This window comes from Narcine bancroftii, chromosome 10 (genome assembly GCF_036971445.1).
Source record: "Narcine bancroftii isolate sNarBan1 chromosome 10, sNarBan1.hap1, whole genome shotgun sequence".
Taxonomy (NCBI): Eukaryota; Metazoa; Chordata; class Chondrichthyes; order Torpediniformes; family Narcinidae; genus Narcine; species Narcine bancroftii.
Window position 1 is genome coordinate 93,378,062 of NC_091478.1, and position 467,134 is coordinate 93,845,195.

Genomic DNA, 467,134 nt, shown 5'->3' on the forward strand with positions numbered 1-467,134 from the left:
TATGCTGCTTGGTCCTGATTGCTTTGTTAATGACAATCTTTTGGATTGCAACTCAGTACTGGAGAGTGGTCCTGCTCACTTCGCACTTTAGTGTGATCCATTACGCAGCCTACTTATTTTAAAGGGTGAAATTTTGGGGCGCTACAAATTAATTTATGATTCCTGCTTAATGTGCAGTCCATTTCTGGATACATATTTCCCCTGTTAATTGTTGAAACATTGCACAAAAGAGATTTGCATTGACAATGAAAGATAAAACCTGCAGATCCTGGAAATCTAAAACAAAAGATTAAAATGCTGGAAATATGCAGTGGATGTATTGAGTTCTGATGAAAGATTTCAGCCTGAACCAATCTTATACTCGCTTAGCATCTAAAGAAAACAACTGCTTTATTTAACTGTGAAAATATATAAAACACCATGCTATTATTAATTATTTGATACCATGGTTCCTAAAACTTGATTGGAATAATCAGGTTAAATTAATGTTTGCTGAATTCTTTGCTGTGATTGGTAAATCCATCAATACATTTATCCACAAGCTGTTTACACTTTATCAAAAGGCCATGTAGCGGCACGGAATTGTATAAATATATCATTTGACACATTACAATCATTTTGGGTCAACACTTGAAAAGGCCACGAATGGTTAAAAATTGACCATTCATCATTTTGACTACTTAAATTGTTCATTGAAATATAATGGCTTTGTTCATTGACCCAAGGTATCTCTGCAGCCACAGGAACCCTTGGTTGTTTAGTCAGCAATAGGGAAAATGATGGATTCTCTTATTATAAAAGTGCTAGGGACCAGAGTCTTAAAATAAGGGGTTGGCTGTTCAGGACTGAGATGAAAATAATTATCTTAACCCAGAGAGAAATGAATCTAAAGAATTCTCTATCCAAGAGAGCTGTGAAGGCCCACTACAAGAAACTGATAATGAAGTAAGAGGTCAGCCATGATCCTATTGTGTGGAAAGATTGCCTACTCTGTTTCTATTTTGCATCTTCCCATTTTCTTAAAAGAGCCCTAAATAATCATACACCAACAAAATGATATCCCTGCCTGACCACAATAAAAGAAAAGTAATGAAGGGTTACAATGGCCAGCACACCATCTCTGTCACACACACACACAAAATGCTTAATATCTTCATCAGAGAGTTGCTCACCTCAAAAAAGTTTTTTAAAAATTTTAATACTGGTGAAATCAGGCCAAATACAATTTAGAAATGCAGAGATGTTGATGTCTACTATACAGGGTGAGTAGACTTTCCACTTCTATTAACTGATGACATACCTGGCACCATTTTAAAAAGGCCCTATCTCTGGGTGTTAATGTGCTTAGAGTTAAACTGGAAAGCATACAGATGTTGTGATTGTACAAAAGTGCTGGAGAACTTCAATGGGTCTACCTGCTCTTTGCTTATACCTTGACAAAGAGCTCAGGCCCGAAACGTTGGTTTATCCCTTTGCTTCCTATGGGTGCTGCATTACCTGCTGAGTTTCTCCAGCATTTTTTTGTATTGCACATGTTAATGGTTCAGGTAGTTTCAGCCTGTTTCAGATAGTTGGCACTGATTAGAATAAGCACCAGATTCCATATAAGAACTGGTCAAAAGCAATACCTCTAGCAATCAAAGAGGATCCCAGCCATTTCAAGCCTTGATTTATTTGGTGAGTAATGAGCAAGACACTCCTGGGCACACTAGAACTTAGGCCCCACGCTCTTCATTTGTACCCTGTCATACCTGTGGCATGCCTTCCTGCCTGTAGCTCCTGCCTAATTATCCGGACCAAAGCTGGAAAGCTGGTTATTGGGTCAATTTGGCACCCTTTAGCTGGTCTTGTAAAATATTAAACAATGCACTTTCCACAAGGCAGCAGTCGACCTGGTGATTGCAACAGCCAGTCACCAAAATCCAAGGCAGTTCTTAATTAAAAACCCACTGGTCTCTATACAGTATTACCTTAATATAAAGTATTATTTTTTTCAATCTAATATTTTTCTTTTGAAACTTGAATTTTCACAAATGCCATTCAAAAAAATTAAGAAAATTCTAATCTTCTTTGGCTTGGCTTCGTGGACGAAGATTTATGGAGGGGTAATGTCCACGTCAGCTGCAGGCTCGTTTGTGGCTGACAAGTCCGATGTGGGACAGGCAGACACGGTTGCAGCGGTTGCAAGGGAAAATTGGTGGGTTGGGGTTGGGTGTTGGGTTTTTCCTCCTTTGTCTTTTGTCAGTGAGATGGGCTCTGCGGTCTTCTTCAAAGGAGGTTGCTGCCTGGCGAACTGTGAGGCACCAAGATGCACGGTTTGAGGCGATATCAGCCCACTGGCGGTGGTCAATGTGGCAGGGACCAAGAGATTTCTTTAGGCAGTCCTTGTACCTCTTCTTTGGTGCACCTCTGTCACGGCGGCCAGTGGAGAGCTCGCCATATAACACGATCTTGGGAAGGCGATGATCCTCCATTCTGGAGACGTGACCTACCCAGCGCAGTTGGATCTTCAGCAGCGTGGATTTGATGCTGTCGGCCTCTGCCATCTCGAGTACTTCGATGTTAGAGATGAAGTCGCTCCAATGAATGTTGAGGATGGAGCGGAGACAACGCTGGTGGAAGCGTTCTAGGAGCCGTAGGTGATGCCGGTAGAGGACTCATGATTCGGAGCCGAACAGGAGTGTGGGTATGACAACAGCTCTGTATACGCTAATCTTTGTGAGGTTTTTCAGTTGGTTGTTTTTCCAGACTCTTTTGTGTAGTCTTCCAAAGGCGCTATTTGCCTTGGCGAGTCTGTTCTCTATCTCGTTGTCGATCCTTGCATCCGATGAAATGGTGCAGCCGAGATAGGTAAACTGGTTGACCATTTTGAGTTTTGTGTGCCCGATGGAGATGTGGGGGGGGGGGGGGCTGGTAGTCATGGTGGGGAGCTGGCTGACGGAGGACCTCTGTTTTCTTCAGGCTGACTTCCAGGCCAAACATTTTGGCAGTTTCCGCAAAACAGGACGTCAAGCGCTGAAGAGCTGGCTCTGAATGGGCAACTAAAGCGGCATCGTCTGCAAAGAGTAGTTCACGGACAAGTTGCTCATGTCTTGGTGTGAGCTTGCATGCGCCTCAGATTGAAGAGTACCATTGTGCTATTAAGCGTTAAAGGAGAAATTTGACTTCCAAGGTGCATGTGCCTCCTGCAAGCCATAGAAACATAGAAATGTATGTAGAAGGTCATTCGTGTCCACGGAGAACAATCCCATCTTTTCCAGTCTGACTTTATAGTTCCAATGACTCATCCTGCAACCTTGAAACCATTCTAAGAAATCTTTTCTGTCATCTCTCTAATAATCTTCACTTCTTTCCTAATGTTGAGACTTATTCTTTTAGATTTTGCAGTATACCTTGAGAGATTATGTCCAACCAATTCGATGGGAACTAATCAACTACATTCGAAAAGATGACCCTTAATTGGTTTGTCATCAAGATTGTGAAGGCCATGGAATAAAAGGGGTTAAGTGGGAAAGGGAATACCCAGGGAGGGATTGTTCCCATTGGAGAAGGGGACCAAGAGCTACAGGACAATACGATGCAGGGAGTGGTTAGTAGGGTGGCAGAGGAGCAGTTTCAGTTCTGGGAGTTGGATAAGTAGCTGAAGGGAAGGCATTTGCAGGGCTACAGAGAGGGTATAGGGAATGAGACTAGCTGGAGTGCTCTTATGTGGAGCTGACTTGAACCCGACATACTGAATAGGGTCCATTCAACCTGTGATTACGTGATTTGTTAATCATTGACTTTATACATTAACTTGTTTTTCCCCCACTATTAAAATGTTCAGACATCTGCTATTTCAGATATTCAGCACTGTTTTGCCGGTGACTGCCACCATCGGTAAAAGTGACAGCAACGTTGGGACTTTCATGCCTCTGTAGCTATGCTCAGAAATCCCACAGGCTGCATTGTTTTCAGGCTTCTCCAAGTTTGAACTGACAGGAATTTCAGGAGTTTACAAAGCAGCAATTCCATAAATTATCCTAAAATACTCGCCCTAGTTACATAAGGTTTAGCTAACTTAATTTAACTTAATTATTTGCCCCAATATTCTGATTTTAAGAATGTGCATTGCAACCTCTTTACAAAGAAATGGCAATTTAGAATAAATTTAAATTTAGACATTCAGTGGGGTAACAGGCCATTTTGGTCCATGAGTGCATGCGCCCAATTTACACCCCATTAACCTACAGCCCCCCCTGGTGCATTTCGAATGGTGGAAGGAAACCGGAGCCACCAGGGAAAAGCCATGCAAGACACGGGGAGAACATATAAAGCCCTTACAGACAGCACGGGATTCCAACCCCAGTCCCGATTGCTGGCACTTTAAAGGCGTTGCGCCAACCACTGCACCAACCGTGCCATCCCTTTAATGTTATTTCAAATTAAATGTTATTTTTTAAGGTTCTTTATCTCCTTCTAACAGAGTGCAATTTCGACAGTTACGAGGGAGCAGCCTTAACGTCCTTGTTCAAAGTAACTGTTATAAAGGTAAAGGTATTTTCCTAATTTCTGTTTTTGGGTCATGCCTGAACCTACAGGATATTCAGATCTGCTAGATTGAGGTAGCATTGCGTGTAAATTTAAAGCTTTACTTGTATTAAATGAATTAAAAACATCTCTGTTTCCTTTCTGTGATAATTTAAAGTTTAAATATTTCCCATATTTAGCTATTCAAATGGTTTTATTATATTGCAGTTATTGAACAGGAGGGGTCTTTTTAAACTAACCTCCTACAGCCAGAGGCTTTAGAAAGGACAAGTTCTATTACTGGAACTTAATGAGAATTTGTTATCAAATGCATTGTGAGCTGCTGCCATGTTCCCATTGATTGAAAACTCTGGGCCTTAGGTATATTTTCTTTTACATTGAGAAATGCCTGAAATATTTTTCTTTTTTAGTCACTCTCTATTTAAGTCTCTTCTATTTTGCTTTCAGTAACAAATTTGACACTGAGTTCATTACTCGAGCCGATAATCAAGATAATATCTGGAGGCTGATACAATAGGGACAATTAAGAGACTCTTAGATAGGCACATGGATGTAGGAAAAATAGGGGTTTGTGGACTGTGAGAGAGGGAAGGATCAGATTGATCAATGAGTGGGTTTATATAGGTTTGTATAACATTGTGGGCCAAAGGACCTGTCCTATGCATAGTTCACATTCATCTTGGAGACTCTCTGTAAAGGCTCTTTGGATCTCTACCTTACAGTAACTTTCAGGACAAAATGATAGACCTCGGTTGTACAGCCAGTGAAGTCCTTTTGAATGAAGACCCCTGAAACATTCATACACTGTCATCAGTCAGTCAGGATTGTTTGATTATAAAACGTATGTAAATTGTAACATTAGGAAGCGACACTCTATTAAAGCATGCAGACATTTCACTAATTGCCTTTTTAATATCCTGCATGTATTGCACAATATGGAGTTCTAGTTACATCTTTGACTTTATCTCTTGCCTGCCACATTCACCATAGCCAGTGGGCTGATATCGCCTCAAACTGTGCATCTTGGCGCCTCACAGTTCGGCGGGCAGCAACCTCCTTTGAAGAAGACCGCAGAGCCCACCTCAATGTCAAAAGACAAAGGAGGAAAAACCCAAACCCAAACCCCAACAAACCAATTTTCCCTTGCAACCGCTGCAACCGTGTCTGCCTGTCCCGCATTGGACTTGTCAGCCACAAACGAGCCTGCAGCTGATGTGGACTTTACCCCTCCATAAATCTTCATCCGCGAAGCCAAGCCAAAGAAAGAAAAAATAAAAAAGCAAAAAGAAAATGGAGCATTTTCACTATCTAGGGACAATGTAACATGTTTACAATCAACAAAATAATTTCTGAAATAAATTCACTATTTTGTTGCATGAGAGACTATCAAAGTCCTGCTAATAACAAAGAAGTAATGACCAAATTACCCAACGTGTTTAATTAGTTGAGGAACAACCCCAAGCCAAACATTGAAGATAAAATTAAAGGGGAGGCACAATTAGTGCAACTCTGTTATAGCGCCAGCGACTCGGGTTCGGATCCTGCACTGTCTGTAAGGAGTTTGGAAGTTCTCCCTGTGTCTGCATGGGTTTCCTCTGGCTGCCTCAGATTGCTCCACCCTTCAAAGATGTACAGGTTATTGTAGTTGGGCAGCACGGGCTCAATAGCCAGAAGAGCCTGTTACTGTGCTGTATGTCTAAATTTAAAAGGAAAAACTTTCAAATCCACTGCTCCAACAAGTGTATTTAAAGCTATAGAATGGGGAGAGAAGAAACAGAGGGAATGTAAGAGGCTGCAGTCATAGTGTTCAAGGCAAAAAGTACAGATTCAGTGTATTTCTTTTATTTCTCTTCTGTCTCTTATTGCATGGTTTTAAAAATGAGAGAGAGAAGAGAAATAAAAGAAATACATTGAAACTGGGAGGTCCAGTCACATCTATTACAACCTTCTCTGTCCCAAAGGGAACAACCTCACCCTCTTCATTCTATTTTTCCAGTTTGCCTGCTGCAGATACTGTACTCGAGACCTTGAAAGAATCAAGGAAGGCTGGTCTAACAGTTTTTTAGTAGGCAAAGCATTTTTATGCCAGGTTTGAAGTGGTAAGCTTCAAACATCCTTTTCCTCAGATGATCAAAGGCTGTTCTGGTATTCGGAAGATGATAATGAATTTCAATGACTCTGTTCTCTGAGTGACCCAAGTTTGTCTCTGTCTTCATGAACTTCCATTGTCAGAATCAGCATTGATCAGTTTTTGATCAGACTGGCGTCAAACAAAGCTGAATCATCTCCACTGCAATGCTACACCTCAACTCCAACATGGTTCCTGAAAGCAATGGTGAGGGTGGGCTTTGTACTGCTCATGCAAAGTCAAGATCCTCTATCAACTGATCAATGCTGATTCTGACAATGGAAGTTCATGAAGACAGAGACAAAATTGGGTCACTCAGAGAACAGAGTCATTGAAATTAATAGGTGTAACGGCAGATGACAGGGAGCTCATAAGTTATATATCCACCTAATGGGGTGTCTAGAACTAAGAGTCAAATTCTCAAAATAAGTGGCTGGCTATTCCAGGCATAGATATAAAGATGTCTGCCCAGTGGGTAGCAAATCTTTAGAATTCTTTGATTAAGAAATTGTATTGAATGACAGAGTGAGCACAAGGAACCTACTCCTGCTTCTGTTCTGAATCACTAAGTCCAAGAATTACAAAACAAGGTTGGCATAGCAGTTAGCGCAATGCCTTTACAGCACCAACGATCAGATCCCATGCAGTCTGTACGGAATTTGTACGTTCTCCCCATGTCTGCGTGGGTTTTCCCCGAGAACTCTGATTTCCTCCCATCATTCAAAATGTACCAACGGTGTAGATTAATTGGGTGTAAAGTGGGTGGCATGGACCCGTGGACCAAAATGGCCTGTTACCGTGCTGTATGTCTAAATTAAACTTAAATTTTTTGTAAATTAAGGGTAGCACCGTTGGTGTAGCGGTTAGCGTGATGCAGTAACAGCGTCGGCAATCGGGACCGGGATTTTAATAAAGAGTTTATACGTTCTCCCTGTGTCTGCATGGGTTTCCTCCTGGTGCTCTGGTTTCCATCCACTGTTCAAAACAAACTGGAGCTGTAGGTTAATTGGTGTATTTAGGGGTCACGGACTCGTGGACCAAAAGGGCCTATTACTGTGCTTTCTGTCGATTATTTTATTTAGATTTAAATCACATTTGTTCTTTTGAATCTAATGTTCAGCTTCTACCTTAATTTCATGTGTAAAATCCAATCTTTACTTCCTTGCTACTTTCTGTGGGAATTCTTCAGTTTAATTCTTCACGTGGACCAGTGTAATCCTCCAGCCTTTTGGCAATGTCACTATTGGTTTACACAACAGTTTCCTGGAAAGATTGATGATCAGGAAAAGATCAGTATCCAGCTCCTTTGCTCAGCTACTGATGGCAGTATCTAGTTCTCTATACGACTTAACATGCCTTGTCCCATTTTCATTCAAACCATCAATCTCTTTCAAGTATTTTGTTTTAAGTGTAATGCTATTATCTCTTCTGAAATGTCACTTCTATGAAAGGAAAAGAAGAGGCAAAAATCTCTGATTATTTTAGACACCAAAAAGCCACCAAGGTGATCAAGATGCAGTCATTTAGACCATGTTTCATGCAAGACCTCTCCAGGAGTATTAAAAGGAATCGTCACATCCTAAAGATCGATACTCAGACATCAATACCATTTTCTGTTTCTGTCCCAGCATCTACAGTTATTTTGATTTTTTTTTTTAACCATGCCACTGCAGAGAATTTCAAGTGCTAATTAAAGGCATGCTTGGCTTTCAATATTGCTGTTTGATGTCTGAAGGCAACTTTATAAAATACATTTCTGGGTCAGTTTGTTAAGATCACTGATAGATACAGCATGGAAGAAACTGTTCAGCTCATCCAATCCTTGATACGTCATTCTCAGTGGGATCACTCCCTGCTCTCTCCAAGAACCCTGCAAACTCAGTCTTTAAGATATAACATTTCTGTTTGAAAACTACAATTGAATCTGCCTCTACTGCTGTCTCAGGCAATATCTGCCATATCCCAGTCTCTCACTTTGTAACAATAACTTTCCTCATGTTACCTGTTTCCTTTGCCAATAACTTTCCTATATGTGAACTTGGTTTTGGCCTGTCATCTATTGAGGTAGTGAATAGAGAGAAAACAATCTATAAACAACCTCCTCCATTCCAAATAGAAGAACACTATCCTTTCCATTCTATTCACATATCTACAGTTACTGATCATAGAAATTGTTTTGGGAAATCTTATCTGAATTCTCTCCAAAGCCTTTACATTGCTCCTGAAGGGTGGTGCCCAGAACCAGCCAAAAGATCCATTCATGGCTGAATCAATATTTTATGAAGGCACTTTGTTCTTCCACTCCTTGCTGCCATTTGTAAAAGCACAATCACTCTGGAAGCTCGCTCAGTATTACACTAAAGAGGATCGAGTGCTATCTCTTGACACCTTATGGTGGTCATCTTTAGAGGAAGAGTTATGTAGCCTTGGGCATCTTCCTGGGGATGCTCTTTGGTCAAGTGACCAATGCAAGATGAATCTAAAGAGAGTGGAATTTCCTATTCCCCGATATAGAGAGAATGAGAAAGAGAGAGGAAAAGAGAGGCCAAAGGAGAGAAATAGACAGAAAGGGGAAAAACAAGTTCTCTGCTCTTCTGGACTTTCTCCAGGGTGCCAGGGAAGCAACAGTGTGCCCTTTCCCTGACAGCTACCCTTGTGCATTAACCAGTGGAGGTGGGTGTGTGGAGCCTACATCGCACCAGTGAATGAGCCTCAGAAGGACTCCTTCCACTGTAATGTGCTTTGGAACACCCTGGGACAATCAAATATATTATTTAAATGCCAGTCTTTCTATCCTTCTGTTTAATGATCCATGCAAATTCCTTTTTGTTGGTTCCTATGTGGTGAACTTGTTAAACTGCTATCTATTGAAGGACTATGTCCAACCAATTCAAATTGAGATATTAGCCCCAGAATTGCATGTTATACCCAAATATTGCTTCATTAGTACAGCACCCATTCTTTTCAGTTGTTCCTCAGCCAATTGTGCATTGAAGAACATGTCCTCATCACTGTGTTATTATGCATGTATAATAAAGAACAGCATTTCCCAGTAGGCAATGCATGTGGTTTGCACAGGAACAAAAGTAGAATACGACAGAAGTCCAGTGCATTATTTGGTCCAAGCAGCTTGAAAAATAAAGTTATTTCAACGTTAAAACCTCAAGGTTGTTCTTCTTCAAGGAACAAACATGGTGTCAGAAGTGTGTAAGTAAGAAAAGACAATAGTTCCCAACATGGATATGTTAAGTCCTCCCATACCGATACAGTTTACTTACAATCTAACTGATAATTGGAAATGCTTCAAACAGCGATTCAACATTTATTTAAAGGCTGGTGGAGTGAGAGACACTGATGAAAAGTGGAAAGCATCTATATTTCCACACTTGATGGGTGAAGATGCCTTGGACATCTATAGCAGTTTTCAAGTTGATGAGACAGCTTTCACATTGGACACTCTGATGACAAAATTTGAGGAGTATTTTGTTCCAAGTAAAAATGTCACCTTTAAGTAATTCTTCTCCTGTAACCAATACTTAACCAAGCTTCACACACTGAGTAAGTCCTGCAAATTTTGAGATTTGAAAAGCTCACTCATTAGAGAGAGAATAGTTTGTGGAATACCAGATAATGAACGTAGAGAGAGAGTGTTACATGAAAAAGATTTGACACTGGAAAAAGCTGAGAATACGTGTAGGGCAGCAGAGAGCACACGAGCACAAGCTAAGGACCTGCACAGGATAGACACAACAGTGCATGCAGTTAAAACAGGGAAGCAGAGCACCAGGAGTTTCCCAAAGCTACACCAAAGCAGAGGTAGGCTCAAACAGCAAATGCATCAGGTATGGAGGTAGACTTTCTGCCTATAGAAAGTCCTGCAATAAATCTGGGAAGAAGAATAATTTTGTAAAATGCTACTAAGAGAATGGTGCACACAATGGATGAAGAAATGGAGGAATTCTTCATTGATTCACTGCGGACTGCTGCGGCTGATAAAATGGAACAGATTGTTCCGGTGACTGTGAATGAGACAGTAATTCCATTTAAGATCAACACCAGAGCCCAACTGAATCTATTACCTATGGATGAATCCAAGATCCTCACTGTAAAGAGCAAGATTTATCCAGTGAAATTAAAAGTGTCAGACTAAAGTGGAAGAGGAAGTAAAACAGAAACAGGATACTGATAAGACTGCAAAAAGCCTGCTAGTCCTGAAGCCTGGAGTTGAAGTGTGAATCTGAGATCACAGTTCTGGTGCATGGTCCATGCAAGGATATGTGAAAGAGGAAATAGATCCACATTCCTACCAGATCCAGACAGAGGGAGAGACACCTCTGAGAAGCAATCGCGTGGACCTGCGACCATAAACTCCAACCCATGGTTATGACCCATCACTTGTCAGTACACAAAAGGGGTCAGCACATGTAGAAAAGGAATATGTTTTTCAGAGTTCACAGAACACAAAAATACTAACACTGAAAATGCAGGCAATACACCAGTGGAAATACATACCAGTCCTAAATGACTTGAAACCACCTCAGGACTGGTTGAAAACTACTGAGTGGAAAGAGACTGGCACAGAATGTCGATACCTTTGTTATGTAGACAAAGTATTGTGTTTATTTGTTTTTTAAGAAAGGGAACAGATGTGTTTTTATGCATATATAATAAAGCACTACATTACCCAGTAGGCAATGCTCGTGGTTTGCGCGGGAACCAAAGTAGACTACAACAGAATTTCTAATTCTAAGACTTGATCTGCTTTTTAATATATGATTTTATTTTCATGGTGGGTGTAGTGTGCGTCGAAAGAACCAAAGACTTGTTGATCCAAACCAAGGCTTTTATTAACTAGAAGACTGGAGCCTATCACAAGTAGGTCGACCAGTCCAGAATGACCTGGTCTGGCTGGGAGCAATCCTTGAAGACCTGCCAGTAGGTGTGGCTACACTCTCAGCCAATCACAGTCATCCTACACTACCATCTGTACATATACACATTGGTGATGGAATCTGTACTATCACAGGGTGTTAATGGCATGTATTTATAAAAAATTTACTGAACTTAAATTCAGTCCCAATGGCTGGAATCAAAAGATATTGGGAAAGAGACTTGAACATACCATTTTTAGAAGAAGATTGGTACTCCACTCTCAGCTTAATTAATGATTCCTCATTTTGTAAAAGGCATTGCTTATTACAATTTAAGGTGGTGCATAAAACTCATATGGTCTAAACTTAAATTATTCTGTTTTTATGCAGATGTTGATCCTTTTTGTAAGAAAAGTAACATTATTGAAGCCTCTCTGATTCATATGTTCTGGGGATGCCCCAAATTTAGAGAGATTTTGAAAGATAATTTTCAAACTCTATCAACAATTTTCAAGACTAACTTGGAACCCTGTCCATTAATTGTTTGTTTTTTCTCATGACTCAGATGAACCTTTATCAGCATTTTATTAGCCAGATGAGCTATTTGATTGAAATGGAAAGAAGATTCATCCCCTACTCATATGCAGTGGTTATATGATGTATGTCCTATTTAAGTTTAGAGGAAAATCAGATACAATATTAAAGGTAGAAAATTTCATTTTATGAAATTATGGTGCTCATTCTTGGACTTATTTTGTAAGTAGAAGAATCAATAATTATTATACATTCCGGGAATTCTTTCTTTGTTCTCTGGGAGGTCACCAGTGATTCCACAGCAGTATTGATTTTTTTTCTCTCATTATAAAAAAAGCTAACCTTGATTAGAGGGAGGGGATGGATTAGTTTAGTTCTTTAGTTTTAAGGGTTTATTTTCTCTTTTTTAAAAATTTTTTAATTTTAATAAAACAGTCCAATAAATAAGTCTGACATGGTTGCATGCATTATGTTTTATCATTAGATTGAGTTATTATAAGTAACTTTATTTTATTATTTACCTATTTTTCTTCCTTTTGTATGTAATTTGTTTGCATACAATTGATTTGTAATGTAATCATCATTTATTATGTATGCTCTAATGTTCAATGCAATAAAAATATTTTAAAAGGAAAGGATGTCTTGTAAGTTCAGTTCCTACCTTCTACGTCAGGAACGCATATGTGCGTGCAATGTGACAACATGTCACGATAGTCAGTGGCTTTCTGGCAGTGAATTATAAACAATTTATGAGACAGAGGGAAGTCATTTGTCAAATTGACTGTGCCACTTGAAAACAAGCTATCCAGCCTAATCTCATCATCCACTACTAAATTCAAAAGCTCTGCATATGATAGAACAAATCCAAGTGTAGTTTCTAAGTGATTTAAGTTTCTGCCTCAATTACAATTCCAGGCCCCTCTGGCTGAATAAAATGTTTCCAGATCTCCCTTCTCCTAATTATTTTAATGCCTCCTGGTTTTTAATGCTCTCACAAACAAAATAACTCCATTTATTCCATCTAAGCCCCTCATAATTTTATACATCTCAATCAATCTCTTCCAAAGAAGCACAATGACTGAACTAAAAACAGGAAAAAAATCTAATTTTCCTTATATCCCAAGCTTCAGGTCATTAAAAAAAAACTTTTGTTATACCTTCATACTCTTCTTATACACCAGAAGATCTAGGACATATGATCCAAGGTCCCTCTGTTCCTCTACACCACTCAATATCCTCTAGTTTTTAAGTATATTCTGTTCCTTTGTTGCACCCCCATAAGTGAATGAACTCACAGTTTTCTGGATTAAATTCTATTTGTTGATTCTGTACTAATTTATGGATTCTCTACCAATTTACAGAAGATCTGCAGTTGTAATTTTCCTAACTGTCAACCACACAGCCTGAAAATTTCTTTATTATGCTCCCTGCATTTAGGTTAAGAACATCAAGATACATTGCAAAAAGCCAAGGTCCACTCACTGAGGCTTGTTATACTGCACAGACTTCCATTCTCAGATCATCCATCAAATTTTGCATTAATCCACTTTTGCTTCCCATCACTGAATCTTTTTGAATCTAATTTGTTACTTTCCCTTAGATCTCATGGGCTTTTACCTTTTTAACCAGTTGCTATTTATCGAAAAATTTGCTAAAATTCATCCTATCTTCAATAAGCATTCTGCCCTCAACAACTTTCTTGGTAACTTCATCATGAATTTCAATCATGTTAGTGTCATGGCACTCCCTTAAGAAATGCACAATGACTTCCCTGATTAATTTATGCTTTTCTAATGAAAATTTAATGTTCATCCTCAGAATTTCAATCATTTGGTCACCAGTGAAGTTAACTTTAATTTATCCTTTCCTCTCTTTTTAAACAATAATGATAGTCCTCCCACCTCTTGGCAGTATATTGACAGCAAGAGTTTTGAACAATTGTAGCTTCCACAATAACTTCTCTTGCTTTTTTTGCCAATGTATCCATTTTCAAAGATGATAGCCTCTTCCCACCCCCGTCCCCCATGTTCCAATAATTTGCTTAAACCACAATCCTCTTCCTTTACAAAGTCAACTTCAAAATATTCATTAAGAACCTTTCTTGCATCTGCTTCCACACTCAGTTACTTTTTGGTTCCTAAGAGCCCAGTATGCTTTCCTATGTACTTATAAAATATCTTTAGATCTTCTTTGATTTGAAATGCAAAACAGCAATGGTGTCTTTCCTCACCGAAGTCCTTAACTCATCACTGTGAACACATCACACAATGTGGGCACTGCACGCTACACTGAAATATGCTTCACTCTAGCAGAATCCACAGATTTCTCTTCCCAGCTCCAAAGGTTCTGAATCAGCTGACAATAACTTCAGACATCCATTTCTACCTGGTTATCTCGGCAAGCAGGCTATTGATGATGTGCTCCTTTTACCACATGCTTAAGAACAAGGAAAATAAATTAAGATCATCAATAATTGAAATTAAATCACTACTCAGCAAAGTCTAAAGTCTGTAGACAAAACATTGCACTCAGCAGACACTCCATACTACGAGAAAGTATTGTCAATTTATTTAGATTTCAAATGTCTGCACTTCCTGATTTTTATTCATTCCACTCAGTCTTTCTACTCATCTGGCTGAGAGTAGGAGGGAGAAGAGAATAATCTGTTTGGGATGTTAGTTCATAAACTGATCCTCCTAATTTGCCTGATTTCCGCTGATTGACAGTTCTGAGATGTCTATTGGTTGGTCTCTGTGGATCCGAAGAAGGTGCTTATATCCTTTTTTTCCACAGATCTAGTGCACTTTCTAGATATGTTTAAATTAAGATGAATTGATCTAATATTCAATTATGATTTAAAGTTGACTAAAAAATTTTTTCCTTGGTTCAATCAAAACATGAAAATGTCTTGCAGATCTATGACAATTATCTTAATCATCATCAAGAAACTGGTTCCATTGTTATGATATTTCCCATGGAACCCTTCACTGTAACTATTGAGTAACAAGTTACCAAAACAAGGAGTGCATGTTTCAATAGTTATGCCATGAATATGTGAAAAGTTATATCCACATTGAGAAGAATGATTGCTTTAATAGTCTGGAAATTGATTTGAAATGTTGAAACAAAATTGTAAGTAAACATAGATAATTTTGGCCTGAGATAAAAGAAGGAAAAATAGAATCAAATTACCCCAGAATAAATAAAGAGGAATTGTTGGATAGGGGGTGTTGGATCTTTTTAAAAATATCAAGATTGTTAAGTCCCCAGGGCCAGATGCAATATACCCCACATTGCTGTGGGAAGTGTGAGAAGAAATAGCTATGATCTTTGAATCCTCTTTGGCCACAGGTGAGGTGCCAGAGGATTGGAGAATGGCAAATGTAGTCCCCTTGTTTAAAAAAGGTAATAGGGATAATCCTGGGAATTATAGAGTCTTAAGTCAGTGGTGTGCAAACTATTGGAAAGGATAGGATCGATGAGCATTTGGAGAAATATAGTCTACTCAAGGATAGTCAGCATGGCTTTATGAAGGGAAGGTCGTGCCTCACAAGCCTAATTGAGTGTTTTGAGGAGGTAACAAAATGAACTGATGAGGGTAGGGTAATAGAGATGTGGTCTACGTGGATTTTAGTAAGGCATTTGACAAGGCCCCCCATGAGAGACTCGTTCAGAAAATCATGAGGCATGGGACCTTGGCTGTATAGTTAAAAAATTGGCTTGCATGTAGAAGAGAGAGTAGTAGTGAAAGGAAAGTATTCTGGATGGAGGTTAGTGATTAGTGGAGTGTCGCAGGGATCTGTTCTGGGATCTCTCCCTGCTCTTTGTGATTTTTATAAATGATCTGGATGAAGAGGCGGAAGGATGGGTCAGGAAGCTTGTGGATGACACAAAGGTTGTCAAAGTTGACAAGAGTATATGGCAGGAAGCAAAGTTGGGCAGAAAGGTGGAAGATGGATAAGTGTGAGGTGATACATTTTGGAAAGACAAACCAGAAGGCTGAATACAGGGTTAATAGTCAGTTATTTAAGATTGTGGATGAACAGAGGGACCTTGGGTTTCAAATCCATATATCCATCAAGGTCACTGCACAGGTCAATAGGATAGTTAAGAACGCTTTAGGGATGCTGAGCTTCATTAATAGGGGAATTGAGTTCAAGAGAAGAGAGGTCACATTGCATCTCTATAAATCTCTGTTCACTTCATTGTAGGAAGGATGTGAAAGCTATGGAGAGAAAGCAGAGGAGATTTACCCGGATTGGAAAACAAATCTTATGATGCAAGGTGAGCAGAACTGGGACTTTTCTCTTTGGAGCATAGAAGGATGAGAGGAGTTGATAGAGGTGGACAGCCAGCACCTATTTCCCAGGGCAGGAAGAGCTACTCCAAAGGACACAAGTACAAAGTTAAGGGTGGGAAGTTTAGGGGTGACATCAGGGATAAGGTTTTTTTTACAGAGAGTTGTGGGTGCCTGGAATTCCTTGTCAGGGATGATGGTGGAGGCTGAAACATTGGGGGCATTTAAGAGACTCTTAGACAGGCACATGGATGAAAGAAAAATAGAGAGTTATGGGGTAGGGTGGGTTTAGTATTCTTTAAGGAAAATATTGTTCAGCACAACATTGTGGGTCAAAGGGCCTGTACTGTGCTGTAGTGTTCTATGAATAAGAAACAACAGATTACAGTCGGGAGAATTCCACGAAGTAATTGTAGAGGGCCAAGTTCTAGAGGTGATAATTTGGAGATTCTGTTCCTTAGAATATTTCTTCGAGTCCAGCATATGAAAACTAAAAACAATTTTTGACCCGCTTCATCACCAAGGCCATTACTTATTAATGTAACATACAAATATAAATGAATTTTTCTTGTTCCTTTTTGGTTCATTTTACTTTCACACTACGTCTTGATTTTTATATGTCTTCTATTCTCATAGTCTTCAATGACATGCCTAAAAGTTTATTCCTTTGTTGTTACTGCATCTTCTTTCTGCAAGAAAATTGGGAACCACCTTACCTTTAAATAAAACTGTAAAATCCTTGCCATGGTCTCGTAAGAGTTACTATGGCAATGTCTGTGAGCTTTCCTGCAAGGCTTTTTTTTCAAAGCATTCATACACATCCACAAATGTTACACAGCTTAATGTTATTTTCTTTCTTGCGATTTGAAGAGTTGTGAGAACGAAAGAGTGGAATGCTGTCAATGTTCCACCCTTTGTCGCTTCTCTGGGCCATTACCATTTCTTTGGGATAGAAATTCAAATGATTATCACATGGTTTTAAATCTTACACTCTTGATTGTAGCACAAAATTAATTTCAAAACACAACCAGGAAAAAAAAACACTTATTGGACACAATGCAAATTTTAAATTTCCTGAAACTCAGAGCACAAAAATGAAATTAACACTCCTATGCTCTGCATCTGTTCTATTTACAGGGGTCATGAGCAACGGCAGTGTTTCAACAGCAATATCACTCTTCATTCCGTCAACAGGGACTACCATTTATCAAATGGCTCTTTATGGGGGCTATACTAGCATGAGAGGGTGTGTTGTAAAACCAGCTGGTAGCATCTGAACTCTTTACCTCACAAAGTCCCGAGTCATCCGAGAGGCTGCTGCACTGTATTTGAAACATTCAGAGACTGAAGCAGGTTCAGTCCAAGCCCCTAAAATGATTCCTGATTGCAGTGATGAAACCACCATCTCATTGGACAAGGTTGGCTCTCACTTTTAACTATCACTACCGCATCACACTTACTCTGGGTGATATTTTAAAACTGGATGGCAGCATCATGTGAAAGCTTCATCGCCACTATAAGGGATACCCTCACCCTGCTCTATCCATTGAGCAACAACAGCTGTTGACTACTTTCTTATTGTATTTATTCATTGCTCAGGATCTAGCCGCATATTTGGCCAACCTCTGATTACCTTTCGGGAGATGGTGGCTTCCTCAAACCATTGCAATCCTTCCAGTAGGATCTGCAAGTTGTACTCCAAGTCACTCATCATCTGCACTTGGAAGCATATCTATGAGCTCCATAATGGCAACGTCAAAGCTCCATCAGTCTGAACAGGACAAGAAGACTCGGAAATGGCTCATCCTTTTTGGAAAAGAGTCAGGATCAACAAATGCAAATGCAGATCTTCCCATCCACAAATGCCATTAAGTAAAAAGAGTACCTGTTTTTGCATTAATCATGAAATCCAAAACCAAGCATATTTTCGTACATTCAGTCAACAGCAGGAAAGTACCATCAATAATTAATCACCCTTGCACATTTCCTTTGTGGCTGTCTTTCAACTGCCTTTGACTTGCCTAATATTTCTCAGCAGTACTCCCCCCATTAGCTGTAGCTCATTTGATGGATTACTGCTCACTTGGAGTGGAAGATGTGGCATAGGTGAAGAAGTGGAATTAAACAAGGCTTTCAAAAGGGAATGAAGTAGGCGCAAGAGAAAATCATTTCCTTCTTTCTTCCCAGTTACGAAGAAGGAAAGTGGGCTGATGAGATTGCTCGACTGGAGGTGGGGGGTGTGGCAACATTAACAGATGGGTTGAATAGTCTCTTTCTTTGTCATATGATTTTATAATTCCAAGTAAAGTAGAACCTCAAAACATGAGTAGAGTGAGGGACATCGCTTAACAATCATGTGTCCTACTATATGTCCCACTTACAGACAGTTTTATTTCTTCATTGATAGACCTGTAAAAGGGAAACCTTTCAATTAAAAATATCTTTTCAGATCCAAATGCCCAAATTGTTCAATTTAGTTTTGAACTGTAATCCCTGTTGCAGTGCAAGGAACGTGACTAATTTGTGGAAAGTCACCAATTAAATAAATAATTAGATCATCTGTTTAGATTTTGATTGAGATATAAATATTGGTCATGGTTGTGGGAAGAAGTCTCAAATTCTGTTTGTGGTAGACCAGATAAAAGAGCATTTGAATATCTTAAGTTTTGGAATACCTTTGAAGTCTAATAAAGCGATGCTTGAAGTCTGCTTCAAGTTAAATTTTCATCAGTCACATTTATTTTTTATTATGCTGCTTGGTCCTGATTGCTTTGTTAATGACAATCTTTTGGATTGCAACTCAGTACTGGAGAGTGGTCCTGCTCACTTCGCACTTTAGTGTGATCCATTACGCAGCCTACTTATTTTAAAGGGTGAAATTTTGGGGCGCTACAAATTAATTTATGATTCCTGCTTAATGTGCAGTCCATTTCTGGATACATATTTCCCCTGTTAATTGTTGAAACATTGCACAAAAGAGATTTGCATTGACAATGAAAGATAAAACCTGCAGATCCTGGAAATCTAAAACAAAAGATTAAAATGCTGGAAATATGCAGTGGATGTATTGAGTTCTGATGAAAGATTTCAGCCTGAACCAATCTTATACTCGCTTAGCATCTAAAGAAAACAACTGCTTTATTTAACTGTGAAAATATATAAAACACCATGCTATTATTAATTATTTGATACCATGGTTCCTAAAACTTGATTGGAATAATCAGGTTAAATTAATGTTTGCTGAATTCTTTGCTGTGATTGGTAAATCCATCAATACATTTATCCACAAGCTGTTTACACTTTATCAAAAGGCCATGTAGCGGCACGGAATTGTATAAATATATCATTTGACACATTACAATCATTTTGGGTCAACACTTGAAAAGGCCACGAATGGTTAAAAATTGACCATTCATCATTTTGACTACTTAAATTGTTCATTGAAATATAATGGCTTTGTTCATTGACCCAAGGTATCTCTGCAGCCACAGGAACCCTTGGTTGTTTAGTCAGCAATAGGGAAAATGATGGATTCTCTTATTATAAAAGTGCTAGGGACCAGAGTCTTAAAATAAGGGGTTGGCTGTTCAGGACTGAGATGAAAATAATTATCTTAACCCAGAGAGAAATGAATCTAAAGAATTCTCTATCCAAGAGAGCTGTGAAGGCCCACTACAAGAAACTGATAATGAAGTAAGAGGTCAGCCATGATCCTATTGTGTGGAAAGATTGCCTACTCTGTTTCTATTTTGCATCTTCCCATTTTCTTAAAAGAGCCCTAAATAATCATACACCAACAAAATGATATCCCTGCCTGACCACAATAAAAGAAAAGTAATGAAGGGTTACAATGGCCAGCACACCATCTCTGTCACACACACACACAAAATGCTTAATATCTTCATCAGAGAGTTGCTCACCTCAAAAAAGTTTTTTAAAAATTTTAATACTGGTGAAATCAGGCCAAATACAATTTAGAAATGCAGAGATGTTGATGTCTACTATACAGGGTGAGTAGACTTTCCACTTCTATTAACTGATGACATACCTGGCACCATTTTAAAAAGGCCCTATCTCTGGGTGTTAATGTGCTTAGAGTTAAACTGGAAAGCATACAGATGTTGTGATTGTACAAAAGTGCTGGAGAACTTCAATGGGTCTACCTGCTCTTTGCTTATACCTTGACAAAGAGCTCAGGCCCGAAACGTTGGTTTATCCCTTTGCTTCCTATGGGTGCTGCATTACCTGCTGAGTTTCTCCAGCATTTTTTTGTATTGCACATGTTAATGGTTCAGGTAGTTTCAGCCTGTTTCAGATAGTTGGCACTGATTAGAATAAGCACCAGATTCCATATAAGAACTGGTCAAAAGCAATACCTCTAGCAATCAAAGAGGATCCCAGCCATTTCAAGCCTTGATTTATTTGGTGAGTAATGAGCAAGACACTCCTGGGCACACTAGAACTTAGGCCCCACGCTCTTCATTTGTACCCTGTCATACCTGTGGCATGCCTTCCTGCCTGTAGCTCCTGCCTAATTATCCGGACCAAAGCTGGAAAGCTGGTTATTGGGTCAATTTGGCACCCTTTAGCTGGTCTTGTAAAATATTAAACAATGCACTTTCCACAAGGCAGCAGTCGACCTGGTGATTGCAACAGCCAGTCACCAAAATCCAAGGCAGTTCTTAATTAAAAACCCACTGGTCTCTATACAGTATTACCTTAATATAAAGTATTATTTTTTTCAATCTAATATTTTTCTTTTGAAACTTGAATTTTCACAAATGCCATTCAAAAAAATTAAGAAAATTCTAATCTTCTTTGGCTTGGCTTCGTGGACGAAGATTTATGGAGGGGTAATGTCCACGTCAGCTGCAGGCTCGTTTGTGGCTGACAAGTCCGATGTGGGACAGGCAGACACGGTTGCAGCGGTTGCAAGGGAAAATTGGTGGGTTGGGGTTGGGTGTTGGGTTTTTCCTCCTTTGTCTTTTGTCAGTGAGATGGGCTCTGCGGTCTTCTTCAAAGGAGGTTGCTGCCTGGCGAACTGTGAGGCACCAAGATGCACGGTTTGAGGCGATATCAGCCCACTGGCGGTGGTCAATGTGGCAGGGACCAAGAGATTTCTTTAGGCAGTCCTTGTACCTCTTCTTTGGTGCACCTCTGTCACGGCGGCCAGTGGAGAGCTCGCCATATAACACGATCTTGGGAAGGCGATGATCCTCCATTCTGGAGACGTGACCTACCCAGCGCAGTTGGATCTTCAGCAGCGTGGATTTGATGCTGTCGGCCTCTGCCATCTCGAGTACTTCGATGTTAGAGATGAAGTCGCTCCAATGAATGTTGAGGATGGAGCGGAGACAACGCTGGTGGAAGCGTTCTAGGAGCCGTAGGTGATGCCGGTAGAGGACTCATGATTCGGAGCCGAACAGGAGTGTGGGTATGACAACAGCTCTGTATACGCTAATCTTTGTGAGGTTTTTCAGTTGGTTGTTTTTCCAGACTCTTTTGTGTAGTCTTCCAAAGGCGCTATTTGCCTTGGCGAGTCTGTTCTCTATCTCGTTGTCGATCCTTGCATCCGATGAAATGGTGCAGCCGAGATAGGTAAACTGGTTGACCATTTTGAGTTTTGTGTGCCCGATGGAGATGTGGGGGGGGGGGGGGCTGGTAGTCATGGTGGGGAGCTGGCTGACGGAGGACCTCTGTTTTCTTCAGGCTGACTTCCAGGCCAAACATTTTGGCAGTTTCCGCAAAACAGGACGTCAAGCGCTGAAGAGCTGGCTCTGAATGGGCAACTAAAGCGGCATCGTCTGCAAAGAGTAGTTCACGGACAAGTTGCTCATGTCTTGGTGTGAGCTTGCAGGCGCCTCAGATTGAAGAGACTGCCATCCGTGCGGTACCGGATGTAAGCAGCGTCTTCATTGTTGAGGTCTTTCATGGCTTGTTTCAGCATCATGCTAAAGAAGATTGAAAAGAGGGTTGGGTGCGAGAACGCAGCCTTGCTTCACGCCATTGTTAATGGAGAAGGGTTCAGAGAGCTCATTGCTGTATCTGACCCGACCTTGTTGGTTTTCGTGCAGTTGGATAATCATGTTGAGGAACTTTGGGGGGCATCCGAGGCACTCTAGTATTTGCCAAAGCCCTTTCCTGCTTACGGTGTCGAAGGCTTTGGTGAGGTCAACAAAGGTGATGTAGAGTCCTTTGTTTTGTTCTCTTCACTTTTCTTGGAGCTGTCTGAGGGCAAACACCATGACAGTAGTCTAATAATGTATCACAAAACCCAACCATAGACAAGATAATTCTAAAATCTTATGGTTGATCAACATTGAATTCAAAGGCTTTCAGCAATTTTAGTCCTTGACAAACATGGTTAAGGCCTAACCAAATAGAAATCCCATAAAGATTCATGGGTAACCATAGAAACTATTTTTTTTCAGGGCTGGCTAGTATCTGCTTTGGTTTTATGATGTAAAACAGGTGTTTTTTTAATGATCAGAAACAGGTAAAGTTTAATGCATTATATGTTCAATAATTGCAAACTGTGAGTTGATACAAATCACTAATGTATTCAGTGGGCCAGCTTATCAATGGCTAGAGAAATAAGGCTTGAAAAATTATGATTGTTATCTTCAACCCAGGCCGATATTGCCATGTGAAAGACAATCCTTGGATTCTGCAACAATACATTAGGAGCCTAGTTAATTTAGATTCTGTTTGCTTCCCTGTGACACCCACTGATTATCATCATTCAAAACATTGAACCCATTGATGTAGAAAAACTTGCACACTCAAGGATTACTGATTGGAACATTAAAAATTGAGAAATAATCAAGAACCAATTGCTGTGAATCCCCATGGCTGGTTGGAAATGTAACGTTAGTGCATCATCTTTGATTGTATGACATTGTTGCAGAGAAAAGAGTTTTATAACGAAATAACTCGGCCGAGGCACCAGGAAGTCACTTCAGAAGGAGTTTTTATTTTCAAGATATCTTGGAGAACAGTCCCACCAAAAGTACTGGGGCTGCTCTGCCTGAGCACGGACCAACCGGTTTAATTTATACAAAGGTACAAACAATAGACACATGACACACTGAAGCACTGAGAGCGTCCACCATATAAGGGAGAAAGCAATTGTCATTGGTTGATTCAAAAAGAAACAATTTAAAGTCTGTGGCAGAATGCAGAGGGTCTACTGTCTTTTTCAGCAGCGCGCAGCTTAACGTACGGAGCGTCCTTGTAACGATTAATAGACTTTAAAGTGGCAGCGCACAGCTTACTTTTAACTCTTTGTCACCCACTAAAACTTTCTTTACTAACTTTTTCTTCCACAGATATTAGGGAGGAAATAACAAGGATATGTATATATTATGTAAAAATCAGTTTTAAAAGAACATTTGCTCAAGGGAGTGACACTAGGAATTCTAAAGTGTAAAACAAACTATCTATAAAATTAATCATGTGGCGCTCATTTTCAGATGCTAAACAACCCACTTCCTGGAGTGGATCATTTCTATATGAGATTGGGGCAGGAACATGATTGGACCAGGCACCCTTGGGTGCTCTTCACATTAACACTCCTGTCATTTCCCTCACATCAGCCATACAACCAAACAACCTCACCTTTCATGTGATCAGGTTCCCACCCAGGCCAACACAACATGCAGCAGATAGCTCAACAGAGCTGATGTGATTCTGTGCCATACAATTGAGAGTGCATCACTTTATTTTTTCAAGTGCATGGATCTTTAAGAAAAGGTGGCGCCCATCGGAGGCTCTGCAACTATTAACAATGGTGAAATGAATGGTAATCATTATGGAGGTATTAGAAAAGACTAGGCAGTTTAAAATAGCCAGTGCTTACTTTCTGATGGAAAATAAAGACAGAAATTACTGGAAATATTCTGCAGCTCAGGAGACCAAAAGAAAAATAATTAACATTTCAAGCTGATGATTTTTGTTTACTTCATACTGGTTGTCTCTCTGCAGATGCTGCCTGACATCACGAAGTCATAGAGCTGAACATTGTAGAAACAGGCTCTTTGGCCCACTTAGAAAAAAACACAATGCTGGAGAAACTCAGCAGGTCAAACAGTGGACTTTGTGTAGTAAAGATAAAGATATAGAACCAACCTTTTGGGCTTGAGGTCTTCATCAAGGTATGAGCAAAATGTAGGCAGGTGCCTGAATCAGCCTGAATACTGGACAACAATATTTTTCAAAAGGTTCTCTTCCTGAAAACAAATTGGGGATTATGATAGACAACTTCAAGATGAACACAAAGATTATTTCAGATTTGCTGTATCATGTAGGAAGTTGGAGAAACATTAAATTAACTTCCGTTGAATTTAGCATATTTAATCACATAATATACCTCTGAGCCAAGCTCTCAGATTGACTACACATGTTGCACAGCAAATTGTGAGGAGCCCAAGATTTCTTGGTCACCAATTTTACAACTGAAGTAGAGCTCATAGGTTTTCTCAATAAGTGCAGTCATGCTGCATCTTTGAGCCTTAAGTGTACACTCACCACAAATGTAACAGAATGTATCACAGCCATTGTGATATTGATGGGAGATTTCTGCTGTATTGAATCTTCCTGTAAACAATAAATGCTATTAACTACACTCACAGTGCTATTACCTGAAGAATATGTAGATCTGGGGTGTCAAATTCACAGAGGGCCAAAATTAAAAACTTGGACTAAGTCGTGGGCCAAACTAAATATTTATTGAAAATTTTCAACAACATCTGCATGTTTTCTCTTCTTTCAACATATGTAATGTTAAACTTTTTCTTATTAAAATAAATGTTTAATAATAGTTTTGGTTAAACTCTTTCCAGAAGAAGCATTAACAAATGAGAAATAAAATATTCAATAAATAATATTTCTCTATAGCCTTTAAGCTCCTTTTAAATATTTTTTTTCTCACAAGCCAACAAGTCAAAAAAATAACAACTTGCTTCAATGAAAATCCAATCTTTCAACTATGAACAGTCTAAAATTGACCAAAGAAAATATTAATCCAAGCTTAGCTTGCTACACTGTGATTTACTCTGATGCCCCTGGGTCTAAACCAGATACTTGGCATCGCTTCTTAGATGCAAGTTCATCAAACTCTGGGGTCAGAGTTTGCCTCCCACCTGTCTTGAAAGGTCCTGTTTTCTGCCTTTCGTTTGGCCATTTTTCGTAAGGGGTTTATTACGTGTGAGTTCGGCGACAGGTCGCAGATGCCAATGAAAGTAAAGAGAGGAGGTGGGGGCGATTAGCGGGCTGACGGGCCGGCGCCAATGCATTTGCAAAGCATTCTGAGATTTGTAGTATTCGCTGTCCATGCGCTATACTGGCGCGGCGGCCAGCGGGCCAGCTCTAATACATATTTGATATGATCTTGCGGGCCAAATATAATTATATCACAGGCTCAAAATCTATAAAATATACTCAGGAAGCAAAATTTTTGTTGTCCAGTGTAATCATATGTATTTCCATCATGTCACCTTTGCTAAGTGTTTCCAACATTTTCCGGTTTTAACTTCAGATTTCTAGCATCTGCTGTTTTTCTTGCTTTTCAGGTTATAAAGAATATTTTAATCTATATCTGTTGGACTATATCGCATCTAAAATATCAAAGGTGAGTTCAGCTTGAACTAACCTATTGCCCGCATCGGACTGGTCAGCCACAAACGAGCCTGCAGCTGACGTGGACTTTTTACCCCCTCCATAAATCTTCGTCCGCGAAGCCAAGCCAAAGAAAAGAAACCTATTGAACACCCTTTGTGAAAAACCACAAATGCCAATGTGCATTCTATTAAATGATACATCAAAATACCTTTGTACAGGTACTAATAAATTAACATTGAATTCCCTTGTAATATTAAAGGATATTCATCCTTGCAATTCATAAATGATGTGTCATTACATTATAAGGGTAAAATAAACAATAGAATATTTAATAGAATATTACATTAGGATTTTTCCTCAATGCAAAGGCCAGGAAACTTGTCATTTTGTAATGGATGTGTTTTAAATGAAAAATTCATCTGTAAGTTCATTATACTTGGCTCTTTAAACATACCAGTCAGCATGAATGGTCAGGCAATCCTAAATTTGATGGGGCCTGAAAACATTATGGAACTAGATCAAGACAAAGGCTTCTTCCTCTACTAACTTAATAATTCATTCGCTTACTCATAGGATTAAAATCCTTGAAACTTGAATTTTCATTCTACCTATTATAAAGATAGCAATAAATGGGGAGTGACATTCCCAGAATGTTATAGAATACTCTGGTATTCCTCAGAGAAACAATCTGGTTGGAGCACTTTGAATACGTAAACCACTTCCTGCAGTAGCTGTTACAGTTCAGCAAGGATGCTGATTGCATTGCCATTTAGAGTGGAGAAAAACGCAGTGGAATAATTAACATACAATTACCACAAACAAAAATTCACACACCTTAAACGTGTCTAAATTTTAAATTTTTTAAAAATTTACATGCAGCTCGGTAACAGACCATTTCGACCCTCAAGCCCGTGCCACCCAATTAACCTACAGCCCCCCCCAAATACATTTTAAACAGTGGGAGGAAACCAGTGCCCCTGGGGAAAACCCACACAGACATGGGGAGAACATACAAACTCCTTACAGACAGCGTGGGATTTGAACCCCGGTCCTGATTGCTGGCGCCATAAAGGCGATGCACTAATCGCTACGACAACCGTGTAGCCCTATTGGAATCTTGTTGAGTTGTTTTCATGTGCCTTATGTGGGATTATGAGTATGCCATGCATTTTGTAAAGAGAGGATGGACCATACTTGACGAAACTTATTTTCCAAGTGAATGATGATAGGATCCAAATCAAATTGAAAAATTAACGTCAGTATCTCTACTTTGATGCCGAGTGACAGCCATAAGCCAAAATATTATTAATGGCTGTACTTTGAATTTTTATTATTAAACACTCAGGGGCCAACAGAATAATAGATATTTAGTGAGTTAAAGTATTAAAAGTTGAAAGTAGATCCCTATTGAGATGGTTCTATGACTGCAAATAAATTTAACAATGAATGTTTCAATCTTTGAAACTCACCAGCCCGAATATTCCTCATCATTTACTTCACCCTTTAGTTTTTGAACAAATTCTGTTGATGTTATAAATATTTTACTTCAATTAGTATTCAGGTACTCCCTAACTTACGACCATAACTGGGACCGAAGATCAGTCGTATCTTGAAATGGACATAAGTTGGAATTTTGCCCACATGCGTAGAGTACTGAAGTCTTAAAGCAAACTTTTTAATCAAATCTTTTATTTGTCGTAGATTTGACGACAACAACTTAAAGGACGATAACAACTTAAAGCTTCCTGAATTTGTTGATTAACCTTGGAGAATCTTTCCACATTCTGGTCCATGCTTACCTCGTTAGTTGGTGTCCCAGGGTCTGTCGTCTGGGTGCAGACAACTTGATTCCTGTGCGCATGCACAAGTCTTCGGTTAGTCTTTGGTTGGCGCATGCACAGTGGGTCACATATTGGTGTTAGGTTGGTGCATGTGCGAGAGTGATGCGCCCTAACGATATTGAATTTGTGCCCTTAACTCTCGCGCGTGTGCCAACTGATCTCCAGTACACGAACCCACCATGCATGCGCCAACTGAAGACTTGCGCATGCACACAGGAATCAAGATAGGCACGTCCAGCCGACGGACCCCAGGACGTCAACTAACAAGGTAAGTTCGCACATTTTGGCTCTTACCTGCCCTGTATCCCTGTTATAGTTTATCAAATACAACATAATCCACGTAAATTTTATATTTATTTTTTTATATTTTCAGTCGAAAGTGTGGATGGGCCGCAAGTTGGGGAATACCTGTAAGTGATAAAAGAATGTTCAGCTTAAGAATATGTGATGTGATGTGAGATGAAGTAATCAATATTTAGTTTGGCCTTGATTCTGACACCCTTTGGATTAATGCCTGGATATATTATTAAAATGCTGACGACCTACATCAGTTTATCCAATAAAACTGTCAACACTTGGTGAAGAGTATTCAAAGGTATACAGAACAGAACAAAAGGAATATTACATTCATAATTGTTGCCTTTAATATAAAGTTATTTTTAACATCATGAGATTGTCAGTGCTAATGTTTTATCCATGCCTAATTGGAGACAGTCAATTGTTCAGGTCTCAAACTGCAGAGATAGAGTGTGGAGTCATTCTCCTGGTCTGCTCAGTGATTGATATTAGTTAGGCCAATTAGAGGAAGCCCTGGAGGATGTGGGAGTCCTGACTTTCCTGCCCTGGTCCAGAAATAATTAGACTAGTATGCAACAGGAATTGCATTCAGTAACACTGGACAGCATCAAGCCTTTTGGCTTTTCGAGAATCAGTCCTAATTGAATTTTGGAAGGAAATGGGAAGAGAGGCAGTAACTGTTACATTCTGCTGATTAAAGTCCAAGGCAAACGATAATTGATAGGTTATGCGCTATATTAAGAAAGTTTGGAAAGCTAAGAGCAGGTGCATGGTGGGAAGGTCCCCATACTTCCTATCCATTCTCCTCTGGAGAATGCCAAATAATCTATCATCTACACAAAACCTAAAACCTTCATTTCAAAGGCATCAGTCATCCATTACCAATAGCAGGCAGGAAATAGTTATTTCACCAATCCCTGCAGCATTAATCTCCAGTCCTACAATAAGAATGACTACCCAGGTATTTTGACCCCTATCTTTTGCTTTTACCTTGTATTTGATTGTCATTTAATCAGTCCAGGTTTCTTCCCTATTTGCAGAAATTATCTTTTATTTTTTTCCCTTCCCTCCTCAACTTTATATAGAAAAAGGAATGTGAAAGTGGACCTGAGAACACTCGACAAACGAACACAAATATAGTTACAAATTTCACTGTGCTGTGTTGTTACTTTGCAAAGCACGAGAACTGTTACAGCAAGAAGCACTGCCACATGCAATTCGTCTCACAACAAGGGAGTCTGGGGATATTGATATGCGTATTTATACAGACAAACTTCCAACTTCCCAGAACATTTGAACAGACTTTCACAATCCATTTTCCATATGCAATAAGTACCATGTCCCTTACCCATTGGTATAGTTTTTATTTTACTTTCTTTGCCAAATAAGGAGTAATTCGTCACAATCAGCTTTATACACAGCACCTCTCTTTACTGGTACCTTTGATGGAGTATAACATCCCAAGATGCTTCCCCAGAGTATTATCAGACAAATGTGATATCATGGCTGCTGGAGAAATATGAGGGCAGGGGTGGGCTTTAAGCATAAGAGAGGGGGAAGGAATGCTAGAGTTTAGGGTCCAGTGAACTGAGGAAACTATCAGCAGTGGATTGATGTAAATTGGGGTTTCAGAAGAGTCTGGAATAGGAGGAACAAAGGATTGCAGAGGAAAGGAAAGATGAAATAAAAGAATGAAGACAACAGAGACTGTAGATGCTGGAACAATAAACAAAACACTGGAAGAACTCAGCAGGACGAGCAGCATCTGTGGAGACAAAAGGTATCAGCCTCAGACACTGTCCCATCGATGAGACATGCTGTCTTCCTTATCTTTGGTACAGGATAATACTGGGTATCTATCCCATACAATGATGGTTCCTTTCATTCAGTTTATGGGGTTTGATATGAGGATACCCCACTCAGAAAGGAACTCCATGTGCATGAATGGATTTATGCAAATAGGGGGCTGCACAGGTCTAGACCCATACTCTCAACATCCCCTCCCTGATCCAGTGGCATGGTGAGGTCCAAGATGGCTGGGGGAAGTTCTGTTGTAGTGAATGGCCAGACCAAGTTTTGGTGCAAGGGATGCCCTTTCTGTGCTTCATGGCATGTGTTTGCTAGATGGCCTTGGACCCTTCAAGAGGGTCCGTCCAACAGGTTTTGTGCAGGTTCTCAGGATACAGTCGTAGACTCAATCCAGACCAGACCAGATGGTTTACGTGGGTTGACTCTCAGGAAGGCCGATCTGACATTTCTGGCAGTAACTTTGGATGGAGATACAGATATATACACAAGGCTGTTAGGTTAGGATGGTGAAACCTGTTCAAAGCAAGAGTAGGACACGTTGAGCTTGTCAGGGTCGGGTGACTTGTTGCCTGTGATTCTTCCCCTCTTTACTTCATCGTAATCTGTGACATTTTGTCACAAATGGCAGATGCTGGGTCTCGAACCAGCTTGGACTGGTATTGTCTCATCATTCCTGCTGGCCTTGAAGAGGCCATACCTGATCAGGGTTACGACTTCACACCAAATCGTTCAGGGTTTTCCCCAACCAGAAGTCCTGGATGAACAATAAAATTCCGAACTTGGTGAGAGTCAGATCACAGGCATCGAAGTGCAGAGAACCAAAGCACTACAGAAGGAGCAGGTACGACCTACGGAAAGCCATCTCCCAGGCGAAGTGGAGTTTCCGGATGAAAATATCAACACTGAAGGTTACCCAGCAGCTGTAACAGGATCTAAATGACATAACCTGTCACAAAGCCAAGTCCAATGCAGTAGGTGACAGAAAAGCTTCACTCCCAAATGAGATCAATGCCTTCTACGCCTGATTTGACCACCAGAACAAGGAAGACCCCCATATCCCCTAATAATCCTCTATTGTCAGTGTCCGAGGATGACGCGCAGGCTGCCTTCAGGTGAGTGAATCCAAGGAAAACACCTGGTCCGGACTGAGTACCTGGTTGAGTACTGAAAACCTATGCTGACCAATTGGTCAATGTTTTCAATAGGTATCTTGAACATATCAATTTGAAAGGCTGATAGGGCATGTTACCCACCTGTTTTAAACAGGCTTCAATCGTACCCAAGAAGTGTGTGGTAACCTTACTCGCTTTAAACTTACGACTGCATGGTTCGGTACAACATCATTTAGAAATTTGCTGATGGTAGTGGGCTGTATAAAAAAGGGAACGAGCCAGCATACAGGAGGGGGATCAAAAACTTGGGTGAGTGGTGCACAAATGACTACCTCCCACTCAATGTCATCAAACCAAGAAGCTGATTGTAGACTTGAGGAAGGAAAAATCAGAGGTATACAACCAAGTGATCATTGGGGGATCAGAGATCAAAAGGATGAGAAAATTTAAATTCCTAAGAGTCATCATCTGGGAGGACCTTTCTTGGACCCAACACACGAATGTCATCATGAAGAGAGCACGTCAGCGCCTCTACTTCTTCAGGAGTTTGCAGAGGTTTGATGTGGCATCTGAAACCTTGGCAAACCTCGACAGATGTGTAATGGAAAGTGTGTTGACCAGCTGCATCGAGGCCTGGTTTGGGGGTACCAGTATCTCAGAATGGAAAGCTCTGCATAAGACAATGGACACAGCCCAGTACCTCACATGCAAAACTTTCCCCACCATCTAGAAAATCTATGGGGAATGCTGCTGTCGGAGAGCAGCAGCAATCATCAAGGATCTGCACCACCCAGGACATGTTCTGTCCTCACTGCTGCCATCAGGAAAAAGGTATAGATGCCACAACAATCTAATTTTTCGCTACCTCACACTCATTTTACTTACATCAATGTGCCTGCCTATGAATCTTTTGAAGGTCATTACTGTACCAGCCTCCACCACCACCCCTGGCAGGCATCCACCACTCTGAGTAAAATACCTACCTCTGACATTGCCCCTAAACTTTCCTCCACTTACCTTAAACAGAAGTGCTCTGGTATTTGCTATTGATACAGTGTTGTCAAACATCATTCACTTTTTCACCTCACGGCTTGCATACTCGGTCACTTATTAAACCTGACAGCTATGCCAACATCTACAGGGCCCAGAGAGTAATAGGGGCACAACTCTGGCCCTTCCAATTGTACATGCCCTTGTGCTTCCTGTTTTCCCATTTCGGAGAAGATTGGACTGATTGAAAATTTACAAATTAGATTATTTGTTGGGTTTCACATTCTCTTTGTTTATTAAGTCAGATGATATTAGATTGGACATGAGAGAAGATGAGAAAAAGTTTTATGTTCAGAGTGTGGCAGGATTCTCGAACTTACTGCATGAAATATTGGTGAACCTGGGCAGCTATGTTAAAATCAATCTGATTTGTCAAACAATCATTGCTTTCCTGTATTTTAATTATTGGTCCACTTGGAAATGACAGCTAATGCCATTTGAGGCTTGAAATGTTAATAACATATTGGTTTATTTTCCATATCAGTTCCTTCAAGGGAAAGTTAGTCACAAAGTCTAATTGCTTGGCATTCATTGACACAGTTATTATAACAACTAAAATTGTACTTGTTAAACTTATCAATTAGTATAAACTGACAAGACAAGTAAATGTATTTGGTAGAAGCACTCCAATTGACAAATTCAAAATCATTAATAAATGTAGTCCTAACTAGATGGATTAAATCACAGAGTGAGCAGTTCCAAGGCATGACAGAAGGAAGCATCTAGTTTATTAAACAGAGACAATAATTTCTGTATTTCTTTATTCCCCGATCATAGAATATAAATTCCAGTTTCCAACTTGTTTTTGCATTACTAGTCTTGAAAATAGTTTTCGTCATTTAGATGATTGTATAAGTGTGGGATAGAGAAGGAAGATACAATATAACAATTAAGTGTTACATCCAGTGTAAATCTGAGCTTCTCAATTAAACGTGAAGAGCCATTTCCAAATTGCTTTGTAACATACTGAAATTATGTTCTCCCACTCAGAAAAATGTAAACGTGAAGGGCAGCAATATGCCTGATTGAATTTTGTTTGGCTATTAATATTCCAGTAGAAGAGAAAAGTATTAACATAAGCATGTTTGTCAGTCACCGTGAAAATGGGACAAAATACTTGAAAATTAAATTTTAGACTCAAGATTTTCAACTGTTTTGCACAAAGGAATTGAGCTTTGAGAAGATGCAGGTCAATTTTCTGACATTGAATATAAATTTGAGTTGGATTAGAGTCTGTAAGAATCCATCCTTTTTACTAATAAACTTTGGTTCCAAATTTTATTTGTTACCTTTTAATAATAATTCTAAAGAAAAATGTAAAGGTATAGCAATTGATATTTGGGGTGGAAATTTGTTTTATCCATAGCTCAGATGTCAATGTCAGGTCAAATGTCATGACTAACCTAGAGTGGGAAGGAAAGCTTATCATATTCAACACAAAAATGCCACAAAGCAATAAATTTATCACTATAAATCTTTGATTACAAACTGTGTCTAAAAATCCTTTCAAAAGCTGCAAAAAGCCATGAATAGTGATCTAACAAAACCTCAATTTTGATTTTAAGAAATGTTAAGTAACAAGTAATTCCTGCATGCGACTATGTTTAAAGAAGTGAGCTGTTTCTAGATACATACTCGAGCCCTCCATCCTCAGTCAGTATTTCCCATCGGATTGGATCTTCCATACTGCTGTTCACAATATCAGTGATAAATAATTCCAGCTTTTGGAGAAATATGTGCAAACATCCTTACACATACTTGATGTTGTGTAGCAACATATGTGATTGCACCCATAACCACACACTACTAAGTAGATTACTAGATGATAACTAAGAGTGGGAGGGGGGAAAGGGTACATCACTTCCCCAGATATGCCGTTGCACTTTTCTGTACCACTCATTTTAAACACATTTCTCACCCTCTCTGGAATTATTTTTGGAAGTTCCAGTTCTCAGTTAATTTCAGTGCAACTAGTCATTTGAAAACAATTAATATCAGCTAAGTCTCACTTCAATACAATTAAAAGCAGGCCAGCTGCCAAAACAAAATAATCAATAAGGAACAGAAGCACCTTGGCCTCTATATATCTGTACTGACAATGAGATGTAGCAGCATGTGTAATCTGGACCTCAGCCAAAATCAAGACACACTCCAGAGGTAGAAGATGAGAGAGCCAGTGACAGGGGAGCAGAAGGCCATTCAGATGCTAGAAGTGCAGGTGTCTATTCTACACCAATTGTGCCAGGCTCTGAAGGACCTTCTGTTCCAATCCATTTCACTTCACTCATTTGCTCATCAACAGCCCCACCATTTAGAGATAATGCTCAAGTTTTCTTATCTTCAAAATTCAAATTTATCATCAGGGTACACATATGACATCACATATAATCCTAAGATTATTTTCCATGTGGGCTAGGCAAAATTTCTACTTATTGGTAACTATAATACAAAAGAGAGAAATATAAACAAACTGTGCAATACAAAAAATTATTCATTATTAAATAATGTACAAAGTAAGAGTCTTTAAATGAGTCTCTGATTGAGTTTGTTGTTGAGGAGTCTGATGGTAGCAGCTGTTCCTGAACCTGGTGGTGCGAGTCTTGTAGCACCTATACCTTTTTCCTGATGGCAGCAGTGAGAATAGAGCATGTGCTGGGAGGTGTGGATCCTTGATGATTGCTGCTGCTCTCTGCTGGCAGTGTTCCACGTAGATTTTCTCGACGGTGAGGAGAATTTTGCCTGTGATGTCCCCCCAGTAGCGTCAACTACTTTTTGCAGGGGTTTGCACTCAGAGGTATTGGTGTCCCCATTCCAGACCATGATTCACACTTTCCACTACACATCTATAGAAGTTTGCCAAGGTTTAGAACATAGAACACTACAGCACAGTACAGGTCCTTTGGCCCTCAATGTTCTGCCAAACCATATATTACTTTAAAAAAGTTCTAAATCCTCCCTACCTTGTAAGCCTCTATTTTTCTTCCATCCATGTGCCTGTTAAATGCCCCTAATGTTTCAGCCTCCACCACCATCCCTGTCAAGGCATTGTAAGCACCCACAACTCTGTGTAACAAACTTTACCCTGATGTCTCCCCTAAACTTCCCTCCCTTCACTTTGTACACATGTCCTCTGGAGTTTGCTATTCCTGCCCTGGGAAAAAGACACTGGCCCACCACCCAACTCATAATCTTGTAGACTTCTATTATGCCTCCTCTCATCCTTCTTTGTTCCAAAAAGTCTCAGCTTTGTTAATCTTGCCTCATATAGACTTGTTTTCCATTCCAGGCAACATCCTGGTAAATCTCCTCTGCATCCTAATAGAAGCCTAACAGCCTGAATACACCTGAGATTGTCTGATCTCAGAAGCTGAGTGGTCTCAGGCCTGGTCAGTATTTGGAGGGGAGACTGCCTTGGAACAGCAGGTGCTGTAGGTTTTGAGGGCCGTTGGACAAAGTGGAAACTCTCTGTCTGCCTTACAGTAAACAAAAGTTAAAGAGTTCTATGTATTTTGCATTCTAAATGTAGAATTACATGACAAATATGGAACCTTTACCCTTTCCATAATTTCCACATCCTTCCTATAATGAGGTGACCAGAACTGAACACAGTACCCAAAGTGTGATCTCACCAGAGATTTGTAGAGTAGCAACATGACCTCTTGAGTTTTGAACTCGGTTCCCCTATTAATGAAGCCCTTAGGCCTTCTATACAATCCTATCAACCTGCAAAGCCACCTTGAGGGAAGCATGGATTTGAACCCCAAGGTCCCTCTGTTCATCCACACTCTTAAGTAACCGACTATTAACCCTATACTCAGTCTTCTGGTTTGTTCTTCCAAAATGCATCACCTCACACTTATCTGGATTGAACTCCATCTGTCACTTTTCCACCCAACTGTGCATTTTGTCTATATCCTTTTGTAACCTACAACAACCTTCAGCACCATCCACAACTCCTCCAACCTTCATATCATCTGCAAACGTACTGACTCATCCTTCCACCTCTTCCTCTAGGTCATTTACAAAAATCACAAAGAGCAGGGAGGGGTCCCAAAACAGATCCCTGTGGAACTCCACTAATCACTGACCTCCATCCAGAATACTTTCCTTCCACTATTACTCTCTCTTCAACATGCAAGCCAATTTTTTTATCCATACAGCCATGGTTCCATGCCTCATGATTTTCTGACTCTTGTCAAATGCCTTACTAAAATCCATATAGACCACATCTACCACACTACCCTCATCAATTCATTTTGTTACTTCCTCAAAAACTCAATTAGGCTTGTGAGGCACGGCCTTTCCTCAAAGATATGCTGACTAGCCTTGAGTAGATGGTACTTCTCCAAATGTTCATAGATCCTATCCTTTCCAATCCTCTCCAATAGTTTGCACACCACTGATATAGGACTCAGTGGTCCATAATCTCCAGGATTCTCCCTATCATCTTTTTTAAACAAGGGGATCACATTTTCCATAATCCAATCCTCCCCTGTGGCCAAAAAGGACTCAAAGATCACAGCCGCTATCCCAGCTACCTCTTTTCTCACTTCCTACAGCAACCTGGGGTATATCGCACCCTGCCCTGGGGAGTTATCAATCTTAACGTTTTTAAGAAGATCCTTTCCTCTTTCTTAACCTCCACATCATTCAGTACCCAAGCCTGTTCTCTTCTGACCTCACCCCGATCAAGGTCCTTTTCATTTATGAATACTGAAGCAAAGTATTCATTTTGGACCTCCCCAACCTCCTCCGGCTCCAGGCACATGTTGCCTCCTTCATCCTTTAGCAGTCATCCTTCTGTTTTTCACATACACTTAGAACGCCTTGAAGTTCTCCTTAATCCTACATGCCCAGGCCTTCTCATGCCCCCTTCTAGCTCTCCTAAGTCCTGGCTACCACATACTTCTCATGAGCCCTTCCTGTGTCCTGCTTTCTATATTCTTCCTCTTAACCAACTGCCTCTCCTCTTTCATCAACCAAATTTCCCTTTTCCTTGTCTCAATGGAACAAACCTATCCTGAGCCCAGCACAAGAGGTTCCTATACTTCCTCCCTATTAGTTTCTAATGTCATACAGGACCTCTGCACATTCCTGAGGAAGTAGAGGTGCTGACGTGCTTTCTTCACCATGACATTATTATGTCGGATGCAGGAAAGGTCCTGCAAGATAGTGACTCCCAGGAATTTAAATTTGCCCACCCTCTCCACCTCTGATTCCCCAAAGATCACTGGATCATACATCTCTGGTTTTCCTTTCCTAAAGTCTACAAACAGCTCCATGGTTTGGATGACATTGCATGAGAGCTTTTTGCTAATACATCATTCAGCCAAGTTTTCGATCTCCCTCCTGTATCCTGACTCATCGCTCCATCTTAGACAACCATGGTATCATCAGCAAATTTGTAAATGGTGTTGTGGTAACGAGCCGTGCAGTTGTAGGTGTAAAGCAAGTAGAGCAGGGAGCCTAACCCTAACCCTAACCCTAACCCTGTGGTGCTCTGGTGCTGATGGAGATTGTGGAGGAGATGTTCTTGCCAATCCGCCCTGTGGTCTGGAGGTGAGGAAATCCAGGATCCAATTATAGGGTTGGGTGTTGAGGCCCAGGTCTTGGTTTGATGATTAGTTTGGAGGGGATGATGGTGTTGAATGCCAAACTGTAGTCAAAAATGCATCCTGATGTATGCATCTTTGCTGTCCAGGTGTTCCAAGGTTTCGTGTCGAGCCAGTGGGATGGCATCTGCCATAGACCTGCTGCTGTGGTAGACAAATAGGAATGGATCCATGTCACCGCTCAGACAGGAGCTGACATTCTTCAACCCCAACCTCTCAGGACACTTTATCATTGTGAATGTGAGAACCACTGCCTTCTTGGGCACAGGTATGATTGAACTCTCTTTCAAACAGGTAGGTACCACACCCGGTTGGAGTGAAATGTTGGAGATATCCATGAACATATTGGCCAGTTGATCAGCACGGGGTTTTAGTACTCGACCAGCTACTCATGGATTCACTCTCCTGAAGGCAGCCCACATGCCATCCTTGGGTAGTGACAGTAGGGGATCCTCAGGGGACATGGGGGTACACAGTGGTTCTTCCTTGTTATGGTGGTCAAATCGGTGTAGAGGGCATTGAGTTCATCTTGGAGTGAAGAGTTGCTGTCTCCTACAGCACTGGATTTGGTTTTGTAGCAGGTTATGTAATTTATGTCCTGGTATAGCTGTTGGGATCCTCCCTTGTTTCCGTTCTCAACCAGAATCTCCCCTTCACACAGGAGGTGGCTTTCTGTAGGTCATGTCTACTCCAGCTTCACACCTTCGCCTCACAGCTTCCATATCCAGTCACCTCTTGACCCTGACAGATACAGAAGAGAGCAACAGGGCACAGCACTACCCTGTTGTAATGTACATGCCCTTGTGGGTTCCTGGTACGTAGTGATGGCACATTTAGATCATAATAGTTAAACATAGGAATATTGGGACAAAGAAAAGGGAAATTTGGTTGATGAAAGAGGAGAGGCAGTTGGTCTAGTTTATTCAAGGTCTTACTCTCACTAAAGCATCCACTACCTTCAGACGCCTCAGTGCCTATGTGTGGGATAACTGCCACCTCTCCACCAAGTTGAAGATCCGAGTCTACAAGGCCTGCATGCTGAGAACTCTTCTCTGTGGCTGGGAATCCTGGGTCACATACAGAAAGCAAGAACACCACCTTAATGCATTCCATTTCCGCTGTCTCAGATCCATCCTAGGCTACTCATGGTGCAACAGAGTCACGAACGTCCAAGTCCTGGAGAAGACCGGAAGTACGGACCTCTACTCAATCATCCGCGCTCGCCACCTGCGGTGGGCTGGCCACATTGTCCATATGGAGGACGGCTGACTGCCCAAAGATGTCCTCTATGGTGGGCTATCAGATGCTCCCTGTCCTGTTGGCCGCCCACGTCTTCGCTACAAAGACATAATCAAGCGCGATCTCCAATCATTTCATGTCAACCATACTGACTGGGAGGGCCTCGCAAAAAAAAATCGCACTGCTTGGCGTTCCGCAATTCACAGTGGCACATCACAATATACCACCAACTACAAAAAGTTCTGTGAGGGCAGAAGAGCTACAAGACACCGGGTTCAACTTTGCTCATAAAGGGATGGGCGACAATAATGATTCACAAACACTTCATACAGTGACAACATACTTATTCATATCTGCAACCTTGTTTTCCAAGTGTAAATCAGCTGGCAGGAGTATTGATAGAGATCTTTAACCTCTACCTGCTACAAGGTGAAGTTCACTCCTCCTCCATGATAATCCTTTTTAACACTGGTTCCCCACCAGTCATGTACTCCTTACAGCACACCCAATCCATGACCAACAGTGTGGCCCAATACTGCTCCAACTCTATCTACAAGTTTGCTGAAGTGGAGGTGGGAGTATTTTAGAATAAATGCCACCAACAACCTGCTTCAACCACGTTGATATTAATAAGCAAGTGAATACATTAGAAGCCTGAGGAAATTTGGTATGTTCAGAATATCTCTTACCATCTCTTACAGAGGCACCGTTGAAAGTATCTTCTCCAAGTGCATCACAGCTTGGTATGAGAACTACAATGGTAAAGTCTTCCAGAAACTCTGGAGAGCTGTGAATGCAACTCGAGCCATCCTCAGCTCCCTCGACTCCATCTGTACTTCCCACCGTCTCAACGTATTGAAGCACTCATTCCACCCAGGTCACACTCTCTTCTCACCCCTTCAGAAGATACACGAGTCTGAAAATGGGAATCTTCAGCTTCAAATTTCTTTCCTTCTGTTATCAGACTCTTAAATGGACCTCATTGGCAAAAGGTGATGCCTTTGCTCTGTTTTAACTGCACTCTGCCCCCTTCACTGTCTTTGTAGAATCCTCTCGTCCCTGCACTATTTGATTTATTATAACACTACCCCATACATGATTGATCATTTATTTATTCATTCATTTATGAGTTGAGTTGTTTGAATGGCACAAAATATGAAGTGTTTTGCCATAATAAACAATTAAATTCAGCTCAATTCTACTTTGGGAGAAGAATGAACTGATTTAACAGTATTTACAAATTTATAAGTTTGAATTGTTAATTGGATTTCAAATTCTCATTGGTCAGCAAACATAGAGCATAGAGATTTGTAAAATTATCTCACAGAAGAGGAAGAGATGTTTTTCATCCAGAGGGTAGAAGACTGGGATGATGGGCTAAATGTCCTCTGTCAATTCCAATGTTACCTCTGAACCCCTTCCTTTTATAGGCTAAGGTTTACGTTGCAATGTTTGAATTGTTTCAATGCCTTATTTCCACTGCCCCTTCTAGTCTTGGCTGATCCAGCCTCACACACGTGAGTTTCCTGTGTGTCACCACTTCTCCTGGAGCGTATCCTGTCACGGAGCGCAGTGTCAGGTTTTAGCTCAGCAGGAGTCCTGTGAGTGGATGCTTCATAATAATACTTGATCTGTTTTGCATAACCTGCTTCTTCAATGCCTCTTTCACAGTATTTTCTGAATGGTGAGGATGTTTGATTCCATTTCATTTTACAAATTGTAACTTCTGTATTTGTAGATCAGTAACTGATATAAGGACCTCAGGAAGACCATGTGTTGTAAGGTGGTCCCCTTACTCCACAATCTGTTAAGTTGTGATACATTATCCACACGCATTACCTCAAAACATTTTCTATGGATGTTAACCAACAGCATTAATCAACCAACAACTATTTCAGGCAGTATTCCTTGAACATTATGTTAGGCATACAGCACAGTAACAAGCTATTTTGGCCCATCAGTCAGTGCTGCCCAATTTACACCCAATTAACTTATATCCCTAGTACTTTTGAATGGTGGGAGGAAACTAAAGCCCCCCGGTAAAACCCACACAGACACAGGAAGAACATACAAATTCCTTTCAGACAGCGCAGAATTCGAACTCTGATCCCGATCGCTGGCTCTGTAAAGGCGTTGCACTAACTGCTATGCAAACCATGTCACCCATCTGCACAGTGAGAGCAGGATCTTGAATAAATCAGACGTACCTTCTGTCATGTATTTTCCCTTTGAAAATACAGTACAGCTCCAATTACCGAAATGGTCGGGACTGGGCCCATTTCGGATAAACGTTTTTCTCAGTGAACCAGTCATTTTTTAGTAACAGCCCAGTAGCAACAGTAAATCATTTGTAACAGTGTTTAGACAACCACAAACAAGGGAAGGCTTTGTAAGCATTAAAATAATGTTTCATTCTCACCAAAAAAATGCTGGCCATTGCCGATCACCGTCACTGAGGCCCCACTCGTTCCAGGAGCCCGAGGGCCCTGCTCCTGCCTGTGCACGTGAGATCCCTACTGCCGCTGGGAGCCCAAGGTCCGCTGCTGCCGCCACCAGGAGCCCGTCATCTCCAGTCAGTTCGGCTCTGAAAAAATTCAGATAACTGAGGATTTTGGAGAATCCAGTTTTGGATAATTGGAGTTGTACTGTAACATCACTTGAGAGAGACTTTACTTGTGCCTTTATTCATTAGAAGATGGCGCCAAACTGAAACCCTCCCCACAATGCACCAAGCACCTGATGTGACCGGTGCATGCGCGTTCCCACAACACTGTGCGTTCTCACAGCACTCCGCGTACCTTATGTTACCGATGTATGCACATTCCCACAGCACTCTGCATATCTGAATTCACATGTGCACGTGCATTCCCATAACACCTTCTTAAGCTATTCAATGTCAATAATTATATCAACAAGGGAGGCTGCAAATGCAGTAAAACCAAAGCATGATACAAAATTCTGGAGGAACTTAACAGGTCAACAGCGTCCATGGATGCAAATAGGCAACATTTCAGATCCTAACCCATCATCAGGAATTGGGTTTCAGCTCGAAATATTGACTATCATAGAGGGTAAAGCCTTATTAGAGATTGACAGAGAGAATACAGAAAAGGAAGAGATAGACAAAAGTCCTGGAACAATGAGGCACCCAATGTCAATAATGTATATAACTTGGCAGTAATGAATGTTGAGACATTTTAATGAGTGTCAGTTGTTCTCCTCCAGGCAGCAGGGTTCATGGTATAAATACATCATCAATTAGGAACATTTTCCAGAGTCTGTAGGAACAAAGTCTTTTTATTAAAAAAATCAGGAAAGAAGGAAAATATAAACACTCTGATGATTAAATCTCTGAACCGGATGCTGGAAAAACATTGCAAGAAATTGGTGTTTCTTTTACTCAATGTACATAATTAAATGTGTATTATAAAACATAGAACATTACAGTCCAGGCCCTTCAGCCCTCAATGTTATGCTGACTTATACATTCCTACCAAAAATTACTAAACCCTTCCCACCTCATCACCCTGTTTATCTGCCTACTTGTCAATTATATCATTGCTCTCTTCCATGCATGGAACTTACAGGGGTTTATCTTGTCTCCTTTATTTTGCTCGTTTGCTGTGGATCTCTATCACGGCATGTGCACCTCCACAGGCTTAAAAACTTTGTCAAGGAAAAGACTCAGCTTCCACCTTCTTTGCAGCTAATGTATCACAAAAGCAAAGCAGCTTTTGACTGTCTTAAATAAAAGAAAGTAGTGGGAAATCAGGCAGCCCCTATGGAGAGAAAAATACTGAGCTACACTGGGGTGAATGGTGCCAAATACTGCAGGCTGATTTCACGTGTCTGCCAGCGGCCTCAGTTTGCTTTGAACTCTCATGTTTGCATGTCTCTTTCTGCTTGCTTTTATTGAAAAAGGTATCCATTGTTCATTATTTACCATAAAATGTAAGCCAACTTTTGAGCTAACCCTTGTAAGAAGTGCTTTCATTTTGAAATGGTAAATTTCTGTAACTTTCAGAAATAATTTTACCCATGAGTTCCTTCGCAAAAAAGAAGTGTCAACGGTATTCGGTGGAACACTTACCGTCTGGTTTCATTGCATCTCCACAAAACCCTTCTCTGCCCATGTGTTTGATTTGTTTGAATACATTTTGAAATAAAAGCATGAGGCCAAGCAAGGTGAGTCAATATTTAGGGACTGTGCATAAAGAGAAGAAAGATAAACCCTTGGATTACTTCAAAATCCTTAGAGATAATGCCAACGCTCAAACAGATGATTACTGAAACATCACAGAAATTAGAGAAGGGTTTTACAAGATAAGTGAATTGATTGCTAAAAGTGAAAATGCTCAGTGTTGCTGAGTGAGTTTATTTTATTTATTAATCTATAAAGTTTATTTATTAATTTTATAAATGTATTTGTTTATGAGGTCAGAGATTGATAACAGTATCTGACATCATGAACTTAAATGCCAAAGAAACTATTCAGGCAATGCATCTGAATAATTCCTCTGTTTCTAGATGAGATGGCAAGGGACATTGAAGAACAATTAGTCATTTCATACAATCCTAGAACTCTTGACAATTAGACATATTCATTCTGCAAGAGAACGACACTCTTCTCGTGGCTTATGCCAGATTTCGGAATGGAAACAAGCTGATGGAAGAGATATTGTTTGCCCACGGAGAGCATTCTGGCTGGTTGCATCACTGCCTGATATGGAAGCGCCAAATCTTAGGGCAAGAATAAACTCCAGAGGGTTGTTAACTTGGTCTGCAACATCACAGGCACCAGATCTCACTCCATTAAGACCATCTACATGAGGCAGTGTCTTAGAAAAGCAGCTTCTATCCTCAAAGACCCACCACCACCAGGCCATGCCCTCTTCACTCTGCTACCATCAGGAAAAAGATACAGGAGCTTGAAGACGAGCGCTCAGCAGCACAAGGACAGCTTCTTCCCCACTGTCATCAGATTCCTGAATAATCAATGAACCAGACACTGCCTTACTTTTCGCACACCATTATTTTTATAGTAATGTTGTAAGATGGTTATAATATAAGGCAGACAAAGATTCACCATTGGCATTCAGAGAAAGAGAAGCAAAAGAGTCTCGGGATTCACCTCCAGTGCTCCCGTAGCCTCTGCAGCCATTCAGACTTCAGTCCAAACCATGGGCATCTGAGCCCCAGACCCAAACCAACGACACAATCAGGAAGTCTTCAGTGCCCTAGGCCCCTCGGAACCCCCTTCCGACCTTGGCATCCTCTCGCATCCCAATTCCAATACCTAGTACCCCTTAAGCCAGGCTGGAGTCAATCTCTAGCAGTCCATAGCTTCATGTGGGTTCTTTGACTACAAGTTGCCAGCGGCCCACAGCCTGCATGTTCTTCAGCCACAAAGCCCCTCACTGTTCTCATCTTGACCTCAGCCCCATTATCCCTGACAAAAATCTACTGTGACAGATTATAGATTAATTTTGGAAGATAACATACAAACACTTCAAAACAGATCTCATTTAAAATACTGGAGCCCTGCTCAAGCCAGACTGGCTGGCTCCAAGAGCCTTTGCAAAAGCTTTGGAGAGTGCCCAAGAAACTTCACTAATGGATTGTTGTTTTGAAAAGCAATAGATGAAAGAACTCAGAGGAGTAGGTTCAGAGCCACAGGCTGTCTGGGAGTGCAGCCCGCTGTTCTAAGAGGGTCATGTGGATTTTGCAAGCAGAGAGGAAGTCAAACAGGCTTTTCTCTGAGAGAGATAGAGTTCTGCAGTGCTAGAGTTCAGCAGCAGCAGCTGGGACTGGAACAGGACAAGCTGGCAAGCTTGTGGAAAAACCCCACTTTGAAGACGGGTTGTGAGTGCATAGTTCAGCCTGATCAAAGCCCTTGTGGTCCATATAAGAGGAGAGGACTGGCTGTATAATGTTTCACTTGAAATAAGAGAAACAAAAAGGAACTCCATGATTACCTGAAAGTAAGAGGTTATCATCTGGAAAACCCTGATGGGGCAGGTTTCTTCGGCAAGACACTGACATGGCTGATTAAAAGGGATCAGTTTATGTCCAGGAAGACAAATTTCTCTCTCAAACCCGACAGGAACCTTCCTGAGCGGTAACTATTTACCTTTCAAGCACCAGGGCCTGATGAAATTCATGGATCTTGGATTCTGTGCATAGTATAGGAATTGCCTGCAACCAGTAAACTTGGAGGAATGGGAAGTGGGATTGGACTGTGAGTTAAAACACTTTTCTGAACTTACACACACATTACATACATGGGCGCTTAGAATAAGAAGGGGGTTAAGTTAGGTTAGTTACGTTACTAGTAATAAGTTAAAGTTTGATCCTGTTTTCACGTTTAAAGATAATTAAAAGCAACTTTTGTTTAAGTAACCATTTGTCCTGGTGAATTGCTGCTGGGTTTTGGAGTCTCTGGGCTCGTAACACTACATTGACCTTTTAATGATTCAGACACCTCCGGCTTCTCAGCTCCCTGGAGTAGCAATTTCTAAAGAATCACAACCTGGAGAAGAAATTATTTCTTCCTCTCCATCTTAAATGAATAATCCCTTACTGTGAAACAGAAGCCCTGGGTACAAACTCTCCAAAAAGGAGAATATCTACTCCATCAAGCCCCCTCAGAATATTGTATATTTCAATGATTGTCTCTCATTCTCATAAAGGCCCAAGTCACCCAAACATTTCCCATGAGACAACCATTTTATCCCAGGAATTAATCACATTATCCTTGGATTCATTTACCTTTCACTCCTGTTCCAGCAGGATCTTCACAGAGCTGGGCTTTAGGTTGCAGATCCATAGGGTCCCAGGATCTTCTGCAGGGAGTGATTGCTGATACTGAACCCAAGTCAATGTTTTGTCTCCTAACTTTGAATCAAAACTCTTGCCTGTTTAATTGATATTATTGGGTGAATTGCCTTCTATAGTATCAAATCAATAACTGGATTGAATAAACGATTGATTTCAAAAAGGTCAAATTGTTGCTTTCCTACATGGTACTGGTTTAGAAGAAAGTAGATGGTAATCCCAGTTAACACGATTAGTAAATTTGCAGATGACACCAAAATTAGTGATGCAAGTTCAGGGAGGGAGGATATCGATATTTACAATGGAACCTAGATCTGTGAGGATGATGGGCCAAGGGGTGGCAAATGGAAGGTAACTCTGGCACAGGTGAGCTGCTGCACTTTGGTAAGTCAAATCTAGGTAGGTCTTACTCAGAAAATTCCATGGCTCTGGGGAGTGTTGCAGAACAGGGAGATCTAGGACAGGTGCATGAAAGTGGTGACCCAGGTAGACAGTGTGGGAAGGAAGGCATGCTTGTCTTCATTAAGCAGGGGATGAGTATATGATACAGCTGCACAAGGCATTGGTGAGACCACACTTACTCTGCACAGTCCTGATTGGCCAGTTTCAGGGAGGATATCATTGATGGAAGGGGTGCAGTGGAGATTCACCACGATGTTGCTGGAACGGAAGGGCTTGAGTTATAGACTGGATAGGCTGGGTCTTTACTTTCTAGATTGTAGAAGGTTGAGGGTTACTTTATAGAGGTTTTTAGATCATGAGGGGAATATATAAAGTGAAGTGGTGGTGATATATTGCTTCTCCCCAAAGTGATTAAATGGGAGTAATCAAATTTCTTACTGATCAAGATGGGAGGAATGAATGTTTTCCAAGATATGCAACTGAAAAAGAAGGATGTCAAGAAGGGCATATCACTGATAGAAACAAAACCTGGGCAGCATCGTTAGCACAACATTGATACAGCGCTAGTGACCTGGGTTTGAATCCAGCACCGTCTGTAAGGAGTTTGCACTTTCTCCCTGTCCCTGCATGGGTTTTCCCCAGGGGCTCTAGCCTTCTCTCACGTTGGGGTTGTCAGTCAAATTGGGTGGCATGGGCTTGTGGACCAAAATGGCCTGATAAATGTCTAAATATGAAGTGAGGTAAAAATCAGAAAGGATCCTTTACAGAGAGAATGTGCTGAATGGCATCAAGACAAAAGGCAGATGAAAGAGGAATACTCCGGTAGCTGCAGCATAAGAAATCTACTCTGGAGGTACCATGAGGCCAATAGACAGCTGGAAGAGAGAACAAAGAGAGAGAAAATTAAACGGTGTTCAGAAGCGAATTATAAATGATGGAATAAAATCAACCACAGACCACATGTGTGAAGAATCCAGAGATGAAATGGCAATAATTGGATCACAATAAAGAAAAAGAGATGAGGAAGACACTGATTGGCTTTGCTTAAGGGGTAAAAATAACAGTCAGATAGAAAGTAAAGCAGATAGTAATCTGTGCATCTGTCCATCTATGAGCAGATCCATCTGAATACATGGAATATTGCAAGAAAAATGAGGAAAAGGAAAATACTCTTCCCTCCATTGGACCTCACCCTTCTTATACCCTAATTTCCGAATGCGTTTTCAATGACCTTCCTGGGTTTATCTCAGATAAATTTGTCCAGCAGAACAAGTTAATTGTTCAACTTTAGCTCATAGGTCCCGCTGCAGAATGCAAAGTCAAAGAAATATTTTGGATCACATTCGGAAATCTCCCTCTTCAAAAGGCTTCAGCAAAACTTTCACGTGATGATGTTCATTAAGCAAATAGGCAAGCAAGAATGGCCCTTCCTCAAATTTTTCTAAAAAATAATTTCACATCTCTTACATGGATGTTTGTCATACACGGAACAGACTCGTGTGGCCACCATAAGGAGCCACTTACTATGTTACACCTTGGATCTTCAAAGGACCCTGTTATGTTGTAGTTTACTAATTTAAAGCATTTCAGCCCATTAAGATTAATCGTGTTGAGATGTGCTCTGAGCAGAAAAGTACATGCTATCTCACCAAGCTAGACAATTTTAAGGGTAGAGGAACTCAGTCAAACGAGACATCTGAGTGACAAGAAATAGATCATTTAAGTTGAAACATATTACTTGACTTTAAAAAAAACTCCTCATTTGATGGAAGAGAACATTAACAGAAAATATGCAGGAAAGAAAAAGACAAAGGAAACATGATTCAGAGATGATTTAAGAAAAATGTTGAGATTATAGAAGGAAATTAAGATTTATTTGTAGCAGAAAACACAATGTAGAGAACCAAAAAAATTTTGATGACTAAAAAGTTCCTGTCATAGACAATATAAAGAAACCAATTTACTTTTTATCAGATCAATATTGTTTCTACAATATGGACCAGATATTTCACCTTAATTTACTTTCTCATTGATAGTTATAATCACATTTGTAAATATAATTATCTTCCCTTTACTACAAAATATTGAAGAAATGTCTCATAAACCAAACTACTAAGTATAAGTGAAAGCTTGTAGCTAAGTGATCTACCAGAATTTTAAATAATGTACTATCATTATAAATATTTTGGTCTTTTTATAAGCTTGAATGAAAGACTGGAAATTATGTTGCATGTACAACAGAATTGTCAATGAGCTGCATGTTATCAGGATGTCATCACCTAAGATGCAGCCTCCAGTGAAACTCCTCTCCAAATACATGCCTATAAAAAGCTGAATTTATTGACTCAAATATGCCATGAGCTCATTTCATCATACATAGATGTAGGAATTTAGTGCACTTGAACCCTGCTGGTTAGCGATGAATTTCCTCATCATCGGCTGATGGGAACTGAAGGAAGGAATTGCATGAACCTGCAGAAACAGTGTTTCCATCATAAAGTGGTATCCGTGGAATAAATTGCAGTTCCCACGCTGGCCTCATCAGCCACTTAAGGACTAACAAAGCCAGACAGGAAGTAAATTATTCTTGATCCCAAGGGACTACTCTGAGGTCTCATGCATGGCCAGACTGAGGCCACCCGCATATTGGAGGAACAATACCTCATATTCCGCCTGGGCACCCTCCAACTAGACTTGACTTCTCTGGTTTCCATTAGGCCATCCCTATTTCTCTTTTCCTCTCTGTCTTTCTCTCTGATTCTCCATCCTTATGTCTCCTATCCTCCAGCTCTGCATTCACAGAGCCATCCCCTCCCATAATCAATTCTCTCCTTTCCTATCCTATCACCTATCGGTCTGTGCTTCTACCCCCCTTTTTTTTTAATTCAGGCACCTGCCTGCTTTTTGATTATATCTTGTCATTAAGGACTCTTGCAAATTTCTACAGGTGTACTGTGCAGAGCAGACTGACTGTTGTCTGGTATGGAGGCACCAATGCACAGGACAGGAAAAGGCTACAGAGGGTTGTAAACTCGGCCAGTGCCATCATGGACTCCATTAAGAACATTTTTGAGAGGCGGTGCCTCAAGAAAGCAGTTTCTATCATCAAGGACCTTCACCACCCAGGCTGTATTCTTTTCTTGCTGCTACCATCAAGGAGGAGGTGCAGAAACATGAAGACACACACCCATGCTACAAAAATAGCTTCTTTCCCACCGCCATGAGATTTATAAACGAACATTGAACCTATGGACTTTTTTCTCTTTATTGCAGTAGTTATTTTTTTAAATCTTCTATTTACAGATTGTAATTTATAGTAATTTTGTACCTTATTCTGCAATACTACTGCTGCAAAACAACTAATTCCAGAACAAGTTCATGGCAATAAACTCGATTCTGATAACCCCGGCCTCCCCGACTCCATTAGTGATGCCTGAAAGAGCTTTGACCACAATTCCATCCAGATTTTCTACAAGATGTTTTACATTCTCTACCTTAGAGAACTGATTGGGCTTCGGTTTAAAGTCTCCTCATGAAAGATGGCACCCTTGGCAAAAATACACCTTCAAAGTATTGCACTGAAGTGATAAGGATTTTTGGGCATAATTCCCCAGTATGAGATTTGTAGCCACAACATTCTGATTCAGAGATGAGAGAGCCATTAATTGGTAGTCGGGGAATGAGAGAGATATGGATAATTGAGCAGTCCAAGGCCATAAAGCAGATGGTAGGACATGACAGATGAAGATCTACTCACTGTCCCTGGCCACTTATTCTCTGGATTTTTGAAGCTTATCCAAAGTCATTGATATGCAGGAATACCACTACTTAGTTCTTCCCTTGACAAGCTAGATCCATGTCCAAATACTTCGAGGCCTGTCCTCTGCCATTCTTCATTGATTACCAAATCAAATTAATCTCTTGCATGACCACCAACATGTATCCCCTGTTGATACATCCTGCTAATCAATAGGTCAGTTTGCACTGGTTAAATGCAGAAATCGTTAAAAGGAGCATGCTCCCTGAGTTGCATTAAACAGTCTTGAGATTATAACGCATTGTGGTCTCCAAACCCATTTCTGATCCAACTCAAATTCAGTTCCTTCTCTCACTTCCTCTCATGGTTTTTTTTGGCAAACTCCTCAAAAGCTAATCATTCAACCGCTCGCTTGGTTTGAACTCTCACATCTCTAATGCAAACTGGTTAATTGGAATTTTGAGGTAAATGCATGTTGCTATTTTTAATAATTCACAGTCAAATATGTCCTGCGGTTGCATAAAAGGTTTGAAAGTGAAGCTGCTGGAGAAACTCAGCCGATCAGACAGCATCTGTGGAGCAGTAAATTGAGACACCGTCTGGGCTCGGAAACGCTGATTATTTTTATGCCTTGTCAGATCCTGACTCAGCTATTGAGTTCCACCTGCAGTATGTTTCTTGCTTCAGATTCCAGCATTCAGTCTCTTATGTAGAAGAGTACAGCACAGTGCAGTTCAAGGCCTCCAGCCCATCATTTGTGCTAACCTATAGAAATTTTTTTTCTTTCCACTCACATACCACTTTAAGTATTCCCTATGCCACAGCTGCTCTGTGATTGCTTAAGGTGTTATTTGGGAGGAAAGAAAAAGGTTGAAAACCACTGTTTCAATCGTCCCTAATTGACTCGTTCTGTGCATAGTTTCATAGCTCCAAAAGGAAATGGGCCAATGACAATTTTTCTCAAGCAAAATATTTCAGGAACATACCACCTTAAGTAATCATTTACTGATCACAGATCACTTATGGCATAGGGATTATTTAAGATATTATGTGGGTGGAAATAAAAAGTTTGAATACCATTGATCTAACCCTTCCCTCCCTCGTAGACCATAATCTCCACTTTTCTTGCACCCATGTGCCTATCTAAGAGTCTTTTAAATGTCTTTAAACATTTACATCACGTATTGGTTAAGCATCAGATGACTTTGATAGCTCTTTCCCCTCTAAATTGTGGAGAGTTTAAGGTTCATGTTCTCCAATCTCAGTGAATACTTCAATACCATTCACATAGGGTACTGCACTGTCAAGCAACCGTCCTTCAGAGTTGGCAGCAGTTATGTTTTCAGATCAGGATGGTTCACAGTTTGGAGGAAACCTGCATGGTGCTGCACCTATGTGCTTGCTACAGGTATGGTACCCCATATCCAAAACGCTTGGGACCAGTCATTGTTCGGTTTTTTGGGTTTTTTTTAAGTTTTCAGAACAAAACCGGGAAAACCCAGACAACACAGTAGCATCAGCAGAATACTTGTATCAGTGTTTAATCAACAACAAAGCAGACAACAACATGACGCCACAAGTGGAAAATTCACATGAAATAGCATTTACTACGTACCCAAACAAAAAAGACTTGACCTCTACCGCCCGTCCCCAACACTTCCCAACAACTGCCCGGGAGCCCAAGGTGACTTCTTTGATGTGGACGGCACCTCACCCGATGTTGAGAATGGAGTGGTTGTCACCGACTCCGGCTGCAGCCGATGGTGCAAACTTCAACCCAGCTCCATTTGGCTTCTTCCTGGCCAGATATTTGTTACCAAACTGGTGCTACCAGAGTGTCAGAGCCCCACATGGGCAAGTCAGGAGTTGAAGGTTTTTTTTCCACTTGTGATGTCATGTCAGCACTGAAAAAAAAGTTTGGTGTTTGGATCTTTTTGGGATTTTTGGAATTTTGGATGTGGGGTACTCGACCATTCTTTTTGGTGAGAAAAATCACAGGTTTGGGAGGTATTGTTGGTTATCCTAGTGACATCAGAGTAGCCTAAGCCTGTATCTTTGGTAGATGGTGCATACTGAAGCCTCTGTGCCCTGATGGTGGAGAGAATGAATATTTAGAGTGGTGGAAGGGATGCCAAACAAAGGAAGCTGCATTGTCCTGAATGGTGTTGAGTTTCTTAGAAGTTGCTCTGATCCTGGCAAGTAGAGAGAATTCTATCATGTGCTGTGTAGGTGATATAAAAGCCTTCAGATGTCAAGAGGTGAGCCATTCATTCAAGAATACTCAGCTTGCTGTAACAATGGTATTTATCTGGCAACTCAGGTGAGCTTCTAGTCAATTGTCACCTTAGGATGCTGATATTAGGGGACATGATATTAGGGGTCAAATGCTGGTAGTTGGACTCTCTCTTGTAGGAGATGTTCATTTCCTGGAACTTGAATGGCGTGAAACTTATTTTTCCACTTACCCTCCCATGCCTGAATGTTGGAGAAGCAATGCCTGAACCTTCATTTGCTGATAAGCTGTGAATAGAATTAAACAATCATCCTGCGCCATGTTCACCTCTGACATTATCTTGTCAGGGTGGTCTCTGAAGAAGCAGCTGAAGGTGGTTGGTCACGGGACACTGCCCCAAGAAACTCCTGGGGTGGAATGATTGGGCTGCAACAATCACAATCATTTTGATTTTTGGGAGTATGACATCAACCACTGGAGCATTTCCCCCAGGGACATCATGGCCACGGTCTCAATGTGGCCTTCATATCAAGTGTACTCAGCCTCACCTCTGGAACACGTTTGGACCAAAACTGATGGTGCCTGAAGTCAAGTGGCCCTATTGGAAACATGGACAACAGATTTAAATGTTAGTTATTCACCTGATTCTCAAATATTCATCAAACAAGAAAACACTCTGATTCGCGTGCACCATTGCAGGCAGAGTGACTGTGATAACTATTGCCTTATCAGGGTAGCACACTGTTTTCCTGGTTTCAAAACAATATGTTCTATTGATTTTTTTTACTCTATTAAATGGAAGAAAAACTAAATATTAATGATTGAACTTGCAAAGCTTTGCATTTTTTTTACCATGATGTTTTTATAAATGATGAGAGTGGCAAATATTCAATTATTCTATCACAGGAGCATTATCTGTTTTGTTGTATTTCTGCAGGTAACTGAAACCTGCTGTCTTCATTGCATGTTTTCATTAGCACTGAAATATTTTAAAGAGGATTATTAAATACACTTACCATAATCTAGCACTGAAGCTACCAGAACTGCGGATTGAAAATGCCACCTGCAAGGTGAATAATGATAAAAGCCACTTACAGTTAATTTCAGGGTTTGGGAAACTCTTTTGTTGACATCATACATTTTCTGACAGCAGGCAAATACAATTCCTTGCATTTCATCAACTAAACAGTGTCCCACTATGACATTAAAAGAATAGATTGCTGTGTGTTATCTGTGCACAAAGTGCATTCGTGTGAAACTCATTCTGTTCATGTGAACCAGTGGTTACCAACTGAAAAAAATCAATGTCTCTAAGAGCAAAAAGCTCAGTAAGATGAATTCAGTCCAAGTGCAGCTCTGCTTCATGTTTTGGTGGTGAAGAGGGCATCTGCTCGTGGCCTCAGCGGTAAAACTTGATGCAGAGAGGTGGGCAAATGTGAAACGTAACACCTAGTTTTGATCAGATTTCAAAAGTACTCTCGTGTGTGCTGTAGATCATTTGAAGTAAATAAAAATGTGTATTCTGAATTTAAAACATGAAAGGGCACCAAGGTTGACCTTTTCTCACAGTGGATTGTCATTTCCTCACAGGCCTAGAAACGTTTGATAATGGCTGGTTTCACATTACTTTTGTGACAGGAATCCCAAAACAATTCTTTGCCTGACCTGAAAAAAATTATTTCTGACAGGAAAAGTGAGACCTTGCTCTAGTTCTCCAGCAGTCAGGGACAGCGTACCCTTGCCCTTGCATTTCATTGCCAACAAGAGCTTGCCGGGTGTGGCTGAAATTGTGAGGTAACATGAACAGGCCATCTGTGTAAATCCTAAAATATCAGATAAAGGTATTCTGAAATTAAAACCTCAGAAAAGGAACACTAAATTGGGATAATCAATAGACTATCAAATCAGGTACAAATAAATAAAGAGAGACTTGTTATGAGTTCCATTATTTTGAGAGTTATTTTCTGCCATTGTTATAATTCATTCATTGTCGGAAAAAAATGAACAGAGTTCATATCTTCATTTTCAATTGAGAACATCAGTGAACATACTTATTGCCATAATCATCCTCTGATGTGGTGAACTACACAAATACAATCTGGCCATTTATACTATTGTACCACTAAATTGACTGTTCTTCAGTGGTATATGATCCACTAATGACCTTACCCAAACTAATTTACATTAGTGATTAACTCGGTTTGAAAAATTAAGGCACATGAAATTGGCAGTACCAGGCAAGATCCATGTGGGCTTACCAACGTCAAACCTGTACCTCCGTGATCAGACCTCTTACGACCTGTACCTCCGTGATCAGACCTCTTACCAACATCAGACCTGTACCTCTGTGATCAATCCTCTTACCCACATCAGGCCTGTACCTCCGTGATCAGACCTCTTACCAACATCAGGCCTGTACCTCCGTGATCAGACCTCTTACCAACGTCAGGCTGGTACCTCCGTGATCAGACCACTTGTGTGATTGAATGTGTGGGACCAAAAGTAGGAGCTCAACTTATCTTGTCATGCCATTAAATATCTTGAGATCCTCTGGAGGGGCTAACTATTGCCTCTTCCTGCCTGCTTCTACTTGTTCCCTGGGCCAAAGAACCTTCTTCCTGGAATGTATCTTGATGCCCAGGAATGTTGTGTGCCTATGGGTGAACTTGGGAGCTCTTGTGCAGTGTCTTTTCCTGCTGAGTTGCTGCTGTCTGACTACCATGGGCAGTGAGCCTCTGAGAACAACATGATTGTGTGATATTGTACAGCAAAGTGTTGGCAGCTGAATTCAGTAGAGTCTGGTCCCACAGAAACCAGGCAGGTTCTGTTGTGGCATTTCTTCCTGAGTACAAAATATATCTCTACTGTATTTGTATTTGCTCAATTTCTAAATTTTTGAAGTAGTACCAGATTTAGGAATAACTGGGACAATGTTTTAGTGAATCAAAAACACATGAAATAGTTCTGTCATTTATAATCAACAGAGATCACCTCTTCATTTTAAACAGGGGAAAAAAATAGAATTAACCTCTGAAGGGAAATTATTCCCAAAGAAACAAAATCTCAACATTGCGTTAGTTTTCAAAACCAGTTAAATTTAACTGACTATATTGTGTTTCAAGGTACAAACTTAATATTTTCAAACAGGAAAAAAAAGATGTTTAATTCAGAAGGTAGTTACAAGAATGGAAATTATAAATACCTCCCATAAAAGGAATCTGGACAAGTAAGAAACAACAACTAGATAAACTGAACGGTTGGGATGAGGTTATTGCAATAGGTACAAACTGTAAATGCCAGCACCAACAAGCAGAGTGGTATCAGGATGTTTATTCCATGTAATTCTGTGTTACTGATTGTCCACCCAAACACCTGAGTCAGCTAGTTTTTCAAATAGCTTTAACAAATTTCATCAAGTAAATCGATTTATTGAAAACATCAAGGAAATTGTTTAGCGATTTGTCATTGATGTTTTTCATGTTTCTGCCTGAATAGATTTAATTCTCCTGTGTTTGGTTGGTTGTGTTTGGTACACCTCAAGTGTTACTAGTGAGAGTACAGCTTGAAAAGGAAGCAAATGTACCCACTCCCACGGTAAGGAAGTGTGACGTGGGGTGCATGGATAAGAGAGTGCCACGTACTGATGCCTCCGCTTCCAGAGACTAGCACCTTCTGTCATCTTATGTGCAGACATATTGGATTCTGTTCTTGGTTCATCAAATGTGTGGCTTTGAATTGTCACTAACACATATGTGTCATTGACAAAAGTACTTTTTTTTACTGAAATATGCTGCAAGACACCCTATATGGTGGATGAACGGGCTCTGGGTGGATATCTTTCTGATCTGGATTTTTTTAATATTTATTCATCAGATATGCAAAGGTTTGAGGCCATGAATAATGTCAGATGTGTCACGACATGGCAGACTACAATACAGCCCCTAAATGGTTGGACTAAATAGAGACAGGATGTGTAACCCCTTTTGTCAAATTTAAATTTATTTTTGTATTTAAGTTTCAACATTTTGCATCTAAATGTTTATATTCAATTCCAGTGTGACCTAGAAGATGGCAACAAAAACAAGATGGAATGACAGAAATTTATGGTGTAAAAGCCTGAAATTCCCATCATGGCTTAAAAAAATGAGCTGCTTAGACTAATACCATTTTCCAAAAGTAAAAGCAGTGAGGGATTTCTTCATCACCACTCTTTCACATTGAGTGTTAGACCTTTGCAAAAACTGAGCGAAAACTTTTTTCTTCAGCTTCTCTTCAATCTTCTTCTCTTCACCTTAAACCTCTATCTGATAAATGTTCACCTCTTTCTTTTAAGGAAAAAGCCTTTCTGTTCACTCGCAATTTTAAAAATTATCTTGGACTCTTGGAAGGTGATCACACAGGAACATCACACTTCTTTCAGCAGTCCTTAAACGACACAATTTTGTGCATGACTGCACTGAAAGTTTGAGAAATATCAGTTTATGTGTATCATTATTTGCATGTTCTTTCCTGCTGACCAAGAACCACTGACCCAGTTACCCTGCATTACACTACTTCAACACCCATGCATGTGGCAATTATACCTTAAACCATTTAAAAAATTGCCCTGGCAAAGTTTGAAAGTTTGTGAGGCATTAAAAACTCATGTAAAACTCATGCATCATAGACATTATTTCCAGCAGGCTTTGAGAATTGGCAATGTCAAAATCCAGGACAATGTGCATATTTACTCTTTACACCAAAGAATTATATTTAGAACATTACACAGTACAGGCCCACAATAATGCTGACCCTATAAACCTACTAAACCTTCCCTACCTCACACCATAACCCTCTATTTTTCTTGTATCCACGAGCCTGTCTAAGAGTCTTTTAAATGTCTCTATTGTACCGGCCTCTACCATCACCCTGGCAATGCATTCCAAATGCCCACTACACTATGTGTAAAAAAAAATTGCCCCTGACGTCTCCCCTAAACTGTCCACCCCTCCACATGTGCAGGTGTCCTCTGGTGTTTGTTACTGTGAAAAAGGTCCTGCTCTCCATTCTATCTATGTCTCTCATGATCTTGTAGACCTCTATTAAATCATCTCTCATCCTTTTTTCACTCCAAAGAGAGAAGTTCCAGCTCTGTTAACCTTGGCTCATAGTACACATTCTCCAATCCAAGTCAAGACACCTTTATTTATCATTCATACCATGCTTGCCCAGTAAAGACAAGATAGAGTTTCTCCAGAACCACTGAGCATAAGTTAGAATAGAAGTTAAACACATTAAAATATTAAGTCGTAGACAGTAACAGTCCATGGTACCCAATCCCCAGATGTTCTGGGAATTCAAGAGTCTGAAAGCTTGGGGTATAAAGCTGTTGCCCACTCTGGACGAAGGACCTGAGTGCTGCAGTACTTCCTACCAGATGGCAGAAGGGAGAACAGCTTACTTGAGGAGTGTGTGGAGTCCTTCATAATGTTTTTTGCCTTTCATCTGCATCGAGTGTTGTAGATGTCCTTCGTGGTAGGAAGGGAGCCCCCAACAATCTTTTCCACTAACTTCACTATCCTCTGCAGGGTCTTGCGGTCTGAGGAGGAACAGCTTCCAAACCAGGCACTGATGCAGTTGCACAAGATGCTCTCGATACATCCTCTGTAGAACATAGTGAGGATAGAAGGTACCATGTGAGGTTTTCCGTCAAGTACATGCCAAGAAACTTGATATTCTTGACCTCAATGGTGGAGCCGTCAATGGTCAGCAGAATGTGGTCTCCCGGGCCCTCTTGAAGTCAACAACCATTTCTTGTTTTTTTTTAACGTTCGAATACAGATTGTTGGCTGTGCACCAGTCTGTTAGCAACTGCACCTCATCTCTGTATGCCAACTCATCATTCTTACTGATCAGACCCACCACAGCCGTGTCGTCAGTGAACTTGATGATGTGGTTTGAGCTGTGTTTAGCGGCACGGTTTTGGGTTAGTAGACTGAACAGCAATGAACTCAGCACGCAGCCCTGGGGGGGCCCTGTATTCCATATGATGGTCTTGGAGATGCTGTTACCAATCCGGACTGCCTAAGCTCTCCCAACAGGAAGTCAAGAGTCCAGTTGCAGAAGGAGGTGTTCAGACCCAGCAGGCTCAACTTCCTTATCAGGTATTATAAGTTTGAATGCTGAGCTGAAGTCAATAAACAGCATTCGAACATACGAGTCCTTGTTTTCCAAGTGGGTGAGAACTAGATGGAAGGCAATGGTGATGGCATCATCTGTAAAGCAGTTGGGTCTGTATGTGAACTGCAGGGGGTCTAGTGACAGGGGCAGCAAGAGCTTGATGTGCCCCAGGACAAGCCTCTCAAAGCACTTCATGCAAATGGATGTGAGTGCGACAGGGCGGTAGTCGTCGAGGCAGGACACAGATGACTTCTTCGGCACAGGGACATGGGTGGCAGCTTTGAAGCATGTTGGGACCACGGCGCATCTTGGGGAGAGGTTAGATGTCAGTGAGAACATCTGCAAACTGAGCCGTACATCCCCTGAGCACCTTGCCAAGAATATTATCCAGTCCAGCAATTCAGCTCTCTCTTCACGTCGGCCACTGCAAGACACAGCTCCTGGTCATTTGGAGGAGAGGCAGTCTTCTTCACTGCAATGTCATTTTTCGCTTCACAGTGCACGTAGAAGTTGTTCAATGCGTCTGGGAGAGAGGCATCACCAGCACAGGCAGATGGTACAGTCTTGTGGTTGGTGAGGTCCAACATATTCGCCCTTCTTGTAGCAAAGTCCATATACTGATGGAGTTTAGGTAGCCTTGACTTGAGGTTCGCCTGGTTGAAATCCCCAACGATAATGATCAATCTGTCAGGCTGTGCAGTCCCAGTTCGTTTATAGCCTCATACAGTTCCCAGATCGCCTCCTTAGCACTGGTGTCGGGGGTGGAGAGAGGAAGCACACTGCCACTCTGAGGACCAGAATCATTTATTGTCATGAATAAGTTATGAAATTTGGTGTTTTCCAGCAGCATCATCGAGCAAACATACATATTATAACCATCTTATGACATTTCTATAAAAAATAAAGTAATAATTGTGCACGAAAAGTAAGGCAGTGTCTTTGGTTCATTAATTATTCAGGAATCCGATGGCAACAGGGAAAAAGCTGTCCCTGCCCACTGAGTGCTCGTCTTTAGGCTCCTGTACCTTTTCCCTGATGGTAGCAGAGTACAGGGCATGGCCTGGGTGGTGAGGGTCTTTGAGGATAGAGGCTGCTTTTTTAAGAGCCCGCCTCATGTAGATGTCCTCGATGGAGTGAAATCAGGTGCCTGTGATGTTGCAGGCCGAGTTAACAACCCTCTGGAGTTTATTCTTGTCCTGAGAGTTGACGTCTCCATACCAGGCAGTGATGCAACCAGCCAGAATGCTCTCCACAGTTCACCATGGTGAATTCCCATGGTGGATAAAATGGTCTATATCTGACCATTACAAATTCCACCAGCTTTGAGCAATAACTGGAAACTCCTGCCGAGTTCTTGCACCATTTCATGTTGATCTAAATGCATAGGCCACCGCCACGGACTTTACCACACAAAGCAGCATCTCTATGTCAGCCCAAAATAAAGTGAGCCCATCCAGCTGAATGGCAGCATCTGGAACCCTGTCACTGAGTCACATTTCTGTGAGGACCATGTACTCACGCTGCTAAGACTTCCAGAATCGGATGTCGTCTATTTTGTTCACCAGGGAACAGATGTTGGTGTGTAGAATGGACGGCAGAGCTGGGCAACAGGGGTTTGCCTTCAGCCTAGCACAGACCACTGCTTGCTTACCGCGCTTCCTCCACCTCGCTCACTGCTTCCTTTTCTTCTGCGATCCCGAGGCATTAACACCTAGTCCGCCTGTGGTCGGGTCCGCCTGCCGCAGCAGCCTGTGGTCACGTAGCTCATCCTTCAGATGAGGTGAGAAGAACATTTCTAAATAACTTTAAATACTTTAGGCCATATCGTTGGGTAGCCATAACTATGAAAACTAAAATTATGCAACTTTGTAACAATTTAACTCTACTGTTCAAAAATAAAACTAACAGTGTCGTGGATAGGCCACTGCGTCCAACGTGGCGCTGCCTCTGCACCCTCTCCATAGCTTCCACATCCTTCCCGTAATGAGGCGACCAGAACTGAACACAATATTCTAAATACAGCCATACCTGGACTTATACCCAATTGTAAAACGTCCAATCGCAGATGCATCTGAGGTCACCATAAGGGCTTAATAAAATTTTTTAATTTATGCAGGGACCTAAGTTAGCAGACGTTAGTGGACTCCGCAGCTGCCTTCACATCATACAACACTTCAGCACCAGTCATAGTAAGTGCAGAACACATACAGGCTTATTACACTATTATTACCTGTGTATGTACATTTTTATAGTTACTGTACAGTATTTACATTTTATTAACTGTGGTACTTCGATGTGTTTTTACAATATAGAGCAGTGTTTCTCAACCAGGGTTCCGCAAGAGGTCGCTGGGGTTCCGCGAGAAACAGTGATAAATAGGCTAATGCATTTCTGAGTAATTTTTGTTTAATTTTATATTTGTAATTTTACCATACACAGATGGAATATTGTTGGAAAGTCCTTGGTTATTATAATAAAGGCTTCAACCTCATTTCTTTGGCTTGGCTTCGCGGATGAAGATTTATGGAGGGGGTAATGAAAACCTCGGTGTGAGGTCTCATAAATGAGCAGAATGATTTTTTTTGCATTGCCAATAAATTTGACAAAAGGTCATTTTATTTCCTTAAACAAGTTATCCGAAAAAAATATATAATGTTTACCAAGTGAACTACGATAAAAATATAAAAGAGATAGATATTAATAATGGTATATAACAATTTTTATTCAGGGGCTTCCTGAGACATGAAAACTATTTCAAGGGTTCCACAAGGGTAAAGAGGTTGAGAAATGTTGATATAGAGGTTTAGGTAAATATGTATGTGTGTCATGGTATCTTATGTTGTACTGTATATTTCACCTGTACGCCCAAATCGATTTGCATCCCCACTTCCAGAACATAGCCCGGACACAAATCTAACCAGAGTTTTATCGAGCTGCAACATCACCACATGGCTCTTGAACTATTAAACACTAGCATACCAATCAACCTGTACGGCATCCTTGAAAAATCTATAGATTTGGACCTCCTCTGCTCTTCCATAATATTAAAAATCCTGCCATTAACCATATACTTGACCTTCCAAAATGCATCACTTCATACTTATTTCCATCTGCCACTATTCCACCCAAATCTGCGCCCTCTCTATGTCCTGTTGTAACGTACAACAACCTTCTACACTATCCCCAACATCTTCAATCTTTGTGTCTTCTGCAAACTTACTTACCCATCCCTCTATTTCTTTGTCCAGATCATTGATGAAAATGAGAAAGCTGGGCTCCCAAACAAATCCCTGCAGAACTCCACCAGTCACCCTTTGCATGATAAGTCAGTGTTGACAATTACAGATTCCAATGGCAAAATAATAAGTTGCGTATTTGAAGCAACTTTAAATTATGAAACTAAAAGCAAAAAAAAAGTTCTTTAATGTGGATTGTAAATCCTTATAATAGCAAATGTTATTATCTCAATTATTTCAGTGAAAACAAGATGGCTGGTGACATTCAGTAAAGCAAGTGGATCTACATTGTTGACAATGACAATCAAATAAACAAAGAATGACAGGAAAGGGGAGCCCGGCTGGTGTCGCAGTTAGTGCAGCACCAGTAAGCGGGACTGGAGTTCGAGCACTGCACTCTCTGTGAGGAATTTGTACGTTCTCCCCGTATCTGCGTGGGTTTTACCCGGGGGCTCCGGTTTCCTCCCACCGTTCAAAACGTACTGGGGATTGTAGGTTAATTGGGTGGCACAGATTCATGGGCTGAAATGGCCTGTTACTGTGCTGTAGGTCTAAAAAAATGTTAAAGTTTGTTTTGTTGAGAGATGAGACACATAAGCAATGCCTTTGTTCAATTTAATTCTCTATAGCACAAATTTATTACTTTGATATATTTATATTTTGTAGATTAATTTTTACAAATTATTTGCATCCTAAAATTAAATGTAAAAATGTTACTCCTGATGTTTCTTCATTTTAACAAATGTGATATTTAATTTGTTATTCACAGCTATTCAAACTTCTATTAAAGCAGCACTCAACACACCCTTAATGGAGTGAATGTGACAACTAATATGTGTAGTGTAAGGTTTTAGAAATGGCTGAGAAAATATTGTGTGTGGTCATTCACTCACCTCAAAAGCAAGAGGAACTTCAGATTCAAAGGTTCAAAGCTTGCTTTTATTGTCATGTCATAATACATTAAAATGTAATATACTTTAATGTTTGTCTGCTGTAAGGCCAACCGTCACCATGAGCATTGCCCAGTGCCCCTAACAACAGGAGAAAGCGCAGCAAAAGAGTCCCTCCAGCACTCCCTCAGCCTCGGTAGACACACAAACTCCAGTTCAAACCATTGGCAATCCAAGCTCCAGATCCAAACCTCCTACATGATCAGGAAACCTTCAGCCCTCGAGGCCCCTTTGCAAGCCCTTCTTGCCCTCAGCACCCTGTTGAATCTCAGTTCCAATACCTGGTTCCCAGCAACCCTCACTCTGTATGGGTCCTTCAACCACAAGTAACTAGCAGCCCATAGCCTGCATGGGACCTTCAGCCACTGAGTGCCTTCACCACTAGTCTGCTCACCATGCTGCAGGGTCTTTTCCTGTGCTTCTCCTTTTCAGTGGGGAGTGTTCTTCCCATTTCTAGTCACCTGCACTGGTCCACTGCTCCCCTTGTTGTACGCTGTCCAGCTTGGGCGCAGACCTCTGAGGTTGCAGAATTAAAATAAAACATTGTCATTTCCTTTAACAGGCCACTTAAAGCCTGTAGAGTGCGTCGAAAGAACCAAAGCCTTGTTGATCCAAACCAAGGCTTTTATTAACTAAAAGACTGGAGCATATCACATGTAGGTCGACCAATCCAGAATGACCTGGTCTGGCTAGGAGCAATCCTTTAAGACCTGCCAGTAGGTGTGGCTATGCTCTCAGCCAATCACAGCCATCCTACACTACAATCTGTACATATACACATTGGTGATAGAATCTGTACTATCACAAAGCCTATACAGAGCCATTGGCAACTTGGCTGTATAGTAGGACCCTGCAGAGCAGTGCTGTGTCTCCACTCTCCCATGACCACACCAACAGCAATGCTGCCGTTACAACAACTCCTGCAGCACCACCAATTTTTTTCCAAATGATGCAATCCCAACAACACAGCACACACCAGGGCTGGTATAGTGATCTTCTCGCTCACTGTATAAAATCTACCATTAATAGGTGCAAGAAGTTGAGAGTGAACTGTTTTCAAAACAGCTGGAGAAGAAAAATGAGGAGAAACAATTAAATAAAAATATACATTCCTGTATATCCCTTTAGTACTGTCAAGTCTGAAAATTGAAATTTTGATAAATGAACATCAAATTTTGCATGTCAACCTATTTGTGGTTATAGGCCAAAAAAACATCAGTCTTGAAGTAAATTCATGGAAATTCACCACAGTGGCAAAAGTTTTGGGGATATTTAATGTCTCAGAAAGTATTATCTGTATTTTTAACAAAACTTTTCTTTGATTTCTAATAACTAGAATGCCCTCTAGTGGTGTTAATGTACACAAGACCCAAACCAAACTTCCCAGTATTCCGACTGGGGTCTGGACTGCAAGGTGTAATGAATTGAATTAAATTCTGAAACAAGCTTTGTCTGTTTTTATTCCAAAGTCTTGTTTTGATTCCCTTGACTCAATATTACTTCTTATAATATGGAAGATTAAGCATCCTCACCTAAATAAAATTCATTTACAACAACTTAAAAAGTATGGAGGTTTAGCCTTGCCAAACTTTAGATTTTTTTTGGGCTGTCACTAAATGACACTTTATATTCTGGTTAACCATGAAGTTGGTCTCTTTGAAATCTAATTCGGTTGCAAAATTTTCTCTCATCTCGGATCCTCACTTCAGTCCTCATCTCTGATGCTGCCTGTGTAGTCAACATGCAGGCTTTCCACGGCTGATCCAATGTTCCACACATCCAGACATGCAGAATAGGTTAATTGGCTCAAACATAATCTGCTGGAGGAACTCAACAGATCGATGAGATTCAGTGTTTAGCTTTAGATTCCAGCCCCTACACTACTCCAGTTTATGACTCCACTGTAGCCCCTTCCTCTTCACTGCTTCCCCTGTCGCTTCAACTGCTCTCTGGCCACATCCTGACCAAGAGTTGCTACCACAGCCATGTGCCCTTCCTTCTTTTTCTCCCACTGATGCTGACTGACATGCTGAGTTAATCCAGCAGATGGAGTTTAGCTTCAAATTCCAGCACTTGCAAATTGCCCAGACTTTCTGGGAGAGGAGTGGAATCTGGGATAATTTATGAGAACATGAGAAGAGTACGATATAATCGTATTACTTTCCTTAATAATTGTAAAATTAGTTATTAATTTTTAAATTATATTATTTGGCATTATATGTATCTGAGGACAATGTTAGATCATTCAAGAGGGTGAACCCTTGCAAGGCATCTGGCCCTGACAGTACCTGGCAGGGTACTGAAAATCTGCACCAACCAACTAGCCAGAGTGCTCACAGACATTTTCAACCTCTCAATGCTGCAGTCAGAGGTTCCCACCTGCTTCAAAAGGGCATCAATCATCCCGGTCGGTGCCCAAGAAGAGCCGCGGGAGCTGTCTCACCCAGTAGCAATAACTTCTACCGTGATGAAATGCTTCAAGAGGCTGGTCATGGCCAGAATTAACACGCACTTAGGCAAAGATCTGAACCCATTGCAATTTGCCTATTATCACAATCACTCCACAGTAGATGCAACATCGCTGGAACACCTCGAAAACAGCAATTCATACATTAATCGACTACAATACCATCATTTCCTCAGTGCTGGTCAAGCTACAAACACTGGGCCTCTGTACCCCCCTCTGCAACTGGATCCTTGACTTTCTCATTGGAAGACCATAATTGGAAACATCATCTCCTTCTCACTGATCATCAACACAGGTGCATCCCAAGGATGTGTGCTTAGCCCACTGCCCTACTTGTTATACACCCATGACTGTGACCAGGCTCAATTCCAATGTCATCTACAAGTTCACCGATGACACACAGTTGTCGGCAGAATCACCAACGGTAATAAGGAAGTGTACAGGAAGGAGATAGATCAGCTCTCTGAATGGTAACACATCAACAATCTTACGCTCAACGTTAGCAAAACCAAGATAATTGTGGACTTCAGAAGGGAGTCGGGGAACACGACCCAGTCCTCAATGAGGGCTCTGTAGTGGAAAGGGCCAAGAACTTCAAATTCCTGGATGTCAACATCTCTGAGGATCTGTCCTGGAACCTCCATGTTGATGCAATCACAAAGAAGGCCAAACAGCGGCTACTTTGTGAGTGCTTTTTTTATTAATTTTTTTTATTTTTCACACTATGAACCATATCAACCAAAATATGTACAAACGTTTCTCTTTAAATTTAGTGGTCTTTTCTCCCTTTTTTTCCCTTTCCCTCCCTCCCCTATACCCACCTCCCTCCAAAACCCATATTCAACGTACAATATAAAACCATAAAACAATATTTTCACACAAAGGAAAACAAACAAGAAAAATGCATCATCTTCTATTTATTACACACTGAATCTAGTCGTTTTGTCTTCTTATCATTTTCATTCTCATTTTATACTTTGTGAGTGCTTGAGGAGATTCGGTATGTCACCAGACTCTTGAAAACTTACACAGGTGTACCAGGGAGAGCATTCTGGCTGATTGCATCACAGTCAGGTATGGAGATGCCAAATCTCAGGACCAGAAGAGAGTTGTTAGCTTGGCCTGTGACATCCAAGACTTCACATCTACATGAGGCGGGGTCTTAAAAAGGCAGCATCTATCCTCAGACCCCCATCACCCAGGCCACGCCCTCTTTACTCTGCTACCATTGGGAAGGAGGTACAGGAGCCTAATGACGAGCACTCAATGGCACAAGGACAGCTTCTTCCCTGCTGCCATCAGATTCCTGAATAATCAATGAACCAAAGACACTGCCTTACTTTTCATGGACACTTTTAATTTTAAAAAATACATTAGTGTTGTAAGATGGTTCGTAATATGAACGGTTGCACTGTGAGGCTGTTGCAAAAAACTGAATTTCATTACTTGTTCATGACAATAAATTCTGATAGTATTGGTTGACTTGCCTTTATTAGATCTATATTTATCACAATGGTTCAATTGGCATGTTTGTAAAAATGTCATTGAATGCCAAGAAAGGTAGTTAAACTTATTCGCATTGGGAAGTTATTGCCTGGAACTTGTGTGATATTAATCCTATTTGGCTTTTACCAACTACTGGCTTAATATTAATTGTCTTGTTTCAATTTCTGAGGAGCTGTGAATGAAATTGACCATCCTGATCTTCTGACAGAAGTCATTGACATTGAAAGGCAGGTCAAAGACCAGGTCAGTGCTCTAAGTTTGTGTCACAAGGACTGTAGCGATTGACTTCTAATGAGTATCAAAGTTTATTGATCAATTTAATAGGGGCATAAAATTAGGAAAGACCTAAAACATGAATTTGACATAATTCATGGAAATTCACTTCAGCAACTTCAAAAAGGTTGAGATTTGGGGGATTAAGTATAAACCTGTATTTCAGAACCTTTCTGTGAATGCCATCTAGTGGTGCCAATGTGGTACAGGAAAGTTTTATCAGTTGACATAGCTGTTACAGCACCCTCTGCATGTTTACAACATTCTTGTATCTGCCCGTTTCCTCCAGGTGCTTCAGTTCCCTCCCACCATTCAAAAGCATGCAAGTGTATAGGTTAATTGGGTGTAATGTGGGTGGCACAGCACACAAGCCAGAAATGCTTGCTACTATGCTGTGCACTCCAGGCCCCTGCCATTTAATGCACCAATCCTACCCTGGTTAGACTTGCCAAACTGCAGCCCCTCGTTCGGATCAGAATTCCATTTGCCACTTTTAGGCAATGATCTAGATCCTGTGTAAACCCCTCCACCGCACACACCAATTTTGGTGTCTTGTGCAGATTCACTAAATTGCCATCTAAATCATTAATATAAACAGGAAAGCCAGCACTGATCCCTGTGGCACCAGCCTCAGAATACCCTTCCATTGCTCCCCTCTGCCTTCTTCCACTAATCAGATTTTGAATCCAATTTGTCATTTCTTTGGCTGAAAAATTATTCAATTATTCTGCTTCCATTGCCCTTGGAGTTTGACTTGTAACCCTTAAAAATGAAATTACCTCGAGCATCTTAAATGTTGACCCCCCATCCCCACCCCAACACAAAAATCCTGTCAACTCTTCAGGGTCTTGCATATTTCAATAGGCAGTTTTGCCTCTTCAAGGTAAACCTGTGTACTCCTTTCAACATATCTGCATCCTTCCTCTATACAATTTCTCAGGTTTAATGGGCAAAACTGAGCATCATTCCCAATTCCTTCAAAAGCAGAATCTACTCCCTCTACTCACCTGAACATGAAAAACAGTTCATCTAGCCATGAAATTAAGACCATGGCTATTCCAGAAATCCTATCATCCTCATTCTGCCTGATCACTTGTATTCCAAAAATTAGTCCAGTTCAACCAATGAATTGCCCCAAAAATTTACAAATCAGGAAATGTCTGAGTTCAGACTCAATACCCTTAGTTCTATAATTCTCTAGCCAACTGAAGCAGTGTTTATGACCACTGAGCTCCTCCAGTAATATTTTTGCACCTCTTGAAATTTCCTTGTTTTGTGTTTGTAATATAAGGAGGGTTGATACAATTTGGAGTAATATAATTAATGAAAATGGTCAGTACAGGGCAAAAGCCCTCCTTCCATTGTGTATTTTTCCTCTCGTTAAACCTGTTCATTAAATATTCTGCTATCCACGGCTTCTCACCAAGATTTGTTCAGTCATCACCCCATACTAAATTACTTAACCAGAAGCCAAATTTCAAAATTATCTTTAATTTAAAATCCTAAGTTAACTTATCACTCCAATTCTGTTCTCTTGCAAGATAAAGGGTTCCAAGTGACACTGGAACTAACACAGTAAGGACACTTTATAAACTTAATGTTTAATTTTATCAGCCTGCCCCAATAAAATATGCAAGGTTCAGAGAATTCGAGAAACATTAGGAAAATTACTTTCATTATTCAATTGCTTTGCAATGCAACAAATGGCTAGTGACTTTGTGGCTATTTTAAAATTTTGTTTATTTGGTTCCATTCAAGATTTTAAAAAGCTAGCATTTTACGTCAGAACTGAATTGAAATCTAAACTAGATTTTTAATTCCCTGCCACAAGCATGCTGAGAATTTTTAAGCATTCTTCAAAAATCAGGCTTGTTTTCTGGATATTTCTGAGGAAATATTGATGAGAACACCAAGATCTTATTGAAGACAGTACCACTGAGTCTTGTACACCCATTAAAAAAAACACTGTGCTCCACTGAAATGATCAGTTAAAGGTTTATGCTCGAGCCTCAGAGTGGAACTGATAAAAGTACCCAAAACAAAATCACGCATAGCACCCAAGGTTAAGGATACCCTTTTCTGGTCCTTTGGCACTTATTTAATGACTGCAACCATCCCTTCCCATAGCATGTTTTAAGGGCACCAATGCTCAAGATTTAAATATTGTTCATCTTAAATAATGAAATGCTTCAGAATGAAATGGAGTGAGCCACAACTTGAGACAAGTCCATCAAGTAGACCAGCACACATCAAATATCCTTAAAGAGAAGTAAAATGTCATTTTGCAAAGAGTGACCATTTATTTTCATTTAAGATGAATTTTAGATTTAATAGTTCCATTTCTTTTGTGGTTTTATTTCTTTTTCTCAATATCCTGCTCTGCTGCCTCCTTGGCTCGTTTGGCACGAATTCCAAACAAACGAGCATTCGCTCGGGCCATACGAAGACTTGCAAAGGCCTTGAAATTCTTTTCATCCTCTGAGATTACCCGGGCTTTCTCCTTTTTGTACACCTGTAAGGAAAATTAGTTTCCATAAATCTGTTTTACATACAACCGTTCAATATTAAACAAGCAGTGCATAAACAGATCTTGAATAATGATGTACCAGTGTAGAGCACCCAGATCAGTTTCATGGATTCCAAACTGAGAATATTACAGTAATAATCGCGGACTTAATTGTTCAAATTTCAATTCAACTCTGCCCGATTAATTTCCCAAATTATCTGTTGCAACTGGTAACTATACCAGATGGAAAACAAAACAGCTCAAAAAATTCCCAGAGAATGAGTTCCTAATATCCAGGACAATTCAAGACCTCTGTACTTTCACTTCAGTTACCACATGGAGACCATGTAATCAGAATTAAGTTTTAAAACTGCATTTTCATCATACATTATATGCTTTTTAATGTAGGCTGAACCAATTAAGAACTGTATTCTTAAAGCATCTCAGTGAATAATGTGGTCAGCAAGATACTGAAGGTAGTGTCACTACATAATGGAGAAAAACTCTCCAATTAGACCCGCCAAGTTCCCACAAAAACAACAAGATTAACAAGAGCCCTCTTCACAACTTATTTTTGTACATCCACTTGAGAACAAAATCAGTTGGAAAGGCAATTCACCTGTCTTCTTTGGCTCTCTTTACTGCTTGTCAAGAGTTAGAAATAAGACACGGTAACTCGCCCATAGCTCTCAATTTAAACCTTTTTTAAAATTACTCACATTCTTGATTGGCATGACTGGTCCGGTTAACTGAGTTGCCATCTTAATTTCTTCAGCCTATAGAGAAGAAATCCGCATTAACAAATGCCAATAAACTAAAGCAAAAAAACTGAAATCAAATGACACCTCAGTCATCAGATGGAAAAGGGTTCAATGAAATTCATCAAAGAGGTGCAGAGATTCCGGAGAAAATATCATCATTTGACTGTGGTGAAATAACATCATTAGGGCCAAGCACCTGAGGCCAAAAATTTTATTGGTTGACACCTGCAATTTCCCATCATCTCCAAAATAGATTTCAGATTAAAAAATGCTTCTCAGCTCACTTTTCCTCATTTCCACATTCCCAGTATTACATTTTCTTCAAGAAAAAGATCCAACACTGAAATCATATTTTCCTTTACTAAGGTCCTTAAATTTTTCAAGAACAAATTCTCTCTTGTCCCCTTCATTATCCAACAACCACTCTAAATGACCATCTTTTTTTTTCTTTGGCTTGGCTTCGCGGACGAAGATTTATGGAGGGGGTAAAAAGTCCACGTCAGCTGCAGGCTCGTTTGTGGCTGACCAGTCCGATGCGGGACAGGCAGACACGATTGCAGCGGTTGCAAGGGAAAATTGGTTGGTTGGGGTTGGGTGTTGGGTTTTTCCTCCTTTGCCTTTTGTCAGTGAGGTAGGCTCTGCGGTCTTCTTCAAAGGAGGCTGCTGCCCGCCAAACTGTGAGGCGCCAAGATGCACGGTTTGAGGCGTTATCAGCCCACTGGCGGTGGTCAATGTGGCAGGCACCAAGAGATTTCTTTAGGCAGTCCTTGTACCTTTTCTTTGGTGCACCTCTGTCACGGTGGCCAGTGGAGAGCTCGCCATATAATACGATCTTGGGAAGGCGATGGTCCTCCATTCTGGAGACGTGACCCATCCAGCGCAGCTGGATCTTCAGCAGCGTGGACTCGATGCTGTCGGCCTCTGCCACCTCGAGTACTTCGATGTTAGGGATGAAGTTGCTCCAATGAATGTTGAGGATGGAGCAGAGACAACGCTGGTGGAAGCGTTCTAGGAGCCGTAGGTGATGCCGGTAGAGGACCCATGATTCGGAGCCGAACAGGAGTGTGGGTATGACAACGGCTCTGTATACGCTTATCTTTGTGAGGTTTTTCAGTTGGTTGTTTTTCCAGACTCTTTTGTGTAGTCTTCCAAAGGCGCTATTTGCCTTGGCGAGTCTGTTGTCTATCTCATTGTCGATCCTTGCATCTGATGAAATGGTGCAGCCGAGATAGGTAAACTGGTTGACCGTTTTGAGTTTTGTGTGCCCGATGGAGATGTGGGGGGGCTGGTAGTCATGGTGGGGAGCTGGCTGATGGAGGACCATCATTTATTAGGTAAAACTATAAACTAGTTTCCACTGCTGAAAAAATCCTTTTTGATCTACTCCATAAATAAAAAGCTCATTCCAAGTTCTTCCTATTCCAGTTCACAATCAATTTCATAACAGTTCTCCACAACTCCTGTCTCTCTAGTCAGCATGAACAAAGAATTCATTTCTGCACATACAGGTATATTCCAGGAACTCAACAACCATTAACTTACTATGTTAAAGTTTGATTTGTAAGGCACTTTAAGAATGCACCTCACAAAGAAACAATATTAGGAGGTTATTTAGAATTCCAAGTTTTTATTCCTAGCAAAAGATCATGCTTTGCAAGTAAAGCTACATTTAAAATATTAACCCATTAATTAATGCAAGAAAATTTAAGTTTAAACCAGTGACACTCATAGAACCATCAGAAAGGTTGAATTTGGATATTAACATGCACAAGAAATATCCAGAAACCAGGGACCTTGCCAAACTTGAATGTCCAAGCACAAAAGTAAAACAATTCATCGTACAATAATTCTAATGGAGTATTATGCGTCCACTTAGAATTTATTAGAATTATTGTACCCTTTGGATTGCCTCTAAATACAAATGCTTGTAATTTCAAAAAGTATTTTTTAAATATAAATAAAGACATTCAGTTCCCCCAGAAATTTAGTTAGCAATGATTTCAGAGCTATGATGCAAATATTTTTATATACACTTACTGTTGCATCACCCTTTTTGGGTGCAGAAGCCTTTCTTGGGAAGATGATCAGCCGAGAGCGATATTCCTTCAGACGTTGGACATTACACTGAATGGATTCAGTTGACTTATTGCGGCGCCTGTAATCAACTGCAATGCCAATAGTACGTGCCACTCTCCTGTTAATACCTGCTGCCTATTAATATTAAACAAAAGAATTTATTGGAATTATAGAGCAAGTAATAGACAGGAATGTTTAAAGTACCCCCATCTACACCATTTGAACACAATTGAAAGGTTAATTTTACAAGCAGAGTTTCAGCCACGCAAACACATCTGCAGTGATTAATTTCACATCACTTTTATTGGTGCTAAACTGGAAGTGGATCAATATCCTGGCAGGAAGATTGGCTAGTGCTACTTGGCAAGGTTTAAACCGGATTAGCAGGGGCTCTGGCCCAGAGCAGAGCCAAAATATTGGGGTCTAATAATGTGAAAGAATGAGAGAGCAAGTGGAGTGAACAGGAGTACAAGAGAAAGACACCATGGTTTAAACTGCAAGAGGTCTAATAAGCAAGACATCCAAACTCAGGGCAGGATTGGCTTGGAATATTATAGCCAACCTAGCACAGAGAGTAGGGCAAGAGTGGCAGCACACTGTTCCAGAATAGATACTACAGGCACCATTTAAGAGCAGATGTGGAGCTGGTGAAGGGGAGAAAAAGAGAGGGAGAAGAGGGGAAGTTGTCTTAAGGGCATAACAGAGCTAAAGGAGTACAGGAAGTCCCTGGGTTATGAATGTCCGACTTACAGACAACATGCCCCCAAATTGTGCACAAACACGTTACCTCACAAATGCTCTTTCCAGGATGCAAGACATCGATGGAACGAGAGTGTTAACTTTTAATTAATCTAAGCTGCTTTAAGAACCGTTTCTTCAATTTTTTTTTACAGTACTAAGACAAACAATTGACTAATTGACGCCAAGAAATGTATGCACCTATTCTGACTTAACTACAAATTCAACTTAAAGACAGATCTCGTTCATAACCCAGGGAACTCCCTGGATATTCTAATATCACTCAGTGAAGCTTCATGGATAGAACTTCGAAACACTTTGATGGAGTTTTATTATAGACCCCCAAATCGTCAACAGGAATTAGGCCAGGTGTGATGGGAAGCTATAAATATGGTGGTATTTATGGGAGAATCCAACTTCCTTAATGTTGATTGGGGCTTGGACAGGATGAAATTTGTTAAATGTGTTCACCAATCAATGGACCACTAAAGCGCGCAACACTGAAGAACAAGATTGGACAAGCAACTGAAGTAACAGTAAGGGAGTCCTTTTGGACCAGCAACCATAATTTCTGTTTCAATATTTGTATTACATTTTTACAATAATGCAAAAAGCCGAATCCATATTTATATTATATAAAGGGATTATATGAAAAGGAAATATGCAATAAGAAAATCAAACAAAAAAGGAAATCATCAAGTAATCATTTAATCAGATATAATATGTGGCTAATTGAAAAGGATTTAAAAATATATTATTAATTTTAAATAGTTATGGAGAAAGATGGCACTAAGTCTGCAACTTTGGCCAAATTAGGCAGGAACCTGCAGAAGTTGGACATAAAGGGATTGCTGAAAAACAGGACTTTTAAGGCAAGATAGCAAGAGTTCAGGCACTGCATGTTCCTGTTTGGGTAAAGGGCAAGGCCATTAAGTTTAAGGAGCCTGGCTGACAAGTGATATTCAGATTTTTGCTCATACCTTGACAAAGGGCTCAGACCCTAAACATTGGTAAAATCTTTGCTACCTAAAGAACACAGTGTGACCTACTGAGTTTCGCCAGCACTTTTGCATTTAAGAGATATTAAGGCTCTGGTCAGGAAAAAGAAAGCACATGTCAGATTTAAGCAGTCGAATCAAACAGATTCCTTGAGTATGGAATATGTTTAAGACAGAAACCAGAATGGCAAAAAGAGGACACAAGATGGAGCTGGCAGGCAGGATAATGGAAAATGTCAAGAGATTCTACTAGTCTATTAGAGTAAAAAGATCGTTAAAGAGATAATTGGTCCCATAGAAGATCAACAGGGCAATCTTTGCATCGAGCCATAGATGAGTGGGATTTTGAATATTTCTCACCAGTCCTTACTGCAGAGATCATGGAAGCCAAGGAATTGAAGGAAACAAATGGCGATGTCCTGGACCATATTAAAAATACCAGGGAGATCTTGGCAGCATTGAAAATATGAAAGTGGACAATCTCCAAAGCCTGATGAAGTACATCTTCGCATCATGTGAGAGGCTAGAGAAGAAATGGCAAAGGCCCTTGTTGAGAAATTTATATCTTTTACTTTGGTTTAAGTGGCAGAAGACTGAAGGATAGCTAACATTGTGCCATTAATTTAAGAGTATCAAGGACAAGCCAGGGAATTACAGGCCAGTGACATTGTAGTCAGTGGTCAAGACAGACAGAATCTACCAGCATTTGGATAATCAAGAACTGATGGGAGGTAGTGATCATTGATTTATGCAAGGCGAATTCTGTCATATGAATTCGATTAGCTTTTTTTGCAGCGGTGACAGGATTGATGAGGGCAAGGCAGCAGTTAATATGGACTTTAGCAAGGCCCTTGACAAAATTCGCACGGCAGGTTAATCTGGAAGGTCAGATCACTTGGTATTCAATGGATTCAAACAATTTTCTGATTGGAGGCCTGTGACCACTGGGGAGGCCACAGAAGTCCATACTGTGTCGACTGCGGTTTGTCACTCAAGATTTAAACTACACCAAAATTAGTGGTGTAATGGACAAGCAAGAATCTAGATTAATTGGGAGCGTGGGCCAACAAGTAGCAAATAGAATTTATCTCTGACAAATGTGAAATGTTGCACTTCAGAAAGTCAAATCTTACACAGGGCCCTTGAGTGAATTGTGGATACAGGTGCATAGTTCTTTGAAATTAAGAACTTGTATGGACAAGGTGGTGAAGGCAGTGTGGGCATTCTTGACTTCATGTGGCAGGGTGTACAGTACAAAAGTTGGGAGCTCCTGATTCAGCTGTACAAGGCATTGGCGAGACCACACTTGAGGACTGGGCATTGGCGAGACCACACTTGAGGACTGGGCATTGGCGAGACCACACTTGAGGACTGGGCATTGGCGAGACCACACTTGAGGCATTGGTCTGTTGCTCAGTTATAGGAAGGACATCAGTAAATTGCATGGGGGGGGCCTAAGAGATTCTCAAGGATATTGCCAAGACTGGAGTGATTGAGTTAGAGAGAGAGGTTAGAGCAAAGAAGGCTGAGGGGTGACCTAACAGAGATCTATAACATCACATGGAGCATGCATAAAGTCAATATTTTATCCCAGGGTAAATAATCCTGGAAATAGAAGGCAGGTGTTTAAGTTGAGAGGGGGAAAATGTACAAAGGAACGAAGAGGCAAGTCTTGCACTAAGAGGGTGGCCCGTATCTGGAACAAGCTGCCAGAGAAAAACTGTACCAACAGGGCCAACTCGAACATTTTAAAAAATGGACAGATTCTGAATAGGAAGGACACATACCAAATGTAGGCAATTGGGTTGACCCCAAAATACCAACTTGGGCTGAATGGTCTTTTCCATGCTATAGGACTCTGGACCAGCCCTAGCATACTTAATTTGTCCTCCTACCCCTTCATGCTCTGAACACCAAGACCTACATACAAAAGAAAAACTGACGCCGGGATACTCAGCTGACCCTATTTTATTCAATAGTTACCCAACAGCCAAATCAATTTCAATTTTTTTTAATGCCAACAGATTTTTTTTAAAAAGAACTACCTTTAACTCCTCCAAGCTGAAGCCTCGTCCAGCACGTACTTTAGTGTGATATCTGATAGTGGGACATCGAACAACTGGGCGAAGGGGACCGGCTACTGGGCGAGGGGCAATGCGGCGTGCTTTAGCTTGCCGTGCCTTCCGCCTGTTAAAAAAAAAATAAGGTTAAGATCATTCTCTTGCAACTCAGCCAAGTTAAACAGCTTAAAGCCCAAAAAAAACCCTAATTTTAACCTACCAATACATAAATGATTTGGTTAACAACTGCATGAAAATGTCCATCAGAAAACAATAAATCAACACACCTGTATCAATCAAAATATTGGTTTTCAATTTAAATCTTCTCAGAGGGCAACAAAGTTCACATCTCCATGTGAAGGCGATGCAGAAAATGCTCTGTAAAAGGTCAGAATTCTTCGCAGCAGCCACACAAAATCCAGTTGGGAAAAAAGGGCACTAGAGATGCAAATTACCTGTCCTTGTAACCAGAATTTGACGTGTGACGGTCGACTTTTTTTGTTCTCTGATTTCACACCAACTTTCTAATGGATTTTTTAAAATCTGGCACATTGCAGTCATCAGCAATAAGGGTTCAACTGTATTCATCAAAAATATACAGAGATTCCGGAGATATTGTCATCATCTGACTGTTGAAACATTAGCCAGTAACTTTGAAAGTGAAAAATTCATTACTTTTATTCTCCCTTGTCCCTCTGTTGTCTTTGACATTGCTGGCTACATTCTATCAAATCTTTTCATCTGTCCACCTGGTTAGGATACATTAAATTGGTTCTATTCTTCCACTTCCCAATTTTGCACACAGATGCTGTTCTTCAGCATGACCTCGATTTGAACAATGGCAAAATTTGGCTCCATGACATCCTCAAAATTCCCATTCAGCGCTAAACAAGGCCAAATTTCCTCCAACATCGGACCTGATGCTACTTAGGGTTATTGTCAGTGATGCTTTGGGTGGTTTTTTTATGGAAACAATGGAGTCCACTGAAGGTACACAAGGATTTCAGTAATGCACAGAATAATCAAGCAATGAAGGAGGAAGTATGCTAGAGATGAGATGAACTTTACCGAAGAGAAACCACAAAGCTCAAGCCAGAATGTTCCATCTGGGAAGGTCTGGAGGGGCAGGGTAGTTAAGGGGCTGAAGTTCACTGTCCTCTCACTGGTTGGATATCCTTGTAGGCACCTTTCCACAGGTTGGACTAGAGGCAAAAGTGCAGCATAACACTTGCTAAATAACTCCCGATTCCACTTCTCCGATCAATCCCATCAGGTTAGTCCTCAACCTCAAGAAAGAGCCGTGGCTAACAATGTGTCAAAGTTAATAATTCTTTTAAACAGCTTGGATTTTTCTGCAAGTCCCATGCGAGTCCTCCACCATTGCATTTTTACCCATTGAGGACCTATCCACTTCAGTTAAAATAGACAGGTAGCACTGTGGAATCAAGTACAAATGTAGCAGTGGGACAAGTGCTTCCAAAACTCAAGAATGGTTGCTGCAAAAGATGCAGACACGCATTCCCCAATTGCAAGTTTGGCAGACATGCCTTTTGCTCCTGGATCACTATGGTCCATGTTACTCCACTCTTTCTCCAAAATAAAGGGCGTTTTTAATGGATTGGTGTTGAAACTCACCTGCGAGTCTTTCTGGCTGGTTGATTGAACCAAGTACGGACCCTCTTCTGCCAATCCTTGTGGAAGTGAGGATTCAGAATCATTCCATTCCGACTTGGGGCCATGGTCGCTTATTGAACGGTGAAAGCACCTGCAAGTAAAACGGAGAGCAAACAATTACATCCATCAAACTGCAACCTTCTGCATGAGCCGCGTCGGCTATTTATTCAGGAGGCCGCAGGAATGGCTTCCGTGACCGCCGTGATCACACTGCCAACTGAAACTGCTCTGCCCCGCGTCCGTTGCATTGGGCAGGCGGCGCCAGCAATGCCTGGAGCGCGGCCCGACCTGCCGCCTCCACCCGAGGCCTCGCCACCCGGGAACATCGAGTCATTTCGCTTGAGCTGCAAACTTCGTTCGACGAGGCCGCGGATGGGGAGACCCTGCCCTTTCCCCGTTTCGCCCCGTTTCCACAGATGGCCGGCAGACCCAGCCAAGGGCGAGGATGCCTTCAGATTGGACTCCCACCCTCAACGAGAACCTACCGTCAGCGGGAAGATGGCCGCAGGAAAAGAATAGGCTGCGGCCGGGGCTGCTGGGATATGTCGGCCCGGAGGGCGGCTAGCCAATCAGAGGCGAGACTGCGCACGTCTCCCAACGCACGCTCAGTCGGGCCGGGCCCGAGGGGCTGGGTTGGGGCTGGTTCCTTCCTCTCAACGTGGCTGGTCATTGACAACAATTTGTCGGCGTCCCTGAATCGTTCAGGAGAGCAGGGATCACTGCTGTTTGTTGGATGGTGAACTTTGTGCAATGATCGAGTCCTGCTCTCCATGAACCTACAAGTAGATCGTAAAACACTGATGCAACTCAAGGAGCTGCCGCCTCCACTCAGCAGGAACCCACCTGTTACCCCAAAACCCAGCAGCAATATTCACCAAGGCAAATGGTTACTTGAACAAAACGTGCTTTTAATTATCTTTAAACATGAAAAATAGAATCACACTTTTGACTTAACTAACCTAACTTAACCCCCTTCTAATTCTAAGTACACGTGTGTGTGTGTGTATATAAGTTCAGAAAAGTTATTTGGTTCACAGTCCAATCTCACTTCTCATTCCTCCAAGTTCACTGGTTGCAGGCAATTCTTCTACTGTGCACAGAATTTAACATTTATAAAATTCGCCAGGCTTCGGTGCTTGAAAAGTAAATGGTTACCATTCAAGAAGGTTCTTGTCGGTTTTCAGAGATTCATTGTACGCTGACACCCACAACTGATTTACTTCCATCAGCCACTTGCTGAAGAAACTTGCCCCCTCAGGGTTCTCCAGATGATAACCTTTCTTTCAGGTCACCACAGTGTTCCTTTTTGTTTCTCTTATTTCAAGTGAAACATTAGACAGCCAGTCCTCTCCTCTTGCATGAACCACAAGGGCTTTGACCAGGCTGAACAAAGCAGTCACAACCCAGCTTCCAAATGGCATTTTCCACAAGCTTGCCAGCTTTTCCTGTTCCAATCCTAGCTGCTGCTGAACTGTAGAACTGATCTCTCTCTCTCTCTGCTTGCAAAACCACATGACCATCCTAGAAGTTCCCCTCCAGACTGTCTGCAGCTCCGCCAAGTTCTTTCACCTGTTGCCTTTTTGTAAACAATCCATTAATGAAATGTCTTGGGCACTCTCCAAAGCTTCTGCGAAGGTCCTGGGGCCAATATGTCTAGCATTAGCAGAGCTCCAGTATTTTAAATAAGATCTGTTATAAAGTGTTTGTATGTTACCTACACTAACGAACCCTGGCCCAATTTACCTCCCAAAAACATATCTATATACTCTGTCACAGGTCTTACCTCTAATGCTCTCTGTGGAGATCTCCTTATGAACATTAGATTTTCCTTCGGATAGTTGAATTTTCTCCCATATCCCAAAGACCTGCACAATTGCATCCTAATTCACCATTGTCAGGCCTGCTTAGTCCACCAAGGGAAGGGGACACCAGAGTTTTTTTCCAGTGCCAGATTTGCCATGGTGCAACTGAACGAGGGCAATGAAAACATAAATGAAAACACACACACATACACAGGTTATGTTTAATATAGCTGTGGGGCCTGGTCTGGGGAAAAAAACTGAATTTTTAATCTATTATTTCTCATTCAGCACTTATCAAGTCTTAATGTCTGGTCAGACAATGGAAGGCTCGAGGGGGCAACCATTGTTGGGCTGTGCTAAGGGCATCAGTTAGCCTTAATCTAACCCTGGGCATTGGAGACCAGTGGCAGAATTTGGGGATGATGTGAAGGTCTTTTTTAAAAATGGGCTTGGTATTGCATTAGTACAAATTAACTAGTCAAATTAACTAAATTAGAATCTTTTAAAAGTGTATGAACAGTCCTGAATAGGACAAGATAATTCCTCTTTGAAACACATCTGGAAATTATTTTTGGAACTAAATCATGGTCCAAAGGTGACCTAAGAAATATATATTGGCCATATTACCAGAATTCTAAGATTTAACTTGATTTCATTTCAAGATGGTTTCTGCCTGCATTTGACTTGGTAGAATTAAATCTTTTTGGCTTGATTTGGGTAATTTATTAGAACAAATAAGTAGAGTAAGATTTTCACAGGATCCAATGTTATTTTTACTGGGAGATGTTAGAGGAATTAAACCAAAACTAAAATTGAATATGTATCATGTAAAATACCTAGAAAAATGTATTGCTATAACTTGGAAGTCAGATATTTATTTGGGAATGGACTGATGGCATGCAGAAGCCAATATTAACAAACTGTTGGTATTAAAATTTAGATGAATCTCAAGCAGTCCCTTTCTCCTATTGGGTGTGTTTTATATACAAGTATTGGAAAGTGAGGTGCTTCTGTTGTGGTTTATTTGTCCCTTTTTCTTTTTTAGTTTGTACAGGGTTGGGGGAGGGGGGATTGAGAGTAGTTTTTCTTTTTTTTCCTTTTCATATATAAAATACCTCATGTTTGGATTAAGTTTGAAATTTTGTGATATGCTTGTTAAGTGGTTTTATATTAAATAAAATTCTAAAAAAGATGGTTTCTGCCATTTTTGAAAAATACATTCTTGTGTTATTAACCTAACAGCCATACAAAGACATTAAGTAGAAATTCAAAGAATCTGAAATTATCTTAATTACATAATTAAAATATCTCATCAATCAACCAGATGTTCTAAACTGTTTTTCGTAAACTTGGAGAAAGTCTTAGATCAGTTAGCAATTTTTAATAAGAGAAGAAACAAGTACAACTGAACATTTTACATAAAATATATTAAATGGAGAATTAAATTGATCTTACTGTTCAAATATGAATTGCAGCCTATTTTAATATAATTTGCATACCACCAAGTTTGTTGCAAAAATCAGAACAAGAAATTTTCAAAAGGCAATTTTAATCATCATCCATTTACTAGAAGTAGTAGCCTAGTCCATGTCCACGTAACCAGTCCATGACCTAGAACAAAGAAAATATGGAAAACCTGTTCCTGAATGAAAGGAAACAAAATATTAATGGAAAATTGCTGTAAATATGTGCAGGTAAGTATGACATATGCAGATTCTGGTGTCCACAAAAGTGCTGGAATAACTCAGCAGGTCTCACAGAGAAAGCAAGAGGCAATCGACATAAGGGCTCCATCAAAACGTTGTCTGCCTCTTGCTTTCTACGGATGCTGCATGACCTGAAGATTTTTTTCCAGCACTTTAATGTACAGAAAATATATCCACATCTGCTATAAATAGCAGATAATGAAAAACTCAGTGAACGACACATTCATATTTGTAGTTCACTGAGTTTTTCATTATTTGCTATTTATAGCAGGGGAAAAAATTCCCTCACAGGGTCAATACAAAGTGGTGGCTAAACATAAATGAGGGGTTTTCATGTTTCATGTACTGCTCCAACCACAGAAAACAGGACAGCAGAGGGGATAAATTTGGCATTTGTAGTGATTAATTATATGCCATCTTATCACTGTAGTAAATTACCATATTTTGTTTTTGAAATTTGAAAAACAAATGATCTTTAACCTGAAACATGAAACTGCTTCTCTTTCTACAGATACTGTCTGAACTGCGACTTCCTATTTTTTCCAAATTTACAATACGTGCAGTTGTTTTTATTTTCATATTTTAGTTTTATTTTAGATCATCTATTTAAAAAAAATGTCTTGCATTTATTGACCATTTTTCAAAACTCGTCCAAAAGTAATATTTGTAATGCAGGAAATGCTGCAGCAATATTTCTACACAGCAAGCTCTCACTACAAGGTGATAATGACCAGATTTCCGCTTTTATAGAATAAATAATGGGTTGTAAACTAGTATCATTCTCCAGGTCTCCATTAAACTCGTGCAATGAGATCCTTGATGTCCACCCAAGAGAGCTAATGATCTCTTGCTTTATTTCCTCATCTTAAAGATGGCATTTCCAACAGTGCAGTAGTTTCTCAGGACTGAACAGAATTGTCACTGAGGATTTTATGTTCAAGTCACGATGGTGCTCAGCAGTATTTAATCACGATCACCTCACAATTACACTCCTTTTGTTCCCCAAGTTTCTGCTCTACCAACGTACTTAACATTCCATCTTTCATTTTGCCAGACATTAGCAATCACCTCAGTTTTTCCCAAACAGCCAACTTAAACAGGATGTAGGTTTTCTTCACTGTCTTCAACTTGTCTTGGTGGAGGCTCATTCTTTCCCGTATCTTGATTATCCTTCTCGGCTTCAATCCAACTCTGGGGTGGTATTCTCTTCTTTGGACCAAGTGGAGGAGGACCAATAAGCGACTCAATATCATCATAATTTAGAACTTCCCTCTCCACAAGTGCATTTGCAAGCTGAAATTTAATATGCAAGTTTTAATATTCTAGCTATGTCCCAAATTAAATTACCTTTCTAAGGCCAAAACATAGATTTAAATGACACTCAATGTATTTTCACCAAGAGAAAAGGTTTGATTTTAGACTTAAGTGTGAACTTAAATGAAAAATAAGGCAGCATATTATCAAAACACAAGAGAATGCAGAACATCTGCTTATAATATGCAAAAGGCTGATATGCAGCACACAATTAGGAAAGCTAGCTAGCAGAATGTTGACCCACTGAGTTTTTCCAGCAGATTTCGCTTCAGATTCCAGCATCTGCAGTCTTCTTGGTGCCTCCAGAATATTTTAATTTATTGCCAATGAAATTGACCACAAAGGAGGGGGTTTTTGCTTCAATTACATGGGACATTGCTGAGATCACATCCAGATCCTATATGATGAGGATGTTTCTGCTGGGGAAATGTATAGGTCACTAATCACATTCTTAAACCAAAGCTGAAGTGCGACTTTTCCCCCTCTAAAGAGTCACAGGTCTTTTGCAAATTTTCCTCAGAATAGTGGAAGGAGACTGAATCTTAAGTCAGAGGTACATAGATACTTTATGAACAACATGATGGTAGGTTAATACAGGTACATGGGATTCAGCTTTAAGGTAACAGTGAAATCAACTGTGACCTCATTAAATAGTGGAGCAAGCAAGTTTCCCACTAGAAAAAGATACAAAATATATTTCCAGGTTTTGTTGAGCCAAATACTTAGATCTCCAGCTTTTTTGGTTACAGATGGCATTGTGGAGACAGAATAGTATGGGTCATAACTGCATCTTAACAAAGAGCTTAATATCATGATGTAGATGGAGGGGGGGCATTCAATCCATCTGTTCTATATTGGTTCACAGAATAATCCCAGTACCCCATTCATTTTCTCTATGACGTATTTTCACTATATTCTCCCACTTACTCATACGCAAGGGGCAATTTAAAATGGCCAGTTAACCTACCAAACCACATCTTTGGAATGTTTCACAAAACCAAAGCATCCCCGCACAATCAAAGGGAGAACATGCAAAAATATATGAGGAAGGCTGGACTTGCTTTTATGATATGAAGCAGTAGCTCCGCTAACTATCTCACTGGATCTGTACTCTGCACATCAATTATCACCATTAATTCCAGACCAACCACTGGAAAATAACATTTCAAGGAATCTTTTTGGCAAACCAAAAACAGTAAATTCCTATCAGGAATTTTTGTGTCTAAATCAAATATTTTGTACCTTACTAAAGATATTCACTCCATCTCACTGTTCGATTGCCGAAATAAGTAGCAACTTACTGTAATAAGTTTGTCTCTGTTATCCAGTATCAGTTTCTCTGTGAATCTGTAAGCACGAGCCACTAATACTTTGGCTTCCTAGAGAGAAAAAAAAACAATTAAGTTACAATAGTGATGTGAACCAACAGTCATTTATTTTTACTACCACTACAATGTAAAACTTCCAAAAGAACCAACCAATGTCGACCTCAAGGATAAATAGCAATTTTTCCACAATCCAATCTATAAGCAGGCAACACAACCAAAAGTGCGCAAATTGGTGAGAATTCAAATTACATTTCAAGATCTACAACTACACAGACATCTATTTCTATACCACTCTATATTTTGAGAAAAAAAAATTCATAAGAAAGAGAAGCAGGAGAAGCACAAGGTGCCTATCAAGGTTGGAGGCATTTGGAGACTGCCCAGAATGACCTTGATAAATGCAGAAAATTAACAATGCTTTCAGGGTGAACTTTTAGTGTCAATATGATTGCATTTGACTGACATGGAACCAGCCTTGACCATGAATTGCCTTCCATGCATTTTATTTTATTCTATCGCCTTCAATTCCAGGAAATAAGAGTGAAGGCCAAAAATCTTTGCTCCAAACGTCTCGCACCCGCAAATGGCCTAATTTTGCTTCGTGTTTTCATGATGGGTAGTGAATGTACGTCTCCTTCCATGAGCTTTTATTGAAGGTATGTATTATTATTTTCCATAAAATTTAAGATGAATTTTGAATTAACCCTTGTAAGAAGTGCTTTTGTTTTGTAATAGTTAATTTGTGTTAAATTTCAGAAATAATTTTAACCATGAGTTCCTTGTAAAAATGAAGTAGGAGGCCAAGCAAGCTGAAGCAACATTTAGAGACCGTACATAAAGTAAAGATAAACACTTGGGTTACTTCAAAACCCTTTGAGATAAATGAGAGAAGGGAGTTGTTTAAGTATTTTATGTTTTATGTTTTAAATGTGTTCTCATACATTGAGTTTAAAAAGGGAAAACTGAAAGATGAAAAGGGGGATGGTGGTGGTGAGGAAGCGGAAATGAGGTGTCAACAGGGTATGAGATGGCCATGTTGAATTATATGACTATAAATATTAATGGAATACATAACCAAATTAAATGGAAAAGGCTATTAAATTTACTGAAAAAAGAAAAAAACACAGCATTTGTGCAGGCAATGTATCTAACTGAAGTGGAACATGATAGGTAGGGCAAGTAGCGGCAGCATCATATAATTCAAAAGCTAGAGGTGTAGCTATATTAATTAATAAAAATATACCAATCAAAATAGAGGAGGAAATAATAGATCCAGCAGGGAGGAATGTAATGATAAAGTGCCAGATATATTCAGAAGTTTGGAATTTGCTCAATATATATGCACCTAATGAAGAGGATCAAAAGTTTATGCAAGATATTTTTTTGAAGATACGCAAGGGAATATATTGATAGGAGGGGATTTTAACCTTAATTTGGATCCAATGTTAGATAAAACTGGACAAAAGACTAGTAAAAAGAATAAAGTGGCCAAATTTATGGTTAAATCAATGAAGGAAATGAAACTTATGGATATATGGAAGAGGCCGCACCCAAGGGAGAAAGAATACTCATATTATTCGAGTAGGCATAAAACATACTCAAGGATTGATATATTTTTGTTGTCAGCCCATATTCAAGGGAGAGTTAGGAAAACTGAATATAAAGCTAGATTGCTATCTGATCATTCACCCCTGTTATTAACAATAGAACTGGAAGACATCCCACCAAGAACATATAGATGGAGGTTAAACTCCATGCTACTTAAAAGGCAGGAATTTAGAGAGTTTATTGAACGCCAAATTAAAATGTACTTTGAAATAAATACGGAATCGGTGAAAGACAAATTTATATTATGGGATGTAATTGATAGTAAGGAAGCCATTGTTTCTTTCTACAAAAAAGCTCAAAGTCTATTAGAGCAGTATCAAACGTCAGGAATTTTTACAATTTCCAAATCTGAACACCAACGCAGAGGCACTGAAGGACGATGACATTCCTGTTCATGTGAAACAACTAAAGCAAATACACACAGGTCTTCAGTAAAGATCTAATGACATGTTAAAATCCTTTATTGGATATTAGATCCACTTAAGGAACTTCCCACTCCTGTTGATGCAGAAGTTCAAGAAAGGTTGATTGATCTTCAGAGTGATACAATTGTACACTGCAAGTTCAATCAATTTTAAAAAGATTTTGGGGTTAAGAGTGATCGGTTGAATAGATTTCCAAAACTGTGGGAAAAGGCCAAAATACTTTTCATTGTCTTTTCCTCGACATACTGAGTTGAATGTGGATTCAGCAGGGTAGCTGCCTTGATAAAATCCAGGAACAGACTAGATATCACAAGAACTAACCCTATCACTATCTTATTTGGAGCCTGACATCATAAAACTTGCACAGGAACATCAAGCTCAAGGACCACACAAGAATTTTCATTTTATAAGAATTATTTTTTAAAGTTCATTTTATTAAGTTTTCCCATCCTCAAGTTTATACTTTAAGTTACCTAATGACTTGTGGGGTATAAAACACTGTGCTCGAAGAATCTTTTAAAAAATTTTTTTGATTATGTATGTTCATTTTTTCTTCTTTCCTACATGTTCAATAAAAATAGCCTATTTCACACTAACTAACAGTAAATTGGCCGTTCAGTGCCAGTTGAAGAAGCAGTTTTTGCCATTTACACTGGAACACTGTTAACTGGTTCTCTGCGTCCTTTCACACTCATCACAAGGCATAGGGGAATCTATGATGATGTCTGAGTAATGCATCGAGCGATGGTGGACCTGCCCTAAATTCTAATCAATGTATTATGATCTTGTATTTAAACAAAATTAATCATGCCTATTATAACATAATGAAGCATTATCTACAGCACAGTATGAACCCTTCAGCCCCTGTTGTTGTGCTGATCTATATAAACCTTTATAGGGAAAGTGGTAGCGGCAACCGCAGACAATTTATAAAGACTGTGGGATATTTACATGATCCATGTGCTCCTGAAGTCCCTGGCTGAAGGGTCGTCGACCAATTGCATCCTTCTCCTCTGCATCCGGGAATGATACATGACCAATTGCTTCAACCATTCCATAGCATTTTACCATGGAATAAGCCACTTTTGTAACTTTTCGCAAATCATCCTGAGCACCTGCATATTAAACAGTGTCCAATTGAAGTTCAGGTTACTGTCTACATTCACATTTTGGATTACAAGTTGCATTTTGTGGACACAAAATATAATCAATGCAAATTTGTAAACATACAAGACTAATTTAATAAGCAATTCCCAATGAAATCTGCATCAAAGAGATAAGGGTCTCTCAAATAAAGCAGTTAGTAGCAACCTAAACACATTTAGATTCCTCTTACAAATGTTTCTACTTCATAATTTCTTTTTCACTCATTTTCTTATTCAATTCCCACAACTATTAATTAATCTACTCCTAAAATTTGCAATGGAAATAAACATTCATAGTGTATTATTAATCATTATATACGGAAAATGACAAAATAGAATTTAGTCCATCCAAACATCAACTTTTGATTATGTTTGGTAAAATTGGCACAGGATAAAAAACTGTTGGGTCATGACAGCATCAAGTTAGGTAGAATAAACAAGGTAATCCAAGAAGTGATCAGGCAATTCTTATATACTTAAAATGATGCAATTGTAAGTTTAAAGAATGAGCAAATAATGAATTCTTTTGTTTTACAGATCCAAGGGAGGATAACATGCTGATAGTTGGAAGTTAATCAGAGCTCAACAAGGCAAAATAGTAAACGATAGCCCATTTACACACCAATTCAACAATAAATGTTGCTCTCTTAGACAACCAACTGATTGCTATAAATGGGACAGCACAGAGGCACACAGTTACCACACAGCTCCAGGAGCCTGGACTCAAGCTTGACTTTGGATGCCATGTGCAAAGTTTTGCACATTTTCCCTGTGAATGCATAGGTTGCCCACAGGTGTTCTGGTTTCTCCCTATGACAAGCTGGTAATTTAATAGACCTCTATGAGCAGCAGGAGAATTATGAGCAGTTGATAGGGATTTGAGAGGGTACAGGTTACAGGGAAACAAGAGAGGAATAGGACTAATGGCCTGAATGTTGTAAGAAAATGAAAACTATTTAAATATCAACTGAATATTCTACAAATGACACTGAATTCACTTAGAAAGTTGATAAATTTGAGGAAAATCACAATTTCCCTCTTAAAAGTTACAATTTGAATGCAGACATCATATTTTTACCATGAATTTATGCACTGCTAATTCAGGCTGGGTCTAAGGAACTCTTCCAAATTATTATTAATCCTTCTTTTTAGATGAATGCAAAATATCATGTGAAAAGCAATGGAATTTTAAGAACATTTATTGTTTACACCTTCCAAAAATAGAGTGGCCATTCATCACATTTGCAATACGACTCTGATACAATCTTTCCCCAAACAAGAGGTTGCATTTCCAAAGTACTGTGATGTGCACTATGTAAACCTCATTTTTTAAATGTACTATTCTCAATTAAGATGAAGGAGAAAAGGCATTATTATATTATTGTTCCTGAATAAATAGATAAACTCTGTGCAAATCCAGCAGTAGTGTGTACAAGATCAACAATAATTAATATTTCAGATCAATTAACTTTCATCAGTCTGATTTGCTGAATGTTTCCAATATTTTTCTTGTTATTTTTCCCAAATTTCCATCATCTGCAGTACTTTGCTTTTAAAGCATAGATTCTCTAACTTAATAGTCTGCAGACACTCAAGATTCAAAGACAACTTCTACATGCATCACACTTGGCAACTAGTGGAACAATAGGAAAATACAATTATGTTAAATACATAATGATAAAACTCAGGAGGTCCAGCAACTTCTGTAGAACTGAGAAAGATAAACAAAATTGGTTCAAGTAACAGACAAGTTGAGGGAGGACAATTGGTGGAAAAGGAAATAGACACATTATGTTTTATTTAACCCCAAGGACTCTCTTAATAGTAGAGGCACAAGGTATCATTCTTACAGTGGTAAATTTGTGGATGTTAAATTCAGCATCTCACACAAAAATTATACTTGGCAAGGATTGATCATTTCCATGTACATTTCCTGATTAATTCCCTACAAGCCAGTTCCAGTGGCTTCATGGGGTCTCCAATCCTCTCAGCCAAATATGTGATGAGAAAATACTGAAAGATAGTTAAAATAATCAAACAGCAATCTCGGACAACTAGGATGTTGAATAAACGTTAGCCTGTCAAAACTTGCTACTGATAAAGAAAAAAAGTTGTGCAGATATTCACAAATATCACATTATTCAAATTATACCTGTTGTGACTTTATTAAAGGTAATAGCTTCTGCAACACGTCCTCCTAAAGCCATACACATACGTTCAAAAAGCTGCTCTTTGGTAAAAAGATACTGCTCCTGGGGCAGGATCTGTGCAAATCCAAGGGCAGCATTTGTTCGTGGTGCAATGGAAACCTGGAGAGAAAAAAAAGTTATGATTAAAAAGCTAACATTTAAAAATTTCATTAAATTCATGAAGTTAGATATAACAATGAGGTTCTTTCTTTATGCTTTAGAATCAACATGCATTTTCCCAAAAGCTTACTGATCTTTTATGTATCCAGTTTTTCAATAATTCCCCGGGGTGGGGGGGGGGGGGAAAAAGATCTTCCCAGCTTTAACTTCCCTAAACTATGTAAGGAAAAAAAACACTATACTTCTGCTCTCAAGTCCCATGCTATAGTTTCTGTTCATTACCATTAGAGACAAAAAGGAATGGATGAACTAAATGGCCTACCATGAGTGAATAGCATACTAATACGAGCTGGATACCCAAAACAATTTTACATTAGCATTTTTCAACTAAAGCTCAACTCTCTCTCAATCATCACATTATCTAATAAGTTAATCTGAAACAGCCTGCCCGTATTTAACATTTTCATTTTACTAAATGCAAATGCTTTCATCCTACATTTCAGTCTTGCTTTGAAATAGTAATTTTCCATAAACAAGTTTGTTCTCTTAATGGTACGGACTCAGGTTCACTAGGACAGAGGTGCTAGATGCCCTAACTAAACTCATTTACCCCAAACCAATACCATACATAAATACATTTTAGCAATCAGTTTTTAAGGCAAAATACAACTCTATTGTTTCCTCACCCAGAAGACATTATTAGAAGATACTAATTCAATAGAAGCCATTCAGGAAGTTGTTGATTGTGTTTATACTTGTTAAAAGCAGGAATAGCTGTTTCAAATTCCAACACATAATAGTTTAGTAAAACCTATTCATGTGAATCATAATTACATTTAAAAAAATGACAAAACCTTCAAAACAGCTTCTGTATGCTCAAGAAGCCAGCCAACAAGGACATGCCCAGATTCATGGATAGCTACTATTCTCTGTTCTTCTTTGGAGAGTATTTTACTCTTCTTGGCAGTGCCTTGGGAAAATGAAATTAAAATGTAAACAAAATTCAGTTTCCAAAAAATTAAGTACTGTTATGAACTGGAGAATACATTTCAGATTTTATTTCAATAATCACTAGACAATGATTTTGGTACATTTGAAGAGAGGCTATTACATATTTCTCTTAAAATGACAAACTGGTCTATTAATTGAGTAAATTAACATTGCGAATATTGAAATGTCAGACACTTCACAGGCAGCCCTTGCCATCTCAAGGCCTTAGATCTCCGAGGCTACAGGGACACCCAGGTCATTGACAATAGCTTGGTGTTCAACACTATACCAGAAAATCAGGACCATGCTGAAGGATTGGAAACTCTATTCGCCCATCTGCAACTGAGTGCTCAACTTCCTTACCAACAGACCCCACTCAGTGAGAATCACAACATCACCTCCTCTATTCTGATCATCAACCCAGGGGCACCTCAAGGGTGCGTGCTTAGTCCTCAGCTCTACTCCCTATGCACTGGTGACCGCATAGTCAAGTTCTGCTCTGTCAATCCACAAATTGGCCAATGTTGGGTGAAAATGATGAAGCAGAATACAGAATGAAAATGGAGAATCTGGTTGGGGAGTGCCAGAACCAAAATCTTGGTAGTGTCATCAGGACCAAGGAGCTTGTTGTTATTTTCAGAAGAGTGAAGGGCCACAAAGCTAATCGTATTGACTGGATGGAGGTAGAGAGAGTTACAACCTTCAGGTTCCTGGAAATCGCTTCAGAAACTCATATGGAGCCAACAGTGAATTAATTGTAAAGAGGGCAAACTAATGCCTCTATTTTCTAAGGACTCAGAGGAAATTTGCCAGGTTGTTGAATGCTTATTCAAACTTCTACAGGAAGGTATACTGAACTGGCTGTATCATAGCCTGGTTTGGTAAATTAAATGCAAGGTTCATCATAGACTCCACCCTCCCATCCAATGAAGACATCTACGTGAGGCACTATCTCAAGAAGGCAGGCAACATCATAAAGGACCCCCATCATCCTGGTCACAACCTTGAAGAAGGTACAGAAGCCTGAAGGCCAGCACCTTTCCAAACAGCTATCAGGGTCTTGAACCTCACCTTGTGACACTAACCATGAACTGCACCAACACCACCAAAGAACAGTCTGTACTATTTCAGTCTTTTTGTTTGCACTGGGATGAATATAACTGTGAACATCTTTTGTATTTATGGTCTCTTTTTAATTCAATTATGTATTCCTAATTGAAAATATATTTCTGATCCTTTATTATTGGGTCAAAATTCTGAAAACCATTACCAAAAGCACCTTCAGCAAAAAGATGAAAATGGTATAAATAGGTGGCTCATATTCACCATCCAGGAGGATTAAGGATGGGGAATAAAATCTGTTTTTTCCCCAACACACACACAAATTCCTGAAAATTAATAAATGCAATCAAAAGAAGGAAATTTGGAAATAATTTTCAGTGCAAGTGAGCAGTCAAATATGGAAATCCAGAACATGTTATCAATAACTCCCTACTTCACTCCTGTGTTCAGTTGTCTTCATTGGTGTCTGAATGAATGAATACGTTTATGCCATATACACAAATACAATGTACAGATGCAATGAAAGTTTGGTTTGCTAAAGCTTCCCAGTTACACAAAACACGAACATAAGTATAGTTAAGGGGCCACAAAGAGGAAAAAAAGATAATAAATAGTCAAGGAAATAAATAATAAACATTCATAGTTGACCAGTAGTACAAAAAAAGTGTTCTATCAGCATCGTAGACAGACCTTTGGTGGTCTTGTAGGAGAGTGATGGTTTGGATGATATGGGGAACTGAATGAGCAGGATAGCTGTTGAAAAACATACATGTGCTGGGCTTCAGCCTATACCTTCTGCCTGAAGCAACAGTGGAACAAGAACATTGTCAGGGTGATAGGGTCTTTTATGACATTGGTTACATTCTTGACACAGTATCTCACGTAGATGTCTTCAATGGGATACTCAACAGAAAGTGAAAAACAAGAATTGTAGAAGGAATACAGCATTTAAAGAGCCCATTCAATACATCAAGTCCCTATAAGCTCTGCACAAACACAATCCAGTTGCCCTGCATTTCTTATCACATCCCACTGTACTATTTAGATTGAAAACATCAAGATCTTATTATGTAACTAAGGGATTTTTTTGCTTTGTAAGAGACTGTCATTACTACTGCTTAATAAATTGCCGAATAATGTACATGATAGCTCCCTCAAAACGTTTTTAAAATTCCATGTACTCTCTTATATGTGCTTATATTTTTTTATTCGCTTTAATCTTACTATTATGACTACATCACAGCTTTTTTGTTCTCCGTCCCAAAGCTGGTAACTAAGTGAAATTAATGCTAGAAGGGAAAAGCCAACACTAAGCAGCAAGATTCCCACCATGTGTATTAACTTTGTTATCACTTTGCACATCTTCAACACTGTATGGACTTACCTGCAATAACTTTTTCCACTGCATATTCAAAATTGAAGGTGTCAACAGATTTTTCCCCTTCCCTGGCTGCATGCAATGCTGCTTCATTGCATATGTTAGCTATGTCAGCTCCTAAAATAAATCCAGATCAATTGAACGAAAACAGATCCAAGTGCAATAATTGTTGTGTGCCAGATTTAGTTGCATCAAATTTATAATGCAACTTTAAATACCATAAATTCAGAAGAAACAACCCCACAGAATGACAAAGATTACAGGAGTAAAGGCAGCCACATAGACCTTTGAGATTGTGCCAACTCTAGTCTCACTCCTTCATCCTGGAAGAGGAATGCATGTTTTTTTTCCTCTTCCAATTTATCAAATTCCATTTTGAATCGGCCATTGCATTTCAGATCCTACCTCCCCCCCCCCCACCCTCCCATAAACAATTATTTTTCTCATGTCACTGAATTGCTTTGCACATCATGTTTTATGATGGGAACCAATGGGAAGCATCTTTCCATCTACTATGTCAAGACTCATTCACATTTTAAATGACCACCACCTCTTCAAGAATACAAAAAAAAACATTCAGGCCATAGAAATCTGCATGCATTTTAATCCTCTTTCAATCTGCACAGCCACTATCAATAACTCTTTCATGCATACTCCCAGACTCCTCTGGTTTTATAATTCTTCAAGAATTCTAACAAGTTATATTGCCTCATTTCACCTGTCCTAAGCAAAATGTAACATTGTGCATTTAATTTTGCCTGTTCGTAGAAAAATTATAGTTAAATCCTGCCAACTATAAAGGTTGAAATCTTACCACTGAACCCCGGAGTGAGTTCAGCCAGTCTTTGTGAATAAAAACCGGCTGGGCTTGACAACTTCAGACTTTTCAAATGCTGCTCAAAAATCTCCTTTCTCTCCTAAAAATGAAATAAACAATTTACTATTTCATGTGAAACAATGAGAATTATAAAATTGTCCTTTTCCAATCTTTTTATTAATTTTAAGCATATAGAAAAGAAACATTCTTCTTTGGCTTGGCTTCGCGGACGAAGATTTATGGAGGGGTAACGTCCACGTCAGCTGCAGGCTTGTTGGTGACTGACAAGTCCGATGCGGGACAGGCAGACATGGTTGCAGCGGTTGCAGGGGAAAATTGGTGGGTTGGGGTTGGGTGTTGGGTTTTTCCTCCTTTGCCTTTTGTCAGTGAGGTGGGCTTCTTCAAAGGAGGTTGCTGCCTGCCGAACGGTTGGAGGCGAGATCAGCCCACTGGCGGGGGTCAATGGGGCAGGCACCAAGAGCTTTCTTTAGGCAGTCCTTGTACCTCTTCTTTGGTGCACCTCTGTCACGGTGGCCAGTGGAGAGCTCGCCATATAACACGATCTTGGGAAGGCGATGGTCCTCCATTCTGGAGACGTGACCCACCCAGCGCAGCTGGATCTTCAGCAGAGTGGACTCGATGCTGTCGACCTCTGCCATCTCGAGTACTTCGACGTTAGGGATGAAAGCGCTCCAATGGATGTTGAGGATGGAGCGGAGACAACGCTGGTGGAAGCGTTCTAGGAGCCGTAGGTGATGCCGGTAGAGGACCCATGATTCGGAGCCGAACAGGAGTGTGGGTATGACAACGGCTCTGTATACGCTTATCTTTGTGAGGTTTTTCAGTTGGTTGTTTGTGAAATTACAGATTATAAATCAAACAAATATACATAATAAAGAACAGTAATTTATTCCCCATAGTTATTCAAATAATAAAAACAGTAGAAAGGAGATATAATCTAAACTAACAAACTAATTCTAAACTATATAAAGTAGCCTGACCCCCTAACCTAATAGTAGAAATTAAAAGTTTGGATCCCTTAAAACAGTAAAATTCAATAATAAACAAGAAAATGTTCGATAACATAAATAAGAATAGACGATAGAAAGGGAAAAACAATAATAAACCATTCTGTATTAAAGCAGATTTAAAAATCATGAAAAAAATTCAAAAACAGGTGCCACATTCTATCAAACTGAATATTGGTATCCGTTATAGCACGTCTAATCTTCTCTAAGTTTAAACAGTGTTAACCAAAAACCTAACTGAACTTAGCTCATACATGGTGTAGTTATACAGCAATCTTTCAAATTGTATGGAGAATGTAGCTCTGAACAATTGCAAGTTCTTGCAAAAGCATCCCATCCACTAAGTGCATGGTGAGGCTGCAGTGTGCACCATCTACAAAATGCACTTCAATAACTTTCAAAGCTCCTTTGAAAGCAGCTCTCAAACTAGTGATTGCTCATGCCTGGAAAGTAGCTCATGGCAGAAGGCCCAAGTAAACAATATAATTCTCACGTCACACATACCATCCTGACTTGGAAAATAAATGATCTTTCCTTCATTACTGAAGGTCAAAATTCTGGAATTTGTCACCTAAATGCACAGAATATCTCCACCACAGCATCGTCCATCATCAGGAGGAAGCCCACTAGCTAATGCACAATTAGGGACGAACAATGAATGCTGATCTTGTCAGTGACCCATGAACAACAAAGATATATGCAAATACACCTGATGCTATTAAAAATAATAATTGAGTAGAATTATTTGCAGAGTTCTTCAAAAAATATTTAAATCATTCATACGACCATTCACCAGCTTTAATTGAAAATCTCTCAATGTGTTGAACAGCTCCTTTTTCACACAACGGTTTATTTTAAACCAATAAGCCCACTGCTCTACAGTACTACATGAGATTTTCCCTTTTCCCTTAAATTGCCTTAAACTTTAACCAATTAAATAAGAAGTTTTTACAAAATTGTTTCCATTTCAACAGACATCCAGTTAGAAGTAAATTAAATTAGGAACAAATATTACAAATGACATTTGTAAAAAAGTATTGCGAGAAAGAATAGTAAAAAAAGGTCAAATGGGTAGCTTAGCTCATGTTTTTTAATACTAGCCAAGAAGCCTTGATAAATATGCACTCTAGTTGAGTTTAAAAATATAAATTCAGCAGGGATAGCAAAAATAAACCATCACGAGCAAGTCGGCCAAAAATAATTATAAACATTTATGCTCCAATTCATTGGTACCTGCAATGTAGGAAAGTCAATAAATATGTGTCTGTCCAACCGACCAGGTCGCATTAAGGCACTGTCCAAAATGTCCGCACGGTTGGTTGATGCCAAAACTATTACGTGATCTGTGGTGCCAATTCCTATTCGAAACAATACAGTATGTAATGCTTAAATATGTCCAGATGGTTCTTCTCCACAAAACTAACAATGTTTCAGTTGCTTAAATTTATATTACATTTTTAATTTTATGATGTGCAGAGTATTAAACATTAAATGAAAAAATAACTATTGGAATTAATGCTTTGTACACCATGAAATGATCAAGCAACAATCTCTCAGTTATGGAATTTAAGATTGGATTGAATATCAAAAACTCTACAAAATTATATTGCACTTTCAAAAAAAATATTGTTTCCATTTTATTTCATTTGTTATATCAATATTAATATGATCATGAAGTCATGTTCTTCAGGCTCAGAAGTATCATTACAATAAAACAGGAGTGGCCAACCTTTTAAGTTAGACATACAGCACGGTACAGGCCGTTTCGGCTCACGAGTCCATGCCACCCAATTAGCCTACACCACGGTATGTATTCATGGGCCAAAATGGCCTGTTACTGCGCTGTACTGTGCTGTCTAAATTAAAAGGTTGGCCACCCCTGCTATAGAATCTTATGATCACCACTAGGTACAACTAAGTACAACCATTCAAACCAATTTTCATTCAACACCAATTTTATTTAGCGTGCAAGAGTTATAAACCCTCATTGCACTTCTATAAATATGAAGCAGAATATTTTAGAAAGTGAATAAAATTACCATACAGGTTTTCAGCTCAATTGTACCAACTGGTAATACCAACCATCCATTTCGACCAAGAGTTGATTTAATGTTTGCTCTTCCTCAGTATTAGCAAAACCAGACACGTTGGTTGATCGCCTTTTACCCACTGCATCAATTTCATCGATGTACACAATGCATGGGGCACGAGCTCGGGCCTCCTTAAACAAACTTCGTACTCTTGCTGCACCTAGGCCTACAACGAAAGTCTTGAAATAGCATTTTCCAGAGAAATATTACAAAGCCACATTTAAAAACAGGACCATTCAACAATAAAGAAGGGAATCCATGCTAGAGCCAGAGGACCTGGATGAGGTCTTTAACAAGTATTTTGCATTATATTTATGCAGAAGGACCTGGAGGATAGTAAGAGCAATGTGGGAAATGATAATGAGCTCATGCATTTTGGGAGGCTGGGCCTTTTGAAGAGCATTAAGGTGGTTGTCCCCTGGGGCTGATGAGATGTATACCAGGTTATTAAAAGAGGCAAGGGAGAAGCTTGTTGGATCTTCACTCTTATATTTTCAATAGCAACAGGTGAAGTCTCAGGACTGGAGGGTAGCCAGTGCTGTTCTTTTCTTCAAGAGCAGACATCAGGAGAATAAAGGAAAATATAGACTATTATGCGTGACATGTCATTGCGGGGGCAGGATCTCTCTTAAATCGCTGGGTTAGCAATTTAATGGGTAGATCTCCCTGGGATTTGAAAGGTGCTTCTAGCACCTTTGCCCCAGTAATTGCACCCAGGTCCCAAGGGGGCTACCCAGGTACATCAGTTGAGAGAAGCTATTAAAGAGAATCATTGGGGCTAAGATTTACAGGCTTTTGAAAAGGCAGGGACAGTTAGTATTACTATGCTAAGCAGGTCATATCTTAAAAACAATTTATTTTTGAGGTGATGACAAAGTTGATCAATGATGGTAGGTCAGTGGAAGTTGTCTGCATGGACTTTAGTAAGGTGCTTGACAAGGTCCCTAATGGTTGTCTGATCTGGAAGACAAATATGGCTGGAATCCTTTGTGTATTAATAGTTTGGGTTGAGAATTGGCTTCCCTAACGAAGGCCAAGGGCAGTGATGAAAAGGTGCTTTTTAACTGGAGGCCATGACCAATGTCGTGTGTGCAGATGGGCATTAACAAGTTTGCAGAGAACACAAAAATCATTTGCCCCTTTCAAATTGCAGCACCTGGGTAGCCCCCTTGGGACCTGAGTGCAATTACTGGGGCAAAGGTGCTAGAAGCACCTTTCAAATCCCAGGGGGATCTACCCATTAAATTGCTAACCCAGCGATTTAAGAGAGATCCTGCCCCCGCAATGACATGTCACGCACACAACGGAAGTACTGCCGGTGTTCAGATGCAGGCTGCCCAGTGAAGCACGTACACAAGCGCCGATGTCACTGGAATAAACAGGTCGGCCATTTTCAAATCAGCCATGGACAAGACATAGGTAGGTTTAACTGGGTTCCCTGACTACCTCAGAGGTAGGTCAGGGACCTGGTTGGGTTCCAATGGGGTTGACCCGGCTGGTCCATTTCAAACTGACATGTAACTGGGGCACTAACTGTGCAAATTGTCCAATTAACCCAATTTTACACAGCAGTTTGAAAGGGCCTAATGTTAACAGTGTAAAGGGCTATCAAAGAATACAGAATGATTTGAATCAGTTACAGATATTGGCAGAAAAATAGCAGATTAAATTTAATCTGAGCAAGTGTGAAGTGTTGCACCTTAAGCAGTCAAAAGGAAACAGTAAATGGCAGGATACTTAACAGTACAAGGATACTTTGGGGTCCACATCCATAGCTCCCCGAAAGTGGCCACACAAGTAGATAGGGTGGTAGGGGAGGCAGATGGCATTCTTGCCATCATTTTTGGGGAATTCAGTACAAGAGTAAGGCAGTCATTGCAAATCTTAATAAAATTTTGATAGGCCACACTTGATTGCCATGTTAGAGGAAGGATATAGGGTCTTTGGAAAAGTTACAGTAGAGATTTACCAGGATGCTGCTTGAATTAGAAGGCATGAGCTATAAGAGGTTGGACAAACTTGGGTTGATCCCTCTGGAATTTTGGAGGCTGAGGGTAAACCTGGTGAAAGATAGAGATAGGATAAGTCAGTCAGGATCTCCCCACCCCCCCCCCACCACCCAGTGGAAATATAAAATATCAAAGGGAATACATTTAAGGTGAGAGGGGGAACATTTAAAAAGATGTCCAAGTTTTTAAAAAAATATAAGAGGGTAGGTGTCAGGTAACCACCACCAGGGGTAATGGTGAAAGCAGATATGAAAGCAGTTATTAAGAGAGTTTTTTAAGATGGAAACGAATATCCAGGGAATGTGCAGGAAGAAGAGATTTAGTTTAATATGAAATCTTGTTTGGCATAGATCACTGGTCAAACAGACTGTTCCTTTGCTGTACTGTTCCATGTTTAAAAGGATATCTATTTAATTCATCATATAATACAACCTTAAAAGCTTTCATTAGTCAGAAATTTCCAAAGTATATTTTTCTTACAAGCAGGCTGTCAGCAAAAGAAAGGTAACCAACCACAAAATGAAAATAACACATGCAAGATACAAATCTACAGGAAAATATTAGGCATTGTGGTAAAACAACATGAGATGATTCTGATAAACTTGTTCTTCCAATGGACTTGCTGGAATATCTTATTTGAGAAAACTTCAAAATTAAAATTATGTTAGCTCAATTCTTAACTGACTTCCTTTTGATTGGACTGTATATTCAAATTTATATTAACCCACTGCAACATAATCAAAATAATAGGAAAGCGGTGTCACATTATTGTAAATGCCATTGCTTAAATAAGATACCAAACGAAGGCCACCAACTGTCTGTAAATTGGCACAGATATTTCTTCAGATTCATTCCATTTCAAAAACAGATTAAATGGACATCATTTATTAATTGCATTTGAAGAATCTTACTGCATTTCCAAATAACAGACCTCCAAAAAATTCACTGGAATATTTTCAGGCTTGCAAAGCAAGTAAAGTCCCTGATTCACTATTAACCAATAGTACCACCTGATGTTAAGATTTCTAATCAAATAGAATTTAATAAAATCAGAATTTGTCATGAAACATTGTTTTGTGGCAGCATTACAGGTATATTTTTTTTAATTAGTGCAAAAAAAAAGTGAGGCAGTGTCTGTGGTTTATTGTCCATTCAGATATCTATTGGCAATGGGGAAGAAGCTGTTTCTGTACTGTTGGGTGTTTTCTTCAGGCTCCCGGACCTCCTTCCTAATGGTAGTCGTTAGGGCATGGTCTAGGTGGTGAGGGTCATTGAAGATAGAGGTTGTTTTCTTGAGATACCACCTCTTGTATCCCATGAGGGCGCTGGGTGAGTTCACAACTCTGTATTCTTTTTCAGCCCTGTGCACTGGGCAACCAGTCAGAATGCTCTGAATATATCTCTGAATATTAGTGACCCAACTTTGCAATTATGCTCAATTAAGATCTGCCTTTATTTTAAATCAGTACAGCAGATACACTTGCTTTTAACAGAACCTTTCTAAAGCCATTATCCTCATTTTTAAAAAAAAAAGCTAATTACAATGCTTAACGTCTTTCCAAATATTGTTGCGGCATTCAATTTACATTTGTAATTTATTTCTGAGAAAGCTCTTGAGGCTAAATGTGAGCCAACCATATCACTGGCACAAATTTTGAGAACAGTTACTAAACTTAGTGCACGTCGAGGGATTATGGACCTTTTGAAGGGGACACACAAGGTGTTTTTTTTAATATATATATATATAAAATATATAAAAATTTGCTTTCTTTCTGCTTTCAGAACTCTGTTGTTGTAAAAGCATATTTTATAATAAAAATCAAAACTTGTAAACCAGTATGCTTTTTCCAAAAAGCACTCACCACTGAAATCAATGAGATTGAGTACAATAATTAGCAAGTTTTCACCAGCAGTATGTTTAGTTTTATATAGCTCCAAATTCTTCTTTGCAACTAATTTCTCCTCACCTCCAATCACTTCCACAAACTCTGATCCAGCCATAGCCAAGAATGGAACTTGAGCTTCAGATGCAACAGCTTTTGCCAGAAGTGTTTTGCCACACCCTGGTGGTCCGAGCAACAAAGATCCCTTTGGAACTTTGGCACCAAGTTGCAAATAACGGTCTGGACTCTGAGAAGACAAGTATATAATTTTACTTTCCTTCCTTTCCAAGTGTTCTGTTTGTATATTAAAATTACGTTTGACCGAACAACAATATCTCAAGGTACTTTTTTTATTTTATGAGTGTCCTTGTTTTATTTGTCCAGTCTTTGAACTTCATAATTAGGCAAGTTTTCAAGTCTTAAAAACAATATAAAAGGTAAAAGGCAGAGTCAAATGTGACATCTAGAGCAAAACAAACTGCTGGAGAAATGCAGCATCCACCAAGGCAAAGGGTGAGTTGATGTTTTGGGTCAAGACTGCATCTTTCAAAAAGCAAGCTGGCATAGGAAGTTATCAGATTTTAAAATACATTTTCAGGTCACAAGCTGAAACACTAGGAAGGATAGCTTTTTTAAAAAAAATATCTGCAGAAATTGACGTTAATTAAGAAACATCTTCGCAAAGATTAAATGCAGCAAGACACCGTTGGTATCAAGCAAACAAGTATACTTTAATTGGGAAAGAACTGGTTTCATGAAAATAGACGAGTCAAAAATACAAGCAGAACTTCATATATTAAAGATTTGAAAACCCCTCCTCAATGTATTAAAGACAAAATGTCTGAGATAGTCAAATATTCTTGGTATTAAAAGACAAATCAAATATTCAAAGCAACTTTTTTAAAAACTGATAAGGGGATCTTCTTCTCAGTATTGGTTTTGAGGCAGATCTCAGGAAAAAATATACACATTATCATATATTCCATTGCAATAATTAATTTTTTCATGAGGCAATAATTTGATCATATATTAATGCACTGCAAGTCATCCAGCTTCAATTTACTTCAGTCCCACATCATTTTCTTTTCCAAGTTCACATGCTCTACAAAAATCTCATGTACCTTAATCCAGTCATAGCCACAGCAGTTATTTGAAAGCTCACAGCACATGCCCAAATGATTTTAACCAGATTTATTTCATTGTGCAAAGTAAAGTTGAATTGAAAGTATAGTATGGCAGAGCTATACTTTTGACATTGTTCCAAAAGATTTTGGCCCATTGGGATAGGCCTCTATATCTTTCACCATTTGGGCAATGCATCTCCAAAACAAGAATTCAATTTTTTTTTTTTAAGGTTGCTTAACAGGTCACTGATCAATGTTAAAGGCAACATAGCTTAGTTGTTATGTTACCCATTGAAAACTTAACATCTGTATCATTTCTCACTCTCTCCCTACTAAATCTTCAATTAAACACAACTTGCTGACAAGAAACTTTAAAGCAAAATCCAATCTGCAAAATCTGCTCTTCCAAGAAACACTCAAAATGATAAGCTACTCCACGAGGCCCTATATTTATTGCAAATCATTTTCTTCACCTTTATCCAGAATGAGCTCCTTTAGGCTACTTCTATGCATTTGGCTAAAAATAAAAAGGGCATCATGAAAAATTATTGTAGGCTTTTATATATAAAAATATAACTCATAACTCCCTTCAGTGTTTTATCCATTAACATGGACATAATGGACAATTGGATTATTGTGAATTCCAAGTGAAAATGCATCTTCAGCTACATGTTGAAAGCCTTGTTATTTTAGATCCATGTCGAAGTACTATTTTGTAAATGCAATTTGTTTTATGTTTAAAAAAAAAATTCCAAACCAAATTCCTGTTACCTTCAGATAATCAACAAACTCGTTAACTTCCAGTTTGGCCTCGTGCATTCCTGCCACATCCTTAAATGCAACTCCTTTTCCAGATTTTCCATCCACAATCGTAAAACGAGCCATTTTCAGCTGATTCTAAGCATTAAGCAGAAAATATAGCATGAATCAGGAGATAAAATACATATACAAATAGAAAGTACGTTGATGGGCACCTCATATTCTGTGGGGTAGTCTATTAACCAACAGCTTGAACATTAAATTCTCCAATTTCATTCAAAACCACCTCCTCAGTTGGTTACCCTTTCCCACTCACACGCCCATCTCACCATATCCCCTTCCCCCAGTTTCCATCTGACCACTATACCTTCTTCCAGTGGTTCCATCAAACTCCTTTCTTCAGCAATCGTCTCCATCTGCACCCTCCACTCACCCCCTCCAGCCTCCATCTGCTGTTCCCCTTTCATTTTCTGTCCACTTCCATCTATTCCCATCTTCAAGTTCATTTATTTGTAATTCAATTGTACCAACAACCTGATGAAGCAGCATTCTCCAGTCCACAGTGGCTGAACAATGCAAACACAGGTACAGACATAACACACATACACAATACATAAGTATATGTATTAAAGTAAATATTATTTCTAAATAGTAGTCACAGAGAATTGCATTAGCAGTCATTCAGCAGTCTCACTTCCCGGGGAAGAAGCTGTTCCTCAGCCTGGTGTTTCTGGCTCCAATACTTCTACATCTTGTTTCCAACAGAAGTAGCTGGAAGATGCTGTGTGCTGGGTGGCAGGAGACCTCCTTAATTTTGCAACCCCTCTTTAAACAATGATCCCAGTAAATCATATTGATAGCAAGGGAGAGGGTTGAGGAGGAGGGACATGCCAGTGATCCTCTCTCTCAATTTTATGGTCCTCTGCATTGATCTCTGATCAGATGTTCTACAGTAACTGTACCACATTGATGCAGCCAGCCAGGCTCCTGCAGAAAGTTGACAGAATGTGGCTGGTAGCCTTGCCCAGCTTAGCCTTCTAAGGAAGTGCCTGTCCAGGGTAGGTTACTCCCTAAATGGGCTCTGAGGAACTTGGTGCTCTCCACTTCCAAACTGTGTAGTGGAGGATGATCATCCCTGGTCCTCCTGATGTCCACAATCTCCTTTGTCTTGTCCATATTGAGATTTAAGTTGTTATTCTCACACCATTTCACAGGATTTTCCACCTCTTCTATTTCAACTCATCGATGTTGTTGATGAAGTCAACTACTGTTGTGTTATCTGCAAACTTGATGACTTTGTTGACGCTGATTTCACATTGCAGTTGTTCGTCAGTAGCGTGAACAAAAGTGGACGGAACACACAGGCCGGAGGTTCACCAGTGCTCAGAGCGATGGTGCTCGACCTTTTGCTATCAACCCAGACAGACTGCAGTCTTTCTGTTAGGAAGTCTAGAATTCAGTTAGAGACAGGTGTTGAGTCCCAGTAAGGACAGCTTCTCCACCAGCCCCTGGGGAATGATTGTATTAAATGCTGAACTGGTCAATGCACTCCAGCTGGCCAATGAGGTGTCGTTCTCCAAATGGGTCAGGACAGAGTGGAGGGACAAGGCAAGAGCATTGTCAATGGAATGGTTCCATCTATAGGCGAATTGAAATGGGCCTGGTGTCTCTGGGAGGAGCACTTTGATAAGTTCCATCATCAGATGCTCAAAGCATTTCATAATAGTGGAGGTCGGTGCCACAAGCAAGTAGTCATTGAGGCCTATTACTTTTACCCTCTTTGGTATTGGGATAATAGTGGCCGGCTTGAAACTGTGAAAGCATGGACTGCTGCAATGACGTGTTCAAGATCTCCAGAAGTAGCTTGATGAAGGGCTCAAGTCCGAAACATTAGTTATATATCTATTTTTGCTATATAAAATACACAGTTAGAGTGAAACAAATCCGTCCAAAGCAATAGCATGGATCTCCCAGTGGCCACCCATTTCATTTCCTCATCCCATTCCCTTGCTAACATGTCTGACCACGGTCTCATGCACTACCAGACTGAGACCACCCATAAAATGAAGGAAAGACAACTCATCTTCTAAATGGGCACCCTCCAATCAAATGGCATTAAAAAATATCAACATTCCTGGCTTTCATTAAAACCATCCCCTCCCCCTCACTTCTTCCCCCAGCTCTGTCTCTCCCTTTTCCGAGTCTCCTTTCACATAGACAGAATCAATTCTCACCTCTCCCATTATCATATCCAATTAACACCTTTCTTTGGTCTGGACTCCTCCCCCAGCTGGCACTGTCTGAATTCTAAGATTTCCTGGGTTTTTTTTGCTCATTCTGCTTATTCCTTGAAGGCTCAGTCCCAAAATGTCGGCAATATATCTTTGTCTCCTATGGACACTGAAAGACTGGCTGAGTACCTCGAGTATTTCAGTGTGTTTTTACTAAAGAACAGTTAGGGAGTTTCTCCAGCATTGTATTTTTACCAGGAGATATTATGCTGGATTTCCCTCCTTCACTTCCAAGAGTGGAAATCCCACCCTGCTTTTCTCCAAGGGTTGTGGAAGTTTGACCAAAAGTTCCAAACCAACTTCAGAATACATAAATGACCTTTAATAAATAAAAGGCACAACAGCAATTAAAATAAAAAACATTCAGATTCCACATATCTAAAACCCCAACTTTGAATGGACTTCCTGTGATATGTACATTTCAAAAGCATTGACGTGATTCATAGAAACAAGGATTAACTTTATACAATTAAGCATACTTACAAATGCACTAAATCCACCTTCTCTTCCAGCCATTCCTGCAAGCCGAAATATGTACCAAAGAATTGCCACTCCCACTGCAGCCATTCCCAGGGCATACAGCGCACTTTGGGGAATAAAAATTATTTAATTAATTACATTTTAACAAAAATCACACCTGCAGCAAGTTCTATTACAAGCATGATATCTTAATTTTATTGATGTTCTTTTGAAATATTTTTTAAAAAATCAGAACACAACCATCTGTTGTACAACCAAGTTGTACAAGAAAATCTGCAGCCGCTGTGATTGTAGTTTGCACAAAAAAATGGTGGGAAACTCATCATGTCACACAGCAATCTTTGTTCAACAAAGCTAAAGATACATCACCAACCTTTCGGGCCTGAGCCCTTCAACAATATGAGCAAAATGCAGGCAGGTGTGTGAGTAAAATGGTGGGGGAAGGGGTAAGGGGAGGAGTATAGGCCCAGAGACAAGAGGTAGATATAGGTGGGAGGGCAGAAGAACAAAAAGTTTAAGTCATAGGGGATAGCTCTCAGAGTGGAGAGGAAAGAGAGTGGAGAGTTGGAGGAAAGGAGACAGAGGAATGGCCAATGGAAACCGGTGAAATCAGGGTTAAGATGGAATATTAGGTGTGCTCCTCCAATTTATGGGTGGTCTCATGCCTGAAGTAGTGACAAATCAAGGTCATTCTCCTACCCAGCCCCATTCCCTTGCCTTCTCCCCATAACCTTTGAAACCCAGACTATTCAGAGAGCTCACAATGTCTTCTCACTGCTTCCTCTGGGTAGAAGGTACTGAAGACTGGCATCTCTTAGTTAAAAAGGTTTCTTTCCAACTCTTGAACCTCTTGGGTGACTCTGACACCACAAAAGGACTGCTTATGTTGTTGCAACATTGCTTTTATTTCATATGCTACGATAACAGTGAATACTATACATCAATTGTATGTAACATCTCATTTTAATTTATGTATACTATTACTTTTTTTTAAATGAAATACCGGTTCAGTTGCAGCGAGCAGGAATTTCAGTGCATATGTATATGGTGCCATGTATATGACAATAGCTATCAATAGACTCACTTTCCAAAGAAACCCGTGCGTTTGTATGACACTGGTATCCTGTCCTTTCCATCAATCCCGAGTTCATTTTCAGCGGCCCGCAACTTTTCTTCAAACTTATCAATGTTAGCTACCTGCATTCGATATATCAAAGCTAATCGCTATAAAGAAAGTAAAATTAAAATTAAATGCCATGAACAAACAAACGATCTACTGGTGCAGCAACATGCACCATGTCCTTATCACAATTAGTTTGCAACTGTATTCTTCCAGAATATTTCAGTCTAAATATTTAAACTGGAACCAAATAAAGTGAACATTTCATAAAATCAAACAAGTAGAAAAATGAAACAAAGTAAAACATGTAGAGGTTAAGGCAGAGCATCAACTTCCAAACAGAAAATCAGGACAGGTTCAGATTCAGTTGCAAGGTTTCCACATCTGAATAGTCTGCAGAACATGTCATTTAGTCTTACATTATTTTATTGACAATTTGACACTGCACAAATGTTTCGTTCAAACCACATCCATAATCAAAAGAGGTGATTTTTCTAATGGCATTTCAAATCTGTTCAAAAATTGATATGTACATTTGTTATTGTCTCGCTGTTCTATTCCCTGCAGGCTTAAATTAAATGTAAACTATTTTTCGTCATCCAACGGATGAAAGGTGGGGTGGGGTAATGATATTAACCATGACAATCCCCAAGAGCAGAACATCACACTAAATTTAAAAAAATAAAATACATGAGGAAAATATGTTTGGAATCAGGAAATGTCAGCAAATAACTCTTAATTTAGTACTGGAAGGTGGACGAGTGAAATCTGCTGATGCAATTAACATCTTAGTAATTGTTAGGAAAATTTTACACTGAAGTACAAGTATTGCACATAACAAGCAGTTTAATTTCTCAAAATGCTTTTAAAATGGAATCAAAATGGAAAACTTTTTTTTTTTTAAAAAGTCTTTCTCCCTGCCAATATTTAAACACTTACTATCCAGCTCATTTCCAGTATCCGCCGTTGTGTGTTGCCCACCCTTAACTGTCCGAGAGAAAGCAGTGGTAAACCACCTTCTCAAACTGTTGCAGTCCTTTTCATGCCTCCCTTGAAAAGCCTGAGAGCAATTGTCAAGGGCTGAAAATATATCATTGGAGTTGTATCAGTAAATAACTATGGTGCATTTGTAAGTGTACACATAACTGCCGTGAAGCATGCGAAGAGGAAGTGAATATTTTGGACAGTGGGCAAGGTTGCACTTAAATGGGTTACTGTGTTCAAACTTTTTGAGCATTCCTATATTTGTGTTGATAAAAACAAAGTGGGCACATCTCAACACGTTTCTTTTACTTCATAATAAAATAGAAAGGCTTTTCAGAATGGGGGGGAAAAGACGGGGGAAGGAAAGATAAAAAGATCAGTTATCAACGTATACTTAGTCCACTTCCATCTTATCTATAGTATTTACAGTGAAACTGATAAATTTGCGATTTGATTGATCCTGAAATCCTGGTGGTGTGGCAGCTGGCCTTCTCGCTCCGTTTTCTTTTACACCTAGTTCACTAGAAAATTTATTATATTCGATGTACAACATCTGAAAAATGATTTTAAAAATGAATTGAGCTACACACTTATTTATTTTGAAGTTCTATTTAAATTTAAACGATACTGTGAATGATTTCAAATTTAAAAGAATCCTTCTTGACCCATCTTTGAGTGGCCTCAGCCGTACTATTTGCAGCTTGCATTCTTGCACCCAACTAAATCTAATACAGACGCCTAACCTTTTAAACAGGATTGTTGGGACCGGACACCTGCCATTGTTCAGAATCTTGCAGATTTCAGAATCATTTTGATTTTGGTCTCTTTAAGGCCAACTACCTGAGTTGCACTGCCATCCCTCACCCACCTGAGTCACGCTGCCATCTCTCCTGCCCGAGACCCGCTGCCGTCTCTCCCCCCCCAAGTCGTGCTGCTGTTTCTCCCCCTCCCACCCGAGTCACACTACTGCGTCTCTCTCTCTCTCTCCGCCCCCCCCAACCACAGTACCAGCGCCAGGGGATCAGGCTTCTCACTTCTCGGAAGCCCTGTACTGGCACAGCGGTTTCAGCTGCATGGGGGATTATGGGTAACGATGATGGCCACTGAGCCGCCATCACCGGGCCAACTGAAAGTGCCACAATGCTAGATAGGCATCAGTATACATCCATTCAGAGGTGTTTATAAAGTAGCAGAATGACACGGGATATTTCATGAGTTGAGCAAGGATCATGTTCGGCAGGAAGAGTACTTAAAAAGTAATGATACCACTAATTAGTAATGCAGAATGTGACGGGATACATGGAAGTTGAGCAAGGGTCATGTTTGGCGTCAAATTCCTTCTTTGAAGAGAAGATGTCATCTACTGAAAAAAATGCCGGTTTTTGGAGGTTGCTGGTTTTCAGAATCCCAGATAAAAGATTAGGCACCTGTACAGAAGGAAGATTTATGACATGTTGTGAAATATTAGCATAATTTATGTCTCACACAGGCAGTAATGAACCAAAATTTGCTCAATTAATTCACCAAAGCCTTTACTAAGAAAATGCTGTTTTTAAAACCAACGCTTATAAATGAGTGTCCAACTAAAATACATCTTGCATGTTATTCCCGATCTTACCCAAGATGTTGCAGACTGTTAGCACTCAACAAACTTATCACAATAATTTTCTCAAAGTAAAAAAAAAACTTTGGGGCTTACCGGTCTACCAAATACTACAGCTCCTGGGTGAAGGTAAATTTCTACAACATCACTCTCTGGAACAACCTGGACTCTGGCCACTTCGCCCTTTGCCAACATCTCCTGAACAAAATCATTCCATGAGATATTTCCTCCACTGCTGTTGATGGAATTCAGCAAGCTCATGATAACTGCTATGATAAATAACGTCCTTAGTCGCTCTCTATACATTTGATCTTCTCTCTCCCGTCTCCTTTTCTCTTCTGTTTGTAAAAATAAATCAAACTATGGAATTAGAAATCAGAAGGAAGGAACAAGAATTGTTCCCAGTTCAATATCAATATTAACAACAGAATTTACACATCATCAGAACAAATGTATTGATTGATATAGAATGAAAACAAAATTGTGAAACATATTTATTTACACTGTAGTAAAAGCTATATTATTGAAAGAATAAATAATTTTCTTCTATCATATTATATTTTATATTGTTAAGATTCTGGTCCAAAAGTTTACTTTGAAATGTTCTTTTAAATGTGCTTGGGATTTCTTATTGTCATTTTCAAATTAAACATTCACTTGTAAAAATAAGCCAAGTATTCAAAAACCTTCATCTTCTTCAGGGCTTCTCCCTTTGGATTTCTCATTCCGTTTCTGATCTCGAGATGAATTTGAAGTGCTAAACTTGTATATGCCATCTATGAAACACAACATTTTAGTTTAAGAATGAAGGTGACAATCTCTTGAAACAGAAATATTAAAAAAATATTTCTCACCCACCTAAAAACTGGCAAATCCTTTTTGGGTCTTGTGTCAATTGTCTTAAAATCTGTATTCTATTAAATTCTTGGAATTGGTGGGTTAATGGACGAGACAAGAAACTCTGTGAAAATAAGCAAAAGAACACAAACAAATACATTTTGTGGTACACTGAGATTTTTCCAGCATACATTTGTCAACAGGAAAATGGCTCTTCCATTACAGAAATTCTTTGCTAATACCTCATTGGTTGCCAAATTCTTCTTTATAAAATGAACAATTCTGCAGTTACTGGAGTGGACCAATTTGACATAAATTTGTAAAAATAAATATCCAGTGCATTTAAATAACTGTATCACAACAGATCTGAGGGACCAGTGGTCATGGTTCTGGACAAGCAAAACCGAGACAAAATGCTCAATACAGTAAATTGTGAAGCTGAAATTTCTAAATACAGTTTGTGGATTGCAATCAGAAAATGATTACATATTCAAAATTCCTCTACAGCTGGATGTAACCCTAAGTACCAGCCTCACATTCAAAATCTTTAGGAGGATTAGGTAAATAGTCAGCCAACTATGCTGTATTGGGCTCGCAGTCCACACTCACCAGCCACATATCAACTCACAATCACCATTTCCAGATGCAGTGGGTGAACAACCAAACTCACTGCATCCAAGACTGTGGATTGGCTTCAGGTGGCATCCCATTAATGGCACACCCTTGGAAGTAACCAATAACCTCAATGTCTGTATGCCAGCCTGCCCCACTGTAAAATCAAGGGTTGAATGCATTCCAGTAAGCCAGTACTCCTTGACCCCATGTCAAGTTCAGAACAGAAGGTGAGATGCACGAGCTTGTCTTGGACATCCAATTTTGAGTGAGCACATACAATAAGGCATAAACAGAGAAAAAACGAACAAGCCATTCCGCCACGCTATTTAGTGCGTTACGCAACCGTCGATACCAATTTCGAAACACGAAGCAGCAAAGGGCCGCTTCAGACTCCCATCGGTGAAGATGTTGAGAGAGGGAGGGAGTCATTCACGGCGTTGTCCGAGAACCAGGAGGACCGAGGAGCCCTCACCTTGAAGATGGGCTCTCTGTTCTGGTGACAGCCAGCTCGGCTGGGTCCTTTAAGTTCGCCACCACGGCAGGCAGAACCCCGCCCCAGGCAGAACGTCCGAGCCTGGAAAATGTGACTATTACAAGGCCACAGGAGGAACGGGCGAGTCGAGATCGAGCCCAGCTGCTTCTGTAGCGCCCAGAGGGCCGCCATCTTCACTCCCTCCCCCCGCCGCTCACGTGACGCACTGCGCAGGCGCAACGTGCTGCCCACGGACCTGACCGCTCTCTTGATGGGAACCCCCTGAAAACATTGATCTGCAACTTTTTTTTAAATCGATGTGTTTTTCCGCTGAAACTTTACTTCGGTCTTTCATTCACACAGACTGCTCCAAGACTCGGTTTAATCACCGACAACTTGATCACGTCTCCCCCCTTCCACGGGCAACAGGCCTCACCCCATCCACGGGCAACAAGCCGCTCCCCTTCCACAGGGACCACTCCCTCCATCGCTCTCTTATCCCCCCCCCCCCCCCATTCCTAATCTTCTCCAGCCTTTTAATTCAGACACCCCTTGCTCATACCCTGAAGGGCTCCGGCCTGAAATGTCAGTAATAGATCTTTATCTCCTACAGACGTTGCAAGACCGGCTGTGTTCCTCCAACCTTTCTGTCTTTTATTATTATGTTTATTCCCAAAAGTTTTGGTGCACAAATTGTTTTTATTAGTAAGGAAAAAAACCTCTAAGTACTGGAAACCAGAATACATCTTCACCAAAGTTAAAAATAAAAAGAGTAAGATCATGAGTGAATATGTAATCCCTTGTTTCGGAGTGATGGAAACATTTTCAGAGATCTAGAGATATTCTTTTATAAGATATATTCATTGTATTTTCAGCATCACCTTTATATGGGAAAAATCATCTGCTGATTTAAATAGCACTTAAAGCCTTTTGAGAGGGGCAAAAAAAATCAGCTTACTTGTCCTCATCGAGGGCTCAGTAGTGGAGAGGGTCAAGAACTTTAAATTCCTGGGTGTCAGCATCTCCAATGATCTGTCCTGGAGCCTCCATGCTGATGCAATCACGAAAAGGCTCGCCAGCGGCTAGACTTTGTGAGGTGCCGGAGGAGATTCGGTATATCACGGAAGACTCTGGTAAACTTCTTCAGGGGTACCATGGAGAGCATTCTGGCTGGTTGCATCACTGCTTGGTGTGGAGGTCCCAACTCTCAGGACAAGAATAAATTACAGAGGGTTGTGAACTCAGCCTGCAACATCGCAGGCACCAGATCACTCCATCAAAGACATCAACAAGAGACAGTGTCTTAAAAAAGCAGCCTCCATCCTCAAAGACCCCTCACCACCCTCGTGAGATGGTGATAATATGTACGCTTGCACTAAGATGCTGATGCAAAGCACCAAATTTCATGACTTGTTCATGACAATATATACGATTCTGAAATTATATTCAAATAACTTTGAAGTTATTGTCCACTGCCCTTCTTTTACTCCAAAAGAAAGTGGTATTCCTTCAAACCACCAATCAGTTGTATTGTTTATAAACACACTGCACGCTTATCAGCCGTTGACACAAAAAGTCTATGATAATCGTCGTCATCTGTGTGAATGAAACCACAACAAAAATGCATACATTCTAATTTTGTGGGTTACCATGGCAAAAAGTTGCAGTCAGAAGTTACTCTCTAAATTAGCAATGATTGTTTTTAGGAGAGACAATACCAATGTCCCCAAAAATATTTGGGAAAGAACCCGAAGACTTGGGCAGAAGCAATATAAACCTTGCTTTGTTTAGTATCAGCATTATTGAATTAAGAGGGCAATAGCATTCTTTCCTAAAAAGCTAAGTTATCAAATCTAATGGATCTCCCTCTATTTCTCATCTAAATGAATTTAATGGAGCTGGTTTGATGTGCTTTTTATCACTGTCAACTTTATGGTCAAATCACCGGTCATTGCTTATTTGGTGTAGAAGTTGGCTGGAACATCCAGGCTCAGCCCCCCAACCCTCCAACTTTGCTGTTGCCCAAAGGGGGAAATTGTCATCTGATGTCAAAGTCATATTTCTGTTGATGTACAGGACACTTTGGATAACAAGGGATAAATGGCAATCCTATCTCAGAAATGGGTATGAAGGTTCAGGTACAACCTGTGAGTCTGGTGTTTCAGGGTGGTGGCTGGTGAGAGAAAAGGTTGCAACAAGGAGTGACCTCACTTCCAAGAGGATTATGATATCACAGTGCAACCAAATGGTACTAGTGTCCCAGACTTCAGATATCCCCCAGGTTAAAGAACAACACTGGCAGAAGCTGCCACAGTGAAATGAATAGAACTGGTTGGAGTTAAGAAGTCAGTGGTTCAATTAAATCAGTATAAATGTGTGGAAAAATAAGTATAACAAGCAGTCAATTCAGTCTTTTATAAAAGAAAAGAAAATATTAAATTAACCAGTGTGTGCGACTTCCTGGAGAATGAAAATGGCAGGTCATCTCAATGCTTCAAAGCTGTAAAGATTTATGAAGAGAGCTGAGACTGAGGTATCAACAAAAACAACTTCCTTTTAAGTATAATCCTTAACATTGTTAAGCATCCTAATGTTCTAAACAGTTTTAAAATATGGGTTACAATTGAAAAGGTAGTATGAATTAGGATACAGACAATAGAATCTTGAATTAATCCTTTCAGGGAGAGTGGCTCAGAGATCACAAGAATATTCCAGGAGCAATGGTAAAGCAGAAGTCAATTGGCAACAAAGAGAAAGCTCACCATTGGTGAGGTACATACCTAGCACAAAGGAAGTAGGCTGGAGACACTAGAGTCAGTCATCAAAGCCCCATGAAACACTGCAAAGTTCCTCAGAGCAATTTCTTGTGCACAATTAGCTTTAACTGCATCACAAATTAACTTAACTCCATCATAATTTCAATGTTAGGGATGTTTGCTAATAATTGCACCATATCCAACTGATTTGCAACTTGGCATAAAATTAAGGAGTACATGCTTTAATGCAACAAGATTGGGAAAATATTCACGCACTGGTTGATGAGTAGCAAAGTAACATTCATTCCATCACAGCTTCAGCAAGAGTCTCACAACCTTCCCTTGATATTCAATTTCTTCCTTTTTCAATATTTTTATGAACATTGAAATTTCACATCAAAAAATAGAGTACATATGTTTAAAGTCGAAAAGATACATTATACTTAAATCATATTTAATCCAAAGTACCCCACATTTTAAATCAAAAAGATTATATTGTACTGATACTTTATTATAAAAAAGAAAAATCTAAACCCACAACCAAGAAATAAGCTGTTTGGCCAAAAAAAACAAAAGACAGAATTCTTGATATTCAATTTCAAAACTGAAGGCTGGTCCTTCCTCCAAATCAAAACTTAGTGGATTGGTGGGGGGAGCCAGAAGGGTTGTAGTTGTAAGCCAGAAAAAGCCACATAAATCCCATAGTGAATAGAGTAGTTCAGAAAGAACATGTTGTGGTGAATGAGTAATGAGAATTTATTGCAATATATCTAAGTGCAATATACAGACGTATTAAAATTCTTTCTTGCTGCAACCAAGCAGAATGAACTTTCTGGAACCTCAAAATGTTTTATTCCTCTCCTATCTGGATGAATGGAGCTCCAGAAATACTATCGAAGATAAAGAGCCATTTTGACTTGTAAATACATTCCTCTAAGGTTAATGGATCTAAATTCTGAAACTCTATAAATCACAAAATAAATGCAGTTCCAAAATTTGTCTTATAACCACATTTTCTTGGACAATTCAGAATATACAATAAATTAAAGTATTACTCACATACTGCAAATGTATTTAATTAAAAAAACACCTGGGCAGATAAACCAAAATTTAAGTGCTTTTGGATATTTGTACTGTTTAACCCATCATGCATTGAAACTACAAAATTGTCTGCCCAAGTTAAATTGCGCAGCCAAATTTCCTATGGTGTGATTAAATTGTTGATGGTGTAAAGCCATTGCATCAATCCAAACAACCATCAAAAAGAGATAAGATTAGAAAAATTACATATAATGTACTTAAAATGAAAATCTCTTGCTTGGCGTGTTTACGGAAACTTCCTGCTTTGTTCAAAATTAACAAGGATAAGTCAGTTTTGGTGCTGCCAAGGTCAATTGACATATAAATCCGGAAGAACGCTGTTGGCATTACATACCATTGCACATTCATGGAATACAAGTGTTTTCTGTTCATGTAGACTCTCATATTCTGGGCAGGTGCACGGATGGGAGTATAAAGAGAAACTGAAAACATTGAGATTTCTGCAATAGTAAAGAATGATACTTTTGTCAATAATAGAACATTCAGGGATGCATCTTCCAGAGTAAATGAATAGACAAAAATAATCAATTTGCAGTGGTTGCTGATTGGTTACTTTTGCTTTATATTGCTGGAATAACAGGAGTGCAGAAGCCAGTTTACAAAAGCAATACAAGATAGTTCTCAGATATCAGAAACGGAAAGAGAAAATGCTGGAGAAAAATTATCAGAAATGCCGGTCCATATCACCTGTCCCTCCCACCTCTTTATACTCTCTTCTTCCTCTTCTCCTTCAGTCCTGCTGCAGGGTCTTGCCTGAAATGTCAACCATCCTTTTGCCCCTACAGATGCTCCTTGAAGTGCTGAGGGCTGTGTTTTTGCTCAATATTTCATTATTTATTGTTGAGGCATTCTGAATACAGTGTAGCGGCCATGTAGAAGGCCAACAGTGCGGAAACACGAACTGTCACTGGCGCAGTTCTGCAGGCGTGCGGAACCATAATACGGACCTCTGCATACTCACCTAATGGACTGCACGTGAGAGATGCTGTGTGCCAAGGAACGGCACTTTGAGCTGCTGAGCCTCCTGCCAGAAGGTGCAAGACACTTACAAGGCTAAATTTAAACCTGCCAGTCCCGTGGATCGGCAGCAATCTCATAGTGACGTCCCACTTTGTCCCGTGGAGCCCGGGACATGTAGTATATGAAAGAAGCCTGTAAACCCTGAATAAATCAGTCTTGAGTTGACTAGTCTGGCGTGTGTTTTTTGTATTACTTCAGTATCTCTACCGTACAACAGTATATATTTCATTCAGAAGCCACATAAAGAATTATATTGTGAGCATGCCAATAATAGTCATTTGTTGCAAGTGAACGAAATGCCCCAAAAAAAATGATAATGTGAGTCATCTTTCATATATTTTATCTATCTAAATTTTAGCTGCCTAAATAACTACCAACCAGTGGCACTCACATCTACAGTGAGAGGCTGGTGTTGAAGCACATCAACTCTTGTCTGAGTGGTGATATTGATCCATTACAATTTGCTGACTGCAGCAACATATCCAAGGCAGAAGCCATCTTACTGGCTCTATACAAAACTCTGGAATATCTGGACGGTAAAAATGCATACATCAAGATGCTCTTTACAGATAACAGTTCAGTATTCAACACCATCATCCCCGGAAAACTGATCAGCAAACTCCTTGGGCCTCAATACTCCACTGTGCAATTGGATCCAGGATTTCCTCACCTCTAGCCCCCAATCAGTACGAATTGGCAAGAACATGGGGTACCATATAGCTGTACTTAACCCCTTGCTCTACACGCTTTATACCTACAGCTGTGTGCCTCAGTACGACAACAACAGCATTGACAAATTTGCTGACGATACCACAGTTGTGAGCTGTATAAAAAGACACAATGAGTCAACAGACAGGAGGGAAATTGAAAACTTGGCTGAATGGTGTACGAACAACAACCTCTCACCCAATGTTATCAAAACCAAGGAGCTGATTATAGACTTCAGGAAAACAAGAGGTGTACAATCCAGAAATCACTGGGGTATCAGAGGTAGAGAGGGTGAGCAAATTTAAATTCCTAAGAGTTGTTATCTTGGGAGGACCCAAAATATATCATGAAGAAAGCACAACAGCTCCTCTGCTTCCTCAGGAGTTTGCAGAGGTTCAGTATAACATTGGAAACTTTGGCAAACTTCTACAGATGTGTAGTGGAAAGTGAGAAAAAGTGAAACCAGCTGTATCACAGTCTGGTATGTGGCACCAATACCTCTAAGCAGAAAGCCCTGCAAAAAGGTAGTGGACATAGCTCGGTACATCACAGGCAAAACGCTCCCCACCATCAAGAAAATCCACATAGAATGCTGCCATCAGAGAGCAACAGCAATCATCAAGGATCCACACCATCCTAGACATGCTCTTTTCTCGCTGATGCCATCAGAAAGGAAGTATGGAAGCCACAAGACGCATGCCACTAGGTTCAGAAACTGCTGCTATCCCTCCAGCATCAGACTCCAAACAACAGATTCAATCAGAGATTCATTTAGGGCTCTTACTTTGCACTATTTTTAATATTCCAACCTTAAACTCAGTTATCAATATTATCAATGTCAATAGCAACAGCATTAACAACAATTTACAATTATACATTTTATACAAGGTTTTCTGCAGAGTTCAAGCTCTTTCCATCCCCTTCCCTCCTCCCCCCCCCCCCCCCACCTCCCATCCTCAACTTTTAACACTAATGAACCATAGTTACACACAACATTCAAGACACTCACAACAAAGGTATAAGACGTATATCAGGGCTTTATGGATTTGTCATGACACGGCAGCCAGTGCGTGCTCAGGCTGTTTTTTCTCTTGACTTTTCCTGGTTGGGATGGGATGGACCTTCCCCTCCTCCTCCCCCCTCCACTGATTGAGGGATAGACAGGGAAGGTAAGACAGTGAGGTAACAATGGTCTATACTATAATCGTGCTCCTATGAAATTTAAGTATGGTTGCCAAATTTTCAAAAAAGTGTTATACTTTTTCTGAAGTTGTAAGTAATTTTCTCCAAGGGAACACAACTTTGTATTTCTGCATTCCAGTGCAGTGCTCAGGCAGGAGTTGGATTTCCAGATAACTGCTATGTACTTCCTGGCCACTGCCAAAGCTATCATTACGAATTGGATTTGAAATTTGGACATTATGTTTCCCAACAGGAACAACTCTAGGTCCTGAAGGAATTTCTTACCTATAATTTTTTTTCTAGGACTTGGCCTAGTTCCACCTGTTATGAGCCCAGAGGACTCCAAAACCCAGCAGCAATAGAAATTCACCAAGACAACAGTTACTTAGACAAAAATTGCTTTTTATTTTCTTTAAACATAAAAACAGATCAAACTTTAACATTACGATTAACTTAACCCCCTTCTGATTCTAAGTGCATGTGTATGAAATGTGTACTTGTTCAGGAAAGTTCTTTGATTCACAGTCCAATCATTTCCAAGTTCAGCAGTATCAGGCAATTCTTATACAGTGCACAGAATTTGCATTTATGAATTTTCACCAAGCTCTGGTGCTTAAAGTTAAATGGAAGGTTCTTGATGGTTTCAGAGAGAGATTTGTTGCTCATTGGACAGACACAAACTGATTTCCTCCAATCAGTCACTTCAGTGTCTTGCCGAAGAAACGCCCCATCATGGGTTTTCCAAATGATAACCTTTTCTTCCAGGTCACCACCGAATTCTTATTTCCCGAGAAACACTCTAGCCAGCCATTTCCTCTTGTATGGACTACAAGAGTTTTGAACATGCTGAACTCAAAACTCACAACCAGTCTTCAAAATGGGGTTTTCAACAAGCCTTCCAGCTTGCAACATTGCAGCCTCAAAAGCTACTGTAGAACTCACTTCTCTATCTCTAAGAGAAATCCTGTTGGTTCTTTCCCCGCTTGTAAAAACCAGAACTTCTTGCAGGGCTCCAAACCTTATATTAGCCTCTGTCTATACATTGTTCCATTTGCACCTACTTCTGAAGTTCCTTCCAAAGCAGTTCCATTGTCTTTTGCAAAGCCACTGGTGCCTGAATGTCTAGCTTCAGCAAAGCTGTTGCATTTTAAATGGGATGTGAAGTGTTACTCTGTTTGTGAGGTGACCCACACTGAACCCCCCCCCCCATAATCTATCTCTTTTAAAGATATATTTATATGTCATATAACCCATAACACGCCAAAAGTCTCACCTTGGTACACATCCAAGTTGTGTGCACAGAGGTTCCAGTCTCAATGCCATATCGGAAGTATTGGTCTGATAATTCTGGTTTAGATCTGTTCAATTTTTGCAGCGTTAGGTATAGCTGGTGTAGAAAGTTGTATTGTACCAGCCTGTACCATGCATTGATGATTGGAGTCATGCTGATCCGACACAAGTTGGACCATCACCACTCATCAATTGTTATTCCTAGATCCAATTCCACCCTCTGGCTTGATATGTGATGACTTGACTTAGGTCCTTATGTTTCCCCTTTGTCTATGTCATTGCACGCTGGTAGAGCCATAGTTGGACCTCATTTTTCCTGCTGAAAAATATCTTATCTTATTTGATAAATCATACTTATTCCTGAGTTGTTCAAACAACATTACCTGCCCCTGCACACCTGATGCCATTATGACAACAAATGTTCAGGATTTTGTTACCTACCATCAATGGTATTCATCTATTTGGAGTCAGGGGTGTTTTTGGGGACATCCCAACCTTGATTCCTAGATATTGTTTTTTTTCCCAAATGAAGATCATTTGTTTTAGTATTGGGCTGCCAGTTTTCCCAGATAACAATTTAACATCCCATTTATAAGGACCTCTGCTGCCTTCTCACCTACCACATGGAAGTCAATTTGTGCCTAGGATGGTACACCTCCCCCTTCAAAGAGTGAGGCAATATATCTCGACTGGGCTGCCCAATAGTATTTTGAGAATTCTGGCATTCGTAATCTGCCCAGAATGTAATCCCATTCTGCACATTATTTGATACTGAATATTTATTTTTTTCCCGTATTGTCAAGTGAGTTTGTTCACATTTCCCTCTTTTGTATGCATATCTTTTTTCTTGAGTAGAATTTACAATACTAATCAGTAAAAATTCTGCGTGGCCCACAAGAAAAAGAATCACAGGGTTGTATGTGATGCACTGACAATAAATTTGATTTAATTTGTAAACATTATTTCTACCTTGATAGTGAATCCCAGCTGAATGACCTAATGGTAATATCTGAATCATTGCTCATTCACATTTTTTAATTGGTCTATTGATATGCTTATGGGAAAATGTATTTAAACTCTGGGGATTTTACTTGCTGCTCCATTTCAGATATCTTTAGAGCACAAGTTTGTTTTTCCATTTTGTGAACACAAATAAACTGGATATTTGAGTGCTTTGAAATTCTCCACATACATTTTCTCAAGATAGTTAAATGTCACTAAGTAAATGTTCTATCATTTGGAATCAGCATTTTTTTACTATTTTTGGGCAGTCCCAATTAGATTTAAGTGTCTGCTTGCTGTCAACATGTAATGATAAATGATAGGTCATTGCACACAAGGTTCTGGAGAATGAAATGTTCCTACAATGCATCTCCATTCAAGACCATTTTGTATGCAAATTATCTGGTATGGAGATGGTCCTGTGCTGGGCAGACCAGGCTCATGCCCTGGAAGAGTGAAACACAATAGGCTGCAGACACTGAAATGCTGGAGGAACTCAGCTAGTCTTTTCAGTAACTATAAGAGACATAGAAACATAGAAGATAGGAGCAGGAGTAGGTCATTCGACCCTTTGAGCTTGCTCCGCCATTCAACGAGATCATGGCTGATCTTAAAGTTCAGTACCCCGTCCCCGCCTTCTCTCCGTAACCTTTAATACCCTTATACTGAAGAAATAGATCTAATTCCCTCTTAAATATAATTAATGAACCTGCCTCTACTGCCCTCTGTGGCAATGAATTCCACAGATTCACCACCCTCTGGGTCAAGAACTTCCTCCTCTTCTCGGTCCTAAATGGTTTGCCTATTATCCTCAAACCATGGCCCCGGGTTCTGGATTTTCCCATCATTGGAAACATCCCATCTGCATCCACTTTGTCCAGTCCTGCCAGAATTTTATATGTCTCTATGAGATCCCCTCTCAATCTTCTAAACTCCAGGGAGTACAATCCCAATTTGCGCAATCTTTCCTCATAAGTCATTCCTGCCATTCCAGATATCAGCCTGGTGAATCGCCTCTGCACTCCCTCCATTGCAAGAACATCCTTCCTTAGATAAGGTGACCAAAACTGCACACAATATTCCAGGTGGGGGTCTCACCAAGGCCCTGTACAGCTGCAGTAAGGTATCCTTGTTCCTAGACTCAAACCCTCTTGATATGAAGGCCAACCTACCATTTGCCTTTTTAACCGCCTGCTGTACCTGCATGCTCGCCTTCAGAGACTGATGTACAAGTACCCCTAGGTCTCTCTGCACTTCCCCATCTCTTAATCTATTGCCATTCAAATAGTAATCTGCCCTCCGGTTTGTATTACCAAAGTGGATAACCTCACATTTATCCACATTGTAGTGCATTTGCCATGTATCTGCTCAGTCCCTCAATTTATCCAAATCACACTGGAGCTTCCTGACCCCCTCTTCCGTGCACACAACCCCTCCTAGCTTAGTGTCATCTGCAAATTTGGAGATATTACATCCAATCCCCTCATCCAGATCATTAATGTAAATTGTGAACAGCTGGGGTCCCAGTACAGATCCCTGTGGTACCCCACTGGTCACCGCCTGCCACTCAGAAAACGAGCCATTTATCCCAACTCTCTGTCTTCTACCTGCCAGCCAGTTCTCAATCCACATCAATACTTTGCCTCCAATCCCATGAGCCTTGATTTTGGAAGCCAGTCGTTTATGCGGGACCTTATCAAAGGCCTTTTGGAAGTCCAGGTACACCACATCCACTGGCTCTCCCCCATCTATTTTACCTGTCACCATCTCAAAGAATTCCAATAGATTTGTCAAGCACGATTTACCTTTTGTAAATCCATGTTGACTCCGTCCGATCCCTTCTCTGCTAGTCATATGCTCCGCTATTACATCCTTAATAATGGATTCCATCATTTTGCCCACTACTGATGTAAGGCTCACCGGCCGATAATTCCCCGCTTTTTCTCTACCCCCCTTTTTAAATTTTCTTCTTTGGCTTGGCTTCGCGGACGAAGATTTATGGAGGGGGTAAAAGTCCACGTCAGCTGCAGGCTCGTTTGTGGCTGACAAGTCCGATGCGGGACAGGCAGACACGGTTGCAGTGGCTGCAGGGGAAAATTGGTTGGTTGGGGTTGGGTGTTGGGTTTTTCCTCCTTTGCCTTTTGTCAGTGAGGTGGGCTCTGCGGTCTTCTTCAAAGGAGGTTGCTGCCCGCCAAACTGTGAGGCGCCAAGATGCACGGTTTGAGGCGTTATCAGCCCACTGGCGGTGGTCAATGTGGCAGGCACCAAGAGATTTCTTTAGGCAGTCCTTGTACCTTTTCTTTGGTGCACCTCTGTCACGGTGGCCAGTGGAGAGCTCGCCATATAACACGATCTTGGGAAGGCAATGGTCCTCCATTCTGGAGACGTGACCCACCCAGCGCAGCTGGATCTTCAGCAGCGTGGACTCGATGCTGTCGACCTCTGCCATCTCGAGTACTTCGACGTTAGGGATGAAAGCGCTCCAATGGATGTTGAGGATGGAGCGGAGACAACGCTGGTGGAAGCGTTCTAGGAGCCGTAGGTGATGCCGGTAGAGGACCCATGATTCGGAACCCATACCCTTTTTAAATAGTGGGGTAACATTAGCTACCCTCCAATCCATGGGTACTGATCCTGAGTCTATCGAGTTCTGGAAAATAATTCTTAAAGCATCTGCTATCTGAATGGCCACTTCCTTGAGTACCCTAGGATGTAGATTATCAGGCCCTTGGGATTTATCTGCCTTCAATCCCATCAATTTCCCCAAGACCATGTCCTTAGAGATACTGATTTCTTTCAGTTCCTCCCTTGCATTAGTCTCTATGTTTCCCAACATCCTTAGGAGGTTATTTGTATCCTCTCTTGTAAAAACAGAACTAAAGTAAGAATTTAATTGGTCTGCCATTTCCTTATTCCCCATTATATATTCCCCTGATTCCGACTGCAAAGGACCTACTCTGGATTTCACCAATCTTTTCCTCTTGACATATTTATAAAAGCAGTCGGTTTTTATATTTGCCGCAAGCTTACTTTCGTAATTTATTTTTGCTCTCTTGATTAATCCCAAAGATATACTGTCGATGTTTCAGGCCTGAGTCCTTCAAGTAAAAAAAAATTAGAAAAGGCAGAAGCAGGATATATCAAAGTCTCAGAATTCAAACAATGAGGGAGGAATCCAGACCAACAAAAGGTGTTGAATGGATATGATGAGGGACTAGATAGAATTTATGATGCCTGTGAGAAAGGAGAATAGACAGATGACAGGGGAAACTAGAAGATTGCAGGGGGGGGGGGGTTTAAACAAAAGCCAAAGAAGTCAAAATTAATGCCATCCAGTTGGAGGGTGCCCAGCCAAAAGACGAGGTGTTGTTCCTCCAATTTATGCGTTATCTCAGTCTGGCAGTACACAAGACCATGGATGGACATGTCAGCAAGGGAATGGGATAGAGAATTGAAATGGGTGGCTACTGGGAGATGCAAACTATCGTGGAGGAGAGAGCCGAGGTCCTCAACAAAACAATCTCCCAGTCTGCGTCCAATCTCTCAGACGTTGAGGAGACCACAGCAAAAGCACCGAAAACAGTGAATGACCTCTGCAGATTCACGTGAAATGTTACTTCATTTGGAAGGATTGTTTGGGGCCCCAAATGGTGCTGAGGGAGGTGGTGTGGGCACAAGTGGAGCATCTCCTGCAGTCACAAGGATAGGTGGGGAGAGAGGAGAAGTGATGGCTGGAAGGGCCTGCCACTTGGGTCTCTAAATTAAGTTTAAAAATCACTTAAGTACAAGTAATTATATCATTACTTTTCATAACACATATAAAGGGATGTTTGAGCATTTTATACTTCACCTTCTGTAGCATCATTCATATTTGAAAAAAATATTTTACCTTGGAAGAATTACTTTGATTTTCTCTTAGTTTTTCTTATTCTTTACATCACTAATTTTAGAAGTAAAGAGAAGGCAATTTTAGTTTTAGATATTGGTTATGAAATTGCAGGACTCATGAACATACAACCAACCAGATAAGCATTCCACAAACACAACAGACCAAACGCTGATAACAACAAGTCTCATTAGCTGCTTTCAGGTGGCCAGAATACCCGAATGTAAAGCTGCCTAAAATACCCAAATGCAGCTGTCGGGAGGCCACCGTCCCCAAGGAGCACTCACTCAACCCACCTCAGGGAGGTATCTTCTCCGCTTCTGAGCGCTCCCCCTAGGTACCTGAAAGCAGCAATTAATATCTTCAATGAAAACTTGCCTTCATTCAATGACAACTCCAAGTCGTCATGAAGTTCAAGCTAACTATCCCCACAATTTGCTACTGCCTGGTGTTCACATCTCAGAAACTAGAAAAGTAGAAATTGAAACAACAGTAATGAGTTTCGTTGCCACTTTCTAGAAATTCTTAATCATTTCCTTTGGAAACAGAACAGAAAGTTCAAGAGTTCATCAGTGGAAAGTTTTAAAATATCAACAACGCTGCTGGTTACAGAGGTAAAATTAACCAGGGAACTTAGAGCCAGGTATTAATTCTGAACGAATTTTCATTGAGCTGTTTCTATTTATTAGAAGATATTTTCCGTTTGCCAACTGTGGTGAATCTCTGCCAAGCTGCCTGCCTCCCCTCTGGCGAGCCTTGCTGTATTAACATTGGCTGTACATTATCTCTACTGTTAAGGACACTCCCCTTGGATATAACTGTGTATGCACCTATCGTCTTACATGATTGTTCCATGAGTTTCTAATAAAAGCCATGATTATTGTTTGACCACATTGTCTTTGTCTACTTCATCAACTAGCAGAAGAAGGGTTAAAATCAAAAGGACAGCTGTTAGGAAAGACTGAAGCAAGCGATACATGGATACCATGTTTGGCCTTGAGATACTCTAACAGCCAAAATACGCCAGCAATATGAATATGTCAGGTTGTTTACAAATTCAGGTGCTTCTTCTCAAAACAGGTGGCTCCTTTGCAACCTTGGGAACAGGTACAGTTCCTGGGTCTGTAGTGTGGGAAGGAATGGCTTCTGGACCCGCTCCAGAATCGCCAGCGTGAGGCAGTGGAGCCTCAGCATGGCCATCTGAAAGCTTACTAGGAGTCACAGCATGGGGAGGGGAGGGGGGGAGCCCAATCTCTCAGAGTAGGGGTGTGAGGAAGGGGCGAATCAGGCAAGGCCAGATCTCTGAGGGGTTCAGTGTCAGTACTCCCATCTGGGAATTTAACATGAGCGTAGTTGGGGTTGGTATGCAGTAGCTGAACTGGTTGGACTAGGGGGTCTGTTTTATGTGCCCGAGCATGGCTCTTCAGCAGCATGGTTCCAGGCTCAGATAAACAGATTGGCAGTCCATCACAGTTCCTGATTTCCTAGGAAAGGCAAACATACATTCATGAGGTGTTTGATTTGTTGCAGTACACAATAATGACCGAATAGAATGTAGCGCCTCAGACAGCACCTCCTGCCACCGGATAACAGGGTAACCATGTGTTTTTAAAGCAAGATTAACAGTCTTCCAGACTGTAGCATTAGCCCTTTTGACTTTCCCATTGCCCGGCAGGTTGTAGCTTGTGGTGGCTGGTGACAATCCCCTTCTGTAGCGGGGCTCGCCGGAGTTCAGCGCTCATGAATGCTGAGCCCCTATCGGTATGAATGTAATTGGGAAAATCAAAAATGCTGAAAATTATGTCAAGTGACTTAATGACAGACTGACGAGACGTCAGGGCAGGGTATCGCAAAGGGAAACCTGGAATATTCATCAATTACAGTAAGGAACTATACATTTTTGTTGTTGGAAGGTAACGGTCCTTTAAAATCTAAGCGAATCCTCTCAAAATGTTGGGTTCCCTTGATGAGAGTGACCTCTGGAGCTTTGAAGTATTGCGGTTTGCATTCTGCACAGATGAGACAGCTTTTAGTCAGTTTCCTGACTACTTCCAGAGAGTAAGAAAGGTTGTTAGCCGTTATGTAGTGGAAGAACCTCATGAGTCCTGGGTGGCACAGTCTGCTATGGATCTCTTTTAGCCCCTCCAGCTGAGCACCGGCAGCAGATCGTGACAATGCATCAGAGGGATCGTTTAACCTGCCTGGATCTCATAATTATAAGTTGAGATTTCTATTCGCCAGCGTGCCATCTTATCGTTCTTGATTTTACTTTTGTGTTTAGCACTGAACATGTAGGCTACAGATTTCTGATCATTGCAGTGACAAGAGTAAATTTTCTGCTGGCTAGAAAGTGTCTCCAGTAGCAAACAGCTTCAATAATAGCCTGGGCTTCTTTTTCAATGGCAGGATGTTTAAGTTCAGGTCCACGTAACGTGCGGGAGAAGAATGCCACAGGTCTGCCTTTTGATTAAGGGTTCCTGTCAAGGTACAATTTGAGGCATCAGTTTCCACTTGGAATGGGACATCCTCATCAATGGGCAAGAGTGCAGCTTTGGCAATATCAGCTTTATTTCTCTCGAAAGCCTTCAAGGCCATTGGAGAGAGAGGAAATGATTTAGTTTCAAACAGAGGGTGTGCCTTCATGGCGTAGGCCAAAACCCATTTGCAGTAGTAGGAAAAGAATTCCATACACTTTTTAAGGGCTTTTGCAGAGTCTGAGGGTGGTAACTTCTTAAGGGGGGGCCATTCTTTCCAGGTCAGGGCGGATTTCGCCCTTGTGGACAATGTAGCCCAGAATGGGTAGCTGTCGCGTTGAACACACATTTGCCCTTGTTAAATGTAAGGTTAAGTTCTTAAGCTGTTGCTAAAAATTTCTTTAACTTGTTGTCATGCTCAGCCTGTGTTTTCCCACAGATAGTGGCATTATCCAGATAAAGAAATATACCCTGTAACTCATACGTCCTAACGATCTTATCCATTTCCCTCTGAAACACGGACACACCATTGGTGACCCCAAAGGTACCCTTTTAAACTGGTAAAACCCTCCATCAGCCTCAAAAACCATATAGGGCCTTTCCCTTTTCTTAATGGGGATTTGGTGATAAGCTGATAAGGTCGATAGTGGAGTACACTTTGTATTGCACTATCTGATTAATCATTTCATTGATGCGTGGCAGGGGTAGGCATCCAGGTAAGTGTAACGGTTGATTATCTGGCTGTAGGTTATAGCCAGTCGTCTCAGTGTGATTTTTCACAACTACCACTTGGGCCTGCCACGGACTCTTACTAGGTTCAATTACTCCTTCTTTAAGCAGTCTCTGGGTCTCCGATTTGATAAACTCATGATCCTCTTTGCTGTAAGAACAGCTCTTAGTAGCAATCGGCTGACACTCAGGGGATAAATCACTGAAAAGGGAAGCAGCTTTGATCTTTAATGCAGACAGACTGCAGTAACTAGTGTGGGGGATGGTAAGTGAGGGTAGTGGCCCACTGAAATTTAACTCTACACTGTTCATCTGAGATTGAATATCTAACCCCAGTAACACAGGGGCGCAGAGCTCCGGCATAATAAAGCTGCACATCAGCAAGGCAATGTCCCTGCAAATTTAAAGTAACTTTACACTTGTCCCGTACAGATTTTGTAAGTTCACTACAAGCCATCGATATCTTTCGGTTCGCTGGATATCTCTGCAAATTTAAGGTTCTGGCAACTTTCTCATAGATGTAACTGTCAGTACTCCCCACGTCTATTAGACAATCAAAAGTCTCACCATTCACCTCCCCCTTCATTGTTGACCATTCCAGTCCACAACATCCCCTAAGCTTTACAGTCAATTGAGCTATCACAGGGGATCTCACCTCACTGTCACTTGAAGTCGATTCAGCCTGCTCGTCCGAAGATTCCCTTTTCACAGTTGTCTTCCATTCCTGCAACTTCAGGACGCATTTTCTTGGTGCTTCTCTTCTTATCAGTGAGAGTACTTTTCGCCTTACACACTTTAGCGAAGTGGCCAAGTTTCCCACAAGGTAGCAAATTGAGCCAGGCACTTCTGTCTGGGGTGCCAGCTCTTATCAAAGTAGCATTTTTCAGAAGTTTGACCTTTTCTTTCCTTCAGGGTTCCAGCACTCCTGGATGCTTCCTTTTTAGTTTCTAGCATTTCACTGGACCGCATGGGACTTCTCAGTGTTTTGGCTAAAGTGACTGCCCGGTCGTAGGTTAAGGGCTCCGTTTCCAGCAGCCTCTGTCAGATGTAACTGGAGTCAATCCCGTTGACAAAAGCATCCAGCTTTAAGGCATTGCGGTGTTGTTGCACGTTGACTACCCTGATATCACATTTGTTTGCCAGCGAGTCAAGGGCCAGCGCATAGGCAGCATCACTTTCCCCAAGTTTCTGGCGTCTAGTTAGCAACTGGTATCAAGCAAGCATCACATTCCGTGGCACTGCATGTATGCAATCAGATGTTCCCAGGCTATAGCCAGAGTGGTAGCTCCTTGCATTACGGCAAAAGGGACCTCACCCAGCAGAGAGTTCAGGTGGCCCCACTGTATCGCCTCATCGACCACATTGTTTCGAGCCATGTAGTAACCGAAACAAGCAATCCAGTGGTTGAAAATTTCTCCGGCCCTCAGGGAAGACTGGTCAATTATCAGCCGCTCTGGCTTAAGAGCTGCATCCATTTCTGCTAATAAAATTGAAGTGCCAGTTGATGAAGTAGACAAAGACGATGTGGTCAAACTTTTATTAGCAGAAACACATGGTACAATAATGAAAGACAATGGGTGCATATGCAGTTATACCCAAGGGGAGTGTCCAGTAGAGATAATGCACAGCCAATGTTAGTAGAGCACCAACTTCATTATCCTTTTTCACTTCCCCATTATTATTATTTCAACTTCACTCATCTGTCTAAAAAAGTGGTTTAACTATATCCTCACAGAAAACTAATAATAATCTGTAAAATTTCAAGACAAAAATAAATCGGAAGTTCAAAAATTCCAACAGAGAACAAATAAACAATGTTTTACTTAAAGTTATGGACAAAGGGAGCATGTACTGGATAGGTAAAAATCAAATCTACATCCAACCCGCTGATTTAAGAAAATATCGCTGTAACCAAAGTAAAACAGCTTGAAGAATACAAACTATTGGGCAGAATTCTCCTGACCAACGCTGGTTGGAGGCCGGACACGAACAGCAGCAGTTTCCCCCCTCTCATCCACCGCCGCCCCAGCACCAGTGACGTTGGCACTCCGGTCACGTGATCTCGCCCCCGTCACGTCACGACGCCAGGGTCAAGGTTCAGAAATGAAGTTGTTCACCGCATTATCATTTCCAAATCAATCGGGGGCTCACCAGAGGGAGCTTACACTACATTCAATTTTAGATTTGGTTTATTTTTCGCTGCCAGAAGCAAAAACACTTCCGGTGGATCGTTCCGCCATTTGGGTCCCTCCTTACAAGCGTCTTCGGTCGGGCTGCCACGTGACCAGATACTGACCAATGGGAAGCATTGTTTGAATGGTGCCCGCGGAAAGTCAAAGGACGTCTGGAAACGCTCCCCCCACCTCCCCCACACCCCCCCCCCCCCCCAGGATCTAATGTTTCGAAATTATTTCCCTCTAATTAAAGCGGCAGTTTTCCTTCCTGTGATGGTACTAGAGTGGAGTCGGTGGCATTTTGAGCAGTAACGGCGGGATACGTGTTCGTCTTCTTCTGATCGGGTTGATTTGTTCCGAAGGAGGTTGAAAGGGGGTGGGAGGGAGAGGGAGGAGGGGGGGGAGGGGGTTGAGGAGGAGGAGGAGGAGGAGGGAGGGGGGGAGGAGGAGGAGGGAAGGAAAATTTCCGGCTCACTTCGGAGTGAGGTCTGAAAACATTCGGCTGGGCCCCAGAGTGGGGGCTGTGAATGGCAGTACGCCACCGGGGACTCGCGTGAGGAGAGCGGCCGGGCTCCCGGCCACACTGGAGCGGTGAGTGCAATGAGACTGCGGTCAATGGAAAGGGCAGAGAGATCAGAGCCGAATATTTTGCATACACTTGTGTGGCAGTACAATGATTGTGTGTTTGCATTCCTGTGCTCATGATCCTGAGCCATGCGCCATGGAATTAACAAAGTCTTTGGTTCATGTGCTTAACCTAAACACGGAAGAAATGTCTATACATATTCACATGTTTGAGTTTGCTACTACGTGTGATGGATTAAACATTTCGGTTATTTTCTGCTACTTTGCTTCTGCAGTGTCGTTCGGGTATAATTTTTTAAAGTTTATTGTTCTGAAATTACTGTACTTCAAGATCAATGAAAAATATGGGTTTGAGTAGGAAGTGCCTCCAGTTTGGGTGGAAATTAGACCTGTGTGATCAATGTGTACTCAGTATTTGTAAACAAACCTTTGTTATAACTCGAAAATGTAAACAGCAAGGGATCGAATCAACGCCTGGTTTTCCTTCAAGAACATGCAGAGAATGTGTATGGATGGTGAAGATTTCTAATTCTTGTGAGGGATTTGCAAGAAAGTGCTCAGAGGGTCAAGACAGTATGCGAAGAGAGAAGCAGTTACTGTTCTAGGTCAACAATCTTTTCAATGTAGAAACCTAATTTTTATGTCTGTCACTTTTTTATTAACTTGGCATATATGATATTTGCAACATGCTGAAGGACATCACATTAAGTAATGTAGTTAGTTATGTGGAAGTCAAGAGGAGGAGTATTTTTAATTAATGTTGTTATGGCACATAAGGAGGCCATTTGGCCTATTGAGTCCATGCTATCTGCAGTGAGGTAAAGATTATTACATGGTCTCTCCTTTTTCCTTTTGAAATAACATCTGGGTTTCCAACATTATTGTAGGCAGCAAGTTCCAGTATATTAACACGTGCTGTTGTTTTTTTTACAGAAGTCTTCCTCCTGGTTTTCTTGTCTAATACTTTTAAATTTGTTTTCCCCTAATGCTTGTATATCAGCAGAAGAAATCAATTTCTCTTTTGTTATTGATTGTGGAAAATACAAGACAAGCAAATTGACAAAATTTTAAGAAATTGAGGAAGTATACAAATGAGATCTCATGAGAATGGATCCACAGTTGTATTACTGTTTTGTGGTATTTAACTTTTGAGTGATTTCCTTCCCCTGCCCACTCCAACCTTTCCTTTACTACATTCTATGAATGATTTTGTTTATATTTACAGGTGTTAGCAGTTGTAAAAGTTCAAGTAAATATATATTCTTGTATAGAGAGGGTGTTGTGTGCAAATATTATTAAATGATTGAATAGGGAGTTTTATTTTTTCTCACTTTAACTTTAAGCAGAGTGATCTGAGTTGAGATACTTTATTATTCAACAACCAACAAAACTAATTGTATATAATCATTTTCTTACAATTCCAATGAATTTGTATGTCATTTTGTCATGCAAGTATGCATCAACTAATCTGGTTCTCTCCACCTTAAACTGTTAAAGATTTCTAGGTTTTCCTAGTTTTGGTGCATGGTTTGAATTGACAGAAACATTAGCCCACTTTCTTTCTCCTTAGATGCTGTCTGACTTACTGAGTGTTCCACTATTTTCTGTTTATATTTTATATTTCTAGATCTGCACTTTATTTATTTGATCAAATTTATCTTTGATCCAAGCCTCCTTTTTTCAGTACCAGTTTTGCAACAAATAGAACCACCTTCCCAAATTAATTTGGGATTGTGTTTATTACCAGTGCTTTGAATTGATCTATCATATTAAGCTAGAGAATTTTTGATAGTTTTGCTGCTGTTACCACATTTATGATCACCTCATAAAATGCAAATTGTGGATGCTAGTTGAGTGTTACAGAATTATGGATTTATTATTACAGTGATTCATGCTTTCAAACCCAATAGCTGTGGGGCCAATGTGAAACCGATGCATTTCCTTCACTATTGACAGATTATGTTGAGGTAACATAACTAGAAAGTCTTATGCTTTTGAACTTTTTTAGCTGATCTAACTTGAAATAGTGGTTGGGATATTACAGGTTGCATTTAAAGTCCATAGATTAGAGACTTTTGCCACAAGAGTATAATGGGTGAAGGTTGGATTGTGCTTGACTGGTCAAATTTCCTTAACATCCTAAATTAAAGTTAACCAATTTGGTCAGATTCTGGAGAACAAGCTATGCCTGTTATTTTGCATTCTAGCAATGACTTAATATCTTCAAAGTAAGTACAAAATTTAGCACATAAACAAAAGAAATTAATCTATTTGGGCAGTATCATCTTTCTTACATCTGCCTCTGGGTCAGCTGATATGGCAGACATGATGGAGAGCTAGTTGCATCTGTCACAATATCGCCTTCTGGCTGGGAAACTGGATCAAGTTTCAGCCATTCATCTAAATACAGAACTCTGACACTAGAATTGTTGATTTGAATTTTTAAATGAAACAATGTTTTTAAAATTATTGACAGAAGTTTAAAGTTTGAAATATGACCACAAAGACTGGTATGAAATGAAAACAAATAACCCTGTTGAGCTTGAAATAGGGCAGGTTTCTGCATATGTTAGTTTAAATTGTCACAACTGTTTACAATTCTGTGGATTATAATGACCCACTTTAAACTTGCAATGATATTAGAAGTATTGTTAATATAGTACGTGAGTGCCAAAAGAAATTTGAAGTAATTGTAGATGTTTTCCATTTTGTTCCAAGGGGTATCAAGTCAGCTGTGTAAGGGTGCAGGTTTGATGTTGGATAGTGGTTGGTGACTTCTGGTTATGGTGCTACACTACTATAATGAGGCATCATGCCCAAATAATCTTAATTGATGTAGAACTCTAAAGCACTTGTCCAAGATGAAAGCCCAACACCATTCCTCAAACTGTAGCAATGGGCATTACCTACATCCCCACCAGCCTCCGCATCCAGTATACCTTCATCTGCAATTTCTGCCACATACAATGCGATCCCACCATCTTCTTCCACTCTCTGCTTTTACCAGGGGTTGCTCCCTCTGTGACTCCCTCATCCACTCATCCCTTCCCACCAATCACCCCAGGTTGCTTCCAAATGAAGCAACACTTCAAGTCAAGTCAACTTTATTTATCATTCATGCCATGCTTGCACAGTAGGATGAGAATGTTTCTCCAGGACCAAAGAGCATACTTAAATAGATATGTTAGGAAAGCAGTTAACACATTAAAATATTAAGATCTTAAGGCGTATGCACTGGAAGTCCACAGTGCTCTATGAACATCTGTACTAGGAGTTCTGAAGCCTGATGGCTTGAGGGGGGGGGTGCTGTTTCCCATTCTGTACGTAAGGATCTGAGTACTTTAGTACCTCCTGCCAGATGGCAGAAGGGAGAAACAGTTTACATGTGGGATGGGTGGAGTTCTTCCACCTGCATCAAGTGCTTAGATGTCCTCCATGCTAGGAAGAATTTCCCCAATGGTCTTTTCCGCTCACTCTGCAGGGTCTTGCGGTCTGAGATGTTACAGCTTCCAAACCAGGTGGTCATACAGTTGCATGGGATGCTCTTAAGACATCCTCTGTAGAATGGAGGGTGGGAGATGAATTTTCCTCAGCCTTCACAGGAAGTAGAGGTGCTGCTGGGCTTTCTTGGCTATGGAGCTGGTGTTAAGGGACTAAGTGAGTTTTTCTGCCAAGTGCATGCCGAGGAACTTGATCCTCCTGACATCCTCAACTTGTGAATCTGCAGGGGTCATTTACTGCATCCAATGCTCCCATTGTGGCCTCTAAATTGGAGAGACTGGATGCGGAGTTGGAGATCATTTCATTGAGTACCTTTGCTCTGTCCGCTGCACTAGCAGGAATCTCCCAGTGGCACCCATTTCAAATTCCCGCTTAATTCCCCTATCGACATGTCTGTCCATGGACTGGTGCACTGTCCAACTGAGACCACTCACAAATTGGAGCAACAACACCTTGTATTCTGTCTAGGAACCCTCCAACCAGATGGTATTAACATCGACTTTCTGTCAGGCCCACTCTTCACCCTATCACTCTCTCTTCCCTATCCTTTTGTCCAAGTTCCTCCAGGTCCCCACCCCTTGTGTTTCTCTATTTCCCTTTCCCTCTGTCTCCTTTTCTTCAGTTCTTCATTCACAAAGCTACTCCTATTCCCTGATCAATTTTCAGCTTTTCCCTCCTGCCCTCCTATACATGTCCACCTCTGGCCACTTTGTTGTTTGCCTATGCTCCTCTCCTGCCCCTTCTTCCCTCCTCTCCATACCTTTTTAGTTCAGGCATCTGCCTGCTTTTTGCTTGAAGCTGTGAATGTAACACAAATGCAGGAGGAACTGAATAGATCTTGCAGTGTTGATAGGACATTTCAGGCTTGAGCCCTTCTTCATGATGTGAGAACAAAGCAGGCAGTGCCTGAATAAAAGAAACGGCAGAGGAAGGAGTACAAAAGGTGATAATTGGATATGGAAAGGAAAGGTGAGAAGGGAGTGGTGGGGGGGTGTTCTCTGTGAATGCAGAGCTGGGGTAAGATAAGAGCTACAGGAAATGAGAAACAAGTTTGGGGGGGTGGACAGAAACTGGAGGTCAATGAATATGGTATCTGTAGGGTGCCAAAGGAATATCAGGTGTTGCTCCCCCAACTTGCAGTGGGGCAGTGCATGAGGCCATGGACAGACACGTTGGCAAAGGGCAGAGATATGGAATGAGAGGCCATTGGGAGATACCTGCCATTGTGGCTGAAGAGGTGCTCAATGAAGTGATTTCCAGTCTCCGATGTGGAGGAGATCATACTGGGAGCACCGGACCAATACACATTTTCCAGGCTTGAGTCATTTTAACAAGCAGAAGTAAATAATACAGTAGTGCAGCAGTTAGCACTGCTGCTCGTTTCTGGTGATTTGGGTTTGAATGAGTGATGTCCGTCTGGAGTTTGCACAATCTCTCTGTATCCCTGTGTGTTCAACCAGATGTTCCAGTTTCCTCTCAAATGAAGACATCTCAGCGGGTTAATTGGTGAACTGTAAATTATTCTGCATGTTGGTGGGAAGCAGGATGATCTGAGTAGAGTTGCAGGGCAAGAGAGAATGAGTTACAGGGAGATAATCTGGAAAGCAATACTACTTCAGTCTTTGTTTGCTAATTGTTGATTATCCATCTGTCCATGATAATTCCCCTAGATTAAACTAAAATTTCAACCCTTGTGCCCATCTAATTCAAAATGTGCTCCAAGTTGCACATCTGCCCCAGTAATCAGACTATACATAGGGCTTGGGCCCAAAACGTTGGTTCCCCTTTACTTCCTATCGGTGCTGTGTGACCTGCTGAGTTTCTCCAGCACTTTTGTACATCACAACATCTGCAAACATTTCCTGTTTAAAACCTATTATGTAATGTTGCTCTGGGTGTTCCTGTCTCCACATTGAAATCTAATTTAAGGGTCTTTTTACTTTGGTTTGATTATTACCTCTTTTGAGATTTTGAAAACTTATCCAAACTCAACTACCCTTATCTGCAGCAAGTCCCATTTCACTATCACTTGTTTGACCATGGATGAATAGCCTAACTTTTTTTAAAATCAAACTTTGCTCCCTCCCCTTTTATCTCTGTATTTTCCAGTAGTGCTGCAATTCTCACACACCACCCCCCCCCCCCCCATTCAATTTCTGCACTCGGCTTATTCGGGCCTCTTCAGCCACTCTGAATTTAATTCCAGCCAACTGACTAAATATGACTTCAGCTTCGAAGACTCTCAGCTCTACACTTCTACCCTTAATTTTGTCTTACCCTTTGGACTCGTGCTATTTTCAGCCTTTCATACTGTATACTGCAGTATGAAAGGTTAAAAATTAGAATGAGCCAGCTGTAGGTTGGGCATAAACCAGAAAAATGGGAATTGGAGTATATGCACTTGTTAGTAGTCCTGAAATCAGGAGCACTGAGCTCAAAGGGTTAACCTGTTGCTTTTTTCATGCACTCATTCAAACTTCCTTATTTCTAAACTTTCAATCATTGAACCTAACATTGGTGCTATTTCAAGTTGGTTGACAACTGCCTTAGAATATTAGATTTTAGAGGTGTTTTGTAAATACAAGAAATTTTATCAGTAAGGGAGTCCTTATGAACCCCCACCACCTTCTTCACTCTTCTTCCATCTGGAAAAAGGTACAGGTGCCTGAAGAGGAGCACTCAGCAGCACAAGGACAGCTTCTTCCCCCTCTGCCATCAGATTCCTGAATGAACAATGAACCACAGACACTACCTCTCTTTGTCTTTTTCTTGCTCTATTTTTATTTATTTTGAAATGTGGTTTATAGAAATGTTTGCTTCGAAACAACAACTTTCACTGTATGTTCGTGACAGTAAATTCTGATTCTGATGTATGTGAAGAAGCTGCAGTCGTGCTGTGGGTGTGAATTTTTTTTTCAAAATGTAGATGTAAATGATTTGAATGCCTTGAAAAGTTAGGTTTAGTTTGAGTTCATTTCATAGAGCGTTCCAAAATATTAATGGTACCATACATAATGTGATTCCAGTTGAGCAAGATAAATGGGACTAAAGGCAACATTGTATGGATGGGAAATTGATCTTTATATACTCCACAAAAGGAATTCAACATCAATTACCCTTATTTGCATTCCGTTCCTTCTGTGGCTTACCCTCTGGTACAAAAATGTTAGTGATAAGATTTTTATTTTGCAGCTTGTGTACCAATTTTAGCACTAAGGCATTTCTAAGTTAAGTCAATGCTGATCTCATTGTCAAAATCAAAAGGAAATTCCAGTTACACTTTTTCTTTATCTTGTTCTGATTGCTTTCAGACTTCAACAACAAATCCCCCTCTACTGGAGTATATTCTACTCTACAACTTGCTCCAGATATGGTTGCCCTGCTTAACTATTTTGCAAAGCCAGCTATTCAATAAAGTGATTGACCAGATGATAAACCTGGTTTGTATTACAAGATATTACGGTAACCTGTGCCTTCATGAATCACAAAAGGTGCAGCAAGTAATCAAGAAGGCAGATAGGATGTTTGCCTTTATTGCTAGAATGAATTTAAGAGCAAGGAGGTCTGCTGCCACAGAACAGTACTGATGACGCTGCACCTGGAGAACTGCAATTCTGATCTCCTTACTTGAGAAAGGATATGCTGGTGTTGGAAATGGTGCAGAGAATGCTCACTGAAAATGAGGAGCGCTCAAGTAGACGGAGACGTTGAAAGTTTAGAAGGATGTGAGAGGTACTTGGAGAAACATAAATGAATAGATAAGATAAAATTTATTCAGTAGAACAAGAAATTCCATTTTTTGTCATAAAATTGGGCAACTTGGCAATGAGTCCATACCAACCATCAAGCACCCATCAATACTGATCCCATTAAACTTTTGCATCCACATCTACTCTACCTCCATCTGCTTAAACTAGGGCCAATTTAGAGTAGCCAATAAGCCTATCAATCAGCCAATCCCTGATATGTGAAATCAAATCTGAAAACCATGGGGAAACCCCAGCAATGACTATGAGAAGGTACAAACCTTTTACTGATGTCACCCAAGGTCAGGACCAAACAGTGGTCTCTGGAGCAACAAGGAAGCAATGCTTTCTTCTATAGTGATACTATAGTATCACTTTTTTAATGTTTTAAGTATTTTCCAATGTCAGTTTTGAAAATTACAATTTGCTTTTAATATTACAAATCTGGCTATGCTTTACAAATCATGCAAAAGAGATATTTCCATGTGCATTTTGTCTCTTTTATCAGAGAAAAGCGAATGAAAACAAAATCTTGTGACTACAATCAGATGGTGTCTTTTTCCATAGACGCCACCTTACCTACTGAATATTTCCAATATATTCTTATTTCACATCTCCAATGTTTTGCTTTTATATACAATTTTTATTTCTGTCGATGGAGAAAATACTTTAAATGTTTTATAAAAATCTGTTGATAATTTGGAACATCTACCAAATCTTTTGACTTCTGGTCTAAGGAAACAAAAATCTGAGCATCTCTAGTCTCATGAACCAGAGTTTCTTATCCGTGGCACCTTTCTAATAAGCATTTTCTGCTGCTTAATCAATGTCTTTAAGTATTGAATAAACTTAGATACTCCGAATTGAACCTAATACTCGGTTGAAGTCTAATCGTCATTGTCAATCATTGCCAAGCCTTTATACTATATTTTCTGTTTTAGTAGGAAAGCTGAGGATCTTTTTTAAATTGACTTCTTGTCTTCCCACTTTCAAAGATTTGTGGGAAAATTCTTCTCTGGTCTCTATACCTGCACTCTCTTTTATAAAGTCAGTTCATGTACCTTTCAATGCTTCCTATCTGAATGTGACACCGCAGTTATCAGTTTTTTTATGTTCAGGTCAAGATCCTATAGGGCAGTCATTCCCATCGGGAGCCAACCGGCAACCCCTAGGGTTTCAGCACATTTTGGTAGGGGTTGGGGGGGGGGGGCACCATGAACTGAAATCAATTTTTAAAAATGTGGTCAATAGAAGAATATGAACAAAACCAACTAAACTTGACTACTTCACAGGGAAGAGAACCCATAAACTTTGAGCTGAGTCCTCAGGGGGCCCAAGCCAAAAAAGATTGAGAATAGTTGCAACAGGGTGTATATTTTATTCTAAATAAATCAATTTTCTTTGGGTATTTCCTTGTATAATGTTATTCAGGAGGGTAAGGACATGAATTGAAAAAATTGTGGAGTTCACCATGGGATTTCCCAGTCACTGAAGAAATTATAGAAATGGCTTTCAGCATCCTAAAATAACAGCCAGTAATAGGGCAAAGGTTTTCTGTTGAGGAGCATTTTTATTTTCAATAACCGGTTCTGTTTCTTTAATTCGTTGGTCATCACTCTGGGTGGGTCCGACTTGCTTCAACTCCAGTTTGTTTGATTAAAGGGGGTCATTATTGGAATCGCAGACCTTCCCAAAGCTGGGGCAGAAGATACCTCGAGGAGTGTGGATGGGTAGTTTGTGAAGTAGCACACACCTTGTGCAATTTATTCAAGCACCCTGTAGACTCCCAATGCATGGGCTCCAGGCTATCAGAATCCTTTGAAGGGCCAGCAATTGATTTAATTTTTTGGAGTGGGGTATTTCATATTCATATTTTCTCATGCTGTAAAAGGAAACTTTTCTCCTATCCCATCATGCCAGTTCCAAGAACAATCCTTCTCCCCCATGTTCCTATCAGTTCCATTGCAGTTACAGGGAGAACATGCAAACCCCACACAGCACCCAAGGTCAGAATTGAAACCAGGTTGCTGGGGCTGAGACAACAGCTCTACTCGGTATGCCACTGTGCCACCGAGTGTTCAATGAAGCCCTGAGCACATACTTGAGATTTCTTTTGTTTTTCCATGATAAGAGTTAGAAATAGTATCTAATTTGGGAGTCTGGTGTTGAGTGTGGGTGTGATGTGGGCTGCCAAGTGTAATGGGCTGTTTGGGAACACCAACATTGGTTTGCTTATTCTTCAAGGAATTTGAAGGATTTAAAAGTGACAGTAATTATGGTATCTTTCTCAGGAACACCAGGATATTGGCTCGTGGTCAACAATAAGCTTTGCGTCTGTTTTAAGGTTTTGTTCTTCAGGCATCCACTCCATAAATTGATGAGAGGTTATGCTGGCATGTGGATGGTGGAATTTGCTGTTTTCTTCAAATTTGCTGCGGATTTGGAAGGTGATCCATGTTTTCCAGGATCACCAGAGCAGCTTTCTACAGGAGGAGTAGCTTGATAAGGGACCTTTATCTTGCACATGTCAAATTTATGCCTAATTTTTCTCATACAGATATGAATCAAGGAATGACTTGTAATGATTTGGGTCCACTGAGCATAGGAAAATGGAAGCATCTTCTGCTGGACAACTGGTTTTGGAGTGTCAGCAAAGTTGCACGTTTTCCATTGGGACATCCCTGTGGAAGGTTTGGAATGGCATTACGATGAGAAACATTGGTAAAAGTGAGGCAAAAACACATTGGAGTCCATTTGAGAATGGCTTTGTTGCAGTCCAACTTTTATAGTGTTAGGCAGCTATGTTTACATGTTAGTGTTGTAAATTAACATGATTATAGCACCACTGATGACAGAGCTAGGGAAGAAAACTCCTGACTCAGGTTGAGATGAGCAGGAAAAACTGTTTAATTCTATTTCCAGCCAATTTTTTTTGTCACTTCCAGTCCATCTATCCTGAATCCAGAAGTAACATCATGTGGCACCGCCCGCCCCCCCTTCACCCCAACGTGTTTCTCTGTTTGCAGGCTTCATGCCCGAGGTGGAGGGGGTCCAGAACCATCTTAGCGCAGACCCCCCCAGAATGCATGGTCGGCCGCCATTACAGGGATGATTCGCATCGGAAACCCCGCTGCCCCCCCACCCAGATGCTGCTACAGTGATGTAATATTTTGCTTCATCAAGCCACATTAGAAAGATTGGAAAAGGTAGACTGTTGTTCCAGAGGAGGGTACTATTGGATGTCTTAAAAGATGAAAGAGAATTGCAAGGAGAAAACAGCAGAACTTGTGGCCTCATCAGCTAACAATTACCAATCAGTGGTGAAGCAATTGAATTCTGTTAAGAGGCTAGAATTTATAAAAAGGTGATGTTTCCGAGGAATACAACGTTAAAGTTGACAAGATGCCATGAGTGAAGTTTAAAAACTCAATGCCGGAAACTCATCAGGTCAAACAGCATACTTTATGTAGCAAGGGTAAAGATACATAACTGATGTTTTGGGTCTGAACCCTCCAACAAGGTGATCTTTATACCTTGATGAGTTAAGAGTAATTTCAGGCCTGAGATTGTAGTTATGCAGTTTTATTTTTGCTGTTTAAATTATGCTGTTTAACCTGATGAGTTTCTCTAGCATTGTATCTTCACAGATATTTCAAAGGGTTAAGGTACAAGGGAGGCTAAAGAGCTAATGATGTAGCAGCCCTGGAAAAAACTGAAATTGGGAAAGAATTTTAAATTTGAAATGTATTTCAGTGGAAATAGTGATAAGTGCTGTGATTTAGGATGTAATAGAGATTTGTATGTTCTCAGATATCCAGAGGAACATCAACCAGGTAGGTGGCAGAATAATGGTGAAGATGTTGATGTGTTGGGATGTGGGTGTTTTCCAGAAGATTAGTGAAGTACTGGGTGGAGTCAGCCAATATTATAACAGCAATAGATACATGTGATGTTAGAATCAAAGAATTGTCACAACACTGATTTTGCATTGTTTCTTAACGATGAGAAGTTCAGTGTGCAGATGCATCAGAATTCTTGCTTGCTGTACAGGTATGTAAGATAAGCCACTGGAATCGTAGAAATAATAAATTGGAAAGGAAATTGGCAATTTCAGTTAGTGCAAGTAAATATTTTACCAGAGCAAACAGATATTTTGATGGTCCCAGAGTAGTTTGTGGTTTGGGTTAAAGTAGTATGGGGAGCTTCCAAAGCATGGAGATGGCAGAATTCAGGCTTCTGTATCTTTTGCCTGAAGGTAGCAATGAGATGAGGTTGTGACCAGAGCATGTGGGTCCTTTACTATATTGGCTCTCTGGAAACCTGCCTAAATGACTACAGTGACACTCGTACCAACAATGAAGAAGTGTTGTAACAGGCTGATTTTTGAAGCAGATCAGCTCCTATCTGAGCAGCCACATTGGATCCGTTCCAATTCACCTATCGTAGCAACAGGTGAGATGCCACCTCACTGGTCTTACACAAATCCCTGGGACTTTGGAACAACTAAGGTGCATACGTCAGAATGCTCTTTATCAACTGTAGTTTGACATTTAACATCCATCATCCCCTCAATATTGATCAGCAAACTCCCAAAGCATAGGCCTCAATACCCAACTGTGTAATTGGATCTAGGACTTTCTCACCTCCAGACCACAATCAGTGAGGATTGTTAAAGATACCTCCTCCACAATCTCCATCAGTTCCAGAGCACCACAAGGCTGTGTTCTTAGGCCCTTGCTCTCCTCACTGTACACCTATGACTATGTGACTTGGTACGACAACAACACCATCTACAAATTCACTGATGATACTCCGGTAGTGAGTTTTATAAAAAGGGGCAATGAGTTGGCACTCAGGAGGGAGACTGGAAACTTGGCTGATTGGTGCACGAACAACAACCTTGCGTTCAGTGTCACCAAAACCAAGGAGCTGAATGTTGACTTCAGGAAGGGTAAACCAAAGATGTACAATCCAGTGATCACTGACAAATCAGAGGTGGAGAGGGTGAGTTTAAGTTCTTGGGAATTACTATCTTGGAGGATCTTTCCTGGACCCAGGACACTAATGGCATTATGAAAAAAGTCTGTAAGTGCCTCGACTTCCTCAGGAGTTTGCAGAGGTTTGGTATGACATCTGAAACCCTGGCAAATTTCTACATGTGTGTGGTGGAAAGTGCTGATTGGCTGTGTTCCAGTCTGGAATGGGGACACCAATACTCCTGAGCATAAAGCCCTGCAAAAGATAGTGAACACAATCCAGGACATCACAGGCAATACCCTCCCCACCCTCGAGAACATCTAAAGGGAACACTGCTGCTGGAGAACAGCAGCATCATTAAGGATCTACACCACCCAGTACATGCTCTGTTCTTGCTGCTACCATCAGGAAAACGGTATAGGTGCCGCAAAACTCACACCACTCGCTCAACCCACTGAGTTTCTCCTGCAGATTCTTTTTTGCTTCAGATTTCACCATCTGCTGTTTCTTGTGTCTCCATCCTCTGGCAACCAGAACTCTGCACAATACAGTGGGGTTCAATTCATGACTAGTGGCTGGTGGAATTTGAGATTGTTCATCAAGCTGGTCAAAATGGATGACCAATCTACCAGCCTATTCATGTTATCTTGCAGTCTGTTTTCATTCTCTTCATTATTTATATTTCCAAACTTTTGTGATGTTATTGCAATGCTCTGGAATGCTTACGTGTGGGTTTTAAATAGTTTGGTTGAGTTAGAAGGAATAGAATTGATGGCTAGTTTGTGACGTGATCAAATCCTTTTTTCGTTAATTGAATTACTTTGATACATGTGGTTTCTTCACATCCTGCAAAGTAATGTTTTGAAAAGCAAACATTAAATATGTTGTGGATGATTATAGTACTTAAGACTCAAGAAGTCCCAGGGGACTGTTGAAGTGCATTCATTGTGATAATGTAGGAAACTTAGCTGTCAATTTACATAATGTTTCCCCAAAGCAATGCAATGTTTACCATTACTTTTTATCCTGTTTTTTTTTTAGGAATAATCGATGTTTCTGTTTGAGTGGCACTGGGGACAACTTCACCACATTTCAAAATACTATCAAATATATTTTAATTTGTCAGTGTTCAAATGAAATCAGTTAATCATCTCAATGTTTTATCCAGAAACTCGCGATTTACTGCTAATCCCTTCATATTTGTTGACATGCCAGTTCATTTGGTTAATTTTCACTGTTATTTAAATACCCAGCATTTTGACTCTTGCTGCTATTACCTTAACCAAGTTGACACAATTAACGAACCATAAGCAAAATATTGGAAGTTTTTTCAAAAATCTTAAATTAAAAATAAACTTGGAAATAGTCATTTTAGATATCATCTCTGAAGAGAAAACAAGCAATGTCTCAAAATGGTCTTTTTTTTTTCAGTAGACTCTCTTCATTTTTCAGCATTTGACCATTACTGGCAAAGCCAGCTTATGTTATTTACGCCTTAACATCTGATCTGCTGCCGTCCTTTGAGATAGTGAAGATAATCTATTGTGGTTGAGGATGGAGTTCTAGGATGTAGACCAAGTGATGATGAAAGATGAGCAGTGTATGTTACCCGTCAGAGTAATGTGCAAATGATAAAGAAACATGCCAGTGATGGTATTCCCATGCACATGCTGTTTATTTTGGTGGCATGGGTCATGGGTTTGTCAGTAGTTTAAGCGATTACAATTTTGTATTTTGTAAATGGTTCAAACTTCAGCCATTGTACTATTAGCGTAAACATTAAATTGGTAATGTTCCAATCAAAATTGTTCTGCAGAACTTGATGCAGAAAGTGAGTCACTTATTTGAGAAGGATTCTGACAGTCATGCTATTTGTGCATCTGGTCCAGTCGAGATTTGGGTCATTCGTGACCCTCAGGATTCTGCAGGTGGGAATATCAATGGTAAAGTCAGTGGATATCAGAGACAAGTTTTTAGACTTTGGATTACGAAGGACCTTTTTTTTTGAACCTTTGTGGAAATCAAAATCTCGGGCAATATCCCGAGGAAGTCCTGAAATAATGTTCTGGGGCTAGAATGATCGATTTCCAACAATCAAAATAATCTATTGTTTTGAAGATGATATTACTCTGACCATTGAAGGATTTCATCCTGGATACTTAATTTCAGTTTCACACGAGTTCCATGATGCCCTACTCTGTCAAATGCTCTTGATACAGGAATAGTCATTCTTGCCTCATCTCTGTAATTTAATTTGTTGGTCTGTGTTTGATCAGGCTGAGATGAGGTCAGGAGCTGACTCGTACTGGAGAAATCCAATCTGGCCATCAATAAACAGTTATTAAACAAGAAAGTCTGCAGATGCTGTTAATACACAAAAATGCTGGAGGAAACCAGAAATGTTCATGAAGGGGGTCATCCAGTGCTCCCACTTTGGCCTCTTCCACATTGGGTAGACTGAACACTGACTGGGAGATTTTTTGAAATTTTCATTCTGTATGCTACAACAGTGGGGACCTCTCAGTGGCCAACTATTTCAATTCCACACCCCATTCCCACACTGACATATCTGTCCATAGCCTCCTACACTGCCAAACCGATGCCACAAATTGGAAGAGCAGCACCAAATGTTGTCTGGGCACTCTCCAACTAGATTTCATCAACATCAACTTATCTGGTGTATTTCCCTCGCTCTCTCCCCATCCCCCTCTTGAGGCCTCCTTCTTTTTCACTCCCCCCTTCCCTTTCCATTCAGAGCTACCCCTTCCCCTGTCATTTTTCACTTTTTTTCTCTCCTCCCCTCCTACCCATGGACACCAATAACTTCTGAGCCCCCCAACCATTTTATTTAGACTCCTACTTGCTTTTTGCACGTACCCGGATGAAGGCATCAGGCACAAAAAGATGGTTTGGGCTTTATTTCCTATAGATGCCATGTGACCTGCTGACTTACTTCAGGACTTTAATCAATAAGCGGTTTCTTGGAGGAAAAAGTGCAGTTTGGTACCATTGTCAAAAATGACTGGATCACTTTGGTGATTAAGAATAGGTTGATGAGACTAGTTGATCAGGATAGATATGTCTTGCTTTTTGCAAACAGAACGCACCTGGACAATTTTTCATGTAATTGGGTCAACATCAGTTTTTGTAACTGTACAGTACTGGAAAAGCCTGGCTAAAGCCATGGATGGTTGTGGGTCACTGCTCTTCACTTTTACAGATTCAATTTTGTCATTTCCGATGCACTTGTATCCAATGTCTCAACTGTTCTGGATTCCCATGTGGAATTCATGACATTTACTTGACAACTACTGTGATTTTGGAGAGAGAGAAAAACCTGAAATGATCTAATAGTTGTTCTTGGGTGATTATGGCTGCAAATGATTTTGTCTTGGCTTCTGCACTCTCATTGGGTATTGCCATTTTTGGGAAGTTCTTTAAGCTGCCTCTTGCCATTAGCCATTTAGTTGGGCATCAGCATTCACAGCTTTGCTCTGATCACTGCTCTGTGAGATGTTTTTGCTCTTTTGCATGCATGTAATCCTACATTTTGGTTTCAGTCGGCTTGTACCAAATTTTAAGTGTGCCAGGTGCTGCTTCCAATGTGTCTTCTACACTCATTCCTTGTCTTGCTGGTAATGGTAGAGTGAGGGATATGTCAGAACAGGAGGTTACAATTTGTGGTACACACCCTTGATGTTGCTAATGGTCCTTTTCGCTAAGTAGATGCCTAATCTTGAGCGACCATACATGTTCTGAATATATCCAATTCAGTTCATTTGTTGTGCCACACCATGTAATGGAGGGTATACTGCATATGAAGGTGGAAATGCATCTTCACAAGGATGAGACAGTAGTCATTCCTTGCAATTTGATTGCAGTTAGATGCACCCACCACAGGTAAATTGAGGTCACATACATTTATTTGTTGATTTGTTTACTACCTGCATCTTTGCCCTCCAACACAAAGGTAGCTCGGTCAGTGGTAGATGCCAAACTGCTTTTTGTGGTGGGAGTTGTCGGGAAGAGGTTTGTCTTGATACCTAGAGTTACCTGCAGTTAATATTAGGAGTTCTCAGGGTGACTCCCTCTTGCCTGTGCTGCAATTGTGGGTCTGAAATAAATGGAACTAGATATTGTATACCAGTACTTTAGGATTTTGATGGAGTTGTTGGGTACTTTGAGGTAAAGTATGATCCTGGTAAGTGGTTTAATTCTGATGGTTTGAGTTTCAATTCAATCAGAGTTGAAGAATTTTTATTTCTCCTGATCATGTAACTGGAGGGTCCCATGGAGTCGAATTATAATTTTTCATAACACGTTTCTAAGTTGATGAATACGATTTGTAATCAATGTCAGAGTCTGCTAATAATAATTGGTTAGAAACTGCTGGGCATTGTTTCCAGCAGGGTTAGAATATTTTTGTAAAAATTTTTTATTTTTCACACTATAAACCATATTGATCAAGATGCATACATTTTCCTTCATAAATATATAGTGTCGTTTTCTCCCCCCTTCCCTCCTCCCCGCCCTCCCTCCCCTCCCATTTATTTAAAGTTCAGAATATAAGATACATTAAACCAGCCAAACAATGTTGTCACTCAATAAAAATAGACAAAAAATTCCACTGAGTCAGTTCTTTTCATTCTCTTCTCCTTCTGTCATTTTAGGTGGTAGATGTCCATGGTAGGTTTTCGCTATTATGTTTCATGTCTTCTTCTTTGGCTTGGCTTCGCGGACGAAGATTTATGGAGGGGGTAAAAAGTCCACGTCAGCTGCAGACTCGTTTGTGGCTGACAAGTCCGATGCGGGACAGGCAGACACGATTGCAGCGGTTGCAGGGGAAAATTGGTTGGTTGGGGATGGGTGTTGGGTTTTTCCTCCTTTGCCTTTTGTCAGTGAGGTAGGCTCTGCGGTCTTCTTCAAAGGAGGTTGCTGCCCGCCAAACTGTGAGGCGCCAAGATGTACGGTTTGAGGCGATATCAGCCCACTGGCGGTGGTCAATGTGGCAGGCACCAAGAGATTTCTTTAGGCAGTCCTTGTACCTTTTCTTTGGTGCACCTCTGTCACGGTGGCCAGTGGAGAGCTCGCCATATAACACGATCTTGGGAAGGCGATGGTCCTCCATTCTGGAGACGTGACCCATCCAGCGCAGCTGGATCTTCAGCAGTGTGGACTCGATGCTGTCGGCCTCTGCCATCTCGAGTACTTCGACGTTAGGGATGTAAGCGCTCCAATGGATGTTGAGGATGGAGCGGAGACAACGCTGGTGGAAGCGTTCTAGGAGCCGTAGGTGGTGCCGGTAGAGGACCCATGATTCGGAGCCGAACAGGAGTGTGGGTATGACAACGGCTCTGTATACGCTTATCTTTGTTTCATGTATGGCTCCCATATTTGTTCAAATATTGTCATGTTATTTCTTAAATTATAGGTTATTTTTTCTAATGGAATACATTTATTCATTTCTATATACCATTGTTGTATTCTCAAGTTATCTTCTAATTTCCAGGCTGACATAATACATTTTTTTGCAGGGTTAGAATATTGATGTAAGATTTTGTTGTCATTTACCCTTGTTAAATTTTTTAAATTACACTGAGTTGTCAGGTTGATGCTGAGGGCTCTGGTTGATGCCCAAGGCCTGCAGAAGTATACTTTCAATTACTAAATTGGACGATGGCTTTGAGCAGGCACTCAATTTACTGAAAATAAAAATAATTTTTTAATATTCTGGAATGCTTTGCCATTTATTCTCTGCTGTGCATTCATCCTGCTCCACTGAGTTTAGTAGTTCCCTCTTCCTGCCCTTGCTACTTGGTTTCCACAGTCTGTATTTGCTTTTCCCAAAGATCACTTTCTCTGACTTGTGAGCTTTGACATTTTGTTTATTGTGTGACACTGCCGATGAGCATTTGTGTACACTGTTGTTTCTATTGAATGCACACTGCAAGATCATGAATCTGCAGTTTCTTTGGAAAAGCAGAATTCTGCATACCTATGTTACGCACGGATCAACAGTAACATAAACCAGAGCAGGGAAAAAAAGTAAAGCATCTTCGGATATACAATAATCTGCCTGCAGTGGTTAAACATGAACAATTTTTTAGCATTGAATAAATCCAAGTGTGTAGTTACAATTGCAGTGTTAATGATTTAATTTACCCTTTAGTGAATTGTTTATTTAATCTTGTGTAAACATAGCCTAGAATGTGCTCTTTAAGTTCCTGAAATCATTAATGAAAATCTTTCCTGAAAGCAGCAGGGTTTTATTTCTCTCCTCTATTGAAGAGGAAATTTGTCAATTATTCTGTGTCAACTGGACAATGTTCTTAACTTCATTGTTCTAACTGAATCACCTCTTTATTGCAACACTGTTACATGCTACTAACAAGTGTGAATATTACATAATTTTTGCCTCTTAATTTAAAATCATTTTCATTTTTTAATGGGAAATGCTTGCTATTTGTTTTTAGCAATGAAGCATTGTAAATGAAATTGACAATTATTCAATCATTTGGTGAATATCTTGTTTTGTGGCAGTAGGCTATTAGGCAGGCGAACTGGCCCCGCTTGTCACGCACGAGGTGGGGCAGCCGGCCAAAATGATGCTATCGGGGGTTTCCTCCCGACCTCGGCACCAGGCTCGGAAGCCCACGCTTGGGGGCCAACGTGACACCCCGGTGATGTTGGGGTCCCCCAGTGCAGTTCTCAGCCAGGTCAGGGCTGGGAGTATAAGACCAGTCAGGCAGTCAGTCAGTTTTTGCTCACTGAACACCCATCTGGTTGTGCAATCCTTCAGTTAGCAGTATAGCCGCTGCTACATTTGGTGACCCCGACAGGTTCAAATGTCTTTGAACCCAACATGAATGACCCTTCGATCAACGCTATAGCTATGAAGCTTCCTGACTTCTGGGTTCAGGAGCCGGAGACCTGGTTCAGCCACGCAGAGGTTCAGTTTCACCTCCGCCAGATTTCATCGGATTCGACCAAGTTTTACCATGTGGTCGCCACCCTGGACGAGGCCACTGCCAGACGAGTGCTGCACCTCATTCAGCACCCACCCACAGAAGATGAGTGTGGGACCATCAAGTGGGTGCTCACCGGCTCCCTCGGCCTCTCCAGGGCCTTAGGGGACAGAACTCCAATTGAGTTGACGGACGAGATGCTCGCGATCACAACAACTGCCCACTCTTTGAGCGCATCTTCCTCGACCATCTGCCTGAAGACATCCGGCATTTACTGACCCAGGAGAGCTTTGTCGACCCAAGGAAGGTCGCTCAAAAGGCTCAGGAGCTATGGCTCAAATGATTCCCGGAGGGCTCAGCAGTCCGGCAGGTTACAGGTCAAGGGCTCAAGCGCTGCAGTGGAACACCCGGCCCCTGCAGGGGCCTCAAAGAGCATAGCCAGAAGCAAGTCATTCACTTCAGGCCTCTGCTGATTCCACCAGCTCTGGGGAGCCAAGGCTTGGAAGTGTTGTCAGCCCTGCTTGTTCCAGGGAAACAAGCTGGCTGGCTGCTGTTAATGGCCAAGAAGACAGGCTTCTCTACCTCCGAGATTCATTCAGCGGCCAATGCTTCCTTGTCGACACCAGGGCCCAGATCAGCGTCATCCCAGCCACAGCCATTGAGTATCAGAACCAGCCTCGAGGAGCTCCCCTCCGTCCAGCCAATTCAACGGAGATCCGAACGTATGGAGACAAGACCGTCCACTTCTAGATCGGCCAGCGGAAGTTCTCGTGGAGTTTCACTTTCATCCCTTCCAACTGCCATCCTGGGTGTCAACTTCCTCCTCGCCCACAGACTCCTGGTCGACATTCAAGGTAGATGCCCGTATCTTCCAACAGAGTAGCCGCAGATGTCCACGGTAAGCACGCCCAAGGACAAGTTTCAGCGTATCCTGGACGAGTTTCCGTCCCTCCTCAAGCCACAGTTCTCCGCCGCCTCACCACGCCACGGGGTGTTTCATTACATCCCCACCCACGGCCCACACCAACCGTTCAAAAGTGCTTGGGAGCAGGAGTCCGTGGAGGCATCGAGATAGCCTTGGGCCAACGAGTGGTGTGGTCTACCACTGTGAAAAGTGGGAAACTGGCAAGGGTCCAATGATGTCCACATGTATGTGGCTGAACCATTCCCAGATGTGTCATTCACATCCAGGACTTTCCGGCCAACCGACATGATGCAAGGGTATTCTCCAAGGTTGACCTGATGGGCGGGTATCACCAAATCCTGGTGCACCCCAAGGACATACCCAATACTGCCATCATCACCCCCTTTGGCTTGTTCAAGTTCCTACGCATGCGTTTGGGCTCAAGAACGCCGCCCAGACATTCCAGCGCCTTATGGACACAGTGGGCAGGGATTTGAATTTTGTATTCATTTACCTGGACGACATCCTTGTCGCCAGCAGAGACTGGGCACAAGTCTCACCTGAGCACCCTCTTCTCCCGACTGGCCAACTTTGGCCTAACAATCATTCTGGCCAAGTGCCAATTCGAGAAAGAGTCCATGCAGTTCCTGGGCCATACCATCACGGCTGAAGGAGCCACACCTGCCAATTTTATTTATATTTTTTAAAAAGTCGCTGCAATCAGTGAGTTCCCACACCCGGACAACCTCAAGGGGCTACAGGAGTTTGCGGGTATGGTCAATTTCTATAACCGCTTCATTCCAGGCACTGCACGTATCATGCAGCAGCTCTTCACCCTCATTGCGACCAAAGACAAGACACTTGCCTGGGCTCCAGAGGCCAGCAGGGCATTTGAAGCCACGAAAGATGGCCTCGCGAAGGCTACCCTGCTCGTCCACCCACGCACCGACCTGCATATGGCGCTCTCCGTCAATGCCTCTGCCACAGCCGTTGGCGCCATCCTGGAGCAGCAGGTGAACGGACAGTGGAAACCACTGGCATTCTTTAGCTGACTTCTTCACCCACCAGAGCTCAACTATGGTGCTTTCAATCGTGAGTTGCTGGGCATGTACCTGGTTGTGCATCATTTCCGCTATTTCTTGGAGAGGAGGCCTTTCACCATTTTTACCGACCACAAACCCCTCACTCAGGCACTTGCTATGGAAAGAGATTTCTGGTCAGCTTGCCAACAGTGTCACCTCTCCTTTGTGTCAGAGTTCACCACCGACATTTGGCACAAGGCGGGGAAAGACAACGTGGTTGCCGACGCACTCTCACGACCGGCCATTTGCACGCTGACACCCAGCCTCGACTTCGACCAGCTCGCCCGGGACCAGAAGTCCGACAAGGAGACGCGGGCCTTCAGGACTGCCATCACGGGCCTGCGGTTCCAGGACCTCCCGACTCCTCACGGTGAGGCACCATCCTGTGCGATGTCTCCATGGGCCCCCCGCAACCAGTGGTTCCCCAGCAGTGGCGCAGGCAAGTCTTCCACCATATCCATGACCTTTCCCACCTCACCAGTGATTTGGGCGCCCAGGCTGGGGATCGAGCTACATCACACCACGGCCTATCAACCACAGGCCAATGGGCTAGTCGAATAATTGCACCGCCACCTTAGGTCGGCACTTATTGCCTGCCTCACCGGCCCCGACTGGATGGACGAGCTGCCTTGGGTGCTCCTGGGCATCCGCTCGACACCGAAAGAAGACCTACAGGCGTCATCACCCGAGCTGGTCTACAGTACACCGCTAGCCCTACCTGGCGAGTTCGTCAACGCACCTCACAACCCCCAGCAGTCACCACATGGTCTACTTCCCCACCTCCAGGCCCGGTTGGACTCCTTCACACCCCCACCACCGCCCAGATACTGCATATGGGCCTCTTGCGTCCCCAGCGAACTGTACTCCGCAGAGTACGTTTTTATCAGAAAGGGCCCACCCACAGCACCTCTACAAAGACCATATGAAGGGCCGTACAAAGTCGTCCAGGGTTCAGGATCCACTTTCACACTAGACATCGGTGGTAAGAGGGAACTGTTTACGGTGGACAGGTTAAAGCTAGCCCACCTCGACCCCACCGAACCAGTAGTTGTGGCCCAATCCAAGAAGCGAGGGCGTCCAGCAAAAAAGGACATTGGTGCCAGTTCTGAGGGGGGGGGGCTGTGTGGCGGTACACCATTAGGCAGGCGAATCGGCCCCGCTTGTCAAGCATGCAGTGGGGCGGCCGGCCAAAATGGTGCTGTCGGGGGTTTCCTCCTGACCTCGGCACCGGGCTCAGAAGCCCGCGCTTGGGGCCCCTCAGTGTGATTCTCAGCCTGGTCCGGGCTGGGAGTACGAGACCAGCCTCGTCCGGGCTGGGAGTACGAGACCAGCCTGGTCCGGGCTGGGAGTACGAGACCAGCCTGGTCCGGGCTGGGAGTACGAGACCAGCCTGGTCCGGGCTGGGAGTACGAGACCAGCCTGGTCCGGGCTGGGAGTACGAGACCAGCCTGGTCCGGGCTGGGAGTACGAGACCAGCCTGGTCCGGGCTGGGAGTACGAGACCAGCCTGGTCCGGGCTGGGAGTACGAGACCAGCCTGGTCCGGGCTGGGAGTACGAGACCAGCCTGGTCCGGGCTGGCAGTACGAGACCAGCCTGGTCCGGGCTGGCAGTACGAGACCAGCCTGGTCCGGGCTGGCAGTACGAGACCAGCCTGGTCCGGGCTGGCAGTACGAGACCAGCCTGGTCCGGGCTGGCAGTACGAGACCAGCCTGGTCCGGGCTGGCAGTACGAGACCAGCCTGGTCCGGGCTGGCAGTACGAGACCAGCCTGGTCCGGGCTGGCAGTACGAGACCAGCCTGGTCCGGGCTGGCAGTACGAGACCAGCCTGGTCCGGGCTGGCAGTACGAGACCAGCCTGGTCCGGGCTGGCAGTACGAGACCAGCCTGGTCCGGGCTGGCAGTACGAGACCAGCCTGGTCCGGGCTGGCAGTACGAGACCAGCCTGGTCCGGGCTGGCAGTACGAGACCAGCCTGGTCCGGGCTGGCAGTACGAGACCAGCCTGGTCCGGGCTGGCAGTACGAGACCAGCCTGGTCCGGGCTGGCAGTACGAGACCAGCCTGGTCCGGGCTGGCAGTACGAGACCAGCCTGGTCCGGGCTGGCAGTACGAGACCAGCCTGGTCCGGGCTGGCAGTACGAGACCAGCCTGGTCCGGGCTGGCAGTACGAGACCAGCCTGGTCCGGGCTGGGAGTACGAGACCAGCCTGGTCCGGGCTGGGAGTACGAGACCAGCCTGGTCCGGGCTGGGAGTACGAGACCAGCCTGGTCCGGGCTGGGAGTACGAGACCAGCCTGGTCCGGGCTGGGAGTACGAGACCAGCCTGGTCCGGGCTGGGAGTACGAGACCAGCCTGGTCCGGGCTGGGAGTACGAGACCAGCCTGGTCCGGGCTGGGAGTACGAGACCAGCCTGGTCCGGGCTGGGAGTACGAGACCAGCCTGGTCCGGGCTGGGAGTACGAGACCAGCCTGGTCCGTACTCCATAACACAGATTTCCCCACTCTAACCCCTGCTTGCTTTTTCACTATCCCCTCTGACCTCCCCACCCCCCCCCCCGAGACTGAGCACTCAGTCCTCAGTAGAGGCCTCACCTTTGTCCTCCTCTGCCCACACCTCAATGAGTTCTGCGCATGCCGCGATACTGAACTCTTCTTCAACCGACTCTGCCTCTGGACCCACTTCAATAAATGTAACTCTCCAAGACCATCCCCTCTCTCCCCCTCCCACCCCCCACCCCGAACCCACTTCAAGCCTCCTTCCTCCTCCTGGACACCTTGTTCTGGCCAGCTTCCCACTCTGGACCTTTTTATTTCCAACTGCCACCGAGACATCAACTATCTCAATTTTACCCCTCCCCCCCTTTCGTATTCCAATCTCACCTCCTCAGAACGCTTTGGCCTCCACTCTCTTCACAACAATCCCAACCTAAGGATATTTGGTGAGACAAATAAGGGAGAAAACACTTCTACCTCTTCACTTGACAATTTGCAGGATCAAAAGATAATCAAATCTCCAGTGAGTGGAAGAAATCCTTGCTCCATACTTGTCCCTTTTTCAAAATTCTATCCATCACCAGGGTAGATTTTATTCAGGGAATAATTCAGTCACAGCTAAGTCCAGACTGATTTTTCTCCCAGTAAGTTTGTTTCAGTTCTTGGGGCATTGTGATTAGATAAGGGGCAGCACTGTTGACCTTTGCAGTGCCAGCAATTGGGACCGGGGTTCAAATCCCACGCTATCAGTATGAAAAAAATAATGTAAATATAAGCATGATAGCAGTAATCTGTGCACTCACTTAGTTTCTATCTGCCAAATTCCCCAATTGTCTTGAGGTCAGGAACTTAAACTTGTAGTTGATCTGGGAACAGACAGCTGAAATTTTGCTCTCATGAGACTTCAACAAAATCCCTTTTTACACAGCGATCCTGCAATACTGCCATAAAGAAGACCTGTCATTAAGCTGGCTTTGCTTTTTTTTAAACACTGAAGCAACAATGCCTCAGTCGATTCAGCGCTGTGACTACTTCTGCTACTGGCTTAAAGGTGGGACTACATTGACCTCCCATTCTGGGTTTGTACCTTTTAAACAGAATGGTATGGCACAATAAATGCACAATATTCCTGCCTTGAAGAGTCTGTGTAAAAGGGGCTAAAGTTAAATGTGTTGAAAGACAGAATTTCAAGTACTGCAGTATCATTTTAACATTCAGCCTTCCCTTGCATTTTGAATGTCTTGATTGATACTTAATACTCAGCAATTTAAAGGCCAGAATATTTTGGCTCCAACTTCTTTATTCTGAAAAGCTATTGACACTTTTTTTCTCTCCACAGACGCTGTTTACTCAGTATTTGCGTTCTCCCCCCACCTCCCCTCCAGATTCCCAGCATTTCCAATATTTAACTTTTGTCCTTATATCTATGTATTCCTTCGTTGGTAGTTTCTGACTTGTTGCAATTTCCAAGAAACTGTTTGTTTCAGTAATTTTCATCTGTTTACATTGATATTGCTGTATTTTAAAGCATGTATAAAGTGTTTATTAGCCAAGTCATGGTTAAGTAATTTAGTGAGATGTGCCTTGAGCTTTTTACCAAACTATAAAATCTTGTTGATTATTATCCTTAAGCTTTCAATAATTTTTATTACCTTTTGTTTTCAATGCTACATATTTCAACTATGCAGCATTGCAACCAGAAATTGTTGGCAAAAATCAAAGTGGACTTTAAAGGAACACAAGATCAAACTAAACATGGACGTGATGAGAGACCAACATCGGAGCAAATAGAATCACCCTGATGACCTAAGTAGACAGTGACCTCTGTTTTGCCTGTGAAGATGCAGTACGATTCTTTGATGCTTGCTTTCAACTGGAGTCATTGGTTTTGAGCCTCTGACATAAAATAGCCCAATGTCAAGGCAAAGGAATCAAAGTAAGAATCAATTAGAGGCCAAATATGTAAGCATGAAGTGCTTGTATATATATATTTTGGCAAACAAAATTCTTGCACAAAGTTCCCACGTTAGAATAGCACACATGTTTTGGATTTGTCATTTTGGATAAAAGCTTTAAAATCAACTTATTGCCTGCTGTTTCATAGTAATTATTTATGGTGTTAGAGGATTAAAATGGGAAGGGGGGGGAACTACATCTTGTCCCATTTTTTAGTTAATTGCAGTGGTTAATTTTGCATTTATTAGAAGGAATAGAATGCAGATTACTTTGTAACCCCATCAGAGATCTTGGGCCACCTGAGATTTTCACTGCTTTTTTGGATTTCCTGTCTAAAGGTTCAGAGGTCCCGGAAATGCTCAGCAGATTGACGGTAACTTCAATCAACAAGATGCATTACTGGATATTAATGGAGATTCCTGTTTAGTGTAAAGCGAAGATATTTCCTGCTCTGAGATTTGTGATTACAATAATGTAGTATAGAATGGCAATGAAAAGACATAAATTGGCACCAAGTAAGGGCAGCATGTGAGCACTGATGTGGGGTCCCTGATGGCTGCTGGGAAGAAATACTTAGCCTACTGGTGTGTGTATACGGTCGTAAGCCTTCTGCTGAGGGGAAGAGAGAGAATATGTGTCTGTGTGGTGGATCCTTCAGTATGCTGGCTGCCTTTCAGTGAGAGATGTAGATGAAATCCATGGAGGGAAGGGAGCTGTGTTGACTCTGTAGCTTCCAATCATGAGCAGAGTAGCTCCCATACTTGCTGGATGCTTTTGATGATGTACCTGTTAAAGTTAAGGGATGAGGGGGACACGCTGAACTTTATCTTAAAAAAAAGTGGAGGCGCACTTTCTTCACTGACACAAGTGTGCTTGCTCCAGTTCAGGTCACTGGAGATGTTTATTCCAAAAGCTAACTATTTGTTCAACCTTTTTCTTCTCCTGCCCCCCCCCCCCCCCACACTTCTCCTAAAGTCACTAAAAAAATCCAATTGTATCTTTATTTATTTGTTTTATTAATGATGACTTTCATCATTTCATGACTTTCAGTCTCTTCTCTGTAGTCAGCATCATTGATATTTGATACCTGAGCCACTACTGTGGTGCCGTTGGAAAACTTGAAGACTTGGTTAGAAAGATATTTAGCTGTACATTTGTGGATGTAGAGGGAGTGTAGTAGGGGACTGAAAAAAAAAAATATATATATATATCTTTGATGAGGAGTGTCAGTGTTGAGTGTGATCTTGAAGGAAATTTTTTTTATCAATCTTCACTGATCGTGTTGGACAAGAAGTGAAGTATCCAGATCTGGAGGTGGTTGCTGAGGCCTAGATCCTCAGGTTTGGGAATGAGCACTTGATTGGGACTATACTAGTGAGGGTGGCACCACAGTCTGAGCAGTAGTCTGACATCGGTTTCTGATTGTCCGGTGTTCCATGGTCAAGGAAAGAGTGAGGGAAATGGTGTCTGCTGTGGATATGTTTGGCCAATAGGCAAATCAAAGCGAGTCAAAGCAACTGGTATACTTGATTTGATGTGAGCTATAACTAGAGCACTTCCATATTGGTGGATGTCAGTAGTAACTTAGACTCGTTATTGTATTTGAAAAGTAGAAAAGAACTTGGATGGGAAGCTTGTAGCAAGTAAGGTTAAGTAAATTAGTGCTCAGTGTCGACTATTATGAAGGCGAAGGTGCCTTTGAGGTTGAAAGGTCTGAAGGTAGATATCACCTGCATCAGATGATCTATATTGCAGGGTTCTGAAAGAGGTAGCTGAAGAGACTGTGGAGCCATTAGTTGTGATATTCCAAGAATTGCTGGAGTTAGGAATGGTTCCAGAAGACTAGAAAAAATGGTTATGGGGAGAGGCAGGATTATGGGTTGAGAAGAAAAATACATCAGCTGTGATTCAAATGGCCTAATTCTGCTCCAGCATCTTTGGTCTTGCAGTAAACAGCACTGGTCAGTTTCTTATAAACCTGAGAAGTTTTTATTTGCAGTGTATGAAATGTTATATACTATGGACAATTTAGTTCATGGTTTATTGCATTTCATGCTATGTGAAGATAATTGAAATAAATTTCAAAAATTCCACTGCCATGATTAAGCTTGCCAAAGATTCTGCCTCAGAAGAGGCAGCAATGAATAAAGCTAGTTTTTATAATCTGTGCTGAGCAGCATTCACCATTTCAATTGGCAGGACTTGATTTTTGCCTTTATTTAGAGCTAATTTATTTCCCAAATATCATTTCAGAACACTGACATCAAACCTGCTGCATACCTTTATTGGAATAAATACATGCTGCTGTAGAGAACTATGGAATCAGTAAGTACAACTGCATTTTTTTTAAATTAAGCTAGATAATGTCCTTCCATAGTTTTTCTGCAGAAGGTGGAACATCCAGTAATGTTGATTAGTGACTAGAAAATTGTACCTTTGTTAAAATTATTAAAGCACAGCTATATGTATCCTGTGAATGCCTATGTTCTCCTTGTTTTCATCTTGCAATAAACTGAAGGAACTTCATGCAAATCAAAACCAATCATTTTCCTTGAGTATGGATTTTATCCCATCTCCTGTTATTGTGTGTCAAATTAGGTACATACATTGGTGTGGATTTTGTTGAGAAGTTGTCCCCCAGTGTGGGTTGCTGTGTTACCACAGTACTTTGGGTATTAGAATCTTGTCAATGGAACTCTGAATGGGTTGTCCTTTCTTTTGCATGACCAAGTCAACATTACTGATTTTATTCTAGATTATTACTCTTTCTTCCCCCCCACCAGGAAACACCGCTCCTTCCCTTTTCAATATTGATAATAGATTATTTCATCTGCACTACTTGGGTTCATTCTCCATGTTTTTGCTTCTACTGATGACTAACTGCCTGTGATTTCCTTGTTTTGAGCTGCTTTATCTGTTCTATGTCTCTTAAATTTTGCATGATTGATTTGCTATCTAATAGAATAGAAGGTGTGTACTGTGCAAAACAGAGCTTTGTAAGGACAATTGTAGTTATTTCCACCAGTGCAATTATATCATCATTCATTTCCATTCGGAATCTTCCCATCCCCTTAAGTTAGTTGGTAATCTTCCCCAACATTAGTAAATTGCCTGGAAGGTGGGACTTATTAGGCTGCAAGCCATCTGGCCTGTGCACGTTTCATCTTCCACAGAACTGATCCTTGGAAACCAAAACCCTCCCTGTTGCACCATTTCTCCAATCAAAATATTCATGGCAATGGGAATTATACAAGCATTTTTACTTTGATATCTTGCTTCTGAGTAACTTTTTTAAGTTTTAAGATTTTTAAAATCAGTTTAATCTCATGGCCAGAAGAGAGGGAAAAGAACGCCTGATTTCCTCAAGTAAAACAAACTCTTTCACTGCGTTTTGACACATGTAACAATAAACGAAGTTTCCACCATAAACAAGAGTTAAATCATCCTTGGCAATCTTCACTATTCTGGAGGAGTGGAGAGATAACATTCATTACTGCACATCATCCAGAATGAGCAATCCATTCAACTGTGCCCCAGAATTTAATATCCACTTTTGCCATTGTAAATGCACTTCAGCTTCTGATCACTTTCAGGACACTATGCAGTAATTTACTATACTAACGTCCAGGAGCCTTGCAGCCCAGCAGGACACAGATCAATGTCCTCTGTGGTAGATTTGCCAATGATGGAGAAGATCACAACTAACTTGAGAAGGAGATGGGAAGATTGTGAAGGGAGAAAAAGATAGTGGAAATGATTGATATGATTGTTACAGAAGTATCGCTTGAGGGGCGGGTCCAAAGCCTAATGTTCCTTGCTAAAGGTTTAGCGATGATGGAGAATGTGGGATAAGAACATAAGCATGGCACTGTTAAAGAAATTTTCACCGCTGTAAAAGAAGTACACTGATGGTGCAATGGTACAATTGCCAGATGACTAATCTGGAGATCCAAGTTTAAATGCTGCTGGTGCAGGATATCTATCATCTCTATCCATGATTCAAGACCCACACCATATGATTGATTCTGAAATTCCCTCATGGCCCAGCAAGCTCCCCGTTTGTTTCATTGCATTATGTTAATGGAAGAATAAAACCAGACAGATCATCTCCCTTTGACCTGGCACTGAATTTAGATGTGGCAAAGTTCAGTTGCTTTTGCAAGATTTCCCTCAGAAATATTTCTTATTTGATTCCTAAATTATGAGCTGCCAAGCAAGAAACCCTCTCATAGAAGTGTGTCAAAGTGATACTTGTGTTGGATTTGCATTAGTGATAAATGGAGAAAGGCAGATTATTTATGTAGGCAATGTACGAGTAAGTACTCACACTTTTTACAATTTACTACCCACCAAGTCATGGATATCAGTCTTTGTTGGACTTGTGGCTTACTTGTTGGTCCGAAAGTTTCTCTGTTGATCTTGAGTTTTTATACTGTTCCAAATTCAGTAACGAGTTAAATCCTGTTTCGAAAACCCATTTCTCCTCCTGCTTCTTTGGTTCATCTTCAAGAGATACAGTATCATATTGATAGACAATTCAAGTCTGGCCCATTTTGTCAAACTTATTTTGCCACCAGACTACTGGTTATTACATTATTAGCATCATTTTCTTAGTTGTTTGTGCTGAGCCAGTCAGGTGGAGGGGTGTATGAAATTGATTGTTCTTGACAGTTTATAGAAGGGTCTTTTATTTCACATGAGTTTCTTATGACTTAGCCTCACTTTTCAATATTTCACTGCCTTAGCCTCGTCAGCTAGTTTTTGTTTCTCTTTTCTGTGACTCTCTCATTACCATAATAACAACTAGCTCATTTGCATGTTGTGGGCCTCAGATGCCATTGGAGATGTTTCATTTTCTCTATTGATCCTGTTCTCACTATAAGCACATGAAAGCTTCAAATTAATTTGCCTTCTGAAACCTTGAGTCTTCATTCAGCAAGCTCAATTACGATTTCATCATTGCAGCTCACTGAAGCGAGGAGAATGTTGCATCTTTTCTCATGTCGGACTAGTTCATCCCTATGATTAATCAATCCTGGGAACTTGCATGTTCAATTAAACCATTATTTCCTGAACTTCCAGACCCTCGACCATCCTTGTGTGGCAACTTCCAAATATTGATTCAAATTAAAATAAATTGGCAATTTTTCTGTTTAGATTTGGTTGTTTTTAACTCTTGACAGTTATGGAAATAAGGTTCCATCCTCTTCTATCAATAGCAGGGACCACCCAGTGTCCAACCATTTCAATTCCTTTCCCCATTCACATAGTGACATGTCTTTACCTGGCTTCATGCACTGCCAAATTGAAGATTATGTGCACACTGTATACCACACTGGAGACTGTCATTTGAGTACTGCAAATAGTTCTAGTTAAGCCGCAGTAGGAAAGATGAGCAATACACCAATGTGCTGGACAAAATGCAGATCATGCATCATCCATAGGAAGTTAAAGGCAATAGATGTTTTGGGGCTGAGCCCTTCATTAGGAATCTGGAAAAAACAGGCAGGTGCCGAAATAAAAAGGTGGGGGTAAAGGTGAAGAGGAGGGAGAAAGGAGCACAGAGGTAATAGATGGATACATGGAAGGGTAGAGAAGTGATGGGGGAGAGGAGAGGGGGCTAAAAGAAGTAGCTCTCTGATAGGAAAGATGTGATGGTGCAGCAAATGTGTGTATAGAAGGCTTGATTTTTTGTCACTTTGTGAATGCGACGGGTCTGGAAATCTGGCTGGAAAAAAACGACATTAGAATTTCTTAATCTTTTTGTTAATACTGCATCTGTGTAATTGAATACCTGTGAACTGCTCACATATTTGGCAATATTTCTGTTTGTCCTTATTGGTCCGGCCATACAAGGCCAAACGACCAATGTATTTTAAATTTTCATTGTGAGATTTCTGTAACTTGTTACAAAGGACAGCAAATAAAATTTATGTATCATAAGTAGCTTAAATATCAAACCTTTGGTCAATTTCACTGATTTCTACTTATTGTGGCTGGAAAACGGTAGAATCTATCGAAGAGGCTGAATTATGCCATCAGTTAATGGTTGATCACTAACGATCTCAACTTCTGATAGTACAGCGATGGTTAAACAAACAGTACCTGCCACCCCTTCTCCAACAAGCAGCATGGCACACTGATAACACAAATGAACAACCATCTATGAGAAATACGCACGTCTCTCCTGGGTGTATGCCACAATCTTTCCCACTCTTTCCAGACATGCACCTTACAAGTGGTCCTTCAGTGTAGCCCACTACTTGCAACCTGAAGTGGAGCTCAGGGATGGTCTCGAGGAGAAAAAAAGAGTGAATTAGCCCACATGTTGGGTTTTCAATCCTGCAGCTGGCCCAGGGAAGCCCACTTGACCTTGCGTGGGGCAGGGAGACCAATTAGAAGGTGTCTTTACCTCTGGGTAGATCTGACATGGGGAAATTGACTTTCGACCTGCTTCCCACCTGGGTGGTCAAAGACATGGAAAATCCTTTTTGCTAGCCAGCTTCATGTCCTACCTGTTGATTAATTCTCCAGGTTACATTGCTAGTCAGATAACTCTGCAGGTGTAAGCAGACAGAAAGTTGTTTGTTTTGGCCAGCTTCCTGACCTACCTGTTGAATAATCCTCCAGATTACAACTAGTCCAGAATCTAATATTTTATTGCGATCCAGGGTGAGCTAGTGAATTGCATTTAAAAGGAGCTTGTTACAATTGGGTAGTGATGGAAGGTTATTTTTAGGATTGAACTCCTGTATCAGATGGTGTGCCACAGGGGTTAGTAATGGGTCGACTGTTGTTCATCAGTTATATTAATAATTTGAATGAGAATATTTATGGCATCAGACCTCAAAGACTAACTCAGACTCATTTAAGGACTCTTACTTATGTACTTTATTGATTTTCTTTTTGTTCTCTCTGAATTGGACAGTTTGTTTACATTTGTTATCTTTTTACAATTCTTTGCTTAAGTGCTTTACGCTGTGTACAGTTTATTTTTTGCATTACCAATTATTGTTAATTCTGCCACGCCTGCAGGAAAAAGGAATCTCAGGGTTGAATGTGATGTCTTGTATGTAGACTGATAATAAATCTGAAATCTTTATGGCACGGTTAATAAGTTTGCAGACAACACTAATAGTAGTATAGTGTGCAATAAGGGAGGTTAGCTAAGATGACAACAAGATCCAGATCGACTGCGAAAATAGGCAAGGGAAGGCTGATGGAATTTGTGTACAGGTGGCATTTTGGAAGTTAAATTTGGACAGGTCTGACACAGTCAGTGGTAGAGTTGAGCAGTGTTGTAGAAGAGAAAGACCAAGCAATACAGATGCATACTTCCCTGAAAGTAGTAATTCAGATTTTTCTTTGGCTTGGCTTCGCAGACGAAGATTTATGGAGGGATAATGTCCACGTCAGCTGCAGGCTCGTTTGTGGCTGACAAGTCCGATGTGGGACAGGCATACACGGTTGCAGCGGTTGCAAGGGAAAATTAGTGGGTTGGGGTTGGGTGTTGGGTTTTTCCTCCTTTGTCTTTTGTCAGTGAGGTGGGCTCTGCGGTCTTCTTCAAAGGAGGTTGCTGCCCGCCGAACTGTGAGGCGCCAAGATGAACGGTTTGAGGTGATATCAGCCCACTGGCGATGGTCAATGTGGCAGGCACCAAGAGCTTTCTTTAGCCAGTCCTTGTACCTCTTCTTTGGTGCACCTCTGTCTCGGTGGCCAGTGGAGAGCTCACCATATAACACGATCTTGGGAAGGCGATGGTCCTCCATTCTGGAGACGTGACTTACCCAGCGCAGTTTGATCTTCAGCAGCGTGGATTCGATGCTGTCGGCCTCTGCCATCTCAAGTACTTTGATGTTGGAGATGAAGTCACTCCAATGAATGTTGAGGATGGAGCGGAGACAACGCTGGTGGAAGCGTTCTAGGAGCCGTAGGTGATGCCGGTAAAGGACCCATGATTCGGAGCCGAACAGGAGTGTGGGTATGACAACAGCTCTGTATACGCTAATCTTTGTGAGGTTTTTCAGTTGCTCAGGGCATTAAGCACAGAGTTGGGACATATTCATTTGTATGTCAATTAGATTGCACTTGAATTACTATGTTTAGCTCTGGTCACCTATTGTAGGAAAGATGTCCTTAACGTGGAAAAAGTGCACGAAAGAGTAATAAGGATATGGCAGGGACGGGAATGTTTAGGTTTCAAGAAAACTGACAAGGCTGGGGCTTTTTTACCCCCTCAAGTGTTGGATGCTGAGGGGTGAGCTTGAAGATGCATGTAAAATCATGACGACCTGTAAATGAGGTGATTAGTTGCCTGTTTTTGCCTGGGGTTGAGAAGTCTAAAACTAGAGGGCATGGGTTTAAAACAAGGGGGAAATATTTAAGGACCTGAGCAGCAACCTCTTCACAAAGATGGTAGTGAGTCTATGGAATGAGCAGCCAGATGAAGTGGTAGAGGTAGGTTCTTAGAATATCTAAACTGCATTCACCTACAGATCAGTACCCTCCATACATTTTTCCTTTGTTTGCCCCTGTACTCCACAGTTTTATATTTTTAATCAATTCACATTGATTAAAGTGCACATTCCAGATTTTATTCAAGGCTATTTGTATACATTTTGGTTTGACCATGTAGAAATTACAGTACATGGTTATCCCATTTCAGGACACCACAATGTTTGGGACATTTGACTTCACAGGTGTTTGTCATTGCTTGGGTATCTTGAATTGTTTCATTGTTGTGGATATAAGAGAGTTAAGGATGCTTCTAAGCTTTTGATCGCATTTTGAGTCTGTCGTTGCCATTTTTCAACATGAGGACCAGAGTTGTGCCAACGAAAGTCAAAGAAGCCATTATGAGGCTGAGAAACGAGAATAAAACAGTAAAATGCGTTGCCCAAATCTTAGTGTTCGGAACATCATTAAGAAGAAAGAACCTACTGATGACCTCAGTAATCACAAAGGGACTGGTAGACCGAGGAAGAACTCCACTGCTGATCACAGAAGAATTTTCATCGTAGTGAAGAAAAATCCACAAACACCTGTCTGTCAGATCAGAAACACTCTTCAGGAGGCAGGTGTGGATGTGTCCATGACTACTGTCCACAGAAGACTTCATGAACAGAAATACAGAGGCGACAGTGCAAGGTGCAAACGACTAGTTAGCCACAAAAATAGGATGGCCAGATTACAGTTTGTCAAGAAGTATTTAAAAGAGCCTGCAGAATTCTGGAAAATGGTCTTGTGGACAGATGAGACCAAGATTAACCTGTATCAGAGTGATGGCAAGAGCAAAGTGTGGAGGTGTAAAGGAACTTCCCAAAATCCAAAGCATCTCATCTGTGAAACATGGTGTTATGGCCTGGGCATGTATGGCTGCCACACATATTGGCGGACTGGTCTTCATTGGTGATGTAACTGCTGATGGCAGTAGCACAATGAATTCTGAGGTGTATAGAAACACTTTATCTGCTAAAGTTCAAGCAAATGCCTCCAACTAATTGGACAGCACTTCATCCTACAGCAAGACTATGATCCCATACATACTACTAGAGTAACAAAGGAATTTTTCAAAGCTTAAAAACTGAAAAATTCTTGAATGACCAAATCAATCACCCGATGTAAATCCAATTGAGCATGATTTCCATATGCTGAAGAGAAAACTTAAGGTGCCAAGCCCCCGAAATAAGCAGGAACTGAAGATGGCTGCAGTAGAGGTCTGGCAAAGCGTTGCCAGAGAAGATACTCTGATTGGTGATGTCTGTGAATCACAACAGTCATTGCATGCAAAGGATATGAAACAAAGTACTAAACATGACTACTTTAATATACAGGTACTCCCTGACTTGTGACCTATGCAACTTGTGTCCATCCCCACATACGACTGAAATTTTTTTTAAAATACAAAGAAAAGATATAAAATTTACATGGATTATGTTGTATTTGACAAACTATAACAGGGATACAGGGCATGTAAGAGCCAAAATGTGTGAACTTGCTTTGTTAGTCGGCATCCCGGGTCCGTAGGCTGGGTGCGGCCATCTTGAGTCCTGTGCGCATATGGAATCTGGGGACACTGACTAACAAGGTAAGCCTGGACCAAAATGTGGAAAGATTCGCCAAGGTTGATCAACAAATTCAGGAAGATTTAGGTTGTTATTGTCAAATCTATGATTTTAAAAAATGATGTTAAAAATTTTGCTTTAAGACTTTGGTACTCCACACGCACAGGCAAAATTGCGACTTGCGTTCATTTTGAGACACAACCAATCCTTTGGTTCCAATTACGATCATAAGTTGGGGAGCACCTGCACATACCATTGCCATGTCCAAAATATTATGGTGCCATGAAATTTGGGATCATTGTATAAAAATTGCTGTAATTTCTACATGGTCAAACAAGTAACCTTGAATAAAATCTGAAATTTGCACAAATTACAAGTTAATTATTTAATTGGAAATTTAAAACTTTGGACCATAGGGGCAAAAAAAGGAAAAATAAGGTCTTTGTCCTAAACATTATGGAGAGCACCATATAAGAAAATTTTAGATAGATATGGGATAAACAGGCAAGCGTGACTGGCTCAGATCAGCAACTTGATCAGTATGGCCTGTAAGCTGTATTACTTTGACCATGACAGTAGATATTTTTAAGGAAGTAGGCTCGATGGAATTCGAAGGAGAAGCCAGAATCAAAAACTGGGATCTGGACTCAGAGTTACTGCAGATACAACCAGCCCAGAAAAAGAAAAAAAATAGAATATATTTAAAAAAACCTGGGATCTGGCGATAAGTTTAAGTAGTTTCTTTTCCCCACAGACAGAAGCTTAGTAGATCAGATTCATTCCAAGGTTAAAAGCATCCACACTCATTTGTTTAAAGTGAGACATACTGCTCTTACTGCACTATATGTGGTACTGGAAAATGCTTTTGCTACTTGACATCTTGGTGATATTTCACAAACTACAATTTAGAAATGTGCTTGAGGCAAGTTGGAAGCAGACCCGATTGTAAAGTTGTTGATGTCAAAAATTCTAATGTGATGGCATAAATATGAAATGGCACTCAAAGTCTAACCTATTCATGATGTAATAGGAGAGAATTTGGAACAAGCGTTCTAAGTTGATGATAAGGGGATGATCAAATCTTCTAGTAAGTCTGTACCTTAATATCCTTCATTTGTGGTTGTACTGTGACAATTGTATTGAATATTTTTGGAACCCCCCTCCCTACCCTTTCGAATGCAGAAGAGTTCAAGAGCAGGCCCTTCAGCCTATGAAGTCTGTGCTGACCATGATCCCATCTGCCTGCATGTGATCTATGTTCCCCTGCCTGCCTAAATGTATGTTACATGTTCCTATTGAAGATGCTTCCACCACCTCCCCCAATAGTGTTCCAGACACTTAACACTCAATGTTTAAAGCAAAATGATGAGCTTACTTTCCTGGAAATCCACATTGACTCAATGGGCTGAATGGTCTTTTTTTTTTTAATTTTTTTTCCACACTATGAACCATACTGACCAAAATACACACAAACATTTCCCTCTTGAATATACACAGTGTCATTTTCTCCCCTTTTCCCCCTCCCTACCCTCCCTCCTTCACCCCCCCTCCCCACCCACTCAACGTTCAACCTATATGATACAGTAAACCCATTAAACAATGTCATCACACAATGAAAATAAACAAGAAATTTGTGTCATCTACTTTTACACACTGGGTCAGTTCATTTCGTCTCAATGTCATAATAAGTAAGAATCAATCTGGTAAGCCCTCTTTATGCTCCTGTCGTTGTAACTATATCCTTGGCGCTGCATGGTTGGTGGTATGGTTAGTGCAACGCATTTACAGCGCAAGCAATCAGGAAGAGTTCAAATCCTGAGCTGTCTGTAAGGTGTTTGTACGTTCTCCCCATGTCTGAGTGGGTTTTCCCCGGGGGCTCTGGTTTCCTCCCACTGTTCAAAACGCACGAGGGAAATAGGTTAATTGGTTATAAATTGGACGGCACGAACGTGTGGCCCAAAATGGCCTGTTAAAAAATTTAGAAATAAATTTATTGGATATCAAGAATAAGACTGTAAATACTCAATTATGGTTCAATGATGTCATTTTTGAATTTTTTAAAAAACTCCAAACCTCATGGAAGGCCAACATCTGAGTTGCTTGTTGTAGTGACATTTGAGGAACATCGATGTTCCCCAAGGGATTTGCTTTAACCTAACTGCCATTACCTGACGTACTATTTTCCCTCCCCAATCACAACCTCAGTGCACCTTGTCTGCTGGGGTTTCCTTGTCGTGACAACCTTGCTCTTCATTCCAGCAGGTACATCCTGTCCCTGTACTCTTCCCAGCTCATTTTTAAAATCTTCCCATTTGCCAAACATCCTGCATGTCAGCTTATAATTTGCATAAATGTATCTATGTATAACTTACTAATTTGTATTACATGGGCTCTTAATTTTTTTTAGCATGTATATGGTTCTGCATAAATATTAGCAATGTCCATTCTTGTTGCTAATTGAGCTTTCAACGTGTGCCATGACAATTTTTTAATATTTTAATTATCTCTCTATGAACCTCTTGCTGCTTTAACCCAAATGTAGTTCATGACTTCTTGATTTTTGCTTATTTTAAAAAGAATTACTGCCTTTTCTGTTTTTTACTTCGACTTTTTTTGTTACTTGCATTTCTAATGAATAATTTGTACATTTTGGTTTGAATTTTTCAATCTTTAATCTTTTTCATTTTTGTATTTTTGTTCATGATCTTTCTTCTTCTTTGGCTTGGCTTCGCGGACGAAGATTTATGGAGGGGTAATGTCCACGTCAGCTGCAGGCTCGTTGGTGGCTGACAAGTCCAATGCGGGACAGGCAGACACGGTTGCAGGGGAAAATTGGTTGGTTGGGGTTGACTGTTGGGTTTTTCCTCCTTTGTCTTTTGTCAGTGGGGTGGGCTCTGTGGTCTTCTTCAAAGGAGGTTGCTGCCCGCCGAACTGTGAGGCGCCAAGATGCACGGTTTGAGGCGATATCAGCCCACTGGCGGTAGTCAATGTGGCAGGCACCAAGAGATTTCTTTAGGCAGTCCTTGTACCTTTTCTTTGGTGCACCTCTGTCACAGTGGCCAGTGGAGACCATGACACGAAATGCAAGTCCAACTGTAAAACAGCTACCAGAAGCAAAAATATTTCTTGACTGTCTTGATTCTTTATCACAAAGTAATGACTTGGCATTGTTTTATAAGCATGTTACTTGATTGCGTCAATGATTAATAACAGCTCAGTTGATGGCTTAATGGCCATTAATTCTTGGTAGGCTGCCAAAGTTTTGAAAGGTTATCATTTTTTTTGTAAAAAGTTATAGGATTGTAGGACCTTGTGCTCAATTCATATGCATGAGATTTGATTTGAAACTAAAGTATTGTGCAAAAAATGCTGCAAATGGTAGATTCTTTGGAGCATTATTCATGCAATTTGTAACTAAACTCAGGAATTCATGAACAGGTTGTAGATGAGAGTACTTGAAGGCTTGGCTGCATACATGAATTATTTACAGCAAACAAAGACTTGCTGGAGACATTTAACAGGTCAGACAGTTTGCTGGGAGGTCAGGATGTGGAGGGGGAGGTGGGTAGGAGGGCACAGCAGTACTACAAGATGTTGGGCACTGTCACGCTGAGCACTGGCACACCTCGGCCATGTGCTCAACCTGCTCTTGTTCATGCTGCTGAATCCATGGCTCGACTCACATTACACCTACGACTGTGTGGCTTAGTACGATAATAACACCATCTACAAATTTGCTGACAATACCACTGTACTGGGTTGTATAAAGGAAGGGGATGAGTCAGTGTACAGGATGGAGATTGAAAACTTGGTTAAATAGTGCACCAACAACTTTGCCCTCAATATCACCAAAACTAAGCTGATGACTTCAGGAAAGGAAAGCCAGAGGTTTACAATCCAGTGATCACTGGGGGGAAAACAGAGGTGGTGAGGATGAGCAATTTTAAGTTCTTGGAGGAATCACTATCCCAGAGGATCTTTCCTGGACCCAACACACCAATGGCAGCGAGAACAAAGCACGTCAGCGCCTCTACTTCCTCAGGAGTTTGCAGAGGTCTGGTCTGACACCAGAAACTTGTAAATTTCTACAGAGGAGTGATGGAAAGTGTGCTGACAAGTTGCATCACAGTCTGGTATGGGGACACCAATACCCTTGAGCATACAGCCCATGACATTACAGGCAAAACTCTACCCACGATTGAGTACATCTACAGGGAATGTTGCCTTCGGAGAGCAGCAGCAATCATCAAAGATCCACACCCCAGTACACACTCTGTTCTTGCTGCTGCCATCAAGAAAGGTTTCAGTACCACAAGACTTGAACCACCAGATTCAGGAACAGCTGCTAATTCTCCACTATTAGACCCCTCCACAATAAACTCAATCAGAGACTCATTTAAGGACTCTTAGTTGTGCACTTTATGGATTTTCTTTTTGTTCACTCAGTATTGCAGTCAGTTTGTTTACATGCTTAAGCTGTGTACAATTTTTTTTGCAATACCAATTAGTGTTAATTATGCAGTGCCCGCAAGAGAAAAGAATCTTGAGTTGTATGTGATGTCATGTCTGTACTTTGACGATAAATCTGAATCCTTGGCTAGTCATCATTTCTGATCTGAACCCTTTATCAAAACATGTATCCCCCTTTATACATGTATAAAGGGGGATATGATCAAAGTCCTTTTCTCTTGTGAATACTGAAACAAAGTATTCACTTAGCACCTCCTCTGCCTCCTTTAGCGGACCCACCTCCATTCTCGTCATCCTTCTGTTTTTCACATTCGCATAGAATGCCTTGGGGTACTCCTGAATTCTACATGCCCAGGCCTTCTCATGCCCCCTTCAACCTCTCCTAAGTCCTTTCTGGCTACCATATACTTCTCATGAGCCCTTCCTGTTTCTTCCTCCTTGTATCATGTATGTTTCCTTCCTCCTCTTGACTACAGTGGTTCCCTTTTCCTCCCCTCATCTCCCTGTTCCAGTGGGACAAACCTATCCTAAATCCAGCACAAGGGGTCCCTCCACATAAGTTCTGTGCATTCACCCTGAACATTTGTTTACAATTCACTATTGCTCATTCCTGCCTCATCCCATTATAAATAGCTCTTCCCCAGTTAAGCACTTTCCCATTTTGTTTGCGTTTATCCTTATCCATAGCTATGCTAAAGCTCAGAGTTGTGGTCACTCTCATCAAAATGCTCCCCCACCGAAAGGTCTGCCACTTGATTAGATCCAGTATGGCCTCTCCTTTCGTCAGCTAGTCACACTTTTTTAGGAATCCTTCTTGAACACACCTGACATTCAGCCCCATCTATCCCTCTCAGTCAGGAAGTGCTAGTCAATATTAGGGAAGTTGAAATCACCCATAACTACAACCCTGTATATCCTGCACCAAAATCTCCCTGCTTATCTGCTGCTCAGTGTCCCAAGGGCTATTTGGAGGCCAAAAGACTACTCCTCGTACCTCCACATCATCTCAGTAGACACACCCTCTGCAGCTTTCTACCTTTCTATAGCCATGATGCTACCCTTGACTAGTAATGCTACTCCCTTCCCCCTCCTCACTTGCCTCCCATCCTCTTCCTTTTAAAACATCTAAACCCCAGTTCCTGTATCAGCCGATCCTGCCCTTCCTCCAGCATGTAATCTCTGCCTTTGGGTCCTGGTGTCTGTGAGGTTTATCTGGGACTCTCTAGTCTGGGACTCCCTATGACTAGGCATCTCTGATATCTGTGCTGAGATTGTATCTGAGTTTCTTGTAGGGGTCTAGGACATTTGTACACCACATTTATGGTATTCAATAGTGAGTACACCTCATTGTTCAGCTGTGGTTTCAGTTTGGTTGGGGGGAGGGGGTGGTCTGCGGGTGGAAATTGTTCTATTTGGTAATTCTCTACACGCTGATGAAGTTTGATTCAATGAAGTTGCATAGGATGTTGTTTCCTCAGTCCTGTAATGCATAACTTTTCCTATGGAGTTCTTGTGTCTCAACTTTTGCTTGTAGATCGTAGGGGAGCATTGATTGGTGGTCTGATTTTTTTTTTCAAGGTGAGGTTGTGGAACTGAGCAGCAGGCAACTTTGGATGTATGACAGTGGTGGAGGATGTAGGGGCCTTCAGTGGGGCAAGTGTTTTTTTTTTTTTGGAGGAATTTTGGTTACGTGCTCTTGAGGATGGAGTGGTTCAAGTCCCTGTTTGCTTTGCAGTGTTTTGTTTCATTCAATAGTCCATTCAGTGCTATCTCAGTGTGTACCTGGAGTGGCATGTAGGCAACTAATAGTGTGGTTGATGTAAATTCTCATGGATGGTATGAGATATTCCAGGACTGGATACACAAATTCACCAAGACTGCTACGTCTGAGTACCACGCATTGAGGAAGAGGCCACGTTCGTCTTTAGCTTATCCTGAAGATGCCCTGGAGTGAAAAACACTCTGGTTGAACAGCACAGTCAAGGGTGGAAGGTGGAGAGCACACAGCACACCTCTCTTGGAAAGGTAAGTTGGCTTATTTCCAATAGATTGGACAATTGTCAGGAGTATGCAAAAAAATTGGGGGGGGGGACTTGAAACTGTTCTGTTTCAGTCTCACCTGTTTGCCCTGTTTCCTGAGTGGTGGCTGCTTCTGAATGGGCCTTGGAGGTGGTAACTTACCAGATGTTCAATTTATTTGGAGAATAGAATGTCAGTTTGTGGCACAGTAATTTAGTGTTCCAGGCACCAGAGTTCAATCCTGATTTCTGATGCTATAAGTATGGATTTTGTATGTTCTTCCACCTGGGTTTCCTTTTACATTCTAAGAGTGTGCCATATGGGGGCAGTAAAAGGGGCAGGAATGGGCCTTTGACCAAAAGTAAATTGCAAAAGTACAAGGCAAAAGTTGAGGGGATGGAATGCTGGGATTGCTGTGCATCAATTCAATCGGTAAAATTGCCAAGTAATGGTACATTCCAGTGTATGCCATCAACAGCATGGAGATTTTGTTGTCGATCACAAGGAATTGTTGACAAATGGTCATGGTTTGAGAGAATCTGAACATGCCAGAAAATAAATGAACTAAAATAATTAAGTGTTTGTAAAGCAGTAAATTACTGGAAGATGAACTGTGGTGATTGAGAATCTTAAATGTGATGGAAAGGCTTAGGTACCTGTCAAGGCAGATTGGGAAAGCATGAAAAGATCTAAATGGGAACATCAACATAGATCTGAGAACAAGAATTCTCAGAAAAGAGGTATACATTGTTGAGAATGTAATACACTGCACCATTTCAGTGTGGCCCAGATGTAACCAGATTGTAGGAAGGTAAATTATGCTAATGTGACCTCGATCTGAAAATTACTGAAAGCAGCAAAATAATTCCAGAAAATATGAATGGCATGGTTAGTGGAGTGGTCAGCATAACACAATTACAGCACCAGTGATCCAGGTTTGAATCTGGTGCTGTCATAAGGAGTCTATACATTCTCCCCGTAACCACATGGGTTTTCTCTGGGTTCTTTTGTTTCCTCCCATGTAACAAAGACGTAGGGGATTGCTTTGTTAATTAAGTGTATGGGTGCAATTGGACGGCGTGGGCTCATGAACCAGAAGAGTGCTGTATATCTAAATTATAAATGAAATGCTAAAACCAATGTTACATTCAAGACTTGAACAGAATTGTAATTCATTGTCCTTCCAAATGTAGGTTGTGATGGAAAAGAATGTCATGCACTTTTCTATTCCATTTAAATAGTTCAATGTGCAATGCAGAATTGAAGCATAATGTTTTAAAAAATAACAAAACTTGAAAATTATTGGTACTAATGTGATAAGTTATTGTATAGCAATTAAAAATGTAAACCTCATTTATAATGGAGTCAGTGCAATATATTTCCAAATGTTTGTATCAAAAACACTGAACGATGGTGACATTTTCCATAAATGAGACACAGCTGCACATGCCTGAGCAAGCCAGCTTGTTGCTATGGGAATGGCCCTTCCAGTGAGATGAGAGTAGCAGCATTATAGGTTGTACCAGGCTTGGATTCAACATCGTGATAAATCCAACGAGCTTTTAAGAAAAATAGAGCAGCCTGATGCAAAATTAGTTGCTCCAGTACAAGTATAAAAATCATAAGTACTTCTAACATTGGAGAGGAAAATCTGCAGATTCTAAATGAATCAGGATCAGCCAAAAGTTATCGTTTGTTTATCATACTCTGCTCACTTGCTCTTTTTACAACTCCTCCTTATTTCAGCTCTGTGCATTCAGTCTGCCCCTTATTTCTGCCCTCCAACTAATACAGGTATTCGAGTTGGAACTTTAACTGTAATTCACATTCTCATCTTATGCAGAATAGCTAATTTTTAAACCTGAAATTCATTTAAATACTAAAATATCAGCTGGAATTTCAAGAGTATGGGAAATTTACCATGGGAGCTGATGTTGTAAAATTCCAGCATTTAATGATGTCCAGTAAAATTCCAATATCTAGTATCCTGTTGTTTGGAAATCCATCTGGTTTATTTGATAGACTAGAATAGAAGCCAGGGGTCCAGAGTGCAAGTAGGTGTGCATTGATACCTGGGAATTTAATCAACTTTTGTTATATTTGCTCTGTCTCAAGTAGGTGGGGAAACCAGGCATTCGTGTGACATTTCTTGTCTCCGTAAGATATCATAACTCTTGTAGTCGAGTCTCCATGCTTTCTGAATTGCTTGCTACATCTGCAATTTATTTATAGTTCCCTAAATTCCACCACACACTTTAAGTTATTGGGTTACATTTGTTTCTGTTTCAATCATGGGATCCCCTTCTAGAATCTTTAGAATTTGCATGATAATTAGTGAATCCAAGATCTTCATGTATACATCTTTCAAAGACATGGTGCAGGTCATCAAGTCCTTCGGGTTTATCATCTTTCAGCTCCATTTATTTGTCCAATAATAATTTAAGAAATGCTAATTTCTTTTAACTCTTCATTCACTTAAGTCCTGATTCTTTCTCATTTCTGTCACTTCTTTGTATGTGGGTGAAAACATTTCATTTAATTTGACCATTTCCTTATAATATTTTTCCTGTCTTTAAAGGCCTGCATTAGCTTTTGCTAATCTTTTCCTTGCATATCCTTGCTTTTGCTTATTGTTGGATTAGACGTGTTCTACCCTTATTAAAATTATGCCTCTTTTTGTTCTTCCTTTTACCTTTACACTCATGTCCACCCTCGGATTGGACACATTTTTCTTGCTCTTTATTCATTTTCTACTTGGTACCAAATAGTACTTTCTGTCTTTCATGCTCCTCCTGTTCTGAGCTAAGCACTCATTCTGTCCATGGATACTCAAGTCGTGTTTCTGTGAATTTGGTGGTGGACTGCCACTTTTGGTTGTTGAATTTTAATCTAACACTTGTGTATTTAGTTTTTTTTAAATTTTCATCTGAAAGCATTGGATTTATTCAGTTAGCTGAACTTTAGGCAGGCATTTGTACAGAAGTTGAGCTATAAACTGGCGTAAATCTTTACAACCTATTATTCTGGTTGTACTGAAACATTTAGCCAGCTGAAGAAATTAGTTTTTTTGCTTGTTAATAGCGCCCTCTGCATTATAAACATTACAACATCTTTGCAAGTGAACTTTTAACATTCAGCAATTTCACTTTCCTCTATTTACATCCTCTCCGACCAGAGGGGCAAATGTTTAATTAAAATCGCTCAGAATAGTTTGGTTAGAAGAATTCAGTGCTGTGTTTTCTACTGTGGATAACAACCACGGTGGTATATTTACATTAGTATTGAGAATGTGAAAGACCATATACCCATATAAGAATTACAGCACGGAAATGAGCCATTTTGGCCCTTCTAGTCCACACTGAACAAAGTACTCTCCTCTAGTCCCATCTACCTGCATCCTGCCTATAACCCTCCATTCGCCTCCCATCCATATACCTATCCAATTTTTCCTTAAATGATAAAATTGACCCTGCTGCCACTACCTCTCACAGAAGCTCATTCCACACAGCCACCACTCTGAGTTTAGAAGTTCCCTCTCATGTTGCTCTAAACTTTTGCCTCATAACTCTTAACTAATGATGTCTTGTTTCAATCTCTCCTACTCTCAATGGAAAAAGCCTATCCACATCAACTCTATCTATCCCTCTCATAACCTTAAATACCTCTATCAAATCCCCTCTCAACCTTCTAGGCTCCAAAGAATAAAGATCTAATATCCTCAATCTTTCTTTGCAATCTTGATTTTCATCAATTTTGTAATCAAGATTTTCATAAATCTTCTCTGCACTCTCTGTACCTTCTTGATATCCTTCCTATAATTCAGTGACCAGAACTGCACATAGTACTCTAAATTTGGCCTCACCAATGCCTTGGAACAGTCTACACATCACTTCCCAATTCCTGTATTCTTTGCTTTGATTTATAAAGGCTAGCATACTAAGAGCCTTCTTCACCACCCTATCCACATGAGATTCTACCTTCAGGTAACCGTGCACCATTATTCCTAGATCTTTCTGCTCCACTGCATTCCCCAATGCCCTCCCATTTACTACGTTTGTCCTGTTTTGATTATTCCTACCAAAATGAAGCACTTCACACTTCTCAGCATTAAACTCAATCTGCCATCTCTCAGCCCACCCTTCTAAGCCATCCAAAACTGTCTGCAATCTTTGAAAACCTTCTTCATTATCCATAATTCCACCTATTTTAGTATCACCTGCATATTTACTAATCCAATTTACCACCTCATCATCCAGATCATTAATGTATATGACAAACACCAAAGGGCCCAATACAGATCCCTGAGGCACACCGCTTATCACTAGCCTCCAGCCTGACAAACAGTTACCCACTACGACTCTCTGGCATCTCCCTTCAAGCCACTGTTGAATCCATTTGACTATCTCAAAATTAATACCTAATGACTGAACCTTCCATACGGAACTTTATCGAAGGCCTTACTGAAGTCTGTACAGACAACATCCACTGCTCTACCCTCATCAACATTCCTAGTCACCTCTTCAAAAAATCAAGAACATTGGTCAATCATGACCTTCCACGCACAAATCCATGTTGAGTGTTCCTGATCAGATCCTGTCTCTCCAGATACTGATATATACTATCTCTAAGAACACTTTCCATTAATTTACCTACCACAGACATCAAACTTAGAGGCCAGTAAATTGCTAGGCTTGCTCCTCAAACCCTTTTTAAAGAAAGGAACCATACATGCAATATGCCAACCCTCCGGCACTATACCCATCTCTAATGACATTTGAAAAACCACTGTCCGAGCCTCTACTATTTCCTCACTAACTTCTCTCAAGGTCCTGGGGAAAATCCTGTTGGGACCAGAAGACTTGTCCACCTTAAATATGCTTCAAAAGCTCCACTACTTCCTCTTTCTTAATCACTATAGTCTCCATATTTCCCTCTGCATCCTTTTCCCCCACACAATTCAATATCCAAAGAAAAGAAATTGTTCGAGATCTCCTCCCCATCTCTTTTGGCTCCACATGCAGTTGTCCGCTCTGATTCTGTAAGGGACCAACTTTATCCCTCGCTCTCCTTTTGCTATTAACATATTTGTAGAAACCTTTTGAATTTATTTTCACTCTGCTTGCTATAGCCACGTCATACCTTCTTTTAGCTTTTCTAATTTCTTAAGATTTTTACATTCAATGTATTCTTGAATATCTCCTTTTTTCCTTGTGTATATTTATTGTAGGTCTCCCTCTTTTTTTCAAACCAATTTTCCAATATCCCTTGAAAGCCACGGCTCTCTCAAACTTTTGACCCTGCCTTTTAACCTAACGGGAGCGTAAAGATTTGTACCCTCAAAATCTCATCTTGAAAAGACCTCCATTTCTCTATTACATCCTGCCCATAAAACAAATAGTCCAAATCCACTCCTCGTAAATCCTTTCGCATCTCCTCAAATCTAGCTTTACCTCATTCGAAAACCTCAACCCTAAGCCCTGACTTATCCCTTTCCATAATTACATAAATAAAGGTAAGTGAAAGTAAAAGGTTTACTAACTTTTTTTTTAACTGTTCGCATGCTTTAAATTTGTAAATGTTTTTTTTAAAATCAAGGACACTTGTTTTAAAATCCCCCCAATTATTGGAGACCAATTCCATAAATGTCAGAAACTATTGACATTGCTATGGCAGTGTGCTGTGGGATCCAGCACCTAAATTGTTATCTATCAACCTCTCAAATTAAAATCTTCCACAATCACAGCCCTGTGCTTATTATAAATATCTGCTATCTCCCTACAAATTTGCTCCTCTAGTTTGGTTTCCCCATTAGGTGGTCTATAATGCACCCCTATGTGTAACTACCCCTTCCCATTTCATCATTTCCACCCAAATAGCCTCCCTTGATGAGCCCTCTATCCTGCATAAGCACCCCTGTAATATTTTATCTGACAAGCAATGTAACACTGTCCCCTCTTGCCCCTCTGATTCTATCACATCTGAACCAACGAAATCCAGGAATAGTTAGCTGCCAATCCCATCCCTCCTGCAATCATGTTTCACTAATCGCTATCACGCCATACTGACAAGTGTCAATCCATCCCCTCAGCTCATTGACCTTCCTTTCAATGCTCCTAGCATTAAAATATATGCATTTCAGAGATTTCCCACCTCACTCTGTTTTCCCCCATCTTTACAAACAACTCTATTATGTTCTTTTTCTATCATCTCCCCTCCATCTTCGTACAGAACAACTCCCTTCTCTATCACCTGCCTTTCCATACTCAAACACTGTCTACAAGCTTCTGGTGTCAGGTGCATCTTGTATTAATAAAAGAGTAACTGTGACCTCAGCAATGCAGGCATCCAGCATGGCCAAAAATATTTGGGTCTTTGAAGGCATTGAAAGCTAATTCAGTGTTAGGACAGTGATGTGGTAAAGTTCAGCATTGGCCTATTGGTTCCGCAGCACATCAGTTGTTATCTGTCGTCTTTGGCTCAGCGGGTCTCAGAATTTGCAGATAGCCTTGGAAGCTCAAGGTAATCTGGAGGTCAAGTACAAAAATATCTGACCTTCCTCTCGACCACAGAGTCTGTTATTTAGCTTCATTGTGGCCCATATTCATGATGAAATGATGGGCTGGCTATACTATAATTAGCAGGTATAGGAAACTTCCCCATAAATAAAGGTAAGTGAAAGTAAAAGGTTTCTATTTTTTTAAAATTGTTTTTAAATAAGACTTTTTTTTTAAACTGTACGCATGCTTTAAAATTATAAATAGTTTTTTAAAAAAAATCAAAGACACTTGTTTTAAAATGCCCCCAATTATTGGAGACCAATTCCATAAATGTCAGAAACTATCGACATTGCCATGGCAGTGTGCCTAAATTGTTATCTACCAACCTCTCAAATGCCTCAGGGACCGATTGTCATCTTGGTCTGAATCAGGTTTTTGCAGCCTGCAATCTACATGTATGAAAGTGAGATTGTGCTTATTTTAGGCGACGTTATGCTGTGTGATTGTCCCATAAACATATTAACTTAATGGGATGGATCCAGAATGATCCACTGGGTTATGAAGTCTGTGTTACGGGTCCCTCGGGTTCTGTATTTATAACACCAACAAAAGAATAACATTTCCCTGCCATTTATGAAATCCGCTATATTTAAGATACTTTTCACAAAGCAGTTACTCATTGTTTTCCTTTCTAAACTCTTGCCCCAATTTGTAAGAGACGTGGAAACAAAAACATCACGATGAAAAAAAGGGATCTTGACGTTGCTACTCTCAGTCGCAGCTTCCACTTTGTGCATAAAATCGCTTCAGGTATTGGGTCCGTGCCCTTGGGCAGTGGGCATGAAAATTGGTGAATCATTTCTCAAATTAAAAAAATGATCCATTTAATTGTTTCAATTTTGCATGAAGCTAGATTATTTATATCCATCACTGTATCTGACGAAAAGGATGTGAAGCAGGTCTGTTCTTAGTATTTTGGGGATTGAATGAAGGAAATCATGTGAACTCCTGATGACCATAAATTACAAAAGTCGTGGCTTCCTCTCTATACTATACAGGGTGGCTTCGGCCCTCACGCTTATCCTCCATTACCGCCCTGGCCCCTATGCACAACAAAGACAAGAATCCTAACATGGTCACCTCTTTGACCTATACTACCTAGTCCACCCCTCCTTCCCCACCAATTGCCCCTTTTCCACTTTCCCCTGTGACCGTAGGAAGTGCTACACTTGCGCCCATACCTCCTCCTTCACAGCCACTCAGGACTGCAAACTGTCCTCTAAGTCAGGGGTCCCCAAACTTCGACCTCTTCAGGGATGACATGGTACCTCATTGACCCCCCAGGCATGGAATCACAGCACTGGATGGGCAGTGGCGCTAGACTGTGGGAAAGGGGATGGTAGCTGTGCTGGACTGGGGAAGGTGAGGCAGCGCTGGATGTACTTCATACCTCTTTTCAACCTCCTGTTTCCTCTCAACTACAGCGTAGGCTGAAGCCAAATACAACGTGGCTCCACTCTCGTAAGTGCTTGGCTGGCACTGCCATAGGTGCTATATTAAATCAACCCACCCCCCCGCTTCCCAGTTTTGTGGACCCTTTTTGACTCCCCTGAGATTCATCGACCCCTGGGGATTGATATCGACCACTTTGGAGACCTCTATTCTAAGTGAAGCAACACTTGTGAATCTCCAGGGGGCATTTGGTGCTCCTGTTGTGGTCTCCTCCATGTTGGAGAGCCTGGACGCAGACTGGGAGATTGCTTAGTTCAGTATCTTGCGTCTGTGCACTGCATTTGTGGGGATCTCACACAGACAACCCATTTCAATTGCCCATCTATTCCCATGTCTGTCCATTGTCTCATGCACTGTCAAGACTGAAACTACCCACAAATTGAAGGAACAGCACCTAGTCTTCTGTCTGGGCATCTTCCATTCATATTGTATGAATATCGACTTCTCTAGTTTCTGTCAACCTCTCCCCCTCCCCTCCCCCCACCCTGGTCTTTTCCCTTCTATTTCTCCTTTCCTCTTGCTGTCTCTCTCTTTCATTTTCCTTCTGTCTCCTTCCCCCAGCTCTGCATTCACAGAGCCACCCCCTCCCCAATCAATTCTCACTTTTCTGTTCTATCCATGTCCAATTAACACCTTTTGTCTGTTGGTCTGTATGCATCCCTCTGCCCACTCTTCCCTCCTCGCCAGTTCCATTCAGGCACCTGGCTGCCTTTTGTTCATACCTTGTCGAGTGGCTCAGGCCTGAAACTCTGGTTGTATATCTTTGCTTCCTGTGGACGCAGAGGGATCTGCTGAGTTCCTCCATCATTTTTGTTTTTACTAACCTCATGCAATAGTACTGGGTACTTTATTTTTTGATGAGAAATGCAATCTAGGCTAAATCAGTTCATTGCCACAAATGTAAACAGTTACCATCTGAAATATTTACACAGCAATGAACACCTTGTGTCAAAACTAGGTGTAATTTAATTATACAACTATGAAGTAAAATGTGGTTAAGCCTCCTTATGCTTTTTTTATCTGATTGATTTTTTTAACTTTAATCTTTTAAAATTAGTATTTAAATACAATAATTTACATGTTGGCTGGAAAGTTACATGGAGGTTGAAATTAGATGCTTTGATTTGTATTTTGTTTGCCATAGACTGTTGACGATGATGCAATAGATGCTTGAATGAGGTGACAAACGAGGGAAGGAGGAACGATGCCCAAGGGTGGCTGTTCTAAAACACCACTATCTGAAGACTACCCATTCAACATCGATATGGTGGAAAAGCAATCAGGGAAGAAGGTTAGAGTGCAGAAACCCCAAAGAATAAGAAGTTATTTTTCTTTTAGTTTTTTTTATTAACATCTGGGAGAGTAAAATCGTGGTTCCATTAACTGTCCTATTGGAAGTGATTACAATACTGAATGGCATAAAGGTAGATCAGAGCATAGAATCTATTGAGCAGCAAAAGTGTTGTGTTATTTTTCATCTGTTACAAAGTGGAATGTTTTTTGGTTTTAAAATCATAACATTTTTGTTCAGGGTAGGCTACAAAAAAATTACATTGTTAAAATTACCAGGTCTGATAAAATTTATCCCATCTATTAAAATAAATTGAAATGCTCTCTGGCTATAGAAGTGGTGCTGGAAGACTGCAGGTCTGCTCATGTAGGCATACAGCACCAAAACAAGCCATACAGTCCATACGACATTGAAATGTACCTTTTGACCCATCATGTTGATGCTAACCAGTGGGCATTGATCCATGTTTAAACCCATCTTCCAGCATTTAGCCGATTGCCTTCTATTCTAATTCTTATCTAGCCATCTCTTCCTCCCCACCCCACTAATCTCTGGTTGAACAAAATCTTTCTCAAGCCCTTCTAAATCTTTTAAGTAAATCTATGGCTTACTTCTGATATTGGGAGGAAAAAAGTTTTTTTGACATCTATTCTACCTATATATTTCAATTTTTAAAATATATATCTCAATCATTTCTCCAGGGTCACATTCAAACCAGAGACATATTTATTGTCTTCCAATAGAGTAGTAACTCAAGGCCAGTAACAATTTAAAAAAAATCTCTTCATGGGATCATGAGGTAAATCTTGAAATGTATCCAGCTTTTGAAACTTGCAAAAGCATCCAGAACCTTTTATTGCACTAGAACATTACCTTCCCCATTTGCTGACACATCCCACTGCAAAGTCTATTTCATTTGAATAACAGTGGAAAAGTCTTCAGACCACCATTTATAAAAAAGATAAGGTGTGTGAGAGACAGGAAGTTTAATTTTGATGGTTTTCAAATTATTCAAGCTATCAAAAGGACTTGTATAAACCTTCAATTTGGAGAACCACAGACTAATCAGACAGACAGCATGGTTTTATTAAGGAAAAAAAATGATTAACGTTTTAATTTGTTGATGTGATAAAAGAAGGGTGGATGAGAGTAATGCATTTTATATTATCTTGAAATGCTTTAGTAAGACTTGAAAGGTCCTCCAAATGGCAGAGAAGTCAATAAAATAAAGACTCATTGGGTCCAATGGAGAGTAGCTAAAAAGAACTCAGTAACAAAAACAAGGATAATGGTTGACAAATGTTTTTATGACTGGAAGGATGTCAGCAATGGGATTTCATGGGGCTCAGCACTTGGCCAATAGCTTTTGTAATTCAGTAATTCCCCTGTTATCCAGAATTCAAGCAACCATGCAGAAAATAAATAGATTAAAGAATACAGACATCAAATTGGCACGCCTCGCCATTAGTTCATCAATCATACGCCACTCAATCTCAAACAGTCATTAGATTCATTTATCCGGCATCTCCCAATCCCCATTGGGCAAGATACCAGAGGTTTTGCTGTATATTCATAATTCGAACCTTAAAATCAAGGGCAGTGATAAGAAGCTTGTGTATAATACAAAAAAAAGCTGCATTTTTGGCAGTGAGGAGGGTTTTTGACTGCAAGAAGTTAAAGATCAGGTCATTTGGGCAAAAAAAAATAGTTTAATTCAAAGAAATGTCTGTGGAGAAAGTAAAAACACAAAATGCTGGAGAACCTCAGCTGGTCAAAGTGTCCTTTATGTAGCAAAGGAAAATGTACATAACCTATGTTTTGGACGAGCCCTTCATCAAGATATGAGAGAATGGCAGCAGGCATCCGATCAAAAGATGGGGGGATGGTAAAGGCAGGAGACGATAGATGGAGAAAGGAGGGAGGGGACAAAAGCAATCAGGGGAAGGAAGAAGGATGGTTAGGTGGGGAAGGGAGGGGAGAACTGAAAAGACTGGAAATTTATACCTTGATACCCAAAATGTCAGTTAGGTATTTTCACCTTTGCTACCTACATAAAGGATACTGTTTCTCCAGCATTTTGTGTTCTTACTTCAACCATGGTGTCTCAGATTTTCATGATTTACGTCTGTTGGAGAAATATCATTTGCAAAAATAAGTTTACTAAATAATAACAATTAAAGTTAATGTCAAGAGCCTGGAAAATAATCAATCTTTGCAAAATCCTGCCTAATGTTATCAAAATTTGCCTTTTCCCAATTAAGGACTTCAACTTAGTTTGTTAATTTATAAGAGGAAACTTGTATTTGTTTTAGTAGGATGTTTTTCATGATTGCATTAGGATTAATTGCTTTGTGATGGGCTTAAGAGAATACAAGATAAAGGACAAAAGTCTTGAGGTGTGGTTCTTTTAAATTCTATAATCATGAAATTTGTTTATCGAGCTTCAGGGATGTATAGTTTCAATGTTGTATAATTTATGTAACATGAATAAAATTGCTTTTGAGCTATGCATCCCTATCCAATCCAGGATAAGGAAAAAATCTCATGTAACAAGACTCCAAAGTTGGACAGAAGTTATGGAGGGAAAGAGGTGAAGGAGAAAGCATCAAAGCGGAAGCTGCCTTTTACGATCGGGATTAACATTGGTGACCAGAAAGACTCGGACACCGGTAAGAGGGAGGTTTTGCCAAAGGAAGATTTGAACAAGATTTTCTGGAACATTGGAATCTAATAAGTGCAGTTGTCTTCCACAGCAGCAATATTTTTCATTGTCTTTTCTTTTTAAACTTCAATTTTGTTTGTTTGTCTTCACCTCTGAGTTTTCCAAATTTCACAGTGCACTAAAAGACAGATGGTCTCTTTAGTGTGCCTTAAAAATGGGTGAACAAGTGGAATCCAAGCACTCTGATCTTGGATTGTAAATTTGGATAGTAGGTACATAATATCTAGTTTATTTTCAATTCAAATTAAAATTAGAGAGATGAAAGGTCTTTCACCTCATTCATTGCATCCCAGTATCATTGTAGCTTATTGGACAAAAAGAGAAAGCTTTAGACGACAAGATGGTGATAGAAGTTGGCACGAGAACAGCCCAATCCAGTGAAGTGTGAGTGAATAGGTTTTGAGGATGGAAATGAAAGCAAATAATAAGCAAAATATTGTTGAATACTGAGAAGTTTCCTTGAACAGAGGGATTATAAAGTTCACATACACTGAAGGTATTCAAGCTTGTAAAGTACGATGTTTCCAAACATTGAGGATGCTTCCTATTGTTTAATAAGGCTCAGAATAAAAGACCAGAGAGGCTGTACAATGCAAATAAAAATGGCTAGGGCAGAGCTAGAAAACAGTGTCATTTAAGCCTTGAAGTTACAAGAAGGATATAGTGACATGGGAAATTGAAGAGGAGGTTTGAGGATATTGTCAGGGTTGGGAAACTGGTTTTGAAAAAAGATTGGTTATGTTGAGTTTGTTTCTTTTTCGATTAGAGAATGCTGAAGATTTAATCCATGTACAAGATTAGAAAATGTGGGCATTAATATTAAATGACCCATATCTTTTGACAATAATTGATAATTGAGGGATATAGGTTTACAATTACGTTGAGATCACAAAACATTCCTGAAAATAAGATTTTAGAGATGGGGTTCTGGAACCTTCTACTTCACAAGAACATTCTAAAGATTGTTGGGTGAGTACTTGAATCTCCTTCAGAGCTTCAAATTAGGTGCTGCAGAAGAGAACTCCAGCTTGGGTGCAATAAGTCAAATTGGTGTCCTGTGATGTGAATTTTTACATTGTAATAAACTTCATGAATTAATGCAAAAAATCTGTTCAATGAACAATTCAAATTAGATTTGTTGGTTTAATTTTCATTTTGTTTTCCATCAATTCCTGTCAGAGAAACTTCTTCCTGTTTGGTCACCTTGCAGTAAAATTACTAATCACTAAGTTTAATCTTGTGTCAGCAGAAACCTCTTGATGACTTTTTTTTTCCTTTTCTGGAACTATCCAGTTTTGTGTCTGTGCTTGGATTTATATATAATCTGAATAAAGTGCCCATTGTATGCTTGCACTTTTCGAGTTGGGTGCCTATTTCTCAAATTTACAATTGGAAAATAGTTTACTATCATAACAAAAATACTCTATTTTGGTATATTCGTAGTAAGGGAAAATTATTCTGTCATGTAAAAATAATATAATTTGGTAAAGTTTCAAAAAAGTAAAGAAATAATGGGAATTAAATCTTAATGTCTCCTCCTTGATATGCCTAATGATGAAGTATTTATTCCTGATCATGTATAGTTCCTCTATGGGTTAATTGCTCAGTTTTGCACATTATGCTTTGCTGCATAATGTTAGAGACCATCAAGAGTGTAGGTTAAACTAAGAGCAACAATATGTTTTCAGGGAAGGTAAATCTCTGCTGTTTAATTGTGAAGATCATCTTTGAATCGCTGCATATATTATCTGGCAATAAACTGTTAATAGTCAATAAGTGTGTAAAGCATGGGGAAAGATGGCCCAAGAGTCAGAGAGAGATGCAAACAAAATGTGTGTGGAAAGTAAGCAAAGACCATTTATATTATAATAGTTGCATCAGTCTTATTCTTGAGTGGTAAGAGAATAAATCAGTTGGGGTAAGAATAATTTGTAAGAATCATTTCTCTAATTTCATCTTGGACTGAGGATCAATGGATGTTTGCATTTCATCTTTTGTTATTGGCCATTTGTATAAATGTAATGGGCACTTAGTTACATCCATGTAACCAATATATTAAATCTTCTAAATAACCTTCCAGTAATGTGATTTTGTACAAGATCAGAATAACTGAACATTTTAAAAGAAATATGTAAAAATCAATACCTTAAGAGCTTAGTATATATTGGAAGATACATTAAACAATAATTTTAAAATACTGTTCTCTGTATAGAAAATTTGGTTCACGTGGATAATCAAATATTATTTTCCGAATACTCTAATCTGGCAACTTAGGAGTCTTGCATCAGACAGGAAGATTTACCTCAGGACATTTCTAGAAATGAATGTTCCAATCACATTTCTTCATAAATTTCTCAGTTGCTTGGATTTGATGCAAAGTTGTAAAAACATGGAAATGAATGCGGCAACTCATTGCACAATATTAGGAATCAGAAAAATAGTTATTGGTCTGTAAAGTTGAAATTTAAATGGGTATTTTTTTTTTAAAGTGTGAACTGCTTTGATTAAATTGAAGTGCTGTGGTTATGTATCCACTTAATGTCCTCAAACAAATGTCAGAGGTAATAGCCATGTCTGAACCTTCACGTCAAAGATCAAAGCTATGTTGAATGGCCAGGGACACTGATTTTCCAGAATATTAAGTCATTTTACAGAGGGGTACAAGATGGTCACACTTGTCCATGAATAGAACCTACATATGAGTTGATTTGAAATGGTTTGAGTACTTTGCCTAATATTGCTCAGTTATATTGTATGTTATAAGGAGATTTATTGACCCATGATTAAGTGAATTTTAAGTGCTTTTCTTTAAAGATTCCAAACTATGTCTATTTGTTATTAATGCAGTTATTAACTCCATGAATAACAAATCTGTCTGAAATCTGCTTCATAAATGTGGAAAGATTTTATAAACATTCAAAACAGACCCCAGGTAACAGTCAATCTCTCAGTTTGCAAAGAGACTGAAAGATTGTAAACAAAGTCAAGATTACTAAAGGGATGCAAGGGAGATATATGAATATCAGAACAATTGATGACAAGTTTGGCTTTCAGCTTTCAAGAAGAATTGTGTCAATATATCAGAATTTGATTATCCCAACACTCTTCAGTTGCCCATCTTCCACCCTTCATAAATTTGAACACATCCAAAGCTCCTGTTGCCTATTTCCAGACTTGCAGCAAGTTCCATTCACATATCATTGAGCTAACTTGCGTTGGCTTCTGTAATAGCATGTCTCTGACCAAAATGACTCAAACCCTCTTATTTTTTTTTAAAAAGAAACTGCTTCTGGCTTTGCTCTCTCTTTCTCTGTCATGTCCTGTAAAACTTGCATGCTTTGGATTGCTGATATCTTGTGGAATCTTGATTTCATTGAGCACCATTGGCAGCTGTGCCACGAATTACTTGGGTCTTAAACTTTTCACCTTTAAAGATGCTCCATTAAAGCTAATTTTGTAACTAACTTTTAGTCGTCCTCCTTAATATGTCTTAACCCTAATACTAATGATAAAAGTGTCAAAGAAGTGCAGATTTCAGATGTATTTGAAAATATTAATTCAATACTTTAGGATATTTTCAGGTATAATATTCCCTGGGGTTTATTGATAAATACAGTTTATTGGAGCTAAATACATTTTTGTATTGTCTGGCACAGGTACAGCTGTAGTTTCCATATTTACTCTGTTGAGTAGCACTTTGGACACAATTATAACTGTACAAAGTTTTCTTGTGGTTGGTCACCTTTGTGATCCTGGGACCCAAAACAGTGGTGGGTAGAGGGCCCAGCTTTTGGTGATTGCCTTTTTCACACTGATAACAACGTGTGGCTTCAAGATTGTAGAACCTACACTGGGGCAAGCTATTTTGTCTTTATTTGAAACTTGAATCTTTAATTCAATGTAAAATGTTTTTAAGCAAAATAGAAAATAAGTAATGTGAAGTGAAGAGAAGTGAAGCAAAAGGGCAATAATCTCCAATGAAAACCTGAGACCAGCAATAACTATTTATTTTGTACATCATATTTATCATTTATTAATAACTATTTATTTTGATGCTAGAAAACAACATTTAACAGAAATGCATGTGATGTTGAAGGGCAGTGTCATTAATATTAAGGAATATCTTAAAGGGGAATAGGTTGGCAGGGGAGATACTCAAGATCTTGGCAGATGAAGGCACAGCCAGGATTGGATGAAACATTTAAATACAGAATTGGAAGAAAACAATTTTCTTACTGGTGTGCAATAGGAAGAAATGAGAGCTGAAGGCTTTTTTTTAAACAAGAAAGGGTCATTTAAATTAAGGCATTGGCCAATGTGGACAAACCCAAGTCAGTGAGCAGCAGTCAATGAGTAAACTCAGCAAGTGAGAGGCCAAGTGTAGCTGAGTTTTGAGTAACTTCAAAGGGGACTGAATGAGAGAGATGTTCCAAAAAAGAGTTGGAATAGTCAAGTTTAGAGTAATCTAAGTGGAATGGTATCAGCAGGCCACTAACCAAAGTATGTTGAGTTGAGTCATGTTAATGACGTAGAAATATGTATTGTAAAGTTTTCAGTATTGTTAAAAATGAACTTGTTTTTAAACAATGTTACCAGCCTGCTCTTCTTTTTCCAGCATGTTCAATTGGAACCTGGTAGAAAAATGCCTTGAGTTCATAATCTTTAATAGGTTTTAATATGACATAATTTGGTGGAATACTGGTACAGCTGAGATTGTGCAAAAGTTGATAAAATTGGGCCACAGCATCCCAATTTTGACATTTTATTGTTCATGTGTGGAAACTAGAAAAACCTGCCTTTGTCTGACCACATGTTTAGGGCCACTATTTTATCAATAATAGAGCAAGAGTATATGGAAGAAGTAACAACATTTACTTTTGCCCACTGTTACCACATTATAAATCAAATACCTAATAACTTTATAAAAATAATGGCTTGGTACTGCATTCAGCAAAGAACACATCACACTCTGAGGTCATGTGTTTCTGCTTTTCTCTCCCTCACTTTGCTATATTATGCTTCTCTTTGTATGTGTTGGCAAATAATTGTGAAGAGTTTATGAAAGGTACTTAAGAGTTACATCACTCAATCATATTTAATTCCACAATACCAAGAATGTTCATCAGGAGAGCTTTTTTTTAAAAAAAGCACAGAAAACTTCACTCCTGAGCCTGCATCAGTAATTTTAACTAATATCTTGATGAAAACAGGAGTGTGCAGTGCAAAACTGCCATTTTTTTGCTGAGGATACAAATATTTGTGTATAAATTTATTTTGAAATTCAGCGGCTTCACTGTAAGCTAAAATGAATCGGACTGATCTATATATCCATTTATCAAAGTTGATAATCTTAATGATAATCATTATTAAAAAGATGGTAGAAATGATAGATTTGCAGATCAGTTATTAACATGGTTGGAATATTGAATTATAAATGTAGAGGTGACATTAGTAAGTTTGAATCTCATTAGCAATGATTGCAGTGACAGCTAACTTGCATGCACAAATGCTTACTGGCTGGATAATACTATAAATTTTGTCAACAAAACTGTTACTGCTTTGTCTGGGATGAAATCTAGCTTTCTGCTTGATTTACAGTGCAGTTCTCTCCCTGTTGTGATTGGAATGTCTACTCTGTTCCTCAGTGTATACTTTCTCCAACAGGTTTTTGCAGGCTGCATTGGGAAGCAAATCTTCAGGTAAGAAAAAGGCAATTCAAGTCAATCGTGTTATTTTTTTAAAACTGAATTCTCTTTGAGTCTTACAATATGTGGATGGAGTTTCCATTTCCAGTGAGTACTTTCGATTCATGAAAATTTGGTAGCTGACATTGTGGGCCTCATATGAGAAGATCTGATTTGTCTAAAGAGTGGAATTTAATTGTAAACTTTTAAGTGTACAATAGCTCCAACAAGGTCTCTGTGATCTATGAAGTTTGATAGTTATGTTGGTGGTACATGAAGAGATTTTAAACTGCTGGACACCTTGGGTACAGTTTGGGATATTGAACTTGGTGCAGTTGAAGTGAAGAATAAATTTTGTGCCTCAGATCTATCGATTATGTAAACTCCAACCTAATTCATTTGGGCACTTTCTTCATATGAAAAAACTATACATAAAAATATTTAAAATGTCATGGGAAGGTACTAAAGGTTTGTGAATGGAAAGCATAATGTAATGCTTTAAATTGAACTTTGAATATTGAGTTCAAAAAGATAGAAGCAATTTTTAAGTCAAAAACATGAGATATTTGAGTCCATTTTCATTCATGAGTTGGATATTTATGGCATGAAATTGACATACAGTACGTAGAGAGAACAGAATTTGGTGTTTATTAGCCAAAGATAAAGGCAGTTGATTACTCCCTCATAAATTGAGAACTGTGAAGTAAACCTATAAGATATTCTGAAAGAAAGAATTTGAGGGCAGAAAGCAAACAGAATGAGAACTGGAAAGATGTGCCTGCACCAGCAAATGAGTGTGATCTGAATAGCTAATGAGAGCAAGTTAGCTTTGATAAAATTGGCAAGCAAAAGTATCACCTGAATATAGAGAGATATAGAGTAAGATGGAAAAACAGCATGGTATAAACATTAGAGATCATTAAGTATATTTACACATGTCAAACCTGTTTGCTATGTTGGGTTAGGCTGCAATAATGTTACCAAATGATTTATTTCCAAGATGTACAAATTCTGTGATTGTTTGAACTCGTTTCTAGATGCGTGTATGGACATTACATGTATGTTGGGTTATAAGGCAACGATAAACAACCAGACAAATGCATTTAATTTATTTTAATACACAAATTTTGTAGCATGAAATGCCATTTGTATTCACTGCACTCACTTCTGAATTTAACTCATTTTTAAATTACAAATAATTTTTTTATTTGTTCTGTGTCCTTGTGAGGTGTAATATTAGTCGTATAACGTAATTTGCATTTGTCCAAGAAGTAATGCAAGAGAAAAGACTGAGTGCAGTGAAGTTGTATTTTCAAACTTGGAGAAGCAGAATTATAAACACCCTAACCCTAAAACTGGATCTGCTTCATAACTATCAGAAATATCTGGGGGGTTTGCCTTTTACTATGAAAAGACCAATTACTCCTGCTTTAGAGGAACAGTCTAAGACTGTTGCAGGTGATGGATATTAAATCTTTTGTCAAAAAAAGTTCAGGCAAACATTTTGCCTTCAATTGTGTTGAAGATGCACACGGCATGACAAGTGGTGACTATTGCATTGCCCTTGTATCTTGAGCTTTAAAGCTGCTGGGGGAAAACAAACTTTTTAGAATACTCAGGTGCTTTGTGGAATTTGTGCCACAGTTTACAGTAAAATTAACCCCACATAATTATTTTTGTTGACTGGAGATTGAATAAATAATAATCTCCTGTTTGTTGCTCTAAATATCCAATGGCTATTTAAAAAGATGCGTTTGGTGAATTTATTGAATCTTCTGCCTCCGAGGGAGGTGGAGTCCTGGTCGTTAGATTTATTTCAGGTGACAACGGAGAAAGATGTGAAGGACTGAAACTAGCACAAAAGAATTCTGGTCAACATGATCAGCCATGATCATATTTGATGGCATTGGAGGCTTGGTGGGTGGGACTTGTAGCCTGGCCTACTCCTGCTCCAATTGTCTTCTCTTGTGATTGGAGTTGTGCTTTGGTCATGCTGTATGGAAATTACAAAAAATCAGAAATAAAAGGCAATGGCCTGATAAATACGAATTTTGTGGCATTTTCTAGTCAGTGATGTTTGAATGTTGAGGGTTTTTTTCCATATAACTATGCAGAACTTTTGACTCCAAATTTAAAAAATCTATTTCATGCAACCAGCTGGCATTATATGGAAATAGTTTTTGCGGGGGAGCTGCAAAGTAATTTAAACTTGAGGGCAATTAACAGTTAATGCATCTTAAATTCAACAGAGATTAATTATTAAAATCCAATAGAACCATAGAACACTACAGCACAGAAACAGGCCCTTGGGCCCTTCTAGTCTGTGCTGAACTATTTTTCTACCTAACCTCATGTCCTGCACCCAGTCCATCAAATTCTACTTAAATCTTAAAATTGAGCCAGCATTACCACTTCAGCTGGCAACTTGTTCCACATGTTTTCCCCCTAAACATTTCTCTTTTCACCCTTAACCCATTTCTTCTGGTTTGTATCTCACCTACCCTCAGTGGAAAAAGGCTATCTACATTTACTCTGTGTATATATCCCCCTCATAATTTTAAATGCCTCTATCAAATCTCCCCTCATTCTTCTACACTCCAGGAAATAAAAGTCCTAACCTGTTTAACCTTTTCCTGTAACTCAGTTCCTGGTGTCTAGGCAACGTTCTAGTAATTTTTCTTTTGCACTCTTTCTATCTTATTGAGATCTTTCCTGCAGATAGGTGACCAAAACTGCATACAATTCTCCAAATATGGCTTCACCAATGTCTTGTACAATTTTACCAACTCCTTTACCTAATATTTTGATTTATGAAGGCTAATGTGCCAAAGATTCTCTGGATATAATAACTGACAATAAGAAATTTTGTGGAGGAAAGATAAATAAAATATTTGAGCGCTTCTGTGGAATGAAATTGAACAGATGCCAGACACGTACCACTGGTTTTCATTGTTTAAATGTGAAAAGGTTTTAACTTGTGTTATAAGGGTACTGCTCCAGTGAGTTTGCTGCATGTAAAATGTGACCTTTTGCAATAAATGATGCCATTCTGTCAACTTTTCATATTCATGAAACAAATTGACAATTTGATTTGCTTTGTACCATATTGTTGTGCAAACAATCAGATTGTCATCCATGTCAAAAAAACACTTGAATTCTGTATATACAGTAGGTGTCATGCAGTTCTCATGTTTAATATGGTATATGATCAGGTCAACCCATTTGTATGCTAAATCAATAGTGGCGTCAAGTTCATGTAACTCTTTTAATCCATTGCAGAAATTTTTCATCTTGGGGTGATTATAAAAAGATTTTCCTATCATTCCCAAAATAATGCTTCCGTTTTTTGATCTCCATCTAAGAATGTCTTTTATCCATCCATCATTCTTATTTGGATTTCCAGCATCCACTATATTTTGCTCTTGCAATTGTGATGACTTGAAGATGATCTCAATGCCATTCATCTTTAGACATTAAGAGATTTGTCTTGGTGTCAACTCTGCACCACTTCAGAGGATGCAGAATATGATTCCATGTCACTAACGGATGTGGTGACTGAGTAAATGGGAAGGATTCAGTGAGAAAAGTGCATTTACCATGGAAGAAAATGTTTATCTGTAAATTATGAGCATAAAATTGTTTCTTTTTCATATTTATTGTCAGAGTACATGCATGACATCACATACAACCCTGAGATTCCTTTTTCCTGTGGGCGTGGCCAAATTACCACTAATTGATAATGCAAAAATAATCTGTACACAGCATAAAACATGAAAAACAAAGAACTATAAACAGACAACGGATGTAAACAAACTGCAATACTGAGAGAATAAAAAGAAAATAAAGTGTACAAGTGAGAGTCCTTAAATGAATTCCTGATTGAGTTTGTTGTTGAGGAGTCTTACGGTAGAGGGGTAGCAGCTGTCCCTGAACCTGGGGGTGTGAGTCTCGTGGCATCTATTCCTCTTTCCTGATGGCAGCAGTGAGAACATGGGCTGGGTGATATGGGTCTTGGATGATAGCTTCTGCTCTCCGATGACAGCATTCCTGGTAGATATTCCCAAAAGTGGGAAGGGTTTTGTCTTTGTTGTCCTGGGCTGTGTCCACTACCTTTTGGAGGGCTTTACACTCGGGTATTGGTGTTTCCATACCGGACCATGATGCAGCCAGTCAGCACACTTTCCACCACACCTCTAGAAATTTACCAAGGTTTCTGATGTCACAACAAACTTCCGCAAACTCCTAAGAAAGTAGAGTGTTGGCGTGCTTTCTTCATGATGCCATTAGTGAGTTTGGTCCAGGAAAGATTCTCTGACGTAGAACTAAATTTGCTCACCCTCCACATTTGATTCCTCCAGTGATCACTGGATTGTATACCTCCTGAAGTCAACAATCAGCTGTTTAGTTTTGGTGACTTTCAAAAGTCTGTTCTGAATCCAGCATCCTAACATTTTTGTTTCATTTAAGTGAGAATTTTGAAACTTTTATGAGAAACCATTTGTCCACTCTTGATTGCCAAATTTGTAACATTGTGATTGTTATTTTCTAGTTTTGAGTCCAGTAAAGAAATGGCCAGAAATACTTCTTAAGATGCCATGTGCTTGGATGGTGGTTTGGGAAATATGGAAAGAGTATATAACACAATGGTGCAGCAATTAACGCGATGTTGCCTCAAAACTTTAGGGCAGTTCACAAAAGTGCTTGAGAAACTCATTAGGTCATGCAACATCCAAAGGAACTAAAAGGCAGTAAATGTTTCAGGCCTGAGCCCTTTGTTAGCAATTTTGAAAAACAGGCGGAATAAAAAGGTATGAGAGGAAGGGGAAAGAGCCTGGGCTAACTGGTAAGAAGAAATAGGTGGATATAAGTAGAGGGGTAGAAGAGAAAAAAACATGAAAAATGATGGGGGAGGGCAGAGGGCTAAGAATTATAGCTCTTATAGGGTTAGGGAAAGAGAGATTAGCAGAAATTAGACAAGGTGATGTTCCTCCAATTTGTGGATGGCCTGGATTTGACAGGAATCGAGGTCATGGACAGGCATAACAGTAGCATGTGGAATTAAAATGTTAGGCCACTTGGAGGTCTTTACTATTGCAGTGGACTGGTGCTCAACAGAATGATCTGTCTGCATCCAATCTCGCCAATGTGGAGGATTAGGCATTGGGAGCGTCGGATGCAGTAAATGAGCCCTACAGATTCACAAGTGAAGCTTTGCTTCACTCGGGAGGACTGTTTGGGGCCCCAATTATCGATGAAGGATGAGATGTATATTCAAGTATAACAATTCTTGTGGTCATGGGATAGTTACCCAAGGGATTGATTGGTAGGAAGAGTCAAAGCTTCAGGAATTGAAGCTGCTGCAGGAAGTTCCAGGTGAAGATTGTCCATGTAGAGCTTGCACAAGATGCAATGAAAGTCCCAGCCGCCTTATTCAAGCCTACCAGTCCTGAAAAATTCTCATAAATCTTTTCTGCACCCTTTCCAGCTTAAATGATATATTTCCGATAGCCAGGTGACCAAAGCTGTGCACGTGGTCTTACCAATGTCTTATAGTGACTTGATGTCTCTGCTCTGGCTCTCCAATCGCTGATTGATGAAGGCAAATGTCTCCTTCACCATTATCTTTCATGGAATTATATATCTGTATCCCCAAGTTTATTTGTTCTACTACACTCCCCATGGCCCTACTATTCACATTGGAAATCCTGCAGGCTTAACATGCAGCACCTTGTACTTGTCAGAGTTAAATTCCAGATGCAATTCCTTGGCCAACTTTCCCTTTTCATCAGGATTGTGTAATCGACCTCCAATTTTAGTGTCATCTGCTCATTACATTTGTCATGCAAGCTGTTAATATACATGACAAAGAGTATAATCGCCACTGATCCTTGCAACACACCACAGGACTCCAATCTGAGTCATAACTCTCCACTATCACACTCTCTCTTCTACCATCAAAATATTATCCAAATGGCCAGCTCACTATGGATCCCATGTAGTCTGACCTTCTGGGCGAGCATTACTTTAAATCCACTTAGTGCCTTCATCAATCTTCTTGCTCACCTCTTCAAAAAAAATATTCTTCATGACACACGATTTCCCACACATCAAGGTATGCTGACTATCCCTTATTCAGCCCTTGAGTCTTTCCTACTGCGTCTGCCCTGTTCTCAGAATCCCCTCCAATTATTTAAAACTCATTGGCCTATAGTTCCTTGTGATAATTGGTGGTTTTAACTTTCTATACATTAACTGGGATTCTCACATGGTAAAAGGGCTGAATGGGTTAGTTTGTCAAATGTATTCAGAAAAGTTTCTTTTATTCCATATATAGAGGTCCCAATGAGCAAGAGTGCAATATAGCCTCTCACCAACCATCTGTACATCGACTGAAAAAAAAATGGCTGTGTGCGTACGTTAGTGACTGTCTCAGTTCCCATTCGGTAAGCTCGCCAAAGAAGATGGCGAGCAAGAGGAAAAACCCATCCCCTGCTGATAGATCTGGCAAGAAGCTGAGGAAAATGCTCGATCTGGAATTGAAAATTACTTGATTTACGACGTCAACATGCCATACTAACATACTTGCGTCCATTTCAAGATGTGACCTGTTGGTCAGAACGGAACTCTGATGTATGTCAGGGAATAGCTGTACTGAATTCATCAAGAAGCGAGAGAGAGCAGGTGTCAGAAGTGTATATCAGGGAACACTTTGGATCTCGTGTTCATAATGCCATTAGTTTCAAGATAATTATGGAAAGGTGTGGATCTAATCCTTGGGTTGAGATTTAAAATTGGGGAAAGGCCAGTTTTAATGAAATCACAAAAGATCTGGCAAGTGTGAATTGGGATGGTTGTTTTCTGGCAAAGGTGTGTTTGCTAAGTAGGGGGGGGGTGGTCATCAAAGGTGAAAGAGCACAGAGTTTGTATGTTCCTGTCATAATAACAGGTACAAGGAACCTTGGTTTCTGAAAGATAACGTAGCCCTGGTTGGGAAGGAGGAGGAGGTACTTAGCAGGGATGAGCAGCAAGGAACAAATTAACTGCTTGAGGAGTATAAGAAATGCAAGAAAACAAAGAAAATCAGGAGAGCGGAAAGAAGGATGCTCTGGCAGACAAGGTGAGGGAAAATCCCAGGGCTTCCACAGCTATATTAAGAGCAAAAGGATAGCAACGGTCAAAATACCATTTATTTCATCATTGTCTGCTATACCTTTTCCACTCAGTTTGTTTCATGTCTGATAAACCCGTAAACACCATTTAATTGCTGTTCACATTTTAAAGAGGAAAAAAAATATGTTCTTCCTACCCAAGGGAATAACTTCACAATATCTGTAATTTGCATCTTTGACTGTTCCTTACCTGTGTACTTGTCTCCATCAACAGAGGTGACCGACGATATAATATCAACGTCATTTAATTGTAAGTCGTGTAGATTTCAGCCCTGATTCTTGAAGTACTATGTGCCGTCCGATGATGAGCAAATAGCTAGTTTATTTTGAGACCCGGTTTTTTGGACTTGTTTGCTCACTATTCCAGGTCTTATAAAAGGTTATTGAGGTGAAAACAACATGAAATTTTCTCTAAAGTGATTGTGTCACCTGACATGCTCGGTGTTTCTAATGTTTTTGGTGGTTTTTTTTTAAATTTCGTTTGCCCATCATCTGATGGCTTTTGATTTTCAGCATCTGATGTATGAAGAGGACACCATTTTGATCCTTTCACATGTTTCTGTGTGCTTTTCTTAATTGTTTTCATTGGGCTAGATTTTCCCTAGCTTCGTTTTGGAGGCCAATATTTAATATTTCAATTTGAATTTCTGTTTCCTAACCTTAACCAGTCTGTTTTTTTAATGGGCTGTAGCTGTAAAGCTGTCAGTTTTGTTAGTTCCTTGTAAAACAATTCTTGTGTGTTTTATTTGTGTTTGTACAAAAAGTATGAATAGCACAGTTAGCAAAGCAGTTGGTCCAATGGTATTACAGCACCAGTGTCCTGGGTTTGAGTTCAGCACTGCCTGTAAGGATTCTGACGTTCTCTCGATATGGGTTTCCTCCTGCTGCTCTGGTTTCCTCCCATCCTCCAAAAACATACGGTGATTGTAGGCTAATTGGTATATTTGGGAAGCATAGGCTTGTGGGCAGAAGGGCCCGTTGCTGTGACTGTATGTCTAAATTTACATTTGATTTCCTGGAATGCTATTGGATACAAGGGACTTCAGTTTCTTGCGGTGAATCTTGAGGAGATTAGATTTTTTTTTGTAACACTTCCTGTGTAACAATAATGGTATTCAAAAAAAAGTTCATGAAGTTCAGAAAAAAAGATGAAGACCTATGGAATTGGGCATAGTGTGGTGATGTGGATTGAGGATTGTTAATTGGAAAGAAAGCGAAGTGTGAGAATAAACTGAATTTTCTTGGCTCCATATCATTCATTCAGTCAGTCGAGGGGGGCCAAATGTCTTAGTTTGCTGACCAAACTAAACTTGTTATAATTGTGAGTATAGATTTGTATTTGTTAAATCTTGGTGGGGGGGGGGGGGTGGGGGAGGAATGATTTTCAATGAGACCTCTGTGTACTTGCAAGCAAGTCACTAAAGGCCAACCTGCAGGATGCAGCAAACCTTTAACATGCAGGGCGAATGCTATGTTTGCATTTTTTATGAGGGAATTTGGTTATATTGCAATGGTGTGGGGCCTCAGTGAGACAGTAACTGGAATATTGTGTGCAGTTTTGTTTTTGTCCAGGAGATGATGAGTTGCCATTAAGTGAAGATCCATTTGCCTGATTCCATGACTGATAGACTTGTTATCTGAGAGTGGAATGCAAATAGATCTATTTGAAACATCAAATATTTAAAAAAAGCATTAGCTGCTGGGAGAATCTTTTACCAGACTGAAGATTCAAAGATGAAGGGGCACAAAAATATATTGTAGACCATTTATGACTGACACAAAGAGAAATTTCTTCTCTTGGAGGGTAGAAGTCTTTTGAAATTCTTTATCTTTCTGGTCATTAATGGTGTTGAGGAATATGGGAATAATAGAATAAAATGGCACTGGGACAGAGTCAAATGATCAGATGGCAATTCTTACTCTTAATTCTCAAACTTTTATGGGAAGTAAATTGATGAGAATTTTAAATATCAATTAATTTTTCAAACTAGTTTTGAATTATATCATTTTTCTAATCTTCCAAAAATAGCAAGTAATTGGATGTACGACTTGAGTCCTTTATATTTTAATTACATTAGGATTTTGTATTTTTTTTATTGTAATATGATTTCAGGATTTGTATCATTCATTATATAGCATCCTATATTCTTTATCGATGTAGATAACAAGTTGTTGAATTTATTTTCATATCTTCATTTTTGGTTAACAATTTAATTTTTAAAACTCTTGCATTGTGGGATTCTAAGACCTTTTAAGTTCAAAGTTTTTATGAAAGTTTAAAAAAAAAACAGTGTGATTTAGTGCATTCTTGCAAAGGGCCAAAATTATTCTCTGGCCTGGAAAACAGAAATTGGTATTCGATAAAATCCTGATGTCATACATTTGGTGATTCTGAAATAAATGGGTGAATGTGTGACTATTCAGTGAGGATTGGTTGTGTTATTCTATGTTAGATTTTTTAAATTCCCCCACCTTGCAATGCTTGAATACCCCAGACACAGATGGAGAACATTGTTATGAATACTGGACACTGCCTACTGTCAGAAGATGCGTAGGGAGATGAAGGTGGATGGAAAGTACGCTTTGCCTGATACATTAAATAGCTTTTTCCACCTGTAAAGAAATATTCTTTGTCAATTTTGCTTGCAGAGAAGCAAGGTCCAGAACGGAAACGAGTGAAGAAAGAGGTTACAGCCAGAAGGTCTGGATTGTTTGGAACAGGAATAAGAGCAAGTTGTCCGCTCTCAGAAAGGCAACAAGTTGCTTTGCTAATGCAAATGACGGCAGAAGAATCGGCAAATAGCCCAGGTCAGTTGTAAGGGTGATTATCAGGGTGGAGGGAGTACGCTTGTGATGGAAGTGGAATAAGAAAAATTCTCTAAGCAGCTGTTTCACGTGTCAGTATTTTCTCCATATCTTTCATCTGAGATCCACCCAAGCCTCCAAATATTTTCACTCCTTTTCACCATTTCTCTAATGACCCTCTGCTCTGCTGCCTTGACTTCCCCAATCTGTTCTATCACTCCTTCATCCTCTTAATGCATTCTTACTACAGTTCCTGTTTTCTATCTTATAATTTACATACAATTCGTGACCTTTTTTAGTGTGCATTTTAGGATGGAATTCATAAAATTGATCAGAAATCATACCACAATTGTGGGTACGTTGTTATTTGGCTCATCCATGCTCAAACGACAATTTATTAGGCTGTGAAATACTGACATTATTTCAAAAATCACTTAAAGATCAGACAGCAAATTGTTGAAGGAACTCACCAAGTCAGAGAGCATCCATAGGAGGAAATGGTCAGTCGGTGTTTCAGATTCTGAACTCTTTATCAGGACAAAGATAAAGTTACATACAAAAAGTTGGAAAGAAACAGGGGGAGGATCCCAGGGCGTGATAGAGTATAGGAAAGATGGCATGATGAGAAGAACAGGATAACACCAAAGAAAGTTCAGTGTCCCCCTGATGAATGGGCCCCCTGCGTAGCTGAGGTGAAGAGAACTCTATCCAAGGTGAACCCACACAAGGTGGCGAGACCAGACAATGTACCTGGTCAAGTAATGAAGGACTATGCACACCAATTGTCAGAGGTCTTCATGGCATCTTCAACACCTTACTGCAATCGTCCATTATTCCTTCAGGGTTCATGACAGCCACCATCATCCCGGTACCTAAGAGGGCAACAATAACAGGCCTCAGTGACTACCGCCCTATGGCACTGACCTCTATTGAGTGCCTGGTGATGGAATGCATCAAAGCACACCTCCCAGAGATCCAATTTGCCTTTAGAAAAATAGACTTACACAAATAATGCTATAGCCTTGTCACTTCATTCCGTCCTGGCCCACCTGGAGAATGACGCCTGGCTGCTGTTCATTGACTTCAGCTCGGCGTTTAATATGATCATTCTCCAGAGGCTGGTGTAACACCCCTCTCTGTAACTGGATCCTGGACTTCCTATCAGAATGACCATAATCTGTCTGGCTTAGTGGCAGAATATGGAGCACCGTCACACTGAGTGCTGGCGCACCTCAGGGCTGTGTGCTCAGCCCACTCCTGTTCCCACTATTGACCCACGACTGCATCACCAGATCCAGCTCCAATGCTGTCGCCAAGTTTTCAGATGACACAACAGGAGTTTGTCTCATCAGCAACAACAATGAATTGTACTACAGAGATGGAAAATCTCATGAAATGGTGCGAAAGTAACAACTTGAGTCTCAAAGTGGACAAGATGAAGGAGATGATCATGGACTTCAAGAGGACCAGGAACGCCCACCCTACATTACACATCAACAATTGTAATAGAGAGAGTGGAGAGCACCAAGTTGCTTGGAGTTCACTTAACTAGTCACTATGTGGACACTCAACATTTCACTTGTCAGGAAGGTGCAACAGCGACTGCACTTCCTGAGAAGACTGAAGTGGGCAAGGTTACTGGCCACCAATTTGCCAACCTTCTATAGAAGCTCTATCAAGAGCACCTTGGCCGGTGGTACGGTTGCTGCAGAGAAATGGATCAGAGGTTAATCCACAGGGCCATAAGAGTGGCGGAGAAGATTACTAGGGTCTCTTCTCACTCCCCCCACCATCTACCGGCATCGTTGTCTGAAGAGGGCAGACAAAATCATTGAGGACCTCTTCCACCCTGCACATAGCATCTTTCAGTTGCTCCCCATCAGGGAAGAGATACAGGAGTATCAGAGCCAGCCCCACCAGGCTGAGGAACAGCTTCTTCCCATGAACAGTGAGATTGCTGAATGATCAAAGGAACTGCTCATACTCACCATCCGTGACTCTCATTTGTATGAAACAATATTTATTTACATAGATAAAATATTTGTCTGTATATGTTTTTTCTGGTTGTGTGTCTGTACTGAGGACCAGAGAACACTTGTTTCATCGGGTTGTATTTGTACAATCAGATGACAATAAACTTGACGTGAGGCGAGTGTTACATCTATTCACAAATGGCGAGATCTGAACATTAGAATTGTGACAAAAATGTTTGGAGGTAAGTATGATTGTGACAGTGTAAACTGGAAAGAAATCTTGGTTGTTTCAGATTATAACCCAGAAAACAGAATGTCATGCCTTATCCAAACTGTTGCTATGCTGTCATGGTAACAACTGCACATTATTCCACAAGAGGACCTCTGACTTTAGTGTTTGCACTTTTGCGTCTGAATATTTGCATCTCCGTATTATTTGCCATATTTAAACAGATCGTACCCCAAAGCACCCCTCGCAGTCAATTTTTGGACAAAAGAGAACACCCAGTTCTGCCTCCAAAACCAAAGACAAAGTAAATAAGAGGAATGAGCGCGGAGAGACACGACTTCACCGAGCTGCCATTCGAGGAGATGCACGTCGCATAAAAGAACTCATAAGCGAAGGAGCAGATGTAAATGTGAAAGACTTTGCAGGTGATATAACTATTGAACGGGCAATGCTTCATTTATAAAATGCAGTACAAGAGAAATGTAGGCGATGCAGAAATGTACTTGCATGTTAACCATTCCTATATAAGCAGCAGGAGTAAATTCTGGTAGGTAAAAATAAAGTGCTATTGTATGTGATCCTTCTCTTTATATTCCTATTTCTGCTTAAATTTCAGTTACTTAAATGCTTAATGTTCTGTGGCAAATCCATATCCAGTATGCCACCATCAAGTAAGCATTCTGTTTTTACAAATGGACAACTAGGTCAGCATTGTTGCTCGTTCCCTTAACTTGTCATCAGTGACTGAATGTGCAAAGTGTGTAATTACATTAAACACAGTGGGTGATAAATGGAAAAGAAGTATTTAATTTAGATCGTGAAATTGCAAATACTTTAACTTGGGCCACAAATTTAACTAGGGGTTCCTTTTTATTGTTTATTTTTGAATGAAGTAATCCTATCCACAAGAAGTTCAACTCGATTCATAACCACCAGTTTATAACCACTATACCTTCCCTTCATGCAGCTCTCACCCCAACAAAAGCCGTCCTGTTAAAGTTCTTCAGAATTCCATATATCTCTGTTTTCAACCACTTTTTAAGACCTGAATCCTCCAATATAATGTCACTAGATAGGTGATGGAAAGCAATGTTGAATTAAAAAAATAATGAAGACTGTGACCAATGAAAGTAGAAAATGACAATCAAAATGAGTTTAAAAATAACAAACACAAAATTATTAACTCAAAGATATTCTAATCTATTTTTGCACATTTATTGAGATTGGCCAATTTGTTTCAGGAAACTGAGAAATCTAAATAGCTATTAATTTTCCCTTGCAACTGCTGCAACCATGCCTGCCTGTCCCGCATCGGACTTGTCAGTCACCAACGAACCTGCAGCAGACGTGGACATACCCCTCCGTAAATCTTCGTCCGCGAAGCCAAGCCAAAGAAAAAAGAAAGATTAAAATAAAGTATTCTGAGGCACTAATCCAACAGGTAATGTTGATTCCTTGTGTTGATTTATTTTCAGGGTGGACTGCTCTGCATGAAGCTTGTAATCGGGGTTACTATGATATTGCTAAACAACTCCTTGCAGCAGGTGCGGAGGTTAATACAAAAGGCTTGGATGATGATGCACCTCTCCATGATGCAGCTAACAATGGTCACCGCAAGGTCTGTTTAGGTTCATAGTTATTGCACTGAAGATTTTGTTATTTCATTATGAATAAGCCGATTATTGGAAGCATATCCGTTCAAACTACATTTTTAAACAATATTTGCATCTCTGCATCTTGGAAGAAAATTTGACTGCTGATTGCCCCAATGTAATTCTGGAGAATCCCAGCAAAATTTAGAGTACAGCAGTGGTGTGAACTGATAGACTTGGGTGCCTGCCTATCAGTAGTTGTGCCTGGTTTGGTTCTGCCTTTCGTTCGAATGACTGAATGGTGGCAGTTCCAAAAACCATTTTGGCTCGTGTTGCCTGTTTGCTCACAGCAGAAATCTAACTGCCATTGTCATTCAATATTTTAATTCCCCTCAGGTCTTTTAAATCTTTCCCCTCTCCCTGTAAATCTAAATCTCTAGTTTTTGATTCCTCTAACTCTTGGAGAAAAACTGACTATTGGCCGTTTCTATCCCCTTCAGCCTCCTGTGGACAAGTAGAAACATCCCAATCTATCCATTCTCTTTTGATAGTTTAAGCTATGCTATTTCTAGTAACTTAACATTCTTGTGAATCTTTTCTGCACCTCTTCCATTTTAATGATACTTTTCCTCTAACTGGGTGGTCAGAACTGTGCAGACCTCCCCGTGTCTTGTGCAATTCTCCCATCTTGTTCCTGCTCTTCAAACACGCCAAATGTACCCCCAAAGGATTAGAGTGCCCCATAGATTGGTTCTTGGCCCTTGGTTATTTACTGATTGTATTAATGATCTGGAGAAAGGAACAGAAAGCAAGAGGTTTAATTTGCCAGTGACATTGAAATAGTTAAGAGAAGCTGTTACAATGAGACAGTGGTGATCTGCAACTCTATCAGAGATAAAATGAGTGGGCAAATGCTTGTTAACTGGGTTTTTTATGGGATAGTATGAGGTCATGCACTTCAGTAGGGGGAAATCAAAAGGTAGATTATTATCTAAATGAAGAAAAATTGCCAAGAGTGAAATACAGCAAAACGATAACAGGGGTTCCTTGGCCTCTTTTCCTTTGGGGTTGGAGTTTGGAAATAGGGAAGTATTATCACAATTTTATAGGGTTTTGGTGAGACCAAACCTTGAGTACTGTACAGTTTTGATCCACTGAAGAAAATGGATAGGTAATGGTGAGCATAACACCATTACAGCACCAGTGACCCGGGTTTGAATCTGGCACTACGCGCAAGGAGTTTGTATGTTCTCCACATGTCTAAGTGGTTTACTCAGTGCATTCCAAAGATGTTCAGGGTTAGTAAGTCACATGGGTGTACTTGTGTGGCCCAGGCTTGTGGGCCAAAGGGCATGTGACTGCACTTTATCTCTAAATTTAACAAAAGATCTACCTTTTGGTAACAGTTCAGAAGAGATTTATTCAGCTAATTCATGGAATCGGAGAGTTGTCCCATAACGAGTGGATTTTTTTTTGGAGCTGAGAAGAATGAAGATGATCTTAATTGAAATGTACAGCTCAAAGGGATCATGACAGGTTAATCAATGAGATGTTTTTATTAGTGTCATGGTTTCAATCAATTATTTATTTATAGGATCTGGATGACACTGGTAAGGCTAAAATTTGTTTTGTCGTTCTCTAACAGTCCCCTGAACTGTAAGATTAGTTGAGGAATTTCAGAGGGTCGGACATACCAACCACATTGGTGAATTTGGTGCAGCAAACTATTATGATGGTGGGTTGAAAGACATTAATAAAATTATATGCATTTTGTAATTATTTGATAATTTCATGGTCACTATTTATAAAGATTGAAGGTTTCCTTCAAATTTCATTAAATTTCCAAATTCAAATTTGGTTCACTCAGTTGACAGTTCAGACTTCTGGCTGCTGGGCTCAAATTCAACACAAAGCTGCAGATCATTAGTGATAATACCAGAACATCCACTGATTTGAAGTTGTTTTATTTTTGTTATCTGAACTCTTTTTCTTGTGGGCACTTTTTCAGGTAGTAAAGTTGCTGTTGAAATATGGAGGGAATCCCCACCAGAGTAACAGAAAAGGAGAGACACCGCTCAAAGTTGCCAATTCCCCCACCATGGTGAACTTGTTATTGGGGAAGGGTTCTTGCAGCTCCAGCGATGAGAGTTCAACAGGTGAAAATAGCAAGAGTTTATTAATAGATAATAGTTTAATCTTTGTCTCTTGATTGTAATTTACTGTGCCATTCGTTGTACCAAGTGTATTGATCACACAAGTTTAATTTTCAATAGCAAGTTGGTAAAATTAACAAGTTTTATTAGTGGTAGATGTGTACTTTTTCATTAATTCTTTGGCTCTTAGATTTTAAAAAAATAAACTTACTAATCTTTGTATTGCATGGACACAGAGTTCCAGTACAAAATTGCAATAACTGGATTTAATGGTTTTATATTTGGAAAGGGATGTTTTTTTATTATTTAAGTTCTAGAAATAATGCATCCGAAAGGAATAATTGGGAGAACAGGACTAATTAGTTATGTTCTTCAAACAGCTGGTGTAAATGCAATAAGCACATTGACTTCCATCCAGTTTTAATAATTTCTCAAATTAATTAATGTTCATGAATTCTGTTACAATTGATTCTATTTCTATTATTTAACATTCAGATCTGGAATTCATTGCTATGTAATTTTACCAGTCCTTGAGACTCCATTTTCCAAAAGAATTGATTCAGCATCATCCAGTAAATCATGAATGATATTAACTGAACTAGCTGGTTACAATGTATAATTCTCATATTTGATATTGTGCTACTGGCTTATTTTCAGCCAGTACTTTCCAAGTCCCAGAATTGATTATTATTATGTTAAAAAAAAATTATAAAAGCAGATCATTTGATCCAAAGAAACTGTAAACTGTCTAAGGGCTCCTATCAATATACTTGTACAACTTTTCTGACCTATCTTTTTCTTTTGTGAAGTAATTTGTTTTATCTTTTAAGTGTACTCATGCAGTTTACTTTTCATTGGTGAGTTTACATTCGGATTTCTTGCAAGTCATTAGTTTGGATATAATGACTTGTAGTTTTGCTATTCATTGTAATTGTTCAAGCATCGGTAGCGAGAGTGCAACATCAATATTTTGGTAAAGGGATAGAAAGTTCATGTTTTTGGCATTTTTTAAACAAAGTGTATTCTTTGAACTATTCTTGCTATATACAGTACATCATGAATGCAATTGAAATATTTGCATTGGAAAACCACTTCATAAAATTAATTTGCACCATACTCCAGCAGTCTTGTACATAACAACTTGAAGGCTGAAAGTTATCTTAAACTGGTGTTTTAAAATTATTTGCTTGCATCATCTTGTATAATAATTTGTATCTACTTTATTGCTGTGTAGAAACCTCAGAAGATGAAGATGCTCCCTCAGTTGCTCCCTCCAGTTCAATTGATGGTAATAATACAGACTCTGAATTTGAGAAAGGCTTAAGACACAAAATCAAGCGACAAGAGTTGTCTAAAATAGTTACAGCCGTGAAGGATGAGTATGAATTTGATGAGGATGACGAGGAAGATCGAGTACCACCTGTTGACGACAAGCATTTGTTGAAAAAAGATTTTAGAAAGGATTTGAAAACAAACCGTTGCATTTCTTTTCCTAAATTAGAGACAAAAACATATTCTAAAAGTTCCCTTCTAACACCAAAGAAAACTCCACGACGTATTTTATCGGACACCAACAGTTCAGATGAGGAGGATAGATTAATGCGCTTCTCTCCTCCCCTGGCCAGGCCTTCAGTGTGCTCCAGTCTACCTGTTGCAAGTTCTAAGCAAAGGGAGTCACCAGTAAAAAAACAGAAAAAAGAAAAACCTAAAGTGAAAAAGATATGGAAAAAGGATATGAAAAACAAGGAAGGGAGATTGGATAAGGTTGAAGAGCAATTCAATTCATCGGCAACAGAAAGTAATGATTCGGAAAGTGAGGAGGAGGATATGGGCTCAATACAGAGTGGACGTAGCCTGAAAGACTCATATGTGAGCCAGAAAGAATCAGCAATGTTCTCTTCACTCTCGGCATCCTGCTCAACTTCCCAAGGGAGCTACGCATCATCAAAGCACATTCCCGGTCTTGTGCGACAGCATTCTAAACCCTGGCAAGCTGATGGTTGGAAATCAAACATGTCGCCAGTCTGGTCTGATGTGAGTTCTTTGTCAGATTCTGTAAGAACACGACTAACCAGTGAATCTGGATCTTCTTCAGAAGATTCCAGTTTAGAATCTGTTAAACAAGAGAAAAGAGATCATAGAAAGAAAAACCTTGCTGATGTCGATGAACCAGAGAAAAAAATGGCAGAAGATATCTTCAAGATTTTGAATGCAGATGAAATAGTTCAGAAATTTGATAAACAGGGCAAAGTTGTTAAAAAGCATAAAATGAAGCACAAGCATAAAATGAAAGACAAAGGAAGATCTCAGAATATGCTGACAGGCAATGATAAGTTTTCAAAAGGTTTGACTCTAGAAACCGATGAATTAAAGCAAAAATTAGGAAAGTCTTTAGAAGCAGAAAACCTTTCAATTGATAGAGTAAAAATAGTAAAACATGATAAAGAACAACTGAAGAAGGAAGAAAAAGAAAAACTTTTTAAAGTCAAATCTGAAGAAAAAGACTGGATACTCAAAGATGAAGTAGGGAAAGCTTATAAAGAAGAAAAGTTAAAGAAAATCAAAGATCTCTCCAAAGATAATTGCAAGTCTATAAAAGAGGAGAAAATTTTTAAGGTAGATAAAGACAAATGTTTTAAAGAGAAAGCTTTTAAAGAAGAGAAGCTTAAAATCCACAAAGATGACCAGAAAAGGGCAAAGGACAAATTTTTGAAGGGTGAAAAACATCTGAAACAGGAAAAAGAAAAATCTGCAAAAGATGACAAGGAAAAACTAAAACAAGATAAAGTTCAGAAAGATGAATCGGATTATGAAGATCCGAAGACTAGGAGTCACTTTCTAGACACTGATGATCGGTTTAGTGTGTCCGATTTCGAAGAAAAATGGTTTTCAGATTTGTCGTCCAATTCTTCTCTGTTTGATGTCAAAGGGGAAGCCAATTGGTGTTTTCCAATGAAAGATTTCAAAGAACTCAAAGATGGTGCAACAGGGAAAATGGCTGCTGAAATTATGAAAGAAGAATATAAGGAAAAGAGAAAAGAATCCAAGTTTAAAGATAAGCGAGAACTGAATGAAAAGCGCTGTGATAAAGACTGCTTACGAAGGACAGAACGTGACTATGTTGATAAAAGTGCAGAGAAGAAAAAAGATGAACTTGATAAACATAAACTGGGACAGGGCTGTTTCCAAGAAAAAGAGAAAAGGAGGAAAGAGTCTACTGAAATTATTAAAGACAGAAAAGATAAAGAAGGCATTGAAAACACTAAAGAGCGAAAAGACAGCATTGCTGAATCCATTAAGGAAAGAAGAGAGTTTAAGGGAAAGCCAGATGATGTCTCTAAAACAGATTCTGAGTGTGGAAATGAAAACTTCTTCAAAGAAAAGCTTGAATGTGATTTCATTGGAAGGGCATTGGAAGCAAGGGAGAGGCATTATTCAGGAAAAGAGAAGGAAAAAAAGGATGGAACTGAAAAGAAGGAAAAGATAAAAATTGAAAAGTGCAAAGAAAGATCGAAGGATAGAACATCAGTTGAAATCGAGAAAGAAAAAAATGAGAAGAGCATGGCTGATAAATTCTTAAAAGACAAAGATGTGGATAAAGAAAAACTATTCAGAGAACTGGGTGGTTTCAAAGATAAAAAGGAACAAAAGGAAAAGATCAAAGATAACTTCAGCCGAGACAAGGACAGAAAAATGTCATCAGAACTTGGCAAAGAGAAGAGAGACAAAAGTGTAACGGAAAAACATGCAGAAAAAGATAAGGACTTTAAAGAAAGAAAAGAGAAAGAAAAAACAGATAAGCATAAAGGAATTGATATGGAACTTGGAAAAGAAAATACTTGGCATAGCATAGCAAATGACATCTTCACAGATGAAAGTGGAGACGAGTTTGATTATTGTGACAAAGAACTTGGGAGTAATGAAATGTGCAAAAGTGACTTACTGCATGACAAGGAGGAGGCTAAAGCAGAGAAAGAACTGTTTCCTCATGAGAAACACCGAAAATACTCAGGTGATAAACAATATTCAGTCGAGAAACCGAGAGAAAAAGATAAGAAAAAGGATAAAATAGTAACCGACTATGTGAAGGATAAGAGAGAAAAATGCTTGCCTGAAAAACACAAAGAAAAGAAGGAGAAGGAATTAGTTGATAAATTTAAAGAAAGGAAGGACAGAGTATCGACAGATCCAAACATAGAAAAGAAAATTAAGCCAATGCTTCTAGAAAAGTTAGAAAAACAGCACTCCAGTGATGAAAAGTTGAAAGGTAAGCCAAAAGAAAAAACTGACAAAGAACTTTTCATTAAAGAAAGGAGGTTATCAAAAGGAATTCCAGTAGAAGAAGAAAAGAAATGCTCTGAAAAACTACAAGGTTCAACTTTTAATGAATTCAAAGAGGACTCCGCTGACAAAATCAGTGAAGTTTCTTCTGACAGCTTTTCAGAGCGAGCACATGATTCCACAATGGGCAGTTCAAGTGAAGGTTTGAATGCTGGTCAAGACAATGCAGATGAAAAGTTGAAGGATTCCCTAAATGTTTTGTATCAACATGAAAAAGGCAAAGAAAAGGAGAGAAACAGACATCTGTCATCATCATCAAGAAAAAATGAGAGAGACAAGATGAAAAAAGAAAAGCGGGATAAGTCAGAGGAATTCAGAGAAACTGCTGGTAAACGAGATGGTCCAGTGCTTGAACGAGAGCCATTAATGCCAGATGGAGATTGCCAAAGTCAATCTTTAAAAGCTGAGAAAAATGATGAATTAGACAAAAGTGGAGATGCTGTTTTAAATGAGAAGAAAGATAAGAATGAATCTGAAAAGGAATTATCTAAAAAAGTAGAGAAGGTCTCTAGTGTTTTTATTGGTATTAAGGATAGAGAAAAGAAAAAGAGAGACAAACATAAGGATAAGTCGAAAGATGACAAAGAAAAACACAAGGAAAAACATGGAGAATTAACTATGGTATTCAAGAATTCAAAAGAAGAACATAAATCAAGTCTGAAAGAGTCCTTCCCTTTAGTTAGAGAGTTGAGTGGAAACAAAGAAAAAGGAAAAGATGACTGTTCAAAAAATATTGAAATCAGGCAGAAGGAAAAAGTCAAAGAGAGTTCAGAAAAGGAAAAAAATGAATCTTATAAATTTAGAACCACAGAAAATGATAAAATAAACCAAACTAAGGAGGTAACACGCAAGGACATGAAACCCAAGGAAAAACTTCTTGGTGATGGAGACCTGATGATGACCAGCTTTGAACGTATGCTAAGTCAGAGAGATCTAGAAATTGAAGAACGTCATAAAAAGCATAAAGAACGAATGAAACTGAAGGAAAGGATGAGATATAGGTCAGGAGATCCCAAGTTGAGAGAGAAAAGCCGAAGTACGGAAGAAATGCGCAGAAAAAATTTTGATGTGTTAACAAAAAAATGTTCGCTTGATTCTCAACAAAAGGATAAAAAGCTTAAGGACCAAGGACCAAACCAAATTATGGCATTGGATGCAAATACAAAGATTCAGCCAGTTACTTGCCCTGATGTGAAAGACTGGCTCCCAGCTCCTGGACTGAAAACAAATTTACCTGCTTCTCCAAGATCTGATCAAGATCAGCCAACAGATGTTCCAAAGATGACTCCAATGGTTTCTTGTCCAAGTTATGAAGATTTACTGCCTGCTCCCCATATGCCTAACTGTGTGAATGAAGATTTTGCTGATCTGTTTGAAGGAATAGAATCCCAGAATTCAGTGATTATGTCAGCAATATCCATGAATGCCTGTTCTCCTACCTTTTTTGATAGATATATAAATATCCCCACAACTATTCAAGGCAATCCAAATCAGACATCAACCAGCCTTTTTCGATCCATGTCAATGGATACCAAAAGGCGACAAGAAGGACTTGATGTTAATTCTGAAAAGATCTTCAGGCAACAGAGTGTTCCTGCTTCAGCAGCGTATGAAACTTCTATTCCACAGCCAATGGAGGAAAACATGGTTGGTCATTCAGAGAGATTATCTGGCTTGTCACCATGCGTTTCACCTGAGTATGGAATTTCCTCACCACAACTGGAACAGCCCCATTCTAGAGTTGCAAAGTCATTCATTGAAAATCTTGCCCCTCAGCCTGAAAGTGTTCTTAATCATTTGCATGAAAAACAATTGTCATCACAAAACCCTGATCCATTGGAACAATCTCTAGATAGCTTAGTTTCTGATTATGCCTTGCCATTAGATTCTTCAGAGCAGCAACCAAATACTACTTCAGCTTTAAATGCCAGTTTTGTGCCTACATCTGGAGACCCATTTATTTCCAATGAGTTAGCCCAGAATAAGCTAAGCTATCCATCTTCTCCACACAGACCAAGTGAACAGCTAACCCTCAGCCCAATGAGTAACTCTTTGGAGCATTCTGTGAATTGGTCAATGGGTTCTGAGTTGAACCTGAAATCACCTAGTTCATTCAGTGAAAATACCAGACCACTTTGTCCCTCAGACATCATACACAGTACCGCATTGCCATTTGTTTCATCCATGTTATCTCATTTTCCTGAATGCCCTGTCCAGTGTCCAGGATCAGTGCCTGACATGGAGCAAGATGAAAACAGAAGTAATATGTCAGGAGTGGACCAAAGGGAAGAGTCAGTCGCATTGGACAGTGCTTTTCAATTTGTGTCTCCAGTTCAAGCAAATTCACCATTTGATACCTGCAAGCCACTTCCTGACAAACCTTGCACTGTTGTGTCAGAAATGCACAATGTGGTTGTGGAAACGCCACAGGAACAAATTAAAGGTTCAGAAAAATGTGATGAGCTGCAACAAAATACTGCTGCTATGCAACAAGAGCCCCCTTTGCCATGGTCTGATTCCTTTCCAAATTCCATTGATGATCTTGATTTGGGGCCATTTTCACTTCCAGTGCTGCCATTACAAGACAAAGAAGATCCTGACATAGAAATGACAGAACCCAAATCTGAAGAAAGGGCCAAGATAAATGAAGCTAGTGATCCTGTAGTTATTACACATAGTGATGGTGCAGGTCATGCTGCTGTCTCAACAGGGGAAGAAGAACCTGGAGCTATCAGTGAGATTCTAAAAGCAGTTGCTACATCAATGGGAGATCACATTGAAGATACTATAGAACAAAAGTTAAGTGCTGAGGAAACCAGAAAAAGGGGTAATCAGCAAATTTCACTGCAGGAGACTGAAACAAGTACAGAATTTGAAGATGTGGCTATGGCAATTACTTCTAATTCATTGGTAGAAGACACCGTAGTCAAAGTGCTTGAAACAGCAGAAGCAGTGTCCAAACCTGTGACTGATGCAACAAAGGCAACCAAAGTAGAAGATATTCCTCAACGGATCACAAGGAACCGTGCACAAATGTTGGCTAATTTGAACAAGCAAAATAATGCGATCACCCTAGAGAAGGATATTCCTTCAGCTCAGTTAGGAAAGCCAAAAGGACGCATCATAGAGGAGGATGATTCACAGGTACAGCATCCACGCAAGAGAAAAATTCCTCGTGCAAATCATCAACCAATGATTCTCAACCCATCAGTGCAGCAGACTCGAGAAATGTTCCAGCAAACATTGGCAGCTATTGTTGATGCAATTAAATTGGATGACATTGAACCATATCACAGTGACAGATCAAACCCCTACTTTGAGTATCTTCAAATTCGTAAAAAGATTGAAGAAAAACGCAAGATCTTGTGCTGCATCATCCCACAAGCACCTCAATGCTATGCTGAATATGTCACCTACACTGGTTCCTATTTGTTGGATGGAAAACCTCTTAGCAAACTCCATATCCCTGTGGTAAGTGGAAATCATTCTATTTCCCAGTTTTCTTGTGTTGCTCTGTGGGTTCATTGGATGCAGTCTCATCCATTCATTTAATTTTTAGTAGCTTGCCAAGGTTGTGATCATCCATGAGTTATTCATGACTTGAATGTAATCATAGTTCTGAAGTTTCAGAATGTCCAGTTACATATATTTGGGCACTGAATTGCAGCTGATAACCAAACTTTGCCAATTTGTTACCACTCCTAATGGCTTCTAAATTATTTTTTATGAAAATTTGAAGAGAGTTTACAATTCACGCAAGTAGTTCTGGACAAAGTAGGTAACCTATTGAAATTTTTTTGTGTGACATCTGAAAAATGATGCACATTCAATTAATGCACTGGAGGGATCAGATGTACAGTGAAAGTTATGCTTGTCAGAGTACATACATGACATCACATACAACCCTGAGATTCTCTTTTCCTCTGGGCAAGGCAGAATTAGCACTTATTGGTAGTACAGAAAAATGAACACAATGTAAACAAATAAAGAACTGTAAACAGATAACAAATGTAAATAAACTGGGAAATAAAGAGAGAATTTAAAAATCAATGGAATGCAAAAGTAAGAGTCCTTGAATGAGTCCCTGATTGAGATTGTTGTTGAGTCTGATGGTGGAGGGGTAGCAGCGGTTCCTGAACCTGGTGGTGCGTCTTGTGGCATGTTTTCTTGATGGCTGCAGCAAGAACACAGTGTGTGCAGGGTGGTGTGGGTCCTTGATGATTGCTGCTGCTCTCTGACGGCAGTGTTCCCTGTGGATGTTCTCGATGGTGAGGAGGGTTGTGTAATTTAGAGCTGCCTAATGTTGTTAAACAACTTGCCTCAACACCAGAGGAACCTGATGAATTCCTGAGTGGATGCCAAGCTCTGTGGTAGTCTACTGCATGCAGCACAACCTCACCTACAATTTCTTCCTTGCTATACAGCATACCCTTCATAGACAGCTGTATGGTAAGAGAGAAGAAATAAAATGGGCTTGATTTCTGTGTCCATCTTTGTCCTGTTGCCCTCCATATCTCTACCACACTGGCTCTAGGAAGTCTGGTGTGTAATGTGGGATCTCAATTTGAGTTGGAGCACTCCACCTTGGGTGGCTCTCTAAACACAACAGCAAAGAAGCTAACAGATTGGTAAGGCTGCGGAAAGGAGTACAGTTGTTTTGAGGAGTAAGTTCCACTCTCTGGAGTGTTGTCTCAAGTACAACCCTGTGCTAGTAGTCTTAGTGTGTGAAATTGAGGACATGTTTATCTTGATCTCTGGCATCTGTACCACCTAACCAAGTGATAGTTTTTTGATTTTTAAAAACACACCCAAATGCAAGAGGAGCCCAGTCAACCTTCTCAGTGTCTTTTGAAGACAAAGATATATTTTTACCTGCGTTTTGGCCCTGAGCAGAATAAGAATATGCAGAAGCAGGAAGTCCCAGAATTCAAATAATGTGGGAGGAATCCAGATCAACAAAAGGCATTAATTGGATGATAAGGGACAAGGTAAGAATTTATCATGTCTGTGCAAAAGGAGACAAAGAATGGAGAGATGATGGGGGAACAAAGTTCGGTGGGGCGGGGGGGGGTGTAGTTTAACAAAAACCAGAGAAGTCGATATTAATGCCATCCAATTGGAGGGTGCCCAGTTGGAAGATGGATGAGGTGTTGTTCTTCAATTTCAGTTGGTCTCAGTCTGGCAGTGCATGAGACCATGAACAAACATGTCAGCAAGGGAATGGAATGGGAAATTGGGTGGCCACTGGGAGATTGCGGTGAATGCCGAGATTCTCCCAGTCTGCATCTGGTCTCTCCGATGTAGAGATCATAACGGGAGCACTGGATGCAGTAGATGACCCCTGCAGATTCACAAGTGAAATTTTGCGTTACTTGGTTTGGGGCCCCGAATGATGGTGAGGGAGGAGATGTGGGTGCAAGTAGAGCATCTCCTGTGGTCACAAGGGTAGGTCCTAAGGGGATGATTTGTGGGGAGGGAGGAGTGGTCTCTGCACGAGGCAGAGAATGGAATATGTGTCTCATAGTGGGATCGTGTAATAGGTGGCTGAAATGGCGGAGGAAGATATGTTGAATGCGGAGGCTGATAAGGTGGTAGGTGAGGACAAGAGGAATCCTATCCTTGTACCAGGGGACCAGAGCAGATGTGTGGATAATGGAGGATTTGTGGGTGAGGGCCAAATTGATGGTTGTAGAGGGAAAGCCACATTGTTTGAAGGAGGAGGACATCTCTGATGATCTGGAATAGAAGTCCTCATCCTGGGTGCAGATGCAACAGAGATGAAGGAATTCAGAGATTGGAATGGAATCCTTTCAGAGTGGGAAGAGGTGTAGTCGAGGTAGCTGTGGGAGATGGTGGGTTTTTAGAAGATGTCGGTTGAGAATTTGTCTCCTGAGATGGAGACTGGGCACCCTCCAACTGAATGGCATTAATATTGACTCCTCTGACTTTCGTCAAACTTTCCCCCATCCTCTCTCCATTCCTTACCTCCTTTTGCACAGACATGATAAATTCTTACCTTGTCCCTTATTGTATTCAATTAACAACTTTTGTTGGTCTGGATTCCTCCCCCATTGTTTGAATTCTGAGATTTCCTGCTTTTTCCTTGAAAAAGGGCTCAGGCCTGAAATGTTGGCAAAATATCTGTCTTCTATAAATGCTGAAAAAACAGCCGAGTTCCTCCAGCATTTAGGTGTGTCTTTACTACAATCACAGTGTCGACAGACTTTCGTGTTTCACAAAGTTTTTCGAAATCCAAAATTAAGAGACTTTTTTTAAGAAAGATTTTTTTTTAAAATAAATCCTTGTTTCTATTTTATGCAGCTTGAAGATTGGAAAGAACAAGTTTTCTAAAATTGAACAATTTAATACTGAATCTTTTGAGATTGCAAACATGGAAAGATGAGATTTTTGTTCCTTCAGCTTGCATTAGGCCTTATTGTAAGAGTGCAGGATGCCACAGATAGGGAGTCAAGTGATGAATTAAAGTGAGTGACAACCGGAAGCTTAAACCAGAATTTTAACTGGTACTTGCCATCAACTGGTTTTAGTAAAATATATTAAACAATACCAAACTTGTCACTTGGTAATTCCACTGGAGCTTTAGTTTGTGTACATGAAATATAAACAATATTTATAAAATACATAAGAAAACTGAACGTTGGCAGTTACGTTAAATATTCTAGGTAACGTATTTTTAAGACTTGGTCAACTAAATACAGTATAGACATCTGACAATAATCTGCTGAAATAGCTGTAATTCCTATTGTCATAATTTTGGAGAACAAATATATTTGATACATTTTTGAATTTTTTTTAGTGCCCTCCAACACTTGTACATGATTTAGTGAAATGTGTTTTAATTTTTAAACATAGGAACAAACAATTGGGTTATGTTTGCATTTGGTAAAGTTTATAAGTTACATTAAACAAATTACAGGTTTAATATGAAGCAGGAAGTTCTCAACTTTAATGAAATTATTTCAATTTCTTAGATTGCACCACCTCCATCTTTATGCGAACCTTTGAAGGAACTTTTCAGACAGCAAGAGGCTGTGCGTGGGAAATTGCGCCTTCAACATAGCATTGAAAGGGTAAATTATGTCATCCAAAAAAACTGATTTCTTCCTCTCATATTTTCAATTTGACAGAAAATTCATTAATGTTGCCAATATACTGTGTATAGAAATAGAAATGGCATAAAGCAGACATGGAAATATTGTAGATTGCCATATTATTTAAAACTGTATCTTTAAACATTTGTGCATTTGATTATAAGTTCTCTTGTCATCTTACAAAGTTTAAAAAAGATCTTTCCACGATTTGTATTAATCTGATGCTTAACTTTAACGACTGTTGTGACGCAAGATGATGGAAACAAGAATGTTTATGTAAATCTTACTTTTGATGTCATCTGCCAGCTAGTGATCTTTATTATCTCAAAAGAAATTTTTAAAAAAAGAAAATAAACTCAGCCCATCAGCTCATAATTAAACAAAACAGGGATGATTAGAGGTGGAGGAGGGGATATTTTCAATGTCCAATTAATTGATCCATGCTTCGGAACTGATACGTAAAATTCTTTGCTGTATGTAGGCTCTCACTACTAGTGCTATCTGCTACCTGCTGGTGCCTCATTGCAAACTCAGCCCCTTCAAAGCGAGCTTGAATAACGACTTATTTACACATTACAAATATGATACATTTACTATTGCAGGGAAGCTCAGCATATTCAATCATTGAAATAATTTGTTTTAATCTCTTTCACTGGAGGTAATTAGTGCAGATACCTGAAAAAAAATTAATCAATTTACGAGATCAATGAGGGATATTTGGATAGATAATTGTATTAATTAATTTTTTCTTCACTTTTTGTCTTCTAAAACTTCGAGATCAGTTAATAATAGGTTAATTGAAAAATGGCTTTTAATACTTTTTAATTTTAAAGATCTTGGGGGTAAAAAACATAAACTTTTTGTAATCATCAGGAGAAGCTGATAGTTTCATGTGAGCAAGAAATTCTGCGAGTGCACTGTCGAGCAGCAAGAACAATAGCAAACCAAGCTGTGCCATTCAGTGCTTGCACAATGTTGCTTGATTCTGAAGTTTACAACATGCCATTGGAAAATCAGGTCAGTGCAAAAACATTTTTTGGATTTCAATTTTGTGATTTCTTCTGCTGATTGAAATTTACCAACAATCTTTATGACTAGAATAACAGCCTAATCCTCGAAACAACTGCAATGGGAAAGAGATGGTCATCCCATCTTTGTAAACTGTATATTTGCTTAGAGGGTGTACAGAAAGGTACAAGAGTCCTTGTGATGATACATTCCCAGCATCATAACAGAAGACTTTGATGTGGGCAGTTCCAAGAACATCTTCAGAGTTCCAGTGATACTAGAAGACTGTCGACTTTTTGGTCTGCTCAAACTTGTTGATCTTACTCCAGTGAGATGTGGGCAAGGGAATGTATTTTTGACTGCAGGAGTATGTGCTGAGGGATGCATTGAGGTGTAGTGCAGCTAATGCAAGATCACTGTGGGGAAGAAGCACAATTTAGGGTAGGGGGTGCCCTGTTGAAAATGCTTAATGCTACATTAATACAGCAACAAAATGTTTATGTGAATATGCCAAGAATGGAAAAAGACTTTGTATTCTTTTCCTTTGTATATATTTTTTAAATTGTCAAGTTAATTTCTGAAATTAAAAATATTCTCCTCTGGGTGCTGCCTGACCCAGTGAGTTCTTTCAGCAGATTGTGCACAGCAGATTGTGCACAGTAAGATTTGTATCTTTTTGCAATCATGTTTCTTGTTACTTTGCAGACTGGAACATTGCAAATGTAGAACTCTATAAATTATTCAAATTTCTCATGAAGTTTATTTCTCTGGGGCAAAATAAGGGAAAATGACAGACAAGGCATCTCTTTCCGTATGTTAGGATTTCCATATACAAATTTACAATTCAGACAAGTTGTTTCTAACTTGCCATTTCTGTAAACGGAATTGGTTTACAGAATCAAGATGAATCTTCATCCTTAGAAGTCTTAAAGTAGGTCCCATGTAAAGCTTTTAATGCTTTATGATTTTTGACCATTTAATGGTTATTAGTTATAGTGAGAAGTACTCAAGATTGCCATAGATCACATTCGTTTTAAATAATGACATCATCTTTCCAGCATTTCAGAACTAGGAAAAATTAGAAATCAAACTTGTTTTATGTTGCAAAGAGGGCCAAGTTTAAAAAAAAAAATCATGCAAAGATCTGATGGGCTGGATACAAAATAGGATGGAATGCACACATGGTGTTTGTGCAGGAGGTGGAAATGATCAGAGCTCATTAATTGCAGATGAACTGCATGAATAGATAATCAAAAAAGATTGATTAAAAACGAGCTCAGGTTTGTCACATTATACCTGGTACAATCAGAAGTCCTTATTGTATGAGCAGTCCACTAAGTATATTATCTTCTTTCTTTGGCTTGGCTTCGCGGACGAAGATTTATGGAGGGGGTAAATGTCTACGTCAGCTGCAAGCTCGTTTGTGGCTGACAAGTCCGATGCGGGACAGGCATCTTAGTACAAAGTGAAAGAACAAGAATATGTTACAATGATGAGATCAATTAGTACATGACAAAGGCAGGATGGGAACGCTATTGTGAGGTTCATTCAGAAGCCTGATGGCTGCAGGGAAGAAACGGAATTTGAGCCTGTTGGGCGTGATTTCACTTTTTTTTTAAGACTTTCTCCAACAAGAAGAGGGAGAACAGTAGGCCCAATGCAGGATGGGTCCTTTGGTATGTTAGGTTGTCTTTCTGAAGCAGCGGGAAGTGTGGATGGAATTGATGGAGAGGATAAAGGTTTGTGTGATCTGCATTTCACTTTCTGCAGCTTCTTCCAATTTTGGATGAAGCAGCTTTTGTACCATGCTGTGATGCAGGTTTTCAATCACGTAAGGGACAATACCAAACCTAGTCTTCTAGGGAAGAAGAGGCATTGGTCCACTTTCTTGACTGTTACATTGGTGTGGTTTGTCCAGTTCAGGTCAGTGGAAACACTTACTTCCAAGAACTTGAACCTATCCACTTCAGAATCATTGATATGGTCTATACCCCCTCCGCGTCAAGTCTGTGATTGGTGCCTTACTCTTACTGACATTGAAGGAGAGATTGCTATCTTGGCATCAGCCCACTGGACTCTCTATCTCCTTGTATTCTGTCTTGTAATTATTTGTTATCCAGCCTACGACTGCGGAATGGTCAGCAAACATAAAAATGGAGGGAAAGAGGATCAAAACAAACTGCTGGAAGCTACAAATGAAATTTGAAATCTGCCAATGCTGGGAATCTGAAATAAATATTAAAAATGCTGGAAAACATCAGCAAATCAGGCAACATCTATGGGGGATTCAAGACACAATTTTGAAAAGTTGACTATCTCTCATTTCACTTTTTCTAACATTTACTATTTTGATTGCTGGAAATGCAAAATGCACTGGGGGGGGGGCGGAGAAACATTGCAGATACAGGAAATCAGAGGAAAATAGAATATATTTAAGTATAGAACAAGTCAAACACCATTTACCTGAAAAAGCCATGTTGACCCTATGTATTTGTATTGTGATATTCCAAGTGTACTATAATGCACTCTAGCATTTTTCCTTTCATCTGAAGTTATGCTAACTGATCAATTGTTCTGTTTTCTTTCTAGCTTTCACATTTGTAATTTACTGACCAAAATTTAGGAACTCTGCAGAGGTCATTCTCAGTAGCTGAAGTTGCTTTTATAAACAGAAGCAGGATCTAGGGAATTGTTAGCATTTGGGCCCATTCATTTACCTTTTACTTACATTCATTTTTAAAGCTCTATCTTTTTTGCCCTTTCCAATTATTATTTTGTATGTTGTTAATATCTTTCACAATGGTCATGCTTATTTCACTTCTGTCACTATTATTTATTCACCTGTCTTAGAACCATAGAGCACCAAAGCACAGAAACAAGCCCCTTCGACCTTTCTAGTCTGTGCCAAACCATTTTTTTTTTTGCCTAGTCTCACTGACTGGCACCCAGTTCATAGCCCTCCATTCCTCTCCCATCCATGTCCCTGTCCAAATTCTTTTTAAATGTTAAAATTGAACCTGCATTCACCACCTCAGTTGGCAGCTCGTTCCACACTCTCACCACTTTCTGCATGAAGAAATTTCCCCTCATGTTCCCCCTAAACCTTTCCCTTTCACTCTTAACCCATGGCTTGTATCTCACCTACCCTCAGTGGAAAAAGGCTATTTACTTTATCTATTCCCTTCATAATTTTAAATACCTCTATCAAATCTCCCCTCATTCTTCTGTGCAGGGAATAAAATCCTAACCTGTTTAACCTTTCCCTGTAACTCAGTTCATGAAGTCCGGGCAACATCCTAGTAAATCTTCTCTGCACTCTTTCTATTTTATTGATATCTTTCCTGTAGTTAGGTGACCAAAACTACACACAATACTTCAAATTTGGCCTACCAATGTCTTATACAACTTTACCATAACATCCCAACTCCTATACTCAGTACTTTGATTATGAAGGATGATATGCCAAAAGCTTTCTTTACAACCCTATCCACCTGTGACGCCACTTTTCAGGGAATTATGTATCTGTATTCCCAGGTCCCTCTGTTCTTCCACACTTCTCATTGCCCTACCATTCACTGTGTTTGTCCTTTCAAAATGCAACCCTCACACTTGTCTGTATTAAATTCCATCTGCCATTTTTCCAGCTGGTCCAGATCCCTCTGAAAGTTTTGAAAACCTTCGTTGGCAACAACACCTCCAATCTTAGTGTCATTTGCAAACTTGCTGATCCAATTTACCACATTGTCATCCAGATCATTGATATAGATGACAAACAACAATGGTCCCAGCACTGATCCCTGAGGCACACTACTAGTCACAGGCCTCTAGTCTGAGAAGCAATCATCCACCACTACTCTGTGGCTCCTCCCGTCCAGCCATTGTTGAATCCAGTTCATTACTTCACCAGGAATATCTAGCATCTGAACCTTCCTGATTAACCTCCCACGTGGGACCTTATCAAAGGCCTTACTGAAGTCCATGTAGACAACATGCACAGCCTTTCCTACATCAACCATCCTGGTAACCTCCTTGAGAAACTCTATAAGATTGATTAAACACGACCTACCATGCACAAAACCATGTTGACTAACCCTAATCAGTTTCTGGCTATCCAAGTAATTGTACATCTGATCTCTAAGAACACCTCCCAGTTATTTACCTACTACTGACGTCAGGTTCACTGGCCTATAATTTCCAGGGTTACCTTTGGAGCCTTTTTTCAACAATGGAACATAAGCTACCCTCCCATCCTCCGGCACTGCACCCATGGCTAAGGACATTTTAAACATTTCTGCCAGAGCCCCTGCAATTTCTACACTAGGCTTCCTCAAGGACCATGAGAATATCTTGTCAGGCTCTGGAGATTTATCCACCCTTATTTGCTTTAAAACAGCAAGCACTTCCTCCCCTTTAATCTGTATCGGTTCCATGACCTCGCTGCTTGTTTTCCTTACTTTCCACAACTCTTGTGCCTGTTCCTAAGTGAAAACTGATTGGGTGGGGGTGGGGGGGGGGAGAAAACATTTAAGATCTCCCCCACCTCTTTTAGCTCCATACAAAGCTGACCACTCTGATCTTCAAGGGAACCAGTTTTATCCTTTACTATCCTTTTGCTCTTAATATACCTGCAGAAATCCTTAAGATTTTCCTTCACAAAGCCAACCCAACCTCATTTTTTAGCCTTCCTTATTTTTTTCTTGCATTTTTTATACATCTCATGCACCTCATTTGCTCCATGTGTCCTATACCTGCTATACCTCTCCCTTCTTCCAAAGCAGATCCCCAATATCCCTTGAAAACCAAGGTTCTCTGTGCTTTCTAACCTTGCCTTTAATCCTGGCGGGAGGAGCATACAAACTCTGTACTCTCAAAATTTCACCTTTGAAGGTCCTGGTTTTTAAGAGGCTAAAATTTACATTTGTTATGTTCTTTTTGAATCTCTTGCTCGTCTCTTCAAAGAGGAATATTTCTTGCTAGCATCCAGTCACAATCCATTTCCTGCCTTTTTAATCAATTTTTAGTTGTACCATGCTGCTTTTTAAATGATGTGTATTCGTTGGATCTGTAACCATTTACCACATGCCTTTGAAAGCTTGGTTAATCAAATGCTATTAATTCATTTACCAAATTTATGAATGCTCTATGCATTCAGACAAAAGAACTTTTAATTTTGGCTTTTAAATCATTAATTATTTGAATTCAATTATGTTTTACTCCATCCTTTAGTTGACTGGACTGTTAGTTGGACTGGACATCAGTACATAAACCTTAAACCTTTATAAATGCTCGTCATGTATTTTATCTGTTCGCAACTGTTGTTGTTGCTTTGCTTCTGTTGAATGTATAACATTTAAATAAAGGAAAAATTCTATGAATACTGTGAATATGAAATATTAACTTCTTCCCTTTGCAAGTGCTGTCAAAATACATGCTGCTTCTGATAATACCAAATTGCAAGTGGTGGTTTAATACTGAGTTGTTGTTTGGAAAATACTATTTTTCTAATTTTTTTTTAATGGAGACTACAGTTCAGCATTGCAAAAATGGTCAAAACTTTATACTGGAAGGCATTGAGATAGCTGGTCAAACTTGAGACAAAACTCTGTTCAGGTGACTCTCTACCTCCTCTGTACAATTTAGTTTCCATTCAATTTGGGGTTATCAGTAACTTTGATGCACCACACTTGGTCCTCTATTCCAAATTGTTGCATATTGTGAACAGTTGGAGGCCCGGCACTGATCCCCGCAGTATTCTGTTCACCATTAATGGCCAACGAGAGAATACCCATTTATCCCAATTCACTACTTCGATTGGTTGACATCCTATATCAATGCTAATACCTTACCACAACTCTTTTCTTGTGTTTGAGTCTTTAATCTGGCACCTCACCAAACACCTTCTGGAAATCCAAGTACACAACACACACCTGTACCTCTCTATCCACGATGCTCATTATGTCATCACTCTTGTATTATAAGGCTTCACAAGATGTCCTCTTGTATGATCTGAAATGTAATAGTGTACTATTTGCCTTGATGGTTTCCACTCGAGCAATTAACAATTATGTTAACTATTTAACTGAATTTTTAAAATATAATTTGTATTGTGAATTAAATATTCTAATGCTTTGTTTGGTTGCATAGGGTGATGAAAAGACATCAGTGAGGGATCGATTTAATGCTCGGCAGTTTATTTCATGGCTACAAGATGTAGATGATAAATATGATAGAATGAAGGTAACTGTTTTTATCCTAATATATTGTACCATGAGTTTTAGGAATAAGTACCGAAACATTGGAGTATTAAACGACATGATTTCAAATATTAATTTCCACAACTAAACTTCTAGTATTTTCAACTATTCAAAGTTTATATCCTTATGATGCAGATTTAGATTTATTTAAAGGAGACAGAAACAATTAATGCAGCAATAGATCTTTTCTGCGCTTCTTAAGACCACAAATTTAATGCTGCTTGTCTTAAACTTTGAAATTTGAATCAGACTGTGATTTGTTTTAGCTGAACAAAGATTAAAGTTGTATTAAGATTTAAACTTAGTGAAAATCAAAGGAAGGTTATACTGAATGCTGGCATTCCATTTTTAAGGTTGCTATTTCAGTATTTTGCAAAAGGAAAATTTGAATGGATTCATTCCATAACGTAATTCTTTTTCTGTCTCCTCCGATGTGCAATTCTTCTTAGACTTTTAAGAAATAGCAGTATGGTCATCAGGCTATCTCTGCCATTTAAAAAAAATGTCATGGCTGATCTGGCTGTAGACCAAGCTTCACCTTCCTGCATTATCCCCATAACAATTAATTCCCCTACAAAACAAAAAAAATCTACCCAACTCTGTCTTTAAATCTATTTAATAGACACCCTCTACTACTTACTTGGGCAGAGAATTCTACTGATTAGTTCCTTCTCGTTCTTGATCTAAATTGACTCCCCCAAATCTTGAAGCTATGTTCCCTTGTTCTCGTCTCATCTACCAATAGAGACAACTTTCTTGCCTCTATCTTATCTATCCCTTTCATAATTTTGTTTCTGTAAGATTCCCTCTTGTTTTTCTGAATTCCAGCGAGTATATAGTCCCAAGCAATTCAATCTCTCTTCACAGGCTACTTCCCAGATTTCTAGAATCAGCCTGGTGAACCTCGTTTGCACCACCTCCAAAGCAAATGTATATTTTCAAATAAGGAGACCAGAACTGTATATAGTACTCCAGGTGCTGCCTCACCAGTACCCTATATGTTTGTAGCAGTCTCACTATGCAGTCTCTTTCACAATTAAAACCAACAGTTTATTTGCCGCCTTGATTACCTCCAAATTAACCTTTTCCAATTTATGTACAAGCATTCCTGAGTCCCTCTGCATGGCAATATGCTGCAATCTTTCACTATTTAAATAATAATCTGATTTCTAATTTTTCATTCCAAGGTGGATGACCTCACTTTTACCAACATTGTACCCCATCTGCTGGACCCATGCACTCACTTAACCTATCTAGATCTCTCTGATGACTCTCTACCTCCTCTGTACAATTTAGTTTCCATTCAATTTGGGGTTATCAGTAACTTTGATGCCATTTATCCCAACTCACTACTTCGATTGGTTGACATCCTATATCAATGCTAATACCTTACCACAACTCTTTTCTTGTGTTTGAGTCTTTAATCTGGCACCTCACCAAACACCTTCTGTAAATCCAAGTACACAACACACACCTGTACCTCTCTATCCATGATGCTCGTTATGTCATCAAAGAACTCCAGTAAATTTGTCAAACTTGACCTTCCCTTCCTGAATCCATGTTGTGTCTTTCTGATGGAACAATTTCCATCCAGATGATCAGTATTTCTGATAGCTTCAAGCATTTTTCCTGACTACAGACATTAAGGTGGCTGGCCTATAGTTATCTGTCGTTTTCCTACATCCTTTTTTAAACAGCAGCATGACATTTGCTGTCTTCCAATCTTTTGGAACCTGTCAGAGAAATTTTGTTAAATTATCACAAATCTCAAATTGCTGCATTTCAGTACCCAAGGATGCACTGCAACAAGACCAGGGGACTTGTCTACCTTTAGGCTCACTAGTTTGTTCATCACTACCTTTTTAGTAATGATAATTGTATTCCCACTTCCCATCACATCCATAACATCTATGTTTGGCATGTTAGATGTATCCTCCAACATGAAGACTAGCACAAAATGGCCTTTCAAAGCCTCAGCTAATTCCACATTACCCAATATTAATTCCCTCCTTTTATCTTACAAGGGACCTATCTTCATATTAGACTTTCCACTTGATTTAATTATGAAAACTTTTACAGTTTTAACTTTTGTCAACTATCTCCCCTTTCTTAATTGCTCACTTAATGGTTCTTTGTTGCTTTTTAAAGTTTTCAACATCTTCAGGTTTCCCCACTATTCTTTGGCAACTTTGTACACATAAGTTCTTAATTTGATACATTCCTTCATTTACTTGGTCATTTGAGCCTCCCCATTTTTACTGTCATTGCTTTTAACTGGAATATGCATGACCTGACCACTATGAAAAATCTCTTTGAAAGTCTTGCATTGTTCCACTATACAACCTCTGTTCCCAGTGCCTGATATCGTCAACCTTGTTTAAGCATAATTCTCTAGTTTTAGATTGAGGTATTGCACCTTCCAATTGTAAGAGAAATTCAGTCATAATATGATTACTCTTTCTGAGAGGATCCAAAATTATTTTACCTATCTCATTCCACAGCACCAGATGCATTTTCCCTTGTAGGTTCAGTAACATAGTGAACAAGAAAGATATCGTGCATGCATTCTCTGATTTTCCCTATCTACGTGCAAGTTCTAGTCCCCCATGACAATTGTCATTCCATTCTTGTGTGTTATTTGGTGGCCTATAGACAACTCCCACCCGTGATCTTTTCCCTTTACTATTCCTAATCTCAGACCAGACAGATTCAACATTCTGCTTCTTTTTCATATCTATCACTGATCTAATCATTTTTTTGTTTAAAGAGCACTACCCCAACTCCCTTACCATCTTGCCCATCCTTCTGTATTACCCGATACCCTGAGATATTTAATTCCCAATTATCACCACTCTGCAGCCTTGCTTAATGACCACAAAATCCCTTTGTGTTGATTTATCCAAGAAGTTCACTGACCCTGTTTCAAATACTATGGATGTTCAGATAAAGTGCCCTTACACTCATTGTCCTTTGAGAATCCAGTAACCTTTGTGCCTTTTGTGTTTGACTTTTGAACTCCTGCTCATTCCCTATCTTTCCTTGGACCCTTAAACTGCAAAATGTCCAACTTACTAGACGTGTATTCAACAACATTCTCTGCATTGCGGATACTCCAAAATGAATCCATGTGCAGCTCAAATGCTGTCATGCAGTATGACATGGATCTAGATTGACCTGTCATGACTAAAAAAAACTTTGAATTAAAAAGCTTGACTATCTATGAAAGTTGAAAAGCAATAACCTTGCCTCCACCCCCTTTAATGTTGCTTGCTCTCCGAAACTTACCGAAACCCGCAGTAAGACAACCAGTAGCACTTAGTAAAGCAAGCAGCCCCTCAAAATGGACACTCAATGTAAATATATCATGTTATTTACATTAGAAGGGTTTGCTCACCTGAAATGCTTTAATGCACCTGCTGATGAGCTAATACAGGTGGATCATTTTGGAATTAATAATTCTAAACTCAGTAAATAATTTTTTTGAACAAAGCAGGGCTGAAGGAAGAAATGAAGAGCATACCTATTGAAATGACAGAATATAGAATGTTAAGTGATAAGCTCCATAAATAATGAAGAGGTTAATTTGTGGTAATCCATTTCTAAATCAACTCTTAATACAGTGGGTGGGTGGGGGCAGTTGACAATTTTCTGTGAGGGTTTATTACAACCTTAAAACTAAACCAGACCTGAAGTTTTTTTGTCTTTGACAAAACATTAGTTATTCTGTCCCAATTAATTATCTCTGTTCCATAACAGTGTGTGATAACCATTTGTTTTTTTCAATTTAAATCATATTAAGGGAATGCCTGTAGTCAAAAATTGATCTTAAATTGTAATTGGTAAAATGTTTTCTTTTGTGAATTTTAAATGTAATTCTTTAAACAAATAGGACATTTTTGTCTGTTTTCAGCCATTGATATGAGAAGCTAATTTGCATTAGTCATGGAACCTAATTGCATACATAAAATTTGTGATTTGAACACAACAAACAAACATTTGAACAAACCATTGTTTCAAGCATTATTATGGGTAATGATTGCATTTTTATTGATCCATTTCAAAAAATACACATGGGATTATTAGTTTATGTACTAAAATACAGCATTAAGAATTTGGAGATGGCAAGTCTGATCCTCATTTCTAGAATGAACTGGGAAACATAAAGATTGAAGTTTGGTATTTCTCCAAAAGAAGAAAGGAAGAATGCAGGAAACACTAGGCCCTTTCATACAGTGTAAAGGCAGAGACCGCCCTTCCGTCGGGAGACTTGCCTCCATAAATGTGCTCCGGCCAACACCAAGGCACCAACTGCAAGCAGCTGGCTAAGGGCGGGCTGATGACATCATGGTGATATCAGCCCGCAAATCATCTCACTCACCCCTCTCTCTCCATGACCCCATCAGGGCAGGGGCGACCGGCGGGGGGTCGTCAAGGCAGGGGTGGGGTGGTGGGGGCTATGACAGCCCTGCCGGTTGCTCCAGCACCTCACCGGGCCACTTCGGCCTTTGGGGCTGCTCATCAGCACCAGCGGCTTAATACTCAGCCGAGCAATGGCCATCTCCCTACTCATAATCCCCCACGCAGCGAGAACCGTTCCGGGAAACGCAGAGTGGTTCCAGCTGCGTGGGAGATTATGGGTAGGGAAGGCAGCCATTGCTCTGTCACCTATTTATGATATGGCAATAGACTCCCACCTCCAGTGGCTCCGGACAATGCACCAAGGTGCCGTTACGCATAAAAGCCTTTTGGAGCTGCTCCATGAACAGGCAAGTTTAACATTTTTATCTGCCTCTGCAGATGGCCTCAAAGCGGAGGCCCAACATGAAAACACCTACTGATTGGTTTTTATAGTCATCTGCAAGGAGAAAAACCTTCAGATTGGGGATAGGCTTCTCTTTTTTTTATCAGAGCAAACATATGAAACTCAACTGGACAAAATTATGTTTAAAACAAGCTAATAAAATGAGATTAAAAGTTCACCATAAATGTAACTAATTTTTTTTAATGAAAAGTTAGGAGGTTTTTTGTTTTGCAGTCTGTTGAAGCCAAGATTTGATTTTTGATATAACGATGAAATTAACTTCCTTTTGCAATAAAACATTACTAATACCATGAATATTTTTTTTCCCTCAACAGACTTGTTTGTTAATGAGGCAGCAACATGAAGCAGCTGCATTGAATGCAGTACAACGAATGGAATGGCAGCTAAAAGTACAGGAACTTGACCCAGCTGGACACAAGTCCCTGTGCGTCACCGAGGTCCCTACCTTCTATGTGCCAATGGTTGATGTGAATGATGATTTTGTGCTTCTCCCGGCATGACCGGTTGATGACCATTTGTGGGATACTTCCCAAAGGAACATGTTAGTTTTTTTTCTTTAAAATCCTTAAGTGCTGCTTGCTAAAATGATTCCCTGTTTCATGAGGAGGAAGCATCATTGAATCTATAATTGCACTTTTCACCGATTTTTAGATATCACTTCTGCAGGGAAGAAGGATGTCAAGACAGGTCAGTGGTTCAGATATAATGAAACTTGAGTGATTATGGCTGATACCAACTTGAAAGTCCCAGGTCAAAAATTGTATGCCCACATTCAACTGCAGAACAGTAGGACTCAGCCTAACTGCCATAGAAATGCCCTTGATCATGTACATGTTTTTTTTTTGCATTTGAGAGGCAATCACGATTTAGGGATGTATAAATAATTTAAGATCCACTTCAAAGTATTGGTGGAAAATAAGGAACAGTTTTGCAGTTCTCTACTTATTGATAGAAGAAATGGTTGGATGATCAAATGAGTACAGTGTGATCAGACATATTCATTGGTTAGTGTTATGAGGTCACAAGTTGGACTCTTAAGTGCATTGTGAATTAAGTTATAGATTTAAAGACTTGGGTAAATTTGGGACCTTGTCGTCATTTTATTTTAGAAAAAATATTAATCTCGAGCTTATTGTACCCATCATGCCTTTACATGCACTCTGAAGTCCACAATGATTATGAGATGCAAGCTCTGCAATTCTGTTACTGATGCAAATAAGAGTAACTGAAGAATCCTTGTTGAAGCAGTTTTTTGGTAGGGCTACTGAGTGTTTTAATTCTTATCTCTTCCCCCACCTACCCTTTATCTTTCGGGCATTCATTGCTTCTCTAGTAGAGAGCACCACTTGACACTAAAGAGCCAATACTAAATGGTTTATTAAAAAATCCCTTAAATCCTGTACAGTTTTTTAATATACATTAACCAGTGTACTGTGATGGCAATGGCTGCCTTTAGATAATTTATTTTGCCACACATCACTGCACAGTTGTAAATAAGTACTTGTACTGTAATATCACTCTTCAGAGCTAAATGTATAAAAAATCGTCAGATGTACAGTTTTTTTAGATGGCACTTTCATTTCAATTTGGAAAAATGGGCCAAATAATTTGAAATGCTCATTGTTGTACTGCTTAATCTTGGAAAGTCGCATCTTCTATTTTTTTTTCGTTATGGCTGCAGTAAAATTTATTCAGTCACTTCAAATTTTACACTAAATTGCTGGTGTGGACTAACTCCTTCAGCTTTTTTCAACTGTGTGGTTTATTTACTAAATGTTTTCATGTTTACATCGAGGTAAAACTGCTGCACAGTAAATTTACAAAGCACTGATTCAGTAAACAAATTAGAGGACAGATGCCATGTTATTCACCCATGAAAAGTAGTCATTGGACATTTGAAATGCCAGTTCTGCCTTTTGAGATATATAGAACATGTGATTTGTCTGTCTACCCCACAGTAAATTTGTTGCTAGTTTATAGGCCATTTACAGTTTTGTTTATGACTCTTTATATAACAAATTGAGAAACTGGAATACCAATTCTGGCTAAAATACTCTACCAAACTTTTGTCATTTGACAAATAGTCTTTTTTGTTGGTAAATTAGCATAAATATTCTTCAAAATGTTGTATGTCTCTATTTGTTGACATTAACTGGACTTCAATCATTAAAACAAGGCAGTTTAAAAGATCAGATGGCAAAGCTAAATTCTTTACATCTTTGGTTTTCATTGGAGACAAAATCAACTTCTGACTCAAAATAAATGATTTGATCCTATTCAGATCTACTTAGAAACTTTGTATTCTTCATAGCCTGTGAAATTTTAAATAGAATGAAAATGTCCAGATAGTAAATCTTTGCCACACAAGTCCAAGCTAGTGAAGGATCATTTCACTGTAGAAGTCAAAAGCACTTTCTGATGCAAAGAATGTCAATAGCTGGAATGTTTTAGTGGTTAAAGTAGTAAAGGCAAAATCCCTAGATGTCTGTCATTGAAGAATATCTCCATGAAACAATATTAATTGGCCATACTCATCTGTACTAACTTGTGATCATAAAATATATAAAGCAAAGATTTCTCACAATAAATTGTTGTACAAAATAATCTGCCCTACTTCTTGACTTGTGAACCCCACAGAATCCACATGTGTCTTTATAAGTTCATTGTGAACCACCTTAGGTGGACTGAATTTTACAATTAACCTAAATGTTTCAAATAAAAGTTTAAAGTCTCTGATGTAAAGTTTGAAGAACAAGTTAATGTTCACCATAAATATTGGACAACTGTATAAAATAGCAAAGCAACCATCAGACATGTCCTCCCAAGTTTACCATTGCTGCTACTGCACTGTTACACAATAGCTGTTGGCTGTTACAGTTGCATTTTAATTACCTTTTTAAGTAGGTGAGCTAACATCATAATCAGTGGATTCATTGCTATTTTGAACCTTTGCACAAGTGTATCCAAACCTTCTTGTATTTCTTGTATTTAAATTGCTTCTATTCCTTTAAAATTCCGTTTGAATTATTGTGAAGATTTCATGACTTGCCAATTATTTTAGTTTATTCAAAGTGAAAGATAGTACATTGAAACATTATCTCCTTTTTATTAATGTTTCAGTTCATTGCAGTTTAATCGGTTAGTTTTGCAGAAGACACAATCCTCAAAGGTGCCTACATAATGGTGATAATATGGAACTGGTTCTTTCAGTCAAAATCTCTACATTAATGAAAACCTGAAATATTTTGAGTGCTGTGCACATTGGCTTTTTAGTAGAGCAGAATTGTAAATTCAACTTTTATAGGTTTACTCAAGGGCATTATCTTGTTATTTACTAGTTCAATTATGTGTTTTGAACTACCTGATTACTATGATGGCTCGTTGTTTGTTTTTTCCTAAAACACATGCAGAATGTCTTTCAGTTGTGCCTAGAAATTATTGAAATTTTATGTGAGTAATTATTGCATAGAAAAATAAATATAAAAGTTCCGCAAAAAAAATCTGATTGTTTACACTACCTTCAGATTCCGGTTGTTCTGTACTGTATTTTGATGAGTTGTACTTTTTTTGGCAGAGTATTGAATTGTAAATCAGGCATATGTTATCTGTAAATCTAGCAGTTGAACTGCGTGCATTGTGTACCATTTTTGTCAACTAGATCTTTGAATGTAGGGCTCAAAACAGTTTAGCTATTCTATCCATGTATAAATCCCAACCAATGAATGATACTCAACAGATTGACTATTAAAATGTTTTTATGGTAAATGGATACAATGCAACTGAAGCAAGTGTTGATAAACAGTTAATATTGGTCTGATTGTGACATTTCATTAATTTGAGATCTCCCCCTACCTGTTCTAGGAAAAATGATGTATATCTCCATGTCGTGGCTCTGTTAATTTGACAATGTTTCGGTTTGTATGAACACTTGTCTTTTTTTTCTGAATAATCTTTCCTTTTTTGAGATGTTTAAGAGCCAATGCCTAAAAGTTAATACAATTTTCTTTGTACTATGCCTATTACAACCCTCCCTCTTTTTAAAAAAAAAAAATTGCTTGGTACCTGTTTTTAAAACTGAATTTGCAGAAATATGCCAAGTTGATTCAGGTGACAGCCATTACTTTTTGCAGAAAACAGAAATAGCCGCTTGAATATTTTATTTCCATGCACAATTGAATTTTCCCAAGAATATATTTTCTCCTCACCAACCATTTTGGAATTGTATAACAAATTATGATATTCTTAAAATTACAGTCTTTTGCATCATTGGTCTGTGAATTTCTAACTCTGACATTGTATGCAACGTCACGGTGCTTTTAGGGAATGTATAATGTCACTATCACGTTACTCTGTTTAAAGTTGGGCACAGAATTAGAATGCTACAAGGTAACAAAGAATCATAACAATTTTTATGCACAGAAATTTACAGAAACTGTTTGGGGCCCTATATCATTAAAAGAAATACTTGCTCATAAAGCATGGAAACTTCTTCCTTGCAGAGATGTGCAAAAAGCTTGTATTTACTGTCATGGTCATTCGCTTGTAAACAATGGGTCCCTGTCATGGTACTTCCTGGTTTCCTATTACAGAAGGCAATATTCAAAAGTATTTTACTGTTTTATATAATTTGTGAAAGATAAAGTGAGAAATACCACTGTCCTATATCTCAATAGGACTAAACTGATGTATTACTTTCTTTATTTATTACTTTTAATTTTCCCATAAAATTATTAGCCAAGTCCCTTCATATATATGCTTAAATAAAAATGTCACATTTATATCCTTGCCTTTTGCTGCAAGATTACATTTAAAACAATTATTGTGAACACTTCAATACACAATTAACATGCCTATTTTTGCAGTGGTTTACTGAAGAATTGTTCCAGAACTTCTAGATGCATAAACATCAGTGATAGACTGCCAAATGGTTAATTATCTTGCATTGCAGGAAATGTAGTAAAAGCAAAATTTGATATAAAATTAAGCAAGGTAGAAAGATTTTTGTTTTTTTTTAGTGTTACAATCTTCTTGTGGTGCCCAATGACTTCTGAGACTAGATGAATTATCATAAAAATGTTTTTTTTAAACTTTCCATAATAAAACTTCTGTAAAATTGCAAAACACTAATATTTTTGTCTGTATTTATACAAACAGCTTAAGTTTATAAATGTGTGGATTGCAGAGCCATATGTGTATGTATTCCTTCAAAACTAGCAATTGTCACAAAGATGTTAATGTTACCAATGGATGATAGCAAAACAGTTTAGAAATATTTTTTAAAATATGTAAAATTAGGAAGATAATATTCTTAGTCTCGTCAAGTTCTCTTATCTTAAAAGAACACTATTAGAGTTCTGGAAAATGTTTAAAAAGCCCGTCACTGTCAATTATCCAAATATTTTAAGGTGACCAACAACTATAGTCCAAAGTTTTGCACACCTCTAAGTATAGGGCAATGAACCTCTTCTTCTGACATCTGTGGTATATGGAATAAAGTCTCAGATGTGTAAATGTTCTTGCATCTGTATGAGACATTGTACATAACTGTAAATAACTAAGTTCACACTCCTCTTTGTAATAGTAAACTGTAGAATGTTTTTAAAAGAAAAGCAGTGGCAAACATGCCATCGGTGATGTAATTTTTTTGTACAATTTAGGTTACTTATGTACATATTGTTTTGGCAGTGCACCCCTGCAGTACTGTCATTAGCTGTATGAGTTCTTGCAAACAAATGTTATTTTCTACATTTGCATGTACAGAGAGAAGAGAGATACTGTTATCCCTCAAAAATTATGTTCGTAAATAAATCAAAACAAATCTGTGATTTGACTATTTTCTTTAAACCTTTCCCAATGTTTTCACTTAATATTATATTCTTACTTATTTTAACTAGTTTGATTTTTGAAGAAATAATTTACAAGATCTTTCTCAAGCTCAAATTTGTTACCTTTTTAGTCCACGTCTGCTTGGAGAGAAGGGAGGATATGATTTAGAATTGAATTTCATACGTTGAGCCAGAAACGAAACCACATTTACCAAAAAGGCACCCAGAGTAATGAAAGGAAACTCACTTCAAATAAATTCTTGTTACAAGCAGAATTAATTATGGTCTGTAGTTCAAATGGACAAAGTTTTCTCTGTTTCAACAAGTTTTAGTTTTGGTCTATTCTACATGATTAGAGGAGGCCAATTGGAGTGTAATACTAGTATTAATTCAAAGAGGAGAGAAAGCATCACATAAATCACTCAGATAAAAATAATGCTAGAAAACTTGGTCAGTCCAAATCTCAAACTTACAATAATTTCTCTGCCACTGATGAGAGGCTCACTGTTTTATAATTTCAGAGTCATTTTCTATTTCCCTTATAGAAAGGTACAATATTGACTCTTCTACAATCCCATGATTAAAGAAGATAAAGGTTTCATTTCAAAACCATAGCAATCTCCTCTTGTCTCTCAATAACCTGGGGTAGATAGAGCAATTGACTGGAGTGAAGATGTTCTATTTGCACACACAGATCCTCCCTCACCAAACAGTCCTTCCAAATGAAGGAACATTTCACTTGTGAATTTTCAGGGGTTATTTAATGCATCTTGTGTTCCCGTTGTGGTCTCCTGTTGATTGGAAAGACTGGGTGCAGACTGGCAGATCACTTTGTTGAGCACCTCATCTCTGTCCGCTGCAATAGAGTGGATCTCCCAGTGGCCACCATTTCAATTTCCATCCCATTCCCTTGCTGGCATATCTATTCATGGTCTCATGCAATGCCAGTCTGATACTATCTGCAAATTGGAGGAACAACACTTCATTTTCTGTCTTGGCATCCTCCAACCAGATGCCATTAACATTGACTTCTTTGATTTCCATTCAACCCATCCCCGCCCCTGCACTCTTCCCCTGTTTTCTTAACCTTCCCTTTTTCCTCTGTCTCTTTTCAGAGCTAAAATGAATTCTCACCTTTCCTCTTGTATCCAATTAACATTTTTTGTTGGTCTGGACTTCTCCCTCAGCCATTCTCTTTATTCTTGTGCCCTCCTCTACTTTGTTTATTCCTTGAAGAAGAGCTCAGGCCCAAAACGTCAGTACTATATCTTTACCTCCTATGGATGTTGTGAGACCAGCTGTGTTCCTCCAGCATTTCTGTGTTTTAAGGTCAGTTGACTGACCTTCAGAACCTATCCCCATCTTGTGGTCTTGCCCTCTCTGAGAGAATCATGCAAAAGAACGACTCACCCATGATTTATAATAGGAACGAGATTTTTTAAAATCCTGATATAAGTTTTGAGTTGTTAAAAAAATTCAATGCAGTTAAAAATGTGTTATGGAAGAAAGATTATGCCTTTGTCTTAAGGTATCCATCAGTTTTGAAGGTCTTTGTTCCAGAAAGGAGAAATAGGTTTTCACAGAACCTAATGAGGCAAAGGTGTATGCTGATTCATTGCCTGAAAAAGCAAGGCAGGTGAATGCTGATACTTGAATGTATTATCAGATGGAAAAAGTTTTGCTGTAACTGAGGAAAAAAGTAATATTTTGAGAGAATTTAAACGGGGAGGTTTTAACCTTTAAGTGATCTATATTTTTTTTAAGGATCTATGAGAGAATTAGAATCTATGATTTAAAAATAGAATAAGGGATTGGCATATCAAACGAGTTAGTGGGGACCATGAGCCATGAATGTGATTTGGATCACATCCCGAAAAGCTCAGGGAATAGAGATGTAACATCATGTGCCTCGGTGGGGGGGTGGGGGGGGGGGAGGTTTCTTTAGTTCTTATTTCTATCTTTTCTTATTTGACTCCTGGATTGACTAAGATTATTTTCACAGATGCCGTTGTTTTAGTGGGAGTGAGAGGAGTGGGAAAGGGACGATCGATTGGGAGAAGATTTAATATTGGTACTTAATGGCAGGAAAATTGAATTTTATGAGTATTAATAGAATTCAGAATCCAATAAAATGAAAAAAAATTAAATTATATTTAAAAAGATTAAAGTAGATATAGCTTTTTCAGGAAACTCATTTGACTGAAATTGAACATGGGAAGTTGAAAAGAGATAGGGTTGGATTTGTATTGGATCTGTATAGGAGTAGCTATATTAATAAATAAAAAATTACCAATTAAAATACTGGATACATATTAGATATAAAGCAGGGAGATATATAATGATTAATTGTCAAATTTATTCAAAATATTGGACATTAATGAATATATATAATCACCAAATGTGGATGATAGGAAATTTATGCAAGATATTTTAATGCAATTATCAAGTGCCCAGGGGAAAAATAATAATAGGTGGAGATTTTAATTTTACTTTTGATTCAAAACTAGATAGATCAGGTGGAAATATTGTTAAAAATAAAGTTGTTAAAATCGTGACAGATTTAATGAATGAGATGTGACTTGCTGGTTGATGGAGGAAAATTCATCCTAATGATGGGAACCATTTAAAAAATTCTTTTAGACATAAGATGTATTCACATATTGATATGTTTTTAGTCTCTACACAATTCAGAAGATTGAATATCAAGCAAGCATATTATTGGATCATTCACCTTTAGTATAAGTACCGCGCGCTAACCGATTGCGCCACTGGAGCTCTTGATCATTCACCTTTAGTGATGTCAATTGCACTGGAAGAACAAAATGTGGGTTATAGATGGAGATTTAATACAGTACTTTTAAAGAGGAAAAATTTTTGTGAATTTGAGACAACAGATAATGTTTTTTTTCTTGAAATGAATGAACACTCAGTAGCAATACAACAGAAATATGAATTAGGTGATAGAGCCCATAAAAATTTAGCATGGCAACTCAAAGTGGAGCAATTATCAAGAATAATAATACCAACAAAAAGAAAATCTGGTCAAATTACATATAAAATGCAAGAAATTAACAATGATTTTAGGAATTTTTATAAACAATTATATCAGTCTGAATCTTTAAAGGATGAGGGAGGGGGGGAAATAGTTGAATGTCTCTCACGTTACATTGCCTGAATTAAATGACGAAAAAAATTGAATTATTCAATTCCTCTACGGATGTTGAAGTAGATGATATTTTGATGTCTTTGCCAAATAATAAGACTGCAGGAGAGGACGGTTTATCTCCAGAGTTTTATAAAGAATTTAAGGAGTTGTTAATTCCTGTTTTTATGGGACTTTTGCATCAAATGAGAGACTCTTAACGATTTAACCAGAATCTTTTCTTCTCTTTGGCTTGGCTTTGTGGACGAAGAGCATTAATAACAGTTATTCCAAAAAGGGAATGATCCTTTATTACCATTCTCTTACAGACCAATATCATTATTAAAAACAGATTATAAAATGGTATCCAAATTATTAGATAATAGATATACTAAATATTTACCTAAATTAATAAATATGGATCTGCAGACAATATAGTTAAATTTATAAATATACTAAATGTAGCCCAGAAAGAAAAAGATACCAGCAGCAGTGGTGGCTTTAGATGTGGAAAAAGCATTTGATAGACTAGTATGGGATATTTTATTTAAAGTATTTAATGTTTTTGGAACTTCAAATGATTTTATAAATTGGATAAGAGCTTTGTATAATCATCCAAAAGCTAAGGGTCACAAATAGGCAAATATCGAAACCTTTTCCATTAGAAAGGTCATCTAGTCAAAGATGCCCATTATCATCATTTTTATTTGCATTGACTATAGAATCATTGGCAGATGTGATAAGAAGAGATAATGAGATTAAGGGTTTTACGATAGAAGATGGAGGACATAAAATTAGCTAGTTTGGAGATGATATATTTTATCTTGTAGAACCAGAAATATCATTGAAAAGAGTGAAGTGATGCCTATGAATGATGGGGACTATACATTAAGTAAGCAGGTGATGAAGTTTAAGTGGCAAAGGGAAGCAATTAAATATCTAGGAATTAATATTGATATGAATTTAAGTAATTTATTTAAATTGAATTATCTAACATGACAAAAAAATTAATGAAGATTTAAAGAGATGGAAAGATTTACCAATAACTTGAATAGGAAGGGTAAATTTGCAATAAAGATAAATATTTTTCTGAGGTTGCAATATTTATGTCAATCATTACCCATTCCTATACCAATGAAGTTTTTTCAAGAATTAAATAAAAGTGTAAGAACGTTTATTTGGTGTGATAAAATACCAAGGATAGCTTTGGAAAAATTAACTTGGAAATTTGATCAGGGAGGATTATGGTTGCCAAATTTTAAAAATTATTATAAAGGAGCTCAATTAAGATTTCTATCCTCCTGTTATCAAATTGGGGAGAAGACAGCGTGGATACATATTGAAATGAATAATAAGTTAAACTAATCCAGAACATTTTTTGTTTAAATAGAACAAGGAACTTGAAAAGAGTATCAATTTTAAAACATTTATTCAAGATATGGAATCGAATTCCTATACAAAGATTGAATTAAGAACTACCAAATATCTAAGTTGATGGGTTTTTTTTCTTGACTTTTGAACAAATGAAAGAGAAATACAATATACCAAATAAAACTATTTTTTCATACTATCAGCTTAAATCATATTTAAAAAAGAAATCAGATGTGACTTTTAGATTTCCGGAACAGAGCCCATTTGAGTATTTAATAATTTATACATTTATTGAGAAATTTATTACTAATATGTATGTACAATTACAGGACACATTGCAGAAAAAGGAACTTGCTATGAGCCCAGAGGACCCCAAACCCCAGCAGCAATAGATATTCACCAAAACAAATGGTTACTGTCTTGGGTAAACTTATATCTCTCATTTTGTTCATTTTAGATTGGTCAGTGTTTGAGCTACCAAAAGAAAATAGACACACACACCGAGAGCAGTTCAGATTATACAAATGTTTATTACAAATTCAAAAGCTGATTTCACACTACAATGTGCAAGCCCTTTCCAACTAATCATCGCTTGGACTGGTTATCTTCTAATTTCCAGGCTGACATAATACATTTTTTTGCTACAGCTAGGGCTATCCTAACAAATCTTTTTTGTGCACCATCCAAATCGAGTCCAAATTCTTTGTTTTTTATGTTACTTAGGAGGAGGATCTCTGGGTTTTTTTGGTATATTGCTTTTTGTGATTTTATTTAATATCTGGTTTAGATCTTCCCAAAATTTTTCTACTTTCTCACATGTCCAAATTGCATGAATTGTTGTTCCCATTTCCTTTTTACAGCGAAAACATCTGTCAGATACTGTTGGGTCCCATTTATTTAACTTTTGAGGTGTGATGTATAGCCTGTGTATCCAGTTATATTGTATCATACGTAACCTCGTGATAGACAACAGACTCGCCAAGGCAAATAGCGCCTTTGGAAGACTACACAAAAGAGTCTGGAAAAACAACCAACTGAAAAACCTCACAAAGATAAGCGTATACAGAGCCGTTGTCATACCCACACTCCTGTTCGGCTCCGAATCATGGGTCCTCTACCGGCACCACCTACGGCTCCTAGAACGCTTCCACCAGCGTTGTCTCCGCTCCATCCTCAACATCCATTGGAGCGCTCACACCCCTAACGTCGAGGTACTCGAGATGGCAGAGGTCGACAGCATCGAGTCCACGCTGCTGAAGATCCAGCTGCGCTGGATGGGTCACGTCTCCAGAATGGAGGACCATCGCCTTCCCAAGATCGTATTATATGGAGAGCTCTCCACTGGCCACTGTGACAGAGGTGCACCAAAGAAAAGGTACAAGGACTGCCTAAAGAAATCTCTTGGTGCCTGCCACATTGACCACCGCCAGTGGGCTGATAACGCCTCAAACCGTGCATCTTGGCGCCTCACAGTTTGGCGGGCAGCAGCCTCCTTTGAAGAAGACCGCAGAGCCCACCTCACTGACAAAAGGCAAAGGAGGAAAAACCCAACACCCAACCCCAACCAACCAATTTTCCCTTGCAACCGCTGCAATCGTGTCTGCCTGTCCCGCATCGGACTGGTCAGCCACAAACGAGCCTGCAGCTGACGTGGACTTTTTACCCCCTCCATAAATCTTCGTCCGCGAAGCCAAGCCAAAGAAAGATCATACGTAACCTCGTGTTTATTGTATTTCTCATAGCTCCAGAGCATAACTTCTCCCATGTTTCCTTCTTTATCTTTATGTTTAGATCTTGTTCCCATTTTTGTTTAGTTTTACCATTTGTTTCCTCGTTCTCCTTTTCTTGTAGTTTGATGTACATGTTTGTTACAAATTTTTTGATTATCATTGTGTCTGTAATCACATATTCCCAAGAGATTCCTTGTACCTCTTCTTTGGTGCACCTCTGTCTCGGTGGCCAGTGGAGAGATAAGTTAAAGTGTGATTCTGTTTTTCGTGGTTAAAGATAAGTAAAAGCACATTTTGTCTCAGTGACCGTTTGTCGTGGTGAATATCTATTGCTGCTGGGTTTGGGCTGGACCGGGAGTGGGGGGGTGGGTCCTCCTGGTTACACCCCCCCCCAGCCCATTTCTACAGGTGAGATCACGTGCGGCCTCCGCCTCGCCAATGGCGGGCTTCAAGGTGACAGGAAGGTGTTGCACGTCCCGCCCCCCCCCCCCCCCCTTTTAAAGGCTAGCGATTGGTCGCTGCCAATGACTCACCGGCTTCGCTCCCTACCGGTCGCAACGAACGAAGGGAGGGAGGGATGGAGTTCGACAAGATCATCCCGCACATCGGGGGCTTCGGCCGCTGCCACAGGACACTGGCGGCTTTCGCCTGCCTCCCCAACCTGCTGGTGGCCCTGAGTTTCTCGGCCGGCGCCTTTTTCGCGCTCACCCCGCGCCACCATTGCCGGCCTGACCCGCAGCTCCTCCCCGAAGCCCTGCGGAACCTGTCCGGGGTGTCGCTGCTCAACCACAGCCTGCCGCGGCGAACGGGCGACGACGAGGACGGCGCCACGGGCTGGAGCCGCTGCCGACTCCTCCACTACCCGTCGGCGCGAGCGGCCGCGCTGCTCCCCAACGGCAGCGTCGCGTGCACCCGAGGCTGGCGCTTCGAGCCGTCCGTCGGCCTGGAGACCAATGTCGTCACCCAGGTGAGTCGGGGCGGGGGGTGGGTGCGCGCGCTGACCGGAAGTCTGCAGAGCCAGGTGTGCGCGTTCTTGCACCTCATTTGGCGCTGCTCTGACCGTCACCTCGGCCCTTTCTCGAGCAATGCACGAACTTGCTGGAGAGAAGCAGCAAGTAATGGGGAATCATTGGGAAGAGGGGGGGGTGACGTAAATTTAGGCCGACTGCACGGGAACAGACCCTTTCGGCCCACGAGTCCCGCCCAATTTCCACCCCCGTACGTTTTGAACAGTGGGAGGAAACAGCGCAGGATCCCGACTCCGGTCCCGATCTTGGTGCTGTTAAGGTGACCTGTCCGGACTTCGTCTGCAGGCGAGGCGGGCGAAGGAGAGACCAACTGAATTGTGGGTTGGGGAGGTGAGGGGTTGGGGGGGGGGGGGAATAAAGCAGGCAAGTGGGATAATAAAGCGCAAATGCTGGAGAGACTCAGCAGGTCAAACGTGCCTTTATGTAGCAAAGGTAAAGAACATCACCAACGTTTCGGGCCTGAGCCCTTCCTCAAGGTGTGGGGGGCACACGAGAGATGGCCGAACAAAAAGGGGCTGGTGAGGGGAGGGGGTGGAGGAGTCTAGGCTAGGTGGAGAGAGAAAGGCAGTAGGAACTGGAATGACTAGTTGGGGGGGGAGTCTAGGCTTGGTGGAGATCGAGAAAGGCAGTAGGAACTGGAATTACTAGTTGGGGGGGCGGAGTCTAGGCTAGGTGGAGAGAGAAAGGCAGTAGGAGCTGGAATGACTAGTTGGGGGGGTCTAGGCTTGGTGGAGAGAGAAAGGCAGTAGGAACTGGAATGACTAGTTGGGGGGGGGAGTCTAGGCTAGGTGGAGAGAGAAAGGCAGTAGGAGCTGGAATGACTAGTTGGGGGGGTCTAGGCTTGGTGGAGAGAGAAAGGCAGTAGGAACTGGAATGACTAGTTGGGGGGGGGAGTCTAGGCTAGGTGGAGAGAGAAAGGCAGTAGGAAATGGAATGACTTGTTTGGGGTGGGGTGGGGTGGGGGGAGAAAAGGAAGGCAAGCTGGTTAGTGGAATACAATGAACTCGATGTTCGTGCCCTCGGAGGGTGTCCAGATGAAAAATGAGGGTGTTCCTCCAATGTGCAGGTGGTGAGGGTGGGGTCGTGTGAAAGACCTTGGACAGACCTGTGAGCTTGAGAATGTGACTCCAAATTGAAATGATTGGCAACAGAGAGGTCACTTTTGTTGCAGACAGAGGAGGTGCTGGGCGAAGCGATCTCATCTTCAAACTGGTCTCTCCAATGTGGAGAAGGCCTCCGAGGGTGAACTGGATGCAGTAAATGAGTTCTTTGGAGGTACAGGTGAAATGTTGCTCCTGTGGAAAATTTGTCTCCAGAGATGAACATCCTTTACTTCTGATAAATGCTGTGTGACCTGCTGAATTTTGTGTGTTGTGCTACAACTCCAGTGTCTGCAGAATTCCCCATTTAACTCCTTGTACCCAGTGTGGGATTAACCATGAGGCTGAGTAGGCTTAAGTCTACTGGCCCAGAAGGAAGGGGGGCCCCCAAGAGCAAAATAAATATTTTTGATGATATTTCAGTACTTTTACATTTTTTCATACAATATCTGCAATATTACAGGTACTATTTTGTTTTTTTAAATTAGGCTCAAACATATAAACATTTAGAAGCAATGCTTTTAGGGCTTCATACTGCAAGCACAAGATTGTGTTTACCATGACGATGTTAAAAGGTCACAAGTTGGCATTAACATACACAGATACTGGTTAAAAATAGGGAGTGAAACCTGTCGGAACGTGAATGCAAGTATTGTGAAATCTATAAAATATGATAGTAAACAGAAACTTTAATAAGTCCATGTTTACTGCTCCCTTATAAATGGTGAGAAAATCAGAAGTTGACAGTGCTGTTCTCCATGTATAGATAAGACATTCTGTTTTAACTCCAAACTGTTTTCAAATGAAGACCATGTTTGATTACTGAACAATACCAGTCAGGGTGTGATCACATGAAAGCACTTCTGGGAAAGGGTTGTTGCTACAATTAAATTTCTTACTTGTACATGTAGTACATTATACATAGTACAATGATGTGAGTTATTTAACATGATGTCACTTTATTCATTGAAGGGATGGGCAAGGTCTGGGGAGCCTTACTAAAGCTTACCTCGGGCCTGGGTGATAGTTAATCCGACACTGCTTGTACCACTCCTCATTTTTTATATTGTTTATGTTCTGCAATAAGTTATTAACAAAGCAAACAACTAGGTGATGGAAGTTGTTCAATGCATTTCACAGAATGCATTGCCTGAGGTTTTGTATAGTGTGTGGTAACATTAATGTAAAATGTTACAAGCCCAGAGGACCCCAAAACTCAGCAGCAATAGATATTCATCAAGACAGATGGTTACTTAAGCAAAAGTTGCTTTTAATTATCTTTAAACATGAAAATAGAATCAAGCTTTAACTTATCACTATTGACTTACTTAACCTAACAACCCTTTTCTAATTCTAAGTGCACATGTAAATAATGTGTGTGTAAGTTCAGAAAAGTTCTTTGGTTCACAGTCCAATCTCACTTCTCATTCCTCCAAGTTCACTGGTTACAGGCAATTCTTATACTGTGCACACAATTTAACATTCATAAAGTTCACCAGGCTTTGGTGCTTGAAAGGAAAATGGTTACCGCTCAGGAGAGATTTGTTGTTCCAGGACATCCACAACTGATGTTCTTCCATCTTTCACCTCAGTGTCTTGCTGACGAAACTTGCCCAATCAGAGTTTCTTTTTTGTTTCACTTCTTCCAAGTGAAACGTTAGACAGCTAGTCCTCTCCTCTTGCATGAACCACAAGGGCTTTGAACCAGGCTGTCTTCCAAAATGTGGTTTCCACAAGCTTGCCAGCTTGTCCAGTTCCAGTCCCAACTGCTGCTGTTTTTGTAAACAACAATCCATTAGCGAAGTCACTTGAGCACGCTCCAAAGCTCTTGCAAATGCTGAGGCCCCGATATGTCTAGCATTAGCAGAGCTCCAGATTTGTTTTAGTGTTTGTATGTGACCTACTTTAACAAGCCTTTCCCAATTTATCTCCCAAAAATATATCTGTATACTCTGTCACATAATCTATTCTCAGTAAATATCTGTTTCATTTTGCTCTGCGATTTGTAAGGGATTGCTTAAGGTGGTATGGTGGAAAGAAAAAGTTTGAAAACCACTGCTTTAATTGTACCTAATTGACTCGTTATGTGCACGGTTTCATAACTCCAAAGGAAATGACAATTTTCCTCAAGCAAAATATTTCAGTAACAATTGGGTCTGGAGCAGTGATTCTCAACCTTCCCTTCTCACATTCTTTCTTTCTTTGGCTTGGCTTCGCGGACGAAGATTTATGGAGGGGGTAAAAGTCCATGTCAGCTGCAGGCTCGTTTGTGGCTGACAAGTCCAATGCAGGACAGGCAGACACGGTTGCAGCGGCTGCAGGGGAAAATTGGTTGGTTGGGGTTGGGTGTTGGGTTTTTCCTCCTTTTCCTTTTGTAGGTGAGGTGGGCTCTGCGGTCTTCTTCAAAGGAGGTTGCTGCCCGCCAAACTGTGAGGCGCCACGATGCACGGTTGGAGGCGATATCAGCCCACTGGCGGTGGTCAATGTGGCAGGCACCAAGAGATTTCTTTAGGCAGTCCTTGTACCTTTTCTTTGGTGCACCTCTGTCACGGTGGCCAGTGGCGAGCTCGCCATATAACACGATCTTGGGAAGGCGATGGTCCTCCATTCTGGAGACGTGACGCACCCAGCGCAGCTGGATCTTCAGCAGCGTGGACTCGATGTTGTCGACCTCTGCCATCTCGAGTACTTCGACGTTAGGGATGAAAGCGCTCCAATGGATGTTGAGGATGGAGCGGAGACAACGCTGGTGGAAGCGTTCTAGGAGCCGTAGGTGATGCCGGTAGAGGACCCATGATTCGGAGCCGAACAGGAGTGTGGGTATGACAACGGCTCTGTATACGCTTATCTTTGTGAGGTTTTTCAGTTGGTTGTTTTTCCAGACTCTTTTGTGTAGTCTTCCAAAGGCGCTATTTGCCTTGGCGAGTCTGTTGTCTATCTCGTTGTCGATCCTTGCATCTGATGAAATGGTGCAGCCGAGATAGGTAAACTGGTTGACCGTTTTGAGTTTTGTGTGGCCGATGGAGATGTGGGGGGGCTGGTAGTCATGGTGGGGAGCTGGCTGATGGAGGACCTCCGTTTTCTTCAGGCTGACTTCCAGGCCAAACATTTTGGCAGTTTCCGCAAAACAGGACGTCAAGCGCTGAAGAGCTGGCTCTGAATGGGCAACTAAAGCGGCATCGTCTGCAAAGAGTAGTTCACGGACAAGTTGCTCATGTCTTGGTGTGAGCTTGCAGGCGCCTCAGATTGAAGAGACTGCCATCCGTGCGGTACCGGATGTAAACAGCGTCTTCATTGTTGGGGTCTTTCATGGCTTGGTTCAGCATCATGCTGAAGTAGATTGAAAAGAGGGTTGGTGCGAGAACACAGCCTTGCTTCACGCCATTGTTAATGGAGAAGGGTTCAGAGAGCTCATTGCTGTACCTGACCCGACCTTGTTGGTTTTCGTGCACCTTAAGCAATCCTTTACTCATCACAGAGGGGATTACTTAGTGGTATGTGAGTGGAAAATAAAAGGTTGAGAACCACTGCTTTAAAAGATCATTTCAGTCATTGTCGCATCTTAAAATAATAATGCAATTAAATTAAATTCCATATTAAAAATTTTGTCTAATACCAGATATGTCAAGTGCACTTGGGAGACAGTTTGGTTTATTATCATTTGTCATTACTCTGAAACACCAGAATACTTTTGAGTTCCAGTTTAAAAATCATCTTTTCTTAAAAAAAAATCTTTCAGCAAGTTTAACTGTTTACTGTTTATGAATTGCTGTGAGTTGGATCTATGAGACATGTAAAACATTATACAAATGGTGTAATAGCTTGTGCAGGTAATTTTTCTCTTTACAGAGTGCTCCCGTGCATTTGTTGGTATGCAAGTTTTAAACAGGTTATACATTTCTCATTTTATTTGTGTAGAAATTTTGAAGTAGGATATGAAGATCCTTGTTTATAACTGAAACTTGATTATATGCAAAATAGCTGGAACAATGAATCCAACTATGTATCAACAAAGGTTTATCATGTGTACTGTTTTATTTTAAAAAAACCCTGAAATTGCAACTTACCGATTTTAAATATATATCCACCTGGAAACCCCACATATTCTTGATATTTTCTCTATCTTTTATTGGGAACTAAAGAAATGACTTTGGCAATTATATTAATTCCTCTTAAGCTTATTCATACCTAGCTGTCTCAGCACTCTGACATCCAATTCTTGCATTATCTAATGCAAAATTATTTGGAAGACAATGTGCTATAAGGAAAATATTGGTTTCCTTGCAACTCCAGTGCAGTAGGGGAGAGCAAAGCTTCACTCTCAGATAAACTTAATGCTTTCCATGCCCAATTTGACCACTAGAACAAGGAAGACCACCCTCATGACCCCTGATGATCTTCTACTGTTAGTATCTGAGGATGACGTGTGGGCTGCCCTCAGGAGAGTGAATGTCAGGAAAGCATCTGGTCCAGACAGAGTACTCTGCCAAATACTGAAAACCTGTGCTGAGCAACTTGCCAATATATTCATTGATATCTTCAACATCTCACTCAGACAGAGCATGGTATCCAGCCTCAATTGTACTGGTGCCCAAAAACTGTGTGATAACCTGCCTACATGACTACCGACCAGTGGCACATCCACAGGGATTAAATATTTTGAGAGACTCGTGTTGAAGCCTTTCAGCAGTGAAAAGGATCCCTTTGAATTTGTCTATGACAGCAACAGATGCCATCTCACTGGCTCTACATAAAGCCCTGGAACAGCAAAGACGCACGCATTAGGATACTCTCCATCAACTACAATTCTGCATTCAACACCATCATCTTCAAAACTGATCAGCAAACTCCCAAGACCTGGGCCTCAGTACACCACTGTGTAATTGAATCTTGGATTTCCTCAACTCAAGTATGCAATCAATGGGGATTAGTAAGAACAACTACACAATCTCTATCAGTACAGGAGCACCACAGGGCTGTGTTCTTAGACCCCTGCTCTACTCACTTTTACATCCATGTGTGGTTCATTACGAAAATAACGCCATCTTCAAATTTGCTGATGAATCCATGGTAATGGATTGTATAAAAAAAGTGATGAGTCAGGATACTCAACACTTAAGCAAATGATTGGACACCCTGCAATTCGCCTAGCATCACAATTTCTCCACAGCAGACGTGATATCACTGGCTCTCCACTCAGCTATAGATCACCTTGAAAACAGCAATGCATACATACATATGGCTGCTCTTCGTCGACTACACTATGTCTTCAACACCTTTATTCCCTCAGTGCTGGTCAACAAGCTCCAAACCAAGGACCTCTGCAGCTGGATCCTTGACTTCCTCATCGGAAGACCATAGTCAGTACGAATTGGAAACATCTCTTCACTGACTATTAACACAGGCACGCCTCAAGGATGCTCACTGCTCCAATCACTATACATCCATTACTGTGTGGCCAGACGCAATTACAATGCTATCTACTAATTGGCTGATGACGCCACGATTGTCAGCTGAATCAGAAATGGCAATGAGGAAGCGTACAGGAGGTAGATAAATCAGCTCGTAGAGTGGTGTCACACCAACAACCTTGCACTCAACATTAGCAAAACTGAGGAGATGATTGTGGATTTCAGGAGGAGGTCAGGAGAGCAGGATCCAGTCCTCATCGAGGGTTCGGTAGTGGAGAGGGTCAAGAACTTCAAATTCCTGATGTCAACATCTCCGAGGATTTGTTCTGGAGCCTCCATGATGATGCAATCACGAAGGCGGCTTGTTGGCGGCTATCTGTTGAGGTGTTTGAGGAGATTCAGTATGTCACTGAAGACTCTTGAAATCTTCAAGTGTACCATGGAAAGCATTCTGGCCGGTTGCATCACTGTTATGGAGATGCCAAGTTGTTAACTTGGTTCTGACATCACAGGCACCAGACTTCACTCTGTCAAGGACATCTACAAGAGGCGGTGTCTTAAGAACCCACCACCCAGGCTATGCCCTCTTCATTCTGCTACCTTTGAGGGTGGGGGAAAAGGTGTAAGAGCCTAAGGATGAGCACTTAGTGGCACAAGGACCACTTCTTCCCCACTGCCATCAGATTCCTGAATGATCAATAAACCAAAGACACTGCCTTACTTTGACTTTTCATATACTATTTTTATTTATTTTTGTAAGATGGTTTATATTTATGATTGCACTGTAATGCTGTTGCAAAACAATGGATTTCATGACAATAAATTCAGATTCTATAGTAGAGATAAAGAAAACTTGGTTGATCATGTACAGTGCTAACAACCACTTCATACTCAATGTCACCAAAACCAAGGAGCTGATTGTAGACTTTAGGAAGGGAAAACCAGATGTGTACAATACAGTGATCATTGGGAGATCAGAGGTGGGGAGGGTGAGCAAATTTGTGGAGGTTATGTATGACATCGGAAATCTTGGAAAACTATACATGTCTACATGAAGGTTGCATCATGACCTGGTATGGAGGTACCATATCTGAGTGGGACAGTGGATATAGCACAGTAAGTCACAGGCAAAACCCTCACCATCATTGAGAGCAACAGCAATAATCAAGGATCCACTCCACCCAGGAGTTCTCGCTGTTATAGACTGTTATAGACTGTTCTCGCTGCTGCCATCAAGAAAGATGTATAGGTGCCACAAGACTCCTACCACCAGGTTCAGGAACAGATGCTACCCTCAACATCAGTCTCCTGAATAATAAACTCAATCAGGGACTTCAATTAAGGACTTAATTTGCACATTATTTGTTATTGAATATTTATTTTCTGTGTTGCACAATTTGTTCAAACTCCCTCCTTGTTTACATTTCTCTCTTTTGTGTACATCTCTTGAGTACAATTTTTTTGCACTCCCAATAATTAGAAATTCTGCCTGGTTGTATATGATGTTGTGTATGTACTCTGACAATTGAATTTTGAACTTTATTTCCTGCACTACGAGCTCGCTCCATCGTCACTCTCCGGCTTCATCTTTGGATCGCCTATGAGCTTCCTCAGCCACCTCACAACCCATAGAACTGAAATTGAAGCCAGTAGTCTTCAACCCCATGGGTTAGAGAGAGGAAGAGAATTGAGATTTTTTTTAATGACGTTTGGATCTGTATTATGCTTATTGATTTTGGTCTTACAAGACAAAAATAGTAAGATCTAATGAGTCAAATCAAATTTATTGTCATCTGATTGTAGCAGTACAACCCAACGAAAGTTTTCTCTGGTCCTCGGTGCAAAACACTCAGACACACAACCAGACAACACATACAGACAAATAATACACATGTAGGATAAGTATTCCATCTATACAAATGAAAAAATAAATCCTATTTCAAGAATATGAGTGTCTCAGGTGGTTAGTGTGAGCAGTTTCTTTAATTGTTCAGCATTCTCACTGCCCATGGAAAGAATGTTATAATTATTGGTCAATATTAATTTTACACAGCTCTATCAGTTTTGAGCAAAATATAGAGGCTGACCAGGTGTATGTTGTGAATTTTTATGTCAAAGTAGCTTTTATTTTATTTTTAAGTGGAATTTAGTTTGCCAAAACAAATGGAAAGTTCCCCTGGAGCAAGTGGGCTACTCCATTGGTTGGACTGTTGGATTCTTGACCCTTGGAACTGTTGTAGATGGGTAAGGTATTTTTTTTTCTCAATTAAGTAATTTATTTTAGTATTTGATGTCTGTTAAAACTGCTATTATTGTAAATTTCAAAATGTTTTTATTGCATTACCTGTTACACTTAAACTTTAAATTTCCTATTCCTGGAAAAGCATGATTATAGGAATAGAAAAACTTGGATTATTAGTTCCAAAACAGAGTTAATTAACACTGAAAAATCCAGTAACTACAATAATTCATATTGCATAATGTTGTATTCCAAAGATATTTTGCATATATTCCAATATTTTTAGAATTTGAGCATATTATCGCTGCATCATTCTAGCGCTCAAGTAGCCTTCTGGGAGGACAGAAATCAAGGTGGGATAATGAATTTGAGTGACTCAGACAAAAAATAAACAGTAAACAATCTGCTGGAGGAACTCGGTGGGTTGAGTGTCATCACCTTTATCAAATCTTGATGAAGGGTTCAAACCTGAAATGTCGATAATTCTTTTTCTCCCATAGATGTTGCTCGACCTGCTGAGTTTCTCCAGCAAAATGCTTTATCTCCAGATTCCAGCATCTGCAGTCATTTGTATTGACTCAAACAAATTATTAACACTTCTGTCAAATTTCAAACTGCAATTTATCCTCTAAGTCATCTCAACATGATAATTAATGAGCTGTTGACTTTCATTTTCATTTATAGACTGGGCCGTCGAAGTACATTCATTCTATCAGTGGTTGTAGCCATTATTCAGCACATTGGAGTTTTAGTCTCTGTAGACTTCCTCATGCTTCTCATATTTCACATGCTCAGTGGGGTAGCATTGGCTGGACTTTTCCTCTCTGCATATGTAGCAAGTAAGTATAGATCACTTTGAATATAGGCACATGAAAATGGTATGTGAATATTTGCCTATCTTAAAATACAAGTTTTGCTTTTTCCTTCATTTTTGTAATCACATTATTTAAAAAGTATTGGAAGGAAATGTTTTTTTTTTTTTTTTTTTTAAGTCTTAAACTTTTTTTTTTTTTTTTTTTTTTTTTTAAATTTTATTTTTCACACCATAAATCACAATAGCCATGATATACACTTTTTCTTTTCCACACATTTACAGTGACTTTTTCTCCCTCCCCCCTCCCTCCTCCCAAGCCACCCCCCCATCCCCCCCCCCTCTCATCCATTTTAGTTATACAATCTAGGTTGCATTAATTCAGTTAGACAATGTTGTCATTCAACAAAAATACACCAGAAATTCTACTGAGTCCATTCTTTTCTTCTCTTCTCCTTCCATCAACTTAGGTAATGTTTGTTCCCGGTAGGTTTTCGCTATTGTATTTAATGTAAGGCTCCCATACTTGTTCGAATATTTCAATATTATTTCTTAAACTATATGTTATTTTTTCTAATGGAATACATTTATTCATTTCTATATACCATTGTTGTATTTTCAAATTATCTTCCAATTTCCAGGTTGACATAATACATTTTTTTGCTACAGCTAGGGCTATCTTAACAAATCTTTTTTGTGCATCCTCCAAGTCAATTCCAAATTCTTTATTTTTTATGTTACTTAGGAGAAAGATCTCTGGATTCTTTGGTATATTGTTTTCTGTTATTTTATTTAATATCTGATTGAGATCATCCCAAAATTTTTCTACTCTCTCACATGTCCAGATTGCATGAATTGTTGTTCCCCTTTCTTTTTTACATCGAAAACATCTATCAGATACTGTTGGGTCCCATTTATTTAACTTTTGCGGTGTAATGTATAGTCTGTGTAACCAATTATATTGTATCATACGCAGCCTCGTATTTATTGTATTTCTCATCGTTCCAGAGCATAACTTCTCCCATGTTTCCTTTTTTATCTTTATATTTAAATCTTGTTCCCATTTTTGTTTAGTTTTACCATTTGTTTCCTCATTTTCCTTTTCTTGCAGTTTAATATACATATTTTTTATAAATCTTTTGATTAACATTGTATCTGTAATCACATATTCAAGGTTACTTCCCTCTGGTAAACTCAAGTTGCTTCCTAATTTATCTTTCAAGTAGGATCTCAGTTGGTAATATGCCAGCGCTGTATCTCCCGTTATATTGTACTTATCTCTCATTTGTTCAAAGGATAAGAATCTACTTCCTGAAAAACAATTTTCTATTCTTTTAATCCCTTTTTTTTCCCATTTTCTAAAGGCAAGGTTGTCTATTGTAAAAGGGAGTAGCTTATTTTGCGTCAATATTAGTTTTGGTATTTGGTAATTTATTTTATTTCTTTCTACATGAATCTTCTTCCATATATTGAGGAGATGGTGTAATACTGGAGAAGTTCTATGTTGTACCAATTTTTCGTCCCATTTATATAATATGTGTTCAGGTATCTTTTCCCCTATTTTATCTAATTCTAGTCTCGTCCAGTCTGGTTTTTCCCTTGTTTGATAAAAATCTGATAGGTACCTTAATTGTGCGGCTCTATAATAATTTTTGAAGTTTGGCAATTGTAAGCCTCCTTGTTTATACCATTCTGTTAATTTGTCTAGTGCTATCCTCGGTTTCCCCCCTCTCCATAAAAATCTCCTTATTATTTTCTTTAACTCTTTGAAGAATTTTTCTGTCAGTTGTATTGGCAATGCCTGAAATAAGTATAGTATCCTTGGAAAAATGTTCATTTTAATACAGTTTATCCTTCCTATCAGTGTTAGTGGTAGCTCTTTCCAATGCTCTAAATCGTCCTGTAATTTTTTCATTAGTGGATTGTAATTGAGTTTATATAATTGGCCTAGATTTTTGTTTATTTGCACACCTAGGTATCTTATTGCCTGCGTTTGCCATCTGAATGGGGATTCCTCCTTAAATTTTGAGAAATCCGCGTTATTCATAGGCATTGCTTCACTTTTATTTACGTTTATCTTGTATCCCGACACTTCTCCATATTCCTTCAATTTCTTATATAGTTCTTTTATTGCTAGTTCTGGTTCTGTTAAGTACACTATCACATCATCCGCAAACAGACTGATTTTATATTCCCTGTCTTTTATTTTTATTCCTTTTATATTATTATCTCTTCTTATCGATTCTGCTAGTGGTTCTATAGCTAGCGCAAACAATAATGGTGATAGTGGGCATCCCTGCCGCGTTGACCTGCTTAAGTTAAATTGCTTTGATACATGTCCATTTACTGTCACTTTCGCTAACGGTCCCTTATATAATGCTTTAATCCAATTAATATACTTCTCTGGTAAACTGAATTTTTGCAATACTTTGAACAAGTAATTCCATTCTACTCTGTCGAAGGCCTTCTCTGCGTCTAAAGCAACTGCTACTGCCGGTGCTTTATTTCCTTCTACTGCATGAATTAAGTTAATAAATTTACAAATATTGTCTGTTGTGCGTCTTTTTTTGATAAATCCAGTTTGGTCTAAATTTACCATTTTCGGTACCTGTTCTGCTAATCTGTTCGCTAATAGTTTAGCTATTATCTTATAATCTGTGTTTAGCAAAGATATTGGTCTATATGACGCTGGTGAGAGTGGATCTTTCCCTTGTTTTAGTATCACTGTAATTATTGCTGTTTTACATGAATCTGGTAAGTTTTGTGTCTCATCAATCTGGTTGATTACATCCAGGAGGGGCGGTATTATTAGGTCTTTAAATGTTTTGTAGAATTCTATTGGGAGTCCATCCTCTCCTGGTGTCTTATTATTTGGTAAATTTTTTATTATCTCTTGTATTTCTACTGTTCCAAATGGTTCTGTTAATTTATTTTGTTCCTCTATTTGTAGTTTTGGTAGTTCAATTTTAGTCAAAAATTCATCTATTTTCCCTTCTTTCCCTTCGTTTTCGGTTCGGTATAATTGTTCATAGAATTCTCTAAAGTTTTCCTTAATTTCTTTTGGATTATATGTAATTTGTTTGTCTTTTTTCCTTGTTGCCAATACCATTTTCTTAGTTTGCTCTGTCTTAAGCTGCCATGCTAGGATTTTGTGTGTTTTTTCCCCTAGTTCATAATATTTCTGTTTTGTCTTCATTATATTCTTCTCCACCTTATATGTTTGTAATGTTTCATATTTTATTTTTTTATCCGCCAATTCTCTTCTTTTGGTTGTATCTTCCTTTATTGCTAATTTTTTTTCTATGTTTATTATTTCCCTTTCCAACTGCTCTGTTTCCTGATTATAGTCCTTCTTCATCTTGGTTGCATAACTTATTATTTGCCCTCTAATGAATGCTTTCATTGCGTCCCATAGTATAAACTTATCTTCCACTGATTCCGTATTTACTTCAAAGTACATTTTTAATTGTTTTTCAATAAATTCTCTAAAATCCTGTCTTTTAAGTAGCATGGGGTTTAATCTCCATCTATACATTCTTGGAGGGATGTCTTCTAGCTCTATTGCCAATAACAGGGGTGAGTGGTCCGATAATAGTCTAGCTTTATATTCCGTTTTCCTAACTCTCCCTTGTATGTGGGCTGATAACAGGAATAGGTCTATCCTTGAGTATGTTTTATGTCTAGTCGAGTAGTATGAGTATTCCTTTTCTTTTGGGTTTTGTTTCCTCCATATGTCCACAAGTTTCATTTCTTGCATTGATTTATTTATAAATTTGGTTACTTTGTTCTTCCTGTTAATTTTTTTCCCCGTTTTATCCATATTTGGATCCAAATTCAGATTGAAATCCCCTCCTATTAGTATGTTCCCTTGCGTATTAGCTACCTTCAAAAAGATATCTTGCATAAACTTTTGATCTTCTTCGTTAGGTGAATATATATTAAGTAGATTCCAAAGCTCTGAATATATCTGACATTTTATCATAACATATCTCCCTGCTGGATCTATTATTTCCTCTTCTATTTTAAATGGCACATTTTTGCTAATTAATATAGCCACTCCTCTTGCTTTTGAATTATACGATGCTGCTGTTACATGTCCTACCCAATCTCTCTTTAATTTCTTGTGCTCCAATTCAGTTAAATGTGTTTCTTGGACAAATGCTATATCTATTTTTTCCTTTTTCAGTAAATTTAGTAGTTTCTTCCTTTTAATTTGGTTATGTATTCCATTAATATTTAGAGTCATATAGTTCAGCGTAGCCATTTTATATTTTGTTTATCTTCTCTTTCCGTTTTTCCATCATTACCTTTCCTCCTTTTCCATTTCTGTTTTCTTATTTTCAACTCTTTACCAGACAACATTCCTACAACATCCAACATTTTCCTTATTCTCCTATTTCTATCTTCTTTATCCCCAATCTCCCCTTCCCCTCCTGAGTTGCCCTTTATCCCTTGTCGGACAACCACATCTCCCCTCTCCATTTGGATTTGCGAATCCACTCGCAAGCGTCAACTGATTTTGCAGTGACCGCTCTTTTCCCCCCACCCAGCCCCCCCCAGAAAAGATTTCGTTTTTTATATGTCACAAAGGTCACTCTTTTAGTTCCCTCCTTATTCTCTCTATTCCATTACCTTCCCTTGTTAATTCTTGTCTATACTTTCTATGTTTTCCTCTAATTACAGATACTTTCACATATGCCCATTGTCTCTATTCACTCTTATACCTCTTTACCCGCATACATATCAATCGTGGTCATTTTTACCCTCCTTATCCGTCTTCATCCCTCAGTCTATTTTTGTCTTTACCCACATACATATCAATCGTGATAATTTTTGCTCTCATTACCCGTCTTCATCCCTCAGTTTATTTTTGTAATTGTTCTGCAAATTTTCGTGCTTCTTCTGGATCCGAGAATAGTCTGTTTTGTTGTCCTGGGATAAATATTTTCAATACCGCAGGATGCTTCAGTGTAAATTTATATCCTTTCTTCCATAAAATCGCTTTTGCTGCATTGAACTCTTTTCTCTTCTTTAGGAGTTCAAAGCTTATATCTGGATAAATGAAGATTTTTTGCCCTTTATACTCCAGTGGTTTGTTGCCCTCTCTTACTTTTTCCATTGTCTTCTCCAGTACCTTTTCTCTTGTAGTATATCTTAGGAATTTTACTACAATAGATCTTGGTTTTTGTTGTGGTTGTGGTTTAGGGGCCAATGCTCTATGTGCCCTTTCTATTTCCATTTCTTGCTGTAGTTCTGGACATCCTAGGGCCTTAGGGATCCATTCTTTTATAAACTCCCTCATATTCTTGCCTTCTACATCTTCCTTGAGGCCCACTATCTTTATGTTATTTCTTCTGTTATAATTTTCCATTAAATCTATTTTTTGGGCTAGTAATTCTTGTGTCTCTTTAGTTTTTTTATTAGATTCCTCCAATTTCTTTTTTAAGTCTTCTACCTCCATTTCTGCTGCTATTGCCCGTTCTTCCATCTTGTCCATTTTTTTCCCCATTTCTGTTAAGGTCATATCCATTTTATTTATTTTCTTTTCTGTGTTGTTTATTCTTCTTCTTAAATCATTGAATTCCTGTGTTTGCCATTCTTTAAATGACTCCATGTATCCTCTAACAAGAGCAAGTACCTCCTTTACCTTGCCTATCTTTTCTTCTTCTATTTCCCTGTACTCTTCCTCTTCCTCTTCTTCTTCCTCTAGGTTGACCATCTGTTGTTTCTTTGCTGCCCTTTCCTCCTCTTCTTTCTTGTTTCTATTGTCTTCTGTGGTCTCTTCTTGCTGCAGGTGTTCTGCAGCTGTCGTTGCCGGCTGTGGAGATCGACTCCCCAGCTGGTCCCCCCTCCCATCGGTGTGTTTTTTTGTATGCGCATCGCGCATGCGCGAGGAGTCGCGCATGCGCGGTTGCGCATTTTTACTCGGCTCTGTGAGCCATTGTTGTAGTTCTCTTTCTACCGACCTGAGGTAGTGGGGTCTTCTCTCCACAGCGGGCTTCTTCGGACAGGTAAGGCCTTCACCTTTTTCCTCCGTTGTCTTCTCTTCCTCTCTTCTTTCCGTTGATTTTGATTTTTCTCCTTTTGTCTCCATCTTCTTTCCACCTTTATACTCACTTTTCTTTAACTTGTATTTCTGTGCCTTTGTATTTTCTCTTGTTTTTCCCGACTTTTCTGGAGAGGGCTGGAGTTCACCGTCCGGCCACTACTCCATCACGTGACTCCTCGGAAGGAAATGTTTTATGTAATTTTTCAGTTTGTCTTTGAAATTGGTATTCATCAGTAATCATCAATTACAGAAATCTATTTAAATGCTACACTTGGATCACTTGGGTTCTAAGAAGCCACAGTTAAACTCTTTGAAATTATATTCCCCAAAATTTAAACTATGGAGTACCCCATGCGTTATATCACTATCTTTATTTTTCATTTCTACCTCCTTTGCAATGTGTCGGAATCACAGGTCTTCTTTGGTATTATAGCACCAATCTTGTTGAATTCAATTAAATTGCTTACTGTTTAAAAACAAAGAATAACATTCTTTGTTGTTTAAAGTTAGCATGTATTTGACAATTGTGGAAATTGTCTGCAAATTGTGATGAAGTTTCAATAGACATCACAGATTTTTCTTCATTAGGTAGCTTTTTTTTTAGCTATTTAAACCAGTTTTTAAACATGTGAACAATATAATAAGCAAATACACCTTGTAAGTATAAACCAGCCAAATATACATTTGCCATTCCATTCAGTTGCATCTAACTATGTTCCAACTTGTTTATCATTGCTTTTGCTGGGTTCCGCATAGATGAGGTGGATAGTCACAGTGAGCGAGGAATGATTTGAAGGGAAGCAAAAATTTGTTTTTCCGCACAGAGGGAGGTGGATATAGCATACAAGCTGCCAGAGGAAATGGGCAAGGCAGATACAATTATAATGTTTAAGAAGCATTTGAACAGTTTCGTGAATAGGAAAGGTTTGGAAAGATTTGGGCCCAATGCAGGCAAATGGGATTCAGATAGGCAACTTGTCGGCATTGTCAATTTGGGCTGAAGGACCAGTTCCTTTGATAGCTTCCCACCATAAATGCTATAGGCTGAATCATGCTTAAATTTGCCCACCATCTGACCCTTCTCACTGCAATCTTCCCATCCCTGATACAGTTCATCGGACTAATTTATCCCAGAGATGGATGCCAATTGGTCTTCAAGCCTTGCCTTCAATTCAGTCTTTAATCTAACATTTTTTTTAACACATTATCACTAATCTCCATTTAAATGAGGTCACTGTTTTATGTTAGTCCTCACTTGTATAAAGATACAGAGCCAGATGTGGTCCCACTTGAACAAGCAAAACATTTGGCCATGCCTTCCATTAATTCACATCCATTTCTTTGGAATTCCTTGCGATAGTTTATCACTCACCATGTCTCTCACATAATTATGCAGAGAAAAATGTGCAAAAAGAATGGTCAGTCCCTCTCAAATTTACTACTCGATCTTATTACATTTGCTAATAACTTTTTTTCTTCAATTTTCCTTGTTCCAGGGTTAGAAATGTGTGATCCACCACACCGACTGATGATCATGATGGTTGCAGCATTCTGCACAGTGGCTGGGGAGCTGTTGCTACCGGGTTTAGCTGAAATGTGCAAAAACTGGAGAATTTTACAGGGTGTTGTCACAACCCCTTTCCTAATACTACTCCTCTATTGGTGGTGAGTGTCTTTAACAATGAATTCACCATTTTTTTTTCATATAAACCTACCAAATGCAGAATCTTTGCAGTAATCTCAAATTTTCATTTACATAAAAATGGCATTGATATAAATGGAACAAATGGGGTTTGTAGCTTTCTAAAATGTTTTTTTTAGAAACACAAAGGAGATAGCTTGAAGCATCTAACTTAAATAGTACTTTTTGACTTCTATTCTCATGTTATGTGTGAAAAGTTGTCAGTTCTTGTTTCTGTTTAAAGTAATGCATTAACTTTACCTATGCCCCCTTAATAGAGAAAAATCCTCCGATGCCTGAGATGTGATCAGTAGATCAGATGTAAATAAAATACAAGGAAACTTTATAGCTTACTTAAAAACAACCTTGTAGCCTTCTCTGACTGAAGTATCCATCCAATTTCTTTTTAAATGCTAAGATTGATTCTGTTTCCATCATTGATATAAGCAACAAATTCCAGATTGCACTTCACATTGCTCTTGTATCTAATGAACAAAATTTAAAATGTATGCCTTTGATCCTTGATCCATTTATTAACAGTAATAGTTACTTCTTGATAACTGTATCTAAAAAGTCATGTTATGTACACTTATCAAATCTCCCTTCAACCAACACTTCAAGAACAACAACCTCATCTTAGACAATATTATAACTTAAATTCTTCTTTCCTGGAGCTACTCTGATTAAATCTTCACCCTCTCTAGGGCCGACATGTGTTTCGTTAAGTGTTATTATCTGATTGGCTTCAATATTCCAGTTGGGGTCTAGCCAATGTTTTGGATAGGCTTAATGGAACTTCCTTGCTTTTGTTCTCTGTCTCTATTTGTGTACCTCTGAATCATTATGCTTTTTAACTATTCCCTCATTTATTCCTTGCTGCTTTCAAGGATTTATGAACACATACACTCATGTCTGTTTGATCTTGCACAGTCTTTACAAATGTGTCAGTTATTCTGAATTGGGTCATATTCACATTGGCAGCACCACTGACTGAGAATTTTCCATTTCCCATTCCTGGTAGGGCACCGTAGCACACTTTGTAGTGGCATCTCCACCTGTGCCAACTGTGCCCTACTCCAGCTTGAGCAGATGGGTGGGAAAAGGGTTGAAATTTTCATAAACCTCAGAGTAAGGAATATACAAATTTGGTTTGGCGTATGAATATCTGTACTGTCGCTTTTTAGGTAGTTGCAAGTTTCACTTGCATTGCTTGCTTTGAAATTCTTGATTTTAAACAAAACAATGCTTAGAAATCAGTGGCCTGAAAATTTCCTTTATTTTCAGCAAATGCAGCTGTGACCACAAGGACTCAATGAGCAAGCAATCAATCTTTTTCTTTGAAAGTGCAGCACACTTGTAGATTCATACTTATGTTAGGGTGAAGAAGGATCAGGAGAAATTGTGCTGCAGATAAGGCAATTGGTATTACATCAAAATTGGGACATTTGAGGACCAGTTGAGATATTATGAGTCTTTCTCTTGTTCTTCCAAAATGTATCACTTTACCAGACTCAAATTTCATCTGCGATTTGACTATTCTGTTGGCTTATCTATTGTATTGTCTATTACTGTACTATTATCTTTGCAGTTTACTGCACTTTTAAGCTTCATTAATTGAAAAATGTAATTTGCTTACCCAAGGGCAAGAGAAAAATAATGCATTCTTCCAATGCTGAACTTTGGGAAGAGCTCCATCTGCCATCTTCCAGTCTGAAAATGGATGTTTTCCAATGCTCTCACTGTTGTTGACTCTTAATTATCATGTGGTACATTTATTAAACATTTTCTGAATTTGCCATAGATGGTCATTCTTACTTTAAAATTCAGTCAGGTAGTCAAATACATTTCCCCTTTGGCAAATTTCTGCTGGGTTTACCAAAGGCTTAAACTTTTCTAAATCTCTTTATTTTTAATAAAACCTGATTTATTAGTCATTTTTTCACCATCAGTTAAGCCAGACTTTCCTTGTATCACTTTTTGAAAATGCTTTCCATGTAAATAATTGAAAATGTGTAATTGATTAATTATTTAGTTTGTCTTTTTCTGGCTATTGGTACTTTTGTGAAAGCTTAAAAGTTTACCCTTAAATAAGGCATTTGAACCCATGCTGTCTGTTAATCTATTTAAAGGCACAAGAGGGCACTATAGTTCTAAACCTTGAAATCGATTTCCTCTATAATTGTACCTTTTGGGAGAATTATTGTTTTCTCAATATTTATCCAATGGTCAAGCAACATTTGTAATAAACTGACTAGGTTTTGAATTTTTTGAACAATTTTCAGCATTCCATCTATGTTCCCAGAGTCTCCACGTTGGCTTCTTGCAACCAGACAAATTGGGAAGTGTAAGCAAATACTTCAAGGCATAGCAATTGGTAATGGTGTCAATGTGGAAGATGAACTGTATACCCAGTGTATGGTGTTTAATGGTAGGTAAATCACATGGAAAACCTGTTATGTTCATCAGTGTTTAGACACACATATAGTTAAGAACAAAAAAAAGTAATCTAGTCCACAAAGTTTGTTCCATTGCTGGAATATTTATCACTTTTCCTATTCCCTTACGGATAAGTTTTCTACATAAGTGTACATAGCATCCCCAATTCTGCATCTTCACATCCACGTTTTAGTCCTGGAATATTGCTGTCCATGGATATACTCTTCCATCTTTCCTTTCTCAAACTTGAGCAGTTAATTGTGTAATATTTTATTTCAAGAGTACTTCTGTAACCCTTAGCAAGGTAAAGTGATTTTTCTAGAAAGTTGATTTTATAAAATTTTAAAAAATCAAGCACTGAGTTTGGACCATTGCACTTCTAAGTAGATCCTCAAGTACATGAATTGTTAGCTCTACATATACAGCAGATAGTGAGCACCACCTCACATACTGCCCACCTATCTGTCCCATTGGGTGTTTCCAGTCTAATCTGGACTTCCACGTTGTCATCCCTCCTCAATCTCAAACCACTGCCTAAGAGGAAGAAGAAAAAAAATTTTGAAACGTAGTCGCCTAAACTTAGGAGACTCTGCAATGCTTTTCTTCAGTTCTATGGATCTCTCAATGATACCTGTCATCAGGTTATAGAAGGAATCTGAACTTCGTCATTAACTAATACATCAAGGTAGTTCCATCCCTGAAAAGTATATGACTTTCCCGTTTATATATTCAGCATAATTAAATCCATTAATAACCCTCATATTTTCTATTCAATCTCAATTAGAGCCTTTCAGAGACAGGATAATTGAATCAAATGTATCTGATTTTTGAGGTCATTTTTATTACCGATAGCCAAATATAAGGATTCTTCTGCAGGACTAATGCAGAATGGAATCTCTTGATCTTCATTACTGCACTTCAGAATAACTCCTTACTGTAAAATATTAGAAGCTTCAAAGTTCTTAGTTTCAATATAAACCAGCTTTTTTTGTATATTTGTATAATTACTTGGGAAATCTGTAATCTTAGCCATAAATTCAAAACCTATAATATAGGATCTATAGAGAAAATAAGCTGATAGTCAGGTGTGCATATTTAAAGAAACTTGTGTTGATGTCCTTTTTAACCAGTATGATTACAATTTTGCTGTTTCAATTTTTAAAAATTAAAGTATGACCTATTTTTAACATGTATATTAGTTTGTTTACATTGTTTCCAGCTCTTTTATTTACATGTTTATGCTGTGTAGAGTTTAATTTTTGCACCATCACTTAGTGATAATTCTGCTGAGCCTACAGGAAAAAGGAATCTCAGGGTTGAATGAGATATCTTGTATATATTTTAACAATAAATCTGAAATCTGTATATTACGCTCTTCGGTGTTTTTATGAGATCTTTTCCTCCTTCCGCACCTCATCCCAAAATTCCTACAGAGATGGATTCTGTGTTTGAAGAGGTAACACGATTTCGTCCATATACATTCTGTGATATGACCACTGCACGAACTATTTGGAAGAACATTTTGATATTGGGATTCACCACGTAAGTCATTTGTTCAGTGATTTTTTAAAAATTATCTTTGGTTCAAATTGATCAGATCAACTTTGTTTGAATATCAACTTTTCATTGGTGTACCAAATTTCTTACTTGCTGTAGCCAAACAGGTACGTAAGATTCCCCAACTATAATACTAAAAATTAAGTTGTCACAAAATGCCAAGACAGGAAAAAAAGATATTTATCAAAGATGGATAAATAAATATTGGGGGAGAGGGTGTGTTTCAAAACGCAAGGTAGTTGAATCAAAATGATGAAAAACCAGGCAAATAAAACTGCATAAATGAGCAAAGAGGTAGCTTTTAAGTTGTAATGAGAAAAGGAGTGCAGAATTGTTTCTGTGTATTAGGAAAAACTATTCTAGAGTAAGTAGAATGGAGCTAAATAAAAATACTAGTGGGTTGCTGGTCATTAATTTTCAGAATGTGTAAGCTTTTAATATACCAGCACCTAATGTGTATTTGAAATGACCTTGAATGACCAAGTTGCCTGACAGTTCATAAGAGGAGTTGATTAATTTGTTTATATATATATAGAATCAAACTTGTTGTCATGACAATATCAAGGAATTCATTGTTTTGTGGCAGCATTACAGGTGCAAATATTAAAGCTATAAATTACTTTTTTTAGTGCAAAAAAAAAGATTAAGTGAGATGGTGTCTGTGGCTCATTATCCTTTCAGAAATCTGATGGCAGAGGGGAAGAAGCTGTTTTTGTACCATTGGGTGTTCGTCTTCAGGCTGCTGTACCTCTTGATTTTATGCATGGTCTGGGTGGTGAGGATCCTTGAGGACAGAGGCTGCTTTCTTAAGACACTGGCTATTGTAGAGGTCCTTAATGGGGTGAAGACTGATGTCCATGCTGGCAACTCTCTAGTCTTTTTGTCCTATGAATTGGCATCTCCATGACAGATGCAACCAGACAGAATGCTCTCCAAGGTACACCTGTAGAAATTAGCAAGAATCTTTAGTGACATACCAAATACCCTCAAACTCCTCACAAATTTGGCATGATTGCATCAACATGAAAGCCCCAGGGCAGATCTTGGTAGATGTTGATATCCAGGAATTTGAAGGAGATTGAATTTACTTTTCAGAAAAGATAATAGGATGACCATTTTACTTCCCTGAATGAGATTGTTGAGCCTTTTAAATGTTACAATAAGCCAACCTTTCCATGGTGACCTGTCAATACTGGTTTATATTTCCAGATGGTCAGAAATGGAGGAGCAGAGAATGGGTATGAAATTGGGTAAATAAATAAATAAATATTTTTGGGCTACAAAGCATTTTTGCTGATCTCCAGAAATGCATATTTGTGGAAAAAGTTATGCCAAGTTACTTAATGAGGACATTGCCTGGAGCACATTGAATACTTGCTGGAATGTGCGAAAGCTGATTTAAGATGAGACACTGCTTCCAGTGTAGATGAAGTTGTTTGTCAGGATTCCGAGTTAATGATACAAGAGAATGATTTTGCATTTGGCTGCAGAGTGCTCAGAACACAAGTAGAAGCACAAGTCAGTTGTTTGGCCACTTGTACCTACTCCATGATGGTGACCATACAGCTACCGGGCAGGGTAAGTTTTTCCTCAACTTGGCACAAGATATAGCACGGATGCAGCCTGCCTGCAGTTGTTCTTCATTTGGCAATTTGGATTTGGAGATGCATGAAGATTTCAAAAGAGCCATAAAATGTCTTGTTTTCTTAACTACCTTATCAGAGTTACTTTAAGCCATGAGGAGTTGTCACCAAATGTTAGTGATGTACAATATTCACAATTCCGATAGAGATAATCATAATTTACAAATCAAAATTTTTCAATAAAATACTATTTTATTGTACTTCGATTAAACCAATATAAACATTTGTCCTATGGTGCCCATTTTAAATATACTGTAGCTCCTTTATCAATGTCATTGTGTTCACTCCCACTTCCCTCATCCCCATTTTTTTTCCTAATTCTTTCACATTATATTAGCCTCAATTTAGTGAACGGTGCACTGGTGGTGAGTATAAAACAATTCTGATTTTGCCCACTTAATTGCTATTAGTGTTATAAATTTCTTGGCAGCTTTGCAATTAATCAGTGGAAGTGTAATAAAAATACATAGATGGTTTTTAAAGATTGCAGTGGCACATGCCACAAAAATGAACAAATTTATCTCAGTATCAGATTATTAATAGCAGAAAGTAAGGGAATGATCACCAACTTGTAAAAAGAAGCTTGATATTTGCAGTTTTTGGAACCTTGTACATTCTGGGCTGAATTGGACACCTCTCTAGATGCATTATATTATTTTTGGTGATTGATATTCATATGCCCTATACCTCTCCATGTTGTTATGAGCCCAGAGGACCCCAAAACCCACCAGCAATAGAAATTCACCAAGACAAATGGTTACTTAAACAAAAGTTGCTTTTAATTATCTTTAAATATGAAAACAGGATCAAACTTTAACTTACTACCATTAACTTAACTAACCTAACACCCCTCTTCTAATTCTAAGCGCACATGTGTGTAATTTGTGTGTGTAAGTTTAGAAAAATTCTTTAATTCACAGTCCAATCTCACTCCTCCAAGTTCACTGCTTGCAGGCAATTCTTGTGCTGTGCACAGAGTTTAACATTTATGAATCTTCACCAGGCTTTGGTGCTTGAAAAGTAAATGGTTGCCGCTCATGAAGGTTCTTGTTGGTTTTCAGAGAGAGATGTGTTCCATGATTATTTATTGTCTGATTATCCTTTTGTTATCATCTTGCATTTACTTTTCAATTAGGTTCATTGGCAATGGAATTCAAGATTGCTTTTCCCAAAACCTTGTTGGTTATAGCCCCAGATTCTACTTGAAGTATTTTATCCTTGCTGGTGCTGAAGGCGTGGCTCTCCTTTTCTTGTATTTTACTGTGAATACATTTGGGCGGCGTGGTATTCTGCTCTTCTCCACAATCTTAACTGGACTATCATCACTTTTGTTGCTTGCCCTTGTCCAATGTAAGTGAAGATCATTTTTACTTTTGCTCTGTGAAAAATTGCGGTAATTTCTGATGTTATTTGCCATAGAATGTGTTTATAGTAGCATCGTGTAAGTTACTGAATTAGCAGAATTTTAGGCCATTGATCCAGAGATGCAAATCTGATTTCCACAATGGCAGCTGAAAATTAAGTGGAAACTAGTCTTATTGAGAGTAGCAACTGAAAGTTATGGAATATTATTACAAATGTAGGTTTATTAATATCTTTAAAGAAAGGAAATCTGCTACCCTTATCCTTACTGGAAATGAGACTCCAGACCGACAAATATAACCGTTTACAGCACAGAAACAGGCCACTTGAACAGCTCCACTAGCTCCTCCGCAAACTCCTGAGGAAGTAGAGGCTTTCTTCATGATGCCATTGTCTTGATTCAGTTACTCCAAAGATTGCAGAATCCAACGCTGTAAAACTTCTTAATTTCTTGACCTTCATTGCCTTCTTTAAGTCCAACAAATTTTGTTATTCCTTTTACTAAAGTTTACTAAAATATCAATTTTTTGCATTAATTGATCTTTTGTTGCAGCTACTTCATCTGTTTCTTAATGCCTTGAATCTCAAATTAATTTCCTTTAAATTTTTTCTTCCACAACTTCAAATTTTCTATCTATTTGCTGCATCATTTTTTCCACTTTTTTTGTAAAGTTTTTATTTTCAACTATATTCTCTCCACATTTTATTTTTTTACTTCTTCCATAATAAATATGCGTGATTCTTAACTGCTCATTTCAGAAGCATTTGGGATGGCTAATAAATTCATAATTTCCAAGTGGAAACAATTGCAATCTACAGAATTTTCTACTGGAAATAGCACAAGTTTTCATTCAATGCCAGTAAAAGTGAAATATTTTGTTTTCAAATAAGAGAAAAGATAAACAGTAAATCTTACTTTGTGTTAAAATTGCTGTCAGTAAATAGATGTAGAATAAATTGTTCCTTAGTTTGTTAAAAGGAATACTTTGCAATACAAAGCCTTTCTAAGTGTTAACCATGCTGGATTCTATGAATTACATCATCTTGTCATTGTGACAAGACAGATTTGACAAATTAGGCCATGTAACAATAACATCTTGGCAGTAGTAATTGAAATATTCAAAATATGAATATCTTGAAGTTCCATTTGATGTTTGTATTGCATGATTTGAGCAGTACGGTTAACATTGCAGTTAGCACAACACTATTACAGCGACCCAGGTTTGAATCCAGTAGTTTCTGTAAGGAGTTTATTTGTTCTCCCCCTTGTCTGTATGAGTTTCCTCCGGGTGCTTCGGTTTCCTCCCAGCCTTCAAAACATATGGGGTTGAGGATTAATAGGATGGCATAGGCTTGTGGATCAGAGGGCCTGTTAACATGCTGTACATTTAATTTAAATGTAATTGTTCTCTCATAAATTGAGTCATTTTATGTTTTTTCCCTGGTCTTTTGTGTCATTACAAATATGGCTTGGTTACTGATGTTTCAGTTCATCAATTAAGGAAAACTAACAAGTTCCTGTTCCTAATCAGACCTCTGACTATCCATGGAAAATCCATGTGGTGTATTACGTTTATCAAGTTTTATCGCTGGCCTGCAAGGAGGATAAAATTGGTAATAAATCATAACCATTAATAATTTATTAAGACATAGACATAATCATCATATTATGGAGACCAAATTAACAGTTTAAAAATGTTTTTTTCTAACAAATGAAAATAAAGTCTAGATCAGCCATTCCCAATCTCTTTTTGGCTATGGTCACCTTATGGGCCTCCTTCCCTGTGAAGCAGTCAAGTTTTGTTGCTTTTTTTCTCCAATTTTAGCTCCTACCATTTTTTTTTTTAAATTGTGTTATATGAGGTGAAAAGAAAACGAGGCCTTTATTCTGAGCATAACTGTGGCTTGTGATTTCAGAACAAATAGACAAATAGGAAATTGTTCTTACTGAACATGTAGGGAAGAAGAAAACATGAGCATGTACACAGAACATTTTAAAATTTAAAAAAAGACTCTTGGAGTGCACTGATTTGTACACAATGCATTATTGTGTACAGACCTTGAGCATTAACTCGAGGATGTGAATTCTTAATGTAAAGAACTTTTTCTTTTTAAAAAATAAAAATAAAAAAATTATTATTATTATTAAATGAAAGTTTTGGTGAGATCCTTGAGCTTGTTCCTGTGCAAGTTTTTAGGTGTTCAACTATCACTATTCAATTTGGAGCCTAAGGTCACCTCAACTAAGTATGTTGAGGGAAAGGCATTGGAAAATATTTTGGCCTTTTCCAATGGGTTTGGAAATCTATTTGGCAGATTGCTCTGAACCCAAAAATCTTTTTTAAATTAATTTAACTTCTGGCATGCAATTATATCACTGAAGAGCAATCAAATTCTCTTGTATTTCTGCATAATGAATCTAGTTCTTCAAATGAATCTAATACTCAATACTGGAATTTGAGCCTTATCAAGTAATTAAATTTTTCCAGCAGATCAGTGTTTATTTGCTTCAGGTGTTTCACATAAACAGTGGTGTTGTTGTCCTTCTTCAGTGCCTCTGCGTTCATGTTCAGATTTGGAAATTGTAAAATTTCCCAGTCTGATATTACTCCAATAGACTTAGAGCTTGGGAGGAGTCACGTGATGGAGTAGTGGCCGGACGGTGAACTCCAGCCCTCTCCAGAAAAGTCGGAAAAAACAAAGGAAAACACAAAGGCACAAAAATAAAAATTAAAGTAAAGTGAGTATAAAGGTGGAAAGAAGAAAATCGAAACCAACGGTAAGAAGAGAGGAAGAGAAGACAACGGAAGAAGAAGGAGAAGGCTTACCTGTTCAAAGAGGCCCGCGGTGGAGAGAGAAACCCGCTCCCTCAGGTCAGTAGAAAGACTACAAAAATGGCTCGCTGAGCCGAGTAAAAGTGCGCAGCCGCGCATGCACGAGGAGTCGCGCATGCAAAAAAACACACTGACGGGAGGGGTGACCAGCTGGGGAGTCGATCTCCACAGCCGGCAATGACAGCTGCAGAACAGCTGCAGCAAGAGGAGAACATAGAAGACAACGAAAACAAGAAAGAAGAGAAGAAAAGGACAACAAAGAAACAACAGATGGCCAACCCAGAGGAAGAAGAAGAGGAAGAGTACAATGAAATAGAAGAAGAGAAAGGCAAGATAAAGGAGGTACTTTCTCTTATTAAAGGATACATGGAGTCATTTAAAGAATGTCAAGCGCAAGAATTTAATGATTTAAGAAGAAGAATAAACAGCACAGAAGAGAAAATGAATAAAATAGATATGACCTTATCAGAAATGGGAAAAAGAATGGACAAGGTGGAAGAACGAGAAGCAGCAGTAGAAATGGAGGTAGAGGACTTAAAAAAGAAATTAGAGGAATCTAATAAAAAAGTTAAAGAGACACAAGAACTGTTAGCTCAGAAAATAGATATAATGGAAAATTATAACAGAAGAAATAACATAAAGATAGTGGGCCTTAAGGAAGATGAAGAAGGCAAGAATATGAGAGAGTTTATAAAAGATTGGATCCCTAGGATCCTAGGATGTCCTGAACTACAGCAAGAAATGGAAATAGAAAGGGCACATAGAGCATTGGCCTTTAAACCACAACCACAACAAAAGCCAAGATCTATTTTAGTAAAATTCCTAAGATATACTACAATAGACTTGGAGCTTTTTAAGGAAAGAAACAATGGCTTCCTTACTATCAATGTAGTAATTGTGTTTACTCTGTAAGGATTTGTCTAATAAATTGAGTTTGTCGAAGATATCTGGCAGATAAAATGTGTCTCCCTTTGCATCAGAGTTTTTCTCCATGCTTGAAATGAGGGAAAAAAAGGAAAGAGTTGTGTTCCAGAGTTCAACAAAATGACCAAAATATTTTCCTTTGAGCAGCCACCTCACCACAATATACAGCGACAGTGTCTGGAAATGTTCGTCATTTTCTTCACGCAGCTGCCGAAATGGACTTGAAGGGGATGTGATTTTATAAATTTTAAAATCTTATGACAATTTAAACTTCCTCCTTAAGTTTTTAGGCACCAAGTGCTCTATGAATGACACAATGAACAAAAAAGATTTTCAGGCATATATATAATGAATCTCCTGTATCGTTCAACCATTGAAAGTGCTCCATCAGTACATAGGCAATTATGTTCTCGAATGAAATACTGTTCTTGTTCGAAATTAGTTTCCCTTAGTATCGGTTTTAATCCTTTTGACAAACCATGTCTTTTCCATCTGGCATAAGCCATGATAAGAGCATTGTTCACTTGCAGAGTGAATTCATCTAATTTTAAAGATAATTTTGTGCATCATAACGAAATGACTCATTGTTTTTGAATGTCCCTTGCCATCTCATCAATTCTTCTAGAAACAGTAGAAATATTCAAAGGAATTGCCTGCTTAGTTTCTTTGGCTTTTTAATTCATGACGCGTCAGATATTGTTATTCTCACTGAAGCCAAAATAAGTGACTAGACGACATTATATTGAGCTATCAGTTCACTTGTATGATGCAAGAAGACCCTTCTCTAATTTGTGATGTTTCAGTAATCACCTGTTTGAGTGTTGGTCTTTTCTTGAAATTATCTCTAAGGATTTTAAAGTAATCCAAGGGTTTGTCTATCTTTTTATGTACGGTCCCTAAATGTTGTTTCAGCTTGCTTGGCCTCGTACTATCGTTCGCAAATGTATTCAAACCAATCAATCACATAGTCGGAGAAGGATTTTGCAGAGATGTAATGAAACCCATACAATAGTATTTCACCAAATGCTGACACCTTTTTTGCTGAGGAACTCCGGTAAAATAATTTCTGAAATTAACAAAAATTAATTATCGCAAAACTAAAGCACTTCTTACAAGGATTAGCTCAAAAGTCGGCTTAGATTTTATGGAACACTACATATCTTCGTCAATAAAAGCAAGCAGAAGGAGACATGCTTTCTTTACCCATCACGAAAACTCAAAGCAAACTGAGGGCACTTGTAGACTTGAGAAATATGGAGCAAAACTTTTTGGCCTGCACATTTTTTATTTCCTGGAATTGAAGGCGATAGGACAAAAGATTTAAAAACTACCATTCTAGCCAAAACTGATTCCGTGTCAGTCCAGCACCATGCCGAAGCAAGGAATGCTCTGAAAACATTGTTAATTTTCTGCATATATCTAGGTAATTCTCGTCTGGCTCCAATTGCCTCCAACCTTGAAAAAATTTTGCATTGCTTGCCAACTATACAGCAAAGCCTGGCAGCAAAGTCCTTTCCTTCTGCAAAAACTACTTAACTCATTCCGATTCCGTGCCCCCTATATGCCTTGTGGGCAGGGGTGGGGGGGGGGGGACCTTATTAAGGATTTCAGTTTGCGGCCCCTCTTAAATGTGCAGTGGCCCCCCGGGGAGAAAGGGGGCATATGGTCCCCAATGAAAACGGGTGATGTTAATTTTCAAATATAAATTTCTCTGAATACCAATATTTTTAAATCTGTAATTTATTAAATACTCCATCTTTTGTTTTTATTACACAGTGGATTATATATCAATTTTTCACATGTTCCATCTGCCTTGTCCTTCTCCATTCATTTAGCCTGTCCATAACCTTTAAGCCATTTTGCATCCACTTCAAACTTCACCTTGCCACCTCTCATCCAAGTCAACAGTATAGATTATAAATCTCTGGATTTCCAGAACTGATCTCTCATGGTGGTCACACCCTTCAAACTCAAAAATTATATATTGTTTCCTGTTATTTTCTGTCTAGTACCCAAACTTTCAATTTGTGTGCATTTATTTTGTTTAATAATGTCTTGTATATTAATTAAGGCCTTCTGAAAGTCCAATTGGATCATATTAACTTGTTTTCCATTCTCTACTCTGCAGTAACAGCCCCAAAAATCCCAACAAACGTCAAACATGATTTCCTTCAAAAATCCATGTGGACTCTTCCAAATGCTCTATTGTCAATTCCTTAATGATACATTTCAGTAATTTCCCTACTATTGAAATTGGACCATTTGACCTACAAGTCTCTCATTTCTCTTTCTCTCCCAAATAATGAAGTTGCATTTACAACTCTTGAGTCAGTGAGAAATATTCTTGAATCTGTAGAATTTTGGAATATGACCATCAGTCATATCCCTTATGCATATCCTCTGGGTGGTGGAAATCATGGTTGGGAAGGTACTGACTGTTGAGATAACCTTGGTGCATAACTGCAGGTGCATTTTATGATACTGCATCAAGATTGAGAATGGTTGGTTTAAACCTTGCTACATACAACCATGCACAGCATTATTTTCTGAGTTGTTTTAAATGAAATAGAACATTACAGTCACCAAATATTTCCCACTGCATCTTTCTGATGGAAAGCAGGTCATTAATGAAGCAGATGTGCTTAGGCTCGAGGCACTGCCTTGCAGTTATGTCCTGGAGCATCAACTCCAATAACCACAATGGTCTTTTTTTTTAAATGAGATGTGACACCTGTTGTTGGAGTGCTCTTCCCTTTGAAGCCCATAAACTTCAGTTTTACCAGAGCACTTAGCCTTTTCTATATCATGTGGTACAAGTCAAATTGGCTGAAGACTGGTCTCCAAGATTGGAGAGATTTTGGGGTGTACTTTGTATCTGGCTGAACATGGTCTGTGTGTTGGCCCTGGAAGATCCCTCCCAGAAGGTAAATGACATTATTGAAGATGGGGCACTCTTGGAACAAGTGCTCATGTTTGTTTTCTGCCGTTCATGACTAGATGAGGCAAGATTGAAGATCTTTCATCTAATCCATTTGGTTGTGGGATTATTTAGCAGCGCTCTTTATCCTCTCTGTGGTCTTCTGTTACAGCTTCACCTTGTTTTTGAATATGCGTGTGTGATAGTACAGATCTATCACCAATGTACATAGTGTATATAGTTACTGTATCTAGACTGTGCTTACAGCGATTGGCTGAGAGCTAAGCCACACCTCTGGGCCTTAAAGGGTTGTGTCCCGAGCCAGGTCGGATTATTCCGGACTGGTCGGCCACCTGTGAAGAGCTCCTGTCTTTTGCTAATAAAAGCCTTGGTTTGGATCAACAAGTCTTTGATTCTTTCAACGAGCTCTACAGTGTGGTGCTGCATCCTGTCCTTATTAGAAAAAGGATAGATTACCTGACTTGGTTGTGAAGATGGGCATTTCCGCTACTATTGATCCACAGTGCCTGATGTATGTTCAGATTTAAGATGCCAGATCTGATCTCAATGTTGTGCTATCCCACTGAACAAACTTTACTATAATTCAACACAATGACATGAGGGTGGAATTCTGTCCCAACAATGACCCTGCAGTAATCACTGTTATGAATGTTATGGAGAAATGCATTTGTCACAGACTGCTGCAAATAGTTAAATTTGTTCCTCCTGTTAGAACATATAGCACAATGTTGTGCCAACCTATATAAACCTACTCAACAATCTGGATCTTCCCTACCTCATACTTAAAACCCTCTATTTTCTTTGCATCTGTTTTCCTGTCCAAGAGTCTTTTAAATGTCTCTATTGTACCAGTCTCCACCACAATGCAATGCATTCCAGGCACCCACAACACTAAGTAAATAAAGAAAAAAAAAAAATTGCCCTGTTGTCTTCCTTAAACTTTCCTCCCCTCACCTTGTGCAGATGGTATTTTCTGGCTGTCCATCCAATCAATACCTCTCATAATTTTACAGACCGTATTAAGTCATCTCTCTACCTTCACTCAAAAGAGAAAAGCCCCAGCTCTCTCAACCTTGCCTCATAAGACCCATCCTCTAATCCAGGCAACATCCTAGTAAATCTCCTCTGCACCCTCTCTAAAGATTCCACATCCTTTCTGTTGATCTAAGTCATAAAGCTATGCAGCAATTTGATTGTTCTTGCCACAGACTATGGCTTTGCTCTTCAATGTTCAGTTACTTCTGAATCATTTTTAATAGTGGACATTGAAGTCTCCCACCCAGCATAAATTTTGTAGTTGTTTCTTGGATAACCAATTCATCAGATGAGGGAGGGTTTAATGTACTAATCTGGTGAAGGTTTCCTTTCTTTCATCTGATGCAATGCCATAAGTTAGATGTCAGTATTGAAGAACATGTCATTGGGCTTCTCTATCTTGTAGTATTGCCTTGCTGATAGTACAGGACAACCTGAGAAATTGTGATGGACAAGTCATGCATATTGTCTGAATTTGTGAGTATGATAACATCAGGCTGTGTAGACCTTTCTGTAGGATAGTTCTATAAATTTAGATACCAGATCACTTGTGTTTGTGAGAAAGACTTTTCCAGATAAGCTGGGTTGGGGGGCACTATACAGAGTCTGAGATCAATGCCACATAATCTGTCCAGTTTCACTTTTTTCTTCTTTAACAGAGGTAATATCACCAAATGGCTTCTGAGGACATTTGTGTGAAGAACTAGAGTGACATGGATGCCAGACTAAGTAAAGGGGAGGGTAGATATTGGTTGCATAGTTCAGAAATAAATAACATAGTGACAGGAAAAAGAAGTTGACTGATTAGGACAAAATTCTTCACTCAGTTGTAGATGTCAGTGAAGACTATATTCAGGAATGGGTCCTGTCGATCTTTGGGCACAAAGTGACATGGGGATTCTCTGGAGAAGCTTTCGGAGATAGAAAAGTTTATCCATGACTGGGATGGTGCAGGTCATCTGTACCTGCCATTGTCCTTGAATAAGTGAGTCTTGATACATTTTCACCTGATGTGTAGAGGCTGAAACTTTTAGAGCATGCTAGAATAAAAATTAGTAATTATGTAAATGCCACTTTTTTTAATCTACATGTACAAATTTTCTACAGTACTCTTGTCAGAAATTATTTGAACTTTAACATTATACTAATAAGTGTTGTTTTCTTCAGATTTACATGAAGGTGTTCATCTGGCTCTTTCCATCCTGGGCCTTGTTTCGGCTTGTGCTGTTAGTATATTAAGCGTATTTTTTGCCGGTGAGGTGGTCCCAACGGTTGTTAGGTACGTGTGTAAATTTAAAAAAAAAAAAAAAAAAAAATTGCAATATTAATTTTCACTATCATTTCTTGTACAATTGTCTTGAGTTAGGAGTTTTCAACCATGAGATGAAAGTAAAAACACAATGCTGAAGAAACTTACATAGCAAAGATAAAACTCCAGCCCAAAATGTGGGTTATGTGTCTTTATCTTTGCTATTTATAGTAAATCATTGATTACCCCTTCTTCCTTGCACATAGGAAAGAGATACAGGAGGATCAGAGCCAGCACCATCAGGCTGAGGAACAGCTTCTTCCCACGGGCAGTGAGAACGCTGAATAACTAACCATCTGAAACTCTCCTATTCATGAAACCAATTATTTATTTGTATATATGAATACTTGTCTTGAACATGTATTGTTTCTCTGTATGTGTGTCTTGCCTGGTTGTGAGTGTGTGTTTTGCACCAAGGACGGGAAAATGCTGTTTTGTCAGGTTGTATTTGTGCAATTAGATAACAATGAACTTGACGAAAGTACACTGTTTGACCTGCTTAGTTTCTCCAGCATTGTCATGTTTTACTACTAAAATTGAGGCCCTGAATTTGTCTGAAATGGCTCCAACATGGTGATTTCAGTTTCACAAATATGTTGGAAAATTACAATAAAATGCATAATTCTCTTGAGCTGAAAATTTCAATTCATTGCTAAATATCCATATTTAATGAAGCTATGATGTGCAATATACCAGATCCTGGTCTGTTTGTTCCTTCTATGACAGACATCAGGCCAAGCTCTTGGACCAATGTTTCAGCAGCAGAAGTCCTAAGATACTGTCTTTCAGACTATCACCTAAATCCTTGGCAATTGGAAGAACAAAAGTGAACATCTTGAGAAATTATGCCATGCTTAGAAGCTCTTTACTGGGTTTTCACATCCCTGACGTAGAACTTCCTGTCCAAGTTGATAGTAAATGGAGTATAGTTTTTAGCTTGATTAAGGATATTGTGATTAAAGAAATAGTCTTTCCAACTTTTGTATTGCTTTACAGAAATTATGCAGTCTATAATCTGATAGATGACTGGGATCCTTTAACTGAATAACTTTATTCAGGTCTCTGTGTTTCATCTTCAACAAATACTATCAATGCTTTCTTCTTTGGCTTGGCTTCGCGGACGAAGATTTATGGAGGGGGTATTTACCACTATTTCAAATATCTTGTCCTACTTTCAAATCATTTAAACAATTTTAGTTACAGACTCTACTTATCTGAGGAGGTACCCATGTATGAATGTTCCTCAGATAGATAGAACCAAATTCATTTGCTCGAGTTCAACTAACTAGGTAGACTCCTCAGATTTCAGTACCGCTGTTGATGTCTCCTGCTCTTTCCTCTCATTTTCTGCTTGTATGTGATCAGCTGCATAATTGTTCATTGTTGGATATCTGGGCCATGCTATGCTTAATGGCCATTTGTACTATATCAGTTTCCTCATTATTACTTGATTTAGGTAATCCTCTGTTTTAGATGGCAAGCATTACCAGTCTCCTAACACTTTGTAAGCCAACCTTCAATTGCTATTACACAGACCAATATAGGGCAAGCTTCTTTTCTCATAATTTTCCATAACTGCCTGTTTTACTTAATTTTTCATGTTTAATCACTTGGATCAGGAGGATAATCCCACAGGATGTAGGAGTTTGATTTTTTTAGTTGGGTAATTTGTATCGTTCTTATATAATTAACTTTTGCAGAAGCACTTGAAATCTAGATGAATATTGTGCTGCCCTGTTATTATTTTGTGCATTAATTTCTCTTTATAAAAATGTATTCACAGAGGTGCCACTTTAGGCCTCGTCATGGCAACAGGCTTCATTGGTAAAGCAACATCTCCAATCATGGATCTCCATAATAAACACGGCTTCTTTCTTCATCATGTAGTTTTTGCTTCTTTTGCTGTCCTCTCAGTGTTGTGCATTATGTTGCTTCCAGAAAGCAAATGGAAACCGCTACCAGAATCTTTAAAAGATGGTGAATATCAGAGACGTCCTCCATTGTTATTGTCACAAAATAAAGATAGAGTTCCTTTACTACATTCAAAAAAGCATAGCAATTATAATCCAGAAAACTATTCCAAGCTTGTTACAGCTACTAAGAAAATGGTGGCCCACAACATTCCTATTCAGTCACAGGTTCCCGCAAGAGAAAGTGTGACCAAGAAGACTAAAGAATCTGCAACCTAGTCAATCTTCACAGTGCATGTAGCGATATAAAAATATTCTGTCTTTGGAAACAATATACCACAGTAAACAGTCATTTATCCACTGTGGATCTTGTATGTTCTCAGAGCTAATTGGGGAAGTTTTGAAAACTGGTTAAAATGTTTTTTTATATATCTGAAACTTGATTGTCACTCCTGGTTTCTAAAGATGTATAACAATGTAGATAGATGGTAATTTACAATCCAGGACTACTGGCATAAATGTTGAATGTACTTTGGACATCAAGTGTAATCTTTAGATAATTATGTAAAAATAAGCTTGTATATTGTTTATGCAAATATTTACAGTGGATTTTTGATCATTGTACTCTTGCCTTTATTTCCAAAGTCCACATAATTAGAAAATCCATTTTATATTAATCATGGTGCCAGATCATGAAGTGTGCAAACCACATCTCGGCCTGAGCTGAATGATGTTTAAATCTTTTTTTGGTTTCCGGAGATTCAATTTCTTGCTCTCCTTCCTATCCTCAAATATATGATAGGTTCCTTGGTATGGATCATTTACTTGAAAGCAAAGCTTTTTAACTTAATTTATTGCTTATTGTACTCGAATTGGGAATTGGTCTTATTATTTTCTTGCCCATTTCACCAGTTAGTTTAGATTTAGGAATCATTAGGCAAAAATGCATCACAGGTGTCTTAGATTCACTAAAAATAACTTTTTTTAATAATTCAATTTTTTGCAATTTGGTGTTTTCTAGATCCAGGCTTTCACTGAGTGTTCATGATGGATGTTGCATCTTCATGTAATTTCTTGATGGCATTGCTAACCAGATAGATCCTAATAATTATAAATGTGACCAAATTCTGGCATACAATACTTATCTAAGGATGTATTTTTGCATTCACTTATGCCATGTATAATCTCACCAAGAAGCTATCCATATAATTTTGAAATGGCTTGCTGTACTTTCACATTTTTCAGCTTCAAATGTTTGCTTAATTTGTATTAAATCTTATAATAAGAGAGGTATAGAGGTTTAAAAAAAAATTTATGTATCATTTCAAAATTTCTCCATTTATATTAAAAAAAACTCAAGAGAAAATGAAAAGCTGCAGATGCTGGAAACTTGAGCAAATAAAGATTTGCTTGGGGAATTAGAGCTCCCCTGGGTAGAAATGGTCAGTCAATTTTTTGGGTCCAGACTCTTTATCAAGAATAAGGGGAAGAGAGTAATATTGAATAAATAAGAGTTGATAGGACAGAAGGTGTGAGAAGAGGAGGAGTGGACCATCAGGAGGGGATAGGAGGGAGGAGGAGAGGAAAAAGTATGTACAGGATTTGATGAAGAATTATAATCTGTTTTCATTATTGAAGAGAGCAATGAGCTAAAAGATGTGGAACAAAATGCCCTTCAAGCAATAGTACATCATCAGCTGTGTTAATCCCATGACTGCATGCCCATCTTCCATCATACATTTAGTTGCTGCATTAAAACCACACAATGCTTCCTCTGTAGAATAGATAGGCTCTGTGTTTTTCCCCCCAAATTATACCCTGCAATTGATGTCTGATTTGGATGTAGCTGGATTTCTTAAAGTCTCAACATGTGGTGCAAGATATTCAGAACTGAGTTGAGAAATTTGTTCTCAGAGGGTGGTGAGCCCATGAAATGCTTTGCCACAGCAGGCAGTCGAGACCTGAATATACATAAGGAGATCTCTAAAATAAAAAGGCATTAAGAAATATGAGAGGGGAGTATTGCTATAAAAGATCAGCTGTGATCATAATGTTTGGCAGAGCCAGATCATTTTTACTTCTCTCCCTATTTTTGCAGTTATTCTAAATCTCTGAAACAATCTGGCAGCTTAATATTAAAATAATGGTATAGATGCAATTATTGGCATGGGTTCCTCACAAATCGTGCATAATTTCTAGTGCAATCAAATGTCTAGATCAGCCATTCTCGGGGGGGGGGGGGGGGGGAGGACTTATTTTCCCTCTCCACCCCGGGAGCCACAGCACATTTAAAATCAAAACTTGACTGCTTCACGGGGAAAGGGGCCCATAAACTTTGAGTAGAATCCTAAGGGGGCCATTGAATGTCTGTGGATCCCTCAATTCCTTGAATGTCATCACCTCCTGTGCCCTCATAAGCTCCATAGCCCACAGTGTCCTGTCTAGTGGTGAATCCAAGGTCAATGCATCCAGGACACCCTCTTCTGCCTTGGTTCCAAACTCCCAGAGGGATTGGGAAGCTTGTCAGTGCTTTAGGCTCTTTGGGAGCCCTGCTCACCATCACACCCAAAGTCAATAGTCAACAACCTTCAGTTTAGTTGTTTCCTACTCTATTATTTGATAGAGTTTAGTGTATAATGAGACAAATGTACATGCCCTGGCTCAAAATTGAAGCTATCTTCTGGAACAGTAAGGGAAGAATGATGATCAATCCAATTTGTAATTTTATATTTTGCATAAATTTTTGTCTCGCCAGTGATGGAATACTTTTCTGCATTTTTATGACCCTCATTTTACATACATTAAAGAAAATGAAAGGAAGAATGAATATATGCTACTTAAATTATCACCACATCTTCAAGACATTCTATTGAACTTACAAATAGCACTCAACTAAATCCACCCTTATTTTAAAATGTAGAAATTGTCCAAGGATGTGGGATGGTGGTGCGTGAAAAGATTCCGTAGTCTTCACATGTATAAACTGTCACCTATACAAGCAAATCAGTGACCTGGAGTCCTGTAGTGTATGTCATAAGCCTTAAGGAAACATTAATGAGGAAAGGCTTTGTGCAGTTTGCTGTCATTGTATAATCTAAATTTTATGGCTATGCTCAGATAAACATCCAGAAAACAGATGATCATTGTTAAATTTTCTATTTATCCATTCCTTTGTGACTATCAATCAATTAATAGCATGCAGTGGGCTAACCATTTGATTGGCTACAGCTTGGTTATGTTTAGAGGGATGAGCTGTATTATAAATCCTCTGCTTTTAAAAGAGAATTTAATAAACTGGCTTTCTTTGAACGTTCATCTTACTGCTTTACCCGGCTCTGTTGAAGCTAGTTCCAAAGAAGATTAAGGAATTAAACCTGAAACCAAAAGAAATTCATCAACTCTTGAGTATAACTCGAAGAACTTTGGAGTATTACTTTTATCCTTTTGACAGAGAACTACAAATGCAAATGAAGGTGGCGTTTTACTAGATGTAACAGAAAAAGTATGGTAACTTTCGACAGGCAGCAGATGAACACCAAGGAAGCACCTTGTATTAAAGCACGGGTAATTTCTTCAAAATCTTTGGTATATCTATGTTATTTTATGATATATTAACTCTTTTAATGCCAAGTGTATGAGTTGGTCATACAACTGATAGTCTTCCCTTTCATTGGGCAAGAGACTGAATGCTGAAAGCTCTCGAATCATATTTGCCATTCTGAATGATGAATATCACAACTTTCGCTCCCCATGGAACAATGCAGAAGGACAGTTCATCTCACTGGTTTCCGAAGAATGTCAATAATTCTTACAATATGTCCTTTTTGCAATGCAAACAAATCAATATTCCGGAAGAGATCTTCTTGACTCTTGGGATTCTCAGTTTTGTGGAAAATATTCTGGTAATTATAGCAATTTCTAAAAACCGGAATTTGCATTCTCCGATGTATTATTTCATTTGTTGCCTGGCTGTGGCAGATATGTCGGTCAGCGTGAGTAATTCATTGGAAACAATTGTTATTATTCTAATGGAGAAAGAAGTTTTGACTCTACAGAACCATGTCCTTCAGCAAATAGACAATCTGATAGATCTGATGATATGTACTTCAATGGTTTCCTCCCTGTCCTTCTTGGCAGCCATTGCAGCTGACCGATACATTACCATATTTTATGCCCTACGATATCACAGCATTATGACCACTCGGAATGCTGTGATCATCATTGTTGGAATCTGGATAGTCAGCACTATCTCAAGCATCCTGTTCATTGTCTACTCTGAGAGCAATGAGGTTATTATCTGCCTCATTTCCTTCTTCTTCGTGATACTGGTGATCATGGGTGGTTTGTACTTCCACATGTTTACCATTGCTCAAATGCAAAACAAGAAGATCATGGCCCAACACAAGAGGAGACCTACTCACCAGCCTGTCAACATGAAAGGAACCGTCACCCTGACAATATTGCTGGGGCTTTTTCTTATCTGTTGGAGTCCCTTTTTTCTTCATCTTCTGCTCATCATCAGCTGCCCTAAGAATCCATATTGTCAGTGCTTTACTTCTCACTTCAACATGTTCCTTATTCTCATAATTTGCAATTCAGTCTTCGATCCTATTATTTATGCTTTCAGAAGCCTGGAGCTACGCAAAACCTTAAAGGAACTTGTAACCTGTTGCTATTAGTGATCTCAATCTGCGGACACAAGGGACTGCAGATGTTGGAACCTGGAGCAAAGAACAATCATCAATTGCCAACAACCTTAATGAAGGGTTGTGAGTTGAAATGTCGCTGGTCCTCTTCCACTGGTGCTGCTCAACCCATTGAGTTCCTCCAGCAGATTATCGCCTCCATGATCTCAATCTGCAGGATTATTTTTCAAATGTATAATATTGACCATTGATGAGATGAATTTACTTCCACAGGAATTTCTGACTCCATAGTCCCTCCAAGGAATATTTCCCTTCAACTGCTTATTTCCCTGCTTCCCAAATAAGAATATTTTCTAAATCTCCAAATGTTTTTGTGCTGTTAATGTTCTAATTATGTTTTGGCAGGTAAATGAGACTGTATCCATCCATCCAGCAAATATCATAACCTTTCTTATGGTTAGGGATAGCTGAAACAGGAAGCCAAAGTTCTTAAGGCATGAACATAAGGATTCTTATCCGGAATGAAGTAGTTGAACTAAATCTGAAAAAAAGACTTGCACTTAATTTTCAGAGAAAATAGGCTTCGTGGCAGAAATAGTGCATGCACTTGTTTTCTTTTAGGCTTTTATATAGTAGCAGCAGTATAAAACAAGCTGAAATTTAAGTGGATTATTTATTTGGCCATCTCATGCAATGAGTTAAGAATTTTTTTGATTATAGTATTACTAGTATTCTACTAGTCATCACAAAACAATATCAGCCATTATAAATTTATTTTTTATTGTTTTGGGATATGGAAATATTGGGTTATATTTCTTACACATTCTCCTTATTTCTGAAAATTGCTGGTAAGAGTCTTGCTTGAAACTGTGAGTGAATTCCATGATTTTGTACCTGTTGTATTTGAAAATAGCCTTGTTCTGATTGGTAATATTGGTGGGGCCATGAAAGTTGTGGCAGTCTCTTTGAAGTAATTTGGTGAGTTAAGGCAACGCAGTCTCAAACTGTGGGTAACAATATGAGTGGCCAGTGGGTATATGAATGAATCCTTCTACAGTGGTATTCATGAAGTGTTGGCAAATAATGAGCTTTCTATATTGTGGCTAGTTGGAACAGCATAATTATTCTTATTTCCATTGAATGTTAGCATCAAAGAAGATTATTTGAAGGTGAAAAGCTGTGTGAATCTCCTTGATCCTTCACCAGTGCATGTGAAATTTTACTTTCCTTATGCAAACCACAAGTGGTTTGTTGTACGTTAAAAACACAAAAATGCTGGAGGAACTCAGCAGTTATTGGAGCTTCCATGGGAGTTTAAGATATATAAGCCATGTTAAGACTGAGCCCTCCTTCAAGGTGTGAGCAAGAATTAGACAGGCACTTGAATATTATTGGAGCTTCCATGGGAGTTTAAGATATATAAGCCATGTTAAGACTGAGCCCTCCTTCAAGGTGTGAGCAAGAATTAGACAGGCACTTGAATAAAAAGTTTGGAAAGAAGGGAAGAAAGGGCGGGGGACAAGCACAGCCCAACAGAGAAAAAGTGATCATTGGACATGGATAGAAGGATGGGAGGAAAGGGGAGAATTGATCGGGGGAGGGGTTGGCTCTGTGAATGCAGAGGTGGAGGAAAGGAGAGAGAACTAAAGGAAAGATAGAGCTAGTGGAAGGGGTGAGATGGGGGGGGGGGGTGGGGAAGATGTGCTAACGAAAACCGGATGTCATCTAGTTGGAGGGTGCCCAAACAGAATATGAGGTGTTGTCCCTCCAATTTGTGGGTGGGTTCAGTCTGGTAATATATGAGACTATAGACACATATTTGGCAGGGGAATGGAGCAAAGGTGCTTCAGTAAAATAATCTCTTAATCTGCGTCAGTCTCTCCGACGTAGAGGAGATCACAATGGGGACCACCAGATGCAGTTGATGGTTTCCTGCAGATTCCCATGTGATTCACTTGGAAGGACTCTTTGGGACCCCAAATGGTGTTGAGGAAGGAGGTATGGGTGCAAGTGTAGCATTCCTTGCGGTCACAGGGATAGATGCTAAGGTGGGGTGGATTGGTGGGAAGAAAGGAAAGGAGGAGGGAGTGGTCCCTGCAGAAGGTGGAGAGGGGAAGATGTGCCTGGTGGTGGTGGAAATAGTGGAGGATGAAGTATTGAATGTGGAGACTCATGGGATGGTAGGTGATGACAAATGGAATCCTTGTTGCACGCGGGGACAGCAGGGCCAGGGCAGATGTGTAGGAAAGAGAGGAGATGAGGGTGAGGGCTGAGTTGATGTAAGTAGAGGGGAAGCCACTTTTTTTTTTTGGAAGGCGTTCATCTCAGACGATCTCGCATAGAAGACTTTTGTGTTCCATGGATATTTGCCTTGAAATTTTTATGAGAATTTAATTTTTTTAATGACATTTGCAGCCTCGTTTTACATATTACTTTGTTATTTTTGTCTTTGCTGTGGACCATTTTTGTCAAATCTATGGACAACCAGTTTTCTGTGGAACTCGGATTGAGGCATATTGGTCCAGGCCATTAACAGTATATTTAAATATTTTAATAAATTTACAATTACATTAGAATCAAAATTTTTCAAACTGTGCCTTTTGTTCAGCATCATAAATATTTATTACAATCAAAGAAGTAACAAACATCCCATTTAGTTTATCAATTAATATTCCAAAGCAGATAACAAAATTACAAATAAGGCTGGCAACTTAAATGAGGTTGCAAACACTATAAAAGACTTGTTTTTGTGACTTAATATTATTACCATCACAAATATGTGTCATTAATCATACTGCAGAATTTGCACACTTTTTCAATAAGCATCTTCATATTAAAACATTGGTTGCACTGAAAGTACTTGTATATCTTTAGTATCAGTCAGGACTCCGTAATGAATTAAATTAACAAATTGTGCTCAGCTCCTAATGGTCTTTAACATAACAATTACAGCACGGAAACAGGCCATTAGGCCCTTCTAGTCCACACCGAACCAAACACTCCTCTCTAGTCCCACCTACCTGCACAAGGACTATAACCCTCCACCTTCTTCTCATCCATATACCTGTCCAGCTTTTTCTTAAATAATAAAATTGACTCTGCCGCCACTATTTCTCCCGGAAGCTCATTCCACACCTCTACCACTCCCTGAGTAAAATGTTCCCCCTCATGTTACCTCTAAACCTCTGCCCCTTAACTCTTATGTCCTCTTGTTTCAATCTCTCCTACTCTTAACGGAAATAGTCTATCCACATCCACTCCCGTCTATCCCTTTCATAATCTTAAATACCTCTATCAAATCCCCTCTCAACCTTCTACGCTCCAAAGAATAAAGACCTAATCTGCCCAATCTCTCCCTGTACTCTAGATGCTTAAACCCAGGTAACATTCTGGTAAATCTTCTCTGCACCCTCTCCACTCTGTTTATATCTTTAGTCCACAATAAATAAAAGCTCATTATTTTCTTGCATTTTATACTGGTAGCGAGATTCATACACACATACACAGAGACAAAACCAGGAAGACTCACTAAGATTCCAACTGTCCCCCCCCCCCCACCCCACCCCATCCAACCTCCTCATCAAATTATCTTTTGCTTTTATTCCTACTTCTTCCACAACTGCCATTCCCTGATTACTTGTAAAAGGATACTCACCAGTAACTTCTAAAATGAAGTAATCCCAGAACTAAAATTGAATAGCTTCCTTAATAATTTTTGGAATTTCAAAGGTTTTAAACCAGATCATTTTATATCAAAATATTTTTAAGTGGGTACAAAACTGAAGTGGATTTATTTCATTACGTAAGAGGTGCAGAAAATAGTGGAATATCAGTTATTTACTTAAATGAGAAGGCAATGATAAAGGAAGCAACATGAAATGCATTTTTAAAAGAAATGACTAATGATGGCTAACTGCTTTGATTGTCACTTCATAATTATGATTATGCAATTTTCATGTCTATTTGATCGTTAATGAAATTGCTTAACATTTGTTACACATTTTGAATGATATCAGTCTGAAACTTGCTAGGCTGGGCCACCTAAACACTGCTAAATGTTCCTCTGCTCCTTCTAGTCCAAAATATTGTTTTAACTTGCAAGTGCAGAAGGCAAAGAAACAGGAATGACTGAAAGGAAAAAAAGATTGATAGTCAAAAGAAAAAAGAAACTTGTGTGGCGACACACATTCTTGTATTGGCGAACCTGCCCCACTTGTCACGCGTGGTCGGCGGGGCAGCTGCGGCAAGGATGGTATCTCGAGACCGTCTCTTCCGGTCCAGACCGAAAGGTGGCATACACGCTATCGTCATCGGGGCGCAAGCGTCAGGACGATGGGGGTGGAATGTAATAAGGCTTAAAGGCTCCAGCGTGAGATTCAAATAAAAGCAGTTGTGAGACGGGAGCTCACAGACTGCTGTCACAGTCTCTTCACTGAACTCACTCACAACACACTACATTTAATTTTATAAAATACCCTTACAACTTCAGCCCGTCCCAAGATTTTACAACCAATGTATTATTCTTCAGGATAGCTACTGTTGTCATGCAAAAAACTTGATAAAGAGATGACAGGAAAATAGGAGTAAGAAGGAGAATTGATAAGATATGGAATGGATAGTAAGTGAAAATACTTAAGTATTGGATTAAAGTTTCCAAACTTAATTATATGTGAGTTGAAGGGCTTAAGCCCAAAATGTTGGTTATGTATTGTTATCTTTGGATGAAGGGCTTTATTTTATACCTTTATCTTTGTTTTATAAAGTACATGTCCACTGTTTGATCTGCTGAGTTTCTCCAGCGTTGTGTTTTTACTTCAACCACGGTGTCTGCAGACTTTGGTGTTTTACTTTTTAAATTATCTTATCTGTTTTGTGTTCAAAGGGCAACTAAAGTGGAAATATGAAAATATGAGTTGTTATTTGTGCATAACATGCTGGAGCAATGGAATAATAATTTCTGGCAATTCATTATTCAAGTTGTATCTAAAGATAATCTGCTGGCATGTTTCATATCAATAAGTGTACAGGTGTGCCAATCATACGTTGTTACTTTTCCAGCAACACGTACTTCAATGAACATTATCCAAGCATATTACACAAAATGTATAATGTAATGTGAAATAATGTTTAATAAATAGATGCAAATATGCTTTCACTCTCCCCTCAAATAAACCAACATTCTAACTACATAATCTCATGCTTAAACATTGTTGTCTAAATGCTGCATGAATTCTGTGTTCATTTTAAATGCAAGCAACTGAACTTATTTGTGAACTCTTCAATTGTGTAGCCAATCACATGGTAAGTCTGTAGCCAATGGGATTATCATTGTCAAATACCCCAAAATTATCATCCTAGGAAAAGAATTCACCATAAACTGGACCAAGCATCTGAACACAATGGTTAAAAAAAAATTCTTTATATAATGAAAGACAACGTCAGAGGTGTAAATGAATTGTTTTCACTTGCCTATTTGAGTGTAGCTACACCGGTCCCAGAATAAAACTGATGGCCTAAACCATCATGACCTCTGCCGCTGGCATGCAAAATGCAGCTGGCAATGTGTGCTATCTACAGGATCCCCTTGACCAGGCTTCAGTAGCACAAATAAAACCTGCAATCTCTGTCACCCAAAATGGTAGAAGCAGCAGACACATGTGAACAAAAAGATCTCCAAATTACCTCCACTAAATCACACATCCCCTGACGGGGAAATGTAGCACTGTCCCTTCATTGTCACTGAGTTGAACTTCTTCCTACTCTGTGCGATAGAACTGCAGTGGTTCAAGAAAACATTCCTCCACTGCCTTGAGGACAGTCAAGAGAGACATCCAAATTCACGGATATATTTTGTAAAAATCAATCAGCTTATCTTTTCTAATGACATTTTTTCTGATCATGTTGATTGTTAATAATGTACTGTTTTGATAATGCAAATGACTTTATTCTGTAATTTATAAAATGCCCAACTTTTCTCTAATCATGAATAGACATGCATGTAAAAAATAACCTCAAGCAGAAACATGATACAAATTTTTCTCTCAATGATTATTTACATGCTATTTTTAAATAAAATGTCAAACTTCAAACACAAAAGTTTCCAAGTAAAATACATCTTATTCAATAGTTAAATTGAATATATTTAGCTGAAAGTATTGCCTTGAACAATATTGGGAAAAAAGTTCTCAGATTCAATATAGCTGGTAGTGGATTTTTGGGCAAGATTTTGTTTCAGCAGATCTTTGTTACCCCCAGGCTAAAGCAATCACTCCTCATCCCATGCTTGCTCAACCATTGTTTAGCTATAGGTCTTATAGGACCTCTTAAATGCCTGACATCTCCATCAACCAATATCTTTACCCAATTTACCAGTTTGCTTCAGTGGGCTCTACATTCATCCCAAACAAAGAACATGGAAAAAAAAGGAACAGAACCTATGGCCCATCACACCTGTGCCAACCAGATTGTCAAATTATACTAATTCCATCAGGGAATGCCAGACTTTTGATCCAGTTATAGGAATAGAAGATTTGCTGAGGAGGTTGGATGTGACTTCAGGACAGAGTTAAAGGGTCTGGGATCTTGGTAAGCTTTGGCGATGTTGACTATGTGTAGCACGACTTAGCAAAAGCACCCAATTTACATTGGGTATATGAAAAATCCAGGAAATGATAGGCTGGTGAGACATCAGTGGTATGGAAACTTTTGGAGAGGATACCTACAGATAGGGCTTAAGTGATTTTGGATTGTGTGGCCTGATTTGGTTTATCTTTGGGGCAGGTCATGACTTCCAAATTCGAGGCAGTTATTTGAGGTGGTTGATGAGGATTAGACAGTTATATATTGTCTACAAGGACTTTAGTAAGGCATTTGATGATAGGCTGATCCAGAATGTATAAACGGATGGAATCACAATGAGTTCACACCTTGATGAAGGGCTCATGCCCAAAATGCTGGTTCTGTATCTTTATCTTTGCGACATCAAGTCCACTGTTTGACCTGCGGGGTTTCTCCAGCATTGTGTTTATACCTATCACAGTGAGTTAATAGTTTGTATTCAAAGATAGAGGGTAGTGTTGGAAATGTGTTACTGTGGCTGGAGGTATGTGTCCAGTGGTGTTTCATAGGGATCGGAGCCAGAACCCCTGTTGTTTGTGATCTGAATAAATGGCTTGGCTGAGCATGTAAATAAGTTGGTTAAAAAGGATGTGGAGACTTTGGAAAGGGACAGATGCTACCTGTATCTGAGCTAAGGAGAGGCTGGAAAAACTTGGAGTGAAACAAGAAAATCTGCAGGCACTGTGATTGTAGTGGATGCACAGAGATGCTGGAGAAACTCAGCAGGGTGTATAAGGGGAGGAGTGTACCATGAAAATGCTTGTATAACACAAGTCTGTAAAACTATAAATAAAATTTTCCAAAAAAAAAGAGAATCAATCAACTGTTGCTTTCCACAACAGACATCTCTGGGTGTGTGTGTGAAAAAAGGATGCAGAGCTTTGCAGCTCTTACATTCAGGAAATGACTGAATTTGGAATTCCTCCAATTTTGAAAGAAAATCAGTTTTAAAAATTATATGAATATCTGCTGAGTAAAATTAATGTTATCAATAGCCTTTTCTGTTCTCTTATTAAAAATGTAATTTTAGCTATACAATAAATATCATGAAGCAGCCATTGTCAACCTTTTTTTTAGCTATGGGATCCTTAGGGTTCTGCTTAGAGTTTATGTGCCCCCTTCCCTGTGAAGCTTGTTTCCTCTGTACCCTACTACATATAAAACATTTTTAAAAAAGTTACGTGAGGTGATCAGAAATCAGAGTTTTTACTCTGACCATAACAACTGTTGCTTGTAATTCCAGAACAAACCAAACACAAAGGAAATCATTCTTATTGAACATGTAGTGAAGAGGAAAAGATAAATGTACAAATGACAAAAATTTAACAATAGATTGTTAGAACTCAATGGTCTGTACACAATGCGTCATTAGGGAACCTTAAGCATAAACTCAAAACTTCATAAAAAGAACTTTAAAAAATAATACTTACAAAATGAAATGAGATCCTTGAGCTTGATGTTCCTGTGCAAGTTTTTTGATGTCAAGCTCCAAATTAGATAGTGATAAGGTTAGAGTAAGCTCTTGTGATATCTAGTCTGTTCCTGGGTTTGTCAATAACTGCTGAATCCACATTCAACTAATAGTTTTGGAAATCTATTTGGCAGATCACTCTCAACTCAAAAAATCTTTTTAAAATTGATTGAACTAGCAGAGTGCAATTATTGTATATCATTCTGAAGATCAATCAACCACTCTTGAATTTCTGCATCAACGTTGGTGGGATGTTTTTCATATAACACAAAGGAGGAAAAACCCAACACCCAACCCCAACCCACCAATTTTCCCCTGCAACTGTGTCTGCCTGTCCCGCATCGGACTTGTCAGCCACAAACGAGCCTGCAGCTGACGTGGACTTTTACGCCTCCGTAAATCTTCGTCTGCGAAGCCAAGCCAAAGAAGAATATCCAATATGGGATATTGAGGTTTAACAGGTCATTAAGTCTTTCCTGCAGATCCCGTGTTGCTTGGCAACTAAACAGCAAAGTCCTTTTCTTCCCCCCAAAATGTGTAATCTGTTCAATTTCCATGGAGTTTGTATATGTTGCTTTGCTTTATATACTTGCAATACAGCGGTTAGCGGCACGATTAGCGTAGCGGTTCGCGCAACGACACCAGCGATCGGAACTGGCATTCAAGTCCCTCACTGTCTGTAAGTTCCCCTCGTGTCTGCGTGGGTTTTCCCTGAGGGCCCGGTTTCCTTCCACCATTCAAAGGATTCCAGGACGGTAGGTTAATTGGGTGTAAAATTGGCAGCCCAGGCACATGAGCCAAAATGGCCTGTAACTGTGCTGAATGTCTAAATTTAAATTTAATGTCAGGGGGAAATTATGCCACAATTTGAAGTACCCAGCAGCATGGCCTTCTTTGGGAATAACTTCATTTTCAATGAGAGGTTTTTTCTCCCATTCAGTTTCCATGCTCCCCTATACACCCCCATTAAGGATTTCAGTCTATGGTCCCTTTTAAAAATGATGTGGCCCCCATGGAGGATGTATTGCCCCATTGAGAATGGTCATCATAAAGGATGTACTTTGAGTGAAGAATAAATCCTAAGAAAAAATGAATATCTAATTTGAATGTAGTCTGGGAGATATTTGGGACCTGGAAGGCCTTCGATAAATCTAAAGGTTATATACTAAGCATTGCCTCTATAGCACATTATTTCCTGTAACCTTGTTTGTTTTTGAAAAATCAAACTGAAAATTCACTATAAAATGTTGTTTCAGATAACATGCTATTTTATTTAAGCCACAGTTTTGTGAGTAACTTTTCACAATTTTTTCCTCACTGTGTATTAGCAGTGAAATGGTGGACTTTTGTTCTGATCCATCCAGTGTTTTTATCTTGTCAACAATGAGGTTTTTTTAACTGCTCGTAATGGCTTTAATGGTTTTTAATTTATTTTCCCCACGCAAGTCTCCTTAAAACCCAACTAAAGCAATTCTTGATCATTCATGGGAATGAATGACATAACCTGCTATAATGAGTCAGTGAATGGTTTCATTTTCCAAACGCTTTAAAGGATTGTTTTTCCAGGTAAATATTCTCATATAGTTATATAACAGGATTTGTACTGAGACTTTCTCTGAGTTTACTTTCTTCTGTATCATACAGCACCAAAGTCTTCAAAAGAATTGTCTATTAACAACTGCACTTCCCTTCCTGCCTACAGGCTATTGATGACTCAATGTTGACAATCATTTAATTTTATTTCACAGTCCCCTGCCATGTAATGTACCAGGATATTTCTGTAGAGTACAAGAGATCTTATTGGCAATTGGATATCACTGAGCTCTAGTCCTAAATATTCATGGTAATCACATGTATCGAAGTTATGTATGAGGACCACATCACAAAAGAGTCAAAAATGCTGAAATACAGAGCAGTTTGTTTTAGTGGCTAATTGAATGATGTCTTGGTATTTGAATCATGAGACAAATCTAATAAAGTTTGTTTGAAAATTTTTCAGATTAGTTATCTCCAGCTGGGAATTTGAAGCTGCAATACAGTTTACTTGATTTAAAACAGACGAACCACACAGTCTGCGATTAGCCATGGCCAGTGAAGTTATTTTGGGAAAGCAGAATTATTTTGTAGAAAGTAAACTGAACGATGTTGTGTTTAAAGAGACAAACTCTTTTAATGTTATACTTAATTAACCTAATAGCAGGCTTAATGGCATACCTAGTCTAGACTAACAAAACAACCATATTATGCCACAGAGTCAGACCAATTTATAGCTAGAATAAATCCTCCTGATCAATGATTTCATGTAGTTCACATGTATTAACAGACAAAATAATATTTTAGAGATAATATGAATATATATGTTTGCACTTTGATGCTGCCACAAAACACTGAATTTCATGACTTGTTCATGACGATAAATTCTGATTCTGAATAGGCAGCTTGTTGACATTGACTAGATTTTGCTTTATTATCCCCCAAGTACATTAGAGTGGTCTAGTACACACTTCCAATCCTTTGACTCTTCTCTGCATCTAGTACGTAATCCACTTCTTGCTTTTCTTTTCAATCTGTTTAATTTAAGTGGCAGAAAAACTAATTCCCTAGTTACCATTACAGTCCCCTACAGTCTCAGAAACAGGCAGGAGAAAGACCCTATGCAATTATATGGAGGGGTAAAGGCCAAGTCCTTCACATTAGCTTTGACACATTCAAGGCCTTTTGAGATGTCTGCACCACCTAGACTGGATTTTCAGGGGTGTTGCCTTTCAGGTGAAATGTTAAATTAAAGTCTGTGTCCCTTCATCCAGGTGGATGTAAGTACTCCCATACTGCTAAAGGATATTAGTTGCTATTAGAAATGCAAAGCGCATAGTTAGCACAGCAGTTAGTCCAATGTTGTTGCAGTGCCCGCAACCAGGGTTTGACTGGGGTTTAAATCCAGCACTACATGTAAGAAGTTTTTATGTTCTCTCCGAGTCTGCGTGGGTTTTCCTCCCACCTTTCAAAACGTACCAGGGTTGTAGGTTAATTGGTATAATTGGGCAGCACGGCCTCGTGGACGAAAGAGCCTGTTACCGTGGTGTATGTCCAAATTTAAATTTAAATGTAAAATTTTGGGATCAAATTTGCATTTCAAATCTTTTGTATGGCTTATAAATAAAAAGCTTGGTAATTTCTGGCTCTGCGTCTTTTATTGAAATGCTTTTATTTTCAATTATTTTGACTTCTAAAGTTGGCTTTACTAAAATCAATTGTCAAAAGTTACATGGAGATGGCAAAGGGGAAAGTTCAGCTGCAATGAATATTGTTACAATATCTTAACATCACAACAATTGCAATTTCTCAAAATGTGATATTAGAACTGTAAAGGTGTTCAGTGTTTTAAACATCTGCTCAGAGACTATTTTTGCATTGGAACAAATAAACAGATAAATACCTTTGTTTTCTAACTAATAAAGTACAAAAAAATCCGTGACATCCACAATCCTCCTGCACTCCTTTAATTCCCAGTTCTTCATTCAAGAGGCTAAACACTCCATTGGAGCCTATTGAACAGTAAAATAATGTTGGCTGCAGAGAGCAACTAGGAATCAGAACTTTAAATGATATTTACCTGATGCTTAATCTGTGATCAAATAACATTAAATTTATTTCAAAATTGACATCTAATTGGTATATGGATTGTTGCTTTGCTGGATATATTCCTGTTCAAGCATTTTTTGTTCCCCCTACCACCCGCCCCCCAGTCCTGTTCAAGCATTTTTGAGGAAGTTTCAGAATAAAGTATTTTCATTTTGTCTTTCTACAGTTGAAAATCATTTTCATTAGATCTGAAGATCTTTGGTAAAAGCGCAAATTGACTGGCAGCGGTGTAGAGTGAGGAAATGCACACCTTTTCTTTTGTTACCCATTTACTCACATCTACCTTCAACAATTTCTTTTGTTACTTCCTCAAAAGACTCAATTCAGCTTGTGAGACAGGACCTACCCCTCACTAAGCCACGCTGACTATCCCTCAGAAGAAAGACTATGCTTCCCTAAATGCTCGTAAATCCTGTCCAATAGTTTCCCCACTGCTAATGTAAGACTCACTAGTCTATAATTCCCAGGATTCTCCATGTTACCTTTTTTTGTAAACAAAGGGATGACATTTGCCATTCTCCAATCCTCCGGTACCTCCCCTGTGGCTAAGGAGGACACAAGATCCATGTCCTTCATGATTTTATAAAACTCTAGATGGCCACACCTCTGCTTCCTTTGCTCTTGGCAATAAAGACCCAGCCTATCCAATCTCTCTCTATAATTCAAGCCCTGCAGCTCCAGCAATATCCTGGTGAATCTCCTCCACACTGCTTCCAACTTCTTGATATCCTTCCTATAGTTGAGTGGGAAGAACTGCACACGTGGAGCTTTGTAGAGCTGTATCGTGCGATCCTTTTGATTTGACTCCTAATCTCGAGTTGATTTGGAGATTTGTATAATAATAATAATTATAGCACTTCTGTTAACAGCTTCAAAGGGATATGCCACCTTATAAACAGAGGGTATTTGTTATAAAATGTATGCTCTGCCTGACTGAACAGAACCATGCATTGTTCCCTCGGTTAGATAAAAATATTTTGCCAATAGCATTTTGTAACAAATAAGGAGACCGATCTGAGTATAATCTGGAATGAATTGTCTAATTCAGACCCAGAATGACTGATCTACCGCCAAATGTATTTTAGTAAAAATTTGCCATATTGCTTTTAAAGTTCTTTTGGCCTTATTTATCATCTGACCCTCATGTGGAAAATTACCACTCTGTACTCTTGTTAAGGCAACTTGCTGTGATAAAATGCCTTTGAGAAAAGAATCATCCTGCTCTTTACAGAAAAATACCAGAGAGCTTTGACTTATTATTGAAGTATGAGTGACCCATTTTATTTAAAGATCATCTTCAATCATATTTCTATAAACAACAACATTTTACTGATCAGAAGACTACCATTTGGCCCATCAGGCCTGTGACACCACCCTGAAGCACCTGGAAATATAATCCTTCACTCTCAATCCCATAAATTGACTCCTTTTAGTGTGCATGTGCAATTGGCTTTTGATCCCTCACTCCTTCAATAAAAAGTTTCAAAAATTTAACTACTCTCCATATGAAAATTGTGTTATGTTCTAGTTCTTTAGCCAATTGTTCCATTTCCTCATCAAAAGAAATTGTTTCCTTGTCTTTGTCAAAACTCATCATAATTTTAATGTCTTCTCTCCTCTAAAGAAGGTCATCCCCAATATTTTCTTGAACTGAAGTTCTCTATCTTTATTATTATCCTTTGCAACTTCTCCAGGATCTTAAACAACCATCCTAAATTTTAGAAACGGATATGCACAGAATACTGTATTCCATCAGAGATCTAACCAGTGGTTTGTAAAAGCTAAGTATGACTTCTCTCTTTTTGTATTCAAAGCCCCCACTCTCAAAGCCTATTGCAGAATAGGTTTTTCTTGCTCTGTTTTATCATTGGTTATAAAAACAGCAAATTTAAGGGAATCCAAGGCAGGAATAGAATAAAGCGATATGTTGATAAAAACTGGAAGTGGCTCATTTACTGTGGACCATTAGAGCTGACTGGGCAGTTTCCATACTGTAAGTATTATGTATTCCATGCACCATCCAATCATTTTGGGCTTGCAGCTCCTTCACAAAACTGGCATTTCCGCTGGTTCAACTGAAGTGCAATAAATTGCATTGTAAATTCCAGACCACATCCACAGCAGGTCTGTACCTTCCTGAACCATGAAAGAGTTGAGGATGGTGATTGGCAAAATTGCTATCTTGTTAAGATTAATCCCTTCCCCCACCTTTTAATCTTCCAGGGTGTTTACAAATGGAACAAACATCGCTGGTCATGAATGAAAATGACAGCCATCTATCTCATTCTTTTTCAGTAAGTACAATTAGACATTATGGGGTCCAGTTAAACGGTTAGTTATTTTTTTCGGCTCTTTGATTTGTTCACAAGATGAGGATGTCGCTGTCTTTGTTCATGTCCCTGAATAGAGGAGGTAGTCCAGTGTCAGCCATGTTGGTGGGTTTTGGATCATGTGGGCCAGAGTAGAAGAGATGGCAGATTTCCCTCCTTGAAAGACTTGGGTGAACCACATGCGCTTCATGACAATCTGCTGATGTTCACTGCAGACACTAAACTCTGAGATCACTTTTGAGAGTGATGAAAATCTATGAGGTAATTTCATGGAAATAAGCAACAAATTGACTAAATATCAAATCTCATTTATAAAAATAGCACTGGTGGTAGCAAAAAAATCTACTGCAATCACTTGGAAGTCTGACTCCCCTCTATTATAGCACGATGGATTGCGGAACTGAACAGTTGTATACCTATGGAAAAAGTCACATATATATAACTTAAAGAATAAATATGAAACTTTTGAAAAAGTCTGGCAGCCGTACCTGGACCCCATAGGGACACAAATACAGTAATAAAAACGAACAAAAAAAGGGTATAAAAGTAACTTTTCTTTTCTTTGGCTTGGCTTCGCGGACGAAGATTTATGGAGGGGGTAAAAAGTCCACGTCAGCTGCAGGCTCGTTTGTGGCTGACCAGTCCGATGCGGGACAGGCAGACACGATTGCAGCGGTTGCAAGGGAAAATTGGTTGGTTGGGGTTGGGTGTTGGGTTTTTCCTCCTTTGCCTTTTGTCAGTAACTATTATATATACAAAAATGTAGTTTCCCCAATTGTACTCAATATACTTAAAATATATGCAAGTTCTGACGGTGAATGGATCTGTATGTATGTATGGATGGGGGGGAGAAGATCTGTTTTTGTTTGGTGCATTTGTGAGGAAAACGTTCAATATATTGTATATTTAAAATGTTACCATGTATAATTTGGGGGGAAAAAAACTAAAATAAAATATTCAAAATAAAGAGTGAAGGTAAAGAGTTTTTTGTCATAAATACAGCAGCAATTTTGCAAAGTATTGACATGAGCCATTGTCTGAAGAAGGAGAGGGAAACTGAGTTAGAAAAGAGTCCACCTTGAATTGAAGTGGATTTTTAATGCTGATATTTATGCCAGTGTGAGGGTTTGGATTCTTGTAGATTAACACACTGCTCTTAAACAAGTCTCTGCAGGTCATGACTACAGTCATAGATTTTGAAAGCCAACAGGAACCTTATCAGAAAATTATAGAAAGGTTACAGCAATGAAGGAGGCTGTTCGACCCATCAACGCATTCTGTCAGAGCAACACTCAAGCTTGTTGCTAGTGTGAAAGCGTCCTTGTCCAAACGTCTCCTGGAAGCCCTTCCAACACTTTCTTTGCTGCACCAGTGCCTGCAATATTGCTGCTTCTTGCACTTGTGCCAAACTTTTCAATTTTATTACCTTTCCTACTAACTTCCCCCCTACTCTCAAATAAACTTGGACCATTTCTGACATCTCTCTCCTTTTTTCTGTATCTCTCTGTCTCCACCTTATGGTTTATTGTATATATTCATTGATATCTACTGTAAACACATTGACTCCCACAGCTATTTGGACTACACCTCTTCCCACTCTGTCTCCAATAAGGATGTTCTCCCTTTTTCTCAGTTGTTCTGTCTCCACTTCATCTGTTCTCAAGTTGAGGCTGTCTTTATTGGGACATCTCAAGTGTCCTCCTATTTCAGGAGCTGTGCCTCCACCATAGATGATGGAGCCCTCATTTGCATTGCGTCCATTTCCTAGACATCTACTTCACCCTCCTCACCCCAGACAGAACAGTTGCCTGGGTCTTCACCTTTCAGCCCACAAGCCTCTGCATCCAGCATCTCATATTTTGCCATTTCCAGTAGCTGTAACAGGATCCCACCCCTCTTCTCTCTCCCGTTTTCAGCTAAGGAGTTTGGTGAGCGGTTGGACTCTGCGGGGGCAGCACTCTGACTACTGCCAGATCTGCACCAGCTTTAAATGGCCTGTTAATGGAGCCGGTGGTGGTTTTATTTTAAAATTCTGCAACCACAGGGTCTGCGCCAGGAAGGGTTCCAGACTCCTGAGAAGCAAAAGACTGGTGCAGGGCACCAGAAAATGGGGAGACCACCCCCTCCCCATCTGATAAGGAGAAGCAGAGGAGATGACCCATGGGGCAATGACCACAGTGGCAGACCAGTGAGGGGTTCTGCTACTGAAGAAAACACAGGCTGTTGGCAACTCGAGGCGATGAATCCGTGTCGGCTGCAAGCTGCTGGTGACTGCAATCGAGGGATTCACACTGGGCTGCGGATTGCTGAAGATTGGCTTGAGACTGGATGATGAAGGGGTACCAGGTATTGGAACCGGGACACGGGAGGGTGCTGAGGGCTCTGAAGGATTCCTGATTGTGTTGGAGGTTCGGATCTGGAGCTCGCGCTGTTGATGGTTTCGACTGGACTCTGTGTGGCTGTGGGGACTGCAGCAGCATTGGAGGCGAATCCATGGACACTTGGTGACTCTGGGGGACTCCCTTTTGCTTCTTTCTCTAACTGTAAGAGACGCTTCAGGCATTTTCTGCTGATGGCGAATCTGTCTGCCTTACAGCGGGCAAATGCAAAATCTGTGTAATGTTGCACCGACTTTATTACATGACAATAAAGAAACCTTGACTTGTCTCATAACCATCTAGCGATCAATTAATATTCCTCAAGTCGACTAAGGTTATCAGGTCTCAGTTATTATAGCCAGCTTTTCAATTTGCTAATTAAGTGTGATAATTTCCCATTGTAGTGGAACCACTGAATAGCTTTAGCACTATATGGGCCCACCCTGCACCTGTGACTCCTCCCCTCAGAATCCCCATAAAGGCTGTTATGCCCAAACCCCTCCCTCACCACCTGACTTGGAACCAGGGCAGCAACATGTGAGACATGATTAAAGCCTATTAATCACAACTCTCAGTCTAATGTGGTTAATTTAATCACCATAATTCTCATGCCATGGTCAAGGCAATACGGGCAGATAAACTGGACACCTACCCTAAAGACCCGGAGGCCTCGATTAAATTTGATCAATGGCTGCACTGCCTCAACGCATTCATGAGATGCAATGACATGCAGAGTGAGGAAGATAATCGGGACCTACTCTTGCATAGGTCGGCCACCATGTTTTTCAAATGATCAGAGACTGCAATACTTACTCGGCCGCTATGGAACTCCTGCAGAAACAGTAACAGACCCCAACAAATGTCATCTATGCCAGATACCTTCTGGGCAGTTATAGACAAGCGCCTGGTGTCTCTGCTGCCGTCCACTTAGAAGAACTGATACGAGACGTGTGTGTGGCTGGATTCAAGTCTGATCACATCCGACAGAGACTCCTGGAAAAGGGCGATCCAAGCCTTCAGTAAGTTGTAGAGCTGGCCAAATCGCTTGAGACAGAGCAGCTAAATGCAGTGGTCTTCTCTTCTGAAAACGCAGCTGCCATGTGGGAGCACGGGTGCTGCCATCTTGGAATGCATGGTCTCAGGTCGCCGCTGCCGCCATCAAGCACCCATCTGCCGTCACGGCCCAAAACGCGACATGTTCTGCCTTCAGGAAGAAGGGAAATTACGGGAAGGTATGTAGGTCCCAACCTTCTTCCAGAGCGCTGCGTGTGGTTGAAATGTGCCGTCATCTTGGACCATGTCACTTCCAGTTGTAGGGAATAGCTTGGCGGGTTCATGGGGATGGCAAACTTGGATGGCCCCACTTCTGGTGTAACCTCCGCCAGGAGTAGCACCATATGGGTGGCATGGGGGCAGCCATTTTGGGGGTGCCTCCAAACTAGTACTACAGCAGTGAATCAGACAGTAACCAGACAATGGCCTCAATCACCCTGGACCTGGAAAGCCCACATCTGCTAGCCAGGGCCATAATGAACATCAAGGTAAACCGTAACCACATTACAGGCTAAAGGCCATGTTTCCCTCTCTGGATGACATGACGATCTGCAGCCATAACCAGTACGGCCATGACCAGCAGGATCATGACACTAATCTACAAAAATTTCTCCAGACGGCCAAAAGTCTCAACCTCAGATAGAACCAGAAGAAGTGCATGTCTGGCTATCCTCGGTTGAGTGGTGGAGAACAGCATCATTGGGCCTGACCCTGACTGTAAGCGCCCCCTGCTCACCAAATATCTCTGCCAACACGTTAAGTGTTTCCCTGAAGCTGAGCTCACGGGGAAGTTTTGGCAGAATGAAGTTTGTGTCGCGCTCGCATTCTCGAGTGCCTAACTTCTGTAACAACAGTCTAATTTTCCATGCATCATTGAACTTGGCAAAGACAACTGCAAATAAGTCTTTATACTTTTTGATCTAAGTTTCAAATGTGCTTGACTCTGGGTCAAATGAGAATTAACTTCATTAACTCACCTTCTACATTTTCTCTACCAGCTGGTCAATTAGTTTTACTTGTATTTCTTCAGTTTTTCTGCTGCTGCTTGAGGATGGCCTGCAGCTGTACCATTGTGACTGACATTGTCTCCTGGTCACCAAAATGTTGTAAATGTGTCAAATGTTTGTGCTGTGCACACGCTGTGTGGAATACAAGCTTCCACCTCATTAGACCCAGAGAGAAATGACTGACACCTGTGTTTTCCCAAATGCAAAGAACGAACCCTTTTATTTATGATTAGAGAACTATTTATATTATTTACAATGCCCTTTGTCCTGAGGGAACTCTCGAGAGCCATCTCACACACATATGACTGGATTAGTTGATGTCCTGAGAACTGGTAACACCCACTCCTGGCGACAGTGGGGTCACTCTGTTTAGAGTGCCATGTATATCCTTTCTTGGTTTGTCCATCCAAAATGCAACACACCACTCTTGTCTGCGTTAAATTTCATCTGCCATTTTTCAGCCCCATTTTCCAGCTGGTCCAGATCCCTCTGCAAACATTGAAAACCTTCTTTGCTGTCCACAATGTTGAAGTCATCTGCAAACTTGCTGATTCAATTTACCACATCATCATCCAGATCATTGATATAGATGACAAACAACAGTGGTGCCAGCACTGATCCCTGAGTCACAGCCCTAGTCACAGGCCTCCAGTCTGAGAAACAATTATCCACCACTACTCTCTGGTGCAGTAGAACAGAGGGGCCTGGGAATACGGATACATAAAATTCCCTGAAAGTGGCATCATAGGTGGATAGGGTTGTAAAGAAATCTTTTGGTATATTGTCCTTTGTAATGCCTGTGGAGTTACTTGGGAGGCTTCTTAAATAATTTAAGAGATGCAAGATTCAAACAAAAGAGATGATGTCTTCCACCATTTCAGGAAACTGTTCACACACTCACATATACATTCGTTCCACAGTGGTGCACTATAGTCACTACAGTGAGAAGGGTGTATTCTTACGTGGTAACAAAATAGTTCACATTATCCTGACTATATATCATCCTTCATAAATCAAAGTATTGAGTATAGGAGCTGAGATGTTATGGTAAAGTTGTATAAGACATTGGTGAGGTCAAATTTGAAGTACTGTGTGCAGTTTTTGTCACCTAACTACAGGAAAGATATCAATAAGATAGAAAGAGTGCAGAGAAGATTTACTAGGATGTTGCCTGGACTTTAGGAACTGAGTTACAGGTTAGGACTTTATTCCCTGGAACGTAAAAGAATGATAGGAGATTTGATAGAGGTATTTAAACTTACAAGGGGGATAGATAGGCTTTTTGTACTGAGCTAGGTAAGATACAAACCAGAGGACATGGGTTAAGAGTGAAAGGGGAAAAGTTTATGGCAGTGGTTCTCAACTTTTTTCTTTCCACTCACATACCACTTTAAGTATTCCCTATGCCATAGATGCTCTGTAATTAGTAAGGGATTGCTTAAGGTGGTATGTGAGTGAAAAGAAAAAGTTTGAATCGTACCTAATTGACTCGTTATGTTCACGTTTTCATAACTCCAAAGGAAATGGGCCAATGACAATTTTTCTCAAGCAAAATATTTCAATAACAATTGGGTCTAGAGCAGTGATTCTCAACCTCTTCCCACTCACATACCACCTTAAGCAATCCCTTACTAAGCACCGATGGCACAGGGATTACTTAAAGTGAATAGAAAGAAAAAGATTGAGAACCACTGTTCTAATGTACGAAGTCCATGCAATCAGCAATAAGAAATCCCCATGTAATTTCACTTTTGAATGGTTTAATTTTGAACCATTGACTCAATTAAGTACTTCAAGATGCACGGTGGTCAGAGCTGCTGACATGATATGGTCGCATCACTGTTCCTCATTCTGCCTGCAACAATTAAATATGATCAATATAAGGTTGAACCAGCATAGTGTTGCCTCACCTACTGCAGATGTCGTCAACCCCTCACACAAGGGCTGGTTTTAAAGAACCAGGAATGCCGTGCAAAGGTTTAATCTCATCATGCAACTTCACTCATATTTTTCACTTTTAAAGATAAATACTGTAAAAGTATATTAAGAAAAGCATCATAATATAGTCACCAACTTTGCATGAGTCATGGTCAATCACTCCGAGAATAAAATGGAAACCAGGGCACCCAATTACTTCATGATCATGTAGTCTTGTTTGGGGACACTACAATTTGATGGGCAATCAAGTGATTCCACAAGGGTCAAAAGGCTTTTATTTGCTTAGATGTTAGCTGGGGCTCTGGAGAGCATCTGGCCTGGATCCGAGCAGGAAGTGATCTGGGGGAGGGGGGGGTCAAGGTCTTGGGTCGGGACCTTTATTAGGGAATCTCCTGGGGGGGGGGGGGGGGTCAGAGGGAAGGAAGGGGCGGTCCAGGCCGATACATCCGGCTTTTACAGTGCTGTAATACCTCATTCCACCACATAATTTTCAATAATAAGGCATCACTTTAATCTTGAGTCTAGTGCTGGCATCTGCATCAGTTAGCTCAGTGTGATTTCAGAGCCAACAATCCGGATTCAAATCCAGCGCTGTCTGTAAGGAGCTTGTACGTTCTCTTCCCTCTCAATGCTGCGGATAGTAGGTGGATTTGGGCACCATGTGCTGGAAGGGACTTTACTGTTAAAATAAATTAAAAATCAAATTCATGTTCACCCTCTTCTTCAGAAACTCTCCCTCAAGATTATGCCTCACTGTTTGCATTGCAGGGATTTTTTTTTTAAATGGTCTATTGGCAAAGCCAGGTACCTCTAGCTTTTATAAATGTGGACATTTGTGTTCACTCCAAGATAAGGCAATGATGTCATGGAAATTCCCTCAAAGATAGAGACTTCAAGATTAACTTTAAGAGTTTATTAACATGGTATCATGGAAAATCTGCAGCAGGCCTTCACCGCCATCAGAACTCATAACTGCAGCATGTGATAGTACAGATTCTATCACCCTTGTGTATATGTACAGACACGCCAAGGCAAATAGCGCCTTTGGAAGACTACACAAAAGAGTCTGGAAAAACAACCAACTGAAAAACCTCATAAAGATAAGCGTATACAGAGCCGTTGTCATACCCACACTCCTGTTCGGCTCTGAATCATGGGTCCTCTACCAGCATCACCTACGGCTCCTAGAACGCTTCCACCAGCGTTGTCTCTGCTCCATCCTCAACATCCATTGGAGCGCTTTCATCCCTAACGTCGAAGTACTCGAGATGGCAGAGGTCGACAGCATCGAGTCCACGCTGCTGAAGATCCAGCTGCGCTGGATGGGTCACGTCTCCAGAATGGAGGACCATCGCCTTCCCAAGATCGTGTTATATGGCGAGCTCTCCACTGGCCACCGTGACAGAGGTGCACCAAAGAAGAGGTACAAGGACTGCCTAAAGAAATCTCTTGGTGCCTGCCACATTGACCACCGCCAGTGGGCTGATATCGCCTCAAACCATGCATCTTTGCGCCTCACAGTTTGGCGGGCAGCAACCTCCTTTGAAGAAGACCGCAGAGCCCACCTCACTGACAAAAGGCAAAGGAGGAAAAACCCAACACCCAACCCCAACCAACCAATTTTCCCCTGCAGCCGCTGCAACCGTGTCTGCCTGTCCCGCATCGGACTTGTCAGCCACAAACGAGCCTGCAGCTGACGTGGACATTTACCCCCTCCTTAAATCTTCGTCCGCGAAGCCAAGCCAAAGAAGAAAAAAAGTGTAGGATGACTGTGATTGGCTGAGAGCGTAGCCACACCTACTGGCAGGTCTTAAAGGATTGCTCCTAGCCAGACCAGGTCATTCTGGACTGGTCGACCTACTTGTGATATGCTCCAGTCTTTTAGTTAATAAAAGCTTTGGATTGGATCAACAAGTCTTTGGTTCTTTCGACGCGCACTATACAGCAGCTACAAAGTTCATATTTATACAGGAAAACAGATACGGTGGCGCAATTCTTTCCTGCATTCCCCAATCAGTGACCAATACATATATCTATTTGTCTGACCATAGCTTAATAATTCTTTCTGTTCTGTAGTATCAGGACCCAGCAGTTACTCCAGAAACCTCCTCCCCCAGTTCCCAGAAACTTGCGGCATTGTGCTTCTCACTCAATCAACCTCAACTCGCATCAGCACTTTTAAACATAGCCTGCTTCTAAATGGTCAAGTATCCCATCATACCTCGACGAAGGCCTCAAGCCCGAAACATTAGTTATGACTCTTTATCTTTCCCATATAAAGTACACTGTTTGACCTGCTGAGTTTCTCCATCATTGTGTTTTTTCTTCATCCATTCATTCTGCAGACTTTAATGTTTTACTTCTATCCCATTTGTACCACACATGCCATTGTACAAGGTTACAGCCTCTGCTTCTTCTGAAGCCTGTGCAGATGCCTTCGGTGCCTTTGAAGGACTCTGCACTCCTCACCCTCACACTGCTGATGCTATTGTAATATGAATCTTTAAGAGCTATTCCTCAGGTCAGAGGAAAGATGATACCATCACGAGAAATTTAACCTTTAATGTCCATTTTATTTAAGTGGCAAGTTTCACATGAAAGATATTGTTAGGGTTGTTTTGAAACTGGTACCACAGAATTCTATATTTTTGAGAGATTTTTCAAACAGGATCAAGGAAATTGCTGAAACCATTTTAATATTGGAAGATCAACACGGGCACATTTCCAGGCCCCGATTTGGCCCTGCTGACAAATATGACAATTTTACCATACCAAATATAGGTGAACGATAAATGAAGTTGACTTAACTTGAAATCCAGTTTCAAGACGATCTAATTTTGACCAGAAAAGATTTAAACTCACTAAAGGAAAGTATAGAAATATAAAGTACTTAAAATAGAGTAAAACAAGTAGCGAAGAATACTTAAAATACTCCGCTGGGTCATAGTACCTAGACAAAGAAAGACCGAAATGGCAATTTTCAACAGAGCAAGGAAAGAAAGTGATAAGCAGGTTTTAAGATGTTGATAGAGAACTGAGAGAATAAAAGAAATGTCTTGAAAAGTAAGATGGACTAAACAGTTAAAGAGTACATTTGAAAGAAATGGAAAAGAACCAAAGCAATAAACAAGAGGGCAAGTTGGGAGAGATACAAGTGAGATGAATAAAATCTTCATCTGAAATCAAAGGCTAGAACTTTTTTAAAAAACCTAAAATGACATCTTCCGACATTAGTGAACTTTAAATTCAATTTTATTTCTAAAAAAGGATAATTTTTTGGAACCCTTTCTAAATGTTACCTATTTGAAACCAAATTTAATCTTCAAATTAAAATCAAAATAAACTCCACATGCAGTTCTGACGGTTCTAAAGTTATCTCTGTTTCTAATTCTACAGGTACAGCTTGATCTGTTGTGTGTTTTCAGTAAATGTTGCTTTTATTTCAGATATCAGCGTCACATTGCTGCTGAGCTCTAGACGGTTGTAATGTACCTAGTGAGAATGGTGGTAGGAGTCAGAGGGTGATAGTCAGATTGGAGACCTGTGACCTGGGGTGTGCTGAAGGAAGCAGCACTGGGTCTGATGTTGTTGGTCTTCTTGAAGAACTTGCTTGGTTGAGAATTTAGTTGGCATAATTAGTAAGTTTGTGGATGACACCAAAATGGAGGGCTTAAGGTGTTTTAGCTGAATTGGGAAAGTGGACAGAATATACTCAGGCAAGTGTGAAGTGTTACATTTTGTCAATTTAAACCAGGACAGGACTTGTCCAGTAAAATGTAGTGCCCTGGAGTTTTGTAGAGGTACAAGTACATAGTTCCCTGCAAGTAGAGGCCCAGGTAGGCAGGTTGGTGAAGGTGGCATTTGGCACACTTGCCTTCACTAGTTAGGACACTGAGTACAAGATGTTGGCGACACCATGCTTGTGTGCATTTCTCGTTCCCGAACTACAGGAAATATATCATTAAGCTCGAACGGGTACAGGAAAAATACACAAGATTGTTACTGAGTTATAAGGAGAGACTGGGAATGTTTTTCCTGGACTGAGGGAGATCAAGAGGTGATTTTGTGGAGAGTCTTTTTCGCAGAGTAAGCGATTCGAAAACTAGAAGGCTTAGATTTAAGATGAGAGGAAAATTTCTGGAGGGGCAATATTTTCATACAGAGGGTGGTGGTTATTCTGAGAAAACTGCCAGAGAAAGTGCTGGCAGTGGGCACAATTACAACTGTGGATAGGAAAGGTTCAGAGGAATGAATGCAAATGGGCAAATAGGTATCTTGGTTGGCATGGATGCAAGGCCAAAGGGTTTGTCTCTATGCTCCATGAATTGTTTTATGTTCTTGTAAATGTTTTGTTACTACTTCATTTTTAATAAATTTGAGCAATTTCATAATGTCAAGTGTTAAGCCAGCTGACCTACTTTCCCTACTCTCTCGAACAGGTAATTTTTCATCCCCTGGGATTTTTCCAGATTCTAGAAAATGGAAAATCATTATAAATATATCCATTGTTTCTGCAGCCATTGTTTTTAAAACACTTGGATTGGGCAGACTGTGAGAAACCTGGGCTTACTGTCTGGCAACAGGCAAGGACACTGTGTTAGTCAAGAGAGAACGACGGATTTCCATGCCCATAATCCACTGTCATTCCCCAGAAGAGTGAGACAATTCAATCGAATGATTCATTACAGAGCAGACTGATGCAACACTGTTCACAATATACAGTGCAATGATTTGGAAGAGGGGACCAAGAGCAGTATATCAAAGTTTGCTGATGTCACGAATTGGAGTGGAAAAGCAATTTTTGTGCAGAGGATGTGAAGAGACTGCACAGAGATATGGATAGGTTAAGTGAGTGGGCAAATGTATGGAAGATGGAGTATAACATTGGTAAATGTGAGGTCAAGGAAAAAATGAAGATCAAGTTAATATTTAAATAGTGAAAGATTGCAGCGCAGATTTGTGAAGGGACACTTGGAAGTGCTTGTGTACAAATTACAAAAGGTTGGTTTGCAGGTGCAACAGATAATCAAGAAGGCCAACGGGATGTTGGCCTTCATTGCTGGAGGGAATGAGTTTAAGAGCAGGGCGGTTCTGCTGTGACTGCTCAAGGCACTGGTGAGGCTGCACTTGGAGACCTGCATGCAGACTGGTCTCGATGAAGGGTTCCTGACCGAAATGTTGATCATTCTTTTACTCCCACCGATGTTGCTTCATCCACTGAGTTTATCCAGTTTAGGCTCAAGATAACAGACAACACCATTACTGTGACTACTTTTGCATAAACACATCTTACTCAGTCATATCTAATATGCGTCCCCTATGCCCACTGCAAACAAAAAACTGGCATGAGGTCAGGCAGGATATTAGTCTATATAATCAGACCCACTATTCCCCATCAAAACAGCTTATTCTAGATTTCCTGTTGAAAATAACGATCAGAATCACTCTGAGTATGGTATAAACTGGCTAACAAAGTGTGTGCAGTGCTGTCCAATAAATAGATTGATGTCTTGGGTGGAACCATATGCCAAAGGAAGTAATTATGGGGAAATGTTTGACAACTCCTCTGTTGGGAGAGAGCAGGTGGAAAAAAACCGAAGCTCCTGGGTGCAATGAAATAGTTGCTGCTTCCCTGAATAAAATAGTGTAAATCGTTCTGATTTTGGACGCACCCTTCTCTAGATCCGGGCTGCTTCGCCACTGCCGCCCCAGATTCTTTTGAAGCCATTGACCAGGTTAAATGACCGAAACGCGACGCGCGAATCGGTTCTTTTTCAGCTCATGGCTTTTCTTTTCAATGGGGATAACTGGGGGCATCAATTACGACACTGACGGCAGTTCGGCCTCATGCCTGGTGATGGTCCTTTTGTCTCTACTTCGGGATCCTAGACAATGGTGCTGTCGGCGGTTTGCAGCAATGGCGATGCGAATCGGGGGAGGCGATCCTGGCGGTGCAGGGATGTTGCAGGCTTCCCGAGCTCGTTATTGGCCACCGAGCATCGGCTCCCAGGGGACTGACGCAGTCCGTCTCTGAAATCAACCTGCTTTGTGGCATTGATCAGCTGATCGGGTGAGATGGTATAAAAGGGGGGAGAGGGCAGCCCCTCACTGCCTTCTCCAAGCAGACCCAGCCAGCTCTCAGTCGGCGCAGTCAGTCAGAGGCGAGCAGCGGGAGAATGAGAGAAATCGTGCACATCCAAGCTGGTCAATGTGGCAACCAGATCGGTGCCAAGGTAAATGGTGCAAAAGGCGCGGCTTGTCGGTGGTTCGAGTAAAAGGCGGGCGTCCTCAGGGAAGGAACCGGGTCAGTGAGATAACTCCTGGGAAGGGGTGGGGTGGGGGTTCTATTGTTTGGCCGAGTCAACTGGATCGTGCTGTGTTCCCTTCCGTCCCGTTCTCCAGCCATCCTGTTTTCCGTAGTTCTTTGTTGGGGTTTTTGAAACGATGGGGTCTGCTTCTCACGGAGACGCGGGGCTCTGCAGACAGCCACGCCCGAGACTGCGGAGACAAGAGAGAAGATGAGCTCAGCTGTGCCGCACCGTCCGACACAGCAGCGCCGCGACGGCCCTCGGGGTGGAGCCGCGATGTTGATCAAGGAGCGAGAGCTTCAGTGCATGAGATCAGTGATGAACGGGTCTTGCTTCTCCCACATTCCGTGGAGGTCGACGATATTTAGAGCATTCAAAGCAAAGATGATGACGCACGAACCTGTTACCCGGAGGATCTGTTATCCGTGGCAAATCAATCAAGTCTGATCTGAAGGAGAGTTGCCTGGAAAAAAAATACGAACGTGAAAGTGGGCGGAATAAAGGTTAATTCACGGGGTTTTTTTGGGGGGGGGAGGGTCGAGATCCTGGTCATTCCATTGTTTAAAAATGAAGCAACTTGGTTATGTTGCCGCCAAGTCAATGAAGTGAAAAGCTGGAAACCAGCTATAAATAAAATCTGGCCACGAGCAAGGGCATCTCTAATGGAATCGGTATCTGGGATTCAGCCGAGGACACGGGGGGTTCGGTGAGGGGGCTGGCATGCCACGGTCTCCGAGTCATTGCCTATAAAGGGGGGGGGGGGGGGAATCTTCGCCCCATCCAAGAGGATGGGGATCAAACACGGGCGTGGCCGTCATTAATGTTAACCAGGGAACTGTCCTAATTAAATAGCAACCAGGCACAAGCCCCCGCCCCTCTTTATTGACCAGAATGAAGTGATATTTTCTATGAAAGCGACGTGTGGCGCAGTTAAGCTTAAAATGGTTCTCAACTGTGTTCACAGAATGAACAACGAGCATATATTGCTGCAAAACTGGAATTCTGGCATTTAAAACCAATGCGCAAACAGCCCAGAATGAAACCAATGCGCATTATCTCCGCATTTCCCACGACTTCGACTTTTACTTAACATTTCACAATCATTCAATTCCACTAGATTGGCTGGAGGAGTGGAGTTTCCAGCTAAGGCAGTTTGAAATGTATTGAAGATGGCTGGGAGTGGATACGTGCGATGCATAAAGCACAGGAAGGACGATTCTGCGGAACGAAGGGAAGGCACAGTGCGTGGAGACGATCTTGGCCTGCCTCCTTGGTCTGATGTAGACCAGTGATCTGTGAAAGTCCCACAATGGCGTTCAATTTGGCTGCAGGGCACAAGGCTTGACCATTCTTGGATCCATGACGGGGATCCGTTTATCTCAATCAGCACAAAATGCTAGAGGAACTGGGTGGGTGGAAGCAGCGTCTGTGGGAGGGGGAAATGAAGGACCCATTGTTTCGGATGCAGTTGCTGCATCAGGACTGAGTGGAGAGGGAAGATGGCAGAATGGGGAGGAATAGTGCAAGACTGGGGCCAGTGGGTGAAGGAGGGTGGACTTGGGAGGTAGAATCAGGCAAAGGGTAGGTGGAGAGAGCAGACGGGTTGAAGCAGAGATACGGGTGACAACTACAGGAATCAAGTAAAGAAGGTGAACGATGAAGGTCTGCAGACACTGTGATTGTAGTAAAAATGTCCATTGGTGGTAAAGATACATTACTGATATTTTGGGCCTGATCCCTTCCTCAAGCTATGAGTAAAACAGATCATCCGTATTTAAAGGCTGGGGTAGAATGGAAGAATAGGAGGGAGAGTTAGCAGACCAACAGACGGAGGTGTTGACTGCCTATGATGAGGAAAGGGGAGAGAGAAACAGAGCTAGAGGATAGAATACATGAGGAAAGATGGGGGTGGTTAATGGAAATTGGAGAATCCAATGTTAATGCCGTCTGGTTGGAGGGTGTTCCTTCAATTTGCAGATGGTCTCTGCCTGGCAGTGCATGAGACTATGGACAGACATGTCAGCAAGGGAATGGGGCGGGGGATTAAAATGAGCACCATTTAAGGGTGAGATGAAGGGCAGCAGTTGGGGAGATGATCTAGTGGGTGAAGTGTGTAGGTAGGAGATGCATGGCCTCAGGAGAGGTAAAAAGAGGATTGGATTAAAAGGAGACAGGGGAATGTGGGTTACCAGAAAATGGAAAATACAATGTTCATACCATTGGGTTGTAATCTAGCCCGAAGAAGTGTGAGTGTTCTTCTAATTGTGTTGGGCATCAACATCCAATAATGTTGGTTATTAGCATTACTAACCCTAACACTTATTAAGTATATGAAACTATGAAATAAAAAACAAACATCTTTGATTGCAATTCTATAAACCCATTCATATCTTCATAATAATTCAGTCAATTAAATATTTTGAACCTGTAACCATAATATCACAAAACAATGCAGCCAAATAGCACTGAACAATGTCCGATAATTAGCTTTCTGAGGGTAATGATTACTTCAACAATAAATTCAAACAAGATTTCTGATTTCATTGTCACATACATAATACAAATGTGATAAATGTCCCTAATGGAAGAAGATGGCAAATGCCATCATTTACACTCGTCAAAAGGGAACAGGTGCTTGGGATAATTACCATCTCCCAAGTTGCATATTATCTTGACTTAGAAAAATATCCTTGCCACTAGTGTTAGGTTAAAATCTTAGAACTGGCTAACTAATAGCACTGTATCTTGGATTGGATTGGACAATAAATGGAGTCCTGATCTCTGATCAATTGTTCCAATTTAGATCAAGTTACAGGAGGATTTGCACTCTAAGCTAGTGTTCACCAGAATCTGGTTGGTATCAATTCTTTCATATGAGGAAACTTACTGGATGCGAATTTTGAGGTTGAACATGCCTGATAATCCTGGTTTTGGAAAAGTTTAAAATTATGCCGGCAGGAAAAATTACAGAATTTTACTGACTGGAATCACTAACATTGCATTTGCTAATGTTGGAAAGGTTAAATATAAATCCATTAGAAACTGGGAACCAGCTGGGTCCCGATGAATAATAGAACTAGAAGGGGTCAAAAGTGGTAGATTGCATTCTTTTTACTCTCTGGAGACAGTACATTAAGAAATTAAGTCCCCTGTCTGCCAGCTGGTGCTGAAAGGCCAGTGAGTTTGAGATGAATGAGACAGTGGGAAATTCAGATTTATTAGACAGCTGTGGACTTCTACCTAATTAAGATGCACTAGAGTACGTCTACAATCTCCATTCCAACATCCAAGCACAATTTTCCCCCACCCCCAAAAGAAGCTAGAATTAATACATATAAAGTAAGTTAATGCTAGTATTTTCAGAACCCTGGTCAGCTACTGAAGAAAATCCATTGCCTAATATAGGGCAAGTGTTGTAATACAAACTAATTAAATGAACAACCCCTTGAAAAGGAAAATATAAATAAAGTAAGTGTCAATGCAGATTTTGTGTTTGGGGAAAAATGTATTTTTCAAGACCTATCCCTGAAAACACTAAAAATGCAGCACATTTGTTAAGCCCACAGTCATTTAACCATCTATTTATTTATTTACTACATAGTAGAAGTCTATTCCAGCCATTGAAACAAATCTATGCTGCCTAATTACATCCAATTAACCTGCAGCCCGTATGTATATTGTCCATTCAGCTGTTAAAAATTGATGAAACACCTTGTCCAAATTTCAGAAATCCAGTATAGATAATATTGGCTTCCCTTGACCTACTGATTTGAATATCTTATAACTTTTATTGATCTAATTATTGAGCTGACATGAGAAAAAATTTTTAAAATATATATATATTGCACATACAGCAGATTTCTGATACAAGCTCCTCAGAATGAGACATTTAGAGATTACCCTAAGGAAATGGTTAAGATGCACATGCTTCTTCCAAAGAAAATAATCAAATGTGTTTCTGGTTTTTTGTATGCTCAATTTATAACTTTAATAAAATTGGATTGTCTCAAATATTAATTAATTTTCAGCACACAGAAACAAACACGAATCAAATGGAAATATAATTGAACAGAATTAAATCAATTTTTCATAAATTATATTTATACTTTCTTAAATAGTTCTAAGTATCAATCAATGTTGAGTATCTTGTATATCTTTATTGTTCTTTTACATTAGTTTTGGGAAGTCATCAGTGATGAGCATGGGATTGACCCCAGTGGGAATTATGTGGGTGACTCAGACCTGCAGCTGGAGAGGATTAGCGTCTACTACAATGAAGCTTCCTGTAAGTAATATGAATCTACATCAAATTGAGAATCAGCATAATATCAAGCCAGAACTGGATGTATTAAGCATTTATACTGATATCTATTTAAATGTTCTGCATTATCCAGGAAAATGGGATTTTCATTTTTTCTAAGCATACAGCATTTGGTTCAGTTTCAAAGCAGGCCCTACTGACCATAAGTTTCATACACACCACAGGAAAAACCCAACACCCAACCCCAACCAACTAATTTTCCCCTGCAGCCGCTGCAACCGTGTCTGCCTGTCCCGCATCGGACTTGTCAGCCACAAACGAGCCTGCAGCTGACGTGGACTTTTACCCCCTCCATAAATCTTCGTCCGCGAAGCCAAGCCAAAGAGAAGACATATCCTATTTACTTCTCCCCACATTCCTATCAATTTCACCTAGATTCTACCACTCACTTACATGCTTGACCAATTTACGATGGCCAATTGATCTACTAACTACACGCTCTTGGAGGAACTGGGGGGAACTCATGGTCACATGGAGAATGTACAGATGACACATGCAGCAACTGAGGTGAAAAGAACTTGGGATCCTGGCACTGCGCCAATTTCTAAATAATAATACATTAAGTATTAATGGAACTATGGAATTAGTTCTGGTTATCCATCCCAAAGGATGATGATGGTTCCTTTCAGTTTGATTTGAGGATACCCCACTCCTCAGAAAGGAACAGCGTGTACATGAATGGATTTAGGCGAGTAGAAGTTGCACAGGTCCAGACCCACCCCTCCTGGATCCAGTGGCATGGTGAGGCCCCAGATGGCAGTGAATGGCCAGACTAAGCTTCGATGCAAGGGATGCCCTTTCTGTGCTTCATGGGACGTTTGCTAGATGGCCGTTGACCTTGCCTGAGGGTTCATCCACACTTTGACAGGTCTTGTTTTTCATCCTGCAAGGTGTCTAGCCACCCTCCTCATCAGCCAAGCCTGATGGGGGAGCCGGTTTAGTCGCCGACCGCCTGTCCATGTGGCTGGTAGTACTGGTACCAGTAGCACTCAGACGAGTGACCTGGAATTAGTAATTAGATCCTAAATGATCCTCTCAAAGTTGGTTCTTCCTTCATATCAAAACTTTAAACCATTTGAATGAGTGGCTCACTATTTCCAGAATAATTTTTTAAATCTTTATAATGTTCAATACCCTGAATATTTGGAATAATTTAAGTTTAAAAATGATCTCCACTTACTAACATTATCCAAGAACAGCACACCCATAGATTGGGGATACATATTGGTGCAAAAGGGAGTCTACTTGTGGGGACAATGAGGATAATGGTGAGAAAATGGTGGTTAGTTTTCCAATTCGGGATTGGGCAAGTTTAAATTAAATGCTTGCTTGTGTCAGATTTTGATGAGCAAAAATCAGATTTATAGATTGTTTGTTTGTTCACCCTGCAGCTCTTAAATATGTGCCTAGAGCTATCCTCGTGGATCTGGAACCAGGCACAATGGACAGCGTTCGATCAGGGCCTTTTGGACATCTCTTCAGACCAGATAACTTTATTTTTGGTATGTAGAAATCAGACATAAAGAGAAAGCACTGATAAGTAATAAGCAATCAGTTTTGATGTCAAAGATCTGTCATTGTTTCTACTTGTATCCAAGGTGGACGATAAAAGGTAACAAAAGACGAATGATCTGCAATCAAATAGGTTTTGACATCCAGTCCTTGATGAAGGGCTCAGCCCCTAACGTTGGTGAAATATCTTTGCCTTTCATGGATGTTGCTAAATTTCTCCAGCACTTTTGTGCATTAACTACAATCGGAGCATCTGTAGACTTTTTTGGTTTATCAAGATTAAGGTTTTGACCACGCTCGCCGAGGCCAGTCATGTTCCCGAATCGTTGCTGACAACTGGCATTGGTTCTCTTGCATGTATGCTAATTAAAAGGCAGCATTATTTTGCGCTCTATTTCCTTTATCGAGATTTTAAAAAGGTGATATTATGTAAATGAAGCGGTGGGGGGGGGGGGGAGGTGATAAAGGTGTTGAACCAAAAGTAGGAGAGATGGAAGGACCGGAAGATGGAGAGAGGAAGAGAATGGGTACCTCTATGCTCGTGTTTTTTTTCTAATATTCTTTTTAAAAGTAGATTCTGATGGGACAAGCAGTTCCACCGTGACCCCTACTGCTGACTCCCTTTTATTTCTCTTGCTGGGAAAAGAGAATACATTTTTACTTTTTCTTCAACTCCTAATCATTCCCTTTATCTATTACAACTTGTATAGCTTGGCATACGTTGCACTATTAAGGGTGCTCCCTGAGAAGCAACTTGCTTAGTGTCTTTGCCAGTTCATGTGCTATCCTTTCTAAATCTCTCCAGTTGAATGTAGATTGATGACAATTTTAATTTAATTTAGTTAATTTAGACATACGGCACGGTAACAGGCCCTTGTGGCTCACGTACCCCTGGTACATTTTGAAGTTCAAATTTAAATGATTAGATATATTTTTATAAAAATTCTCATACTTGTGTACAGTAAATGCTTTTTGTTAAAATTGTACTGACCAAGTTCTGTTTTCATACTTGCTAATCACCATTTCCAACTTGGGGAACAGTGTTTTCCACTTTCTACTCCTCCCACATCATTCCTGGCAAGTCTTTAATATACTGTTACCTGATGCTGCAGACTGGCAAATTTCTAACCCATTCCCAGTTGTTCAATGATTTTTTTTTCAAATTTGGGCTTTGGAACCCGTCTCCCAACTTTCACAATATTTGACTTCAGTTTAAATATTAGCAGCGTTTAAAGTATTGACTTGCATTTGTTTTTCTTCTTGTTGGATCATTTCGCCTTGCTCTGCATGTGTAATGTGATAGGTTTGCTGATATAATGTTGCCCCTATGGGATTATTCGGTCTTTGTCACCATTTAAGAAAAGGGGAAAGGAACTATTTTAATAGGAAAACTTGTCAGCTTGTTCTCAGTCTGTGGTGCTCAACTGCGAATGCCAAATAACAAATGTATGTAGCTAACTCTCAATATAAACGTAGACATGGGAATTTATAATATTGCAAAAAAAACTGTCCTACAAATAAGGATTCAATTGTTTAATCTAACAACACTTAAAGACTACACTTGATTTTCACTTCTGCCACCTTGCAGAGATTAAGTATGATAAACATTAAATATTTTTTTCTTCTTGGTGTAATTGTACATAGAAAAAAAACAATAAAACATTACAGCACAGAAACAGGCTAAACTATCATTCCACCTAGTCCAACTGACCTGCACCCAGTCCACATATTACCTCCCATCCTTGGGACTGTGCTTCCTCCCCCCCCCACCCATTTTGTTCAGGCGTCTGCCTACATTTTGCCTATACCTTGATGAAGGGCTCAAGCCCAAAACGTTGATGATGTCTTTATCTTTGCGACATCAAGTCCACAGCTGAGTTTCTCCAGCATTGTTTTTAACTCCACTAGTGTTGCAGACTTTTGTGTTTTACTTCCATTCCCCGCCTATCCATGTACCTATCCAAATTTTTCTTAAATGTTAAAATTGAGTCTGCATTCACCGCTTCAGTTAACAGCTCATTTCACACCTCCACCACTCTTTGTGTGAAGAAATTCCCCCTAAACTTCTCCCATTTCACCCTTAACCCATCTCCTCTGGTTTGTATCTCACCTAGCCTCAGTGGAACTTAATTTAGAGTTATGATCACATAATCAGTAGAGTAAAATAGCACATCTTCTTTGATTGATACACATCAAATTTTAGTCTGAGCTGATGTTGGACAGGCATTCCATTTAATGAAAACCATAATTACAAAAATAGGATTAGTTGTCTTTAATGAAGTTATTTACCTCTTTCAGAAAACCTGCTCCAGAATATGCAATTGCAGAGATTATTTCTACACATTTGTACTGAATATTCAGTCTCCCTCATTTACTTTTTTTCATTTATAGGCCAAAGTGGAGCTGGAAACAACTGGGCAAAGGGTCATTACACAGAAGGTGCAGAGCTTGTAGACTCTGTCCTTGATGTGGTGAGAAAAGAATGTGAAAATTGTGACTGTTTGCAAGGCTTTCAGCTTACTCATTCCCTGGGTGGAGGTACAGGATCTGGCATGGGAACCCTGCTCATTAGCAAAGTACGTGAGGAATATCCTGACCGAATCATGAATACATTCAGCGTCGTTCCTTCTCCAAAAGTTTCCGACACAGTGGTGGAACCATACAATGCTACTCTCTCCATCCACCAGCTCGTAGAAAACACAGATGAAACCTACTGTATAGATAATGAAGCTCTCTATGACATCTGCTTCCGGACCCTCAAACTTGCAACACCCACCTATGGAGACCTCAACCATTTGGTATCAGCTACCATGAGTGGGGTCACCACTTCCCTGAGATTTCCAGGACAGCTCAATGCCGATTTGAGAAAGCTTGCTGTGAACATGGTACCTTTCCCCCGTCTCCACTTCTTTATGCCAGGATTTGCTCCCCTCACTGCCCGAGGAAGCCAACAGTATAGAGCATTAACAGTCCCAGAACTCACACAGCAGATGTTTGATGCCAAAAATATGATGGCAGCTTGTGATCCCCGTCACGGTAGGTACCTGACAGTGGCCACTGTCTTCAGGGGCAAGATGTCCATGAAGGAAGTTGATGAGCAGATGTTAGCTATCCAGAGCAAGAACAGCAGCTACTTCGTGGAATGGATCCCCAACAATGTTAAAGTAGCTGTCTGCGATATTCCACCCCGTGGACTCAAGATGTCCTCTACTTTCATTGGAAACAGTACTGCTATCCAGGAGCTTTTCAAGCGGATCTCAGAGCAGTTCACAGCTATGTTCCGCAGGAAGGCATTCTTGCACTGGTACACAGGTGAAGGTATGGATGAGATGGAGTTTACTGAAGCAGAGAGCAACATGAATGACCTGGTGTCTGAATATCAACAGTACCAAGATGCCACAGCAGATGAAGAAGGGGAGATGTACGAGGATGATGAAGAAGAATCTGAAGCTCATGGTCCAAAATGAAATGTGAATCATTCATTGTCCTTTGAGAGCATTTGAAACCGGTTTACCCTATATCTTCGCTATCAGGCTTTTAATTGTCTTTGCTATGAGTTAGCTCAGTTATAGAATACTTGCTTCTGGTAGCCTTATCCTATTGTTCTCTTTACACTCAGTATTGATCAGCAACCAATTTGGAACAAGTTCTGGATATTTAAAACTCCAACTTTATTTTAATAACATGAATTCCTGATTTTATTTTTTACTGTTTTGCCAGTTTATTTTTTGAATACTTAATAAATTATTGCTGTGAAACATTTTCTGATGTTGTACATTTAATGCAAATACATGTAACTTACAAATTTCCCACATATCCAAAGAAATCAACATTATATGTGGTGAGATTGACAAACTTTCAGTATTTAACCTGAACCTTTAGCAACAGACCAGATTATATGGATGTACCACTAAAATATGTACATTACAGTTCCAATATCCCAGACTTCATAGAACATGTGTTCAATGTTAAAATTGTAGCAAGACTTTACCTGTATTCTTCATCTGTTACAAAATTCTATCTCCAACTACAGTATTTGTGTCTAATCCTTAAATGGACATCACACTCATGTTAACGGTTGTCCCTGTAACAATTATTGAATAAATTCAACTATTTAGCAATTAGTCTGCTCAACAACATTAATAAACAGAGTTGACTATTCAAGCTGCATTGTTTCTTTCAATTCTACTCCTCCACAAAATAAGGAATGCCACTCTTCTATCCTTCCCAATTATCACTTTGTAAACTCAGGAGTCTGTGTTTCCTGGACCTATTCCCACTTTTTTGATCTTTACACAGCACATTTTCAGTCACATTTCGATCTATGCATGTCAGCCTTGGCTCAATGGTAGCATTATTATTTAAATCAGATGGGCAAGAGCTCAGGCTTCCAGCTAGAGACTGCAGTGCAGTCTGACATTAAATCTATTAATAGCTGTGAACAACACCAAAGCACAATTTCAGAAAGAGCAGGGATGTTCTCATTAATATCTCTGCCAACGGTTTGTCTTTCACATATCACAAAATCAGAACAATCTGATCATCTAATTGGCATCGGTGTACCACGAACACTTTTCAAAGGTCATGCTGAAATCTATCTTTAAGAATTATAATGTTCCAAGGAAAGTATCAGTGACTCTTCTATATTGACTTGATTAAGAAACTAGATGTTAATAGTTATATACTTTGGAATACAATATTTGTTTCTGGATGCCAACATTAACCATCTTAAGCACAGTGTACCAGAAAGACTTTTCAGGATATCATAATTGCCATATTCTTTGACCATCTAATGACAATGAGGCTGACCAAGGGAACGAGGTTGTCTTTCCACTTGGAGACTGCTCTCTCAGGCTACTCCTCTGCAAACCCAAAAGCACCTAAAGCTACAACATTCAATCCTAAACTCACCTACACACTGACCCTCATAGATTCCGAAATAGCTCCATGGATTTTTCATTGTAAATTCTCAATACAAATCTATCTTGGCAGGCATGCAACTCTTCCATGTTTTATTATGCAATCATCATCTGGAACTGCTTTCCTTGACTGTTTGATCTGGCCCAGCATCTGCGCTCACTCCAATAGTTTTTTGCCAGAAATGCACTTACCTTTACTCAAGGGTATTTATTGTCGAAAGCCTAATCCATGAGCGTGCAAGTGGTGACTGGGATGAATGAGGAGGCAACCTGATAGCCCCATATCCAGATGCTCTGATTGCCATTTGACACCTCCCATATCCAGATGCTCTGATTGCCATTTGACACCTCCCTGTTGTCCACTGTCTTTGAATTATTTTTTTAATGTCTCAGATAATTCAAGTCATTCAAAAAGTTAAAGGTTTAAACTATTTAAAAATAAACATTGAATTTACGTAAAATAGCTGAAACTACAAGAAATTAATTTTTAGTAATAAATAAAAATAAACAAACTCTTAATTTGTGTATTTACTTCAAGTTGGTTAGTTAGTCCTATCAATCAGCTTGCACAATGTGAGGGGTCAGATATAAAGCCATCTGTCCTCAATACATTTGTGCTCTTCTACTGGATTCTTATCCATTTCCATCTGCAAGTATGGAAATTTGAGATGACGACCCTGAGGAGGACAATGACATGGCTTCCACCAAGCTGCCAGCCAGAGGTAAGGCCATTTTAATCCCATTTCTCTTGTGTAACTGTTGAAAACATTTCCTAACAAACTACTTATTTGATATTTTGCTGAACCTTTCCATCATTACTCCTTCAAATGATATATCTTGTAATCTCGACAAATGTCCTCTTTGAATTTGGGCTTTCAGCCCATCGAGGTCTGCTCTGCCATTCTCATCATTAGGCTACTTAACAAGATAAGAGCCCATGGTATAACAGGAAACATACTATCGTGGGAAAGGCATTGGGTGATCGGCAGGAAGCAGAGAATTGGAATACAGGGGTCATATTTTGTTTGTTTGCCAGTTGCTACTGTTGTTCCATAAGGGTTGGTGTTAGGGCTGCTTCTTTTTGTTGTATATCAATGATATAATTATGGAATGAATGGCTTTGTGGCCAAGTTTGCAGATGGTATGAAGATAGGTGGAGGAGTAGGTAGTGTTGAAGGAAATAGGATGGCTGTAGAAGGATTTAGACAGATTAGGGGAATGGGCAGAGAAATGGCAATGTTGGAAAGTATGGTCATGCACTTGGTGGAAGAAATAAATGGGGAAACTATTTTCCAAATGGGGAGAGAATTGAAAATTCCCAAATGCAAAGGGACTTGAGAGTCCTCATGCAGGATACCATGAAGGTAAACTTACATGTTGAGGTCAGTGGAGAAGTCAAATGCAAAGCTGACATTGATTTCAAGAGGAATAGCATATAAGAGAAGGGATGTGGTGTTGAAGAGGCACTGATGAGACCTCACCATTTGAAGTATTGTGAGCAGTTTTGGGCTCCTCATTTAAGAAAGGATGTGCTGATGTTAAAAAGGGTTCGGAGGTAGTTCACAAGGATGATTCTGGGAATGAAAGGGTTATATGAGGAACATTTGACAACTCTTGGTTTGTACTGGTTGAACTTTTGGGGAATGAGGGGGGGATCTCATTTAAATATTTCCAATGTTGAAAGGCATGGACAGAGTAGATTTACAAAGGTTGTTTCTCGTGGAGGGAGAGTCTAGGTCAGTGGTTCTCAACCTTTTCCTTTCCACTCACATACCACTTTAAGTAATCCCTGTGCCATAAGTGCTCTGTGATTAGTAAGGGATTGCTTAAGGTGGTATGTGAGTGGGAAGGGAGGGTTGAGAATCACTGCTCTAGACCCAATTGTTACTGAAATATTTTGCTTGAGAAAAATTGTCATTGGCCCATTTCCTTTGGAGTTATGAAACCATGCACATAATGAGTCAAGTAGGTATGATTAAAATAGTAGTTTTCAAACTTTTTCTTTCCATCCACATACCACCTTAGGCAATCCCTTACTAATCACAGAGCACCTACAGCATAGGGAATACTAAAGTGGTATGTGAGCGGAAAGAAAAAGGTTGAGAACCACTGGACTAAGACAAAAGGACACAACTTCAGGATTGAAGGGCATCAGATGCAGAGAAATTTCTCAAGCCAGAGAGTGGTGAATCTGGAATTTGTTGCCACAGGCAGCTGAGGAGGCCAAGTCATTTAAGGCAGCAATTGATAGGTTTTTGACAAGCCAGGGCATCAAAGGTGATGGGGAGAAGGCCGGGGAGTGGGATTGAGTGGGAGAATGGATCAGCTCACGATTGAATGATGGGGCAGACCCGATGGATTGAATAGCCTATTTCTGCTCCTATGTCATGGCAGGGGTGGCCAAACTATAGCTCCCAGGCCAACTGCAGCCTGTTGCCCATTCTTGGGTGGCCCAGGATTCCCCTTCATCCTTCTAACCTCCAGCGAGTACAGGTCCAGAGCCTTCAAAAGTTACCACCCTGTGTCATGCTCATAAATCTCCCCTGAACTCTCTCCAATCCCAGAACATCCTTAGGTTTGGGGCCCAAAAATACTTCTGCCCTCCAATCCATATCCACCTATGACCTCGCTTGCCTGTTGGCCTGTGCTCTCCCCCTGCCCCTTCTTCCCTCTCCCCTCCGGCTTATTCAGGCAGCTTCCTGCTTTTTGCTCACACTTTGACAAAAGGCCCAGGTCTGAAACATTAGTTAGGTCCCTTTACTTCCTATAGACACTGTGTGACCTGCTGAGTTTCTCCAGCACTTTTGTGCATTGCACGTTTAAGATGCCATTTGCTAAACCATCTCCGCAGCAGAAGATTTTAAATTTGGTTGAGTCATTTATTTAAATGACAAGAATTGGGATGCCGTCGTGCCGTTGTGAATAGTTGTGCACAAAACACAAAAATGTTAGTTTGCAGGTGCAATACAATAAAAAATGGGATGTTGGCTTTCATTGCTGGAGTGATTGAAGTTAATAGTTGGGAAGTTTTGCTCATCTGTACAGGCTACTGGTGAGGCAGCACCTGGAGTATTGCCTGCAGTTCTGGTCTCCTTACTTGAAAAAGAACATACCAGCTTTGGAGGCAATGGATAGGAGGTTCACTTGTGTGTTTTTTTTTAAATTTTTTATTTTTCACACCATAAATCACAATAGCCATGATATACACTTTTTCTTTTTCACACATTTACAGTGAGGTTCACTTGTTGATCCCTGATGTGAGAGGATTATTTTGAGGATTGAGTGGCCTGGGAATCTATTCATTGGAGTTTAGAAATATGAGGAGAATCTTAGGGATGTAAAATTATGAACATGGCAGGTGAAACTAGAACTGGAGTTAACATTTGGAGAGTAGATTTAAGGCAGATGAGAAAGAATTACTTTTCCCAGAAAAATTTTCTGAATTCTCTGTCCAATGAACTAGTGGAGAAGACTCATTAAATGTATTTAAACTCAATTTTTTTAGAGATACAACACAGTAACAGATCCTTCCGGCCCATGAACATGAGTTGTCTAAATACAGCAATGTGACCAATTAACCTACTAACCTTGTACGTCTTTGGAACGTCAGAGGAAACGGAACCACCCAGAGGAAACCCATGTGGACACAGGAAGAAAGTACAAACACCTTACACACAGCAGTGGATTTGAAACCCGTTTGTTGGCGCTGGATATAGCGTTGCTTGACCACGGCACTAACCTTCTCATCTTCAATGACAACTGCCACCCTAGAGACAGATTTATTTTATATTATAGGGGAATTAAGGATTATGGGGTTCAGGTGGGTAAATTAAACTAAGTCCACGACCAGATCCTACTGAATGGTGGAGCAGGCTCAACAGCTTACTCCCATTTCTTCTCACTACAAACCAATGTGCATTACTGTCGCTTTCAAACATTCTAAACCACATTTCAACAGCAATGGCATATCCACCAAAAAAAGAAGCAGGTTTCTTGAGTGAAGCACAGTGGATTTTCACAGAATGACCTACTGTCGACCTGAAATTACTGAGCAAAAAGCAAGAAATGCTGAAGTGTCGAATTCATTCTGGATAAAATTCCACAGAACAGTCTCCAAAAGTAATATTTGAAATCTTTGGAACACTTTTAGTTAAGAGTGCTTGTTAATTAGGAGTCTATCCCTTCCACTTCTTCATCAGGACAACAATAATATTCGACAAAGCAGATCTGCCCATCTTCATTGCGGATCATGTATTGTAAGGAGAGGAATCCCCGGTTATCTGTGCGGAGTGAAACTTTAGAGGAGAGTGCCAAGGCTTTAGTAGATGGTTTCAGTAGTGAAATTTTGTACCTGATCAGAAGAGAAGAAGATTACTGCACGTACTCATGTAATAGTCAAATCGCATGACTCCTAACCACCTTCCCCCCCCCCACCCCCCCAACCTTTTGGCCCAAAGTTCACGGGTTTTCCCATAATGACCTGTGTAGAAGTTGACCCTCCTATTTTTGGCCACTGGAGCTCCCGACGCTCCGACTGCAGATCCTCGCCCCACCCTTCAGAACTCCTGACATCCCAGCCACAGACTCTCTCCTTGGCCCTTGCTGCCTGCCCATCCAAGCTCCTGACGCCTTGAATGACGCAGGTACTTAACGCAGTCAAAAATATGATCTGTGTAAAAGATCCTCCCCCCCCTCATATTTGACCCGAAAAGTTGGTCCAAAAACTCAACTATTACATGAGTATATACAGTACTTTTGAATCATCTTATAATTTTACTTAAAGGAATCCTCCCCATTCAGAGATCATAGTCGGGGTGGGGAGGGAAAAAAAAAGAGAGATCATAGTCAATGTGTCATCTTACCTATTGCAGTGGGTTTGGTTACAATGGAATGCCTCAATCATATCAGAGTCTTTTGAATAATCACAATGTGTACTCCCCGCATCACCAAAAGTAGATAGTCTGAAACAAAAGTGCTACTAATCATAAGTTTACAAACAAGAGCAGAACAAGTGAACATGGAACAAAAAAATATTCTGGCCTATGTCTGTTGCTGAATACGATGCCCAAGTTAAACTAAAACCCTGCTGCTTGCATATGATACATATCCTTCCATCCCATTCATATTCATGTGTCTATTTAGAAGCCTCCAAAATGTTACAATTATATCTACTTTCACCATTATTCCTCACAGCCTGTTGCAGGTACCCACAACTCTGTGGGTGGGGGGGGGGGGGGGGGTGGGGAGCATTACCTCTCGCAACCTTACCTTAAAATGCATGTCCTATTGTTTGTGACACTTTAACCCAGGGAGAAACATTATGACCGTCCACCCTAATGCCTCTCATAATTTTATAAACTTCTGTTGTTGCCCTTCAGTCTTTGACACTACAAGGAAGATCAAGTTTGTCTAATCTTTCCTCATGACTCATCGAGGCAATATCATGGTACTGTTCCCAAAGCTTCCTTCCTCTAATCGGGCAACCAAAACTGCATACAATAATCCAAAAAAGGCATAACCAATGTTTTGTGTTTCGGCCACATAACTTCCTTACTCTTAAGGCTTCTTCAGGTGCATTCTCCGCCAAGAATGCCCCTGCAGAAGCGGATTCAGACCTGTGGAATGGCTGTTCAGGTGGCAGAGCTGAAAGCGCAGTGCTGGCCATCTAAAAGGGACAGCTTCACGGAAGGCGCCTTGGAGCGCACTCCTGCTCCTGTCCCATCGGGCTGTCAGGGTTGGGATGGCTGGCTGTCAGAGCCGGAACAGCCGATGCGGGGATGTCCTGCGTGGGACGTCCCCACATTGATTCCCACTGTGCCGGCCACCTCACAGTGTGTGGACTGATATAGGGCTGTGGGGAGAGAACGGGGCAGTGGGATCAGTGTAGGGACATCCCGCGCCGGCCGCTCCACAGAGTGGGGACTAATACAGGGCTGTAGGGAGAGAGAGGGAAAGTGGGATCAGTATGGGGACAGCCCGCGTCGGCTGCCCCAACGCTGACAGCCTGCACCAGCTGCTCCTGCCCTGATGTCCCGCACCGGAGGGCAGGGGCTGCTGTGAGGGGGGCTGTCAGGCGCTCGCCAGCTGATTGTTATCCCCTTAGCAGCCGCTTTCAGGCGGATACATTCAGGTGCCAGGGGGAACCTCAGTACTCCAGTGAAGGATTACAGAGTTAGCCTCACATGCGCCTCCTGCGCTTTCAAGTGGCCTCCCGACAGCCGCATATGGACATAATATATGGGTTTACATCGGGGCATTTTGGCCACCTGAAAGTGCCTTTAGACTCAATCCCCAATGAAGGCAAGAGTACCATAAAATTTGTAACATTTCTATGTCATTTTGATAGCCCTCCACACTGTCCCTTGCTCCAATCTTAATGTCATCTCAAAAAACATTTCATAAGCAGGGGTGCCAACACCAACTGGTCATGGCCTCCAGCCAGAATAATACCTTTCTACCATCACCCTCTGTCTTCTATTCATCATGTCCACTGTGGATTCCCTGAATTTGTACCTTGTGGATCACCGTACCATGGGGGACCAAATGCCTTATTTAAATTCACATAAACATCACTGTCCTATCCCCGTCAACCACCCTTGTCACCTACTCAAAAAAAGTTAACACGAAACTGACTAAGCAAGGTAACCTCTGAACAGCAGGGAAGAAATATTAAAAGAATCAAGGGCTTTGGGTTTAATGCAGGAGAAGTGAAAATCAGAATCTCTTTGAACGTAGGAAGGCACTAAGACAGCAAAGCCTAGTTCTGCTTCTCTTTTTTATGCTCTTATGATGGAATGGTAATATTCACCATGCCCAGTTGATCTGTGACTTGTTTGGGAGCTTTCAGTCAGTGTAATTTTCATATATCTGCAGCCTTATCATCAGTGAGAGATGCTAAGATTTGCAATACTGTCAGGAAAGCTTCAACAATTAACTGCATTACATTTGGAAGACACATTGTAGAGGTGGTAGGAGTGGGTAGGTGGTTTACAAATCAAGATGGCCTTGTTGCCACTACATGGTGTTTAGATTTTTTTTTGTTGTCTTAATCTGGGCAGGTGGAGGAGGCAGATACTCTCACTACATTTATCTAGAAAATGCACTTGAATCACCACAGGATAGAATGCTATGCAACAAGTGCTAGGAATGGGATTAGTATCGGTATATGATAGTTGGCATAGATGTGGAGATTGTATGGCCCATTTGGCCTTACTTTCTGAACATTTTGAAGGTGGTAATGAAAATTCACACTACCCCAAAAAGTCAATAGTGGAGGACTTTAGAATGATGCTTATATGGATGAGTATTAAGGAGGAGTATTAAAACCATTCCTGGAGATCATCTTTAGGTAGCACCTACATGACATCAACTCATGAATGTGTTGACAACAGAATTCCCATTCTCTGAAAAGCAGGAAATTCTTCAACAAAGTTCTGGGGCTGAGATGGTAGTGAAAAGTAAAGTGTTAATGTTCCTCTATTTCCCTCTTCATTGCTGCTAACTTTGGAATTACAAAGACTCCTTGATGTCTTCTTTCTTTTCTCTTTGGCTTGGCTTCGCGGATGAAGATTTATGGTGGGGTAAATGTCCACGTCAGCTGCAGGCTCATTTGTGGCTGACAAATCATGTTAAGGGCAGTCATTCTGAGCTAATCTCTGGAAATCAACTCTCCTGCTCTCATTTGGCCTCAAGGCATAATGCGTCATGGTCTGGACAAATAACAACTGAGCATTGGGGAAGTATTGTTTGATGGCACCTCTCTCTCTCTCTCACTTTGTGCTGATTAAATGTAAACCAATTGGCAGGTCTTTGCTGAATTGAATTTGCCCTGTTTCTGTAAGCAGGATATGTGTGGGAAATTTACCATGCTGCTTTACAGTTTTTGTCCTCTGTGAACCAAACTAAATCGAGTTTAATCTAGAGCTGGAAGCTTTACTGGCACACACACTGCAAGACAGATATAAAAGCACTCCAATATCATGGAGTGTGGGTATGCAGTGCATACCCACATCCAGCCGCTTCAAAATTAAAGGACTGGCATGGCTCTGACATAGTGATGACTAGCGATGAGGTATTATAGAGAAGGAGAATACAGGAGTGATGGAAATCTAGAATCTTCTTCTGTGATGTTGTAACTCAATAAAACTGTCATTAGAACGTACTGAGTATCACGTTCAGTTCAGGTCACCTCAACATAGGAAGGATGTGGAAGCTATGGAGAGGAAACAGAGATTTACCAAGATGTTTCCAGGGTTGGAGAACCGGTCTTATGAGGAAAGGTTAAAATGAGCTTGGGTTTTTCTCTTTGGAGCAACAGGATGTAATACAATTTAATAGAGGTGTATAAGATTATGAGTGGAGAGTCAACACCTTTTTCCAACAGCAATGGCCAATACCAGAGGACCTCTGTTTAAGGTGAGCAAAGGAAAGTTTAAGGGAGTCATCAGAGGTAGAAAGGTGGGTGTCTGGAACATACTGCCAGGAGTGGTGGTGGAGGCCGATACTATAGGGTCATTTAAAAGACTCATGGATAGGCACACAAATGAGAATTATGGGCTGTCAGGAAGGGTTATTAATTATAGTGCAGATTTATATAGGTCGGCACAGCATTGTGGGCCAAAGAGCTTCACTTATATATTGCCAAAGTTTGAGATATGTTGGAAGCAGGTATGTGACGTTGTTATGGCGTTATTACAGCACCAGCGATTAAGTCCAGGGTTCTAATCCTGCATTGTCTGTAAGGAGCTCGTATATTCTCCCCGTATCTGTGTGGGTCTCCTCCCACCGTTCAAAATGTACCAGGGGTGTAGGTTAATTGGGTGTAATTGGGCAGCACTGGCTCATGGGCCAAAAAGGCCAGTTACAATGGTGTAGGTTTAAATTTTAAAAAATAAAATTATTATGGCATGTTCCAAGCTACTCAGTACCTGAAGTAGGGTTTCTCTGGTGACATTGTAATCTGCAGCACTTCACTGCTCATATCAAGTTCTGCAAATGCCTCCCGTAGGCTCTCTGACTGTAAAATAATTTTATTTACAACGTTTATGCTGCAAAAATCAAAATCAAGGGTTTCCTCTGGTTCTTGAGTCTGGATCTTGCAAACAGTTACCACACCACTTTCTTCCAGGAACAATGTCAGAGGATAGCCATATCCACGGTAACACATTCTCAGGGCTGTTGTCACTCCTACAGAAATGAAAATTAAAGCAATCAGCCACAACTCAACTGCAAAATTTTGTAGATTGATTATGTTAATTTAAAAACCACGGAACACAGGGTCCAAGGGATCATCTTGTCAGACCCTGGCGATTATCTACCCTCATTTGCCTTAAGATGTCAAGCACATTCTCCCCCTCTATAATCTGTATGGGTCTACAACCTCACTGATGTTTTGCCTTATTTCTATGGACAATGTCTGTCTTTGAGTAAACACAAATGCAAAATAAGCATTTAAGATCTTCTCCATCTCTTTTGGCTCCATTTGGAACCATCTGTTGAAGGAATGCTTGAACTGGAAACATTTTTAATGGCAGAGAGAATGTGGAGGAACCAAACAGCAGCCACATTCAGTAATCATCTCCAAAGATCTAGATTTTTCTTGAGTGAAAACATTAAAAGGTACAAAATCAATGTGGATAAATGAAATGAGAAACATCAGCCATGATCTAATTAAATTAGAATCAAAGAGCTAAATTGCCTTAATCAGAAGGTTGAAAATGCGATGAAATCAGAATCTATTTACCTGGTAGAGAACTTGCACTGAATATTGTAAGACAATCTAAAAGAACTGTTAGGTTTATGATGAACATCACAGATTCCTCTTCAATGTGATATTCTTGAAAGATACTTTCCTGTTAAAGATAAATAATTTTTAAAAAATCAAAATGATCCATTATGGACTCCCCACTTATCGGCTGTCCTGTGTCAGGAATCCTTCTTGGATGCTCCAACAAATTTTCCCCAACCAGACCCTATAGTCTCAGATGGTTTAATCTCTCCTCATAGACCAAACTGCACTCCAGGCATGGCCTTACCAGTACACTGTACTGTTGCAGCAGAACCTCCCTGCTCTTAAATTTAATCCTTCACTCCACGTAGCAATGAAGGCCAATATCCCATTTGCCTTCTTGATAAACTGTTACACCTGGAAACCAACCTTTTGCGATTCAAGCACATGCACTCCCAAGTCCCTCTGCACACCAGCATGCTGCAAATTTTCACCATTTAAATAAGAATCTGATCTACTATTTGTTCCTCCACATTTACCAGCAATGTATTCTATGTGGAGACCCTTGCCCACTCATTTAACTGAGCTACATTTCACTGCAGACTCTGCACAATTTGCTTTTCCACTCAATTTAGTGTCATCAGCAAACTTAGATATGCAACATTTGGTCCTCTCCTCTAAATCCTTGTATATCTTGAACATCTGCAGCCCCAGCACTGATCCCTGCAGCAGTCAGCTTCTCAATGAATGCAAAAAAAAGGAAACGCCCATTTATTCCAGCCTTCTCTTTCTTCTTTGGCTTGGCTTCGCGGACGAAGATTTATGGGGGGGTAATGTCCACGTCAGCTGCAGGCTCATTTGTGGCTGACAAGTCCGATGCGGGACAGGTAGACACGGTTACAGCGGTTGCAAGGGAAAATTGGTGGGTTGGGGTTGGGTGTTGGGTTTTTCCTCCTTTGTCTTTTGTCAGTGAGGTGGGCTCTGAGGTTGCTGCCCGCCAAACTGTGAGGCACCAAGATGCACGGTTTGAGGCGATATCAGCCCACTGGCGGTGGTCAATGTGGCAGGCACTGAGAGATTTCTTTAGGCAGTCCTTGTACCTCTTCTTTGGTGCACCTCTGTCTCGGTGGCCAGTGGAGAGCTCACCATATAACACGATCTTGGGATGGCGATGGTCCTCCATTCTGGAGACGTGACCTACCCAGCGCAGTTCCAAATAATCACCCCAGCTGCATGCATCCTTACCTTATGAATAACTCTTTTATGCAGCATTTTATTGAATGTCTTCTGAAAATTCAAGCTTCAAACTTTCTCCTGTGATCCTTTAGCGACTGCGCATTTTTTAAGATATCCTCAAAGAATTCCAATAAATTTCTGTGTGGGTTTCCCTCAGGTTCTCTGGCTTCTTCCCACCCTCCAAAATGTTAGTTAATTTTGTGTGATTGGGTGGCACGATAGGTCAGAAGGGCCAGTTACTGTGCTGCATGTCTAAATTCATATTTTACAAAAATTAAATTTGTAAAACACAACTGCCATTTCTAAATACGTGCTACATTTGCCTGTTTGTAACAATTCTGATCCAGATGTATCACTATTTTTCCCAGTCAGCATCCAGTCATAGGAGACCACAACAGGAGCACCCTGCCCTATTCCCATGCTGTCATGTCTGTCCATGGTCTCATGAACTGCCAAACCGAGACCACCCGCAAATTGGAGGAACAGCACCTCATATACTGTCTGGGCACCCTCTAATAAGATGGCATTAATATTGACTTCGGTTTACATTAGCCTCTTCCCCCCCCCCCCCCCCCCCACCAACTCTCTTTGCCTATCTCTACATCTCCTTTCCTCCAATTTCCCTCTCCTTGCCTCTCTTTTCCCCCTTGGTCTCCTTTCCACTAGCTCTGCATTTACAAAGCCACCCCACTCCCCTGATCAATTCTCAGCTTTTCTCTCCTTCCCTCCTATTTATGTCGACCTATGGCCTCTTGACCATTCACCTTTTCTCCTCATCCACTCCCTTTCCCTCCTCCCTCCAGCTTTTTATTCAAGCGTTTACCTGTTTTTTGTTCATGCCTTAACAAAGGGCTCAAGCCTGAAATGTTGGTTCTATATCTTGGCCTCCTATGGATGCAGTGGGACCTGCTGCATTTCTCCAGCTCTTCTGTGTATTTACTACAATCACAACATTTGAAGATTTTCTTGTTTCACTCCAATGTAAATAGTGTAGAAGACAGTCGTAGGTTACAACAGAATTTAACACAGGAGGCAGAGTTGGCTAGAGACCACAATTAAGAGTATTGCATTCAGTTCTGGTTGCCTCAATATAGGAAAGATGTAGATGTTTTGGAGAGGGTGCAAAGAAGATTTAACAAGATATTGCCTGGATCGGAGAACATCTCATATGAAGAAAGGTCGACAGGGCTTTTCTCTTTAAAGTGACCAAGAGTCAAATTAAGAGAGGTAAACAAGATTATGAGGGGCCAAGACAGGGTGGAAATCCTGGAGTGGCAATAGCAAATGCCAGAGGTCACATGTTCAAGGTGAGCAGTGGAAGGTTTTTTACTCAGAGAATGGTAGGTGCCTGGAATGTATAGCTGGGGGTGATGGTGGAGGCTGCTATAGGCACATACATGTAAAAAAAGTGTTATGGATACAAGGTAGGGAAAAATTAGAATACTGTGGAGTAGGTTTACATAGGTCAGCACAACATTATGGGCTGAAGGGACTCTACTGTGTTGTTATGTTCTATTCCCCTCATGGTTTTATTGACCTCATTAAGTCCCCTCTCAAGCTCCTAAACTCCAAATCCTTTCCAGTCTCTCAGAACAACTCAATTTTCCTAATCCCGGCAACAACTTTATAAAGCTCCTCTGTAACCCTTCCAACTTTGTAATCTTTCCTAGTGCCAGAAAACTAAAACTGCCCACAATATTTCAAGTGTGGCCTCACCGACATCTTGGTATAACTTCATGGATTCCAATGCCACGAACTGCCCCCAAATGCTCTCTTCGCTACTCTGTCTACCTGTGCTATCATCTTTAAAGAGCTGTGAACTTGCACCTCAAGTTCTCACTGCTCCATTACACTCTGTTAATGGCAGGGCCCTGAAGAATAAGTCCCATCTTAGCTCGATTTATCGAAATACACCTCGCACATCTGTCTGAGACTGCATCTGTCATTCCTTTGCCCAACTCCCCCTCCTCCCACCCTTCCCCCACATTCCCTCTCCTCCCATATCCCATCTTCTCTCCCCCCCCCCCCTCTCCCATATCCCCTTCGCCACCCCTCCTCATGCTCCCCTCTCCCCTCCAGTCCAGTCCTGGCTCCCCATCCTCCCGGTACCTGGATGAACGCGTTGCCCTGGACACTTTTGGCCGCCTCAGCCGTCACCCTAATGCCGTTGGCCGAGGCGAAGAAGGTGACCTGGTCTCGGAAGTGAATGGCCTTCAGAAGATTGGAAAGATTCCGTGCATTATCCAAAATAGCAACTAAAACAAACTCATCGCTGGCCCCCGGCGGCTCCGGAGACATCATGTTTAACTGTGCACCACACTTCCGGTCCGACTCCGCCGACAAAACGTTCCCCGGAACCTCCCCCCCCCCAACTCAGTTCCTACTCAGCCCGGACCAAGATCGGGAGGCACCAACGGGCATGTCATTCACGGAGGGCGTGGGCGACGGAGGACCAGCACCTCGGAGGGTGTGGGTGATGGAGGGAGTAGGCGTTGGAGGGTGTGGGTGATGGAGGGTGTCGGCGATGGAAGATACGGGTGATGGAGGACCAGCACCTCCATGGTGGAGCATGTGGCGATGGAGGGTGTGGGTGATGGAGGGAGCCGGCGTTGGAGGGTGTGGGTGATGGAGGACATGGGTGACGGAGGACCAGCACCTCCATGGTGGAGCATGTGGCGATGAGGGTGTGGGTGATGGAGGGAGCCGGCGTTGGAGGGTGTCGGCGATGAAGGGCATGGGTGATGGAGGACCAGCACCTCATGGTGGAGCATGTGGTGATGGAAGGTGTGGATGATGGAAGGTGTGGATGATGGAAGGTGTGGATGATGGAAGGTGTGGATGATGGAAGGTGTGGATGATGGAAGGTGTGGATGATGGAAGGTGTGGATGATGGAAGGTGTCGGCGGTGGAAGGTATCGGCGTTGGAAGGTATCGGCGATGGAAGGTGTGGATAATGGAGAGTGTTGGCATTGGAGGGTGTCAGAGATGGAGGGTGTCGGAGATGGAGGCAGGGGTGCAATGCTGGAGGAGCACATGGGAGTACCGCTCCTGCACCTCTATAAAAAAACAGCAAAAAAAAGCGGGGAATATAAAGTACTGTAGTGGGGATTGACAGCGGGGCGGGGGGGGGGGGAAGTAAGTGCTGGGGTGGGGATGGGGAGTGTTATGGGAAATCGCATGCACGAGTCATGTGTGTGTGATGTCAGATACATGAAGTTTCGTTCTACGGGTTGTTTGTCACCCTTTACAGCTCCTTTGACGAAAGCATGTGCTCAGCAGCAGGAAAAAGGAAAGGAAGAAACTAGAGGAAAACAAAATAGTGAGTAACAGAAACAGTAAAGTGAAAGAGAGAATATGAGAAGAGCCAGGACTGGGAGAGCGGGGGGCTGGGGCAGGTTAAGCTGGGGCCACATGGGTCAGAAGGGTGCCAGGGGACCAAGGTGAAGCCAAGGGGGAGGGGAAATTGGGGAAGCCTGGGAAGGTAGGTGGGGGGGAGGACTGGGAAGCCGAAGCGAGGGCCCAGGAAGACAAAGTCCGGGGTGGAGGGAGCGGAAATGGGGTGAGGGTGGTCAGGGAAGCCAGGAGCTTGGGGAAGCCAGGGTGGCCGAGGCCAGGGAGGCAGGTTAAGCTGGGGGGGGGGGCAGAGAAGCCGGGGCTGGGGTGGGCCAGGGGGGAGGTGGCTTGGGGGAGGCGGGTGGGGGGGGGAGAGCCAAAGCTGGGATAGCAATAGTTCATTACACATTTGTTTTTCATATTTGATTACTTGGGGCCGAGATGGCCTGTTTCCATGCCATCTTATATGGTTATATGTTATATGGTTCCAATTTAAGTGGCTAAAAGTGAAAAAAAAAACGTATTTGCCTTATTTCTGGAAAGTAGGTAATTAGTTTTAAATTGGTAAAATACATGATTGCCATCTATTTTTTTATTTGTTGGTAATTATTTTTATGATAATTAGTGAGTGCAACATGCAATACTTTATCATATTATTAAATTATACAATGTCAAATACAACTTGGCAGCCACCAAGGACAAGTCTCACAAGTCCTCCTTGTCGCCGTTTTTGGTGAGCTCCTACACTTAAAAAAATTAGCTGTGCACCCCTGGATGGAGGGTGTGGGTGATGGAGGATGTGGGCGACATGTGAAAACAAGCACATCAGCAATGGTTGATAAAATGAATGCTCAATGAGAATAAAAATACACTGAGAGACTTTGGTTTCTAAATTGTTGATTTGAGGTGGGGTTCAGCAGACAAGGACCATGGAGGGTCACAGAGGCAATGACTATATTGAAATTGGCCCTTGAGTCCACTATATTACTGGCTGGTATATCTACACTAATGCCATATGCCTGCTTCAGATCAGTTTCCTTCTATGCCTTGCTTATATACAGCACTCTCCATAATGTTTGAAACAAAGGTGATTTTGTTTCCTTTATTTTCCTCTATAGTCGACAGTTTTAAATTTGTAATCCAACAATTCACATGTGATTAAAGTGCACATTCCAGATTTTATTAAAGGTATTTGTACACATTTTGCTTTAACCATGTAGAAATTACAGCACTTTTTATGCATAATGTTTGGGACATTATGCTTCGCAGGTGTTTGTGAGTACTCAGGTAGGTTTAATTGAATAATTGGTGCAGGTATAAGAGAGCGAGGCTTGCTCCTAAGCTTTTGATCACCTTTGAAATTTGTAGTTGCCATTTTTCCACATTGAGGACTAGAGTTGTGCCAATGAAAGTCAAATAAGCCATTTATGAGGCTTAAAAACAAGAGTAAAACAGAGTCATTGCCTAAACCCTAGGATTACCAAAATCAACAGTTTGGAACATCATTTAGAAGAAAAAACAAACTGGTATGGATGTGTCAATGACTAATATCTGGAGAAAACTTCATGAACAGAAATACAGAGGCTACATTGCAAGATGCATATCTCAACAGATCTTACCAATAAATATCATGTTGTAGCTTTTGTAAGATTCGAAAATGAGGTTAAAATTCAAGAAAACTGTTGGAAAGAACTGCCTGAGACAAGTAAGATATATTCAATATTTTGTCCTCATATCTGGAAACAAGAGGCCTCTCCTGGAAGAATTGTGTCGACATCTGTACTGAGGGATCCATACCCTGAACCTTCTGGTCATCCTGAGGACTTTAAAAGAAGAGAAAGAACTTTGTGAGCTGTAGTCTGATCGTGCACTCAAGATGAGATTTACTGACCTATCTCTGGACATGTTTTGGATTTCTGTGTCCTACCATTCATAGGAAGGCAATAAATATATTACTGCAGTTTTCAACCTCTTACATGTGTGAAAAAGCCTTTTCTTATTTAACAAATATCAAAAGCAAAGACAGAAATCGTCTCCTTTCAGTTGAAAATGAAATCCCTGTGTGTTTATCTAAAGTTCGACCTTGAACTAATTATTTGTGAAGCAAAAGACAAGCACAGATTTCACATTAGAAGAGCAAATTTCACTATCTAAATCTGCTTCAAAAATAACATTTCCTTGGCCCATATATTTGTTCATAGGACATTGTACCTTGATTTATCTTATGCCTTTTCAACATTGTCAATAAACAATGTCATTGTAATAGTTATCTGCTTTCATTTTGTTTATATGTGTTATATGTATGTGATATTGGCCACCGTGACAGAGGTGCACCAAAGAAAAGGTACAAGGACTGCCTAAAGAAATCTCTTGGTGCCTGCCACATTGACCACCGCCAGTGGGCTGATATCGCCTCAAACCGTGCATCTTGGTGCCTCACAGTTTGGCGGGCAGCAACCTCAGAGCCCACCTCACTGACAAAAGACAAAGGAGGAAAAACCCAACACCTAACCCCAACCAACCAATTTTCCCCTGCAACCGCTGCAACCGTGTCTGCCTGTCCCGCATCGGACTTGTCAGCCACAAACGAGCCTGCAGCTGACGTGGACATTTACCCCCTCCTTAAATCTTCGTCCGCGAAGCCAAGCCAAAGAAGAAGAAGATTGGTTATTTATATTTATTTTTTATATATGTGTTTACAGATTTTTTTTGTGAATGAAAATCTCGATGTGAAGTCTCATAAACGAGCAGTATGATTTTTTTTGCATTGCCAATCAATTTGACAAAAAAAGGGTCATTTTTTCCTTAAACAAGTTATCCGGAAAAAAAAAACCATGTGAATTATGATAAAAATATAAAAGAGATAGATATTAATAATGGTATATAATAATTTTTTTGCAGGGGTTCCCTGAGACATGAAAACTATTTCAAGGGTTCCACAAGGGTAAAAAGGTTGAGAAACACGGTGTATGGTATTTAAAGCCCCTTTCACACTTGCAAGTGATCCCAGGAATTAACCACCAATCGGCCTTTAAAGTGCTTAAAGTGAAAGCAAAATCAGCTCAATGCCAGCGTGAGAAGATGTCATCTCACGCCAGGGATTGATGGCCTCGACCCCTAGTATAATCCCTGGCATCTGCAGACACCAGCATTGCAATCAGGCAAGTGTGAAATGGGTAATTGCATTGTTGGATTGAAATGAGCCAAGTTTTTGCATGAGTGCAGGAATGTGAAGGAAGAAAAGATTAAAATTAAGGTATAAACTTTGCCATGGGAATGTCACAGTGGTGGGGGGGGGGTGGGGGGAGAGAGAGAGAATAAATAGCGATAGTGCAAATTTTTTAACAGCATGGTAAAATTGATAGCGCTATAAAGCACAATTTATAAAGACCATGAGGAAAAAGCAATGGTGGACCTGACTTCCCAGAATGCTGTGCAGCAGAGAAACCCCTCTACGAATGTTCCATGCATGCAGCCGGGGATATAGCCCTTTCTCTTCTGCATGGAATTCTGGGAGGGGAGGTCCAGCATCACTTTCTTGCAGGTTTTTATAAAATTATATGCGATAGTGCTACCAACTTTTCGACATTATTTAAATTGTATGCAATAGTGCTACTGTGACAGAGTATATAGAGGTGTTTGGGAGATAAATTGGGAAAGGTTTGTTAGAGCGGGTCACACACAAACAGTTTAAAACAGAATTTTTGCAGTAGTTTTTGAAAAAGTACTCAGACTCATGATGGACTGTTATTTACAAAAGGCAACAAATGTAACAACATGCAGTGGCAGCTTTGTCTGGAAAACAGAATTTATTGTCTGGAAGGTCATGTGATCTTTGCAGGTAGAGAGCAGGAAAAAAACAGGCTTTGCTCTCAGAGTTGGAGGGAGTGAGAGAGAGAAACACACACACACACACACACAGACATCAGTTCCAGAGGGACAAGCTGGTAAGCTTTGGAAGACAGCAAACAGAAAGGAACTCTGTGGATACCTGAAAGAAAGAGGTTATAATCTGGAGAACCCTGAAGGGGGAAAGTTTCATCAGCAAGACACCGGAGTGGCTGTTTAAAAAGGAATCAGTTGTGGATGTCCTGGAACAAGAAAAATACTCTCTCTGAAAACCAACAAGAACCCTTCTGAATGGTAAACATTTACCTGTTAAGTACCAAAGCCTGGTGAATTTTATTAATGTTAACTTCTGTGCACAGTATAAGCATCACCTGCAACCAATGAGATTGGACTGTGAACCAAAGAACTTTGCTGAACTTACACACATGTGTGCTTAGAAGGGGGTTAACTAGGTTAAGTGAGTCAATAGAGATAAGTTAAAGTTTGATTCTATTTTCATGTTCAAAGATAATTAAAAGCAACTTTTGTTTAAGTAACCATTTGTTGTGGTGAATATATATTGCTGCTGGGTTTTGGGGTCCTCTGGACTCATAACACTACCAACTTTGTTGGTTGGTTGGCAAATTTTTATTTATTAATATAGCTACTCCTCTAGCCTTGGAATTAAATGAAGAATCCAATACAGATCCAACACAATGTGTTTTTAACTTCCCACGTTCTATTTCAGTCAAATGAGTTTCTTGCAAAAAAAAGTTATATGTACTTTAATCTTTTTCATATAATTTAACAATTTTTCCATTTTATTGGATTCTGAATTCCATTAACATTGATACTAATAAAATTCAATTTTGCTGCCATTAAGAACCAATATTAAATCTTCTGTCCATCAATTGTCCCTTTCCCACTCCTCTCACTCCCACTAAAATAACAGTGTAGAGCTCGTCGAAAGAATCAAAGACTTGTTGATCCAAACCAAGGCTTTTATTAGCAAAAGACAGGAGCTCTTCACAGGTGGCCGACCAGTCCGGAATGATCCGACCTGGCTAGGGACGCAACCCTTTAAGGCCCAAACAGTAGGCGTAGCTTAGCTCTCAGCCAATCGCTGTAAGCACAGTCTAGATACTGTAACTATATACCCTATATACATTCGTGATAGATCTGTACTATCACAAACAGCGTATGTTACAATAATCTTAGTCAATCCAGGCATAAAAAAAGAAAAGATAGAAATAAGAACTAGAGAAGACCCCCCCCCCCCCAGAGGCACGTGATGTAGTTACATCTCTATTCCCCTGATCTATTGGGGATGTGATCCAAATCACATGCACATGACTTCACAATGGTTAGGCTCATGGACCCCTCTAACTCATTTTATATGCCAAACAAGCCCTTAGTCTACATTTATCATAGATTATAATTCATAGATCTTTTAAATATATATATAGATCACTTAAAGGTTAAAACCCTCCTCCCTATTTAAACTCTCTCAAAATATTTTTTCCCCAGTTACAGCAAAACCTTTTCCATCTGATAATACATTCAAGTATCAGCATCCACCTGTTTTGCTTTTACAGGCAATGAATCGGCATACACCTTTGCCTCATTAGGTTCCGTGAAAAACCTATTTCAACAATGACCTTCAAAACTGATTGGTACCTTAAGACAAAGGCATAACTTTTATTCCATAACACATTTTTAACTGCATTGAATTCTTTCCTCTTTTTCAACTCAAAACTTATATCAGGATTTTAAAAAATCTTATTCCCATTATAAATCATGGGTGACTGTCGTTCTTTTGCTTGCTTCACTGCCAATTCTAAAATCTTCTTTCACACTTCATATTGAAGAAATCTGATTAGTATCGGGCACAGCTTCTGGTCCAGCTGTGGCTTTGGTCTCAATGCTCTATGCGCTCTTTCAATTTCAATGTCTCCTTGAAATTCAGTCACTCCCAAAGACTGTGGAATCCATCGCTGTGAAAACTTTTAAATTTCTTGTCCTTCATCACCTTCTTTGTCCAATAGTCTTTATGTTGTTTCTTCTGCTGAAGTTTTCTAAAATGTCTATTTTCTGCATTAACTGATCTTTTGTTGTGGCTGCTTCTGCTCATGCCACTTTCATTTGCTCCTTAATGCCTTAAATTTCAAATTCATTTCCTTTAATTTTCTCATCCATAACTTCAAACCTTTTATCCACCTGCTGCATCATTTTCTCAACTTTCTCTGTAAAAGTCTTGTTTTCAGCTACAATCTCTCAATATCTTTTTATTTTTGTCATTATAAATTTCCTATCTTGTTGGGAAGATTCCATGTGGTTTTTTTTCATTTTGCAAGAGCCTGCCATTTTGCGAGAGTTATCGCCCAGCTCACGCTGCGAGGCTAGAAAAGGAAAGGCAAAGAAAACAGGCACCAAGAACAAGATGAAAAGGGCTCCAGGTGTAGGCCCAGCAATTATCTGCCAGTAAGTTTGACGTCGGTGGTTGGTAAACTAATGGAAAGTATTCTAAGAGATCATATGTATGAGTATCTAGAGGGGTAGGGATTGATCAGGGACACCCAACATGGGTTTGTGAGGGGAAGGTCATGTTTGACAATTCTTGTTGAATTTTTTGAGGAAGTGACTTGAAAGGTTGATGAAGGTAGAGCAGTAGATGTAGTCTATCTGGATTTCAGTAAAGCTTTCAATAAAGTTCCACATGGAAGGTTGGTGAGGAAGGTTCAGGCATTATGGATTAATGTTGAGATAGTCAGATGGGTTCAATGGTGGCTAGTTAGGTGCCAGAGAGTCATGATCGATAACTGTCTGTCAGGATGGAGGCCAGTGACAAGCGGTGTGCCTCAGGGATCAGTGTTGGGTCCCTTGTTGTTCATCATTTACATCAATGATTTGGATGATGGTGGTAAATTGGGTGAGTAAATATGCAGATGATACAAAAATAGGGGGAGTTGTGGATAGTGAGGATGGTTTTCGGGGACTGCAGAAAGATTTGGATGGCTTAGAAGAATGGGCTGAAAGTTGGCAGATGGAGTTTAATGTAGATAAGTGTGAAGTGCTTCATTTTGGGGAGAATAATCAAAACAGGACATATGCGGTGAAGAGGAGGGCATTAAGGAATGCAGAGGAACAGGGAGATCTTGGAATAATGGTTCTTTGAAAGTGGATTCTCATGTAGATAGAGTGGTGAAGAAGGCTTTTGGTATGCTGGCCTTTATAAATCAAAGCATAGAATATAGGAGCTGGGAGGTGATGTTGAAACTGTTCAAGGGATTGGCGAGGCCAAGTTTGGAATATTGTGTGCAGTTCTGGTCCCCAAATTATAGGAAGGATATCAATAAGGTAAAGAAGGTGCAGGGAAGATTTACTAAAATGTTGCCTGGATTGCAGTATCTAGAATGCAAAGAAAGATTGAGTAGACTGGGTCTTTATTCATTGGAGCATAGAAGGTTGAGGGAGGATTTAATAGAGGTATATAAAATTATGAGGGGGATAGATAGAGTAGATGTGAATAGTCTCATCCCCTTGAGGGTAGGTGAGATTGGAATGATGAGTCATAAGTTAAGGGTTAGGGGACAAAACTTTAGAAGTAACATAAGAGGAAGCTTCTTCACTCAGAGAGAGGTGGCTGAGTGGAATGACCATCTGGAAGAGGTGGTTGCAGCAGGGTCAATTTTGTTATTTAAGAGAAGGTTGGATAAATGCATGGATGTGAGGGGATTGGAGAGTTATTGACAGGGAGCAGGTAGGTGGGACAAGTGGAGTTTCACTTAAATCGTTGTGGACTAGAGGGGCTGAGATGGCCTGTTTCCGTACTGTAATTGTTATATGGTTAAATAAGATGCCGCGGCAAAATGGCAGTGATGACTACCTGGAGAAGCGATGACTCGTTTGACACATCTTCTTCCTCAGAGACCACAAGCGGACCGATCGGTGATGAGGCGAGCTCCTGCGAGGTGACGCAGCCATGTGGTTCCGTCCTGGCATCTATCACCCTCGATCAAGACAAACCCCAAGGGCTAAAACATTCCATGATGAAGGTGAAGGTTATTGGGAAACTTGTTGACTGTTTACTTGCTTCTGGGAGTACTGACAGCTATATCCACCCTGTGACAGTGAACTCTTTGGGGCTTAAACTGTACCCTTTAAGGCTCAGAACTTCTATGGCATGTTATGGACTCAAGAAAGAAATTGCAAACTGTTGTAGTGTAACTAGAAATGTGCAAGGAACTGAGTACAAAGATTTTAAATTACATTTATTACCTGATTTATGCACTCATGTTGTTGGGGTTAGATTTCCAGTACCAAATGAAGAGTATAATATGGGCCACTATCTTCAATCACTGATCCCCAGGAGACAATCTGTGGACTATCGACACTTAAAATTAAACCACCATGCCTTTTTGCCAATTTAACCCCAGATTGTAAACCTATTGCCATGAAAAGTAGACACTATAGTAAAGGGGATAGAGAATTTATTAAGAACTAAATCAACCTAAAGAATGAAACATGGGAAAAGCTATGCTCCGCAACTATGAGAAATACAATAAACATGAGGTTACGCATGATACAATATAATTGCTTACACAGGCTATACACCACGCCCCAAAAGTTAAATAAATGGGACCCAACAGTATCAGATAGATGTTTTCACTGTAAGAAGGAAACGGGAACATGCAATTTGGGCATGTGAGAAAGTGGAAAAGTTTTGGGAAGATCTAAATCAGATATTAAATAAAATCACAAAAAATAACATACCAAAAAATCCAGAGATCTTTCTTCTAAGTAATATAAGAAGTAAAGAACTTGGCCTCAATTTGGATGAAGCACAAAAAAGATTTATTATGATAGCCTTAGCTGTAGTAAAAAAATGTATAATGTCAACCTGGAAATCAGAAGATAGCCTGAGAGTACAGCAATGGTACATAGAAATGAATAAATGTATTCCATTGGAAAAAATAACATATAATTTAAGAAATAACATCACAGTATTCGAACAAATTTGGGAACCGTACATGGAACACAACAGAGAAGTCCTACTGCGGACCTCCACCACCTAAAATGACAGAATGAGAAGAAGACGAAATGGAACTGATCCAGTGTGTAAAAGTAGATGACACCATTTTCTTGTTTATTTTCATTGCGTGATGACATTGTTTAATGGGTTTAATGTATTGGATATGTTGAACGTTTAGTGGGTGGGGAGGGAGGTGGGAAGGAGGGAGGGAAGGGAGGGGGAAAAGGTGAGAAAATGACACTGTGTATATTCAACTAAATCAACCATCTGCTAATTGAAAATATAATTGAAACAAGCTCAGGCTCTTGGCATGCTTAAGTTGTAGTTGTCTAAAATGGGGAAAAACATCGGATGGTTGTAGACTATAGCCAGACTGTAAGCAGATCTACTCAGTTAAATGCAGATCCCCAACCTCACATCTCTCCTCTCTCACATCTCTGACAAGGTGAATCAGATTGCCCAATATGGGTATTGTCATAGATTTAAAGTCAGCCTACCATCAAGTACCTATACTCAAAAAGGAAAGACAGTACATGGCGTTTGAAGCAGATGGCACGCTATATCGGTTTAGAAGAGTTCCATTTGGAGTTATGAATGGAGTATCTGTTTTTCAGAGAGAAATGGAGGATGCCCATAACTTACAGGCCACCTTTCCCTATTTGGACAATGTCGCCATATATGAGGCAAAACCCTGGAGGATCATGATCGTAACTTGAATAAATTCCTTCAGATAGTCAAAGATCTAAACAACCTTTAACGAAGACAAGATCCTCCTCACTCATCCTTCTAGGCACCAGTCAATATTCTCCCTATCTACTCCATCTTGCCACCTAAGATCACCCTTCATTTCTGGAACCAACCTGGTGAACTGCCTGCAAAGCTAGTATAACCTTTCTCAAGCAAGGAGACCAGAATAGCAGGTGTGGCCTCACCAGTACCCTGTATACTGCAGCAAAACTTACTATTCTTAAATTCAATCTCCCTAGCAATGAAGGCCAACATCCTATTTGCCTTCTTGATTACCTGCTGGACCAGCAAATTAACCTTTTGCTATACACAAGCCCTCCCAAGTCTCTCTGCACAATAGAATGTTGCAATTTCTCACCACTTCAATAATAGTCCAATCTACTATTTTTCTTTCCAAAGTGGATGACCTCACCTGTACCAACATTGTACTCCATCTGCCAGATCTTTGCTTACTCACGTAACTACTTACATTTCTTGTAAAAGGCCAGGTTTCCCGACTTGAATGCCTCTGACCTGACCCCTGAAACAATGAGTTGATTCTAGATTCAAACAATGCTAAGAAGGGAAAGGGGGAAATTCTGGACCAAATGATTGTCTTTAACTAACCAGTACATCAAACAAACAAATTACATTAAAAATAGCAAAAACATTGCATAGCTGCTCATGGGATTGATACACAAGTGTGATGTGCTCTGTACATCACTTGACAAAGGTTTACCTTTATTGAGTAATTCCAGTTTGTTTTGTTCTTTTTCTTGTTGGAAAATTTGGAAAAGTAAATGCCAGAAGTCAGAGGTGGAATTGTACTTGGTGTCAGTGGCCTGACACAACCCACTTTGAAAACCAATGGACATGGGAGCTAAATCTCCGCCCAGCCCAGAGCAGCTTTCAGAGCTCTCTGCCTTCCTCCCTTCAATATTTTGACAGCATTGGGCCATTTCGTCCTAACAGATCTCATCCTCCTTCCAAACTTCATAGAACTGTGAGTTTTTTCAACTTTCCCCATTGTCGGGTACTCCAAATGTTTAGATCAAAAGATAAATTGCGTTGCTTCAATGGGTTTAATAATTGAAATTGTTTGACAAAGTTTTGATTTTTAAAAGTAGGTGGAACAGAAAACTTGAACCTTCCCATTAATGGAGATATTCTATTTCATGATCTTTCACCATCCCCCCTCTCTGCCTCCCATTCCCATTCCTCCATTTCCTTCTTTCACTTCTCATCGCCACCCTGTCATCCCCCTTTTGTCCCTTCATCTCTCTCATTTATGTAATCTCTCATTTCTGTTTTTTTAAAACTTCTGTAATTTTATTATCATTCTCTAATTATTTTCCAGCATGATGGCTAGTGAAAATTTTCTGATCCTCGATTCAATCCTGACTGACAGTGGTTTCACATACCCTGGGAGGTTGAAGTCATTCCGTACCAAATGGAATATTCGGGCCTCTGAAATGTCTAAACGTACTTTCAACCCAATTCGTACCATTGTGGATAACATGAAGATCGAGCCGAATCCTGAGAAAGCCATGATTACCCTGTCTATTGGTAAGAGATAGCATGCAATGATTGCCCTTCATAAGAGCATTGAGCCCACACAAAATGGATTACTTGATTATCTTTCCTTTCACCTCAGTGAGGAAAAAAAGCAATTTAATGAGTGAAATGTGAGCAATTTTGAAGTAAATAGTGAGATGCTGGGGTAAATTCTAAGAACATCATCATCCAGTTCATAGGATGTGAAATACAAGTTTGCTGACTTTGCAGGATTTCTGTTTTTAAAAGGATTAATATGACTCCAGCTGATAAAGAAACTTTTTTTTAAATGGATGCTGTTATGTACTCTTTGGGGATAGTAGGAGGGCGTTGTTGGGGGTGTGTATGTGGAGGAAGGAAGTGAGGTTGGTGTGATATGGAATCAATTAGGGAATCTGGGCTTGGGATTGATTTAATGCTTGTGGGGAGGATTCAGTGGTTGAGATTGCCTGAACTGAGAGATCAAGGTTTGGTGACAAATTCCTGGTGGGAGCTGGGTTTGAAGGTACAGATTTTAAAAAAGGGAAGTTAGGATTTTCATTTGCGTTCTTGTTGGGAAGAGGATCTCAAATGACCCGCGGTGATGTTCTACACGAGCCTCCACCAATTGTGCACCAGATTTCAGTTTAATTCGACTATTATTGATGGTTGTGAATATTTACAAGCATTCGTCTTGAACTCAATGATGTGTCAATAATTTGCCTCCTTTTTGTTAAAGGTGATCCCACAGTATTCGGGAACCTTCCAACTAATGAAAAGATTTTGCAGGCCATGAAAGAAGCAGTGGACTCGGCCAGGTTCAATGGCTACTCACCTTCCGTAGGTACTGACTTAGAATTCTAACAGTACTATACTTATACTAAGAGCCGAGCTACAAACCACATTTCAATTTTAATTCTCATCATAGATGATCTGTTTGATTTTCTTGTGTATGTACACTGATGTCAATGGATTGAAAATAGATTTAGCTTTGGTGAATACTCATAGATACATACACCTCTATACGCACACACAACACACGGGCGCACAGATGCATGCACGCACTCATACATATACATTAACACCCATGAAACACACATATATGCACACACACACACAAGTCCATACAAACAAATACACATGCATACACATGCTTGCATGGACAAACGCATATCACAAACAACAGGGAACAGTTTTCCAACCCCATACTCTGCAGAACTCTGGATGTTAATGGAAGAACAGAGGGACCTGGTTGATAGGGTGTTTAAGAAGACTTATGGTGGGGGAGTGGCTCGTGATGATGTGGGGTTAGACTGATAATCCCTGGTCTCCTTGAAAAAGTGACAAAAAAGGTTCTAAAAGTTACAGAAAATATATGAAAGAATTGTCTGAAGACACATAGAAGACCTTAACAATGCCACCAAAGAAGGATAAAGGACTTACTGTTGTACAAGAAACCGAGCAAGAAAAGCAAGAGAGGCCTACCTTAAGAAAGGATCCTGGAGCTGTTTGTAAGGTAGTATCCAAAGGAGAGAGGCCAGAAACCGGTGAGACCTTGGACACTGCTGCACAAGATCTCCCCCAACAATGGCAGCCAACATCGGGAGAAGAAGTGACTCGCGCATGTGCGGAGCACAAACATTTTTAAAAAGATTCCGGACACCCACAGCTCCAGTGATCAAGAAGAAGACCTGAAAAAGCAAAGGAAAGAACAAGAATGACCTACAATCAATAAAAAAGTAGAAAAAGATGCAGAAGCTTCTTCTGGTGAGAATTAAAGCAAATGTCAGATTTTTTTTTGACGATCCATGGAAGTGTTAACTGATGAAGTAAGGAGGAATGGTGACAAGATGGAAAGATTAATATAACAGGTGGACATTAGATTTGAAATCGTGGATGGAAAAATTAAAGGGAATGAATTCGAGATTCAAAATCTGTGAGATCAAATGAAGAAAGCACAAACAGAGGCAGCTACAAAGCATGATCAGTTAATGCAAAAGATAGACGTTTTGGAAAATTTCAGTAGATGGAATAATATTAAGATTGTTGGACTTAAAGAAGGGGACAAGGGTCAAGACTTGAAAAAAATTTCTGCAATGGTGGATAGCAGAATCTTTGGGTCAGGCTGCATTTCAAGGTGATTTGGAGATAGAACGAGCCCAAAGGCATTGAGACCTAAACCTCCAATACTTGTCAGATTCCTTCAATATGAAGTAAGAGAGAAAATATTGGAGTTTGGCAGCGAAACAACCTAAAGAAAGACAATCGCCTTTGATATATAACGGAAATAAGATCTTTAAAAATCCAGATATAAGTTTTGATTTGTTGAAAAAGAGAAAGGAGTTTAATCCGGTTAAAGATGTATTGTGGAAAAAAGGCTATGCCTTTATTTTGAGGTATCCAGCTGTTTTGAAAGTATTCGTCCCGGGAGGGAGGAACAGATTTTTTACTGAGCCTAATGAAACAAGGTACATGCCGATTTATCAGCAGATGGCTGTAGACACTTGAATTTGTTGTAAAACTGAGAAGTTTTGCTGCAACTGAAAATACGTTGCATTTTGAGAGTTAAAAAAGGAGGAAGGTTTAACCTATATTGAGTGTAATCTAATATACTGGATAAGATGAATGGATTAAAAGGTAAATTGATAAATTTATAGTAAGGAATGGTATGATATTTCGAGTGAGTTAGTGAGGAATGTGATGCTAATGCGACTAGTTTTGCATTCTGTATAGATCAGGGTGATAGAGACGTTTTAACATCACTCGCCTCTGGGAGGGGTTTTCCTTATCTCTTTCTTCTTTTCTTTTTTTGGGTTTTAGTCTGGATGTTTATAGATGCAAGATATGGTTGGGGACAGGGTTTCAAGTTAGGCAGGACAGCAAGGAGAGGGTTTGTAGGCTAAGGAAAGAGACAAGTTTAAATAATTTGAGGGAGGAAAAATAGTAAAAAGATTTTGCAGTGAAAATTGTGAGAATGGTAGAGAGGAGGATATGCAGAAGGTAGGATGTAGGAGATCCCTGAGATGTATTTATTTTAATGCGAAGAGCATAGTAAGGAAGCTGGATGAGCTAAAGGTGTGGATTGACATGTGGAATTATGATATTGTGGCCATTAGCGAGATGTGGTTGAAGGAAGGTTGTGACTGTCAGTTGAATGTTCCAGGATTTCGCTGCTTTAGATGTGACAGAGTTGGTGGATTAAGAGGGGGAGATGTGGCACTACTTGTCAGGGAGGATATTATAGCAGTGCTGAGGCAAGATAGACTGGAGGGCTCGTTGAGGGAGGCAGTGTGGGTAGAGCTGAAAAATAAGAAGAGTGAGGTTACTATTATGGGGGTATATTATAGGCCTCCAAATGGGGAAAGGGAACTAGAAGAGCAAATGTGCAAGGAAATAGGTGAGATGTGCAGTAGAAATAGGGTGGTGTTGGTTGGGGATTTCAATTTTCCAAACATAGATTGGGAAACGCAGTCAGTAAAAGGGCAGGATGGCTTAGTTTTTATGCATTGTGTTCAGAATTGGTTTTTGTAGCAATATGTTGAGATGCCAACGAGAGGGAGAGTGGTGTTAGATCTGTTGTTTGGGAATGCAATGGGGCAAGTGATGGAGGTAGCGTTGGAGAGAACTTTGGATCCAGTGATCATGGGTCCATTAGCTTTAGCTTAATCATGGAAAGGGATAAGTTGGGTCCAAGGTTGAAGGTCTTCGAGTGGGGGAAGGCCAGATTTGGAGAAATGAGAAGGTATTTGCAGAAGTTGTGTGGGCCTATCTTTTTGTCAGAAAGGATGTAGAGGAAATTTGGGGGGCATTTAGGGTGAGATTTTGAGAGTACAGGATCTTTATGTTCCAGTCAGGCCGAAAGGGAAGACTAAAGGTTCGAGGGAGCCATGGTTTTCTGGTGAAATTAAGAAGTTGGTTCAGGACAAGAGGGAGCCCTATACTAAATATAAAAAAACAAGCGATTGAGGAGATATATGGTTGTTACTTAGATTGCAGGGAGAACCTTAAGAGGGAAATTAGAAAGGCAAAAAGAAGGTATGAGGAGTCCATAGCTAATAAGGTGAAGGTGAATCCTGAGGCTTTTTACTGATATGTGAACACTAAAAGGAGGATTAAAGATAGAATAGGTCGACTGGATGATGGGACCAGTGAACTATGTCAGGAACCGTATGAGATGGGAGAAATATTGAACAATTTTTTCTCTTCCATATTCTATTCACAAGGAAAAGGGACATTGGGCTATACGAGATAAGAGAAGCAAAGGGCTTAGTTATGGTGAGGATAGGGATTAGTAAAGCAATGGTTTTGGAGCTTCTCGGGTCAATTAAGGTAGATAAGTCTCCTGGTCCTGATGGGATTTTTCCCAGTAATTTAAGGGAGGCCAGGGAACAAATATTAGGTGCACTGACAGTGATTTTTCAAAGATCACTGGAGGAGAGGGTGGTATCACAGGATTGGAGGGTTGCAAATGTAGTTCCATTGTTCAAAAAAGGCAGTAGGTGTAGGCCAAATAATTATCGGCCAGTAAGTTTGACTTCGGTGGTGGGGAAGGTTATCGAGGGTATTCTTCGAGATAGTATATACGCATATCTGGAATAGGCAGGGATTGATTAGGGGCACCCAGCATGGGTTTGTAAAAGGAAAGTCATGTTTGACGAACCTTCTTGAGTTTTTTGAGGAAGTGATAAAAAAGGTGGATGAAGGTGGTTGATGTGATCTATTTGGATTTTAGGAAGGCTTTTGATAAGGTTCCACATGGAAGGTTAATAAGGAAGGTTCAGTCACTAGGAATTAGTAGAGAGATTGTGACATGGGTTCAAAGGTGGTTGGGAGATAGTCAGCAGAGAGTCATGGTGGACAACTGTATGTCAGGTTGGAAGCCTGTGACAAGTGGGGTGCATCAGGGATCGGTGGGGTGCCTTGTTTTTTATCATTTATATTAATGATTTAGAGGAGGGTGTGGTTAACTGGGTAAGCAAATATGAGGATGATGTGAAAATAGGGGGAGTGGTGGATAGTGAGATAGATTTTCTAGGATTACAGAAGGATTTGGTTTGTTTGGAAGAGTGGACTGAAAGATGGCGGATGGAATTCAATGTAGACAAGTGTGAGGTGTTGCATTTCAGTAAAAATAACCAGAATAAGACATATACAGTTAAGGGGAGGGCACTGAGGCACACAGAGGATCAGAAGGACCTGGGGGTTATGGTACAGAGTTCACTGAAGGTGAATTCCCATGTAGACAGGGTGGTTAAGAAGGCATATGGTATGCTGACCTTCATAAATCATAGTATAGAGTATAGGAGCTGGGAGGTGATGCTGCAGCTGTTTAAGGCACTGGTGAGGCCAGGTTTGGAGTATTGTTCTCAGTTCTGGTCTCCAAATTATAGAAAGGATATAGATAAGGTGGAGAGAGTGCAGAGAAGGTTTACAAGGATGTTGCCTGGCTTACAGCATCTGGATTACAGGGAGAGATTAAGGAGACTGGGGCTTTATTCATTGGAAAGTAGACGACTGAGAGGGGACTTGATAGAAGTATTTAAAATTGTGAAAGGAATAGATAGACTAGACAAACAGACTCTTTCCCCTGAGGGCAGGGGAGGTTGGAACAAGAGGCCATGAGTTAAGGGTAAGGGGGCAAAACTTTAGGAGAAATATTAGAGGTGGCTTTTTCACTCAGCGAGTGGTGGCAGAATGGAATGATCTTCTGAATGAGATAGTTGCGGCAGGGTCCCTTCTGTCATTTAAGAGAAGGTTGGATGTGTACATGGAGGTGAGGGGGTTGGAGGGTTATTGGTGGAGAGCAGGAGGTTTGAGCTAGTGGAGTTGTTCTAGTGAAAGGCTGACATGGCCTGTTTCTGCTCCATATATGGTTATATGGTTATATTATATGGGGAGGGTTGGGTTGGATAGGGAGATGGAGGGGGATGCTGCAGAGATATAGGTTTTAATTTTGATGTCTAATGGCAGGGAAATTGTCATTTATTAGTATTAATATTAATGGAATTCAGAATCAAATAAAGTGAAAAAAGTTATTGAATTATATGAAAAAAACTAAAGTGGATGTGGCTTTTATACAAGAAACTCATTTAACAGAAATATAACATATGAAATTAAAGAGAGATTGGGTGGGGAGGGTATTCTCACCTTCATTTAATTCTAAAGCTAGAGGAGTAGTGATATTAACAAACAAAAGTCTACCAATTGAAATATTGGATGTAATGACTGATAAAGTGGGGAGGTATGTGAAGGTAAATTGCAAAATATATTCTGAATATTGGACTATGATGAATATATATGCACTGAATGCAGATGATGTAAAATTTATACATGATGTTTTGATGCAGTTAGCTAATCCAAAAGGGAAAATAATTATGGGAGGAGACTTTAATTTTACTTTTGATTCCAAGTTGGATCGATCAGGAGGAATCATGATTAAAAATAAGGTGACAAAGGATGTGAAAAATTTTATGAATGAAATGAAACTTGTTAATAGTTGCAAGAAGATGCTTCCTGATATTAGAAATTATTCATTTTATTCTTGTAGGCGTAAGACATCTTCCTGTATAGAAATGTTTTTAATCACCTCTCAACTCTAGGCAAGAGTCCGTGGTATTGAATATCAGGTGAAGATATTTTCTGACCATTTACCTTTAGTTATGTCAGTTTTACTGGAGGAGGAGCAAAATATAGGTTACAGATGGAGGTATAATGCAGCATTGTAAAGGAAAGATTTTTGTGACTTTATAAGGCAACAGATAATTTTTTTTATGGACCTGAATGAACATTCTGTAACTAATAAATTTGTGGTATGGGATTCTTTGAAGGCTTATTTAGGAGGACAAATAATAAGTTATATGACTAAGGTTAAAAAAAATGTCTGAAGTTAATTATTTGGAAAAAGAAATAATAAAGATGGAAAAAGAATTGCAAAACTGAGGGAATGAACAAAGGAAAATATTGAACTTAAAGAAATTGAAGCTTAATACAATACAAACATATAGAGTAGAGAGGGATATAAGACGAACCCGAAAAAAATATTACGAATTGGGAGATAAAGCTCATAAAAGTTTTAGCATGGCAATTGAAGACTGAACAAGTATTGAGAACAATAGTATCTGTAAAAGAAGATTCAGGTCATCTTACTTATAAAACACAAGGTAATTAATGATGTGTTTACGAAATTCTATAAGAAATTCTATAAATCAGAATCTTTGAAGGATGGGGATAAAATAGATGAATATTTGTCCAAAATTACTTTACCACAGTTAAGCATGGAGGAGAAGACAGAATTAACAAATCCATTTACTGTTGCAGAATTATGTGATATATTGATGTCTTTACCAAATAATAAGGCTCTAGGGGAGGATGGTTTCTTTCTGGAATTTTATAAAGAATTTAAAGAGTTATTAATTCTGATATTTATGGGATTGTTAGATCAAATGGAAGATCTTTGGGATTCACCTGAGTCTTTTAAAACTGTGTTAATAACAGTTATTCCAAAAAAAAGGAAGGACCCTTTGCTTCCATCTTCGTATGGACCAATTTCATTATTGAATACCGATTATAAAATTTTGTCCAAATTAATAGCTAATAGATTAGCTAAATGTTTACCTAAATTGATTAATATGGACCAAACAGATTTTATTAAAAGTAGAAGATCAGCTGATAATATTGTTTGATTTTTAAGTTTAATAGATATGGCTCAGAAAAGAAAAATACCATCAGTGGCTTTAGCTTTAGATGCAGAACAGGTGTTCGATAGAATGGGGTTATTTATTTAAAGTACCGAAGGTTTTTGGAATTCTGACTAATTTTATAAATTGGATAAGAGCATTACATATTTCACCAAAGGCTAAGGTGAATAGGCAAATATCAAAATCCTTTTGACAAAGATGTCAATTATCTCCTTTTTTATTTGCATTAGCTCATAACCTTTAGCTGAGGTGATTAGAAGTGATAATGAGATTGAGGGTTTTAAGATACACGATATAGAACATAAAATTAGTCTTTTTGCAGATAATGTAATATATCTTACAAACCCTGAAAGCTCATTACAAAAAGTAAATGATCAGTTGGTAGAGTATGGGTTAGTATCAGGTTACAAAGTAAATAGTGATAAAAGTGAAGTGATGCCAATGATCGAGACAGACTATGTTCAAGTTAAGAAAAGGACAAAATTTAAATGGCAGACTGGTGCAATTAAATATTTAGGAATTAATGATAAGAATTTAAATAATTTTTTAAAATTAAATTACATACCTTTATTGAAGAAAATTAAAGAAGATTTATTAAGATGGAAAGATTTGCCAATTTCTTTACTAATTATGTGAATATGAATATCTTTCCTCGAATACAATACCTTTTTCAAACTTTACCAATTTTTGTACCAATAATGTTTTTTTCAGGATTTAAATAAAAGTGTAAGAAGATTTATTTGGAGGGATAAAATGCCTCGGATGGCATTGGAAAAATTAACATGGAAATTTAATCAAGGGGGACTTCAATTGCCTAATTAAAAAAATTATTATAAAATGGCTCAACTTAGATTTTTGTCTTCTTGTTATCAGACCGATGAAAAGATTGCATGGGTGCATCTTGAAATGAGTAAAATAGGAGAAAGTAATTCTGAACACATTTTATATAAATGGCATGAGGGATTATTAAAAGGAAAATCCGATCCACTAATTTTGAACCATGTACTTAAAGTATGGAATGGAGTCCATGTAGAAAAAGAGGAATGAAGAATTGTCAGTTAGCTAAAATTATACTAAATCAAAATCCTGTAATTACTTTTACAATTAATAATTGTTATTTTGATGTTTGGTATAATTGTGGAATAAAAAAAAGGGATTGTTTTTTGGGATTTTTTTGGACTTTTGATCAATTGAAAGATGAGTATAATATACCACATAATACTGTTGTTTTCTTATTATCAACTTAAATCATACTTAAAAAGAAAATTAGGGAGGAATTTTAAATTGTCAGAACAAAGTCCATTTGAATATCTAATAATGGATAGTTTATTGAAAGATTTATTACTAATATGTATGTCAAATTACAAGACTATTCAGAAAAAGGATTTATTCAAATCCAAATCTAGATGGGAAAAAGATTTAAATATACAGATTCAAGAAGAAGTATGATCAAAATTATGCCATGAAAGTGAAACTAATACAATTAATGTGAGAAATCAAATGGTACAATTTAATTTTTTACAACAGTTATATTCTACTCCATACGAATTGCATGCACTTCATTTGAATTGTTCTGATCAATGTTTTAGATGTAATAAAGAAGTAGGATCTTTCCTGCATGCAGTCTGGCAATGTGAAAAAGGTAGATAAGTTTTGGAAGGATTTAAGTATTTTATTGGGATGAGTTTTGAAGATGCAAATTTTGAAGGATCCTAGAGTATTTTTATTGGGAGATATTTCCCAAATGAAGTTAGATATTTATCAAAAGAAGTTTTTAAATGTAGCAATAGCAAAGAATTCTACAGCTGTAACATGGAAATCAGTTGATATTGTGGGGTTGAATAGATGGTGAATGGAATTATTAAATTATATATCATTAGAGAGAATAACGTATAATTTACAAAATCAACCAGAAAAATTTGATCAGATTTGGAAACCCTACATGGATTTTATTGCTACAACTTTACTTACAGTGTCCATCAGGCCCCCATCCAACCCACCCTAATTAGTTATGGTTTATGATTGTTAATCAAACTGTAATTAATTAATTAAAAATATAGGTTTATTAGACAGCCTTTGTCTTTTCTTTCCTTTTTTCCTACTTTTTTTTGGGGAGGGAGGGGGCGGGTAAGGGGGAGAAAATATATAAAAATTGTATTATTTTTGTGTCATAATTTTATCATTTTTATGTTATGGATAAATACTGTATATGTTTTTACGCAAATGGAAAATAAAATTTTAAAAACAATGAAGACTTATGATATGCTGGCCTTCGTTAGTAGGGAGATTGAGTCGAGAGTTCACGATGCAGCTCAATAGAACTCTGGTTAGACCACACTGGAATAGTGTGTTCATTTCTGGTCGCCTCATTGCAGGAAGGATGTGGAACTTTGAAGAGGATGCAGAGGAGACTTACCATGTTGTTCCCTGGACTGGAAAACATGTCATGAGGAAATGTTAACAGCTAGGGCTTTTCTCTTTGGAACGAAGAAGGATGAGAGTTTACTTAAGAGAGGTTGACGTGATTCTGAAAAGTATAGATAGGATAGACAGCCTGCACTTTTTTCCCAGGGCAACAATAGCAAGAACCAGAGGACATCAGTATAAGGTGAGGGGAGGAAAGTTTAGGGGAGATATCAGGGATACGTTTTTTTTTAAACTCAGAGAGTGGTGGGTGACTGGAATGCATTTTAGGGGTTGTGGTAGAGGCTGGTACAATAGGGACATTTAAAAGACTCTTAGAGGGGCACAAGAAAAATAAAGAGTTATTGGTAGGATAGGGTACATTTAGTTTGTTGAGTGGGTTTGTATAAGTCAGCACAACATTGTGGTCTGAAGGGTATGAACTGTGCTGTAATGTTCTATGTACTATGAGGAGAAAATATTTATCTCAGAATTGCCACAGATAGTTGTTGATACATTCAAAAGGGAGTTCAATGTGGCCTTACTGGCTAAAGGAATCAAGAGATTTGGAGCAAAAGCAGGAATAGGATACTGGAAACATATAGAACATGGAACAGCATTGGTCCTTCAGCCCATGATGTGTTGCTAATCTATATAAATCTATTTCACATCAATCTAACCCTTCCCTCCCAGCCCATAACCCTGTATTTTTCTTACATCATTATGCCTATTGGAGTCTTTTAAATATCCCTATTGTACCAGCCTTCTTAACTACCCTATCAACGTGCAGTAGCCTTCAGGAATTTATGGACTTGGATCCCAATATCCCTCTGTTCCTCCACATCATTAAGAAGCCTGCCATTAACTATGTACTCTACATTCAGGTTCGATTTTCCAAAGTGTATCAACACACTTTTCTGGATTGAACTTCTCCACCTAACACTGGATTCTGTCTATATCCTGTTGTAACTTACATCAACCTTCTACATTATCCACAACACCTCCAACCTTTGCGGCAGCTGCAAACTGAAGAAGGGCTCAATCCCAAAATGTTGGTTATGTATCTTTATCCTTGCTGTATAAAGTCCACTATTTGACTGAGTTTCTCCAGCATTGTGTTTTTATGTCAACTGTCTGTTTTTTTCCATGGATACTCTCTGATCAGAGGTCCTCAAGCACTTTGTGTATTGTTCCAGTTTTCTAGCACCTAAATTATCAGATTTAAGCTGTCTAGAATAAACAAACCTCTTGATGAATACAAGCAGTGTCGGAGTATGCTTAGCAAGGAAATTAGAAGGGCAAACAGAGAATATAGGGGTAGCAGGCAGGCAGGATAAAGAAAAATGCTCATAGTTATATTAAAAGGGGTAGAAATGATCCCATTAAAGATCAACATGGCCGACCTTCTGTGGAGCCTATAAGAACACGAAACAGGAACTTGAACCATGGAACACTGCAACACAGAAACAGGCCCTTTGGCCCATCCTCTCTGTGCTGAACTATCTTTCCAACTCGTCCCATCGAACTGCCATCAGACCATCATGAGTAGGCTATCTGACCCATCAAGTCCAGGCTGACCATAGATTTAGCTTGACCAAGTTGCCTTTTCCCCATAATCCTTAATTTCCAACAATGTAAAAATCTATCTAACAGTATCTTATCTATGTTTAATGAGGCAGCCTTCATTGCTTCCTTGGGCAGAGAATACCACTCCTCTTTGGGAAAAGTAGTACTCCATCTTAAATCCCCTAAATCTAGAGGATATATCTCCTAGTTCTAGTCTTACTTACCAATGGAAACAACTTTTCTGCCTCATTAATATCTACCCCTTTCATAATTTTACATTTCCTTAAGAGGTGGAAGGTGAAATTTGAAGGCAGAGCATACACTTATGACCTCTTGCCTGTTAGCCTGTGCTCATCCCACTCTCTCTTCCTCCCTCTCCTCTGCCCATTTCTTATTCAGGTGCCTGACTGTCTTTTTCGCTCTTAGCTTGATAAGGGGGTCAGGGCTGAATTATTAGTTACCCTTTACTTCCTATAGATGCTGCATGACCTGCGGAGGTTCTCCAGCACAATTATGTGTTGTAAACAATGATTTAGGTGTGTTTGTAACTTCCCAATAGGTATAGAATTTTACTGTTCCTTAATTTTACAAATTATAGTTTATAAAGCAGAAATCAAATAAAATAAAAAGAAATAGGAGCAAGAGTAGGCCATTAGGCCCATCTAGCCTTCTCTGCCATTCAGTAAGATCATGGCTGATCTGGCTGTGGATTCAGTTCTACCTGCCTGCCTTTTCCCCGTAACCATTTCCCCAACTCTGCAAAAATATAATGTGTCTTAAATATACTTATTGAGCCACTCTCTGCTACTTCCTTGAGCAGAGAATTAGTTCTGGTATCACCACGAATGGAAACAACTTTTCTCCCTCTCGCTTTTCTATCACTGGCATAACTTTGTACTGTATGGTTCTACAAGAACCCCTCTCATTCTTCTGAATTCCAGGAAGTATAGTCCCAGGCAATTCATCCCAGGCAATTTCATCCATGAAATTAACCTGGTGAACTTCCACTGCACCACCTCAAAAGCCAGTATATCCTTTTTGAATAAGGTGAACCACACACAGTACTCCAAATACAGCCTCACCAGTTTCATCAGAACCTCCCTGCTCTTAAATTCATCCCTCTAGCAATGAAGACCATTCTCTTTCTTGATTACCTGTGGCACCTGTAAACTAACCTTTTGTGATTCATGCACAAGCACTCCCAAATCACTCTGCACAACAGCAAGTTGCAGGTTTTACTAGCTAAACACCAGCCAGCTAGCTGCCTGACTGAGAGCATACTCATGGGGCCGATATCTCTCCATTCTCTCCTCATCAGCTGTGTCCCTCTGTTCTCCCAGATTTTCACTCTCCACTCTCCAGGCTTTAGGCTTCCACTCCAAGGCTCTGGTACAAGAGAGGGTATGAGGCCTGGGGCAGTTATCCATGGTATGGAACGTCAAGGTGGATGAGGATTCTGGTGGACTATCGCTCCTATTATGTTTCTGTGATCCAGCTTTTCCTCTCGCCACGTGTTAAATTGTGAGGTGCTTTGAATTGCATCCAGGCTTATTTCTTCTGCTCTCTCTGTAGGTTATGAAAGGAGCAGAGATGCAGTGGCTAATTTCTACAGCTGTCCAGAGTCACCTTTGAAGGCAAAGGTAATGATCCAGAACCATTCATCTTTGATAGGGAAGGGCAGAGTCAGGAAAGGAGGCAAAAGTATTGGATGGAGTGGCAAAATTGATGGGAGATTGTGGGCAAGGATGGTATTCGGGGTGTGGAGAATAGGAGTGCACAGCAAGGTGTCTAGGAGGGAAATGAGTGGTGATAGGTAGGCGAGAAGATAGTGTTAGGGGAAGTGTAGGAGAAGGAGGTGTTGAGGGTAATCTCTCAGAGAGGGGAGGGTAAAAACAAAAAGAACCATGGTATGGATGACCACAAAAATGTTTATCAGATAGATCCAAACATGGGGATCCTTCTTTGAGGTTTTTCTTACTTTTTTTCTTAAAACATAAAAGAGTGGTAGCAGTTAATGGAGTCCCCATCACTGGAGCAGCCACTGTCAGAGCAGGAGCTAATGTCAGAGTGGGAAGATAGTTTTTGTCTTGAGAGGCTGACATGAGAAGCTGAGGTCAAAGAACAGAAAAGAAAGATAAGTTTTTCCTTTCATTATTGGTTATTTGGTCCTGGATGCCTGTAGTACAATGCAGGAGTGATGGCAGATAGGGAAGTGGAATGCCTTTTCCAAAGGATGTGTGATTTCGTGGAATCTGATGGTTTTCCTGACTCTAGCTCCTGAATGACTGTATTAAGTACTGGAGCTGGAGTTGGATGATCTAAGAATCATCTAGGAAGCTGAGCAAGTCATAGGTAAGAATTTTGAGCAGGTAGTTACACCCAGAGTGCAGAATTCTGCTAGTAGATGGGTGAAAATTGAGTGAGGAATGGGAAGAAAGAAGTTGTTGCAGAGTCTCCATGAAACCTTTCCCCTTTGGATACTGCTATCTGGGCAAAGCAGCAGCCAAACCAATGGCACTGTGGTTGACTCTCAGCCTCTGAAAGGAAGGGTGAAGTCAGGCAGAGCCATAGTTATAGGGGACTCAATAGTTAGGGGAAGAGATTGCAGTCATTGGGATGAGTTGCAATGCAACAGGGACATAGAGTCAAAAAAGTAGTAAATGCAGGAATGAACATTTTATATTAAAATGCACGCAGTATAAGAAACAGAAACACTAGAAACATTAGAGAAATAATAGTGGGAGACAAGGAGATAGTGGAGGAGCTGAATGAGTTATTTTGCATCAGTCTTCACTGTGGAAGACATTAGCAGTGTGCCAGATGTCAAAGGGTATCAGGGAAGGGAAGTGAGTACAGTTACTATTTCATGGGAGAAGGTGTCAGAACGATGAATTGGTCGAAGGGTGGATAAGTCTCCCAGACCAGATGGTTTGAACCCTCGGGTTCTGAAAGAAGTAGCCGCATAGATTGTCGAGGCATTGGTAATAGTCTTTCAGGGAACAATAGATTCTGGCATGCATCCGGAAGACTGGAAAATTGCAAATGTCACTCCACTATTCAAGAAGGGAGCGAGGCAGCAGAAAGGAAATTATAGATCGGTTACCCTGACATCAGTGGTTGGGAAGATGTTGGAGATGATGGTCAAGGATGAAATTATGCAGAACTTGATGCACATGACAAGATAGGCCAAAGCCAGCATGGTTTCCTAAAGGGAAAATCTTGCTTGACAATTTTATTGGAATCCTTTGATGAAGTGACAAGCAGGCTAGATAAAGGAGAAGCAGTGGATGTTGTGTATTAAGATTTTCAGAAGGCCTTTGACAAGTTGCTGCATACGAGGCTACTAACAAGAAAAGATCCCATGGTATAAAAGGGAGCATTCTAGCATGGGTAAATAATTAGCTGATTGGCAGGAAGCAGAGAGTCAGAATACAGAGATTATATTCTGGTTGATTGAAAATTGCAAGTTATGTTCCAAAGAGGTTGGTGTTACAGATTTTTTAAAATATTGTATACCAATGATTTAGATTATGGAATGAATGACTTTGTGGCCAAGTTTGCAGATGATATTAAGGTAGTGTTGAGGAGAGACAGATTAGAGAATGGGCAGAGAAGTGCTAAATGAAATACAATACAATGTTGGAAAGTGAATGGCCATGAACTTTGATAGAAGAAATAAACTGGTAGACTGTATTCTAAAGGGGGAGAAAATTGAAAATTCCTAGGTACAAAGGAACTTGGGAGTCTTCGTACAGGATATCCTGAAGGTCAACTTAAAGGTTGAGTGAGTGGTTAAGAAAGAAACTGCAATGCTGGCATTCATTTCATGAATATAGAAGCAGAGATGTGATGTTGAGGAGGCACTGGTGAGACCTCACATAGTATTGTGAGCAGTTTTGGGCTCCTCTTTTGAGAATGGATGAGCTGACATTAGAGAGGGTTCAGAGGAGATTCACAAGGAAGATTCCAGGAATGAGGAATGTTTGATGGATCTTGGGCTATACTTGTTAGGAGACTGAGGGGGGATCTCATTGAAATATTTTGGAGTATTTGTAGAATTTGGAGTAGATGTAGAAATGTTGTTTCCCCTGGTGGGCAAGTCTAGGACAAGAGGGAACAACTTCAGGATTGAAGGGCATCCACTTTGAACAGTAGGCGGAGAAATTTCTTTACCCAGAGGGTGGTGAATCTGTGGAAATTGTTGCCACAGGTGGCTCTGGGGGCTAAGTTATTAGGTGTATTTAAGACAGAGATTGACAGGTTCTTGATTAGCCATAGCATCAAAAATTTTGGGGAGAAGGCCCGGGAGTGGGGCTGAGAGAGAGCCCTATGATTGAATGGAAGGGCAGACTTGATGGGCTGATTAGCCCATTTGTGCTCCTATAATTTAGGGTTCTGTGTCTTTCAGGTGAGGAAATTTGCCATACTAACCCAATTTGATCTAAGGGTAATTCTAGCCTTCCTAATCGAGTAACTGAAATTATTTAGCAATCCACTCAGATGCCAAGGATCATTTGGAATTAGCATTAAATGTTGGGATGAATACCTGTATAAGATTAAAATACTTTTAGATCCGACAGTGTTTTTATTGGGTAGTTTGCAACCTTTGAAAAGTTTGGGATTAGATAAGTTTCAACTTACTTTTGTATATTTAGCTTTATCTGTAGTGAAAAAATGTATTGCTAGTACGTGGAAAGATACAAATATGATTGATATTAATAGATGGCATAATGAGATGAAATATTGTTTAATAATGGAAAAAAATACATATGTTTCGCATGATAACTATAGTTTTTTATTAATAAGTGGTTGTTATATTCAGAATATTTACATTTCAATTTAAATTGATTAGATCTTAATATGTATGCTTAATTTTTTTTAATATTTTTTTTTCTCTTTCTTTATGGCTCACCTTAGGAGAGTTGGCTGAAGGGGGGAGGTTCTTTTCTTTTTTTTCTATAAAAAATAACGTTCATGTTTAGGGTTAATTGTTGTATATGTCATGTACTAATTGTTTTTTGAACGACATCAATAAAGTTTTTTAAAAAAATGTTGGGATGACTAGTGATACCCAGATCTTATTAAATAAAGATGAAATAAATAAACCATATTTAGGACATCAAAATTATTGGACAAATTCTGATGGTTAGTATTAATCAAAACATGAATAGACAGCAGTTAACCAGAAGCAGTCGGCATAAATTTGTCAAAGGAAGATTGTGTGTGACCAGCCTCCTTGAACCTTTTTGAGAAAGATAGCAAAAACAAGGTGAAAAGACCCACATAGTAGACTGATCAGGAAAGTAAAGGGATTCCAGAAGAAGTAGGAAGTTGGAGCAAACATTGGCTTGGTGGAAGGAAGCAAAATGCAATAAGAGATGGAAGTTATAGCAACCAGGTTGGTGATGGTTTGTAGTGAGATTCCACAGCTCTCAGTGATAGGCCATGTGGTGCTTATCACTGGTCTGGGCTTAAATGTGGGGATGATGGATTATATTTGCCTTTGATAATGATACCAAAATTGGAAGTATTCCATATATAGTAGAAGAAAGTTCTACATTGCAGAAAAATGTGAATGGACTGTTTGGCGAACTCAGAAGTGGGACATTGGGAGTAGTGTGAAGTAATGCCTGCAAACAGATAAGACAAACAAATAGATGTAATCAGTTTATAAATGAGGTGATGAGAACCATCTCAGAGTACATTAACACCAAGTCCTGAAGGTCACAAGGCAAGAAGGTAAGGTCATCAAAATAGTTAACAAGCTGCAGATGCTGGAAATCTGAAACCAAAACAGAAAACTAATCACGATGAGAGGTCATTGACTTGAAAGATTAATTCAACAGACGTTGCCTGATGTTTTTAATATTGTCTGTTCTTGTTGCAGAAGGCACATAGTTTATTTCCTCATTATGACAATAAAGGAAACCACTCATCCCATCAGGTCAAGGCCAGCTCCCAGCAATGGAATCCCACTCCTTATTTTTCCTAGAACCCTGCAATTTATTGTCTCTTACATACCCTTTGATCCTTTTGTCATTTATCCATCCAAAGGATTAATTTACAGAAGCCAATGATCATCCCAACACATCTTTGGGATATGACCTGAAATTGGAGCAGTCAGCAAAACCTACAGTCAAGGGGAGAGCCAGAAAATTGCACACAAATAGCCGATGCCAGGATTGAACTTGGATCCACACTTCAGGAAACTGCTAAGCCAGCACACTGCCATGCAAAATCTATAAGAGCAACAGAATTTAAAATTATTTATCCAAGGCTACCTTAGGAAGTGAGGGAGAAGATTGCTGAGGCACTGGTGATGATCTTCACATTGCCACTGGGGACAGGAGAAGTACCAAAGGATTGGAGGGCTGCAGATGTTGTTCCCCTATTCAAGAAAAGGAGTAGAGATAACCCAGGAAATTATAGACTAGAGAGTCTTACTTCAGTGGTGAGCAAGTTGTTGGAGATCCTGAGAGACAGGAATTACAAGCATTTAGAGAGGCATCATCTAATTATAGGGATAGTCAGGAAGGCTTCGTGAGGGGAAGGTCACGTTCACGAACCTGACTGAATTCTTTGAGGATGTAACAGAGAACATTGATGAAGGTTGAGTAGTGGATGTATTGTATATGGATTTCATTATGCCATTTGATAAGGTTCCCCATGCAAGGCTAATTCAGAAAGTAGAGAGGCATGGCATCCTTGGAGGCCTTGCTTTGTGGATACTGAATTGGCGGATTAAACGAATGTGTTTGGTGTTGTGGATAGTCTTTTTTTTTATTTTAATTTTTCACACTGTGAACCATATCAATCAAAATACATACAAAGATTTCCCTCTTAAATATTCACAGTGCCATCCCCCTCCCCTCCCCACTCTTTTATTCAGATGCTCACCAACATTTTCTCACACTTTGATGATGGGCTCAAGCCCTAAACATCTGTCTTTGCTATGGTTTGACCTGCTGAGTTTCTCCAGCATTTTGTGTTTTTACTTCAACCACGGTGTCCACAGAATTCTGAGTTTTACTCTTTTTCTGTTCTCCTCCTTATTTTATTCACAGGAGATTGTCCCGTGAGGCCAGATGGCTGGAGCATATAGATAAGAGAATAATTACTTCTATGGGATTGTATTGTAGACCCCTGAATAATCAGCAGGAATTAGAGGACAAGATATGTGGGGAGATAGCAGATGGATGCGACATTGCAGAGAAAAAAAACATGAGGATGACTAAGGGAAAAATGAGACCACTCAAAGACAAAGGAAGAAATTTATGCTGGCAGATGAAGGAATAAGGCAAATTAGTGAATGGATACTTTGCATCAGTATTCACCAAGGAGAAGGGCACAAAAGGACAGTGATAGGGGATATAGTGCAGGGAATGCTAATGTTTTAGTGCATTTTGAAATTGAGAGAGTTGGTGCTGGATCTTTTGAGAAGCGTTACAGTCCCTGGGACCTGATGGAATATATCCCAGATTGTTGAAATAACCAGATGATTGCTTGAGCCTTGACAAAGATCTTCTCACTAGCAACATGCAAGAGGAAATCCATCTTTATCACTGCAATACACAAATGTGCTGGAGAAACAGCAGGTCATACATCCGGATGATTGGAGAGTAGTCCGTTTGTGGTGATATGTAATTTACACCACTAGGTCACCAGGGGGTCATCCCGGTGACCTTGTCTATAAAGCAGTCCAGAGCTACAGTCTGGCCTTCTAGGTTTGTCTTACAGAGAGACAAGACCTCTTAGTGTACATATTAGTTTATTAAAGCTGTTGCACTCCTGGTGTGGTTATTGTCAGTACACCGTTATTGTTCCTTTTTCAAGAAAGGAACTAGGGATAATCTCCTAAAGTCAGTTGTAGGGAACCCCTTGGAGAGGAAACTTAGGCATAGGATTTATACAAATTTGGAAAGGGACAGTCAGCACTGCTTCCTTCAGTGCGGGTTACGCATTACAAATTTGATTGAATCTTTTGAGGAAGTGACAAAGGTGGTCGATGACAATAGAGCAGCAGATGTGGTCCAGGAATTTTGTATGGCATTCAACAATTTCCCACATGGTAGGATCATCAAGAAAAGACCATATGTGGAATCCTTGGTGAATTGATAGTCTGGATTTGGAATTGGCTGGCCCAGAGGAGAGTGCAATAGTGATAGAGTGCTATTTAGGCTTGAGGCCTGTGTTCAGTTGTGTTCTGCCAGGATTGGTGTTGGGACATGAGGAATTGACTGATCTTCATTTTATGTTGCAAAACTAATGATTCCTTAAGTGATTGGAGATACCAGGGAGAGAGGAAAAATGTCAGAGGAAGGAACAAGAATCTGCAGAAAGTGAGTGTTGGAGATGCAAAAGAAGTCCTATAGTGAATGTGAGGCAGGGAAGATGTGAGTGAGATTTAGATAGGGAGAGTAGTGGCAGGAAGAGGAGTTGTCTCACATCGTCTTGAAGTAAGTGTAATTGTGGTTTGAACCAGCCCATATATTTTTGACTTCTGACTCACAACTAGTTAACATGCAGTAATTGAGCTTAACTGACATTATATTTTATTCCTTAGGATGTGATTTTGACCAGTGGCTGCAGTCAGGCCATTGAACTGGCCATCAATGTCTTGGCAAACCCAGGACAGAACATCCTGATTCCCAGGCCTGGATTCTCCCTGTATAAAACGCTGGCTGTGTCTCTGGGTATTGAGGTTAAACTTTACAATTTACTGGTATGTAATAATTAGAACATGGGTAACTGGCTTGGATCTGGGAACCATAGTCATCTCCCATCACGGCGTCACAGAGTCTCAAATGTACAGCAAATTTTTCTTGAAAAGAATTGCACAAAATATTGAATGAGGAGATTATAAACTCACACAGCACAGAAATGAACCTTTATATCATGAAGTCATCAAACCAAACACCTGGGAATGAGGCGTTCAGCCCAACTTACTCACATCAACCAGTGGCCATGCTGCCACATTAATCCCATTTTCAGTACTTGCCCATAAATTTCAATACAAAATAGATGATTCAAGTGTTCATCAAGAAAGTTTTTAAATTCTGTCAGCGACTTTGCTTTCATCACTTTCTCCACCAGTGCATTCCAGATACCCATTATTCTCTGGGTCAAAAAGGTCCTTCTCAAATCCTTCCCATAGATCTTCTCAATAAGGCAACTTTATCTTTTAGGCAGGGATGACCTTTACCATGGAGACAGATTACACCTGATCCAAAGGGGGAACCAATATTCTGGTGGGAATTCAACCAGGAGGCTTTAAATTAGTCTGGTAGGGAGTTGGCATTCAAGATGGTGATTGAAAAAGTTAAGGATAGCAATCAAGGCAAAGAAATTGCAGAATAGAATGGTGGAGGACAAATAGAGATAAGACAGGCAAACCTCATTTTGTTATTTTAATTTTTTAAAATTTATTATACGGTAGAAGCCAATTTCAGCCATTTAAACTCAGGCCACCCAATTACCACTGTACGTTTTGAAGGGTGGGAGGACACTGCAATACCAGGAGAAAACCCATGCAGATGTGGGGAGACAATACAATCTTACAGACAGTGCTGGATTTGAACACGGTAACTGGCACTTTATTAGCATTGTGCTAACTGTGCCACCCTATGTTAATGTAATACACTCTGGTACTCACACTTCCTTGATGGCAAACTCCCATCCATCAACAAGCATCGAGGCTAGAACCAAGGGACATAGCCTCAAGATTTGGGCGAATAGATTTAGGACAGAAATGAGGGGGACTGCTTTTCCCACTGTAATGAAGCAGTAGAGGCTGCTTCGTTTAATATATTTAAGACAGAATTAGATTTTTGCTTAGTAATGGGATTAAGGGTCCTGGAAAAAGGCAGGTAGGTGGTGCCGAGGCCACAGTCAGGACGTTTACACTAGTTTGGCAGAGGATGGGAACCAGAATGCTAGTGCAGAGAATACAGCAGATGGTGGAAAGGTTGATGCAATGCTTAGTGTGAGTGTGAGGAAGGCAGGCAGTAGAGAGAGCATAAATGTGGTGACTTGGAAGCATTGAAATGTATTTACTTCAATGCAAGAAGTATTAGGAATAAGGGAGATGAACTTAGAGTATGGATCAGTATATGGAATTTCAACGTTGTGGCTGTTTCAGAGACTTGGCTGACACAAGGACAGGATTAACTCATGCAGGTACTGGGGGTTTAGATGTTTCAAAATGGATAGGAAAGGAGGTAAAAAGAGGGGGAGAATAGCATTACTAATCAGGGATAGTATCACATCCGCAGAAAGGGAAGACATGGAGGGATTAATTTATTTTTAATTTTTAACATTTAGACATAGTACAGTAACAGGCCATTTTGGCCCACAAGGCTTGGACATCCAATTTACATTCAATTAACCTGCACCCCCGGTACATTTTGAATGATGGGAAAAAACCAGACCCCTCGGGGAAAACCCACGCAGACATGGGGAGAATGTATAAACTCCTTACAGACAGCGCAGGATTCAAACCCCAGTCCCAATCGCTGGTGCTGTAAAGACATTGCACTCACTGCTACACTAACTGTGCCACCTCCTTTGTTTATTGAGTCAGTGTGGGTAGACGTCAGTAATAGGAAGGGAGCAATTACTGTATTGGGAGTAGTCTATAGGCCCCTCTGGACACTGAGGAATAGATAAATGGGCAGATTTTGGAATGGTGCAAAAATAACAGGGTTGTTTTTATGGGAGACTTCAACTTCCCTTATGATGACTGGCACCTCCTTACTGCAAGAGGGATAGATGGGATAGATTTTGTCAGGTATGTTCAAGGAGTATTCTTCGCATAGTATATGGACCAGCCGTCTAGAGGAGAGATAATACTGGATCTAGCACTAGGTAATGAACCTGGTCAGGTGACAAACCTCTCGGGGTGGGGGGAACGGGACAATTTCAGTGATGGTGACCACAGCTCTCTGACCTTTAACATAGCTGTGGACAAGAATAGAAGATGACAAAATGGTAAAGTGTTTAATTGGTGAAGATCTATTTACAATGGGATTAGGCAGATATTTGGGAAAGTAAATTGGGAACAGATGTTCTTGGGGAAAAGCACAGAACCAATGTGAAAGGTGTTTCAGGGCCACTTACCATCTGCCTTCTTAACCATCCTATCAACTTGTGTGGCAAGGTATCTTAATTATTCTTGCAGCCTTTTTAAAATAATGATTCCATCATCTAGTCCTCCAGAACATCTCTTATCCTCAACAATGAGTTAAAAAGGTCTGTCAAGGCCCCAGCAATTTCTTTCCTGCCTTCCATCAATGACCTGGGATGCACCTCATCTGGATCTGAAAATGTATCCACCTTGACACAATACTAAATTGCTATCACCTCTTCATTACTGTCATGGACATGTCCCAGAATACCTTTAGTTGCCTCCCTCACCTCCCATTCTCGCTTATCCTGTTCCACAGTAAACACATTCACAAAATATTCCCTTAAAATCTTCCCCATCTCCCTTGCCTCTATTCATGGATACCTATGTTGACCCATGAGGGGATTTATCTTTTCCCTTGTGCCCCTTTTGTGCTTAATAAACACAAGATCTTTTTGGATTCTCCTTTATCCAGTTTGCCAAAGCCACCTCAAAACCTCTTTTAGGCCTCTTTATTTCCTTCTTTATTACGTTCCTATATTCCTTATATTCCACAAGGGATTCTCTTGAACCCGTCTGCCTGTATCTGAGATATGCTTCTCTTCTTTCTGATCTGTGCCTCTATATCTCTTGTTAATCAGGGCTCCTTCACTTGCCATTGGTGCCCTTTTCCCAAATGGAAATGTATCATCCTAGACCTTCTTTATCAATGCATTCCAGTTGGCAGTCATGTTCTTGCTCACAAACACTTGCATCCAGTCAACTATTGCTCACCCCTGCCTAATAAGAGCAGAAGTAGGCCAATCGCCCCATCGGGTTTGCTCTATCATTTAATGATGAGCTGATCCTTATCACTCAGCCCCACTCCCTGTAACCTTTGATGCCCTGACTAATCAAACACCTGTCACTTTCTGTCTTAAATACACCAAACAACCTCATGTCCACTGCCTCCTTGGCAACAAGTTCCACAGACTCACAACCCTATGGCTAAAGAAATTTCTCTGCATTTCCATTTTAAATTGATGCCCTTTTATCCTGAAATTGTGGCCCCTTGACCTGGACTCCTCTACCATAGGAAACAACTTTGTCACATCTAAACTGTCCAGGCCTTTCAGCATTCAAAATATTTCTGAGGTCCCCCCTCATTCATCCTTCTGTACTCCAATGAGTACAGTCCAAGAGCCGACAAACATTCCTCATATGCTAACCCTTTCATTCTTGGTATCATTCTAGTAAATCTTCTCTGAACTCTCTCCAATGCTAGCAAATGTTCAGATTGGTCTTGCCCCAATTTAAGACTCTAACTTGAGGACCAATGTTATCTTTTTCCATAATTATCTTAAGGCTAATAAAATTGTGGTAACTGGTCCAAAAGAGTGGTAAATGGGTCTAAAGCAGGAGGACATTTTTTTTAACATGGTCAAGCAGGCCATCTCAGCCTGCTTCTGTGTTTTATTCAACTCCGATAAGGGGAAAAGAATCTTGCAGCCTATCCTATCCATACCACTTATAATCTTGTATTCATAGAACATCTTACTTTTTCTTCTTCTTCTTGTTTCTTGGTGGTGGGAGGGTTCCTCTAGTTTTTTCTCCCTTTGGTTCAACATTTGCATTTTTGTAGCATTATTGTAATTTTTCTTTCTTTATAATAATTGAATCACATGTTGACTTTTTCCTCACTTTCTTTAATATTGACCATGGGCATCGATATTTGTATTTTTTGTTGTTTTTTTTATTATTCTTTGTGTGATTGAAAATTCTCAAAATATTCAAAAAAACAGTACACCACAGGAACAGACTCTTCAGCCAACAATGTTTGTGCTAACCAGGATGATAATCTAACATCACATCTGCCTGCTCATGGTCGGTATCCCACTATTTTGGAACTCTATGCCATCTTTAACGAGTTATGTACCTACAACCCTAGGCCCTTCTTCACCATGATCCTCTTTAGAGCCCTGTTGTTATTCAGATCAAGTCCTGCATGTAGTGCGCGTCGAAAGAACCAAAGACTTGTTGATCCAAACCAAGGCTTTTATTAACTAAAAGACTGGAGCATAGTCGACCAGTCCAGAATGACCTGGTCTGGCGAGGAGCAATCCTTTAAGACCTGCCAGTAGGTGTGGCTACACTCTCAGCCAATCACAGTCATCCTACACTACCATCTGTACACATTGGTGATAGAATCTGGACTATCACACTACGCTAGTTTGGTTTAGCCAAATCTGCAAACTTCTCCACTTTTCATCCAGCATCTCGCCCACAGAAGATAATTATATTAGAAGAACGTTCACTACCTGGAAATCGGTGGCTGGTGTTCTGCAGGGATATGTTCTGGGACCCCTGCACTTTGTCATTCTTATCAATGCCTTGGATGAAAAGTGGAGAAGTTTGCAGATGACACAAAAGTAGGAGGTGTGGGTAGCGTAAAAGGTGGTTGTTGGTTCCAACAAAATATAGAGAAAAGATTGCTAGAGCATTGGCAATGATTTTTATGCCCTCCATGTCCACAGGGGAGGTAGCAAAGGACTGGAGAGATGTAGCAGATGGCGATCAACCTGTAAAATTGTGAAATGATGCCCTTGGGAAGATTGAACTCAAAGCTAGAGTATGTGGTTAATGGGAGGTTTCTTAACAGTGTGGAGAAAGAAAAGGATCTTGCAATCTGTCTGCAGATCTCACAAGTTTGCCACGCAGTTGATAGGGAGGTTGAGCAGGTGTATGATGTACTGTCCTTCATTAGTCAGGGGAATTGAGTTTAAGAATTTTAAGAGCTGTGAGGTAATTTTGCAGCTCTATAAAACTCTGGTAGACCACATTTAGACAACATTTCTGGTCCCATCATTATAGGATGTGGAAGCTTTAAAGAGATTGCAGAAGTTTTGAGAGGATGATGAGGCAGCAACTTTTCCCCAGGGCAGCAGTGGCCATTGCCAGAGGACATGTATTAAGGTTTCAGGGAAATGTTTAAGGTTTTGTTATTTTTTTCACACATAAGTGGTGGGTGCCTGGAGATCATTGCCAGGGGTGGTGGTGGAGGAGGCTGTTACTAACAGGACACTTAAGAGACTTAGGTAGGCACGTGGATGTAAAGAAAAATAAATGGTTATGAGGTGTGAGGCTGGAATAGGTTTCTGTAGTTCAGCACAATGTTGTGGATTAAAGAACCTGTATGTACTCTATTGTTCTACCTTGCAAGTGTTATTTCCTGCCTGATCATGTGTCAATCTAAATGCCTCTTCATTATTGCTGTTGTATCTGTTTTTTCCTCTCCCCTTGACAGTCCAAACCAAAGCATCTACCACTTGCTGTTGTAAAAGAAAACCTGCCTTACACATCTCCTTTAATCATTTCGTAGAACCTTAGAACACTATAGCACAGGAACACGCCTTTTGGCCCATCTTATTCTGCCTACTCCCATCGACCTGCACCCAGACCATAGCCCTCCGCAGCTGTTCCTTCCACGTGCCTATTCAAATTTCTCTTAAATGTTAAAATCAAACTCACTTCCATAATTTCTGCTGGCAGCTTGTTCTATACTCTCACCATCTTCTCACCGATACAGAGACAACACGACCTCCCTATTTTTATACTCACTGCTCTGATCAATGAAGGAGAGCACACTGTACACCTCCTTTACAAACTGATCCACTTGGGTTGCTCCTTTGATTTATACATTTCAAGCATCATCTCCCTGCTACTGTATTTTGTTTGCATCTTCAGTGCACAAATATCAACAGTTCTTGGAAGAAAACTCACCGTCATCTCCAAGCAACTGAGGATGGGTGTCTTGATAAAGGGTTCAGATCCCAAAGCTGATAATTTTTCTTCCACAAATGCTGCTCGACCTGCTGAGTTCCTTTGGCAGATTCTAACATTTGTAGCTTCTCGTGTGTCTCCATTTTATTTTCCTTATCACCAATTTTTTTAGGAAGGTATTTGCTATACTGTGAGGTTTCCTTAAATGTGACTTACAAACTTATATCTTGTCAATAGGTGGTGTTTACAGAGAATTTCATTGTGCTCTCTACTAATTAATTACAGCCAGAAAAATCGTGGGAAATTGACCTTCAGCATATGGAAGCCTTGATTGATGATAAAACTGCCTGTATCCTTGTGAACAATCCTTCAAATCCATGTGGCTCTGTGTTCAATAAATCCCATCTCCAAAATATTCTGGCTGGTTAGTACAGCGTTCTTATAATTTTGGCTGAAGCGGGAACACTCTGTGAATGATTGTGGGAATGTCTTTTTTTTTAAAATGTGTACATGTGAAGAGACAGTATTTCACACACAGCACTTGAAGTATGGTCTCACCAAAAACTTGTACTGTTCAATCAACTTTTAACACTCCATAACCTGTCCAATGACACCTTCTTCACCTTGTCTACCTGAGTTGCAATTTTCAGGGAAGCATCGACCTGCCGTCCACCATGTGTCCTGACTTAATTTGGCTTTCCAAGTTACAATACCTCACATTTGTCAGAGTCAATTCCATTTGCCACTCCGTGGCCTACCCTCTGGATTGATGTAGATCCTGTTGCAAACTTAGATGTCCTTCCTCACTGTCCCCTTTACCACCTAATTTTGCCATCTAAATCATTGATATCGATAACAAACAAAAGTGGACCCAGTATTGACCCCTGTGGCACAACACTGATCGCAGGCATCCAATTGGAACATAAGAACATAACAAATAGGAGCAGGAGTCGGCCATCCAGCCCGTCAAGCCTGCTCTGCCATTCATTGAGATCATGGCTGATTTGATGAGAGGCTCATTTCTATCTACCTGACTTTTCCCCATATCTGTTCATTCCCCAACTATGTAAAAATCTATCCAACCTTGTCTTAAATACTGTGTAGTTACTAAGGTTGCCTCCAATGCTTCAATGGGCAGGAAATTCCACAGATTCACCACCCTGTGGGAAAAGCGGTTCCTCCTCAACTCTGTCCTAAATCTAATGCTCTGAATCCAGAGGCTATGTCCCCTAGTTCTAGTCTCCCCCATCAATGGAAACAACTTATCTACCTCTACCTTACCCATGCTTTTCTTAATTTTATACGTTTGTATAAGATCCCCTCTCCTTCTTCTAAATTCCAGTGAGTATAGTCCCAAATGTCTCTATCTCTCCTCAAAGGCATAACCCCCTTCATCACTGGAATCAATCTGGTTAACCACCTCTGCACCACCTCCAAAGCGAGTACATTCTTCCTCAAGTAAGGAGACCAGAACTGTATGCAGTACTCCAGATGCTGCTTCACCAGTACTTTGTACAGTTGCAGCATAACCTCCCTGCTCCTAAATTCAATCTCTCTCGCCATGAAGGCTGACATTCCATTTGTTTTCTTGCTAGCCTGCTGCAGTTGCAAACCAGCCTTTTGCGATTCATGCACAAGCACTCCCAAATCCTTCTGCACGACAGCATGTTTCAATCGTTTTCCATTTAAATAATAATTTGATCTTCCAATTTTCCTTCCAAAGAGGATAACCTCACATTTGTCAACATGGTACTACATCTGCCAGACCCTTGCCACTCTCTTAAACTATCTATATCTCTCTGCAGACTTTCCATATCCTCTGGACAATTTGCTTCCCTAATTTTCCTGACTGGAAACCAATGCAGCATCTATCATAATTTTACCAACTTAATCATTCCACGTTGTCTTAAAGCCTCTGGGCATTAGCCATTCAATCTATGATCACCCAGTTTCATGTCAAAAACCAATTATGAAATATTACATTATGTTAATTATGTAAACTAAAATAGTTGAGGCCCAAGAATTGATCCTTTTGATACCCTTCAGTTGTCAGATGCCATTCTCTTTCCTGTCTGTCATTCAACTTCCTATCCATATCATCCATTATTCCAAATGTGAGGTTTCAATTTTACACAGTAATACTTTATGTGGAATTTATCAATTGATAGGATTTAATGAGTTTTTCCTTAGGTTGGGAGTTTGTGACTAGTTGGGTAACACAGGGATTAACATTTGGATGCAGCTATTCACAATCTGTATCAACCTTTGGCCAAGGGGATCAAATGTAACATTTCCAGGAAACTAATTGAGAAGGTGTGTATTGATGATGTCATTGGATAGAGACAAGATGAGTGAATTGGTGACAACACAGTTTCTTCTTCTTTGGCTTGGCTTCGCGGACGAAGATTTATGGAGGGGTATGTCCGCGTCTGCTGCAGGCTCGTTGGTGACTGACAAGTCCGATGCGGGACAGGCAGGCACGGTTGCAGCGGTTGCAAGGGAAAATTGATTGGTTGGGGTTGGGTGTTGGGTTTTTCATCCTTTGTCTTTTGTCAGTGAGGTGGGCTCTGTGATCTTCTTCAAAGGAGGTTGCTGTCCGCCAAACTGTGAGGCGCCAAGATGCACGGTTGGAGGCGATATCAGCCCATTGGCGGTGGTCAATGGGGCAGGCACCAAGAGATTTCTTTAAGCAGTCCTTGTACCTCTTCTTTGGTGCACCTCTGTCTCAGTGGCCAGTGGAGAGCTCGCCATGTAACACGATCTTGGGAAGGCGATGGACCTCCATTCTGGAGACGTGACCCACCCAGCGCAGTTGGGTCTTCAGCAATCCCAGCAGTGTGTCAACTGTAAAAACTTCAAAAGAGGTCAGCAGACCAAGGATTGTGGAGAAAGCAAGTGCTGCAACCTGTGGAGTGAGGCAGGTCACCTCTACAAAACCTACCTAAAACAAGTCACCACTTATGCAGAAGCAGCAAGGGGGTAAGGGGCCAACACCCCCCCCCCCATGAAGTCATCACCCCAGAAATTGCAATGGGGAACGAATCTCACATAGTCTTAGAGACTGTGGTGCCAGAGACTGGGAGTGATAGAAGAGGGAGCCATAGAAGGGGGAATAGCAGATGATGGGCAAAAGGAAAAAGGAACAGAATTCATTGAGAAGGAAACCAACAAAAGCAACGACAAGCTGGGTAAAGAAAAATAAAAGGGCAAAGGCCTAAGCTGAAGCCAGCAGCCTCTCCGCATCGGAGGAGGAAGCCGGCACAAGTGTTGGATGCTAACAAAGGAAACAGAAGGAGGGAGAGGAGAAAAAGGAAGAAGCAGGTAACAGCCAGGCAGTGACCCCCTGGCCTAGCAGACTGAGAGAAAGGTGGAGGCTGAGCCCCCTGCCCTGGGAGACTTGAAGCAGTGGAACGCCCACACCCCCCTTCCCCCAGCTCCGGGAAACTGGGAACAGCCCAGAGGCATTCTCCCTCCCCCACTCCAGGAGACTGGACGCAGCATGGACACCATGGCCCCCCAGCGCTGGAGAACATTGACTACCCAAGAAACAGAGGAGCAGGAGCACAGCCACATTTACCCCTCCCCCAGATAACACCACCAGCAGTGCCTGAGGAGACCCCGCTCTCAGATTGTGGAGAATCATATGGCCTCTTGCCTTGCTGGAATATTGTGGAAACTTATTTGGAAGTTACATCACCTGTCAATCAAGGTTGAACTCTGGCCACCCATTAGTGCACACCTTGCCACTAATTTAAATAATCTAGGGTCATAATTGGCTCGAACTGTATAAAAACATCAATGTATAGCACATTCTTTCTCTCTGCTTCGAGGTTCAAGCCCCGGACATCGTTCCATATCAGGTCACTACTGATGACATCATTGGAAGTATCACGGGTAAGGTGTGCACTACACTTAAGCTGAGCTGTAGTACTGTCATAGATCAGTACTTGCAGAGAGCCGCACCCCGGTTGGTGCAGGGAAGTGGGTGTGTATTACGTGTATGTGAAAGTTCCTGACCATAAAGTGTGTGAATGTGTAGAGTAAAGGTGGCCACTGGTATTGGAGTCCATCCTGGGTTTGATGTGAATGTCTATCGTGTTGTTTAGTAGTAGAGTAATTGAGTAGCATTTGACATTCTTCTGTTTGTCTCTGTGTGTTCATTAAAATTACTCGTAATTGTAACACTTGTGTCCAGACTCTTCTCTCTGTGAACCCACCAAACCTGATAATCTTCCAAACACAACACCCCCTCACTGGATTTGCTTCCTTTGCAAATACCCCACTAAATGTCTCCTATGCTTCACTGTGATTGGATGTAGTGAAAGGCAGTCTGTGGTCAAGGTGATGTGGAGGAATCTAAACTTGTGATGAATTTCTCTGCACCCCTTTTGGGTGGTATCAATGAAGATGCCTGCACATTTTGGAGAATTTAGGAGTGAAATAATCCCCAAGGAATTTAAACTGACTATCTGCAGATCATAAAGAAGAAATAAAGATCAGGAGATACAGCTGGGATTGAGGCTGGGAGGTAGGTAATGGAGATGGATGGCAATCTGGTGTTTGGAAGGCTGTTAGTCTGTGATCATGCTGGGCTGGAATTGGGGTGCTACTGGAAGTACTGAGAAGGAACATGGGCAGAGGAAAGGAAATTTGGCATTGTGAATCGGTGGTGAATTTTAATACAAAAGTTAACTAATTATTTTCTCAGAAAATATATTCTTTGTTTTATATATCTAATATCCTATATTTGCATTGTCTGATACTTATTTGTTCCTCTGTTAGTTGCTGCAAGAAATTACCTTCCAATCATAGCAGATGAAATCTATGCAGATATGGTGAGAAAAATTGTCAAGAATATGATCTATTTTGAACGCTTAGATCTTAAATCTGAAATTTGAAATCTGAACTCTGTATTTCCAAAAAACCTAAGATTAACTCCATACTCTACATGCCACCTATACTCTACACGCTCACACACTCTACTGACATGAACTCTCACACACACATTCCTGGTTCCCTTTACCAATAGGGGTGAGAAAGGATAAAGACTGGTGTAGAAATTGCAATGGCAGAGATATTTAAAAATGTCTTTAACCACAGGAGAGGTAATTGAGAATTAGAGGATAGCGAATGTTTAAGAAAGGGAATAATCCAGGAAATTATAAGATAATGAGGCTGATATCAGTAATGGTTAAGTTATAGGGGGGGGGGGGGGAGGGGGTTACTTAAGGATGGAGGCTGCTTTCTTAAGACACTCCTTGATGGAGTGAAGTCTGGTGCCCATGATGTTGCAGGCTGAGTTAACAATTCTCTAGAGTTTTTTTTCCCTGTCCAGTGCATTGGCACCTCCATACCAGACAGCATTTTTGAGAGTTTTTGGTGACACACCAAATCTCTTCAAACTTACACTTCTGTCACTTGTCCTGTCTTGATCTCTAAAAGGAGATTTAGTATTGCACTCTCTCTAGTTGGGACCTCTGTTAATTGATTTATTAAACTTTTCTGAACACGCCTAACAAATTCTAATCTGTCTAGCCCTTTTACAGAATGGGAGACCCAGGCAATATGTGGAGAATTAAAAATCACTTTCTATTACAACTTTATGTTTCTTGCAGCTGTCTGATAATCTCTTTTCAGATTTGCCCCTCCAATTCCCGCTGTCTATTGGGTGGACTATAAGTGGTCATCCTTTTCCCATTTCTCAATTCTACCCATATAGGCTCAGTACATGAGCCTTCTAGTCTGACCCTGTCTGACCACTGTTGTGAAGTTTTCCTTGACTAGCAATGCCATGCTCTCACCATTTCATTTCTCCACCACTCTATTGCCCCTGAAGCAATGGAATCCCAGATCACTGAGCTGCCAATCTGGCCCTCCTGTTACCAAATCTCACCAATGGCCACAATGTCATAATTCCACATGCCAATCCATGCTCCAAACTCGTCTGCCTTTGCACCTTGCATTGAAATAGATGTAATTCAAAATCTTAATCCCACTACGTATGACCATTTGACTCCTGTCTTTGTATACAGGCTTCACGTCAACATTTTCCATCCCCACTCCACCATCTGCTTTGGCACTCTGGTTCCCATCCTCCTGCAAATCTAGTTTAAACCCCCCCCTGGAGCAGCACCAGCCAACCTTCCAAGGATTTTAGTCTCCCTCCAGTTCAGATGCAATGAACTCTTATGTGCAATATAATATTGATTCCCTGTGATCCCTACCCTTTGTATAGGTTTTGGAGTATATCTGAGTGATTACATTGAAATATTTCTAACCTTTGAATTTACATATGATTCAGGTCTTCTCTGAGTGCAATTTCATTGCCCTTGGCTCTCTGAGTAGAAATGTTCCCATCCTGTCCTGTGGGGGGCTGGCCAAACGATGGCTTGTACCTGGCTGGAGAATGGGTTGGATTCTCATACATGACCGAAATGAGATCTTGACCAGAGAGGTGAGACTTAACCCACTGGAAAACTGGCATGAAAATTAGTGGATTTGTGCATTATGAGGAGGATACAGAGCTTGTGAGGAGATATAGAGATGTTAAGAATGGGCAAATACAGTGCATGGCAAATTTAATATTAATGACAAAACATGTTCAAAGGGTTGAATATCCTGCTCTTGCTTTTATTTTTTTCTAAGTTTCTAAACTCACCAAGTGCTGGAGCAGGATCACTAGAAGCTAACTAGAGTTGGGAGTTTAGTGACTGGGAAACTGACCTTTCATTATCATCATTCATGCGATGTGGGCATTAGAGGGTGAGTCAACATTTAATTACCCATCCCTAATAATCCGTAAGAAGGGGATGGTGATTTGCCTTCTTGAACCACTGTAAGTCCTGGGGTTTTGACCCAGCAATAGCGAAGAAATGGCAATACATTTCCAAGTCAGGATAACGTGTGGCTTGCAGGCCAACTTCCAGGTGGGTGTGTTTCGATGCTTTTGTTGCTCTTGTTTTCTAGCTGGTGGAGGTGGTGGGTTTGGAAGGTGCTGTTTAAGGAATCTTGGTGAGTTCCTGCAGTGTATTCTATAGATGGTACAAGCTACTGTGTCAGTGGTGGAACCACTATTGTATATATTTGTCATATGTAAATTACATGACCTTTCCTGGTTGACCCTGCTCTCACTGGCCTACTTAAGTTCAGTTTCTTCCCCATAAAGGCCGTCATGCCACAAGCCTGTCCCCAGTAAAGTGCGGGTGGAAGTGAGCGACCAACACAGGGATGCTGTCCATCTCTTGCAAATAAAAACCTTCAGTTTCGGCACCTTCAGTCTTTGTGCAATTGATTGTGACTCATTTATACTGTACGATGTCAAGCATGGAAGCCAAATGCAATATTAGCATTTATTTTGAGAGGAACACAGAACATTACAGCACAGTACAAGCCCTTCAGCACACGATGTTGTAGCAAACTATATAAACCTACTCAACAATCTAAACCTTCCCCACCACACACCCATAACCCTCTATTTTTCTTGCATTCATGTGCCTGGTCCCTATTGAACCACCTCCAGCACCAACCCTGGCAAAGCATTCCAGGCACAATTCATATTGGATATCGTTCAGGTCTTGTTGCATTGAGTTGTGGACTGTCTTGTAATCTGAGGACAATATCCTGAAATGCTGGAGGAACTAAGCAGGTCACACGGTATCCATGGAAAGCAACAGTCAGTCAACATTTCAAGCCTCACCCTTCATTCCTGATCAAGTGGAGGAAGATGACTCACACGGGGTAGAGTGGATGATTAGAAAATAAAAGCTGTGAATCTGATAAGAAGAGGTGACAATGATGGTATAAAAGAGTCCAGATTGAACCAAGGTTGGGGTGGGAGGAGAGAGCAGGATCCACTGGGGAGAAGGGGATGGAAAGGGATGAAACCAAAGAGGAAGGGGGGGATGATGATGGATAGGGGGCTGGGTAAGGGTGGTTTGGAAAGGGAACAAAAAAGGTAAGGGAAAGGAGGAAGAATGGAAGTGGTGGAAGAAGAGAGGGGACTCATTAATTGAAATTGGAAAACTCTATGTGCCACATTTACACCATGGGCTGGAGACTGCCCAGCCAAAATATGTGGTGGTGGAAAAGGCCCATGCCAGTCAGGTCGGTGTAGGAATGGAAAGGGTTCCATCTGTTCCTTCACCCTGTGTCTCATCCTCTACATGACCTTTCTTTTTCTTGTCTCTCTTTGTTCGGTATCTGCCAATCCACTGCCTTTGTCTGTAATGCTTCACCTCATTCAGATTCACCAAACCCACATGTGCCCTGATCCTCTCCTCCTACCTGTCCTCTTTACACCAGCCTCTCCCACATTCTCAGTCCTGATGAAGCACTGGGGCCCAAAGCCTCAATCATTCTTTTGCTCCCAGATTCTGCTTGACCTGCTGATTGTTCTTAGCTTCAGGTTCTAGCATCTGCAGTCTCCAGTAACCTTCATGTAAGCTAGTGACCAGAATTGCATTCATATCTCTTGCCGCAACCAAAATAACGATTTATGGAGCTCAAACACGACCACCCTCTTTTCATTGCTGTGAAGTGTTTGTACGTTCTCCCTGTGTCTGTGTAGGTTTTCCTTGGGGTCTCCGGTTCCAAAAACATATCAGGGGTGTCAGTCAACCGGGTGTAATTGGGCTGTATGGTCTCATAGGCCGAAATGGCCTGTTGCCGCGCTGTATGTCTAAATTTAAAAAAATCTCAGCCAATAAAGGCAAGATATCCTGGAGCCGACTTAACTTCTTTTATCTACCTGCCCCAAAACATTCAGCAATTGTGAACCTGAACTTCAAGATATTGCTGTTTCCTCACCCTTTCATTTATAACACTTCCTTTTTCCTTACTTGCCATCATCACATTCCTTACTTTTCTCCTCATTTGCCATTTTAATGTCCAATTTACCAGAAATATACCTGTAGCCTAGAACTTCTTACCATCAGCCACACTGGTATTTATGGTATAATTCATCTTTTTCTTTGGAGAAGTATAATTTTAAAATAAACTAATCCAACCTTCTATTCCAATAGATCCGACATGGCCTGGTCTGTTTGAGTCAAAGAATTCTTGGACCATGCACAATTGTACAAGGAGCACTGGAAAATATTTTGAACAAAACAACTCAAGAATTTTACGATGAAACCAATAGCATCCTGAAGGTAATGTTGAGCTCAGCTTCCTGGGCAGACTTGAAAAATTAGAGACATAGTTATGTAGTATGGAAACAGGCTGTCTCGCCCAATCATCCATGCTGGTCGCATTGCCCATTTAAGCCAGTCTCATTTGCCTGCATTTGTCTCATATTCCTTCAACCTTTTCCTATCTATATAGTTGTCCAAACGTCTTTTGAATGTTGCAATGATACCTGCCTCTACTTCCTCTGGCAGTTTTTAATGCACCACCATCCTCCACTCTATCATCATTCAGTCCTGCTCAGAGTGTTGATGGTTTAATTTGGGAATGGTTGTAACTGGATCAATTTATTATTTTCCTTGGTTAATGGTCCTGGGCAGTTGGATGCATGGAAAAAGCTGCTTGAGGAGGTGGGTATATTTACATTTGGGCAGATTCATGTCATGCAGCGCAGAAGCCGGAGACAAATTGAGTGAGACAGACCCAATATCAATGAGGAAAAGGGAAAACCTGGGAGAGGAAATTAACGTAATAACCTTAGTGTGACAAAAGAAGTAGAGTGGCACAAACCGATGAATTGAATAGGACTGTCCAGTAGTGAGTGTGGAGAATGAGAGTGGAGAAAAGCTATTCAACTGCAGAGTTAGCGAGAGAATCATACGGTGAGGAAGTGAGAAGGGACAGAGTGGGGAAGTGCAAGATTAATGTGCCAGGACATACTGCTGATGTGAGCATCCCAAATGGCAGATTCCTGGTGTGAAAGGGAAAGCTCCAGAGTTGTGAACTTGGGCCATCTTACAAACCAACCTCCCTCCATTCACTCTGTCTATACTTCTGACTGCCTCAGGAAAGCATCCAATATTTTAAAGGACAGATTCCACCCTCGTCGCACTCTCTTCTCCTTCCCCAAGTCCACTTCCATTGGACAGAAGACACCAGTATGAAAACACACACCTCCTGATTCAAGGACAGCTTCTTTCCTGCATTTATCAGACTCTGGTATAGACCAGCCCTCAGTACAAGATGATGCCTTGCACTTTTTAACTACATTTCTCCTTAATACTACACCCTTTATTCTTGTCATGTATACTTTCCCCTGCTCTGTTTAATCCTGCACTGCCTTTTGTACTATGTACAAGTTGGCTTGCCTGGTTAGTACATGAAACAAAATTTTTCCTCTTCATTTTAGTGCACAGAAAACAATTCAATTCAAACTAATTCATAAAACAGAGTAGGAATCAGGACAGACAGACTTGTACCAAGGGCATTTCAGAATGATGGCTTGGTCTGGGTTTTCCTGAAAATACACTATCAATAGACAATAAGTGCTAGAGTAGGCCATTTGACCCATCGAGCCAGCATCACTATTCACTTAGATCATGGCTGATTTTCCACTATCAATACCCTGTCCCTGCCTTCTCCCCAATAATTCCCCTGCCCATAAGAACCTTATCTAGCTCCCTCTTGAACTTATCCTGAGAACCCACATCTACCACCCTCTGAGGCAAAGCATTTCACAGACCAACAACTCTCTGGGTAAACATTTTTTTTCTCATCTCTGTCCTAAAGGGCCTTCCCTGTATTCTTAAACTATGGCCTCTAGTCCTAGTCTCCCCCAACATTGGGAACATGTAATCAGATTCTGTCATGTCCAATCCCTTAATAATCTTATATACCTCAATCATATCTCCCCTTTTCCTTTTAAATTCCAACGTATACAACCCCATACTTCAATCCCGCCATCCCAAGAACTAACCTCGTGAATCTACGCTGCACTCCCTCAATAGTGAGAATGACCTTCCTCAAATAAGATGACCAGAACTGGACACAGTACTCCAGACGTGGTCTCACCAGAGCCCAGTACAACTACAGAAAGGCCTCTTTACTCCTATACTCTATTCCCCTTTTTATGAAGGCTAACATGCCATTTGCCTTTTTCACAGCTTGTTGAACCTGCATGCTAGCTTTTAGTGACTGGTGTACAAGTACACCAAGATCACATTGCACTTCCCCATTCCCTAACTTGACTCTATTTAAATAATAATCTTCCTTCCTGTGCCTGCCACCAAAGTGGATAACTTCACATTTATCCACTTTAAAATGCATCTTCCATGCATCCGCCCACTCACCTAGCCTGTCCAAGTCCCCCTGCATTTTTATGACATCCTCCTCACACTTCCACCCAGTTTCATGTCAGCTGCAAATTTGCCAATGTTATTTATAATCATTATCTAAATCATTAATATATATGATAAACAACTGAGGACCCAGCACCGAGCCCTGTGGGACCCCACTTGTCTCATCCTGCCATCCCGAAAGTGACTCATTAATCCCTACTCTTTGATTCCTGTGTCAACCAATTTTCTATCCATGTCAGCTCCTTACCCCCAAAACCACGCTCTCTGATTTTGCTTACTAATCCCGTGCGGGACCTTATCAAAAGCCTTCTGAAAGTTCAAGTCCATCACATCCACTGGCTCACGTCCACCCTCCTCATCACAACCTTGAAAAATTTCAGAGGATTAATGAAGCATGATTTTCCCTTCAGAAATCTAGGCCAACTTGGAATGAGACTATTATTTGTCTAAGTGTTCTGTTATTTCTTCTTTTATAATAGATTCTAATATCTTCCCTACCACTGATGTCAAGCTAACTGGTCTGTAATTGCCTGTTCTCTCTCTCCCTCCCTCCCTTCTTGAAAAGCAGCGCATTAGCCACCTCCAATCCACAGGCGCCTCTCCTGAATCTAAAGAACACTGAAAAATGTCGACCAATGGGTCCACAATTTCAAGAGCAACCTCCTTAAGCACCCTGGGATGCAGTCCATCAGGCCCTGGGGACTCATCAGCCTTCAGTCCATTCAATCTACTTAAGACCACATGCTTCCGAATCTGGATTTCCATCAATTCATTCAATTGATTTTCATCAATTGAAGCGTGAATATTTTAAAGATTAAATGTGATTACAAGACATTGAAAGAAATTCTCTTTTCTTTCCTTAGTCCAACGCTGACCTGTGTTTCAATGCCCTTGCAATGGTTCCAGGCTTAAGACCAATCCGACCCTGTGGGACCATGTACATGATGGTGAGTTGGATCAATCTCCATGTCATGCAGGTTAATGAAACACCCCACTGCTGCTTTTCCCAGTATCTCCGATATGTTACTTTTTGTTTTGTTTCTAGGTTGGAATTGACATTGATGATTTTCCTGAATTCAAAAGTGACATCGACTTCACAGAACATTTGATTATGGAGCAGTCAGTTTTTTGCCTTCCTGCCACGGTAAATCATTTTCACATACAAGCTCCTGAACCTGGTCAAGAAATTAATTCAGCAGTGAGGCTGAAGGACACATTAGTCCCAGGATCTAGTGATCTCCTACTGCAATTAGACCACCCCAACACTAGAATTCACTTCAACGCTAGCAGAACCATGAGCTCGAATGCCCCATGAGGGCTCAAGTCTTTGTTTTACCGAGTGATGGGGTAACGTGGCTTGGAAATAGTCCGACCCAGTCCTTATCATCATGTTGGTGAGGGCAGCATAGTTAATGCAATGCTATTACAGAGCAAGTGACCTGGGTTCTGTAACGAGTTTGTATGTGTCCTCTGGGTGCTCCAGTTTCCTCCCACACTCCAAAATAACTTACAGGGTTTTTAGGTTAATTTGTGTGTTGGGTCAACACAGGTTCATGGTCTGGAAGGGCCTGTTACCATGTTGTACCTCTCCATTAGTAATAAAGAGTAGTTGGTACTAGGAGGCAGAAGGATGTGGAGCAGAGATGCATTTCAGATGGTGCAGGAGGTAATAAAGAGTAGTTGGTACTTGGAGGCAGAAGGATGTGGAGCAGAGATGCATTTTAGATGGAGCAGGTAGTAATAAAGAGTAGTTGGTACTAGGAGACAGAAGGATGTGGAGCAGAGATGCATTTTAGATGGAGCAGGTAGTAATAAAGAGTAGTTGGTACTAGGAGGCAGAAGGATGTGGAGCAGAGATGCATTTCAGATGGAGCAGGTAGTAATAAAGAGTAGTTGGTACTAGGAGACAGAAGGATGTGGAGCAGAGATGCATTTCAGATGGATAAAGAGTAGTTGGTACTAGGAGGCAGAAGGATGTGGAGCAGAGATGCATTTCAGATGGAGCAGGTAGTAATAAAGAGTAGTTGGTACTAGGAGGCAGAAGGATGTGGAGCAGAGATGCATTTTAGATGGAGCAGGTAGTAATAAAGAGTAGTTGGTACTAGGAGGTAGAAGGATGTGGAGCAGAGATGCATTTTAGATGGAGCAGGCACTGGGTTCTCCATTGCTCATCATTCCTATTACGGCCTGGTTATCATGTTTGCAATTTGATAAGGTCCCGCACAGGGGATTATAGGGTTGGGTCATACAACATGGAAACAGGCCCTTTGGCCCAACTTGCCTTTGCCTACCAAAATGTCCCACTCACACTCATCCTGCCTGCCTGCATTTGCCACATACCCCACACCTATCCTATCCATGTATTTGCTCATTTTTTTTATTAAACATTGCAATAATGGACACTTTATCTCATCTTGGAAAATTGGGAACAAGTGAATGAAGTGTTTGTGGATAATACATAAAAGACCTGGAGAAACTCAGCAGGTCCCATAGCGTCCAAAGGAGGCAAAGATATATAGCCAACATTTTGGGCTTGAGCCCTTTCTCAAAGTAGAACCAAAAAGCAGGCTGGCACCTAAATAAAAAGACAGATAGAGGAAAGAAGGGGCAGGGGGAGGAGCACAGGCCGAGAGGACATAGGTGAGCATGGATAGAGGGCAGGGGAGAAAAGCTGAGAATTGATTGGGGGTTGCTCTGTGAATGGAGAGCTAGAGGAAAGGAGACAGAGGGATGGGGAAAGAGAGATGAGTGGGGTGGTGGGAGGATGCTAATGGAAATTGGAGAAGTCTATGTTAATGCCATCTGATCAGAGGACGACAAGACAGAATGAGGTGTTTATGGTGCAAGGGGAGAGATTTAATAAAAACCTGAGAGGTAACATGTTTTACACAGAGGGGGTGTGGTTATGGAACAGGCTGCCAGAGGAGGTGGTCGAACCAAGTACTAATACAATGTTTCAGAAAAATTTGGGACGATTACATGGATAGGATGAGTTTAAATGGATATGGGCCAAACATAGGCAGGTAGGACTAATGTGCATTTTGTTCAGCAAGTTGGGTCAAAAATCTCTATCCCCTTTAACATCCCTCATCTCAACTTAAAACTGAGCCCTTCTAACAGTTCACTGTGGTGACTAATGGTATGCCTCAAGGATCAGTGCTGGATCAATTTTTGGTTCTATATTAATGATTTGGATGATAATGTGGTAAATTGGATTAGAAAATTTGCAGATGACACCAAGATTGGGGGTGAATGGACAACAAGAATGGCATTCCATTGTGCTTACAGCTCCCCCCCACCCCACTCCCCAAACCATATGTTGGATATATCAGTAATATTATTTTGAGAGATGTAGGTTCAATTATGTTACCTTGAAGGGTATGGGGTATATCAGAGCATTGCAGCAAGGGGTGCGGTATGGCATATATTAGAATTACAGTTAAAAGGAGTAGGATCTTGCATGTTACAATAGCGGTGCTGTATATATGAAAATGTTACAGTGAATTATGTGTATATAAGTATGTGGTTCACAGAGTTAGCAGTATCATGGCGGTGTGGAGTACAGAGGAGCTAACTGAAAACCACACTGGAAGTCAGTCACATATTGCATCGACAAATGTGATGGTTTTTTTTTTTTTTTTTTTTTTTTTTTAAATTTTTTATTTTTCACACCATAAATCACAATAGCCATGATATACACTTTTTCTTTTCCACACATTTACAGTGACTTTTTCTCCCTCCCCCCTCCCTCCTCCCAAGCCACCCCCCCATCCCTCCCCCCTCTCATCCATTTTAGTTATACAATCTAGGTTGCATTAATTCAGTTAGACAATGTTGTCATTCAACAAAAATACACCAGAAATTCTACTGAGTCCATTTTTTTCTTCTCTTCTCCTTCCATCAACTTAGGTAATGTTTGTTCCCGGTAGGTTTTCGCTATTGTATTTAATGTAAGGCTCCCATACTTGTTCGAATATTTCGATATTATTTCTTAAACTATATGTTATTTTTTCTAATGGAATACATTTATTCATTTCTATATACCATTGTTGTATTTTCAAATTATCTTCCAATTTCCAGGTTGACATAATACATTTTTTTGCTACAGCTAGGGCTATCTTAACAAATCTTTTTTGTGCATCCTCCAAGTCAATTCCAAATTCTTTATTTTTTATGTTACTTAGGAGAAAGATCTCTGGATTCTTTGGTATATTGTTTTCTGTTATTTTATTTAATATCTGATTGAGATCATCCCAAAATTTTTCTACTCTCTCACATGTCCAGATTGCATGAATTGTTGTTCCCCTTTCTTTTTTACATCGAAAACATCTATCAGATACTGTTGGGTCCCATTTATTTAACTTTTGCGGTGTAATGTATAGTCTGTGTAACCAATTATATTGTATCATACGCAGCCTCGTATTTATTGTATTTCTCATCGTTCCAGAGCATAACTTCTCCCATGTTTCCTTTTTTATCTTTATATTTAAATCTTGTTCCCATTTTTGTTTAGTTTTACCATTTGTTTCCTCATTTTCCTTTTCTTGCAGTTTAATATACATATTTTTTATAAATCTTTTGATTAACATTGTATCTGTAATCACATATTCAAGGTTACTTCCCTCTGGTAAACTCAAGTTGCTTCCTAATTTATCTTTCAAGTAGGATCTCAGTTGGTAATATGCCAGCGCTGTATCTCCCGTTATATTGTACTTATCTCTCATTTGTTCAAAGGATAAGAATCTACTTCCTGAAAAACAATTTTCTATTCTTTTAATCCCTTTTTTTTCCCATTTTCTAAAGGCAAGGTTGTCTATTGTAAAAGGGAGTAGCTTATTTTGCGTCAATATTAGTTTTGGTATTTGGTAATTTATTTTATTTCTTTCTACATGTATCTTCTTCCATATATTGAGGAGATGGTGTAATACTGGAGAAGTTCTATGTTGTACCAATTTTTCGTCCCATTTATATAATATGTGTTCAGGTATCTTTTCCCCTATTTTATCTAATTCTAGTCTCGTCCAGTCTGGTTTTTCCCTTGTTTGATAAAAATCTGATAGGTACCTTAATTGTGCGGCTCTATAATAATTTTTGAAGTTTGGCAATTGTAAGCCTCCTTGTTTATACCATTCTGTTAATTTGTCTAGTGCTATCCTCGGTTTCCCCCCTCTCCATAAAAATCTCCTTATTATTTTCTTTAACTCTTTGAAGAATTTTTCTGTCAGTTGTATTGGCAATGCCTGAAATAAGTATAGTATCCTTGGAAAAATGTTCATTTTAATACAGTTTATCCTTCCTATCAGTGTTAGTGGTAGCTCTTTCCAATGCTCTAAATCGTCCTGTAGTTTTTTCATTAGTGGATTGTAATTGAGTTTATATAATTGGCCTAGATTTTTGTTTATTTGCACACCTAGGTATCTTATTGCCTGCGTTTGCCATCTGAATGGGGATTCCTCCTTAAATTTTGAGAAATCCGCGTTATTCATAGGCATTGCTTCACTTTTATTTACGTTTATCTTGTATCCCGACACTTCTCCATATTCCTTCAATTTCTTATATAGTTCTTTTATTGATAGTTCTGGTTCTGTTAAGTACACTATCACATCATCCGCAAACAGACTGATTTTATATTCCCTGTCTTTTATTTTTATTCCTTTTATATTATTATCTCTTCTTATCGATTCTGCTAGTGGTTCTATAGCTAGCGCAAACAATAATGGTGATAGTGGGCATCCCTGCCGCGTTGACCTGCTTAAGTTAAATTGCTTTGATACATGTCCATTTACTGTCACTTTCGCTAACGGTCCCTTATATAATGCTTTAATCCAATTAATATACTTCTCCGGTAAACTGAATTTTTGCAATACTTTGAACAAGTAATTCCATTCTACTCTGTCGAAGGCCTTCTCTGCGTCTAAAGCAACTGCTACTGCCGGTGCTTTATTTCCTTCTACTGCATGAATTAAGTTAATAAATTTACAAATATTGTCTGTTGTGCGTCTTTTTTTGATAAATCCAGTTTGGTCTAAATTTACCATTTTCGGTACCTGTTCTGCTAATCTGTTCGCTAATAGTTTAGCTATTATCTTATAATCTGTGTTTAGCAAAGATATTGGTCTATATGACGCTGGTGAGAGTGGATCTTTCCCTTGTTTTAGTATCACTGTAATTATTGCTGTTTTACATGAATCTGGTAAGTTTTGTGTCTCATCAATCTGGTTGATTACATCCAGGAGGGGCGGTATTATTAGGTCTTTAAATGTTTTGTAGAATTCTATTGGGAGTCCATCCTCTCCTGGTGTCTTATTATTTGGTAAATTTTTTATTATCTCTTGTATTTCTACTGTTCCAAATGGTTCTGTTAATTTATTTTGTTCCTCTATTTGTAGTTTTGGTAGTTCAATTTTAGTCAAAAATTCATCTATTTTCCCTTCTTTCCCTTCGTTTTCGGTTCGGTATAATTGTTCATAGAATTCTCTGAAGTTTTCCTTAATTTCTTTTGGATTATATGTAATTTGTTTGTCTTTTTTCCTTGTTGCCAATACCGTTTTCTTAGTTTGCTCTGTCTTAAGCTGCCATGCTAGGATTTTGTGTGTTTTTTCCCCTAGTTCATAATATTTCTGTTTTGTCTTCATTATATTCTTCTCCACCTTATATGTTTGTAATGTTTCATATTTTATTTTTTTATCCGCCAATTCTCTTCTTTTGGTTGTATCTTCCTTTATTGCTAATTTTTTTTCTATGTTTATTATTTCCCTTTCCAACTGCTCTGTTTCCTGATTATAGTCCTTCTTCATCTTGGTTGCATAACTTATTATTTGCCCTCTAATGAATGCTTTCATTGCGTCCCATAGTATAAACTTATCTTCCACTGATTCCGTATTTACTTCAAAGTACATTTTTAATTGTTTTTCAATAAATTCTCTAAAATCCTGTCTTTTAAGTAGCATGGGGTTTAATCTCCATCTATACATTCTTGGAGGGATGTCTTCTAGCTCTATTGCCAATAACAGGGGTGAGTGGTCCGATAATAGTCTAGCTTTATATTCCGTTTTCCTAACTCTCCCTTGTATGTGGGCTGATAACAGGAATAGGTCTATCCTTGAGTATGTTTTATGTCTAGTCGAGTAGTATGAGTATTCCTTTTCTTTTGGGTTTTGTTTCCTCCATATGTCCACAAGTTTCATTTCTTGCATTGATTTAATTATAAATTTGGTTACTTTGTTCTTCCTGTTAATTTTTTTCCCCGTTTTATCCATATTTGGATCCAAATTCAGATTGAAATCCCCTCCTATTAGTATGTTCCCTTGCGTATTAGCTACCTTCAAAAAGATATCTTGCATAAACTTTTGATCTTCTTCGTTAGGTGAATATATATTAAGTAGATTCCAAAGCTCTGAATATATCTGACATTTTATCATAACATATCTCCCTGCTGGATCTATTATTTCCTCTTCTATTTTAAATGGCACATTTTTGCTAATTAATATAGCCACTCCTCTTGCTTTTGAATTATACGATGCTGCTGTTACATGTCCTACCCAATCTCTCTTTAATTTCTTGTGCTCCAATTCAGTTAAATGTGTTTCTTGGACAAATGCTATATCTATTTTTTCCTTTTTCAGTAAATTTAGTAGTTTCTTCCTTTTAATTTGGTTATGTATTCCATTAATATTTAGAGTCATATAGTTCAGCGTAGCCATTTTATATTTTGTTTATCTTCTCTTTCCGTTTTTCCATCATTACCTTTCCTCCTTTTCCATTTCTGTTTTCTTATTTTCAACTCTTTACCAGACAACATTCCTACAACATCCAACATTTTCCTTATTCTCCTATTTCTATCTTCTTTATCCCCAATCTCCCCTTCCCCTCCTGAGTTGCCCTTTAGACAAATGTGATGGTTAACGAGAAATCTACAGTGTAGGACTTCGATCAATTCATTTCCTTGCAGGCTATGATTATCACTCTCAACTAGCTATAGTTTTGTCTAACATAATGCATTGGCAAATTATCACCCATGCCAGAATTCTCTTCCTGATCTGGTATGGCCTATACATCATCCCAGTGTGTATCCGAGTACTGGACTGCAGTCTCCAGGTGTACTTCCCCAAAGGAGTTAATCTTCTTTATCTACATCAAAACTATGGAAATAGGAGACAACCAACTGCCCCCCCCCCCCCAAGCCAGTCCTGCTTTACAGTGGGCACTGTTTGACCTGTTGAGCTTCTCCAGCATTTTGTCTTTTGACTTCAACCATGGTGTCTACAGATTTTTGTGATTTACTTATGCTTTACAATGATCATGGTTGATCTGCAGAGGCATCAGTTCCTCTGAACAAATTTACCAATCTTTCAAAAATGTATCTACCTCCCCTTTCAGTGCTCTGAGTCACCTAGCTTGTACACCCTCTGGGAGAAGAGAATTCTTCGAGGTTCACCATCCTCTGTCTGAATCGTTTACCTCTTCCATCTGTTCTAGTTTGTGGGTATCCAGAAGGAGGAATTGATTGGAATGTTTAACACTCTCATCTTCCATTTGTAGTGCTTCGAGTATCCAAACTTCTTCAGAGTGATTCTGACAGTGCCAGAGAACTTGATGATGGAAGCGTGCAACCGTATCCGTACCTTCTGCGAGCACCATTTCCAGTCACAAGAACACAGCAGTGTACCCGATAGTGAATGTTATAAGTGATTGTACGTTATGCTTACTACATTACTGTTAAAGCAGGGTATGTGTTTCAGTCCTACCGATTTAAATCAATCCTAATGGAACTTAAACATTTCTGTACAGAGTTTAATGTATTATTTATACAAAGTAATTCATAGGAGTTTAATCTGTACCATGTAGATTTTGTCAAATGTGTTCAGGAAAATTTCCATAATTAATATATTAATGCCCCGAGAGAGTGCAATACTTGATCTCCATTAGGGATTGAAACAGGACAGGTGATGGAAGTGTGTGTGTAAGGGAACACTTTGGATCCAATCTGCTCACAATACCATTAGTTTCAAGATAATTGTGGAAAAGGATAGGACTGGTCATCGGGTTGAGATGCTAAATTGGAGAAAGGCCAATTCTGATGGTATCAGAAAGGCAAGCGTGGATTGGAACAGGTTGTTTCTGGCAAAGGTGTGCGTAGGAAGTGGGAGGCCTTCAACATAGTTTGTATGGTTTTAGAATTAAAGGCAAGACTAACAGTATAAAGAACCTTGGTTTTTGAAAGATATTGAAGGCATGGTCAAGAAGGAGGGGCATAGCAGGTATAACCAGCAAGGAACAAATTAAATATTTGAGGAGTAAAAAAAATGCAACACAAAAAAAAAAAATCAGGAGGGCTAAAAGAAGTCATGACGTTGCTCTGGTAGACAAGGCGAAGTAAATTCCAAAAGGCTTCTTCAGATACATTAAGAGTGAAAGGATAGCAAGGGATAAATTTGGTACTCTTGAAGATCAGAATGATCATCTATTCATGAAACAAAGAGAGGAAGACCTTCAGTGAATTTTTTGCACCTGCATTTACTTGGGAGACAGAGTCTATAAAAGTGAGGCAATGAGGTCATAGACTCTATGCAGATTACAGGAGGAGCTGCTTGCTGTCTTATTAAGGCAAATAAGGATGGATAACTCTCCAGGACCTAACAAGAAATTCCTTCTGACTTTGAGGAAGGCTACTGCAGAAATTGCAGGGTCCTAGCAGAGGTATTTAAAATGTCCTTAGCCACAGGTGAAGGGCCAGATGATTGGAAGAGAGCTAATACTGTTACATTGTTTAGAAAAGCTCTAAGAATTATCTGGGAAATTTTTCTTTGGCTTGGCTTCGCGGACGAAGATTTATGGAGGGGGTAAAAAGTCCACGTCAGCTGCAGGCTCGTTTGTGGCTGACCAGTCCGATGCGGGACAGGCAGACACGATTGCAGCGGTTGCAAGGGAAAATTGGTTGGTTGGGGTTGGGTGTTGGGTTTTTCCTCCTTTGCCTTTTGTCAGTGAGGTGGGCTCTGCGGTCTTCTTCAAAGGAGGCTGCTGCCCGCCAAACTGTGAGGCGCCAAGATGCACGGTTTGAGGCGTTATCAGCCCACTGGCGGTGGTCAATGTGGCAGGCACCAAGAGATTTCTTTAGGCAGTCCTTGTACCTTTTCTTTGGTGCACCTCTGTCACGGTGGCCAGTGGAGAGCTCGCCATATAATACGATCTTGGGAAGGCGATCTGGGAAATTATTGGCCAGTGAACATGACATCAATAGAGGATAAGTTACTGGAAGATAGTCTAAAAGATCAGATATACAACTGTAGACAGGGGCTGATTTGGAATAGCCAATATGGCTTTGTGCATGGTAGGTCATGTCTAACCAATAGTTTTTCAAGGTTACCAGAAAAGTTGATAGAAGGAAAGGCAATGGATGTTGTGTACATGGTCTTCAATAAAGCCTTTGACAAGGTCCAGGATAAGAGGTTGTTCAAAAAGGTTCAGTTGCTTGGTATTCAGAATGAGCTAATAAATTAGACACCGGCTTTGCAGAAGAAGCCAGAAAATGGTAGTAGAGCACTGCCTCTCTGACTGGAGGCTGGTGACCAATGGTGTGCCTCAGGGATCAGTGCTGGGTCCCATTGTTGTTTATCTTTATCAATTATCTGGATGATAATGTGCTAAACTGGATCACCAATTTCGAGATTAGGGTATAGTGGACAGTAAGGAAGGCTTTCAAAGATTGTAATGGGATCTGGTCCAGCTGGAAAAATGGTCTAGATAGAAATTAATGTGGACAAATGTGAGGTGAAGAACACTGGGAGGACAAAGCAGGATAGGACTTGCACATTTATTAAATGGTAGATCACTATTGACTGCAGTAGAACAGAGGCACCTGGGAAGAAATAATTATGACAGATGAATGCATGGCACAGTATTTGGTGTGATGGGGGAATTCCTGTTTGTTGATCATTGGGACCAGCTCTAGGAAGATATGATCTGTATGAAAGGATTGGGTGCACCTGAATTGGAGAGGGACCAATATCCCTGTGGCCAAGAAGAGAGCTATTGGGGAAGGGTTTAGACCCTGTTTTTTAAAACTTTCTCAATATTCACTCCACGGGCCGTTATTCCTTTTACTACCTATGCCATTGCTACCAATGTGTACAACTTTGGGGTTCTCATCCTAATGAGAATGTTTTGCAACTATCTGAAGATATCCTTGAACCTGCAGCTGGTAACACGTTATCTTGGAATCTTCTTTATAGCAACAGATCTCCTTCCTTTCATTATCTCTGTGAAATCTCCCATCTACAGACAGTCCTGCTCGACATCAGAGCTGGTTATGGTGCTATCGACCCTACTGCTGCTCTACCCAAAAGGTCATTGCCTCCAAAATTATTCAGAATGGTAAATGCATTATTGAGGGTTTTCCTGTTCTCTCTGCCTATGTTATGTACCTGTGTGGCTGCAGCAAGAATGTTGATGCATCTGTAATTGTATTTATGTATATGACAATAAACTTTCGTACTCGTATCTCCACTACCTTGCTCAATGGTCATCCATTTCTTCCACCTGAATCTTAGATGCGACCACCTCACTAAACCTCCTCTCCATGATGCTCTCAGAATTCTAGAAGCATCTAAGCCCAACTGCAGCTCCAGCCACCAGACGTGGTCAATCAGCAGCTTCCTGACATACCTGGGAAATTTTCCTTACTGTCAGCTGATTTCTGTCCCCATCTCAGAAGATAAACTATCGACAGATATCTTCAACCCACCCACCAATTCCCAGTTACCTTGATAACACCTCTTACAACTCTGCCTCCTGTAACAATTCAAATCCTTTCTCTTAATTTCTCCGTTGCATCTGTTCCCAGGATAAGGTCTTCCATTCTAGAAAACATGACTTCCCTTCTATTGTCATCAACTCAGCTCTCAATATTTCCTGCACATCTGTCCTGACTACTTCCACCCCAAGCCACAAAAAGGACAGGATTCCACATCCGCCAGTGCCACCCCACCAACCACCACATTACTGCCATCTATCATGGGATCCCACCACCAGACACATTCCCCTCTCTGCTTTCTGCAGGGACCATTCCTTCCACTTACCCCTTCTCACAAATTACCTACTCGGTTACTATCTCTGTGACCACAAGAAATGCTACACAGTCCCTCCAAGTGTATCAACCCTTCATTTGTGAATCTGTACAGGTCATTTATGGGATCCGGTGCTCTTGATGTGGCCTTCTCTACATCAAAAATACCAGATGTAGGGGAGACTAGACCAAGTCTGAGAAATCATTTTATTGAGCACATTTGCATTGTCCTCTTCAACAACAAGAACAATGGCTAAAGTGGCTAACCATTTTAATTCCCCACACTATTGCCATACTGACATCAATCCATTGCCTCATATACTGCTAAACAAAGGCCACCTGCAAATCGGAGGAACAACACCGTACATTCTGTCTTGGCAGACTCCAACATGACAGCATTAACATCAACTTTTCCAATTTCCATTAAACCCTCCCAGTACTATTGCTGGGTTTGCCCAAGACTAAGAAACTCTTTCATCAGTGTTCCTCAGTAACAACTGCTTTGTCAAACAAGATTTTATAAAGGTTAGGACATGTTGCTAGCACGATGCAATGAGATGCTTTTTCCTAGTGGCTCTGAACATTTCTCACAGTATTTCCCCTTTAACCTTTTGAGAAATCTATCCCATTTTCAGCATACATTTTCCTAAGCCCTTTGAAAAATACAACTTTCAATTTTGATTCTGTCACTACCCTTCATTTGTCAGCAGCTTAAACTCCATGCCTAGTTATTTTAAGTATGATAAAAATGAGAGGAGTTTATAACAAAGAAATAATTGTGGTAATTTTAATCTTCAGAAAGAATGGTCGAATCAAATTGGCACAAGTAGTTTCAACGAAGCGCTTATCGTTATGACAAAAGGTCATTAACCCAAAACATACTATCTGCACGGGTACTTCCTGACATGCTGAGCATTTAGTGTTTCCCATTCCTCTTTAACCAGGGTCCAGAGTCTTCTGTTGCCTTGGCACTTATGTTTATTAATGTGTGAGGGTCTCTGCCTACACCACCCCTCTTCCCTTGACAGTGCATTCCAGATCTCATCAACCTGAGTGAAAAAGTGCTTCTTTAGATCCTCAAACCTATTATCCTTCACCTTTACACACCTCTGCCATGGGGAAAGGTTTCCTCCTGTCTATTTCATGAATGTATTTCCCTTGATACAGGTGCCTAGTTGCCTGATTTATTTTAAGCCTCTACTGTCTGGGGCTTGAAAACAATCATCATTGTTTCCAGCTGCTTGATTCATCCAAACTAATTTTAGCTCTATTTTTTAAAGTCTCCTCTATTGCCTTTTTCTAATTCCTTATGGGTAATACCCATTTGGCCTATGTTTTTCTTAATAAAAGTATTCTGGAATATTTCACTTCCAGCCTTAGACATTTTACCAATGTAATGTATTCAGATAAAAAGTTTCCAATTTTTTTAACCATTTTCTACTGTTGGCTAATTGTAGGATACATCTTCAACTGCATCTTTGAAATTCTCTAACCCAGAGGTGTGTGAATGTTTTTGTTGCATCACCTCAAATATATAATTAATAGATTTTTGGAGACATAAGGGAGGTGGATCAGGCAATGAGCGTAGACTTGAGATACAGACAGGATTGGCTATGATGTTGAATATACATGTGGGCAACTGGTCACGTTTTACTATCTTGGTTTTCGGCAGCTCTAATAGCCTGAGCAGTCTTCCCTAACCTAATCACCATTAATCACAATACCCTAGCTATTTACTCTTCACACATACAAGTGAGGTGTCTAACCCCTGTTACCATTTCAGTAGATATCTGAGGCCTTGCCATTCTTCTGAAGAAGTAAACAAATTCTCCATCCGTTCCCATTTCAGTTACCCATCCCATTCCCTTAATAACATGTCTGTCCACGGTCTCATCCACTGCCAGACTGAGACCTCCTGCAAATTGGAGGAACAGCACGCCATCTTCCATCTGGACATCCTTCCCCACCCCCCACCACTTCCCCCAGCTATCTCCCTTTGTCTCCTTTCACACAGACAAAATCAATTCTCACCTCACTAATTAACACCTTTGGTCTGGACTCCTCCCCCAGCCAGCACTTTCTCTTTTCTGAGATTTCCTATTTTTTTGCTTATTCCTTGAAGAAAGGGCTCAGGCCCGAAAAATCAGCAATCTATCTCCTACGGGCACTGCAAGGGTTCCTCCAGCATTGCAGGGTGTTTTTATAACAATTCTCCGTGTAGTCTATCTAATGATGTACAACATTCTGGATAACTGCAGCCCAGTCATGAATCAGAGACGCTCGCCAGATCTGGACTCTTCTTACTCAGTCTGTTTAAAGTTAACGTAAAAGGGCACAAGTCTCTCTGGGGTAGTTTGACCCTAGTGTTTTGTTATTTCACCCTTGAAATGCTGAATGAACTTCCTCCTTCCCAACGAGGAATTGTCTGTCAGAGAATGATTAACGACCGCTGGCTTCAAAACTACCAGGACCTCTGGCTGATGAAAAACAAATGAAGCAGGAATAAAGATCTCTGAATCCCAGGTAGAATAGGGGAGCAGCAAAAAATTATTTTATTTTAAGGCTGTCAATCAATGAAAAAAAGGAAATCCAACAATCTTTACAGAATTGGGACCAGGTACAAAGGGTGTTTCTGAGCTTTGTAATGTGTGAAGGTGATGCTGGGATTTGGCTGCCAGAAGCCAATGAACTGCACCAGGTCTTCAGCAAAACAAATAAACATCAGCTTTAAGTCAGCTGGTGAAGTGGCAGGCAACTGCAAGTCCCTCCCTCCCAACCTTGTGGCAATTGCACCTGAAGCTAGTTTCACTCTCGGGCAGACAATTCCACTCTGTTTCAGAAGTAGTAATCAACTGGAAGATTCAGTTTAAGAGAAGATTCAGCCTTCCTGTCCAAAATCTTCAGTAAATTTCTTCACCTTGTGAAGATCCTCAGCATTGACAGTAGGCCGAGTGGTTGCCTGTGAACGGAGCATGTCAGCCTGCAAGGATAAGCCAAAACATATGGGGGTTAGAAGTCAGCAGTGATGCAAACCATGACCAAAGCTTATCTGATTTACACTCCAAGATCCTCAGCTACAAATTTTGTCCAGATTGCATGCTCCAACTCCCAATTGAGGCTGTATCAGGAGGGAGTGAAAGAACAAGAAGTCCTGGCAGTCAAGCCATAGAAGGTGGGTGAGGAAAGACACCAAACTGCAGATCCCAGGGCTGGGCATGGTAGAAGAATTAACTGATGGATTTCTGACAAAGGGACACTTAACCTCAGATTGCAGAGGAATTGAGTGGGGCAGGACACCTGAGACTCAGGAGAGAACAGGGGGACACTTGTAAGCAAAAGGAGAATACATTATCTGCATAAGAACATAGTTTTGAAACTGGTCAGCCAAAAATTACAACTCTTCTAAATCCAGCACCCCTCACACCCGAGAGCAGGGGTGGCCAACCTTTTTATTTGAATTTTTTTTATTTAGACATACAGCACGGTAACAGGCCATTTCAGAGTCCTTTCCATCCAATTAACCTTCACCCCCGGCATGGACTCGTGGGCCGAAATGGCCTGTTACTGTGCTGCATGTCTATATTAAAAAATAAAAATTAAAAGGTTGGCCACCCCTGCCCTAGAGTATTATCTGCTAGAATGGCCTAAGCGTTATAAAGTGATAGAATTATACAACACAGAAATAGGCCCTTGAGCCTAACTTATCCCTGCCATAGTCAAGTTTTTGTGTCTTCTGTCCTCTCCTACTGACTACATTAAAAAAAATTACATGAGGTGAAAAGAAAACAAGGTTTTCACAAGTGTGCTCTGGTTCCCCCATGGGGGTGGGGAGGTGACCCTGAGCCCCTGTTAAGAATGGCTGCACTATAGCACAGAAACAGGGCCTTGGGTCCATTTAATCTGCGAAAAACTATTATTCTTCCCAGTCTCATGTGTACCCAAACCACAGCACTCCATATCCCTCCCATCCATGTACTCATCCAAATTATGCTTACATGTTGAAATCAAGCCCATATTCACCTCTTTGCATGAAGAGGTTCCCCTTAATGTTTCATTTAAACATTACACATTTTACCCTTAACCCATGTCCTCTAATTCTTGTCCAACCAAATGTCAGAGGAAAAAGCCTGCTTGCATTTATTCTTTACTGATCATAATTTTGTGTGCCTTTATGAAATCCCACTCATTCTCTGACACCCCAGGAAATGAAGTCCTAACCTATTGAACTTTTCCCTGTAACTCAACTCCTTGAGTCTTGGCAACATCTTCTGCACTCTTTCCACCTTATTGATACATTTTCTGTTAGGTACATGACTAAAACTATATTCTAAATTTGGCCTGTCCAATGTATTTTACAACATAAACATAACATTCTAACTTCTATACTCAATATTTTGATTTATGAAGGCTCACGTGTCAAAAGCATCTTTAGAATTCTATCTACCTGTGAAGCAACTTTATATATCTGTATTCCCAGATCCCTCTGTTCGACTGCACTCCTTAGTGCACTACCGTTTACTTTATATGTCTTCCTGTTTTTAGTCCTCTCAAAATGCAACACCTCACACTTGTCCACATTAAATTCCATCTGCCATTTTGCAGCCAATTTTTCCAGCTGGTCCAACTCCTGCTGCAAGCTTTGAAAGCCTTCTTCACAGTCTACTATGCTTCCAATTATTGAGCCATCTGCAAACTCTATGATCCAATTTACATTATAGATGTCAAACATCAATGGACCCAGCTCCAATCCCTGAGGCACACCACTAATCAATGCCCTCCAGTCAGAGAGGCAGTCCTCTTCTCCCATAAAGCCAATATTTAAAATTTAAAAAAAAAAATTTTCACACTATGAACCATATTAACCAAAATACACACAAATATTTCCCTCTTGAATATACACAATGTCATTTTCTCCCCTTTTCCCCCTCCCTTCCCTCCCACCTCCCTCCAAACCCATTAAACGTTCAACATATACAATACAATAAACCCATTAAACAATGTCATTTAATCTGTGAAAAACTATTATTCTTCCCAGTCTCATGTGTACCCAAACCACAGCACTCCATATCCCTCCCATCCATGTACTCATCCAAATTATGCTTACATGTTGAAATCAAGCCCATATTCACCTCTTTGAAAATTCACCACAATGAAAATAAACAAAAAAATTGTGTCATCTACTTTTACACACTGGGTCAGTTCATTTCGTCTTCTTCTCATTCTATCATTTTAGGGGGTGGAGGTCCGCAGTAGGCCCTCTCTGTTGTGTTCCATGTACAGTTCCCAAATTTGTTCAAATAATGTGATGTTATTTCTTAAATTATATGTTATTTTTTCCAATGGAATACATTTATTCATTTCTATGTACCATTGCTGTACTCTCAGGCTCTCTTCTGATTTCCAGGTTGACATTATACATTTTATACATTTTTTTGCTACAGCAATTTTGGTAGTTTAATTTTAGCTAGAAATTCATCTATTTTGTCTTCTTTCCCTTCAATCTTAGTTCAGTAGAATTCCTTAAAGTTTTCATTAATCTCTGTTGGGTTATATGTAATTTGTTTGTACTTCTTCCTTGATGCCAATATCATTCTTTGAGCTTGTTCTGTTTTAAGCTGCCAAGCCAGTATTTTGTGCATTTTTTCTCCTAGCTCGTAATACTTCTACTTTATTTTCATTATGCTCTTCTCCACCTTATACGTTTGTAGTGTTTCGTATTTTATTTTTTTGTCCGCCAATTCTCTTCTTTTTGTGGTAGTTGCTAGTTTGTTGCTAGTTCTTTTTCTGTACTTACTATTTCCCTTTCCAGCTGTTCTATTTCCCAATTGTTGTCCTTTTTCATCTTAGTTACATAACTTATTAACTGCCCTCTGATGAAGGCTTTCATTGCATCCCATATTATAAATTTGTCTTTCACTGATTCCGTATTTATTTCAAAGTAATTTTAATTTGGCGCTCGATAAATTCTCTAAAATCTTGTCTTTTAAGTAGCATGGAGTTTAATCTCCATCTATATGTTCTTGGTGGGATGTCCTCCAGTTCTATTGCTAATAACAGGGGTGAGTGATCAGATAACAATCTAGCTTTATATTCCGTTTTTCTAACTCTTCCTTGGATATGGGCTGACAACAGGAACAAGTCAATCCTTGAGTATGTTTTATGCCTACTCAAATAATATGAGTATTCCTTCTCCTTTGGGTGTTGTCTCCTGCATATATCCAAAAGTTACATTTCCTGCATTAATTTAACCATAAATTTGGCTACTTTGTTCTTTCTACTAGTATTTTGTCCAGTTTTATTCATCTTTGAATCCAAATTAAGGTTAAAGTCCCTCCTATCAATATATTCCCTTGCGTATCTACAATCTTCAAAAAAATATCTTGCATAAACTTTTGATCCTCTTCATTAGGTGCATATATATTGACCAAATTCCAGAGTTCTGAATATATCTGACACTTTATCATTACATACCTCCCTGCTGGATCTATTATTTCCTCCTCTATTTTGATTGGTACATTTTTATTGATTAATAAAGCTACACCTCTGGCTTTTGAGTTATATGATGCTGCCGTTACGTGCCCTACTGTTAGGTCTGCTTTGTTCATGAATGAGTGAGACAAACACCAGACTGAGTCGAAATCAGGGTTCTTTGTTCTTTATTACCGGATTGTAACACTTGCGACTAACAATGTTAGTCAGAGAATGCATTCTGCCGTTATCAGCAAAATGGTGATTTTTTATACCCTTGGATACATGCTTAGAACATCATCATATCATTACTTGTCCAATGACTAAAACTGTTGCTATCCTTTCCCTGCTAGCTTCCTGCCTCTCAATCCATCAATGTCTCTCTTATCTTGTAAGTACAAGGATGCATTCACATCTTGTTACAGCCCTGTACAGGGTAACTCCTTACACATTCCCATCTCATGATGTTTTACCTTACACTACCCAGTCTCTCCTTAATTTCTTGTGCTCCACTTTAGTTAGATGTGTTTCCTGCATGAATGCTATATCTATTTTTTCAGTAAATTTAATAGCCTCTTCCTTTTGATTTGGTTATGTATTCCGTTAATATTTATAGTCATATAGTTCAACATGGCCATCTCATACTTTGTTTACATCTCATTTACGCTTCCTCACCTCCACTTTTCCTCATTTCCATTTCTTGGTTTTCAACATTCCCGTTGCTTTCTTTATCTTCCAGCTGGGGGCCCTGCCATCAGGCCTCTCTCAGCTGTTTGTGCTGTAGTTTCACTCCACAGCTGGTCCCCCCTCCTGTCAGTGTTCTCCTTGTCATGCGCTCCGTGAGCCATTTTTACAGTCCCGTGGTCGGTGGGTCGTGACCCTGCGGGGTCCTCTTTCCACGGTGGGTCCCTGCTTTTTCGTGCAGGTAAGGTCTTCACCTTTCTCTTCCGGCGTCTTTCTTTCTTCTTTTCTTCCCGTTGTTTTTGGCTTTTCTTTCTTAGGTGCCATTTTCTCCACATCTTTATTTTTTATTTGCTGAGATTAGTGTGTCTGGGGCTTTGCTTTTTCTTCACTTTTTTCCTTCTTTTCTGGAGAGGGCTGGTATTCTCCTACCGGCCACTACTCCATCACGTGACTCCTCCCCATAAAGCCAATGTTTAATCCAATTTACGACCTCATCCTGAATACCAAGTGACTGAACTTCCTGATCAACTCCCATGCGCGACTTTGTCAAAGGTCTTACTAAAATCCATGTAAAGTCATAGACAACACCTTTGGCCTTTCCTTCATCAACTTTCCTGGTAAGCTCCTTGAAAAAACTCTGTAAGATTGGTTAAATACAACCTACCTTACACAAAGCCATGCTGACTATCCAAAATCATTCCCTGTCCATCCAAATACTTGTATATCCAATCTCACTGAATACCTTCCAATAACTTACCACTACTGACATTACTCACCAGACTATAATTTACCAGATTATTCTTAGTACTTTTTAAAAGAAAAACGACAGAACAACATTAGCTATCCAATTCTCGGGTATCACACCCATGGCTGAGGATGTCTTCAATGCCTCAGCCAGAGCCCCTGCCATTTATACACATTAAGCCTCCTTCAAGATCTGAGGGAATATCTTGACAGGCCCTGGGGATTTATCCACCCTTATTTGTCTCAAGGCAGCAAGTATTTCCTGCTGTTTAATCTGTACAGTTTACATGACCTCACTGCTTATTTGCCTCATTCCTACAATCTCTGTATCCATCTCCTGAGTAAACAGATCAAAAAATCTCCCTGATCATCTTACTCTGATCTTCAAGAGAATCAATTTTGCCCCTTGTTATCCTTTTGATCTTAATATCTGTAAAAACCCTTTGGAATTTCGTTCACCTTGCCTGCCACATCAAACTTGCATCTTTTTTGCCTTCCTGCTTTCTTTGCAAGTTTTTCCTTACATTTTTTAAATGCACCTCAAGTATCTCATCTTCTCCTTGATGCCCATACCTGCTATTCACTTATTTCTTCTTAACCAGATCCTCAATATCCCTTGAAAATCATGGTTCACTATGCCCGTTAACTTTGCTTTTAATTCTGACAGGAATATATAAACTCTTAAAATTTCATCTTTGATGACCTCCCACTTACCAAGCACATTCTTGCCAGAAAACAACCTATCCCAATCCACACTTTCCAGATCCTTTCTCATTCCCTCAAAACTGTCTTTTGCTAATTTTGAATCACAACCTGAGGACTGGAACAATCCTTTTTCATAATTACCTTGAAGCTAATGGCATTATGATTACTGGGCCAAAAGTGTTCCACTACACACACTCCCATCCATCATCAGTCCTGTCTCATTCGCCAATAGGAGATCAGGTATTGCACCCTGTCTAGTTAGGATTGTATATTGATTTAGGAAATTTTCCTGACTACATTTGACAAACTCTAACCCATCCAGCTCTTTCACAGTTTGGGGTCCCAGTCGATATGTAGAAAGTTAAAAATTACTGACTATCGCAGCCTTCCGTTTTTTGCAACTATCTGCTGCCTCTCTACAAATTTGTTCCTCCAATTCCCACTGACTACTGGGTGGTCTATAACAAAATCCTACTTATATGGCCACCCCCCCCTCTCATTCTTCAGTTCTACCATATAATGTCAGTAGATAAGCCCTCCTGTCTGAGAAATGCCTCTCCTTTCCTGTTCATTCTTCCCCCCTCTATCGAGTCTGAAACAATGGAACACTGAGCTGGCCGTCCTGGTCCTCCTGCAACCAAGTCTCATTAATGGCCACAATGTCATAATTCCAGTCCGCGCTCTAAGCTCATCCACTCTTTGCAGTGAAATAGATGCATCTCAGAATATTATTCCCAACACACAATCTTTTGAATCCTTTATGTGCGTTTAACAAACATTTTTTTCCACAACTATTCCTTATCTACCCTGACACTCTGGTTCCTATTACTCCACAAATATAGATGGAACACTCCAGAGCAGCCCTCACAAACCTTCCTTACCACAAGGATATTAGTCCACTCCAGTTCAGATGCAAACTGCCCTGCTGGTGCACATCCCGCCATCCTTATGCCCAATGCTACAGAAATCAAAGCCTTCCCTCTTGCACATCTCTTTAGCCACATAATAATCTGCATTATCTTCCATTTCTAATTCATTTTGCAGCTCCTCACCTCCCTTTCAAACCACATCATTTCTTTACATGGGACCACGACATCTGGGTGCTCACCCTCCCTCTGGAGAAAGCTGTGGACCAGATCTGAGACATTCCAGATCCTGGTACCTTGGAGGCACCATACCATTCAGGAGTCTCTATCCACAGAACCTCTTATCTGTTCCCCTAATCATCGAATTCCTATAATGACAACTCACACCTTTTCCTCCCTTCCCTTCTGAGCCACAGGGTAAGGCTCCATGCCAAGACTTGTCCCTGATAGGTCGTCCACCTCAACAGTATCCAAAATAGTCTATTTGTTATTGACTGACTGCCTGTTCCCTTTCCCTCTCCTGTCCGTCACCCAACTACCTTCTTCCAGTCTCCTAGATAATGACTGCCTCCCTGTAACTCCGGTGTATTTTCTCCTTGGCTTCCAGAATGATCCAAAGTAAATTTAGTTTCATTTCCCTAGCACAGTCAGTAAGGAGCTGCAACTAAATGCACCTCTCGCAGGTAAAGACATCAGGAACACTGGTGGCTTCCCTAATTATCCATATTCTTCAAGAGGAGCAAACCACTGCCCTAGCCGCCATTTCCATTGCTCTCTGTGAAATAAAAACTTTACATGACCATACCTGCCCTTACCTGTGCCTTCTTGCAGAACCGTTTTTTCCCTATAGGGCTGCTGTCACTCCCAACTTCTGCACCACTTCCTCAAATCTCTGCTCCCCGAAGCCTCAGAAGACAAAGCATCTAAGTCCCGGTCTTACATAGGCTGCACACACACAATGGTCGTTCCAGTGGTTGTGAAGCAACTCAGGTAGAGCTGCAGTTGATTTGACAATCTCACATATTAAGCATCTAGCTTTACCTGTGCTTTTAAAGGCTCCTGCTCTCGCTTCAAGCCTCACTGTTGCTAAAACAGAAGCACACAAGCATCTACTTATACCAATTTTTGCCACTGTTAAACTGAAAATTCACAAGCACTTACCTTTACCATTGGGTGACCAGAAATGCACATAACATTCCAAGTGTGGTCTCACTAATGTTGTACAGTTGTAACTTGACATCCCTGCTCCTATACTCAATGACACAACCGATAAAGGCAAGGGTGCCAAAAGCCTTCTTCAGCACCCTATCTGCCTGTGTTACCGGTTGACTGACCTGAGGTCCACAGATTGAGACAGAGCAGCCTTCCTCATTTACCCAATTCGTTGTATTCTTGCCACTGTATCTTTATGGTACATAGGGCCATGACAGGGACACAAAGGGAAATAGTCTTACCATGCATACCACAGGCTCCAGTAGCTTATCACTAGGAACATCCACCCAGGTCATCTCAATGGCAGCTGGGTCCCCAGGCGAACAGGGTGTCAAAAGGTCATCCACCATGACACCTGGAGCTGTCCTGGATGGACCTCGCATCTAATAAGGTAAAGATTAAACAATGGACATTACTTCAATTTAAGAGCAAGGTATCCCAATTCCAAAGTAAATCAGCTTGTGAAACACTGCACTCATGGCTGTCTCACTCAGCAGCACCACATAAAGAGGGATTAAGTAAAGAGATCCGAACATGGATAAATAAAAGGCTTCTTGAGTAACCCTGTTGAAAAATGTACAAACAGCACGACTGTATCAGAAACTAGAAAACTACTAAAAAAGGTAATGCTGAAAACACTCAACTGGTCCATTTTATACATGAAAAGGGAAACAAAGACAACTTTTCAAGCTGGAGAACCTTCCTTAGATGATTCTCGGCCTACAGGTGTTTCCAGCCTTTTCTGTTTATATCTCTGATTTCTGGCTGATCACAAAGATCAGCGTGTACAGAGCCATTGTCATACCCACGCTCCTGTTCGGTTCTGAATCATGGGTCCTCTACCAGCATCACCTACGGCTCCTAGAACGCTTCCATCAGCGCTGTCTCCGCTCCATCCTCAACATTCATTGGAGTGACTTCATCACCAACATCGAAGTACTCGAGCTGGCAGAGTCCGCAAGCATCGAATCCAAGCTGCTGAAGACCCAACTGCACTGGATGGGTCACGTCTCCAGAACGGAGGACCATTGCCTTCCCAAGATCGTGTTCTATGGCGAGCTCTCCACTGGCCAGTGGGCTGATATCGCCTCCAACCATGCATCTTGGCGCCTCACAGTTCGGCGGGCAGCAACCTCCTTTGAAGAAGACCGCAGAGCCCACCTCACTGACAAAAGACAAAGGAGGAAAAATCCAACACCCAACCGGTGCAACCGTGCCTGCCTGTCCCGCATCAGACTTGTCAGTCACCAACGAGCCTGCAGCAGACGTGGACATACCCCTCCATAAATCTTCGTCCGCGAAGCCAAGCCAAAGAAAGTTGAAAATTGATCATGTCTGAACTTCAAGGCCTTTGTGCCATTCTTATGAACATACAAATTTGGTACAGGATTAAGCCACTGGGTTCCTGTGACACGCCCTGCCACTTAACAAGGTCATGGCAGATTCTATGGGGCAGTCCCCCAAAACTGACTACAATCCCCCAGTCAAGCCTGGAGTGCCCTGACTCGGCTCAGCACTAGCTTGGTCATTGCTTTACTTCAATGGTGCACACCACCCACATCAGAAAACATTTCAGCATAAAAATTAATGCCAACACCAAAGCAGCAGCATGCTAGTGAAGGCCAGAGAGAGCCTTGTCAGGGGGGGGAATGTGGATGAAGAATAATAGTAAATATAACTTAACAACATCCTTCCCATAGCTGGATAACCAGAATGGCACACTGTCAACCAAAATCTTATAGAGTTATAATGTGATGTCCCAGCTCCAGTACTCAGTTCCCTGACTCATGAAGACAAGCATATCAAATACCTTCATCACCACTCTGTCACCACTTTTAGGGAACCACGTAACTGAGGGTACATTAATTCCACACACCATCTATCCATGGCCTCATGCACTGCCAAACCAAGGGTAACTGCAAATTGGAGAAACATCTAATATTCTGCCCGTGCACTCTCCAACCAGACGGAATTAACATCGACTTCTCCAATTTCTGTTAAACCCTCTGCCTCCTTTCCTTCAGCTACCCACCTCCTTTCCTCCTCTTTCCTTTCAGAGAGCTACCCCCTCCCATATCACTTCTCAACTTTTTTTCTCTTCTACCCTCCCACCTAAACCCAGCTATGACCTCTTACCTGTTAGCCTGTGTTCCTTCTTCCCTTCTCCACCCCCCCCACTTTTTTTTCTTAATTCAGATGCCTGCAGGCTTTTTGCTCATTACGTGACAAAGGGCTCAGGCCCAAAACGTTGATTACCCTTTACTTTCTATAGATGCTCCATTTCTCCAGCACTTTTGTGCATTGCAGTACAATCCCAACATGTGCAGACCTTCCTGTTTAAAAATATGTTCCCAGCAGAATAAAGGCCAGAAATGACAAATAAAGAAACCCTGGTTAATATGAGATACAGAGACACATCAGGTAACATTCCCACCACTGGTGTTAAGCTCACCAGACTGCATTTCCCCGGAATGTCCTTGTAATCCTTGAACACAGGGATTTAAAAAAAAGGTACAACATCAACCTCCCCAGTCTGTAGCTCACAAACCTCTTTCAGGGGCTCTGATAATTTCTTCACTACCATCACACAATATCGTAGGATACATTTGGCAGAGCTTTGGGGATTTACCCAATTTATGCGCTTTAAGACCTACCAGCTCTCTTCTTTTTTAATGCAGTTGTTTCAAGTCATCGCTATTCTCTTCCCCAAATAGCTTCCATGACTTTCTCCACGATAAACACATGCAAAATGTTCATTCAAGACCTCACCTTTCTCCAATTGCTCCACACAAAGACAACCACACGCAGTCTGATTTGAGAAAGACAATAGAGTCTTGATGAAGGGGTTCAGGCCAAATGTTGACTATTCTTTTTCTGCCATTGATACAGCTCAACCTACCGAGTTCTTCCAGCAAATTGCGTTTAGTTTTAACAATTTAATTTGTTCATTCATCTTGATCATTAACTTCTTGATTATCTAACAGCTCTGGAAATTTATTTGTGTCCTCCTCTGTGAAAATTGAACCAAGTTCTATTCATTTCTCATTATCAACTCTCCTGTTTCTAAAGTGGGAGGATTACACAACTTCACTAATCTTTTCCTCTTTATGTGTCTGTAGAAGATTTGACAACCCATTTTTGTGTTTTCTGCAAGTTTACTCTCCTACTCTATTTTTGCTTGTAACTAATTTCTTTGACCTTTCCTGAAATCTAAACTTCTCATTCTTCACATTGCAATCCTACACAAAATTGCCACTTTGGATCCAATTCTATTCTTGCGTGTCATGGCTAAATTGCATTTTGTTTTGTAATTTATGCCAAGCAGGAAGTGGTGATTGTTGTAGTTCCAGCATTCGCTCCTTAAATCTTTGCCTCATGCCTTCCATCATGCTTCCAATGTTTCACAACCCAGTTAGTCCTCATACTATAGAATCATACAAGTTTATAGCACAGCAACAGGCCCTTTGGCCCAACTTGTCTGTACAAACTTTCATGCCAATCTGAGATGACCCCACATGTCTGCATTTGGCCCATGTGTCTTTTAAACATCATCACTGGCCCTGCCCCTACACTTTCTCTGGCAGTTCAGTACGTATACCTATCACCTTCCATGTGAAAAAAAAAGCGTCTTTAAGGTTCCTTTTAAATCTTTATCAGAAGGAATCTTCAGGAGGACCAGGAACGACCACAACAACTCTGTAGTAGATAGTAAAGGGCAGCAAGTTCCTTGGAGTTCACTTAACTAGTGACCTTTCATGGACTCTCAACATCTCCTCACATGTCAGGAAGGCACAATAGCATCTGCACTTCCTGAGAAGACTGAAGTGGGCAAAGCTACTGGCCACCATTATGTCAACCGTCTACAGGAGCTCTATCAAAAGCATCCTGGCTGGCTGCATCAGTGTGGTATGGTTGCTGCAGAGAAATAGATCAGGTCAATCCACAGGACCATAAGGGTGGCAGAGAGGATCTCTCCCTCCCCACCCTCCCCCTCTCATTGATGTGATCTACTGGAATTGTTGTCTGAGGAGGGTGCATAAAATCATTGAGGACCCCTTCCACCCTGCACACAGCATCTTTCAGCTGCTCCCATTGGGGGAGAGACAGGAGTATCAGAGGTAGCCCCACCAGGCTGAGGAACAGCTTCTTCCCACAGTGAGAATGCTGAACGACCAAACAAACTGCTCACACCAACCATCTGAGACTCTCATTTGTATAAAATAATATTTATTTTTATAGATAAAAAACTTGCCCTGCATATATATTATTTTTCTGTCTGTGGATTATATCTTGTGTGTTTGCATGCTTTCATCTGAAGACTGGAGAATACTGTTTGGTCAGGTTGTACTTGTGTAATCAGATGACAATAAACTTGACTTAATCCTCTTACTTTATAAATTCATGTCCTCCAGTAACTTCCTTAGTTTCAAACACAATTTAGTACCAGGTTTCAGACTAAACTTCAATTTTCACATTAATGAAAATTCTGTCATATTATAAGACCATTCTTCCCCAATGAACTTCACAATAAGGTTATTAACTAAAGATACAAGGTACTGTAGAAGCTGGAATCTGGAGCGAGAAATAAGATGGTGGAGGAGCAGCAGGTTGAGCCCAATCTACGAGGTTGGTGGCGGGGGTGGACAAAATGTTGACATTTTGGGTCAAGACCCTCCATCAAGAATATTAAGTAACTTTTTCTTATTAAAGAATACCCAGTCCCACAAATGCCCAAAAAGCCATCGCTTGCACATAGCAGAAATTATTTCTGAGAAATATTATTCTTGATTAGGTTTGATGTCCTTCTATTACAGATGCACCAGATAGATTGCTACAACTAAAAAGTCGTTGCCACCTTCTCCTTTTATTATTTAATATCCATCGCTCAACTCTATCATAGCTGTATCTTTTCCTCCTTTCACACTCTTGCAACTTGTCTAATATTTCCTAGCAGTGATGCAAGATCATTAATCTCATAAGTTTGCTCCCTCTATGCATGTGTTGCCTAACCTGCTGAGTGATTCCAACATCTACATTTTATCTTTGCTTTGCAAGTAAGTTACACATGCATTTTCTATAAAACACGAAGTAATAAATGGCATAAAGGGTAGATAGTGTTTTTCCCAGGATCAAAATGTCAAATACTAGGGGTCATGGGTTCAAGTGGAGGCAACATGTAAAGGGAATTCTATTTAAACACAGTGTTAAGTGCTGGAATACACTGCCTTGGGAAGTGATGGGATAAATAGTATAGCAATGTTTCATAGTATCATGGAAAATAAGTATGCTATTCAGCCCTTTAAGCTTGAATTACGATTCAATATGATCATGGCTGATCATATGACATTGTCAATTCCTTCTTTCTCTTCATACTCCTTGATCCAATTAGTCATGAGGGCAATATCCAACTCCCTTTTGAATGCATCTCATGAATTAGCCTCAACATCTTTCTCTGGTACTGAGTTCAACACAACTCAACTTCACAACTTGAAATGAAGATATTTCTCCTCATCTCAATCTTAAACGGCTTACTCCTTATCTTTAGACAGTGCTCCTTGTTCTTGGTCTTCCCCAACATTAGGAACATTCTTCCTGCATCTAATCTATTACTTAACTTGTGTAATTATTATCATTTGATTTAAATCATTTAGTTTACTAATCTATTTCATCTTTATAAGTACCTGTTTGCCTACAGTAAGCAAGAACTTCAGGCATATGTACACTGCACAATGTATATTAGATAAACTCATTATCATTCATGCTGTCAGATTTTTACATGTCTCAATGATATCTTCTAAATTCTACAGAATAACCCTAGTTTATCCAATCTTTCTTCATACATCAGTCCTGCCATCCCAGGAATCAGGCTGGATGTTAAACAGAAATTAGAAAAATTTAGTCAGGCACATGAACAAGCTAGAAATGGAGGGATGCAGATCACATGTGCAGTTCAAATTAACATGAAGAGCAGAAGAGCTTGTTCCTATGGTGTTGACTTATTCATGCTTGTTCCACGACAGCATCAAATTTCACTTGGATTATTGTTTATAACACTTCCCCTATCACTCATTAAACTATAATTGCCAAGTATTATCCTTCTTTTGAACATTGTATTTGCAACCCTCTGATCTGCTGGGATCTTCCTTGCATCTAAGGAGGTCAATCAAGTATGTTTGCAATCCAGACCAGTGACTCATCTACTTTAATCACTGACAGCATTACAAGTTTCACCTCTACATTTACCACCTTTACCAGTATTCCAACAGCTTGAGCATGTGAGGCAACAAATGTGAGGAGAAAAGCAGACTTAACGTTTTAGGTCAATGCATGTTTTTGAAATTGAATGTCCTCACTGGAAATGTTACCTCTGTTTCTGTCTCCACAGACCCCAATGAACCTGCTAAGCATTTGAACAATTTATAGGTTTTTGATTTCTAAACAGCCTTGTTTAACAATAAGATTCTTTTATTGTCATGCAACAAAACAGAAAATTACATAAAATTTCCTTTAGTCTGCTGCAAGACAACCCAAGCCAACCTAAGATGCGAGCAGGAGGAATTCAGCACCCAAGGCCCTTGGGGTGCCCTTCTTGCCCTCAGCACCTTTTCAAACCTGGTTCCCATAAGCCAGCCTCCAGCATCCCGCAGCTGGGTCCTGCGACCACATCACCTACGTGGGTCCTTCAGCCGCTGACACCGTCGCCAGTCCGTTGACGTGGTCACTGCCCTGTAAGGTCATTGTCTCTGCTTTTCAACTGGAGGGGGGTGTGGGAGGAAATTTGGGCTGGGGGAGTGGTGACTTGTGCCAGTCCACTGCTCCCCCGGAGTCTGCAACCCTTCAAGGCCAATGACCACAGGCGCCACCATCTTGTGTGCAGAGCCCCTTGTTGCAGGATTTTAAATAAAAACAATTGGCTCCTTTAACAGGCCATTTAACGGGTGCACAAAATCAATGGCATTAGGACTGAGGTGAAGTGCTGTGTCCCTGCTCTTCCCAGGTCCACACCAGCTGAAAAATATTCTTTACTAACAAGCCACAATGACAAAGAGCACACAACTAGTACCGTACCCATACCAAGTGTTTCCACCAACAATTAGCATAGATGATTGTGAATTCTGATAAACATCTACTTACTTTTTTAAAATGGGTTGCCGATTGCACTTTCCGCACTGGCTGCATTAATGCATCGCGTACAATGATACAGATATCCGCTCCAGAATATCCTTCTGTTTTCCTGCCAAGTTCCCGGAAGTCAGCCTCAGAGAGGCAGTGTGGGGTTGTGCCCAGATGTATTTTAAACATGTGGACTCTCGCTGGCTCCTCAGGCAATGGGATATAAATTCGTTTCTCAAATCTTGACAGAACAAACCAAAAAACAAAACTTGTATATACTTTCACATAATCAAGGAAACTTTATCCAAAATCTGGAGTCAAATTATATATTGAAACCTGACCTTCTCCGAATGGCAGAATCCAGAACCCAAGGAATGTTTGTCGCTCCAAGAACCAAGATTCCATCACTGCTATTCCCAACGCCTAAGGATGGTGAAACAAATTACTGTATTCATAAATGTATAGGATTCATCAAATGCACAATAGCCAGCACATAAACTAGGAGTCTGCAGATGCTGGAGAACTAGAGCAATGTAGAAAAGTGCTAATAGGAACTCAGCAGGTCAATGCAGCATCCATGGAAAGCAAAAGGGAGTTAATGTTTCAGGCCCGAGTCCTTCCTCAGAAAAGTTTTAACCAGGCTAGTTTTAAGATATACTGCTCCCCTTCCAATGAATTAAAATATATACAAATGTGAGAAGTAACTGCTCAATTGCCTAAATAGCTGGTGCCTCAAATCCATTGGCTACAGGGAGTGATAAATGCTGGAAGTACAACAGTTGGCACAATCAGACATTCAAACATACAAATTATAAGCAGGAAGGGGTAACCTGACCCCTCCACTCTATTCAGTCCTTCAATAAGTTAATTCATTATCACGTACCATGATTCAGTAATAGTAGTTGTTTTGTGAGCAACCAATTACAACAATGACATGCATAGTACAAGTTAGACACACAGTGAACCTGCAGTTAAGGGATGCGGGCAACATGTCAAATTTCCCCAGGCTTCTGAGAAAGGAGGTGCTGGTGCACTTTCTTGCTCACTGAATTATTGTGGGTGGACCAGAATAATTCACTAGAGATATAGTACAATACAATTATGCCCGATCTAATGGGGATCCTCAACCCTGCATTTTCACCAACCCCTTTAATCTTTCAGACCCTGTAACCATTCACATCCTTCCATCATCCACCATGCTATGAGGAAGAGTTCCAAAGGCATACAATCCTAGAACATAGAATAATACAGCACAGTAGACTCCCTTCGACCCTTGAAGTTGTGCTGACCTATATACACCTACTCCACATTAATCCTCATAAAAAAAGGAATTGGCTAATCCAAATTAAATGGGAACCTCTATTTTTAAACAATTATCCCACAAGATGATACATTCGCTCCAGATCCACCATGTAATAACTCCTTGGATTATTATATTTTTCAATTTAAGTAATTTCTCACTTTTCTGAATGCCAATATTTACAAGCCTATTTAGTCCAAAATTTCCTCATAAAATAACCTGCCATTCGAGGGATTTATTGTAAACTTTCCAAAAACGGTTTCTAATACAATGGTATCATTTCTTAAATAGGGAATTCAATACATAGTATTCAAGTGCTTTATATAGCTGAAAAATAACCTCCTTATTTTTACATTCAATTTCCTCATAAGTATCTGTGCTTTTCCATTTTTGTTTTGGACTTCAAACATTGGTCGTGTTTAGCTCCAACTATTTTATTAAACGGATTCCCTTAACTTTCACTTTTCCTGAGTTCTAGGTTTGAACTCGATTCAATGTGATAAAAATCTCTATCGATTGGGAACTGGGTAAAACTTCAGTTAGAAGTGTTTCAGAGTTCTGTGTTGTGTATTGCCCTATGTGTTGTGTGGTTTTATGTTAAAAAGTGACAGTTTGCCTTAGAGAGCCAAGGTGAAGCTGGACTGCTGAGAGAGTGGGAGACAAACTGAGCATGTGCAGAAAATGATCTAAAATTTCTGGACTTGGATGATAAACCACCATTTAGGGGTGCTGAGCCATGGTCTGGAGGACAGTTTAGAATGTTGGGCATTTCAAAAAGGACGAACATTCTGAAGATAGCCAGAAGGATCCAGACCAAGCCATTGTTCCTCTCTCTGCAGGCAACACAAGACAATTTCGAATTTTGTGCTCTCTCCTCTCTCTCTCTCAAAGATCTTTTGGCTTCAGTTTACCAAACAAACTGAATTTTGTTTATGATCTTTGCTTCGGTTGAGATCAAAGTTTTGTGAGTCTTGTGTGTTTTGTGTCTAAGTTTTTCTGTGGACTGGTTGGAAGTGTAGCTTAGACTTTGATTACCTATGTTATATTTAGGCTGGGGAATTTATTAGTTTTACATTGTTCTAGAGATTTGCATAGTAACCAGTGGGCATTGTTATAAAAGGGGGGGATTTTGAATTAAAGTTTGAAGGTAAATTTTTTTGTTCATAAAGTAATTGTTCATCTTTATCCCTGTGTGATATGCCTTCTTTGTGGTTGCTGGTTTGATCTTGTAACGGAAGGTACATGGTCCCAAACACGCAATACAACTTTTCAATCCCCAACAGACCTCTCAACAAGAATGGCAAATGGCATTGCTGCTTCACTACAAATTTCTTTTGCAGAGGAGGTTTACTGTGCATCTGATGCACAAGTTATATGTACTTCAAAAGCACAATATTTCAACTTGGAAGCTACATGAAGCTCCTCCATTGTTGAAATGAACTCTGAATAGTCAAATACATTTAACAGACAACTCATTCTGAAAATCAGAATGTTCTATTCAAAACACTAAAAATCTCATAATCAAAAATATATAAAAAGTTTGAACTCTAATTTTACTGGATAAGGCAATATATTCCCCCCTTTCCCCACCATGCTTAAAGCTTTCTAACTTTGGGCTATGTTAGCAACGTGTCCACATTTGGGACATTTCAAACCTCTAAAGGATGACAAGTACTTTCAGCGAACAAGCCCACAAGCTCGAGCTATACACGCGGCATTAGATGTCTACAAAATTTTTGGTCTGACTCCATCGTACCTTGCATCTGGACCAGAAATTCTGTTTTGATGCGTCTGGCAGCTTCACTCTCATTCTCATTCCTGGATCCACAAAGGGAATCAACCTCATCAATAAATATGATGGAAGGTTTGTGCTGTCGTGCCAATTCAAACAGATTCTTCACAAGCCTGAGGGAGACAAGAAAACCAACAAAATTACACACATTCCCAGATCATTTAAAAAACAACTAATTAAGAGTCCAAAACAGACATGTGCCAATGCAATGGAAGACTACAATATGGTCATAAGAGACAAGCAGAATTAGGCCACTGGGATGGAGAAATTCCTTATGTCTATTCTAAAGAATCATCCTTTTCCTGTCCCTTGACTTTCACATCACTGGAAACATCTTCTCCATGTCCACTCTTTCCAGCCTTTTCAATATTCGCCATGTTTGAGTGAGATTACCATCCCTTTAAACTCTAGAGAGTATGGGCCCAAAGCCATCACATGCTTCTCATATGTCAACCCCCTCATTCCTGGGAACATTCTCAATTTCAAGTTTTTTATCATCTGATTAGATATACAACCTAATGAAACAGCATCCCTTTAGTCTAGACCATGGTGGACACAGAAAAACACAATACACAGTTCATAATGATCACATAAATAATCGAATAGAGAGAGAGAGAGAGAGAGAGAGATTGATTATATTGGAATGATTTACACATTTACAGAAGACAGTTCATCAATCTCATATCCTGTAAGAAGCTATTACCCAGCCTGGCATTCCCGATATTGACGCTCCTGTACTTCATTTTTGATGATATTGGGTTAAAGATAACGTATGTTGGATAGAAAGGGCCTTAAATTTCTTGAGCGCTATTGAGACGACACTCAGTTTTAATGATTCTCTGTATAAACTTGAAATTTAAAAAGTTTAGATAGACAGCACAGGAACAAGCCCTCCTGACACATGAGCCTGTACCCCACAAATATACTAGCCTATAACCCCCATACGTTTTGGAAGAAACGTTCACAAACACAGGAGAATGTACAGACAATGCCGGATTCGAACCTTTGCACGATATTAGTCTTGCATTAACCATTATGCCAACAGTGCCATCGATCTGATACTTTTCAGTTACCACAAAAAATGTAGCCAGACAGGACACTCTCGACTGTGCTCCTACAAAAGGTTGTCAAGATGGGGGTCAATAGCTTTGCCCTCCACAACCACCTTAGGAACTGTAGGTGCTGCTGTGCATTCCTAAGAGGAGGTGTTTTGAGGTCGCCTGTTCTATGCACACCAAGGAACTTTGTGCTTTCCACTCTCTTCCACAATGGTTCACCTTCATCCCCCTTAAGTCCACAATCATCTCCTTTGTCTTGTCAATGTTGAGACTCAAGATTGTTGTTCTTGCGCCATTTTATGAGCCTTTCAACCCTTCTCTACAATGTGACTCCTCATTGTTGCTTATTAGGCCAACTACTACTGCATCATCCACAAATTTTTAGTGATTCTGTTAGAACTGAATCTGGCAGTGCTGTCGGGAGTCAGCAGTGTGAACAGTAGCAGGCTGAGTACAGAGCCCTGAGGTGTACCAATGCTCAGCGTAATGGAGCATGAGGTTTTGCTGCCAACATTGTCAGTGTGTGGTCTTTCCATCAAGAAGTCCAGAATCCAGTTGAAGAGAGGGGTGTTGAGTCCCAGCTAGGACAGCTTATCCACCAGACTATGGGGAATGATCATATGGAACTCCAAAACGAAAGTCAATGAACAACAGTATAAGGCATCATCCTCTAGATGCGCCAGGGCGGAGTTCAGGGTCAAGGCTATAGCATCATCTGTGGACTGGTTTGGATGGAAGGCAAACTGCAATGGATTCAATGTTGCTGGAAGATGCACTTTGATGCATTCCATCACCGGCCACTCAAAGCATTTCATGATCATAGACGTTAGTCCCACTGGGCAGTAGCCATTTAGTCTGGTTACCATTGCTAACTTGGGCACCAGGATGCTGGTGGTTGCCTTGAATCCTGTAAGGACTGTGGACTGCTGCAGTAAGATATTGTAGACATCCATTATAACCTCTGTCAGCTGGGCCCCACAGACCTTCAGTACTTATCTGGACTTGCTGATTTGTGTGGGTCCACACTGGATAGGATCTTCCTTAACTCAGCTGCGGTTATGCAGGAGGCCTGTACTTAAGTGGGAGACAAGTCTTTCTGTGATGTCACCTTTTTTTTTCTCATCAAACCGCATGTAGAACATATTCAACCCATCAGGAAGAGAGGCATCAGCATTGCTGACCGGCCACATGAGCCTCGTGTTGCTGGTGTCACACAGGAATCTGTGGATTCTCTGTGCATACCCACGCTTGCCTTCCTTGACTGCACAGAAAAGTTCAGCCCTTGCTAATCTTAATGCTATCTTGTCTCCTGACCTAAAAGCAGGGTCACGAGCTCGGAATAATGCACAGTCCTCTTTGTAAACCTCTATGGATCTTCTGTAATGACATTGTTCCTTATGTGTAGGGTCCAAAATGGATCAATTACTCCAAATGTGGTCTGACCAATGCCTTATAAACCTTCAGCATTGTATCTTTGCTTTTATAACCTAGTCCTCTCAAAATGAATGCTAATAAAGTATTTTCCTTTTTTTTACTTCCTGAAGATGCTGTGTGACCTGCTGAGTTTCTCCTGCACATTTGTGCATTACAACCTCAGCATTTGCATTCTTGTTCCATGCTCTTTGATTTTATGATCCAACATTTCTAAAATTAACATAACTTTCATGCTAATCTTCCAACAAACCACAGTAATTCCTCAAGAATTTATTTTTAACTTCCATACAAGGTTCCAATTATTTCAATGTTCAAAGAAAACTAATTTTCAGATTGGGCATTATTGTAAAATAAAACAGATTGGAAGTGAACTTTGGTGATGTCTACACTACCATGCAATGATTTCTCAGATCCTGTAACTCACTGCCTGGATGTAAGGTGGCAATTGTGGAAGTGGCATTTCCTGCGTGCTAGAACTTGCTGAGAAATGAATTAGCTGTTGTGTGGAGGCTCATGTAGTGCACATCTCAGTCATGTCACTTACTTCTCACTTTCTCCTAACCATTTGGACATGAGGTCAGATGACGATACAGAGAAGAACGTAGAGTTATTGGCCTCTGTTGCCACAGCTTTGGCCAGATAGGATTTTCCTGTACCTGGAGGGCCAAACAACAAGATACCACGCCAAGGAGTTCTTTTACCTACAAACATGAATAGACCATAGCACCAATTAGATTAGCCCAGCCACAATGCAACGAGATTTAAGAAATGATCTAGAAACACAACCTGTAATCAGTCTGGTTACATCAACATCAATGAGCCAAGACAAACTTTCTTTTCCAGCAATGCGAGTTGGTGCAAGTGGGACACATTAAAAAGGCGAGTGCTCAGCTGGCAAGTTTCTCATCCAACTATGGGAGTTGGTGAGAGAGCGTGGCACTTTAAAAAGTGCCTGTAAAAAGTGACGGTAATTAATTAACTGTAGCCAATAAAAGGAAGCTTAAATGGAGCATTCACTATGTGAATGGCACAGTGAAAAAGTGGGATATAAAGACTTTGGCAAAAAAAAAAGGTGCAGGTGTTGGCAGTGATAACAGCCCTATAGGAGAAAAAGACCACAATTAGAAAGGACATGCAAGAGCAGGTGAGATAAGGCAAGGATCTTTCCTAATTCAACAAAAGCCCCTTTCACATTTGCAAGTGATCCCAGGAATTAACTGCCAATCAGCCTTTCAAATGTCTACAGTGAAAGCAGAATCAGCTCGACATCGGCATCAGATGATGTCATCTCATGCCAGGGACTGAGGGCCTTGACCCTTAGTACAAATCCCCAGTGTCTTCAGATGCCGGTGTTGCAATCAGGCAAGTGTGAAATGGGTAAATGCACTGTGGGATTGAAATGTCCCAAGTAGTGCATGAATGTGAAGGAAGAAAAGATTAAAATGAAGGTATAAACTTTGCCATGAGAAAGTTGCAGTGAGAGAGAGAAAGAGAGAAAGAGAGGAAATAAACAGCAACAGTGGACGAGTTTTAAACAGCCTGGGAAAATTGGCAGCGGTATAGCGCACAATTTATAAAGATCGTGGGAAAAAAGCAATGGTGGACCTGACTTCATGTGGCAGAGAAACCCCTCTATGAATACTCCATGCATGTAGCTGGCCATTCAGCCCTTTCTCGACTGCATGGAATTCTGAGAGGGTATTTATAAATTGCTACCAACTTTCCCACGCTGTATAAATTGTGTGCTATAGGGCTACAAACATTCTCACGATATATAAATTGTGCGCTAAAGTGCTACCAACTTTCCCACCCTATTTAAGAATTGTCCATGATTGCTATTTATTGCTAGCACTTTCCCACGTTCCTTGATAAGAGCAATAAAATAATTTTGATTCAAAATGTCAACCATTTTTTTTCCTCCCACTGATGTTGCAGAATGCACTTCCTCCAGCAGATTGCAGTGACTTCAGATTCCAGCATCTCCAGCCTCCTGTATATCTCCAGTGGAAACAACTTTCCTTCTTCTATCTATACTTATCCAATATTTTTGGATTACAACACCTGAAGTCCTCATCCAGGTAAACACAAATATGTCGAGATTTAGACATACAGCACCATATCAGGCTTTTTCGGCCCATAAGCCCATGTGGCCCAATTACACCAAATTGACCCACAACCCCAGGTACATTTTGGAGGATGGGAGGAAACTGGATCCTCTGGGGAAAACCCACGCAGACACGATGTGAACGTACAAACTCCTCAGAGAGCACGGGATTCGAACTCCAGTTCTGATCCCTGGCGCTGTAACAGCATTGCGCTAACCGCTGCACTAACCATGCCACCCTAACTTTCTTCAGTATAATTCTTCCACCAAGTCTCTTAGATTTGTGCTTCTCAATTCCTAACCTCTACTGAAGGAAATGTCCTCTCAACATGCCTTAGCTCTCGATTTTGTAGACTACAAACCTCCCATTTCCTTTCCTCCAAAAATCCGACTGTGACAGTGTCTCCTGATAACAACACTTTTCTAGTCTTCCCAGTACTCTCATAAACCAACTTGTTATTTCAGTATTTTCCATTTTTATAACTGTTTCCCAGGGAGAGTACAGGAAATACATGAACATCAGAACATGAGGCAAAAGATGACCTCGGAAAAATATTCCAAAAATAAAACAGCATTAGATACAAAATAATACCAGTGAACAGGTGAGGGAATTTGATAGGCAATATCACCGCTTCCTTCAAAGCCTCCTTTGCTACTTCCAACCCTGCTACATCGTTCCATCGTACATTGGGCTTCTCCATCACAATTGCACCTATGATTGAACGAGAAAATAATTACATTAAATAAATACAATCTGCCTTTTTATGGAATGTCAACACAAATCTCCCAGAAATTGTGGGGATCTAAAAAGCTGAAAGAAATTAACCCAAGGACAGAATTAGGGTGAAGGATAAGAGGCTTAAAGAGGGCATTGTGAGACCATATGGAGAATTTGCACAGTTTTGACCAACCAGGTATGATATCAGAGAGATAGGCGACAGAAAAGAATTCACAAGAATGTTGCCGGGACTGGCTGATGAATTGAAAGGGGAGACTGTATAGGGTGGGACTGCTCTCCTTTAAGCACAGGTCAATGAGGGAGAGGGGTCTTAAAGAGGTATACCAAATTATGAGGATCATAGATAAGGCAAATAATCAGATATTTTCCCAAGCTAGGGAATCTAATACAAGAGAGGACTGATTTAAGGTGAGGGGAAAGATAAAGGAACCTGAAGGGCATCTTCTTCATACAAAGGTGGTGTGTGCATGCAACAGTTGTCAGAGGAAATGATAGAAGCGGGGACTACTGTAATGTTCGAGACATTTAAACAGGTACACAGACAGGAAAGGCATAGAGGATTATGGGCTGAATGCAGGCAAATGGGTCTAACATGACAAGTTTATCCGAACTGCTTGTTTCTCTATGGAGAACTTTGACTCAATTTGACAAGGTCCATCAGGGTAAGCTGATCCAGAAAATTAAGTCTCATAGAATTTACAGAGTTTAAAAAAAAATGGATATAAAATTAGCTTGGATATAAAAGGTAGAGGGTAGTAGTGGAGGGGTATTTCTCTGACTGAAAGTTTCTGACCAACGGTGTTCCATAAGGATTAGTACAGCACTTCTATTGCTTGTAATGTATATTTATGATTTGAATGAAAATGTAGGTGGTGTTATCCAGTGAGGCACTTTATGGGGGTCAACTATTCTTGGTGGTTCTAAGCTCTGAAACCTGCTGCAGATATCAAGTACGAATTTCTTTCAGAAATCCATTTACAGTACATTCTCAGCCATCTGACCTCCACTGTAGTTTGACAATTCATATGAACCGAATAGTGGTGAGAAATGTAGTTTGTTTTTATTAAAAATTCCCATGCATTTGGCATTCCTAGTGTTGTAGAAAATAGCCTGTGGCCACAACTAAAATCAACTGCAGATGCAGGTTGTCTAAAATAAAATAGAAAAAGCGGGAAACAATAGCAGTTCAAGGAATATCTGTGGAAGGAGAAACAGTTAACAATTCTGGTTGAAGACTCGTGAGTTCTGTTATCAATTTCTTAACATATTAGTTTAAACATCTTTCCATAAATTCACATTCTGGGAAGCCTAAAATCATCATTCTCCATTCTGGCAAGGTTCTTCTTGCTAACTACCATTTCCATTCCTCTCCCTGGCACTTGTTTGAGGTCCAAGATGTGCTTCCAGCAACACATTTCAATATTTCTGCCTACCTTTCCACTTCTACAACACTACCTTCATTATCCAACTCCATCCAGTCTCAGCTCATCTGCTGCCATCATCTTTCCAGGCACCGAGTCTGTAACTTTGGCGTTCTTCATTCAATGACCACACAAGGTTCCAAATCTAGCAATGCCCCGATTTTATAAATTCACTTCCTCGTTGAAATATAAAGTAGATCAGGCTCAGACTGGAGGTGATGACAGACACGACAGTCGCACTCACCCATGAGCTGCTCTTGCAGTTTTTTCTTCTCTGGGTTCTCTCCTTCACTGTCGCTGTCGCTCCTGAGAAACAAAATTAAGATTTTAATTATAGCATCCTTGGGAGAGCAAATGCAAAAATGTTAAACTTATGGCAGCTTGAAGAATAAAACAAATAATTAATGATTAGAAACAGCTAATGAGAAGCAGAAACCATTTAATCTGAGAGCCATTTCATTTGCCTTAATTTGGGCAGTGCCAACAATTCTTAAGCAAATTGGCATCATTCAGGGCAAAACAGCCTTCTTGACCAGCAACCCGACAACCACCTGAAACACTGATCTCCTCCACCACTATGGCACAATGGCTGCAGTGCTGAGGAAAAACACCAGGGAGGAAATGGCAGCAGGAGTCTGGGAACACCATTGCCCTACCCCCTCAGTTTCCCACCCTACCCTGATTTGGAAGTATTTTGCTATTCATCATTATCATTTGGTCTGTAGGAGCAGAATTAGGCCATTTGGTCCAGCAAGTTTCCACCATTCAAATCATGGCTGATGTACTTTTGCATTCAACCCCATTCCCCTGCCTCTCCCCATAACCTTTGACTCCCTCCCTGGATCTTCTACTTCTATGAAAGCGAAAAAGCAATGGAAAGGGAGTGACAGCCAATCCCTTTTACAGATGAATCACTCTGCTGTACAGGAACTGCAGATTTATGAACACAGTCAGACCATTGCATGGACCACCCTCTCCTCCAATACATTAAAGGACTCATTTTGCCTTGGCCACTGTCTGAACTCTTCAAATATGAGATTATGCCCCACCAGATTCAGGTCAATTGCTTTCCCACTGCTATCAGACTCCTGAACTAACCTCACACCCGTAAAATAATGTTGCCTATGTTCTTTTCTAACTGATCTTTCTGTAACTCTATGGTCTGTACTGAGTATTATTTGCTGTAATTACATATGAATGTCTTGCCAGATAGCATCCAAAATAAACTGTTTCACCAGTATATGTGTCAATAAACTTGAATTTCAATATACTTTTCAGTTGATGGATGAGAAAGGAGGGTAGGTGAGACATAAAGTTGATAGGAGTAATAGCATTGGCTCCTTTACAATGCACGCTTGTTTCCCTCCTCCAACACCTTAGGAAATCATTCTCCCTAAATGTTATCCATCCACTGCACATACCCCTTGTCATTTTGCTGGGATTCTTTCACTGGCTTCTTGCCATGCTTCTCTTTGTTTTTTAAATATTCCTTCAACTTCTCTGCTCTGTCCAGGTACTGAATACATTTGGCTCGAATACTCTCCTTCGCCTTTTCTCCATGAGCCTCATCTGTAACAAGAATATTGCAATACTTCATTAAAGTTTTGTTCAGGTGGGATATGTCTTCACCATCTGAGTTATCTGGTTTGCTCAAGATGTCATGTGTATTGCTTATTGACCCCAAAGTATTATTATATCAACACAGACCCCACATGGCTCATCTTTGACAGCTTAAACCATCACATCTTTGGAAAATTGATTACATAACAAACTTATCCTACTCCATTCCAATATCACACACACATCACAGTATTGTGACTAGGAATGCAGCCACCACCCTCACAGTTCCAAACCATCTCCTTAACATTTTTAAAACATTTCTGGGGATACAGTACAAGGTCATGAAATCAGATCTTAGGAAATAAAAGTATTGCCATCCTGATTGTCTTGATATGGTGGTGGTTGACACACCTTGAAATGCTACAGTCCAAGTGGTTATATATCCACAAGAGTGCTGAGGTGCAGATTTAGACTGTAATACACAAATGCACTGGAGAAACTCAGCAGGTCACGCAGCCTTTTACTAGGTTTAATTAAAAACAGGCCGGTGCCTCATAAAGTGGTGAAGGGGAGGAGAGTAATGAGGAAGGGGCAGGGGGACAGGCTAATAGGTAGGTGAATACAGGAAGAAAGGCAGGAGAGAGAAAAAGCTGAGGTGATGGGGAGCAGGGCCGAGGGAACCTACCTCTCTGAGTGGAGGAGCTGGCAGAAAAGAGACAGAGGAATAGAGAGAGTCATGGAGAGAGGGTAAATGGAAATTGAAGGTCTGGTTAGAGACCGCCAGGATGAAATACAAGGCATTGTTCTTCCAATTTGCAGATTTAGAATGGTGACCCAGATGGAGTGTTATATATTTCCAAGTCAGGATGTTGGGCAACTTGAAGGGCTGCCAACAGGGAGGTGCTCAACCATGCACCCTTCTTGGTGGTATAGGCCAGAGTCGTCTAGTAGCTGCAGTGCATTTTGTAGATGGTACACCCAGCACACAAAATCCAGCAGTGTTGAAAGGAATGAATGTTTCAAGTAATTCATGTAAAACCAAAATCCTGGATAATACAGATCAAAGATATCCAGATGGAGAGATACAATCACCAATAGGAGAAGCAGTTAGTAAGTCTGATATGTACGTCTCACATACATGCGTTCCTCTGAGTGAAAAACCTACCCCTCAGGTCCAAGTGAGATATCAGTTTTTAAATAAAGGTACAACATTAATCACCCTCCAGTCTTCCCACACATTACCTGTGGCTAACAATGATACAAATATCTCTTCCAGGACTCCTACAAATTTTTCACCTGGCCATCTGCCTTGTCCTAGGATACATTTGATAAGGTGCTAGGGATTTATCTAGCATTATGCATTTTAACACCTCCAACATTTCCTCTTCTGTAACATGAACTTTTATAGACCTACAGGTCTTTCACTACAGTAAATAGAACTGAGACTGTGTAGGGTGGGACTGTTGTCCTTGGAGTGAAAGAGGCCTTATAAAAGGAATAATAATCCATAAGGGGCATGGGTCACAGGGCATACATTTAAGGTGAGGGTGACCCAAAAGGCTCATCTTTTTCACATAGTCAGCAGTGGGAACATGGAACAAGCTGCCAGGGTAAGATGTAGAGGCAGAAGTATTTAAAATACATCTTGACATATATGTGGATAGGAAAGGTTTAGAGGCAAATGGGCCAAATGCTCTAGCTCTAATAGCCACTTTGGTGTGTCTGGGCTGAATCATCTGTTTCTTTGTTGTATAACTCTAAATGAAAGATCGGTGAATCTCATACTAGATTAAAATACAGATAATTAGGAAGACTAATTGAATACGAGCCTTCGCGATAAAAAGCAGTAAGAAAGTCTTGCTACAATTGTACAGGGCATTAGTGAACCTGCCTAAAGTACTGCATACAGTTTTATTCTTCCTATTTGAGAAGACATATTCTCGCACAGCCGACAACTCAGAGAAGGCTCACTTGGTTGATTCCTAGAGGAAATGTTGAAGGTTGCAGAGATCTGGAAAGGAGGAATTTCTTTTGACAGTCAAGAACCTTTGGATTTTGCAACCCCTGAGATCTGTGGGGCCTATATATGAATATATAATCATATATTCAAAATCAAAACAGACGAGGATCAGAATGGCGAAATAGGCACAAACAGCCAGGGATTCTATTCCAGCTCTTATTAGACCAGTGCACTGACAAGAAATATTGAAGAACTCACATTTAATAGCATGCAAGAAATACTCGACTGCATGTTGATACAATCTCAGTGCCTCCTCATAATTCTTAGCTTTGTCTTCTTCTGTGGCTTTAGTTACAAGATCAATCGCTTTCTGAAACAATTAAAAAACAAAATAAGGGAATGTATAAAAGTACAACAAAATCAAAAAACCTACCGTGCCTACTTTACAAACGGTCTATACAAGCAGACTATATGCTGTACAGTATCCTTATAGTTTTGCAATAAGGGGCGTGGAGGCTGGGGTGAGAGGGGGGGAATACACGGGGTGGAGAAAATGGAGGGGAAATGACACAAGGGGCAGGGAAGAGAGGGGGACGAGGAAGTGGGGGGGGAGAGGCGGGACGGGGAGGCGGGGGGTGCACGGGAAGGGGAGGTGGGGAAGAGGCTGGACGAGGAAGGGGGGCATGAACGGGAGTGGGAAGCGGGGGGGGGGGTTGAATGGGGGGGGGTTGAATGGGGGGGGGTTGAATGGGGGGGGGGAAGTGAACGGGACGGGAAAGTGGAGGGGGGAAGGAGGCGGGGAAGTGGGGGGGGAAGGAGGCGGGGAAGTGGGGGGGTAGGAGGCGGGGAAGTGGGGGGGTAGGAGGCGGGGAAGTGGGGGGGTTGAAAGGAGGCGGGGAAGTGAACGGGACGGGGAAGTGGGGGGGGGAAGGAGGCGGGGAAGTGGGGGGGGGAAGGAGGCGGGGAAGTGGGGGGGGGAAGGAGGCGGGGAAGTGGGGGGGAAGGAGGCGGGGAAGTGGGGGGAAGGAGGCGGGGAAGTGGGGGGGGGAAGGAGGCGGGGAAGTGGGGGGGGGGAAGGAGGCGGGGAAGTGGGGGGGGGGAAGGAGGCGGGGAAGTGGGGGGGGAAGGAGGCGGGGAAGTGGGGGGGGAAGGAGGCGGGGAAGTGGGGGGGGAAGGAGGCGGGGAAGTGGGGGGGGAAGGAGGCGGGGAAGTGGGGGGGGAAGGAGGCGGGGAAGTGGGGGGGGAAGGAGGCGGGGAAGTGGGGGGGAAGGAGGCGGGGAAGTGGGGGGGAAGGAGGCGGGGAAGTGGGGGGGAAGGAGGCGGGGAAGTGGGGGGGAAGGAGGCGGGGAAGTGGGGGGGGGAAGGAGGCGGGGAAGTGGGGGGGGGAAGGAGGCGGGGAAGTGGGGGGGGAAGGAGGCGGGGAAGTGGGGGGGGAAGGAGGCGGGGAAGTGGGGGGGGAAGGAGGCGGGGAAGTGGGGGGGGAAGGAGGCGGGGAAGTGGGGGGGGAAGGAGGCGGGGAAGTGGGGGGGGAAGGAGGCGGGGAAGTGGGGGGGGAAGGAGGCGGGGAAGTGGGGGGGAATGAGGCGGGGAAGTGGGGGGGGAAGGAGGCGGGGAAGTGGGGGTGAAAGGAGGCGGGGAAGTGGGGGGGTGAAAGGAGGCGGGGAAGTGGGGGGGTGAAAGGAGGCGGGGAAGTGGGGGGGTGAAAGGAGGCGGGGAAGTGGGGGGGTGAAAGGAGGCGGGGAAGTGGGGGGGTGAAAGGAGGCGGGGAAGTGGGGGGGTGAAAGGAGGCGGGGAAGTGGGGGGGTGAAAGGAAGCGGGGAAGTGGGGGGGGTGAAAGGAGGCGGGGAAGTGGGGGGGTGAAAGGAGGCGGGGAAGTGGGGGGAGGTGAACGGGACGGGGAAGTGGGGGGGGTGAAAGGAGGCGGGGAAGTGGGGGGGGGTGAACGGGACGGGGAAGTGGGGGGGGGTGAACGGGACGGGGAAGTGGGGGGGGTGAACGGGACGGGGAAGTGGGGGGGGGTGAACGGGACGGGGAAGTGGGGGGGTGAAAGGAGGCGGGGTGAACGGGACGGGGTGAACGGGACGGGGAAGTGGGGGGGGAGGAGGCGGGGAAGTGGGGGGGGTGAAAGGAGGCGGGACGGGGAAGTGGGGGATGAACGGGACGGGGAAGTGGGTGGGGAAAACGAGCCTGCGCCTCTCGCTCCGATCGCGTTACCTGGAGGGTGTTGGGCCCTGACATCTCACATCTCCGGGCGCTGAGACCGTGGACGTCGGAGCAGACCGGACTCGTCCCCACGAACCGTCCACCGCAGCCTACTCGCTCGGGTCGGCTTCAGCCTCACCTGTCCCCGGCTCGGCCCCGACAAAATGGCGGCGGGCGGAGCCACACCGTGACATCATTACAAAACAAGGAATCCGCAACAGATGACAGGCGACAAGAGTGGACGCCGGAGGGGGGGGAGGGGCGGAGCGGCAGCTCCACCAATCCTGTCGAAGCCTTGCGCCGCCATGGGCCGGCGCTGGTATTGCACGGGGGCCTCTCTTCGGCGCGTGTCCCGCGGCTCCGCTCGGTATGAAACCTCAAACTGAACTCATCGAGGGGCAAACAAGATGCCGGAGGCCAGCGCTGCGTCGGCGAGGCTGCGGTCAAAGGATTCCCAGCGGCCTGCACAGTGCGGGAGGCTGGCCGAAGGGGTGCCGGAAGCTACCTGATCCTGTCAGAGGTGCGCATCGGGAGTCGACACTCAGCCGGCCTGAGGGGCTTGCAAACTGCCTTGTCAAATGGGGTAAACCGGGCAAATTGCCGGGTTAGCGCCCCACTCACAGGGCAGCTGGAAAGGGTCCGACCCGGTCAGCGTCGTCCAGTCAACCGGGTCCCTGCCCTTCCTCGGAAGGTAGCCCGGGAACCCAGTTGAACTGGCCCAGGATGCTCAACCGGCAACCTGGCGTCACCGGGAAACCCCGGCTGAACTGTCTGCGGTGATCCAGGGGAGAGAGTGGTCGCTGCCATGGCCGGGTGGGAGAGGGAGAGAGAGCGGGGGAGAGAGGACAGGGGTCGGCTGCCGTGGGGGGCGGGGGGACTGACTGGACTTCGTGCGGCTGGAGATGACTCTGAGGGGCAGGAATGGGTGCTGGCCAGTTTTTGCTGAATCTTTGCCTTATGGTAGCCTAAATTAAATTTTCTGTAATATCACATTTTCTGTTTTATTACAATAAAATAATATTGAACCTTAAAAAGTGCTGGAGAAACTTACCTGTTCTTGGACACCTCTACTTAACCCTTAAACAGGACCCCAGCAAGAAACAGCAGGCCACTGTCTCTCACACCATCATTTCCAGTAATATCCCTTACATTGCATATAACCATATTGTTTTCCAACCCAGCACTGCCCAGTCCTACCTCCTAATTAACCCATTGTCTCCGTATGCCCCTGCCCCACCAAATGGGTATAATCATGCCTCAACTCTATTTTGTCCCCTTTGGTTCAATCCCTTCCTACCTGCACCTGGGGGACCTTATTCTCTCCATCATTTTAATAACTCAGTTCTCCGGGTTGGACTGCCATGGACGTCCAGTCCCTTTACACTTCCATTGTCTACGAGGAAGGCCTCTCTGCTTCTTCCTAGATAATATTCCTGACAAGTTCCCCATCACCACCACCCTCTTCTGCCCATTAGAACTTGTACTCACCCTCAATAACTTGTACTTTATCACATCCCACTTTTTCCAAATCAGAGGTGTCCCTGCTATGCCTGCTGACTTTCCATTGGAAAGCAATATATGCTACAAACTTTTCCTCCCCGACATCAACGACTACATTAGTCCTGCTTTCTGCACCCATGATGATTGTCAACTTTGCTGCCAACTCCACCATGATCTCAAATCATTTGGTTTATCTCTCTTAACTGTCTCTTCTTTCTTGATCTCTCCCTGCTTTCAGGAGACAAATTATATACACACATCTTTTATAAATCCACCAACTTCCACAGTTACCTTGACTACAGCTCTTCCCACCCCATCTCCCACAAGGATTCTTGGATTTTTATCAGTTCCTCTGTCTCTGCCACATCTGCTCCCAGGATGAGGCTTTCCATTCCAGGACATCTGCAATGTCCTCTTTCTTCAGAAAACATGGCCAATATTTTCCATACATCTGAGCACCCCACCAGTTTCCACATCCAACATAACATACTCTGTAATTTCTACCATCTTTAACAGGATCCTACCACCATCATTTTAATACTGAAACAGATCTTTTGTTTTTGGTGGTCTTAAAGGGGATCAAGATCAAGTTTTTCCCCCCACAGTGGATGGGTAAGTGGAACAAGCTGCCAGATATATGAGGGTGGAATTACAACTTTTTAAAGGACATTTGCAACTGCTCTGCCTGAATTGTATTATGAACACAGCTCAGACACACAAATCAGCCACCCTTGCATCAACACCTCCCACTACGGAACTTCTCTTTCTCCTATTGTTAAGTGTGCCAGGTAATGGTCATAGTGACTCTTTGCCTTATGGCAGACAAAATTTGAAGTATATTATGTACAATAAATTTTTAATTTATTAATACATGATAAAAAGGAACCTTTGAACGTCTTCACAGAGAGCGTGGCATCCCAACGTGGTTGCCAGCCAAATTGGTGAATGCGGGTTCAATTTTGAAATTTATGAAAAATTTGGCAGGTATATGAATGAGAGGGGCATGGAGGAATATGGTTGCATGTCAATGGGCCTTGGTGGAATAATAGTTCTGCACAGACCAGAAGAGCCTTCATCTGTGCTGTAATGTTCCATGGTTCTATTCTACCTGATCACACTTTTCCCCCCCACTCCGGTCAGACTGAAGATACATTTGAAGACCAAGTCAAATCTGTAAGGTTTCTGAATGAACAATGAACCATTACTTTGTCTTTTTCTTGCCCTACTTTTATTTTATAATGAAGTTTATATAAATTTTTGCACCGTGATGCCGCAAAACAAACTTTGTGATATGTTCATGACAAATTCTGAATCTGATATTTTCTTCACCTCTGTAATGACTATTGAATTAGCCTTTCACAAAAAATGATCGACTTTGCACTGCTTTAACTGAACATTCTCTCTGTAGAACCATACCCTGCACTTGTTTTATTTTGCATTACCTGTCATACTTGAGTATGGGTTGAATTGGCTGGATATATAATGTATGTATGCTAATAAACTCATCTTTATATCATGTAAAAGTTGTTCCACTACATCTTGATACATATGATGAAACAATTTGATGCCTCCACCTGAAGATGACTGGAAATTGTCAGAAGTAGTGCCATTTCCTCCTGTGCAGTCGCCAGTGATAGATTTTTTTTTTAACCAGGGCACGATGGTTTATCCACTTTGAATGTTTCTCCTTTATATCCTTCTTGCTCTTTACTTAATTAAAGATCTCTCAATTTTATTTGCCAATGTTTTATGTCAGTTTTGCATTGCTTTCTAAATGTTACTTGTTACTGATATCCAGATGTCAGTGCAGCGATGGGTATGACACAAGAAGAATATGAGTTAAATGGAAATCAGTAACAAGTGTCTTCACTGTTTCATCCTGAATCAACATCCTGGTTGGTTTAAGTTTTGGACCCCATTTTATCACATTGGTAGCATTTGTGTTCTGAACTTTTTTCACCTCCGCTGTGAATGGCTCCCATAGCTCTAACACCAACTGCAGTCTACCTTTTCCTGAATCTTGGCTCTGCTCAGTGAAAGTAGCCTCAACTTTTCCTATTTGTTTTAACACCAAATCTAACTGTTTCCTCCACCCCCCCCCCCCCCCCCCCCCCCCCCCCCCCCCCCCCCCCCCCCCACCCATATCTTCCTCCTCCCAATGTCAGGTTGCAGTGGTGGCCACTACATCACACACTTGTCTCAGTCATCTGAGAAATACAAAATAAACATGCTGGTATCTTGAACAAACAATGAGAAACTGGAAAATAACTCAGTGGGTAAGGCAGCATCCTTAACTGGTCAATGTTTTGGTTCGGTACTTTTGATCGATACACAATAAAGGGCCCCAACAGAAAACATTGACAGACCATGAACATAGCATGACCTTCTAAGTTCTTCCAGTTTCTCATTGCTTTACTTCATTACCTGAACTTGTATCTTTAACATTGAATATTTGTTGCCTTTTTCCCCTCAACTATTACTTTTTAAAACATCAGTTCCTATTACCCACAAACTTGTTAAAATATCACCCATTGTCAATACATCCAATGGTGATTGGTGCCTTCACTCTCACACCCATGTTCCATTTGATATGCAATAGAAACAAAGTACTCTTACGTCTTCAACCAGCTTTCTGGGATCTCAGCTGCACCTTACTGTAATCAAAAGAAAACATTCTACAAGCCGGAAGAAAAATCAAAGCATAAAATGGATAATTTATTTCTATACATGTGATGTACAAAGTAATAACACTGGGGATCCAGTGCGGATACAATCTTGTGTCTCAATTTTAGGATGATGACACCCAAGGATGGGTCTAATAATCTTCCCACTCATTTAACTTTGGTATCACAATGCAACATTTTAGCACAAGACAAAGACAGTTAGAAAAATAGAATTTTCTTGGCAATTAGAGATCAGTAACAATTTAATCAAACACAAGGGCTGCTAAAAGTCAATGCTGTTCTTGTGCCTTCAGTGACAGCACCTTTCTCCAAGGCAGTTCACTACCTCTGAAAATATTTGTGGCATTTCTTTACAGAAGAGGGTTTTGTACAAATATAACAAAGTAGCAATGCTGTCATACCATTTACCAGCCTATGGGCAGTGTTCACATTCACTACCTGCACCAGTTTAGTAATTTATGCTAAACATTACCATTAGAGGCAATATTTTTTGTATCATAACCCTTGATTTACCTGGTCAAGATGGCTAGCTTGGGACAGAATTTGGATTTCCAAAGTACTCATTAAGATGCCACACAAAACTGCTGCTGAAAGCAAGAGTTCTTGGTCCTGGACTAGTGTACGAGAATGCATAGGCAAAGAGAAAAGAGGCAGGTTAATTAATTGATAAATCAGATTGGTAAATTGTAACCAATGGTTTCAATAATCTAGGCAAAGAATCTGGATGTAACCAAATTTCCTGACTACACAAGGAAGTGAAAAAGTTTCAGGAACCATCTTCCAAGTCGAGTCAAGAGTTCTATAGCACAGAAACGAGCCCTTGGCCCAACTTCACACCAACCAACCTAGTCTCATTGGCCTTGCTTGGCCCAACTTCACACCAACCAACCTAGTCTCATTGGCCTTGATTGGCCCATATCTCTTTAAACCTTTCCTATCCACTTATCTTTTTAAATGTTTTTCAAATTGTCCTCACTTCTATCATTTCCTCTGGCAACTCATTCCATATATCCACCAGCCTGTGCAGCCCTCAGGTCCTTTTTTTAAAAACTCTGTCCCCTCGTTTTAGATTTCCCCATAACTATTTACCTTAACCATTCCTTTCATAATTTTATAATAGAATAACTTCATAATAGAAACCCAGTAGCCTGAATATGCCTGAGATTGTCTGATCTCAGAAGCGAAGCAATCTCAGACCTAGTCATTACTTGGAGAGGAGACTGCCAAGGAACACCAGGTCCTGTAGGTTTCTGTTAGGGGCAGTAGACAAAAGTTAAAGAATTTCATGTATGTTACATTCTAAATGTAGTGTTATGTGACAATAATGGAACCTTTACATATCTGCAAGCTCATTGCTGTTCCTCCTATGCATTTGGGAATAAAGTCCCAGTGTTTGTAATCCAGAGTCCCTTTTAAGATGAGTTTAATCTAGATAAGTGTGAGGTGTTACACTTTAGGAGGTCAAATGAAAGGGGAATATCTACTTAATGGGAGAGGTTGCTGTGTAGAAGGATCTGGGGGTTAAAGTCCAAAGATCCTTGAATGTAGCCAAGTAGACAGGGTAGATAAGTAAGGAAAACGGTTGGTGTGCTTGACCTCTTTGGATGGGACATTATAAAAGTAAGGAAGTCATCTTGCAGTCATACAAAACTTTGGATTGGCCACACTTGGAACATTGTATGGAATATAGTCTGCAATTCTTGTCGTCCCATTATGGAAAGGATGTGGAGACTTTGGAAAGGATACAGAAGAGGATTACCAGGATATTGCTTGGTTTAGCAGATCTGAGTTATGGAGAGAGGTTAGGTTGTTTTCTCTGGAGCATAGGAGGCTGAGGGAAAACCTGGTAGATATACAAAACCATGAGGGCCCTTGATAGATTGGAGTCAGAATCTTTTCCCCATAGCAAAAGCATATAAATAGGACATGGAATTATGGTGAGGGGGAGAAGTTTAAGGGAGATGTGCAGGGCAATTTTTAAAAAATGGATATGGAGACTGGTGGGTGCCTCGAGCAGGCTGCCAGGGATAGTGGTGGAAGCAGATACAATAGTATCATTTGAAAGGGCTTTAGACAGATATGAATATGAAAGGAATGGAGAGATGTGCACAAGAGAATTTGAATCTTATATCATGTTCAGAACAGACGTATGGGCCAAAGAGCCTATTCTGGTGCTGTTCTGCTCTATGCAGTCTCTCGTTATGATTCAAACCTACCAGTCCCAGCAATATTTTCATGAATCTTTTCTGCACCTCTGCCAGCTTAAGGCCCATTTGATCAATGGGAAAGGTAATGGAAGGACGTGGATGCAGCCAAGGCCAGTGACGGAGCAGGGTGAACGGACCGGGCCGGGGAGTGCCAGCAACAGGGCAGGGCGAATGTGCCGAGCTGGGGTTTGGGGGGGCACTGGGCCAGGAGGACTCCTGCTTATTCCTTACAATCTTACCTAAGCCTCATGTCAGCAAGGCTGAATAATTATCCCAGGGACAAGGAACACTCTATTAATTGCCCAAGGGCAAATCGAAACGTCAGAGTTAGGGAGGCAGATAGGGCAGCGGAGTAGAATGCTCATCCTGTAGGATGTGGGAATTCATGGAATCTTATGGTTTCCCTGATGATACATCTGTGTGAAATGCAGCCATCTCCAGTTCTTGAAAGACCACATTAAGAACTGGAGCTGGAGTTGGATGTTCCGGGAGGCTGAGCCAGACTTTTGTGCAGATGGTTGCACTCAAGAGTGCAAAATTCAGCCAGTAGAAGGGTGAACACAGAGAGAGGAAAGGTGAAAAAAAAGCAAGTCCTGGGTCACCTATGGCCATTCCCCTCAGCAACAAGTATACCCCTTTGTATATGGCTGAGCTGGAAAGGCAGCAGCCAGATCATTAGCTCTGAAAGAAAGGGTGTAATCAGGCAATGAGATAGTCATAAGGGACTTGCTAGTTGAGGGAACAGAGATCCCAGGAGTTTGTGCCTCCCGAGTGCTCAGATCCAAGATATTTCTGAGTGGTTGCAGAAAGTCCTATACAAATCTCTGAGCAACCTCAGTGAAATAAGGCTGCAAAAATGACATTGGTCATAAAGCATAGAAACAGGACCTTCAGCCATTACCTATGCTGACCATTAACCAACCTTCACACAAATCCTAACTCATCCCTCTTCTCTCCCTTTATTGCCATCAACTTCGCCCACATTCTTCCACTCACCTTCACGAGTAGGGAAATAACTGATGATTGGAAATAGAGCACCCGGAGGACACATACAGCTACATGGAGAAGGTGTAAATGCCACAGAGGTCAGGATTGAATTTTTGGAGCTGTGAGCCAGCAACTCTATCCTTTGTGCCATCATGCCGACTGATTTGTGAGAGTAAGGATATCTGGGTTTATTTGACCATCAATGTTATTCAATGCTTCAACATTCTGTTTTAGAAAGAAACAGAAGTGAATGACTCAATATTTTTCCACATTACATTGTGTCTGCATATCCTCGCCCATTCACTCACTTGGTCCAGATCCTCTTGAAGCCAATCTACAAGCCCCCTCCTAGCCACAATCCCAGCTGGGCTGGTTAAATGAGGGACAAGTTATAGAGGTGAGAGACAGATAATTTGGCAACAAGTAATCGAACTACTTGGAGCCATTAGGGAAGCGGTCAATCACACCAGTCAAGTCAGGGGCTGGTGCATAAAGTGCAAGCAGTGTAGTGTTAATCAGGCAACAAACCAGATAGGGTCTGTGCAAAGTGATCAAGAAAGAGAAGGGGCTCACTTTAATCTTTAGGGAATCTGAAATTACAGGAGATAATAGATTAATTTTGCCAGAATCACATCACAATTAAGAATTCATCAGATTTCATTAGAGATGTCTGAATTTAAATTGGGCTCAAATATAAATAATGAAATATAGCACCAGATCCACAGTAACTTTCAAGTTTTATGCTCAACTTATTCATCCCACATTCAGGATTAGGCTACACTTATATCCTCCAATCACAGTTTACCCATATATTGGGCCATAAAATCATAATAAGAGTGGAATAGTTGGCAGAGAGAGGGGCTGCACAGTTGGCGTAGTGGTTGGTGTAACGCCTTTACAGCACCGGCGATCAGGACCGGGTTCAAATCCCACAGTGTCTACAAGGAGTTTGTACACTCTCCGCACGTCTGCGTGGGTTTTCTCCGGGGGTCCAGTTTCATCCCACCACTCAAAATGTACTGGGGGTGTAGTTTATGGAGGTGCAATAAAGAGGAAGAGGAATGCTCAGAAACACCCACTAAATACCAGAAAAAATGATCTTTTCCTGGACCATCTTATAATTTAGTTGCTGAGCTAATATCCTCTCCCTCTCAAAAAAATATGGGTATCCACAAACCCACTGTCCACATCACCCCATCCCAAGATCATATTCAGGTATTACTGCTAACCTGCCAACTAGCTCTGGTGGGCTAGAAGATTTAGAAAGTCCTGCAATTAATTTCCTAGCCCGGTAAACTATAACATTCTTTGCCTTTCCTTTAAACTAGCTCAACCAAATGGTCCGAGATGCAGCCAGGATCAATCTAAGAGAAACAAACAAAACTAAAGCACAGGAACAGGCTCTTCAGCCAACTTATTCCAGCTAAGCCTATCTCCATCTGTTTGGCCCACTTTCCTCCAAACCTCTCCTATCCATGTACCCGTGTTACAATTCTACCCACCTCTACCATTTCCACTGGTTGCTTGTTCCATATATCCACCACCCTTTTGTGCAAAGGTGTCCCCAGGATCCTTTCAAATCTTTAAACTTTAAAGATCTCTTTAAACTTCTGCCCACTCCTCTGAAGAAGAGACTAACCAATAGCTTATTAATTATGATTTTATAAAGCTCTAGAAAACCCCCGTCAACCTCCATCAATCTAGAGAAAACAGATTTTCCAATCTCTCCTTATGACTCAAGTTTTCCAGTCCTGGCAACATTCTTGCAAATGTTGAGCACCCTCTCTTGCTCCATCACATCCTTACTGTAGTGTCATGATCACCAATAGGGAGGTGGTGAAGCCCTTCATTGGAATGAGGAAAGGAGAAGTTACATTGGGATGTCAGTGAGAGCTGGACAGTCTGAATACTGGAGGAAACGCCTCACACAAGCTTTCACCTCCAGCTCTGAGATGATCACTAACCTCACCACCTCTCACCATGACCTGTCCAGGGGAAATCTCATTCCCTTCTCCACAAAGAAAGAATTCTGGGGCAGAGACTAGTGCCAGTCCCTCCATTCCACTATCACACCATCAATGTCAGTATTTTCCCACATGTTGACATCATTACACAGTGAACAGACCACCTCAACACCAGGATCCCACCATGCCTGACCCCATGGGTCACCTCCTCCCTCACCACTACACCCGGCCCCACGGGTCACCGCCACCTCCACCACGCCCAGCCCCACAGGTCACCAATCCCACAGATATGAGACTGTGAAAACCTAAACCAGGAATATCATATACTAATGGCAAAGGAATACTGACACCATTAAGAAAGGGGCTGCATTTGGACATCTGTGCTTCCTAACACAAAAAAAAATCAAAGCTTTGTAATTCACACATCTTCCTGCTCTATAACAGTGCAGAGCTAACATTCTGGCAGGCAGAACAATTCAGGCTGATGCATCATTACAAAGGACCCAAATTAAAGTGACAGCAGTTTTCAAGATGGCATTGCAAAGCGCCAATTGGAAAGCGCCAATCACCGGATAACACCAGAGCAGCTCACATAAGAGTGGAAAACTTAGAAAAATTACAAAACTGTGTATCCAAAGTTAAAACAACTGTCTATACATCAATAAGCTTATTGTGCAATTATATGAATGCAGTTATTCCATATTAAAAGGCACGTTTGGTAACAATCAGAAACATCTACAGGTTTGCATGTGACGACTGAGGCTTGAGATTTCTCCATACACGAGGTGAGGATCTTCCACCCACCATTCTCTCTACTTTTGTAGTTTTCCTTCCCCGAGAAAGACCAAAATTTTTTTTTGCTCAGTTGATGCTGATACAGAGGTTTCATCAGGCAATCCTTCAAACTAAGAGCCCCATCCGGGTCACCTTAGCCAAAAGAAATGAGTGAATCACAAAGACTGCAGGCTTTGGGCATGAGTGCAAGTCCAGGGCCTGGAGAGAAAAATAAAACTTTTTAAATACACACATTCAGCAGACATCACAATCCTCAAAGACTTATCACTTTTAGTCCTTTCACGCAAATTCCCTATCCCCTCCCATCACCAACAGAATTTTTCAGCTCACCTCGAGGTTGTACAAGGTGGGTGGCATTCAACAGGCTCGACCATGTTAATGCAAGGAAGGCAATACAGGCACAGAATACAAAAACATCCCTTAAGCACAGAGAGAATAGGAAATTCTTTATCCAGAGGTTGGTGAATCTATGTAATTTGCTGACACGGACAGATATTGAGGTCATCATTGGGTAATATTTTAAGACAGAGGAAGAAAGGTTTCGGTAAGGAGGAGAATCAAGGGCTATGGTGAGAAGGCAGGAGAATGGGGGCTGAAATGGATAGTAAATCAGCATGATACAAAAACAAGGCTAACTTGATGGGCTGAATGGCCCAAATCTGCTCCTATATATTATGATCTAGAGGGGGAGGTGGTAGGAAAAGATATGTAGGGGATAGTATAGTCATGGGACCACACTATTCTCTGCCACAAGGATTGAGAGTCCCAAAGGCTGTGTTACCTGCCCATTTCCTGGTTTCGGGACTTCTTATGACCGGCAGAGGAATTTGGAGTGGAAGGGGAAAGATCTAGTTGTAATGGCCCATGTACGCTCCACAACACATGAAGTTTAGCAAACAAAAGACAGTAAGGGCTTACAAGAATTCTATGGTAGCCAGGAAGGAGCTGAAAAAAAGGACTTGGGAGAGCTAGGGGGTATGAGATGTCCTTAGCAAATCAGATCAAGGAAAGCCAAGATTTTCTACACATGTGAGGAACAAGATTAAGGGTAGGACGGATTAGGAATAAAGTGGTGGGGGGGATGGAAGAAGAAAAGGAGACAGAAGAGATGGGGACATTCTAAATGAATACTTTGTTTAAGTGTCCATTCAGGAAAGGGATCTTGGTGAATGTGAGGTCAGCATAGACCAGGCTAGAGCATTGTCGAGGTTAAGAAGTGCTGTATTATTTTTATTCGGATAGATAATTCCCTGGGATTCGGCAGGATATACCAGAGATGATTACAGGAAGCGAGGAAAGAGATTGCTGGGCATTAGCGATGATCTTTGCATCCTCCCTGGCCACAGAAGAGTTGCTGGAAAATTAGAAAATAGCAAATGTTGTCCACTTGTTTAGAAAGGTACGGTGGGGGGGGGGGGGGGCGATCCTGGGATTTATAGACTGGTGAGTCTTGCCAGGTCGCTGGTATGTAATATTGTGTGCAAACCACTATAACTATGCTGCCCTAATTTACAAGGACCCCAAGTCCCTTTTCAGCATAATATTCTCTCCTAAAATAACAGTTTAAAAAAAAAATCCTTCTTTGCAAAGTGGACATTTCCCCACATTATATTCCATCTTTCAACCACAAGCTGTATTCCTTTGCAGGCTGCTCGTCTTATTCACAACTTGTTAACCCACACCATCCAGTATTCTTGGTTCCAAGCCCAGAAACACACCCCTTCTCCCCCCCCAAATGGACAGCCAAGCACTCATGGTGCTGTCATTTTAGCTCAGTGGAATCCTCTCCACCAGTACTCTAAGCAGCATACAGATCAGAGAGCAACACACTCTTGGGAGGGGGGGGGGTCTCCTATACTTTCTTCCTGCCCGTCCAGCCATACTAGGGGAGTTGAACAAGCGGTAGTGAAGTAATGCTTCAGTTATACCCCCACCCTCCATAGCCCACCTCCAGCAACATGATCTCTGATGGTTCTCCCTCCTCACTCTCTTGTAACTTTAACCACATCTGCCCCCCACCCCTGCCCCGAGCTCTCTCGGCACCTCTCAAATGAAACCATGTCTCCCCACACACCAGCTCCAATCTCTCCTCATCTTTACCATCCCTCCAGTTTCCTTCTCTTTGACTCTGTGTAGCTGGTCCTCAGCACGGAACTCACTGTTTTACCCCTACACCTCAGTGACTCTCTGTCCCTATGCTTCATTCTCCTGAATTACCAGTCTGGTAGCTTAATTGTTGCACTACCACCAATCACAGAACATTAACTCATCATCTCTGACCCCTTGCACGTTGAGTACAAGCCTGAGGAGGCCCAGTCAGGCAAAGAGTTCTCTGTTGTTTCTCATATGGACAATGCTGCAAACCTCAAGTTTTAAGGTTGTGAAGAAGGAAAACATGAACAAGAAAAGCCTTCAGCCTCATCATTTACAAAATATAAAGTAAAATTTAACAAAGCCTGTACACACCAATTCTCCTTCTGGCCCTCCGAAGTCCAGGTAGAGAATCCTGATCCCATCATCGGCAGATGACTTCAACCTTTCAAACGGATACTTAAGTAGAATGTTGGACGAATCGGTTGTTGAACTGCCCTGGGACATTACGAAACCACTCTCGTAGTTAATGATCAGCTTGACGTCCTTTTCTTTCCAGGTGCACCCTGGTTAAAATTAAAATTAATTAGAGTTAAATAAGGTCCACTACATCTTGTCACAATGGCAGTAAATGTCAACATTATCAGTCCCAGGAGGGCTGGATTGACTCAACAGATCAAAGACATGGACAACAGAAGCAGTGAATAACCTGACACCTGTCCTGCCATTCAGTAAGATTATAATTGATCTTTTACTTCAGGGACACCTTACCAATTAACAGAGAGTTAGCAACTTTGCAGGAAAAGGAGGGGGACTATTGGGACCAGAAGCAATGAGGAAAGAGAATGCAGAAAATCTGTATAGAGTTAAATAGAAAAGTATGCAGATGCTGGGATTGCGGTGCAATGCACAAGTGCTGAAGAAAGTGATCTGCTGAGTTTCTCCAGCACGTCTTCTGCAATGCTTTGTGCAGAAAGACTGTTATCTGCTGTATTGCATTCTCATCTCAAGTCAGATCATGGGTTCAACTTTCTCTCAAGAACTGACAGTGGAGCTTAGATTTTTGCCCTTTTCCCCATTAGACAGGAATGTGAGAAGAGTAACCATGGTCTACAGCATGCTGGTCATTTGGAAAGATGGGCAGAACAATGGCAGATAGAATTTAATCCTGACAAGTTCAAGGTGATACATTGCAATTAAAAAAAAATTACTTTATGTACTCAAAAGTGATCAAACTGAGGTAGAATTACAAAAATACTGTACAGTGAGGAGGGGAAGAGGGAAACAGGTCTGAAACTAGGTCCCAATTTTAAGTAAATCAAATTACAGTGGTACAAGGTAAAATGGCTAAAGTAGATGAGCAAAATAAATTAAAAGGGTGACAGGATCATCAGTGCCATATTTAATACAATATTACATAAATTTCAAAGATATTCTATTGCAGAGAGAAGAGGACTGAGGAATTAGTGATCAGAATAGAGAAATGGCAGAAGTTCTAAATAATTATTTTGGATAATTTTTCAGTGGAAGACACTAAAATATCCCCATACTGATATTTAAGGTGCCTTACAGAAGGTCTACAAGAGAAAGAAAATAACAGATAAACTAATGTGGCTAAATCCTGGACCACGAAGCTACAAACTCTACTCCTTGTACATCAATGACTGCATAGATACATCCAACTCATGAGGGGTACAAATAGAGAAAATGCTAGCAGGTCTTTTCCATTGATGTTAAGTGAAACAAGAATGAGAGGACATGGGTTATGGAGAAAAGGGAAATGTTAAAGGGGACATTTGGGGGAAATTCTTCAGAGTGTGGTGAGAATGTGGAATGAGTTGGCAGCTGAAGTGGTGAATGCAGGGTCAATTTTGACATTTAAGAAAAATATGAACAGGTCCATGGATGGCCAGGTTATGGAGAGCTGTGGCCCAGGTGCAGTGGGACTAGGCAGAATGGTAGTGTGGCACAGTTAAGAGGGGCTGAAGGTTCTGCTTCTGTGGTTCTCTGCTTCCAAACCTATCTACACACGAAACCACTTTCAAAGAATAATGTATCTGTATTCCCAGATCCCTCTGCCCTGCTGCAGTTCCTTATTGCTTACCATGCAAATCCTACACTGGTTCATTTCCCAAGTGCAGCTCCTCACACTTATCTGCATTAAATTCCACCTGCCATCTTGCAGCCCATTTTTCCTGATGGTCCAGGTCCCACTGCAAGTTTTGAGAATGTTCCTTGCTTTCCACTACAGCCCCAATATCAATGTCATCTGCAGATTTGCCGATCCAATTTACCACATCATTCAGACCACTGATATAGATGGTCTAGCACCATTCCCTGAAGTACGCAAGTCACAGGCCTCCCAGTTAGAAGGAATAGTAAACTACTACCATTCTTTGGTTTTTCCCCATAAAGCCATTGTCTAATCAAATATACTACCTCATTCGGAATACAGAGCGGCTGATCCTTCTTGACCAACCTCCCATACAGGATCGTTTCAAAGGCATTACTACATCCACAACCTTTCCTTTGCCAACATTCCTGATAACTTCCGAAAAAAAACTCTACAACATTGTTTGCACATACCCTACCACACACAAAGCCACATTGACTATCCCCTAATACTCCCTGTCTATCAAAATACTTGTACTGTAAATCCAATCTCTTGAATGCTTTTGGTGTAGAGATGTGTACTTCTTGATTATTGAAACTAATACAAATTAGAGGTTTAAAAACTACATGCATGAATAATTATTATGTACATGTATTTTTAAATATTTATATAACATTTTTGTAACAAGATATGCATGTATGAGTAAAATAGTGCATATAATATTTTTTCATATCTTGCAGTTCTCAAACATCTGAAGTTTATTGTTTGTGACTCTTGCATTAAGAATGTTTGGCCACTCCTGTCAAAGCTTATTATGGGCTCGGCTGGGTATGCCACTTTCGGCAGCCTTTTGCATTCCTGGGCACCAAACTAGACCATGACCAACCAGTCAGTATACTGTCCACAGTGCACTTGCAGAAGTTTATAAAGGCCATCATGAAATCTGCAGGCAGTACATTCCAGATCCCAAGTTGTTCAAAAAGCATTCCTAACATTATTCTGAATTCTATTCCCATTTATTTTGTACCTATGATCTTTAGTCCTCGATCCCTGCTCCAATGGGAACAGCTTCCTACTGTTTTTTGATTAACCTGTGATGAGGCTGAGAAGGGTGGGCTTGTGCTAAATCTTCACACCTTGTGTGTGGATCTGCTCACAGCATTTCTTTCCACCTTCCTCTCTGAACAAGGTTGGCCACAATCAGGGAAGAGCACAACTGACTCTACAGGCAGAATGGCCTTGCACATTTCCACATTCTGATCAGAAACCTCCTCACCACTCCCCCCCACCAAAAGAAATGTTCATCCTTCCCACTAACCATACAATACAGAGCACATGCAATGCATTCATCATGCTTATAAAACATGATCAGTAGACATGACACGTACCCAAGGTCACCTCCTTAATCAACTCTGAAGCACCATGACAGCCTCGGACCAGCATTCGTGTCCACGTCGACAGATCCTGGTGATTCTCAACACGGAAAACGTGCATCTCAATTCCTTGTCGTGAGCCCGTCCGTGTGACAAACGTCAGTTCTGAGCTAATGGATGGGGAACCTCGTGTAGATCCTGAGTGTACCAACCTGAATAATGGGGGAACAGAAAGAGCAGAATATTAGGTCCCAAAATAAAGCTTTACCCTAATGCTCATCCATCAATCAAATCTGTAAAAACACATGATTGCACTTCATGTTAGTCAAAACCCCCTCGATCCATCCCAGATTTTGCACCTTCACCCTCACCCAGCAATTCACTTGACCCTTACCCATCAGGTCCATAACGCTCAGTTGGACCACAAAAACAAATCTGATGGATATCCCTGTGTGGGGCACTAAGTGGGCACATAGACTAGAGTAAAAGCTAGACATAGCTATTTATAAAGCACCCACCAGCTGCAGATTTCTTTCACAACTCCACTTTCACTTCAGACTGACAATTCAAGATCACTGGCAGGGAAACTAACCTCTCTGATTCCACCACCTCAAGTCATTAGGCTCCAATAACAAGATTTAGTCCACTGTTCCTTATCTGGTAAGCGTAGAGGGGATGCTTGTCACCACAACGCCACTAAAGAATAACTAAAGCATGGACAAGACAAAGGAGATGATTGTGGACTTCAGGAAATGACCAACCTCCACCATGTTTATAGCTCAGTAGTGGAGAGAATTGAGAGCACCAAGTTCCTCAGAGTCCACTTAAGTAGTGACCTATCCTGGACACACATCTTCTCACTTATCTGGAAGGCCCACCAATGATTGCACTTCCCAAGAGGACGGAGGCAGGCAAAGCTACTGGCCACCATCCTGTTGTCTTTTTACAGAAGGTCTATTGAGAGCATCCTGCCCAGCTGCATCACAATGTGGTACGGGTGCTGTAGCATTGGATCGGAGGTCAATCCACAGGACCATAAGAGCAGCAGAGAGGATCACTAGCGCCTCCCTCTCCGCCATTGACACGATTTACTAGGATAGTTGTCAGGAGGGCTCATAATATCGTTAAGGAGCCCCTACCATCCCGCACACAGCATCTACCAGCTGCTCCCATCAGGAAAAATAGAGCCAGACCACCAAGCTGGCTCTTCCAATAGGCAGTGGTGACACTGCTGAATGATCGACGAACTGCTCGTACAAACCCTCGCAGATTCTACCATTGAGTGAACAATATTTTGTTTATATATGTATATCTGTAATACATATAAATTGTTTGTACGTGTGATTGGATGTTTTTTGCACCAAGGACTGAAGAATGTTGTTTTATCTTATACAATCAAATGCCTTTGGTTGTCCATTTCTGTACATACCTTGTAGCCAGTAGTGGGTGGCTTTGGCAAGGTGATGTCCATAGGTCCCGGTTCCACGGTACACTGTTGTAAAGGAGCAAATCTTTATCCGTGAGGATGGCCACCACCGGTTTCCATTGTTGCTTCCCACCTTCCACCTTCAGCTGCAGCCCAAGCAAAAGAGAAATCACAGCGTTGCAAAAGCACAGCACTCAATCCCAAGAATGACAAGGCACAGAAAGTCCCTAACCCTCTGCCTTCCCCCATCTACCCCTATCCATAACCTAGAGTCTAGGACCTAGACTACAAACACACCTTCTCCAGCATGTCCTCAACATAGGATTGTCAACACTTAGAACACAGGCATTAAGAGTGACAGTGCAGTTGAGTATGGGTCCAGTAACCATCAGCCAACAGAAGCTTCAAGGTTGCAGTCCAGCCTCCCAAAATCATAAATTACTGGCATAGACTTCACCTGGAGCAGGAGCTATTCCTATGTCAGTAAACAAAGTAGCAGGAATAAAGTGTGAAGGAATTGCCAGTAGATTGGAATAAATCTAGAGTCTCATAGGAAGTCTGATTAATTGAAATGGCAGGAGGGTTGTGGAGCCCGATAACAAGGCTTGAACACGTAGAACTCTCTACCTGTTCTGATAACCAGCCAATGTGCTGAATGGCCCTGCAACTGGGGCCCAGGAGCTCACTTAACTCCAACAGTGCCCGAGGGATTAGAGCTGTGATGCTGGCATGTATTGCCACGAACCAGGCATGTGCTTCAGAAGCATCCTTGCTCTGCAGAAGGATTGCATGTCTGCCGTCAGGAGAATGTAATTCAAATAACCTGTGGGCACAATACATCAAGAGGAGAAAGTCAACATCAATCACAAACAATGAAACCAATAAAACATCAGGTCATGGTTGGAATACTGTATGCTGTGGAAAACATTGTGACCCCGAATGCTGGGATGATTTGAACTTTGTGCGTTTTTAAATTCAGTGACCTCAGAGTGTGGAATTCTATGAAAAGTGGATTGTTCATTAAATATTCAAAGAGATCGCAGCTGCATTGAAGCTGTACTGAGGAAACTGATGGAAACCAGTGGGAGTTGTGGCAAACACGGTTGAGGTCAGTCTCTGCTGCTTAGAATTGATGTGCTAGAGTCCAAGATTTAGACAATACTGCATCAGGGAGATAGGTTACTTCAACTGTTCCAGGAGGTAGTTGCAATTAAAAACTATCGTAGGGTGTAAAAAAGCCCGCTTCAAAGGTCAGCACTGCAAGAGCCACAATCGTTGTATGTTGTGCTGTACAAGATTTTAGCAGCCTCTGTGGATGAGAACTGGCTATAGGGTAAAGAGCAAAGTGAAGATGGTGGGGGAGGGGGTGGAAGAAAGAGAGAGATGGTCTTCTCAAAGGTTCTGCGAGAGGCAGGTTGTGCCTTACAAACCCAATAGCATTTTTTGAGGTGATAAAGAAAATTGATGAAGAAAGGCAGTGTATGTGGTGTATATAGATTTTTGTTACAGAGACCTTACCATGCTAAGCTCATTCAGAAATTCATGAGAGACGGGATCAAAGAAACCATAACTGCTTGGATTTGGTTTACCTATAGAACGCAGATGGAATATTTTCTGCCTGGAGGAAAGGTATACAAGATTAAGGGGCTAAGATAGAGTGGACAGCCAGCACCTTTTTCCTGGGATAATAGCAAACACCAGAGGATATCTGTTTAAGGTGAGAGGAGGAAAGTTTTGGGGAAATGTCAGAGGCGGAGGCAAGTGTTTTTTTATTCTGAGAGTCCTGGGTGCCTTTTTTTTTTATTATTTTATTTATAAATTTTAAACCACAGAATAGTTACATGACATTCAATTCCAGAAATTATTTTAAAAAGATTATACATAATTTTATATATAATCCCATCCTCCCACCTCCCCTCCCCCACAACCCCTAGAAAAAAGAAAGAAAAAGAAAAACCAGAGGATGCCAAGAAAATAAAATAAAGTCTATATTGGAGGTTACCAAGAAGTGAGGTCTTCAGAAAGTCTTAAGCATGCAAACCCAAATTTTGTAAATACGAGTGCCAATATTTTCAAAAAAACATGATATTTATCTGCAGATTATGTAATTTTCTCTAATTATACAACTGCAAAGTTTTGCATGCCATCTTTCTATACCTAAATCTATTTCTGACTTCCATGATATTGCTATACATTTCCTAGAAACTACTAAAGCAATTAACACAAATTAAGTTTGATACACATTTAATTTTAGTTTTGGTCTTATAACCTTAATATTACTCAATAAAAATAACATTGGATCCTGTGGGAATTTGACCCCCGTAATTCATTCCAGAAAATTACATACCCCTAACCAAAATGGTCTAACTTTACGGCATTGCCAAGTTGAATGCAAAAAAGTTCTAATCTCAGATCTACACCTAAAACACAAATCTGATCTAGCAGGATTTAATCTATTTAATTTTTGTGGAGTCAAACATAATTGATGTAAAAAAATTATACTGGTCTAACCTACATCTTACATTTATAATGTTAGTCATATTATCTAATCTAACTCCATCTAATCTTTTTCATTTATTTGTGTCTGTAATTTGTGTCTGGGTGACTTGAATGCATTGCCAGGGATGGTGGGAGGTAGATACAATAGGGACATTCAAGACTCTGATAGGCACATGGAAATACAAAAAACAAAGGACTGTGTGTGTGTGAAAAAAATTAGATTGTTGTGGAGTAAGTTTACATAGGCCAGACAACATCATGGGCTGAAAGGCCTGTACTGTGGTGTAACATTCTAAGACTGAAAATAGGGAGTTCCTCCGCTTTGCAGGTGGCCTTGATTTAGCAATACGAGGCCATGGACAGACATGCCAGTGTGGCAATGGTGTGTGGAATTGAAATGGAGAGGACTGGGAGGTCCTTCCTGTGGCAGCAGACAGAGCAAAGGCTTCTTTAGAGGTGTACTGCCTTCCAAAAAATGATTCCAAGAATGAAAAGCTTCAGTCTTTTCGATAAAGTAGTTAGGTGGGGGCTGCAAGGGAACCTCAGATTTAAAATCATGAAGCATTTTGACAACAACATTTATAGTGGTCGAAGAGTCAAGAAACTGGGAAAATAGAATTAGGCCAAGGGAAAACTTCCACACAGCCAGTCATTAGGATCTGAGCAGCAAACCAGGAATATATACTGTATGTGTTTGATTGAGGATTGTTAGTGTGTTAGAGTCATAGCAGCACAGAAACAGGCACTTCAGCCCAACTAGTCCGTGCAGAACACGTACCCAAGCTAGTCCCATTTACCTGTGTTCCATTTCTATTCATGTGCATGCACATGTCCAAATGTCCTTTCAATGTTGTAATTGTACCCACTTCTACCACTTCCTCTGGCAGCTTATTCCATATACCCACCACCCTATGTAAAAAAAAAGTGCACCTTTAAACATTCCCACCCCCCTCCTCCTCCTCCTTCCTTAAATCTATCCATTCAAGAACTCACCCATGACTTGTACAAAACTAACATGATATCCCAACTCCAAACATCTTTTTCACCAGCATCTCCTATGTCACCACCTTCAGGGAAATATGCACCCATGTTTCTTAGATCCTCGACTCTTTCCAAGGCCCCTCTATTTACTGTGTAAAATTTACTCTAGCTTGACGCCAAAATGCATCCTCACATTTGTCAGAATTAAATTTCATCTGCCTTGCTTTGGCTTACTTCCCCAGTTGATCCAAATACTGTTGTGAACTTTGATACCCATCTCCACTGTCCACTATACCGGCAAGTTTGGTGTATTCCTCAAATTTACTAAGCAAGACACTGACATTTTCATTCAAATTGTTAACATAGATGACAAGCAGCAAAAGACCTAGCACTGATACCTGCTGCAAACCACAGATCAAAGACCTTCTAATTCAGAATGCAACCCTCCATTTTCACTTTGTCTCATACCATCAACTATTGAATCCAATTGTAGAACACAAAAGGGATGGAGATACTCAGCAGGTCATGTAGCAAACAAAAAGCACAAGGCTTGAACCCTTCAGATGTGCTGAAAATCAAGAAAATGCCTGAATAAAAAAGCAGGGGTGGGGGGGTGGTTGAGGAAGAAATGAGGGGAGCACAGGCTAACAGACAAGAAGTGGGCATACAAAAATTCTGGAGAAACTCCCAAGACATTCAGCATTCTTTATGCGGCAAAGATACAGAAACAACATTTCAGGCCTGAGCCCAACCTCCAACGCAGGTTTTCACCCCAGCCACCCGCAGGCTCAAACGTCCAATGCCACCGCTGCTAACCCCAGTGCTGGCCACCCACATGCTGGAGCTGACGATGACTCCGCCAGTATCCCTGAATGCCAACATACGGTAACCTTCGACACCTCTGTCGACAGATACACACTGGTCCCAACCAACCCCATTTTGGTGTCCACACCAACCTCAGCCTTTGATTCCTCTCCTGCTGGTTCCCTCCACCATTCCACCACCCCCCTCCCCCCACCAATCCTTAGTTTTCCCTATCCCCTCACACCTCTCCCCATCTACTCCTTTGAGCTCTCCCTTCTTCCCACCCCCGCCCTCAGAGCCACTCAATTCCATCCAACTCCCACCTCTGTCTTCCCCAACTCTCCATTTCTTCCCCCCCCAATCTCCTCCCATCCTCTCCATTCAGAGCTATCCTCCCCTTATCATTTTTCAGCTTTATTTCCCTCATGCCCTCCCACCCATGACCACTTGCCTGTAGCTCTGCATTCTCCTTTTGCCCTTCCTCCCTTCCCCACCATCTTATTTAGGTGCCTGTCTGGTTTTACCTCATAACTTGATGAAACAAAACATTGGATATGTATGTTTATTTTTGCTACATATAGAGCACTACACAACTTGCTGAGTTTCTCCAGCAGTTTTGTGTATACTAAGATTATAGTGTTTGCAGATTTTTGTGTTCAACTTAAGTAGGTACAGGTGGGAGGGGAAGAAGAGAAAGGAGAGATGATGGGAGAGAGGGCAGAGTGCTGAGAAAGGTACCTCTCCAATAGGAGAAGGGAGGGAAGGGGCAGAGAGCTGGAGGAAGGATGTCAGAGGCCGAGGGAAAGAGATAGACCAGGGGAGGGTTAAGCAGAAATTCAAGGTCAATAGTTATGCCTTCTGGTTGGAGACTGCCATGACAGAATAGATAGTGCTATTCTTCCGATTTACAAGTGGCCTTAGCTTCGCAGTACACGAGCCCTTGGACAGACACAGTCAGTGTAGCAATGGGGTGAGGGGTTGAAGTAGTTGGCCACTGGGAGGTCCTTGTTGTTGCAGGACACAGAGAAAAGGTGCATAATGAAGCTATCTCCCAGGTTGCATCCAAGAACAGAGTGGTCAGCTACACATGAAGCTAGAAGAAAAGGAGGAGGTCATAAATTTTTTTTGCATCAATATTTACTCAGGAAACAGGCACAAAGTCTAAGAAAGTAAGGCCAACAACGGAATCTATACAGGCAAAAGAAGAGGAGGTGCTTGCTGTCTTAAGGCAAATAAGGGTGGATAAACTGTCAGGCTTGACAAGGTATTCCCTCGGACCTTGAAGGAGGCTAATGTACAAATTGTAGGGGCCCCTGGCAGATATATTTAAAATGTCCTTAGCCACAGGTGAGGTGTCAGAGGATTGGAGGCTCATATTGTTCTGCTCCAAAAATAACACAGGAAATTGTAGGCTTGTGTGGTTGATGTCAATAAGCATTTAGAAGGTGTTCCAAGAGATTGGATGTACAAGTATTTGGAGAGTCAGGGACTGATTAGGGACAGTCAGCATAACTTTGTGCATGGCACATTGTGTTTAACCAATCTTTTTGAGTTTTGAGAAGGTTACATCTGTGACAAGGTCCCACATGCGAGGTTAGTTCAGCTGCTCGGTATCCATGTTGAGCTGTGAAACTAGATTTGACATTGGCTTTATGGTGAGATAAGACGTTGGCTTTAAGGGAAGAACAAACAAAAATGGCAGTACTGCCAGAGCTATTGCAAGGGAAGCACTGCACCTGGTATGGAACCAGAAGAGCGGGGAGTGGAGACAGAGTGCTCCTCCACATAGTCCCACTGTCGGCTGTGTTGCTTTTGGCTCAGAACAGGCTTTAAACGGCTTAATCCTGCATCCTCAGAGGTCTGAGCCCAAGATGGTGGCACTTCTGCAAGGCAGTGAACCATGAGTGGTGCAGACTTCAGGGTAGCAGCAAACTAGCGCAGGAGACCAGATACAGGCAACAAGGGCCTTAGTAACTGAGGCAACCTGCAGTCGAAGAACTCACACAGGCTGCTGCCAACTTACAGTTGAAGGACCCACACACGTTGCTGGAAACTGGCTCATGGGAACCAGGTATCAGAACTGGATTTTGAGAGGGTGCTGAGGGCAAGAAAGGGCTCCTGAAGGTCCTCGGGTGCTGAAGGCTTCCTGATGGTATCAGAGCCTTGGACTGGAGCTCAGGTTGCCAATAATTTGAACAGGAATATGTGCAGCTGCTGAGGCTACAGGAGCACTGGAGGCAAATTCACGGACATTCAGTGCCACTGAAGGGAAATTCTTTTGCTTCTCTTTGTCTTATTGTAAGGGGTGCCTGGCAATGCTCATGGCAATTTGTTGATTGTCTTACAGAAGACAAAAGTATATTATGTATATAACATTTTTATGTATTATTATGTGACAATAAAAGGAACCTTGAAGCCAGAGAGTAGTAGATGATTGACTCTCAGACTGGAGGCCCGTGACTATTGATGTACCTCAGGGAATCAGTGCTGAGTCCATTGTTGTCTATAATCAACGATCTGGATGATATTGTGGTAAATTGGATCAGCAAGTTCGCAGACATCACAAAGGTGTAGTGGACAGCAAGGAAGGCTTTCAAAACTTAGATTGGATCTGGACCAACCGAAGGACAAACCAAAGTAGGACATACACAATAAATGGATCTTGGTTCTTGATCCTACAAAATATTCCGTATGGAATTTAAACTGAAGGTGGAATTTAAAATGGCAGATCATTGAGGAGTACGGTGGAAGAGGGATTTGGGAATACAGATGGTATACCCTGCTTTACGGATACCTGCTTCATGCAAATTTGCTTTTAGAAAGAAACCGGTGTTCGCTTTTATGAAAGCATTTTCGCTTTTACAAAAAAGTGGCTGGTGGAGCTGTCGACAGGCCCTTCAGTGAGAAAGATTTGGACATGGATGGGAAGAGTATGGAGGAATATGAACTAGTTTCAGGTCAGTGGGATTAAGCAGATGTATGAATAGTTTGGCAGAGATTGGAAGAGCCCGTTTCCATGCTGTAATAATCTATGGTTCTCCCCTGTGTAGAGAAAGTCACATCAGGAGCACAGGATTGTAGTATAGATTTACATGTGAAGTCTTGTTTCACTTAGGACTGTTTCCTGAATGGAAGGAGGAGATGCAAATGCAACACGTCTCGTAGTCATAGAGGTAGTTACTGGGGAGGTGATTGGTGGGAAGCGATAAGTGTACAAAGGAGTGGAGGGAGTTGTCCCTACAGAGATGAGTGAAAGATATGTTTGGTGGTCGATCCATTTGTAGGTGGAAGAAATTGTAGAGAATGATATGTTGGTTGCAGAGGCTGCTGTGGTGGTGGTGAGGATGAGGGGAACCCTGTACTTTCTGTGTTGGGGGGGGGCAGGGGGGGAGGCCCTGGTCAGCCCTTACAGTCCTTCATAAATTACATTAACCATCCTTCAAGTTTTTGGTTCTTCACCCAACTATGATACTTATATCAATGCCAGCTTCCCATAGTGCCAGGCTTCAATATAGAAATGCACATCACCAAAACAAGCCCTTCAGCCCACAAGGGCTGAATTAAATCAAAACTCTGCTACTTGCACAATAAACCATATCTCCTCTTTCCTGAATTTTCATGTGTCAATCTAGAATCCTCTTAAATATTATATGTGCTTCCACCACCTCTTCCGGCAGCCCACTCCAGGCACCCACTACTCTGCGTAAAAACCTCCTACACTCCAGTTAAAAATAACCCATTTTTCCAACCTCTCCCCATCGCTCATAGTCTCTAATCCAGGCAACATACTGGTCAATGTCTTCCGTACCCTTTCCAAAGCCTCCATATCTGTTCTCTTATAGGGTGCGCAGAACTGCACACAGTGTAGCCTAGCCAAAGATTTATAGAGCTGCAGCATGACCTTTCTTTTGTACTCAATGCTCCATGCAAAGATGACAAACATACCAGCCAATCTACTTGCTTTAAAACTATCATTCGTCTTTCGCAATTTGGAGAGGGTCCATGACATACTACTCATTCACTACATGACCCAAACTTCTACAACCTTCTCCACAAAAAAAATCCAAACAAGTATTCATTAAGGTCTCGCCCATCTAGGTTAAAGATTACAATAAGCACATTTAATGTCACAGTCAGAGATGCGATGTACATCAGAAGATTGTAATGAATCATACAGGATATACTTTAATGTACAGGAAATTAAAGATGAGTGAGAGGTGAGAAGCAGTTATAATGTTAGCGAGTGACTCAGGTTTTTCTGCCTCTTTCAGTGGGAACTGCAAGATTCAGTTAATGAGGGTTGTGGAGTACAAAGGAGCATTAGTGAGAGTTGAAGGGCATGTTGCTATACTGAGGATGTATCAGTGTGTTACAACAGGTGCAGGGGATTAGTGACAGAATCACAAAGGTTCCACCAGGGCTGACCAAAACCTCTCCCTGGCCACTTTCTCCTGCAGTTCTTTGTTCTTTCAAGTTCCCATCCAACTCCCCTTTGAAGGCCAGAACTGCACTGTTCACCATTACCCCAACCCTTCAGCACATTCCAGATGTGCACCATTAGCTGCAAAAACCAGTTGTTCCTCATGTCACCATTCCTTTTGATGACCACCTGTGTCCTTGCCCTTGAACCAATGAGAAGTCACTCTCTGTTCATTGTATGTGGACCTTTCATGATTTTAATAACTTGCCAAAAACCACAAAGTTATTCTGTTCCAGGAACATAATTTCTTCAGTCTCGCCATGTCACCAAAGCCTCTTCTCCCTGCATTCATCCCTTTTAACAACTCTTCACTCCCCATGTCTTCATACTTCTCCTCAGTTGCCGGCCAGAATTGAGCTCCATATCCCAGCAACAGCCCATCAAGGGCAATAGCAACTTGCTTGCTCTTGTACTTTGTGCCTTATAAATAAAGCTCAAGACCCCAAGTGCTGACACAAAATGGAATCTGGTTCATTGACCCGTTTGACACTTAATTATTTACAGATTTTAAGCTCTCAACCTGCTCTCTGGATCAGACATGCTCAGATTCCTCGTGACGTAGCACATCTTCAGTGGAAATATCTTGCTGTCTTTGGCACTGTGACTTGGAGAACCAGAGGCATCACCTCCCAGATACGGAGACTGAGGTATCAGATTGTCCCACGCAAGGTCTGCAATCAATGAGGGCTTTTTAAAGTACTGCATCACTTCCTGGATGTAAGTAACTAGAAGAAAAAAGGACAAATCAAGGAAGGACAACTAAAACTTCAAACACAAGCCAATCTATTCTCAATCTTAGCAAGTATCAAAACTGTACCAGTAGATAGGCTTATTCACAAAATCTACACGAGTAATCTACTCTTACACATCTCTCCATAACTGTCATTATTCACAATCTCAGCAACTCTCAAACTCACTAAAACATGCTTCCTGCATGTGCACAAGTTTCCTTACTAAATAGCACAATTGGAGAAACAGTGGAATCTGCAAACACTGTGCTAGAACCATAGAACATTACAACACATATCAGGCCCTTCTAGTCTGTGCCAAACTATTATTCTGCCTAGTCCATGTCCCTCCATACCTGACCAAATGTTTCCTAAATGTTAAAATTGAGCCTGCATTCACCACTTCAGTTGGCAGCTTGTTCCACACTCTCACCATTCTGCGTGAAGATGTTCCCCCTAAACTTTTTCCATTTCACCCTTAACTCATGTCTCTTGTTCTTGTTTCACCCAACTTCAGTGGAAAATGCCTGCTTCCATTTATCTACCATTCATAATTTTGTCTACTTCTATCAAATCTCCCCTCATTCTAAGATGCTCCAGGGAATAGAGTACTAGCCTATTCAACCTTTCCCTATAACTCAGCTCGTCTTATAAATCTTCTCTGCACATTTTCAATCTTATTGATATCTTTCCTGCAATTAGGTGATCAAAACTGCACACAATACTCCAAATTTGGCCTCATTAATGTCTTTTATAACTTTAAAATAATAACCCAACTCCTACACTTAATATTTTGATTCACGAAGTCCAATGTGCCAAAAGCTCTCTTTACAATCCTATCTACCTGTGACACGACTTTCATAGAATTTTGCATCTTATTCCCAGATCCCTTTGTTCTACCACTTTCCTCACTGCCCTTCTGTTTATTATGCATGGTCTACATTGGTTAGTCCTCCCAAAGTGCAATACCTCACACTTGTCCACATTAAATTCCATCTGCCATTTTGAAACCCATTCTTTTTTTTAGTCCAGATCCCACTGCAACCTTTGAAAGCCTTTCTCACCGTCCACTACACCTCCAATCTTTGTATCTGCTAATGATGTCTAATCATTCTGCTACTCTCCACTGTACCATCAGTTGTCAGCTCCAACATTCAAGAATTCCTTCCCTAACCACCTTCACTTTCCTTTCACCCTTTGAAACTAGCTCATGGCCATCAATTTTTGACAATGGGAAGTACCTTGAGGCATTGAACTGACTGAGAATGCTTCATATATTCAAGTTATTTGTGCACACCAGTAAAGACTGAAACCAAGTCCTTCCCACTAACCCAGCACAAGTCTTTATGGTTTGTAATTTTGTCTAGCTTTAGCCATGTATCATCAGGGGCCTAACTTTATACATGAACAAACTGCAACCAACTTGCTAATGCACTCTCACCCCATTATACACTACTCCTCATCTTGCCATCTTCAGTTCCTCATGAAAAACTTGGAAATTAAAAACTGAACTTCAAAAGATATGTGCCAAGGAGAGATTAGAAATTAGAAATGCAATAGTGCAAGGGGCAACCACTCAGCCTACAACCTACAAAGGTGGACAAAGAGCCATCAAATCTACCGTAATCCCACCTGCCTTCCCCATATCACATCTCTTCACTACACATCTAAGTGCCTTATCCACATAATGAGGCTTTCTGCCTCTATCACTCCTGCAGCAAATGAGGTTCAGACCCCAAACCACTAGGTGAAAAGCATTCCTCATGTTCCCCTACCAATTATTTTCAACCTAAGAATTTAAATCTCAAGGGACCTACAGGCCCACCACAGAAACTCATTACTCAAGGACTTTCCACATTCACATCTCTTTTTTTCTGATCTATCATAAAATCAAAATGAACAGCATGTAGTCAAGCAGTGCTCAAATCAAGCTGTTTTTCCAAAAAATGAAATTCAAAATGTTGAACCCAAACCCAGATATCTGCTGGGTTTCCTCCACTTGCTCATTTACAGATCTGCACAACCTCGAACTTCCACAAAACAAAAAGTTCAGCAATGCTGGTGACATCCACTATTTCACCGTTTTCCAAATTCTATCTAATCTTCTGATCCAGTACCTGGGACTGGTCCTATAGCCAACAATATTCAAATATGATATTTCATACTCTAATTTCCTCATTTGCTTCTTGTAAAGGCTTGGTTATACTTCATCTAGACTTTACAACCTATCCAGTTTCAATGAAACTAATACCTTTCATACTTCCGCTTTTACTATACTTATCCTATCCAGTATTTCATATATGTATTACCTCCTTAACTATATCAGGCAGTGTTAACTCTTTCATTAAGATAACTGCAAAGCATTGCTAAGAAATTAACACACACCCACTCACACATGATCTTTTTTGTTCCTACTCTTTCCATGGGTATCCTCATTCATTGGATTTTATTCAAATTTCTATTTTCCCAATTTCTCCAATTCATTTTCAATGTTTAAATTACATTTACACAAGTTAACAGGCCCTTGCAGCCCATGAGCCCATGCCACCCAATTAACTTACAATCCCCAGCACATTTTGAATGGTGGGAGTAAACCTGAGCACCCTGAAAAAAATCCACCTAAACACAGAATGTACAAACTCCTTACAGACAGCAACAATTCGAATTCATGTCGCTGGCATAATAAATGTTCTGCTAACCACTATACAAACTATACCGCCCTTACGCTAGATTTTCTGCAGTTAGGACATCAGTATCTGATAGATTACCTTTTATGCTTCTTTGGACAAAAGGCTGCAAATTTGGAATTTTTTTCTGTGGAAACATGGCTACCCAGAACTTCTAGAATGTCACCGGAAAAGTAGATGGTTCTCCTTTACATTCACTGAGTTTCTTTACAGTCTAGAAAAATTAGTTTTACTCCTACTTGAATTTAATCGACAATGAATCTACATGTGATCATATGCAGGCAGAAGTGACTAACAGCTTCCTGAGCATCTAGCTCCCCCAATTGCAGGGAAAAATGGTGCAAGTAACTAAGGCCGAAATTCAACTCTCCTCTCAAGAGTCACAACAAGCTGTCTAACCACAGTCTGTCTCTTGTGTTTGTGACCTAGATGGCCAGCTGTGTCATTTAGCATTCACTCACTCGTCTTCAGTGACCACAGTGACAGGAAATATGTTCTCATTTTATTTTAAAATCCATTTCCTGTTGAATTCAATCCTCATCCTTGCCACAGGAACATAGAATCGAAAGGACTAGATAGCTGCCACATTTAAGGAATGTCCTTCAGTCACACATGACCAATTACAGATCGAAAGCTTCATGATTAACCCTTCACAGCATTTTCAGAATGCACAAGAAGCAGCTTGGGTTTCAGTAAACATAGTGCTACAAATAACCTGACAGTTGGAGATGAGTGGAGGTGGCATGTTTAGCAAGTTTGCAGATTTTTATTCAAGGGGTGTGGGTTTTGCAACACTTGTTTGTCCACCTCTAATTGCCCTTGAAAGAGTGATGTGAACTGCCTTCATGAACCACTACAGTCCTTGAGGTGTGGGTACACTTGTTATGGAGGGACTTTGACCCAGCAAATAAAGAGAGCGAATAAGGTGAAAATGTATTAGAAATTAGGAAATAGCAAAGAAACTAAAAATGTGCCTGCATTCATAAGACAACACTGGACACCTCCAGGGAATGTTGTAAGACTGCAGGTGCAGAATGAAGGAGGAACTAAAGAAAGAGTATTATTTAAAAAAAACTATTGAAGAAATGGGAATGAAAGGCAAATATCGTCAAGGCCCATTGAACAGCATTCATGGGCTTTGAAGTGGCAACTTTGGAAATAGTCATCACTGAGAAACTATGACATTTTGGAATTGTTTCCAAAGTCAGCAAATGTAACCTCACAATTCCAGGAGAGAAAAAACTGGAAACTACATAATAAGCTAGCCTGACTCATGGGCTGGAACATATTAAGGAAAATAATCAGTGGGTGGGCAGTCAACATGCATCTATGAAAGGAAATTCATATTTAACAAATCTGCTGGAGTTTCTGACACTATATCCAGTAGAAGATACTGACAAGCCAGTTGGTGTGCTTAGACTTTCCAAAGTCAAAAGTTTTCACAACTTAGAGTAAGCAGTTTTGCAGTAAAACATTGCTTTACGGGCAGAATAAATGAATAATTTTGAGATTGTCCCAAGAAGGACATGGATTAGGCCATAGAGGTCAAGTAAGAGACAACGTATACCTGATTGAAAGTCAGTGGCTGGTTAGTAAGCTTGCAGAATATAGAACAATTAGTGGAGTTGTGGACAGTGTCGAGGGGTATCAAAGAATATAACAGGATAGATACCTATTACAGATATGGGCAGAAAAATGGCAGTTGGAGTTTAATCCAGACAAGCATGAGGTGTTGCACATTGATGTGCAGTGGGATCTGGGGGTTCAGGTGTGTAACTCATGGAAAGTGGCCAAGCAAGTAGATAGGGTGATATCAAAGGCATGCTTGGCTTCATTGGACAGAGCATTGAGTATTAAAGCAGTGTTATAAACCTCTGGTTAGGCCACACTTAAATACTGTGTGCAATTCTAGTCACCTCATTGCAGAAATAGTCAGAATCTTTTTCGCAGGGTAAAATCATCAAACACGAGGACATGCATTTAAGGTGAGAGGCAGGAAGTTTTAAATGAGATGTTCGGGACAAATATTTTTAAAATGGTAAGTGCCCAGAAAGGGCAGACAGGAGTAGTCATAGAAGCAGATGCAATAGTGATGTTTAAGAGGTTGCTAGATAGATATAAATATGAAGGATATGGAGGAACATCTATTGGTTGTGTGACGGGCCCAGAGGACCCCAAAACTCAGCAGCAATAGAAATTCACCAAGACAAATGCTTACAAAAACAAAAGTTACTTTTAATTTTCTTTAAAAATAAATACAGGATCAAACATTACTATTAACTTAACCTAACTTCCCCTTCTAATTCTAAGTGCATGTTTATATAATGTGTGTATAAGTTCAGAAAAGTTCTTTGATTCACAGTCCAATCTCACTTCTCACTCCTCCAAGTTCAATGTTATCAATTCTTATACTGTGCACAGAATTAAACATTTATAAATCTTCACCAGGCTTTGGCGCTTGAAAGGTAAATGGTTACCGCGCAGGAAGGTTCTTGTCTGTTTTCAGAGAGAGATTTGTTGTTCTTTGGACACACACAAACTGATTCCTTCCGATCAGCCACTTCAGTGTCTTGCCGAAGAAATTTGCCCCATCACCACAGAGTTCCTTTCCTGTTTCCCTCATCTCAGGTGAAACATTACATAGCCAACCATCTCCTCTTGTATGGACTACAAGAGCTTTGAACAGGCTAAACTCAGAACTCAACCAGTCTTCAAAATAGGGTTTCAAACAAGCTTCCAAAAGCCAATGCAGAAAACCAGCAGTCTCTCTCTCTGTCACATTTAGAGAAAAACCTGTTTGACTCTCTCTGCTTGCAAAACCACATTACCTTCCCAAAACAGCACACTCCACCAAAACAGCTTGCTGACTCCCAAAATCAATGAGAGATCTTATCAGTTTCCTGAGATGGGCCCTTCCATTTGCAACTCGTGAAAATCTTCAGGACAGGGTCTATTGTCTTTGCAGACATGTAGGCACCACTTTGCGCATAATTCTTGCATTTTAAAATGAAATCGTTTTTTGAAGTGTTTATGGGTTTGTGACCAATCTAAAACCCCACAATCTTTCAAAAACATATCTATACATAATATAAAATATAACATAATCTGTCACAGTTGCAAGTAGCAGATTGCTTGGTTTGAGCATCATGTTTGGCACAGACACATGGTCTGAAGGGCCTGTTCCTGTGCTTTACAGTTCCATGTTCTACATCCCACCTGTCAACATGCCACATTAATAGTGAGGGGGGGGGGTGGTGGGGGGAAAAACAGAAGAAGAGGAGAAAGCAAAGATGTCCTTTGTAATTGTTCCAACATTCATAAGTTTATGAATTTATTGGCAACATATTACATCATGTACATAATGGCTGTCCTGCACTGTCTCCGCATGCTCCGCCTGCCCTGCAGTTTAAACATCTGGCAATATGCATCTTGATTTCATGCAAGTAACTAGGGTCAATGAGCTTTACAGTGGTAGAGATATTAGAATGCATAGCAGATGACATGGAATATTACATTGCCAGCAACCCAGGTTCATGACTACTGTCTATATGTTCTCCATGTGTCTGCATGGGTTTCCTCCCACCCTTCAATATATACGAGGATTTTTGATTGTAGGTTGGTAGTTAGATTGAGGCACATGTGGCTAGGGATCAAGTCTATAACAGATCACAAGTCAACCTTGCAAGTTAAAGACATTGACTCCTCCCTTCCAGTCAGGCTGAATGCCCAGTTTGATGAGAAGATCAGGATGAGGTCAAAGAAAGCTCCACGTCCCCCTGATGAATGGGCCTTCTGCATAGCTGCGGCCAAGATAAAAAGAATCCTATCCAAGATGAACCCACCAAAGGCAGCGGGACCAGATAACATACTGGTCAGGTACTGAAGGACTGTACAGACCCATTGACAGAGGTCTTCGTGGACATCAAAACCTCACTGCAACAATCCATTGTTCCCGCAGGGATCAAGACAGCCTCCCCCATCCTGATCCCAAGAGAGCAACAATAAAAGGCCTCAATGACTATAGCACTCCACCATTATGAAATGTTTTGAGCATCTGGTGATGGAACTTATCAAAGCACACCTCCCAGAGACACTGTACCCATTTCATCTATAAAAGAAAGAGTTCCACAGTCAATGCTATAGCTGTATCCCTTCACTCCATCCTGACAACCTGGAGAATGATGCCTCATATGCTAGGCTGCTGTTCGTCAACTTCAGCTCAGTGTATAATACTATCATTCCTCAGAGGCTGGTGGAGAAGTGGTCTTTGCTGGGATTCCACACCCCCCTCTGTAACTAGATTCTGCTCTTCCAAACAGAAAGACCACAGTCTGTCTGGGTCGGTAGCAGAACATTGAGCACCAACATGCTGAGCACTGATGCACCTCAGGGCTGCTACTCAGCCCGCTCCTGTCCACGCTACTGACCCATGACTGTATCGCCAGATCCGGACACAACAGTAGTTGGCCTCATCAGAAACAACGATGAGACACTCCAAAAGAGGTGGAAAATCTTGTGATATAGTGCAAGAGTAACAACCCGAGTCTCAACATGGACAAGAGAAAGGAGATGATTGTGGACTTCATGAGGACAGGAACAACCACCCTTTCATCCAGAAAGTCATGAACCATGGGAACCATGGAAATTTGGCTGCATGGATTTGGAATTAGCTTGTCTGCAGAAAGCAGAGGTTAATACAGCAAATGTTCTCTGCCTGGAGGTCGTTGACTAGTTCTGGGGCCCTGCTCTTTGTGATTTTTACAAATGGCTTGAAGAGGTGGAGGGGTGGGTCAATAAATTTGCAGATGACATGAGGGATGGAAGAGTTATACATCGTGTGTAAACGTCTACTGTAGCTTATAAAAGATATAGAGCTGGGCAGAGAAATGGAAAATGGAGTTCAATCCTGAAAAGTGTGAAAAGACACACTTTTGAAAATCAACTGAAAGGCAAAATACAAGGTTAATGGCAATATTCTTACCAGGGTGGAGAAACAGAAGGATCTTGGAGTCCAAGTTCATAGTTCCTACAAGGTTGCTGCATAAGTTGATAAGGTAATTAAGAAGGCATATGGTATGTTGGTCTTCATTAGTTGGGGGATTGAGTTCAAGATTATCGAAGGTTGTAGCTCTATAAAACTCTGGTTAGAGCACACAGAGTATTGTGTTTTGTTTTGGTTGCCTCATTAGAGAAAGAAAGTGGATGTTTTGGAGAGGCTGCTGAAGAGATTTACCAGGATGCTGCCTGGAATGGAGAACATGTTTTGTGATGAAAGATTGAGTTATCTTTAGAGCTATGGCGGATGAGAGGTAACCTAATACAGGTATTTTTGAAAGGCACAGATAATGCAGACATCCAAAATCTTCCCCCCCACCCCCACCCACACCCCCAAACTCACCACTTCAGGGCAGTTTTTTTAAAAAAAGAGCTGAGTGTCTGGAACACATCATCATGAGTGGTGATTTGCCTTTCCAAAATGCAACACTTCACACTTATCCGTATTAAATTCCATCAGCCATTTCTCAGCCCACTCCTCTAGTTTTCCCATATCTCTTTTTAAGCTACTGTAATCTTCCTCACTGTCCACAATACCACCAATCTTTGTATCATCTGCAAACTTACTTATCCAATTCACCACCCCTTCTTTCAGATGGTTAATATATATAACAAACAATAGTAGACCCAGGACCGATCCCTGAGGAACTCCTCTAGTCACCGGCCTCCAATTGGACAAACAATTTTCTACCATTACTCTCTGACACCTCCCATCCAACCATTGCTGAATCCATTTCACTACTTCCTTATTTATACCTAATGCCTCTACCTTTTTACCTAACCTCCTGTGGGGAACTTTGTCAAAAACTTTACTAAAGTCTAAATAGATAACATCCACAGCCTTCCCTTCATCAATCTTTTTCGTAACCCCCTCAAAAAACTCTAAGGTTTGTTGAGCATGATCTACCCCTGACAAAACCATGCTGACTACTACCTATCAATCCCTGTTCATCCAAATATTTGTAAATGCCATCCCTCAGAACACTTTCCATCAACTTACTACCCACCATAGACGTCAGACTTACAGGTCTATAATTTCCAGGCTTACATTTGGACCCTTTCTTAAACAGCGGAACAACATGAGCCACCCATGACCAACGTTCATCGTGTATCTTTATCTCCTGTGGATGCTGCCAGACCTGCTGAGTTCCTCCAGCATTTCTGTGTGTTTGCTGCAAACATAGAGTCTGCAGACTTTTGTGTTTCACTCCTGGATTAAAGGAGAAATTGGACAAACATTGTTTTCTCTGGAGCATCAGATCCTGAAGGGTGAACTGATAGAAGTTTATAAATTTAAGAGAGGCAGAGATATACTAAATAGAATAGTTTTCCCAGGTTGGAAAAGTCAAATTATAAAGTGCAGAACTTTAAGGTGAGACAATTAAAGTTTAAAGGAGATATATGAAGTACATTTTATTTTTTAAAGTGTGCCAGATGCCTGGAAGTGGTGGAACCAGATACGATGGCCACATTTATGAAGCATTTAGACAGGCAGGAACAGGCATGGAATGCAAGAATATATAAACCATATGCATTTTAAATTGGCATTATAGTCAGCATAGACAAGATGGAATGAAGGACCTGTTCCTGCACTGCCCTTTTCTATACAACTCATCATCTTTCAGCTATTTTGCTGGTTAATTCCCTTTACCAATATTCTGGTCAATGAATTTCAGAGCATTCTACATCCACAGGCTGAAATGGTTCTCAGCCAACTTTAAAAACCTGTCCATTTTATACCATTTTTAATTTTGGTGAACTATAGAATCATATTGTACATAAACGGAATTGGACAGAACTTTTTAAAGCACAATTCATCCGAGCAGACAAGATGTACATCTACACTAATACAACTCCGGGTATCAGCCAGCGACATGGAGAACCTCTTACAATCAATTGTTGCATAACCTGGCCTCACAATCTCCAACATCAAGTCGAACAGCTGACATCTCCCTCAACACCTCTCATCCCAACCATGGTAAGAAGTCCGTCAAGCTTCAATAAGAACGTGGCTCAACTTTTACCTCAATATTTCTCCATCATTACCCTTAACATCCCGAAAGCCTTCAAACCCTCCAGTGCAGAAAATCCCAAAAGATTCAAAATCCTCCAAGCAACACAATTCTTATCTGAAGTTATGACTACTAATTCTAGACTAGCTTCCCCCCAGGTGCGCGCAGCCCCCGCTTGCTCCACTCCCCCCCCTGCTCCACTCCCCCCCCCTGCTCCACTCCCCCCCCCTGCTCCTCTCCCCCCCCTGCTCCTCTCCCCCCCCTGCTCCTCTCCCCCCCCTGCTCCTCTCCCCCCCCTGCTCCTCTCCCCCCCCTGCTCCTCTCCCCCCCCCTGCTCCTCTCCCCCCCCTGCTCCTCTCCCCCCCCTGCTCCTCTCCCCCCCCTGCTCCTCTCCCCCCCCTGCTCCTCTCCCCCCCCTGCTCCTCTCCCCCCCCTGCTCCTCTCCCCCCCTGCTCCTCTCCCCCCCCTGCTCCTCTCCCCCCCCTGCTCCTCTCCCCCCCCTGCTCCTCTCCCCCCCCTGCTCCTCTCCCCCCCCTGCTCCTCTCCCCCCCCTGCTCCTCTCCCCCCCCTGCTCCTCTCCCCCCCCTGCTCCTCTCCCCCCCCTGCTCCTCTCCCCCCCCTGCTCCTCTCCCCCCCCTGCTCCTCTCCCCCCCCTGCTCCTCTCCCCCCCCTGCTCCTCTCCCCCCCCTGCTCCTCTCCTCCGGGGCCGCGCCCCCCCCCCACTCCTCTCCCCGGGGGCGCGCGGCCCCTCACCTCGCCGCCGCCCTTCTTACCCTCAAGGGTCACCTCCTTGCCCGCCTTCTTCAGGGCCTGCACCGCTTGATCATGCGTGGCGTCCTGCAGCCCCACTCCGTTCACGGCGAGGATGGCGTCGCCCACGAAGAGGGCGCCGGTGCGGTCGGCCGCCAGCCCGCGGAAGATCTTCGAGATGATGATGGGCATTCGGTTCTCGCGGCCTCCCTTGATGCTGATGCCGAGCCCGCCAGATTCCTGTTTCAGCACCCGGACCGTGCGCACCCGGTCGGCGGGCGCCTCCCCCGCCTGACCCCGCTGCGGGCTGCCGCCGGCGTCCCGGGGCGAGTGAGCGGTCGGGCCGCAGCCGAGGGTCGCGACGCCAGGGGCTGCCGGGCTCATGTGCACCGGGCTGGGGCTCGGGCTCCGCCGCCGCGGCGAGCCGTTGGACAGCCCATCCCAGGGGTCAGCCTCGGGCTTCGGCTCCTCGCTGCTCAGCCGCAGGCTGCTCTGTCGCAGCTCGGCCCGCACTCGGTGCCAGCCCCGGTCCCGCAGGAAGAGCTCCAGTGGCCCGGACCGAAGCAGCAGCTCGCCCGCCATCTCCCACGTCCCAGCCGCCCAACAGCCTGGGTGAAGTGACAGCCAATTGGACTGTGAAGTGGGAGCCAATCGGAATGTGGGGAAATAAGCCAATGGGAGCGGCGAGATTTACAGTCAATGGCGTCGCGGAGAAGGAAACCAATGGGAAACGGCGAAAAGACCACAAGACATAGGAGCCATTCAGCCCATCAAGTCCCCCCCACTCAACTCCCACGGCTTCTCCCCATAAACTTTGATCTTTTGGCTAATCAGGAACATCAATCTCAGCCTTAAATGCAACCAATGACCGGCCTCCACCACTGCCTGTGGGAACAAATCCACAGATTTACACCCTCTGGCTAAGGAAATTCCTCTGCATCTCTGATTTACAGGATATAAACTCCATACACAAAAATTTCACCTTTGAAAACCTGAAGCCCTCCCTTCTACTAACTGAGCACATCCTTTCCAGAAAACGACCCATCCCAGTCCACACTTTGTAGATCCTTTCTCATTTCCTCAAAATTGGCCTTTCTCCAATTTAGAATCTCAACCAGAGGACCTAACCTATCATTATCTTGAAATTAATAGCATTAACACCAGAAACAAAGTATTTCCCTAGACATACTTCTGTCACCTATCCAGTCTTGTTCCTTAATCATCTACTATCACAACTTCACGTTTCTTGCAGCTATTTCTCTAGATTTGCTTCTTCAATTCTGACTATTGGGTGGCCTATAATACAATCCCATTAATGTGGTAATACCTTTCCTGTTCTTCAACTTCACCCATATAGCCTCACTAGACAAGGCCTGGACTGTGCTATCTGAGCATAGCTGTGATATTTTCCGACGAGCAAAGCCACTCACTCCTCCCCCTTTCATTCCCCCTGCTTTATCGCATCTGAAACATTGAATCCCTGGAACACAAAGCTGCAATTCCTGTCCTTCCAACAACGAGGTTTTAATAATGGTCACAATGTCATAATTTCACTAAGATAGGCTGCCTTTCCTACAATACGCCTTGAATTGAAATAGATGCACCTGAGAACATTATTTCCACAAAGCATAATCCTTTCATTTTTGTACGCAGTCTTAACATCAACTATCTGCTCTGGTACTCTCGTGCCCATCCCACTGCAACCCAAGATTAACCCCCCTGACCCCCCCCCCCCCCCCCAAGGCAGCACTATCATATCTTCCTCCACGTCAAATGCAAACCGTCCCCTTGGAACAGGTCCCACCTTCCCTGGAAGAGAATCCAGTGATCCAGAAACCTGAAGCCATCCCTTCTGCACTATGTCTTTAGCCACATGTTAAGC

At 40.5% G+C, this 467,134-nt stretch overlaps 9 protein-coding genes, 1 long non-coding RNA gene and 2 other non-coding genes across 26 annotated transcripts; 5 read left to right on the forward strand and 7 right to left on the reverse strand.

Moving 5' to 3' along the window:
- Positions 1-69,032: 69,032 nt before the first annotated feature.
- Positions 69,033-78,153, reverse strand: rpl13 (ribosomal protein L13). The gene is made up of 6 exons (XM_069901879.1): positions 78,054-78,153; positions 77,530-77,659; positions 75,880-76,021; positions 72,060-72,233; positions 69,981-70,037; positions 69,033-69,267 (listed from the first exon to the last, which is right to left on the reverse strand). Exons 2-6 carry the CDS (start codon positions 77,631-77,633, stop codon positions 69,109-69,111), a joined length of 636 nt encoding a protein of 211 aa, XP_069757980.1. The 5' UTR covers positions 77,634-77,659; positions 78,054-78,153; the 3' UTR covers positions 69,033-69,108.
- LOC138745148 (small nucleolar RNA MBII-202) lies at positions 70,099-70,180 on the reverse strand. The gene has a single exon (XR_011346069.1). It is a non-coding gene; the product is annotated as a small nucleolar RNA MBII-202 (small nucleolar RNA).
- LOC138745149 (small nucleolar RNA MBII-202) lies at positions 76,439-76,516 on the reverse strand. The gene has a single exon (XR_011346070.1). It is a non-coding gene; the product is annotated as a small nucleolar RNA MBII-202 (small nucleolar RNA).
- Positions 78,154-80,736: 2,583 nt separating the features above from the next.
- On the reverse strand, positions 80,737-128,940 carry spg7 (SPG7 matrix AAA peptidase subunit, paraplegin). 5 transcript variants are annotated; one of them, XM_069901888.1, is made up of 19 exons: positions 128,837-128,940; positions 123,696-123,746; positions 114,939-115,044; positions 109,682-109,784; positions 109,510-109,599; positions 108,920-109,161; positions 106,201-106,340; positions 105,120-105,222; positions 102,358-102,483; positions 100,547-100,709; positions 96,563-96,736; positions 95,714-95,838; positions 93,450-93,552; positions 92,642-92,752; positions 90,060-90,175; positions 89,049-89,205; positions 86,703-86,866; positions 83,692-83,769; positions 80,737-82,369 (listed from the first exon to the last, which is right to left on the reverse strand). In XM_069901888.1, exons 3-19 carry the CDS (start codon positions 114,939-114,941, stop codon positions 82,169-82,171), a joined length of 2,199 nt encoding a protein of 732 aa, XP_069757989.1. In that variant the 5' UTR covers positions 114,942-115,044; positions 123,696-123,746; positions 128,837-128,940; the 3' UTR covers positions 80,737-82,168. The 5 variants fall into 5 exon arrangements, with proteins under 5 accessions (XP_069757989.1, XP_069757985.1, XP_069757984.1 ...); XM_069901884.1 differs by lacking the exons at positions 114,939-115,044; positions 123,696-123,746; positions 128,837-128,940 and adding an exon at positions 110,748-110,964 and having other exon boundaries at positions 80,737-81,012; positions 82,145-82,369; XM_069901883.1 differs by lacking the exons at positions 114,939-115,044; positions 123,696-123,746; positions 128,837-128,940 and adding an exon at positions 110,748-110,964.
- A 585-nt stretch (positions 128,941-129,525) lies between these two features.
- Positions 129,526-234,811, forward strand: ankrd11 (ankyrin repeat domain 11). 3 transcript variants are annotated; one of them, XM_069901880.1, is made up of 14 exons: positions 129,526-129,660; positions 155,005-155,252; positions 157,526-157,597; positions 180,979-181,125; positions 183,653-183,794; positions 199,350-199,508; positions 201,932-202,132; positions 203,183-203,325; positions 205,308-205,455; positions 206,687-213,264; positions 216,786-216,884; positions 217,779-217,922; positions 224,058-224,150; positions 229,304-234,811. In XM_069901880.1, exons 4-14 carry the CDS (start codon positions 181,039-181,041, stop codon positions 229,487-229,489), a joined length of 7,980 nt encoding a protein of 2,659 aa, XP_069757981.1. In that variant the 5' UTR covers positions 129,526-129,660; positions 155,005-155,252; positions 157,526-157,597; positions 180,979-181,038; the 3' UTR covers positions 229,490-234,811. The 3 variants fall into 3 exon arrangements, with proteins under 3 accessions (XP_069757981.1, XP_069757982.1, XP_069757983.1); XM_069901881.1 differs by lacking the exon at positions 155,005-155,252; XM_069901882.1 differs by lacking the exons at positions 129,526-129,660; positions 155,005-155,252; positions 157,526-157,597 and adding an exon at positions 166,386-166,423.
- Positions 234,812-241,577: 6,766 nt separating this feature from the next.
- On the forward strand, positions 241,578-318,674 carry slc22a31 (solute carrier family 22 member 31). Of its 7 annotated transcripts, none has more exons than XM_069901891.1 (9): positions 241,578-242,024; positions 250,737-250,840; positions 251,520-251,674; positions 259,192-259,360; positions 261,659-261,804; positions 263,246-263,354; positions 266,148-266,362; positions 275,273-275,384; positions 275,621-277,293. In XM_069901891.1, exons 1-9 carry the CDS (start codon positions 241,635-241,637, stop codon positions 275,700-275,702), a joined length of 1,482 nt encoding a protein of 493 aa, XP_069757992.1. In that variant the 5' UTR covers positions 241,578-241,634; the 3' UTR covers positions 275,703-277,293. The 7 variants fall into 7 exon arrangements, with proteins under 7 accessions (XP_069757992.1, XP_069757993.1, XP_069757991.1 ...); XM_069901889.1 differs by having other exon boundaries at positions 241,579-242,024; positions 277,198-278,566; XM_069901893.1 differs by lacking the exon at positions 241,578-242,024 and adding an exon at positions 242,112-242,172 and having other exon boundaries at positions 277,198-278,563.
- On the forward strand, positions 280,717-282,664 carry LOC138744963 (melanocyte-stimulating hormone receptor-like). Its single transcript, XM_069901896.1, has one exon. The coding sequence runs from the start codon at positions 281,047-281,049 to the stop codon at positions 282,001-282,003; it is 957 nt and encodes a 318-aa protein (XP_069757997.1). The 5' UTR covers positions 280,717-281,046; the 3' UTR covers positions 282,004-282,664.
- A 3,486-nt stretch (positions 318,675-322,160) lies between the features above and the next one.
- Positions 322,161-332,778, reverse strand: rad1 (RAD1 homolog (S. pombe)). 2 transcript variants are annotated; one of them, XM_069901898.1, is made up of 5 exons: positions 332,540-332,777; positions 329,210-329,318; positions 328,395-328,653; positions 324,330-324,428; positions 322,161-323,818 (listed from the first exon to the last, which is right to left on the reverse strand). In XM_069901898.1, the coding sequence occupies exons 1-5, from the start codon at positions 332,729-332,731 to the stop codon at positions 323,635-323,637; spliced, it is 843 nt and encodes a 280-aa protein (XP_069757999.1). In that variant the 5' UTR covers positions 332,732-332,777; the 3' UTR covers positions 322,161-323,634. The 2 variants fall into 2 exon arrangements, with proteins under 2 accessions (XP_069757999.1, XP_069758000.1); XM_069901899.1 differs by having other exon boundaries at positions 323,755-323,841; positions 332,540-332,778.
- Positions 332,779-332,824: 46 nt separating this feature from the next.
- Positions 332,825-342,369, forward strand: LOC138744965 (uncharacterized). Its single transcript, XR_011345896.1, has 4 exons — positions 332,825-332,899; positions 333,681-333,749; positions 339,946-340,072; positions 341,519-342,369. It is a non-coding gene; the product is annotated as an uncharacterized lncRNA (long non-coding RNA).
- Positions 342,370-344,209: 1,840 nt separating this feature from the next.
- Positions 344,210-392,016, forward strand: tat (tyrosine aminotransferase). Of its 2 annotated transcripts, XM_069901900.1 has the most exons (12): positions 344,211-344,352; positions 344,707-344,915; positions 345,622-345,726; positions 358,121-358,188; positions 365,112-365,270; positions 371,715-371,853; positions 376,212-376,264; positions 377,731-377,883; positions 380,450-380,578; positions 383,554-383,637; positions 383,736-383,834; positions 391,232-392,016. In XM_069901900.1, the coding sequence occupies exons 2-12, from the start codon at positions 344,708-344,710 to the stop codon at positions 391,379-391,381; spliced, it is 1,347 nt and encodes a 448-aa protein (XP_069758001.1). In that variant the 5' UTR covers positions 344,211-344,352; position 344,707; the 3' UTR covers positions 391,382-392,016. The 2 variants fall into 2 exon arrangements, with proteins under 2 accessions (XP_069758002.1, XP_069758001.1); XM_069901901.1 differs by lacking the exon at positions 365,112-365,270 and having other exon boundaries at positions 344,210-344,352.
- A 3,511-nt stretch (positions 392,017-395,527) lies between these two features.
- Positions 395,528-428,318, reverse strand: LOC138744967 (vacuolar protein sorting-associated protein 4A). The gene is made up of 11 exons (XM_069901902.1): positions 428,129-428,318; positions 426,173-426,284; positions 423,816-423,963; positions 422,639-422,700; positions 420,827-420,946; positions 418,675-418,831; positions 415,603-415,751; positions 412,888-412,969; positions 412,568-412,787; positions 405,676-405,816; positions 395,528-397,734 (listed from the first exon to the last, which is right to left on the reverse strand). Exons 1-11 carry the CDS (start codon positions 428,150-428,152, stop codon positions 397,633-397,635), a joined length of 1,317 nt encoding a protein of 438 aa, XP_069758003.1. The 5' UTR covers positions 428,153-428,318; the 3' UTR covers positions 395,528-397,632.
- A 3,992-nt stretch (positions 428,319-432,310) lies between these two features.
- sntb2 (syntrophin, beta 2) lies at positions 432,311-465,848 on the reverse strand. The gene is made up of 7 exons (XM_069901912.1): positions 465,276-465,848; positions 454,541-454,745; positions 445,884-446,079; positions 445,260-445,402; positions 443,846-444,042; positions 440,720-440,910; positions 432,311-438,451 (listed from the first exon to the last, which is right to left on the reverse strand). The coding sequence occupies exons 1-7, from the start codon at positions 465,832-465,834 to the stop codon at positions 438,359-438,361; spliced, it is 1,584 nt and encodes a 527-aa protein (XP_069758013.1). The 5' UTR covers positions 465,835-465,848; the 3' UTR covers positions 432,311-438,358.
- Positions 465,849-467,134: the final 1,286 nt, after the last annotated feature.

Bases quoted from the DNA above. Each gene is read 5' to 3' on its own strand.
- rpl13 (XM_069901879.1), bottom strand. From the start codon at position 77,633: ATGGCCCCAAGTCGGAATGGAATGATTCTGAATCCTCACTTCCACAAG. The intron at 76,022-77,529 runs GTGAGTTTCAAC...TTTTTTTAACAG, and splicing joins CCAGCCAGAAAGACTCGCAG to GCGGAAGGCACGGCAAGCTA. The intron at 70,038-72,059 runs GTAAGTGTATAT...TCTTCTCTATAG, and splicing joins CCAAAAAGGGTGATGCAACA to GCTGAAGAAATTAAGATGGC.
- spg7 (XM_069901884.1), bottom strand. From the start codon at position 110,939: ATGGCGGCCCTCTGGGCGCTACAGAAGCAGCTGGGCTCGATCTCGACT. The intron at 100,710-102,357 runs GTAACAGGAATT...TTGTCTTCTCAG, and splicing joins AGTTTGTTGATTATCTGAAG to AGTCCAGACCGTTATTTGCA. The intron at 96,737-100,546 runs GTGAGGAGAAAT...CTTTCGTTGTAG, and splicing joins GTTTGTGGAAGTGATTGGAG to GCCTAGGTGCAGCAAGAGTA.
- ankrd11 (XM_069901880.1), top strand. From the start codon at position 181,039: ATGCCCAAGGGTGGCTGTTCTAAAACACCACTATCTGAAGACTACCCA. The intron at 213,265-216,785 runs GTAAGTGGAAAT...TCAATTTCTTAG, and splicing joins GCAAACTCCATATCCCTGTG to ATTGCACCACCTCCATCTTT. The intron at 224,151-229,303 runs GTAACTGTTTTT...TTCCCTCAACAG, and splicing joins ATAAATATGATAGAATGAAG to ACTTGTTTGTTAATGAGGCA.
- slc22a31 (XM_069901889.1), top strand. From the start codon at position 241,635: ATGGAGTTCGACAAGATCATCCCGCACATCGGGGGCTTCGGCCGCTGC. The intron at 251,675-259,191 runs GTAAGTATAGAT...TCCTTGTTCCAG, and splicing joins CCTCTCTGCATATGTAGCAA to GGTTAGAAATGTGTGATCCA. The intron at 266,363-275,272 runs GTAAGTGAAGAT...TGTTTTCTTCAG, and splicing joins GTTGCTTGCCCTTGTCCAAT to ATTTACATGAAGGTGTTCAT.
- LOC138744963 (XM_069901896.1), top strand. From the start codon at position 281,047: ATGATGAATATCACAACTTTCGCTCCCCATGGAACAATGCAGAAGGAC.
- rad1 (XM_069901898.1), bottom strand. From the start codon at position 332,731: ATGATGTCTCCGGAGCCGCCGGGGGCCAGCGATGAGTTTGTTTTAGTT. The intron at 324,429-328,394 runs GTACTGAGTAGC...CTTTTGTTTCAG, and splicing joins CCAGAGAAACCCTACTTCAG to ACTATCTACTTTTGGTGATG. The intron at 323,819-324,329 runs GTAAGATGACAC...TCTTCTGATCAG, and splicing joins AACCAAACCCACTGCAATAG to GTACAAAATTTCACTACTGA.
- tat (XM_069901900.1), top strand. From the start codon at position 344,708: ATGATGGCTAGTGAAAATTTTCTGATCCTCGATTCAATCCTGACTGAC. The intron at 344,916-345,621 runs GTAAGAGATAGC...TTTTTGTTAAAG, and splicing joins CATGATTACCCTGTCTATTG to GTGATCCCACAGTATTCGGG. The intron at 358,189-365,111 runs GTAATGATCCAG...TTTATTCCTTAG, and splicing joins AGTCACCTTTGAAGGCAAAG to GATGTGATTTTGACCAGTGG.
- LOC138744967 (XM_069901902.1), bottom strand. From the start codon at position 428,152: ATGTCAGGGCCCAACACCCTCCAG. The intron at 426,285-428,128 runs GTAACGCGATCG...TAATTGTTTCAG, and splicing joins CAGGGCCCAACACCCTCCAG to AAAGCGATTGATCTTGTAAC. The intron at 418,832-420,826 runs GTATTATTTTGT...TCATGTTTGTAG, and splicing joins ATTCCCTCACCTGTTCACTG to GTAAAAGAACTCCTTGGCGT.
- sntb2 (XM_069901912.1), bottom strand. From the start codon at position 465,834: ATGGCGGGCGAGCTGCTGCTTCGGTCCGGGCCACTGGAGCTCTTCCTG. The intron at 454,746-465,275 runs GTAAGAAGGGCG...TTTTTCTTCTAG, and splicing joins CAAGGAGGTGACCCTTGAGG to TTACTTACATCCAGGAAGTG. The intron at 440,911-443,845 runs GTACGTGTCATG...AATTTTAACCAG, and splicing joins GATTAAGGAGGTGACCTTGG to GGTGCACCTGGAAAGAAAAG.